At 41.2% G+C, this 496,023-nt stretch overlaps 4 protein-coding genes across 7 annotated transcripts; 2 read left to right on the top strand and 2 right to left on the bottom strand.

Annotated features, from left to right (window-relative positions):
- Nucleotides 1-14,007: 14,007 nt before the first annotated feature.
- Nucleotides 14,008-88,283, bottom strand: LOC140715474 (EF-hand calcium-binding domain-containing protein 6-like). Of its 4 annotated transcripts, XM_073027718.1 has the most exons (19): nucleotides 88,178-88,283; nucleotides 76,144-76,392; nucleotides 70,184-70,281; nucleotides 53,804-53,904; nucleotides 50,433-50,510; nucleotides 49,508-49,681; nucleotides 43,616-43,744; nucleotides 34,496-34,647; nucleotides 32,346-32,491; nucleotides 31,551-31,747; nucleotides 31,238-31,345; nucleotides 30,295-30,360; nucleotides 28,872-28,982; nucleotides 24,544-24,646; nucleotides 20,844-20,968; nucleotides 20,491-20,734; nucleotides 19,074-19,243; nucleotides 15,468-15,627; nucleotides 14,008-14,354 (listed from the first exon to the last, which is right to left on the bottom strand). In XM_073027718.1, the coding sequence occupies exons 1-19, from the start codon at nucleotides 88,233-88,235 to the stop codon at nucleotides 14,136-14,138; spliced, it is 2,688 nt and encodes an 895-aa protein (XP_072883819.1). In that variant the 5' UTR covers nucleotides 88,236-88,283; the 3' UTR covers nucleotides 14,008-14,135. The 4 variants fall into 4 exon arrangements, with proteins under 4 accessions (XP_072883819.1, XP_072883821.1, XP_072883822.1 ...); XM_073027720.1 differs by lacking the exon at nucleotides 31,238-31,345; XM_073027721.1 differs by lacking the exons at nucleotides 20,491-20,734; nucleotides 20,844-20,968.
- Nucleotides 88,284-95,193: 6,910 nt separating this feature from the next.
- Nucleotides 95,194-107,304, bottom strand: prdx3 (peroxiredoxin 3). Its single transcript, XM_073027716.1, has 7 exons — nucleotides 107,165-107,304; nucleotides 106,330-106,456; nucleotides 105,254-105,395; nucleotides 100,833-100,968; nucleotides 100,299-100,402; nucleotides 97,098-97,263; nucleotides 95,194-96,167 (listed from the first exon to the last, which is right to left on the bottom strand). The coding sequence occupies exons 1-7, from the start codon at nucleotides 107,186-107,188 to the stop codon at nucleotides 96,114-96,116; spliced, it is 753 nt and encodes a 250-aa protein (XP_072883817.1). The 5' UTR covers nucleotides 107,189-107,304; the 3' UTR covers nucleotides 95,194-96,113.
- Nucleotides 107,305-107,343: 39 nt separating this feature from the next.
- Nucleotides 107,344-121,622, top strand: LOC140715473 (U6 snRNA-associated Sm-like protein LSm1). Its single transcript, XM_073027717.1, has 4 exons — nucleotides 107,344-107,482; nucleotides 119,101-119,169; nucleotides 120,111-120,226; nucleotides 120,441-121,622. Exons 1-4 carry the CDS (start codon nucleotides 107,437-107,439, stop codon nucleotides 120,609-120,611), a joined length of 402 nt encoding a protein of 133 aa, XP_072883818.1. The 5' UTR covers nucleotides 107,344-107,436; the 3' UTR covers nucleotides 120,612-121,622.
- A 17,429-nt stretch (nucleotides 121,623-139,051) lies between these two features.
- Nucleotides 139,052-440,816, top strand: LOC140715471 (G protein-coupled receptor kinase 5-like). The gene is made up of 16 exons (XM_073027715.1): nucleotides 139,052-139,407; nucleotides 231,032-231,127; nucleotides 295,116-295,228; nucleotides 319,590-319,667; nucleotides 367,315-367,412; nucleotides 388,951-389,043; nucleotides 392,519-392,582; nucleotides 392,890-393,030; nucleotides 397,487-397,677; nucleotides 413,065-413,102; nucleotides 416,608-416,697; nucleotides 422,763-422,971; nucleotides 426,629-426,766; nucleotides 428,326-428,463; nucleotides 430,867-430,998; nucleotides 439,576-440,816. The coding sequence occupies exons 1-16, from the start codon at nucleotides 139,356-139,358 to the stop codon at nucleotides 439,675-439,677; spliced, it is 1,773 nt and encodes a 590-aa protein (XP_072883816.1). The 5' UTR covers nucleotides 139,052-139,355; the 3' UTR covers nucleotides 439,678-440,816.
- The last annotated feature ends 55,207 nt before the right edge of the window (nucleotides 440,817-496,023 follow it).

Here is a 496,023-nt window from a genome sequence, read left to right as displayed (position 1 = left end):
GAGGAACCTTTACTAGATTTCTTCCTAGTTTGGAATGATGAGAAGTAATAACCATTGTTTGAGATCCAGCTTCACGGTGTCATAAGCATACATTTAGTACAGAGCATGGCAGGAAATGTATTCTAATATGGAGTCTTTTTATTGGTGCATGGTTACTATCAGAATATATTAAAGGTGGATGGGTTAAAAATTTTGTATGGGCTTGTGAGTCTGCCTCCTGACGAAGGGCCTCGGCCCGAAACATCGACTGTACTTCTTCCTATAGATGCTGCCTGGCCTGCTGCGTTCCACCAGCGTTTTGTGGGTGTTGCTTGAATTTCCAGCATCTGCAGATTTCCTCGTGTTTGCCTCCTATAACAGTTCTCTCGATGGTAAAAGTTCATGATGCCTTTAATGCAGAAATGCATACTGAAGTGCTTGGTAGAAGGCAAATCAGTAAATATAAAGGAGAAACTGGGAGAGTTGGTGAAATGGGTGGATATTGTAGGATCTGAAAGGGCAGAGAGGTGGAGGAGTTTAGGAATAAAATTTCAGAGGATAACTAGCAGAAGCCAGAAGACTGACAGCTGTAATACACGAGGACTGCAGCTCTGGTGGAGATCTAGAGACGTAAACCTTGAAATTCGGTTGAATTGGCACTCTTTTCAGGCACAAATCATGCATAAGACGCTGTAAACCAGAGGGATTATTTCTGTGTGACAACATGTCCAACACAAATTGTCGTGGACATGATAGTACATCAAATATTGTGGTTTCTTTGCACATTGGTGAGACTTATCATGGAACGATACAGAGAGCGGGGTTCCAGGTGACATGGAGTCAACGGGGAGCTAAAGATTGGAGCCACACTTGGAATAAGAAATGCCTGAAACATGAAGGTTTCAACAACAGAGGAGCTGAGGTGATGCGATGAAAAGATACACTTAGTATGAGGACAGATACACTGTGAGTGCAAGAACAATGGATGGTGGGGAAATGATAGGGACAATGGATGAGAGAAGACACACGAGCAGTGGGAACAACACAACGCAAGAGGCACCCTTACACGTCAGGACATGGCATTCCCATTCCGATGTGTCAGTCCATAGGCCTCACCTTGGCCCAAGAGGAGCAACACCTTGTATTCCATCTGGGTAGCCTCCAACCTGATGGAATGAGTATCAGTTTCTCCTTCCAATAAACAAGTTCCACCCCCTCTTTCTATTTCCCACTCTGAGCTTTTACCTCTGCTCACTTGCCTATTACTTCCCCTTGAGTCCATTACTTCCCCGGCTCCAATTGTTCTGTAATGTTGACTCTTTATTCATTTCCATAGATACTCCCTGACCTGCTGAGTTCCTCCTGCAATTTGTGTGTGACTCTTTGGATTTCCAGCTTCTGCAGAACTTCTCAGGTTTACGTCAGAAGCTCATGGCTTCCATCGATCCAGAAGTTTATTCCCCTCCATAGAAGCTGCCTAACTTGCTAATTTCTTCCAGCATTTGTGTGTGTTACTCTTGAAATAAGCTTAAATCAGCATCAGTCAGATGAACGACAAGCTGGTGGGGTTGGGACTGGGAGTTGATAGACCCCTGGTAAGCAGATGTAATCAAAACTTTCTACATATTATTTCAGCACTTTTGTTACTTAAAGGCGAGTTAGTAGTCATCACCATTATGTGCCGTGTCTGTGTCACATAAGCGATCACTGCCTCATGCCCATGATTGATCTTGGCAAATTTTTCTACAGAAGCGGTTTGCCACTGTCTTCTTCTGGGCAGTGTCTTTACAAGACTGATGACCCCATCCTTTAACAATACTCTTCAGAGATTGTCTGTCTGGTGTTAGTAGTCGCAAAACCAGGACCTGTGGATGATCATGCGACCATCCACCACCTGCTCCCATGACTTCACGAGACCACGATCAGTGGGCTAAGAAGGTGCTGCCCTTGCCCAAGGGGGATCTGCAGGCAAGCAGACGGAGAGAGCACCTTTCACAAAGAAGTACCTCCACCCCATGGTGCAAAGAGTAGTAAGTTAGAGTAATGTGAACATCCAAAGAGAGGCAGTAGAGAACTGATGCTTGCATCTATCACCCAACTCAGAACTTTCAATTTTAAGTATCTTCTCAGTTGTTATTTACCATTTCATTTTTAATGTATCTCTTGCCTTGTCTGAACAAAAATAAATATATCGTTTCTGTCAATGTGGTGTCAAGTTGAACTAAGCAAAAACGGGGAACAGCCAGGCACTCAGTTCTATCCATTAGAAAAGAGATGTTGGATTGTTCCATCCATTACACAGAGAGAGACAGTGGGGTAGTTCCGACCGTTACATGGAGAGAGACAGTGGGGTAGTTCCATCCATTACACAGAGAGAGACAGTGGGGTAGTTCCGACCATTACACACAGAGAGACAGTGGGGTAGTTCCGACCATTACACAGAGAGAGACAGTGGGGTAGTTCCGACCTTTACACAGAGAGAGACAGTGGGGTAGTTCCGTCCGTTACACAGAGAGAGAGAGAGACAGTGGGGTAGTTCCGTCCGTTACACAGAGAGAGACAATGGGGTAGTTCCGTCCGTTACACAGAGAGAGAGAGAGACAGTGGGGTAGTTCCACCTGGTACACAGAGAGAGACAGTGGGGTAGTTCCGTCCGTTACACAGAGAGAGACAGTGGGGTAGTTCCGACCGTTACACGGAGAGAGACAGTGGGGTAGTTCCGACCGTTACACAGAGAGTGACAGTGGGGTAGTTCCGTCTGTTACACAGAGAGAGACAGTGGGGTAGTTCTGTCCATTACACAGAGAGAGACAGTGCGGTAGTTCCGTCCGTTACACAGAGAGAATCTCTGTGTCGGAAACAAAATGGTATTACAAGCTGACTTCCAAGTCACATTGAACAGTGGAGCCAGCAAGCAGAGTCATTCAGCTGTGATGTAGATAGGGGCTGAGTCAGTGGAACAATTAGATTAATGGCAGGAAAAATAGCGGATGGTTTTTATCTTCCCTTAGGCTTAGCTGGTAATAAAAGATCTAAAAATTGATCAACATTCACAAAAAGATGGTGCTAACTCATGCGCAATCACCCCTCTGGTATTACAGGTCTCCCTATGTACCACACGTCGATTATGAGCTCGGAAGTTTGAACTCCCTGTCCTCTTACTCAGAGGATATCTATAGCTGCAACTAAGCAGGCAATTTACTGTTGCTGGCCAGTAATTATTCTTCACAAAAAATCACATTCAGTACTGTGTACTCAGGCGCATATATATAGCCAGGATGCCTAGGACTTTTGCACAGTATTGTAGTAATTTTATGAATTACATTGTACTGCTGCCACACAAAACAAACCCTCTAATTTCATGACGTATGTGAGTGATGATATACCTGATTCTGATCTGGGTCTATTGTGGACTGAGAGTGGGAAGATGGGAAGGTGGCAGGGAGAGGGGAATCATGGTTGGGAGAAGGCAGGGAGCAGAAAGCACCAGAGAGACATTCTGTAATGATCAATAAACCAATAGTTTAGAATCAAATGACGCTGCTTGGTGTCTCAGGGCTGGGCGCATCTGCATCTGCCCCACCTTGTCCCCCCACACCCATCCCCCCCCCTGCACTCCCTCTCTACCACCGGTCGTCTACCCTCCCGCGGCAATCCCAACATCCTTTGTCCCGCCAGATTTACAAACTCACTCTCCGCCCCACGATGGCAAATACAGTACAGTACATTCTGCACCGCTACTAACCAGGAGATGTGTAAACCATAGTGAATAAATTATTAGCATTTATCTTCTGTGAAGTATGGTGTTATGTAACCTCTGTATTGAATTACGTACTTTTAAAACATTTTAGCGATACAGGAAGGAGTAGACCCTGATGATGCTTCATGCCACGCCGCCCCAACAACTTCCAACACACCCGATTAACCCTAACCGAATCATGGGACAATTTACAATGACCAATTACCTGCGCAGCACGTCTTTGGACTGTGGGAGGAAACCGGAGGACCTGGAGTTAACCCCGCACATTCCATGGAGAGGGCGTATAGCCTCCTTACAAAACATTAAAACATTGCCAGAATTGAACTCTAAACTCAGAAGTACGCTGAGCTGTAACTGCAACACTCTAACCACTACCGTACCATAGTGCCCAGATATGTGAATATGCAAGCTCCCCCTACAAAATATCCCCTAGTTCTGATTAATCCACCTACATTCATCACAGCTGAATTAAAGATATTTATTCAATAACTAATTGTTAAGCATAATTGTAACATTTACTAATCCTACTATTTGCTCAATTAATGCTCCACTACATGTAATACACTCACCAGTTACATTTAATATGACTCTGTTCTCTCTGCTGATTTATATTTAGCTGTGATCAGCAGCCTGAAGTCTCCACGGTGTTTCATTATATTAATTAAATCTGATTACAATTACAATAGTCTGGCACAAGAATTTAATACATTCATCACCACACTGGCAATTGTGGTATTTTGGGTACTGTAGTAAGGCCCGGAACTGAAAGAACAGAATGTGAAAGATGGATGTTGCTAGGATCACATCGCCATCTGTTGGACATCTGTATCATTTTGTTGTTTTGAAACTAATGTCCTCAAAGATTTCAGCAAGTCAAACAGAATCTATGGAGGGGAACATACATTTGATGTTTTGGTCCGAGACACTTGTCTGGGTCCAAAACGTCATCTGTTTATTCTCCTCCATAGATGCTGCCTAACTTGCTAAGTTCCTCCAGCATTTTATCTGTGTTGCTCAAGACTTCCAGCATCTGCAGAATCTCGTGTGTTTATGACTTTGAGTATGTCTGCTTCTAATCATGGTATATAATTAGGACCAAGAGTAGCAGCTCCAGTTTTCCATTACATTCTATAATAACTAGAAAGCCCATGGCCTTTGTCAAGGCTGGAGAGCAACCACAGGCCCTGCCCAGATCACCAGCAGGCTTGCTCACCACAATGTCTGACTGGCAACTGAAGTCAATCTTGGCAAGCAAATAAAGATCCCTCACTTCATCGCATCATCATCACTGATATGGCCATTCTGTCAGGATGAAGCAGGTGGTCATGGTAGAACTGACAGTGCCTTTGGAAGACCGACTGAGGAGCGTTTGAATGTAAGAAAGCCCAATACCGGGAGCTGGTAGAGCAGTGCCAGAGACAGATGAAGGGGCTGATACGAGCCTACAGAGGTAGGATGTAGTGATTTTGCTGGCATTACGGGGGCTGTAAAAAAAAAAAGAGCCATCAGGACTGTCACGGAGGCGATGAGCGAGCCTCCACATAGCTATGGATTAAGAGGACTGACCCATGGACCAATACTGCTAGGACCCAAGCTGGGGGCCTGATCAACCCTGGCTGGGTCACCCAAGCGAGGGTATCTAATGTTGAATGACTCAAAACACCCAATAACCCCAGGTTACATCACCGACGTTGTGTCCCAGTGCACCTTAGGATGTATCTCAGCAACACTGCGTTCGGTTCGCTCTGCTTTCTGAGTCTGAACATTCAAAACAAAAGTTATCATGATTGTTATGTGCCGCATTGTATGATTAAGGGGTTTGACCATAATTGCTCTTGGCAAATTTTTCTGCTGAAGTGGTTTGCCATTGCCTTCTTCGGGGCAGCGTCTTTACAAGATGGGTGACCCCAGACATTATCAATACTCTTCGGAGATTGTCTACCTGGTGTCAGTGGTCGCATAACCAGGATTTGTGATCTGCACCGGCTGCTCATATGACCATTCACCACCTTCACCCGTGGCTTATGTGACCCTGATTGGTGGGGGTGGGGGCTTAGCAAGTGCTACACCTTGCCCAAGGGTGACATGCAGGCTGGCAGAAGCCACCCTAAGAACATAAGTACATACCCCCTCCATTACTAGAAAATGATGCTATTAAGTATGAGAGAGAGGGAATATTGCCATCAGAGTGAGATTTTAAGATAAAAGAGTTACTGATCATGCAGTACTTTTCAACAAGAAATGCAGGAAGTTCTTCAAGCTTCCTATCCATTATTTTCCTCTTGCCACCTTTGCCAAAAGTCTGCCTCATCTTTCACCTCACCTCTGACTGTGGGTATATAAGATATAGGAGCAGAATTAGGCCATTTTGGCCCATCGAGTTTGCTCCCCATTTCATCATGGCTGATCCATTTCTCTCTCGGCCCCAGTCGTCCACCTTCTCCCTCGTAATACCATAAGATACATACTAATTGCTCCAAAGCAACACACACAAAATGCTGGAGGAGCTCAGCAGTTCAGGCAGCATCTGTGGAAAAGAGTAAACAGTCGGCATTTCGGGCCGAGACCCTTCATCAGGACCTGCTGAATTCTTCCAGCATTGTGTGTGTGTGTCTGTTGGTTTGGATTTCTGGCTTCTGCAGGTTTTCTTGTGTTTGTGGCATTAACTGCTCTATCTGCTCACGAAGTACATTTCAAACAGAATGTGCCTTTGCAACAATGACATGGAACAGGATCAGCTGATCCTAGTCCACCTAGCTTCACCATCACCCTCCAGCAAGCCTCCTCCCCCTGCCTACATGGCTTACCTTTTCCATTGATGCTGCCTGACCCACCTTTATATTCAGGCGTCTTCTCCCTTCCTTCTCGGCCTGAAATGTCGATTGTTCATTCATTTCCATAGATGCTGGCTGACCTGCTGAGTTCCTCCAGCATTTTGTGTCTGTTGCTCCGGTCTTTCAGCATCTGCAGTCTTTCTTGTGTTTCTGAGCTTAATCCTGTCTGACATCACTGCAGCACGTTGAGCATTCTATACTCGTTTAGTGGTAGTAGTACAGTGCAATACATAAATTGTACTATAAATTACAATAAGAAATATCCATAAAATTAAATAAGTCATGCAAAGAGCAAAAGTAATGGCCAGTCCATTTTCTGTTCTCCTATGGTTATTCTCTGTGTCCAAGGCACAGTGTTTGAGAGTCAGAATTTTGCAAACTCATTAAATCTTATCTTTTCTCCATTTATCTATTTGAGGATTGTTATTGCTGAGTCAACTACGTAACAATAACCTGCTTCTACTTATCATCTTAACAATGGTAACTATAAAATTTCCCCTTCAAATCATAATTAACCTGCATCACTACCAGACAATTAGAAAAGCAGTATGATGCCGCTATCCTCATACAGATTACGCAATTGGAACTAGAAAACAGACGATGGATTTTTACTGTTTCTGTCCTCGGGCTTGTATTTAATTCTTCTGAAAGAATTAATGATCTACAAAATTTTCATGGATTTCAAGAGATCATTGAATGAGTAATTAAGCAAACTGAAGGAGAAATCTGAAAAGCCCCAGAATGAGATGGTGCAACCAAGAAATTGAACTGTAAGGAGATGCATCAAAAAAGCCTAGGAGACACTGCCTAGGAGACCTGCAGCAACTTATTTAGTTGCTGAAGGCCATTGCCTTATTCTGGGCAGTGTCTTTACAAGATGGGTGACCCCAGCCATTATCAATTCTCTTCAGAGATTGTCTGCCTGGCATCAGTGGTCGCATAACCTGGACTTGTGATCTGCACAGGCTGCTCAAACGACCATCCACCACCTGCTCCCATGGCTTCACTTGAACCTGAATGGGGAACTAAGCAGGTGCTACACCTTGCCCAAAGTTGACCTGCAGGCTAGCAGATGGAAGGAGCACCTTACACCTCCTTTGGTAGAGACGTATCTCCACCCTGCTACCCAGACTGGGGAGTAATAAAGATGTGGGGTGCTAAACCCAACCACTGATCAAACTCATCGTACAGATCATAGAGAAGGTTGGCAGTGCAGATTCAGCCATGCACTCACTTCACTGCGGCTGATGCCGAAGTACTTGTTAATGAAATGGATATCCAAAGAGAAGTCCTCTTTATGGGGAAGCTCAAGAAGCCACCAAGGACTAAACTAATGGTCCAGTATTACTATGACTGGCAGTTTTATTCCTCACTGTCAATGCGTACAAAATGCGGAAGGAACTCAGCAGGTCAGACAGCATCCATGAAGGGAAATAAATTGGACTGATGAAGGGTCTCAATCCAAAATGTTGACTGTTTATTTCCCTCCATTGATGTTGCCTGACCTGCTGAGTTCCTCCAGCATTTTGTGTGTGTTAATTGAGATTTCCAACATCTGCAGAATCTCGAGTCTCATCCTCACTGTCCACCTCATTACCATGCTCTTATAGCTCTCTACACCTCTTAATAACTGATAATATCAGAAAAACAAAAGACTTGCAACAAATCTCTGCGAAGTCCCTGTACAGATATTAAAATTCCCATTCAGCATCATCCCTTGATTTCTATCTTGGGGTTACCTTTGGATCCACTTTACATCGGATCTCATATGATTTTCTTTCTGAACAGTTTACCAGAGCGTATTGAAGCAACAGAACCAGACATTTGGTCAATGGTTTAAGCGCCAGGCCCAAATTGGAAAGTTGGTACAGGCCGAATCGAGGTGGCAGGGTCCAGGCCCCAGGCCCCAGAGTGTATCGAAGCAATTGAACCTGATGTTTGAACGACAATTTAGGCATGGAGCCAGATTGAAAAGGTCAGGGTGTCAGGACCTGAGGCCAGGGGGTGGGCCAGTTCAGCTCACTGTTCTGTGGCTTTTACTTGGCTCTGTGCCGAATTCAGGGTCCACCGACAAACTTCCTCTGTGGACTTCAGTACAGAATACTATTTGTTTGTGTTTATTGTTTGCATGATTTGCTTTTTTTTTCTCTACACATTTGGTCTTCTTTTTTATGGGTTGTTTTGTGTTTCTTCATTTTGTTTCTGCCTGTAAAGAGATGGATCTCAAGGTTGTATAATGTACACATACCTTGATAATAAATCAGAATCAGAATCAGGTTTAATATCACTGGCATATGTTAGTGGTCCTCAACCACTGGGCCGCAAAGCATGTGCTACCGGGCTGCGAGGAAACAATATGATTTGGCAATATGAAACGATATGAGTCAGCTGCACCTTTCCTCTTTCCCTGTCACGCCCACTGTTGAACTTGAACCCACGCGAGGTCATCAGTCGCCTAAACGCAGTGATACCCTCGCGCCAGGGATCACTGGTTGGCCTCGGATAACCAGCGAGAAGTGCCGTCGCTACTGGCCCGGAGCGCGGACAGATGGGCACTGCCTCTAAACCTGTTCACCACCCCGAATGTTCGTGGGGAACCCGGTGCTGAATATTCACAGACGACCGAATTTGGGCTCAGGGATTCGTAAGTAGCAGAGCAGCTACTTTGCTGTGATCTACTGAAAGTCATCCCTCGAGCCAAACTTTTGTCGGCTGATAGATCCTACCTACTACAAGGGGGTCGGGCACATGCCCTGTCACACTCCTCACTTGGTCGGTCACTCTGCCTGGACTGCGGCCACCACGGCATCGGCGCGGGGACTTCTGGCCCTTACCATGTCCTCTCACTGGTGTGTTGCAATGATTTTATATGTTCATACCAGGAAAATATGCGTTGCGTGTTTAATATCCAAACTTTACTTAAAATGTTATGATGCTATTGACTTATAAGTGAGTTATAATTGACTTATCACTATGTTCATGCGAGGAAAATATGTGCTGTGTGTTTAATATTAAATTTGTTAGATAAACCCTTTTAGAAACAAAATTGAGTGTATTAGCCACTTATAAGTGACTTATAGTTGACTTATCACCTATATTCGGGTCGATATTAACACCCACATGCCGCCCCCCACCCCCCACCCGGTCCTCAAGAATATTTTCAATATTAAACTGGTCCGCGGTGCAAAAAAAGGTTGGTGACCCCTGGCATATATCATGAAATGTGTTAACTTTGTGGCAGCAGTACAATGAAATACATGATGAATATAGAAAAAAATCAATTACAATAAATAAATATATATTATATAAATAAAATAGTTAAATTAATATAGTGCAAAAACAGAAATAATAAAAAAGTGAGGTAGTGTTCATGGGTTCAATGCTTAATTAGGAATCGGATGGCAGAAGAGAAGGAGCTGTTCCTGAATCGTTGAGTGTGTGCCTTCAGGCTTCTGCATCACCTTCCTTATGGTAGCAATGAGAAGAAGGCATGTCCTGTGTGATGGGAGTCCTTAATGATGAACAAACATCACCCTTCTGAGGCATCGCTCCTTGAAGATGCCTGAGATACTACGGAGGCTAGTACCCATGATGAAGCTGACTAGTTTCTGTAGTTTCTCTCAATACTGAGCATTAGACCCCCACCCCCATACCATAATAAATGGACTTTGAACTACATATAACCTTGTCAAACACCAATCAATGTCAATAGGATTGAATACATTACTTCCATTGAATCTTTTCAAAACCTTCAACCAAGCTTCTCTTCACAGATAAATCCTGACTGCAATGGATTAAGCAGCGCCTTTTAAAACCAAGCTAAATTATTGATCATAAAAATCGCTTAAGGGCTAGGAGGATCTTGCCGGGAAGTTCTTCTACTGCTTCCATTAGACTTCATGAAGTCAATGGGATTTGCATGGCAGGGCGTTCTTACCACCAGGGACTCGTGTAATGTTTCTGCATGGTGGAGAGGCTGGAATTCTCGGATTCCCTTTCCACAGATATCAGAGTTCAAAGTAAATTTATTATCAAAGTACATATACACGTCACCATATACAAACCTGAGATTTGTTCCTTTGCGAGCGTACTCAGTAAACCCAAGAATCATAATGAAAGACCACACCCAGCAAGGCAAACAAACAACCATTGTGCAAAAGACAACAAATGGGGCAAATACAAAAGAAGAAAGAAATAATAACAATCAAGCAATTGTTACGATTCAGCAACAATGAATATAGAATTGAGACAGGTTTTTTTATAAACAAATAAAACACTGCACAAATAAAAAAAAGTAAACAAACGACTAACTTAACCGGAAGTCAGCTGCTATACGGCAGCTCGAACAGTTCTTAAAACGAGAAATGCAAACACAGTTCTTAAAAGTAGTAAATGCAAAAGCCCAAATGATTTACACAGTCAATTAGGAGAGATTTTCCTAGAAATAGCGAATTCCTCGACGTCACGACGTTACTGCTGATCCCAGCCGAAATATGCCTTACCCAAAGGATTTATGATGAAGGAAATAAAATGGCTTAAATGGACTGACCTTTTCCTTCTGACAAATAACTCACTGCCCCAGTCCTTTCTGCTCTTCCAGCAGCGACTCTCGTGGGTGCAGATTACCAATTCCTTCCGAATGAAGATCAAATAAGGTCGAACCTGTTTTACTGCCAACAACACCAACTTTTCTCGATCCTTCAGCTTCCCGAACTTTGATAATTCTTCACTCTCTGAATGGACTTTAACTGGCAGCGATTTTCAGAACTGCCGGCACAACGATTCTTACAGTAGAAATTAAAACTCCAGTTTAAAACAAAACTGCGTCATGAAATCAAATACGCAGCAGAACGGAGTCACTGACGAATGAAGCCACGAAGTGACCTACGTCACAGCGATGCGTATTCCTTTTATACGCTGTTGAAAGAGGCCATCACATGACCTCAGGGATCAAGAGCCTGATGGTTCAGAGGTGACAAGTGTTCCTGAACCTGGAGGTGCAGGTCTTAAGGCTCTTGTACCTTCTTCCTGAGTCAGCAGTGAGAAGACAGCATGGCCTGGGTGCTGGGGGTCCCTGATGATGCTTTCCTGTGACAGCGCTCCATGTAGATGTGCTCAGTGGTGGGGAGGGCTTTACCCATAATGGAGTGGGCCATATCCACCACGTATTGTAGATTTTTCCATTCAATGGTACTGGTGTTTCCATACCAGGATGTGATGCAGTCAGTTCTCTCCACATCTCTTCTATAGAAGTTAGTCAAACTTTCAGATGCTGCCTGATCTAATGAGTATTCCCAGCATTTTTGAATTTCATTCCTGATAACAATCCTCAACTTCCTGAACTCCCAAAGAAAAGCTCTTGTTACAACCAGCCATCCTGACTCCCCCATGATTATCCTCAACACCGATGCCCCACATGGATACATGCCCAGCTCCTACGTCACTCCCTATACACGCACGGATGTGTGGCCAGGTTCTGCTCTAACTCCATCTGCAGGTTGTAGACTACACCACCATAGTGGGACAAACCTCAAATAATGAAGATAAGACTATTGGATGGGCCTCTAATATGAAAAGAGAGATTATTTCCCTCACAATCTACCTTGTTATATCCTTGCAAATTATTATCTACCTGTGTTGCACTTTCTCTATAGTTCTAACACTTTATTCTGCATCCTCTTATTGTTTTCCCTTGCACTACCCCAATACCCAGGTGATGAGGTGAAGATATTTAAAGAAAATTAACAGAGTTAGTGTTCATGGGTTCAATGTCCATTCAGAAATCTGATGGCAGAGGGTTAGAAGCTGTTCCTGAATCGTTGAGTGTGTGCCTGCAGGCTTCTTTACCTGTTCCCTGATGGTAGCAATTAGAACAAAGCAAGTCCTGGGTGATGTAAGTCCTTGAAGATGGATGCTCTCTTTTTGAGACATTACCTTTTGAAGATGTCCTGGATGCTGGGGAGTCTAGTGCAATATTCTGCAGCTTTTTCCAATCCTGTGCAGTGACCCCTCCATAGCAGAAATCTGCGAGTGCCTTTGGTGACATACCCATTCTCCTCAAACTCCTAATGAGATATAACCGCTGTCATGCCTTCTTTGTAATTGCATTGATATGTTGGGCCCAGGATAGATCCTCAGTGAAGCTGACACCCTGGAATTTGAAACTGCTCCTTTCCACTTCTGATCCCTCGATGAGGATTGGTGTGCGTTTCTTCAACTTCCCCTTCCTGAAGTCCACAATCAATTCCTTGGTCTTACTGATGTTTAGTGCAAGGTGGTTGTTGTGACACGACTCAACCAGCTGATCTATCTCACTCCTATATGTCTTCTCATCACCATCTATATTTGTAGAGTGTGGAGCAGAGGGCTAAGCATACATCATTGAAGTGCACCTGTGTTGATTGGCAGTGAGGAAGATGGCACTCAAAACAAAGATTTTCAATGTACCTCAGAACAAGATCATACCATGTTGTAAAATTAGTCAGGTCTATCATAGGTACTAGCCTCCGTAGTATCCAAGACATCTTCAAGGAGTGGTACCACAGAAAGGCCGCATTCATCATTAAGGTCCCTCATCACCCAGGACATGCCCTCTTCTCATTGCTACCATCAGGTAGGAGGTACAGAAGCCTGAAGACACACAAGGCAATGATTCAGGAACAGCTTCTTCCCCTCTGCCATCCGATTTCTGAATGGACATTGAACCCATGAACACTACCTCACTACTTCTTTTACTTTTATTTTTGCTCTACTTAAATAATTTAACAATTTAATATATATATTTGCAGTAATTCACAGTTTTTCTATTACTATGTATTACATTGTACTGCTGCCGCAAAGACAACAAATTTCACGACATATGATGATGATATTAAACCTGATCCTGAGTCTAAATGTGGCAATAATACACCAATTTACTGATCTACCTAAATGCTCTGCCCTTTTGGCATTAGCCTGCTTGTCCTGCCCTGAAAATTTTTGGCTTGCTTATTTAGAGTAGAATAAAGAGAATACAACATTGAACCAGCAAAGCGCACCAATGGTCATACACTCCATAATGTTTTGGCATAGTGAACTCTTTACATCTTGGTCAACAATCTCCCTCGTGATCCATGTTGATCATAAGGTCCATTCTTTCTATAACTTAATGCCATATAATCCACCATCCACTCCAGCCGCTGTTTCTGTATCCACTCTCCCCTATACCCACCAGCACAGGGAGAACACACATCTCCATATAGATCACACACAATGTCAGCATCGAACCTGTGCTCCTGGCGCTATCAGGAGAGCCTCTACTGTGTTATGCACATTGTCAATCCAAAAATATTTCTTGGATTAAATTAATTTCTTTCACATTAAATTATCAGCAAACTGCAGTTGTTAGAAAGAGTCCAAAAGACCTCAGAAATAAATGATTTTCTTAAGCCTTTATTAATTCTTCTGTAACATTTAGGAGGATTAAAAATTCCAAGTAAAATTTCAATAGTACTTGAGCTTAGTACTGTGGAATCTATCACATTACCAACAAAAACACACAGAACAATTAAAATGAATTGTGTTTATGGAGTCTTGTAAATTTTGTTGATAAGTTTTGAATATTTAATTTTACCAACCATATCTTCATCATATTTTGACATTAACTGGTATATTTCCTCTTCATCCAACACTATATTACAGAGTTGAAGAACAGATTGAAATTCAGGCAGCGTAAGAAATCCAGTACTAGCACAATCCAGTTTTTTACAGACTCTGTCCAATGTTTTCCAGTTGCCGGCTAACTGCAGGGAAAGCAGAAGGAAATCTTAGTAACAAGCAGAGGATTCAGGTATCCACCCTTAATAGGTTATCAAAATATTTTAAAACCATTTTAAATCATTGGAATGAAAAAAAACTGGCAACAGCCAGAAACATCTCTATTTTTCAGATTTCTGATTTTCTCTTACCAAATTGATGCTTTGCTTGAAACAAACAAAACTACTTAGTCCATTTTTTCTCCATCCTGATATTTATTTATTGAGACACATTGTGGAATAAGCCCTTCTGGCCCTTCAAACCACGCCACCCTGCAAATCCCCAATTTAATTCTAACCTAATCGTGGGACAACTTACAATTAACCTACTGACTTATACGACTTTGGACTGTGGGAGGAAACTGGAGCACCCGGAGGAAACCCATGTGGTCATGGGGAGAACATACAATCTACTTACAGGCAGTGGCAGGAATTGAACCTGGGTCACTGGTTCTGTAAAGTGTTGTGCTACCCACTAGACTACCATACCACCCATATATTACAGTAATCTAGATAGCACTGGATTCAATTCAGATGTGCAGAAGTCAAGTATTATTATTGCTGGGGACACAAAATTCTGAAGATGCTGGAATCTGAAGCAGAAAGTAGGCTCCTGAATGAATTTAGCGGGCTATACAAAATATGTGATGGGAAATAGAGTCTGTTATTTCAGGACTGATGAATGTTCTCAATCCTGAACGTCACCTGTCCATTTCCCTCACAGACACTGCCTGACCCGCTGACTTGCTGAATTAAGCTCTCATTTTACTATTGTTATAGATGAATTTGAAAACATGCTAGGGTTACAATTGCAGGTGTATAAAATGGCTTACATCTTGCTATTTCAGAGGTGATCATTTTAGCTCAGTTTCAATCACAGAACTAGAATGTTGAACTTTCAGCTAGATATGACAAGTCTTTTAATATTTCGACTGTGGTCTTTTTGCACAATTTAGTGATTAAAGCTGCATAGCTTCAAATCCAAAGTACAATTCTGTTGGAATTTGTCACCTGCTGTGAACCTGTTGACAATTCCTTGCTTGATACCACATGTAATTGCCAAGATAGTCAACCGAAGGACACTGATAATCCCTCTATTACCTTCCTTCGAAGTTTTTCTGTAATGGTACCCAGGCCTTTATGCACAGATTCCGTGTACACTGCAATCTCTGGCTGCATCTGCTTTTGGGCTTTTGAGTTGTCAAGCCTGAATGATCTCCTTCGATCTTCAAAAGGCTGGAGAAACTCGACATAAGAGATCCTAAACAGAGGGCATGCAATTAATGTAAGGGAAAGTATTGCTAACTATTGCTAAGTAAAAGTATTACTTCATACTGCATGAAATCACCAAAGCTGTTAATTGCATTTGTTATTGCAACAACTGGAGATGGATTTGGATGCACTGTTGGTTATTAAGACACTGAGGACCTTGCTGTGAACAGAATTGTGTTTCAGTATTAGGAAATAATTCATCCCGTTACATAAGGAGACATTTAATCCACCACATGGATTTGTTATTTTATTCATTTATTGAGATGCAGCGCAGAATCTCGGTCCTTCGAGCCACGCCAGCTAGCAATCCCCTGATTTCATCCTAGCCCAATCACGGGACAATTTACAATGACCAATTAACCTATCAACCAGTATGTCTTTGGACTCTGGGAGGAAACCAGAGCATCTGGAGGCAACCCAAATGGTCACAGGGAGAACGTGCAAACTCCTTACAGACAACGGTTGGAATTGAACCACGGTCACTGGTGCTGCAAAGCGTTGTGCTAACCACTACACTACCATGCTGCTGTCGACTACTAGTTTTATCTGGTTTGCCACACCAGCTGCCCAATTATCGTATACCAAACATAGAACAGTACAGGAAAAGGCCCTTTGGCCCACAATGTTGGGCAGAACCAAATAATATCAAGGCTATACCAAGGCTCCCTTGAAAAGTTAAGCCCTAAGAAGGTATTTATGGTTCAATCTGGAGTGCTGTACATTTTAAGCAAATTTCTAGCCAAAAGCCTTATGGGTATTCTTTGGTTTACCAATAACCGTATCAAACATTCCTGGAATTGTTTGAACTTCTCTTTCTGGTGAGCAATAGAAACAGTAACCTTATTTGCAGTCAACGTCAGTCTGACAAACCTCAGTTGTACTCATCTCTACATCTACAACAACTGAGGTTAAATCTTACATTTTTGGGCACTTTTGAGCCAAGATGGCGGCGCGACACAGCTTGCAGCGGCCACTCTGGAGCTGATATGTTATTTGTGAAGCGGGGTGCCATGCGCAATCCTAATCTGATGAAAAACGGACGTGGGAGCACGGAGGAACATTGGGAAATCTCCAGGAAGGCCCTCTTTGCTGCTGCTGCTGCTGTGAGGTCTGGGTCTCTGCTGAGAAGAACAGGCCCCCAGTCCTCGGGGTCGCATTGCCGGTGGCCGTTGGTTGGGGCATCTTAATACGCTCGGAGAAGCTGTGCTGGAGGGGATGGCCGGAGGCTTGGAGGTTCGACAGACACGGAGTCCGCTGCGGTCGGGGCGTTTTCAGTGTGTGCTGTGTCTGCGAGGCTGGGTTCGACAAAGCTTTCATTGTGTGCTGCGTCTGCGAGGCTGAGTCGGGCGGCGCCGTGGAAGTCCATAGCGGGGGTATTCCCTTCTGCCGCCTGCGTGGGATGACGAGTCTATCAGGACCCTGAGGACTTGTGGAAACTGTGTGGTGGTTTCTTTCAAACTTATAGTCTTTTAACATCTTTGGACTATTTTTACTGTGCCCATGGTGTGTTTTTTTTTTATCAATTATGCTATTGTTTGCACTGTTGTAACTATATGTTGTAACTATGTGGTTTTGTGCAGGTCTTGTAGCTTTAGTTTTTGATCTTGTTTTGTCTGGTGGGTTTGGAGCTCCTTTCTGGGAAACGAGCTAAGATGGTAGCGCGATATTAATACACAACAGCCTCTCCGGACTCTGGATTGGGGATTGCCAAATGTTATGTGGATTTTCTGGTGTGGTCTTTGTCGTGTGCTTTTGTGATATAATTCTGGAGGAACGTTGTCGCATTTTTTAACTGCATTGCATTTGTGGTTTCTAACTGACAATAAACTGAATCTGAATCTGACTTAAGAAACTCTAATACTGTTTTCCCAATGTCACAAAAATGTTTGACATTCTCTGTGTTACATTTTTTGCCATGTACTGCCTGTGACATGTTTCTACACTTTGTTTTGAGGTAAAAGCTGGAGTTCCCAACCTTTTTTATGCCATGGTCTCTGAGGGCCTCCATTCGTCAGGGTCGACCCTGGATGTTGTGCGTTAGCCTTCCACGCTTTGCATAAGCCAGTACACAAACAAGCCAGGGCAGTACGATATGGAGAGAAAGCTGCAGTCCCTGTAGCAGTCTTCCCCTCTCCACGCACCTGATAAATCCAAAGGAATGGCAGAGACCAACACAGTTTGGAACCAGCAGCATTGCAGGAGTTGCCAGTCAGCGTTGAACTCAATGTAGGACTGCCTTAGGGACTCCAGCTTCAAATTTTTCCCTTGGGGGTTTACTCCCAAAGCCTTCCCCATGAGTGGGTATAGCTGCAAGGCAGCAGAGGTTTGAGATCAGAGTTTCCCTTCTCCTAGGTGAGCTGTCAACCATGGCTGACAGGCCCCATCTACTGAAGCAACTGGTTTTAAGGTGACAGGAACCCGCCTTTGCCCCTTCTGTCGATAGAAATGGTTCTGCCGGGCTTAGCAGCTAATCAGCACATGAAGGCCAGGAGGTGGACGGTTGTCAGAGGCTCTTTGAGATGCACGCCATTGGGAGCATTTAATAGGTAGTGGGAGCTTATCCCCACTACCTCCCCCGGCTATGACAACTTAAGGAACCTATGCCAAGGGGACCCCTACCATCTTCCGAGGGGTCAGTGGAACAACCTGCCCTAAAGGCTCAAAAGCATTTTGCAGCTAGCATGCAACATTCATGATCAACCTTGACCAATGGAGGGCCTCAGAGACCATGGCATAAAAAAAGGTTGGGAACCCCTGCTTTACAGAGGATCACTGGCAATTTTGACTATGGACAGAACGCCACATTCATTGAATCAGAGCCTTGTGATGTTGAGTTTGTTGTTTTGCAGTAGCTGTACAGTAGAAAGACATAAAAATTACTATAAATTACAAAATAAACAGTGCAATAAAAAGGAATAACAAGGTAGTTTTCATGAATACAGGTGACAACACTTCTTTGGTGGATCTCTATTGGACACCCATATCGGTGGGTGGTGGGGTCTCTACCAATGGAGGGGTAAGGTGCTCCTTCCCTCTGCCAGCCTGTAGGCCACCCTTGGGCAAGGTGTAGCACCTGCTTAGCCCTCTGGTCAGGGTCACATGAAGCCATGGGAGCAGGTGGTGGATGGTCGTATGAGCAGCCGGTGCATATCATAAGTCCTGGTTACATGGCCACTGACACCAGACAGACAATCTCTGAAGAGTATTAATAATAGCTGGGGTCACCCATCTTGTAAAGACACTGCCCAGAACAAGGTAGTGGCAAGCCATTTCTGTAGAGAAATTTGCAAAGAACAATCACAGGCATGGAGACCATGATCGCCCATGTTGTACGAAACGGCACATAATGATGATGATATTAATGCAATCTGACTGTTCTGGTGTAAGCCATGTGAGGAAATATATTTTAAAATCAACCAGTGAAGATTTACTAACCGGTCCTGCCCATGGTCAAACTTGCTGGTGATCGTCTCACAGGCCTGATCATTCAGTGCCACACAAAGGTCCATGAGGACGTCTTTGAATTCTTCTTTGCTAACAAAACCAGTATTAAATTGATCCAACTCACGAAAGCTTGTCCAAAGATCATTCAGCAAGAGCTGAACCTAAGATAAGACAGTAATTTTCAGAGTTCAAAGTAGATCTATTATCAAAATACATATATGTCACCATAAGTACCATCTAAAAGAGTCAGACTCTGTGATAAGATTGCTGCAGTGTGATGTCTGCAATCCCACAGACAGAGCACACTAATGACTAATCTTTAGGTCTGCATGTGTTGCATTGGGCACAAAACCAACTGTCAACAAGAGGATGAAACAGAACAACTATTGAGATCGAAATAGGATGGGGTTTACGAGGCTCAGGAAAGTGTCTAACTTACAGTAGGCAAAGTCTATTTTTGTTAAACTAGTCCACAACTTTCACAGTAAAACCCTAGATCAGGGCTTCCCAACCTGGGGTCCACGGAATCTTTGCTTAACAGTATTGGTCCATGGCATAACAAACCCCTGCTCTAGAGAGTGTTACTGAACAGCAGGACATAGGAATACAGAGACATGGTTCCTTGATGGTGAAGAAACACGTAAACCTCCGGCTCTCATCAGTCAGGGCATGGAGTGTAAAGGACGGGATGTTGTGTTGCAATTGTACAGTCTTTACCGAGGCTGTACTTGGAGTATTGCATTCAGTTTTGGTCACCCTGTTACAGGAATGATGTCATTAGCTGGAAAGACTGCAAAGAGGATTTATGAGGATGTTGCCAGGCCTTAGCTATAGGGAGGGGTTGGACATACAAGTGTAGGAGTCAGAGGATAGCCTTACAGTGGTGTATGAAATCATGAGGGCAAAGAAAGGGATTTACCCCACAGTCCACAGACGTTCTGGTTGGTAGGTGAATTGGTCATTGTAAATTGTCCTGTGATTAGGCCAAGGTTAAACTGGGGAATTGCTGGGGCAGGCGTGGCTGTAAGGGCTGGATGGGCCTATTCCATGCAGTATCTCATTTAATAAATAAACAAACAGATAAACAAACAAACAAATAAATGAATGAATGGTGGGAACCCCTGCTATACAACTGCCAGGACAGAATGCAGATTCTAATTTTCAATAAAAGGTAATGACATGACCATCTAAACAATGAAGTAAATGGATGCTTTCTCCTGACTATTATGGTATCCATTTTTGTTGTTTATTTTCTTGAGCCCAGATGCATTCTGATTGAATAATAAAAGTATTCCACAATATTCCCAATATTCTGCAATATTTCATAAAAGTAACAAATAAAATTATGCACAAATTAACCATAATGAATGTAATGCATTTGAATTTCTTAATTTAATTATTACTCAACCTTGGCTTGCAGGTTATTCTCAATGATGTCAGTGTCACAGTTCAGCTTTTTGGATCGTATCAGAAAGTCGCTGTCACCTTTAACTGGTGGATATAATTTTGCATTTGGGAAACAAGCTGACTTAGGTGAGAAGCCAAAGTGACGAACAAACTGACAGAAATCCAAAGTATTGTTCTGGCTGGTAATTAAGGAGCTCCAGAGCATACTGATTTCACCTCGAGAGATTGGCGGGTGAATGTCGAACCTGTGGAAGATGATACTCTGTGAGCAATTTACTGAAAAGAAAGCCTGTGGCTGTGAAATGTGCATTTCTGTTAACTATATCAAAATACAAAAAGACAAGACTCCTTAACTGTTTCAATAGCTGGTACATTGATTCAGGAGAAAGCTGCTTTGTGTTCATTGTATCCAGCTTATTAAAGCTATCTTCCACCATTCCATAATGCTTCTTCAAGAGATTCTGTATAATTTTTGTGATCTAATGGAGGAATAAATTTAGAAATGTTGCTGAAATAAAATAGCATATTAACTCTACACCTTCCCCTTTTTTCCCCTCCAATCCTGCTGAAGGATTTCAGCCCAAAACATCCACTGTTTACTCTTTTCCATAGATGCTGCCTGGCCTGCTGAGTTCCTCCAGTATTTTGTGTAGCATGTTACAATCTGCATGAGTTCTCAATGCTTTTTAAATTCATACACTCACGAAACCACCTTTGAAAGATATGCCTGCACTTTCTATAATCCAATATTTAACCAAAGGTCCTAAATATTGAGGTATGCTGTAGGAGCTATGTATCTATCTTTTTGTCTGTATTGTACTTTGTGGTGTGTTTATTATGGTCAACTGCCAAGTGGGTTGCAACATGGTAGAAGCAAGTGAGTATAGTTACATATCTGTGTTTTAGATGACAAACCATAAGCCATAGGAGCAGCGTTTGTCAATTCAACCCATCAAGTCTGCTCTGCCATTCCATCATAGGTTTGTTAGTTGTTTTGTCAAATGGAGAGTGAGTAAGCCACGGGGAATGATTTTTTTGTTAATTGTTAACTGGACTGCTTAAATATGTATAGAACACTAATTCTAATTTGCTTAAATACGCTAAGAGCGCATTGGAATACTTATTTAATTGGACAGCTAATTGCACTTAGTATTGGTTGGTTCTATCGCTAATTTAGTCCTGTTAGTCTTTTATCTTTACAATATCATTCGTCTTTGCTGGTTTCATAATAAAGGACCAAATGTTCCTTTTTAGATTTGGAAATTTGTTATTTGGAAATGCGTCATACAGTGTTGACAGGTTCAGTCGCTCAGCAACTTAGGTTTGTTTTCCAGTAACCACTGCAGTGTGCATTGTCACAAATATTTACAGTAACCGCTACAGCGTGCATTGTCACAAATATTTACAGTAACCGCTACAGCGTGCATTGTCACAAATATTTACAGTAACCGCTACAGCGTGCATTGCCACAAATATTTACAGTAACCACTGCAGTGTGCATTGCCACAAATATTTACAGTAACCGCTACAGCGTGCATTGTCACAAATATTTACAGTAACCGCTACAGCGTGCATTGCCACAAATATTTACAGTAACCACTGCAGTGTGCATTGTCACAAATATTTACAGTAACCACTGCAGCGTGCATTGTCACAAATATTTACAGTAACCGCTACAGCGTGCATTGTCACAAATATTTACAGTAACCACTGCAGTGTGCATTGCCACAAATATTTACAGTAACCGCTACAGCGTGCATTGTCACAAATATTTACAGTAACCGCTGCAGTGTGCATTGTCACAAATATTTACAGTAACCGCTACAGCGTGCATTGTCACAAATATTTACAGCAACCACTACAGCATGCATTGTCACAAATATTTACAGCAACCACTACAGTGTGCATTGTCACAAATATTTACAGCAACCACTACAGCGTGCATTGTCACAAATATTTACAGCAACCACTACAGTGTGCATTGTCACAAATATTTACAGCAACCACTACAGCGTGCATTGTCACAAATATTTACAGCAACCACTGCAGTGTGCATTGTCACAAATATTTACAGCAACCACTACAGCGTGCATTGTCACAAATATTTACAGCAACCACTACAGTGTGCATTGTCACAAATATTTACAGCAACCACTACAGCGTGCATTGTCACAAATATTTACAGCAACCACTACAGTGTGCATTGTCACAAATATTTACAGCAACCACTACAGCGTGCATTGTCACAAATATTTACAGCAACCACTACAGTGTGCATTGTCACAAATATTTACAGCAACCACTGCAGTGTGCATTGTCACAAATATTTACAGCAACCACTACAGTGTGCATTGTCACAAATATTTACAGTAACCACTGCAGTGTGCATTGTCACAAATATTTAATTGTCCATTGTAAGGTTAACATTAAGATGTTCTGTGTGGCCAGAATTTCTTCAAACTTACAAAGTTGTGCAGCTGAATTATATATAGTTATGATGAAAATGAATATTTCTTTAGCTTATTAGGAAGTTAATCCACTTGTGCAAAAATATTGAGAAATTGAGATCTATCTAAAGAGCTTATCAATTTCCTTCAATAACTCTCCACCACTGAGTCAATTTAATAAATGGACACACACTCTTCGAATAAAACCTCGTCTTACAGGAATGTGTACTGAGAAACTGGAAGCATACAGTTAGCAAGGCTTCATCTAATGGATTTATGGAGCTTATCTGAACATAAAATATACTTGGATACTGGGCACTCTGAGGTGATACCCATCATAATAGACTTGTTGAATAAGATCATAATTTGTACAAATCGAATAAAGATAGTATGTGATGGAGAGTGCTTTGTAAATGGACTCAGTACACATACACACACACACACACACACACACACACACACACACACACACACACACACACACACACACACACACACACACACACACACACACACACACACACACACACACACACACACACACACACACACACACACACACACACAAAACCCCTTGTCATTCTGCTGCCGTTATGCTGAATGTGCACACCACAAGGTTTTTCCCTGGTATATTTGATGCACCATCAATAACTCTCGCTGAGACGTGAAGTCGAGATATCGGCTTTTACTGACTGGAAGAAAGAACAAGCAGTAGTTGACCACCATACTACATCCTGGAGAATGAGGCCAGGCTCAGGCCTCAATTGCCTTTATACAGGGGTCTGTGGGAGGAGCCACAGGAGCAGTCAGCAAGGGGCGTGTCCAGACAGGTATATGTAGTTCACCACAATATTCTTACAATGGGGCCTAAAGGGTTGGCTTTCTGGTGCCTTTCCCGCCATACATGGTGGAATATTCTTTTTCTTTAATAATGGGGATGTGTAAATGTGTACTGTATGTGTTGTTTGTATACTGTAGATATTCCTGTTTATTTTATAATATGACTGTAACTACATTGTGGGGTGCATCATATTCTGCTTCATGTGGCATGCTATTGCCTAGTGCCTAAAAATTGGTGTGGTTTGCTCTCAGTAGGGGAGGGAGGGAGGGAGGGAGGGAGAGAGGGAGAGAGAGGGGGAGAGAGATAGAGAGATATATTGGGCTTCTAGGAGTTCACACTGGACAAAGTATGGAGCTGGTATTGGATTTTCTGGCCGATAACTTTTTGTAAATATCAGTAGTTTTTGAATAAACTTTTCTTGGGCTTCCCGCTGGGTACAGGTATCGATTTTAATTGATGTTTCAATGACAAACTCTGTCATCTTCATCAGGGATGATTGGCCGTTTCCTTTTAGCTGTTTTCACTAATTTCTGTAAGTTTGATGTTTTGACGCACACAAGAGTGCTAAATGATTCCAGCCATCTTTTCTTTGCTTACAACCCACATATCATAATAACATCGTATAAAACAGGGTTTCCCAACTTTTTTAACGCCATGGACCCCTACCATTAACCGAGGGGTCTCTGGACCCCAGGTTGAGAACCCCTGGTATAAAATGATACAAAATATCAACATGCAGCCCAGGAAGCGAAAGCTCAGGTCCTACCCGATCTGTGGTTCTTGATGAACTATGCTCCTTCTTCATTGGCTGTTCCTTGCTGAGGTTCGTCATCATGGACTTGTCACCCAAAAGACTCTTTGCTCCTTTGCTACAATGCAACCAAGGCACATGTCTTACAATGTGATATGAATTTACAAGAAGTTGCAATAACATGTATGGTTTATTTCTAAAGATTAAATATCAGCTTTATTTTTCATATGTGTATCGAAGCATCGAAACCGCAGTGAAACGCGTGTTTAAGTCAACAACCATTGGAGGATGTGCTGGGGGCAGCCTCCAAGTGTCACCATGCTTCCAGTGCCAAAATAGCATGCCCGCAACATATTAACCCCAACCCATAGTGTTTGGAACATGGGAGGAAATCAGAGCACCCGGAGGAAACCCGGGAGAACGTGCAAACTCCTTCCAGACAGTGGTGGGAACTAACTCCCAATCCTTGGCACCATAGAGCATTACATTAACTGCTACACCCCTGTTTTAGCTTAATCTAGAGTAGATAGGAGAGTTATAAAATAAATTGTCTTGTTAGCTTTTATATTTCCTGTGGCCATATTGCCTTTGCAATGAAACAGTCCCATTGGTCCCAGTCACCCTAATGCAAAAACTATTCATCAAACATGAACCCAAAGTTCCACTCAAAACTATTGGCAAGATCAATATTTAATTTTGACACATGAACTTCATCAAAGCCAGCTGTCTAGTATTCAGGAGTAGCAAACTTTACTAATGTTGCCTCTTACCTAGGTTTGCTAAGGCTAATTTATAGAACATTTACCATCTCTTAGCAATCCTGGGTGTCACATTCTCAGCATCATTTAAAGTTGGCTAGAAATAATCAAATGTATACAGAACAATGCAAAAGTCTTAGTTTTATATATAGATAAATAGATGGAGTGCCCAAGACTTTTGCACAGTACTGTTTTTGTCTACATGGAGCAGAGGGAGAATATGTAAATCTGGTGGGAACAAAGGAAGTTTGGAAGGCGTGGGTAGAGCACCACAGGAGGGGTGTGGAACAAGTGGCAGAGAAGTAGTCCCGGGCAAGGGTGGGGCAAATGCAGACAACACCCAGCCCTGAGGCACTAGATAATTTGAATTGAAACAATTGGTTTATTGATCATTACAGAATGTCTCTCTGGTGCTTTCTGCTCCCTCCCCTCTCCCTTCCTCTTTTCCCAACCATCATTCCCCTCTTCCTGCCCCCTTCCCACTCTCAGTTCACAATAGAGACACATATCAGTATCAGGTTTATCATCACTCACATATGCCATAAAATTTGTGGGTTTTTTGCACCAGTAGCACAATGCAATATATAAAATTACTACTGTACTGTATTTAATGATTAGAATCTTTTTTAAAAAATGAACTATAGGGTAAATCAGGGGGAGATTTGTTAACATTTGGAATATGTGGTTAAATCAATCAGTTATTCCGCTTCTTGAACTACATCAGTACCTTGCCATTGGATGGGCTTTTAAACTTAATACTCAGACATCACACTGTTTCATTGACCCACTCACTAATCACACCAGAAGGAGAGTTCTAGTGTAGATGATCTATTAATAGAGAAATGATGCAGCCATTTGGTACTGGAAAGTGAGGAGTTCCATTACTCCACACCAGGCTTACTTCCCTAACAGGAAAATAGCCACTCACAGGAGACCTTGCCCACGCCCAGGATTACGGCTGCACAGGTGGAAGGTCAACTGAGGAAGATCTGTACCAGCAAGGCGGCGGGACCGGTTGGAGTTTCCCCACGATTACTGAGGGCCTGTGCGACTGAGCTGGGAGAACCACTACAGCGCATCTTCAACATGAGCCTGGAGCAGAGAAGAGTACCCAGACAGTGGAAAACATCCTGTATTGTCCCGGTACCGAAGAAACCACAACCAAAGGAGTTGAATGACTTCAGACCTGTTGCCTTGACGTCGCACGTGATGAAGACCATGGAGCGGCTGATAATACAGAATCTGAGGCCACAAACCAGGCACGCCCGGGATCCTCTTCAGTTTGCGTATAAGGAGAAGGTGGGAGTAGAGGATGCTATCATGTATTTGCTGCACAAATCCCTCTCTCACCTAGATGGGGTCAGTGGTGCTGTGAGGATTACATTCCTGGACTTCTCTAGTGCCTTTAACACCATCCAGCCCAAGATCTTAAGGCACAAACTAATGGAGATGGGAGTAGACTCCCACATGGTGGATTGGATAGTGGACTACTTGACAGATAGACCTCAGTATGTGCGGTTGGGAGACTGTAGGTCTGACACGGTGGTAAGCAGCACAGGAGCACCGCAGGGGACCGTGCTCTCTCCGGTCCTGTTCACCCTGTACACATCAGACTTCCAATATAACTCGGAGTCCTGCCATGTGCAGAAGTTCACTGACAACATGGCCATAGTGGGGTGTGTCAGGAATGGACAGGAGGAGGAGTATAGGAAACTGATACAGGACTTTGTGATATGGTGCAACTCAAACTACCTGCGTCTCAATATCACCAAGACCAAGGAGATGGTGGTGGACTTTAGGAGATCTAGGCCTCATATGGAGCCAGTGATCATTAATGGAGAATGTGTGGAGCAGGTTAAGACCTACAAGTATCTGGGAGTACAGTTAGACGAGAAGCTAGACTGGACTGCCAACACAGATGCCTTGTGCAGGAAGGCACAGAGTCGACTGTACTTCCTTAGAAGGTTGGCGTCATTCAATGTCTGTAGTGAGATGCTGAAGATGTTCTATAGGTCAGTTGTGGAGAGCGCCCTCTTCTTTGTGGTGGCGTGTTGGGGAGGAAGCATTAAGAAGAGGGACGCCTCACGTCTTAATAAGCTGGTAAGGAAGGCGGGCTCTGTCGTGGGCAAAGTACTGGAGAGTATAACATCGGTAGCTGAGCGAAGGGCGCTGAGTAGGCTACGGTCAATTATGGAAAACCCTGAACATCCTCTACATAGCACCATCCAGAGACAGAGAAGCAGTTTCAGCGACAGGTTGCTATCGATGCAATGCTCCTCAGACAGGATGAAGAGGTCAATACTCCCCAATGCCATTAGGCTTTACAATTCAACCGCCAGGAGTAAGATATGTTAAAGTGCCGGGGTTGATTGTATTTAATGTATTTAAGTAAACTACTTAAGAACTTTTTAAAAGCTATTATTAATGCTTTTTGAGAGAGTGATTTAGATGCATATCATATTTTTACTGAGTTAAGTATTGTATGTAATTAGTTTTGCTATAACAAGTGTATGGGACATTGGAAAAAATGTTGAATTTCCCCATGGGGATGAATAAAGTATCTATCTATCTATCTATCTTCTGAATTAAATTTCTCTCAGAATTATTTCCATCTTCTTTGTTTATACTTAGCTTTTCCACCACATCCTCTTTACTTTGCTTACTGACCTAACTTAAAGATGAAGTTCCTGATTTACACTGTGCATGTTTCATTTGGATCACAGTCCGGTTAGTTGAAGACTACCACATTTACCAGTCGCTTGTGTTACTCTGTCGTGAATGCTAAAGCAGCTCAGATACATAGCTGAAATCAAACCATCAATCAAAAGCTGATGGAAGTGCAAGCTGAATGGCACGCTTCAATCATTTGCCACTCACTGCCAAATGCAACCCGTTTGATCATATTGTTTACAGCAGCTGTGGTCCATTCATTTACATAATGGATAGACAATTGATGAATATCAGCAACACACACAGAGCGCTGGGGGAACTCAGCAGGTCAGGCAGCATCTATGGAAGTGAATAAACAGTTGATGTTCCAGGCCGAGATGAGTCTTCAGGATTGGAAAGGAAGGGGGAAGATGCCAGAATAAAAAGGTGAGGGAAGGGGTAAGAGGATAGCTAGAAGGTGATAGGTGAAGCCAGATGGGTGGGAAAGGTCAAGGGCTGGAGAAGAAGGAATCTGATAGGAGGAGAATGGACCATAGGAGAAAGGGAGGGAGAAGGGGACTTGGGGGGGAAGTGAGGGGTAGGTAAGAAGAGGTAAAAGGCCAGAGTGTGGAATAGAAGAAGGAGGGAGGGGGAGGGAAAAGATGACCAGAAGGAGAAATCAATATTCATGCCATCAGGTTGGATGCTACTGAGAGAAAATATGAGGTGTTTCTCCTCCACCTCTTGTGCCAAGATGAGGCCATGGACTGACATTACCAGCTAACCTTCTAAACCTCAATACTGATTAGTGCTTACCAACTGGAATTATTGTAGAAAACTTGATCAATGACTGTTACGTATTATGGATTCTTATGGTCTTAAAATGGAAATACCTTATCTATTTATTAACAGTACTGCTTGCAAAGACCTACTCACCATTTGTCAAACAGGGACATGAATTCAAGATATTTTACATTCCCTTGGTGATCAAGCGGTATCCTATTCTTCAGATAATTCTTTTCTTCATCAGTCATGTTGATACTAAACCTTACATGATAGACATGTATGAGATTATACACTATAGTATTAAAATAAGATGCTATTTTAATCTCCTTACAAAGGTTCATTTCAGTAAAACGCACAAATTATGCCATGTATTTGCAAATCTGTAGCAAAGAAATTTGGACATGTTGATTATTTCTCCTGCTTTGGACAAAAAGAAAATGCCAGAAGAAAAGCTTATCCACTGTTGGTCTATTGCCAATGTATCAGATACTTGCCCATATTTGGGAGCAAGTTTTTCCTTTGGAAAATGAGACATTTCCCAGGAATTCCCCATTTTTCTAACCTCCAGAGCAAATGGCTGAGTCTCAAATATGAACTCTATCCAGCTGGTTCAGGATGTGATCAGCAGAGAAGCAGGAAGTCCTCTTTAGATGAGGAGCATAAACAATTCAAAAAGCCCATATTACATTGTGCAATACCGGCTGTTAATTAAGTATTGAAAGTAAGTCTTAGAGTACATTTGTTAACCAAGTATGTATAGAATATACAACCCCGAGATTCGCCTTCCCACAGGCAGCCACGAAACAAAGAAACACCATGGCACTCTTTCAAAGAGAATGTCAAACACCGAACACACACAAAAAAAGAACTAAGTGCGCAAACAGCAACAAAAAAAAAACCACACAGAATGTAAAACATCAAACAGCAGAGGCCTTGAAACAGTCTAGGAATGTTCATTTTAGTTCATTTTAATTTAGCACTGTGTCATTTGTTGACGAGAGGCAACAGAGCCAGTCTGCCCCGATGAAAATCATGCAAAAATAGCAATAAAAAAGGAGTTGGTCGCTGGCACGGTCTCATCCAGTATTGTTTAATTGATAGTAAACATGTTCAATTTATTCATAATTGTTGGTCCTTATCATTGGAGTTTTACAATCATACTGAATGAAATTTTAAGCAACAAAATGTTACCAGTAATTAGAGTGAGCGATTTTGCCTAAATGAAACAGAAATTGTGTATACAAATTTGCAGTTTATAATTCATTGATGCAAAATTAATATTAGAGTTTATTAACATAATGCCTATAATTTATTAAAGATTATTAACCATTCATCAGTTGGTAAAGCTGGCCGGTGGTGTAGTGACATCTGTACAGGACTTTGAGGCAAGTGGTCCCAGGTTCAAATCCAGCCAGCTCCTAGTACGCTTTCCACTGGTGCTGAGTTGAGCATCGAGCTAGCAACCCAGCCTCGTAAAACAGATAAATTGCTAAAGATGCAGCAAGTTTGTCACCCGATGCACCAGTGAGGCATGGAGGACATTACATTTGTATCAGGTGGTATGATTATTTACCTGCTGTTTAAGACTGACCAGAAGTCCTGCTGGCTGATTACATCTAGCTTCTTGTTGTCAATTTTACTGCAAAATAAGATAATACAGCGGTCTTATTTGTTAGTAAAATGCATGTAATATCCTACTACGTAATCGCGTGATACCTGACATCATGTTACTTTTGCAGTACCCTTTGTGTTAGAATGTCACCATCAAAACTTCATGCTGTGTTTGCTGAATGGTACACTGGCAAGTGTTCCATCTTTTGGAAAAATATTACACCAGCCTGTAGGAGCCACATCTATGTGTGTTTATTATGTTTATTATGGTAACTAGTCAAATGAGTGGGACTGTGGTAAAGGTGAAGGGAATAAACTACGCCTTCATGCTTTGTTAGTCATAGTTTGTTTGTAGCTGGGTCATTCAACAATGCTCAATTTCACTTAGCTGATACTTGGGTGCCCTTTAGTTTTGTCGCTTCAAGATTATATGTTTGCTAATTGCCAATAAACAATCGAATGCATATCCTCAACTTTTGAAGCAATCATTATTGGAGTGAGGACATGTCAAGCAAGTATAACAAATCCATAGGATCGCCAGCAGTGGCCGCTGGTTTGGTTTAGCCGCTACACAACTCATATCTGACAATATAGAGAGATGTAAAAAACATCCCATCACAATATTCATGGGAGAGCAAGAAAACTTCTGCTGTTCCTGTCATCGGCCATTCCACAGCCAATACCAGTAATCCAGATTAACTGGCCACTTAACTCATTGCTCATTTTGGAATCTTGGTACTTATAATTTTTTTTTTGCAATATTAACAACTGTGATTCTACTTAAAAACAATTAACAGTGAAACAACTTAGGATCTCCTGAAGATGTTATCGATACAACATACAATATACTACAATGTTTTTCTGATCAGTTCAGGATAGCTATGAGTGAGATAACATTAACTTACTGAAAAAGTCCTAAAAGGGTAAGGAATTCATAATGCAAAAGATTCATTAGTTTTGCTTCCAAAGCAGTCACTGAGGATTGTGAGCCATAACTGCTGAGTTTATTAAATCTGTGTGGAATAATAGAGAGTTATTAAAAACATCAAAGACACAACTCATCCTGCAATAATTTCACAGGAATTACTGCATGAAGTCACTGTATAATTTCAATACTCAGATTAATCACTATATACAACTTCACTTATCAGAGACAAATCCTAGAATGATTAAAATGAAAGACTTATCTGTGTTTGCCTGACTCCTCATTAATCTTACCTATGATTTTCATCAGTTATAATCCTGTGAGGAATCCCGTTTTTACTTCTGTCTTGGAAATTGTGAAGAAATTCTACATAATTTACATTTGGTGCAACTTCTTGAAGGCCGCAACGCACAAGGAAAGTATTTAATTGATCTTCTTTGAGTCGCAGGTCAAATTTTTTCAGGACACGCAAGAAGTTTTCCCTGGTTACCTTGATACAAAATAGTAACAATTTTATCAGAATTGCACAAGGATTTCACTGTAATTTGCCTCTGCCCTATATTAATTTCAAGAACTTTAACTTTGTTGCAACTGGATTCTAACCAAGATTTGTATATTTTGTTTCCAAAAGTAAGCTTCATTTAAATTGTATTAAGAGTACATTAAAGATCATCTTGATACCAGCTGTAGATGATCTGACTGCATTTTAACAAATACTGTTGCATTTAAGCAGTGAAAAATCATTTTTCCAACACTCTCCCATAAAGAATGCCTTTTATTTTTTTCTACTCTATAACACTATGAAATTATGCTATTAAATCTAGACTCTGTTCTAATGTTACACAAAAATTGGAATTATGACCTTTTGGCATGTTCTGCTGTGAACTGAAAGAAACTATGATTTCTAGATAGGACCACTGAGGTTTATTATCTCTTCCCCTCAATACTGACATACAAAGGCCTTTGCAACAAAATACTATTACAAAGACAAACAGGAAAAGAAAACTGCCTGAGAACAAACTATAACTTTGAGTGATTATTGTACTTTTACCAAGATAAATGTCAAGAACTTCTGTGTGCATTGTTACCTTTCCAGAATTGTCTTGGTCATAGTAACAGAACTCAGTCTTCATGCTTTTGAAACCTTCTCTAAATTTTTCCTTCAACCAGTTCTCAATGTCCAGTGTCAGCTTCCTCTCTCTTTCTGCTTTGGTTGGGTTTCTAGCAGAGAACCCTATATTTGAATGTGAAAAATTATCAATTATTAAAATAAAATTCAGTTTGGCAATGCTATTGAATTTTTCCCATTTGGCACACGTATCGGTGTACTTTGAAATGCATCCAAATCATGTTTACCTTTAATATCAACTGGCAAAGTTTTTAAAATACTATAAGTATTTGAAATCTTGAAATTGACTTAGTTATGCATCAAGTTAAGTACACACACCCCAATTACTTTTTGACTTGGCATTAACCAAATTAAGCTCTCACATCCTCCAAGCTGCCGTCTCAACCTTACACACAAACAAAGTGAAATATTGTCAGTCAAAATATGACATCATTGGTCAAAATTAGACATAGCTGGTCAAAATGAGACATTGTTGGTCAATGCTCTCACATCCTCCAAGCTGGTATCTTAACCATACATGCAAAGTAAATGAGGATTTGTTGGTCATAATATTATTTAAGATTTTACAATATTTATCTTTATTTCCACATCTAATTTTCACATTAATCCGGACAGGAGAGCACTTAGTTCCATGGGACTGATTGAAACGGAGGGAAAGTGAGTTAAGTTGAAAGTGAGGTCTTATTACCATGGGACTTACAGCTGGGCAGAGGAGACACTTTCTTGCAGTTTAGAGGAACCTCATCTACCTACACAAGTCAGTTTCTGATCATGTAAATGTTATTCTAAGCCATGGGCACTCTCCGCAACATCCAAATCCTAAGCAGGCAGAAGAGAGAAAATCTTCAGGATGCTCAGCGGGCCAGCCAGCATCGATGGAAAAGTGTACAGTTGACATTTCGGGCTGAGACCCCTCATCAAGACTGGAGAAAAGAAGTTGAGGAGTCAGAGTAAGAGGGTGGGGGAGGGGAGGAAGAAACACAAGGTGATGGGTGAAATGGGGAGGGGGGAAGGAGTGGTGAAGTAAAGAGCTGGGAAGTTGATTGGTTAAAAATACAGGGCTAGAGAAGTACGAGTCTGATAGGAGAGGACTGAAGGCCATGGAAGAAAGAAAAGGGGTAGGAACATCAGAGGGAGGTGAGGGGCAGGCAAGGAGATAAGGTGAGAGAGGGAAAAGGGAATGGGGTTAGGTGAAGGAGAGAGGGGGAGAGGCCTCCCATTTTAATTCCACTTCCTATTCTCATTCTAACATGTCAGTCCATGGCCTCCTCTGCCGCCATGATGAGGCCTCACTCAACTTGGAGGAGCAACACCTTATATTCCGTCTGGGTAGTCTCCAACCTGACTGCATGAACATCGATTTCTCAAGCTTCCAGTAATGAAACCCCCACCCTTCACCATTTCCTTCTTCCACCTTACCTCCTTAACCTGGCCCTCATCTCCCTCTGGTGCTCCTCCCCCTTTTCTTTCATCCATGGCCTTCTGTCCTCTCCTATCAGACTCCTCCTTCTCCAGCCCTGTATCTCTTTCACCAATCGACTTCCCAGCTCTTTACTTCACCCCTCGCCCCTCCCCTCCCGGTTTCACCCATCACCTTGTGTTTCTTTCTCCCCCCCACCGTCTTACTCTACTCCTCATCTTTTTTTTCTCCAGTCTTGCTGAAGGGTCAACTGTTTACTCTTTACCATAGACACTGCCTGGCCTGCTGAGTTCCTCCAGCATTTTGTGTGTGTTGAGCAGACACAGGAGACTGCAGGAGATCAAATTCAGAATTTTTAAAATAACACGACTACTTGCCCAGAAACATAACTTTTCCTAAGGCCATTTGGTGCAGGTGGGATTTGGCCAGCAAGGGATAAACATGGGGCGTGCAGCCATCTTGAACTTCATCACTGATTGTAAACCTATTGGTCCATCCTAAAGCTGGCAACATACTATGGGACCACACACACACACCCCTCCCCACCCCCACCAATGAGAATTGATCCTCAGAATGATTTTCCTGACAGTATTATTGGGTGCCCAGCTACTGCACTCCACCAGTCAGATGTTTGATAGTTAAAACCATTCCCTGGTAACTTGAAGAATAGGAAAAATATCCACACGTACTGGGCTGATCTTCTGACAACCTGAATCGTTTTGTCTTGCCAAGAGCTGAGAAGGTTTTGTTCCATTCTTCACTTTGATCGCTTTTAGCCTGGAAGCCGAGTGTTCGCAGTAAACTGTCGGCTATAACAGTTCCAGTTTCATGGGGGTCATACCTGAAGGAAACATAAATAATTGTCTGCAGAGTCAATTTAAAAATAAAACAACAATGTGAAGGGCCATGAACAATCTGCTGAAGAAACTCAGCAGGTCAGCCAGCATCAGTGGGAATGGTGATGTTTCAGGTCTGTAAAGGACCAATGCAAAGCCAAGAAAATGCAGGATATAGTACCTGATGGTAGCAAGACTTAAATTAGCTTTTGCACACCTAGGCCACTACGTAACAGCATAAACCTAAATGGAGCTGAACAAAGTGCTGTGTTCAAAAATGGACATAATGTTATGTATTATAGACATTACACCATAAGGCTACTTTAGTGGCGGGGTGGCAATACGTCACTACCAAAAGAGGTGTAAGATGCTCCTTCCCTCCGCTACCCTGCAGGTCACTCTTGGCCAAGGTGTAGCACCTGTTTAGCCCCTGATCAGGGTCACATGAAGCCATGGGAGCAGGTGGTGCATATCACAAGTCCTGGTTATGCGACCACTGACGCCAGGCAGGCAATCTCTGAAGAGTATTGATAATGGCTGGGGTCACCCGTCTTGTAAAGAGACTGCCCAGAAGAAGGCAATGGCAAACCACTTCTGTAGAAAAGTTTGCCAAGAAAAATCATGGTGATGAGACCATGATCGGCCATGTCATACAACACAGCACGTGAAGATGATGATGATAAAACCAATTGGCCCAATAAATCTGCTCCACCATTCACTCATGGTGGATTTATTTTCCCTCTCAATCCCTGTTGCTCTTGCTCAGTGTCCCCTCCCCCATAACTGATGTACTTTAAACCCTCCTGTTTAGCACTCGACAAATTTCCCTGCAAGGATATAGGCCCCTCTTTGTGTCACAACAACATACTCTGTTCTGGAGTCTGGACACCCTCACAGACAGGTAGCTGAAAGGGGTTGAGAGGTCAGCAATCACACTCATAAGAATACGCATCCCAGCCAATTATGGTTTATTTGTGGTTATTTTTAACTCCCTTCCTCTCATTTCAGTCTCGTCGAGTCAGGACTGAAGCACAGCGATGTCAACGCTCCCTGCTTATTTAGTCCATGTTCCAGGAAAGAAGATTACAATTTAGATTGACACTGTAAAGAAGCAGAATTTATTTAATATTAAGTTACTGCTTCCAAGCCATGGTAAGGGCATTAGATTTTAATTTGAGAGTTTCAGTTAGTAGCCCTGTTGGTCCAGCGTTTGTTATTTTTCCTTTTGTTCTGTACAGTTCTTATTAAAACTCAGTGGCCTGTTTATTCTGCTGACATGTCTATCCCCCTGCCCTTGGGCCATCACCCAACACCACGTCACTCTCGTTCAAATACCGTCACCTTCAGCCCAGAACAGAATGCAACGGTTCAGGGGCCGGATATGGCCTGTTTTGAGGAGCTGGGGTTGAGGAGGCTTGCCCGTTGGAGCTGGCCGAGCATGATCAGAGCCTCAAACCTGGGGGTTCAAGCCCGGGAAAGGACTGTGACCATGGACATGGAGGTTAATGTAGAGACAGCACCGAAGGCATCTCCCCAGTGTTTGCAGTTGATTACAGTCCAGGTACAGGGCAGTAACAGAGCAGTTAGTGCAATGCTAGGTACCATCAATCAGGGTTCAATTCCCACCACTCTCTGTAAGGAGTATGTGCACTCTCCCCATGTTTCCACCAGATGCTCTGGCTTCCTCCCACACTCCAAAAGGACATGTCGATTAGGCTCAGTGCTAGTACATTATGGGCATGCTACGTTGGCACCAGAAGTGTGGTGACACTTGTGTGCTGCCTCCAGCACATCTCGAACTGTGTTGGGCTTTTTTAACACAAACGATGCATTTCACTGCATACTTCGATGTACACGTGGCAATCTAGGGTGGCACTATTTCAGCTCAGAGTGTCGGAGTTCAGAGTTCTGTAAGGAGTCTGTATGTCCCCTCAATGGAATGTGTGAGTTTGCTCCCAGTGTTCTGCTTTCCTCTCACAGTACAAAGACATACCGGTTAGTAGGTTAACTGGTTATTGTAATTTTCCCATGATTAGGCTAGAGTTACATCATGGGTGCTGGGTGGCGTGGCTCAAAGGGCCAGAGGGGCTTATTCTGCTCTGTATCTCACTAAACAAATAAATATGTAAATACTATCTCAGAACCACACAAGATCATTGCTGTCTGTGGTCACATATGTGGTTCAGAGTAGAGTACTTGGCTGACATACAGAAGACCCAGGTTCAATTTCCAACCAACATTTTGCCACATGGTTTGCAAGTGCTTTGAGCAGAACAATGACAAATCTTGCAGAGCTGCTGCCTCCGGTTGCCGGAGAACTGGGTTTGATCCTGGCTTCAGGTGAAGATGCCGGTGTGCAATTTGTTCTTCCTGTAACCGCATGGGATTCCTTGGGATGCAATGGTTTCCTATCACACCCTAAAGACATGCCACTCTAAATTGCCTACGGTTTTTGGGCGAATGATAGAATCTGGTGGTAGCGGATGTGCGTTATATCTTGTAACTTCAAAACATTGAATTAATTCTAAGGAAGACGCGGGAGTCTGAAATCCGGGTCTAACTTTGAGTTTACTTTAAGTGAAGCACACCCGTATCACATGGTAGTGTGATGATGTACACAATTCACATATTTATACATATAACCCATAATGAATTATTTAAATGAACAAGAATGCTTAATCAAATAATATATATACAAGCTTACTTAAGTATTAAATACACAATGATGAGAATATGGGGAGATATTTAAAAATGAGTAATGCAGACAACTTTCCCTTTAATTTTTTTTTACAGCTGCATGTGAGCAAGAAATTTTTTACACCGCCTGAAAATGGTGCGGCACTTTAATAAATATATATAAAGAAAGTTCCAGCTGTGTGGCACAAAGACTATGTGTATGGGGGTATTTCAGTTATGGCGCAGCCGTGTGCCCACACAGCTTAGAGGCAACAGTGAATGCAGGATTAGTCTAAGTGGGTGGTCGGACTCAGTGAGCTGAAAGTCCGTTTCCATGTCATAACTCGGTTTGTACCGTAATGTGTAGTGACACTTGCAAAGCTTCCCCAAGCACATCCTCAGATCGTGCTGGTAACGACATAGTTCACTGTATGTTTCGAGGTATCTAAGATTAATAAATAAATATAATTTATTCTGGTTTTCTGTAACTCTAATAAACCAGGATTTTTGTGCTGCCATTAAAATCTTGATTTTCAAACAATTTTCCTCGGAAAGCCCAAGTCACCACAGACACGTGGTTTTCAATGTCAATGTTTGTCTTCATTGAGAAGTTGCTCTCAGGAAACAGGAAATGGTCAACACGTCTGCAGGCTAAGGGCTCCCAAACTTTTTATGACAGGGAACCCTACTATTGTTTGAAGGGTCCATGGGGTGCCTGGTTGGGAACCCCTGCTGTAGGCCTATATAACAGAGATAGCTGTTATTCTGCAGACTGGTTGGAATTTAGCTTTGTTTTGTAGATTTTAAATACAGTCGATTCCAGCTATTTGGGACACATCGGAACCAATACATTTTGGCCCAATTAAGCCGCTGTCCCAATTAGTTGCAGTTTCACAGAAGTAGCTAAAATAGTATAAAAAAGACAACTGAGTACCAAATTATATATGTCAATGAAATATAGAACAAACTAGAATACTACCAATGTATAAAATGTGTACTAGTTCCTAATACTCACTAATGAAGGAATTCATCCAATTTACGCTGCAGTGTTCTATTGATTGACTGTAAATGAACAAAATTAGCACAGACACCGAGTGCAGATAATAAATTGCCTTCATACAATTTCCAATGATTGCATTCTCAAACTCTTCATTTTCATTGTAATGTTCAAGGTGATTGTATAAATTTGAATAACTCATCGAAACCTTTGTAGTTGTTGAAGGAGTGAATTTGTTTCATTTACACTTCCGGCTGTTTCTGGCATCTCCAAGCCTGAATGCTTGAAACTGCAGTCAGCAAAACAGTTTTGAATTGTCATACAGTAGCAATGTGCTATACACAGCGCTGAAATAACGACACGCAGTCGGTAAGTCGTTTCGAGACTAGTTTATTCAAACTTCGCGGTGCTGGCATTTAATCCCTAGTGCCCACCTCTCCGGGTGGAAATGACATCAGAGGTGCATAATGAAAGTCTCCCCCCACGTGCTGGCTATTTGTGAGCCGGTTCGCCTGCGCAGAAAGTGGGTCGCCACATAACCCCCCCCCACCCCAGAACCGGCGATACACCCCCCCAATGTCCACAGTCTGGATCAGCCTCTGTTTGGGAGGTCTGCCTTTGCGCCGCGGTGCCTGAACCTCGACCGGCTGCACCAAGTCCACATGGGCTGGTTTGAGTCAGTCCACCGTGAAAACCTCCTCTTTCCCCCCAATGTCCAGAACGTATGTGGACCTGTGGCTGTTGATCACTTTGAACGGCCCCTCGTACGGCCGCTGTAGCGGTGCCCGGTGTCCGCTCCTTCGTACAAACACAAACTTACAGTTCTGCAGGTCTTTGGGTACATGGGCCAGGGTCCGTCCGTGCTGTGAAATCGGCACGGGGGCCAGATTGCCGAGCCTTTCGCGTAGTCTGTCCAGGACTGCTGTGGGTTCTTCCTCTTACCCCCTTGGGGCTGGTATGAACTCTCCTGGGACGGCCAGGGGTGCGTCGTACACCAATTCGGCCGATGAGGTGTGCAGATCCTCTTTGGGCGCTGTGCGAATTCCAAGCAGGACCCAGGGAAGCTCATCCACCCAGTTAGGTCCTCTCAGGCGGCCCACGAGAACCGACTTCAAGTGACGGTGGAAGTGTTCCACCAGTCTGTTCGACTGTGGGTGGTAGGCAGTAGTGTGGTGTAGCTGTGTTCCCAACAGGCTGGCCACAGCCGACCACAGGCTGGAGGTGAACTGTGCGCCTCTGTCGGAGGTAATGTGGGCCGGTACCCCGAAGCGTGCTACCCAGGTTGCGATCAGTGCTCGGGCGCAGGAATCGGCAGATGTGTCGGTGAGCGGGACTGCCTCTGGCCACCTCGTGAACCGGTCTACCATAGTTAGGAGGTACCGCGCTCCTCGGGACACTGGTAGGGGGCCCACGATATCCACATGAATGTGGTCGAACCTCCGGTGGGTGGGTTCGAACTGCTGCGGCGGGGCTTTAGTGTGCCGCTGCACCTTGGCTGTTTGGCACCGCGCATGTTCTGGCCCATTCACTGACCTGCTTGCGAAGTCCGTGCCCCGCGAACTTGCTGGAGACCAGCCGGACGGTTGTCCTGATAGATGGGTGCGCCAAACCGTGTATGGAGTCGAAAACTCGCCGCCTCCAGGCTACCAGGACGATGGGGCGAGGTTGGCCGGTAGCCACGTCGCACAGGAGGGTCCTATCACCTGGGCCTACGAGAAAGTCTTGCAGCTGCAAACCCGAGACTGCGGTCCTGTAGCTGGGCATCTCGTCGTCTGCCTGCTGCGCCTCCGCCAGTGCTGCATAGTCCACCCCCAGGGACAGGGCCTGGACAGCTGGTCTGGAGAGTGTGTCCGCCACGACGTTGTCCTTTCCTGAGACATGCTGGATGTCCGTCGTGTACTCAGAGAGGTAGGACAGATGTCGCTGCTGGCGAGCCGACCAGGGATCGGACACCTTCGTGAACGTGAAGGTCAACGGTTTGTGGTCCGTGAACGCGGTGAACTGCCTGCCTTCTAAGAAGTACCTGAAATGCTGGATTGCCAGATACAGTGCCAACAGCTCCCGGTCGAAAGCACTGTACTTGATTTCGGGTGGTCGTAGGTGCTTGCTGAAGAACGCCAGGGGTTGCCAGCACCCCTCGATGAGCTGCTCCAGCACCCCACTGACTGCTGTGTCGGATGCGTCCACTGTGAGGGCGGTGGGAACATCCGTTCTGGGGTGCACCAGCATCGCGGCATCTGTCAAGGCTTCCTTGGCTTTAACGAAAGCGGCCGCGGCCTCCTCGTCCCAAGTAATGTCCTTGCCTTTACCCGACATCAGGGTGTACAAAGGGCGCATGATATGGGCTGCTGAGGGGAGGGAGCGGTGGTAGAAGTTCACCATACCAACGAACTCCTGCAGGCCTTTGACCGTGTTGGGCCGGGCAAAGTGACCGATCGCATCTACCTTGGCAGGCAGAGGTGTTGCCCCGTCTTTGGTAATCCTGTGGCCCAGGAAGTCGATGGTATCGAGACCAAACTGGCATTTGGCCGGGTTGACCATGAGGCCGAAATCACTCAGGCGGGAGTAGAGCTGGCGGAGGTGGGTCAGATGCTCCCGGCGACTACTGCTGGCTATTAGGATGTGGTCTAAATAGATGAACGCAAAGTCCAGGTCGCGTCCCACCGCATCCATTAGCTGCTGGAACGTCTGTGCGGCATTCTTCAGGCCGAATGGCATTCGGAGGAACTCGAACAGGCCGAACGGGGTGATGAGTGCTGTTTTGGGGATGTCTTCAGGGTGCACCGGGATTTGACGGTATCCCCGGACGAGGTCTACTTTGGAAAATATTCTTGCCCTGTGCAGGTTTGCTGCAAAGTCCTGTATGTGCAGCACGGGGTAGTGGTCTGGAGTGGTAGCCTCGTTCAGTCTGCAGTAGTCGCCTCATGGTCTCCAACCCCCAGCTGCTTTGGGCACCATGTGCAGGGGGGAGGCCCATGGGCTGTTGGACCTCCGTATGATCCCCAATTCCTCCATCCTCTTGAACTCCTCCTTCGCCAGGCGGAGCTTTTCCGGGGGGAGCCTTCGTGCGTGGGCTTGGAGGGGTGGTCCCTTGGTCGGGATGTGGTGCTGAACATCGGCTGTGAGCTCGCAAGAAGTCCGCCCCCAGGAGTGGTTGGGCCACGGCGGCCAGTGTGAAGTCCCACGTGAACCAGCTGGCACCGAACTGCAGCTGCACTGTGCGGGTGCCATTGGTCTGTATCGTGCTGCCGTTTGCGGCCCTCAGCGTGGGTCCTGGCTTCCTGTTGCGGGTGTCGTACCCCGTCGGGGGCAAGATGCTGATTTCCACTCCCGTGTCGACCAAGAAATGGCGTCCCGACTGTTTGTCCCAGACATACAAGAGGCCGTCCTGGTGGCCAGCCGCCATAGTCATTAGCAGCAGCTGGCCCTGGCCCTGGCCCTTACAGGGTGTGTGACAATGGCGGGCTTTTGTGCCCCACCGCTGGTGATAGAAACACCACTGTTCACTGGCCTCCTCACTCCTGCCTCTGTGTTGTGTGCGCCCCCCTGCCGGGCCTGGTCTGGTCTGCTGTTGGGCGCGTGGCCTGGTAATCTGACTGACGGACGTAGCACGTCTGCCTGGGCCGCCACCTTCTGGGGGTCGCTGAAATCTGTGTCGGCCAGCAGCAGATGTATGTCCCCGGGCAGTTGCTCTAGGAACACTTGCTCGAACATGAGGCAGGGCTTGTGTCTGTCAGCCAGGGGCAGCATCTCGTTCATCAATGCTGACGGCAGTCTGTCTCCCAAACCGTCCAGGTGAAGCAGGCGGGCACCCTGCTCATGCCGCGAGAGGCCAAAGGTCCCAATGAGCAGTGCTTTGAATGCTTCATATTTGCCTTCCTCCGGGGGCGACTGTATGAAATCCACAACCTGGGCGGCCGTCTCCTGGTCAAGGACGCTCACCACGTGATAGTAACACGTGGAATCAGAGGACATCTGCCGAATCTGGAACTGGGCTTCTGCTTGGCTAAACCACACGTGTGGTCGCAGCGTCCAGAAAGTCAGCAGTTTTAGCGAAACTGCATGAACAGATGAAGAGTCGGTCAATTTTGGTCCAAATACCGTTTGGACCGTCGGGGTCACCAATGTAGCGATGTGCTACACACAATGCTGAAATAACGACCTGCAGTCGGTAAGTCGTTTCGAGACTAGTTTATTCAAACTTCGCGTCGCTGGCATTTAATCCCTAGCGCCCGCCCTCTCTGGGCGGAAATGACGTCAGAGGCGCATTATCAAAGTCTCCCCCCCGCGCGCTGGCTATTTGTGAGCCGGTTCGCCTGCGCAGAAAGTGGGTTGCCACAATACTGCTTATTTCTTGCCAACTATCTGTGACAAAAAATCACTGCTTTTTGAACACAAGCACACAAAACTGATGCTATAGAAAAATTGTTTGCTCTTAGCACAGTGTAGTCTAATGGCCACACAAGTGCACACTTCTGACCCTAGTTAGAAACTTTTTGGCAACATTCATCTGTCCCAAATATGCAGCTGCCCCAATTAACCAGAATCCACTGTATAACTTATATTTTTGCAAACTTCAGCAAATGAGTTGATCATAACTTGGGACTTAAACTCCAAGTAGGTTTTATTCCCTGGAAGTCATTCCTAAATCATCTGCACTCTGTTCTACCTCTGGACAAATACCGTTCATCCATTGTCTCTGTTGTCACTGACCTACTTTGACTCGCAGTTAAATTAACTGGTTAACTTTTAAATTATCATCTTTGATTTCAAATCAATGCATAACTTTTCTTTGCAGTCTTGGTAAATTCTTCAGCCCTGCAGTCCTAATTGTTTTTTATATCATAAACAATGTCTTTTTACAGCTGTGCGAACCAAGAGGGCAGGAAATTTTTATGCAGCCTAAAAATTCCACAGCATTTTAAAAGTTGTTTTTTTTTTGTAATATGCATACCATGAGTATTTAAAATGAAAATTAGAAAATCACAAACTTTTGGTTTTATTTATTAATTGGTGTAATGAAATACAGTACAACAAAGAAAATCTTTCTCATTTCATAAACTTTTCCTAGCTGCGTCCAGCTGCACGGCACAAAGGCTATGTGCACGGGAGCATTTCAGTTCCTGCAAGGCCACGTGTCCGTGCAGCTTAGAGGGAATGGTGATCATAAACCTGCTAATATGACTCTTCCTTCAAAGTTGTGGAGAAATTAAGTTCTGTGGAATCACAATTAAACCATGAAAACATTTGCTATGAAGCACTTCAATAATAGCAGCATCATCATTAATAAATTTCCATACCTCTTCAACAGTTTTTTGAATTCTTCATGCTCCATTTCTATTCCTAGCTGATACAAGACATTTTGAAATGTGGCTGGAAACATTCTGCCATTATCCATCCCAGTGAAAAGATCTTTCACTTCCAGAGGTCTGCATTTAATAAAAATTGATGAGTTATTCAAATAAACACATTTTTAAAGAAACAGCGCAAATGGAGCAAAGAGATAAACACACAGGAAATTGAGATACAGATTTGAACGGTTCTGTGTTGAAGCTCAATATATATATGTAAATGAGTCATATAGTAAAAAAGGATCTGGTGATTTCCCAGCATATATGATGAATGAACGCTTCTCGGGCTTCCAGTCTGATACAGGTATCAGTTATAACTGACGTTTTAATGACAAATTCTGCCATATTCTGAAGAGTTTATCACTGAAGTGTCAGTTATAATTGATACCTGTATCAGACTGGAAGCCTGAGAAGAGTTTATTTGTCATATAATAGTTGTGTGATGTCATCTTCAGAATCAGAATCAGGTTTAATCTCACCAGCATATGTCCTGAAATTTGTTACTTATCGGCAACAGTACAATGCATGATAATATAGAGAAAAAATACATCAATTAATTTCAGTAAGTATATACAGTGCCTACAAAAAGTATTCAAACCCCTTGGAAGTTTTCATGTTTTATTGTTTTACAACATTGAATCACAGTAGATTTAATTTGGCTTCTTCGACACTGATCAACAGAAAAAGATTCTGTTGTACTTAAAACATTACACCCTGAAAACTTCCAAGGGGATTGAACACTTCTTATAGGCACTATATATGCATATTAAATAGTTAAAATAAAAATAATGCCAAATCAGAAATAATAAAAAGAAAAGTGAGGTAGTGTTCATGGGTTCAATGTCCATTTAGGAATTGGATGTCAAAGGTGAAGAAGCTGTTCCTGAATCACTGAGTGTGTGCCTTCAGGTTTCTGTACCTCCTTCCTGACTGCAACAATGAGAAGAGGGCATGTCCTAAGTGATGGGGTCCTTAATGATGGCCACCACCTTTCTGAGATGCTGCTCCTTGAAGATGTCTTGGATACTTCGAAGACTAACACCCCATGATGCAGCTGTCTAATTTTACAACTTTCTGCAGCTTTCAATTCTGTTCAGTAGCACCACCCCCCCCCCCACCATACCAGATGCAATGCAAGTAATATGGTAATTGTAATTCATTTGCGACCAAGGGTACACACCATGTGAAGTTCTTGGCATCCCCTTGAGAATGTTATGAGCTGTCATCACTAACTCTACTGATTTTCATGCACAGCGTCCAAAATCACTGCTACGAGAGATGACGGTAGTCAAAACAATCTATGCATATCAGCTCCAGCTTGACAAGAATGCTTGGAAGAAAATTCCTGAAGTGCCTACTATACTTTCTGGAAATACCAAGAAAGGAAAACTCAGAAGGTCGGCCAGCATTTCTACTGAGGGATAAACTTGAACTATGTCAGAGATTTGCACAGATCAAAAAAATTTAAAGAAGTTGCTGGAAACAAGCAGCCGATCAGGTGGCACCTATGGAGGGAGAAAAAGTGTAGGCACCCAGCCGGGAAGGCATCTCTGCAGTCACCTGGTGTAAGTTCTCTTGCTAGCCAAACTTTAAAACTTCGGCTGTGATTCCACCTGTTCCCAAAAACTTGCTCTATAGTTGCCATTGGGTCTTTCCAACTTTGTATCGGTCAGCAGCAGCGACGAAGCTGGACAAAAAAAGACTGCTGTGGCACTGAATCAAAGGCAGTGTTGTGGCTCTTTCCTTCCAGTGGGTGTTGACTGTCTTTGTATTGTGGAGTTCACCTCATTTCTTGCCTCTTTATGGATGGGATCCAGGGTGTCTTGTCAGCACCAAAGTGTCTGCGTGTGTCAGGAGTATCAGTGCTCTACTGGGCCCCCTGTGCTCTTTCCATTTATTTTCTATTCCTTTCATCCTAGATTTTCTGCTGCAACACAAACTTCAGGTTCCTGTGGAGCTGTTTCTTTTCCCATGAGATATGGTGACATTTCGACTCCAAGAATATCTGAAGTTTGTCATTAATTAATTCCTAGGTCTCCAGGGAGTTTTCTTCAAACGGGTCCTTGTTCTTATTGGTAGTGAAGCTAAGTGTCCCTTCACAGACGCCAATAATGGTGAGCTTCCATAAATCCTGTTGACTGGGAATCAACTGATTGTGAAGTGAATTCTGAGAAGAGTTACTTTTGTGTGACCTTTGAAAGTCTAATATATCAGAATCAGAATCAGGTTCAATATCACCGGCATGTGTTGTGAAATTTGTTCTTTTGCAGCAGCAATGTTACAAAGTACTGCCTCCGCAAAATAATAATTAAAAAACTATAAATTACAATATGTACAGTGCTGTGCAAAAGTCTTAGGCAAATATATATAGCTAGGGTGCCTAAAACTTTTGCACAGTACTGTAGTAATTTTATGTATTGCACTGTACTGCTGTTGCTGCAAAAAAAAACAAATTTCATGACATTTGTAAGTGATGATAAACCTGATTCTGATATGGCTCTCTACTGTGGACTGAAAGCAGGAAGGGGACAGAGAGAGGTGAATCATGGCTGGAAAAGGGGGAAGGGAGAGGGAAGGGGATGGGAAGCTCCAGATCATTCTGTAATGATCAATGAACCAATTGCTTGGAATCAAATGACCTTGCCTGGTGTCTCAGGGCTGGGTGTGGCCGTACCTGTGCCAACCACCCCCTCCCCCGCCTATGGCACTCCTTCTCTGCCACCTGTCCCACGCCCCTCCCGCAGCACTCCACCCTCATCATTCCCAACATCCTTTGTTCTCGCCAGATTTACAAACTCACTCTCTGCTCCACATTGACAAATACAGTACTGTGCAAAAGTCTTAGTCACCCTAGCTATATCTATGTCCCCAAGACTCTTGCACAGTACCATATATACAGTATATAAAAATCAATTAAATTAAATTAGTAGTGCAAGAAGAGAGGGGAAAAAAAGTAGTGAGGTAGTGTTCATGGGTTCAATGTCCATTCAGAAATCTGATGGCAGAGGGGAAGAAGCTGTTCCTGAATCATTGAGTGTGTGCCTTCAGGATCCTGTACCTCCTTCCTGATGGTGGCAATGAGAAGAGGGCATGTCCTGGATTTGGGTCCTTAATGATGGATGCTGCCTTGTTATTTACTCCCAATAAGCTCCTGGTCACTTCCTAAAATAGAATTTACCTAACTGTTTGAGTCCCAATATGCATAAGAGGAACACAAAAGATAAAGAAAACAAGGGAGGGAATTCAAGCTTCAAAGTCAAACTCTTGGATTTCCCATCATCTGGGTTCAATATTAGAACGTAGAATGATACAGCACAGGAACAGGAGATACGGCCCACAATGTCGTGCCAAAATAATTAAATTAGTAATCAAATGACTATCTAAACTAATCCCTCTGCCTACACAATGCTCATATCCTTCTATTTTCCTCACATTCATGTATCTATCTGAACATCTCTTAAAAGTCTCTAATATTTCTGCCTCTACCATCACCCCAGACAGCACAATCCAGGAGCCAACCACTCTCTGTGTAAAACACCTCCTTTGAGATTACTCCCTCTCACCTAAAATACATGGTCTATGGTATTAGACATTTCCACCCTGGGAAATAGCCCCAGTCTGTAATTATCAATGCTTCTTACAATCTTATACACCTCAATCAGATCTCCCCTCAGCTTCCAGAGAAAACAACCCAAGTTTCAGAATCAGGTTTAACGTCGCCGACATATGGCTCAATACATAATAATAGAAAAAAAATGTGAATTGCTGTAAGTATATACTGTATGTATATTAAACAGTTAAATTAAATATACATCAAAATAAAAGAGAGGTGAGGTAGTGTTCATGAGTTCAATGTCCATTTAGAAATCTGATAAGAGAGGGGAAGAATCTGTTCCTGAATCGTTGAGTATGTGTCTTCAGGCTCCTGTACTTTCTCCCTGATGGTAGCAATGAAACAAGGCATGTCCTGGGTGATGGGGGTCCTGGATGTCGCCTTTTTGATGCAAAGCTGCTTGAAGATGTCCTGGTGTCCTGGCTACTATGGAGAGAGTGCCCATGATGGAGTTGAGGAAGTTTCCAGCTTTCGGCATCTTATTTCGACCCTGTGCAGCAGCACCTTGCCCCCGCACCCCCCCCCCCATACTAGTTGGAATGCTCTCCATGGACATTGGTAGAAATCTGCAAGTGTCTTTGTTGATATACCAAATTTCCTCAAACTCCTAATGAAAGATATATCCTCAGAGAACAGGAACTTGGAATTGCTGTCTCTCTCCATTTCTGGTCCCTCTATGAGGATTGGTGTGTGTTCCCTTGTCTTACCCTTTCTGAAGTCCACAATCAGTTCCTTGGTCTTACTGACGTTGAGTGTAAGGTTGTTGCTGCAAAATCATAGCTGATATATCTCACTTCTGTAAGCCCTCTCGTCACCATCTGAAATTCTGCCAACAATAGTTGTATCATCAGCAAATTTATAGATGGCATTTGGGCCATGCCTAGCCCCACAGTCCTGGGTATTGAGAGAGTAAAGTGGTGGGTTAAGCACACGTCCCTGAGATGCACCAGTGTTGATTGTCAGCGAGGTGGAGATGTTATTTCCAATCCGCACAGACTGTGGTCTTCAGGTTAAGAAGTCAAGGGTCCAGTTGCAGAGGGAGGTGCAGAACCCCACGTTCTGGAGCTTTTCGATCAGAAATTTGGAATAATTGTGTTAAATACTGAGCTGCAGTCAATAAATAGCGTGCAGACATAGGTACTTACATTGTTCAGCTAATCCAAGGCCGTGTGAAGAACCAATGAGATCACATCTGCTGAAGACCTATTGTGGCAATAGGCAAATTACCAATCTCTCATTGTAGACCATGCTCTCTAATCCAGGCAACACCTGTTAAACATTCTCTGCACCCTCTTCAATGCCTCAATATCCTTCTTCTAATGAGGTGACCAGAACTGTATGCAATACTGTAGTTCTGTATGCAGAACTGTAGCAACACACACACAAAATGCTGGAGGAACTCAGCAGGCCAGGCAGCATCCAGGAAAAGAGTACAGTCGATGTTTCAAGCCGAAATCATTCAGCAGGACTGGATGAGGAGTCGATTTAAGATGTGGGGGGGGGGGGAGAGAATCACAAGGTGACAGGTGAAACCTGAAGGGGGAGGGATGAAGTAAAGAACTGGGAAGTAAATTGGTGAAAGAAACAGAAGGCCATGGAAGAAAAAAAAAGGGAAGGAGCACCAGAGGGAGTCGATGGGTGGGCAAAGAGGTAAGGTGAGAGAGGGAAAAGGGGATGGGAAATAATGAAGGGGGGTGTTAGGGGCATTACCGGAAGTTTGACAAATCGGTGTTCATGCCATCGGATTGGAGGCTAACCAAACGGAATATAAGGAGTTGTACAAAATAGCGACCATACTCTTTTCCTAGATGCTGCCTGGCCTGCTGAATTTCTCTGGCATTTTGTGTGCTTTGCTTGAATTTCCAGCACCTGTAGATTTTCTCTTGCTTGCAATAGTCTAGGTGTGGCCTAACTAGAGTTTTATAAAGCTGGGACATGACCGATTCTGATGCACTACAGCACAGAAACAGACCCTTCAGCCCATCAAGTCTACTGATCTATTATGTTGCGAGGTATCAAAGTTGCTCAAGCTCTCCAGTTAAATGTTGCATTCCCATGTGAAAGTGGGCAACATGCAAGGTGGAGCTCATCCTTATTAAGCGCTTCAACAAAAATAATTTCTCCATCATGGACACTATCCTCCATAGTATCCAGGACATCTTCAAGGAGCAATGCTTTGACAAATAGCATTCTTGTAGTTATATATTATAATGTATTTGTCACAGTACCTTTCCATCACCATTGCCTTCAGCTGCAAATGAGCTTGTGTTGAACTCAGCATTTTGCTTTCACTGGGTCTTTTCACAGGATCCATCCAAGCTGGATAACCCTTTGGTTCTTGTTCTTTGAAATGCGAACAGAAGTTTTCAAAGGTAATGACAGTCTTTTCATTAAGTTTAAGCCTGTAATTGACAAATGTTGAACAATACCCATCAATGGAAGTAGCTGAACAGTGAATTAATCCTCCGTGCATTAGACAGGAACACTGCAATGTGGATTCCATCTTTGGTTTGTTTATTTAGAGGTTCAGCACGGAGCAGGCCCTTCTGGCCCTTCGAGCTGTGCTGCCCCACAACCCCGGTTTAACCCTGACCAAATCATGGAACAACTGACAATGCCCAATTAACCGAGTAACTGGTGTGTCTTTGGACTGTGGGAGTAATCTGTAGCACCTGAGGAAAATGCGCACATTTGACAGCACGGACCTACAGGCTCCTTACAAAGGATGCCGGAATTGAACTCCGAACTCCGGTACGCCCCAAGCTGTATTAGTGTCGCACCAGCCGCTATGTGACTGTGGCTATTGTGGTTTATGTTCATATTGGTCCTTCCCTGACAGCTTGGTTGATAGTTATGAAAGCTCCTCCAATATATCAAGCAGCCTAACTTACACATCAGTTTAAAAAAAGCAAATTATATAGGAATTAAGTTTTACATTACATCTTACATACAAGATTATGCACGTATTATCAAAATCTACACAATTTATTAGGAAAAAAACCTGATTATAACTGCATTATTATTAAGGTTCCTCTATTCAATCAGATGACCAAAATTCCTAAACATAAAGTACACTGCAGATACTGTGGTCAAATCAAGACGTACAAAAATTCCTGCCATTTCTTACCATTTAAAGTATTTATTGGGACGTACCTGAGCAGAAGATGATAGAACTCATTTGTAGCAATAAATCGTTTCAGAAATCGAGTTAGAACTGTCAACAAGACTTCTCTGAAGGGTAAAACAAGAAATATTGATACATTATATATTGCATATCCATGAATAATATTTTTATTTATAATGCTGAATTGTATTGGATCACATATTTCTGTACTAAGCTGGTCATTTGGTTACATTTGCCATCCTAAGTAAATATATAATCGGTCATAAGAAATTACACCGGTAGATTTGATGGTCACCATGGTATATTTATGAAACAAAGTTATAATCTGGACTAATACACATTTCAAACTTCAAAGTTCAACATCCATTTTATTATCAAAGCTCATATGTCACCATATATAACCCTGAGATTTACTTTCCTGCAAACACACTCAGCAAATCTATAGAATAGTAGCTTTAACAAGATCAATGAGAGATCAACCTGAGTACAGAAGACAGCAAACTGTGCAAATGCAAATATAAATCAATACCAATAAATAATAAGAATGGGAGCTAGTGAGATAAAGAGTCCTTTAAGTGAGATCACTGGTTGTGGGAGCATCTCAATGGATGGGCAAGTGAGAGTAGTTATTCCCTTTTGTTCAAGAGCCTGATGGGTGAGGGATAGTAATTGTTCTTGAACCACTTGGTGTGAATCATAATCAACAGCTTATCTATTTGAACAGTGATAGAAAAATAAGTAAGCAATCTAAAGATAGGAAAGGAATTAAAAGCCTTTCTTCTTAATCACTACCAACAGAATACTTGGAACCTACACTGGGACATCCAGTGAAATAATTTGTAATGACTGTTGCAATCCAAGGTGAAACAAAGTCAAATAAAGTATAATGGCAGGAAATGAATCTTTTGAATCAACCAAAAATGATCTCTGGCAGTGTAAAGCGATCGTGCAAACCACTATGCTACTCTATCACCCCCTATGATAAATAAATTCACTTTGACTCCATTTGATCAATTTTTGCCCAATTATGTGCCCCATCATTATCAGCTGCTTTTACCCTTCTCACAGCTTTGTGGGGCAAAAATTTCCCTAATTCCCCCTATGTTTGTGGCATCTGCAGATTTGTTTACAGTATATTTACTTCCTTTCTCTAAATCATTAGCCTATCATCCCTGTAGTTACCTTATCAGTTCCAGGCTACAAACCTGAATAGGGTGTTCACGCTCATCCCTACTCACTGCTTCCTGCTAATTATAATTAGCTAAGTATCTATCCATTGCTAATATATTACTTCCAGGACTATAACTTTCTATCACATGAAATAATTATTTGTGTCTATCTTGTATGCTTTTTGAAAATACAAATAAATTACATCTACAAATTCTCTTCTATTCATTCTAGCTAATATTTACTCAAAGAATTATAATAAATTAATTAGATATAACTTCCCCCTTCATGAATTCATGCTGGTTGACTCCAATAGAACCTATTCTTGGCTGTAGTTTTCCCAGGGTAAAGAAGCTGTTGATATTAAAATGCTATTTTTTTCAATGTAGATAGGTTCAAAGCTCACACTGTGTCAAATGCTGATTATATGCATCAGTTCTTTGTCAAGTCAGAGAAGTACAGCACAGAAACAGGCTCTTTGGCCCACCTAGTCCATGCTAAACCATTTAAACTGCCTACTCCCACTGACCAGGAAGGATGTAGTTCTAGATGCATATTTTGGAGGTTGCTTAGTGATAGGGCCCAAAAATAGATAATATTTAGAACACAGGTGACAGAGGATAAGTTTCAACAGCAAACATGAGGAAATCTGCAGATGCTGGAAATTCAAACAACAACACACACAAAATGCTAGTGGAACACAGCAGGCCAGGCAGCATCTATAGGGAGAAGCGCTGTCGACGTTTCGGGCCGAGTTTGTTTATTATGGGCTGTGTCGTTTGACACAGACAATCATGGTCTTTCCATGACCATGATTGTTCACGGCAAATTTTCTTCAGAAGTGATTTACCATTGCCTTCTCCTGTCTTTACAAGACGGCTGACCCCAGCCATTGTCGATATGCTTCAGAGACTGTCTGCCTGGCGTCAGTGGTCGCATAACCTGGTCTTGTGATATGCACCAGCTGCACATATGACCATCCTCCCATGGCTTCACGTGACCCTGATCGGGGGAGATAAGCAGGTCCTACACCTTGCTCAAGGGGAACCTGCAGGCTAGCAGAGGGAAGGAGCGCCTCACACCTCCTTTGGTAGAGATGTATTGCCACCCCAACACCCATAGAATATAAACAGAAGAATAACCTGAGGCAGCATGGCCTTGACCTCAGTTTTCTCCTGAACAAAGATCAGATTCAGTGGGAAGCTCACTGGGGAAGCCATTGCTCCCATTGTGATTCTGTTGGAAAACTGGATGCAACAAAAGCAAACATCTGGAATTCTAGCATTCTGCAGTAGCGCAGCAGTTAGTGCAATATTATTACAGCCTGGGACATCAGAGTTCAATTCTGACATCACCTGAAAGGAGTCAGTACATCCTTCCCATAAAATGTATGGGCTTTCCCAGGTCCTCCAGTTTCCTCCCGTAATCCAAAGACACACTAGTTAATCAGTCATTGTAAATTTTCCTGTGGTTATGCTAGGGTTAAATCAGGAGCTGCTGGGCAGCACGGCACAAAGGGCAGGAAGGGCCTCCTCCATGCTGTATCACTAAATAAAATAAACAATTAAATAATCATTGAATCTACTCTTTACCTCTATAACACCTGACACTGAAACTTTGGAGATTTCCATTTCATTGAATACCCTGTTCTCATGGGTACCAGGGAAATCCATGCAATGTAAAGATAACAATCTCTTCTCCCCTCAACTTCCTCCTTGTAATGAAGCTCCCCCCAGTTCAGATGATGTTTCTGTGCTTCTACTTATCAGTCACTGTGAATCAGTGCAATACCCAGGGTCTCAGTATTACTCTAATTTATATCTAATAAGAAGGACAAGGTGAAAACACGTGCTGTAAAATGCTGCCAAATTCATCCCTTGATGCTGCTTAGCCTCTGAACTGTACCCTCTGACCTGCAGATTGTTTCAATCATAGAGACAACCCTTCCTGTGTGAGCAAAGGTCTGAACTGTGCTGCTGGAAAATAAAAGATTAAAGTTCAGATAAACCTGGCAGAGTAGTCTGACATGAAGAACAGTGATTGTACATCTGTCAATGAAGACTTCGGTTGAGGTTGCCGCCAGTGACGACCCACATCATCAGAGAATTCTCACAAGATTAACCATTTAGTCCAGGAAATGGAGAATGGCTTACTCTGTTAAAATTGATCTCAATGTATATTTGTCTCTATTTGAAAAAAATAACAAGCTGTGGAAAACGGAGCAGTGCTTCACCTTGTCACATGACCCCTGCTGGTTGGGTCGTTTGCATGGAAGAGCTGCTTGAGACTGTAAAATCCACCTGATCTGATCTTTTCATGCAGTTGATATTGAAGCTGGGGAAAAAGACAAGTAACAATCAGGTTAAACAAGATGCTGTTTATAAAACCTTATTCTGAGGTTGATAATTTGCAGATCCTTCTAATGCCTATGGTCACAGATCAGGGTTTCTTCTATAAAAAAGTCCACAGCGTTCTATAATCTGAAAGATGCCATTTGTATATACCATGAATGAGGCAGCATGGCCAAAGTCTTGGGCACATATACAGTATATAGCTAGGGTGCCTGAGACGTTTGCACAGTACTGTATTTGTCGAAGTGCAGCGGAGAGCGAGTTTGTAAATCTAGCAGGAATGGCGAGGGTGGAGCACCACAGGAGGTGTGTGGGGCAGGTGGCAGAGAAGTTGTTTGATTCCAAACAATTAGTTTATTGATCATTACAGAACGTCTCTCTGAAGCTTCCCGCTCCCTCCTCTCTCCCTTCCCCTTTTCCCAACCATGATTCCCCTCTCCCTGCCCCCTTCCCACTCTCAGTCCACAATAGAAAACCATAACAGAATCAGGTTTATCATCACTCACATATCTCATGAAACTTGTTTCTTTTGTGGCAGCAGTACAGTGCAATACATTAAAATTGCTACAGTACTGTGCAAAGTCTTAGGCACCCTAGCGATATATATGTGCCTAGACTTTTGCACAGTATTTTAAGTTTTACAGCTATGATCTTAATAGGTATTTACTAATTCTCCTTGCAATCCTGCCTATACTGAAAAAACACGAAACCTCACCTTATCAAAATGTACTACCAAGGCTAAAGTTAAGGGACAATCCATTTTTAAGGTATATGAAGAATTTTATGCAAAATATTTAGTTAAGAATTTATGTTACTATATGGCACTGCAAATTTCTTAAGCTGCCACAAAACAAAATATTTAAGATCCCAGGTGTTCTGTTCAGATCCATTACCTTGTAGATCATATAATGGCACAAAAATACAACTGCAGATGCTGTGGATCAAAGAATACGTACACGACGCTGGAAGAACTCAGCAGGTCAGGCAGCATCCGTGAGAAAAGAGTAGCCAATGTTTCGGGCCGAGACCCTTCATCAGGAAAGATCATATAATGGTGTTGGTATGTAGTGAAGTTTTATAAATTCTGCACGTGGTTGATTTAGTAATAATTCAAAAATTAATGTTTTTTCAGCTGGGTCTGATAGTTGAATATGAACGTTGGATTTAGCAATCTAATAAGAATAAAACCAATTTAGACAAAAGAGAAATACTGCTTTTTTGACTTGGTTAAGCTAATCAGAAATGACATTCTGGTTCAGAATATGCAAACCAGGTATGAGCAAATTCCTGGTAAACATAAGCAAATATTTGCAAATGTAGTACAGCTGATATGGTTGGATTTATCTGATTCAAACACAAAACATCCAAACAAGAACAGACACAACAAAATCTGCAGATGCTGGAAATCCAAAGCAGTGCACACAAAATGTTGGAGGAGCTCAGCAGGTCAGGCAGCATCTATAGAAAAGAGTAAACAGTCGACATTTTGGGCCAAGACTTCCTGTGAGAAGGGTTCTGAAGAAAAGTCCCGGCCCAAAACGTCGACAGTTAACTCTTTTCCATCACTGCTGCCTGGCCTGCTAAGCTCCTCCAGCATTTTGTGTGTGTTGCAAAACAAGAACAGAATTACTAAGTTCAGTACTTCTGATCTTTCGCCATTCACTCTGATCACGGTTGATCCTTTTACCTCAGAAGCATATTTCTACTTTTTCCCAATGCCCCTTGATGTCTATCACACAGAGTCATAGAAAAGCACAGAAACAAGCCCTTCTGCCCATCTAATCTGTACTGAACCAATTAAACTGCCTTCTCCCACCCACCAGCACCAGAGCTCTCCATACTCCTACCATCCAAGTATCTATCTAAGCTTCTCTTAAACATTGAAATCAAGCTTGTATACACCACCTGCTCTGGCAGCTCATTCCACACTCTCATGACCCACTGAGTAAAGAATTTCCCTCCCATGTTCCCCTTAAACTTTGCACCTTTCACCCTTAACCCCTGATGCACACACTCAGTGGTTTAGGAGCAGCTTCTTCCTCTCTGCCATTCGATTCCTGAATGGACATTGAACCAATGAACAATACCTCACTTTTTTTTATATTATTTCTGTGATTACACTATTTCTAATTTAACTATTTAATATACTTAGAGTGCCTATAAGAAGTATTCACCCCCACTCCCTGGAAGTTTCATGTTTTATTGTTTTACAACATTGAATCACAATGGATTTAATTTGGCTTTTTTTGACACTGATCAACAAAAAAAGACTCCTTCTTGTCAAAGTGAAAACAGATCTCTACAAAGTGACCTCAGTTAATTACAAATAGAAAACACAAAGTAACCCCTTTAATATCACACACCAAATCATCACTGGTGCGGCCAAAATGGTTTTAGAAGTCACATAATTAGTTACTGTCTGCAGTCAAGGTGGTTCAATTGATTGTAGTAAAAATACACCTATATCTGGAAGGTCCAACTGCTGGTGAGTCAGTATCCTGGCAAAAACTACACCATGAAGACAAAAGGACACTCCAAGCAACTCTATAAAAGGATTATTGAAAAGCACAAGTCAGGAGATGGATACAAGAAAATTTCCAAGTCACTGAACATCCCTCAGAGTACAGTTAAGTCAATCATCAAGAAATGGAAAGAATATGGCACAGCTGTAAATCTGCCTAGAGCAGGCCATCTTCAAAAACTGAGTGACTGTACAAGAAGGGGACTAATGAGCAAGGGCAACAAGAGACCGATGACAACTCTGGAGGAGTTACAAGCTTCAGTAGCTGAGATGGGAGAGATTACATACACAACAACTGTTGCTCGAGAGCTTCTCCAGTCTCAGCTTTATGGGAGAGTGGCTTAGAGAAAGTCACTGTTGTCAAAAAAAAAAAAGAAATCTTGGCTAGAGTTTGCCAGAAGGCATGTGGGAGACTCCGAAGTCAGCTGGAAGAAGGTTCCTTGGTCTGATGAAACCAAAATTGAGCTTTACAGCCTTCAGACTAAATGCTATGTTTGGCAAAAGCCTAACACCGCACATCATCAAAAACGCACCATCCCTACCCTGAAGCATGGTGGTGACTGCATCATGCTGTGGGGATGCTTCAGTCCAGCAGGCCCTGGAAGGCTTATGAAGGTAGAGGGTAAAATGAATGCAGCAAAATACAGGGAAATCCTGGAGGAAAACCTGACGCAATCTGCAAGAGAACTGCAACTTGGGAAAGTATTTGTTTTCCAGCAAGACAACAACCCCAAGCATAAAGCCAAAGCTGCACAGGAATTAAAAAACAACAAAGTTAATGTCTCAAAATGCCCAAGTCAGAGTCCAGACTTCAATCCAATTGTGAATTTGTGGAAACTTGAAAAGGGCTGTTCATTCATGATCACTATGCAATCTGACAGAGCTTAAGCAGTTTTGTATAGAAGAATGGGGAAAAATTGCAGTGTCCAGATATGCAAAGCTGATAGAGACCTATCCACACAGACTCAAGGCTGTAATTGCTGCCCAAGGTGTGTCTACTAAATATGGACTTGAAGAGGCTGAATAATTATGCAATAAATTACTTTGTATTTTATATTTGTAATTAATTTAGATCACTTTGTAGAGATCTGTTTTCACTTTGACACGAAAGAGTCTTTTTATATTGATCAGTGTCAAAAAAAACAAATTAAATCCACTGTTAATTAATGTTGTAAAACAATAAAACATGAAAACTACCAAGAGGGTTGAATATTTTTATAGGCATTGTATGCATGCTTACTGTAATTGATTTACTTACTTTATTTTCTGTATTATCATGCATTGCATTGTATTGCACTGCTGCCACTAGGTTAGTAAATTTCACATTTGCCGGTGATATTAAATCTGATTCTGATTCTGACTTTTAGTTGTTCTCCCACCCAACCTCAGTGGAAAAAGCCTGCTTGCACTTAGTCTATCTATACCCTCATAATTCTGTATACCTCTATCAAATCTCTTGTCAATCTTCTATGACCCAAGGAATAATGCCCTAACCTATTCAATCCTTCCATATAACTCAGGTCCTCCAGGAAATGTTCTCTATACTCTTTTAAGCTTATTTATATCTGTAAGTAGGTGACCAACACTGCAGACAATAGTCCAAATTGGCCTTACCAATGCGTCAATGACTTCAAAGTAACATCCCAACTCCTGAATTTAGTAGTCTGGTTTATGAAGACCGATGTGCCAAAAGCTTTCTTTACAACCCTATCTACCTGCGCTGCCATTTTCAACGAATTATGGACCTGTATTCCCAGATCTCTTTGTTCTACTGCACTCTTCAGTGCCTTACTGTTCGCTGTGTATGACCTACCCTGGTTGGTCCTGCCTCGCACCCAACACCTCGCACTTGTCTGTGTTAAATTCCATCGGCCATTTCTCAGCCCATTTTTCCAGCTGGTTCAGATCCCACTCAAGCTCTGATGGTCTTCCTTGCTGTCCACTCCAACCCCAATCTTGGTGTCATCCGCAAATTTGCTGATCCAGTTTACCACATTATCATCCAGATCATTGATATAGATGACGAACGACAATGGACCCAGGATCTCCTTTCAAAATATGTTCAGCAACCTGAGCACAGCTTTCTGTGGTAGAGAATTCCCCAAGTTCACCAACAGTGTGAAGAGAATGCTCTTCATCTCAGTTTGAAACGTCTTACCCTATACCCTGAAACTGTGACTGTCCTCACCCAAGAATGGAGAAATAACCAGGTACCACTGTAGCGTGGCAGTTAGCACAACATTATTACATCTTGGGGTGTTCCAGAGCTTGGAGTTCAATTCCGGTGCCACCTGAAAAGAGTTTGTACGTTCTCCCCATGAACCACATGGGCTTCCTCTAGGTGCTCCAGTGTCCTCTCACAGTCCAAAGATGTACCGGTTTGTATGTTAACTGGTCATTGTAAATTGTCCTGTGGCTAGGCCAGGTTTTAACAGGTGGGTTGCTGGGCAGTGTGACTCTTTGGGTCAGAAGGGCCAGTTCCACACTGTATCTCTAAATACATAAATACTACTCTTTCTGTACTGAGCCCATCAAAAATTCTGCCTGTTTAAATGAGATCAGATTTAGGTTCATATTTATTGATCACATGTATGTCAAAACATCAGTGAAATGCATTATTTGTGTAACAATCAACACAACCCAAGGATGTGGGGCCACAAATGTCGTCACACATTCTGGTTCCATCATAGCATACCCATAATGCTCAGCAGAACAACACAAACATCAGCAAAAACATGAACAGAACAAAACAACGGCAGAATAAGCCCCTCTCCACGACAGGCCTCCACAGCCGCCTTAGGGTCTCCAGTCCTTGATCCTGATCTTCTAAGCTCCTCTGAACATGGACTTGCTTGTTGCAATCTTGCTTCAAATGACAGTCAATGCCATCCCAGGAATCAGTCTAGGACCCTTTCTTGCATCCCTGCTATAAAATATACATATGCTCATGGTCTTCTGCTGTAGCCCATCCACTCCAAGGTTCAATATGTTGTGCATTCAGAGATGCTCTTCTGCACAGCACTGTTGTAACGCGTGGTTATTTGATTTACTGTCACCTTCCTGTCAGCTTGAACCAGTCTGAGCATTCTCCTCTGACCTCCCTCATTAACAAGGCACTTTCATCCACACCCACTGCTGCTCACTGGATGCTTTTCTGTTTTTTGTACCACTAAACTCTAGAGACAGTTGTTTGTGAAAATACCAGGAGATGAGCAGTTTCTGAGATTCCCAAATCACCACATATGTGTGCCAACAATCATTCCACAGTCAAAGTCACTTAGATCACATTTCTCCACCATTCTGTTGTTTGGTCTGAACAGCAACTGAACTGCTTGACCTTGTCTGCATACACTTACGCATTGAGTTGCTGTCACATGATTGACTGATTAGATATTTCTATTTACAAGGTGTATAAGTGTACCTTATAAGGTGGCCACTGAGTGTACATCTAAATAAACAGAGCAGAATCACACACAATATTCCAGAAGTAGTCTCAGCATTTCCCATTTATTACCAATACGCCTTTATGTTCTTCCTACCAAAATGGATGACTTCACATGACTCCATTTCATGCTACATCAGCTATTCATTTGCCTACTTATTCAACGTGTCCAGATTGGCTTGAAGCCCTTTTGCATCCTCCTCACTATTACCCCACTTCAGAGTCATTAGCCAACTAAGAAATATTACCTTTAATACCCCCATCATTGTAAATAACATGGCCCAAGTCCTGATCCCTATGACTGACTGTCTCTTTAAAAAATACCCATTTATTTCTACTGCATTTCCCATCTATAACCAATACATGCCAGTACATTAAGCCAATTCTATATGGTTTATTATTGTACACTTAACTCTTACATTGGAACTCTATCACAGATCTTGTGAAAATCCAATTATTCCATATCCACTGCTTTCCCTTATCTATTCCACTAGTTATATCCTCAAAAACACTCCAGTTGGCTCACCAAATATGATTTTATTTTCATAAATCCATGTTGACTTTGTCTAACCTTGCTGATATTTTCTAAGCATTGTGTTATCACATTCTTTAAAATAGACTCCAGCATTTTCCAAACAACTGATGTTAAGCTGACTGTTCTGGCCTCTGTTTTCTCTCCAGAGCTTTTTGTAAATAAGCAAGTAACATCGGTCACCCTCCAAAATGTGTCTATTCTAAGATGTACAGAATTTTTGAAAGTGACGATTAATGCCTTCACCATTTCCACAGCTACCTTGCATGCCGATGATCAGACCCTGGAGATTTTGAAGTTTCTCCCTCCATTTATTTCTCCAGCACATTTTCTAACCCAATGATTATTTCTCTTAATTCCCCTTGTCATGTTACACATGATGAAGCAATTGTAATATGTATTGTACAGTTTTCTATGAAGACTGAACCAAAGGAATTGAAATTATTCTGCTCCCACGTTATGATTTCAAGATTCAAGATTGTTTAATATCATTTCCTGTGTACAAGAGAAAGGAAGAACAAAATAATTGTTACTCCAGTTCTGAAACAGCACAAAAAACACACAAAAAGATACACAACACTGTAATAATAATAAAACATACAATAAATATAAATACATAAGCTAGTGTGTGTGCGTGTATATACATATATTGATTATGCATCCATAAAGTGACACTAGGCTGCACGTTTTGTGACTGAGGGAAATAATAATGTAGTGGTGGAGTTAGTGGGCAGAGGTGTTGATCAGCCTTACTGCTTGGGGAAAGCAAATGTTTTGGGGGCTGGTGATCCTGGTGTGGATGCTACGTAGCTCCCTCCCCAACAACCAGTCCATGAGTAGGGTGGGTTGGAGTCTTCATGGTGTTATTGGACCTTTTCCGACACCTTTCTGTGTATGTTCCTTGATGGTGGGTAGGCTGGTGCCAGTGACGATTTGGACAATTTTGGCCACCCATTGCAGAGCCTTTGAGTCTGCTGCAGTTCAGTTTCCATACCATGCAGGGTGCAGCTTGTTAGAATGCTCTCTACTGTGTATCTGTAGAATGACATGAGTGTGGATGTGCAAAGTCCAGCTCTCTTCAGTCTCCTCAGAAAGTAAAGGTGTTGGTGATCTTTTTCTTAACGTATAGTTGCAAAATATTTTATAGTCTGTTTTTATGTTCCTTAGAAGTCTATTCTCAGACTTTTTTTTGTTCTCTATTAATTTCATAGTCATTTCTTGTGGTGAATTCTAAACTGCTGTAAATTCTATTCAATTTGGGAAATTTCGATGACTTCTCTTTGAAATTGGTACTATTCTTTACTTCAGTGCATGCTATGGCTGGATCATATTACATATTTTGTTTTTTTAATGCCAAAACAAAATGCATAACTGGTGTAGTTACAGCACTTCAACGTTGCCTATTCTCCAGGATGCCTTCTCTGAAAGACTACCATCTACCAGGGCCAATTCACTCCTCAGAGATTTACAGTTTCCTTTGCATAAGTTTAGGCCCCTGTCTTCAGATCAAACTACTTTGCTTTCCACTGTAATGGAGAATTCCTTTGCATCATGGTCACTCCTTATTCAAAGACTCCTTATAAAAAGATCAAAATTGATCTCTTGAAAAAAATACATTCCTCAATGTATTGACCTACAGAACTATTTTGTATACATTCTGTTAACTCACCCTCTTCCTTACTGTTATAATTTGAATCCAGTCTTTTTTTCTTTTTTGTTCCCTTTTTGCATTACTTATTTAATTTAATATTTTTTTAAAAATAAATATAAAATGTCTTCTTGTAATTTATAGTTCTTTTTATTAGCTATGCAATGGACTGCTGCTGCAAAACAACAAATTTCACTACATATTCACATGGGGCAGCATGGTAGCATAGCGGTTAGTACAATACTTTACAGTACCAGCAACCCGGGTTCAATTCCTTCCACTGCTTGCAAGGAGTTTGTATGTTCTCCCCGTAACCAAGTGGGTTTCCACTGGGTGCTCCGGTTTCCTCCAACAGTCCAAAGATATACTGGTTGGAAGGTTAATTGGTCATTGTAAACAGTCCTATGATTCAGTTCAGCTCAGGTGCCTTGCTGTTCGGCGTGGGCAATCATGTCTCTCCATCCATCACAGGTCCTGGCCCTCCGAATTGTAGTTGTTGCCTCCCCTGTTTCTAACCATGTTAATCCATCTCTCATTTCCATTCTCTGTCTGCCTCTGCTTCTTTTTCCTTCCAGCTTTCCCGTTGTAACTAAATGTTCTAATGTCTCTCTTCGCATGATGTGTCCAAATTCTGATTTTTTTTAAGCAATGTACGTTTTGTTTTCATTCTCTGTAGAACTTCTTCGTTGGTTATCCTGTCCGTATACGATATGCATAGCATTCCTCTGAGGAACCACATCTCTGCTGCATTGATTCTTTTTTCCAGTGCATTTGTGATTCCAGTCCTGTGATTAGGATAGGGTTAAATCGGGGATTACTGGAAGGGCCAAAAGGGCCCGTTCCACGTTCTATCTCAGCAAACAGATAAATAAGTTTGCCAATGATATTATACCTAATTCTAATTCTGAAATGCTAATTAAACAACTCTTTATATCACCCCGGTATATACAAATAAATAAGTAAATATGCTAACGATATTATAACTGATTCTGATTTGGAAATGTTCATTAACGTACCTAATGATTACTATATCACCCCGTTGCATAATTTTCTAATCTATACTGTGCTCAATATTACAATTACTATATGGTGGCCTATAAATAACTCCTACTAACATTATCACCTTTTGCTGTTTTTTAGCTTGACCCAAACTGACATCATATTAATGCAAACCAAGGTCATTTCTTATCACTTGTTTTCCTTCGGAATAGTATTACAACTGCTCCTTTTCCCTTTTGCTTGTCCTTCACAAACATTAAATTAAATATCCCTTAACATTCAACACCCAGCTTTGCTAAGTTGCAGACTTGTTTTCATAATGTTATAAAGAATAGAACCATTCACAGTACTTTGAAAAAGTATTCAGCCTCAACTATTTTCACATTTTACTGTTGAAATATTCAATATATTGAAGTAGGATTTTTTTGAGTGCATCATGTCAAATCAAAAGAAAAATTCCAAAACCTGTCAACAATTTACTAAAAATTAAAAACTAAGATTGTGAGGCTATAAAAGTATTCATCCACTTTGTAATTACTACACTAACCTTCCTCTGATGCAGTTTACTGTATTATCTTACCAACTCACCCAATTTGTTGATGTAGAAAATTGGAGGATCACCTGTTTTCAAGGAATACCCCCTCTCTGTGATCCAACAGTATGGAAGATTTTCAGTAGACCAGAGCAAAATGAAGACAAAAGAGCACTCAAGACGATAACAGAGAAGCACAAATCTGGAAAAGGGTCCAAGATCGTCTCAAAGCCACTGAACATACCTTGGAGCTCAGTGCAGACCATTGTGAAAAAGTGGAAAAAATATGAAACCACAGCCACACTATCTAGGTCAGACCATCCCTCACTGGAGAAGAATGGTGCTTAATATTAAACTGCATTTATGCACAATTATAGATCTTTCATTATAGCACTGTTGTTTTTTCAGAAGTTCACAATAGCTTTGACCAGAAGAATGCATGCTACTTGAAAGCATCTCCCTTCACTGGTTGACATCCAGACAAAGAGCTTTAAGATAGCTGCCTTTGTTCCTGTTTAGATAGGTAGGAACAGCTGAGATGTCAGTCCTACATTACTGACTATGGCCAGTTTAGAAGTGAATTCTCCATTGAAGGGGCCTGTTTCTACTGCTTGACTGAAGAGGTTTTAGCTCCTGGCTTAAGTGCATTTTTGCAGAGTATGCTGTGGGTCTGAGCCAAACAGATAGATCTTGAGGATCAATCTTTCAACTGCAGTGCTAATACAGCTTCTGGGTGAATCATTATAAGCAGCAGAGGGAAAAGAAATCAGTTGGCGTCTCTGCTCTTGAGTGATACCCAGTGATCCTCCTGGAAATAAGTGTAACAAAGCTGGAAATCTGAAATAATAACAGAAAATCCTGCCAGTTGTTGCCAAGAGCAGTGATTTATTTTGTCTCTCAATAGATGGGATTAGGTTAATCAATTCTGTGAGCCGAATCAAATGTGGTGTGCAGGTTAACACTATTAAATGTAACAGCTGCAAGGCTAAAGTAAGTTAAATACGTTATTGAATAGAAAATCCATTTCGAGATTTTGAGAAAACTATTGACTCAGAAGTTGTGGTGAGGTGAGCAGGACTTTCTGTAGTAACAGAGGAAGTTTCTGAAGTAGGTAACATGGAATCCAGAAATTGCTCTCAATGATGCTCTGTATTTCTACTCCTTTTCTGCATTCAATTATCTACATTGTTGACTGACAGGAATTTCAACTACTTAGAAGTTATTCTGGTAGTAAAACAAACCTTGCAATTGTTGAATAAAATGGTAAAGAGGTAATGTTGTAATAGAAGAAGTTTCTGAAATATGTATGTTCATAAAGTTTATCAACTTGTTTAACACTAAAAGAGTTGGTTTGATGTGAGTGAAGTATAATTCTATATGATAACTGTTTAAAAATCCATTGTTCTAATAATAATCAATAGCATTTAACATGTATTTATTAAGAGATACAGCACAGGGTGGGCCCTTTGAGCCACGCAATCACGGCAACACCACAGCCCTGGATTAACCCTACCCTAATCACAGGACAATTTACAATCTACCCAGTATGCCTTTGGTCTGTGGGAGGAAACCGGATCACCTTGGGGAAAACCCGCACATTCCACAGGGAGGATGTACAGACACTCCTTTGAGAACAGTGCCAGGATTGAACTCTAGATTCAGTAACACCCCAAGATGTAATGACGTTGCACTAACCGATACACTCCGTTGCACCCGAGTTTGTGATTTTTTTCCCTATTTCCACTTAAATCCTATCAGTAATCAGATTTTTATTTTGCTCTGTACAAAGTGTTGATATAGCTGGCTAATTGTTGACTTTCTGGCTTGTTAACTGTGAAAATTACTTCTGTGATTAACTTTTTGTCTGCCTGATGACATTATACTCTTTCCTTGTGTCTGAGACGTCCCATAGCTGGAATTACTAATCACCGCAGAAGTTACTTGTTTCTATGGGCAACTCCCTTTTCTTTATGACTGAGCACAAAACCTGGGTTATTGCCACAAATAACTTTTAAGGTATCCAAAGCATTAGAAGGTCATTAGCATATTCTTTATGTAACCAGTTCAGAAGAGGAAGAAATGCATTTATATTCTATTTGCAGAGCATGGAATCACGTCATTAACTGTTTGTCCAATCACAACAGAACTGCCACTAACCTGGACAAGATTAGTCTTCATCCAGCCATCGACATTCCCTCTGTGCATTGCAACCCTCCCCCTCTCTCCAAAGCTTATTTGTTTTCTCCGTTCCCCAGTTCCAGTTTCAACATTGACTTGAAATGTTAACTGTTTCCCTCTCCACAAATGCTGCCCAATCTGCTGTGCACCTCCAGTATTTCCCAGAGGCCAAATATTTTAATTCCAATTCCCATTCCCATTCCAATATGTCTCTTGTGCCAAAATGAAGCTACCCTCAGGGTGGAGGAACCACACCTTATAATCTGTCTGGGTACCCTCCAACCTGATGGTATGAATATCAATTTCTCCTTCTGGTGAATTAAACTTCCTCCACTTCCTCTATGTCTAATTTGGACTTTTTATTTCTTCTCACCTGCCTTCTAGCAGAGCAGACTCGATGGGCTGAATGGCCTAATTCTACTCTGATGTCTTATGGTCTTATTACTTCCCCCTTGGTCACCTCCTCCTTCCCTTTTTCCTATTGTCCACTCTCTTCTCCTAGCAGATTCTTTCTTCCCCAGCCTTTGACCTTTCCCACCCACCTGGCTTCACCTATCACCTTCCAGCTGGCCTCTTTCCCTTCCCCCACCTTTGGATTCTGGCATCTTCCTCCTTCCCTCTCAATCCTGAAACAAGGGTATTGGCCTGAAATGTCAACTCTTCATTCTTTTCCACAGATGCTGCCTGACTTGCTGAGTTCCTTCAGCGTTTTGTGTGTATTACTCTGGACTTCCAGCTTCTGCAGATTTTCTCATGTTTGTGTTTTCAATTCTGTTTGTCACTTCTAACTTTTTCTCATGTAAAATATTTACCCATGTTTCTTTTCAGTTTTCTTGCAAAGAAGAAAATGATGTCTGAGATCAGCTATTAAAATAAGGTAGATAATATTTTGTGCTTCAAGCTCCCAAAAGTTTAAGAGACTATTTTTTATTTACAGTAATTTGTAGCAATAAAATGTTCAATCTTTCTGAATTTAATTATTCTATTATTTTTTAAATTTTCACACCATTCTAACCCTAATCCTGCATTGTGATGCATTAGAGACATGCAATGTGATTATTTTGGATTCATTTATGGGATATAAGACCATGAGGCCATAAGATAAAGGAGCAGAATTAGGCCATTTGGTCCATCAAGTCTGCTCCACCATTTCAGAGTTGATCCATTTTTCCTCTCAGCCCCAATTTCTTTCCTTCTCCCTGTATCCCTTCATGCCCTGACTAATCAAGCCTTAACAAGACCCAATGACTTGGCCGCCACAGCCACCAGTAGCAATGAATTCCGCAGATTCACCATTCTCTGTCTAAAGAAATTCTCGTTTCTAAAAGGACATCCCTCTTTGCTGAGGCTGTGCTCCTTTGCTCTTAGACCCTCTCACCATAGGAAACATCCTCTCCACATCCACTCTGTCGAGGCCTTTCAACATTTGGTAGGCTTCAATTAGGTCAGCCCTCATTCTTCTTAATTCCAGTGAATACAGGTCCAGAGCCATCAAACACTCTTCATACAACAAGCCGTTCAATGCTGGAATCAGTTTCGTAAACCCTCTTTGAGTCCTCTCCAGTGTCTGCATATCCTTTCTAAAGATAAGGGACCCAAATCTCTTCGCAAAACTCCAAGCGAGGCCTCCCCAGTGCTTTATAAAGCCTCAACTTTACATCCTTGCTTTTATATTCTAGTCCTCTTGAAATGAATGCTGACATCGCATTTTCCTATTGGTCAGTATTTACTGTCCTGTATAGGTTGGTGGTGACCTGCCTGCTTGAACATTGCAATCCTTCTATTAAAGCAGGGGTTCCCAACCTGGAGTCCACAGACCCTTTACTTAATAGTATTGGTCCATGACATAAAAATAGTTGGGAACCCTTGTATTAAAGGAAATCGCTAAAAAATGCAGGTTTTTAACCAACTCAAGAATTACCAACTTAATATGCATTGATAGATTTCCAAGTTAGGGGCATATGACCAAATGGTGAAAGTGGCTTGTTTGAGAGGTGATGTTATTGAAGCTGCTGTGCATCTTGTACACAATGCAGACAACCTGCAGCAATGCTGAAGAACTGAGTAAGCTGGTGATGGAAGAATCAAATCGAGGGGTCTGCTTTGACCTGGAGAATGTCATGTTTCTTGACCTCTTGTTGAAGTTCTGTGATTAATGGTGTTCTGCAGGGATCTGTACTGAGACCTCTGCTGCTGTGATGGGTACAAATCACCCAGATGAAAATATAGTACAGGTGTCAGTAAGTTTGCAGATGATAGGAAGATTGTTGGTGCTGTGGATAGAGCAGATGGCTGGCGAAGAATGGAATGGGACATGGTTCAGTTGCAGATATGGGTTGAGAAATGGCAGATGGAGTTTAACTCAGCCAAAAGTATTGCACTTTGGTAGGTCAAATGCAAAGAGGTAGTACACTGTTAAAGGCAAGTACTGTGATGATGAGCAGAGGGATCTTGAGGTTCAAGTTGATAGCTCCCTGAAAGTGGCTTCGCAGGTTGATAAGGTGGTTAAGAAGGCATATGACAGGCCTGCCTTCATTTGTCAAGGCATTGAGTTCATATGCTAGGAAGTTGTGGTGCAGCTTTATAAAACTCTACCTCCGGAATATTGCACACAGTTCTGATCTCCCTGTTGAGGCTTTGGAGAGGGTGCAGTAGAGGTTTACCAGGATGCTGGCTGGATTAGAAGTCATGTGCTATTACAAGAGGTTGGAAAAATTTAGGTTGTTTTCCATGGTGTGCTGGAGCTGAGAGGCAATCTGATTAAGACAGGCATAGATAGAGTATACAGACAGCATCTTTTTCCTAGGGTTAAAATGTCTAATACCGGAGGGCATGCATTTAAAGTGAGAAAGGGTCATTTCAAAGGAAATGTGAGGGCAGTTTTATTTACACTCAGAGCATGGTGAATGCCTAGAATTTGCTGCCTTGGGTGGTGGGAGAGGCAGATACATTAGAGACATAGAGAGGTTTAGATAGGCACATGAATGTGAGGAAAATGGAAGGATATGGACATTGTGTAGGCAGGAGAGATTAGTTTAGTTAGCAAAATGACTTGGCTTGGCACAACATTGTGGGCCTGTTCCTGTGCTGTAATGTTCTATGTTCTGCATCGTCACCGGAAATGTCTTGAACCAGATACATAGAGGACGTTCCAAAACACTCTGACACCAGGTTGCAATTCATTCAGTAGTCTTAGAGTAAAACCTACTTTTACAGCCTGTGTCAAGGAGGGATGGCCATGCAAGATGAGGCAATGCACGTTGGGCCACTGTCTTTTCTAGTCAGGCAGTTAGATAAAGGTACTATTGATCATACTGCCTTTCATTGTCTGAATATATCACTGGGAATTTATTCCCGGTTACTGTAGCCTCACCATATTTTAAAATGCATTATAATCAACTAAAATAAAGCAATTATAAAGATTATGCATCAATATTGCAAAATATTGAACTGACAAAATAATACATTATTTGAGCAAATTTCCCACGATATGAACCTCTGCCTGTTACTCTGGCCTTACCACTTGCCACTCTATGTCAACCAAATACCTGATACAATATATTTGATAATGTACAATTCAATGCTTAATGTTGTTGGCAATTTTTTAAAATAAAATTCAAACTCTACACCCATGACCTTCCTTTATTGCAGCTTGTCTAAACAACTGAGTATTTGTGTTTGCCTAAAAAAATACTTATCTTGTTGAGAATTGCTTTAGATTGTACAAAATATATATAGAATTTAGAACAACACACACAAAATGCTAGAGGAAGTCAGCAACTCAGTGTTTCATCTGAGACCATTCAATAGGTCCTGACGAAGAGTCTTGGCCTCAACTGCTTATTTCCCTCTGTAGATGCTAACTGAGTAGCTGAGTTCTTCCAACATTTTTGTGTGTGTTCAAAGTTCAGTATAAACTTACTGTCAAAGTACATTTACTACGTCACCATATGCACACCCGAGATTCATTTTCTTGTGGGCATACTCAGTAAATCCAATAACCATACTAGAATCAATGAAAGACCACACCAACAGGATGAAAAAAACCAGGGTGCAAAAGACAACAAACTGTGCAAATACGAAAAAATAATAATAATAAATAAATAACCATAAATATTGAGAACACGAGATGAAGAATCCTTGAAAGTGAGACCATTGTTTGTGGGAACATTTCACTGATGGGGCAAGTGAAATTAAGTGAAATTATCCCCTTTGGTTCAGGTGCCTGATAACTGTTCCTGAACCTTGTGGTGTGAGTCCTGAGGCTCCTGTACCCTCTTGTTGATGGCAGCAATGAGAAGAAAGCATGACCAGGAGGTCACTTCCCATGAGGTCAACAGCTGGCCAATGCTCAAGATTTCCAGCATCCACAGACAGCATTTCTTTACCAAATTTAGAAAGAGCACTCACCTCGTCAATTTTTAGCCTCATCTGTGTTCCAGGCCTTGGTGAGATAACTGTTTGAGCATCATGGTCAACTGATCTGGGGTCACAAGCCCACTGCTTTTCTAGAAAATTCAAAAGTTACCATCATTATCAGGTAGACCATTACAAAATTATGAACTGATGTTGTCCAATGATGTTTCCTATAAATAAAATATGAGTTGTTAATTCAGTTATTTGAGGTTTTGCCAATAAGACCAGATCTTTGTACATTGTTTTCCTTAATTTGCACTTCCACAAACACATAAAATATATCTGATGAAGGGTGAAAGACTCCTGATGAAGGGTTTCGGCCCAAAATGTCGTCACTACCTCCTCCCATAGATGCTGTCTGGCCTGCTGAGTTCTGCCAGCATTTTGTGTTTTTAAATATATCTGCTTGTTTTTCAGGATTGTCCTAAAATGTATTAATCTTTAATTCAAAGAGTGCACAGGCAACTAACCAATCCCTTTCTGCAAACAGACATCAAAAGAACAAAGGAATGGCTCACAGTGGAAGTCAGTCACTTATTTTTCTCTCCATCCCATTACAAAAGAATATCCAAGGATGCAAATTGCTTTAAGAACAAAAGAAGCAAAAGGACACAGACCCAGAACTTCCTGCCAGCAAAGAATTGCCTGCGTTTCCTGCTGGGCTTACAGGAGGTAGTGGATTTGGCCCAGTATATCATGGGTAAAGCCCTCCCAATCATTGAGCACATCTACATGAAAAACTATCATAGGAAAGCAGCATCCATCATCACAGATCCAGACCACCTATACCCATGCTCTTTTATCGCTGCTGCCATCATGTAGAAGGTACAAGTAGCTCAGGACCCGCATCACCAGGTTCAAGAATAGTTGCTACCCCTCAGCCAGCAGGCTTTTGAACAAAAGAGGGTAACTAAACTCATCTATTGCAATGTTCCCACAACCAATTATCTCTCTTCAAAGACTCTTTATCTTGTTATTTCATGCTCTCATTATTTATTGCTATTTATTTATATTTGCACAGTTTGTTGTTTTCTATGCTCTTGGTCTCTCATTGATCCTGTTTACAGTTAGGGTTCTATATATTGTGCCTGCAGGAAGAAAACCTCGGGGTTGTATGTGGTGACATGTACCGTATGTAAGTACGTACTCTGTTAATAATTTTAACTTTGAACTTTGAAACTTGTACTAATATCAACTTCTTGAACACTGCTGAACTAATCCTCAGTAGGAAGGGTAAGCTTTGGAAAGAATACAGAAGAGGTTTACCAGGAGGTTGCCTGTGTTAGAGGGAATGTGCTATTAAGGAGAAGTTGGACAAACTTAGGTTGTTTTCTCTGGAGTGTTAAAGGGTGAGGGGAGACCTGAATGAGGCTTATAAAATTATGAGAGGCCGAGATGGGGCAGATGATCAGATTCAATGTCCCAGAGTCATCAATATCATCATTATGGTCTTTCCATGACCATGATTGTTCTTGGAAAATTCTTGTACAAAAGTGGTTTGCCATTGCCTCCTTCTGGGCAGTGCCTTTACAAGGTGGGTGAGCCCAGTCATCATCAATACACTTCAGAGATTATCCGCCTGGCGTCAATGCTCACATAACCAGGACTTGTGATATGCACCAGCGGCTCATGCGACTATCCACCACCTGCTCCCATGACTTCACGTGACCCTGATCCAGGGTGGGGGGGGGAGTGCGGTTGCTAAACAGGTGCTACACCTACCCAAGGGTGACCTGCAGGCTGGCAGAGGGAAAGAGCGCCTTACACCTCCTTTGGTAGAGGTGTATCTCCACCCTGCCACCCATATACTGGAGCACATGCATTTTAGGTAAATAGACACAAGAATATATTGGTACCAGAGAGATTTGGATCATGTGCTGGCAGAAGAGACATATTTTAATTTGGTACCGTATTTAGTATAGACGTCAACAGCCAAAGGGCCTGTTCCTTTGTGGTACTGGTCTGTGTTTAAGGTTCCTTACTTTAATTTACATGCAGATAGGGCCAAAGGTCAAGACTGAACCTACTAGAGCTGGAGGGAACATTGCTAACTTTTGTACAACCTATTATTCAGGACCATAGGCCAGGCCACTGGGTAGATTTGAAGCCGAGGTTGATTAGGTTCTTCATTAGTAAGAGTCACAAAGGCTTCAGAGAGAAGGCAGGAGAATGAGGTTAAGAGGGATAATAAATCAGCCTTAATTGAATAGCAGAGAACACTCAATAGGCCAAATGACCTAATTTTAATCTTATGTTTAATGTCTTATCTCTTCTGGAAGGCAACCCATTGAAACAGACATTGAAAGGCTTTATTCTCGATCGGGGGTTCCCAAGCTGGGGTCCACGGACCCCTCAGTTAATGGCAGGGGTCCATGGCATCAAAATGGTTGGGAGCCCCTGTCCTAGATTCTTCTCATCTTCAAAGCCACCTCTGGTTAATGTAAACAATTTTTAGTAAGCTCACATTTTTGATGATTGCCCATCCACCTGAAGTTTGGATCCACTCCAGATGCATTCTCAGCTCTGACACGGTGTTGTTGTGGCTTCAAAATCATATTGTAAAATACTACGATGCAATGCATCTCGGGTATCAGTGCATTAATGGAAATAACTGGCACGTTAACATGGAGTTTCAAGGCACCAATGTTTAATGCCATAGAACAGCAGTAAACCTGCCTACTGCCAGGTATGCTGCTGGCATTTCGGGCAGCAATGGACGTCCTCCATCTCAGGAGGGCTTCCTTCATTGTGTCAGTAGCTTGGTTTTCACTTTTCTCAGTCATGTAAGTCCTCAGTGGACACTCAGGAATGCCATCACACCGAGATGTATGATTCTTCACTGCTGTTTCCGTAACAATTTTGTTTGACCAGTCCAGGTTGTTAGCCCTGAGCTGAACCCCCAAACCTGGAGGACCGGTGGACTACTCTTAGTCTGGCCTTGATCCTTTGACCTGTTTGGCATGGGTGACCCTACCAGGAGCCAAAGCATAAAGTCCTGGCTCCAACCAACATAGGCCTCTGGGTCATTGAGGCATGCAAGCCTTCAAGCCACAACAAAGTTGTGGTCCTCTTGGAGGAGCTGTCGATATAGGTTCGATTCCAACGGCCAGAAAGTTACATGCAGCACCTGTCCAGTTTCCAATAAGCTGGAAGATGCAGCTGCTTGTTTGGATGCAGGCGTGAAAGTAATGAGGGTGGGAAATGACGCAGAGCAGGGCCATACCCCAGCTCTTGGTAATAATTAAATCTGGTAAACAGATGAATATGTGTAGTCTGTTTTTAGCATGCCTTCCAGAGGGGATGACATTTAATTATCCCACTATCATTTGCTGTGTATATGACTAGTTCCCACATTAAATGCTGGAGGAAGTCAGCAGGCCAGGAAGCATTTATGGAAAAGAGTACAGTTGACGTTTCGAGCCGAGACCCTTCAGCAGGAAGGAAAAATGGAAGATCAGATTATTATTTAAATGGTATAAAATTGCAGCATGCTGCTGTGCAGAAGGACTCAGGAGTGCTTGTGCATGAATTGCAAAAGGTTGGTTTGCAGGTGCAGCAGGCTATCAAGAAGGCAAATGGAATGTTGGCCTTCATTGCTAGAGGGATTGAATTTAAGAGCAGGGAGGTTACGCTGCAACTGTACAAGGTACTGGTGAGACCGCACCTGGAGTACTGTATGCAGTTCTGGTCTCCTTACTTGAAGAAGGATATACTAGCTTTGGAGGCGGTGCAGAGGAGGTTCACCACGTTGATTCCAGAGATGAGGGGGTTAGATTATGAGGAGAGATTGAGTCATCTCAGATTGTACTCACTGGAATTCAGAAGAGTGAGAGGAGAGCTTATAGAAACATATAAAATTATGAAAGGAATAGATAAGATAGAGGCAGGGAAGTTGTTTCCACTAGTAGGTGAGATTAGAACTAGGGGACATAGCCTCAAGATTTGGGGGAGTAAATTTAGGATTGAGATGAGGAGGAACTGCTTTTCCCAGGGAGTGGGGAATCTGTGGAATTCTCTGCCCGATGAAGCAGTGGAGGCTACCTCAGTAAATATATTTAAGACATGGTTGGATAGATTTTTGCATAGTAGGGGAATTAAGGGTTATGGGGAAAAGGCAGGTTGGTGGAAATGAGTCCATGGCCAGTTCAGCCATGATCTTATTGAATGGCGGAGTAGGCTCGATGGGCCAGATGGCCTACTCCTGCTCCCATTTCTTATGTTCTTATGTCTTGGCCTGAAACATAGACTGTAGTCTTTTCCATAGATGCTGCCTGGTCTGTTGATTACCCCTAGCATTTTGTGTGTGTTGCTTGGATTTCCAGTATTTGCAGATTCTCTCTTGTTTGCGATTAGTTCCCAACCTTTTTAAGCCATTGGGCAAAATCATTAAGCAAGGGGTTCATGGACTCCAGGTTGGGAACACCTGGTCTATTTCACCCACTTCTTTCCTTCCCCCCCTTTTCTGCTTTCTGCAGGGATCGCCCCCTATGCGACTCCCTTGTCCATTCGTCCCCCCCATCCCTTCCCACCGATTTCCCTCCTGGCACTTATTCTTGTAAGCGGTACAAGTGCTACACATGCCCTTACACTTCCTCCCTCACCACCAGTCAGGGCCCCAGACAGTCCTTCCAGGTGAGGCGACACTTCACCTTTGAGTCGGCTGGTGTGGTATACTGCGTCCGGTGCTCCCAGTGTGGCCTTTTATATATTGGTGAGACCTGACACAGACTGGGAGACTGTTTTGCTGAACACCTACGCTCTGTCCGCCAGAGAAAGCAGGATCTCCCAGTGGCCACACATTTTAATTCCACGTCCCATTCCCATTCTGATATGTCTATCCATGGCCTCCTCTACTGTCAAGATGAAGCCACACTCAGGTTGGGGGAACAACACCTTATATACCGGCTGGGTAGCCTCCAGCCTGATGGCATGAACATTGACTTCTCTAACTTCCATTAATGCCCCTCCTCCCCTTCTTACCCCATCCCTGATATATTTAGTTTTCTCCCCCTCCTCTTTTTTTCTCTCTCTCTCTGCCCATCACTTTGCCTGTTTTCCATCTCCCTCTGGTGCTCCCCTCCCCCTTTCTTTCTCCCTAGGCCTCCCGTCCCATGATTCTTTCCCTTCTCCAGCTCTGTATCCCTTTTGCCAATCACCTTTCTGGCTCTCAGCTTCACCCCACCCCCTCTGGTCTTCTCCTATCATTTCGCATTTCCCCCTCCCCCTCCCCCTTTCAAATCTCTTACTATCTTTCCTTTCAGTTAGTCCTGACGAAGGGTCTCGGCCCGAAACGTCGACAGTGCTTCTCCCTATAGATGCTGCCTGGCCTGCTGTGTTCCACCAGCATTTTGTGTGTGTTACCATATACTGAGATTTATTTTCTTGCAAGCACTTAGAGGAGAAAGGAATACAATAGAATTTGTTTTCTTCAAAGTTCTTCAAAGCTTTGATTTCCTGCTCATGCTTGGCTTGTAGTTTCTGAACCCTAGACAGTGTTGGCAAGCACAACCTATTGCTAACCATTGGGTAAGATTCTTGAATACACCAGAGTGCTCCTGTACTATTCAGTCGAAATGCAAATACCAGCTAAATCTCCAGGGCTGTAAAGACAAAATCAGCAGAAAATCTCCGTCGTGTTTCATTTTAGACATGCATTTTAAACAGTGCATTCCTGATGACCTGTGCAGCACTTTTGGAAGAGGCAAGCAGAGGATATCACCCTAATCAGCAAGCAATGTTTCCCTAAAGCATTTGAAGACTAGAAATTCAGTGTTTTCCTTCCAAATCCCCTGAGAATTTATCACTCGTGCATCCTTCTTGTTCGTGTGTGATATAGATCCATATTTTATTGGAGGGTCAGTGGTCAGAGGGAGAACTGAGAATGTTTAATTTACTGAACGGTGTATATACTTAATTCAAAATATCGTTAAAAATCATTTAATATTGCCACTTACTGAGATTTAACCAACGATCCAGCTTCCTCCAGTTGTCGAGCTGTTCCATCTTGTGCATTTTTAATTCACGTTCTAATGCAGATCCAGATTCACTCTTTTCCGATGTGAATTTCGATGACATCCTACTATCCCCGAGCTTCTGAGAAGCAAATCTTCCTCTGCTTGTGGAAATACCTTGTACTGAAACAGCTTCAGGATCGCCCAGTCTTGATAAAGGATGGTGTAATTCGGGAAACCTGGATGACAATCCTAAATGTGAAGCAGATCTATTAATACTTACCTGAGCCATCTTGGTTGTCTTTATCTGAACAAGTACAAAATCACCATGATTGAAAAAAGTATTGCTTCCTAAGCAACAGATAGGAACTAGCCAGAGCAACAACATAGAGTTACTATGGGCAACCTCAATTCAATAGCTCTGAAAGGAATTAGCTGCAGGGGAGCTCTTACTGAATGACTAAATTAAACATAGTCCTGCTAATACTGATTTAATGGTGTGTCATTACCAGAGAACTCAATAGTTCAGACCTGTCTGTCACCCCTTTGTCCTTCCTTGAAAAAAGGATTTTGTTTACTTGTTCCTTGTGCTATTGTTTCTTCTGTTTTTATCTATACTTGAATCCACGCTGTGCTAATCATTATAAACAAATTTCACCTTTTGATTCTTTCCCGAAAAAGATCATTGCATTATGTCTTAAAGAAAAAGCAGTTACCCTATCTTCACGAAAAGTCTCATTTAAACATCACTCATGCTTTTTTACCTACAAAGGCTCCCGGTGACCCACAGTCTCTTTCCATTCTCTGCCTCTGCAAATTCATGTACACCATCATGCCTTTTCCAATAATACAGACAGTCTTGACTTTGCCAATCTAAACACTATGCACTATGCACAAAAGTTCCCAAACTTTTTTATGCATCAGACCCCTCCCATTAACCGTGCACCCCAGATTGGGAACCTATGCTCCAGAGCAAATTCAAAGTTCAAATTAAGTTTATTATCAGAGTACAACATAGAAGAGTACAGCACAGGAACAGACCATTCGGCCCACAATGTTGTGCTGAACCAGCTAAAAAGCAAATCAAAAACACCTCAAACACTATTCCCTCCTGTCTACACAATGTCCATATTTCCCCATCTTCCGCATATTCATGTGCCTGTCCAGACGTCTCTTAAAAGCCTCTAATGTATTTGCCTCTACCACCATATCAGGCAGCACGTTATATGTCAGAACAGACTGCCCTAAGGTTCATTTTCTCACAGGCGTTCACGGTAGAACACAGAAATACAATAGAATCAATGAAAAAATTACATTGACAAAGATTGACAAGCAAGCAATGTGCAAACAAAACTGTGCAAATACAGAACAATTATAATAATAATTAAGTTGATCAAAAGTTGAAATATGAGATGCTGAAATCTGGAACAAACAAGATGCTGGAGGAACTCAGTGGATCAGGGAACATCATGGTGGAAAAGACACAGTCAAATTTTCAGGCTGATACTGTCCATTTCTCTCAAATGTGGTCTGGCAAGAAGTCCTGAAAGAGACATGAACAAACACTAAAAATGGACCATGTTTTGTATTTTATTTTAGAGTAAAAATATTGGTGTAGCTTATGTTTCTTCACGTTTCCATTTATATATCACACAGGTGACAAACAGCAACAGACCCATCACGGATTCCTGCAGTATACCACTAGTCACAGGCCTCCAGTCAGAGAGGCAACCATCTATACCACACTTCGGCTTCTCCTTGCTAAAGTCCATATAGACTACATCCACTGCCTTACCTTCATCCACTTTCCTGGTAAACTACCTGAAAAACACCATAAGATTGGTTGGACACCTACCATGCACAAGCCATGTTGACTATCCCTAATAAGTCTCTATCTATCAAAATACTTACATATCTTGTCCCCTATAACTTCCAATAACTTACCCACTACTGACATCAGTTTCACTGGCCTATAATTTCCCAGCTTATTCTTAGAGCCTTTCTTAAACAGAACATTAGCTATCCTCCAATCCTCTGGCACATCACTCAAGGCTATGGATGTTCTCAATACATCTGCTAGGGCCTCTGCAAATCTGAACTAATCTTCCACAAGATCCAAGGAACAATTTGTCACAGATACCAAGCAGAATAACTATGGAGCAGATAGGACACACTAAAGGATAAAGGATGGAACACATGCTTGGAGGCAGAGGATGTGGGTGAGGTCCTAAGTGTATAATTAGCAATCAGTATTTACTAAGGAGAAGGATGTAGAGGATAGACTAAGGCATTTCAAGATAAGGAGAAGGTAGCTTTTGGGTTTTCAAAATACATTATAGTTCATTTAACCCCAGGATCTGATAGGATATACCCCAGGTTATTGAGTGAGGCAAGAGAAGAGATTGCTGGGGATTTGACCAATATTTTCATACCTACTCTAGCCACAGGTGAGGTTCTGGAGGACTGGCGAGTAGCTAATGCTGTTCCATTATTCTAGAAGGGAAATCCTGTAAACATAGACCAGGAGACACATGTCAACAGTAAGGAAGTTACTGAAGAGGATTCTTAAGAATAGGATTTATGAATATTTGGAAAACCATGGCAAAATTAAAGACAGTCCCTTTGGTTTTGTGCAGGTCAAGACCTGTCTTAATACTTGATTGTATTTTTCGGGAGCCAATTAAGGTGATTGGTGAAGGTAGATCTGTCGATATTGTCTGCATGGATTTTAGTAAGGAGTTTGGCAAACTCCATAATGGGATCTCATCCAGAAGAATACAATGCATGAAATCCATGGTAGATTATAGAAGACAGAGGGTAGAGGCTGAAGGAGCCTCTACCTGGCTGGAGGTCTGTGACTAGTGGTGTTTTGCAGGGATCAGTACTGGGACCTCTGCTCTCTATGGATTTATATAAAGAGCATGGATGAAAATGTAGATGGGTGGATTAGTAAGTTTGCAGGCAATAATGGCTGTGTTTTATGGATAGTGTAGGAGACTGCCAAGGGCGGCACTAGAATATAGATCAGTTGCAGATATGGGCAGGGAATAGCAGATGGTGCTTAACTTGGCCAAATGTTGAAATAACACACACAAAATATTGGAGGAACACAGCAGACGAGGCAGCACCTATGGAAAAGAGTATAGTCAACGTTTCAGGCCGAGACCCTCCAGTATATTGTGTGTGTTGCTTGGATTTCCAGCATCTGCAGATTTTCTCTTGTTTCCAAATGTTGAGGTGTTGCACTTTAGGAGAAAGTGGATGCCCAAGTTGATAGGGTGGTATGGCAGCTTATTTTTAGTCAATCGAGTTCAAGAGTTGAGAAGTTATGTCGCAGCTTTATAGAACTCCAGTTAGGCCACATGTGGAATATTGCACTGAATTCTGGTTGCCCCATTTCAGGAAGGATGCCAAGACTTTGGAGAGGGTGTGGAAGTTTACCAAGATGCTGCCTGGATTGCAGGGCATGTGGTATAACAAGAGGCTCGACAAACTCGGGCTGGAATCTCTGGAGCAGTAGATAGATTTTTATAAAATTAAGGGAGATGTACATAGAGCAGTCAGCCAGCATATTTTTCCAAGGGTTGAAATGTCTAACACTAGAGGATATGCATTTAAGGTGAGAGGGCTAAAGTTGAAAGGAAATGTGCAGAGCATGGTGGGTGCCTGGAATGTTCTGCTAGGGGTGGTAGTAGAGGCAAACACGACAGAAGCATTCAAGTTGCTGTTGTGTAGGAAATGGAAGGACATGGATATTCTGTAGGGAGAAAGGATTAGATTAGCCAGGCATTTGATTACTAATTTAATTAGCGCAGAAAAACATTGTGGGTGAAAGGGCCTGTTCCCAGGCAGTGCTTTTCTATGCTCCGTGTTAATAGTGGCGGTTGTCTGTTGTGTCTGACGATGACTGGGAATCTGTGCAGGAGAGTTTTTAAAGCAGAAAAGCCATTGCACAGGGGCAGTTCCTCTCTCTCAACCTCAGAAGTTTGATCCAGTGGCATGAACAAGCATCACAAACTGGGGTCCTCCTTGGTTACAGTGGATGACCGTGTCTTCTGTGCCTTGACATGCCCTTTGCTCTCTATGGAGCGTTGCAAAACCATCTCCCTGGCAATTGAATTTCACTCTAGATCTCATCCGCCCAGTCCGCTAAGGCAGAATTCCCATACTAGGACAGGCATGTCCCTATCTCACTGGGGTAAGAGATCACCAACTACCCTCACTAGATTTAGCCAGCCTGTCGAAGCAGCGTACCGGGGTGTGGCAAACAGCCAATTGGAGCCACAGGTGAGAGCTGAGTGTCCAGTGGGGACCAAAGGTGAGTGAGCTGCCCTGGAGTGGACATGACAAGCCCCTTCACCAGAGGTACTACCCCTCCCTGGACACCTCATACACCCCTGTTAATTGCAATGAAAAAAATTATGCAATCAGTATCATTTGACTAAATCACACATATTTTCTACAATTATATTCCAGGTGAACAATTTAAAGGTTAAAAAGAGGATGCAGAATCCATTTTGGAAAACACAAGTCTAGCTACAAAGAAGTTAAGCTGGTTGAATTACCGTGCCGTCACAGTCAATGGAAACCTTAATATTTCTGAAATGAGCATTTCCTGACTTTGCTATTGCAGTGCTGGAGAGCATCCTGCTCTGTCTTTCATTACACCATACTTGTTTAAATTAGATTGACTGCCATGTCGCAACTGACTAAACAGAGGAATAGACTGGCCATTATGAACAACCTTTGGATCATAATTACACCCAACTTCAGTAAGATGCTCTAACAGAGTTGGACTCAGGTAGCTCATTAAACATAATAGTAAATTAAATACAAAAACAAGAGCCCATTTATGTTTTCTGTGACTCTGGGATTTAACCTTTCTGTGACTGGTTAAAGAAACTTTTTCCCAAATGTTGGATGTCACCTGAGGGTGAAATGCAAGTCATATTGTTAACCTCATTGGAATATTTTCCATGTTAATAAAAGTAAATGAATGCAAATTCTATTGTTGTTCAAAGTTGCCTCACTTCTAGACTTTTTGCTCAAAATTTCAGTTCCTTGTGACAGCATAACTCTAAATGAGGAATTTTCACAGAAAGTCATTTCAAGAAGACATAATTTGGATGTTCAAAATTCTCCTTTTTAATCCTGCCAATGCATTGTGGGTAGCAAGAATCACAGCAATAATATTGTGTTCCTACTTGGGAATTTATATAACTGGTCAGTATATTAAAATGAATATTTTCAAATGATTCCAAAAAGATTATGTCTTGACATTTCAGTAAACCAAGAGAAAGAATCAAATCTCAAGACAAATTCCTCGGACCAGAGGTAAAAAAGAATTCATCTAACCAGCTGGTAATAGAACAATAATCATGAATACAACACTTCTTTGTGTTCAAAGATGATCTCCTTCTGTTAACAACTACCTTTGGAAAATGGGTTTGGGCAACTTTGTTCTCTTAAGGGACCAGAGGAAGATCAGGTCTATCAGTAAATAATACGGGCTACACACACAGGAACTCAGCAGGTCAGGCTTCTCCTCTTCCCCACCCCCACCCCACCTTTTCATTCGGGCATCTTTCTCCTTCTGAAGAAGGGTCTCAGTCCAAAGCATTAACTACCTATTCAGTCCCATAGATGTTGCCTGACCTGCTGAGTTCCTCCAGCATTCTGTGTGTGTTACTTTAGATTTCAAGCACCTGCGGTTGTCATCCCTTCTTTGTTGCTGCACCTATACGTTGGGCCAGGATAGACCCTCAGTGATATTGATAGACACCAAGGAACTTGAAATTGCTCACTCTTTCCACTTCTGATCCCTCTATGAGGACTGGTGTGTGTTCCCTTGTCTTACCCTTTCTGAAGTCCACAATCAATTCTTTGTTCTTACTGATGTTGAGTGACACCATTGAAATAGTTGATATGTATATCTTGCTCATGTATGCCCTCTCATCATCAAGGGAGTGATTGGTTAACAGAGATGTCTATGTTTTAAATATTATTTTAAAGGTGCTCTGCACCTGTACTTGCGTTTGCATTTTATTCTGACTTTTTAAAAATATTTTATTATAATAATTTATTATAAAACATGTACCTTTTTTTTAAGCAACACATACAAAATGCTGGAGGAACTCAGTAGGCCAGGCAGCATCTATGGAAAAGAGTACAGTCAACATTTTGGGCCTTTCAGCAAGACTGGAGAAAAAAAAAGATGAGGAGTCGGAGGGTGGTGGGAGGGGAAGAAGAAACACAAGGTGATAGGTGAAACTGTGAGGGGGAGGGGTGAAGTAAAGAGTTGGTAAATTGATTGCTGAATAGAGATTCAGGGCTGGAGAAGGAGAATCTGATAGGAGAGGACAGAAGGCCATGGCAGAAAGAAGAGGAAGGTGAGAGTAGCTAAGGAGCTAAAGTGAGAGAGGGAAAAGGGGATGGGGAACGGTGAAAGGAGGAAGTTCAAGAAGTTGATGTTCATGCCATCAGGTTGGAGGCTACCCATACAGAATATAAGGTGTTGCTCCTCCTTAGTGTGGTCTCATCAGGACAGTAGAGGAGGCCATGGATGGACGTCTGAATGGGAATGGGAAGTGGAATTAAAATGGGTGGCCACTGGGAGATTCCGCTTTTTCTAGCAGATGGAGCATAGGTACTCAGCAAAGTGGTCTCCCAATCTATGTCAGGTCTCACCAATATACAAGGGGCCACATCAGGAGCACCAGATACAAAAGGTGACACCAACAGACTCACAGGTGAAATGTTGCCTCACCTGGAAGGACTATTTGGGGCCCTGAATGGTAGTGAGGGAGGAGGTGTAGGAGCAGGCGTAGCACTTGTTCCACTTGCAAGGATAAATTCCAGGAGGGTGATTAATGAGGAGAACGAATAGTCAAGGGAGTCGCATAGGGAGCAATCCCTGTGGAAAGCAGAAGGGGGTGGGGGAAGGATTTATTCGTATGCATTTTTATCCTTACATTTCTTTAATAGTGTGCACAGAATTAATTCCCTTATCCAGGTAAACCTGAGGGCAATTTTTCATGCAGCAGAGGAACTAACAGACGAATGGCCAGCTCGCCTCTTCATGATGTTGGTTGACAAAGGAATGTTGGCCATGAAAATTTCTTGACCAAATATTTTGCAATTTGTCTCAGAGGCTGATTGCACTTTAGACACTACCACAGACACAGAGTGTTACACACTTGTGTTCAGGATTACAACCCTAATCAAAAAGGCATATTCTAAATTCCAATAAGGAAAGAGACATTGTCAGAACCTACAGTATGTTGCAATAAGACTTTTGAAAATATCTTGCAACAATTCCTTCCTTTAATCTTTGGGAATCCTATGATCTAAGCATTCCAGAGAGGAAAAAATAGTTTTACTTGTTGCTACTTCTGAGTTGGGGGGAGGGGGGTGACATCACTCTGCCTAGCATTCCAATGCAAGATAATGGAAGATATCTGCAAAAGTAGCTTTGCAAGTTATTGCGCTGTTGTCTGATTGAAAGCAAAGCTGAAAGTCTAAAGATCAAAAACAGATGAAGATTTTATGCAGATGCCTCAGACTATCAGTCTGAAATGGCTTATATTCAGACCTTGAATGAAGGGCTGTTTCAAAAATAATAACTAGAAACAGTTTGAGATTTACCTATACGTATTGTGCTCCAATCCAGTTTCAACCCTGTATTCCAAAAACAATTACATTCTTATAGTTTTACACTGATTTTAGTTGTCTTTGTTTCACAACGGAATACAAATGCTAAGAACTAACTTTGATGGTTTTCAATTGACACCAATTTCCATCAGAACAGGCCAGTATTGACAAAGGTAATCTTCAACTGTCCAGATAGAAGGTAGCATAACAGAAAATAAATTGCATTTATAAATGTTATCGAGATTTTACCAACTCTATATTGATTTTCAAATTTCTGTTTTGAATGAAAATGGTCCCCCCCCAAAAAATAAAATTAATGTTCAGAGAAATACAAAGTACAAGATGTGATATGAATTCACTTGAGACCTCAATATGCTATAACATTTACTCAAACTAACCAGCAGGGGCTGCTCAATGTTACAATATATATTCCAATTGACAACTAAGGCAGTCCCTGATAACAATCATTGTTGCATCATGATAACAATCCTGCTTGTCTCAAGCTACTCCTCATAGGAATTTAAAGTGCTGTTGTTGACTCCTAGTTTATTTTAAATCTCAACTCAAAACTATTCTGTTTTGAGAACTTAAGCAATAACCCAATATCGTACTATTGCGAAATCTTGTACATTTCCTAACAAGTAATAACAAAGAATTATATTTGAAAACACTTCAAGCATCACACTTCGTCCTTCCAAAGTAAACAATTGGTGGTTGGGCCTCTGGTTCGACGAGCATTTGCTCTGTGCAAAGCTTCATGGATTCAAGTCCCACACCAGGACACAAAAGTGTGCAGAGACGACTGCATTATCAGAACTGCTAGCTTTATATGAGATACTAAACTACTGCTTTCTCAAGAAAAATAAATGGTTCTAGGGAACTTTAAATAGAGAGCAGCAGACTTATGCTACCTCTTTCAACATTATTACAACACTTGTGTAGTTGTTTCTGCATCATGGCTTGCTATGTGTAAACTGATCACCATTTTTCCCACTTTACAGCAGTGAACGTAATCACGTATCACTTCCAATTACTATAAAAGAGTGTGTTGTATTAAACTTTGCAAGATATTGGACGAAAGTCTGAACAGTTCCAAGTGACACATTAACTCTTTGAGAGTTTGCAGCATGTAAGGTGTCTGTATAAGTTAAACACTAGGTCTGTTCATGTCTAATATTTGCTGATAGCAGCTGGATTCTTTCCTGGACTCAGGGGCCAACAGCTTGAGAACAAAAGACCAAACAGTTACCGGTAGTCTGTTTCTGCATGTCTCTTAACGCTTGTGGAACCCCTATCGAAACCATGCTGAGCTAGTCTCTTGAGATTTGACATGCCAAATATCAGCTTCAGGTCAATATTATGGGACATTAGAAGCCTATGTTTGTAGCTCAGTGAATACCTAGATCCTCAGTAAGATGAGGATTAACCTTGGGATAGTGCTGCTGGTAGACTATATTAATCATCACTCATATCAATCATACTGGAATCCAGGGGTTCCCAACCTTTTTTATGCAATGGATCCTTACCATTAATCGAGGGACCTGTGGACCCCAGGTAGGGAACCCCTACAATATATCATGGCAATAAATCTTTCTTCAAATGCATCAACCCAATCCATTTATGATTATAACTTTTTATGAAAGCCATTCAGTTAACCATGTACCACTTTTTCAAACAGAACAATTACTTCCAACTTGCCCATTAAGCAAAAACCACAGTCTCAATGGCACACACTGTTCCTTGTTATCAAATTTGTTCTGCTAGGCTCTGAGATTTGCCAGTCCATATGAGGACCTGAACACTAGTTTAAAGGCTAACACACTCATGAATAATACAATTCAACTTCTTGAAGCCCATAAATAAATTTTATTCCCATATTTGCTACTTAATATTAACTGGCCACAGCCATTTAATTTTATTCACACAAGCTATTACGTATAAGGATCTTGTCTTGCTAAGATAACCATATAACCATATAACAATTACAGCACGGGAACAGGCCATCTTGGCCCTTCTAGTCCATGCTGAACGCTTACTGGCCAATAAAATAATGGATGCATCCACAGACTGCATAATAAAAAATGAGTAGGTACATTGCAACATCCAGACAAATCTAAAGTATGCCTAACCAAAGAATCCAAATGTCATTAGGAAAATTACTGCATTTAGTCTATGTTTAAACTGGTAAGAAACACACTATTATTGAAGGCATTTGGACACAAAATAAAGGATTTGCACGGTGATTATATTTATATTAAAGAACGACCAAGTTGTGGGTTTGAGCATTCAACGGTCTGCTGGTCAAAGTTTCAAAAGGGTTTTTCCTTCTCTGTGGCTGCCAGTTTTTGTATTCCAGGTGACTTCACCTACCTCACTTATCTACGTTAGTTTGTCACTGCATGCAAAAATTATCTGGTCACTGCAAATGAGGACAGATTCTAGACATCAAAATGATAACGTAAAGGAGAATTCAGTCATTTGGAGTAAAAAGTTTATTTGCTCAGTGTTCATTTGGAACACTGAGCTGAACTGAATATGCCTGGACTCTTTTGATTTTGTGTTTTATATTCTGTGTTTTCACTTTTTTGTTGCAGTTTGCATTTTTCTGCATGTGGTTGGGGCGGGGTGTTATTTTCTTTGAATGGGTTCCATGGTTTTCTTTGTTTTGGTGCTGTCTATGGGGAAGGTGAATCTCAGAGTTGTATGCTGCAACCATACTTTAACAAATAAATGTACTTTGAATCCTTTAAATCTTAAAACCAAATAATAATCCCTAACACCAAAATGGAGGGCAATGGAGCACAACCTGCCTGCGTCTAGTGTTCTTATTGGTATGGCATTCCTTCACTTTGTACAAAATAGAAAAGTAAGCCTTCAGGGCAACCATGCTGACTTTATTGAAAATAACATTAAAAGCAAAATGGTGCAGATGACAACAATCTGAACTATAAAGTGAGAAAACATGAAAATTCTTATTATGAAGCAGACCAGAAATCTGACAAAGGGTCAAAGAATGTGAACCAAAATAAGAAAATCACCTTTCTAAGTTGGCAAGTTACAGAAGGAATAAAAGGGAAAATTGGTTCAAGGCTCACTAACTCTAGAGCTTTATAAAAATCAGCTGCAAAATGTCAAACTCAACAAAATCTGGTGAAAGGAAGGGTACATAGCAACAGTCTAGGATTATACAGTGGAGGGGAAGGAGCAGAGAGACAGCTCCTGCAGAGTCTACACAAGGACAAGGGGCATATGGGCACCATCAACGTCACAAGTGCACTTCCTTTTACACTGCAAACACAAATTGAGCCACAGCATAACATTAGACCATTGAGAAGAGGGTGTATTTAATTAAATGTTTAATTGCTATTTTACAAATTAAACTCAAATTAGGATGAATGTCAAGCATTATGACAGGCTTAGATTCAGTAATTTTATTTGTATTTATTTATGTATTGAGTAGGACCTTCCAGCCCTTCTGGCCATGCCACCTGGCAACTCCCTATTTAACCCTAGGCTAATGATGGGACAATTTACAATGACCAATTAACCTACCAATCGGAATGTCTTTAGACTGTGGAAGGAAACCGGAGCACCCAGAGGAACCCAGGCAGTCATGGTGAGAACGTATGAAGTTCTTACAGGGAGCGGCAGGAATTGATCCCAGTTCGCTGGTAATATAGAGAATATATTAGAGAAAAACTAAGAAAACTACCTCTGGAAGCTTTTACTCAGAATTTTAATCAGAGGCCAGAGCCGATGATCATAATTTGGCTACAACCGGGCAACTTAATTAGACCATTATAAGATCTAATGGTAGGAGCAGAATCAGGCTATTCAGCCCATCGAGACGGCTCCACCATTCCATCTGCATGCCACATGCAAGGTTACTTTAAAGGCAAAATCAAAGATTGTTGTGTGAGATACTGATCGACTTGAGGTACTTAAGAAAAATTTTTAAGCATGTAAACAAGACACTAGAAATGCTCAGAAAGTTGGGAAGCATTCATGGATGATCATAGCTAACCATTTCAGGTCAACATCCTTCCATCAGATCAAGAGAAAAAAATTCAATAGATTGCAAATTGCAGTCGGTGTTGACATATCAGTGCAGATTAGAAATAACATCTCCTCTTCACTGACAATCAACTGAGGTGCACCTCAAGGATACATGTTAGCCCACTGCTCTACCCTCTCTACACCCATGACTGTGTGGCTAGACACAGTTCAAATGCAAACTATAAATTTTCCAATGACAGAACTGTTTTTGGTGGAATTGCATATGGAGATGAGGAGGCATACAAGGGTGAGGTAGATCAGCTGACCGAGTGGTGCCCCTACAACAACCTTGTTCTCAATGCCAGGAAGGGGAAGTCAGGAGAACACTCACCCATCCTCATCGAGGCCTCAGCAGCAGAAAGGGTGAGCAGCTTCACGTTCCCGGGCATCAATATCTCAGGTGATCTTTTCCTGATGCAATCATGAAGAAGACACGCCAGCAGCTATATTTCAATAGGATTTGTTGAGTACACCCAGAAAAAAATAAGTTTCATGGTTATACATTATGAACTTTAAAGTTTGAGGGGACTTAGTATATCACTAAAGACTCTAGCACGTTTCGACACGTATTGTTGAGAGCATTCTCACTGCTTGCATCACTGTCTGTTATGGAATCCCCAAGAAAAGCTGCAGAGGGGTGTGGACTCAACCAGCTCTATCATGGGCACTAACCTCCCAACTCAAGGACATCTTCAAAATACAGCATCCATCATTAAGTACCCTCATCATCCACGACATGCTAACTTCTCACTACAGGAGAAGTACAGGAGGAGGTACAGGAGCTCGAGGACATGCACTCAAAATTTTAGGAGCGGGTTCTTCCCCTCCACCATCAGATTTCTCAATGACCCTTGAATCACAGACACTATCTATTTTGCTCTCTTTTTGCACTATTCATTTATTTTTTTTGTAACATAGTAATTTTGTATGCATTGCACGGTACTGCTGCCACAAACCATTGCATTTCATGATGTATACTCAGTGGCCTCCTTTTAGGCAGCCATTGACTATATGTTCATGGTCTTCTGCTGCTGTGACTCATCCACTTTAAGGTTTGATGTGTTGTGCATTTAGATGCTCTTTGCACACCACTTTTGGCGATTATTTGTGTTACTGTCACCTTCCTGTCAACTTGAACCAGTCTGGCCATTCTCCTCTGACCTCTCTCATTAATAAAGCGTTTACACCCTCAGTACTGCCACTCACTGGATGTTTTCTTGTTTTTCACACCATTCTCAGTAAACTCTTAAGAGATTGTTGTGTGCGAAAATCCCAAGGTATCAGCAGTTTCTGAGATACTCAAACAACCCCGCCTGGCACCAGCAATAACTGCATGGTCAAAGACACTTATATCATATTTCTTCCCCCATTCTGATGTTTAGTCTGAACAACTAAACCTCTTGGCCATGTCTGCATGCTTTTATGTATTGAGTTGTTGCCACATGATCAGCTGATTATCTATTTAAATTAGTCAGCATGTGTACTGGTGTACTTAATAGAGTGGCCACCAAGTGTATGTCAGTGACAATAAGGCAAACACGAGGAAATCTGCAGATGCTGGAAATTCAAGCAACAACACAAAATGCTGGTGGAACACAGCAGGCCAGGCAGCATCTATAGGGAGAAGCGCTGTCGACGTTTCGGGCCGAGACCCTTCGTCAGGGACCAAAACGTCAACAGCGCTTCTCCCTATAGATGCTGCCTGGCCTGCTGTGTTCCACCAGCATTTTGTATGTGTCAGTGACAATAAACCTGATTCTGATTCTGAGAAAAGGCTAGGGAAAGAGAGAAAAGGGAATTGATCTGAATGCAAATTCAATTCCATATTCTCACTTAATCCCAGTAACCTTTCACATTCTTACCTATCAAAAGTTCATCAACTCAGCCTTTAAAACAGTGAAATACTCCAACAGCCTTTAAGAGAGTTCCAAGAACCAACAACTTCCTTTAAGAAAATATTTTGCTCTACTTTACTTTATGGTCACCAAACAATTGATACTAGAGTGTACAATCGTTACAGTGATATTTGATTCTGCGCTTTGTGCTCCCTGAAGTACAAGTTGAAGTAAATATAATAAAAATTTAAATTATAAATCATAATTAGAAAATAGAAAAGGGAAAGTAAGGTAGTGCAAGTCAGGTCCAGATATTTGGAAGGTACGGCCCAGATCCGGGTCAGGATCCGTTCAGCAGTCTTATCACAGTTGGAAAGAAGCTGTTCCCAAATCCGGCCGTATGAATCTTCAAGCTCCTGAACCTTCTTCCGGAAGGAAGAGGGACAAAAAGTGTGTTGGCTGGGTGGGTCATGTCCTTGATTATCCTGTCAGCACTGCTCCAACAGCGTGCGGTGTAAAGTGAGTCCAAGGATGTTAGATTGGTTTGTGTGATGTGCTGGGCTATGTTCATGATCTTCTGCAGCTTCTTCCGGTCTTGGACAGGACAACTTCCATACCAGGTTGTGATGTACCCTAGAAGAATGCTTTCTATGGTGCATCTATAAAAATTAGTGAGGGTTTTAGGGGACAGGCCAAATTTCTTCAGCTTTCTCAGGAAGTAAAGGCACTGGTGGGCCTTCTTGGCAGTGGACTCTATCTTCTTAACTGGGCAATCCTGTATAAACAAGTGACCTTTAACTTTTGATTCTCCTAGAAGAAAATTATCTCTGCATCAAGACTTCAGAATCTTCTGCTTTAAGTCACTTCTCATTCCTCAAGTTGTCAGTGATAAAAGCCCATTGAGCCTTTTCTTAAAGGACAACTGACTATTTCAGCTATTAGTCAAGTAAATCCCTCTAAGCTTTCAATGCATTTACATCCAATACTGTGCTTTGGGTGGCCAGGGTGGAGATATGCATTTACCAAAAGAGGTGTAAAGCACTCCTTCTCTCCTCTAGCCTGCAGGTGACCTTTGGGCAAGGTGTAACACTTACTTAGCCTCTGCCAATCAGGGTCACGTGAAGCCATGGGAGCAGGTGGTAGAGCAGCTGGTGTATATCACAATTCCTGGTTATGCGAGCACCAGGCAGACAATCTCTGAAGAGCATTGATAATGGCTGGAGTCACCCATCTTGTAAAGACACTGCCCAGAAGGCAATGGCAAACCAGTTCTGTAGAAAAATTTGCTAAGGGCAGTCATGGTCATGAAAAGACCCTGATCACCTATGTCATATGACATGGCACTTAACAAATGAATGGACTTTACACGGCCCGCCTGATGTGGCCTCAGCAATGGCCCACAGAGCCTAACCTTTCAATTTGGTATCCAACTCCGAGGATTAACATTAACATTCCCTTAGTTTTCCAAATTACTCACTGTACCTTTTGCAGATATTCCCTAGGACATTTAGATCCCTTGCTTCTTTATTTGCATTCTTCCTGACAGAATGGACAACTTCAAGTTTACAAATTACCACAAGAAAGAAGTTCAAAAATTAAGGCTAAAGTGCTCTTTTGCTGAATTTCCTGAAACAGTTGGACACAGAAGGCTGTACCATGTCCATATGTAAAAGCAAGGTACTTGTTCAACACAGAAATAGAAGTACAGTAGGCCTCCTAAACCTTCAATTCTCTGCCACTCAGCAAGATAAAGGTCACCTTCTACCACAGAAATTGATGAACTTCTCCTTTCAATTAACTCTAAGATAGAAAACAAAATACTTTTTTTCCTATACTGTCTTAAACAGACTAGTAAGGTAATTATTGCCACATGTACTGAAATGTGGTGAAGAAATTTGTTTTGCATGTCAGCTATACAGGTCACTTCTTTACAAAAGTGCATTGGATTTCTTGTACTAACTGCGATTGCCTGCAAGAAAATCAATCTCAGGGTTTGTATATGGTGACATATATGTACAAACCCCATTTCCAGAAAAGTTGGGATATTTTCCAAAATGCAATAAAAACAAAAATCTCTGATATGTTAATTCACGTGAACCCTTATTTAACTGACAAAAGTACAAAAAGAATTTCAATAGTTTTACTGACCAACTTAATTGTATTTTGTAAATATACACAAATTTAGAATTTGATGGCTGCAACACACTCAACAAAAGTTGGTACCGAGTTAAAATAAGATTGAAAAGTGCACAGAATATTCAAGTAACACCGGTTTGGAAGACTCCACATTAAGCAGGCTAATTGGTAGCAGGTGAAGTATTGTGACTGGGTATAAAAGCAGCTCAGTCTTTGCAAGCAAGAATGGGTCGTGGCTCACCCCTTTATGCCAAAATTCGTGAGAGAATTGTTAAGTCAGTTCAGAAGGAACATTTCCCAATGCAAGATTGCAGAGAATTTAGGTCTTTCAACATCTACAGTACATAATATTGTGAAAAGATTCAGAGAATTCGGAGACATCTCAGTGTGTAAAGGGTAAGGTCGGAAACCACTGTTGAATGCATGTGATCTTCGAGCCCTCAGACGGCACTGCCTAAGAAACCATCATACTACTGTGACAATTATAGCCACCTGGGCTCAGGAGTACTTCGGAAATCTATTGTCACTTAACACAGTCCATTGCTGCATCCAGAAATGCAACTTGAAACTATTACGCAAGGAGGAAGCCATACATCAACTCTATGCAGAAACACTGGCAAGTTCTCTGGGCCCGAGCTCATCTCAGATGGACCGAAAGACTGTGGAACCGTGTGCTGTGGTCAGATGAGTCCACATTTCAGCTAGTTTTCGGAAAAAACTGGCGTAGAGTTCTCCGTGCCAAAGATGAAAACGACCATCCTGATTGTTATCAGCGAAAGGTGCAAAAGCCAGCATCTGTGATGGTATGGGGGTGCATCAGTGCCCACGGAATGGGTGAGTTGCATGTATGTGAAGGTACCATTGACTCGGAGGCGTATATTAGGATTTTAGAGAGACATATGTTGCCATCAAGGCGACGTCTCTTCCCGGGACGTCCATGCTTATTTCAGCAGGACAATGCCAGACCACATTCTGCACGGGCTACAACAGCGTGGCTTTGTGGACACACAGTGCGTGTGCTTGACTGGCCTGCTGCCAGTCCAGATCTATCTCCTATTGAAAATGTATGGCACATCATGAAGAGGAGAATCAAACAGAGACCACGGACTGTTGAGCAGCTGAAGTCTTATATCAAGCAAGAATGGACAAAATTTCCAATTGCAAATCTACTACAATTAGTATTCTCAGTTCCAAAACAATTAAAAAGTCTTATTAAAAGGAAAGGTGATGTAACACAATGGTAAACATGCCTCAGTCCCAACTTTTGATGAGTGTGTTGCAGCCATCAAATTCTAAATTTCTGTATATTTACAAAATACAATTAAGTTGTTCAGTAAAACTATTGAAAATCTTTTCTTTGTACTTCTGTCAGTTAAATAAAGGTTCACGTGATTTAACATATCACAGATTTTTGTTTTTATTACATTTTGGAAAATATCCCAACTTTTCTGGAAATGGGGTTTGTACTTTGATGATAAATTTACTTTGAACTTTGAGGTGCTTAAGGGAAAAGGGAAAATCTTACCACTTATTTTGAAACTTGTGATTCATAAATCTGGTAAAAAGAACCTCCCAGCCTGTCAAGCCCAGTAAGAATTTTATAAGTTTTATGAATTCTCCTTTCATCTTCTACTTAAACTCTCTGTACATAACACCACCTCCCCAATCCACCCTTTTACCCCACTCCCACAGATGTTTCTAAATTACAATGCAAAGGCCAAGAGTCAGAAAGAGAACGAAAGTGATAGGCAATCAGAAGCTTGGGATTGTATTGCAACAGTGAAGTTTTCCACGAAGCAGTACAAGTATTTTGTGATTTACGTGTAGATTATGCACCAGAAAGACACTTTGTTCAGCAATATTTCATATATTAAAAATATTAGATAAATTACATTATACATTGATAGAATCTTCCTGGAAAAATTGAATGGTAAATGGAAAACTCACATGTTAAACACTCAATGGCTTTGTAGCTAAATTCATTACCATATCTGTAATCAGTGGTTAGTAAATATCACACAGTAATCAGCTAGGTATAATCTGAAATTGCTGTTTTACCTGGAAATTGCAACTAGACAGTGGGAAAGGGCTGTAGGCAGGACAGGACAGGCTTCTCATGGGTCCTCTCCTCTTCCCTTTATCCTATGGTCCACTCTCCTTTCCTATTAGATTCCTTCTTCTCTAGCCCTTGACCTTTCCTACCCACCTGGCTACATCTATCACTTTCCAGCTAGCCTCCTTTCCCTCCCCCCCCACCTTTTTATTCTGGCATCTTCCCCCTTCCCTTTCAGTCCTGAAGAAGGGTGTTGGCCCAAAACGTCAACTATTTATTAATTTCCTGACCTGCTGAGTTCTACCACGTACTAAAGCTACTGCCTTGGCATGCCATACAAAAGGGATGATTATTGGAGGAGATGAAATGCCCTGGAGGGAATAATAACTTCAGAATAACAAAAGGGGAAAGGAATGTGTGCTTCATCATATCGTCACGTTAGTCATAAAAATTGCAAAAGACTCTCCACTGCATTTATTGGCTGAGTCACTAGCAAATTCTCCAGCAACTTTTGCATCACGACAGTACAAACAGATAACTCCAGTCTCCGAATCATACATAAATATTTCCCGTAGCTGAACGTTCATGACCTCATGAGCTTTCGGTGTAGCAGTTTCTACTATTTTGTTAAGCCTTTCAACTTTAAACAAATCTGCAGTTCTTTTGCACTTCACGTCCTTTGCTTCTTTTGAATTCGACACAGTGAATCAATTTTTTTCCCAATAAAAACTTAGTAAGCTATCTACAGGATTTGAAACAGATCTTTGTAAACTTTACGATATGAACACTGTTCACCAAAGATGGCTGCCGCCATGATGCAGCTGTACAAACCAGAACAGGTTTGTCTTGATAAACAATTAGAGATGATCTTTCCAAAATGTACACACTTCTTTTAGCAATTAATAGGATAGATGCAGAATCAGTTTCCTCTGCCTGGAGGTGTAGAACCAGAGATAAATCTCAAAGTAACCCATCCTTCAGTGATATAATCATAGTAATATTCCCCTTTGTTAATACTGTTGCCTAAATTATAGGAAAGACAGCCAGTCATTTTAGCAGATATACTTAATCTTGGAAGAGAACTTCTACTAACAAGACATGTACACAAATGATTTTTCCTGTAAGATGATCTACGTTGGTAATACCAGATTCAACACAAAATGACAATCTTTTAATTACCAATAATGCACAAATACTATGTAGAATTCTTCCTAAAGATTCATTCAGTACCAAATAGAATGTGGCTTGGTTTACATTTTTGAAAAATTGCATAATGCTCCTCAGCACTGCAACGGCTTGGAAAAAAAATTGGATGACAATAAATTTAAGAACTCATACCTTTATTTAGAGTAGAGTATCGGGTATAACTTAGAATTACAGAATTAAATGCAATTTAGGTGATTATATTTTAAACTTTCTTGTATAAAGAAAACATTGTTTAATTTTGTGATTCATTAGTTGGTACAGAATTTCTGTTCTGGTTTACTTTAGATGAACATCATATTGTACTGTGCAAAAGTCTTAGGCACATACCTATATAGCCAGGATACCTAAGACTTTTGCACAGTATTGTATTAATTTTAAGTATTGCACTGCACACTGCTGCTGCAATAAACAAGAACAAATTTTATGATATATGTGATGATAAACCTGATTCTAATACCAGTCTCTACTGTGGACTGAGAGTGGGAAGAGGGCTAGGAGAACGAAATCATGGTTGGGAAAAAGGGAAGGAAGAGGAGAGGGAGTGGGAAGCACCAGAGAGACATTCTTTAATGAGCAATAAACCAATTGTTTGGAATCAAATGACTTTACCTGGTGTCTCAGGGCTGACTGTGTCAGCATCCATGCCACCCCACACCCCTGGCACTCCTTCTCTGCCACCTTTTCCACACTGTTCTCAGAGAGCCCCACCCTTGCCATTCACAACATCCTTTGCTCCCACCAGATTTATAAACTTGCTCTCCACTCCATATTGGCAACTCCATACTGTGCAAAACTCTGAGGCACCCTAGCTATATATATGTGGCTAAGACTTTTGCACAGTACTGTATTAAACAGCAAAGGAACATTCAGTAGTATAGTTTTTATTTTGCACATAAGATTCAATGATTAAACATCAGGCCTATTGCTGACTTTAACTTTATGTGACAACTTATCCCAGATAAAGAAAACCTCCACCTCCAAATAGTCATTCTGTCCAAACATCAAAATACACCAATAAAAGGCATGGATGTTAGATGTTATTCATTGACTTTTGAAAAATATTCTTTGGAAGCTTCTGGGGACGGCTTGATCTGTAAAACAAATGGAAGGATTAATAGACAAATATGTTTTTATGGTATAATAAAATATTATAGAATGAATATAGTCCCAAGAAGTTTAACAATAATTTAGGAATAATGACACTTATACTGAATCTGCTTCATCTGTGTTAGTCTGGGAATTAAAATTAAAATTCAACTTCTCACTAAAATCAAAAAATGGGGAAATTCTGCAGGTTGGGGAGAGAAGTAAAAACCAGAAGGTTAAACTAATAGTACAATAGAGTGATTTAGTCAAACAGATGGAAATATAATTTCAACCTCCCATTCCACACCAAGTTGCATATGTCAGCCAGAAATCCAAGGCAAGATGCCAAATACCTTCTGAGGTAATTGAAAATTTCAGGGAATGGTACCCCAAACTATGAAATCTCAGAAAACCCATTACTACCTAAATTTGAAAGTCTGCTTATAGAACATCATTAGGATTTAGCAAATCAAGTGGTATTTTAATCCCATTTGCTGTATATACAATTTCAGTGAATGTGTATCAAAATGCTATGAACTACCAGTTTCTAGAGCAATTCTACATACAATAGAATTGTTCATTCATATTTCAGTTCAAACTGCTCCTTTATTTTCAAAACAGGACTTGAAACGGGACAAGCAAGGTACCACATTAAAAGGGTTATAACCCAGATGTAATAGGCATCTAGCTTTTGTTCTGCTGAAAGCAAGAACATGTTTGAGCTTATATTGATATCACAGCTACCCACTCATTAGGAAGTTAGCTAGCATAATTTTAAATTGCTTGACATTTGAAGAAACTGCAGGAAAATATAACTTCTGTAAATTATGCAAAACTTAAGTTAATTACTTTACAACTGAATTGTTTGCTTGGCCCTACAAAAGCTTAGCCCTACTCATTTATTGAGCTGCTAAATTAAGTGCAATATTACATACCGTTGGAGAGTTAGGGGTCCACTCTGCTGGGCAAACTTCTCCATGGGTTTCAACAAATTGAAATGCCTTAACTAAGCGCAGAGTTTCTTCAGCACTGCGACCTACAGGCAGATCATTGATGCCTACGTGCTTGATAATTCCATTAACATCAATAATGAACAGGCCTCTGGTAAAATAAAATTTAGAAAAGTTACTATTTTTTAAAATTTCACTTCAAAGACTAATCACATTTTACTTCATGTCAGAATTGAAGCTGTAACTTTCCAGGATAAAAACATTAAAATAATCTGAAAAATATGAATATTCAAAACTAAGTAGGAGCTCTCAATTAGCACATGGTTGTTTTATTTCCAATTTGGACTTCACTCTTAATCAAAATGATTAGATGAAATCTGCTTCGCAAAATGAAATGAACGGTAAGCATGAAATGTCTTATTCAAGAACAAATTTGCCAGCATAGCTTAAAAATACTGACAAGTTTAGGTCACAGATACAAGATAAAGAAAGTAGAAAGAATTCTAGGTAACTGAAACATATTATTGCTTCATAGCAAAAACATCTTTGCTCCAATCAGCTTAAACGCTAACACAAAATTCTAAGTTTTTCCTTTGCTTTAACATAACAAGTACAATAACAATTTGCATGAATAGTGTTAACAAACAGGTACAGGGCCAGAGAGAACTGACAACAAAAATAGACATTTAATTCAATCATAAACATTTAATTTGGGGTGATCATCTAATTCAAAGAGTGAACAATAAATAGATGCCTGATTGACTTTAACATTAATCAGTATCTTCAATCAAGGGCAGACCAATGACAAGGAGCATCACTTTTCTCTTCTAATATCTATTGTTGCTGGTCTATGGAAATTCCACTAAGTGCGACACTTGTTGTTTGTTACTGTGGAGCTTTGTTGTAGAAGGCACAGCCATTACCCTTTTGTGAGCAGAAGGGTATAATTCATAACAGTGAACTAAGAGTCAAGCTCTTTGAGAATGCCAACCAATTAGTCCTCGCTCTATACCCATTATCTCTTTAAGTTTTGAAATATACATTCAATTCACTCTAATTTCCAACACCAGGAATATGCATCCTCTGTTTACTGATGGAAATGATTTCTGTACAACTCTCCTAGATCTGGCTTTTGACACAACACATCTGAGATTTTGGTGCATTTATCCTTTATTTGTGGGAGTTAGGTGCACTTTAGTTTTAAAACTTTCTACACTCACTTGTATCTGAAAACCATTCCAGTCACCAGAACTTGGCTCTTCTCCATGTCTCTGCTCTAAGTGTTGCACCAGGCAAGCCTGCACAGCCAATCTCAATGAAGAATTGCTGTCTGTTCTCTGGGACTTCAAAAGTTAATCATGACAGTGAAAAGGAAAGGAAATAACTTCTACATGTGGCTTATAGTCATGGTGGAGTCTTTTTAAAAAAATCCCAGATTGAAGTTAACTATGGGAACTTACAAAGGCCCAAATTAAATCCAACTTTTTTTTGGTATATGTGATTCTCTCTCTCCACTCTTTGTACAATTGTATTGATTCTGTTCCTTTCACTTAGACACAAAAAATGCCTTCAGTTTTGCTGCTAATTTCCAAGCACCTCTCAGCTTCACGTGGTCCCTCTCTGACTCTTCCCTTACAGGATCTGTGTTTCTACTAAAGGAAGTAAGTACATATTTTATTACATACATGTCACCATAAATGCACCTGAAATTAGTATTTTTGCATGCATACACAGTAAACACCATCTGTTACGAAACAGAATTTTCCAGCCATCTTGACAATGCTTCTTCCTCCCCTGCTTCCAATAAAGATTCCATTCCATTTTCCCGTTTCCCCATTATATTTGCTCCAACGATGAGACCTACTACACCAGAGGTTCCCAACTTTTTTTATGCCATGGCCCACTACCATTAACCGAGGGGTCCGTGGAACCCAGACTGGGAGCCTCTTATCTTCCATCTTTCTAAACAGTGGCACCCCCGTCACAATAGTCAGTACCCTTGAATGCTTTCCATGTTTCCAAAACCTCTGCTCCCACACTCCTTCCTGAAGTATAGTTCTTGCATTCTGTGTCTCCAATATTTGTATTCAGCAGATTCTCCTTTGTAATTTCTCCCAGCTCCAGACATCTTTTTCTCCCCAGTCATGCCCCTTCAGTATTTTGAAGGGACCACTCTTTGGTGACTCCTTCCCCCATTATTTTCCACCAATTACTCCCTTTCTTCTGGCACATACCCACACAACTGCAGGAGATGAAACACATGTCCCTCAGTCTCTTCTCCATCCACTGTTCAGGAAAAGCAGTCTTTGCAGATTTGCAGGTGAACCAGCAATTTGCTTACACATCCAGTCTTGTATACTGTGTTCACAGGTGGTCTACTTTTTAAATTGAGAAACCAAAAGCAGATCATTCTGCAGAGAACCTGAACTCAGTATGTATGGGCTACCCCTGAGTTTTCTGTTCCTAGCCACTTTAATTCTTCATCTCACTCTGGCCCCTGCATTGTTATAACAAAGTCTACTGCAAGCTTGAGGAATATTACCTCATCTTCAAACTGAACACATTGCAGCTTTTTAGATTCAACATTGATTCAAAATTCTACAGTGCCAAGTAACTTTACTTCATGACCTATACTAGAATAGGGCTCAGTTCTTTTCTCCTCACTACCATAGCCTTGCACCTTGCAACATCTTAAACTTTTTGTCTGTACTATTATTCTCTACCTCCCAACACTGACCTTTTCCAGGACATCTTTGAATTACACATAATAGGCTCCAATGTCATTCACGTGCACAAACCAGATTCCAAAAACTGGCACTCAGTTCAGAGTGCCGTCACAGCAACAGATTATCTGCGGGACAGAGAATACATTGAAGAATGTTCTTTAATGACTGTATGTCTAACATCCTCACAAACTCATGGGAATCCCTGGTCTGTGACTGTTCAAAGTCAATGAGGAGTGTTCAGGATGGCAGCCAGAATCTCAACTATTCACTGGGGACACACAGACACCCAGTGGAATGGCAGAAGCAGTGCACCAGCTCCCATATTGCCCATTCATCCTGGCCATTAAGGTTCCCCTGCTCCACCACTGGCAGAATCTGCAGGTCACACAATCGTCTCATCAGCTCTTTAATATCTGAGGGACTGAAGTGGAAGCTCCCCTTACAACACAAAATATTTTACCTTAGAGCAATACCAGCATTTTCCAGTAGCACTCCATAATCCCGTGAGATTTGCTTTGTTATATCGGACAGCAGTGGTATATTCATGTGCCCTAGACCCCCACTCTGGAAGAAAAGAATGAATATTGGGGAAACTTAACCAAATGCATAAATTTAAAAGATATTTACTAGTAAATTAAAATAACACTGACTTTGAAATATAATTCTTATTACCTTCATAGAAACAAGCTCAATAATTTCTGTATTCCTGCCTCAATAAAGTACAAAATTCTCCCATCCCAAGATAATTAATTTAGAGAATATTATTTTGTACAGATCTTAAGAATTTGTTACCTCATAACATATTGCATTTATGAAATAGTCTGATAAGACTGCTTAATTTTCAACACCAAAACTTGAATGTGTTGCTGAAAATTCAGAATATTAATTACATTCTTAAATACTAAGTTACATAATTATTGCACAAAAATTTAACAAAAATTCATTTTAAAAAATCAATTGCAGGTGTGTAAGATCTTCCTGCATGCTTCTGTACCTTTTTTGGAGTGTTGATCCAGGCAAGGTGAGAGAAATGAGAGTCTACAGAAACACCAATTACTTCACAGTTTACGTCATGGAACTCACTTGCTTTGTTACTAAAAGCAATGATTTCAGTCGGACAAACAAAAGTACTGAAAAAAAGGATACATTTTTGTCTTTAGAAGTTATTTAAAACTACACATCTTTCCTAATCATATCTACACCATGTATGTAGAAAGAAACAAAAAGCTGACTGCAAAAATATATCTGCCAATGCTTGTATTCTAGAGAATACTTTGATACAAAAGCAGACATTTCTTAAAATTAGACTTTTGTCTATATCATTTAGCAAAAGGTAATTAAAACTACCTATTTAATTTAGCATGTTTCAAAGTTAACTATAGAAACAACATAAGCAACCCCCAGTACTTTAACTTTCCATTTTCAAATACTTAAATCGTTTGAAGTTGTTAAAGTTTTAAACACATTTATTAGAGTACTTCAGTTGTATCTTAATATACGAGCACCAATCTTAATAACGTGACTCCATAGTTTTGAGTGGTCACACAGAACAAAGTAATGCTGTTCAAATCTTAAATCTACTGGTTGTTGAAAAGGAGCTATTTCGTAAAACACAGTAAACGTGCTTGCACTTTTCATGAGTTTCATCTGAAGGGAGAGTGACAAATTGACAAAAGTCCAAAATTGACCCAGCAGCAGCAGCAAGTGAAAGTAAATGAGTGATTATGTAACTGGAAGCCATCATCATTGGTGGTCTGGGGCTTCAGTACTTGGCCCTTTGCTTTTTCAATGATAATGATTTAGACTTGGGTACAGACGGCACAATAAAATACATACAAAAATTGTTGCTATAGGCACCATTGAGTAATACTTCAGATTGCATGAAAATAGAGAAAGCCACACTGTTGGACAGAAAAGTGGAAAACAGAATTCAATCTGAAAAGGGAAATATTGCTTTTGGGAGAAGCAACAAAGCAAAGTGAATATAATGGAAGGACACTGAGGTGAGGAAGAACCATAGAGAATATGTCCATAGATCCTTCAAAGGATTTGGACAGATTGATAAAGTGGATACAAAGTGCATGCTTTTTTTTTTATTAGACAGAAGCATGCAATACAAGAGCAGGGAGATTATGCTGGAACTTATACAATGCTAATTAGACCACAGCTTGGGGTACTGCACACAGTTATAGTCATATTTAAAAAGATAACAGTGGAGAGTGTGCAGAGAGATTTTCAAAGAGGTTGAAAGGACTGGAAAATTTCAGCTATGAGAAAAGATTAGATAGGCTTGGTTCATTTGAACACAGCCACTGAGGGGAGACTTGACTGAAGGCATTTGAAATTACCAGGACCAATGCTCCGGACAGAAAGTTTGAAGAAATTATTAGGATAAATAGGTGGATTTCTCCCCCATGCAGAGCACAGAACTCTGGAATTCATTGCATGAAAGGGAGGTAAATGCAATCATCACAAAAATGTGCTTTGATGTTAACCTGGAGCTGCAAACTTTCAGAATGAGGGAGAGTGAAAAGTCAGGGGCAGGAGCTGGTGTTTGCAGTCCAGGTCGGAGGATCAGAGTTCCTGGAGGCTGGGTCAGCAGGTGCTGAGCAGACCAGTGATCCCCAATTTAGCTAGTCTGATCTGCAGGTCCATACAGGCGTGAGTAATGAGGGCCTGTGACTCTACCCCACCACATGCCACGGTGGTCGTACAAGTCCGTAAGGCCCAAAATTCAAACCCATGATTGGCAAGTCCTGGGGTTGAAGCTCGAAGGTCAAGCCTGCAATCAGCAAGACCCGAGGTTGAGACCCAGAATCGGCAAAGCCTAGAGGGCAAAGCCAAAGGTGAAAGTCAAGATCTCAGCAAATCCCCAGAGGTACAAAGCCCAAAAAAGGTTAGAGACTGAGGTTTGCAAGTCCAGAGGTAGAATCTGAAGGTCAAGGTTGCTTGTCAAGTCTATGTTTATAAAGGGGGTGGGTAGGTCAGAAAAAGGCTTGTTATTATGCTGCTGTCTTGATTTGTTCTGTTGTTCAAGATTCAAGATTTATTATCAAAGAGCGTATGCTATACAACCTTGAGATTTGCTTGCTCACACGTAGCTACAAAGCAAGAAGCCTGAAAGAACCCAATTAAAGAGGAAAAGAATTAAAAAAAAGCCCAACACTCAATGCATGAGAGAAAGAAAAATACAAATCATGCAAACAATTGAAGCCAACGACAGCATGCCAAACCAAAACAGAGTCCTCAGATCCAAACCCCGCAGCAGCATGGAATAGGTACAAAGACTCGCTGATCATATCAGTGGGTACGGAGCACAGCAACCAGGGCAGTCTTTACAGTCTCAGTGCCATGGAGATGACCATCACAGAGAACGACTCTCATCCCAACTGAAACCCTTTTCTTTTCGTTCTATCTGGGCAGGCATTTAAACCGACCCAACAACAGAACACCAGAAACCCTGGAGAGTGGAATGAGCATCACGGAGAGCGAGTGAGTGAATTCAGTCGCCTCATTTGTTGGTTAGCTGCTGCTGCTTGTGTTGTTCTGCAGAACGTTGTGAGTATGCTTTGCCGGCACCAGAACGAGTGATGACATTTGCAGGCTGCCCCCAGCACATCCTTGGGTGTGTTGGTTTTTAACACAAACAACACATTACACTGTGTGCTTTGATATACGTGTGATAGATCTGAATCTATAGATCAGAGACCGGCATTGTTGCAATGGGTCCAATATCATCCACTTATGTCATAAATCTTCAACAATTCTCAAGGACCCTAGTGCTAAGCCTTATTTATGGTTAAAAACTATTCAAACTGTTCAACTGTACAACATCATAATCAAAAAAGATTGAAACAGAGCCAACATTCCAGAGACTGTCTGATGTGGTTGTTAATTTCAATACAGGAATCAACCTTCTTTCCCAAATACCAACAATATCAAATTGGACTAGAACAAATTCCAAAGTACTCATCATGCCAGCAATGGACAAAATTTTAAGTGTATGTTTATGTATAACACTTCATATAGAGAATATAGCTTTTATATCAGTTACTACAGTGTACACAGCTTTGGAGTGGCAATAATAATCAACAGCAATGCTTCAATGTTTAATAGTTCCATTTAATATCAGAGAATGCGAACAATATACAACCTGAAATTCTTGTTCTCCACAGACATCCTCAAAACAAAAGATAAACTCCAAGGAACGAATGACAGGAAAAATTTCAGATTGCCAAAGCTCCCCACCACACAAAAGCAGCAGCAAAAGCATCAACCCTGCCCCCTCACATTGCTTCACGTATAAACAGGGAAAACATAAATGTTATTTTCAGTATATGTATATGGATGTACAAAAATGAACATATGTTATCTACCAGAATGGGTTTAGAATGAGAAAAAGGTAGGAAAGGAATTAAGACTAGAGGAAAAAAAACATTAAAAATCCACTTGTCAATTAACAGATGAAATAAAACATAAGTAAGAAACTCCACCATGGACAGTGCCAAGCCTGGCTGTGAAAGAAAGGCATGGGACTAGCAACCCCATCCCTAGTGCTACAAAAATGCCAACAGAAGCGCCAAAACCTCGTCCCTGGGACAGGAAGACCATAAGATACAGGAGCAGAATATGGCCATTTGGCTCATCAAGTCTGCTCTGCCATTTCATCATGGCTGAACCATTTTTCCTCACAGCCCCAATCTCCTGCCTTCCCCTCCGTATCCTTTCATACCCTGACAAATCAAGAATTTATCAACCTCTGGCTTAAATATATATAAAGGCTTGGCTTCCACAGTTGCCTGTGGCAACAAATTCCAGAGATTCATTTCTCTGGCTAAAGAAATTCTTCCTCATCTCTGTTCTAAAAGGACACCCTTCTATTCTGAGGCTGTGTCCTCTGGTCTTAAGACACTCCCACCATAGGAAACATCCTCTCCACATCCATTCTATCAAGGCTGTCATCATTCAGTATGAAGGAGCAGATGGACTGCACGTCGGATAACTTGAAGAACTGGCCCAAGACAGAGGATTCTGGCGCTCTGTTGTCGGCGGCCTATGACCCAGTAGGGTTGATGGGCTTAAGTAAGAAAGAACTGCTCCATAAAAAAAGCTCTCCACCCACCACTTGGTCAATATTTTCAAAGTTGATAACAAAGTTTCGATATGCAGGCTTCCTTAACTCTGAGCAACATAATACCAACACTTTGTTTTGCTGCTCTCAGAGATAAGAAAATATTACTTGCATGCATGGAAATAGAATACTGGAATAGTTTAGAATTTTATCCAAAATATTTATTTTAAAGTTGCACATGGCAATAAACATGATTTGTATAAAATTTGTCAACAAAATTCTAGCTGAGAAATAGCTTCTTTTACAGTCAAGGCCAAAGCAAAGAGCTCGTGAAAATTACTTACAAATCCAGAGGATAGAAGAAAATGACCAGATATTTCCCTTTGTAGTCATCCAGGCTGATTTCCTTGAACTCACCATTGACTACAGCAGTGCCCTTGAAAAAGGGAGCAGGCTGGGTAACAGCAGGAGCAAAGTTTGAATAAGCTAAAGAGAATGCATAAATCTTAATTAAAGGGACAGATGTCAATTAAAAATGTTAACATTTAATCTTTTAAATGGAGTTCCCTGCATGCATTGTCAAATACAAAAGTCCCAATTGGACTGAATGATATTGGCAATACAACAGCACAGTTCTATTTTACTAACTGGTCTATATGTGAACTATGTGTGTGGATTTAAAGTAAAAACAGATTTTGGCCAATTAAATTGGTTCTTTAAAAGAAAAAGGTCATCTGTAGAAAAGGCTAAAGAAGCAGATCAAATATTCCAAGGGAAAGTTCCAAAACCTAAGTTCGTAAGGTCTCATTTAATTTTTTTAAAGTCAGAAACAACTCTCAAAACTAATCCCCCCCAATACATACTAGAAAGTTCTTGAACTTAAGAGTCATAGAGTACTACAGCAAACTGGCCCTTTGGTGCATCTAGTCCGTGCTGAACTGTAATTCTACCTAATCCCATTGACCTACACTTAGACCATAGCCTCCAGTCCATATACTTAATCCAAACTTCTCTTAAGTGTTGCAATCAAACCTGCATCCACCACATCTGCTTGCAGCTCATTCCACACTCATGCCACCCTCTGAGTGAAGAACCCCCTCAGATTTTCCTCACATAATTCACCTTTCACCCTTAACCTATGACCTCTAGTTCTAGTTTCACCCAATTTCAGCTGATCCTCCTATTGTAATTCTACTGAGATTGCAACAAGTTTTTTTGAGGAGTTTATGATTACATCGCACCTAGATACACGGAGCTCTTTAGAAATATCCTCTAGTTTTATCTGAATAATTCTATGTTTCTAGTTCAGTAGCCTTTTAATTCAGTTGACTCTTGGTTAAAGGGCTTCTTTCAGGCAGCCATCCAAGCTAATTAATTTGACATTCATTAGAAAAAAAAACGGCTTTTCCACAGCACTTACTTGTACTAAAATTGCATTTATAGTTTGCAAGAGGGGTTGAATTCCGACGGTGTATCAAGTTTTTCTGAATACATTGTCTTTGCAAAGCTGCTGTAACTCCCCTTATGTTTACACATGTCCTGTAAATCTAAAAAGTGATGCAAACAGAAAAGCAAGTCAATTAATCCAACTGAAGAAAATAGGCTTAGTTGCATCATCTCCAACTTTCCCACAATTAACTTAGCTCCAAGCAGAGGGAATTCAAAACGTTATAATAGCTTAAATTCCAAATTTAGCGCATATGTACTGGATAAACAACCCTGACCTTTAAGCAGTTATGATGCAATGAAGGTTATAAAACAGAATGGATAAATCTCATTTTGATTTTAAATCTTGAGAACAAGGAGAATGGATGAGTATAAAAGGTCGGACCTAATCACTACAGATGTCATGCCAGTTATTTTAATCTTCGAGAGAGAGCTAATCCGAGAGTTCTGGTGGTGTCGCACGGCACCTGGCAGTCAGGTTTTCGAGATTCCCACAGCCCCACTTAGGGGGGGAAATATGTGGGGTGGGGACAGAGTGAGAAGGGTGTCCAGCAAACAAATTCGTGACAAGCTGAAACATATTTGAAAAGATTAAGGAAAACGTGCCCAAGGCCTGCAGCTGGCATGGAGTGAAATTAATTGCGAGACAGCGTCCTTCTGGGGTCAAGTCCAACTATGACACAACTACAGACCCTCGACGGGTCTCTGTAAATTTATTCTGAACGGGAGGGATGAGGACCACGATCCTCCTACCCACCTCCCCAACCCCCGTTCCCCAGCCGCGGCGAGAGAAGTCCCGTCCTCCTCACCCGAGCCGCCACCGTCGCCGCCATCTTACACCTTGCTCACCGAAACCGCCCCGGCCGGCGCGGTCCTTCGGGGGGGGGGAAACTAGACAGGGAACAACTCCGCCGCCAATGCAACCTCGGCTGCACCGAGAGGGACCTAACGGCCGGCAACAGGAAAGCGCACAGCAGGCAGAGCCCAGGCTCGGCGGCAGTGGAAGTGACGAGGCTCCGGCGTTGCCTCCTCTTCCTGTGGGCCTGGGCCATGTGACGTCCAATGGTTGCTTTGGAGCAAGATGAACTATATGCCCGGCACAGCCAGCCTGATTGAAGACATTGACAGTAAGGCATCACTTTCAGCTTCTTCAGTTGTCCTCCCCTCTCGCGGCGGGGTCCTGGTAGCTTTGCTCTTGTGGTGATGCTACTGCTCGACACCCAGGGTTGTGTTTACCCCCAGACGAGGAAACTTGTAGCATCAGCTGCTTTTGCTTCAGGTTCAAAGCTGCCTTCGTTTGGGTCTGAGGTAACCGGTGAGATCGCAGATACTTCCACAGATGCCCGATGAAAGAAGTTACTTGGGTAGTTAGTGATTTTTTTTTTAAAGTAACTGCTAGAAATCTTAAATAAAAACTTAAGATCCTGGAAATGATGAACAGGTCGGGGGCATATCAGAATCAGGTTTAATATCACTGGTATGTGTCGTGAAAATTGTCTTTCTGGCAACAGTACAATTCAATACAAAATAATAGAGGAAAAAACCATGAATTACAGTAGATATATAAAATAAATTTTGTGCAAAAATAGGCATTTAAAAAAGTGAGGTAGAGTTCATGGGTTCAGAAAACGCATGACAGAGCAGAATAAGCTGTTCCTGAATCTTTGTGTGCCTTCAGGCTCCTGTAGCTCCTTCATGATGGTAGCAGTGAGAACAAGGCGTAACCTGGGTGATAGGGGATGAATGCCGCCTTTTTGAGACATCACTGCTTGAAGGTGCCCTGGATGGACAGTGCCCATGATGGAGCTGACTAATTTAGAGTTGTGGAAAGGGAAACAGAGTAAGAGCTTCAGGTGGCAGATCCCAGCTTATTTATGCTGCAGCTCTGCAATCATGCTGGCCTCCTGTATAGTCCTGCCCCACTGAGGTTCTCAATGCCATTGAGTAAGCTCCCTATCCAAATTGTGGTGGTTCAGGGAATCTCAGACTCCGGTGATGTTGCATTTTTTTTATTGAAGGAAGCTTGAGAATATTCTTAAATAATTTCTTCACTTTGCTTTCTGCATCAGATACAACTGATCACAGGCAAAGTCCACTGGGTGTCTTGTGTTAGAAACTTGGTCAGTTCTGGTGATCAGGCAAGAGAAAAATTGCAACCTCCTTCGCTATTAATTTTAATTGAGGATAATTTCCCTATATAATTAAAAAATCTGATCAGAATTTCTTCTGCAAATGTAAAGTGTTAAAGGTGGTAGAAATCTGAAATTTTGGGGAAAACAATACAAGATGAGGTGATTTTGATGGAGGGGGAAATAATGGTTATTATTTGAGGTCAGTGACTTTTTATTAGAATGTTGACCTGAAATGTTAATTTTAAATGTTAAAACAGGAAATACTGAACTAAATGCATGGAGCAGCATTACTGGAGTCAGGAATGATGTTAATATTTCAGATCATTGACAGCAATGAAACGTCATTGACGTGAATGCACCCCACCTCCATGACCTTTCCTGGTTTTATTTTAGAATTGGTTCTCGAAAGCTTAGATTGTAATTTTTCCAAATCCGCTTCAGATTTATGACGTCAAATGAAGGATGAAATTTGCAGAAACTGATAGTCATGAATCCACTGAATAGGGTTGATTTGCAGTTAAATCTTATCCATTTTGATTTGAGACGGATAAGTCACAATGTGATTCAGGGAGCAGTTTTGATCATTGGCAGGAGATGGTTGAGGAGAATGCTGGCAGAGAGGTTGATCCTCTGCGGTTAATGCAATTGATTTGTTTCTGTTCTTGAAAGAAATAATAATTCTGTTTCTGAGTTCCCCTGATGTGGGAAATGAGTTTGTGAATGACTCTGCTATGTTTTAGACAAGAATACTGTCTCCTCCAAGGGTTAATTTTTTTTAAACTTCAGCAAAAATAGTGTCGTCTTGGCTCATAGCAGGGTGGACTCTTGGGTGTCTGGCCTATAGTAGTCTTGACGGTGCTTATGAATCCATATGTCATGATTATTGGCGAGTTACTGGACTTACCGTTCTCCTTCCACCAATCATCTGCTCTTTAGACTACAGTTCTTTGTTAAGCCTGAGCTGTTTCACTTTCCTTGAGATGTGCTGGAATTACGTTACAAAGGAACTGAACATATGCTTTTAATTAATTCCTGGATCTCCCGCATGTCTTCATCAATCACGTTCTGGTTTTTGCTAGCAGTCATATGAAGAGTATCTTCACAGGTGCTAATTATGGTGATCCTCAAAGGAGTCTAGAAACTGTGGATACTCCATTCCTCCTGTTGGTTAAGAGTCTTCAGGTTGTCTGAAACGTGCTGTCTGAGACAAGTTGTCTTTGTGAGATTCTTGAGACTTTCAACTTTGTTGCATTACTGTTTCTGTTGCCATTTTTGCTTTGGAGCCAGACTGATGGAGATAACAGAATGGATCAGGCCCATGGTCATCAGTAGCCATTATGGTATGGATAAAGCAGACTCTCTTATGATCTCTTGCTCAGATGAAGAGATAATTTGACAGGTACCATTGCCTAGATTGGGAGAAATTACCAAGAAGTCCTGTGCTTGACCTTCTAATGAAGCAGTGTATTGGTTATCACAAATCCTTACTGAGATGAAGGACTCACTGAAAAGATTAAAGATTAGCTTTATTTATCACATGTACGTACTTTAAAACATACGGTAAAATGTGCCTTGTTATATCAAATGAAATCTGCAAGGATTATGCTGGGGACTGCCCAAGTGCCACCATGCTTCTGGTGCCAACACAGCATTGCTCACAGCTCACTAGCCCTAACCATATGTCTTTGGAATGTGGGAGGAATCCCACACAGCCACAGAGAGAGCATACAAGCTCCTTACAGACAGTAGAGGGAATTGAACTCCAATCGGTGATCACTGGCCCTGTAAAGTGATTACCATGATGCTCTAACTTTCCATACTCCATCCTTGCCTTTCATGATTTTTCAGAGGATTTGGTCTTTTTCTATTTTAGCATTGAAGTGTCCAGGAGGATCGTGGGCTGAGGTTTCTGAAGGTCTGGGTAGAAATCCGTCCTGGCTTTAGTTGCGTGAATGACGTCACCAGAGAAAATTACTGGTAGATACAAAGCAGCTTCTTTATTTGACAAAACAAGGTACAGCAGGCATCATATGGAGATGCTTTCGGTCAAAAGCTGTCTCTGGCCCAACGTGGGGTTCGATATTTTATGTGTCAAACATCAAAGGACAACTCCATATTTACAATGTATGGGCAATGCTTTTTTTTGAAACCACATACAACGTTCACACCTCCTGATTTCTGTCCACACCACAGACATCCAAATGAATTTTAATCATCATTCTCTGGACTGAGATTCACAGTGTTTAGAAGCTGCAGAATATATTTTCAGATGTGAAGAATGGTAGCCACAATCAATTGATTTGACTATTACTTACATGCTTCATATACATGAGTAAAAATCTTCATATTACATCTCAATCTAAATGTGCAAAGTGCAATTTATAGTAATTTATAATTTAGCATTAGATTGCTAAATGTATATGTCCTCAACCCAAAAAATCAGTCTAGCACTGGGCTCCTTGGCATTTATATGCTGATCTATTTTAGGTGCTGGTTATGTACGACAGCCTGGTCAAAAGATAGCTGCATGTTATGGAAAATCAGTGAAGGTTAAAGTATAGGAAGAACTTGCTTGCATAAAAGATCAAAGTAAATTATACACCAAGCTACTCTGAGTACTTATCTACAAGTCCTTGGAAGCATTGTTGAAATGCAAAACGTGATCAACATTTTGCTCAGTATATTCATGCCAGGGTTGCAACACTTCGTATCCTTTATGCCTTCTCTTCACATCAAGGAGTCCCAGATCTACTGTGTAGGTGCTTTAGCACTACCAAAGTGGAACTGGTATTATATCAACTTTTTTCCATAATATGCACCAGTTGACTTTACAGCAATCTGTTCTGTAAACAAAAATCGTATCTTTAATGAATTAACTATTAGATTTTGGTCATGCTTGGAAAAATGGGGAGAATATTGGTCCCTGGGACATTGTTAGAAAAACTGGTTACTCAATATACATTGTAACAAAGGAAAGTGACTAATATCTTGAAAAGGGTTGAACAATTTTATGAATTATTCTTGCCTTAAAGCTTCTTTTTGTTATACAAATCCTTGAATCTATAAGTCTTTGGAGCTTTTCTTGAATAGAAAATAGTAACACAGTCGGCCCTCGTTATCCGCGAGGGATTGGTTCCAGGATCCCTCGCAGATACCAAAATTCACGGATGCTCAAGTCCCTTATTCAACCTGTCTCAATGCAGTGGATCTTAGGACCCAGCAGAACCCCAGACCTTATTTAACCTGTCTCAGTGCGATGGGTATTCGGACCCGGTGATGGAGCTCTGAATCTGCAGTGTTTCTGTTCACGAAAATAATCATGATCATGATTGAAAATAAAGTGGAAATAATAAAGCGATCGGAAAGAGGTGAAACGCCATCAGTCATTGGAAAACGATCGGATCAATTTTAAAGGATAAAGTGAGAAAGGCTCTGCCCTGATGAAAGCTACAATTATTACTAAGCAACGCAGTGGTTTAATTATTGGGTTTTGGGGTTTTGGGTTTTTGATCCTCCACATCAACCCGGCACGGTGGAGAGCGCACTCGGAAGTGGTCTGTCACTGGATCGAACTCGGGAACTTCTTGAGCCCGGCGCTGAAACATACGTTCTTAAGAGTTTTATATGCATAGAAAGGGTAAAATATATACTATATACTAAGACAAACGTTTGACTAACTGATGCTAAATAATACCGGATGTACCTGTTCCAACTTACTTAGTAAGAGAACTTCTGATTTTTTTCGATCCTGATCCACGATAACCCACGCACATCCTCCCCTATACTTTAAATCATCTCTAGATTACATATAATATCTAATACAATGTAAATGCTATGTAAAATAGTTGTTATACTGCATTGTTTAGTGAATAATGGCAAGGAAAAAAAAGTCTGTACATGCTCGAACAACAAGTGCTGGAAGTGCACTTCCAGGTTTTCGCGATTCATGGTTGGTTGAATTCGCGGATAAGGAGGGCCGACTGTATTCATTCTTATTCTGATACTTGATAATGTTACATTATTATAAGATTTCCAAGATATAAAGAAGGCATGTAATAGGCAGTCTAAGGAAGGAATTAAAATTATGGAGTATGGTTCTTTTTGCTTCTTTTGAAATCCACACAATTTTCGCATCTCCCTCTTTGCACCCACACCTTAGGCACCCAAATGAATTTAAATCAGCATTGTCTGGTCTTCCAATTAACTGTGATTCACGGCTCTTAGGAACCCATTGTCCAGAGCTGCATTTTAAATGTAATCTGCAGTCCATATTCAGATCTGAAGATTGGTGGCTGAAGTTAGTTAATGAAGTTAATTGTTATATGTGGTAACAGCAAAAACACTCTAACAAGGAATACATGTGGACATTATGTTTCCTCTTAAAGTGGTCTTTAAAGTTTACCCACTTAACACAGAGATGAGATGAAATTTCTTCTCTAAGGCAGAGGTTATCAATATGGAGCCCCACCATCCCCTTACTTAAAGGTATTGGTCCATGGCATAAAAAAGGTTGGGAAACCCTGCTCTAAGGGTTGTGTGTCTTTGGTACACTGTTCCTCAGAAAAGGTGGTGGTGTTAGAGTCTTCCACTATTTTAAAGACAATGTTTAACAGCTTCTTGGTAAGTAAGCGATTGAAAGTTTACCACAACTAGACAAGAATGTGCAGTTTAGAATCTGATCACCTGTAACTTAATAAATGGCAGAACAGACTTGAGGCCAAATGGCTTGGTCCTGCAGTAATTTACATATTTATCATAATTTTTGTTTACATTATTGTCCACTTGGAATAATTGTAATGTTCTGCAACCTGGCTGGTTCCTTGTATCTCTTTCAGAATGTTCATTCGAAAAACCTACAGAGGTCAAATGGGCGGTGGGGTGGAGACACGTCTCTACCAAAGGAGGTGCAAGGCACTCCTTCCCTCCACTAGCCTACAGGTCACTTTGGGCAAGGTGGAGCACCTGCTTAGCCCCCCCAGATCAGGTTCATGTGAAGCCATGGGAGCAGGTGGTAGATGATTGTATGAGCAGCTGGTGCATATCACAAGTCCTGGTTATGACGTTAGGTAGACAATTTGAAGAGTATTGATGATGGCTGGGGTCACCATTTTATAAAGATACTGCCCAGAAGAAGGCAATGGCAAGCCACTTCTGTTTAAAAATTTGCCAAGAATAACCATGGTCATTGACCATGATTGACCATGTCATATGACAGGGCACGTGGTGTTGATGATGACAGAAGTTGGTCCCTGCCGTAATTATAGCCTAGCCAAAATAAACTTAACAACATTTTTGTATTTTAAACATATGAATATGTTTTGGATTGAGATAAATAGCTTGTTAAACTTTAGATTTGGGATGATGCACAACCCCTTTTGTGGTTAATGCACTCATATCATTGGTCCCTTTTTTGTTTATACTGAGGGCTAGAATTCGAAACACGAAATAAAACTATTCATACAAGCCCTACTATAAAAACTTGACGTGCAGTTTGATTTAAAAAGAATGATGAGCCTCCATTTCCATGACTCAATTTAATCAGACTTGATGATAGTTCAACGGCTGTGGAGACTGTGATTGGACACTCTTTCTGCTTCTCAACCTTGACCTTGCACCACACAAAATATGAAATGTAGCAAAATATCTATATTTAATGAGAGACAGCAGTCTAAGATGCATTAGAGGTGTAATCAAGAATAAATACTGTGCCAAAGTCAGAGGTTTTCCCCATAAATTGCTAATTTAAAAGAAGCATGCAGGGTGTTAACGGAGTATTTAGCAGAAGCACTGCTGATCTATAAGGCTTTTCCACAAATCAGAATCAGGTTTAATATCACTGGTATATGTCATGAAATTTGTCATGCAGTAGCATTACAATGCAATACATAAGAATAAAAACTAAATTACAGTGAGAAGTCTTTCTCTCTCTCTCTCTCTCTCTCTCTCTCTCTCTCTCTCTCTCATTATATATATATATATAATATGTGTGTGTGTGTTGAATTAGTACAAAAGGAGATAGGTAGTGTTCATGGTTTCAGAAATCTGATGGCAAAGGAAGTTGTTCTAAATTATCAGTGGCTACATCAATTCACATTCCATGTTAATGTGCTTAAAGTTTTATTGGTGTGTATGAAAATAGTTTGTACTTATTTTTTAATGTATCTGCTCTTTTATTCTGCATTAAATATGAAGAAAATGTTAGCATGCAATATATCTCTATTTTATACCCATTATTTCTAAATGAAAGAATTCTTTTGCTGTCTTTAAGTTGAAGGGCCATTAGTATTCAATAAAAAATTTTAATCTGGTTACAGAAAAGCCATGTAGCTGTGAGCCATTTTCGTAATAGATATTGTATAAGTGACAAACGCTCATCCAGCATACACTGTGGAGAATGATTGCAAGTTTGGTTACAGTGGGACTCATGAAGTGGATACTGCTGCCTTGTCCTTGAGACACTGCTGCATTTCACTATTTTATATGCAGTATTCAATAATTTACAGACTTACAAGTAATTTTGATTTTATGTTCCAAGCACATGACACCTTAAATAAATTTATCAGCGAAAATAATGCTGTCTAACAAAATGTTTCTGCCTTATGAAACTGTTTAGAATTTCCAAGGATTATCTCTGAATTATATTCAATGTGTGCTGTGCTACAGGATAAAAGGAGTTTGTCCATTAAATCAACATTGACAGAAGCCTTTATTTCACATACTTTCAAGGAAAATAGCTTCATAAGCATTATAAGTTTCATGAAGGAGCTTGTTTAAACATTGAAAGTGTTTTGCTTTTATTGTTTTAGATGGCTAACAAGATAATGCAATTCTAGAGAAACTGTTGGAAACAGGTTTTTTTTGGTCATTCATATTAACAACATCTATGCCTGACAAATCTATGGAATTGATGGAGTTGGCCAGAATTGATTGGAAAAGAACACTGGCAGGGATGACGGCAGAGTAGCAATGGCTAGAATTCAGAAGGTACAGGATATATACATCACAAAAAGGAAGGAGTGTTCTAAAGGAAAGATAACACAACTGTGGCATACAAGAGAAGTCCAAGCCCATATAAAAGTTAGAGAGGGTATTTAATAGAGCAAAAATTAGTGTAAAGTTAGAGGAATAGGATGCTTTTAAAAACCAATAAAAGGCAACTAAAAGAGTCATTAAGAAGGTAAAGATGAAATACAAAAGTAAGCTAGCCAATAATATTAAAGAGGCTACTATAAGTTTCTTCAGATACATAAAGTGTAAAAGATGGATATTGGACCACTGGAAAACAATGCTGGAGAGGTAATAATGGGGGGACAAGGAAATGGCAGACGAACTGAATAAATATTTTGCATCACTCTTTACTATGTCAGACCCTTGCAGTGTGTTGGAAGTTCCAGGTATCAGGGGTCGTGAAGTGTGTGAAGTTATCATAGCTAGAGAGAAGGTTCTTGGGAAACTGAAAGGTTTGAAGTTGGGTAAGTCACCTGGACCAACTAGTGTACATGCTAAGGTTTTGAAAGAGGCTGAAGAGATTGTGGAGGCATTAGTAATGATCTTTCAAGAATCACTAGACTCTGGAACGGTTCCGAAAGACAGGAAAATTGCAAAAGTCATTCCACTCTGCAAGAAGGGAGAGAGGCAGAAGAAAGGAAACTATAGGCCAGTTAGTCTGACCTCAGTGGTTGGGAAGATGTTGAAATTGATTATTAAGGATGAGGTCTGAGGATATTTGGAAGCCCATGATAAAATAGGCCATAGTCAGCATGGTTTCCTCAAGGGAAAATCTTGCCTAACATCTGTTGGAATTATTTGAAGAATTAACAAGCAGGATAGACAAAGGAGAATTGGTTGATGTTGTGTACTTGGATTTTCAGAAGGCCTTTGACAAGGTGCCACACATGAGGCTGCTTAACAAGCTATGAGCCCATGTTATTGCAGGAAAGATTCTAGCTTGGATAAAGCAATGGCTGATTGGCAGGATCAAAGAGTGGAAATAAAGTGAGCCTTTTCTAGTTGGCTGCAGGTGACTAGTGGTGTTCCACAGGGGTCTGTGTTGGGACTAATTCTTTTTACGTTATATGTAAATGATTTGGATGATGGAATTGATGGCATTGTTGCAAAGTTTACAGATGATATAAAGATAAGTGGAGGGGCAGGTATTTTTGAGGAAGTAGAGAGGATCCAGAAGGACAGGGAGATTAGGAGAATGGACAAAGAAGAGGTAGATGGAATGCAGTGTTGGGAAGTGTACTATCATGCAGTTTGGTAGAAGAAATCAAAGGGGTTGAACATTTTCTAAATGGAGAGAAAATACAAAAAACTGGGATGCAAAGGGACTTGGGTGTCCTTGTGCAGGATTCCCTAAAGGTTAATTTGCAGATCGAGTCTATACTGAGGAAGGCAAATGTGATGTTTCATTCATTTCAAGAGGATTAGAATATAAATGCAAGAATCTAATTTTGAGACTTTATAAAGCTTTGGTGAGGCCTCACGGAGTATTGTGAACAGTTTTGGGCTCCTTATTTTAGAAAGGATGTGCTGAAAGTGGAAAGGGTTCAAAGGAGGTTTAAGAAAATTATTCCAGGATTGAATAGCTTTCATATAAAGAGTGTTCAATGGCTCTGGGCCTGTATTCACTAGAATTCAGAAGAATGAGGGGGTGACCTCATTGAAATCTGTTGAATGGTGAAAGGTCTTGATAGAGTGGATGTGGAGAGGATGTTTCCTATGAATGGAGAGTCTAAGACCAGAGGACGCAGCCTCATAATAGAGGGTGTCCTCTTAGAAAATGAGGAGGAATTTCCTTTGCCAGAGATAGGTGTATCTGTGGAATTCAGGTGGCTGTGGAGATCAGGCCTTTACATGTATGTAATGCCCTGGTTGAGATTTTACTAAGTGTGTACTGCTAATGCTGTGGGATATTTCAATTAATTGGTTTGTGTAGGAGCAGTGTGCTCTGCTGGTAGTAGTGTTTGGGTTACTGTTAAAGATAAGAGGTTGTGATTAGCTTAGGAAAGTCAGGTCAGCCAATCAGGAAGGTGGAATTGGGAGAAGGTTTTAGAGAAATCTGGGTGGGGAGGTTTTGTGACTGACACTAGAGGAGTCAAGGCCCTTTGCGGTGGGAGATAGAGAGAGAAGATGATCAAGAGAACCGGCAGTAGAATTTGATCCAACCAGAATGCGCAATTTGACGGAGTGCAAATGGAAAGTTCTGTCAATGATTGGTGAATAGGAGTTGGCACTCTGAGTACATGGACACCTCCAGCTTTTGAAAGATCTGAGCACCACCTTTGTGCAGATTGGACTGCTTTAATTATAATGGACCCTTTTATTTTTCCCCCTTTTTTTTCTTCCTTAATAACTATTTGATTATCTGGCATTCATACGTACAGCTTTCTTATAATTGTACACAGTGTATGATGTGTTATTTCTTGCTGACAGGTAATTGCGTTTACATGGTATTTTCTCAAATTGGGGTGCGGGTGGTTGAAACACCCTGGCTCTCCTGGTTTGGTAGGATCCAAGTCTTGTCGACACTAGACATACGGAGTTCGAGAAAGGTGGTTTTCTCAACATTGGCTTGTTATCGAGGGGCTAACTAGCTGTGTTTTAGAGATGCCGGATAAAAAGGGGTTTCATATATTTAAGGCAGAGGTTGATAGATTCTTCGTTGATCAGGGCATGAAGGTATATGGGGAGGAGGCAGGAGCAAGGGGCTGAGAAGAAAATTGGATCAGCCATGATGTAATGGTAGAGCAGATTCAATGGGCCAAATGGCCTAATTCTGTTCCTATATCTTATGGTTTTATTACAAGTTTTAGTAAAATAGTTAATCTCTGCAGATCAACACATAGAATGTTGTAGAAACTCATCAGGTCAGGCAGCATCTATGGAACTGAATAAGCAGTCCATGTTCCAGGCCAAGACCCTTCTTCGGGATTCAGATCACTGTAGATGAGTTTTGCCCCATTAGTTAATTGAAATCCATTTGTCCATTATTTTAATAATGATGTTAATTTATTTAATCCAAAACTTCTATTTATGGGAATATCTGTCAAATGATACAATCATACAAAGATGAGGATAAATTTGGTTTGAGTGGTAGCTTTATAAAGGCCTTAACATAAAGGAGCAAAGGAATAGGGCACAAACAGAAAAGTTTTATGAGTTGAAAATCAGAGGAGAAGAATGTGAGCAGTGTGAAGGAGGTAAGTAGTGTTAAAGAGGTTAGAAAAAGAAAGTGTTGGTACAGGTGCAAAAGTAGTTTCAGAATCTCATAAATTATTACCTCATTTGTGTTAAAGCTCAACATTTATTTGTATACTACCTACTAACCTCTGTACATTACAATTTTGTGGATTTAATCATTTGATTTAATGTGAATATATTCACAGATTTTTGCAGTCGAACAGCAATAAAACTAACCTCTTATCAGATCAAATCTAGCTGATGTTCTTATCCACTTGCTTCTGTTTCCTTTGCATCTTTCCTCTTGTTCAGGATAGAACTGGAAATTAGTAGTGACTATAGTTAGAAATTAACATTAGTTCCAGTTATCAGGGATGTTGTTTCAGAATACTTTGTACCACTTGAAATGTTCATTTTTCCTTTTGCAGAAAAGCATTTAGTTGTACTTCGAGATGGAAGAACATTAATAGGATATTTGAGGAGTGTGGATCAGTTTGGTAAGTACAGTAGCATATGACTATTATTTAGCTGTGTTAAACAGAAAATGCTGAAGATGCTGTGTAGGTCAGGTAGTATCCATAGAGAGAGTGAAAACAGAAAAATGGTGAACATTTTGAGACAACGTCATTTCATTTGTACTGTTCAACTAATCAGGTTTGGTAATAAAATGTGATGTAAATATTCTTCTTTTGCCCATTACGCCGCTGGCATTTAAGAGAGTAGTGAAGGTATTTCATCTCTGGCGGTGTTCATGGCTTCCTTCATCGAGTCAGTAGCTTCCACTCAGTTTTCACTACTGTCAGTAATGCAAGTCCCAGGTGGAGACCATTGCACTCAGATGTAGAATTCTTCATTGCTGTTTCTGTAACAGTTTTGTTTTAGCCCTGAGCTGAACCCCCAAACCTGGAGGATCGGTGGACCACTCTTAGTCTGGCCTCTACCCTCTAACCTGTTTAGCATGGGTGACCCTATCAAGAGCTGAAGCATAAAGCCCTCTCTCCAGCCAACATGGCTCTCCAGGTCATTGAGGCACGCAAGCTTCCAAACCACACCAAGGTTGTGTTCCTCTTGGAGAGATGTAAATATAAATTTCTTTATATCGTTTAGTTTTGATATTCACCCTAAAAGTTCAGAATCCCAATTGTCCCAATTGATCTAGATTGGTACTCTGGTCGTCTGGTTTGTCTACTCCAGTTGAGATTTTTATTTTGCATTTTGTAGTGTATATTTAAATAAAACATAATTTAAGAGTCATGTTTGTCTAAGACAAGAATGATCCCGCTTCGAAATTACAGAGCAATGGTAACCTAAAAAATCAATTTTATTGAGAATTGTACATTACTATTTGGATTATCTAACGCATTATGTCTTTTATGGTTAGAGACATTTGGTATTCAGTTGTGCTAATTCCTTTACACACACCCTCTCCATATTGCAGCTAATTTGGTTCTTCATCGGACAGTGGAGCGAATCCATGTAGGAAGGAAATACGGTGATATTCCAAGAGGGATTTTCGTTGTCCGAGGAGAAAATGTGGTGCTTCTGGGGGAAATAGTAAGTTTCATGAAATATTCAATTCATGGATTTTTTTAAAAAGTGGATTCAATTATTGCTTATATAGGGAAGACTTTGCATGCAGATTCAGTCTTGCAATTTAATTCAATAGACTGTAGTTTGCTTCTAATTCACTTAGTAAAGTAACTGTCTCACAATGTTTAAACTTGCCAATTTGTTTGTGATGGTTAAATGACTAACATTATCCTCACAGGATCTAGAAAGGGAGACCGATACCCCTTTGCAACGAGTGTCAATCGAAGAGATTTTGGAAGCTCAAAGAGTTCAGCAACATGAAAAGCAAGAGGCAGAAAAGGCAAAAAGTGAAGCATTAAAGGAGCGAGGATTATCCATCCCTCGTACTGATGCTCTTGATGAATACTAAGTAAAAGTACAATACCAGACTTTTAAACCACCTGTAGGGGACTTGACCTACTGGATCTTCTTGCTGAACTGGCATTGATTGTATCTAAAAGTGACTAAACAAAAAAAAGTTTTCAAACTATATTCTTCAGTGGTAAATATGAATTGCCATACTTTTAAAAGACAATGCTTCAGAAAGAACATACTGAGCAACTTCACTAGTTTCCATCTTCTTGGTTAGAAAATATGACTATAAAAAGTCTTCACCATAATGAACCTTTAGCTGAAAGTGATGGGTTCCCTATTCTGTGAAAGAATGACAATATTAATCAATGCATTATTCATCAGTACATTTTCTTGCACAAACTAAATTGCTGTGCATTTACAGAAAGTAAAAAAATTCCTATAGTTAGAAACTGAAATTTTGTTTAGTTAAGGGATAATATAATTTCAGCTCATTTATTTGCCATTGTTCATAAATAAGGTGCACACCTGTTAGTCAAACTCTAGAGGTTGTAGCTTTGTGAAGATAGGCAGCTTGACAATTCTGTTTTATTAATTCTGATTTTCACTTTATAGGCTGAAAACTCAACTATCAATTTGCTGACATTTGATAAATTGTTGAGAATTTATTTACCATTGGCTTATGTAACAGTGACTAAATGATAAAGAAATGTTTTTTGTAGAGTTGACAGATAATGGACTAGACCTTGTTAACCTGGCTTCCCCCAAACAGACTACTTAGGACACAAAGAACTAATCTTACTGGCCCAAAGTATCCCAGCCTCTCAGCAGCAGCATAGCCATAAGAAATATGAGAGATTTTTAAATGTCTGAGATCCAGAGACAAGGCAGGATGAGACTGGTGACTCATTGCGACTTCTCTCTGCACAATTTATTCTGTGTTCTGCTATTTCCCTTGTACTACCTCGACGCACTGTTTTAATGTAATGATCTATATGGATGGCATGCAAAAAAAAGTTTTTTACTGTATCATGTGACAATAATAAACCAATTTGCCAATATTTAAAAATGTTTAAACTAAAACACAATAGCAAACATGAAAAAGTCTGCAGGTGCTGGAAATCCAAAGCAACACACATAAAATGCTGGAAGAACTCAGCAGGTTGGGTAGCATCTATGGAAAAGAGTTTTGGGCCAAGGCATTTCTTAAGACTGAGAAGGAAGCAGGTAGATGTCAGAACAAAAGAGTTGAGGGGTAAGGAAAAGAGGCTAACTGGAAGGTGATCAGTGAAGCAAGGCGGGTGGGAAAGGTCAAGGGACTGGAGAAGAAAGAATCTGATAGGAGAGGGGAGTGGACCATAGGAGAAAAGGAAGGAGGAGGGGACCCAGTGGAAAGTAATAGGCAGGTGAGAAGATGTAAAAGGCCAGAGTGGGGAATAGATGAGGGAAGAGGGGAAATGTTTTTACCAAGAGAAATTGATAATTATACCATCAAATTGGAGGCTATCCAGACAGAATAACAGCTGTTGCTCCTTCACCCTGAGGGTGGCCTCACCTTAGCACAAGAGGAGGCTATGGATTGACATGTTGGAAGGGAAATTGGAATAAGAATTAAAATGTTTGGCCACTGTTAAGTCCCACTTGTGGCAGATGGTGTGGGGTTGCTCGACGAAGCCTTCCCCCAATTTACAACAGGTCTCACCAATGTTGAGGAGGCCGCATTAGGAGCACCAGACGCAATAGATGACCCCAGAGAATTCACAGGTGAAGCATTGCCTCACCTGGTAGGACTGGTTGGGGCCCTCAATGGCGGTGAGGGAGGAGGTGTATGAGCAGGGGTAGCACTTAGGCCACTTGCAGGGATAAGTGCTTGGAGGGAGATTAGCGAAGGGGAACGAATGGACAAGGGAATTGCAGAGGGAGTGATGCCTGCAGAAAGCAGAGGGAGTGGGGGTGAGGAGTGAAAATACATCTAGTAGTAGGAGCCCCTTGGAGATGGTGTAAGTTATGTGAGGATAATGCTTTGAGTCCAGAGGCTGATGGGTGGTAAGTAAGGACAAGTGGAACTCTATCACTAATAAGGCAGCAGGAAGCTAGACTGAGCATAGATGTATGGGAAATGGAGGAGATGCAGTTTAAACACAATAGCTTAAAAAAATTCCTCTTGCCTCCCAACCTATGGCTCTCCAACCCTGGGATTCTGAACTTTAGCATGTCTGAACTGACATAAATTTCAAGAAGCAATTTCCCTAGTGGATGGAAAAACTGAGCTTTGCTGCTAGACTTGCTGCAAAATCCAGTGGCTCTGACAGATACATTTGGTGGCCACTCTATTAGGTACACCAGTACATCTGCTCATTAATGCCAATCCTGTGGCAGCAACTCAATGCATAAAAGCATACAGACATGGCCAAGAAGTTCCGTTGTTCAGATCAAACAGCAGAACGGGGAAGAAATGTGATCTAAGTGACTTTAACCATGGAATGATCGTTGGTGCCAAGGCAGGATGATTCGAGTATCTCAGAAACTGCTAATCTCATGGGGTTTTCAAGGACAATAATCTCTAAAGTTTACAAAGAATGGTGCAAAAAACAAAAAAAACATACAGTGAGCAGTAGATCTGAGGGTGAAAATGCCTTTTTAATGAGGGAAGTCAAGAGGAGAATGGCCAGACAGGAAGCTGACAGTAACTGAAATAACCACGCAACACAACGGTGGGCAGAAGTGCATTTCTGAATGCACAACACATTGAATCTTGAAGCGGATGAGCTACAACAGCAGAAGACCATAAACGTTAGGAGCTACCTATAAAAGTGGCCATTGAGTGTATAATCCTCCATGGTTGTCAAACATTTGTATATTGGTCATGTATGCACAGAAGTCCCAGGCTTCTCTTTTTGTTAATATGGTTAAATGCTGGAGGTGTTGATCAGAACTGGTGACAGTGAACAGTCCATTTTGCCCATGGAGCAATGTTAGGCATACATTAGAATATGGCACCAACATGGAAATGATAACAGAAAGATTGTCAGACTTTGCGAAGACCATGGAAGATATGTCAACCACATAATATCTTCATGATCTGACCTGCATTAACATACGTTTTGGTATATTTCACTTGGGTAAATAAAGACCAATGTCAAAACTTGAATAAACAAAGCCATGCAAACAAAATATGTGAACAAGAACTATACAAAGAAAGGGATTATTGTAAATCTAAAAAAAAAGTGGTATATACTGTAGCTGAGAAAGAAATGCTGTTTGAGCATAAAGTTAAAAGTAAATTTATTATCAAAGTACATAGATGTCACCATGTACCACCCTGAGATTCATTTTCTTACAGGCACACTCAGTAAATCCAAGAAACATAGTAGAATCAATGAAAGACTGCATCCAACAGGACAAACAGCCGGTGTGCAAAAGACTACAAACTGCACATACAAAAGAAGAAGAAAATAATAATTAATAAATCAATCAATCAATCAATCAATCAATAAGCAAGCCATAAATTTCGAGAACATGAGATGAAGGGTCCTTGAAAGTGAGTCCTTAGGTTGTGGGAACATTTCAGTGATGGGGTGAGTGAAATTGAGTGAGGATATCTGCTCTGGATCAAGAACCTGAAGTTTGAGGGGTAATAACTGTTCCTGAAGTGAGTCCTGAGGCTCCTGTACCTTCTTTCTGATGGCAATGTTAAGAAGAGAGCATGTCTTGAGGGGTGGGAGTCCTTGACGATGGATGCTGTTTTCCTGTGACAGTGATCCGTGCAGATGTGCTCAACGGTGGGGTGATGGACTGGGCGGCATCCATTACATTTTGTAGGGTTTTCTGTTCAAGGGCATTGGTGTTTCCATACCAGGCCATGATGTAGCCAGTCAATATACTCTCCACCACACATCTATATAAGTTAATAAAGGCAATGAAAGGGAGGGAAAAATGCATTGTGGCACATTCAACTGAACAGTCTCTTTCACTCTGCCATCAGATTTCCAAATGATCCATGGACCCATGAGAGCTGTCTCATTATTTTGCACTATTTATTTATTGTTATTGTAACCTATAGTAATATTTTATGTATTGCACTGTACTGTTGCCACAGAACAACACATTTCATAACATATGTCAGTGATAATAAACTTGATTCTGAAAACAGCAGGGAAATGCAGCTCAGCTTGAAATTTGGCAAAGTGGGTCATAAAACCTCTTGAACCACCATTTAATTAAATCTTATTTCAAATTGTAAGCCAACAATAATATTGAAAGCTATATCCTTGACACTGAAAATACTTTACAGAGTGACCAACTACCAAGTGACTTAAACAATCTGCAATATAATAATAAATAGAAGAGAGCATACAATATTTTTTGTAGCAAAATAGTAACACAGGTGGAAATTTAAGAAATGAAAGGGTAGTTTTAGTCCTGCCTGCATGACTAAAATTGCCCACGTCCAAGTAATGGGAGATTTTTTAAGAAACAAGAAAATATTTAAGTTCTTAAAACAAAAGCTGCAAAAGCTTTTACTGAGACTTGGATTAGAAAAAAAACTAACAATTTTCAGTAAAGTGAGTTGCAACTGTGAGAAGCAAAGGATGTGGTTTATTCTTTTTACTACTTAATTATGTTTTGTACTGAATGAGTAAAGTGTACCTTTACTGTCCTGTTTCATTATCATCCTTATGTGCCATGTCATATGACATTGGTCATCATGGTCTTTCACTGACCATGATTGTTCTTGGCAAATTTTTCTACAGAAGTGGTTTGACATCACCTTCTTCTGGCCAGTGTCTTTACAAGACGGATGACCCCAGCCATTATCAATACTCTTCAGAGATTGCCTGGTGTCAGTGGTCACATAACCAGGACTTGTGATCTGCACCAGCTGCTCATACGACTATCCACAACCTGCAACCTTGGCTTCACGTGACCCTGATCAGGCAGCTGAGCAGGTGCTACACCTTGCCCAAGGGTGACCTGCAGACTAGCAGAGGGAATGAGCGCCTTACACCTCCTTTGGTAGAGGCGTGTCTTCACCCCACCACCCAACTATCCTGTTTATTCAGTAATAAATCCTGGAAATTTTTATAAGCCATCTTCAAATTTTGCCTATAGAAGGATGAAAGCAGCACATGCTTGATAAACATGGTGCAAATGCAGATCATAATGTTTGCAGCTGCACACACTATCATGTTAGATGTAGGGCAGTGTGACTCAGCCCTCCTAAAAGATGAGCAGATTGTTTATGAGAAAACATGATGACACTTGAACCCAGGAAGGCTCAAATGTAGTATACTGAGGGATTTAAATGCGAAGAACTAAGGCATTTTCATTTCAGGTATTTGTTATTTAGTTATTGACATGCACCGCAAAATTGTCCCTTATGGCCCATCAAACCACACTACCCTGCAATCCCCCAAATGAATCCCAGCGTAATCTTGGGACAACTTTCAATGACCAATTAACCTACTAAGTGGTATGGGTCTTCGGACTGTGGGAGGAAACCAGAACACCTGGAGGAAACCCACGCGGTCATGGGGAGAACGTACAAACTCCTTACTGGCACGGTAGGAATTGAACCCGTTTGCCTGTACTGTAAAGTGTTGTGCTAACTGCTACACTAGCGTGTGTCAGTTCAAGCATCCTCTACCAAACTAATGATGCAAAGATCCTCTAATATGGGCTAAAATTAAACCTCAATCCCAGTTTCAGAAGAGAGTGTTTCCTAAGCAAATAAGGATATTTATTTTCCCTCCTTCCCACATCGATGTTCAAGTGACAATCAATATAGAACTATATAATTTGTTAAATCCCGATTTGAAACTTTTCCAACCATTTACATTCAGAGCCGTTCCATCAAGTAAAATTTCATTGGGTTGGATTGAGCTTTTCTCCAATCTTGGCAATTTTCCTACAAACATTTCGTCACCATGCAGGGATGAAACTGTGGGCTATTTCATCTTTCTGGTTTGGGCTGCCTTGGAACTCAACTTCCTGATTAAGAAAACCCAGACCTTGTTAAAAATAATAAATTTAGACCCTAAGTATTCTATACTGTAGAGAATAATTAATATCATCATCAAATAAAAGAACATGAAGAGTGAAGTTCCAAAAAAAAATTTACAGTATTATCCATTGTCATTGTGATTGTGGTTGATAATATCATTTATCTTTAAGCCTTCTTCAATGGCTTATTAGTAGTTCATTCTTGCCTTAACTTATTTTATCCACATGGACACCACAGTAGCATAGTGGTTAGCATGATGCTATTACAGCTCAGGCTGTTCTGGAGTTCAGAGTTCAATTCCGGCACCATTCTATAAGGGATCTTTGCACGTCTTCCACGTGGAATGTGTGGGTTTTCACCGGGTGCCCTGATTTCCTCACACAGCCCAAAGATGTATATCGGATAGGTTAGTCGCTCATCGTAAATTGTTCTGTAGTTAGATAAGGATTAATTGGGGATGTGGGGTTGCTGAGGTGGAATGGCTGGAAGGGCTTATTTCGCACTGTATCAGTAACTAAATAAATATAATTTTAGCTCACTGGAGAGAATGACAAAGAACTTCATCTCTTCTTCTTGGACATGGTCAAAGTTCTGTCAAAAATTTGAAATGACTTCAGTTCTTTACACTGCATGAAGCAAAGATCATTTGTAACCTCAAAGTTTCAAGTACTTTCCAATTTTAAGGAAATTGTGATGATACCTTATATTTTTTAATTAGCAAGTTCCTTGTGTGCTTTTTACTGTTGTTAGAATACCACCATCTGCAGGAATTCTTCCAAGTCACACCATCCTCACTGGAAAAATATATCATCATTCCTTCATAGATCGAAATCCTGAAGCTCCCCACCCAGGAGCATGTAGAACCTTATGAGAAATGGCGGCTGCAGTTCAGAATGTGGCCCATCAACTTTCCAATAAAGGTTGGTTTTGTCATTTATATATTCATTTCAAGAGATGTGGAAACTAAAAAATATTGGACAGAAATCATTTCCTTTCGAACAAATTTAACCTTCTGCATGCTTAAGCTTTTTAAGTACATGAGTAGCTAATTCACAGCTTTTAGCTTCAGCAGATCGGAATTTCAGAAGAATACAATGAAGAGTTGCCACTACATGGTGCATGTAATACCACTTACTGGGGCTGAAATCTGGGGCAATTTCATAGCCTTGTCACAATGTTAACAGAAGTGCTGATCTCTGATGTAGTCATGTTCTCCTGTGTCCTGCCTGAATTAGGCAAGGCCTAGTATGTCTACTAATCTTCCTGAATTGATCCAGGAAGAAGGCCAGTTTGCTTTCTTAGTTCTGACTGCAATGTGATCTGTCAATAAAAATAGGTAACTACAGCAAGCAGAGTGAGTGCACCAAGGCTTAATCCTGTTTTGCCCTTCAACTCCTCACTCTTTACATGATCAGTGATGGTGTAGGGTCATTTATCACCACAACACTCAGACTGTGGTGGAGCTGATCATACTCTGAATTGTCCCACATGCACACCGGCAGGTCACTAGGGCTTATACCTTAGGAGCAAAGGAGGATGAGAGGTGGCTTGATAGAGGTGCACAAGAGGCACAGATCAAATGAGTAGCCAGAGACTTTTTCCCAGGTCAGAAACGGCTAAAGCAAGGGGACATGATTTTAAGCTGATTGGAGGGTAGAGGGGATGTCAGAGATAAGTTCTTTACACAGAGAGTGGTGGGTGCGTGGAAAACCCCGCCAAGGGCAGTGGTAGAGCTTGATACATTAGAGGCATTTAAGAAACTCTTAGATAGGTACATGGATGATAGAAAAGTGGAGGTCTGTGTAGGAGAGATGGGCTAGATTGATCTTAGAGTCGATTTAATATCATGGGTCAAAGGGCCTGTACTTTGCTAAAAACTTATACGTTGTATGTTCATTCTTCCTGATATACATGCAGAGAGTAGTAATTCACCTCTATGAAATGCTGTCATATTTGCATTTACATTTTAATGAACTAACCTCTCCTCGCCATCCACTTTAAATCAAACACATGCGGAGATGTTATATTACCTTCCTACCATCTGGGGTGTAAAATGGTCAATGACGTGAGTTGTCATTACAAATTATGGAAGGTTGAAATGAGTTGGTTCTCCTATTCTCTGCAGAACATATTTAGTGTTTTGATTGCTTGGAGAATGCTCTTGTCATATCCTGTGAAATACAGTACATGCTGTAATGAATAATCTGAAAATGAACTATGACAACAATAAAGATACCGATTCTCCTATTCTAAAGTCAACAATGTCTTATTGGAATGATGCCCTCAGATGCCCTTTGCAAAGACTATACTAAATATTGCAATATTTCTCCTTGCTTCAGGTTAACATCAGCTCATTTTTAAAAAAAAATCTCATAGGTAAACAATTACAAGTGAAATGTAAATCACATAATTTTTAACATAATTATTCCATTACATTACAATAACTAGATGATTGGTGTTACAGCACAGGACCAAAATAAGCTGCAGAGTTGTAAACTTATCAGCTCCATCACGGCCACTTGCCTCCATAGTATCCAGGACATCTTCAAGGACCGATGCCTCAAAAAGGCAGTGTGCATCATTAAGGACCCCATCACCCAAGACATGCCCTCTTCTTGTTGCTGCCATCAGGAGGGAGTTGCATAAGCTTGAAGGCACATACTCAATGATTCAGGAACAGCTTCTTCCTGCCCACCCCCACCCCACCATCAGATTTCTGAATGGACATTGAACCCATGAACACTACATCACTACTTCTTAATTTTTATTTTTGCAGTATTTATTTAATTTATCTTTAATTACATTGACTGTAATTCACAGTTTTTCTATTATTATGTATTGCATTGTACTGCTGCCACAAAGCCAACAGATTTCATGACATATGCCGGTGATACTAAACCTGATTCTGATTAGTTTTGCAAACATAATTGTTTTGTGTTTCAGTCATTTCATCTCACTCAAGCACAGCAATGATTCAATGATTCTCCATCCCTCTGCTTCATAACGTGTGTTAGGCCCAACCTCAAGATCACCTCTGTTGTGGAGTATGAGTATTTTTCTACCCATTTCTCTTGACAGACAGTCTGTGAATTCTCAGTGAAAGTGCTAGTGTAAAACATTTTTTAAGCAGGTGTTGACATCACAATGCTCTTTTTAAGAAAAAAAAATAGAGGTTCTGAGATCTTTCTGAACTGGGTTCAGATTTTCCAGAAATGAAAGGCATTTTTATTGTATTATTCTTTCCCAGTAAGTTCAAACTTTATTTGTAAAATGCAGATGTTGCTGACAATATCACCATTTATTGTCTATCCTGACTTTAAGAAGCAGTCAAAAATCGACCATAATCATGGGTCTGGAGTTACATATAAACCAGATTATTATGGATGACTGGTAGTGAACCAGATGAGGCTTTGCAAAAATATGGTAGTTTCATGGTTACTAAGATTGATAACAGTTTCTTAATATCCTGGATTTATTAAATACTTGCATTTAAACTCCCCATCTGCTGTGCTGGATCAGAACTCCTGGTCACAGATCAATAATCCAGTAACTTAATCACCATGCTAATACATCCTTATGAGCTCTCAAAGTCAAAAAGTATCCAGTGTGTTTGTATCTTAACTTATTTTGATCACTGCCAATATTTTAGTTATAAACGTAGGAGAAAGTACATCCATAATCTCACTTTATTTAAAGGAATATACTTTGATTGTCCATGAATTACTGAATAAAATATTCCTTAAATGATTTCAGTCCTGATTAAATTTGAAATTATATTACAGTCACTCCTACATTTAAAAACACTCAAGCTGCCTGGGCACATTTATAATGTTTAAAATACATCTGCTAACCAAATTATTAAATTCATAATTCTCTTGTGTATACGTTTTCTGTTGATGTTAGAATCAAAAGGTCATTAGATGCATAGTTACCATATGTTCCAGAAGCTTTGTGTGGGCCAGTTTAACCTGGAGTCCACAGACCCCTCAGTTAATGGTAGAGGTCCATGGCATAAAAAAAAGGCTGGGGATCCTGAGCTAAACATTATGTTTTAAAAAGTTTTCTAAGAATAAATATAACATTGGAGGACCAGCACAGATCAAAATACAATAGAAGATACTTACATGTAGAATTTAGAACACACTTGTAAGATACCTTAATATGTTCAAAAAGTGGACTCATCTAAACACACTTTCTGAGGAGGAACCAAGTCATCCTCAAAACAAAGACCCACTACCAGTCAGCAACAGAATACAACACTGTCCTTACCAATAAATGTTCTCAGCAAGGCCCTGGGCACCTTCATATACCTAAAGAAACACTTTTCAGTGTATGAAAGGATACGGAGAGAAGGCAGGAGAGAGAGGCTGAGAGAGAAATGGATCAGCCATGATGAAATGGTGGAGCAGACACGATGGGCCAAATGGCCTAATTCTGCTCCTATATCTTATGGTCTTATGTCTAACTTTCACTTCACTTGGCCATGTCTCCATTATAGGGCAAGCTCAAATTGCACTGCACAGTTAAGCATATGTAGAGCAAAATGATTTTCAATTTACATAAACTGTTGGCTATGATGATAGAAAACATTCATTAGAACTGGAAACAAATGTGGCTCTTGACATCCTGCTGGCATCCAGTGCCATTTATTGTAACTGAAAATAACTTGTATTTTGGTAAATTTATGGGCATCATCCATGATAATCACAAATCTCATTGCCTTGTCTCGTAAGTCTCCTGGTTCATGATGTGGTCATACACTTTGGTAGAAGGAATAAAAACTTGAAATCTTTTTCTAAACGGGGAGAAAATTTTAAAAATCTGAGGTGCAAAGAGCTAAGGAGTTCTCATGCAGGATTCCCTAATGGTTAATTTACAGATTGAGTTAGTGGTGATGAAGTCAAATACAATGCTAACATTCATTTTGACAGGACTAGAATATAAAATCTAGGAAACAGTACAGTTGGCATTTCAGACTGAGACCCTTCCTCACCAGTGCCTTATAAAGCTTCGGAATTACATCCTGCAGCATCTTGTGTATGTTTCTTGGATTTCCAGCATCTGCAGATATTCTCCTGTTTGTGACTGGTGAGGCCTTACCTGGCATATTGTGAGCAGTTTTGGGCCCCTTATTTAAAAAAGGATATGCTGACATTGGAAAGGTTTAGAAGAGATTCACAAAAATGATTCAGAGATTGAAAGGGTTAGCTTATGAGGAGCGATTGATAGCTCTGGGCCTGTACTCGCTGGAATTTAAAAGAATGAGGAGATCTCATTGAAACTTATCGAATGTTGAAATGCCTAGAGAGAGTGGATCTGGAGAGGATGTTTCAAATGGTTGGGGAGTCTAGGACAAGAGTGTGCAATCTCAGAACAGAGGGACATCCATTTAGAATGGAGGTGAGGAGGAATTTCTTTAGCAAGAGGGTTGCACGCTCAAGGGGAAGGCTTCAGGAGTGAACTCCAAGGCAAAAATCTGGAGCTGGAGTCCCTAAGGCAGTCCTACATTGAGTTCTATGCTGACTGGCAACTCCTGCAATGCTGCTGGTGCCAAACTGTATAGATCTTTGCCATTCCTTTGGCATCAGATGCATGGAGAGGGGGAGCTTGCTACATGGGCAACAGCTTGCTCTCCATATTGTACCACCCTGTCTTGCATATCTAGACAAGACATCCATGATCAACCTTGACCGAAGAAGCCTCATTCATTTGAAAGGTTATGGTGAGAAGGCAGAAGAATGGGATTGAGAGGGAAATAAATCAGCCATAATGAAATGGCGGAGTAATGGCCTAATTCAGCTCATGTCTTATGGTTCATCCCAAAGTTTCTGATAAGCTATGAATATTATTGGGGCTCCTCTAATTTAGATATAAAGTTGCTGTAAGTGGCTACTAGACGATAGTGTGGTAAGGAATGTGTTTCATTTAAATTGGTTAGGATCAAGGGGTCCCAATCTTTTTATGCCACAGATCCCTACCGTTAACTGAGGGGTCTGTAGACCCCAGGTTGGTAATGGAAGCAGATAAGATAGTAAGATTTAAGAGACCTTTATATAGGTACATGAATATGCATTCTGGGTGACGGGGTGAAGATATGTCTCTAAAGGAGGTGTAAGGTGCTCATTCCCTCCACTAGCCTGCAGGTCACTCTTGGGCAAGGTGTATCACCTGCTTAGCCCCCCTCCCATGATCAGGGTCATGTGAAGCCATGGGAGCAGGTGGAGAATAATCGTATGAGCTGTTGGTGCATATCACAAGTCCTAGTTATGCGACCACTAGCACCAGGCAGACAATCGCTGAAGAATATTGATAATGGCTGGGGCCATCTGTCTTGTAAAGACTCTGCCTAGAAGAAGGCAATGGCAAAGCACTTCTGGAGAAAAATTTGCCAAGAGCTGTCATGGTTATGGAAAGATCATAATAGCCCATGTCATTGACATTCAACACAGCACATAATGAAGGAATGAATATGCATTAAATAAGTGGATATGGATAGTGTGTCAGCAGGAGAAATTTAGTTTATGCTCAGCACAGACATTGCGAGTGAAGCTACCTGAGTTTTCTGAGGGTTTTATGCAATCCTTAATAACTGAGAATGGGATGAGTTTGTTTTACTTTGTACGTGAGCAGTCTGAATTTGGTAAGTTAGGAATCTGGTGTGTTCAGTACAAGTCCTGTCATGCACTGACACATCAGCCTGTGTAACATGAGAGTGGAAGAGGTAAACAGCAAACGAGCGGCTGAAAATAGTAAAACAGAATTGAACTTCAGATGTTAGTTCAAGGAATTTAAAGTTGAAGAGAAAGGAGATCAAGGGAAAACAGAAAGATAGTCTTGCCAGACCTTTTTTGATGTTTTAATAATACATGGGAAATCAGCAGATTTGTTCATGATACACAAAAAGATTTCTGTGGGTCTCAGTGTTATCTATATCTAAATATTCCTTTTCTATCTATCTATTTATTTATTTTTTTAATTGACATACAGAATGCTATAGGCCCTTCCAGCCCTTTCAGTCATGCTGCCCAGCAACCCATCAATTTAACCCTAGCCTAATTACAGGACAATTTACAATGGTCAGTTAATCAGGCCTTTGGACTGCGAGAGGAAACTGGAGCACTCAGTGCAATCCCAAGCAGTCACGAGGACAACATACAAAACTCTTTACAGACAGTGGCGAACCTTGAACCTGGTTCCCTTGTAGGTGTTGTGCTATCGTATCAAATATTTATAATCAATGTAGCTTTGATAGAGGTATACAAAATTATGAGGGGTATAGATAGAGTAAATGCAAGCAGGCCTTTTCCACTGAGGGCGGGTGAGACTGGAATGAGGTTAAGGGTGAAAGGTGAAATATTTAAGGGAACCTGTGGGGGAACTTCTTCACTCAAGGGGTGTGGTGTGGGTGTGAAATAGGCTGCCAGCAGAAGTGGTGGATGCAGGTTCGATTGCAAAATTTAAGAGAAGTTTGGATAAGTACATGGATGGGAGGGGTATAGGTTGAGGGGGGACTTGATAGAGGTATTTAAAATTATGAGGGGGATAGATAGAGTTGACGTGGATAGGCTATTTCCATTGAGAGTAGGGGAGATTCAAACAAGAGGACATAAGTTGAGAGTTAGGGGGGCAAAAGTTTAAGGGTAACACAAGGGGGAATTTCTTTACTCAGAGAGTGGTAGCTGTGTGGAACGAGCTTCCAGTAGAAGCGGTAGAGGCAGGTTTGGTATTGTCATTTAAAGTAAAATTGGATAGGTATATGGACAGGAAAGGAATGGAGGGTTATGGGCTGAGTGCAGGTCAGTGGGACTAGGTGAGAGTAAGCGTTTGGCACGGACTAGAAGGGCCGAGATGGCCTGTTTCCGTGCTGTAATTGTTATATGGTTATAGAGGGTTATGGTCCCAGTGCAGGTTGAAGGGATCTGGCAGAATAGCTTGGCATGGACTAAATGAGCCCAAGTGCCCGTCCCTGTGATGTAGTGCTCTAGACTTTTAGTTGTGTTGATATCTTCTGCAGGTAAAGACATTAATTTTTTTGAAGAGATTCACTAGATGGAGGAAACTGACAAAATTATATACGAAGCAACTATTTTCTGATAGGAATGAAATACAGGAATTTCAAGTACAATTTAGAAGTTCAAATTAAACCAGATTTTCAGGTTTTCTTTATAAGACACCAATATTAGAGTCATAACATCTAATCACTAATGTATCCAATTGAAAAGAAACATCTTTACTCAGTGAAATTTGAGAATGTGAATCCGCTGTGGTTCAGGCAATTAGCCACAATGAATATCTAGTATACAAGAAAAAGAAGAACTGGACGAAAGATTAATGTGAGACAATGACATTCATAGTTGGATGAAGAGATGCTGGTGTTTTCAATAGTCGTATCATAATTCAACAAAAAACAATTTCCAGACTGAATTTACAGCATCTTTAACAAACCACATTTTACATGGTACAAAAGCCAAGTCAGAGAGGTAGGAGCAAATTAAAGGACGCAAGGTGGATAGAGAGATAAAAATATCAAACTTCGAAGTACATTTACTATCAAAGTATGTATACTTTATACAACCTTGAGATTTGTCTTCCTACAGGCAGCCACCAAATGAAGAAACCCAAATAGAACCCAATGTGCAGAGAAAAAAGAAAAATCGTGCAAACAATAAAAGTAAGCAAATGACATTCAGAACTGAAGTTGACAAAAGGTATGAAGAGAATCCTAAAAATTATGACCTAGGCAGTTGAAGGCATCCTCCAAGAGGGTCACGACCTTGTTGTGGTTTGGAGGCTTGTGCCCCTCAATGACCCGGAGAGTTATGTCAGTTGGAGTCAGGGGCTTTATGCTTTGGCTCTTGGTAGGGTACCCATGCCAAACAGGTCAAAGGGTAGAGGACAGTCTAAGAGTGGTCCGCTCAAGTTCGGGGGTTCAGCTCAGGGCTAACAACACTGACTGGTAAACATAGTTACAGAAACAGCAAAGAAGAATTCTACATCTGAGTGTGACAGTATTCCTGAGTCTCCACCTTGGACAGTAGTGAAAACTGACAGGAAGCTACTGACACCCTGAACACCACCAGAGAAAGAGGACCTTCATTGATCCCTAAACGACAGTGGTGTAATGGGCAGGAGAGAGCTGAAGGCATGCCTATCAATGGTGAAATGATTAAATCTGGGAATGCTTTCAAGGCTGAAAATGGAGGAATGGTTCATGGGGTGGGTGGGATTTCAGAGATTCCAAATGACAAAACCAATATCAGATTTTTCTGGTTCAGTTGTCAATCAGGTAGCAAGGACAAGAAGGATGGGTAAATAAAGCATGGTTTGGTTACTTCAATAGCAGGAGAGTTTTGAAAGGTTTATGCTTACACAGGATTTTATTTCAGATGGCCAGTAATTTTGCTGATGCCTTGAAGGTTATGATGAATCTCCTCACATGTATTGCTTTGGTGAGAGCTGTAAGCTATGAGAAGTAGTCCATGGTTATTAGGGTCTCGTGGAGCTTCAGTTTCTGAGGGCAGATTTGAACAGCAGGACAGATTGATAGAGCTCCTGTCCTGGGAATGTTAAGGCCAATCATCTTACATGCTTCAGTGGATGAATTGATAATTTGCCTCTGAATGCAAACTTCTGCGAGCAACATCTCCACAATGAAGCTTGAGGGCTGGGAAGACCATGGTACTGGAATGGAGGTGTAAGTTCAATTTGTCCCGTATATTGACTTCACTCTACTAAAAACTCAGTTGGAGTTGAGAGGCAGCACTGCTGTAGGAAAGATTGTGAAAAAAGGGAGTCCTGAAGAAGGGTCTTGGCCTGAAATTTTGCCTGTTGATTTCCTTGGATGTTGCCTGACCTGTTGAGTTCCTCAAGCATTTTGTGTGTACTGCTTGTGAAAAATGTTACAGTGAGTCTGTGGCCTTGCTTGACACCAGTCTGTAATGAGAGTGGATCTGATGTGGACCATCTCATTAGGATCACGTATAGCACACCATCATGAAGCAAATGTAAATGCTGATATATTTCTGCAAACAGCCAAATTTGAGGAGGATGCTTCACAGTTCCTCTCAATTAACGGAGTCAGTTACTTTACAGATGCCACAAAAGCCACATGGTATGGTTGATGCTTTTTCTTGGACTTCTTTTGGAATGCTGTGTGGTGAAAATTTTGCCCAATGTGCTTCTTGTTGGATGGAAAGCACACTATGGATTCAGTGAGCAGTCCTTTGGTCAATGGGAGGAGCACCAATTGATGACTAAGGGGAAGATTGTTTTAAGATCATAACCTGAAACCTAGCTCAAAGCTGATGGCCCACCAGGCGGCAATATCCTATCTTGGACTACTTACAACAGGCATCTCAGAACACTGGAGACATACAATCAAGCTGTTTTCTCAGATTCTTCAAACCCACTGTTAGAATCTATGAACAACTTCCCCTGGCCAATATCCTCAGCACTGAATCCTTATTGATAACAAGTAATTTCCACTGGGTAGGGTTTACACCTGACGTCAGAAACAGATATTATCATGACATGTCACAACCAGGGATAATTTTTAAAGAAAAGTTTTTTTTTGTCGGTTAGTATGTGGACTGTTTTTTACTCTCTCTCAACGTCACCTCGTGTGTATGCATTGTCCTTGGATTGCTTACCTTTTATGTCTAACTGTTTGTCTTTGGACTAGCTCTTGGTGTTGTAGGTGTCTCATTTGGGATCATGGGGATTGTTAAACTCTCTTTGTTTTTATCACATTTATTAATTACCATGGTATTGTCAATGTCCAGAATTCCAGAACGACATGCAAACCTCTCTTTGTTGGGTCGTTGTGGTTCCTTGTCGGGTGAAACTCAGACTGAATTCTTCTGTGTATCAGGAGTGATTTCAGTTCATCAAGATTCTGTTCAGTTTGCCTGAACTCTTGTTAGTTTTCCCTTGTTAATTTCTGTAATAAATTGTCAGTTTTACTTTAATTGCCGAAGTCTCTGTGATTCCTGCATTTGAGTTTGTTTGTGACCATGACATGACAAGAGATTAATTGGTGGAGAAGTAAAAAAAGACACTTCCCTGAAATATGTACAACAGACCCACATAGTTCTTGGAATCCTTGCGCCATGACTATTCAAAATAAAGAAGGAATTTTGGGAAGCATTAAGAACCTCTGCTGTGAGTCTGGAGCACACAGAAGCCTAGCAAAAGCAGCAGTAAGTCACTATTTCCCTAACTACTTGTTCATCTGTTCTCTTCTGATTGTGGAGCTGATGGGTCCAACATTGGCCTCATCATCGACATTCATACACCTGAAATGGAATGGGAGCTAGTCATCATCCATCCTGATGAACTCCTAAGAATGTAGAGTATATTCGTGCAATGAAGTTCTGTTGAATACTCTTCAGCATGAGACCTTGGTTCTGTTTCTTCTTCCACAGATGTCGCATAACTTGTTGAGTGTTGAGTTCTTCTTCTTTTGACTTTTAATGGCGGTTGGCAGTCCAACTTTAGGTGCATTACTGTCACCAACTGGACTGGAGTGTGATGTAGAGAGTTGGGAAATAAACCCCCTACTAGTTCTTTACCAACTGAAAACTAAATTACCCCCAAAGCCCTATAAATAATGAAAAACAATATTGTGAATTAAAGACACTTCCATAACTTAAAGTTTTTAAATGAAAACTATCAACCCCCGAAGCTAGTAGAGCAGCATGCATTTGCTTTCTTTCAACCTTGTATGCTTTACATTGTAAAGAATGTGTTCAACTGTTTCATAATAATGACAACACCTACACACCCCAGAGTGATGTTTTCCAACAAGATATAAGGAATAATTAAGCATAGTATGCCCAATTCTAAGTCGAGTCAATACAATTCCTTCTCTTCTTGTTTTACCTCCTCACGTCAATCCAGCAGTTCTATGTATTCTGTAAAGGTGTCTTCCCTTATGCCCATTATCCCACAAATCTTGCCATAACCCCCTAATTCTCAGTCCCACCAAACCATTAGCTTCTGATTTGCTAAATGAAAGGTCTATATCCACGGATGAACTTTTAACGCCATTTTTGACCAAACTATTAACCTGCTCATTCCCCTCAACACCTCTATGTGCAGGGACCCATAAGAAGAAGACACATAGACCAATACTTTGAATGTGAAATAAAGTCTGAAGTGCTCCGGCAGTAAATCTGACCTACTGCTAGAATGACCTGTTCCAAGACTAGTCAAAACCGTAAAAAAAATCTTAACAAATTATAACTTTGCAAGGACAGATTTCCTCCAGCCACTGGAAGCCGAAAATGATGGCAACCAGTTCTGCAATATACACTAATAAATGGCTCGTAAGACTGTTGAGTACGTCCAACGGTTGTTTCGTGCATATATCGGTGCAAGAAATCTTGGTGATTTAGGGACTACAGCTCCCATCGAGCCGCGGGAGGCGGCAGCTGCGCAGAGGGAACGTAGGCTTTGCGTTTAAAGCTCCCCCTGCAGGACTGGAGGGTACCACAACTCCGGCAGGAGCCCAGCATCAGGAAGGGGTTTCGTTCGGCGGCGAGTCGTTCGCAGTCTCTGTCTCTGTGTGTTGTGTGTGTGTGTGTGCGCGCGTGTGTGTGTGTGTGTGCGTGTGTGTGTGTGTGTGTTGAGTGTTGTGTGTGATGTCCCGATGCGTCCGCTGTCTCCGATACACCGGAGACACGCCGAGGGGAAGCCAGAGACAGAAAGTCCAGCTCGGCGAGCAACCTTAGAAACACAGAAGCTGTCAGAAGCAGAAGAGCTTTTCTCGCCCCCTGAGCCACATATCTCTGCAGGTCAATGGAGCTGGAGAATATAGTCGCCAACACGGTCCTGTTAAAAGCCAGAGAAGGTAACGAGCATTAACAGCCTGGGGATGTTGGGAGGGTTTTTGGTGTACATTTGGGGGTAAGAGAGGGAGAGAGAAAACAACTGGAATGGATAAGAGAAACGCCAGCAAATGAATTACTGTTGCAACCAAGAACTGAAATGCACAGTTTTTTCATGACTTGTTGAGGAGCTGAGGGATTTCCTGGTTAGATGTAAATGTTTCACTGTGCGAGCTTCTAGTGCTCACGGCAGACAGGCTGGCATTTCCAGCAATGGCTGGTTTTTATTCAAAACAAACATCCGTGCTGTGTACCCCCCACCCCCACCCCAATAAATACCCCGTTCACTCCGTTTTTAATCGTCTTTTAGGTAGTGATGGGGGGGGGGTTGATCTGTGAGCTTTTGTTTGGATGTTGTACATGGGCATCACGTTCTGGTTTCGCAGTGTGAGAATCTTTCTTGTGGATCGTGCTTCAGTGCTAAGAAAGACCCTGACATCTTTCATCAGGCGGGCGATTTCGCCAGTAGAAATATTTTCTCCGCTGGCATATGTGATTGTCTGAATGTAGCCTTCACCGTGAATAGAGATATGGGGTGAATTATCTACGTGGGTAAATGATCAATTTGCTGGACAGTTCAAAAGGCTGATAATTGGATATTCGGACGATGTGGCTCCCGCTTGGCTTCTGCACTGCATGCATGCTCCGAATTAAATGGGTTTACCGTTTTGTTGAAAAGCTGTTAGTGGGAGAAGAAAGGTCATTGACATATTGTGAGTGGTTTACAAAAAAGAAGAGATTTATATTTGCATTCACTTCTAAAACGACATAGATTTACTTATTTAACGAGATGCAGTACGTCTGTGACCCGGGCAGTGGTTTACTTGCATTGAAATCTGTACATCACGTTCACCTAGTGATGGACGTCACCCTTGGGCTTTCTATCTCACCTAGCCGTGTTCTCAGTGCATTATTTTTTAATCAAGTGACGGGAGCTGCTGGGCTTCATATTGGTGGGTTCCAAAAAACAGATTTTAAATAAGTGAAGCGCCAGGCACTCTGAATCGGCGTCAGCTGCTGTGAGATGTAAAGATGTTTTTTTAAAATTCAAGATAGTGTATTTAATTCTGAATGGGACGATGGATAAACGATTTGCAGTTATCTCCTTCGCAGTGTGATTTGGCCTTGAGATATGAACATTTGCGTAAAAGTACAACATTTTTATGTGAATATTGAGGTTTTTTGTTTCATCCCTTCATCTGAATGTCTTTTTTTTTCCGCTATTTGTAAATACGTAGGGAGCTTTGTGTATCTAGGATTGGACAGGAAATAATTGGCGTGAGCAGAACCCGAGTTGCCGAAGAAGAAAAGCCCGTCTGTTACGTTTTTTTATTCACACATTTTAGCACATTACATTTTCTGTGTCTGACGTTAGATGGCACAGGTCTCCGGAAGCTGCGATGGAGACCGGTGGGACAGGAGCTTCTACGCACGGTTCTGCTTTTGCAGCGCTGTAAGCGACAGCTTGAATATTACATTGTATTTGCATGCAGCAGGTATACAAGTAAAAAAAACGGTGTTCAGAGTACAGGTTGTCAGACTTCAGCCCTACTCTCCCTAACATAATCTATAGTCTTTTCTTTTGCTTGTTCCACGTAGAAAATAGTGATTCCACCGTAGCATTTCTGGACGTGATTTCACTTACATTATATCATATTACATAAAATATTATATTGAGAAATAGTTAAACGATTATGCCTTGGAAAGTAAGTGAAATAAATTGTTGGGAATAACAGCCGTGATAGATTTATTGCTTCCAGGGCTATATACAACATTAAATTGTATCTATATTAATACAGCGCCTTGTATCCATGCAAATGTATCATTGTTTTGCCTCCATGGGAAGTCATTATATAGCGTAAAAGTATTCTACGGGAATATTTTTTAATTTATTGAGATACAGCGCAGTGTAAGCCTTTCCGGCCCCTCAAACCACGGCGCCCAGTAATCTCCCGATTTAATCCTGGGACAATTTATAATGACTAATGAACCTCCCAACCGGTATGTCTCTCTGGACTGTGGGAGGAAACTGGAGCACCCGGAGGAAACCCACAGGGTCACGGGGAGAACTCCTTACAGGCAGCGGCGGGAATTATATTACAAGCATTTCCATATTAAAAGGAAAGATGGGTGGACGATACTATTTCGAATCCTGAATAGGATGCAGAAACAATAGAATCACACAGCATAAAAACAGGCCCTTCAGCCATCTGAAATGATACTGATCATCTATTTTTACACCAATCCTACCAACTTTGTTCTCCTCCTATGCCGGAGTGGTCTTGATGGGCCGAATGGCCGGATTCATCTCCTGGGTCTTGTGGTCTTGAGCCCCCTGCTGCCTAAAATCTCTCACTCAGTGATACACACAAGTTGCTACAGTGGAAACCTTTCCCAGAAATGATTAGCATGGCAGGAGAAAAATTTTGCTGGAGCAGAGGGTGGATGAGATATTCATTAAGGTAGGAATCCTTTTTATGCGGGTGAGCCAAATTATTCAGGCCAACTCTGTTATGGAATGTGGGAAAAAGAGATCTTGGGGACTTTATAGTTGAGACCAGACAGCATTCTATACATAGGACCACCCCCCCCCCCCACCTTCTGGGACATACTCTCTTCCCATTACTACCAGTCAGGGAGGAGAGACTTCCTGCTTGCTGAGTAAAGTCTTCTGTTTCTGTGTGTATGTGTGAAAGGATAGGAATTATAATCACTTGTAGGATGGAAAAATGTCTATATTTATGAGAATCGGGCCCTGCTGCAATCGGGTCCTCTTGCTTAAACATTTTGGTACGAAAGTATTTTATGCTCCTATACTAGGAGAGTCTAGGACCAGAGGGAACAGCTTCAGCATAGAGGAATGTCTATTTAGAAAAGAAACGAGGAGGAATTTCTTTAGTCAGAGGGTGGTGAATCTGTGGAATTCATTGCCACAGACGGCTGTGGAGGCCAAGTCATTGGGTATATTTAAAGCTGAGGACGATGGGTTCTTGATTAGTCAGGGTACCAAAGATTACAGGGAGGTGAATGAGGTTGAGGAGGATTATAAATCAGCCATGATGGAAGATAGAGCAGACTCAATGAGCTGAATGGCCTAACTCTACTCCTGTGTCTTATGATCTTATGAATAATGTTCAATCAAACTTATGAAACCTTCGAATATTGAGGTGTGCAGTCTCAGGCTCTGAGAGTGCACTTTCTCATGCATAGTTCATGAAGTTATTGTGTTTCCTAATTACAGCATGCCCTCAGGAACAACCTACCAGACTTCACACTGTGCCTTAGGTCACAACACAGATTTTTGTTCAGCTATTGCATTGTTATTTAAAAACAATCACGAACTGATTTATGAAGATCACATTTTCAAGAAATTCAAACTATATTTTGGTATGCTGTGATTTTTCAGGCTGGAATTAATTTGGATTCTTAAATATCAGTCATGACCAGTGCGATTGATAGTTTCTTAGTTAGTCAGGGCATCAAAGGTCGCATGGAGAAGGCAAGGGACATTAGAGCAAATTGTTTTATGCTTCAAGTATCTCCAAAAGCACTAACTAACATTCCATTCTTGACAATATTTATGACCATAAGTCATAGGAGCTGATTAAGGCCATTTGGCCCATTGGGTCTTGCTCTCCCATTCCATCATGGCTGATTTATTTTCTTTCTCAACCCCATTCTCCAGCCTTCTCCCTGTAACTGTTGAGGCCCTTGCTAACCAAGAATCTACCAATCTCTGTTTTAAATATCCCAATGACATGGCATCCATGGCCATTTGTGGCAATGAATTCTCCAGATTCACTACCCCCGGCTAAAGAAATTCCTCCACATCTCTCTTCTAAAGGGACATTCTTCTAATGAGAGGTTATCTGCTGATTTTTGGTGCACTCCCACCTCCCCCCCCCCCCCCATTACCTCACACTGCCACAATGAAATTGTTGCTTTTGTGTTACTTTCCTTTTTGTTAGCTTGCTGAACACTAAAGAGAAGGCATATTAGAAAACTACCTTTGGCAGATGGTACTCATAGTTGACCTAACTGCATAGTGCATAGTGGCTTCTTTCAAGTTGAAACATCAATATCTAGGCATTTGGTTTGGCAACTCATCTAGTTTGGAAGCAGATCTAGATTTCTAATGCAGCTGATTTGATTTTTGCATAATTTATTCGGTAACATTTGGCCAAAATAATTTACATAAAGCTTATTGAGTGCAGTAAGTCTTTTGTACAAATAGAAAAATTTCTCTTTCATTCAGTCGTGTGTGGCTTGGCAGTTCACTGCCTCAGATCTCCAGGCTTCAATATCTCAATCTGAACATGTTTCTTTATCCAAAATATGATTTGAAGTTTGTAATTAGCCACAGTGACCTGCTTTCAGACATTATAAATTCACTTGTAGAGAATGCCTGTATTTTTGTTCTGGTTACCCTTCTTTCCCACCGTAAAGCAAGCATCACTGGAAGTTGTAACTTCCTATTGAACTTGCTGACCAAAAATCAAACATTTAAGTTTGTTGGTTTAGAAATCTTCTAAAGGTACTATCTATGCAATGCCTTATGTTTTTAATCTTAATGGAGTTATTTATATTGGCCAGCATAATTACTGAACTTTGCAATATTATACTAGCGCTTCACTGCTCTTTTAATCATTTCCCTAAAGATCCATGCTTGTGTCATGTATATAACATATTAATTTGTAATTAAAGTGGGACCAACATAACACTTATTTAAACAGAACCACTGTATGTTGTGTGTTTTCTCTTCTATATGAGAGATATAAATGCACTGATAACTGACATTATTTACTATTTCCAGCATGATTTAACAGTATTTGTAGAAAGATTGGAGAGACACTGGAATAGGGTTTTGATCAATCATGTTGTTCATTGTGTCTTTATATTATTGTGTTGAACGTGCCTCAAGTGTCTTGAGAATATTTTTAAATATATCTTTCAGAATTGTCATAGTCTTTGTATGAGATGGTGATGTGAGTATTTTTGTCAGCCAAAAGGAAGTTTATTCATTATAAACTAACAAATAGATTAAATAACATTTTATGATTTTGATACTTATAATTCAAGTTTTATATGAGCTATTGAGATGTCTAATTTCTAATTTATCAGTTTGATCCTTGAATACAATTTGAATCGATCTTCCATTCTGTAACTTTTTCTTTATGTTTTGAAGCAAGTTGATACTTCTTCCTTGTTAGTGGAGCCTGGAAATTACAGTATATGCTACTCATTTCTAAGTTCAAAGTAAATTTAATTATCTGAGTACATATATGTCATCACAAACAACCCCGAGATTCTTTTTCCTGCAGGCATACTCAGCAAATCTTTAGAATAGTAATGATAAGGCACATCTATCAGGCACAGGGATGAAAGAAAAATGGAAGGTTATGGGGTAGTGTGGGTTTAGTACTTTTTTTTAAAGGATTATATGGGTTGGCACAACATGGAGGGCTGAAGGGCCTGTACTGTGCCGTGGTGTTCTATGGTTCTATGGTTCTATAACAGGATCAATGAAAGATTAACCAGAGTGCAGAAGACAAAAACTGTGCAAGTGCAAATATAAATAAATAGCAATAAATAATGAGAACATGAAATAACAAGATACTGAGTCCTTAAAGTGAGATCATTGGTTGTGGGAAGATTAGAACAGATTAGATATGGCAAAGTTATTTCCCATGGTAGGGGAGTCTAGGACAAGAGGGCATGACTTCAGGAATGAAGGACGTCCATTTTGAACAGAGATACGGAGAACTTACTTTAGGCAGAGGGTGGTAAATCTGTGGAATTTGTTGCCATGAGCAGCTGTGGAGGCCAAGTTATTGGGTGCATTTAAGGCAGAGATAGATAGGTTCTTGATTAGCCAGGGCATCAAAGGGTATGGGGAGAAGGCAGGGGAGTGGGGATGACTGGAAGAATTGGATCAGCCCATGATTGAATGGCAGAGCAAAGTTGATGGGCCGAATGGCCTACTTCTGCTCCTATATCTTATGGTCTTATCTCAATAGATAAGTGTCGTTATTCCCTTTTGTTCAAGAGCATGATGATTGAGGGGTAGTAACTATTCCTGAACCTGGTGCTGTGAGTCCTGAGGCTCTTGTACCTTCTAACTGATAAGTCAAGTCAAGTCAAGTCAACTTTTATTGTCATTTTGACCATAACTGCTGGTACAGTGCATAGTAAAAATGAGACAACGTTTTTCAGGACCATGGTTTACATGACACAGTACAAAAACTAGACTGAACTACGTAATAAAAGAAAACAGCAATGAGAAGAGAGCATGGCCTGGGTGGTGAGGATTTTTTCTGATGGATGCTGCTTTCCTATGACAGTGTTTCATGTAGATGTTTTCAGTGGTTGGGACTGGGCCAAATCTACTACCTTTTGTAGGATTTTCCATTCAAAGGTATTGGTGTTGCTATACCAGGCCATGATGTAGCTCATCAATACACTCTCCACGATGCGTCTATAGAAATTTGCCAAGGTTTTTGATGTCATGCTGAATCTCCACAGACTCCTATGGAAGTAGAGGTGCTGTTGTCCTTTCTTTGCAATTGGATTTATATTATGGGTCCAGGACAGGTTCTCCGAGATAGTAACATGCAAGAATTTAAAGTTAATGATTATGATTCAGACAGTAGAGAAATACTGTGGTCTCATTGATTTTTTTAAGGGAATTGTTTCTAGTCTGTTGTCGAACCAACTGCTCATTTCCACAAACCAGCACCTCTCTGCTAAGTTACTGTAATTAATAAAACTTTAGGACCACACTGATCCAGCCTGATTTCCTTATGAACACTTTAGTGGAAAAACAGGCAACTAAGGACCTGCCAGTTATGAGGAAATTGGTTTGATCAGAGACAGAGTGACTAGCACTTAGACAAGCATCAGTTAATTACAGCAATTGTTCTGGATTTGTGTAGAGTACATTGAGTCTGACTAACCTTCTGACATTTTTGAAGATGTAACTCGTGTGGTAGATCCTCTTAGTCATTCCCCTAGGGTTAACAATGACTTGCTTCCACTCCAGTTCAGTGGATTCTCATACTTCTAAAAAATATTTCCTTATGACGAAGAAGGAGGTTGTTAAGCCCCTTCAATTTCTTGCTGGCTCTCAGACTAATCTCATCAGTCCCATTCCCTCTGCAACTTTTTTCCTTCTTGTGTACCCAGCAACTCCACACTCATGCTCCAACCAATATACAGTATCTGTCAAACAATAACCATAACAGAATCAATGAAAGGCTGCCCAACTAGAGTGTTCAACCAGAGTGCAGAAGGAAATGAACTGTTTAGATAGATAGATAGATACTTTATTCATCCCCATGGGGAAATTCAACATTTTTCCAATGTCCCATACACTTGTTGTAGCAAAAACTCATTACATACAATACTTAAATCAGTAATAATATGATATGCATCTAAATCACTAACTCAAAAAGCATTAATAATAGCTTTAAAAAAGTTCTTAAGTCCTGGCAGTTGAATTGTAAAGCCTAATGGCATTGGGGAGTATTGACCTCTTCATCCTGTCTGAGGAGCATTGCATCGACAGTAAACTGTCGCTGAAACTGCTTCTCTGTCTCTGGATGGTGCTATGTAGAGGATGTTCAGGGTTTTCCATAATTGACCGTAGCCTACTCAGCGCCCTTCGCTCAGCTACCGATGTTAAACTCTCCAGTACTTTGCCCACGACAGAGCCCGCCTTCCTTATCAGCTTATTAAGACGTGAGGCGTCCTTCTTCTTAATGCTTCCTCCCCAACACGCCACCACAAAGAAGAGGGCGCTCTCAACAACTGACCTATAGAACATCTTCAGCATCTCACTGCAGACATTGAATGACGCCAACCTTCTAAGGAAGTACAGTCGACTCTGTGCCTTCCTGCACAAGGCATCTGTGTTGGCAGTCCAGTCTAGCTTCTCGTCCAACTGTACTCCCAGATACTTGTAGGTCTTAACCTGCTCCACACATTCTCCATTAATGATCACTGGCTCCATATGAGGCCTAGATCTCCTAAAGTCCACCACCATCTCCTTGGTCTTGGTGACATTGAGACGCAGGTAGTTTGAGTTGCACCATATCACAAAGTCCTGTATCAGTTTCCTATACTCCTCCTCCTGTCCATTCCTGACACACCCCACTATGGCCGGGTCATCAGCGAACTTCTGCACATGGCAGGACTCTGAGTTATATTGGAAGTCAGATGTGTACAGGGTGAACAGGACCGGAGAGAGTACTGGGAGAAAGCAGGTAGTGTAAATACAGAAAGAAGAAATTATGATAAATAAGCAATAAATATTGAGCACACAAGATGAAGAGTTGAAGAAAGTGAATTCATAGGTTTCGTTGAGGTGCAAGGGAAGCTGAGTGAAGTTATCCCCTTTGGTTCAAGAACCTGATGGTTGAAGGGTAGTAGCTTTTCCTGAACCTGACTGAGTCCTGAGACCCCTGTACCTTCTAGGTTCACTAGCGGGAATCTGCATCTACAAATTAACCTACCGACCTATAAATTTTGGGATGTGGAAGGTAACTGGAACACCCAAGGGTAACCAACTTGTTATAGGGAGAATGTGCGGACTCCACAAAGACAGCGCCAGGGCCCAAGATTGAACAAGGTTACTGGAGCTGTGAAGCAGAAGGACTCTCTGCCATACCATTACCACCTGCTCTGGATTGACTAATAGGTTGAGCAGAGAATCTGCAGGTGCAGGAAGAGATGCTCAGTAGGAAAGGTTGTTACGTATGTTGTGCACACCTGCTTTTTCTACGTGACCTTTGAGTGATCCTATTGTAGATTCTCAAAGCACTCAGTCCATTCCTTGATGCCTCCTCTCCCGAGTAATAATGGCCAGGGTTTCCCAGGAAATGGTGGGAATGCTACACATTTAGAAGGAGACATGTGTTACCTTTCAAGGAGAAAAGTTCCGAAGGATTTCCTGTGCTGCCCTGAATGTATTGCCACAGCCAAGCTTTGAGCTGAGTGCTGGTGGTGGGAGCTTGCTGGCAACCACAGGTGGTACAATCGCACAGCAGTTAGCACATTGCCTTATAGAGTCAGAGTAAGAGTTCAATTCCCGCTGTTGTCGTAAGTAGTTTGGATGTTCTCCCTGTGATCGTGTGGGTTTCCCCTGGGTTAGGGTTAGTGAATTGTGGGCATGCGAGAAACATGGCAACACTTGCGGGCTGCCGACAGCATGTCTTTGGACTGTGTTGATTGTGGACAAAAATGACGCACTTCACTGCATGTTTCGATATTTTGATGTATGTGTGACAAATAATGTTAATCTTCAGTCTTTTAATTCCCACCCAGTGGAATTGTGTAAGGGTGATCAAAGGCTCAATCTTGACTTGGAGAGGATGCTGACGTTGATCACCTACATTTGTAGTTAGTAGTTTAGATGACTTGGGGAGATGACATTGGTCAGCCATACCACTCCAATGCTCTGAGTTGTCTGTTGTAGCTGTCTATGTCTTAAAAGTAGTCCTAATCTTTTTATACAGATTAAGAATACTTTGCCATTTCTTTCATCAAATTAATTCTTTCATTCAAGTTCCTTTCATCAAGGAACTCATTCATCCCAGACCTCCCTGACCCAATGTAGGCTTCCCTCTTTTCCTTGACTAGAGCTTCAACATCTCTGATCAGCCAAGGTTCCCTACATTTGCCGTCACCCTAACAGAAGTATGCTACTTCTGGACTCTTGATGTCACACTCTAAAAAGCCTTTCATTTGCTACTTGTTCCTTCCGCTTCAAACAGGCTCATCTAGTCAATGTCTGCTAGATCTTCCCTAATTCCCGTAAAATTAATCCTGTTCCAGTTTAGGACCCTAACCTGTGGACCTGTCCTATTCTTTTCCATCTCTATTTTAAAACTAATAGAATTGGGATCAATAGAGCAGAAGCGCCCCTTGACTGCCACTTCAGTTACTTGCCCTGTCTCATTCTGTAGGAGAAGGTTTAGTATTGCAACCAGCACTTTATATATTGACTTGAAAACTTTCCTGGATACATTTCACAAATTCTACTCCATTCAAGTGCTTAACATTGGGTGGCTCAGTCAATACCAGAGAAATTAAAATCTCCCACTAATTCCAGGTTCAGAAACAGTTCCACCACCAGGTTCAGGAACAGTTACTACCCCTCAACCATCAGGTTCTTGGACAGATGAAGATAACTTCACAAACAAGAGAAAATCTGCAGATGCTGGAAATCTGAGCAACACACACAAAATGCTGGAGGAACTCAGCAGGCCAGGCAACATTGATGGATAAGAGTCCAGTCAATGTTTCGGGCCGAGACCCTTTCACTCACTGGCCCCATCATTAAAATGTTCCTATAAATGATGATCTCACCCTAAGGACTCTTTACCTCATTTTCTCACGTTCTCATTAGTTATTACTATTTATTTATATTTGCATTTGCACAGTTTGTTGTCTTCTGCACTCTGGTTGATCTTTCATTCTACTGTTCTATAGATCTGCTGAGTATGCCCACAAGAAAATGAATCTCAGGGCTGCATATAGTGACATATATGTACTTTGATAATAACATTTACTTTGAACTTTAATATAAGCTTATTATTTTTAGAACTATGAGCAATTTCTCTATGTACCTGCTCCTCTAATTTCTCCTGACTATTGTGTGTGTGGGGGTGGGGGTGGGGGTGGGGTCTATAATACAGCAGTACTGGAGTGGCCCTCCCCTTCTTGTGTCTAAGTTCTACCCGTAAGGCCTCACTGAACGATCCTCTAAGAATGTCATTTCTTAAGCACTACTATTATGTATATGTATTATGCTTGTTGCCAGGGTAGCATAGTGGTTAGCATGACACTGTTACAGCTCAGGGCTTCAGAGTTCAGGGTTCAATTCCGACATCCTCTGTAAGAAAGTTTGTACGTTCTCCCATTGAATACATGGGTTAGCTCTGGGGGTTTCGATTTCCTCTTGCAGTCCAAAGACCTACCAGTTGGTAGGTTAATTAGCTATTGTAAATTGTCCTGTGATTAGGCCAGGGGGTTGCTAGGCAGTGCAGCTCAATGGGCCGAAGGGCCTGTTCCACACTGTACCTTTAACTAAATAAATAAGGCTACACCTTCTCCTCGCTTACCCGTACCTCGGTCACACCTGAAGTATCTGTATTCTGTAAAATTGAGCTGCCAGTCCAGCCCTTCATATGAACAAGCGTTTGGGAGGCAAACCGGATAGATTTGCCAGCTGCTGTGGGGCTGCAGACATCTTCTGTTACCTGGGATTCTAGTTTGTGCTCTAATTTCTTACATACGAGCTATCCAGGTTAGGGTCTGTTCACAGGAACAAAACCCAGTATCTTCAGGGTAAATGAAAGAACTGTATGAGGGGAAAATAACCAAATAATTGGTCTATAATGGCAAAAGTAGGGCCATCACAAGAATCTGCTGTTCATTGATTCGGTCATGAGGTTATAAAGAGAAATGATCTTGTTTGATGTTGGGTTGGGGTGTTGATCAGTTTTTAACAAGGTTGGATATGGAAGTAAGGCACCAATGCTTGTGTTTAAAAATTTGGTCAGAGTTGAACCTTTGATATGGATATTCAATTTCAACCTGGAGGAAGATATATTCACCTGGGATTGGAGGGTGTTGGATTCAAATTCAACAGATTTCTGTCAGAGTTTAAACTCCTACTTTGTGAAGGCAGATGGTATGAACTTAGTTTTGCTGGCACATTCAACTTAGTACCTTGAGAACTCCAGAATCCTAAATTTATGTTTGTAGAAGGTATGGATAACTTCTCACTGCTCCCATCAGGAAGGAGAAGCAGGAGCCTTAGGGTTCACACCACTGGGTTCAGGAGCAGTTATTACCCCCCCCCCCCCCCAACCATCAGGCTCTTGAACCAAAGGGAATAACCTCACTCAACTTCACCTACCCAATCATTGAATTGTTCCCATAAGCTATGAACTCACTTTCAGGGACCCTTCATCTCATGTTCTCCACGTTGATTGCCTACTGTTATTATCTATTTTTCTTTCTTTCTTTTTGTATTGGCACAGTTTCTTGTCTTTTGCACTTTGGTCGTTTGTCCATCCTGTTGGGTGGGTTCTTTCATTGACTCTATTGTGTTTCTTGTATTTACTGTGAAATCTTGCGAAAAAAAGAACCTCAGGTTTGTAGATGGTGACATAAATGTACTTTGATAATAAGTTTACTTTGAACTTTGGATAATTTGCATTTATATGAATTCTTTCTTATTCTCAGGAAGTTCAAGTGTGCTTCACAGGCAATGGCTTACTTTTGATGTACAATCACCTTTGCTTTATAAATTAAATACAGCAGCTTGGTATATTGTGTATTCAGCTGAACAGGCAGCTGGTAAGTGGGTTCAAGTTATCAACTGGAGGAAGAGGGATCCCCCAACACAAACATGCTCTAACATTGCAGAGAATTGTCAGTCAGGATTATAGGAACAATTTTATCACTTGGTCTCAGTGTCTTTGGCTTAGAGGTGCAAATGCAAGTGCCAAACTGACAAATCTATTGGAGGACTGAATTACTGTAGCAGCTTACTGGGGATTTAGATATGATGAATGCTTTTCATAAATAAAAATTTTGCATTTGGGTCCTGATCCAAAAGTATATCTTGAATATCTTCAGTTCTCCATATTCAACTCTGAAATGCACAGTTGTACCCTGGCATAATTGCTTAAACTGCAATTAGTTGATGCCAATATTGATCCTAATCTGGAACCTATGGAAAAACAGAGTATCCGCAGATGCCTATTGTGGAACATTCCAATGACTTACAAGTCACTCAGCAAAGAAATTTCATCTCATGTTTGACCTACAGTACTGTGCAAAAGTCTTAAGCACATATATATAGCGCGGAAGCCTAGGACTTTTGCACAGTACTATATTTGTCACCGTGGAGTAGAGACTGAGTTTGTAAATCTGACAAGAGCAAAGGGTGTTGGGAATGGCAAGGGTGGAACACCACAGGAGGGGTGTGGGACTGGTGGCACAGAAGGAGTGTTAAGGTGGGGGGAGGCACCCCAGGCAAGGTAATTTGATTCCAAGCAATTGGTTTATTGATCATTACAGAATGTCTCTCTGGTGCTTCCCCCTCTCTCCTCTACCCCTTCCCCTTTTCCCAACCATGATTCTAGTCTCCCTGTCCCCTTCCCACTCTCAGTCTACAATAGAGATCCAGATCAGAATTGGGTTTATCATCACTCACATATGTCATGATTTTTTTTTGTGGCAGCAGTAAAGTGCAATACATAAAAACACTACCGAACTGTGCAAAATTCTTAGGCACCCTAGCTATAAGACTTTTGCATAGTACTGTAAATGATTATTCTAAGACTATACTCCCTGGTTCTGGATTCTCCAGAGAGAGGAAATGACCTCTGTGCATCTGCTCTGTCAATTCTTCTCAGAATCTTGCACGTTTAAATGAGACTATGTCACATATTTGAAAACTCCAGTGAGTATAAACCTAGCTTTGATAAATGTTTTTGACTGCTCTTCGAAAGAAAATTCTGCTGGCTGTCTCTAATAGAGCTAACAACTGAAGTGTTGTTTCTTGTTTAAGTTGTCCTTGTCCACAAAACTATAATATAAATCTACATTTGGAATAGGAAAATTAGTATCTAGTCGACCTATTTTGTTTTGTATGTAACTTTCCTTAATTAGCTTCTTTGTTGTCTGTAGTATCTAAAAGGAAATAATTTAAATATACACTCTGTGGCCACTTTCGTTAGACACCCCCTGCATTCATGGTCTTCTGCTGCTGTGGCCCATTCACTTCATGATTTGATGTGTTTTGCATTCAGAGATGTTCTTCTGTACACACTGTTGTCACACATGGTTATTTGAGCTACTGTCACCTTCCTGTCAGCTTGAACCAGTCTGGCCATTCTCCTTTGACCTCTCTTATTAACAAAGTAATTTTTCCCACTGAATTTTTGTACTACTTATTTTAACTTAAATATTTAATTGATATATATATATATATATACCTAATGTAACTCAGTTTTTTCTCTATATTTATTTATCATTGTACTGCTGCTGTAAAGTTAGCAAATTTCACGACATATGCTGGTGATATTAAATCAGATTCAGAATTTGATTCCTGGATTTTCTTGCAGCTCTAGAGACTGTTGTGAGTGAAAATCCCAGGAGATTGTTGCCATATTTGTATTAACATCAGCTCTAAGGGTGTACCTAATAAAGTGGCCTCTGCATGTACGTAAGTCCAAAGGGAAAGTTCAGCTCCTTGGAATAGATTGAAACAATTGATATTCTTATTACTTGTTGACATGTGGCACTGGAAAATGGACTTGGACAGTGGTAGGGTTAAACTCAAAAGCCAGGAAGGATCAATTTCCTACCTATTACATTCTGGACATACTTCTGAGTTCATGTTTTGGTAAATTTAGTTCTAAATGTTTCCCTCTTTCAACCGCAGTCTGAGATTGAATGCTACCATGAATATTTCGCCTATAATAGGCGAATTTCAAAGTTCATCACTTTGAAATTACTGAAATTCATTTGGTTAGTTGAAACTACTTGTGGATAATGCTGTGGGCGAGAATTCTCAATGAAATTCAGGCTTAATTGACTGTCTATGTCTAGAACCCAGTCCTCAGATTTTCCTGTGATGCAATGGTGATACTTCTAACCAAAAGTTAAACTTAGAAATGATCAAAATCAGAATCACTTTTAATATCACCAGCATGTCATGACATTTGTTGTTATGTGGCAGCAGTACATGCAATACATACTACAAAACTATAAATTACAGTAAGTATATATATATATTTAAAAATGTAATTAAATAAATAGTGCAAAAAGAGAACTAAAAGTATTGAGATGGTGTTCATGGGTTCAATGTTCATTCAGAAATTGGAAGGCAGATGGAAAGAATCCTGTTCCTGAAATGTTCCTGAATCACTGAGTGTGTGCCCTCAAGCTCCTGTACCTCCTTCCTGATGGTATCATGGAGAAGAGGGCGATGGGGTTCCTTAATGATGGATGCTACCTTGAAGTAGTCCTAGGTGCTGGCGAGGCTAGTGCCCACGATGGAACTCACTGAGTTACAACTTTCTGCAGCTTATTTTGATCCTGTGCAGTGCCCTGGCCCCATACCAGGTGGTGATACAGCCAGTTAGAATGCTCTCCACAGTATATCTATAGAAACTTGCAAGTGTCTTTGTTGACATACCAAATCTCGCTCAAACTCCTAATAAAATATAGCTGCTGCCTTGCCTTCTTTGTAATGGCATCAATATTCTGGGACCAGGATAGATCCTCAGAGATGTTGAGACCTGGGAACTTGAAATTGCTCACTTTCTCCACTTGTGATCCCTCGACGAAGACTGGTGATATAGAAATTCATTTTGGGCAGGGCAATAAGGTGAACACCATCAGACTGACCAGCCATTGCAGCCAGAGGAACTGAACACTGGATGCTGTATTTAAGAGGCACTGTTCTAACATCACCTCATTCCTATCTCTAAGCATGCGACGATTCCATTGGGTGGAATTAATTCATATGGCGTAGCTGTCTTTGGTACTGCGACAAAATGCAGTGTAACACAATATGAGGCGATGTTAGAACATATCCATGCAGACTCCAGTTTAGTCAGAATGCATGTATACCTTTGTCTGTGCACTGCTGAGAACTGCTTGTTCTTGCCGATTAACACCCATGCACCATCAGCTTACAGGGCATGTCACTCAGGAACTTGGATTTTATACTGTATATTTTTTTGTGTGCGACTGTTTTTTACTGCTGTCTCATATGTGCTTTGTGCCGTGTATGACTGTTGGTATTGTGTTTTACTCCTTGGCCCTAAAGGAACACTGTTTCATTTGTCTGTATTCATGTATGGGTGAATGACAATTAAACTCGAACTTGAAACAACTTACTGAAAAAGAGTTTTATAGTTATTATGTATCTTAAATGGTCAGTAAATCTGTCGGGAAATGGTTAATCATCTGTCAGGAGTCTGCATGTCCTCCCTGTGGAATGCGTGAGTTTCCTCTGGGTGCTCCACTTTTCTCTCACAGTCCCACGACATACTGGTTAGTAGGTCAATTGGTCATTGTAAATTGTCCTGTGATTAGGCCAGGGTTAAATCAGGGATCGCTGGGCAGCGCAGCTCAACGGGCCGGAAGGACATGTTCTGCGCTGTATCGCTAAATAAAAATATAAAGCAACAACAAACATTGCAGAAGATGCAGTAACTTTAAAAATACCTCAACTTAGTAAATTATCAATTCAATTAAGAGATCAGAGAAAGTCTCAAAATTTGGAAGACTGACTCAATTAGCAGTCTTTGAGAACAATTAACTCATGTTAACAGAGTTGAATCATTAAATAAGTAAATAAACTCTTTTGCCTCTTCCCTCCCCTATCCCTTGGCAAGATATTGAATTAGTTCACTCTAGCTCTGTTCAGACCAAATCAGCTGTTCATGGTTACTATAACAACTAAATATTTCATTTATTTAGCTCATGGTTAATTTCCTTTCTGGATTCTAAGGCATGTTTCAGCTTGGAAATCATTACGTACAGCAGAAAAGCTCTCATTGCCCAACATGAAAGCAGTATAGGTGAATGGAAACTAGAGAGGAGAGCCGGGGGGAAGTGAAACAAGGCTACAAGTGGAAGCATGAAGTGTAGTTTGCAAAATAAATAGGCAATGGAAACAACACCGACGTAAATAGGTCGGAGTTGAGGAACATGTGATAAGGCCAAGTTTACAGGCACTGCACAATGCAAGAAGTTAGATAAATTGACAGTGCAAATAGTAATGAATGTTATCTAATATCCATTTTACAAAAACGTGGCCACAGGGTGATCAAATCATCAGCATCATCAAATGCCTGTTATGCTGCTGGCATTTAGAGCAGCAATGAAGTTCCTCCATCTCTATCTGTCCTTAACCATCTTGTCTATTGCTCTCCGGATGTGGTTCAGGGTCCTCATTTCTGCCTGTACAGTATGGTGCCAAGTTGTCTTTGGCTTCCTGCATTTCCTCCGCTCTCAGTAAAGTTCTGTCTTATTAATGGAGTTGGCTTCTCTTCACATCACACCCCCAATCCATCTCCAACGTTTCCTCATGATGATTGTGGCCATGTCCTCTTGGTGACACTGAAGGGGTAGGGCATGGTTGGAGATCCTTCACAGCCAGAAAAATGCAAAGGGTCTTTGCTACTACTACTTCTTTTAAATATACTTTGACTATTCATCTGTGTGTGATTGGAGCCTGCAGTTTACATTTTGATAATGTGCTTTTGGGCCGAGCAATCTGGTGCTTTTGCTGTCTCCAAAAGAATTTGGCATGGTTGAGAACGGAGTGTGCAGCCTAATGGTGGAGCGCGAACCCATGATCAACTTCGTTATTTGCTGATCTCACTGATTAAAGCGTCAAGCAAGATTGAAATCACTGAGGATGAGAGTGGAAGGTGAGCGGGTGTTCAGCACCGCCTGCCTGCATTTAACGGGTCTCTCTCTTGCTCACTGCTCCCGAGAAAGGTGCAGGAGTCTCGGTTTCTGGACGAGGTTTGATCAGCGTGGATCGGACTCAATTTTTAGAGGACTCTGAACTTCCTGTTATATGTGTTTCTGATTTCTGGTTACACCTCTTTTATTGCAATTTTGTGCGATTTTGATTTGGGCACATTGGTTCTGTAGCTTGCAATTAACAAAAGTGCTAAATTGAACTGAACTGCACTGAACATTCCTAGACTGTTCCAAGGACTCTACAGCTTGATGTTTAATATTCTTTGTGTTGCTCGATATTTACTGTTTGCGAGATTTGTTCTTTTTTTTTTGCACATTGGGTGTTTGATGTTTTCTTTGAACGGGGTTTCATGGTTTTTCTTTGTTCTGTGGCTGCCTGCGGGAAGATGAATCTCGGGGTTTGTATACTGCACACGTTCTTTGTTCATGGATCTGGAAGTGTCTCAGAAACCATCAACGGAAGTTATCTGTGTGTCTTTGAACAGCAGTTGTATCGAAGGGCATGGTAAAAATGAGGAAATTAAAAGAGCATGCAAAGGGTGTAATATGTTAATTGTAAGTGGCTTTAATCTATATTCGTCAGGAGCCCTGACAAGCTGCATCTCCATCTCGTACGGGAGCAGCCGGGTATTGGACTGGACGTCCTTGCAAAGGACTGTAAGGATGGCTGAGAGGGTCATAGGGCTCTCCCTAGCATCCATCGGAGACATTTATCAGAAGCGCTGCATATGCAGGGCCCTTATAATTATTAAGGATCTTGCCCATCCATTCAGCATCTGCTTTGACTTTCTACCATCAGGCAGGAGACTGTGATGCGTAAAAACAAGAACGGTTGGAATGAGAAACAGTTTCTTCCCTCAGGCCGTTAGGCTTCTGAACTCCCTGTCACATCGTATTCAAAGTGTTACCAGTTAATCTGTTCTGTACCTGACAATATTTAATTTATGCATTTTATTTTGTTTATTTATACATAATTCATCTTCAAATGTTATCCTTACTTTCCTAATTTATTGTGTGTTGTCTGTGTGTTAGGTGTGCTTTACACCCTGGTTCGGAGAATTATGGTCTCATTTGATGGTATATATGTATATAGTTAAATGACAATAAACTTGACTTGATATAGTCTGAGCAAGTCAGTGCACATAGAGGATGACTTCCTGGAATATATACAAATTAGATTTATTTATCATTGTGTTAGGGAACCAACTTGGGAACAGGCTATACTAGCAAATCTGGTACTGTGTAATGGGAAAAAGTTGATTCATCACTTTGTAGAGGGGCCCTGAGGAAAGAGTGATGATAGAATGAAATTAAGTACCAATTTAAAGTTCGACTTAAACAAAGGAAACTATGAAAGTATGAGAAGTAAATTGGTTGTTGTAGATCGGCAAGCAAAATTGAAAGGTAAAAAAGTGGACAGGGAGTGGCTCACATTTCAAGAAATTATACATGATTTCCTGTAAGTGCACAATCCCTTAAGGCAGAAAACTTCAGTGATCCAACCCTGCATTACAGGAGGAAATTAAAAATGTTTTAAAAGCTAAGGGACGGGCCTATAAGTTTGCTGGAAAGGGAGGCAGACGGAGGATTGGGAGTATTTTTGGAATTCAGCAACAAAATTCATGATGGAAGGGGAAAAGAGACAGAATAGAAAGTTGACCAGACAGAAACAAAAACTGACTGTGAGAATTTTGATAGGTATGTGGGAAGGAAAAGGGCAGTGAGGGCAAAGGTAGGTCCCTAAAAGAGAAACAGGAGAATTCACATTGGGGAATTAAGGAATGGCAAAGGAATTTTAAAAATAATTTGTCAGTTAACAGTTGCCTAGAAAGTTTCACAGTGCTAAGTGGTCAAAGTAGTCATAGTGTTGCTGAACTATAGTGATCAGGATTTTGCTGGTTGGTTCAAGGGCCAGATGGTCTCTGTTCTTGAACTTAGTCATGTGGGACTTCAGGCTTCTTCCTCCTGCTCAGTGGTAGCTGCAAGAAGCTGGCGTGGCCCAGGTAATGAGGATCTTTGGTGATAGATGTTGCCATCTGGAGGTAGTGCCTCCTGTAGATACTACCAAAGGTCAGGAGGGATGTGTCCATGCTGTGTTGAGAAGAGTCTAGCACTCTGCAGGTTCTTGTGTTCCAGCGTATTCAAATTGCTGTATTGTAACACAATGCAACAGGTCAGGTTATTTTGTACAGTACATCTGTAGAAGTTTCTTAGTGTGTTCGAAGACAAGCTAAACCTCCTTAACCTCCTAACTAAAGACGCTGGCAAATTTCATTATGATTGCATCTGTGCCGGGCCCAGGACAGGCCATCCAATATGTTTCACGTGATTTCAAACTGCCTCCTAAATATTGCCATCATATCTGCTTCTATCACCTCGCTTGGCAGCATATTCCAAATACCTACCATTTCCCTTATCAAAAAAATGCCTCGCAAATCTCCCATAAACATTCCCCTCCCATCTTCAACTTACGCTCTGTAGCACTTGGCATTCCCACCCTGTGAAAAAGAATCCTACTGATCTATCAATGTCTCTCATAATTTTATAAACATCTGTCAGGTCTTCCCTCAGTATCCAATGTTCTAGAGAAAACAAATCAAATTTGTCCAGTCTGTCCTCGCAAGCAACATTCTTGCACCCTATCCAAAACTTCCACAGTCTTCCCAAGATGCGGATCAGAAGTGTACACAAATGTGTCTAACAGCTGCAGCATGACTTCCCAACCATGAAGCCAAGGTTGTTCTATGCCACATTTACCACCTACTTCACTTGGGTTGCTAACTTCAGGGAGGTATGGACTTGTACCTCAAGTTCCCTCCGTGCATAAATGGTTTTGCCGTTTACTATAAACTGTCATCTTCCATTTGACCTCCTTATACGTTTCCTTACCCTTGTTCAGAATAATCTCCATGTATATTTCTCCAAATTTCCAAATGATCTGAAAACTGCTCTATCCTTTGACACCTTCCTTAATATTCACAACTTCACCAATCTTAGTGTCAAACTTACCAATCAGATCATCTATATCTTCATCCATACAGTATATAGAGTATATCAGGTGTCAGAAATGGTTCTTGCAGAACCCTGTTGGTCACAGACCTCCAAACGTATCTCACTCATTATCACCTGCAGATCTGCTGGGGTCACCTACTGGGTCCAGTGCTCCCGATGTGGCCTCCTTGACACTGGTGAGACCCTTCGTAAGTTGGGGCACCGCTTTGTCCAGCACCTCTGCTCCATCCGCTATAAGTGGAACTTCCTGGTGGCCAAACATTTTAATACCAGTTCCCATTCCCATTCTGAGATGTCGGTCCATGCCTCCTCTTGTGTCAAGGTGAGCTCATCCTTTGGGTGGAGGATCAACATCTCATATTCTGTCTGGGTAGCCTCCAACCTGGCATGAATATCGTTTCTCCTTCCGGTAAAAAAATCCCCCTTCCCCACCCTTCCCCTCTTATTCTGTTACCCACTCTGGCCTTTTTCATATTCTCACCTGCCTATCATCTCTCCCTGTATCCCCTCCTCCTTCCCTCACTCTCCTCTCCTATCAGGTTTCTTCTTCTCTAGTTCTCGAACCTTTCCCATCTATCTGGCTTGACCTATCACCTTCCAGCTAGCCTCTTTCCCTTCACCTCCCTCACCACCTTTTTATTTTGGTGTTTTCCCCCTTCTTTTCCAGTCCTGAAGAAGTCTCAGCCTGAAACATTAACTGTTTACTCATTTCCATAGATGCTGCCTGACCTGCCGAGTTCCTCCAGCATTTTGTGAATGTTTCTATTCTCCATCTTCTACTTGGATGCAATTCACCCATTCACCCATTCACTATGGACTCCACGTGACCAATAATAATATGAAGAGCTTCAAGGGGATATGGTGAAGTTAGTGGGCAACAAAATGACAGGTTGATTACAATGTGAAGAAATGTATGTTTATCCCCTTTGGTAGTAAAAACAGAAATACTGTATTGAATATTTTTATAAGCAGTGAGCAATTGGAGAAATATTGATATTCAAAGGAATTTGTGTGCCTATGTAGATGTTGTTGAGTTCCTCCAGCATTTTGTGTGTATGTGTGTTGTTTTGAATTTCCAGCATCTGATGAATTTCATGTGTTTATCAAAAGACATTGCGCTTTCTAAGAATATATAGAAGCTGACTCTCAGTACAGAGTGGTTCGTGGTTGACTGTTGCTGAGGTGAACCTGTCGTTTAGGTGGTGCTTTAAGGCAGCCAAGGTGAAGCTGAGCTTCCACTTTCGGAGTGTATCAGGAGTAGCTGCAGCTCCTGACTCGTGGTTGTGAGCAGGTAGCAGCAATGCAGTTTTGCCTGCGATGGGGAAAGGGGGGGAGCAGCTTTCCATGCATGCTTGTTTTGAGGCATTCTTGAATTTCGCATCTTTTCCAGTTGGGGCATGACTGAAGCAAGGTTACCTGGTATTAAGCAAAGGTTCCATGGATCCCAGGTTGGAAAACCCTGGTGTACACAGCCATTGAAACCTAAATTGCTTATGTAGCAGACATTAAGGAGGGTAAATAATAGTTTGGCTTTTATTGCTAGGTTTGTGCAATAATAGTAAACGTGTCCTATTCCCAACATATCGACGCAGCTACAAAGAAGGCAGGACAGCTACTATATTTCATTGGTAATTTGAGGAGATTTGGTATGTCACCTAAGTCACTCAAATTTCTACAGATGTAGAGAGCATTTTGACTGGCTGCATCACTGTCTGGTATGGGGGTGGATGGGACTACTGATGGGTTCAAGGTAAGCTGCAGAGAGTTTGGTCAGCTCCATCATGAGTACTAACCTCTGTAGTATCCAAGACATCTTCAAGGAGCAGTGCCTTTGGAAGGCGGTGTCTATCAATAAGGATCCCCACCACCCAGGACGTGCCCTCATCTCACTGTTACCATCGGGAAGGAGGTACAGAAGCCTGAAGGCACACACTCAGTGATTCAAGAACAGCTTCTTCCCCTCTGCCATCCGATTTTTGAATGGACATTGAACCCATGAACACTACCTCACTATATTTTAATTCTGTTTTTGCACTAATTATTCAATTTAATGTACAGATAATTTGTGTACACAACTTGTGTACAAATTACTAATGTTCTTAAAAAAAACATATTCCCTGAAAGGAATTACAGCAAAGATTTACCAGAGAGATTCCCAGGATGAAAGATCTGCCATATGAGAAGAGAGAAAGTAGTCAAGGCCTTTATCCTCCTAGAATTCATACGAATGAATGGTGATCTCATTGAAAGATGCAATGTTCTTAGAGGACTCATAGAGTAGATGTGGGAAGGATGTTTCCCTAGTTTGAGGAGCTTAGAACTGTGGGGTCACAGAATGAAAATAAGGGATTGAGTAATGGGGAATAAAATGAGGAGACATTTCAAAAAGTTTTGATTGGTTGGAACTCTGTCCATCATCATGGCCACAATGACCCTTGTGAAGAGGTCGACATGATCTTGGTAAAAGGTGGAGCTGGTTCAAGGTATGTTGCTACTGCTGCTCCAGTTTCTTATGTTGTTACGTTTTAATACATGCTGAACAGATGAAGAGATCTCTGGAAAATGTGAGTGACTTTATACTGAAGATATTGATAAATCATTCATAGTATTGAAGTAGCTTGCTGCCAATAAGACTGCACTCAGATTAATGAATAATCACATCCAAACATCTAAACTTCCACTGGTGTCAGGAAATCTTGCTGACAGGCATCTTGCTGATGTTTGGTCCACTGCATTGAAGAATTATCTTTTATTTTATCTCTGATAATCATAATGCCAAAATCATTTAATACCTCATTAATTTTATTTTGAAATTAATTTCCACCATGTTGATTTGTGCAGTGTTTGAGATTTATATATGCTTTTAGTTGCAAATAAAATTGCATTTAATTTAGTTGATTGGGATGGTAAACTCCTAGCATTTCATATTGGCTGAGTGGAAGCCAATTGGAGAAATGCTGAGCCCACCTCATCCACTTCAGGAGCAGTCCTGGAGATCGTCACGGGTAGGGTTTTGTTAGAAGTCCTTGGGGATTGATGTAAAGGGACATTTTTTTCAAGACAGCATTAAAATAAAAGGACTTTTAAGAGCATATGAATTAATAGGAGGTGTAGGATACAGAATCTGTGAAGTCTGATTCACCGTTAAGTAAGAACATGAATGACCCTATATCTCTGGTAGCGAGTGGATGGGATTCTTGAGTGTCTGACCTGGATTCCAGGCCATTGATCCAGAAACATACGTTCAAATTTCAGCAAGGTAGCTAGGGAATTTATATTCACGTGATTAAATAAAACTGGAATTAAAAGATAAATAGTATTTACACTGATTGTGAAACTACTTAAGCAATAGGTATATGAGTTTGAGGAGACACTTGTATGTTTCCATGGAGATGATCTGTGGAGAGCATTATAACTGGCTGCTTCACCAGCTGGTATGAGGGAGTGGGGGGCACTGCACAGGATCAAAATAAGCTGCAGGAAGTTGTGAACTCTGCCAGCTCCATCGTGGGCATTGGCCTCCTCAGCATTCAGGACATCTTCAAGGAGCGCTACCTCAAAAAGGTGGCATCCATCATTAAAGACCCCGTCAATCAGGATGTGCTTTGTTCCAAGTGCCCACCATCAGGGAGGAGGTACAGGAGCCTTAGACACACACTCAATGATTCAGGAGCAGCTTCTTCCCCTCTGCCAGCATATTTCCGAATGGACATTGAAACCATGAGCACTACCTCAATACTTTTTTTCTCTTTTTACACTACTTATTTAATTTAACTTTTTAAAATATATGAACATAATGTAACTTACAGTTTTTTATTATGAATTGCACTGTACTGCTGCTGCATAACAGTAAATTTAATGACATATGCCATTGATATTAAATCTGATTCTGATTCTATTCTGCAAAATGTGGTTTAAAAAACAAAAAATGCTAGAAACACTCAGGCTGCATTTGGGGAAAGAGAAGAAGAGTTAATGTTTCTGGTATGAGTCCTTCAAAACTGGGAAAGGATTCTTAATTTTGATGAAACATCTTGAAACAGAAATGTTAACTGTTTCTTTGCCTGACCTGATGAGTGCTTCCACCATTTTATGTTTTTATTTCAGATTTTTAGCATAGAACCATAGAACATTATAGCACAGAAACAGGCCTTTTGGCCCTTCTTTGTTGTGCCGAACCATTTTCTGCCTAGTCCCACTGACCTGCACCTGGGCCATATCTCTCCAAACCCCTCTCATCCATATACCTGTCCAAGTTTTTCTTAAATGTCAAAAGTGAGCCCGCATTCACCACTTCATCTGGCAGCTCATTCCACACTCCCACCTCTCTCCGCGTGAAGAAACCCCCCCCCAAATGTTTCCTTTAAACTTTCCCCCTTCACCCTTAACCTATGACCTCCTGTCTTTTTTCTTCCCTAGCCTCAGTGGAAAAAGCCTGCTTGCATTCACTCTATCTATACGCATCATAATTTTATACACCTCTATCAAATCACTCCTCTTTCTCCTACGCTCCAGGGAATAAAGTCCTAACCTATTCAACCTTTCTCTGTAATTCAGTTTCTCAAGTCCCAGTAACATCCTTGTAAACCTTCTCTGCACTCTTTCAACCTTATTAATATCCTTCCTGTAATTAGGTGACCAAAACTGCACACAATACTCCAAATTCGGTCTCACCAATGTCTTATACAACCTCACCATTACATTCCAACTCTTATACTCAATACTTTGATTTATAAAGGCCAATGTACCAAAAGCTCTCTTTATGACCCTATCTGCATCTGCAGTACCTTTTTCCTTTTCCCCTATTAATGTGCTTGATTGTTAATTACCTCTTTAGTTCAGGGGTAATTGAGAAATGGGCAAATTCTGACTGAGTTCATTGGAACAAATAAATTAGCAGAAAAGCCTAATCAATTTTCCTGCCCAATCCTCATATCCTCTGGTTCCCTTCATCACCAAATAAAAGGCTTAATTCTCGGCCTAGAACAGTTCCTTTGAGGCGGGAAATTATGAAACTCATTAATCTCTGTGGCAAAAACTTCAAAATCTTCTCTTTGTAGTCCTAAATTTCTGAGTCTCCTATGAGATAATATTCTAGACTCTGGAGCTCAGGGAAAATTCCCTTTAACATCTCACCAATTCCTCTTTGAATTTTGTATTTTCCATTTGTCTACTCTGGTGTTTTCCAGCCTGGGGTCCACAGACCTCTTGCTTAATGGTATCGGTCCTTGGTATAAAAAAGTTTGGGAATCCCTATTGTAGAGTCTCCTTCTTTGAATGTACTATTTACCACCTTAATTGCTTGGGGTAACTATAAGTTTACTTCAGGTCTCATGAACCAAGAACCCATTGTCCACATTTACTGATTCTCACTGTTTGGAAACTAACTTGCTTTTCTCGTTTTCCTGCCAAAAATACACATTCCCTCATTTTCCCATGTTTTATTCAATTTGTTGCTATCTTGCCACACTTGGTAATCTGTCTAATGCCACCTTGGATACACTTTGCCCTCCTTGCAGTTTATTTTCCACGTAGTTGTGCATCATCAGCATGTTTTAAGTCAATGTACGTCAATAATATAACTTGTGAATAAAGGGGGCTTCATTGCTGGTCATTAGGCTCCCTGGTACTGTTGTTGGGTTGGGATCTAACTGAGGGGTTCCCAACCTTTTTTATGCCAAGGACCAATATCATTAAGCAAGGGGTCCGTGGACACTAGGTTGGGAAACCCTGGTCTAAATTGTCACTTTTCTTGTAGTTTAACTTTTTTTATTCTTGCATAACCTATTTGTTTGTAATGTTCAGTGGATTTTTCGACATAGCTGATTATGTATTTTTGTAGTTCCTTTATCTGTAAGCCTGTGTTATGGCAGCGTAAGTAAATCACAGACTGTCCGTGTTGTCCCATAGGCTGCTCTTATCAAAAAAAAATTCCTTATCTATCTAGTTTGTGCTAGTTTACAGAATAAGACTGATCATGAGGCAGAGTTCTTTGTATTTTTTCTTGTTCTCTTTTTCTTCCGTACTTACAATAGAATGAGTTGGATGCTGTTAGAGTTTGTTATTTTACTGCTGTTATTTTACTATCTTGTTGTCATAAACAGCTAATAAAACAGTGCAAACGTGTGATTTGCATCTATTTCTTGACTTCCCAAGAACCTTCTGGACAATATCATCTCCAGATCAAACACTATCATTTCAGCAACATGGAAAAAACATCCTTTTCTGTCCTTCAGTCAGTTCTCTTGGCATGTTAGTATTGCTTCACCTATCACCTTCAGCTAGCATTTCCCTTCCCCCCCCCTTTTTACTCTGACATCTTTCTCCTTCCTTCTCAGACCTGAAGAAGGGTCTCAGCCCAAAACATCGACTGTATACTCTTTTCCATAGACGCTGACAGACCTGCTGTGTTCCTCCAGCATTTTGTGTGTGTTGCTTTGGATTTCCAGCATCTGCAGAGTCCCTTCTGTTTATGCGAGTATGTTATCCTGATTTAATGAACCCTTGTGTAACAAAGTCTTGTATGATACCTTAACAGGTGTGATCACCATCAATAACTCTTGGAGACGTGAGGCGAGATATAGGCTTTTATTGGCTGGAAGAAAGAACAGGCAGCAATTGACCACCACACTGCATCCTGGAGACTGAGGCCGGGGCGGAGTCTCCAATCGCCTTTATACCGGGGTCCATGGGAGGAGCCACGGTCAGTGGGAGGAGCCATAGGAGCAGTCAGCAGGGGGGGGCGTGTCCAGACAGGTATATGTAGTTTACCACAAAGTGTCTTTTGAAAAGTTATACATATTAAATTCATTGGCTCCCCCTTATCTGCCTGTTACATCTTAAAAATTATTAAGTTTGTAACATCCTACTGCTGTCTATAAGGAGTTTGTATGTTCTTCCCATGACTGGGTGGGTTTCCTCTGGGTGCTCCGGTTTCCTTCCACATACCAAAGATGTATCGGTTGGCAGGTTAATTGGTCTTGTAAATTCTCCTGTGATTAGGCTAGGGTTAAATTGGGGGATTGTTGGGCAGCACAGCTCGAAGGGTCAGAATGGCTTACACTGTACTGCTTGTCAATAAATGAAAAAAATATTCTTTTCATAAAACCATATCGACTGCCTAATTATATTATCTTTAAGTGCCCCATTACTACATCCTTCATAATTAATGCATATTGTGGACAGCGGATATCAGACTGGTTGGATCCTCTACACTTTTCAACTTCCTTTCATCAATAGCACCGTTACTTTACTTACCTTGCAATCTGCTGAGACTCTCCCAGAATCTGTTGAGTTTTGGTAGATCATCTCCAATCTGTGCTGCCACTTCCTTTGAAGTGTAAGCTCTCAGATTCCAAGAGGTTTGCCTGCTTTTTGTTGCCATTATCTCACCCAGATTTTCTCCTAAGTGATGCCTGTGCAAAATGTTATCCAGCTCTTGGACTCCATGGATGCCTCTTCACCCACAGTTTAGCTATTGCACGAGGTTCCAGTATCTGTAGTATCTGTGTCTTTACTTGTTCCCCACTCTCACTAGACTTGCCAATTGTTTCCCTTTATTTCTGCTGCATTAATTTTGTATTCTGTTGAAGACAAATGCAAGATACTTGCTTACAGCCTCAAACTTTACTTTGGTCCATGATTTCTCTCATCATTATCTCCAGGGACCCACTCATTTTATATGTTGTAGAAGCTCATATAATCTTTTGTTATATTTCCTGGTAGTAAACTCTCACAATTTAGCTTTTTCCTTTTTTTATCATTGCTTTGGCTATTTGTTGTGTGGCTTAATATAAGATTCAAAATTCAAAGTAAATTTGTTTAATCAAAATCCATATATGTCACCATATACAACCCTAAGATTCATTTTCTTGTGGGCATACTCAACAAATCTATTGAATAGTAACTATAATAGAATTAATGAATGACTGCTTAACTAGGTTGTTCAACCAGAGTGCAGACAACAAACTGCAAATGCTAAAAGAAGAAACAATAATATAAATAAATAAGCCATAAATATTGAGAACATGAGATGAAGAGTCCTTGAAAGTAAGTCCATTGTTTGTGGAAACATTTCAATGATGGGGCAAGTGAAGTTGAGTGAAGTTACCCACTTTGGTTTAAGAGCCTGATGGTTGAAGGGTAATATCCTTCCTGAACCTGGTCATGTGAGTCTTAAGGCTCCTGTACCTTCTTCCTGATGGCAACAATGAGAAGAGAGCATGTCCTGGGTGGTGGGGGCCTCTGACGATGAATGCTGCTTTCCCGCGATAGTGTTTCATACAGATGTGCTCAGTGGTGGGGAGTGCTTTACCTGTGACAGACTGGGGTGTATACACTACTTTTTGTAGAGGATTTTCTATTCAAGGGCATTAGTGTTTCCATACCAGGCTGTGATGCAGTCAGTTAATATACTCTCCACCACACATCGATAGAAGTTTGTCATCATTTTTAGATGTCATGCCATGGACCAATATGTGAGAATGGGAATGAGGATTGGAAAATTGTTGTGACTTTGGGTTTAGTACAGCTTCTCCTACAAATGCTATTTATTAATTCACTGTCTGACCTAACTATTATCTAAGGCTGTTCTTGAATGAATGTATGATGCAGAGTTGTTGCAGCAACTCTTCAAATGCTGACTCTGTCAGTAACTCTAAGACTATGTCCTTATCAAGGCTGCTCCAATTCCCTACGCATCACACTGCGAGAAGCATTTCCACAGCTGTGCATCTGTGACTAATCTCTAGCTGTTGTTTCGTCAATAACCACTCAACCCAGTATCAGATAAATTTATGGGATTTGAATAAACTGGAAACTTGAAAGTGGGATAGGCAGTAAAAACTCTTGCAAAATAAGCTGAACTCCCAGAGAGGTAAACATTTACAATATAAACTTACTATCCTGTCCATTAGCTGCCTGGCCTGCTGAGTTCCTCCAGCATTTTGTGTGTGTTCCATGAACATAATTCTTTGAATTTGGAATTTGTACACAATCAACAGGCTGTGTTTTTTTCCTGCCTCCCTTGACAATTGGGCAGTTTGGAAAAGCTAGAATCCAGATTTCTAATCTGAACAGTTACTGCTTTATGTCTGTATTGCATGATATTTATGCAATCCAAGAAGACATCAGAGATTAATAAATGCTCCCCAACATTGCAGAAAAAGGACATATTTTCCATTCATTCATACAGAGCTACTTAACCAAAATAAATCAATGTACTTGAAGCCAAGGATGCTGAGAATTTAGAAGTAAAGTTTTAAACATTACCATACAAAATCAGTTTGTTCTCTAAATGCAACAAGACATCAAAAATTAGCAAATACTCCCCAACAATGCAGTAAAAGTTCATATTTTACATTCACTCATACAGTTACTTAACCAAAACAAATCATTCCACCTGAAGCCAAGGAGGCTGATAGTTTAGAAGCAAAATTTTAAGCATTACCGTACAAAATCAGTTTGTTCTCTTGAACTGTTTTAATGTTCGTCCTATGGGAAAACAAAACACAGATTGCATTCACATAAGGATTTGTCTATTGTGTTATTTGGTGTGAATATATTAACATTTTGGATTATTTAAACATAAACAATCTCTCTCAGCTGCATTACTTGACCAGCTTAATTACTGTAATCCATCTGAAAACATGTAAAGAACTACATAGTGAAAAAAATAGTTTGAAAACAAATAAAGGAAAAGCCTTCCCCAGAATGCTTGAAGTATGGATCTTAGAATATAATGACTACATAGCCTCAAGAAATAAAGCCCTGGACCCAAGCTGCTCGCTGTTTCTCCTGCCAAACCCACTGAGTGTTTTCAGCATTTTCTGTTGTTATTTCAGTCTTCATCAGATAACCAGTCTGATGCATTTCATAGCAACGCCTTGGTATTAAAATAAAATTCACCTTGTATTCTTGTTGCGGGACTAAAGTGAGTTTTGTGAGAATGCTACACTGAGATTCAACAGCAGCTCGTGGAGCATGGCACTATTTTGAAGAAAGGAAAGGGAGTTATTCCAAGTGTCCTGGATAATATTCTTCTTCTCTGTCAGCATTTCATAAATTGTTTATCTGGTTATTATCATGTTGTGAAGCACAATTGGCTGCCATAATTTCTATATTGAAACTGACAATGTGAAAAGTAACAAATTAACTGTGTGCTGTGAGATATTTTGAAAGAAATTTGAATGGTGCTGCAGAAATGCAAGATTTTCTGGTCTACTTCTTTAACGATGCTCAAGGCATTTCAATGAGCTGGATTTTACTGTGAGCTTTCAGAGTCTGGAACCTGCTCTCAGATTTCTAGCAGCGCTCATGTTTTTCCCTTCTCAGTGCCAAAGAAGTTGTATTGTATTTAAACTTGAATAGTGAATCATGACAATGTCTGATCATGCTGTCATTCAGCACAGAAACAGGCTCTTAAACCCAACATATCCATTCTGTCCATCTACACTCAAACCACTTGCCTGCATTAGCATCATAAACTTTGATACACGGTAAAACAAAAGTGTCTGTATAAATGCTTCACAAGTGGCACAATTCCAGCTTCTCCTCTGGCATTGTAAAAAACAATTACCCCTCAGATCTGCTTCAAACTTAAACCTATACCCTCTTGTGTTTGATACATTCATGATGGGTAAACGACTTTGCCTATCAATGCCCCTCTTAATCTATGTATATTTCTCTCAGTTTACCCCTCATTCTCCTTCATACCATTGAAAGTAAACCGTGACTAGTCTTCCAAACCAGCTGAGCCTGGATTGAACATCATCCTGGGGAACCTCATTTGCACTGTCTCCAGTTCAATCCCATGACTTGAGTCGATATCTGCAATGTCAATGCAGGCACTTTGGCTCACTAGGGCAGGGGTGAGGGGGAAGACAGAGTATCGAAGGCAACGTCAATTTTTCTTCATCTAAATATAACACTGGAGAGCATTTTTTTTTCAAAAGTTTTGCTTCCTCGGAACTGTTTTTGTTTGTGATAGACTGCTTGAACCTGAACACAAATATAATTTCAGACTACTTGTATCCCATACAAATTTGGAGAAATAAGAAATTAACTTTCATGCATTTAATTGCATAACAGTGCTGATGATTTTCATTTGTACCCAATGTCTGAGGCTTCTCACTTAAGTCCCAACAATAATCAGCCAGTATTGATGGATTCCAGTTGCCCTGATATTGGTTCTCCATGACCTCAATGTCTTGGTGAAACTTTTCACCTGCTCGTCACTGACGGTGCCAAGATTTGTGGGGAAGAAGTCTAAATGGGAATGGAGAAAATGAATCTTCAGTGACATGTTGCGCTTCATGGTTTTGTATGCTTGAAGCATGTTGTCAACCAGATGGATGTAGTAAGGTGCTCTGCAGTTGCCAAGAAAATTTTCAGCAAAATTCTTAAATGGCTTCCGTGAAATTTTCTCCGGTCCCCCTAGAATATCTTTGAATTGCTTGTCAATTACCTGTTTGATTGGTGGACAAACAAAAAATACCTTCATTAACCATGACAAATTATTCTGACTTGAATTATGAATTGAAACAACAAATATAGGTGATTTTTAAAAAATGGTGCATGATAGGGAAATTCATGGCAACTTTCATGATCAGCAGCCCAAAATCCATAAGATGCACCCAGAAGTATTCAGGAAGCAAAATCTTTGTTGTCCAGTGTTATCAGTGGTTCTTCAGTATTGCCTGTTTTGCACATTAAAGGCTAGTGTTTTGACCTTACAGTAATTTTCAAGTCAAAAGCGTCACCCCAATGCAATCATATTGTTGTACTTTTATAGTTATACACTGGAACCCTGTTTAGAGTGCATACCTTCAGTATAGGTATTGTTGCATGTACTCCCGGTAGAAATCTTTCGATGGACTCATTTAGTTGCATTTTCCCATTGATTTGGAGTTATTTCTCAGTTCAAGGGGGTTGCTCTCAGTCACCACAGCTCCAGACACTTCAGGCCAGCTAAACTGAAAACTACTGATCTTAGTTTTGTGGAGCAACCCTTCCCAAATTATTTCATCTGTATGTTGAGTCATGCAACATAGAAACAGGCCTTTTAGACAACCATCCTCGTGCCAACCTTTTCACCCGTCTACGCTTAGTCCTTTTATCTTAGTTTGGATCAGGGGTTCCCAACATTATGGACCCCTCCCATTAACAGAGGGGTTCTGTGGACCCCAGCTTGGGTACCACTGAGTTGAATATTTAAGTATCTATTGAAATGGCTCTGAAATGTGGTAGTTGTACCTGATTCCACCACCACCACCTCCTCTGGCAGTGTATTCTAGTTATTTATTTGTTTGGCAATACAGAGCAGAGTGGCCCCTTCTGGTCCTTCAGCAACCCCACGACCCCGATCACCCCTAACCTAATTATAGGACAACTTGCAATCACCAGTTAGCCTCCCCGATACGTTGTTGGGCTGTGGAGGGAAACTAAACCCCTGACAAACCCAACTCAGCCCGAGCCTAATCACGAGACAATTTACAATGACCGATTAACCTTCCTGGTACGTCTTTGGACTGTGGGAGGAAACCAGAGCATTCAGGGAAACCAAGTATTCCACAGGGTACAGTCCCTTTACAGAGGTGCCAGAATTAATCTCCAACTTCCGGAACACACGGAGTTGTGCTAGCGCCAGGCTAACCCCTATGCCTCCGTGGTGCCCAACCACTCTTTTGGCTTCACCCATCTGACTTTCACTGTCCTTACAAAAGGACAGAAGGAAGTACGAAGTTCACAGTGGCAAGAACTGCGGCTTTTCTACATCGGTGTGATTCCTGAACAGAGCTGATATCAGAAGTTAGAATGTAAGTTTCTCGTCTGCCAATCCTGTCTCCCATCACATCTATAACGAACCTGCTTCAGCGTCCAGCATTTTGGATGCTGTGACCTCTTTTTGTAAGCCGACTCCTGAACGGCCACCCGCTCACCCACTTGTGTTCCCTGTATTATTTATTTATATTTTATTTATTTTGTATTTGCACATTTTGTCTTCTTTTGCACATTGGTCATCGGTCTGCGTGTGTGTAGATTTTCATAGATTCTATTGTACTTATTTGTTTTACTCTAAATGCCCGCAAGAAAATGAATCTCAGCATAGTATATAATGACATATGCATACATTGATAATACATTTACTTTGAACTTTGAACCTTTTCTTTCTAATGTTCTCCCACAGTTGAATACAATCTCAGTGCCCAACTTGCAGCTGTCATTCGGAAAGTGGCTTTTTAGACATTTATTACTTTTATTCCATAATAACATGCAAAATTAAAATCTCTGTTTGAAACAATTTCAGTGTTTGAAATTGCTATTAATACAAATATTAGCTACTGATTATTTTATCATAAACATGTAACTAAAGGACAGGCCATTCAGTTCTGGTGTCATCAGCTTGACAGGATTCTACAGAAATGCTTTTGATTATTAAGTTTGTTTCGGAAACATTTTGTAAAATTGTTTCCCGTCATAACAAGTAAAATTTTGAAGACTTTGGTTAGAGTTAATTGAGCAGAAGTAGTCTACCATTAGCACAGAAATTGAAAATATTTTGCCATATGAGAATGTACAAGTTAAGTGCACCAATTAAAAGTATTAAGCACTAGATTCTTTCTCAAACGTATTAATTATTTACTTGAGGAAGTAATTAAGTTGGAGAAGTATTGTCAAGCCCTGTGCTGGCATTACTATTGTTTATTCCTCCTTTTACTGTTCAATTAATATGCCTGGTCCTTACAAACCGAGTGATTGTCCTATTCATTTACTTCTTGGGGAAAAGCATAAGGTTGCAAGACAAAATCGCCATACTGAGACAAAGCAAGGCAGATTTATGGATTACTGTTCTGTCTCTGGGGTTTGATGTTAAGAGACCTTGACATTAAGGCAGCATAAAGAAAGAAAACAAACTTTATTGGACTATTATAACTGGCAGAGAAATGAGCCACAAAAACTAGCTATGTTCTTTTAAACTACTTACTGTGGTAGTTTAAAAAAATGTTGAGCTATTACACTGGTCATTTGCTTTTTAAGTTTTTAGGAGTGTTCAGATTATGGTTTTATTGTGGGATATTGCAATTAAATAAATACAATTGACATGTCAGCTGATATGTTTTCTGTTTTATCCTAATGTCTCTCTCTTACACATCACAAATAGTTTCGTACTGCCTGTTATGCCGCTGGTGTTTGGGGCAACAAAGAAGGTCCTCCATCTCTGGCAGTGTTCAGGGCTTCCTTCTTCGTGTCAGTAGCTCTGTTTTCACTGCTGTCAGTCGTGCAAGTCCCGAGTAGATACCCAGGAATACCATCATACTCAGCTGTAGAAGGATTCTTCATTGCTTTTTCCAATGTTTTCCCATCAGGGTTGTTAGCCCTGAGCTGAACCCCCAAACCTGGAAGACTGGTGGCCCACTCTTACTCTGGCCTCTCCCCTTTGACCTGTTTGGCATGTGTGACTCTACCAAGAGCCAAAGCATAAATCCCCTGACTACAGCCAACACAGCTCTCCAGGTCATTGAGGCATGCAAGCCTCCAAACCACAAAATGGTTGTGATCCTATTGGAGGACATCACAAATACATCAATAAAAAGTTAGTTGTTAGCACTCCCATTCATCCAGGCAATGACTGTGGGTCTCAGCAAATATTTGAGCTTTTTTGTAGGCCTTTCTGAAATTCATGGATCTTGCCTGTGAGTTTTTCCAACGCCTACTCTTTTGCTTCCAGTAGCATTAACTTGTGCTGTTCTAGTAGTGGAAATAGGTCAGGGACAGGAGTGTTATTTAACAAGACCCTTCATACTCCCAGGCTGTAGTCTTAAATTGGACCTGTGGGATGGTTGGGATACCGTTTGGGGATTAGACGATCTGAGACACTTGGCTTTTCTCTCACAAAATGGAGCAGTGCTATTAGAAGGAAACTATAGAGGGAGCAGAAAATGCTCATAGAGATGGAACCTGATACTCTCTGATAGATGGGACAGAGGAGTAGCAGGAATATAATTACAGAATTATGAATCAATTCCTTCGGCTCCACTCATCTTCCACATTTTAAATTGTGTTTTCCAACTCTGTTTTAATTGATACTGATTTCTCACATCAGGAAAACCAGATTGAAAATTAAGATTGAAGAAGAAAGCAATAGAATATATCTTCGAAAATGTGCTCAACAAACAAAAACACTGACCTTTGTTTATCATCAGTAATTTGAAGGCAAAACATTCAAGTGAAATTATAGCACTGAACACAATAAAATACAGTGCACAGAATTAACCAGGTCAGGAAATTGCTGCAGGCTCTTCCACATTGTTTTGTACTTCAATATGGAACAATATCGAAATACATTTCTTTTGTTGCCATTTGCTCTCAATTTGAATTCAGTATTTGTCTATGTTCTGCAATCACCAGTAGGACTGTCCGTTTGTTTGTGTTTATCCACAAACATCCCAGAGACATTTGGCACGAAACTGTCAGTCGTTTCAGAGGATAGGAGACTTGTGTGGACAGGGCAGCCAACTGCCAGCTTCATTATCCAATTGCAGAAGCATTACAGAGGCCTGTGGCATGTGAAGCAAGAAACTTGAATAATTAACGTACCATAGACAGGAAGCAAAGAGGGTGAAATATCAAGATATCAAGACAGAGATAAATAGGGAGGGAGAGAGAGAGAATTTCTATAAAACCATTTTTAAAGATATCCCATGATTACTTGAATCTCTTTTAAAGTAAGCCACATTTGAAAGAGTAGCTTTCTGTCACAATTTCTCTGTGTAGCGGTTATTTTGAATTACGAGGTGGAGTAAATATCTCCTGCGTTTCAATGGACAAAGTCTTACCTTGAGTTTGGATTGTATGACGACATGTGTTTCTTTTTGCTTCCATCCCATTGCAAAAGAAAATGTTAGGGAAAATTGTTTCTCAAAACGCACTGTGTTCCTGTTTACACTGAGCTTGGACATTCACAACATCCAGCAAAGTTGGACATGCTTGGACTCCACGACTGAGAGTCCGGCTGATGTAGATGAGGCCGGCAATGGTGCAGGCCGCTGGTTCAAGCTCTGGGAACAGCCCTTTGCCACAGGTAGGCCTTGCTTAAGCAATAATCTTACCTGTCCTGATGGCGTTCCCTCCGATAATTTGGAATTTCTCAGAAAGATTTAAAAAGCATAAAACTGAAGATGCTAACATAAATAGAGTAAAATGCTGGACATCCTCAGTAGGTCAGGCAACATCTGTGGAGGGAGAAACAGATTTCACATTTGGGGCTGAGGACCTTTCGTTAATTATTCATACATTTGCTACCTAATCTGGTGGGGATGTGAAAAAGATGGAAAGCGGTATTCTGATACAGCTTTGCCAGGATGCCAGATGCATCCCTATTGCCCTTTTTAAACTCCTTGCAGTGTTAATCAGGGGATGACTCCTAATTAACCCAACCCAACCCAACCCATGAACAACTTTCATGAAATACGTCAGTGATAATAAATCTGTTTTGATTCTGAGTCTGACATCACTAGGCACTATGCCAGTGTTCCCAACCTTTTATCATGCCATGGACCCCTACCATTAACTGAGGGGTCCATGGACCCCAGGTCAGGAACCCCGCACTAGGCGGCTGAATGTCCACCTCATCATCTGATACCACCCTCAACAACTCCACAGCAAAGTTCAAAATCCAAAGGAAATTTAATATCAAAGTACATGTATGTCACAACATAGGACCCTGAGATTCATTTTCGTGCAGGCATAGTCAATAAATCTGTATTAGAATAATAACCATAGTAGAATCAATGAAAGGCCACACTAACTTGGGTGTTCAACCAGTATGCAAAAGGCAACAGGCTGTGCAAATAGAAAAAGGAAAGAATAATAATGAATAAATAGGCAATAAATATCAAGAACATGAGATGAAGTGAGTCCATAGGTGTGGGAGCATTTCGATGATGGGGCAAGTGAAGTTATAGAAGTAGAGTCATAGAAAAGTGCAACATTGAAACAGGCCCTTCAGCCCATCTAGTCCATGCTGAACCATTTAAAATGCCCGGTCCCATCAACCTGTACCTGGACCTTAGCCCTCCATATCCCTATTACCCATGTACCTATCCTCTGAAACGTTGAAATCGAGTTTGCGTGTACTACTTGCGCTGGCAGCTTATTCCACACTCTCACAGCTGCCTGAGTAATGAAGTTTCCCCTCACGTTTCTCTTAAATTTCTCAGCTTTCACCCTTAACACATAACCTTTAGTTGTAGTCCCACCCAACCTCAGTGGAAAAAGTCTGCTTGCATTTACTCTATCTATACTCTTCATAATTTTGTATACCTCTGTCAAATCTCCTCTAAATCTACAGTGTTCTAAGGAATAAAATCCTAACCTATTCAATCTTTCATAACTCAGATTCACCAGTCCTGGTGACATATTTGTAAATTTTCTCTGCACTCTTTTAATCTTATTTACATCATTCCTGTAGCTGTGTGACCAAAACTGTACACAATATTCCAAACTAGGCCTCACCAACGTCTTATACAACTTTTACATAGCATCCCATTTCCTGTACTCAATACGTTGATTTATGACGGCCAATGTGTAAAAAGCTTTCCTTATGACCTTATCTGTGACGCCACTTTGAGTGAAGTTATCTCCTTTGGTTCAAGAGCATGATGGTTGAGGGGTAATTATTGTTCCTGAACCTGGTGGCTCCCCTACCCAAATTGTTCCTGGCATTAATCAGCTCCCCCCTCCTTCACCCACAGTGATCTTCACTCCCTCAGTTGTCTACATACTAGCCCAGATCCTATTGTTTCCACCCCCACCCGAATCCTGAACTTAACTGATATCATTCACATGTCTTCTTCAGGCAGAGTGCCCAAATGAAAGGCCTTACCATGTGGAGGGTCATATGAGAAGTGTCCCAGATCATATGATCTTCCTAGCAGTACGTCAATGAATGAGATGCCTGTAGACCTGCTGTGCAGTGGCTGTGTAATGCTCCTTTGTAGGTACCGCTCACTCCTTTAAAACAAACCAGTGCCTGCAGTTATCTTTGGCTGACTCAATGAAAGACATAGCAAAGATTACTCTGTTAATCCGGTATAGCGTGTTAAATAACAACAATCAGTTTCGACTAGCACCATTTCAAGGACACACATTGTACAGAGTTACACTTTAAATTCTGCATATTTAATTTCGAGTGTGTGTGTGGGAAAGTAAGTGAGATAGGCACAGAGCACGGGTGCGAGTTGGATGTATAGGATCAGTGATGGTCACCGTTTTGGGGCTTTTTCTGAAATTGTTGTTATTCCTCTCTATGCCTTGTGGTGCATTGGGCGGCAACCTTGCCGACTCTTTAGTATTTTGTCTGTTTTTTACGAAGCTGAGTTGCTAGCTCGATGCTCAACTCAACACAGATGGAATGAGAATCAGAATCAGGTTTATTATCACTGGCATGTAACCTGAAATTCGTTAGCAGCAGCAGCTCAATGCAATACATAATTGAGCAGAGAGAGAAAAAAATACATAAAATTTAAAAAAATGAATAAACAAGTAAATCAATTATGTATATTGAACAGATTAAAAAGAGCGCAAAAACACAAATACTGTATATTTTTTTTAAAAAGTGAGGTAGTGTTCACGGGTTCAATGTCCATTTAGGAATCGGATGGCAGAGGGAAAGAAGCTGTTCCTGAATCACTGAGTGTGTGCCTTCAGGCTTCTGTACCTCCTGAAGGCACACACTCAGGAGAAGTGAGAACAGTGAGAAGGGCATGCCCTGGGTGCTGGAGGTCGTTAATAATGGACACTGCCTTTCTGAGACACCGCTCCCTTAAGATGTCCTGTGTGCTTTGTAGGCTAGTTCCCAAAATGGAGCTGACTAGATTTACAACCTCTGCAGCTTCTTTTGGTCCTGTGCAGTAGCCCCTCCACACCAGACAGTGATGCAGCCTGTCAGAATGTTCTCCATTGTACAATTATGGAAGTTTTTGTATATATTTGTTGACATGCCAAATCTCTTCAAACTCCTAATAAAGTATAGCTGCTGTCTTGCCTTCTTTATAACTACATCGATATGTTGGGACCAGGTTAGATCCTCAGAGATCTTGACACCCAGAAACTTGAAGATGCTCACTCTCTCCACCTCTGATCCCTCTATGAGGATTGGTATGTGCTCCTTTGTCTTACCCTTCCTGAAGTCCACAATCAGTTCTTTCATCTTACTGACATTGAGTGCAAGGTTGTTGCTGCGGCACCACTCCACTAGTTGGCATATCTCACCCCTGTACGCCCTCTCGTCACAACCTGAGATTCTACCAACAATGGTTGTATTGCCAGCAAATTTATAGATGGCATTTGAGCGTGCAAGGAGCCAGCCAGCTTCAAACACAGGACCACTCACCTTGAAGTCCGGTATGGATGCCACTATACCATCGGCCGGCTTCTTGGGGTTGTACAGACAACTGCTTTTGCTGAAATTGCCCCGCTCCAATTATTATTCCCTAATTTCAGGTACTCTTTGCATTTTGATTTCTTCTCCTGGACCTCTGTCACAGTGAAAGCATTTTCACTCAATGTCTAATAATTTGGCATCCTCTGGTGATCGACATGTTGGAGGGAGCAGCAACATCAGAATCAGAATGAGAATCGAGTTTAATATCATCGGCATATGTCATGAAAATTGTTAACTTTGCGGCAGCAGTACGATGCAATACATGATAAATATAGGGAAAAAATGGAATTACAGTAAATATACATATGTAGATTAAATAATTAAATATAGATAAGTAGCGTAAAAACAGAAATTTTAAAAAAAGTAGTGAGGTAGTGTTCAAGAGTTCAATGTACATTTAAATATTGGTTGACAGAGGGGAAGAAGCTGTTCCTGAATCGATGAGTGTGAGCCTTCAGGCTTTTGTACCTCCTACCTGATGGTAACAATGAGAAAAGGGCATATCCTGGATGGTCATCGACAAAGAGGCAGCAGTGAGAGAAAGTCCTGAACAATAAAGGGCAAGTACCAAGACAGCATCCCGCTAACTCAAATATTTGAATAACGAACAAGGATGTTGCCTGGATTGGAGAGCATGCCTTATAAGAATAGGTTGAGTGAACTTGGCCTTTTCTCCTTGGAGCGATGGAAGATGAGAGGTGGCCTGATAGAGGTGTAAAAGATGATGAGAGGCATTGATTGTGTGGATAGTCAGAAGCTTCTTCCCAGGGCTGAAATGGCTAACATGAGGGGGCACAGTTTTAAGGTGCTTGGAGGTAGGTACAGAGAGGACATCAGAGGTAAGTTTTTCACACAGAGAGTGGTGAGTACGTGGAATGCACTGCCAGTGATGGTGGGGGAGGGGGATACAATAGGGTCTTTTAAGAGAATCTTAGATAGATACATGGAGCTTAGAAAAATAGAGCACTATGCAATAAGGAAATTCTAGGGAGCATCTAGAGAAGATTACATGATTAGCAGAACATAGTGGGCCGAAAGGCCTGTAATGTGCTGTAGATTTCTATGTTCTATGCTTTCTATGTTCTAACACCCATCATGTGGACCATCCTCATCCCTATCCACTGATAAATCCCCGATCACCCTATTAACATCCTCCAGCCTGATCACCAGCTAACACTCTCAACAGACTCCTCACCAACTTCCCAACTCCAACGCTCAACATTGACCAACTCCCTACCACCATCCAAGACCCTCCTTCACAACACCCTCACTGTATTCTACATATCAGCAGCCTAATGCTTTCACTCCAACCTGAACTTAATTGCTGTCCCATTTCCATATTGACATGTCGCTTCATGGCCTTCTCTACCGCCTACACTCAAGTTGGAGGAGCAACACCTCATATTCCATCTGGATATGCCTCTAACCTGACTTAACAAACATCGACCTCTCCAATTTCCAGTAATTTCTCCACCTCTTCTTCCTCTCTTTTTCTATTCCCCATTTTGGCTCCCCTCTTACCTCCTCTCTTTTCCTCAGCTGCCCTTCAACTCCCACTTCCCTTTCTCGTTCCCTTCCATGGTCCATTCTCCTTTCCTATCAGATTCCTTCTTCTTCAGCTCTTCACGTTTTTCAACTGTCACCTACCAGCTTCTCAGCTCATTCCTCCCGTCCACATATGCAGCTTCCCCAATCTGGCTTCACCTATCACCTGCCATTTTATACTCCTTCCCCTCCTCCCAATACCTTATTCTGACTTCCTCCTCCTTTTCTTTCCATCCTGATGAAGGGTCCTGATCTGAAATATTGACTGTTTATTCCTCTTCATAGATACTGCCTGACCTGCTGATTTCCTCTGGTATTTTGTGGGTGTTACTTTTGATGTTCTCAATCTGTGTTTTGCACTGGCAAATTGCACAATCGAAAGGCCTTGCCTCCGTCTGTGGCCAGTGAGTAGGAGTTGTACGTTGACAGATGCTAATCAGTCAGATATTCTGGCGGTTGGCAGATCTCCCTGGGTAAGACATTTAAAGTGCTGGAGGAACTCAGCAGGCCAGGAAGCACCTATGGAACAGAGTAAGCAGTCGACATTTCGGGCAATTCCAGGACTGGAAAGGAAGAGCTGAAGTCAGAGAAAGAAAGTAGGGGGAGGGGAGGAAGAAGTGCAAGGTGGTAGGTGATAGGTGAAACCAGGAGAAGGGAAGGGGAATGGGGGTGAAGTGAAGTGCTGAGAAATTGATTGGTGGAAGAGATAAAGGGAGGATCTGATAGGATAGGTAGAAGACCATGGAAGAAAGGAAAAGAGAAGGAGTAGAGGGAGGTGATGGACAGGTAAGGAGATAGGTGAGAGAGGGAACCAGGAATGAGGAATGGGGGGGGTGGGGGAGAAATTACCAGAAGTTCGAGAAATCGATATTCATGGCATCAAGTTGGAGGGTATTCAGACAGAATATAAGGTGTTGCTCCTCCAACCTGAGTGTGGCCTCTCCGCAGTAGTAGAGGAGGCCGTGGATCTCCTGGGGGCTCCTTGAGTGCTGCCTCTCCTCCAGTGCGGTTGCTCGTCTCTTCTACAACGTAACAGAGTTTTCTCTGCCTCGCACAACAGTCATGTTATGCAGTGTCGTTTGACTGATGGAGCTGAAAGGCATGATATGATACAATATAATCAAAATCTCATAAACATGCAGATTATCCTGAGGCTCGTTATTGAATAAAAGAATTGTAATAAACCCAGCACTTAAGTCTACTTTGCGCCTTTTAAAAAACCTCTATATTTAGCAGAATGACTTGTAGAAGTGTCACATATCGAAGAGGAAATAGATTCCTGCTTAAAATAGAGAACAATGTTATTTTCTTTGAAGAAGATGTGCTGTGGCCTTAGCTGTCACATCCAACTTTCTCCATTGCATAGCAGAACCATAAATATAGCCACTTAATAAACTTAAGCCATCAATTCATAGCCATGTGACCTTTGTATTCGGGGCAGAGGGAATTTATCTGTGTCCTTCAAAAGATATTTGGATGTTTGGTGAGGCTCCTTCCATGCCGGCCATTTCTTTCATTGTGTTATTGTGATAAAGGGCAAGTTGAAGTTCAAAGTTCACTTATTATTGAAGTATGTATACTATATACAGCCTTAAGATCCGTCACAAAGCAAAGAAGCTTAAAATACGAACACCGTCAAACGCCCAATGTGCAGAGAAAATATATTGTGCAGACAGTGAAAGTAAGCAAATAGCATTCAGAACTGATGCTCACAAAATGAAGCCAGTCATCACCACAGCTGATTGAGGAGCCTGTTAGTTGCAGGCTCCAGCCTCAGTTCAGCGCAGGGATAAGTAAACCTCATGGAGCAGCGAACTGAACCAGCCCGTTCCTCGCCTCTGAATTAAAAAAAACCATTTTTATTTAATTAGGGATTAAATTAAATCTCTCTGGAAGGATTGATTTACAAAAGATATATTTATTTCAAAAACTGTGAGATGAAGTGTCTGAAACAGTAACTTACGGGGGAATTAAACCTGGAATGCAAGTCTATGAAATCAGGGGTGGTTAATTCTTTATACAGATTTCCCCAGGTTACAGCAGGGTTACATTCCTGTGAACTGTTTGTTACCCAAATAGTTTGCAAGTTTGAAAGGGAGCCACATCCACAAGGCAGATGTCTGTAGCCACAGAGCAGCCGGCAAGCTCAAACCGCTAGTCTCCCAACCATTCATTTGCATGTATGGGTTATTCATAAGCCTCATAACATTGTAGAAGCTCCTGTGGCAAGAACAGTTGTGCATAATGACAATTACATGTGTTAAAGGGAGATGTTTAAAGAAAGTTCAAAGTAAGTTTATTATCAAAGTGCATATATGTCACTCTGAGATTCATTTTCTTGCACGCATTCACAGTAGAGCAAAAAATATGATAGGGTCAAAAACTGAATAACAACCAATATGCAAAAGAAGACAATTTGTGCAAATACTAAAACTAAATAAATAAATAAACAAACAAACATAGAACATGAGTTAAAAAAACACAAAATGCTGGCAGAACTCAGCAGGCCAGACAGCATCTATGGGAGGAGGTAATAACGACGTTTCAGGCCGAAACCCTTCATCAGGAGAACATGAGTTGTAGAGTCCTTGAAAGTGAATTCATAGGTTGTGGAATCAGTTCAGATAATCAAAACTAAGAATACCTGTGATAACCAATTTCTGCAAGATCATTTGACCAAAGTGAATTGAGGAAATAATGGAAGTTACTAACTCAAGGATGGTTCAGTGTCGGAAATGGATATTAAAGTAATCTAGGCCAGGATTATGCTGCCAATACTTGCAGTTGCAAATATAAACTCTATTAAGAAACACTGTAAAAGTACAGCCTCAAAATTTCATGGGAGATTCAGGGTTAGAATTCTCCAATAGGTAGTTAAACACGTGCATACTTATATGCACAACAATAGGAGCCCTCTAGGTCAGCGGTTCCCAACTTGGGGTCTGTTAGAGCATTTATGGGGTTAGGACATATAAAAAATATTAACTTCAGCCCTAAATCTTCAGATCTAAAAATGGACTGTAGATTGAATTTAAAATGCTGCTCTGGACAATGGGTTCCTGGAGCAGTGAAAACAGCAGTTCACTGAAAAGCCTAAAGTTCATTAAAAAGATCACTCACTACTTGTACATAGCTCTTTCCTTTTGCTTGTTTTTTCTTTCCACTCTTTTCTATAAGTGTATACCTCAGATAAATACTTTGTGAAGATTTGTGATATATATGATTATATGATATATATGTACAATGTCTGAAATTCATCTTATGGAAATATTTGTTTGATGATAAACTTCAATATAAAAAAATTACATTAAAAGAAAAGCCAGACAATCTGATTAACATTGTCGGGAGTGTGGGTGTGAAGGAGGAGGTGTAAACGTCTGTATTTCAAAGGAAGCATTGTAGATACATGGTAAATATTGAATTGTCCTCTGATCTTTAGCATATAAAATGTCATGTAATATTGAGAGGTGACCTGATAGAGGTATATAAGATGATGAGAGACATTGATCGTGTAGATAGTCAAGGGCTTTTTCCCAGGGCTGAAATGGCTGTTGTAAGAGGGCACAGTTTTAAGGTGCTTGGAAGTAGATACAGAGGAGATGTCAGGGGTAAGTTTTTTATACAGAGAGTGGTGAGTGTGTGGAATGGGCTGCTGGCAACGTTGATGGAGGCGGATACGATAGGATCTTTTAAGAGACTCCTGGATAGGTACATGGAACTTAGCAAAATAGAGGGCTATTGGTAACCCTAGGTAATTTCTAAAGTAAGTACATGTTTGGCACAACACTGTAGGCCAAAGGGCCTGTATTGTGCTGTAGTTTTTCTATCTTTCTATGTTTCTATTGGATCAAAGAGAACTCTTCCTCCAAAAGGTTCTCTATGATGCCTGCTGTGTCTCATTTTGTCGAATAAAGTGACTGCTTCATATCTACAAGCTGTGTCTCTCTGATGACATTGTTCATGCTACAAAATGGTCCATAGACCCCTTGCTTAATGGTATTGGTCCATGGCATAAAAAAAGATTGGGAGCACCTGCTCTAGATGCAGACCAAGTAACTTGGAGTGCAGTAATAGTGGTGTTGATTACAATCATATCTGCTTCTGTGGGTTTCTCAAACATTTTAACTTACTAAATGCTCTATCATTTAATTCCGTTTATTACTGGCATCCCTAACCTTCTCTTTCCAGTTTGCTTTTGATGTCTCTCAGGTGCAGCGATTCATGTTGGTCTAATTCTTCTGAGCATTCTCTGAAGCTACTTAAGTGGCCATTCAGATGACCAAATATTGGCAGATTATTAATAACACAAGTATTAATAATACCGTGGTCATATATGAGCATCATATGAAAATTGAAGAAAAGGTGAAAAAAGACCACCTTACCCCCTTGCTTTTAAGTTTTTTGGAAATGTATGATAATGTATTTTGGTAAAAGGAACAATAGTGCAGACTGTTATCTAAATGGGGAGAAGGTTCAAACATCAGAGGTGCAGGGGGACTTGGGAGTCCTCATGCAAGACTCCCAGAAGGTTAATTTACAGGTTGAGCCTGTGGTAAAGAAGGCAAATGCAATGTTGGTATTTATTTCAAGGGGAATAGAATATAAACACAAGAAGATAATGCTGAGGCTTTGTAAGACACTGGTCAGGCTGCACTTGGAGTAGTGTCAGCTTTGAGCCCCGTACCTCAGAAAGGATGTGTTGTCATTGGAGACAGTCCAAGGGAGGTCCACAAGGATGATTCCAGGAATGAAAGGGTTAACATACGAGGAGCACTTGGCAGCTTTGAGCCTGTACTCACTGGAATTTAGATGAACGCGGGAGGATCTCATTGAAACCTCCCGAATGTTGAAAGGACGAGGTAGGGTGGATGCGGAGAGGGTACTTCCTGTGGTGGTGGCATCCAGAACTAGAGGGCAAAGCCCCAAAATTGAGGGGCGACCTTTTAGAACAGAGGTAGGGGGGTTTTTTTTAGCCGGAGAGTGGTGAATCTGTGGAATGCTGTGTCACAGACTGCGGTGCAGGCCAAATCCATGGGTCTATTTAAGGCGGAAGTTGATCGTTTCCTGATTGGTCAGGACATCAAAGGATATAGAAAGAAGGCAGGTGTATGAGGTTGAGTGGGATCCGGGATCAGCCATGATGGAATGGTGGAGCACACTAGATGGACTGAGTGACCTAATTCTGCTCCAGGTCTTATGGCCCTATGATCTTATACCCGGGGGGGAGGGGGTGGTAGGGAGGGTAAGCCCCCACTATCTATTAAATGCTCCCAATGAAGTAAGCCTCAAATAGCCTCTGACAACTAAGTCCAGCTCCTGGCCTTCACATGTGACTTAGTTACTAAGCCCGGAGGAACCATTTCTACTGACAGGAGAAGGGGCAAAGTCGTGTTACTAGCTCCTTAGAACCAGTCACTTCGGGCAGATGGAGCACGTCAGCCATGGTTGGCAGCTCACCTAGGAGAAGGAAAACTCTGATCTCAAACCTCCGCTGCCTTGCAGTTATACCCACTCATGGGGAAGGCTTTGAGAGCGAACCCCAAGGGAAAAATCCAGAGCTGGAGTCCCTAAAGCAGTCCTACGTTGAGTTCAACGCTGACTAGCAACTCCTGTGATACTGCTGGTGCTAAACTGGTGCCGTTCCTTTGTGGGTTCACCAGATGCTTGGAGAGAGGCAGCTTGCTGTGTATACGGTGCTGCCCTGGCTTGCTATCTAGACAGCTGGGATGGCCGTCCCTGACTAATGGAGGCCTCACAGGGCGAAAGGAATTCAACAGCTATTAGAAATATAATGAAGTGAGGTTAACAGAGACATATAGCAAGAAACAGGCCTTTCGGCCCGTCATGACCATTCCGATCTTTGAACCTATTTTTATAATCGCATTCACCCTCATTAGATTCATAGTCTAATTATCTTGGTCATTCAGGTGTTTGTCCAGATGAGGGCTTCCCAACCTGGGGTCCACTGACCCTTCCGTTAATGGTAGGGGTCCATGGCATAAAAATGATCGGGAACCCCTGGTCTAGATGCTTTCTAACTATTGTGAGAGTGCCTTTACCACTTCTTCAAGCTTTGTACTTCAGATTCCAAACCACCTACGGTGCGGAAAACTTTCACCTCTGATCCCCTCTAAACATCTATCCGATGAGAATGTTGCTGAAGTATTTAAAGGGCTTTAATTATTTGAAAAGCCGTAAGTTACTTGTTGTTTAAAGATTAAGAATTTTTGGAATGTATAATGCGTATAATCTGTATTTCTGACGTACACAGCTAATAAAGAATTTCAAACAAAAGGTGGAAAACCTGGAGAGTGGTGAGAGCATGAAGCAAGCTGATAGTGGAAGTCTTAGTTGCTTGCTTGTGTCATTTAAGAAAAGTTTAGTTAAGTGTATGGATCACAGGAGTATGGAGAGCTATGGTCCAGGTGTCGGTCATGGGGCCAGGATAGTATAACAACTTGGCAGAGACTAGATGGGCTGAAGGGTCTGTTTCTCTGTTGTCATACTCTGTGACTCTAAAAATTGCCCTTTCGTAAATCAGGTTGTCTCCGTTTGGTGTCTCTTGATGAGATGTAGCCGGGATTTATTTGTTTAATGTGAGCTGTGCTGATAAACCCAGCATTTACTGCCTGCTCCTAAATGGCCTTGAGAGAGTTGTGATAAGGAACAATCTTGGAGAACTACAGTCGTCATGCACTCCCACAGTATTTCGTGTTGGTATATTCCAGGACATTGCGTTAGTGCTGATGAAGGAATGGTGATATCTTTCCAAATTAGGATGTACGTACGTGACTTGTAGAAGAATTTACAGATGGTGGTGTTTCTATTTTGTCTTTCTGGAGATGATGGTTTGCAGATGCTGTTAAATCAGGCTGGATGGGTTGATGCAATATATCTTGTTGCTCATAGTTCTCAACCTTGGGTGCAGAACTCACTCAGAGATGGGAAATGTACCAAACATTACAATATGTAAATGAGGCTTCAATATTAATCAATAAAAGTAAATTAGAACATACACAACACTAACCATGGGACTATACACAATCCCAGGAATTCCCTTAGGGCAGCGCTTCCCAATCTGGAGACTTCTGGTTATTGGGAGGGCATTTAGGGCAGCAATGAAAGTCCTCCATCTCCATTCAGGGCTTCCTTAATCGTCAGTAGTTTTCTCTCAGTACTCACTACTCAGGAATACTGTCGCACTCAGAAGGAGGATTCTTCATTGCAGTTTTGTTTCAGCAATTAGTGTGATGCTACTACAGCTTGGGCATTGGAGTTTTTATCTCAGTCCCAGCACCCTCTGAAAGGAGTCTCTCGACGTACTCCACATTAAAAAAAAATGCATCAGTTTTCTCCAGGTACAATGGGTTCCTCCTACAGTCCAAAGATGTACTGGGTATGTTACTTCACAAACAAGAGATGCTGGAAATCCGAGCAACACATACAAAATGCTGGAGGAAATCAGCAAACCAGGCTGCATCTATGGAAAAAAAGTACAGTCGACATTTAGAACTCCTCAGCTTTTTCTCTCCAGAGATGGAGATGTGTTTCTACCAAAGGAGGTGTAGTATGCTCCTTCCCTCCGCTAGCCAGCAGGTCACCCTTGGGCAAGGTGTAGCACCTGCTTAGACCCCAATCAGGGTCATGTGAAGCCATGGGAGCAGGTGGTGGATGGTTGTATATCACAAGTCCTGATTATGTGACCACTGACGCCAGGAAGACAGTGTCTGAAGAGTACAGTATTGATAATGGCTGGGGTCACCCATCTTGTAAAGACACTGCCCAGGACGAGGCAATGGCAAACCATTTCTGTAGAAAAATCTACCACGAACAATCATGGTCATGGTTAAAACCATGATCACCCAGTGCAATGCAACTCAGCACATAATGATGATAATTACACAAAGGCAGTATGAGAGAAAGGATTTAATGGTTGAGACATTGGTGAGGAAATGATATTTAATTGCAATGTAAATTATGTTTACTTTTTGATGAATGAGCAAGACAGTCTGGGTTGTCCTACTTACTCAAGGAAAAGATGTAACTGAGCAATCCACCTTTCATCTATTAGATACCGTTACAGTGGCTGTACTTAAACCGCTGAGCTTCAGTGGAAGTCGTGGCACAAGCAAACTCATGGCATGCAGGAGAATTCCTAGAAGCATAGTTTTCTACAAACAATTCTGTAAACAGGCACGTAGACTTTCATCCTATTTATAAGCCAATGCGGGTAAAATTCCAGACTGCAAAGCATAGAGTTCACCATGCCACCGATGATGAGCTCCCCTCCCCACGACTGAGTTTCCGTAATGTTAATGTTTGTCGAATCCACTCTTGTGACCTCATGCTGTATCCAAAGTTCTCAGCTTTCTCTGCATATCAGATGAAGTAAAAAGAAAGAGCAGAAGACTTCTGCGATTTTGAGGGTCTCAGGGTGAGGCAGAGGTGGATTATCCACTCATATTAAATTAGTCAGCTCCACCATGGGCCCTAGCCTCCACAAAATCCATGGCATCTTCTAAAGGCAATGCCTCAAATCCATCCATCATTAAGGGCTCCCATCACCCAGGACATAGCCTCTTCTCATTGTTACCATCAATGAGGAGGTACAGGAGCCTAAAATACACACATAACATTTCAGGAACAGCTCCTTCCCCTCTGCTATCACATTTCTGAATGGGCAGTGAACCCATGAACACTACCTCAGTATTTTTCCCCTCTCTTTTTGCATTACTTATTTAATTTAATTTTCTTTTTTGTATCTTCTTATTTTAATTAATAGTTATTTTTAAATATTATGTATCGCAATGAACCACTGCTACAAAACATATTCCCAGTGATATTAAACCTGATTCTGATTGCTAGCTAAATGCTGCATTCTTGTCCTTTTCACGTGCTGGGCTTCACCAACATCGAGGGCAGGTGCAATAATGATCCTCTCCCTCCTGCTAGCTGTTTAATTGCCTGTCACCACTTGTACAGGATTTTGCAGCACTACAGAGTATTGATCAGATGGTTGGTGATATCAGTGAAGCACAGAAGGGATTGACAGGTTATATTCTGCAAAGTTATTTCCTCTGGCTGAAATGCCTAGTACTGGGAAGTGTGGCCTTTGCCATATGGACTGGTCATTGAGTACTGATGCATAGAGGAACTTCTTCCAAAGAAGGTTGTAACTGTTGGAATTCCTACCCAGAGTGGAGTGGATGCTCTATTATTACTTTCAGGACCAAGACTGGATATTTAAGGGAGGTAAGAGCATAGAAGTAAAGAAGGAAAGTTTACATAGTCGGTGATGATTGAATGGTAGTGTGAACTCAGGCTATTACTTGTCTCACTCTGGCTTTGATTACATCTCATTTTCTGATGACTCACTTTGTTGTGACATCTCTGAACTGCACCCATATAATCTTACTAGGTTGAGACATTGTTTTTTGGACTGCTGTTCTAAAGTTCCCATTTATCCGGGTTGACAGAGCAGGGGAGGTGTGCCAAACCGAGGAGAGGGTCACTATGGCTCTTCACGTCTCACGGATCCAAAGCTTTCCTCCTTTAAAAGCCTTTTCAACCAATTGGATTTAACCCAAAGGTAGTGCATAAAGCGTAGTTTGAAAATGAGAACATATCTTTATGCAGGTGGTGAAGCAGTTAGTGTTACTGCCTCACGGGGACCTGGGAGTAATGCTGAGCTCAGATGCTGACTGTTTAGAGTTTGAATGTTCTTCCTAATACTGTGCAAGTCTCCTCCATTACTTATTGTGATACAGCATGGAATGAATCCTTCCGACCCTTTGGGACACACCGCCCAGCAATCCTCCCAATCCTAGCCTAAACACGGGACAATTTACAATGACCAATTAACCTACAGATGGTACAGCTTTGGTCTGTGGGAGGAAAACTCACACAGTCGCAGGGGGAGCGTATAAAGTCCTTACAGGCAGTGACAAGAATTGAACCCGGGTGATTGGTACTGTAAAGTGTTGTGCTAACTACTACATTACCACGCCGCCCCATTTCCCTCATACATCCTAAAGGTGTAATGGAAGGTAACTAATTGGCGTCAATTGCATTGCAACGCACACAAAGTGCTGGAGGAACTCAGCAGGTCAGGCAGCATCTATGGGAAAGAGGAAACAGTCAATGTTGTGGACTTCTTTCGGACTTCATGATGTTAGTTTTGATTACATGGGAAAGGAATCAGGGCTACAGGGAAATAGGAGGCTTGGAATTGGTCTGATTGGAGTTGATGCAGATCTATTAGATAGATAGATATTTTATTGATCCCAAAGGAAATTAGTGTCACAGTAGCATTACAAGTTCACAGATACAAATATTAGAAGAGAAGCAGAAAGAATAAAAAAATAAGTTACCACAAACAGTCTAACAGGAGGGGGTCATCACCTCTCTGGCTACAGATTGACTCAATATAGAGCCTAAAGGTCAAGGGTAAGAATGACCTCATATAGTGTTTTTTTGGAGCAACGCAGTTGTCTTAGTCTATTACTAAAAGTGTTCCTCTGTTCAGCCACAGTGGCATGCAGAGGGTGAGAAACATTGTCCAGAATTGCCAGGATTTTCCGTAGGGTCCTTTGTTCTACCACAGCCTTCAGTGTGTCCAGTTTGACTCCTTTAACAGAGCCAGTCTTTATAATCAGTTTATTGAGCCTGTTGGCATCACCCATGTTGATGCCATTGCCCCAGCACACCACCACATAGAAGATTGTATGCACTGGTGATGTTAGACTGGTAAAACATGTGAGGGAAAGGCCTGTATACTTCAAAGGACCTCAGTCGCCTCAGGAAGTAGAGGTGACTCTGGCCCTTCTTGTACACAGCCTCTGTCATCCAAATGCACCCTCACGTACATGGACATCCTCACGCAGGGGTGTCAAACTCATTTTAGGTCACGGGCCAGATTGAGCAAAATGCAGCTTCATGCGGGCCGGATCAGTCGGACGCGTGCGAACGCAGCTTTCGTTGCCTCCGTTTTTTCAGCCTGCTCTCATGTGTCTCAGTCTCTGCTATAACTACAAAGTGTTTCACTTTACAAATTCCATTTCTTATGAAGAAGACTGCCGAATAAACACTAAAAACCCTGAAAACCTGGTACCTGAATAAACTCAGCATTAGCCATATCATATGCCATAGGCGCTTCGATTACTGGGGCCAGCTTTAATAGTAATTAGATATTATCTCGCGGGCCAAAGATAATTCCACTGCGGGCCGGGTTTGGCCCGCGGGCCTTGAGTTTGACATATATGATCAATAGTAACAGGGAGCAGTGCAGGCTTGGTCTTCCTAAAGTCCATCACCATCTCCTTTGTCTTACTGATGTTGAGCTGCAGATGATTCAGCTTGCACCATTAGGGTAAAATCCAGATCCCAGCAGTTATTACTATCCATTGTCACACCTATTTAATAGATGAACCAAATTCAGTGGATCATGAAAAGATTTCTCTCTTTATTCAAGAAATTAAAGTGTCTGCATTCCAATTGTTTTGCCCTCTGTTTCAATCTACTGTATTACTGCAACAATCACTATGTTTGGTGATAGTGTTTATATATTCAGTCTTTTATTTAATTAACTGCATTTAAACTCCTCAGTGATGGGATTTGACATGGAGGTGTGATTTGCTGCAGGGAATAAGCCTGCATTTCAGTGCTTGAACATGCTGTGATCACCACAGTGCTCAGTTCCTGTAGCTTTGAATGCCTCGGCTGCTTTCTGCCCTGTCATTACGATCGAGTAGCTAAAGGAATATTGAATACCTGTAACATCTGCATGGCACAGAGTCTGTGATCTGGGCACTGTATAGAGCTGGTTGGCACTTCCATGCAAAGTAGTCGAAAGCCAATAAGCCTGCCAGTCTGGGTTACCCTTACACTGATCATGTGAGTGGGATGCTGGACACAGGTCTTCTCCCAATTTCTGTATTTGTTACTGTGCTTGTGAGAGATTGCTGAAATGGATGACAAAACACCAGGGATAAGGGGAGGTTTATGTACTTGTACTTCATGCTGCAGTTAATTCTAGGTTAACCTTTCAGTGGTCATGTCACTAGGATGCAGGATATACTTCTAGTTTACTCTCTAGTTACCCATTCTGTCATGTCTGACTTATCTTTTTCAACCCCATTCTCCTGCCTTCTCCCTGTAACCTTTGATACTCTTACTAATCAAGAACCAAACAGATTCCGCTTTAAATATACTCACTAACTTGGCTGTCTATGGTAGTGAATTCCACAGATAACCGACTTTTTGGATAAAGTCATTCCTCCTCATCTCTGTTCTAAAGGGACATGCTTCTATTCTGAAGTGGTGCCCTTTGGTTCTAGAGTAATCCATCACTTGTGTGTCCATTTTTATTTACAGTTCTCCAATTAGTCAGTGCACATATCAATTGTTCTTAAAATGTTGTTTAATCCTCTACTTGAGATCTTTATTCTTTTGAACCTTTAGCATAAGCTTTTTTTTTTGTTTTTGTCTTCTTTGACAAGTTGCGAAAAGTGAAGAGGATAGAACGGAATGATGTCATGTTCAGCAATTTGTTTGTTAGAAAAGTATTGCAGCTTCTATTTGAAGCTTCTTGGTTAAAGGTGGAAATTTAATTATGGAGAGGTAGTGTTGCAAACCTTCTTGAAAGAGATGGTGATGAGGGGAGGTATTTAGTTTCCTAGGCACATCTTACATGAACAGATAACACACGAGCTGCAAGAAGAAGCGATAGAGGTAGATATAATTTCAAGTTTAAAAGTGATTTACAATAGGATGTGAATAGTACTGGTTTGGGAGATATGGGGAATAGGACTAGCTCAAGTAGACAGTTTTGCCAGCATGAACAAGATGGGCCAAAAGGCCTGTTTACTTGCTGTGTAACTCTAAGACTGAGTTGGGCATTTGAAGGTACAGACCATAGATAAGAGAATCAACACGAGTAGAAATGCAGACTACATAGAGATGACACAAGATCAGCTCTAAGGGAGTCTGGTAAAGGTACTTCTAGCTGGTATTTAAGACCAAAAGTACATAAGATTAGGCCATTTGGCCCATTGAGTTTGCTCTGCCATTTCATCATGACTGATCCATTTACCCTCTCAGCCCCAGTCTCCTGCCTTCTCACCGTGTCCCTTCATGCCCTGACTAATCAACAATTTACCAACCTCTGCCCTAAATATACCCAAAAACTTGGCTTCCTCAGCTGCTGTGGCAACAAATTCCACAGATTCATCCCTCTCGGCTAAAGAAATTTCTCCCCAAGTCTGTTCTAAATGGACATCACTCTACACTGAGGTTGTGTCCTCTGGTCTTAGACTCTCCCCCCATAGGAACCATCCTACCCACATCCACTCTATTGAGGCCTTTCAACATTCAATAGGATTTAATGAAATCTTCCCTCATTCTTCTGAATTCCAGTGCGTAGAAGCCCAGAGCCATCAAACGCTCCTTATATGATAAGTCTATAATTTATGGTGATATCTGTGGGGGTAAAATCCTAGTTTGACTTTGGTTAAATAGTGATTATGGTACTAGGTTTGTAATCAGTAGACTGTTGAATTCACTGGAAGGGCAACCAGTTTATCTTCCAGAACAACATCCCCAGCATCAAAATACTGATTATTTTGATTCATCCACACACAGCAGGCCACATGGCTTACACTCTCAACATTATGCCCCAAAACGAACATATTATTGCAAGTTACAAACATGAGAAAATCTGCAGATGCTGGAAATCCAAAGCAAGTCACACAAGTGGGAACAAATGGGAGATTGAGAATGGCTTCCGGCTGGATGCCTGGATTCGGGTCCTAGAACGTGGCACAACTCAGTGCTTGGCTGATCTAAACATCGGCCCAGATGGACTGAAGGTCCAAGTGTTGGGTACGGAGGTGAGGGTCGGGCTGATTTTCGCTTGCTCTCCCGCAAATGTTCATTCTTTTCTCCACGGTACCGAGGCTGCTGTGCGTTCCTGCCCCACTGGTGTGAAAACTGGGGACTGAGGCCTGGATTGGGCCTACTCCAGCTGCTCTGGGAGTGGATCTGGGACTCAGTCTGGTTTGGGATGCTGTTGGCTTGCTTCTATTGTTTACATGATGTGTTTTTTCTCTTTCTCTGCGCATTGGTTTAATAAAGTTACTCGAGTTTCTTGCTTTGTGGTCGCCTATAAGCAGACAAATTTCAAGGTGTATAATTTATACATTCTTTGATAATAAATGTGCTTTGAATCTTTAAAAATGCTGGAGGAACTCAGCAGGTCAGGCAGCATCTGTGGAGAAAAGTAAATAGTCGGTGTTTTGCGCGAGACTGTTCTGCAGGGCTGAGTGGGGAGGGGAAGATGCCTGAACTAAACGGTGGTGGGAGGGGAAGGAGGCTAGCTGGAAGGTGTTAGGTGAAGCCAGTTGGGTGGGAAAGGTCAAGAGCTGAAGAAGAAAGAATCTGATGATGGGGAGAGCGGACAATAGGAGAAAGGAAAGAGAGAGGGGACCTGTGGGGGGGGGGGGGGGGGGGGAGTAATAGGCAGGTGAGAAGAAGGAGAAAATCAGAGGGGGGAGAGGAGGGGGTATTTTGTTTACCGGAAGGAGAAATCAATATTCATGCCATCAGGTTGGAAGGTAGCCAGGTGGAATATAAGGTGCTGCCCCTCCACCCTGATGGAGGGTTCGCCTTGGCACAAGAGAAGGCCAGGGAGCGACTGTGGGATGAGGCAATTAAGCAGAAAAAGAAAAGTATATTTCAGGATGTACTCAAAGTTTTCATGAAGAAGTGTACTGTGTTCAACAGAAAATCCTACAAAAAGTAGTGGATACGGCCCAGTCCATCACAGCTAAAGCCCCCCCCCCCCACCACTGAGCACATCTACACAGAATATTGTCACAGGAAAATGGCAGCCGTCACTAGGGACGCTCTCGTGCTCTCTTCTCGCTGCTGCCGCAAGGAGGAAGGTACAGGAGCCTCAGGACTCACACCACCAGGTTCAGGAACAGTTATTACCCCTCAACCATCAGGCTCCTGAACCAAAGGGGTAACTTCACCCAACTTCACTTGTCCATCACTGAAAAGATCCCACAATCTGTGGACTCACTTTCAAGGATGCTTCCTCACATGTCCTCAATATTTATGTATTATTATTATTATTATTCTTTCTTTTTGAATTTGCACATTTTGTTTTATTTTGCACTCTGGTATTGTGCCCCAGTTAGTGTGGTCTTTCATTAATTCTGTTGTGGATTTATTGTGAATACCTGCAAGAAAATGAATCTCAGGGTTGTATATGGTGGCATATAAATTTACTTTGAACTTGTTCACTAACATCTGGGAATCTCTCTCCCGTGACTGTTCAAGTTGGCGCAGGAGCATCAGGAGCACACAGAAGCCTTGGTTAGTGGCACTGAAAGTGTACCAGCTGTCAAGCTACTCACCTGCCTGGTGCACCAACCAACTCCTTCCTCATCCACAGTATATCAGTCACCTTGAGCCCCACAAAACTGAAATGAATGTAAGAGAACAAAAGAAAATCTGCAGTTTCTGGAAATCTGAGCAACACACACACACACACAATATTGGAGGAACTCAGCATGTATGGAAAAAAATGTAAGACAGCTTTGATCCTGACAGACAGTCCAAGCACAAGAAAACTGACCTGTGGACAAGAGTACATAGCTCCTCAAGATAGTTTATTTTTATTTTTTAAATGTTGTAACAATAGTGTGTACAAAAATGTCATTTGCTATTTAGAGTAAATCCTTGTTCTTCATGTCTTTTTGGGAAAGAAAATTGCCTCTGGTTGACTTTAGACCACCAGCAAGGTGATTAACTTTTAACTGCAAACACTCACTTCAAGCTCATGAAAGGAAAAGCAACAGTTTACAGCGCAGAGGAGATTTATGTCAATATCTTGTGAATAATAAAATATAATTGCATACTCTCAACTTCCTCCTCAGTAAACTGCTGACCCTGTCAAATGAACATTCTCCATTTCTCAAAATGTAACATTGACTCTTATTCCACACTGCCATTAACATTAATTCCAGCTCTTTTCTTCCATTACTCAAATTATTCAGATAACCAAAACAAACCATGTGTCTGCCAGCCTGTATTTATTTTGTGATGGGAATTTGTAGAGAAGGATGTGACAGACCCCTGACAAATTATAGACAATATAACCCGCAAAATGCTGGAGGAACTTAATGGATCAGGCAACATTTATGGAAGGAAGTGGATAAATGTAATCTGCTTGAATAACACATCTGCAAATATACTTCTGATACTTAGGGATAGATTTTTTATTATGAAGCTGAAAGAAATAAATTCATTTACATATTTCCCTTTTCCTCCAATTATTTGTCCAGTGAATATTTAAATTCAGGACTTTATTCAGAATCTTTTTTTGTCCAGACAGGATTTACTCTTTTTTTTAAGCTTGGTCTATAAAATCATTGGGTGGCAGAGTGGAGAGATAATCTTTACCAGAGGAGGTGTAAGACACTCCTTTCTTCGCTTGCTTGCAGGTCACCCTTGGCAAGGGGCAGCACCTGCTTAGCCCTCCTGATCAGGGTCACATGGGAGCAGGTGGTGGACGATCGTATGACCAGCTGGTGCATATCACAAGTCCTGGTTAGGCAACCACTGACAGTCTCTGAATTGTATTGATAATGGCTGGGGTCACCCCTCTTGTAAAGACTCTGCCCAGAAGAAGGCAATGGCAATCCCTTTCTGTAGAAAAATTTGCCAAGAACAATCATGAGACCATGATCGACTATGCCATATGGCATGCCACGTAACAATGATGGTTATATAAAGTCATGGCTGAACGAACCAGCAAGATCATTTAGAATGCATTTCAAAATATAAAGTTCAAAGTAAAATTTATTAGCAGAGTACATACATGTCATCACATACAACCCTGAGATTCTGCGGGGATACTTAACAAAATCTTAGAACAGTATCTGTAAACTGTAAACAAACTGTGCAAATACAGAGAATAACTAAATAGCAATAAATAATGAGCATGAAATAACAAGATAAATGAGTCCTTAAATGAGTGTAGTTAAGGGGTAGTAACTGTAGTTGAATGTGGTGGTGGGAGTCCTGAGGCTCCTGTTGCTTCTACCTGATGGTAGCAGTGAGAAAAGAGCATGGTCTGGGTGGTGAGGATCTTTGATGGTGGATGCTGTTTTGTAAAAAAAAAAAGACCTGCTCTGTAATTCCTGCTTGAGTACTTCCCTATCCTGAAAAGTCTGCAAAGCAACTCCGTTCAAACTTACATTAAACTTAGCAATTGCAACAATAAGTGTGGTGTTCATATGGTACTTCTGATGGGTAGATTTGTCAGTAATCTTCCACTGGAAGAGATGGGATTTACAAGCACCCTTTATCAGTTTTGCAAAGTCTGCCAACCTTGTTGATTGTAAAAGAAATTCTAGTAGTGTTGCATGTTCGGGTTTCAAGTCTTCTTAACTCACCACAGTAATTTTGAGAAGGTTCATGATCTTGAGGCACTAGCTTCTGATGGAAAAGAATATTGTTTGGATTCATGTGATCTTTGTGTCTCATATCGCATTCCATGCACTGTATCATCATCATTATGTGCCGTGTCATGTGATGTGGGCAGTCATGGTCTTTCCATGACCATGATTGTTCTTGGCAATTTTTTCTGCAGAAGTGCTTTGCCATATCCTTCTTCTGGGCAGTGCCTTTACAAGACGGGTGACCCCAGCCATTATCAATACTCTTCAGAGATTGTCTGCCCGAGACAGCGGTCCCATCACCATGACTTGTGGTATGCATCAGTGGCTCATACCTGTTCCCATGGCTTCACGTGATCCTGATCTGGGGGGATAAACAGGTACTACACCTTGCCTAAGGGTGACCTGCGGACTAAGGGCTAGTGGAGGGAAGAAGCACCTTACACCTCCTTTGGTAGTGACATATCTCCACTGCATGCTCATTTATGATGTAGAGAGACAAAATTAGTGCTCTAAAGGAGTTTAAAGATATATTTGGTTTTGCAGTGACTCATGTCCATTCTATTTTTGTTTATTCAATATTGTCACTGGATACACTTCATTCATTGTTTTCTTATGCTCACAGTACATCCTACTTGGGAAGTTTCTCATCCTTGTTCATGTCTGATGTGTATATTTTTTTCCTCTAAATGATCTTTTCATTTTCTGAGCCAATTGAGGTTAAATGTGGTGCTAAATTTGCTTATAAATAAATGACACTCCCAAGTGCAACACCTGAGGAATACGGGTAAAGCACACCCTAAAAATCAAAGGTTCAGGGTAGATTTATTATCACCATGTGCAGCCCTGAGATTCATTTTCTTGTGGGCATACTCAGTAAATCCACTAACCATAATAGAATCAATGGAAGACCACAGCCAACAGACAGGATAAGCAGTATGCAAAAGACAACAAAATGTGCAAATACAAAAGAAATAATAATAATAAACAATAAATATCAAGCACATGAGATGAAGAGTCCTTGAAAGTGAGTCCGTAGGTTAAGGGAGCAGTTCAGTGATGGGGTGAGTGAAGTTATCCCCACTGCTTCTAGAGTCTAATGGTTGAGGGGTAATAACTGTTCCTGAACCTGGTGGTGTGATGGCAGCAGTAAGAAAAAAGCATGTCTTGGGTAGTGGGTGTTCCTGATATCGGATGCTGCATTCCTACGTCAGCATTTCATATAGATGTGCACAACAGTGGGGAGGGCTTTACCCATGATGTACTGGCGGTATCCATGACGTTTTGTAGGATATTCCATTCAAGGGCATTGATGTTTCCATATCAGTCTGTGACGCAGCCAGTCAACATACTCTCCATTACACATCTATAGAAGTTTGTCAAAGTTTTAGATGTCATGCCGAATCTCCACAAACTCCCAAGGAAGCAGAGGGGCTGCTGTGCTTGCTTTGTAATTGCACTTATGTGCTGGGCCCAGAACAGATCCTCCAAAATAATAACACCCAGGAATTCAAAGCTACTGACCCTCTTCACCTCTGATGAGGATTGAATCATGAAGGTTTCCTTCTCCTGAACTCAATAATCAATTCCTTGCTCTTGCTGCACTTCCCATAGAAATGGCCATGGTAAGGCAGGAAATGTATGGCCTCTCTTCAAACAACACCAGAATCATCATGATATTTTAAGCTGCTATATTTTTTGGACTCTTAAGTATATTTTCAAATTGTTACTATAATATGATTGAAAAATTGGAATGTGGCTTATTCAGCAGGAGTTAATTCACACCCAAGGGAAAACCTTGTTGGTAAGTTCATTAGCTATCGAACCCACTGCACAGAGCCTAAAATCAAGGACACTAACGCTTTGTGGCAGTAAGTTATCTGGCCATGTATATTGTTAGCACTACAGACGTTACGTCCCTAATTTAAAATGCCCATCAATTGGTATGGATTTTTTACATTTTGTTGCATTCTTGGAATTCAAAGTTGATGTACTCCAATTACCTAGAGGAAAAAGTGCACTGCTTCAGTGATGTAGTCTGGTTTTCTTTGTGCTTACGGTACCCATTCATTCTGATTGTATCGCTCTCCACCAGCTAATGGTGGCACTCGTTTCTGTCTGCCCCTCCCCCCCCATCCCCCAACCATCAGCCTGATCTATCCTCCTCTTCCATTCCTGGCACGCTTTTCTCCTACCTATCGTGCAAAGTAAGCCTACTTTGATGGAGGGGACATGCGGTACCTGTGGCAGTTACTTGAAAACCTGAGAGACCGAGTAAGGGACTTGACACTGTATGACGCACTTCCAAATAACTGAGCTCCGAGTTAAAAAAAAAGTAGGTTTGACCCTTTATTACAAAACCAGCAAAGACGAGGGATTAAAGTTCGCGACATTTGCAAAGCTAGTGGAATTAGCGGTAATGGCATTAGCATAATAAGTGGAGTAAGTGAAATTAGCAGTCAACAAAAAATATCCAAGTCCCTGCTCACCCGCTCCTGAACTAAACAAAGGGCACAGAGGGTGAATATGTAACGATACTCATTAACTTCCCCACACCCAAACCCTTGCGACAAATTACCGTAACCCAAAATAAAACACACAACACAAAATACAATACAGACAGACATGACTCCTACAGTACCTATCCAGAGGAAATGATAGAGATTTCACAGAAATGTCATTAATATGATTGATCGCAAAGATGAAAGATGGAATGATTCACGGGCAAGATGATTTTCATGCCACTGAATCATGGGTTAGATGTAGAATTATAAAGTGGAGCGTCGCAAGGTGTCCCAGTGCTCCCCGTACCCTGTGGACTATGTTGAGCAACAGTTCATCTGATTACAGCCTACCTAATGGATGCACATTTTCAATACTAGCTTTACCAATGTCCTTCAGAGGATCAAACTTATTATAAAAATGTTTAGCATTCCTCTTCTTTGCCCTATCTTTTCTGCTATTTGCCTGGCCCAGTATGAACATTCATCTGAAGATGTTCCTGTATTTTTACAGGCGATATCTACATTATGGTTGTTTAGGGAAGTTGACAAATCACTACCTAAAATTTGGGAAGAGGGAATGATATTCATTCTCACAGAATTATGTGATGAGGAAGTTCCCGCTGCTGGCTGTAAGGAGTTTGTACGTTCACCCCATGACCGTGTGGTTTTCCTCCGAGTGCTCTGGTGTCCTCCCTCAGTCCAAAGACGTACCCGTTTGTAGGTGAATTAGTCATTGTAAATTGTCCCGTGATTAGGCTAGGGTTAAATCGGAGGGCCAGGAGGGCCTGTTTCACATTGCATCTCAATAAATAAATAAACACAGTTTTTCAACTCATGTTTCTTAATGCATCAGCAGACGATGTGGCTTTGTGTTACAGAAAAAAAGTTGAGAGGTAGTGTGCATGGGTTCATGGCCCATTCAGAAATCAGATGCAGTGAGGAAGAAGCTGTTCCTGAAACGCTGAGTGTGTAACTTCTGGCTCCTGCACCACACGCTTGATGGTAGCAATGAGAAGAGAGCACGTCCTGATTGATAGGGGCCCTTAATGATGGATGCAGCATCAGTCAGCGGAGATTTGTTAAGGACTGATCATGAACAATTAATATAAAATGATTATTTTATGTAAGCTGCAAACACAAAGTGCTGGAGGAGCTCAGCAGGTCAGGCAATATCGATGTTTCAGACAGCGACCCTTTGCCAGGATTGGAAAGAAAGGGGGCAAAAGCCAGAACGAGAAGGTGGAGAAGGGCAGGTTAAACCAGGTGGGGGGGGGGAAGAAGTCAGAATGTGGGAGGTGATAGGTGGAAGAGGTAAGGAGCTAAAGAAGAAGGAAGCTGATAGGAAGGAGAGTGGACTATGGTAGAAAGGAAGAGAGGAGGGCTGCCAGAGGAAGGTGATGGGCAGGTGAGGAAAAGAGAAGGAATTACAGAGGAGCCAGATGGGAAAGGAGAAAGTGGGAGGGGGAGAAGTGACTGGAACCATTGTCTCAGCACAATAGTACAGCAGGTAACGCTGCTGGTTCAAACTTCAGGATCAAACAGTCTGGCGCTCTTTGTGTGGATTGTTATGTTCTCCCTGTGATCATGTATATTTCCCCAGGGGCCTCCACCTTCCTCTCTCACATCGCAAATGATGTGTTGGGTGGTAGGCTAATTGACTTCTGTCAATTATCCCTGCATGGCAGGACAATCGGGGTAAGATTGTGGGAAGGAAAAAATTGCAGGGAATAAGCTGGGGAATGAGATTGGCTGAGAGCCAGCCTAAATTCATTCAGACACATGGTCTCCTACGAGGAAATGATATTTTAAAAAATTGACTTATCTATAATAAATTGAATTATGTTAAATAACCTCACTGAACAGTTAGACCAGGGGTTCCCAAACTTTTTCATGCCATGGGTCCCTACCATTAACCAAGGGGTCCATAGACCCCAACTTGGGAGCCCACTAATTTAGAAAAACAAATGGACAGATGGTTTCATCAGTTAACACTAAATCTTATTGGAAACAAAGCTGTTCTGTAATTCACTCTCTTCTAAAATACAAAAAAAATGAATTTCAGGAAGTAAGCTGGATGCTGGCCCAAAAGGTGACTGTCCATTTCTCCCTGCAGATGCTGACTGACCTACCAAGTTTGACTTTAGCTCCAGACCTCAGCATCTGCAGTCTCTTTTGTCTTCATTCTAGGAGTCACTGTTGCGGATGTTATACAGAGTATGCTTCAGTAGAGGTCATACGAGGACATTCTGGAATCACTGAAATGCAGTTTGAAAGGATGTTTTGTTCCATTGTGTATTGAATGCTCCCTCACTTTATTTAGTAATCCGTGCCAGCTTCTTTGTTCCCAGGGTTTCAGCGATTGATGTACACCAGTCATGAAGTTTAACTGTGTAGAATTGGTTTGGGGGCAATATCCTTAGTACGCTTTAATGGAATTACCTGCTGTTATGTTTTGGAACTTCAAAACATTAAATTAATTCAAAACTTTAAACTAATTCAAAGGGAGTCATGAGAGTCCAGGAATGTGGGTCTAATTTTGAGTTTACTTTAAGCGAGGCGCACATATCACGTGGTAGTGTGATGCCATTTGCAATTCATGTATTTTTACATATAACCCGTAATGAATTATTGAAACATGACAGGATGCTTAATCACACATATATAATATACACAAGATTATTTGAAATATTAAATATGCAACACCTGCTTCTAGAAGTTCCTCAATGTATGAAAGTATGTATTGATGCAGTACTGCCTGAAAGATCTTTGCCACCATGATGTAATGGTAAATCAGCAGATTAGGGCCATAGCATAGTGCTTAGCACAATGCTTTACAGTACCAGCAACCTACATTCATTTCCCACCACTGTCTGTAAGGAGTTTGTATGTTCTCCCCATGACTGCATAGGTTTCTTCCAGGTGCTCTGGTTTCCTCCCACAGTCCAAAGACGTACTGGCTGGTAGGTTAATTTGTCATTGTAAATTGTCCTGCAATTAGGCTAGGGTTAAAGTGGGGGATCACTGGGCAGCGCAGCTCGAAGGGCCACTCACAATAAATACGAGGGGTGATTGATAAGTTCGTGGCCTAAGGTAGAAGGAGATGAGTTATACAGCTCTCGTTACATGCACGTGCAGTTCAACCCTTTGAGTGATTATGCAGGAAGTTTGAAGTTAATAGCTCATCTCCTTCTGCCTTAGGCCACAAACTTATCAATCACCCATCTGTGGACACTTTCTGGAGGTCCAAGATCCGTATGCTCCATGACCGCTGGACTAAGTGTGTAAATGTAGGAGGGGACTATGTTGAAAAATATATGTTCTAGGTTTTCTAAAATTGACTCCTTCTACCTTAGGCCACAAACTTACCAACCACCCCTCGTATATAAATTGTATGATAGGCCCAACTTTACATTTGAGACAAAGGAAGCTTAAGATTCATTGTCTGACCTACTGGTCAGTTGTGGTGCAGAGTTTCCTTTTAGTGGATGCTGTTTGGCCTGGGTCCAGTGCACCTTCAGTGCCAGAAGTGGATACAGAGGGCGGAGATGGCAGTGCAAGAGGTCCCCAGCATCTTGGCAAAACGATGACAGATACAACTGAACAAAGAACGGCTCAACCTTGTGAGATTCTCTGGAAGCAACCTAGAAGGAATTGGGCCATCTAATTAACCATTAAGCCTCCTCCTACAGCTAAGCCCTGAGCATTTTGTACACCACTCATGTCAGTGACTTCAATCATGAATTGCTTGCCAAATTGATGTCACTTGAACGTGGTGAGCTGCCTCTGGTGTGTAATACAGAGAGGACTGTGTTTGGATTTCAGGAAGCGTATATTCTGCACAGCAAATACCCTATCATGTCTAGCAGTTGGGCTTCAGGTGAAATTAAGTCTCAGTACACAACAGAACATTACACTAGACTGAAGAATGCTTTGCATCTAGTATTCATAATTAGTTTATTCCACAACTGAATTAGCCTGTGGAGAAAAACAGTGAAATCATAAAGAGTGAGGAGGGAAATCAAAACTATATTGTTTGCATACAGTGCTTAGAATATTGGCAGGATCAGTAGTAGCTGCAGTACAAGTTACTTTGCAGCTCTTCAGAATATGGAAAAGAGCAACCTGTGTGACTAAGGGGATTAGATAATGAATGGCGGTTATGTCAATTGGGTTTGTTTTATTGGAGAAGCAAGGGCAGAGAAAAGATAAGATTGAAGTTTCCAGTAAAACTGGTTAATGCAGACTCTAATCACTACTGCCAGAAACACCGCTGGTGTTTAGGGCAGCAGTGAAGGTCCTCCATCTCTGGTGGTGTTCAGGGCTTCCTTCATCGTGTCAGTAGCTCGGGTTTCACTACTGTCAGTCATGCAAGTCCCGGGTGGAGAGTCAGGAATGCCCTCACACTCAGATGAAACAGGATTCTTCATTGCTGATTCCACAACAATTTTGTCTTACCAGTCAGGGTTGTTAGCCCTGAGTTGAACCTCTGAACCTGGAAGACCTGTGGACCATTCTTAATCTGCCCTCTCCCCTTTGACCTGTTTGGCATGGCTGACCCTACCAAAAGCCAAAGCATAAAGCCCTGACTCCAGTCAACATAGCTCTCCTGATCATTGCGGTGCGCGAGCCTCCAAACCACAACAAGGTTGTGTTCCTCCTGGAGGACATGCTCTAATAAAATGATATAATTTATCCAAAACAAAAATCCTAGGACAGGACCAGTTAAACTCAAGGTTTCTGGAGAACACTGCCAGGTAACATAGACTCTGAATATTAGTTTGTTACTGTTTTTTGTAGGAATGTAACATCCCGTGGCTTTGATAACAGTTTGCTTATTGCAACAGTGTTGCCTGGGACTGTTTGGGTGTGTATCCATCTGAATGACTAGGAAGTAAATAGTCCAGGAAGGAAATATCCTTCTCAAAGTCAGTGCAATCATTGCGGTTTTAATGCCTCCTATTTTTTTTTTTTTAAAGTCCTTTTATTCTAAGACAGCAATTAGATCAGGGTGATAAAATATTTTCAAGAATTAACTTTGTGCAAGTAACAAAGCCAAACTGCTCTCCATACTTAGAAACAGCATTTATCAGAGGGTGAAAACGGAGGTTGGAAGTGAGGCTGAATATGCATCCATCCGAGTCAGACTATTTGACCTACCAAGGAAATCAGCAAAGCAAGTAACAATCCAGAGCAAAACACACAATTCACTGACTTGTTGGGAGAGAAGTCATCTAATTTCATAACAGCTCACACGTATACGTGAGGAACTCAGCAGGTCAGGCAGCATGTATGGAAATGATAACAGTCGACGTGTCAGACCAGGACCCTTCATCAGGACTGGAAAGGAAGGGGGCAAGATGCCAGAATAAAAGGGTGGGGGGGGTGGGTGAGGGGGAAGGAGTTGAAGTTGCTAGAAGTTGGCAGTTGAAGCCAAAGGCAAAGGGCCGGAAAAAAAGGAATCTGATAGGAGAGGAGAGTGGACCATAGCGGAAAGGGAGGAAGGAGGGGAAAAGCAAAAAAAGTTACCGGAAAGAGGTATCGATGTTTATGATGGATGTTAACAATCTATCATTACCTCCATTGAACAGATGATGGTATTTTACACTAGAGATATTTTCAATAAAAATCCATTAATGGAGAGGAAGATTATGTAGCAGCATCAGTTGGCTAGAGGCTTATTGTAAGGGAGGGCAGCACATCGCTTTACAACATCAGCAATCACTGATCAGGGTTCAGTTCCTGCTGCTGCTTGTAAGGAGTTTGAACATTCTCCCCATGACCACGTGGGCTTTTCCCAGGAGGCCCAGTTTCCCCCCACACTCCAGAGACGTGCAGCTATGGTCAGTGAGTTGCGGGCGTGCTATGCTGGTGCTGGAAGCGTGCCAACACTTGTGGGCTGCCCAGCACAATTCTCACTGATTTGATTTGATGCAAATGGCACAATTCACTGCATGTTTGTATGTTCCAATATACTGAACTTGTGACAAATAAAGTTAATCTTTCGTCATATTTCATTCATATGTTCAGCAGATACTCCATCTGCCCAAGTAGATTAGCAGAGAGATCCTTTGATTTATCATCAGCATTGTGTGCCATGTTGTATGATGTGAACGACTGTGGTCTTTTCATGACTATGATTGTTCTCGGCAAATTTTTCTACAGAAGTGGTTTGCCATTGCCCCTTCTGGCCAGTGTCTTTACAAAATAGGTGACCCCAGCCATTATCAATATTCTTCAGAGATTCTCTGCCTGGCGTTAGTCCTTGCAAAGCCAGGACTTGTGAAATGTACCAGCTGCTCACATGACCATCCACCACCTGCTTCCATGGCTCCACGTGACCCTGATTGGGGGTAGGGGAGTGCTAAGCATGTGCTACACCTTGCCCAAGGGTGACATGCAGGAAGGAGCACCTTACTCTTCCTTTGGTAGAGATGTATCTCCACTCCATCATCCTAACCTTTGATCATGTTGATTAAAAGCAACACTAAAGCCTCTGCTGCTTAGTCTACCAAGATCATTTGTACTAAATCTGTCCAAATGTTCAACAGTATTCATAACAATCCAACTGCAGAGGGGAGTCTTACAACCAGATTCTTGAATGACTGAGTGACTGAGTGAGCATTACTGTTTGAATGCAACTTGTGAATACAACATGCAGCAGTGGTATTGCCTTTATAACCTTGGTGGTAATTATGGAATGTCAACATATTATCACACTCATCCAATTGCTTCCTGAGATATACACCCACAACACTGTTTTAGCTGGAGATTTAATAGGAACCTGAGGGACCATTTTTCACCCTGAGTTGTCATGGAATGAGAAGCCTGAGGAAGTGGCTGAGGCAGATACAGTAACAACACTTTAAAAGTACTTGCATGGGTGGGAATTAGAGAGCTATGGGCCAAGCACAAACAAATAGGTGAAGCCATGGAAAGCATCTGGCCCTGATGCCATACCTAGTTGAGCAGTGAAGAAGTGTGCTGGAGTGATCATCCACATATTCACCGTCTTGCTTTGGGAGTCTGAGGCATCCACTGCTTCAAGCAGGCTTCAAACATACTGCTGTCCAAGAAGAGAGAGGTGATCTGCTTCAACAACTGTCATCCAGTAGCAGATCCATCCACGGTGTTGAAGTTCTTTAAGACGTTGGTCCTGAAGCATATAAACTCCTGCCTGAGGAGTGATCTGGATCCACTCCAATTCGCCTACTATCACAACAGGTCAACAGCAGATGCCATTTTATTGGCTCTCCACCCAGCTCTGGAACATCTGGACAATGAAGGTGCATACACCAGCATGCTCTCTTATTGACTTCAGCTCAGCATTCAACAGTATCATCCCCTCAAAACTCATCATTAAGCTCCAAGTCCTGTGCCTCGGCACCTCCCTGCGATTTTTGTCATCTACAGAACCCAGTTAGCAGAATTGGCAAGAAAGTTATTAGAACATCTCCTCCACACTCACCATCAGCACAGGTGTACCACAGGGCTGTGTACTTAGTGTCTTACTCTACTCACATTATTACAGCTCCAAAGCTGTATTTAAGTTTGTTGATGACTCCACTACTATTGACTGAATGAGAGGTGGTGACAAACCGGCATACAGGAGAAAGAATGAAAATCTGTTTGAGTGGTGCCACAATAACAACCTGTCAGTAAATATCAGCAAAAGCAAAGAGCAGATTATCGACTACCAGACGAGCTGGTCCTCATTAGGGGAAAGGAGGTGGAGAGGGTTACTAGCTTTACATTCCTTGGTGTTTTCAGACCAGGGGATCTGTTCTGGGACCAACATGTACATGTCATCACAGAGGATATCCAAGATGGTGCCGCATACAGCGGCCGTGTTGCGAGCACCGTTCCAACTTTACAGTGTACTGCTAATTTCTGCGATTTCCCTCGCACTTCTTGTTTAAGTAGCTGATAGTCACATCAGAATGATAGTTTTTTATTTTTGCACATTTAAATTTTTAGATTTTTACTCCTCATGTATGTGAAGGAAGCAAGTAATAAAGTCAATTCAATTCAATAGGAAGCCCAGCACTGCCTCTTCTTTCCCAGAAGTTTGCATAGATTCACCATGTCGCCAAAAACACTGACAAACTTATATAGATGCACAGTGAAAGGTATCCTAATTGGCTGCACCACAGCCTGGTATGGAAACACCAGTGCCCAGGAGAGGAAAAGCCAGCAAGAATTGGTGAATACAGCACATTCCATCACAGGCAAAGTCCTCCCTGCCATTGAGTACATTTGCATGGAGCGCTGCTACAAATTTCAGCATCCATCATCAAAGACCCCGCCATCCAGGCCATGCTCTTGTCTTGATATTACCATTGGACAGGAGCTACACATGCCTTAGGTCCCACACCACCAGGTTCAGGAACAGTTATTACCCCTCAGCCATCAGGCTCTTCATTCACCACTACACTGAACTGGTTCTACAACATACCAACTCACTTTCAAGGACTCTTTATGACTCTTTATTTGCAGAGTTTGTCTTCTTTTCCACTTAGTTGTTTGCCAGTCTTTGTTTATGTGTAGTTTTTTGTAAATTCTATTGTATTTCTTTTTTTCTTGTAAATGCCTGCACAAAAATTAATCTCAAGGCAGTGCATGGTAACATACTGTATACATACTTCAATAATAAATTTACTATGGACTTTGAATTAGCTTCAATGGAGATCTTCATCAGCGTGGATCTCTGGCTCTATGACTTCTAAATTTAAAACTAGCAGTGGAATACTTCGGTATTTTAATGAAACCTATTCGAGAAACTAGCATGACCTGCAATTAAACTGTCTAAATATATCTGGTGACACCTTCTATATTATAGAGAGAATCTTTTCCTGCACTTTTGGTACTCTGCATCAAGTGGCCTTTGTTCTATTAAATTAGCTAAACTGTATTCCTTCTGACATCCATTGTTCTGTTACCTTACCTCAACAAACAACTGCTATTTTTTCGCAAGTGAAGTCCCCATAGAGATGCTTTTGAATGAAATAATAGAATTAAATATAATTGGGCACATTGGTGGAGTAGCATAGATCTATGCAGAATGTACCATTGACTCAATCTGTCCTTTTTTAAAAATTTCAAAACTTTTAGGAAACTGATCTCGATTTTCCCAAAACAAATCATTACTTGTCCGGCTGAATTTTGCCTTTCTGAACGTGTATTTGTTGATTTCATACAGTTTCCACTCAAGGTATTTCTTGAGTTATCTGTTGAGTTAATTTTGATTCAGTATTGAGTGTTAGGGCATATACTGGAGTTAGGTTATATAACAAATATTAACTTTACCAGCAACCAATTTTCAGACATGAATGTGGATTGTAGATTGGATTTAAAATGCAACCCTGATCAATAGTTTTCCCGGAGCTGTGGACCAGAGCTGACATCAAATCCGACAATGCTGATTGACATTCATTTTGAGTATCTGGAGTATGGGTGCAAAGAGTGAGGTGTGTGAAAAATATATGTAATTCAAAGGAAGCATTGTAGATATATTGTAACTATAGATCTTGTCCTGCAAGATGTTTGATCATTAGCATATAAAAATGTCATGTAATATTGGGTTGGAAGGCTTCTTCCTCCAAGAGTGTCCCAATATGATGCCTGCTGCCCGTTTTTGTTGAATAAAACACTTCTATATCCACAAGCTTCAGTGTCTCTCAGGTGACTTTGACAATGTTACAACACTGAGAGTCTGTTGGATTGATTGTCTGGATATCTTTTCATCTTTCTTCTGAAAGCAGTGCCATAATGTACATCCTATTTAAAACAAATGAAATCTTTCAAACATTATGTCTTCCGATTCCTCGCTAGTCTCATTCCACCTGCTTCTTAATATCTTTTGATGAATAGAACCCAATGTGTAACAATTATTTTCTCTGGTTACTTTAAAACTTTAAAAATCCTTACTTGTGTCTCTCTAGTTAATTGTATTCATTTTATTACAAGGGATATGAAGCAGTCATGTCTGCCCTAGGAGATGCAAGGAGTTACTTACTTACTTCCCATTATGTCACTGGCATTTAAGGCAGCAGTGAGGATCCTCCATCTCTGTCTGTCCATACTGTTGCACACAGATATAGAAGGATTTCTTGTTGCTGTTTATGTGACTTTTTTTGTTGCCCAGTCAGGGTTGTTAGCCCTGAGCTGAACCCCCGAACCAGGAAGACTGGTAGATCCACCTTTTGAGCTGTTTGGGATGGTTGAATCAACGAAAGACTGCAACAACTTGGCTATTCAACCAGGAAGAAAGAAACAATAAATAAATGAACAATAAACATCGAGAACATGAGATAAGGTGTTCCATTGGTTGTTTAGAATTGAGAATGTTGGTGCAAAGGTCTTCCAGGTGTCTTCTGAAATTGCAGTTTTCTCAGCCCAAAACATCCACTCTTTATTCCTTTCCAGGCCTGCGTGTTACTAATGTCTTCTCTTCCTTCAAGTTAGTGAATCATCAGAAGCACCATTCCAAATAGTCCCATTTTCCGTCTTAGGTAAATTCAAGATTCAAGATTGTTTAATGTCCTTTCCTGTATAAAAATATAAGGAGAATAAACTAATAAGAATATAATATATACATACTTATATAATATATACAAACAACCATGAGCAGAGTGGGTGGGATCCTTCATGATGTTACTGGGCCTTTTCTGGCACATTTCTGTATATATGTCCTTGATTGTGGTCGGCTGGTGCCAGTGATGTGGAGATCAATACATTTGTTTCACTGTTGAGTATTCAATTTCCTTTCGAAGTCAGATTTTTAAAAAATCTTCATGGTTAGTTCCCTGTCCCCAAAGGCAGGAAGTTTCTAAAAGGAGATTTATACCATACTCGGTTGGGTTGATTCAGTCAAAGTCACTATCTTTGGTGTTGCAGGTTCTATCAGAGCAACAAGAGACTTAACTGCAACATAAAATTCATCTCTCAGTGACTTCCTCCCTGTTGATTACCACATCATGAAAACATTACAAAAAGAGTAATGTTGCCTAAATGTACTTCACCAATGTTAACTCAAATCAAGACTTTGCTTAAAAACAGGATTGAACTAATTAAAGTTCTAAGATGGTTGTGGAGTCGTTGATTAAACAGATGTAGCTAGTACCTGAATTCAGGGGGACAAAATGATTCAAGATAGGCTCAGTTGGGTGGTGAGATTTGAAAAAAAAAATGCAGATATTAATTAGCTTTGAAACTATGCCATGATGCTAAATATGGTGCATTGTTCAAAACAGATCTTCTTTGTGTTTGACTGTTTAAATCATTATTTTTTTATGTTTCTCTTGATCGGATTTAACTAACTTAATTACAACATTTCCTGATTAACTCCTAAAATTGTTTCATGGAAACGAGAAGAAAACATCTGGCAGAATATCTGTTCCCAGACCAATGGACATGCTGCATTTTGATGCTGAGCTGGATTTGATGTTTGCAATAGAAACTGTGAAATGCATGTCTCTACCAATCCAACAATCACTCGTTTGCTAAACTGAAGTCTGCACAGAATGTTTGAGATCAAAACTAATCAAATGATTCAGATTTCCTGTCAGTTCTATGACCTTTATTTGGTCTTGTCAGAGTGCACCATTTATTTCACTCTCAGTGTATCAAGCGTGTAGTATTAAGTTATTAATGTTTGTGTAGCTCTTATTGTTCCTGAGATAGTATTGGTATTTCACTCTGCTTGCGTTTTGGCCTCATAGAAACTATCGCATTTCATCAATTATTGGATATGCCAGTGTATTGGAGCAAGCTTGGTGTCATTAAGGTCTCCAAGCAAACCATTTAAGCTTTGTATCCCTCAGCTGTCTCCTCTTCCCATGTCACCACGAATTGAGAAAGTAGATAGAAATATGAACTTGCAGCCTTCTGTTTTTGCCAATTATAATATTTTTCCTTCATGATTCAAGTTATTTAACCCAAGCACTCCCATTGTCAAGGTATGTGCAGGCATGTATGAAAAGACTCAATTTGTAAGTAATTTAACATCTGATGGTTTTTTTTAATAAAAGAAGCCAATACAAGGAGTCGGAAATAACCCCAAACTCATGTTTTCTGGTCGAAAAGGGTTCTGGAATATTTTGAAAAGTGTTGCTCGAACACCAATTGGCTCTCAAAGCGTTTTGGTCCATTGAGTTCTCATTTTGAGTTTGGGAGGAAATAGCACAAACTAAATATGTAACTGTACCTCTTTGTTAACTTTCCAAATGATCAGATAATAAAGTCTAAATGTGGCTTGTTTTAGTTATTTTTAGAATGACAGTTAATGTAATCTCTGGATAAGCTGAAAAATGCAGGGCTTTGCATAATTAGTCTTCTTCTGACTACTATATATGGAGTTTTTATTAGTACCATCAGTTCAGGAAATTTCACCCTGCCAGTTGCTAATGGGTTGATTGATCTGTGGCAAGACCTTTTATTCATTATGACAGTCATAGTTGCCAACCTTAAAATGTGAAATAGTAACAAAATAGATTCCACTTGAGAATAAATCACATCCTGGAATGGCAGACCATCAAAACACATGTAAAAGTGTGACTTCTTAAGATTTTTTATTATTTCACATTCCATTGTTGATACAATTTCTAAAGATGTTGACTGGTGGGTTTTACATTACATTTTAAAAATGGCTGTCAAGGTGCCTTGAAAAATATATCTTGAATTCCAGATTTTTTAAAAAGTGTATCACTTTTCAAAACTTGCAGTAAGGTATGACCTTGTCATAACAGATTAATGATGTGAAATTTGATGTGTCTGTTGTATATTGCATGGTTAGCAGAATGGATACTCTAGGCTGCAGGGCTAGGAATTCAGAGGCATGAGTTCAAACCTAATCAAGATACAAGGTATATTTATTGTCAAAGTATGTACGCAGTATACAACTCTGAGACTCATCTTCTCCAGACACCCATGAAACAAAACTATGGAAGCCATTCAAAGAAAAACATTAACCTCTTCTCCACCCCCCCAGGACAAAAAAGGTAGTTGTAGATTTTATATTCAGTCAATAGCCTGGAATTTTCTTTTAAACTAATCATTAATAATGATGGCCACAAACTTAATGTCCTCCAAAAGAAGATTTGCCATCCTCATTGTTCCTTAGTAGATGTTTTCCCAGGACAGATATGGTGGCACCACATGCAAGATGGAGTGCACAATGTTCACTCCAGAATGCATTAGATCGTTGCATCAAACATGGCAAGTAAACCACCTGGCTGCCACTAATGTCGCCCCAATGTTGAAGCTGTGCTCTGAATGTTGAAAATTATTTGGAAGAAGCCACGAATAAGTGGAAGGGCAGGTAGTGTTGAGATCCGCAGAAGGATTTGAACAGATAAGGAGGATAGTTAAAGCAGTGGCAAATGAAATAGAGTGTAGGGAGCTGTATCACCATGCACTTTGATAGAAGGAATAAAGGTGTATTTTCTAAATGGGGAGCAAATTCAGAAAGCAGAGGGGCAAAGGGACCAGGGAGTCTTTGTGCAGGACTTCCAAAATGTTAACTTTCAGGCTGAGTTCAAACTCATGTTTAATTGTCATTCAACCATACATGAATACCCATGAATGCAGCCAAATGAAACAGTGTTACTTTGGGGCCAAGGTGCAAAACACAGAACCAACAGTCATACACAGCACAAGGCACATACAGCATATATAAGACAGCTGTAAAATGTTGTGTCTCACACACAAAAAATATATATATAGGCCAGTTCCTGAGTCCATTAGTTAGTAATGAGGAAGGCAAAGGCAATATTAGCAATAAAAGCTATTATTAATGCTTTTTGAAATGGTGATTTAGATGCATATCATTTTTTTTTTACTGAGTTAAGTATTGTATGTAATTAGTTTTGCTACAACAAGTGTATGGGACATTGGAAAAAAAGTTGAATTTCCCCATGGGGATGAATAAAGTATCTATCTATCTATCTATCTATCTATCTTTGAGAGGACTAGTAGTAAAAGCAAAGGTGTAATGCTAAGGCATTGGTCAGACCACATCCGGAGTATTGTTTGAAGTTTTGGGCCCCATATCTGGGCCTGTACTAATCTCATTGTAACCTACTGTATAATGACTGGCCTAGATAGAGTGGATGTGGAGAGGATGCTTCCAACAATGGGAGAGTCTAGGACCTGAAGACAGAATCAGAATCAGAATCAGACTTTAATCGCCAAGTACCTATGCACATACAAGGAATTTACTTCCGGCAGATGTTGTCTCTCTGCTCATAACAATAATAATGATAGATATAAATTAAAATATAAATTATACATACAAGTAGTGCAATCCAAGTAATAGTTAGCCGACAGTTAACCGGCAGTTAACTGTTCAGCAAAGTGACCGCAGTAGGGAAAAAACTTCTCCAGTGCCTATTAGTCTTAGTCTGGAGGGATCTGAAGCGCCTACCAGACGGAAGCAGATCAAACAGTCCGTGCGCAGGATGGGAGGAGTCCTTTATGATGTTCCCCGCCCTCTTCTTCAACCTGGAAGAGTACAGGTCCACAATAGAGGGCAGGGAGGCTCCAATAATGCGCTCGGCAGTCCTCACTGTGCGCTGTAGTCTGGTTCTATCTTGCTTGGTGGCGGCTCCAAACCACACAGTGATGGAGGTGCACAGGACAGACTCAGTGACTGCAGTGTAGAACTGCAGCAGCAATTCCTGAGGCAGACCGTATTTCCTCAAGAGCCGCAGGAAATACATCCGCTGCTGGGCCTTCTTCAGGATGGAGCTGATGTTCTGCTCCCACTTCAGATCCTGAGAGATGGTGGTTCCCAGGAACCTGAAGTTCTCCACGGTGGACACAGGGCTGCTGAGGACTGTGAGGGGAGACATAGCGGGGGGATGTCTCCTGAAATCTCCTGAAGCCTCAGGATATAAGGATGTTCCATTAGAATAGAGACGAAGAGCAACTTCTTCAGCCAGAGGATGGTGAATCTGTAGGATTCATTGCTATAGATGGTTTTGGAAGCCAAGTCATTGGAGATATTTAAAGTGGAGTTTACAAGTGGCTGATTAGTAAGGGTGTGAAAGGTTATGGGGAGAATGAGGGGAAATAAATTAGCCATGTTTGAAAGGCAGAGCAAACTCAGTGAGTCAAATGGCCTATTTCTGCTGTTACGTCTTCTAAAAAGTAGCCAGGGCACTCATGGAATTACAGTGTTGTTTACAGCATAGGAACAGGCCCCTCAGCCCACCATATCTATGCCAACCATCATGCCTATTTATACTATTCTCATTAATTCCATATCCCTCTATTCACTGCTCATTTAAGTCCAGGTGTCCAGATGTCTCTAATGTATTGTTACTGTTCCTGTCTCCACCACACCCTCTGGCAGCTCATTCCAGATACCAGCAAATCTTTGTATGAAAATCTTTCCTTTGCACCCACCCCTCTCACTTTAAACCTATACCCTCTGGTTTTTGATAACCTTTGTAATCGGAAGCAGATTCAGACTGCCTACTCTGCTTATGCGTCTCATAATTTCATGGAACTTTACCATGTCACCTCTCAGCCTCCTTCACTCCAGGGTAAACTGACCTACCTTGACTAATCTCACCCTATGACTCAAGCCCTCTAATCTTCTGAATCTTTTCTACATTCTCTCCAGCTTAGATAGAGAGTGACCAGGCATGGGGGATAAACCTACTGACATCACGCAGATGCATTGTAAGTAGCCACCACGTAGGCCTGGTGGACGGAAGTCCCAAATTAACTTCAAATTATTTATATTTATTTACTTGTATTTATATTTATTTTGGTTTTTTTGGTTTTTTTTTACTGTGCTCTTTGTCCTTACCATTTTTTTGTAATGCATCAGACCCAGAATAACAATCACTTTGTTCTTTGCACTCGCACGCTGAAGAGTGGCAATAAATTATCTTGAATCTTGAGTCTTGCTAATAAGTGTCATTTGCAGGTGTAACATCAAAGCAGTGAGCTGTTGTTGTCCCTCTCGTCTATTGCAGGAGCTATATCTCTCGCTCCCTCACTAGTGAGACAGAGGGAGCCTGTCTGAGGTGTTGAAGTATTGGGTTGGACAGTAGTTTTAAGGGACTCTAGATCATGGTCTCTGAGGATTTTGCTATTGCTTGCATTGGGGTGGTGGGGGTTGACAATTTTGCTGGAGCAAGGGGGGAGGGGGGAGGGTTGATGCTTTTGCTGCTGCTTGTATGTGGGAGGGGAGGGGGGGCTTTAGGGTTCTAATGTTTTTCTGTCATTCATTCTTTGGGTTTTTTCTTCTGTTTAGTGGCTGTCTGCAAAGATTAAGGATTTCACGTTGTATACTGTACACATTCTCTGTTATTAAATTGGACTATTGAATCATTGAACGATACCTCCTCATTGTGATTTGTAACTCTACAATCCTGTGGTAAATGAAACAAGCTGACAGCTCCACACTTGGCATCTACAGAACCATGTAGACATCTGCAGGATATATCACTGCAATTTGTAACTTCCTGGCCTGTTACATACAATGCCTATAAAAAGTATTCACGTTTTATTGTTTTACAACATTGAATCACAATGGATTTAATTTGGCTTTTTTGACACTGATCAACAGAAAAAGACTCTTTTGTGTCAAAGTGAAAACAGATCTCTACAAAGTGATCAAAATTCATTACAAATATAAAACACAAAATAATTTATTGCACAAGTATTCACCCCCTTCAAGTCAGTATTTAATAGATGCACCTATTGCAGGCTACATCAGGTTTTCCTCCAAGATTTCCCTATATTTTGCTACATTCATTTTACCCTCTACCTTCACAAGCCTTCCAGGGCCTTCTGCAGTGAAGCATCCCCAGAGAATGATGTAGCCACCGCCATGCTTCATGGTAGGGATGGTGTGCTTTTGATTAAGTATTTGGCTTACTCCAAACATAGTATTTAGTCTGATGGTCAAAAAGCTCCATTTTGGTTTCATCAGACCATTGAACCTTCTTCCAGCTGGCTTCAGAGTCTCCTATATGCCTTCTGGCAAACTCTAGCCAAGGCTGAGATTTCATGTGAATTTTTTTCAACAGTGGCTTTCTCCTTGCCACTCTCCCATAAAGCTGCGACTGGTGAAGCACCTGGGCAACAGTTGTTGTATGCGCAGTCTCTCCCATCTCAGCCAGTGAAAGTTGTAACTTCTCCAGAGTTGTCATAGGTCTGTTGGTGGCCACCCTCACTTGTCCTTTTCTTGCAGAATCACTCAGGTTTTGAGGACAGCCTGCTCTGGGCAGATTTACAGCTCTGCCATATTCTTTCAATTTCTTGATGATAGACTAATAGACTTAACTGTACTCCAAGAGATATTCAATGACTTGAAAATTTTCTTGTATCCATCTCCTGATTTGTGCTTTTCGATAATTTTTTTGTGGAGTTGCTTGGAGTGTTCTTTTGCCTTCATGGTGTAGTTTTTGCCAGGATACTGACTCACCAGCAGTTGGACCTTACAGATACTGGTGTATTTTTACTATCTTGACTGCACACAGGTCTCCAAAAACAGATCTCCATTTAACTAATTATGTGACCTCTAAAACCAGTTGGCTGCTCCAGAAATGATTTGGGGTGTCATATTAAAGGGGGGGGGGGTAGGGGTGGGAGGCGGCGAATACTTATGTAATCAATTATTTTGTGTTTTATATTCATAATTAATTTAGATCACTTTGTAGAGATCCTTTGACACGAAAGAGTCTTTTCTGTTGATCACAGTGTCAAAAAAGCCAAATTAAATCCACTGTGATACAAATGTTGTAAAATTATAAAACGTGAAAGCTACTTTCTATAGACACTGCATCTCACTCGATCATTGTAATCAAGCCAAGGAATCTATTCTAGTTCAGTGAGGAGTGGAGATGTCAGGACGCGATGGAATATTCTCTATCTGAATCACTGGATCCCTAACAGCTCTCAAGGGCCTCAAAGCATCCTGCTTGAGAGCAACACATCGAGCAATCTAAACATGCATTACCTTCCAGCACTGTCAGCCAGATCTGAGAATGTCCAGCCTTCAAGTAATCTGTACTTTCCTCGCCAGGCTCCCTGATCCATTGATAATCACTGGATCGAAGTCCTGGGACTCAATGCCCAGCAGCACAGTAGGAATGCTTTTGTGAGAAGGGCAATTCCTGGCAATGCACAGATCTCTGAAAATAACAAGCTGGATTTCGCAAATTGTTATGCACAAGAATGGTGTTACTGGCCCTACAAAATTGGATTCACGGGTTAATTTGATGAGATGCATTGCCTGGTCTTTTAAATTAATTATTTACATAATGTTAACTTTTATTTCAAATAATGAGAACAAAATTACACAAATTAATCAAAAACAAATATTGCTATTAAAAGATCTTATTTGTCACTAAGTGACCTATGACCTGATTGCATGCTTTAACTGACTTACTTCAAATTTTTTTGTGCACCTATTGGTAGGATAGTGAGATAAGAAGTTTTATTTCTCAGGTTACAGACAGAGGTACATGTTCAGTGAATAAGTAACTAGAAGTATCTGTTCTGTCTATGTAAATGTAAACCACCTCCACAGGAACTAATGACATGTCAGTAATAGTATTGCTGTACCTAATTTACTCTGTACTCATTTACCTTGGACAACATCAAGGTCAGATACTTGCAAATTCTGGAGTAAGCTCTAGATGAACCTGGCTTTTGTTCACCTGAATTTAGGATTGTTTTAAAGAAGGGGTATTGCGGGTATAACTCAGAGCTTAGCTCGTTTTCATTTCCAACCAATATGTCATATTCTATGACCAGTCTGGAATCTCACACAGCAGCTGATTCAAGGAGAAGAAGAATTTAAGCACGGTTTTAAAAATGGGACAGTTCGTGGCAGTTCTGTGAAAAGTGGAGTCTTTGGAACAGCTACGAACTATGTAAATATAACTCATTTCATGAACTGGAATGTCTTGAGGTTGCTCACAGTTAGAGAATCACTCTCATGCGTGCTGTTGCATTTCTGGGTGAACACAGCCGTCAGTTTTCTCCGAGGGTAATTCCAGTGGTGCCCCTCTGAGGGGCACCCTCTTTCAGCAACACTGGCTGAGCTGCTTAGAGAGAAGAACCAGCACAACAAGCTTCGCCGTTGACCATTCTTCTGGAAACACTTCTAATGAGCTGATATTTTGTGGTGAGGTGGATGGCAGCATTAGCTTGGGCCAGTTCACCAATCACTACTGCCTGTTGTGGTAAAGGTGAGGATGACATTGCTGTGCCCCTATGTGATGATATAATCTAGCACATCCTAGTGCTTGGCCTTCACTGTTACCGTGACATCTTGTACTTGTCCCTTGTAATGACAAAGACATGCTTCCAGCATTTGATCCAAGGAATTGTTAGGCCTCCTTGCTTGTCAGTTCAGTCCATTCCCTCCCTGTGCCTGCAGTCACCCAGGAGGATCAGTCTATCTCACACTGGGGTGTAGACCAGATTTTTTTCAAATCCGAGTGGAAGTTATCCTTTTCTGAACCTCCTTTTGCTGGTGTATATTGCTGGTTCTGCATTAAACTGTACCGAAGGGTCATAAGGTGTCCGTTGATTTCAAAGTGTGCATTGTTGAATAGCCTTACAAGTTCTTGCTTCATGCTGCAGCTTCCTCTATGGAATACTCTTGATATAATAAACTATTGATAGCTGGAATGAATTCAGGAAGTTCAGCAACTCGCCACCCGCTATGACATGTCATCATTGCTATAATAGTCACCTCTGGTCTGGACGCCCAAGTTTCCATCACACTGGGAGCTAAGAGTAGTGAATGAACTCATCAGGGACAGAGAGGCAGTCAACACTTGCTAAAAGGAACATTTTGAAGACCTCTTCAACTATGTCTCTGTTCTGGGAATGAGTACCTTTGACTTCATTCCACAGCAACCTTGCCAGCACTCCTGACTGATAAGAAATCAAGAGGGTCATATTCTAACTAAAATAAATAACAAGGCCTCAGGAGCTGCCAGCTTCAGCACTCCTGCTGACATCCTCAACCTCTGCAGGGAAGAGATTCCATCACAAATCCAGCCTAATGCACACATCTGGAAGAGGAGAATTTTCCATGGAATTTCAGAGCTCCCAGACTATGACCAGAGGAGGAGTAGCCTGCCTGTTGGTAAATATGTAGGGAAATGGTTTTCCATGGCTGCCACAGGGTAAGTCATCACTGGGCTTCTTCAGAGCTATCATCTCCCCAATGCCAAATAGCTATTTCTGGGATCAGAGTGGATTCTCTTCACACAGAAGCACATTGGATTTCAAATTCGTTATTTGTTAACTCCAAGAAAAAAATCAGAGAGAGGCAACAACCACCATGGATGGCCTTTTTGTTCTTCACCAAAGACTGTGATGCCATCAGTCATAGAGAACTTGGAGCACTCTCAAGTTTAGCTGCCTATAGGAAGGAATTCATCACCTTAAGCTTGGCACTCAAAGTGATTCAGAACCAGGCTTAATATCATATGTATGTCATGAAACTCCATTGTTTTGCAGCAGTATTACATTGTAATACATAATAATAATAACTATAAGTTACAATCAAAAGTATACATAAAGCATGAAAAATTAAATAAGTAGTGCAAAACCATAGGGGTAAAATACTGAGATAGTGTTCATGTGTGCATTGTCCATTCAGAAATCTGATGGTGGATGGGAAGATGCTGTTCCTGAAAGGTTGAGTGTGTGCCTTCAGGCTCCTGTACCTCTGCCTTGATGGTAGCAATGAGAAGAGGGTATGTCTTGGGTGGTGGGTGTTCTTAATGATGGATGCCACCTTTTTGAGGCATTGTCTTTTGAAGGTGTCCTGGATGTTGGGGATGCTAGTGCTTATTGTGGAACTGGCTGCGTTTCCAACTTACTGCAACTTTTTCTGATCCTGTACAGTGCCCCCCTCCCCTTACCAGATGCTGATGCAACCAGTTAGAATGTTCTCCATGGTACATCTGTTGAAATTTGCAGACGCCTCTCATGACATATACAATTCTACTCAAGCTCTTAATGAAACTTAGCTGCTGCCTTTGTAAGTGTGATATCAACTGATGAGTCTCCAGCAGAACTATTTTCAGTAAAGGTTGGTGGGATGGCAAGGCTGTGTCAAGGGCCAACAAACAATCAGCCAAGTTGCAGAATGCAGGTGATGCTGACATGTATTCTAGGACAGGGGTTCCCAACCTGGAATCCACAGTTCATGGTAGGGATCCACAGCATTAAAAAGTTGGTAACCCCTGTTCTAGGACATTATTGGCTGACCTGCCGGGCTTTTGAGCAGATAGGCCTTGCAGTCAATGTCTGCAAGAACCAGGTCTTCCACCAAGGATTTCTTCTAAAGTTGGAACAGGTTCTGAGGTTGATTTAAAAAAAAAGGGTTGAAGGACAAGTGATGGTATCCTAAGTCAACCCCTCTCATCAATATTATTGAAAAAGCTTCATAATGAATGTACACTCCTGTCATTTACAAAGTCTCCTTTATTTTTTATCCTCCAGGGCTGCAATGTGGTGGCAACAGACACTGAAGCTTCATTAGCTGAAATCAATACCACTTTGTGTTATATAAACTGAGGCAAGGAGAGCAGGAGCAAAGGACTAAAACCACACATGGCAATGATAGACCATAAGGATAGTTTTAGGATAGTAGAGCTTTAAACTGGTGAACAGGATGTGGTGTATATGAACCCAAATGATACCAGGAATCTGAAATAGTGGCAATGAGTAGATACTGGGGTTTGCAAGGTTAAAAGGAGGCAGCCTGCCAATTGAAGCTGTGGTCCCTAGCAGCACAACCTGTATCTGCTGGATGTGGAAGGCCAGGTGAATTTTCTTTGTTTGTTTCTCTTTCCTTTCTCCTTTATCTCTCTCGGTCATTCTCTCACACACTCTCACCCACATGCATTCTTGGCATTTCTCAATCACTCACTCCCTTTCTCTTTCTCCTCCCTCTCTCCCTCCCTGTGTCATCCTCACTGCACCCACCATCCCTCCCTTTCCCTGTCAGTCCCCTCTCTCTCGTTCTCTATCTCTCACACTATCCCTATTCCCCTGTCTTAGTAAGTATCAGACAGAGACACTCAGGACATTCTCAAAAATAATTAAATGTATATAGATCATTTAAAAATCATCAGAAATTATTTTAGCAAAACAATTAAAAAATCAATAAAAACATTAAATGTAAAACTGTGTTTTCTCAGGTTTTGTGGCCCCTTTCAAGTGTATGGGGTTGATGTTCGTACACTAGTCTCCTTGGCAAAGTGTAAGTCAATGCTTCACCTATGGTCACAACAGTGAATCTAGCAACAGAGCAAACTGTCAAGTAAATTCACATTGACCTTCAGAATGTTTCAGACTTCTGGTTCAAAGTACATTTATTATAAAAGTATATATACTAAAGGTTCATTTATTATCAAAGTATACAACTCTGACATTCTTCTTTTCCAGATAGCCACAAAACCAAGAGAGAAAAGAATGGCAGAGTGTTCATCAACCCCAAATCCCTCCTCCCCACACAAAAAAATGATCAAGAATGGGACAAACACATCGACCATCAAAACCCCTCCCCACAAAAAAAAACAAGAGCGATCAGGCTAAAAACACTCAGAATATAAAAAAACTACATGACTGAAAAAAACAAGATTGTATACTATTATACAACCTTGAGATTCATCTTCTTGCGGGCAGCCATAAAACAAAAGAACCCAATAGAACTCATTAAGCAATCCTGCACAACAAAGACCCAATGTGCAAAGAAATAAAAAAAAAACAAGTTGTGCAAACAATTACACTCAGAACATGAAATGCAGAATACCCCGAAAGTGAGTCCACAGCCACAGGGCCAGTCCAGTATTGGAACTGGTCCAGGAGCCTGATGGCTACAGGCCACAGCCATGGAGCCAGTTCAACGCGGAGGAGAGTGCTAACGGCTGCAGGCCACAGCTGCAGAATCAGTTCCGTGCTGAGGCGAGTGAACCTCGCCAGTTCTTACTTCATCCTCGGCCTCGGCACCGTGATCTTTTAAATCTGTCTTGGCACTTAAGTTGACCATACATCAGTTCATTTTTCCCTCTCAGGCCTGGGCCCCACCACTCCAATCTGGCCCCAAGTACGCTCTGCATTCTTGAGAGTCCAGTTCGCTGAATCCTTTAGGATACTGCAAAAATGTCAGGTTGTACAGCTGGTTCAAAAGTACAACACCCAAAGGGAAATTACAGGCTGTGGATTCCAGTGATTGTAGTTCAGAAAAAGTGTGATTAATAGAATAGTCAGCAGTTTTGTTTGCTACCAGTAAAATGTCACTGTCTCATCAGTGTCATCTTTATTGGAATCACATACAGCCGATAAATGGATAAATTCTCTTCCCTATTCACTATTGAACAGATCATCTGCCACATAAATTTTCCTTAAAAATTACAAACACTTTGACAGGATGAATAGGAAAACAACTATCTACTTGTGAAATCAGTGTCAAGATGTTGCCCATTTAAATCTGGAATTGAAAAGGATTAGCAGTTTGTTTATCTGGAAGAGTATTGGAAAGAGAAAGGCAGTTACAATCCCATGGACTGTTTTGCCACAGGGAGTATTTAAGACAACGAATCTATAAAGGGAAAATTTGCTAACAATTTGCGTCACTGGAGAAAGTAGATTTTGGGATTTTGTTTTGAATTCCTCGAGCAGATATGTACTAGGGAAAATTAGTTCCTTCTGGATTTTAAACTTTGTTGTTTCTGAATCAATTTTAGACTCTCCTCATGTGAAGCCTTTTCATGCAGTATAAGATATGCTTTCCGTATTACAGGTCATTTTAAAAAATAAAGTAGTGATGCTTCATTTGGTTTAGAACTGGCTGTCTTTTTGGTCAGATGATAAAATTCTTTACCTCAGTTATCTTAATTACTTTGACATATGACTGTTAAAAATCTTTTACTACCCCTCAAACATCTGGCTCCTGAACCAAAGGGGGTAACTTCACTTCACTGCACTTGCCCATCCAATGGACTCATTTTCAAGGACACTTCATCTCATGTTGTTGATATTTCTTGCGGAATATCCTACAAAAGGTAGTGGATACGGACTAGTCCATCATGGGTAAAGCCCTCCCAACCTCCATGGATCATGTCGCAGGAAAGCAGCATTCACTATCAAGGATCCCCACCACCCAGGAATGCTCTCTTCTCCTGCCATCAGGAAGAAGGTACAGGAGCCTCAGGACTCACACATCCAGTTTCAGGAACATTTATTACCCCTCAGTCATCAGGCTCTTGAACCAAAGGGGATAACTTCACTCAGCATCGCTTGCCCCAATCTTTGCCCCAAACCTATGGACTCTCAAGGTCTCTTCATCTCATGTTCTCAGTATTATTTATTTATTATTTCTTCTTTTGTATTTGCACAGTTTGTGGTCTTTTGTAGTCTGGTTGAATACCCTAGATGGGTGATGTTTCATTGATTCTGTTATGGTTATTATTCTATACATTTATTGAGTATGCCCACAAGAAAATGAATCTTAGGTTATATATGATGACACACACACACACACACACACACACACACACACACACACACACACACATACATATATATACTTATAATAAACTTAGATTGAACTTTTTTTCCATTTCATCTTATATTTCAAAACATGGAAACAGTAGTGATATCTAAATTGAGTTATTTATCCTAAAGGTACATAATAGTGGAGTAGATGTCGTAGGACAGTGATGTTTTTTGGGCATTGTCATGTAAAATTAAAATTAAAATGCAAGCAATATTTCTTCACAGTCATCAGTGGGCAGGAGGTTCAGAAGCCTGGCAAGCCACATCACCAGGTCCAAGAGCAGTCAACTGCTTCTTAAACCAGCCTGCAAATCCCTAACAACCACTTTGATCACTTTCCACTAAAATGAATGTTCTTGTTCTAATTGTCTCCTTTCTTTAAAAATCGTATATAATTAATGGTTAATTTATGTTTTTCTGGTGAATGCAGCATATCTGATGCTATGTGCCTGTGATGCTGCTGTAAATAAGTTTTCCCTTGCACAGGCAATAATCTCGACTTTGACTTTGTCAAACTAGGCAATGTACAAAGTCATTGTAATATTCCTTATTTATTTATTTATTTATCTATCTATCTATCTATCTATCTATCTGTACATCCACCTATTTATTTACTTATTGATTGAGATACAGTGCAGGATAGGTCCTTCCAGCCCTTTGAGCTGCACCAGCCAGGAATCTCCCAATTTAACCCTAGCTTTATCACAGAACAACTTACCATGACCAGTGAATCTATTAACCGGTATATTTTTGAACTGTGGGAGGAAACCAGAGCACTCAGAAGAAGCCCATGCAGTCATGAGGTGAATGTACAAACTCCTTACAAGCAGTGGCGGGAATTGAACCCGGGTCATTGGTACTGTAAAATGTTGTGCTAACCACTACACTACCCCACAGCCCCAAAAATTTATGAAGAAAGTGAACTTTCAATTGCTTAAAGCTGAAAAATAAAGCATTAAATAGCTGACTTTTCAGACGATAAATTATCAATTTCACAACTTAAGTGTTCACATTTTGGTTTAAAATGTAGCGTGAGAGCCCAATGCATGAAAGTGCCAGCTACAGGAAATGAGTGACAATCCGAAATAGATTACTTGTAATTGGCTGTTAAAATTATTATCAATTTAGTGTTTTGCTCATGCTCTTTTCTAAAATTAAATTTGGCAATTGTTTCCATTGCTGTCTTGGGTGGGGTGGGGCAGCTTCTGATATTAGATGAAACTTTCAACTGAAGCTGCAGCAGATGGTATTGCTCATTTTACATTATTCTGGTTAAAAACAGTGACTCTGTTATTAACTTTCCACAGACCCATGAGATGTGCCATCATCAAACAGTATCAATTCACATGGCAGTTTATAAACTCTGTTTCCTAATATTTACATACATTTAGAATCACAAGTTATATATTTTGGTTTGCGAATAATTATAGATGCTCAGAAAATTTGTCATTTGGTGAAAAATTACAATTTTAATTCCATGTTGTGTCATTTCTTTATATTTTTTTGAAATGATATTTTTATTTCATCCTTATTCAAATATTTGTGTTTTCCTGTCTTTTGTTTTTCTAAAGACTGGAGATCTTTCAACTGTTAAGCTATTTATTTCCTGTGAATTTAAGCGTACATTGAGAAAACAAGCTGTTAGTTTATCAAGGTGACTGAGCCACATAACAGCAAGAATATTCTGAATTACAAGGTATCTGAATTTGACAGGAAATTAGTTCAACTAAGATTTAGTTTCTTTTGTACAGAGAGTGGATGTGGTTTGTGGGTAGCTTATTTAGCAGCCTGCATTTGTTCAGATAGATTCTTCTGCAAATCTGTGATGCTTTTTGTGTAGTTAATTATCTGTTTTCTCAAAAGTTCTTCAAGAAAATTGTGCAAGAGTTAGTCCTGCAATTATTTTGGGCAACACTCACTGGAAAGTATAAGTAATTGCTAAAAATTGCATAAACAAATTTGTCAGAAGCTTTCCAGCAGAAAATATATCCACTGAAGCTTAATAAGCCTGCACGCAAAAGCATCTTGTTATCATGTTCTTCGTCTTCCTCAGTCCCTCAGGATTCTTCAGTTCTCGGATAGTGTAGTTATGGACCTTGGACAGATGGGGCGAGTGGTATTTGAAGGGGTGAATAGCTGAATGGTCTGGGATGTTCTAAGCTTTTTCCATTGTTACATCATGGCTTCCATGTGCTCCTATCATAGACTGGGAAAACTCAGCATTTGGAGATGGTTCCTGCTCCAGCCAGAGTGCTCAAAGGGTAGAGGTTCCCATAAGTCAAGTAAAAATCTTACAGTTCTTCAAAAAAACTTTGAGGAAGCTCTTAAGATGCTTTCTCAGCACTTTTGTAAACTGCTGCCAGTGAAGTCCCGAGTAGAGCAGAGGTGCTGGGCAGTGGTTGTTTGTGAGTAGCTAGTGGGGTTATCTTTGTGTGATCAGAGCTTGATGTTGAGGATGTGTTGGGCTGGGAGAGTACGTTCGTTGTGGTTCATCAACACAGCCTAAAAGTTTTAGGTTTTTCCAATTTCAAAGTAAATTTATTATCAAAGTACATTAATGTCACCGTATACAACCCTGAGATTTATTTTTTACAGTCATACTCAACAAATCCATAATAGAGTAACAACCATAATAGAATCAATGGAAGACCACATCAACTTGGGTGTTCAACCAGTGTGCAAAAGACAACAAACTGTGCAAATACAAAAGGAAGAAACAATAATAAAAAATAAATAAACAATAAATATTGAGAACATGAGATGTAGAGTCCTTGAAAGTGAGTCCATTGGTTGTGAGAACATTTCAATGATGAGGCGTGAAGTTGAGTAAAGTTACCCCCTTTAGTTCAAGAGGGGTAGTAACTGTTCATGAACCTGGTGGTGGAAGTCCTGAAGTTCTTACACATTCTTCCTGATGGCAGCAGTGACAAGAGAGCATGACCTGGTTGGTGGGGGTCCTTGACGATGGATGCTGCTTTCTTGCAACAACACTTCATGTAGAAGTGGTCAATAGTAGGGAGGGTTTTACCCGAGATGGACAGGGCGGTATCCATTACTTTTTGTAGCTTTTTCTTTTCAGGGATATTGGTGTTTCCGTACCTGTCTATGATGCAGCCAGTCAATATACTCTCCACCACACATCTATAGAGTTTGTCAAAGTTCTCAATGTCATGACAAACCTTCACAAACTCCTAAGGAAATAAAGCCATTGCTATGGTTTCTCCAATGCCAGCACATCTTTTCTCAGATGAGGAGCCTAAAAGTGTTCACAATACTCAAGGTGAGGCCTCACCAGTGCCTCAGCATCACCTCCCTGCTCTTGTATTCTAGATCCCTTGAAATGAATGCTAACATATCATTTACCTTCCTCACCACCAACTCAACCTGCAAGTTAACCTTTAAGGTGTTCTGCACAAGGGCTCCCAGGTCCCTTTGCAACTCTGATTCTTGGATTTTCTCCCCATTTAGAAAATAGTCTTTACTTACAGAACCTTGTGATCAAGATTGTAGGGTGGTAGGTTAATTGGCCTCTATAAATTGCCTCTGGTTTGCACAGTTTGTTTAAAGCTTATAGTTCCTGATGTTTACAGTTACTGTTCTTATAGCTTTGCTTATAGCGAAGCTCGAAATGCTACATTTGAGGTAAAAGGATAAGCAGTGATCTGGCTGCTCAGCAGGGGCCTTTGGCTTCCATTCCTTATGTTCTTAGATTGGGTGTGTTGACTTCCAGGGAGAAACAAAAAAACAAGAGGTTCAATTTCACATGAGAATTTAATTTAAAGTTACTATATGTATGCACTCCAATAATAATTTTTACTTTGAACTTTGTACTTTAGTGTGCAGATGAATGGTGGAACTCAGGGAATGCTGAGAGGAATGTGAGGAGTGAGTGCTAGATAGTTGACATGAACTTGGTGAGGAAAGTACTTGTTTCTGTAGTGAATAACCTAGTGATATGGCGTCAAATCCTCAGTCGCTGTCCATTCTGAAAGGAAAATTATTTTGTTTTGTGGAAAGGTAACAACAGCTGTGAACTTTAGTTCCTGAACTTCTGAAGCTGCAAGCAGTTGGTTGTAAATATGCTTTGTCCCTTTAAGAATCAAATTTGCAAAGTCACATGTTCTAAATTGGGGATTTACCAGCACTACTTTTCATGTGCTGTCTTTTGAAAAACTTGTATTGATTCCTGTTCTGGCATATGATTTTATTTGACGCTCTCATCCTGTCAGGACCTGGTTTCCAACCACACCATTGCAGCATGGGTCACTGCCTAGTGAGCAGGAACCTTGGTTGGTTTTCTACTTCACAGCTAACATCTGTAGCTTTCACACCAAAGATGAAATGCTCCTAATCATTGACTGGAGAAGCTCTAAGTTGTGTGGGAAGTTAAATTCTTCAATCCATGGCATGGTAGCATGGTGGTTAGCACAACGCTTTGCGCTACCAGCGAACTTGGCTCAATTCCTGTTGCTCTCTTTGAGGAGTTTCTACATTTTCCTCATGACCACATGGGTTTCCTCCTGATGCTCCAGCTTCCTCTCAAAGTCCAAAGAAATGCCGGTTGGTAGGTTAATTGGCCATTGTAAATTGTCTCGTGATTAGTCGAGGGCTAAATCGGGGATTGCTGAGCGGCGTGGCTCGAAGGATTCCGCATTGTACCTCAATAAATAAATAACTGTGGGACACACACAAAATACTGGAGGAACTCAGCAGGCCAGGCAGCATTTATGGAAAAGAGTACAGTCAACTTTTTGGGCCAAAACCCTGCGGATGCTGCCTGGCCTGCTGAGTTCCTCCAGTGTTTCGCGTGTGTTGCTTGGATTTCCAGCATTCGCAGATTTTCTCTTTTTGTGATTGACTAACTGTGGGGACTGAATAGGTGATGGGGAAGCTAGCTGTGAGATTAATTTTTATCCCCTTCTTAAAGATATCCTTTACAGTGAAATTACAGTATTAATTAAAAACATGCTTTAAAATTCCATTAAAGAAAGTCAATAAAACAGTGCGCTTTCTTAATAAATTGCTTGATTTGCATACAGTAGACCATGTTATTTGTAGGCAAGTTGAATGTTGTGTCTTCACAAGAAGGCATCTCAATGTTACTCCCCCAAAGTAGGAAAGGGCTATGAGGTGAAACCGAATAAGGATGACTCAATATCGCGCAGTTTGACATGAACGCAGCTTTTAATACTCTGAAACAGAACAATTTGCAAAAGTGTAACGGTGCAGAGCTGGAGTGGGAGTTAGTGGGATTTTCCGGCAAGCATCTCCTGATCTCAGTTTAGCCTCAGCAGAGGGAAGAATGACTGACAGGTCATTTCCTACAGGTATTTGGTTAGAGCAAAGCTCGAAATGCTGGATTTGAGCTAAAAGGATAAGCAATGATCTGGTTGCTCAGCAGGGGCCTTTGGCTTCCATTCCTTATGTTCTTAGATTGGGTGTGTTGACTTCCAGGGAGAAACAAAAAAGCAAGAGGTTCAATTTCACATGAGAATATAATTTCAAGTTACTACTATTTTACAGATTTGTGTCTCAAACTCTTTCTGTTTATGTACAGGAGGTGGAGGAAAACGCAAGGGCAAAAGTAAAAAGTGGAAAGAAATATTGAGGTTTCCTCACATCACTCAGTGTGAAGAGCAAAGAAAATATGTAGGTGAGTTGAATGACACATTCGTTTTATATGTTCAGAAGCTTCATGTCTTGATCACTACTGGCTAAAGAAGCAATTTTTCCAAGTACTACCAAGAACAGATTCTCTCCAAGTGGCAAAGAGTGGAAAGAGCATTGCACTGCACATGGTTGTTTTGCTTTTTCTAAAATAAACTTTTTAAATATTTTTGTTTTTCGTTGTTTCATTTCACCCACTGGAATCAATCAATCATATACATACCTCCTCCCTTACCTCCATTCAGGGCCCCAAACAGTCCTTCACCTGTGACTCTGTTCAGGTTGCCCGTAGTGCCTGATTCACCCGATGCAGCCTGCTCTGCACTGGTGAGACCTGAGGTAAACCGGGGGACTGCTTTGCTGAGCATCTCCGCACCATTGAACAAAAGCAGGACTTTCCGGTGGCTAGCCATTTTAATTCCCATTCCCCATTCCCGTTCTGACGTGTTGGTCCCGGGTCTCCTCCTTTGCTATGCTGGGGCCACCCTCAGGGTGGAGGAGCATCACCTCATATTCTGCCTAGAGAGCCTCCATTCTGATGGCCTGAATATCGATGTCTTCTTTCGGTAATTTTTTCCCCACCCCTTTCCCTCTTATTCCTTTCCCTGCACTGGCCTCTTACCTCTTCTCACCTTCCTATCATATCCCTCTAGTGCCCTTCCTCTTTCCTTTTCTCCTGCAGTCCGCTCTTCTCTCCTATCAGATTCCTTCTTCTCCAGCCCTTTACCTTTCCCACCCACCTGGCTTTATCTGTCACTTTTTGGCTAGTCCCCCTCCCCCACACCTTTTTATTCTGGCATCTCCCCACTACCTTTCCGGTCCTAAAGAAGGGTCTCAGTCTGAAATGTCGACTGTTTGTTCATTTCCATCGCTACTGCCTGACCTGCTGAGTTCCTCCAGCATTTTGTGTGCTTGCTCTACATAACCTGTTTTTATCTGATTCACAACATGCAATGTACAGGGCATCATCAGTTTAAAAGATGCACAATTTAATGACAGCACCTGCCATAATATTATTAATTTCAAAAGAATGATGTACAATACAGTACTGTGCAGAAGTCTAAGGCAGATATAAATAGCTAGGTTGCCTAAGAGTTTTGCACAGTACTGTATTTGTCAATGTGGAGCGAAGAGCGAGTTTGTAAATCTGGATGTTGGTAATGGTGAGGGTGAAGTGAAACGGAATGGGTGTAGGACAGGTGACAGAGAAGGAGTGCCGGGGTGGTGGTGGGGGTGTGGGAGCAGACACACCCAGCCCTGAGACACCAGGCACTGCCATTTGATTCCAAACAATAGTTTTATTGATCATTACAGAACGTCTCTCTGGTGCTTTCCACTCCCTCCCCTCTCCCTGCTCCCTTTCCCACTCTCAAGTCCACAATAGAGACCCATATCAGAATCAGATTTATCATCATGAAATTAGTTTTATTTTGCAGCAGCAGTACAGTGCAATACATAAAATTATTACAGTACTGTGCAAAAGTCCTAAAAATAATTTATTCCTAAATTAGCCAGGACTAGTTTCTCTCTCTTCACATTTAATTATTGTCCCTTTTTCTCAGCCAGGTGTGGTTGCTCTACTAAGTAATTTTAATGTATTTTTCAACTCATGGATAAAATTCATGGAAGGGCACCCGTAAAAACGGAACCCTGATGTTACCCAAGGAATGGCCTGTAATCACAATGTTTAATTTTCTTATGAGTTTCTTTTCTTAAAATAAAGAAAAGGGAAGGCCATTTTTATGTCCTGTGAATTTACATCTAATGGCTCTGGTCCTTACACACAAATGAACCTATCTCAATATAATAATGAGGGGCCTGGAATGTAGGAGCCATTCGTCTCTTCTCTATCTGCGTTTATTTTGTTTATTGTGGTAGCTGGTCATGTGGGTGGGGACCTAGCAAAAGTGAAACTTTTAGTTATGTGTTCGTGCTTGGTTCTGGGCAGTTTAGAGCTGGGAACCATCAGGTGTCATATCTTTTGTTCACCGCTTAACTTTGCCTAAGTATGTTTAATATCGTTAGTTTCAGTAAAGATTGTACGTTTTGCTAGTTGCTAATAAAGGATCGAATGAAATTTCTCGACTTTTTGGAACATTATTATTGGATTGATCGGAGGGTGCATCATACGGGATAAAGGGGGATTTTAATTCATTAAGATGCAATCTGTAACTTGACCTTCAACAGGAGGCAAGTGAAGGTGGAAAGTCAGATATAAATCAAAGGATATGGGATAAGTACAAGGGAGAGTGTTGAGATAAACGCTCAGCTATGATCTTAATGAATGGTGGGAGAGTATGAGGAGCTGAATGGCCTGCATCTGCTTCTTACTCTGATGTTATTAGATGCTTACATACAAATTTCTATTCAACTGGCAGTGTAGAGTAAGGAAAGCTAAGCTCCAACTTTGCCCTCCTTATGATGAATGGTCATGCCTTGAGAGTAGTGAAAGACACCAGGCTCCTGAAGTAAGTTCACCTATTTATTTAGTGAAACAGCATGGAGTAAGCCCTTCTAGGGATTCCAACGACCCCTGACAACCCCGAATGAATCCTAACCTAATCATGGGACAATTTGCAAGGACAATTGACTTACCCAATACCTGTTTGGACTGTGGGAGGAAAGCAGAGCACCCGGAGAAAACCCACATGTTCCACAAGGAGGACATGAGAGGCTCCTTACAGGTGACATCTTCCCAACTACTGAAGTCAGGCTAACTGGCCTATAATTTATTTTCTTCTGCCTCCTTTCCTTCTTCAAATTCCTAGGATTTTAACACACAACAGTTTAGAGTGTACAGAGAATGGTATGAAAAACAAAAGAAATCCCTGTGAACTGCAGTTCTGTGGGTGAGAACACCTTGTTAATGAGAGAGATCAGAGGGGAATGGCCAGACTGGTTCAAGCTGACAGGAAGGTGACAGTAACTCTCAAAACCGTTGTGTTACAACAGTGGTCACTGACTGTGTGCCGTCTGGATCAGTTCCAAGATAGAGTAAGCTGAAGTGTTGATCCTACCAAGTGATCACAAAGAGAGTCATGAAGACACCACGCTGGATTAGTCTCAATAGTGATACCAACCCCATGGAGACTTTACCTTCCAGGAATAAGTGCATTCACCATCCTATTCAATACACACAAAATCCTGGAAGAACTCAGCAGCTCAGGCAGCATCCATAGAAATGAATGTTTCAGGCCGAGACCTTTCTTCAGGATTGAAGAAGTATCCCAGCCCGAAAGGTCAACAGTTGGTTTCTTAGCCGTCCTATTCTTTGACCAGCTTGTTCTTCTCCATAGTGTTTCCATGATTTCAATGTCAATATATTTGAGTAGTTTGAATGTTAATTTAAACAAAGGTCCTTTATTATTTATTTTATATATTGTATAAATTTTCCTCACTTTTAATCAAGCTGCTATGTGGAACAATGTGGAACATGGAGTATGCTTTGTCCACTCTCAATATGTTGTTGTTTCTTCTCCCTCTTCTATTTGTTTCTCATTGTGCATACCTCCTTTTCCCTCTTCCTCCTCCATTCTGCCACACCCCAGTCCCTTTGTTCCCTCTCTTTCTCCCTCTCACACATGTATCACCACAACACAAATCTCTTCCTCACACTCTCAATTCCTCTCACTTTCACTCTCTCTCATATACATATGCGCACACATACTCCAAAGCACTGGATTGAAAAAACCTGCAGAAGTTGTAAACACAAGCACCTCCATCAAGAGCACTAATCTCCTCACCATTGAGGACACCATTGAGCAAAAGCTGTTATCCTTTGTTAATGCCATCACATCTCGGACATGCCCTCTTCTTATGGCTGCTATCGAGGAGGAAGTACAGGATCTTAAAGACACACACTCAACGACTTCTTCCTTTCTGCCCTCAGATTTCTGAAGAGTGAATGAACACTGCCTTACTATCTCCCTTTCCCTCTCTCTCTCCTTCTCTCCTCTCCCCTTCCCCTAGCCCAACCCCTCCCCTCCCCACTCTCTCTCTCCCTCTCCCTCCTCTCTCTCCTCCCCTCTCCCCCCTCTCTCCCCCTCTCCCTCCCTTCTCTTTACCGCTTTCAACCCTCTCCCCTCAACCCTCTCTATCATCCCATCTTTCTCTCCTCCCTGCCTCCCTCCCTCCATTTTATTGTCTCTGTGAAAATAGACTCACTTGTCTCGTGTCACTGGCTAAATGCCACTGGGCCTATACAGCAGGCAGTGTAACAGTGCCACTGGACCTATACAGCAGACAGTGTAACAGTGCCACTGGACCTATACAGCAGACAGTGTAACAGTGCCACTGGACCTATACAGCAGGCAGTGTAACAGTGCCACTGGACCTATACAGCAGACAGTGTGATAGTGCCACTGGACCTATACAGCAGACAGTGTAACAGTGCCACTGGGCCTATACAGCAGACAGTGTAACAGTGCCACTGGGCCTATACAGCAGGCAGTGTAACAGTGCCACTGGACCTATACAGCAGGCAGTGTAACAGTGCCACTGGGCTTATACAGCAGGCAGTGTAACAATGCCACTGGACCTATACAGCAGACAGTGTGATAGTGCCACTGGGCCTATACAGCAGGCAGTGTAACAGTGCCACTGGGCCTCTAGAGCAAGCAGTGTAACAATGCCACTGGACCTATACAGCAGGCAGTGTAACAGTGCCACTGGGCTATACAGCATGCAGTGTAACAGTGCCACTGGGCTATACAGCACGCAGTGTACTGAGCCACTGGGCTATACAGCACGCAGTGTAACAGAGCCACTGGGCTATACAGCATGCAGTGTAACAGTGCCACTGGGCTTATACAGCAGGCAGTGTAACAGTGCCACTGGGCTTATACAGCATGCAGTGTAACAGTGCCACTGGGCTTATACAGCAGGCAGTGTAACAGTGCCACTGGACCTATACAGCAGGCAGTGTAACAGTGCCACTGGGCTTATACAGCAGGCAGTGTAACAATGCCACTGGATCTATACAGCAGGCGGTGTAACAGTGCCACTGGGCTTATACAGCAGGCAGTGTAACAGTGCCACTGGACCTATACAGCAGGCAGTGTAACAGTGCCACTGGGCTTATACAGCAGGCAGTGTAACAATGCCACTGGATCTATACAGCAGACAGTGTAACAATGCCACTGGACCTATACAGCAGGCAGTGTACAATGCCACTGGGCCTATACAGCAGGCAGTGTAACAAGACCCAGCACACGTACTGCTTTGTACTTTGTGGTTTGCTATTAAAATTTTTGTCAATGAACACCTGCAGTGCTTATTTGATATAAAGCAATTTTTGGGGCTCATTCTTTGGAATTATAACCCCAGAGAATGAAGGAAAAGTCCAGAGGCTTGAACTAAAGATATGGAGAATTGAGTTCAAGTTCCACCACAGCATCAAGGGGAACTGAAATCTAGTTAATGAAATAAACCTGGGAGTCACAGCCTATTACTACTATTGGTGACTGTGAAACCACTGGATTATAGTTAAAAAGTCCATGTGTTACATAAATATCTTGGCAGGAAGAAATTATGTTGCTTTTAGCCAGTGCAATATGTGTCTCCAGACCCACAGATATTTAATTGATTTTGAGGTTTGGTATAGCACTTCAAAGGGAAGCTCAGGAACTGCAACAGCTCAGGAGAGTGACACAGCAACACCACCTGATGGACAATTAGACCTGGCCAGGGGTTGCTGGCATTGTCACAATAATATTAAAACCTTAAAAAATAATTTGCAGATAATAACTTGAGGTTGCATTTTGTATTGAATGATTAACATAATAGCATGCTAATTAGACCCTGATGATCATCATCATGTGCTGTGTCATATGACATGGGTGATCATGACTGTTCTTGGCCAAATTTTTCTACAGAAATGGTTTGCCATTGCCTTCTGGGCAATGTCTTTACCAGATGGGTGACCCTCAGTCGTTATCAATACGTTTCCTGCCTGGTGTCAGTGGTCACGTAACCAGAACTTGTGACATGCACCAACAGCTCATACGATTGTCCACCTTCTGCTCCCGTGATCCTGATTGGGGAACTAAGCCGGGGCTACACCTTGCCCAAGGGTGACCTGCAGGCTAGCAGAGGGAAGGAGCACTTTACACCTCCTTTGGTAGAGACGTATAGTATCTCCACCATGCTATGCAAGACCCTGATCAGTGAGGTTAAAAACAAAGTTAAGTTAGCTAGAATGCCAAAAGAGTATTGAATTTAACCTAAATTTTTCAAATTATCTGTCAGACACTTGCACTGTGCAAACTCAGATGTGGAATTTGGAAAGCATTCCATCGTGAACATTTGGTTTGTTTTCCCAACTCTGTAATCTTTGTTTTTATCCGTTAACAATTGCATGATTCATACAGAGTGAAACATTTGAGTGCTGACTTTGTGCTGAATAAATGGAAATTTGTTTTTGTAGCTGCTATTCAGCATATAAAGTTCAATTAAAAATAAAGTCAGGATGTATTTAACATATACTTTAGAACAGCTTAAATGCAATTCTGAAATGCATTATTGTATTTCTTGCATTGTTACAATGATAAATGGCTTAAATGTTTCAATTTTTATACTTGGTTTAGTTTGGAGCATTTTTCTCTTAGTATTTTTTAAGAAAAAATTGCAATTTTTGATTATTTAACAAAAATTTTCAGACATTTTACTTACTGACACAGTGCAGAATAGCCCCTTCCAGCCTGATGAGCCACGCCAAGCCTGATTTAATCCTAACCTAATCACAGGACAATTTACAATGACAAATTAACCGACTAACGTGTAGGTCTTTGGACAGTGGGAGGATACCAGAGCACCCAGAGGAAACCCACATGGTGACGGAGGAAATGTACAAACTCCTCACAAATAGTGGTGGGAATTGAACCCGGGTCGCTGGTACTATAAAACATTGTGGTAACCATTATACCACTCTGCCATGTGTATCAGTTTCTGGTTTATATGATAAATTTTATTTTTATTTATAAAAAGTCTGTATAAGAAATCAATAAAACTGATTTTTTTAAATATTCATATAATATGATTATATACAGGTTATGGGTGGTAGGATGGAGATACGTCTCCACCAAAGGAGGTGTAAGGTGCTCCTTCCTTCCACTAGCCTGCAGGTCACCCTTGGGCAAGGTGTAGCACTTGCTTAGCCCTCTCCCCACTGATCAGGTTCACGTGAAGCCATGGGACCAAGTGGTGGATGGTCGTATGAGCAGCCGGTGCATATCACAATTCCTGGTTATGTGACCACTGACACCAGGCAAACAATCTCTGAAGAGTGTTGCTAATGACTGGGGCCAGCCATGTTGTAAAGATACTGCCCAGAAGAAGGCCATGGGAAACCACTTCTGTAGAAAAATTTGCCAAGAACAATCATGGCCATGGAAAGGTTCATGGTGTTATTTGTAGTACTAGTACACTCAATGTGTGAGGTACCTTGTGGCCCCTTTGGGCCCTATGCACTACAGATTAACAACTCTGCTCTGTGCCTGAGATGCTGTTGAAAGTTTTCATCGCACCTGTGCATACATATATTTGTGTGCAGATGACAGTAAAGTTGACTTTTGATATAAACTCATGTGGTTTGAGAGGCTTTTACCCAAGGTTTTGTCAAGTCATCAAATCAAGTCTAGTTATTGCCATTTAACTCTATGCATGTATACTGCCAAATGATGCATTTCTCCAAACCAGGGTGTAAAGCACAGAAGTATATATAACACACATAACTTAATAACTTAGAAGAGTAAGGATAACATCTACAGATGGATTACACATAAATAAACAAACTAAAATGCACAAATTAAATATTGTAAGGTACGGACAGATTAACCAGTGACACTTCGAGTTCAGAAGCCTAATGGCCGGGGGGAAGAAACTGTTTCTCGTCCTGACCATTCTTGTTTTTATGTATCAGAGTGAAATGCCTGGTAGTAGAAAGTCAAAGAAGATGCTGGATGGATGGGTAGGATCCTTAATAATGCTAATGGCCCTGCATATACAATGTTCCTGATAAATGTCCCCGATTGGTGGTAGGGAGACCCCTATGATCCTCTCAACTGTTCTCACAGTCCTTTGTAGGGACTTCTGGCCCAATGCTTGACTGCTCCCATACCAGATGGAGATGCAATCTGTCAGGATGCTCTCAATGGTGCTCCTGTAAAATACAGTTAAGATGAGCATGTCAGTGTTTACTAATAGCAGAAGCTTTGACTTTGAATTTACCAATCCTTCTCCACGGAGCCACGACATTAATAAACTCCACTGCTAGCCCAACACAGATAGAAATACAATGAGTTCTGGTTAATTGGACCATCGGTTAATCGGGGTAGCTCTTGTGTTGCTTAGTTACTACACCATGATTAGAGCGAACAGCGTTTAAATAGCATCCGCATTTTTGTGTTCAAAACACAGTGATTTTTGTCACTGATTGTTGCCAAGAAACAAGTGTTAAGACAATTCAGAACTGTTTTGCTCACTGCGGTTTCAAGCACCCGGCCTTGGAGATGCCAGGAATGGCCGGGAGTGAAAATGAAATGATTTCACTACTTCAACAAGTTAGGAACTACGAAGATTTGAAGGTATCAAATCATCTTGAAGGTTACATTGAAAATGAAGATTTGGAGGAGGCAATCATTGAAAGCATTGTATGAAAGGCAGTCCATTATCTGTGCTAGCTCTCTGCACTGAATCAAAAGAATCAAAAGTTAATTAAAAGAACATGGCAGCATACAGTGGATAAATTCCTCTGTTTTATAGTACTGTAGTAGTATTGGTAGTGGTTTAATTTATTCTATATTTCATTTAAATACATAATCTGTTACTTAGTTAAATGGTAGTTTGTCTTTTTCATACATTTTAAATTATTTTTGTGAAACTTCAGCCAATTGGGACAGCTGCTCAGCTAGGCCAAAATGTTCTGGTCCTGATATATCCCAATCAAACTGGAATTCACGGTGTTTCAGGAGGTACAACATTTAGATATCAGCTCACCTAGTCTAGAACATTGTGTTTTTATATTATATACAGTACTGCTTGGCAGTGAGAAGTAAGAAATTCACATTGTCTGCAAGACTAAAGGTAATAGTAGGATGTGTAAGCAGAGTGCAAAGCCTATTTAATGACAGACTAGTTGCCACTTCCTGTCTTTTGGCTAAATCAATTGGAATTATGACTTTTTGTCTGAACTGTCTGTAACCTTGGGTTTGTTCTTGGAGCTTACAGTTACAAATATTTTAAATGTCAGAAGTGTCTGCAAAAAGAGAATGCACAGTTTGAAAGTCAGAAGTGTCTGGGAATAGAATATGTACAATTTTTGTGGATGGCACAAGCAAAGGCTCATTTAAAAGTAATAACTGGATGAGCCCCTGAGCTGTCGTGCTGTACAGAATGATGGACTGGGAGCAATGAGGAAGGATGGATGATCTAAGTTGTCCTTTGATTGACATGAACCTGATTTGCTGAATTAGGCTATTTGGCCCATTAAGTCTGTTCCACCATTTCATCATGGCTGATCCATTTCCCTCTCAGCCCCAATCTACTGCCTTCTCCCTGTAACCATTTGTGTCCTGACTATCAAGAATCTTAAATATACCCAATGACTTGCCCTTTACAGCTGCTTGTGGCAACAAATTCCACAGATTCACCTCCCCCGGCTAAAGAAATTCCTCCTCATCTCTGTTCTAAATGGATGTCCCTCTATTCTGAGGCTGTGTCCTCTGGTTCTGGACTCCCCCACTAAAGGAAACATCCATTCTATCCAGGCCTTTCAGCATTCAATAGGTTTCAATGAGATCCCCCCTCAATCTTCTGAATTACAGTGAGTACAGGCTCAGAGCCATCAATCAATCATCTTATGATAACCCTTTCAGTGCTGGAATCATTCTTGTGAACCTCCTCTGAACCCTCTCCAATGTCAGTACATCCTTTCTTAAATAAGGAGCCAAAAACTGCTCACAATACTCCAGGTAAGGCCTCAACGGTGCTTATAATGTCTCAATATTACATCTTTACTTTCATATTCTAGTCCTCTCGAAATGAATGCGAGCATTGCATTGCCTTGCTCACCACTGGCTCAACCTGCAAATTAACCTTTAAGGAATCTTACACTAGGACTCTTAGTCCCTTTGCACCTTGGATTTTTTAATTTTCTCTCAATTTGGAAACACTTTTATTTCTTTGACCGAAGTGCGTGACCATACACTTCCCGACACTGTATTTCATCTGCCGCTTCTTTGCCCATTCTCCTAATCTGTCTGAGTCCTTCTACAGCCTCCCTGATTCCTCAACACTACCTACCCATCCACCTGTCTTTGGAAGTCCATTACAGACTTCCCTCTGTGCTGTAATTCTTAATGATTCTGTGACTTGTAATTCCATAAATGTTTATACATGGGCAAAAGTCTGTCAGTTCTGTAGCTTCATTATTGGAACTAAGATTCTTGGCCACAGTCAACAATTTGGGACATAACACTGACGATAAAAAAAAGCTCACTGAATGTGATACTCAAAGGTATATTCAATGAAGATCTTAAAAAATAAACAGACTGCGTTCTTACCAGGCTGCTCTACAACTCTTCTTTTCATTCAGGTGCTGATCTAAATTTAAGTTAAACTTGGCAAACTAATTTGTTTTAGAATGGCCATTTGTGTAGAGCATCTTGAGTTTTGGTTTGGATTGAAACTTGCCAGGAATGTTAGGGTAGAGACTTCCACCATACTGGCAGCCCTGGTTCATTGTGATCATGACCGAAAGTAACAGCAACACTGGTGATCTAGTGGAATGATTTATTGAATCCAGTAGAATCTTTTTACCAAACTCAAGTTCAAGTTCAGTTTATTGTCATTCAACCATGCACATGTATACCACCAAATGAAACAACCTTCCTCCAGACCAAGGTGCACAACACAGTAGTTCTGCCGAAAGGTCTCAACCTGAAACGTCGACTGTACTTTTTTCCATAGTTGCTGCCTGGCCTGCTGAGTTCCTCCAGCAATTTTTATGTGTTTTGCTCAGATTTCCAGCATCTACATTTTTTTTGGCATATAACTCACGCACATAACACATAAAGTAATATTACCATTACTAAATTAGCAAATGATAAGATGCGTTTATGACATAAGTTAAAAAGGATACAGTATAATGCAGCTGGTGGTTCATGCAAAATGAGAACTTGGTGGTGGCAGGGAGTTCAGTAGTCTTATGGTCTGGGGAAAAGAGCTGTTTCCTATCCTAACAGTTCTTGTCCTAATGCTATAGTATCTCCTGTCCAATGGTATGGGATCAAAGAGATTGTTGAACAGATGTGAAGGATCACGGATAATACACATGCAGTGCTCCTGGTAAATATCTCTGTAGGATGGAGGAGTGACTTCAATGATCTTCTCAGAAGTCCTTGCAGTAATTTGTAGGGACTTGCAGTCATACGCCTTACAGTTCTTGTACCAGACCATGGTGCAGCTGGTCAGGACAATCTTAATGGTGCTGCCTACTTGTGTGTGGTGGGGGGAGGGGTGGAATCCTCACTCACCTCAACCAATTGCTCAAGAAATGGTTTCTTGACCAAAGAGGTGGTGTTGAGGGACCAGATGAGATTGTCCATTATTTGCACTCCCAGAAACTTGGTGCTCCTAACTCTCTCCACAGCAGGCTTTGCCTTAATGTGAGAAAACAAGTATTGTTCTAATCCCTGCTTCCCAGTTCTGGCATTCCAAATATTGAGCATACATTCAACAAAGAATCGTAATTTAGACTTTAGAACTTGAGAGTGGCAAGTTTTGTTGGAACTTGGAGAGGAGATTTGTGTGCAGGTCTTCTTTCCCTGCCATAGGAAGGATTTGAAGAGCTGGAGATGGTACAGATAAGGTTCAACAAGATGTTGTCAGGACTGGAGTACTTCAGTTCTGGGGAGGTACTGAATAGACTGGCCTTATTCTATTTGTAGTGATGTAGGCTAAGGGATGATCTGGTGGAAATACATAGTGATTAAGAGAGGTATTGATAGGTTAGACAGTTAATCCATGGTGGATGTGTCAAAAAGAAGAGGTCATAGGGTTAAGGTGAAAGGTAAGAGGTTTATAAGGAATCCAAAGTCTTTTTTTATACAGAAAACACTGCCAGAAGAGGTGGAGGAATCAGATACATCATATTCATTAGGCATTTAGAGAGACACATTGATAGTCACTGTTCTAATAAGATTATTGTTGATGGGAACATGTCATCATGGACATGGTATGCTGTAGGGCTGTTCCTGTAATGTACAGCTCCATAAATCTAATCAGACACCCAAATATCAAGCTCCAGTCCAAGTTTATTGGCCTTTGACTGTACATGTATACAACCAAATGAAACAACATGACGATCAGCAGTATTTTTCAGTCACACAGAAGGTGAGGAGGATGGGAAATTTCACTGCTGATTGGAGCCTGAGTGGCCCCCTGTGACCGTGTGCACTACCATCTTGTGACGAAGTACAAGACAGGAGACCCATTTGTCACATAGAAGTAAATATTCAATGGTAGCTGCGTACTGCAATGATTTCAGAATCAGAATCAGAGTCCGTTTAATGTCACTGGCATATGTGGTGACTTTTGTTGACTTTGTGGCTGCGGTACAAAGCAGTACATAATAATAGAGAAAAAATCTGAATTATAGTAAGTATAAATATATTAAATAGGTAATGCAAAAATAGAAACAAAAAGTAGTGTTCATGGGTTCAATGTTCATTCAGAAATTGGATGGCAGAGGGGAAGAAGCTGTTCTTGAATCATTGTGTGTGTGCTTCAGGCTTCTGTACTTTCCTCCTGATGGTAGCAATGAGATCAAGACATGTCCTGGCTGGTGGGGACCCTTAAAGATGGACACTGCCTTTTTGAGGCATCACTCCTTGAAGATGTAAAGAGGCTAGTGCTCATGATGGAGCTGACTAAGTTTACAACTCTCTGCAATTTACTTTGATCTTGTGCAATAGATCCCAAACCCCTCCCATGCCCTCATGGAACAGGTAATTTATCCTAGTTTGTGGAGTTCAGCAGTGAAATTTTGTCAACAAAATTTGAAGATATTTCCATGGTGTCGTATCTCTAGAACAACTGAATTACATTTGAAGTGTAGTCACTTTTGTAATGTATGATCTGTAGCCATCAGTTTGTTCACATCCTGTTTTCTCCAAAAACAGTAAGATAATGTCCATATTCATCCCCAATCAGTAGCACTAATCATATGCCACTTTTCCCTCTGAATTACCAACCAGTGATGGATATCCAGGTCAAGCTAATTTGTTAATTAAAAGCAGATGATGCTGGAAACTTTCAGCAAGTCAGGCAGAATCTGTGGAAGGAAAAACATTGACCTTAAAACTGTGGTGAGGCCACATCTGGAGTATTGCATACAGTTCTGGTCGCCCCACCATAGGAAGGATGTTGAGGCTTTGGCAAGGGTGCAGAAGAGGTTTGCCAGGGTCCTGCCTGGTTTAGAGGGCATGTGCCATCATGAGAGGCAGGGTGAACTTAGGTTGCTTTCTCTGGAGCGCCAGAGGCCGAGGGGAGATCTGATAGAGGTTTATAAGATTATGAGAGGCATAGAGAGAGTGGACAAAGTATATCGATTTCCCAGGGTTGAAATAGATGTCTAATTCCAGAGGGCATGCATTGATGGTAAGAGGGTGTAGGTCCAAAGTGAATGTGAGGCACAAGTTTTTTACTCAGAGAGTGGTGGATGCCTGGTATGGTGGTAGAGGCAAATACATTAGAGGCTTTTAAGAGACATTTGGATAGGTACATGGATGTAAGGAAGATGGAGGGATATGGACATTGTGTAGGTAGGAAGGAATAGTCTTTGGGTGTTTTTGATTTGCTTTTTAACTGGTTTAGCTGGGCTGAATGCCCTGTTCAAGTGTTACACTGGTCTATGGCCTATGAACATTTCACCTTAAAGACTAACCATTGGAATTGAGAAAGTGGGAAACACGCTAGTTTTAAGGTATGGAGAGGATGGGGAGAGAAGTCAATTGGACTAAGGGAATATTTCTGAAAGTATGGGGGCAAGGTTGCCATGGGGATAACATGTTGATGAAGTCATCAGGGTATTAGGTTGATGATGTAGTTCAGAGAGATTAGGAACAAAGGGACCTAAATGAGGGCTGTTAGAAAGACAGAAGGCAGACAAAAGCCAAAAATGCAGAGCTGTATGGAGCTCAGATGCTACTAACGGTCTGTGGAACACCGACCTCAAATTCAGCCATCTACAGACATTTGCTTCTGTTTTATATTGGATTCCCAATGGAATCCCTACTGTGATTCCCAATGGAATCCCTACAGGTATGTAATAGAGGCATTTTCAGTAAAAAAAACTGTTGCCAAATAAGGCTTTGCCAAGGTCACCCAGACCTTGTCTGGAGTATGCGGGCAATGTCTATGTTCATGCATGGCCAGAGGCCAAACTCCAAGATACTGCAGTTACCAACCAGCTGCCCCTGCTGTACGACAATGCCCCCTGAAAATAAAGGGTCCCAGCAAGCCGCTGGACAATGTACATCACTTCTCACTCTGCCTTTCAACAGAGGCAGGGATTGAGGGTATTTGAAGACCAAGTCTTCAGACTAGATACCGAACTCATGGTCATCTGGGTGATGTTCCCTGTGCATTTGAGCTTTGGACTGAAAAAATACTATTAATGAAATACCTGCAAATTGTTCCAAATTCAAGAGGCTAAGCATCCTTTCCAAGGCCAACATACGCAGCCCCATGGCCTAATTAATCTTAGTCAGCAACATTGGGCTGACCATATCATTTACATGCCTGACACCAGGCTCTTGGAGCAGGTACTCTGTTCCAAGCTGTGTCCTGAGAAGAGAACATCAGGTGGAAAACCAAAAAAAAATATCAGGGATCTGCTGAAAGCCGGCGTGCAACAGACTCCTGGGAACCTTTGGCCATGACTGCTCAAAACTGAGAAGCAGAATTCAAGATGGTACTGAGTTCTTGGAGACCATATTGAGAGTACATAGAAGCCTGCTCAAGTAGCAGAAGGAACACGCCAACTCAAGAAGTACTCCACCCCATTAACTACTGCCTGCCCTATCTGCGGAAGAATCTACAATCCCCACATTGGCTTCATCGGTCACCTCAGAGCCACAGCTGGAATGGAAGCAAGTCATCCCTGAGGCCATTGCAACTGCCTAAGGTGAAGGAATAGAGGAACATAGAATTCAAGATGAAGTTCCTTAATTCATGCTTTAAAACTGGAGTTCAGAAAACATTGTGATTAAATGTGCACCGTGTAAAATCTGATGTGTGTTGAATGCTTCAGTATAGCTTTAAAAGCCAAAAATGATGACAGGTGTAGCGGATGACTTGTGCCTAATATTGAGTACCTTTTGTTTGTTGGCTGGCTGCTGTACCATTTTGACATAATTGCTTTGATGAATAATAGAACCCATGCAAGTGGTGGATAACATCTGTAAGAATAATGAGATAATAAAGATGGCTTTTGACGTCCAGAAGTCTGCGAATATAATTCCTTGGGAAAATTATGCCTCCACTGACAGATGGAGGCTATTTTAGTAAATGATATATAATATTTCCAATGATCATGCTCAAGTATTTGACTTAGAAATGTCCATCAATGCAATTTCCTCAACCTGCACACATTAAATCTTCTTGTAAAGCACAATGTGACTTTTAAAAAAATTCCAAAATTGATCACACATTTAAATCTCTGTAGAGAGGACAGAAGAATGCACAGCCTGCATAGTCAAGTTGCATTTTATCTTTATTGTTATCAAGACATGATTTTTAAATACCTGTAGAGTACTATTTGTTTGGATATGATAGAATTCTCTTTAACACTATGGCAGAGTTGCTTTTCGTTGGAAGCATTGTATAGTGCTGCTGCATCCTTACAGAAGGGCAGTTAGTGTATAAATACTTTGTGGAACTATATTTCCAAAGTGTTTAATAATCAGATAATTTTTGTTTTGATGCTATAGGTGTTATTTTTGATCGGCACGTTCCCTGCACTTCTTTGAATAGTGTCATTGGATGTCTCACAGCTAACTCCAAGAGGTGGGGCTTTGATTGAATAACCCAATTGAAAGTTAAAACCACAGAAGTGCATTCCTCCCTCACTGTTGTAATGAGATATTTTATTTCTTTATATCAAAAAAAAATTTTATTTAGGGATATCTGATATCTCCAATGCCTGGATTAGAGTGGAATCAGAATCAGGTTTAATATCACTAGCACTGCCTTTTGAACGGAAAGGAAGAGGGCCACTATTGAGATCAGAGACTTTAAAATTTGTGATTTTATTTTTGGTCAATGAAAAATGCACAGATGTAAAATAATGGATTCAGAAAGATGTTAAAATGTAGTACTCTGATTTGCTGCCAGCTTGATCTGGTAAAAGGTTTGTTTTGCTGTAATATTGTGTTATGTTGGCTGACCCCTTACGCCTGTCTGAATAATTGAACAATGCTGAATTTGATGGAAATTACAGTCCGTACATAGGCTTAGCTCTACGGAGTTGAAGCTCTCAGCGTACATTCTTCGAGGTACTTATTTTCTGAATTAATTTTCTTGAGGTAAAATGTTTTGGTAATTGATACTGCTATTAAGCTAGTTCCTTGACAGGCCAACATATCTGTCATGGTTTGCAAAATGTTCTGAAATTATACCTCTCTGGCTTCCAACTTTTGGCTTTGACTTAAACCACAGTTCCAAAACCTTTTGCTGAATTTTCTGGACAACAAAGGGGGGAAATGGCAAATCATAAGATATAATTTTGTTGTTGTATTGAAATGAGACATTTTAGTGTACCGGGTAATTCTTTTGAAGTTAGATTGAATTGCATAGAGGAAAAGTTGTGTCTATCTTATGCTTGGATGACTGAATGAAAAATGATGTTTCAGTTACAAATCTTGGAAATCAAAAAACAGCAACAACTGGATATGGGAAATAGAAACAGAAGATGTCTGAAATATTTTGCAGATCAGGTGACATGTGTGGAAAGAGAAGCAGTTAACATTTCATATCAAATTCAAGGTTCCAGCATTTTTATTTCAAAGGCCAATTTAGGCTCTGTTGAGCAACAAATGTACCGTAATCTATCTGGGACATTTCCTGTTCCAAGTCCTTGCTTCCCATTGTCACAGTGTTTACTTATATTTTTCCTACATTCAGTCTGTCATTATTCTTTCTGTGACACCTGGCTGTTTCTAAAATAGTTTTTATTGAATGTGGATATTGCTGCCAGGGCAAACACATTATTCATCTATAGATGCCCTTGACATGGTGGTGGTATGCTGAGCCTGTGGGTCTGCTCCGGGCTTTGTGTCTGTGAGCACCGTGACATTTTGCTCCACTGTGCATTGAACAGAGGTTGAGGCTGTGGGGCTTTGGGTCTATGGACTCACTGTCGTTTTGAATGCTGTTGTTTGCTTTTATTATTTGTGTGATTTATGCTTTTTTCCTCTTTCTGGGTGTTTGTTGGACTTTTTTTAATTGGCTCTTTTGGGTTTCTTGTTCTGTAGCTGCCTATAAGGAGACCAATATTAAGGTTGTATAACGTATACATACTTCGATAATAAATGTAGTTGAACTTTGAACTTTCTTGAACCATTGCTATCCCTGGTACTGCCCTGAATCTGCTGCAGTTTTCAGCAGAGCTTTCTGCTTTTGATGATCTTTATTGTCACACCCTTTGGCCTAGATTTAACTCCAGTACTGTGTTCCCCTGGCATCAGTGCCCTTGGGCCATGTAACGTACCTGACTGGAGCCAGCCAGTCTGAAGAGTGAGATTTTAAAAAAATAATTGTTCTGGGGTGAGGGGTGGAGGAAGAGGAGAACCACTGTTTCTTCTAAGGTGCATGGGTGCACAGCCATGCAGTAACTGAAATGCTCCCACGCATGTAGCCTTTGTTGCCATGCAACTGGAACCGTCCTTTATATCATGTTTTATATAAGTGTTGTGCAGTTTTCAGGCCGTGTAGAATGTTTCCTGCTCAGAGCAATGGTTGGTCTGCTCAGCATTAAAAAAAAATTAGAGGGAATGTTGTGGAAAAGTTTCCTGGAAAAACTTGTAACAAAATGCTCTGCAGCAAGAGAAGAGAACAAGGAGTAGGTCAATGTCAGTGAAGGAAGCAATTTGTTCCAGAGCCTTTTTGTTAAATGAAACTGCTTAAGCTAATCCCTCTACTCACCAGTTAATTACTGCCTGTTACATCGCTGGCATTTAGGGCAACAATGAAGGTCCTCCATCTCTGTCTGTCCATGGCCTTCTTCTCTGTTGTGCCCCAGGGGTGGTTCAGGGTCCTCACTTCTGGCTCTACAGTACAACACCAAGTTGTCTTTGGTCTCCCGTGTACCCTCTGCCCTTCAGGGGTCCAGTGAAGTTCTGTGTTGATGATGGAGTTGGCCTCCCTTCTCATCACGTCCCCAATCCACCTCCCAACGTTTCCTCCTGATGATTGCGGCCATGTCCTCTTGGTGACACTGAAGGAGCAGGGTGTGGTTGGAGATCTTTCCATACTCACCACTTTGTCTATAATATTGTGGGTTATACTACAATAAAGAATCATAAAGATTCTGCCTCTAGTAACCATGGGTTCCACTCTGTCAACTAGGTAAAATAATTAGACCTATAAGCAGTAAAGCAACTGGTTGATGGAGGCAATGAGTGGTGACAGCAGTTGTAGATCTCAGAATCGTGAGCATTCTGCATGGGGACTAACAAAGGCCAGTAACAACCTAATGAATGGGGTTGGTGGGGTGGTGGAAATACAGTGAGCAAGAAAGACAGCAGAGAGGACGGAGAAACAAACTATGTAGAATAGATGTGAACAATGGGGCCTGTGAAAAAGAGTTGGCATGTGGAGTAAATGGTCAAAAAAGGATCCCAAACCCCCCTCCCCCCCAAATGTGGAGCACGAAGGAGATAGAAACCTGGAAGCATTAGTGAGTGAGAAAGTTTACTGGAGGAGGTGAGAAAGCAATCATTGAGTATTGGAGCAGTGTAGGGGTAAAATTCAGGTGATAATGAAAAAAATGGAGCTGAGAAAAAAAGTTTCCGAACAGCCACCCAGTGGTCACAGTGTAGAAGTGCAGTGTAATCAGATAGGAAGACGGAAGGCGAAGTGAGGACTTGGACATTTAGGGCAGCAAAGGTCAAAGCTAAGGTGTGTTTTAAAAAGTGATGGATCTGCAGAAACTTTCAGCAGGCAGTGTCTCCTTTTGTTGTATTCAACACATCTGCTCTACCTGGCTGAAGTGCCTGAATCAGTTAATTAGAGGTAACAACGTGAAGGGCTTTTCAGTGGTGGTAGTCATTTTGCCTGGCACTGCAACGCACTAAAAACTATTTTAAAAGCTGATAAACTGCTCCTGGCCAGATGTAAATGTGTATGTTTTAAACTTTGATTTTTACAGTTACGACCATGCTACCATGTTCCTTGCACTGTCAAAATCTAAGTAAATTTATGATCAAAGTACATATATGTCACCATCTTCTACCTTGAGATTCATTTTCTTGCAGGCATTTACAGGGAAGTAAAGATAACCAGTATTTTTTATTTTTATTTTTATTAAACCATTTATTAACAAGGACCGGCAAATAGCCTAAATGCAAGTTGGAGAGGCATGATAGTGTAGTGGTTAGCACAACACCTTACAGGGTTCAAATCCCACCGCTGCCTGTAAGGAGCTTGTATGTTCTCACCATGACCACATGGGTTCCCTCTGGGTGCTCCGGTTTCCTCCCACAGTCCAAAGATGCACCGGATGGTGGGTTAATTATTCATTGGACATTGTCCTGCAATTAGGCTCAGATTTAATCAGGGGACTGTTGAGCAGCATGGTGAGAAGGACCTACTGTCTCTCTAAATGAATAAAATAGGTAAATAAATGCAAATTAAAGAGAGAAATGTTACATTTCCAACTTGGACAGAAATGGTTGGTTCAACTGGCCTCCACTTCATTACCTCACCTGCCAAGTCAAATGAGTCCAGAGTTTTGATCTGCCACCTGGCCTGTGATTAACTCCAGAACGTGCTTTCAAGCACGCAGTCTTACACCTGCCTTCCATATGTAATGCTGCGGGTTAAATGAGAGGTGGGAAGTACATAAAACTAGAACATGTTTATGGACACTTCAGGCAACAGCACTACCTAGTTCCAAATGGAAAGTTGTCTGCGAATGTTGTGAAGTGCTGGAGAAGCAAACTTTGAGTTGCAGGATTCCAGGTCTTTTTCCATTGCCCACTGAAGGAATAGGAAATTTTGTGCAGATTACAGACCAATAATTATCATAGATTGTGTGATGATCCCGGGTAATTTAATGGTCATGAATAACAGGGTAATTGGTGGGTAGATTCAACAAAATTGTAAAGCATACGAAGTGCATTTGGCAGATCCACTATGTAAACAATCACAGAGCAATGTTTGACAAATGCTAAGCATATTATTAGGTACATATTTCTGCTAAAACAATAATTATCAATTCTTAACAATTGTTTTGTTTCTCCTTTACATATGTGTACTGGAAATGACATTAAACAATCTTGAGCAATCTTAAAGAGAACTTGTGTCTCAGGAAAAGACGAATTAAGCAGCTAAATTTAACATAACATGGTTCACATTTTAGGATGCTGATTGGATATCAAGTGTAGACACTTACAGAGCATAGGACATAGAAGAGTACAGCACAGGAACAGGCCATTCAGCCCACAATGCTGTACCGGGCCAGCTAAAAAGCAAATCAGAAACACCTGAACATTAATCCCTCCCACCCACACAATGTTCATATCCCTCCATTTTCCTTCCATCCATGTGCCTATCCAAATATCTCTGAAAAGCCTCTAATGTATTTGGTTTACCACCATACCGTGCAGTGCATTCCAGATATTCACCACTGCCCAAGTAAAAAACTTACCACTCAAATCCCCCTTGAACCTTTAACGCGTACCCTCTGGTACAAGACATTTCAACCCTGAGAAACATTCTCTCTCCACTCTATCTATGCTTCTCAGAATCTTGTAAACCTCTATCAGATCTCCCTAGCACTCCAGAGGAAGCAAACTAACTTTATCTGCCTCCTGTGATGGCATATGCCCTCTAAAGGAGGCCGCATCCTTGTGAACCTTGTCTGCGCTCTCTCCAAAGCCTCAACATCCTTTCTATAGTGGAAGGATGCCATTTATATGGAATGGACTAAAACCTGATTATATCAATTATCTCTGCACACTTGTCAAAGGGAATGGAATGTAGATGGTACTTTTATCATCTGCTCAGCAGCCTGCAGATGATAATCTTTGCTTCAGCCACTTTGTGCAATCCATTTACTGCAATGTGTGTATAGATGGAAAAGACCACTTGCATTATAAACATTAGAGATTCTGCAGATGCTGGAAATATAGAGCAACACAAATAGGAAGAAAGTATAAGACCTTCAGGAACAGTGACTACTCCTCAACCTTCAGGCTCTTGTACAAAAGGGGATAATTACACTCACTTGCCCATCTATGCTCCCACGACCAATAATCTCACTTAAAGGACTCTTTATCCTGTTATTTCATGTTCTCGTTATTTATTGCTATTGATTTCTATTTCATCTGCACAGTTTGCTGTCTTCTGCACTCTGGTTGGTCTTTCACTGATCCTGTAATAATTACTGTTCTATAGATTTGCTGAGTATGCCCACAGAAAAAATAGTCACAGGGTTGTATGTGGTGACATATATTACCTTGATAATAAAATTTACTTTGAACTTTGAAAGTGCTGGAGGAACCCAGCAGGTCAGGCAGCATCTGTGGAAAGACATAGAGTCAACGCTTTGAGTTGAGACCTTGCATCAGGACTCATCATTTGCATCACCACGCTTCACCCTGAAAGAAACTACAGTCCTGACATTATAATATCAACCAGTTTTCAGAATATGCCAGGGTTTTACTGCCACATTTCTGTGAAAGAGTCCATTGCCAAATGTTGATCATTGTTGAAGAATATGTTGCTATTAGTAAATTTGTTATTTTTTAGCAGTTTGAACCTGGATTCAGAATCAGAATCAGTTTTATTATCACAAGGTTATGTTGTGAAATTTGTTGCTTCGTGGCAGCCATACAGAGCAAGGCATAAAAATGACTACAAGTTACAATAAATAAATAATATTTAGATATATAGTTGCATCGATACATAAATAAATAGTGCAAAAAAGGAATAGTGAGGTAGTGTTCGTAGGCGAATGGATCATTCAGGAATCTCATGGCAGAGAAGAAGCTGTTCCTAAAACACTGAATGTGGGTCTTCAGGCTCCTGTACCTCCTGCTTGATGGTACTAATGAGAAGAGAGCATATCCCAGATGCTGAGGGTCCTTATTGACGGTTGCTGCCTTCTTAGGGCACTGCCTCTTGATGGTGGGGAAACTAGTGCCTGTGTTGGAGCTGACTAGCCTATAACCCTCTGCAGCCTCTTTCGATCCAGTGCACTGGAGCCGTCATCCAGATGGTGATGCTATGTGTCTGAATGCTTTCCAAGGTATGTCTCTGGAAATTTGCTAAAGTCTTTGGTGACAGGCCAAACCACCTCAACCTCCTAATGTAGTGTAGCCACTGGTGTGCCTTCTTCATGATTGCATTGATGTCTTCTACCCAGGATAGATCTTTAAATATGATGATGCCCAGGAACTTGAAGTTGCTCACTCTTTCCAGCACTGACCCCTCAATGAGGACTGGTGTGTGTTCTCCCGAAGACTTCCATTTATATCAACCTTTTTGTGACCTAAGGGTGCTGCAAAACATATTACATCCAATGTACTACTGTCGCTGTTGTAATCTGGGAGTCGCAACAACAAGATCTTACAAGAGATATGATAATGTTGCCGAACTTGCTGAGTCCCTCCAGCATTTTATATGTTTTACTCAAGATTTCCAGCATTTGCAAGATCCGTTGTGTTTCTGATAATGCACCATGACCAGTTTTAGCGATGTTGATTGACAAGTCAATATTTGAACTCTTACATGAAATGGTTTAATATCTTTTACATCCTCCCGAGAGCAGATGGAGCCTTGTTTTAATGATTTACTCAGTAGGTAATACCTCTGTTGCAGCTGCCCCTTGGTACTGCATGGGTGGGGTCTGCATGCTGCTCTTTGAGATGGTCTTTCTGGTCATGCAAACATGCCTTACAATTTTATAATCTTTTTCTACTTTGTAAATTTTGAAATTTAGTTTTGTGGGACTCTGCCAGTCTCTGCACCCTATAATAATCAGTTGGAAACTCAAGCAGCACACACAAAATGCTGGTGGAACGCAGCAGGCCAGGCAGCATCTATAGGAAGAAGTACAGTCGACATTTTGGGCCGAGACCCTTCGTCAGTGAGCCCTGACAAAGGGTCTCAGCCTGAAACGTTGACAGTGCTTCTCCCTATAGATGCTGCTTGGCCTGCTGCGTTCCACCAGCATTTTGTGCGTGTTGCTTGAATTTCCAGCATCTGCAGATTTCCTCGTGTTTCAGTTGGAAACTCAAGTTCCTTTAAAACTAGAGGAGATCAATTTTAACAAAGATGAAGGTCTCACTCTAAATAAGAACTGGAATTCAATTGTAAACTAGGTGGGAGAGTGGAAACCTGATTGGATGAGGACTAACCAATCAGGAGGGACGGACTACAGGGGTATAAATATCACCAGTCCAGACATGGCCAGGCATCATCCTTGATGAAGATGGCAGGGTTTGTCATAAAAATGTTAGTAATAACCGACCCCCGTACCCGGATGGAAGCCCGAGAAGAGTACGTATATTCATCATATATGCCAGGAAAGCACCAGCTCCTTTTTCAAGTTCCTTTGTTCAAGTTTGTGGAAGAAGCTCACCAGAAACAAAGTTCCAGGATGAATTAAACATCACAATTCATACCGAGGTTATTATACTCTTCCCATAAGTGCTTATGAACTAGGAAGTAAGCTCAAACTACTGAAAAAGAAAATCAGGTCCAATGTCAACATGTTTTTCAGCATTTGGCAGTGGATACCTTCATGTAACAGTAATGGTGAACACCCAGGAATAATTATGGAAAATGGTTTGACGTAATAATATCAGGGTTGTAGTTCCTTCCAGTCCTAAGCTCATACAACATGATGAATGTTTTCTTGACTGATATCCAAACATACAAGTGTTACCATGAGAAAATCTTCAGATGCTGGAAATCCAATGCAACACACACAAAATGCTGGAGGAACTCAGCAGGTCAGGCAGCATCAATGGAACTGAATGAACAGTTGACGTTTCGGACTAAGTCACTTCTTCAGGACTGGAGGGAAGTGGGAAGATGCCTGAATTAAAAGTTGGGGGGAGGGGAAGGAGGATAGCTGGAAGGTGACAGGTGAAGCCAGGTGGGTAGGAAAGGTAAAGGGTTGGAGAACATGATGATGGCAAAGGCAAGTTGCCAGGAAGTTCCCATGGCTGTAGTAGCAAGTCTGAGTGTGTTGAAGCATTACCTTTTGACCCACCACGGATGACACCCTGCACCTAGTCAGTATTATGCTTTTGACGCAACCATTCAATCAGTGTCATCCTCTTTTAAAAGGTCATTTGTACTCAGTTTGCTGTAATTACCTTAAGCGGTTGCCTCTTCCTGCCTTCCTATGGAGCTTAAATGCCTGTGGCTTTTTTTATCAAAAGCATTCATTGTGAAGTCAACTGGTCAATTAAATCCTCCTTCTGTGTCTTTTTATGTACCACCCAACCTGCGAGCTCAATTACAGAAACTACGCCTGACCTGTTTAAAAGGACAGGAAAATTTATTCTTTCACAACACATGTTGCCAGCTGCAGCAACATTAATCTGTACAATTGATCTTTGTTTTTCTTTGTTGATACTTGTGTTAATTTCAAAGTAAATTTATTATCGAAGTACATATACGTCACCATATTCAACGTAGAAGTTCTTGTGGGCATACTCATCAAATCTATAGAATAGTAACTATAACAGAATCAATGAAAGAGCACCCAACTAGTGTGTTCATCCAGAGTGTAGAAGACAACAAACTGCAAATGCAAAAACATAAACAATAATAATAAATAAATAAGCAATAAATATCAGAACATGAGATGAAGAGTACTTGAAAATGAGATAATTGGTTTTGGGAACATTTCACTGATGGGGCAAATGAAGTGGAGTGTGGTTATCTGCTTTGGTTCAAGAGCCTGATGGTTGAGGGGTAGTAACTGTTCCTGAACCTGGTGGTGCAAGTCCTGAGGCTCCTGTACCTTCATCTTGATGGCAGCAGTGAGAAGTGAGCATGACCTGAATGGTGGGGGTTCCTGATGATGGATGCTGCTTTTTTGCAAGCAGCGTTTTTTATAGATGTGCTCAACGGTTGGGAGGGCTTTACCCATGATGGACTGGGCCGAATGCACTACATTTTGTAGGGTTTTCCATTCAAGGGCAGTGGTGTTTCCATACCAGGCTGTGATGCAGCCAGTCAATATACTCTCCACCACACATCTATAGAAGTTTGTCAAAGTTATAGATGTCATGCTGAATCTATGCAAACTCCAAAAGAAGTAGAGGCACTGCTGTGCTTTCTTTGTAATTGCACTTACGTGCTGGGCCCAGGGACAGGTCATCTGAAGGAATAATTTTATTTCTGAAGTATAACACCCCACATATCCAATTGTTACAGATGAGTGCAATTCCATATTTTACTCAGTTCAGTTTCTGTCTCTCAGCTTTTTTAACTGATTGATCATTTATTGGAAGAAACTTTTGTTTCAATATCTGAAGATTGGTTTGACTTTCAAGGACTCTTCATCTCATGTTCTCGATATTTATTGCTTATTTATTTATTTTCTTTCTTTTGTATCTGCACAGTGTGTTGTCTTTTGCAAACTGGTTGGCTGTCCTGTTGGAGCGGCCTTTCATTGATTCTATTACGGTTTTTGGAACTGATTGGAGACTTCAGGAGTGGGAAACCCAGAGATCCATGAGTGAGTCCTCATCGGATGATCGGAGGTGGAGAGAGTTAGCAACTTTAAATTCCTGGGTGCTACTATTTCAGAGGACCTGTCCTGGCCCAGCACACAAGTGTAATTACAAAGAAAGCATGACAGTCCCTCTACTTCCTTGGGAGTCTATGGAGAGTTGGCATGACATCAAAAACGTTGACAAATTTCTATAGATTTGTAGTGGAGAGTATATTGACTGGCTGCATTATGGCCTGGTACGGGAACACCAATGCCCTTGAATGGAAAATCCTACAAAAGGTAGTGGATTTGGCCCAGAGCATCACGGGTAAAACCCTCCCAACCATTGAGCACATCTACATGAGATTCTGGTGTAGGAAAGCCACATCCATCATCAGAGATTCCCACCACCCCAGTCATGCTCTTTTCTCGCTGCTACCATTGGGTAGAAGGTACAAGAGCCTCAGGACTTGCACTACCAGGTTCAGGAGCAGTTACTACCTCTCAACCACCCCTTCAGCAAAAGGGGATAACTACACTCACTTGTCCACCCAATGAGATATTTCCACAATCAATGATCTCACTTTAGGGACTCTTTATCTTGTTATTTCATGTTCTCATTATTTATTGCTATTTATTTATATTTGCATTTGCACAGTTTGTTGTCTTATGCACTCTGCTTGATCTTTCATTGATTCTGTTATAGTTACTATCTATAGATTTATTGAATATACTCACAGGAAAATGAATCTGAGTTCTACATGGTGACATATATGTACTTTGATAATAAATTTACTTTGAACTTTGAACTTTTGAACAATTCAACAACAATATGGGTGACATTCTGTCCTAAACCCCATTAATATTTGTTGGATCTGCCTGCAAATTTCTTATGACTCATGCACTAGAACACCTAGATCCCGCTGTACTCCACTCATTTGAAGTCTCTCTCTATTTAGATAGTAGTATTATGTTTGATTTGCTTAAATGAAATCTATGATCTCATACTTCTCTGCATTAAACTCTGATTTACCGTGAGTCTCACTCTACCTGTAGCAGAACTGCAATATCCTTATCACAACATGCCTTTGCTTCTATTTTCATATCATTGGCAAATTTGGCAACTTTATATAACCACAAACATAAGATCCTGTCCGCTGCACATGGCAACTCATTTCAATTCGACTTCTCATTCGCATTCTCACATGTCTGACAATGGTCTCCTCCACTGCCATGATGAGGCCAACTCGCGTTGGAGCACATTATTTTCCATCTGGGTACCCCCGATGAACATTGATTCCTTCTCTTTCTAGTAATTTCTTCCCCCTTCCCACCTTCTCTTTTTTTCCCATTCCCATTCCTCATTTTGGTTACCCCCTCATCCCTTCTCTCCTCACTTGTCCATCACCTCTGTCTGGTGCTCCTTCTCCTTCCCTTTCCTCCATGAACCTTTCCTATCAGATTTCTTGTCTGGCCTTTTACCTCCTGAACCTATCACCTCTCAGCTTCTTACTTCATCTGTCCCTCTCCTACCCACATATTTGCCCTCTCACCCAGTCTATCCTATCACATGCCTCCCCCTCCACCCACCTTCTTATTCTGGATTCTAACTGCCTCCCCCCCCCCCCCCCCCACTTCCTTTCCAGTACTGGTATAGTGTCTCGGCCCGAAATATTAAAATTCCCTTCCATATATGCTGCCTCATTTGCTGCGCTCCTCTAGCATTTTGTGTGTATATTGCTCTGGAAACCTTATATATTGTCTTTTACTCTGTTCGAGCACATTCTGGAGTTATGGTATACAGCAAATACTAATTTCAACAGCAACCAGTCTAAAGACCTGAATGTGGATTATAGATTGAATTTAAAATGCAGCTCTGAACAATGGTTTTTCCTGGAGCTGCAATAGGCATTTGAAAATTATACATAATTCAAAGGAAGCATTATAGATACTTGTAACTATAGAATTGCCCTGCCATTACTTTTGATCTTTAGCATATAAAAATATCATGTAACATTGGTTCTTGAGGCCTGTTCTAACAGTACCTCCAGTGTGACGCTTGCTTGTTCTGCTGAATAAAGTCATGTCTATCTACCAGTTTCAGTGTCTCTCCAGTGACTTCTTTCACAGTCACAACATCTCCAAGGCTTGAATGTAAATAGTGAACAAGGAAACCAACCTCCCACTGAAAATCTACAGTTCCCAATTATTCACCATTTAAAAGTGACTCAGCTTTTGGTTTTCCCTAGCAAAGTGGATAACTTTGCATTTCTCTGACCCGCAAATAGAGTGGGTGCTCTATTTGTTACCCATTTGTTCGGTTTGTCTACGCCCTCAACACTAATTATGTTCATGCTTAGCTTAACGTCATTAGTAAACTTGCAATTGTTACATTTGCTTCCCTCAGCCAAATAACTGATGCAGATTGTGAATATTTGAGATCCAGCCATGGGTCGCCACAGTTACTCTTTGTTTTGTATCTGTTAACTATCTCTCAGTCCATGCTAGATTACCCGCAATGTCACTTGCTGAGATCTTGTCTATCGCCTTGTGCAGGAACTTATTGAAAGGCTTTGGATGATCAAAATGCATACATTCACTGGATTCCCCTCATCTAAATATTGCAGCAGGAGATCCTGAATATAAAGACTGGTTGACTCAGTCCCCACTCTGCATTTAATGTACCTTTACAGGAGTCAGTAAACTTTTAGGCCTACACCCTTTAACTTATTCCAGTGGAGTATTGTCCTTTATGTTTAAATGCCTATTGCAGCAAGGAATCAATAGATTTGGTTAAGGGAGATTGCAAGTTCCACTAATGTGGGATTTTTTAAATGTCATTTCCTCTATCTGGGGGTTTAGCCATGCAGTCATGTGTGAGTAGAATGTACAGAGGTGGGCTAAGCGCACAGTCCTGGAGGACGCCTGTGTAGAGGATGACAGAGAAGGAGGAGCGGTTGTGCATCTTCACCATCGTGACCAACTTCCTATGTTGGTTAGGAAGTCCAACAACCAGTTGCACAATAGTGTAATTAGACTAAGGAGTAGGAGTTTGTTCACCAAGATCTGTGGGAGAGTAGTGTTTATTTGATGGAAATATATTTTGCTAAACTTGCATTATTTTCTAAGAATTTTAAAAATTAATCAGGCATGCATTAGACATCGGGAAAAGGTCATGTAATATTTAATGATTTTGTATTCAGTCATTTTGAGATTTTCAAACCAACTATACTCTCAAGGAGAATACTAACAGGGAAAAGGGAAGATAATTGCATCACTACAGTAGAATTAAAGTGCCATGAATCACTGCCAGCTTTCTCTTTTAATTCAGTGGTGGGCTGCTGTTCTCCTGGAGTCTAAACTATTGATTCCATTATGGTTATTATGCTATTATGGATTTATTGAGTATGCCCGCAACAAAGTGAATCTCAGGGTTGGATATGGTGACATATATGTAATTTGATAATAAATTTATTTTGAACTTGAATTTTGAACTCCTTAAAGAAGTATGTTGTGAAGACATTAATCTAGTTCTTACCTATGGGATTCTTCAACCTGATCAGTTAACTACATAATAATATCGCTCCCCATCTCATGGTGTTAGCGGAACAGTAAGAGTCTACTTGGCCCTTTGCACCTATTCTGTCATTCAATTCGATAGTGTCTGATCAGCGTCTTGTCTTCATCTGAAAACTGGAATATGGAAAATGAAACAAAATCCTTCACCCACCAAGTTTTTTTTTGTTTGCATTTACCTGATTTTGGTCTAAATTCTTGCTTCACAATCTATTCATCACAGTCCTTAGAAATTTCAAATGATTCTGATATTCCAGGCCTTTTAGGGAGTCAGTTGCCAGTGATGAATAGATTCTTAAAAGTACATCTTTCTAATATCATTTGAATGACACAGGAATTGAATAGCACAGATGGAGATGAGAGGAAAAAACAATCACAGTCCATCTCCAAGCCTATTGAGGTACACCCGTTTCAAAGTGCCGGTGACAGAAACTGGGAGAAATGGGTCATCTGATATTTATTCGATGGATTAGTGATGCATGAGGTGAAACCTAGAGAAAGTGCGATATTAATGCTTTAAGTAAGTTAATAACTTAATTATGCTGAACATATAGCCCCAGATGTTGAAAGGATGTTCTCAATAGTGCTGAGTTCTTTTACTTCCCACACATCCTCAATTTTTATCCAGGTTTACGTTTATTAGTTGTAGAAGTACGTCTTCTTGTCAAACTTGTCTGAACATTTCTGTAGCTCATTAACTCTTAAATGTCATTTTCAAAAGAACAACTTGTTTCAGATGCCTGCCGTTATTGTGCTGGTGTACAGATTGAGATAGTAAAGTGTTGAGAATCATTAAAGAAAATGCTAATTGTTTTATTAGGTGGCAGGATAGAGATACATCTCTATCAAAGGAGGTGTAAGGTGCTCCGTCCCTCTGCTGCTCTACAGGTCCCCCTTGGGCAAGCTGTAGCACCTGCATAGCCTCCCGATCAGGATCATGTGAAGCCCTGAGAGCAGGTGGTGGATGGTCGTATGAGCAACTGGTCATATCATGTCCTGGTGACCACTGACACCAGGCAGACAATCTCTGAAGAGTATTGATAATGGCTGGGGTCACCCATCTTGTAAAGACACTGCCCAGAAGAAGGCAGTGGCAAATCACTTCTGTAGAAAAATTTAGCAAGAACAATCATGGTCATGAGATTATGATTGCCCACGTCATACAGCAATGGCATATAATGATGATGTTGAGTTGTTTTATATGAAGTTCCATGCTTACATGTTTCTAGGTTTTCATGGAATGAATGAAATTTTGTGAATAGGCAAGGTTATTTTTGTAGATTAGTTTTGAAATGAGAGTCCAAAACATAGAACTCCATGGTGAAAAGATATTTAGGTAACTAGAATTATGTTCTAGTTCCATAGGATGAAGGCCTTCATATCACATGCTTTATTGTGGGTACAAAGAAATGTAAATGCTCTCAGTATTCATCTCAAAATCTCTATGTGTGGTGGTGTACAGTTCAGCCCAGAATCATGCATGATATGGAAATGTAAATGCTCTCAGTATTCATCTCAAAATCTCTATGTGTGGTGGTGTACAGTTCAGCCCAGAATCATGCATGATATGGAAATGTAAATGCTCTCAGTATTCATCTCAAAATCTCTATGTGTGGTGGTGTACAGTTCAGCCCAGAATCATGCGTGATATGGAAATGTAAATGTTCTCAGTATTCATCTCAAAATCTCTATGTGTGGTGATCTACAGGGCAGCCCAGGGACATGTATGATATGGAAAGTTTGCAAGTTAACAGATGTCCTCCAGTTATAACTAACATACCTTTATGCTTTTGCGCTACATACGACTGCTGATTATTGACCTGGCAAACCCAGTCTTATGGACCATGGCAAGTACATTTTGTGAGCTGTTGCATCAGTCTTTCAGGGCTCAGCGTTCCTGTTGTCAGTGATTTATCTCATACTGAACGTGGGAACCGGATAGAAAAGGGGCAAAAATTGTAGTGCTCTGTGGAGAAGGTAGAAGGGTGAATTAGCTAGATTGTACTTAAGCTGGCACAGACTTGATGAGCCAAATAGCCTTATTCCAGTTACATTGCATTCTTAATCCCATTCCAACTTGAACAGGAACTTTCACTTTCCCTTTGCCAGGTGTCTGAATGGCCTGTTCTTGTACTTAAATTGGGTAGTCCTTTACAATGTTCTAAGATTCATGCTATTGACATTTCCTTTGCTGGGCTTCTTGAAGGATTTTTCAAAGAACAGTTGTTTCTTTGCAAACTAAACCTCTTAATTTGGTGGCTTTATTCTTGGTGTTTGTGTTACTACCTTTTATGCTGCTGGCGATTAGGGCAACAATGAAGGCTCTCCATCTCTGGCAGTGTCCAGGAACTCCTTCATCATGTCAGTAGCTTCCTCTCAATTTTTACTACCATCAGTTATGCAAGTTCTGGGTGGAGCCCCAGGAATACTCTCGCATTGCTGTTTCTGTAACCATTTTGGTTTACAATTTTGTTGTTAGCCCCGAACTGAACTCCTGAACCTAGAGAACTGGTGTCTGGCCTTTATCCTTTGACCTGTTTGGCATGGGTGACCCTACCAAGAGGCAAAGCATAAAGCCCTGACTCCAGTCAACATCCCTCTGCGGGTCATTGAGGTACGCAAGCCTCCGAACCACAACAAGGTTGTGATCCTCTTAGAGGATTTTTGGTGTTTAGTAGTTAATCAATAATTTAGTTATTCATTTAATTTGGACAAAGGTACACAACTAAATCAGTCAATCAATGAATAATTCAAACAATCTTAGTTCTAAAATAAACCTTGCAATTTATTTTTAGCCATCCAATCTTAAAGAACCAGTTCCATTTGTTTTATTTTAAGCTTCATTTGTTTAGCAAATTCTTCTAAAATAACTGGATTGACAAGGCAGATATTCTTAAAATAGAGTTGCAGCACTTGATTTAAACCAGAAATTCTGGTACATAATCTTAAAAAAAATCAAAAATATGAACAGAAACCACTAGAAGTGTTCTGCTGATCTGGTGGTATCTGTGCGGAGAGCAACAGAGAGTTAACATTTCCCGTCAATGCTCAATTCATCAGAAAAGTTCTGAAGTAAAGGTGAAACTAATAGAAGTGCAGATGAGAATAGCAGAAACATTTTTCTAAAACTGTTCAGTTCACTAACTGTTCCTAAACTAAAGAGGAGTTGTTCCTTGACCTTATGGAAATGGAACAGGATTGGAGCAGGTAGGTCGGCGTGGGAATGAGACAGTGAATAAAGTGACAGGTGGAACAAACTAAGTTACGGTGGAGAATTCAATGTGCTGGAGGAACTCAGCAGGTCAGGTAGCATCTATGGATGGAAATAAACAGTTAACGTTTCAGGCTGAGACCCTTCATCAGGACTGGAAAGGAAGGGGGAAGAAGCCAGAATAAAAAGCTGGTGAGTATCAGGCAGTAAGACAACCCAGAACTGTTTTGTTCATCGTGGTTTCAAGTATTCATGCTTGGAAATGCCAGAAACAGCCGGGAGTGAAAATGAAACAATTTCACTACTTCAACAAGAAGGTATCAACAATCGCCTTGAATGTTACAATGAAAATGAAGATTTGGAGGATGCAATTGTCGACAGCATTGTATGAAGACAGTCCATTATTTACACTAGGTGTCTGTGTGATTTTGTTCATTTAAAGTCAATCAAAAGAACACGGCAACGTACACTGGATGAATTCTTCCATTGATAACGATTAGCAACGAATACAGTTTCATAGTACCCTCATGGTATAGGTAGTACTCTAATTTATTCAGTGTTTCATTTGTTTACATAAATTGTTACTCAATTAAACATTAGTTTGTCTTTTTAGCAGAATCCACCGTATGTTAATATACCATTGTTAGCTGAGGTTTCACGACCGTCATGTTCTGTGAGGAGCACTACATCTGGTGCCTGTCTTTGCAAGCAGCAAAACAAAAGAGCCTACGGGGCTCTGTACTGAGAATAGAATTTCAATTTCTGTGCTGAATATTTGAAATCTGTTCTCACCTTCACTTACTTTGGTATTTATACATGAATATTAGTCCCATTATATATTATATATTTACAATGGGACTAATATTATGTATTGGTCCCATTGTAAATTTAACAGTAACTTTTGTCCAAAGCTAATTTTACATGAGGTTTCAAGCTAATACAAGTACATTTGCCATCCACTTAGGGTTCTTCATTTGGCAGACAGAACACTTAACTCTTTGCTTTGAAATCTGTGAAGCACAGTGGCCGTGTCTAAAAATAAACAGAGGTTGGTGACGTGTAAAAATAAACTCATTAAACATTGCCATTCCTGCAGCCTTCATGGATGGAAGGTTCTTAGCCGGTGAGAGTTCATTTCGCTCATCCTGAGATTCTATTTTTGGTTCAGCTAGCTGGAGGCTCAGACTCTCCAGTGTCGGCTTTATGTTGCTGTAGTGCTGAAATGTAAACATATCAGCGTGAGTTCAGAGAAACCTGATTGAAGACGGGAATCACAGAGAGGGCTGAGTGGCCTGTTCTCGTACTTAAATTGGATAGTCCTTTACAATGGTCTAAGTCTCATGCTATTGACATTTAGTGCTCCAGAAAAATTATTACCTGCACACCTTCAAATCTTGAAAATTATGTGTTAACAGTTATAAAATGATATTCTAACAAACTTTGCAAAGTTAATCAAGTAACTTTGTGTAATTAGACCACAAGACATGGAGCAGAATTAGGCCATTCAGCCCATCGCATCTGCTTTGCCATTCTATCACGGCTGATTGATTATCCCTCCAGCCACATTCTCCTGCCTCCTCCCTGTAGCCTTTGACATTCTTACTAATCAAGAAACTATCAACCTCCATTTTAAATGTACTCAATGACTCGGGCTCCACAGCCGTCCATGGCAATGCATTCCACAGATTCACCACACTTTGGCTGAAGAAATTTCTCCTCATCTTCTTTCTAGATGGACATCCTCTATTCTGAGACTGTGTCCTCTGGTCTTAGACTCACCCACCACAGGAAGCATCCTCTCCATATCCACTTTCAGTATTCCACAGGTGAGATCCCCCCCCCCCACACTTTTAAATAATTTTTAAATAATTCATGTATAACACCCACTAGGAGATCCTGCTTTCTCTGGCAGACAGAGCATAGGTGTTCAGCGAAACAGTCTCCCAGTCTGCGTTCAGCGAAACGGCCACACATTTCAATTCCACGTTCCATTCCCATTCTGATATGTCTATCCATGGCCTCCTCTACTGTCAAGATTGTTGACAATACTGTTCCTCTACTCAGGTTGGAGGAACAACACCTTATATACCGTCTGGGTAGCCTCCAATCTGATGCCATGAACATTGACTTCTCTAACTTCTGTTAATGCCCCTTCTCCCCTTCTTACCCCATCCCTGATATATTTAGTTTTCTCCCTCCTCTTTTTGTTCTCTCTCTGCCCATCACTCTGCCTATTCTCCCTCTGGTGCTCCCCCCCCCTTTCTTTCTCCTTAGGCCTCCCGTCCCATGATCCTTTCCCTTCTCCAGCTCTGTATCACTTTTGTCAACCACCTTTCTGGCTCTCAGCTTCACCCCACCCCCTCCGGTCTTCTCCTATCATTTCGCATTTCCTCCTCCCCCTCCCCCTCCTACTTTCAAATCTCTTACTATCTTTTCTTTCAGTTAGTCCTGATGAAGGATCTCGGTCCGAAACGTCGACAGTGCTTCTTCCTGTAGATGCTGCCTGGCCAGCTGTGTTCCACCAGCATTTTGTGTGTGTTGTTTGAATTTCCAGCATCTGCAGATTTCCTCGTGTTTGCTTGTTAGCTGGAGGTATCTTTTCCTTAGTTGGGAAGGGGCATCCACTGCTCAAATAGTGGGTATTGGCAATTGAACTCACCGTGGAGAATAGATAAACTAGGAAGAGATCTAGCTTTTGAAAGCTACAGTATAACCCCCCCCCCCCCCCCTTTAGTAAGGGCACACATAGCTATCTATATCGGTTTGGGCTTAGGATTTTCATTTGAGTTCAGAATTTAGTGGACAGCAAACCCAATACCGTCACAACTCTAGCGACTGTTGTGTATGAAAATCCCAGGAGATTAGCAGTTTCTGAGATACTTAAACCATCCCATCTGACACCAACAATTATTCCATGTTCAAGGACATCATCCTCTTAGCTTGAAGCAGTCTGGCCATTCACCACTAACCTCTCTCATTAACAAGGCATTTTTGCCCACAGACTGCTACTCACTGGAGTTCTTTTGTTTCTCACACCATTCTCTAGAGACTGCTGTACGTGAAAATCCCATATCAGCAGTTTCTGAGATACAGTACTCAAACCACCCCATCTGGCACCAACAATCAAGTCACTTAGATCACATTTCTTCCGCATTCTGATGTTTGGCCTGAACAACGGAACCTCTTGACCATGTCTGTGTATTTTTATGCGTTGAGTTGCTGCCACATGATTGGCTGATTAGACATTTGTATTAATGAGCAGGTGTACAGGTGTACCTAATAAAGAGGCCACTCAGTGTACATGAGCTGTGAAGTATGTATATTTAATAACCAGCTTTTTTTCTTCTGCATCATCTTTTATATCCCACATTACCCATATATTATAATTTATAGTGAGCCACATTACTGAAAATAAACAATTCAGAATTCTGTATTTCCATATGTCATTGAAGGAGGCCATTAGGAGGCCATTTTGGCCCATTGAATCTATCCCTGTTCTCAGAGCAATGCTATCATTCTCATTCTCCACTCATTTTCCTACACCGCAGAACCAGCGCTATGAGGGAAGTTTGGGTAATGAAAATTCGTCATTAAGGAATTCACAAATTGTCACTAAAAATGTGGGGCAAGGAATAAAAATTTGCTGTTATGGAATTTGTGTGAAAAAAATAAGAGAATAAACACGAAGACTTTTATGAACTTGTATGTGTAGATGATGCATTACAGAAGATCATGACATGAGCCATTTAGTAGGATTGCCACTCATCTGTAACAGCATGTGACCATAAGATATAGGAGCAAATTAGGCCACTCAGCCCATAGAATCTGCTGCCCCATTCCATTATTTATTTTCCCTCTCAACCCTATTTTCCTGTCACCTCCCCATAACCTTTGACACCCCTATTACCCTATTACCAACCTCTGCTTCAAGTATACCCAATGACGGTCTCCATAGCCATCTGTGGCAATGAATTCCACAGATTCACCACACTTTGGTTAAAGAAATTCCTCCTCATCTTTGTTTTAAAGGGATATCTTCTATTCTGAGACAGTGCTTTCCCCTTCTGTTGGAAACATCCCCTCCACGTCTATTCTCAATCTTTCAATATTCAATAGGTTTCAATAAGGTCTGCCTCCCCATTCTTCTAAATTCCAATGAGTACCAACCCAGAGCCATCAAATCCTGCTCAAACAGTAACCATTTCATTCATGAGATAATTTTTGCGAACCTCCTCTGGACCCTCTCCAATGTCAGCAGGTCCTTTCTTATATATGGGGCCCAAAACAGCTCACAGTACTCCAAGTGAGGCCCCACCAAGGCCTTATAAAGCATCAGCGTTACATCCTTGTTTTTAATATTCTAGTCTTCTTGCTGCTCCGGTTGGACTGCACCTGGAGTATTGTATTTACTTCTGTAACCCCATCACAGGGAGGATGTGAAGGCTTTGGAGAGGGTGTGGAAGAGGTTTCCTAGGATGCTACCTGGATTGGATCATATTTGGAGACGATGGACAGACTAGGGTTGTTTTCTGTGAAGTGCCAGAAGCTGAGAGGAGATGATAGAAATGTATAAAATTATAAGACACAAAGGTAGAGCATACAGTCTCTATCTTTCTCCCAGGGTTGCAATGTCTGATAGTAGAAGGCAAACATTTTAAGGTGAGAGGAGATATGTTCAAAGGAGCTGTGCAGGTCATGGATTTTTACACAGAGTGGTGGATGTGCTTCAAAGGATGAAGGTGGGGGCAGAGGCATTTAAGAAGGTCTTAAATAGGCACATGAATATGCAGAGAATGAAGGGATGTGGATGATTTGCAGGCAGAAGAGATTAGATACTATTAGCTTTATTAGCTCGGCGTAAGATCACAGGCAAATGATCTGCTGCTATTTCCATACTATGTTCTAGTATCAAATACAGTCGGCCCTCCTCATCCGCGAATTCCGCATGCGCAAATTCAACCAACCGTGAATCGCGAAAACCCTGAATTGCTTTTCCAGCACTTGTTGTTCGAGCAGGTGCAGACTTTTTTTCTTGTCATTATTCCCTAAACAATGCAGTATAACAACCATTTTACACAGCATTTACTTTGTATTAGGTATTATAAGTAATCTAGAGATGATTTAAAGTATACGGGAGGATGTGCGTGGGTTATCATGAATCGGGATCGAAAAAGATCGGAAGTTCTCTTACTAAGTAAGTCGGAACAGGTACATCCGGTATTATTTAGTGTCAGTTAGTCAAACGTTTGTCTTAGTATATATTTTACCTTTTTATGCATATAAAACACTTAAGAACGTATGTTTCCGCGCCGGACTCGGGAATGGAAGTTCTCGGGACTCGGGACAGATCGCTCCTGAGTGTATTCTCCACCGTGTCGGGTTGATGTGGAGGATCAAAAATCCAAAACCCAATAATTAAACCACTGCATTGCTTAGTAATAATTGTAGTTTCATCGGGGCAGAGCCTTTCTCACTTTATCCTTTAAAATTGTTATGATCATTGACCAACGTAGCCTAACCCTTTTCCAATGACCGATGGCCTTTCACCTCTTTCTGATCGCTTTATTATTTCCTCTTTATTTTCAATCGTGATCATGATTATTTTCGTGAACAGGAACACTGCGGATTCAGAGCTCAACCGCCGGGTCCGAATGTCCACTGCACTGAGACAGGTTAAATAAGGTCTGGGGTTCCGCTGGGTCCTAAGGTCCACCGCATTGAAACAGGTTGAATAAGGGACTTGAGCATCCGTGAATTTTGGTATCCGCGTGGGGTCCCGGAACCAATCCCCCGCGGATAAGGAGGGCCGACTGTATATCAGTATCTAGCCCCAGAAAGCTGGAAAATAGCCTTCATCATACATTACTTAGCTTACTTCCTCAGCAGCAAAATGTCTACATGCTGAATGACAGAGAAAACGGTAATTGTTTTCACTGTCAACAGCAGACACTGGATATTACTAATGGTGGGAAACAGCTGGTTACCTGGAAGCAAGAACACTAAATAGGCAAAGGGCTGATGTGCTAAAGTGCTGATTTGTGGCTGTATATAAGAAGTGCCATTCAGTAATTAAACTAATTACATATTTGGGGGCAAGCCAGGATGTGGGTTACTCATATTTGCAATATTTGTGTAGCAGTTTTAAACATGTAGTGGCAGGAAGAGAGTTGGTTTATTAAGACCATGATTTTCTTCTGTGGTGTGGCATTATTTAGTGGAATAGAGAATCAATTCTAGCTCCTGGATTGAATATAGGTAAGAACCTTTTGGATTTAATGAGCTCCATGTTGCCCAAGATTGCAAAGCATTTGCGATACAGAAACAGGCCGTTGAGCACAGAGACCAGGTGGATGTTTATGCCTGGCACCCAGTTCCTGTCAGTACCTTTATCTAACCTTTTCAAATGCTCATTTCTCACTTGTACATGTCTAATTACTCATAAATACATTTTTTTATGCTGTCTCAACTACTACTTGAGCACCACAGTTTAAATGGTCTCAGGTAAATACACTCAGCAGGTCAGGCAGCATCTATGGAAATGAATAACCAGTCAATAGTTCAAGCTGAGGCCCTTCTTCAGGACTGGAAAGGAAGGGCATTTCTCCAAAGTTCAGAGTAAATTTATAATCAAAGTACATACAGTATATGTCACCATATACAATCCTGAGATTCATTTTCTTGCAGGCATACTCAATAAATCCAAAAACCATAGTAGAATCAATGAAAGGCTGCACCAACAGGATAGACAGCCAGTGTGCAAAAGACAAAAAAATAAAAAATAAATAATAATAATATATAGATAAGGTAGATAATTTATTGATCCGAAAGGAAATTAAAGTATCATCATAGCATTGCAAGTGCACAGGTATACAAATACCCAAATACTAGAAGAGAAGTAAGAAAGAATACAAAGTAAGTTACCTCAAGCAGTCAAACAGGTGGGGCTCAACACTAATCCAACTATAGGTTGACTTGTTATAGAGCCTAATGGCCGAGGGTAAGAATGACCTCATACAGTGCTCTTTGGAGCAGTGCAGTTGTCTTAGTCTATTACTAAAAGTGCTCCTCTGTTCAGCCAAGGTGGCAAGCAGAGTGAGAAACATTGTCCAGAATTGCCAGGATTTTCCATAGGGTCCTTTATTATAACGGAGCCAGCTTTTCTAATCAGTTTAATTAGCCTGTTGGCATATCCCACGTTGATGTCATTGCCACAGCATACCACCACACAGAAGATTGTACTGGTGACGACAGACTCGTAGAACATGTGGAGGAGAGGCCTGCACACTCTTAAGGACCTCAGTCTCCTCAGGAAGTAGAGGTGACTCTGGCCCTTCTTATACACAGCTTCTGTGTTGGTGCTCCACTCAAGTCTGCCATCCACATGCAGTTCCAGGTACCTGTAGCTCCTCACCACATCTAGGTCCTCACCATCAATAGTACCAGGGAGCAGTGTGAATTTAGTCTTCCTAAAGTCCATCACCATCCCCTTTGTCTTACTGATGTGCTGCAGATGATTCAGCTTGCACCATTCGACAAAGTCCTCCACCAGGGCCTTGTATTTATCCTCCTGTCCTCCCTTTGTACATCCAACTATTGCTGAGTCTTGTATCTAAAGTCTCAGCAGGAAGGGAGCCAATACAGTCCTCTGTGGGGCCCCAGTGCTGCTTATAGCCATGTCTGACACACAACTCTGAAGCTGCACACACTGTGGTCTGCCAGTCAGGATACAATGGAAGTGCCAACCTGCATTGAACAATTTGAAGTTAGCAATAAATATTGAGAACGTGAGATCAAGAGTCCTTGAAAGTGAGTCCACAGGTTATAGGAATAGTTCAGTGATGGGGTGAGTGAAGTTATCCCCTCTGGTTCAAGAGTCTGATAGTTGAGGGTAATAACTGTTCCTGGACCTGGTGGTGGGAGTCCTGAGGCTCCTGTACCTTCTTCCTGATGCCAACAGTAAGAGGAGAGCATGACCTGGTTACTGGGGTTCCCTGATAATGGATGTTGCTTTCCTGTGGCAACACTCCGTGTAGATGTGCTTAATGACTCAATGATGGGAAGGGCTTTACCCATGATGAACTGGGTGGCACCCGTTACCTTTTGTAGGAATTTCCATTCAAGGTCATTGGTGTTTCCATACCAGGCCATGATGCAGCCAGTCAATGTACTCTCCACCACACATCTATGGTCTCTTGTTAGACACATATATCTCTTGTTTTCTATAATCCTACTTCTTCTGCATCTACGCTGCTACCTCTGTGTGTTTGATAATACAGAGCCAGGTACTGTCCACACTTCTCCATTTGGGGACAACCAGACTTTTACAGATGGTCTGTTTCTCAGTTCCATTCTCCTAGAAATGAATCTTGGAAACTAACAAACTTACTTGTGTTGTTGCTTGCAAACAGAGCAGACTCTAGGTAATGGAAACCTGGAGCAACAAAGCGCCAGAGGAACATGGCAGGTCAGGCACCATCAATGGAGGGAAACAGACTTAACGTTTTGGGTTGAGACCGGACAGTCATCAGGACTGTCCCCTTGATCTGAAATGTCCGCCGTGCAGTTCCCTCTATTGATGCTGAGTTCCTCCAGTATTTATGTATTGTTGCTGCTAGTCATTTGTAATTCCATTGTGATCTCTTGTAGTTAATGAAGTTTCTGCAAATGTTGGAAATCTTGAGCAACATGTACAAAATGCTGAGAAGCTCAGCAAATCAGGTAGCATTTATAGAGGGGAGTAAACAGTCAACGTTTTGGGTATGGGGGTGCGGGGGAACTACTGCACAGGATCGGAAGAAGCTGCCAAACGTTGTGAACTCACTCAGCTCCATCATGGGCACTACCCTCCATAGCATCCAGGGCATCTACAAGGAGAAATGTCTCAAGAACACGGTGTCCATGATTAAGAGCTCTCATCGCCCAGCTCATGCCCTCTTCTCATTGCTACCATCAGTGGTGGAGGTACAGGAGCCTGAAGACGCACATTCAGTGATTCAGGAACAGCTTCTTCCCCTTTGCCAGCTGATTGCTGAATGGACATTGAACCCATGAACACTATCCTACTACATTTTTGCACAACTTATCTAATTTAGCAATTTAATTCACCATCCTCCTAAACTATTTTCTACATGTATATAAAGTTCACTACTTTTATTATTGTGAAATGCATTGTACTGCTGCTACAAAAACAACAAATCTCACAACATATGCCAGTGATTGCAGAACCCAGAACAAGAAGGTTGATGGAGTGTGAGGAGTACTAGGTAATAGGTGAGACCAGGTGAGAGGTTTTTGAACTATACTTGGATACTTCCATGGAATATCTCGTGTCTTCATCCTTCCTGCCAAAAATCACTATATCGCACTTCGCTTATCCTGCTGGCTGATTTTAATGATCTTTTTTCTGTATTTTGTACATGGGCTGTTTTATTCTACCCATAATTGATGCAAGTGTCAGAATCGCAAGATTTTTTATCTTAGCATTCACTAAATTTTACCAGAAATTTAGTTTTGATCCTGTAGGAGCCATGTATCTATTTTCTGTCTGTATTGTACTTTGTGTTGCGCATTTATTATGGTAATTTGTCACGTGGGTCAGAGCGTGGTAGAAATATAGTTAGGTATTCACGCTTTGTCTAAGTTTAATTTAGACTGGTTAGAGCCAGGGAGTAGGTCAGTGGGGGGAGGGGAGATTTTGTTTGTTGACCCCTTAAATACGCTAAGATTGTTAATGCTACCGCTTAGACTGCTTATTTTGTTATATCGTCAGCTTTAGTTTCATTACCTTTTATCATTATGAGATTGTTCATCTTTGCTGCATTCTTAATAAATAATTGAACATACTTTCTTTGACTTACAAATTTGTTATTGTGTATACAGTGTCATCCCACATGCTTAGCCTCTGATCGGTAATGGTCTGTTTTCAAGTAACTGCTACAGATCAAATGAATATATTTAAGCAGAAATTGATGGACTACAAGAGAGTTCATGGGTATGGCGAGGGAGCAGGAGAGTGAGGATGGGTCAACCATCATTTTATTGAACGGTGGAGCAGTTCAGAAAAGCTGAGTGGTTGACTCTCCTTTCTTAAGATGAATTCTTATGGCTCATTCAAGACAGCTTTTATGGTTATTGCATTCACTTGAGTGGAAATTTGTTCATCTCATAAATATATATTTTCGTGCTGGGCTTGCAGAAATGACTTACTTGCTTTGGAAGTTAAGAAGTTCATGAGAAGCACCTGTAGTGATTTTTTTGTTAACTGTTACTGTCTCTTTTGAGCTATAGACAAAAACATGATGGGATGGTAAATGAGTTCAAGAGATGCTGGATGAAATTTAGCACTGAACAACTTGGTAGTCAATTTTTTTTATTGGAGAAAGGACGTTTATATGAATGTTGAAATTTGAATTTGAAAATGCCCTTGTCTAACCTTTCCACTTTTGTATATATGCAGCGTTTTAAAGTGGAAAGACTGGCTCATATCATTTCACTGTTACAGCAAGAATAAAGAAGTGTAGATTTTGTAAATTGGGGAATAAATGCAAGCGTTATTATTAAAAATCATCAAAATAGTACTGATGGGAAAGGGAAATAATAATTTTTCTGAATGGGATGAAGAAAGGGCCAGGAAAGAGAAAGTAGGTTTCACAGGGCAGGATGATTCTGAAGATGGGCAAATGGTAACAGACTGGTAGGGCAGACCATTTTCTGTGTCTTTTAGTGAATATGGTGATGAAAGATGCCCAAAGTATGCAGAACTGTCCAAAAACCTTAGACATATACATATATAGAGCTAGGGTGCCTAAGACTTTGACACAGCAATGGATTAATTTTATGTACAAATGTCTTTGGCACCCCAGCTATATATATGACCCCAAGACTTTTGCACTGTACTGTATATATGGATGTAAAGTAATCACTTGAGTTGAGTAAGATGTTCTCCTAAGGGGTTGTTTACTGGCGGGTCCTCAGGTGGCTGTAGACACACTGATCCAGGATCCACATATTCGGATGTAGGGTGAACAAGAGTTATTGGTGACTGTGGTTAGTGATTGGGTCTTTTGGTTGATCAGTCTCTCCTCTTGAGGCCCCCACTTGTTCTCTGTGGCACAGCAGAGGTTGAAGTCGTGTAATGCAGCTCCCTCTTGAACGGATTTCCTCCACGTTTACCTGTTGTGCCTGATTCAAGAAGGCATTGATGGTTATTGCATTCACTTGAATGGAAATCTGTTCACCTCATGACTATGTTTACTTGCTGGCTTTGCACTATGAAGTGATCGTCTATTGAGTGAAATGTCTTCCCAGTTTTTAGATGGAATGGTGAATTTCTTCAGGCTGATTTTGATGTTATCTTTGAAGTATTTCCTTCGCCCAGCAGGGGCACACTGATATTCCTTCAATTGGGAGTAAAGGAGACGTGAGTTTGATAGGCATCCATGACCTATCTATTGGAGTTGGTGTTGCTTTATCGTGGTGGAAATGCTGATCATGTTGGCCTCCTCCAGTATGCTGGTGAAACCATCGCCCCACCCCACCCCCAGTTTCCTTGGCTGCATAAACCTAGGGAAGACACTCTGAGATTGCCAAACCCCTGAGATTGGGACAGCTTTCCCACCCCAAACCCTGGTTTGTGTGGATGCTGTTTAATTTGCTACCCTGTTCCAAGAAATAACAGAAAGCAGACTGCATATGATTAAAGGAACTACATTTATGAATCTTAACTAAAGGGTTAGTAGAGAAAAAACACAGTAAAGGCCCATTATAATTAAACAGTCAAAAGTGCACAAGTTGGAGCTCAGCTCTTCCAAAAGTCATATTCACTGATCCTCAGAAGACTCTGGCACCTTGCTTCACTGAATCACTGTCCCCCACCCGGTCGAATCCTGTGACCGATTCTCTCCAGCGTCTTCTCTCTTCATCTCTCGCTGAACAAACAAAGGCCCCCAGCTCACACAGTGTCAGGCGCACAACACAAAAACCCACTCCTCTGATTGGACAGCTCACATTCCAAAGCACCTGTTATCTCTAACCATAACCCAAACGCTGCATCTACAGATAGACTATTACATTTACCAAGATGTTACACTGGTGTTAGTGTGTCTAACCTTCCAGCTGATCCTCAAAACCTTTCATAAGGATCTTTGGTGGTATTGTTCCAGGGCTTAAAGGTATCTGTTGTAGGTGGTCCATGATTCAACTCCATACAGTAATGTAGGAAAGACGACTGGTCTAAAGACCAAAAGTTTGTTTGGACCTGTAGATCATGGTCTTCAAAGACTTTTCTTCTTAATTTTGAGTAGGCTTCAATAGCACTAGACAAGCAGTGGTTGATCTCTGAGTCGATGTAAATTATTATGTGGGCAAAACCAGTAAAGGTTGTTATTGTGTAAAATAATTATCGGTATCAGAATTAAGGAAATAGTGTCTGTTAGAACACTATGTAATAAATAAAAGAGATGGAGGTCCTCCTTGGTTGGAGTCATCCATGGATGTTGTGTCCCAGCTGTCTATGTGATACCTATGCCAGGGCAGTACAATATGAGGAGCCAGCTGGCCCTCCCATCCACAGCTGATGAATCCAAGAGAACAGCAGAGACTGAAAACAGTTTGGCACCAGTGGTGTCACAGGATTAAACTCAATGTAGGACTGCCTTGGGGACTCCAGCTCCAAATTTTTCCCTTGGGGTTTCCTCGCAAAGCCTTCCCCATGAGTGGGTACAGCCGCAAGGCAGCATAGGTTTGAGATCAGAGTTTTCCTTCTGGAGGAGCTGCCAACCACGGCCAATGAACCCCATCTGCCTGAATAAATAAAAAGGAATTAGAATTAAGGCAGTAGATGATGGTTATATCAGATTACATTTAAGCTCAAAGTCAATGAGATGAAATGTGATGCTATCTATTCCAACTACTGGGATATAAAAGAATATTGAAACCTTTTCATGTTTAATTTTGTTGAGTTGATCCACATTTGTCACTTGTTATATGACTGCTTCCCTTCAACAAAGTAAATTTTTAACCAATTTCAGCCCTCAAAGGAAGCAACAATATTAAAACCTTCAGTCTCCCAAATGCATATTGACAGACAATTAGATTATTATTTGTTTTTGTATATTAACTCAATCTGCCTTCTTTGGTTATGCCATCCTCACCAACTTTGCCCATAAAAAATATTATGCAGTTTTTGTCACTTTTAATTGCCCCAGCTTTTTGGAAAGTTCTAGACCTTCTGCTATCCATTGATGAAGTGCTTCCAAACGTCACAATGCTCTTACTAGAGGAAATGGATTGCCTCCACCTACCTTAATAATTTATTACAACATCTTAAGCACATTAGTGAGATCACAGTAATCCTCTAAACTCAAACGAATACAAGTCCATTTCAAGTTATCTGGCTTTATGTTGAATCAGGTGCCTAATACTACCCATCAATCATTTGGCTCTTGAACCAAATGAGATTACTTCACTTGCCCCATTATTGAAATCTTCCTACAACTTATGGACTCACTTTCAAGGACTTTTCATCTCATGTTCTCAAGATATATTGCTTGCTTGCTTGTTTATTTATTTGCTTGCTTGCTTGCTTGCTTGTTTATTTATTTATTTGCTTGCTTGCTTGTTTATTTATTTATTTGCTTGCTTGCTTGCTTGCTTGCTTACTTTTTGGATTTGCACAGTTTGGTGTCTTCTGCACTCTGGTTGGACATCCTAGTTGGGCAGTCTTTCACCGATTCTGTTATGGCTATTATTCTATAGATTTATTGAGTTTTCCCACAAGAAAATTAATCTCAGGATTGTATATGTTGTCATATATGTATTTTGATGGTAAGTTTACTTTACTTTGAATTATCTCCTTATATGTTGTACTGGAGGGTTGTTAACACATACAAAATGCTATTTATATTTGTATTTGCACACTTTCTTGTCTTCTGCACTCTGGTCGATCTTTCATTGATCCTGATATAATTACTATTCTGCAGATTTGCTGAGTATGCCCCCAGGAAAATAAATTTCAGGGTTGCATGTAGTGACATATATGTACTTGGATAATAAAATTTACTTTTGAACTTTTTAACTTTTTTTAGGATGTCAGCGAATCAGCTGACATCCATGGAGGAGAACTAACAGTCAATGTTTGGGACTGAGACCCTTCGCAAGTCAGGCAGGACCCATGGCAGCAACTAAACAATCGGCGCTTTGGGCCAAGTCCACTTATCAGTCCGGATGAAGGGTCTCGGCCAGAAATGCTGACTGCTTATTCCCTTCCATGGATGCTATCTGACTTGCAGAGTTCCTCCGGCATTTTGAGTATGTTGCTTTGAATTTCCAGCATCTACAGAGTCTCTTGTGTACATTGTTTCTCCACGACTAGTTGATAAAGCTACAGAATTAATGACCAGTCTTCATTTACGTCTACCCCATCACACTTTACTCTCTTTGGTTAACCATGAACCCCCATTAACTTTACTTGACAAACTCATGCGAATTCCATACCTCCAGAAGCCAAGGTTCATTGTGGGAATAGAAAATGGATCTTGTGGTGTGTGGCATGTTGCTGTATCTTATAAATTGTGCCAAGTAATCAATTACTAAGTGGGGAGTTGTTGCCAATAATGAAGGTTTGAGTCCTTTTAATTAGATTCAGAATCGCGCTTATTATCACTAACATGCCAAGAAATGTGGTTGTTTTGCAGCAGAGTTACAGTGAAATACACGAAATATACTATAAAGTATAATAAGAAATATACAGTAAATATATATATAAAATGATTAAATACCTATTTCAAAAAGAGAGCAATATTAGTGAGCTAGTGATCATGGAATCATTGTCTGTTCAGAAAACTGATGGAGGAGGGGAAGAAGCTGTTCCTGAAACATGTTGTGTGTGTCTTCAGGCTCCTGGATCTCCTCTCTGGTGGTAGCAGTGAGAAGAGGGTGTGCCCTAGTTATGGGGTTTCTGAAGGCTGGAGCTGCCTTTTTGAGGCATTGCCTTTTGAAGATGTCATTGATAGAAGGGAGGCTCCTGCCCACCATGGAGCTGACCAAGGTTACAACTTCCTGCAGCTTTTTCCAATCCTGTGCAGTGGTTCCTTACCAGGTTGTGATGCCACCACTTTGAATGCTCTCCACGGTACATCTGTAGACATTTGCTCAAGTCTTTGGTGACATAGCGCATCTCAGAATAATAATAAAATATCACCGCTGTGTGCCTTCTTCATAATTGCATCAATATGTTGTGTCTAGGATTGATCTTCAAAGATGCTGACACCAAGGAAATTGAAACTGCTCACCCTTTCCACTGCTGACCCATTGATAAGGGCTGGTGTGTATTCCTTTAACTTCCCCTATCTGAAGTCCTGAATTAATATGGGAAATAACCATTTTTTAAGCAGAAGAAAATCTTTTTGCTTTTCACATTTGGAACGTTTCTCTTGTTTCACGCTTATTTGCATATTGAACAGTAACCTAGAGGCTGGAATCTTAAAGTTTAAACTGCCTGAATACATTAATGTCAAGTTGCAAAATTCTGCGCTCTTAAAAACAACTTTTCAATTTCAGTTGGTATTTCTTTTACTTACTACATGTGAAATTTGATCATATTGAATTATCCTATGTATTTTGATAGTGTGATCCGAAAATCTCAGTCTGTTGTAAAAGTAACTTGAGATGTGGTGGTAATTTCAATCAGGAGTGTTTATTTACGTAAATCTTAGATCATGCACCTGTATTTTGGAACTGAAAGCTGTTATTAAACTTGGGATCAACTCTTAAATAAACCAGGATAAAGGTGATGGTAATAGTTTTTGACTGTAACAATAGCAGACTCAATACACGATGGGTGACCCTTTCAAATCGCCATTCAGGAGGTTACAGAAAACTCTAATACAACCTGTTTACGTGGAGTGCAACCTGTCCATAGCACAAAGGCCAACTGTAGTCTTATTGGTTGTATTGTTCCAAAGCTGACTTCACCTGCTGGAAAATCAAAGTTTAAAGTAAATTTATTATTAAAGTATAGTACTGTATAAAAGTCTTAGACATATTATATATATATATAGCTAGGATGCCTAAGACTTCTGCACAGTACTGAAGTAATTTTATGTATTGTGCTGTACTGCTGTCACAAAAAAAACTAATTTCCTGACTTATATGAGTGATGATAAATCTGATTCTGATTTGGGTCTCTATTGTGGACAGAGTGGGAAAGGGGCAGGGAGAGGGGAATCATGGTTGGGAAAAGGGGAAGGGAGAGGGTAGGGAGTGGGAAGCACCAGAGAGACATTCTGTAATGATTGATAAACCAATTGTTTGTAATCAAATGACCTTGCCTGGTGTCTCAGGGCTGGGTGTGTCTGCGCCATGGTAGCACCATCCCACCAACTTTTGCTCCGCCAGATTTACAAACTCTCTCATGTTGACAAAAACAGTACTGTGCAAAAGTCTTAGGCATCCAAGATGTTTATATGTGCCTTAGATTTTTGCACAGAGCTATACATATATGTAAACATAGACACCATGAGTGTTTCTTTCTTAAAGACTTTCACAGTAGAACAAAGAAATACAACAGAATCTATGAAAAATTACACAGAAATACTGAAAAATGACCAGTGTGCAAAAGAAGAAAAACTGCAAATACAGAAATGAATAACAAAGTAAATAATACAGAGAACAGGAGTTGTAGAGTCCTTGGAAGTGAGTCCATAGGTTGTGGAACCAGTTCAGTGTTGAGGTGAGTGAAGGTATCCATACTGGTTCAGGAGCCTGATGGTTGAAGGTCAGCAACTGTTCCAGGATTTGGTGGTGTGGGACCTAAACTCCTGTACCTCCTTCCCAATGGCAGTAGTGAGAAAAGTGCTTGGCTTGGATCATGGGGGTGCATGATGATAGAGGCTGCTTTCTTGTGCCAATGCTCCTTGTAGATGAGCTCAATGGTGGGTAGGTATTTACCTCTGATGAACTGGGCTGTATTTGTAGGCTTTTCCTTTCTCGGACATTGTTTCCGTACAAGTCCGTGCTCAACCAGTCACGATTGAGTCAAATGTATGTTTCATCTCTGCTCATTGCCCATCAGTGCTACTTAATACAAAGTACCTTTATTATCAAAGTACATTTATGTCACCATATACAATCCTGAGATTTATTTTCATGTGAGCATACTCAGTAAAACCATAGTAGAAAAATAACAATTACAGAATCAACGAAAGGCCGCACCAACTGGGCGTTCAACCAGTGTGCAAAAGACAACAAACTGTGCAAATACAAAAAGAAGGAAAAAAAGGATTAATGATTATAAATAAATAAATAAGCAAGAAATATCGAAATGAAGAGTCCTCGAAAGTGAATCCATAGGTTGTGGGCAAATGTTCCTTCTAATTTGTAATGGCCAGTGTGCGCAAAGATCTTGTGCTGTACGATTTTTGCCCAGTAATAAAATAACGTGTGCACTGAATAATTTCTCCAATAAAAATGGTATGAATAAGCCAGTTGTAACATCTGCAGACAAATCTTCGCAAACTCCATGTTGTCAACATCATCCGCATCAGAAACCAGAAAAGGCAATATGATTGTGTACGATCGTGAAATATACTTAACATACTTCACCTGTTTGTAGACAAGTTCAGCATTCAACACTATCATACCCCAGAAACTGGTGGGGAGACTGTCCTCGCAGGGTCTCAACACCTCCCTCTGCAACTGGATACTGGACGTCTTAACAGTAAGGCCACAGTCGGTCCGTGTGGGCAGCAACGTCTCTTGGCCCATTACGCTGAGCACTGGAGCTCCCCAAGGCTGTGTGCTCAGCCCACTGCCGTTCACACTGCTGATGCATGACTGTCGCAGAATCTAGCTCAAACCGTGTCATCAGGTTTGCAGATGACACAACGGAGGTTGGTCTTACCAAGAATGATGATGAGACGGAGTATAAGGAGGAAGTGCAGTGGCTGGTGGATTGGTGTGAGAGGAACAAGCTAAGCCTGAACGTGGAGACGACAAAGGAAATCATTGTGGACTTCAGGAAGGTGCAGATGAAACATTCGCCTCTGCAAGTACATGGCTCCTCCACAGAGAGAGTTAGAGCACCAAGTTCCTGGGAGTTCACATCACAGATGACCTTACTTGGTCCCTTTCTATCACCTCCGCTTCCTAAGAAGATTGAGGCAAGCAAGGTACCCGCCTCCCATCTTAACTGTGTTTTATAGGAGCACCACTGAGAGCGTCCTGACAAGTTACATCTCCATCTGGTATGGCAGCAGTCGAGCATCAGACCAGAAGTCCCTGCAAAGGACTGTGAGAACAGCTGAGAGGATTATAGGGGTCTCCCTACCACCCATCAGGCACATTTGTCAGGAACATTGCATATGCACGACCCTAGTATGATTAAGAATCCCACCCATCCATCCAGCATCCTCTTTGATTTTCTACCATCAGGCAGGAGACCCTGATGCACAAAAACAAAAACAGTCAGGATGGGAAACATTTTCTTCCCTCAGGCCATGAGGCTTCTGAACTCCCTGCCACATCACATTCAAAGTTGGTTAATCTGTTCCATACCTTACAATATTTAATATTAATGCACTTTGGTTTGTTATTTATGTGTGATTCATCTGTAGATTTTATCCTTACCTTCAGTAGTTATTGTGTGGTGTGTGTGCTACCATGGTTCGGAGAAATGTATTGTTTCTATATTCATGATATGCTTATATACATTATATACGTGTCTACAGTTAAGTGGCAATAAACTTGACTTGAACATGCCAATGAGGTAGAGGGTGCGCAGTTCAAATTCCTTTGTGTGCTAGTAACAATAGATGCGTGCGAGCACACACACGCTCACCTCAGAGGGGACACTGGCTGTGGGAACAATTCAGCGATTGGAACAATCTGTGCACATATGCCTGCAGATCTCTCTGTCCTCTTTGTCTTGGCTGTTGCAATCCTATTTTATTAAACATTTTAATGTAGCGTAATATTTCACAAGTAGTCATGGGGAGATGAATTTAATTCTCTCTGATGCACCAGATTGATTCTCTCCAGTGTGGAGGTGGGAACTTAATAAACTGAATATTAATGTCACTCTTCCTACTTCTCTGTGAAGCTGATTGCTGCCATGTAGGTGGCACAGACACTCTCCCTGTTTCGTTCACAATAGCAATTCAGTTGTGACCATAGAAAGATAATGGCAAGGTTATCAGAATGACCAAACGCAGCCTGAATATACAGAAATTCTGGTGATGTTAGTGCATCTATTAAGTCAGATAAATTGAAGCAATGTTTTTGCATCAGTAGGGTAACATTTACTCCCTGCAATGATGATTCAGCCTGACATGTACACAAGTGCAGCCAGGCTGCTTAAAGTGTAAAATTAAAACTGAATCCCGAACCACACTGACTGTGTGCTGGCTGTGGGGCTGGTCTATTGAATGCTGTGTCTAGGCTGCCAGCAAAAATTCTCATTGTACGAGTATTCAATCGAATTCCACAGCACGGGCCAACACTGGCACCCCTGAAATTTGCACCAAATTCACTGGTCACTATTGCTAGAACACCTTGCGCTTACAGGATTTTCAGACAGTCGTGCAGGGATCAGAGACAGGCGTGATGGCATTCGGCCCTTTCAGTGTATACTAACCCCGTGCTAGCTCCTCTGTCCTGCCCTTCTCGCTTTTTTTTCAGACACTTATCCAGTTTATTATGAATAGTAAATGGGATCCACCTCCACCATTACCCTGGATATTTATTCACAATTATAACACTCATTGTGGAAAGAGACCTTCATGCTAGCTTTGGGTTTTTGCACAAATCACCTTCATTTGTATATCCTAATTCTTGACCCTCAAAATGAACAGTTCCCTAAAATGGTACTTGCTGAGTATTATGTTAGCTGCAGGTTAATTTTATAAAATTAGTCAACTATCAAATGGTCCAAAACTAGAAGGCACAGTTACAGATCTAAATGAGACCTCTGAGAGGTAACTTCCTTACATAGAACCTGGAGTGAGCTGCCAGAGGAAACGGTCAAGGCAGGTACAACAGCAACATTTCAGAGCTACAGTACTGCATAGGCACATGGAGGAGAAGGGCTTGGAGAGTGGGATGGAGAGCATTTGGTAAATGCACACACACAATCTGCTGTCGTTGCACTGAGTGCATGCACTTCAATGTCTTCTGGGACAACGGGTCCCAAACCAACTTGATGTGCTCTGGTTAGATTTCCGATGCCTTTCCCGCCATACACGGTGGAACATTCCATTTCTGTGGTAATGGGGGTGTGGCAATGTGTATTTTGTTTGTATACTCTATTTAAAGTAGATACTTCTGTTTATTTTGTAATATGATTGTAACTACATTGTGTGGTGCATCACATTCTAATTCATGTGTAGTCAGAGGTTAATGTTGTGGGTAACTAAAGATCATATGTCCTGGTGCTTAATAAACAGGGCTCTTTGCTTTCATTTGGAGAGAGAGCTGGGAGCTGTCAGGAGTTATCAAAGGACAAAAGTAGCATGAAGCTATTATTGCGTTTTTTGTAAATATTGGCAGTTTTCTGTTCACTATTTTCACTAATTTTTCTGTTTGTTTTTTGGTGCACCTAATAAATACCCTGGCACTAAAGTGCTGAGGGACTCCAGCCATTCTACTTCTTTGGTCATAAGCCACATATCTAACAGAGGGTTATGGGCCGAACACAGGCAACCCGAGCTAGCAGGGAGCATGGACTAGATGGACTGAAGGGCAAGTTTCTGCACTGTATTACTCTGTGATTCTGTAACTGCAGTGAACGATGAGAACCATTTAACCTTAGATTGGTTTTGGAAGGTTTTACTAGTCACTCTATAACATTAAACTTTTTATATTTCTACATCGTTAGTATATTTTAAACCCATGCACAACCTGTGTAAAGTACAACCATTTCTGAGCAGCTATGATACATATTTTGGGAAATGATGAGGAGATTACTTAGGTATATGTCGGATTGATAAGTACCTGTTCTTCCTGGTTGCCCTCATGGGAGAGCTTTAGTCACTTTTAATGACGTTGACACTCTGTCATGGTGTTTGTTAATTGCAAGGGTGTGAAGAATGATGGTAAATTTTGGCACAATATGTACAGCCTTGCATAACTGACTGACTTCTTGGAAACAGCAGCTTCAAATACTCAGTATCTTCAGTCTTCAAGTACAGAGGGCAATAACACAGAAGCAAAATTATGCAGGTCCAGGGTTCCTGAAATAAAAACGAGCAGCTGAAAATACAAACAGAGAAAATTTGCAGATGCTGGAAATCTGAGCAACACACACAAAATGCTGGAGGAACTCAGCAGGCTGGGCAGCATCTATGGAAAAGAGTACAGTTAACATTTTGGCCTGTAACATCGACTGTACTCTTGTCCTAAAATGTGCCTGGCCTGCTCAGTTCTTCCAGCATTTTGTGCTTAGCTGAAAATACTCAGCTTCTATAGAAAGAGAACCAGTTCAGATACATGCTGCCCAACCTGCAGAGCATTTCTAGCACTTTCTGAGTTTATTTTGTATTTTGGCCAGGAGTATTTTAAGAACATGGTTAATGTCATTATGCTTTGTGCGTGAGAAGGCTGTGTCGCAAGGCATAGTTACCCTAAGTAATCACAATTTACCAAAATCATCTCTGATTCATTAACCTGCATGAACACACCATGCGCTAACTGAAAATTCACCAATGCTGTCATTTCTGTAGATTTGATAGACCAACAAACGTTCATGTTCTACAATTATAATGTCATAGATATTAAGCTTTAATTGTTTCGGGAGTTTTCAGTACCGAAGAAAGGTCTCTGCCTGAAACGTCGACTGTTTATTCATTTCCTTCCTTATTGTCACCATTTTTGCTGTTGCTAATTAGTCATTAGTGCGGTTTGCTTCATGTTGCTGGATGTTGTAAATAGAACAAGTGCACAATGTGATAATAGGGTCAGGGTTGCCAACAGTTACTTGATACAACTGGCAAAGCCTGCAGTTTGACTCTCCTGATTTTTTCACTCCCACAGCAGGCCACCAGCACATGATTGGCTAGTCCATGTTGGTTAAGTTAATTTGAATAGTAATTATTGACTTTCAGAGCTCTGAAGATGGGAAGGCATGGTAGCACAGCGGTTAGTGTAACACTATTAGAGTTCCAGTGACCGGCTAATTCTGCTACTTTTTATATGTTCTCCCCGTGACCATGTGGATTTCCTCCAGGACCTCCCACATTCCAAAGATGTACAGAAGAAGAATAGCCCTTAACTCGGCAGTGGAGTTATCGAGGCAGCGTCTTTTGACGGTGTTTCCGTAGCAAGCTATTCTTGTTTTTACGAGGCCCAGTTGCTAGCTCGACGCTCAACCCGACTTGGATTCAAACTTGGGAACCTTCGCTCCGGAGTCCGTTGCTGATATTATTGTGCCACCAAGCAGGGAAAGATGTACAGGCTAGTAGGCTAATTGGTCACGTGGGTGTAATTGGGCAGCACAGGCTCACTGGGCTGAGAGGGTCTAAGACCATCCTGTATCTCAAAATAATTAATTCAAGTGGGTTTTGACATATCACATTTGGTTCACTTATGAATGTGCCAGGGCTCATCGTATACCTGACTTGATCCTACATCACAACTAACATTGCATGCACGTGAAGACTGATTCCTATTGAATTCTGGCCCCCACCTGTTTGGAACATGAGCAAGAACAATCTAAAGTCAGAAGCAGACTAGAAGGCAGACTGCAGATGGGGAGAACATTGGGGGAATACACAGGATAAGAAAGCAGAAGCACAGAGGTGAAGGCAAGTGATGTTCTGTACAGACTGCCTGTAAACAATATTGGAGGAGTGACAAGGTCCCTGAAGTTTCCTACACCCCTCTGTATCATCAGAATCACATTTGATATCACCAGCATCTGTTGTGAAGTTTGTTGTTATGCAGCAGCAGTACATGGCAATACATAATAAAAAGTCTGTAAATTACGGTAAGATATATATATTCTTAAAAAAGAAAAAAATGTAGTGAGGTTCATGGGTTCAATGTCCATTCAGGAATCTGATGGCAGAGCAGAAGAAGATATTCCTGAATCGCTGAGCACGTGCCTTCAGGCTCCTGTGCCTCCTCCCTAATGGTAACAATGAGAAGAGGACATGTCCAGGATGATGGAGGTCCTTAATGATAGATGCTTAATGACGGGTCCTTAATCACAGGACCTGATGATGTAGGAGGGAGAGTATACCTTGAGTTTGCCGATTGTGGTTGTTAGGGCATATTCTGGAGTTAGGGTATATAGCATATAGTGTATTAACTTCACCAGCAACTTCAGACATGAACATGGATTGTAGATTGAATTTAAAAGCATTGAACAACAGTTTTCCTAGAGTTGATTGCAAACCTGACAACACTGATTAATATTCATCTTGGGTGCCTGGAGTGTGGTGTGAAGAAGGAGGTGTGTAAATACTATATGCAACTCAAAGGAAGCATTGTAGATACATTGTAACTATAGAATTGTCCTGCTGCTACCCCTGACCTTTAGCATATAAAATATCATGTAATATTGGGCCAGGGGACTCTTCCTCCAAGAATGTCTCAATATGATGCCTGTTGCTCGTTTTGTTGAATAAAACACTTCTACAACGTTTGTATATTCACTAGCTTCAGTGTCCCTCTGGTGACTTTGTTTGCGATACAACAACTGTGATACAATTCTGTAATTTGTCTCAAGCATGACCAATTCTGAGCTGATGGATTTGATCTTCATCCGTTCTACATAGCAAGGCAGTAATGCAACAAACACTGATGTTTTTGTAAAGCCTATGACACGTGTACTCATTACAAACTAAGTGTTTGTCCGTGCAAAATCTCTTTCTGTTGTCTATAATATATTTACAATGTTCGAAAATATTTGAATGTTTTGAAAAAGGAAAAGGTTTTATAAAGGCATTTTCTTCATTAATGCACTTCCGTCAGTAAAATGGTTCTCATCAAATATTTACAGGATAGTGTACCAGTTATTTCCTTGCAAAGCAATAAGCATGCCAGTTACACGACTAAGCAGACAAGGTAGTGTGTTTCCAACCTACTTGTGTACAAAACTTGCCTGCTCAATGGGGCTTAGAAATACCTCAGTTCCTGCACAAGCAGGTCAACCCATCACAGAGTGCATGACATTTGTTTGTGCCAGAATTTGTTTTAAAATTCAGTACATGAGTCCAAAAATATCAGTTGACAACTAAACCTACCTTTTTTCTTTGTGCGTCTTGCCAGGGTAGGGCAAGAAAAGACACAGAGTAATTCCAAGAAATGAGGTGCGTCTAGTACGGTGATGTCAAAAGTGGGTGGGAGTTTCTAAGGGGGTGGTGGTGGGGCGCTCAGAAGCAAGCAGGGCAGCGGAGGGATTACAAGCTTAGTTTAAGAAATGAATTGCTTACTATAAGCATTTGATCCTCAGTCCCTCGTAACTGGTTCCAGTGATCACGTGATCACCTCATCTCTTGCTAACCCACCGTTCTGTTAGACTTTGTTCAATGTGCATTATTGTTGTTGAAAGGCAATGTAACACTTCTGTATTTGGTACAGTATATCATTAGAAATCTAGACTGAAGAAATTGTGTTATTTCCAGGCCCTGACCACACATTTTCGCCATTCACTACAGTGGTACAGTATTAGCTAGTATGATTCCCACACTCGAATCACACAGTGATGCAGTTCCTGTGAATTGGGGTATGGTATTCAGTGGGGTAAAGTTCAGAATCTGACCTTTCGAATGGTCTTGACCGCATTTCCCAACTGCAATATCACAGCCCCACTTTTGTATCTTCAGGCAGAGAGTCATGTGTTGCCTGGGCTATGATAATGTCATAACTTTTCCCTGTTTGTTTGCAATGCTTGAGGTTGGACTTAAACAATAGGTGATTAACTGCAGCAAAACTGGCTGAAGCAGACCAAATAAAAAAAATAAGTGTAGTCAGTATAGTATAGCGTGGGGCATCTGAAATACGGATTTACACCAGCACCAAGCAACCAACAGCAGCCAGCGTGTCTGTTGTGTGAAAAAGGTTTTTCAAATGAGGCAGTGAAACCCTCCAGGCTCCTTCAACATTTGAAGTGAATGAAAGCAAGGACTTTGTTTATTTTCAAAAAATTCATGAAAACTTTCTGAAATGGAAAACACTTCAGGGCATGTTTTCCGGCACCTCGCAACAAAGCAGTGATGGCTTGTGTGTTTCGTACATCATGTCATTGCTCATTGCTAAATCTGGAAAGCCTCACACAATTGCAGAAGAATTGATTTGGCCAGCACTAAGGGAGTTCTGAGTACAGTTTTGCATAAGTCACCGGACCAAATAATTAAACTAATTCCACTCAGTGACAACTCTGTTCAAAGACAAATAAATGAAGTGTTAGAAAATGTGCAAGATACATTGCGCAACATACTTAGGACAACAGAATTTGCTCTGCAGTTGGATGAGTCGACTTCACCAGGCAATGAATCTTTGCTTCTTGGTTATGATCACTTCATAAAAGATGAAAGCATGGTTCAAGAGCTGTTATTTGCAAGAGGACTAAAAACAGATATGAAGGGGGAATTAATGTTTCAAGTTGTTGAGTAATTTTTCAAAGAGAAGGACATTCCACTCACCAACACTCTTACTTGTGCAACCGATGTAGCACCATCAATGACAGGACACCACTGTGGGGTTGTTACTTTCTTGAAAAAAACTGTGCCTAACATACGTACCATTCACTGTGTAATTTAGAGAACAACATTTTGCCGCAAAAAACCGAAGTGATCTGCTGCACAAATCATCAAATACCTAATCAAAGCAGTAAATAAAATTAGGTCCCCGCTCCCAGTTCTCAACTATTTCGAGAGCTTTGTATTGAAAATGATGAGCAGTTTGAACGCTTGCTGCTGCACACAGAAGTCAGGTGGCTCTCAAAAGGAAACTGCCTGAGATGCTAACATTCACTTTTTGAAACTGTGATAAAGTTCTCTGAAGACTCGAATGCTTTTTTTAGTCATCAAATCAAGAATATCAGGCATGACATTGCTTATTTGTCAGAATTATTTGCAAAGTTTAATGAAACCAATTTTCAATTGCCAGAAAATCAGTCAAATCTGTCATCCCCACATTTCAAAGTTAACCCTATTTAAGTGCAACATTGGCTATCACCACCTTTTCAAATTTCCGGGAAAGAAAGAAAGAATACCAGAAGATGATCTTCAAGTATACTGTGTCCACCTGGGTGAGCTGCATAAAGACATGTCAGAGAGATTTCAGGATCTTCTCTCCATCCAATTTCCACATTGAGTAGTAAATCCATTCCTCAACGTTTGTAATGAGAAATTAACATGACGGATGGAGAAAGAGTTGATCTCACTACAAAATGACTTTGAGCTGAAGCCAAGGTTCAAAAAATCATATTAAGAGTTGGTTGCCGAAAGAAATTTCTGAACGCTATCCTGCACTGTAGAAAAAGGACAAAATATTCTTTACTGCCTTTCTATCATCACATTTAGTGGAGTGCAGTTTCAATGCAGTTGTCCAAATTCTTTCAAAGCAATAAAATAGACTGCAAGTTACTGAATGTGGGGAACTGATTCTCCTTCTGAGTGACGTTGAGTGATGTTGAGAAGCTGATATCACTGCACCAAGCTATTCCAGCTCACTGAAAGGCGAAAAAGCAATTAAGTTGGACTACTAATCTATGGTCTAAAATTGTTTTTACTGTAATTAAATAATTATTTTTGTAGCTTTAAATAGTTTTGAATAATGTTTGTAATTACTTGTCACTATTTTGAATTTGTAGTTCCTATTTTCTTTCACTGTGCATCAAAATCAAAATTCTGTACAGTTTTTATGTAATGGCAGAAAAGGGAGAGGGGGTGCTTGGGATGTGGTCAGGGAGCCAAGGGGGTGGAAAACCAATAAAGTTTGGGAACCACTAGTCTAGAGGGAGGCAGGGAGTGGTGAGGGAGAGAAGTTTGGGGGAGGTGGGATGATTTTGGTCCAAGAAGGGAGAGTATCGTTGATCATGAGATCAGAGACATCAGTCATGACTTCAATGTATGACCCACTACCAATTTGTTAAAATTCAGCCTACTGTTCCAATATTGATAGCTTCCTGGGAGACAATATGAAGATAATCTGATACCATTTTCACATCACAGTTAAATGTCAATTGGAATAACCAGCCTCACTTAACCTTGGTGTCTATAGGGAAAGATTTTATTTTTTTAAGATTAGCTTTAGTTGTCACATACTGTGAAATGCACCATTTGCGTTAAATTCAATTAGCGAGGATTGTGCTAAGCAGCCCACAAGTGTCACCACACTTCCAGAGCCAACATGGCATACTCACAGCTCACAAACCTGAACCCATATTCCTTTGCCTCCAAGAGGACCACAACCTTGTCATGGTTTGGAGGATCACATGTCTCAATGACCCAGAGAGCTATGCTGGCGGAAGTCAGGGCTTTACGCTTTGGCTCTTGGTAGGGTCACCCATGCCAAACTGGTCAAAGGGTAGGGGCCAGACTAAGAGTGGTCCACCAGTCCTCCGGGCTTGGGGGTTCCGCTCTGGGCTAACAACCTTGACCGGTCAAACAAAACTGTTATGGAGACAGCAATGAGGAATCCTTCTACATCTGAGTGCGACGGTATTCCTGAGTCTCCACCCAGGACTTGCGTGACTGACAGTAGTGAAAAGCGAACTACTGACACAATGAAGGAAACCCTGAACACAAGAGATGGAGGACCTTCATTGCTGCCCTAAATGCCAGCGGTGTTACAGGCAGTAGATAGATTTACCTTTGGAATGGAGGAGAATCCAAAGGAAACCCACACAATCATGGGGAGAATCTACACTACAAACTGCTTACAGGCAGCAACAGGAATTGAACCCTGATCTCACAGCCGATGCTGTAATAGAGTTGCACTTCACGAATAGAGTTAAGCTGCTTTACAAATTGACTCACAGCCTCCTCATTGCAAAATGAAGGATTAAAACTGAGAGCTCACTATTCAAAACTTGTGTCTACATATTCATGATACCAAGCCACTTTGCAATGACTTCTCCACTGGGAATGAATGACTATCATTAAGCTGTGTAGTTTACAAAAGTGCAATATTGTGTAATGCTAGCTCAGAGGATAAATATAACAGCCAGTTCTTTTGTTGAATGATGTATTGTTTTTGCAAAATATTGAGTAAAATTGTATACTTTGTACCATTATCATGTACAGTGTCATAAAGATAGTATTTAGGAATCAACAATTAATTATGAACTATCAAAGGTATTTTTAAACTGTTGGATTAATGTTGATACTTTCAATATTTATTCCTATCTTGCCACATCTTTCATTAAGGTAGTGCAAAATATAATAAATTGGGTTTAAGCTTGTTAATTTGTTACTAAGTTTTATTAGTAACGCATTATTACTAAAAATTACAGCATTTTGGAGGGGGAGGGAGAGCAGCCAGATGTCTTGGTACATATTGGTAACAATGACATAGGAAGGAAAAGCAAAGAGATTCTGAAGAAGGAATTTAGAGAGCTAGGCAGAAAGCTGACAAGCAGGACCTCCAGGGTAGTAATTTCTGGATTGCTGCCTGTGCCACACGCCAGTGAGGGTAGAAACAGGATGATTTGGCAGATAAATGTATGGCTGAGAAGCTGGCGCAGGGGGCAGGGCTTCTTATTCTTGCATCATTGAGATCTCTTCCGGGGTAGGTATGACCTGGACAAAAGGGAAGGGTTGCACCGGAACCCAAGGGGGACCAATATTCCTGTGGGCAGGTTTGTTAGAGCTGTTGGGGAGGGTTTAAACTAAACTAAGATGGTAAAAAAGCAAATATAGCTTGCAGTCATACTGTCAGATTACAACAGGAAATAGAAAGGCATGTCAAAAGAGCAATGTTATGATTGACATAGGAGATATTAACATGCAGGTCGATAAGGAAAATCAGATTGATAATGGATCTCAAGAGAGTGAATTTATTGAATGCCTGCAAGATGGCTGTTTAGAGCAGCTTGTCATTGAGCCTAGTAGGGGATCAGCTATACTGGAGGTGATTAGGCATCTTAAGGTAAAAGAACCCTTAGGAGACAGTGATCACAATATGATTGAGTTTCTAGGAAAACTGAGGAAGGTGCAGGATAGATGTATGGCAAAACAAAGAAACACTCAAATGGCAAAGTAGAACAACTGTGGGTGACAAGGGAAGTCAAAGCTAATGTATAAGCAAAAGAGAGGGCATACCACAAAACAAAAATAGCAGGAAGATAGAGGATTGGGAAGCTTTTAAAAACATACAGAAAGCAACTAAAAGAATCATCAGGAGGGAAAAGATGAAATATGCAAGCAAGCTAGCAACCAATATCAAAGAGGAGAGAAAAAAGCTTTTACAAGTACATAAAAAATAAGGGAGATGAGAGTGGATATAGGACCCGTAGAAAATAAGGCCAGAGAAACAATAATGGGGGACAATGAACTAAATGAGTATTTTGCATCAGTCTTCACTGTGGAAGACACTAGCAGTGTGCCAGATGTTGAAGGATGGGCGGGAAGTGAAGTGAGTACAGTTACTATTACAAGGGAGAAGGTGCTCAAAAAGCTGAAAGACCTAAGGGTACATAAGTACAGCCTAGGGTTCTGAAAGAGGTAGCAGTAGAGATTGTAGATGCATTAGTAATGATTAGTAATGATCTTTTAAGAGCTATTGGACTCTGACATAGTTCCAGAGGACTGGAGAATTGCAATTGTCACTCCACTCTTTAAGAAAGGAGGGAAGCAGCTGAAAGGAAATTATAGACCAGTTAGCCTGACCTCAGTGGTTGAGAAGATGTTGGAGTCAATTGTTAAGGATGAGGTTACGGAGTACTCGGTGACACAGGACAAGATAGTACAAAGTCAGCATGGTCTCCTTCAGGGAAAATCCTGCCTGATGAACCGGTTAGAATTCTTTGAGGAGATTACATGAGGATAGATAAAGGGGATGCAGTGGATGTTGTATATCGGGACTTTCAGAAGGCCTTTGACAAGGTGCCACACATGAGGCTGCTTACCAAGTTAAAAGCCCATGGTATTACAGGAAAGTTATTGACATGGTTGGAGCATTAGCTGATTGGTAGGAGGCAGAGAGAGGGAATAAAAGTATTCTTTTCTGGTTGGCTGCCAGTGACTAATGATGTTCTGCAGGAGTCGGTGTTGGAACCGGTTCTTTTCATGCTGTACATCAATGAATAAGATGATGGAATATACGGCTTTGTTGCCAAGTTTGCAGATTATACGAAGATTGGTAGAGGGGCAGGTAGTGTTGAGGAAACAGGTAGGCTGCAAAAGAACTTAGCCAGATTAGGAGAGAGGGCAAGAAAGTGGCAAATGAAATACAATGTTGGAAAATGCATGCTCATGCACTTTGGTAGAAGAAATAAATGTGCAGACTATTTTCTAAATGGGGAGAAAATCCAAACAACCGAGAGTCCTTAGGCAGAACACCCTGAAGGTTAACTTGCAGGTAGGGTCAGTGGTAAGAAAGGCAAATGCAATGTTAGCATTTATTTCAAGAGGTCTAGAATACAAGAGCAAGGATGTGATGCTGAGGCTTTATAAGGCACTGGTGAGGCCTCACCTTGAGTATTGTGAATAGTTTTGGACTCCTTATCTAAGAAAAGGTGCTGACATTGGAGAGAGTTCAGAGGATGTTCACAAGGATGATTCTGCGAATGAAAGGTTTTTCATTTAAGGAATGTTTGATGACTCTGGGCCTGTACTCACTGGCATTCAAAGAATGGGGTGGGGAATTCTCATTGATTCCCTTTGAATGTTGAAAGGCCTGGACAGAGTAGATGTGGAAAGGTTGTTTCCCATGATGGGGGAATCTAGGACAAGAGGGCACAGCCTCAGTATAGAGGAAAGTCCATTTAAAACAGAGATATGGAGACATTTCCTTAGCCAGAGGGTGGCGAATTTGTGGAATTTTTTACAGGTAGCTGTGGAGACCAAGTTGTTGGATGTATTTAAGGCAGAGATTGATAGGTTCTTCGCTGGCTAGGGCATCAAAGATTACGGGGAGAAGGCCGGTGAGTGGGGCTGAGGAGGGGGAAAAAGGATCGGCCATGATTGAATGGTGGAGCAGACTAGATGGGCCAAATGGCCTAATTCTGCAATATGTCTTATGCTCTAAACTCTATAAAATTCTGACATTCTCTTTCTCTTCCTTTGACAATAGAGAGAAACTATTCCTGCTTGTGTGAAAAGCAGCCGATTGGAAGGCTCCTTTTTCGACAGTTCTGTGAAGCTCAACCCAGTCTTCAGCACTACATAAATTTCCTTGACTCGGTGGTAAGTTGGTTATAGAATCTATTTACAAAATAATGTAGTTGCAAGATTGTGCCTGAAATCTTGAGTATTTTATTTTACTTTCATGGTACAGTGTGGAATGGGCCCTTCCAGCCCTTTGAGCCACGCCACACCAGGAACTCCAGACAAACCCCAAACTAATCACAGGACAATTCACAATGACAAGGTATCCTACCTGGTACGTCTCTGGACAGTGGGAGGAAACCAGAGAACCTGGGAAAACCCACACATTCCGTAGCGAGGACCTTACGGAATGGTGCCAGAATTGAACCCAGAACTCTGGAATGCCCCGAGCTGTGATAGTGTCAGGCTAACTGCCACCTGCCGTGGAGACCACCTTTTAATAATTTATATTTTTATTGGACCTTCACATGTGGTGAGGTACAGGATTGGAGCAATTAGCCAGGAATTGTCTTTCTAAGAGTCACTTCCTGGAAGCCATGTGTATATAGCTATATATTGCTCAGGTGTCTAAGGTAGTTGCACAGTACTGTAGTAATTTTATGTACTGCTGCTACAAACAAGCAAATTTCAGGATATACTTGAGTGATGATAAACTGATTCTGATATGTGTCTCTAATATGGACTGAGAGAGGGAATGGAGAGAGGAATCATTATTGGGAAAAGGGGAAGGGAGAGGGCAGGGAGTGGGAAGCACCAGAGAGACACTCTGTAATGATCAAATGACATTACCTTTTGTTTCAGGGCTGGGAGTGTCTGCACATGCACCACCCCCACACCCTGTCACTCCTTCTCTGCCAACTGTTCCACACCCCTCCAACCTAACCACTCCCAACATCCTTTACTCCTGCCAGATTTACAAACTCGCTCACTACTCCATATTGACAAATACAGTGCTGTGCAAAAGTCTTAGTCACCTTAGCTATATATATGTGCCCAAGACTTCTCCACTGACTGACCCGACTCCTCTCATTTCCACTCTATAACATATCTAAAGGAATTCCTTTCCCAGTTTGTCTAAGGGACAGGATTAATAACCACTTGGACAGCCAGGGACCAATCAGAGCTAGCCAGCATGGTTTTGTCAAGAGCCCATCCTGGTTCACCAGGCTGATTGCATTTTTGAAGAGATTCAAAGTTTATTGATGAAAACAGAGTGATAGATGTGGTTTACATGGACTTCAGTGAGGACTTTGATTAGATGATGCAGGGGAAGCAGATACAGAGGGTTCTGGGCCCATGGCACCCAGAGCAAGCTGGTAGTAACACACACAAAATGTTGGAGGAGAAAGCACAAGGTAGGAGGTAATAGGTGAGACCCAGACAGAATTTAACCTGTCGCCTCCCACATTGTACTTCTTCCTACCCTCCCCCCCCCACCTTCTTACTCTGACCTCCTCTTCCTTTCCAGTCCTGATGAAGGGTCTCGGTCTGAAGTGTAGGCTCCTTACTCTTTTCCGTGCTGCCTGGCCTGCTGCGTTCCTCCAGCATTTTGTGTGTGTCGCTTGGATTTCCAGCATCTGCAGCCTTTGACATGTTTGTGATGGTAGTAGAGCGTTTCTTTTGAGCTTGGATGCCTGTGACTTTCCATTTCACAAGAATCGATTCTAGGGCCCTTTCTGTTTGTAACATAGTGAATGATTTGGATTTGTAAGATTGTGGACGACACGAAAATTGTTGGAGTTATTGATAATATGGAAGGTAGTCTCAGGTGACAGGATGGTATCAATATGTTGGTGAAATGCACTGGGAGGTAGCAGATGAAGTTTAGTCCTGATAACTGTGAGGTGACAAATTTTTTTATTGAAATAGAGAGATAAGTCCTTCCAGCCCTTTGAGCCACGCCGCCTAGTAATCTCCTGATTTAATCCTAGCCGAATCACAGGACAATTTACAATGACCAACCCACCAACCGAAATGCCCTTGGACTGTGGAAGGGAACTGCAGCACCCAGAGGAAACCCACACAGTCACAGGGCGAACGTATAAACTCCTTACAGACAGTGACAGGAAATTAACCCCGGTCGCCTGTCTTTGGGAGTACCAAAGAGGCTGGGATATAAATTCTGAAAGATAGGGTCCTGGGATGTACAGGTATTGAGAACACCCTTGGTGTGCAACTCCAAGGATCATTGAAGGTGGCACTGCAGGTAGATAATGTGGGTAAGAATTCATTTGTTCATGATGTGCCATGTCGTATGACGTGGGCAATCATGGTCGTTCTCTGACCGTGATTTTCTTAGCAAATTTTTCTACAGAAGTGGTTTTCCGTTGCCTTCTTCCAGGCAGTGTCTTTACAAGTCATTATCAATACTCTTCAGAGTTTGTCTGCCTGGCGCCAGTGGTCACATAACCAAGTCTTGTGACATGCACCAGCTGCTCGTATGACCATCCACCACCTGCTCCCGTGGCTTCATATGACCCTGATCATGGATGTGGGCTGAGCAGGTGCTACACCTTGTCTAAGGGTGACCTGCAGGCTAGTGGAGGGAAGGAGTGCCTTGCACCTCCTTCAGTAGAGATGTATCTCCACCCCATATGAGGAGTGAGGCATTCATTAGCTGGGGCATTGAGAAGAAGACAGGGAGGTTCCAACATTGTTTAGACCTCAGCTAGCACATGCTTGCAGTCACCACTCTGTAGAAAAGGTGGGATAGCAGTAGAGAGAATGTGCTTTGGAGATAGGCCAGAATGTTACCTGGGATGGAGTAATTCAGTTAGGAGAGACCGGAGAGGCTGTATCTGTTTTCCCTGAAATGGAGAAGGCAAAGAGGAGACATGATCAAAGTATATAAAATCATGAAGGACTAGAATGGATGGACATAAGGGCTAGCATGGAAATGGTGGGCCAGAGGGCCTGTTTTCCTGTGATGATACTTCAAGCAGATGTGCTAAGTTGGGGGAGGCCCTTACCTGTGATGATCTGGGCTGCATCCATTATCTTTGAAGCATTTTCTATTCAACGACATTAGTGTTTCCATACCAGGCTGTGATGCAGCAAGTCCACCATACATTTACAGAAGTCTGGGAAAGTTATAGATTTCATACCGAATCTCCACAAACTGATTCTTCACCACCTTTGACTTGGCCTACAACAACAGTGGTGTCATCAACAAGCTTAAATATTGTGTTGGAGCTGTGTTTAGCCACACAGTCATAAGTGTAAAGCGAGTAGAACAGGGGGCTAAGCACACAGCCTTGTGGTGCATCTGTGTTGAGGGAGATTGTGAAGGAGATGTTGATGCCAATTTGAACTGTCTGGCACCTGCAAGCGAGGAAATCAAGATCCAATTGCACAAGGAGGTATTGAGGCCAAGTTCTCAAAGCTTATTGATAAGTTTTATTTGCTCCTACCTAAAATAAATAATATTAGTACCTTTTGTTCTTTCTAGAAAATTTCTCAATACTGCACCTAAGAAAATAATCACTTTATAGAAAATTATATTTTTTACTTACATTGCCTGGAAAACAGAAGAGATGATTAATTTTCAATCTTCATAGAAGACATTGCCAAAATGACACATTAAAACCTTTCAGTTGGTGACATTTACAGCTGTGAAATGTGCCCTATATCAATGTGGAATCAATCTAATATCAAGTGGTATGAACTTTGCAAATAATGATTGTATAATCAGAATGCTGAAATGTTCCATCCATTTAAACATGTGTTGATTTTAATTATTTTGAAAATTTCTTTATGCTATTGTGGTAGTCAAAACTGATGAGGCTAATGTTAGAAACACAGAAACATAGAAAACCTACAGCACAATACAGGCCCTTCGACCCACAAAGCTGTGCCGAACATGTCCTTACCGTAGAAATTACTTAGGTTTACCCATAGCCCTCTATTTTTCTGAGCTCCATGTACCTGTCCAGGAGTCTCTTAAAAGACCCTATCATATCCTCCTCCACCACCATCGCCAGCAGCTCATTCCACACACTCACCACTTTCTGTGTAAAAAACTTACCCTGTTACAACGGGATAGAAAGTATTTTATTTTAATTATTATTTCAAACTATTTCTGTCACCATTGTTATTTATTGTTGAAGTCTAGCTTGCATTTAAAATCTTTAAAAACTTGCTTTCTTTTATTAAAATCAAAGGGAATTTGTGAACTTAATATGTACAAACTTCTTTTCCCTTAGATGTTTTTTGGCATTTCCCTTATTCCACTGGGAACATATAAAGATAATCTTGATGAAAAGTTCTTCCCATTGTTGCTGAATTTACATAAAAATGAAATCCATGTGATTTAGTGCAATGTTGTTCTTGCAGAAGGAGAATAAAGAAAGGTGTCTGGCTTATTAGGGGCCAAAAAACTTAAAGCATCTGTGGAGGAGGAGAACGTGGCTCAAGTTCCAAATAAGTGCTTTGCAGTTTTTGCTTTACAAAAGTAAGGGATGATGCCCAGTGAAACTGGACGAATTGCCAAGCCTAAATAGAAATGTCTCGAGCTGTTAAAAGGAGAAGGGTAGGAAACTATTGAAACTCTGGCCGTTTTCTAAAATCTGCTGTGGCTGCTAAGATACAGGAACAGAATTAGGAAATTCAGCCTATTAAATGTGCTTCATCACTCAATCATTGCTGATTTTTTTTCTTGTACACAGAACAGTACAGCACTGGACTGGTCATTCAATCCATGATGTTCTGCCAATCTGGAAATCAGTTTATACTAAATGTTCCCCTCCTGTTTATCATCCATATCCCTCCATTCCATAGTTATGTGGCCATCTAAAAGGCTCATACTCTACCAAATTGGCTGCTTCTACTTCTATCCTTGTTAACTCATTCCAGGCACCTGTTACTCTCTGTATATACTCTGTGTATGTATATATATATAAATTGCCCCTCATTTCACCTTTCAACTTCCCCCCTCTAACCTTAAAATCATGTCCTCTGATGTTTGACATTTCTACCCTGGGGAACTGAATCTGACTCTCCAGCCCATCGGTAAATCTTACAATTTTAAAAACATTTGTCAAGTCTCATCTCAACCCGCAGTGCTCTAAGAAAAACAGTCCCAAGTTTCTCCAAACTCTCCTTATAGCTCATACCCTGTAATCCAACCAACATAAGACCAAAAGATATAGGAGCAGAATTAGGCCATTTGGCCCAATGAGGCTGCTCCATCATTTCATCATGGCTGATCCAATTCTCCTCTCAGCCATCCTGGAAAACCCCTCCTGCACCTTTTCCACATCTTTCCTATGATGGGGTTGACAGGGTCACTAGAGAACTTAAGTGCAGGAATCACAGAGATTTCGGCAATTCAAACAAAAGTTTTACAGTATTACAGAAATTAACCAGTGAAACTAACAAGAACTCAGGCAAACTGTACAAAATCCTGAAGAACTGAAATCACACATGCTACTTAGTCAGACTTTCACCAGACAAGGATCCACAATGAGTGAGCAAAGAGAGATTGGCAAGCAACCCCCACTTCCTGGAAATATGCCCTGGAACACATAGGAATTCAGGAGAATCAGACAGCCCTCATGTCCAGACAAAGAAATAACCCAAAAGAAAACAGCTACAGTGCAAGACATTGAAGATCCTGTAAATTACCCCAAATTGAATAAAAGTGATAAATGCAAAGGGAGCTCAACAATCTCCATGATACCAAATGAGACACTTGTAATACAAGGCGAAAAACCTGAGCTAGTCCAAATACAAACAATTAGACATAAAAGGGAAGCAATCCAAGGAAAACTGCATACTTGATAAAATACAATCTCCATACTAGCTGGAAAAATAAACATTAAAAAAAACCCTAGATGACAGAGGTGATCAGAGATGCATATGATAGACTGGTCTGACTAAAGTTTACTAGCTGCAGCCTGACTCTCTTGTTCTTGTACTCGATATCCCTGTTAATGGAGGCAAGCAAGCCATACATCTTATCCACTTGCAGTGAACTATAGATTTGACCCTAAGATCCCCCTGTACCTTAATGCTATTAAGGGGTCCACATTAACTGTATATTTTCACCTTTCATTTGATCTCCCAAAGTGTATCTTACACTTGCCTACAACTCCACCAATCTTGATGTAATACACAAATTTGCTAATCCACCGTTTGCATTTATATTTACATATAATCATTAATATGCACTACAAGCAGCAAAGGTTCCTGCACTGAACCTTGCGGGACATTACAAGTCATGGACACCAGCCAGAGGATCAACTTTACACCTTTACTATCTGGCTTCTACAGGCAAACCGGTCTGAATCCAAACTTGCAATTTATCCCCGATCCCATGCATCTTCCTCTTCTGAATCAACCTACCTGAGGGACCATGTCAAATGCCTCACTAAAGTCCATGTAGATAAATGTCAACTGCTTTACCCTCGTCAAGAACCTTTCAACACCATTCTCCTGTTTTCTTCCCATAACACTTAATTCCTTTACCAATCAATAACTCATCAATCTCTGCCTTAACTCGGCCTCCACAGCCCTCTGTAGCAACAGATTTCATAGATTCACTACCCTTCGACTAAAGAAATGGCTGCTCATCTCAGTTCTAAAGGGACATCCTCGCCTTTTGATTTTAAACTCTCCTATTAACAGAAGCAACTACTCCAGGTCCACTTTATCCAGGCTTTTCAGTATTCAGTAGGTTTCAATTAAATTACTCCCAATCCTGCACGCCAGTGACAAGTGCCCAGCGCTGCAGGACTGAAGCCCTTGGTTTGGAAATCTGCAGATTTTATATCACTACTTATAAAGGAAGTAAGGAATAAAATGAGTAATTACAGACAAGTGATGGGTACATTTTTTGAAATCCATTATCCAATGCATAAAATCAGTGGCCACTTTTATTTGGTACGTGAGTGGAACTTAGTGTAATGTTCTGCTGTTGTAGCCCACCCACTTCAAGATTTGATATGTTGTGCATTTAAAGGTGCTTTTCTGCACACCACTGTTGTAATGTGTGGTTATTTGAGTTAGTCACCTTCCTGTCAGCTTAAGCAAGTCTGACCATTCTCCTCTGATTTCACTGATTAACAAGGCGTTTTCACCCACAGATCTGTCGCTCACTGAATGCTTTCTTGTTTCTCGCACCATTCTCTCTAAACTCTAGAGACTGTTGTACGTGAAAATCCCAGGAGACAAGCTGTTTCAGAGATACTCAAACCACCCCATCTGGCACCAACAATCATCCTACAGTCAAGTCACTTAGATTATATTTCTTCCCCATTCTGATGTTTGGTCTGGACAACAAGTGAAGCTCTTGACCATGTTTGCAAGCTTTTACGCATTGAGTTGCTGCCACAGGATTGGCTAATTAAATATTTGCATTTATGAGCAAGGTACAGGTGTACCTAATGAAGTGGCCCCTGATTGTACATTTATTTAGAAAGTGATGTCAATTGTTTTGCCTCCATCAAGATACCCTCACCATCAGCATAGGTTTGTTAGAGGAAGTTCAGGTGTCGCTAACTTAATGGATTGTTTTGGGGAGTTAACAGCAAGGCTTTGTGGATCTTAGCAACACTTTTGACATGGCTTAAAGTAGCAGACACTGACATAGTGAAAGTAAATGTGTCAAGTTGGATCTAAAATTGGCTTGGTGGCAAGAAGAAGAGGGTAATAATTGATAAGTGTTTTTGTGTGAAAGCTGTCATCACTGGTGTTCCAGAGGTTCTAGTTTTAGGTCTTTTGCTTCTTGCAATACAGGTTAATGGCCAAATATAGGAAGTTTGAAGAAGTTTGCACACAATACAAAAATGAATACTTTGGTTGCCAAAGTGTTGACAAGACTTATATGACAATCTGGCTGGTTGTCTGCAAAGCTGCAAATGGAAGTGTTGAGATAGAGTGTTTGGGGAGGTACAATGAAGCAGGGGGATGGGGTGATATTGAGAAGTGTGGATGAAGAGAAGCCTTGTATGTCCATGAAGGTGCTAGGACTGATCAATAAGGTAGATAAAAATATATGTGGAATGCCTTCATTTATTGGTTAAGGCATAGAGTAGAAGAGCAGGAATGTAATACTGGAAAATATTGGGTTTTCTCCAGGAACTCTGCTTTCCCCCTACAGTCCAAAGATGGGCAGGGTAGGTTAAGAGTTCAAAGTAAGATTTATTATCAGAGTACATACATGCCACCACATACAACCCTGAGATTCCTTTTCCTGTGGGCATACTTAGCAAATCTACAGAACGGGATCAATGAACAATAAACTGTGCAAATGCAAATATAAATAAATAGCAATAAATAATGAGAGCATGAAATAACAAGATAAAGAGTCCTTAAACAGAGACCATCAGTTGTGGATCTACCAGAGATAGAATGAGTGTAATTATCTCCTTTTGTTCAAGAGCCTGATGGTTGAGAGGTAGCAACTGCTCTTGAACCTGGTAGTGTGAGTCCTGAGGCTCCTGTACCTCCTACCTGACGGCAGTAGTGAGAAAAGAGCATGACCTGGGTGCTGAGGATCTCTGATGAAGGATGCTGCTTTTCTATGGCAACATTTCATGTAGATGTAGGTGTTTACCCGTGATTTACTGGGCCAAATACACTACCTTGTGTAGAATTTTCCGCTCAAAGACATTGTTGTTCCTTTACCAGGCTGTATTGCAACCAGTCAGCACATTTTCCACCACACAGCCATAGAAGTTTGCTAAGTTTTAGAAATTGTAGAAAAAACTGACTTCCAAAACTGTTCCAGTATAGAACAAGACCAAAACATGTGTGTCAGTGTAGCTGTCTCCGTTTTACATCTAGCACAATAACTATCAACATTAGGAAAGATTTTAGACAATCTCTCCTTTATCAAATAGTAACGATATACAAGTTTAAATTGAATCAATGAATGGCTAGCACAAATCGAGGAAGAGTTAACCAACTTCAAGATCTGCATCCAGTCCTCCATTATAAAAGTCAAATTAAGTTCCTTTTCCCAATCTTGTTTAATCTTAAAGAAAGGGCACTTATCCCATTGGGTTAATTTACAACCTAACAAATTAACTGTGCTCTTTGGAATAATACCTCAAAATATCCGTGGTGTTTCTTTGTCTGACCAACATGTTATTGCATTTGTTACATTGATAGATAGGAGGGCCATTTTGTTCAAGTGGAAGGATACGTCGGCTCCCATTCTGTCACAATGGTTCTCTCAAGTGATGTTATGTCTTAGTTTGGAGAAAATTAGAAGTCGAACCTTTGAACCTATGTTTGATTTTGAGAAAAGATGGGGTTCATTTGCTCGTTATTACCATTTGAATTAATTGATAGATTTTCTCCACGATCTAATTGTAAATTTTGGTATAATTTTCTTTTGCTGGCAGTTTGACGTTTATCTTTAGAAGCTTTTTGTATGACGCATGGCTCCGGGGTTAAACACCTACTGGGTCCTTTTTTTCCTCACCTTTTTCTTGCTTTAGTAGGGGTTTTCTTTCTTCTCTTTTTTGTGTCACCATATTTTTCAATCCTTGATGTTGTTTTTGTTTTCTCTTTTGAGACATTGTAAGTGTTACACACTTCGATGTACTCTCGTATTTTGGATAATAATAATAATAAAAAGATTTGAAAAGAAAGAAGTTTGCTAAGTTTCTGATGAACCTCTGCAGACTCCAGAGGAAGTAAAGGCATGGTCATGCTTTCTTTGCAATTTTATTTATATGATGACTCCAGGACAGGTCCTCCGAGATACTCTGAGATAGTGGACCCCAGAGTTTAAAGTTACTGACTCTCTCCACCTCTGATCCTCTGATGATTACTGGCTCACGGACCTCTGGTTTCCCTCTCCTGAAGTCTACAGTCAGCTCCTTGGTGTGAGAGTTCCTTGAGTGAGAGGTTGTTGTTATTACACCACTCAGCCAATCTCCCTCCTGTATGCTGATTCATCTCCCCCTTTGATACAGCCCACAACAGTGCCATCAACAAACGTACCTGTTGTTGGAGCTGCACTGAGCCACACTGTCCAGGGGGATGAAGTACACATCCTTGCAGCGCTCCTGTGCTGATGGAGATTGTGGATGTTAATTGGTTATTTGTAAATTGTAAGCACCACACACAAAATGCTGGAGGAATTCAGCAGGTCAGGCAGCATCTATGGAAATGAATAGATAGTTGATGTCCTGAAACAATGACCGCTTATGCATTTCCACAGATGCTGCCCGGCCTGCTGAGTTCCTCCAGCATTTTGTGCCTGTTGCTCTGGATTTCCAGCGTCTGTAGACTTTCTCGTGTTGAATCGGGGTTGTTGGGTTTGCTGGGCAGTGCAGGTTGAAGGGCTTATTCTGCTCTGTAGCTCTAAATAAAAACAAAAATATCTATCACCCTTTCTGGTCCTTGCATTAAGAGGCAGATGTAACTACATTGGAGAGGGTACTATGATGTTGCCAGGCTGGAAACACTTCAGGTGGGATTGATTTCTCTGGGACAGGGCAGACCGGGAGAGATAAGGATAAGATGAAGCACATTATGTGCGATCTAGATACTGCAAGGTGGAAGAAGCTAGAAGAGTAAACAAAAAGAGGTTGGAGATCTAAAGTAATTGGTAGAAGAATTTAATGTAGAAGAGGGGAAAAAATATTCCATCCAGAGGCCAGAAACCCTCATCATATTTTTAAAAAAGAGTACATGACGGATGGTAATCTACAGAGGCCACTGACTTTGCGTTGGCAGATGTGTTAAACTGGGTACACCTTTTTCAACCAGCCACTGACCAAATGACCTCCTACTGTGCCACACAGTTTATTGGCCTCTATGAATTTCCTGCAAGCCAAGGGGCATGTAAGGGTTAATGATCTTTGAATGAACTAACTCAAAATACGATGGCATGCCAAGTTTGAATGAGTCACATATGGAACCTTAATTTTGATGAAATAATTTGTTTAAAACTCTTGGGAGTATGCCATCAGTAGAGTTTAGCATTAGACCTACAAATCATGAATTAGACAAATGTATGAGTGTGTAACAGCCCCTAATTTGAAAACTGACATTAGCAACTGGTTTCCGATGCATATTTCAATCTGAAATTGAGGCAAGGCACCTCTCCTTCCCCTGTCTCTGTGCCTTTGTTGGTAAACAAATGTATATGCAATTCTTCCTCACACTACTTTCTCTCTCTTTCTCTCTCTCTCTCAGTCTCAGCCTTGCTGTCTCTCACTCTCTCTCTCTCTCTCACATACACACACACATTTTCACTATCAGTTGAATGATCATTCATTCATAGTATCATAGTTTGTATGTTTGTCCTGAAATGTCACGATGGATGTTAAGAATATTTACGAGTGTTTAATGGCATATACTCAAGGCAATAAATACACACAAGACCCATTCAGTTTCTAAAAGTTTTGAAAAATCCAAGATTATATTTGACCATATTTAAACGTGACAGTGTCTTTAAATATAGCTAAATGTCTGTGCAAATTGTCTGTGTCCACATTTTACATGGGCTTCTGTTAACGTCCTTCCAAGTGTTGGACCAGCATGGATTCCTTCCCTTTCCAGCAGTCATCCAGCAAAATCAAAAGTCTATTCGCTTTGCAAAATTTGCAAGTTGACCTCACCATTTGCTGAACTGTGCATGGCAGTGGATCAAAGGTTATTGAATGGTCTGCATGTGCTGCAGTTTCAGGTCTCACATACTAGGACAGAAAAACAGGAGAACATAAGGAAATAGTTGCAGAGAAGGCCACTCGGCCCCTCACCCCTCAAGCCTGTTCCACTGTTCAATATGATTTCCCCATAACTCATCATTTCTAAGTCATTTCTCCATAATGTCCAACTCCCTAATCTTACAAGAGAGTACCTACCTCCACCTGGTAGTGCAAAAAGAAGGGGAAAAATGGTTGTGGGATAGTGGCTTCAATGTCCATTCCGAAATCTGATGGCAGAGGGGTGGAAGCTATTTCCCCTATTGCTGAATCATTGAGCGTGTGCCTTCAGACTTCTGTACCTCCTCCCTGATGGGAGCAATGAGAAGGGGTCATGACCTGGGTGATGGGGTCCTTAAAGATACACGTTGCCTTTTTGAGGCATCTCCCCTTGAAGATGTCCTGGATGCTGAGGAGTATTATGGTATTGTTTGCACTGTTGTAACTATATCTTAATTATAACTATATGTAACTATGTGGTTTTGTGTAGGTCTTGTAGCTTTAGTTTTTGGTTTGTTGGGTGGTAGAGTGGGTCTCCTGACTAGGTGTGTCTGGGTAGTCTTGTTTAGTCTGGTGGGTTTGGAGCTCCTTTCCGGGGAATGCGCTAAGATGGTAGCGCGATATTAATACGCAGCAGCCTCTCCGGACTCTGGGTTTGGGGATTGCCAAACGTTATGTGGATTTTCTGGTGTAGTCTGTTTTGTCGTGTGCTTTTGTGATATCATTCTGGAGGAACGTTGTCTCATTTTTAACTGCATTGCAGTTTCTAAATGGCATAAACCGAAGTTCAATTCAATTCAAAATTCAATGTTATTTGTAATAATAACTTTTATCAATAATATTTGCAGTTCATGCATTCTGATAAAATAAAGTCTAGTTTAATTAGCCACTTTTAATGATTCTGAGGATATGACTTCCCCAACCATTTTTGGGCACATTGGAATTAGAAATCCAGTTTCAGCTAACTATTTTCTGTTACTTGAGCAATTCCGTGGAATTCTGGGCTAATCTTTAACTTAATGCAGACAGTGGCAATAAATTTGCATTCTACATTGTCGGTTGAGCCCTGGTGAACTCTCAGCAATCTGACCATCCTATAATAATCGTCTACTTACTTCTTTAGTTTGGAGATCTGAGTAACAGTTTATAATGTCAAAATAACTTCTAATTATCGAAGAAAATACTTCAGAGTCATGCAAAGATGTAGAACAAAAACAGGTCCTTTGGCCCATCAAATCTCACCAATCATCAACCATCTATTTTACACGAATCCCACGTGAATCCCACTTTTTTTTAAATCTTCAAACGCTCATCAACTCCCTGTGCCCCCCCCCCACCAGATTCTGCCATTCAGCGAGACCCAAGGTGGTGGTAAGGTACTCACCTGCACATTTTCAGATGTGAGAAGAAACCAAAATATCCAAAGGAAATCTACACCTTCACAAGAAAAACCTGCAAAACCCACACAGATATTGCTCGAGGTTGGCATTGAACCCTACTATCTGGTGCTGAACTTTTTTCTAAACAAGAGGATAATGTTTGAGAGAAATTGTTCTTCTTGTGGTGATTTTTTCATCCAAAGTCTGTACTTGGAATGGAATATCCATCTGCAAATGTGAAGAGGTGGTCCTTTGAGGCTTTTTGTCCTTGGCAAGAGGACTGCATCACTGTCACAACCTCCTGGGCAAATACAGATGGATAATAAACACTGGCCACTGGACAGATTTTTTTCTTTAAACTTCATTTAAAAAGAACTATTCAGAAGTTCAATAATTTTTTTTGCGAGATGAGGGAATACTTGAAGAAGTTAAAGCATATTGCTCACACATACTTGTGCTCATTGGTCACTGACAGGTGATAAACCACTGTCTTGGAAGCTATTAGGTATGGAGAAAGAAGATCTAGTGCTTTCCTGGTGTGTACGATGCATAAACTCTTCTCGGGCATCCAGCTGGGTCCAGGTGTCGATTTTAGCTGACGTTGCAATGTCAAACTCCACCATCTTCATCAGGGATGATGCCTAGGCATGCCTAGTCTGGTGGTATATACTGTATACTCAATTCCCGTTGTCTGTTTCTCCTGAATGGTTAGTCCTCAACCAACCAGGTTTCCGTTGTTTCGCTTTGTTTCAAATCATATTCCAGTTCTTACTTAGAGCGATACCTTTATCTTTGTTGAAATATTTATTCACTAGTGTCTAGCACAAATCCCAGTTTATGCAGGTCAAAAGTGACTCGGGACTCAGGATGGCTGGTGTTTACAGGATTCCCTGTGTATGCAGAGCAGCGTATATCGGCCAGATGGGGCACACAGTGGAAACCCGCATCAAGAAACACAGGAACTGTATCTCTTTGGGTTACCAGGTGAAATCAGCGGTGGCGGGACATTGATACACAATGACCACAAGATTGACTTTGATAGCATAGAACTACTGTCCCATGCCTATGGCTTTTGGGACCACCTGGTGAAGGAGACCATTGAAATAAAACTAGAGGATAAGAATTAAAACAAAGACAAAGTACTCACACTAAGTAGGAAGTGGAAAACAATTTTAAACAAGGTGGGACAAGCAGAAACCTGATTGGATGAGGACTAACCAATTAGGAGGGACAGACAATGAGAGTTTATATACCACCGGACTATACATGCCTAGGCATCAATCTTGATGAAGATGATGGAGTTTGGCATTGAAAAGTCGGTGAAAATCAACACTTGGACCCAGCTGGAAGCCCGAGAAGAGCTTAAGCATATCGGATATGAAGCTTTAGGATTTAACCTTAGGGAGGAATGTATTGCCAAAATGGTATGGTTTGTGATTTGACTGGGAGGGGGGTGCTTATGAATGGTGGCATTTCCACCCATGCCTCCTAGATCCCAGAGGTCAGGGATATGGCAGGTGAGGTTGAAGAAATCTTGCCAAGCCATTGCAGTACCTCTTGCACAGGTACAGTGGAGGCTATAAAGGTTTAGAGTGAAAGTTGGGACAGCTATCAAATGGGTGCTTTTGCTGGATTACGTTTGTTTTCCTGAGGTTTGTTGAAGCTGCATTCATCCAGGAATGTGGGGAAGGAAAACATTACAGGATGTCCAGCCCCAGACCTCTCTCGTGGCCACTGTTTTAATATGGCTTGCCTGGTTAGTCATAAAACTGTTGGCTGTATTGGACAGAGAGTTAGATGTCCTCTTGTTCCAGATGTCCACTGTACAGCAGTTTTGCTGACTGAATGATTCTTGTTGTTCTGCAACCCCAGTCTGAATGTTCTGCTTGTGGGCATGAACTATTACACTGTTTAATGAGCTGTGAGTAGAAGACGCCAAAACTGAAAGCTTACACTTGCCAGGAAAGGCTCAAGCTGTGAGTGCTTTCTGTAGGAGAGGGAGTTGGCAGTGACCCAGTAGATACCATTACAGTTATGATGACATTTGATAAAGTAGATGTACAAAAAAGCATTTCCTCTTGAGGGTGGGTGATGGATCAGGGTTGGGGAGAGACAGAAACTCCAGATTATGATTATGAGAAAGTCATAAATCTTGTATGAAATACTAAGGATGCACTGATGGCTACACAATAGGTGGAGGAGGTTGAATAAAACGGATATGTCTAATGGCTACTTGCATATCATAAATTCTAGGAACTCTCTCACTCCATCAGCAGTGAGTACATTTCTGTTGGAATGCAAGGTATGTGCTCTGAAAAGTGTTTTGCCCTAACGCCACCACCATCTAGATTGATGCATTTTATCTAAGATGAAATATGGATAAAATAATGCAATACAGCTACCAGCATGGTTTAATTAGGATGTGGCCTCAACTAATATGGACAAATGAGTCAGTCTGAAAATATTATCAATGTTGAAAATTCTTATTCAAATATTACAAGTGATGTTTTGTGCTCCATATTTCTAACTTCATTTCTGCCTTCAGAGGCTAATTGATCTTGATCTGTTTAGCGAAAAGAAACTGCTTGGACCTGAAGGTCACTGTCTCTTGAGCACACGTTTCCTGTTGCCTAATGAACAGAAGTATGTTTGCTGGAGACATATTTAGTGTGTTTACTTCTTCCTCTGGATCCTAGAGCTCCTGTTTATGAAATAAAACAGCCTCGTCTTCAAAAATGCAAGTTTTTAATGTAAATAAAAAATTATATAATGTGGAAAATAATGTCTGAAGTTTCCTTGTTTATCTTGGAGGAAGTCTTATATATAAATAAATCTAAATTGTTAGTTCCCATTCTGTAATCCTGTAACAACTGCTTCTGGCTGTTTCCATGATCTTGTTTATTTATTTGGAGATACAGCGCGGAATAGGCCATTCGAGCTGCATCGCCAGCAATCCCCGATTTAACTCTAGACCAATCACAGAGCAATTTACAATGGCTAATTAACCTACTAACTGGTACATCTTTGGACTGTGGGAGGAAACCAGAGCACCCGGTGGAAAATTCTATAGATGTGTGGTGAAGTGTACACTGACTGGTTGCATCACATTCTGCTATGGAAACACCAATACCCTTGAACAAAAAGTCCTACAAGAAGTAATAGATACGGCCCAGTCCATCACGGGTCCTAGACCTCCTCCCCGCCACTGAGCACGTCTATATGAAACAGTGTTGCAGGAAAGCAGCATCCACCATCAGAGATCCCCCACCACACAGGACAAGTTCTCCGCTCATTGGTGACTCAGGAAGAAGGTACAGGAGTCTTAGGATCCACATCACCATGTTCAGGAACTGTTATTACCCCTCAACCTGTTGAACCAGTGGAAATAACTTCACTCACCCCATCACTGAATTGTTCTCACAACCTATGGACTCATTTTCAAGGACTCTTCATCTCATGTTCTCAATATTTATTGTTTATTTATTGTTATTATTTTCTTTTGTATTTGCATAGTTTGTTGTCTTTTGCACATTGGTTGTTTGTCCTTCCTGTTGGATACAATCTTTCATTGATTCTATTGTGTTTCTTGAATTTGCTGTGTATGCCTGCAAGACAATGAATCTCTAAGTTGTATATAGCAACACATATGTACACAAAATAAATGTAATTTGAACTTTTGAACTTTAAACACATTCCATGGGGAGGACGTGCAAACTCCATACAGAGGACACCAGGATTGAACTCTGAACTCTGACGCCCCGAGCTGTAATGGTATCGCGTTAACCGCTTTGTTACAATAATGCAATGGATCTTCTGGCCTTGAGTGGGCAATAACTGTGAAATATAGCAAGCTTGAGGGGCCAAATGGCCCACTACTGTTCCTGTGTTTTCCTGCTTTCTTCTGGCGCAACTCGAAGAACAATGACAATGGTTGTCTTGAATAGTTAAGGATCCTATTGCAGATGAATTTTTCGTATCGAAAAAGGACTGTTACTTAACCTGTAATTTGCCAGCATAGTTAACTGGAGCAGGAAAGTTGAAGTGGAATTTGAAAATGGGAATATCACTGATGCCACAATAGTGTGAGAGCTCCCAGGTTATGACAGGGTTAAATTCCTGAGTAGTTCCTCAGGCAGAGGTGGGAAAAGTAGCTGAGAGCCAGCCTCACTGACTCAGTGAGAGAGCAACTGTATCTCAATTTGGCTTGACCCAGCCTGCAATTGTTGTGGCTTGGACTGGTGAAGGCACAATGGGAGAGAATGTGTAAGAAGGTGCCTTGTCCCCACCCAGCAGAAAATCTGTGCAGCTCCACATTAACATTAACCTAATCACAGGACAATTTACAATGACCAATTAACCTATGAACCGGTACATCTTTGGACTGTGGGAGGGAACCGGCACACCCAGAGACAACCCATGCATTCCATAGGAAGGATGCACAGAACACCAAACTCCAATGCCTCGAGCTGCAATAGTGTCACGCTAGGCACTACACCCTGTTCAAATACTAACCACGTAAGAGTGGAAAAAATAATGTACATGTCAGTGTCATCGCTGTCCTTACAGGACTATGGATTAATTTCTAGCTATGAAAACACAGCATGCAAAGTTGAGGATGATGAAATTTACTGTAAATGCAGAAAGTAAGCTGAGAACAGAATGGTAGTGGATGCCATCATGTTGATTGAATGCAACATCTCCGGATAATGTGGGAATAACATCTCACACATGTGTCAAAGACCTGAGGATAGAGGGATGTCCTTTTAGAACAGAGATGAGGAGGAATTTTTTTTAGCTAGAGTGGCAAATCTGTAGAATTCTTTGCCACAGGCAGTTGTGGAGGCCAATTCCTTATATATCTTTAAGGAAGAGGTTGGTAGATTCATGATTGGTCAGGGCATGAAGGGATACTGGGAGAAGGCAAGAGATTGGGGCTGAGAGGGCAATCGGATCAGCCAGACTGAAATGGTGGAACAGAATCGATTGGCCAAATGGCCTAATTCTGCTCCTATATCGAATGGTTGTATGTAATGTATTGCAGCAGGTTTTTTTAATCACCTGCTTCCTTGTAAATTGGATTTGAATCCTGAGTTGCTCGTCAATATTACACTTAAAGTCTCCTTTTGAGGGTTTTTTCATAAATGATTGCTTTTACTTGCAGGGTAGGGATATCTGTCACTACATCGTGAAAGTGCCAAGGACAATGGTGCAGATCATTGGAAATTTTTAGATTTGACCTTCCTGCATAGCATATTCCTATCTTGTCAATCTCATTAATTTAATAAATAACTTCTAATAAGTTGTTTTACAGATTAGAAATTTACAAAAATAAAATAAGATTTCCTTTTCTCCGCTACTTTATCAACAAGATCTTTGTTATCTTTCCAGTCTTGGCAGTCTTCACAGTATTATTGAGTGACAGCTCCCGCATTGTAAGAAAGATTCCTTCTGTGAAGTGGTGATACAGTAAATTGAAATATAGACATCTGAACGTAAAGAACTTTTATTCATAGGGGAAGTGGGCACAATGACGTCCAGAATTATATGCCCATCCCTAATTCTCCCTGAGAATGTAGTTGTGAGCTATCTAATTGAATCCCTGCAGTCTTTGTAATAATTGTCTCTGTTACTAAGGAGGGGTCTCTGGGGTTTTGAACTAACAACGATGGTATGGCAGTATATTCCAAAGCCCAGATGGCATCGAAAATGATAACAGTCTTATTTATTTTGTGAAAAATTTGTAGTGGGTGCATCAAGTAAATGTAAGGTTTGCCCTATATATTAATCTTAGACCAGTATAGAGTTTTCAATGTTCTGGAATGAATGCAAAGTTTGGTGAGTGGCTGTTCCTGTAACCATAGATAGATAGATAGATAGATAGATAGATAGATACTTTATTCATCCCCATGGGGAAATTCAACTTTTTTTTCCAATGTCCCATACACTTGTTGTAGCAAAACTAATTACATACAATACTTAACTCAGTAAAAAATATGATATGCATCTAAATCACTATCTCAAAAAGCATTAATAATAGCTTTTAAAAAGTTCTTAAGTCCTGGCGGTTGAATTGTAAAGCCTAATGGCATTGGGGAGTATTGACCTCTTCATCCTGTCTGAGGAGCATTGCATCGATAGTAACCTGTCGCTGAAACTGCTTCTCTGTCTCTGGATGGTGCTATGTAGAGGATGTTCAGAGTTATCCATAATTGACCGTAGCCTACTCAGCGCCCTTCGCTCAGCTACCGATGTTAAACTCTCCAGTACTTTTCACATCTGCAATAAAGATCAAAGTTCAAATGGGGCCGCAGGTGTAAAGCCAAATATGGGGCTCTTGGTGGAGATATAAGGATGAAAGTTTAAGGCCACTCTCGGTCCACAACAGAGACCCATATCAGAATAAGGTTTATCATCACTCACATATGTCATGACATTTGCATTTTCTTTATGGCAGCCGTACATAAAATTACAACAGTACTGTGCAGAAGTCTTGGGCATCCTTGCTATATATACATGCCTGAGACTTTTGCACAGTATTATATTTGAAAGTAAGTTGGTGGCTATGGAGATAATAGGTCCCCATAAAGATCAGCATTACCTTCTGTGTGCAGAACCAAAGGAAATGAATGAGATTTTTAATGAATATTTCTCTTCAGCTCTTCCTGTAGAGAATGCAATGGATACTGAGGAAATGCGGGAAATAAGTGGTGTTGTCTTGGGCCACATACAGATGAGCAGAGAGGAGGTACTGGAGGCTTTAAAGTGCATTAAAGTGGATAAATTCCCAGGGCCTGACCTGGTGCATTCTTTGACCTTGTGGGAAGTTACAGAAAATATTACAGGGATCTTTGAGGAAATTTTTTGCTTCATCTCTGGCCACCGGTGAAGTTCTGAAGGACTGGTAAGTGGTTAATGTGGAATAACTGGTTAAAAAGGATAGCAAAAACAAGCCAGGAAATTACAGGCTGGTGAGTCTGACACTGGTGGTGGGTAAGTTGCTGGAGGAGAATCTGACAGACAAGATTTACCAACATTTGGAGAGACAGAGCCTGATTTGGGACAGCCAGCACAGCTTTGTGCTTTTTGGATTTCTGTGGGACAAGTCCCTTTGAGCTCTTCAAAGAGATAACCAAGAGGGTAGGGAAGCGGATGTTGTCAATATGGACCTCAACAAGGCCTTTGACAAGGTCCACCATGGCAGGCTAATCTGGAAGGTGAGATCGCACGGGATTCAGAGGCTAGCTGACTGGATTCAGTGGTAGGAAGCAGAGGGTGAATGTCATTGGCTGTTTCTTAGACCTGAGGCCTATGTCTAGTGGTGTGCCATACAGGTAGGTGCTGGGACCTTTGTTTTTGAAATTTATATAAATAATTTGGATGTAAATGGACAGTACTGTGCAAAAGTCTATTACACATATAAAAAACCTGTAAAGTGATGTTTTTAAAAATAATGAAATTAAAAGTTTTCAAATATCAAAAAATTGACTTTGAGGAGCAGTAAGCAGTAAAAAACTAAAGCAAATCAATACTTGGTTTGACCAGCCTTTGCCTTTAAAATGGCAGTAATCCTTTTAGGTACACTGTCATGCAGTTTTATCAGAAAATTGACTGGTAAGTTGTTGCAAACACTTGGAGACTTTGCCATGGTTCCTCTACAGATTTCGGCTGTCTTGCTTGCTTCTGTCTCTCCAGGTAATCCCAGACAGTCTCGATGATATTGAAGTCAGGGCTCTGTGGAAGACATAACATCTGAAATTACATAAAAAATCTAGGGTGCCTATGCTTTTGCATAGTACAGTACAAGCACATGGGTAGTAAGTTTGTGTATGATACTAAAATAGGTTGTGGTGTACATAGCATCAAAGATTATGGAAAACTGCAAGGGTATCTTAATCAGTTCGGTATGTGGGCTGAGGATTGACAAATAGGTTTCAATCCAGTTCAGATGAATGTGAAGTATTGCACTATAGGAGTTGAACCATGGTGAAAGGTAGGGTCGCTGGGGAGTGTGATGGAGCAGAGGTACCCAGGATCACAAGTACGTTCTTCACTGAAAGCAGCGTCAAGGGTAGACTGGGTGCTGAAGAAGAAGTTCAGCATATTGTCCCTCATCAGTCCGGGAACTGAATAGAGGAGTAGTGAAACTATGTTGCAGTTTTATAAAACATTGGTGAGGTCAGACTTGGAATATTGCAGAGTTTTTGTTGCCCAGTGAAAGGAAAGATATGAGTGCGGAAGAGATTTATCAGGATGTTGCCTGGACTTTGGGACCTGATTTACCAGGGAAGAGGTTGCAAAGACTAGGACTTTATTCCCTGGATCGTAGGAGTCTGAGGAGGTGACCTGTTAGAGGTAAACAAGGTGATGAATTGTGTAGGAAGGGTGATAGTACATAGTCTTTTTCCCCAGGGAGGAGGTGCTAGAGGGCATAAGTTTAAGATCAGATGTGAGAGAAAATAGAGGTGGTTTCTTCACACAAAGTGAGCTGCCAGAAATAGTGGTTGAGGCGGGCACATGAACAACATTTAAAAATTATCTGGAAGTGTATTGTACATCAATAGGAAAAGTTTAGAGGGCTAAGGGCCAAATCCAGACAGATGAGATCAGCTCTCTGGACAACATAGATGGACCAGTGCCAAAGGCACTGTTTCTATGTTCTGTGACCAGAGTGGCAAAGTGGAGATACACCTCTCCTAAAGAAGCTGTAATTTGCTCCTTCCCTTCGCTAATCTGCAGGTCACCCTTTGACAAGGTGTAACACCTGCTTAGCCCCCCGATCATGGTCATGTGAAGCCAACAGGAGCAGGTGGTGGATGGTCATATCACAAGTCCTGGTTCTGAGACCACTCACTCCATGAAGACCATCCCTGACTTGTACTGTTAATGTCTGGGGTCACCCATCTTGTAAAGACACTGCCCAGAAGAAGACAATGGCAAACCACTTCTGTAGAAAATTTGTCAAGAACAATCACGATCATGGATATACCATGATCACCCATGGCACACAATGAATGAGAGAATTATATGACATAGTTGTTGATACTGATCGAAGTTAAAAAAGGAGAAATTTGAGGAAAAACAATAGATGACTTCTCATGTCCTCTGTGGATCAACATATGTCTACACAAAAGAATTGCTTCACCATATATGGAGAGAATAAAATTAAATCTAAAATTGTGGAAACAGAACATTCCAATGGATGCTAATATTGATGTGTGTTGAGTTGGAACTGATCTATAATCACCCACACTGCACTGCTGAGATTTTAATTTATAAAGAACAGCCTTTAAGTTTAGTAAGTCATCTGCAAGTTCAATGATATGGAATGCAGTACTATTACAGACAGACAGACATACTTTATTGATCCCGAGGGAAATTGGGTTTCGTTACGGCCGCACCAACCAAGAATAGTGAAGAAATATAGCAATATAAAACCATAAATAATTAAATAATAATAAGTTAATCATGCCAAGTGGAAATAAGTCCAGGATCAGCCTATTGGCACAGGGTGTCTGACACTCTGAGGGAGGAGTTGTAAAGTTTGATGGCCACAGGTAGGAATGACTTCCTATGATGCTCAGTGTTACATCTCGGTGGAATGAGTCTCTGGCTGAATGTACTCCTGTGCCTAACCAGTACATTATGTAGTGGATGGGAGTCATTGTCCAAGATGGCATGCAACTTGGACAGCATCCTCTTTTCAGACACCACCATCAGAGAGTCCAGTTCCACCCCCACAACATCACTGGCCTTACGAATGAGTTTGTTGATTCTGTTGGTGTCTGCTACCCTCAGCCTGCTGCCCCAGCACACAACAGCAAACATGATAGCACTGGCCACCACAGCCTCGTAGAACATCCTCAGCATCGTCCGGCAGATGTTAAAGGACCTCAGTCTCCTCAGGAAATAGAGACGGCTCTGACCCTTCTTGTAGACAGCCTCAGTGTTCTTTGACCAGTCCAGTTTATTGTCCATTCGTATTCCCAGGTATTTGTAATCCTCCACTATGTCTACACTGACCCCTTGGATGGAAACAGGGGTCACTGGTGCCTTAGTCCTCCTCAGGTCCACCACCAGCTCCTTAGTCTTTTGCACATTAAGCTGCAGATGATTCTGCTCGCACCATGTGACAAAGTTTCCCACCGTAGTCCTGTACTCAGCCTCATCTCCCTTGCTGATGCATCCAACTATGGCAGAGTCATCAGAAAACTTCTGAAGATGGCAAGACTCTGTGTTGTAGTTGAAGTCCGAGGTGTAGATGGTGAAGAGAAAGGGAGACAGGACAGTCCCCTGTGGAGCCCCAGTGCTGCTGACCACTCTGTCTGACACACAGTGTTGTAAGTGCACGTACTGTGGTCTGCCAGTCAGGTAATCAATAATCCATGACACCAGGGAAGCATCCACCTGCATCACTGTCAGCTTCTCACCCAGCAGAGCAGGGTGGATGGTGTTGAACGCACTGGAGAAGTCAAAAAACATGACCCTCACAGTGCTCGCCGGCTTGTCCAATAGGATTGTTATGGTAATTCCTCAAAGATTAATGCACTTTGGTAAAATTAGAAGATATGGTATGTGCTGTCCATTGGTTCTTGATGGTAATAAACAAATTGTACGAATGTCTGCTTCATCCTGTAGGCCAGGGGTTCTGAACCGTTTTTAAGCCATGGACTAGTACCATTAAGCAAGGGGTCCATGGATCTCAGGTTGGGAACCCCAACTGTAGGCAAACAGCCTATGGAATGAATGGTGTGTAGAAACCATGCTGTCAGTTAGAGATCAGTAGAGTGCATGGGTAGATGTATGAAGTTTTAATGAAGGGGAAATGCACCACAACTGTACTCAGAGGGCCTGGAGGTCAGATTTAGTGCTGATAGTAATGATTTATGGGTAGCAAAAGTGTTGTCATGGTGAAGCTTGTGATGTTCTCTTTCCTTTTTACAGGAAACATTTTTATATCCAGTTACTCCTTTATTCAGTTCTATGCTCGCAGCTTGGGTTGAATAACCTCCCACCTGATCCATTATTCACATCTCAATATTTTGGATCCTGTCACTCTGTCTCTAAATAAACAGAAGTTCAGTTGTGTGACCCTTATCTTGTTACAAATAGTCAAAGTACTGAACTCATCTTTGATGCTCTTCAGAACAGAGAATATAACTTTAATTGTACCACTCCATGATCTATTCAGAACTGCATGTCCTTTAGGAAGATCACAGTAATTTCTAATCTAATGAAATATCAACTCGTATGTAATACTGTAGCTCTTTTAAAAAGTTACAAAAGTGAAAGGCCAGGGTCTACATTACAAAATGTATTTTTTGGCAATGGGACAGTTTGCATTTATTGTGAAATGGTGACATTCTGCTAGTTATTCCTTTCATTCTTCTTTGTTCACAGGCAGAGTACGAAGTAATGCCAGATGAAAAACGTGAAGAGAAAGGGCAAGAAATGATCAGTAAATACCTCACCCCAGAGGTAAGACCTTAGGTCTCATTGCTAGTTCTGTAATGAAACTTTAAGACACTTGGATAAGGCAAGGATAAGCTCTTAAAAAATAGTGTGTCCAAATCCAAGACCTTTCTTATCCCAATAATCTGAGGCTGGGGTAAATCATCATAAGTGGAGAATAAACATAGGCGATCTCAAATTTGGGGTCACCCTCACTCTCAGAATCTTCAGGAGCTTCTCGATTTCTTCCCGTGACATGTGCCCCATACAACATTGCTGCTTGCTGTTTCTCTGGCCAACTGTAGAACTGTCTATATATGATAAATCATTTCCACTCACTCATGGAAGGTGTATTTAGTTGCAGTAAAGGGTTTCCCAGAATCATAGAGGGGACTTTGAGGCGCCGTTCATCAGGGTCAACCATGGATACTGCATCCTAGCTGCCTAGATACACACCTCGGCAGTACCTATGGAGAGCAAGCTGTTGCCCATGTAGCAAGATCCCTCTCTCCATGCTTCTAATGAGCCCAAAGGATGGTAGAGACCGATACAGTTGGGCACCAGCAGCATTACAGGAGTTGCCAGTCACCTTTGAACTCAATGTAGGACTCCATTGAGTGGAGTTCTCCTTAGGGACTCCAGCTCCAAATTTTCCCTCGGGGTTTACTCCCAAAGCCTTCCCCATGATTGGGTATAGCTGTAAAGCAGTGGAGGTTTGAGATCAGAATTTTCCTTCTCCTAGAAGAACTGCTAAACACGGCTGACAAGCCCCATCTACCCGCAGTGACTAGTTTTAAGATGCCAGCAACCCACCTTTGCCGCTTCTCCTGTCAATAGAAACGGTTCCGCAGGGCTTAGTAGCTAAGCCACACATAAAAGCAAGGAGTTGGGCTTGGTTGTCAGAGGCTATTTGAGTCTCTGTTAAAATTAATTTTAATTAATTAATTAAAAGTATACAAAGGTTCTGGGGGGCTATTGTTGTTACATACACCCACCCCTTTGCCGAAGTCCTGTTTTCAGTGCTCTTCAGAATCCTGGGCAGATTCCACTGCACTTCCCACTTTCTATCCCAGGAGGACTCAGCTAGCACCCTGCTTTTTTCATTCCTTGGTGACTCTACCCCGTAGTTGAAAGGGAGCTGATTATATTATATTGGACGGTTTACCCTGAAGTCACAGGCACGAGGAAAAATGCTCCCAATGGGCGGGGGTGAAGTTGGAGCCCTCGTGCTCTCTATTTCAGAAACGATGCTGCATTACACGAAGGTGTCTGTTAGTGCTGCATTGGAAATGGCACCAAGAAAACTTGCAATATATTTCTTTCAGCCTTCTTTGAAAGGGCACAAGGGAGTTTGCTAAATGCCATTTAAATATTGGAAGACAGCTCAGACAAATTCCTTGGCTCTCTGGTATCTGTACCCAGAGAATCTGGAACAAACTTGAATATTCTCAACAAAAGTACTTTCACATTACAAGAAAAAAAAGAGTTCCTAAAAACAGCTTCTGAAAAAACAAATCTCTGGATTTGAGTGTAATGCAAATCATCCCTACTGTATATTTATTTAAGGAACCAGGAAAAGATACTTACATGTGATCTGAAAGAAAATAACAAACTGCTACTATAGAAATTCTAAACAGAATCTGGTTTTGTGCTTATTAAAAGGAGTTCTAGGAGGTATTATAAATCATTACTTCTAATGTAATGTGTATTTTACTAGAGAAGAATTCTACTTCAAATTTGACAGCAGCATTATATTTCAGTCCAAACATTTTCTGTTCAATTGGTCCACTATCTAACTAATTCACCTTCTCGCTCCTGCTCTTGTCAGCATAAAATGTTGTGAGACTCTCTCCAGTATATGCAGAATGCTTTACACTTAGTTTCTCCTGTACTATTTTATATTCACATTGATATGAATGTTTTCAGAAAAACTCTTTTCTCACTTTTAAAATTTTGTCCATCTTATCTGCACATGCTCTCTCCCCTCCCCTTCTTGTTCCTCCCATTTCCTCCTCTCCCTTCCTTCCCTCCAACCTCCCCTCTCTCCTCCCTCCCCTCCCTCCTCCCTCCCCTCCCCTCTTCTCCATTCCTCTCCCCTCCTCTTCTCTTCCCTCCCCTTCTCTTCACTCCCCTCCCTTCCCTTTCCCTCTCCCTTCCCTTTCTCTCTCCTCATTCTCTTCCCTCATCTTCTTCATCCTTTATAGAAATATAGAAACACAGAAAGCCTACAGCACAATACAGGCCTTTCGGCCCACAATGCTGTGCCGAACATGTCCTTACTTTAGAAATTACCTCAGGTTACCCATAGCCTTCTGTTTTTCTAAGCTCCATATACCTCTTAAAAGACCCTATCGTGTCTGCCTCCACCACCGTCGCTGGCACCCCATTCCACGCGTTCACCACTTTCTACGTAAAAATTTATCCTTGACATCTCCTCTGTTCCTACTTCCAAGCACCTTAAAACTGTGCCTTCTCATGTTAGCCATTTCAGCCCTGGGAAAAAGCCTCTGACTATCCATGATCAATGCCTCTCATAATCTTATACACCTCTATCAGGTCACCTCTCATCCTCGTTCGCTCCAAGGAGAAAAGGCCACGTTCACTCAACCTAGTCTCATAAGGCATGCTCCCCAATCCAGGCAACATCCTTGTAAATCTATGCACACTTTCTATAGTTTCCACATCCTTCCTGTAGAGAGGTGATCAGAACTGAGCACAGTACTCCAAGAGGGATCTGACCAGGGTCCTATATAGCTTTATCTTACATTCTCCCTCAAATTGGCTGCTCAATATTAGTGCACAGTTTCCTTGATGTTGATGTTTTTGCCATCTATCGCTCTGTTGTTGGGGTACATTTGAAATTAACTGAGGCTGCATCTGTGGGAGCTCCTCCAGTATATGGCCAACAGTATTTAAAGAAGATAATTAGGGTTGGGCAGGAATTAGCTTTCCTGCAACACCACATCCTTTAGATGTGAGTTCATCATCTACAAGGCCCACTTGGCAACAGTCTTCTGTCTGTTCTGCTAAACGTTTTTCTTTATCTCTTTTTAATCCAAAGGAAGTATTCGGCCAATAAATAAAACATCTAACTCAACCAAAGAGTTGATTTAACTTTCATATAAAAGTTTTATGCTCGGCTTTTGATAATTAGTACAATTGATTTTCAAGGTGACTTATTTGACATCTGGATCTATTAATAGATTTTAAAATATCATGGTATTCTTAAAAATACACTTTTTAGAGAGGGTTTGTATTATTTAAAATAAATTGGATGAAGTATGATTGCAATATATTACATGTATTTGGCCTAATCATTGCAATATCTTTCTTTTTTAATCTTCTGTTTATAAATGTTACCTGGTGTGGCTTTGCCTTTCATAGAAGAGTTTAAATCAATTAACCTACCACCCCCTTGGTGCAGACCATGTGGCAAATGTGCTGCTGTATGGCTACATTATAGCAGGGACTGCACTTCAAAGTAATTGATGCTTTGACAAACAACATGGTAACTATCTTATAAAGATACATTCTTGGGTTTTTGCTTCTATATTTACCATATTTCTAATCAAGGAAGTGGATTCACAAAATACAGTGGTTTGCTTTATGTGGTTTTAAGATATTCCCATCTAAAAGTCAAATTGGTGGTAATAGAATTCATTCTTCAAGAAGAGAACCCTCTCTAAGATAAGAAAGTGAACGCTCTCCAAGATTCATTCTTCAGGAACTGAACCCTTTCTAAAATAATTGCCATTCATTTACCTTGTAGTTCTCAATTTTCAATGTGCAAATAAGGCTCGAATCTTTAAAAATCAACATGAAAAAAGTCCCAAAATCTGGTTTAATAAGTTTATTTTTTAAAATTCTTTTGCACAGATGAAGATCTCAAGCTTTCAATTTATTTTATATATCACCTTTGTATTTTGGTTTAAGAATTAAACTTTGAAAATTCAAATATTGAGTACGCATTGCTGACTAATTGCGTTCGTCTGTAGACATATGATAAGGCTTGATTTAACATCTTGATATTATATCTTCTACTTGCTGACAATCAACACTGGCACACATCAAGGATGCGTGCTTAACCCACTGCTCTACCTTCTCTACACCTACAACTGTGTGGCTGGGCACATCTCAAACATCATCTATAAATTTTCCAACACTACTATTGTTGGCAGAATTCCAGATGGCGATGAGGAGGCATAGAGGAGTGAGGTAGATCAGCTGGATGCATGGTGTCGCAACAACAATCTTGCACTAAACATCTGTAAAGTCAAGGAATTGATTGTGGACTTCAGGAAGCAGAAATTGAGGGAACACACACCAATCCTCAATGAGGGGTCAATGGGGTGAGCCATCTCGAGTTCCTGGGTGTCAACATCTCTGAAGGTTTATCCTGTACCCAACATGTTGATGCACTTACAAAGAAAGCATGACTGCAGCTATAGTTCATCACCATAGACACTCACAAATCTTTACAGAGGTACTGTGGAGAGCACTCTACAACCATATACCTGGTTGCATCACCGTCTGGTATGGAGGGGCCACTGCACAGGGGAAATTCAAAGTTCAAAGTAAAATTTGTTACCAGAGTACATACACGTCACCACATACAACCCTGAGATTCTTTTTCTTGCAGGTATTCTTAGCAAATCTATAGAACTGTAAATGTAAACAGGATCAATGAACAACAAACTGTGCAAATGCAAATATAAATAAGTAGTAATAAATAACAAGAATGAAATAACAAGATGAAGAGTCCTTAATGTGAGAGTATCAGTTGTGGGATCACCAGAAATAGAATGAGTGTAGTCATCCTCTTTTGCTCAAGAGCCTGATGGTTGAGGGGTAGTAACTGTTCCAGAACCTTTTGGTGTGAGTCCTGAGACACTTGTACCTTCTACCTGATGGTAGCAGAAAGAAAAGAGCATGACCTGGATGGTGGGAATCTTTGATAATGGATCCTGGTTGATGATGGATAGGAAAAAAGCTGCAGAAAGTTGTAAATGCAGTCAACTCCATCATGGGCACTAGACTCCCCAGCATTGAGGACACCTTCAAAAGGCAGCATCCACCATTAAGGACCCCCAGTACTCAGGACATGCCTTCTTCTCATTGCTACCATCAAGGAGGAGGTACAGGAGCCCGAAGACACACACTCATTTTTTCAGGAACAGCTTCTTCCCCCTCCATCATCAGATTTCTGAATGGGCAATAAACCCATAAACACAACTTCACAATTTTTTCTCTTTGCACTACTTTATTTATTTATGAGTAATCTAATTTATAGTTTTTTTCTTATTATGTATTGCAATGTACTACTGCTGCAAAACCACAAATTTCATGACATATGCCAGTAATATTAAGCCTGATTCTGATTCCAATTCTGAGTCAAAGTGCATCTTGTATTCTGCTGTGAACTGGGGATTCAGGACCAGAAGAGATCTCTCAAAACACAATGCCTGGTTGTTCTTCAATTACCAAGGCTATTAAATGCTTGGTTAAATACAGGGGATTGTTCACACAATTGCAACTAGGTCTCCAGCCCCTTGAGTGAAATTCTTCAAATTGAACATCTTTAAGTAATCGCACATACCACTGTTTCTTTCTCCATTTCCATGTTTTTGCTCTTCCAGTTTTGAACAGTGCATCCACTAACCAAGTAGATTGATCATTTGTCTTCATGTGCATCTTAAAAGCTATGTGCACCATCCTGCAAGCAGCATTTAAATTCTGCACTCTAAATATTTATCGTCGACATAGAGATTTATTGGAGTGAGTGAGGTATCTATGGACTCAATTTCGTTCTGAATGCTGTTGCTTGCTTTTATTGTTTGCATGATTTGTGCTTTTTTTCTCTCCCTGTGCATTATGTGTTTAATGGGTTCTTTCAGGTTTCTTGTTTTTGTGCTGGGATTTTTTAATGGGTTCTCTCAGGCTTCTTGTTTGGTGGCTGCCTGTAAGGAGAAAAATCTCAAGGTTGTATAATTTATACATACTTTGATAATTAATGTACTTTGAAAAATTACCTTTTCCTGGAGGCTATTGGTAGTACTTCCATGTTTTCTATCAGTTAAAACAGAAAGTTCTAAGCTCTGGTAATAAAATTGTACATTAAGTATGGAGGTTTGGTGCAAAGATCTCATTGATAACCATTGAATGTTGAAAAGCCTAGTTAGAGTTGACATGGAGAGGATGTTTCCTACAGTGAAGAAGTCTAGGACAAGAGGGCACAGCCTCGGAATAGAAGGACTACTCTTTAGAACAGAGATGAGGAAGAATTTCTTTAGGCAGAGGGTGCTGAATCCGTGGAATTCATTACCACAGATGGCTGTGGAGGTTAAGCCATTGGGTACATCTAAGGCAGAGATTTATAGTTCTTGATTAGTAAGGGCATCAAAGGTCATGGTGAGAAGGCATTAGAATGGTGCTGAGAGGAATATTAAATCTGCCATCATGGAGTAAACTTGATGGGCCAAATAGTCTAATAGTGCTCCTCTGTCTTATAGTTTTATGGTCCAATGTGACTGACTAGTGGAATAGAGCTCAGGTTAATAAAAGCACTGCAAGTTGTCAGTTGTTTCTGGATGCAACCAAATAGTTAACAGCCTTGGTAATAGAGTACCGGCAAGACATTGTGTGACGAGGATAATTTTTGTTCCTAAACACATTTCTTGGCAGATTGCACAGGAATCTTGTATTTGGTAACTCTGAATATGCTTCTATTATTACCGACAAGTTCAATAAGTTGATGAGTTAGTCCAATGTCTTTGTTAATCAATAACTCAAAATGCCTGACTTCACTAACGAATAACCTTAGGGCACTCATAAAACAAATCAGAAATGAAATGAAAAATTGAAGCTATTGTACGTGTGGATAGAACAGTGTTGTTCTGTATCTTGCTCATTTTGCAAGGTCCCTGCATGTGGCTCCTATTGATTCGTTTGCTGGGTCCTCTACGTTCTATATTTGGCAATGGAATCCTACCTTGCCTCTCCTCATTAACGTCACATATTGACTCCTCTTGCACAATTGTTGAACTCACTTCATTGCCCTAGCAATTTCCTTTGTTACTGTCATTTGATAGGATCAAGTGGTCAATGTTGACATGCGGAAATTTTTCTCCAATTTTCACAAGCTAATCCCTAGACGCCAGTGGTCCACCTCATCGCTGGTGGGCTCGGTACATCAACACGGAGGTGAACAACATGTACTTGATGCTATACTTGTTTAAGTTGATGGTGAAGGATTCCATTCAGGCTATCAGGCTCATGTCCAGCTCCCAGCCAAGCAATCCCATCTGTTCTAATCTCCTGACCCACCCACCATTTCCTTATACTCTTGCAAATTATTCTCTCTTACATGACTTTTGCAAGGGGTAATTTATAGTAATCATATACCCACGCATGCTTGAGATGTGAGAGAAAACTAGAGTATCTGGAGGAAATGCATGCATTCGGAGGGAAAACATGATACTTCATACAGGCAGCATCAAGTCAGAGTTGAAGCTGTTTCACTGGAGCTAGGATGCTGCAGTGCTAGCTGTTGGGCTCCAAGCTGAATTTGATCTGACTCAATCGCATTCTGAATCTTCCCTTCATTCCCCCTTCAGCAAGAATGTGTTCTTCTGGGGAGAGTGACTTTGAGCTCGACTTTAGGAGAGGTGTTACGTGTCAGTATTTCCAAGCCTTCCAAAATCTATTTAATCAATATCTCCTTTGTTGAGCAAGTTGAAATTTCTGTTTCCCAATTTGACGAGGTGTGTGGTCGTGGGTGGGGGTGGGGGGGGTGGGAGATCAGTAGAGGGAAATGATATTTTGTTGCATTATTGTGACCAATTCATGAAAAGAGATCTGAACTGTAGGCTACTATCAACTTATTCAGGAGGTGAGTATTTTACATGGAGACACAGAGATCGCAGATGCTAGAATCTTGAGCAAAGGGAAGAACAACACTGGGTGTTGCTCAGTACACGGGCAGTTTGTAGGCAATTCATAACACCGTGATGGGACTGTGTTATAACCTCATTCAGATCTGTGTCTGAATCTCCATCTCCACTTAACGCCCATACATAACACTTGCTTCAAGTTATTTCCAGAACTTGCTCTAATTATGTCCTCACTTATAATGGGGAAATCATTTTACATCACCTGAAGATTAAACATTTTACTTTATGTATAGTTATTGTGCCTTCATTATGTAATCTCGACAATGTGTCCACCATCACACAAATTGTTGGAGGAATTCAGCAGGCCAGGCAACATCTGTGGTTCCGAAGAAGGGTCTCAGTCTGAAATGTCAACTGTTTATTCATTTCCATAGATGCTGCCTGATCTGCTGAGTTCCTCCATCATTTTACGTTTGTTGCTTGGAGGTCCAGCTCTGCAGACTTTCTCGTGTTTGTAATGCATCCACCATTGTGTTTGGCTTGCATGCACTTTACTCAACATGAGAGTCGAAAGGAGACAACAGAATGGCCCACATCTACGTCTTTGATGTCACTATCTCGAGAAAAGCAGATTTCAATTGCAACATTTACAATAGAAGTTTGTGATCAAAATGTCCTTTGCAACAAAAGCTGATGAAATCTTATAACTCTCAGTGTATTTGCCAATACCTCGTCCTCTGTCTGGGTAAAATATTTTTAGCTTTTAGATGGAGTGTGCCATGTGCAAACATTTTTTATTTGGTACATTTTACCCAGCACCATATGACATGGAGTCAATGCTTTGGCAAGCTGTGATAGAAATCTGGCACAGTATGGGGGTATTTCTAGAAATACTTAAGAGTTTAGTATTGTGTTCTGGCTTTGATGATAGTTTCAACTTCAATATAAATAATTGATTTAGCTACTTGCAGGGCTAAATAAATCAATTCCTCTTGCTTTGAACACTTGCTCAAGTGCGAAATAGGTTTCTTCTTCGATGGCAGATGTAAGTAGAATGCCAGTCTGATTACACATCAAACTGAACCCAGTCAGCATCTTATCCTTTGTTGCGTGGATTGTCTTATCTGACTGTTTTAACCCATACAGTGGCTGATATATCTGTGCGACCCCCGACGCTAATCGTCTGCAGCTTTGCTTTTTCCAATGATACTCTGTTGGCTGAAGAGTATAAACTATCTGGTTTAGGAATGACTTTTGTTCCTTCTGCTTGTCCTGGGAGGCAGGGAATATAACTGCCTGATTAGGGATTGGTTTGAAATGGGCAGGTATCAGCTTTGGGCAGCACCTCTGTGGGTGCTCATTCTCTGCCATTCTCACCAATGCAACACACACAAAATGCTGGAACTCGGCAGATCAGGCAGAATCTATGGAAATGAATAAACAGTCGACGTTTCGGAACGAGACCCTTCTTCAGGACTGGAAAGGAAAGGGGAAGACGCTAGAATAAAAAGGTTGAGGGGAGGGGAAAGGGATAACTAGAAGGTGATAGGTGAAGCCAGGTGGGGAGGATAGGTAAAGAGCTGGGGAAGGAGGAATCTGATAGGAGAGGAGGGTGGACCACAGGAGAAAGGGAAGAGGGAGTGTCACTAGGGGGAGGTGATAAGCAGGTGAGGAGAAGAGGCAAGAGGCTAGAGTGGGGAATAGAATATGATCAAAACAGAAGGGGACAAAAAAAAATTACTGGAAGGAGAAATTGATATTCATGTCATCAGGTTGAAGGCTACCCAGCGGAAATACGAAGTATGGTGCCTATATCCTGAGAGTGTTTTACTTGGGTTTTAGCACCTCTTCTCCTTCTGGACTTTTTGGTGCATTGAGTGTGCTCTGGGTTGACGGAAGGTTGACTTGGCATTTGGGAGAGAGAGAGAGAGAGAGATACTGGATGTCCCTGCTCCGGTTGTCACTTTCACTGAAGCTGCACTGATCACACAGTCTGCACTGTATACAACACCAAGGCTGCATTCAACCAGAGTTAACATCAGCTGCTCACCTCTCATTACCACCCTGCTCCTAACCCCAGCTCAAAATTAGTCTCCAGTTGTTCCACCAAAACACACAAACTGCTGGAAGAACTCAGCAAATCTGGCAGCATCTATGGAGAGTAATAAACAGTTGATTTTTCAGGCTGAAACCCTTCATCAGGACAAGCTTTTGTCCCTTTCCTTTCCAGTCCTGATGAAGGGTTTCATCCCGAAGCATCGACTGTTTATTCCCTTCTGTAGATGCTGCCTAATGTCCTGAGTTCCACCAGTATTTTCTGTGTTTTGCTCAAGATTTCCAGCACCTGCAGAATCTCTTGTGTCTATGATTGTCTCACCAACCTAGACCTAAATACTTTCTGATCAATTCTGCCCACCTACTACCTGGTCATCTCAGTACTTTGCCTTTCCAAGCTTTCTCCTCACCCTGCCCAACCCCTGAACTCTTTCCCTGATAGTCTTCACTATCTGTAAAGGTGAGGGATTGGGGGGCACAGACATTCTGTGACTCCACCAGTGTAAAGTCTATTAAACTGCCATCAAAAGAATATCACTGCCTGGGGACCTTACTTAAAGCTGGCAAGCCCCACCCAATACCCGGTCTACCCTGTGTATAACATGCATTGCAGCTGTGTTACCGTTCTAAGCCGTTGTTTTTGTAGGTGTACTGGTACTGATTATTTCACTGTAGGCTAACTGGATTCTCCCCATAATTTTTGAAAGTGCTATTCCACTTTTTTTTCTTGGTTCTCCTCATTGCTCTACCTTCCATCCCTCTCCCATCTGTACGGTAAGGCTTTTTCCATAGTAACAGAGAGATTGCACATCATTTTTGCTAAAGTTCTGTATTGGAATATCAGCCTGCATTTAAAATCCATGGGTACCATTAGTTAATTTGCTTAGATGACATGTAGTTTTCTAGTTAGAAATTCTTTCATGTCTGCACATTATGTCCTAACCCAGATGGATCCCTTTGGAAAAATTTAAAACTAGAATTTCTGACCAATACATTTACGATACACCATCTGCAAAGTTCAGGAATACAATTACGTTAGCTGATAAATGAGAGTGAAAACTTGTACAATTAGATTAATCATCTTTATCACACAGCAGAGTTGATGTAAAAAGAAGAGAACTTTTCTTTCTTGTCTGAGATGCAGTGTGGAATAGGCCCAATCTGGCCCTTCGAGCCATGCTAACCAGCAACTCTTGATTTAACGCTAGCCTAATCACAGGACAATTTTCAATGACCAATCAACCTTAGCAACCAGAGGAAACCAGAGCACCCAGAGAAAACCCATGCGGTCATGGGGAGAACGTACAAACTCCTCACAGGCAGGGGTGGGAATTGAATCCAGGTCACTGGTACTGTAAAGCGTTGTGCAAACCACTACCCTACCATGCTCCCTAGCAGCTGCTCTGCTGTCCAGTAAGATCACGGCTGATCCTACCATCCAGCAAGAGATACCGTGACATTAGAACAACAACAATTAGGATGGGAATCAGCTTCTTTCCCCAGGCTGTGAAACTGCTAAACTCCCCTGTCACCACCCAGATCTCATCACACATGAAGTGCTAACAGCATTATGCGGTATGCTTTTCAACTTGTATCATAAATGTACCTTGTTAATTTGCTAGTGTTAATATTAATTTATGAGTTACATGTGTGAGTTGTATGAACCGCATTGTGCACCTTGGTCTGGAGGAACATTGTTTCGTTTGGTGGTATGCATGTGTACGGTTGTATGACTATAAACTGAACTTGAACTTGAACACCTTGGTCTGGAGGAATGTTGTTTCATTCAATTGTATGCAAGGGTATACGGTTCAATGTCCCAGAAACAAAGGAGCTGGTTGTGGACTGCAGGAGGAATGGAGACAGGCCAACCCCTATTGACAGCAATGGATCTGGGGTTGAGAGTGTGAACAGCTTTAAGTTCCTCGGCATAAACATCACCGAGGATCTTACATGGTCTGTACATAGTGGCTGTGTGGTGAAAAAGGCACAACAGCACCTCTTTCACCTCAGACGGTTGAAGAAGTTTGGTATGGGCCCCCAGATCCTAAGAAATTTCTATTGGGGGCACAATTGAGAGCATCCTGACTGGCTACATCACTGCTTGGTATGGGAACTGTACTTCCCTCAATCACAGGACTCTGCAGAGAGTGGTGCGGACAACCCAACGCATCTGTAGATGTGAGTTCCCCATTATTAGGACATTTACAAAGACAGGTGTGTAAAAAGGGCCCAAAGGATCACTGGGGACCTGAGTCACCCCAACCACAAACTGTTCCAGCTGCTACCAACTGGGAAATGATACCGCAGCATTAAAGCCAGGACCAATAGGCTCCGGGACAGCTTCTTCCACCAGGCCATCAGACTGCTTAATTCATGCTGACGCAACTGTATTTCTATGTTATATTGACTGTCCGGTTGTACATAATGTTTATTATAAATTACTATAAATTGCACATTTGAACGGAGACATAACATAAAGCTTTTTACTCCTCATGTATAGGAAGGAAGTAAGTAATAAAATCAATTCAATTCAATAAAATGAAGTTGAACTTGATCCTGCATCTTAAATCCATGCTCCTGCCTGTCTCCATGTCACTTGCAGACCTTGGAGCTGAGAACATTTTCAGTTATAGGACTGAGCACCTGAGCACCCACAGGCCAGCAAATTCCAAGTGAGGAATTTTGCCCAGGTCTCAGTTGTAAGTGCCAGTCTGGTACCATGCCCATAGTTCTACTCTCTCAAGCTGTATTAAAGAACCTAATGGTTTTTACACCGTGTATCTCTCTCCATGTGGGTGACAGGGCAGAGATACATCTCTACCAAAGGATGTGTAAGGTGCTCCTTCCCTCCGATGGCCTGCAGGTCACCCTTGGGCAAAGTGTAGCACCTACTCACACACACCTCCCCCCTCCGATCAGGGTCATGTGAAGCGATGGCAGTAGATGAGGGATGGTTGTACAAGCAGCTGGTGCATATCACGTTCTGATTTTGCAACCACTGAAGCCAGGCAGACAACCTCTGAAGAGTATTGATAATGGCTGTCACTCATCTCGTAAAGACACTGCCCAGAAGGCGGCAATGGCAAACCACCTCTGTAGAGAGATTTTCCAAGAACATGATCATATACGTCATATGACATGGCACATAATGATGGTGATGATCCTCTCCATGTCTTAAGTTTTGCAGGTAAATCACCCCTTGTTCCTCTAAACTCCAAGTGAGTACTTGCTCATCTGAGTAAAACCTTCACCCCAAGAATCAGTCTGGTTGATCATTTACACTAACTCCAAGTTGAGTACCTTGCTCCTCAGAAAGTGAGACAAAAATGACGTTCCAGATTCATTAATATAGCACGTGAACAGTGAAGTGTGCAGTGCAAGTGTTGTTTGTGTTAACAACCAACACAACCTAAGGAACTGCTGGAGCAGCACCACAAGTATCATACACAACAAAATGGCAGAGTGTTTGGTTGCAGTGGCCTCTCTGGGTTCAGCAAATGGTGCAATTGCTTGTCTTTAACCATTTTTTTGTGACTGCAAAACCCTGTTGGACATTGGCTCACTGGAGAGGCCAGTGGTGGGGGAGCTGCGTGGTCTTGGTTGTTGCGTGAACCAGGCCTCATTCCATGGCATCGCCTGTTACAGCCACCAGGTTAGGGGGTGCCGGAGGTGGTGTGGAGGAGAGCAGAGGCTCACTGGAATCCATGCTGAGTTGGGGGCTGGCTGCTGCAGGCCAGCTCTCCCACCCATGCTCTCTCCGTGGAAGACAAGCTGGACTGCCTTTGTCTTCAGTTGACCCACACGAGATGAAATACTGCTATGTGCTCGTTCTTGCAGAAACATGGCTCCTAGACAACGTCCCATGCACAATTAATCTTCAGGCCATGCTGAAATTATTTTTATGTGCTATTATAACTATATGTACCTTGTGCTGTGTGTGATTGTTTTACTGTGTTTTGCGCCTTGGTCCCAGAGAAATACTGTTCCATTTATCTGTATACACGTCTGTGGCTGAATGGCAATTAAACTTGAAGCTGAACTCCTAGAAGCAGTAATAGTAGTCTGTAAACATGTCAGCATGGAAGACAGAATGTCTGAATGTTAGTCACAAATCCTTTGTTGATCTCAACCCTCAGAAATTGCTCCCCAGGGGTGTGATGGCATAGTGGTTAAGAAAACTTTCCAGATGCCAGAATAATTGCTGCACATTTGAAACCTATCACAACAGCTGGAGAATTTGAAATAAATTGAAAATAAAAGCTAGCACCAAAATTAACAAAGAATAATTGGCTTGTAAAAAAAACCTAGTTCACTGTTCTTCAAAGAAGGGACTCTACTATCCCTAAACAATCCGGCCTTTATGCAGCTTCAGATTGCTGACGTAGTTGACTGTCCTCAGTTCAGGAGCAACAAGGCATGGGCAACAAACGCTAGCACAACCAGTGACATCTACACTGATGGAATGAATATAAACATGTAACTCACTATTTTAATCAGTTCAGCATGATTCATATCACACCTCTCCTGGTCTTCTGATCTAAAATTTATTAAAATACTTTACTTCCTGAATTATGTTCCCAAAATACGATCACAGAGGTGGGCTTTGAAAGAACTGATTGATGATGAGGGTTTAGGAAGGAGATTTCAGGGGTGTGGAACAGTTGAATAGAGACCGTTCCAGTGCTGGGTTAAAGAGAGGGGGAGATATTCACGGCTGGAACCAGAGGGAAGAAGGCCCAGGACTGTGAAGCCTTTAGTTAAAGTTGTTCATGCAGAAGCGGAAAGATTTAAATACCTTCATCAGATATTTTGAATGGTTGATTTTAGTTTGAAGCTCAAAAAGGATTAACAGCAGAATGATGAGTGAACTTAAGTTTGATAATGCTTGGCAAGTAGTAAGATAGAGCCAGCAATGAGCAGAAGAACTCATGGGGATAAAGTGCTATCAAATCTGGTGCTGATGATACCATCACAAGTATGTAAACCCGAGTCAAGTTAGGTTACAGAAGGGAAGATCCAAGGAGACAAAGCTATAATGAGTGACTGGAATTTTGGATTTAAATTTGCTGATTGGATTGACATTCTTGTAAATGTTGGAACTAGAGTGACACTTGTTCAACATTTTCACCTGTTCTCCAAAAACATTACCGGTACTTGTTTTCTCTTCTTCACAGAATTGAATGTGGGGTTAGATCTGCTTTAAACAGTTTTAGTTATCTAGAACCAATATTGTAGTCTGAAATTGATCTCAAATTTGTACATCTGGCAAATAGTTTTTAGTGTTTAAACTGGAGCTGTGCCTGGAGATAAATTTCCATGTTGACCCAGTAACTTGATGAACCCCATGTATCAAAGTATTTCCATGGTTTAGATTTTGTTAAAGCAGAGTTATCGGTATAAGTTTGGATGCCTTAATAGGAAATAGTTTTGTCAGCAATAAATATGTTCCAATCAGTCCAGGACCGAATGAAATCTGGAACTCTGGTGTTGTTAGTAAAAGGCTGCTTGTGACAGCTCCAAATGGTCTCCCCACACCCGCACCTGGCATGCGTTTCATTCAGAGACTGTTTGCACCCACACCACTCTATTATCAGTCATGCCAACTAGTGTTTCATTGATCACTTTCAGATGATAAAAAATATATTTTATCGTCTGGTGGAGGAAGAGTACTATCAATGTTTTATATTAGTAATTGTGACCAAGTATGTAGAGTAGTCTGGCATCATTACTCATGGATATGTGACATCTTTCTGTTTGCTCCTCTCAGATCTCATAAGATGATGGTAATTTTTTAATTCTGTCTGGTATCAACCAGGCAGTTTGTTATCATTTTCAGCTTGTGGCAGCATGCCACAGTTGCCAAAAAGAACGGTTATCTTCAGGCCAAATCTTTCTATGCGTTGCTTGATTATGAAGTGGGAGAGACTTCAAATGAACAATTGTTATAGTACTTCAAAATGTACAGTCATGAATGTCTCTCCATCCGGCGCACAGCCAGCTAACTCGGGGCTGGCAGTCACAACTGTGCCAACAAGGTGTGGCAAGTTGGCTTGTAGGAATGCATGTTTGTGCATCGTTATGCAAATTTACAAGCCAGATACAAAACAAGCTGTCGGTCCCAACAGCTGTAGTCTGCCATGAGAGCTACATTGCAGACAGGACAATACAGATTCTAGACTTCTTTCCACAGCATTGGTGTAGGAAGTTGTGATTGAGATCTGAGTGCAACAGGCTCAGAAACCTCTTAGTATACCTCACTTGCTGTTGGTATTGCTGTATCTCATGTTTAAAGATGAGCCTTGTGTGGTGAACTACATATACCTGTCTGGACTGCTCCTGTGGCTCCTCCCACAGACCCCTGTATAAAGGCGATTGAGGCCTGAGCCCGGCCTCATTCTCCAGGATGTAGTGTTGTTCATTCTTCTAGTCAATAAAAGCCGATATCTCGCTTCTTACGTCTCAGAGTGAGTTATTGATGGTGCATCAGGTTGAATAGCAGTGCTATCCAATAAGTGGTCAGTTAAGGAATCTCAGTGCTCAGAGGGTTTTCATTCAGAGTGTGCAGCCTGAAGGCCTGGTAGCCTGGAGACGGGGTGAGGTCACGATCAATCCGTTGCTTCTCTCCAGTTGAGGTGTCAAGGTGTGAGCCCGTGATCAACTCCATTGTTCCTCTCTGATTGAGGCACCAAGGGTGCAAGCCCACGATAACTCCGTTGCTTCTCTCCGATTGTGGCGTTGAGGGCAAGAGCCCTTGATTGACTCCATTGTTTCTCTCTGTCGAGGGTGTGAGCCTGTGATCGATTCCATCGTTTCTCTCTGATTGACACATCGAGGTGCAAGCCCATGATCAACTCTATTGCTTCTCTCGTTGAGACATCGAGAGCGTGACCCCATGATCGACTTGGTTGCTTCTCTCCAATTGAGGCGTCGAGGTGCAAGTCCATGATCGACTCCATTGTTTCTCTCTGATTGAGGTGTCGAGCAAGGTTTAAGTTGACAAGGACAAGAGTGGAGGACAGGCGGGAGTTTGGTGCCATCTGCCTGCGTTTGACCTGTCTTCCCCTCCCTCTTGCTGGCTACTATCGAAGTAAAGTGCAGGGGTCTTGGGATACACGTTGCCAGGATTAATCGGCAAGGCTGTGGACTCGTTTTGAGGTTCGTGTTGCATGTGTTTCCAGAATCTGGTTACTCTTCCTTTGCTGTTTTTGAGCAGTATGATCGGGGCAATCAATGCTGATTGGGGATCTTCAGTGAAGAATGGCTGTGACCTGGAGCAGTGAACTAAACTGAATACTACCAGTTTGATGTTATAAATTCTCTGTGTTGTTTGCTCGCTTTTTGCCATTCGCACATTTTGTTCGTCTTTTCACACTTTGGGTGTTTCATATTTTCTTCAATGGGTTCCATGTTGAGTCTTGATGTAGGGTCTTGGCCCTAGAAGTTGACTATTTACTCTTTTCCATAGATGCTGCCTGGCCTGCTGAGTTCCTGCATCATTTTGTGTGTATTACATGGATTTCCAGCATCTGCAGATTTTCTCATATTCCATGGCGTTTCTTTGATTCGTGGCTTGCCTGCAGGAGGATGATCCTTGGGTGTCCTATACAAACTACACATACTTTGGGAATAAAATGTACTTTGAATCTTTAATGGAGGTCATTATGATGCCAATCCTTGCTTCATTCTCATTTTGAGAATGGGATTAATTTTTCCTTCAACTTCCAGCTGTCTTTTATTTTTTTCCCTCTCTCACCTTCCTGCCTCGCCCTCATGGATTTCTCATTAGCAATAGCTTGGTTAGTCATTTATTCTTAGTTCCCACAATTACTTGAATGCTTCCACTTTCCACATGGCCTTTCCTCTTGGTTTCTATGTATCTATTCTTATCCCGTTAATCTATGCCAAGTCTTCTTAGAATGTGTTTGTTTTTCCTTTCTTAAATGGAGTTTCCTTGTATCTGGACTTTCAAGTGTACCATTGCATTTCTCATAATCTTGCTCTCCCCATGATCTGTCACAAACTACTACTCTATACATACGTACCTTTCAGGCTGTTCACAACAGGAACTCATCAGCATGCACGTTCATATCTCTCTCTTCCCACTTCAGGCTTATGAAAGACTCTCTTGTTCTCACTTTCTGAAATTGAAATTGAAATTCCTCTTTTTGAAATTGAGCACCTCAATTTCAACCATGTGTTTAATTACATCCAATGCCTGATACACTACACTCATTTATAAACCTACGGTACTGTGCAAAAGTCTTGTAGCCAGGGTGCCTAAGGCTTTTGCACAGTACTGCATTTGTCATTGTGGAGCAGAGAGCATGTTTGTAAATCTAGCAGGAGCAAAGGATGTTGAGAATGGCGAGGGTGGAGTGCCATGGGGGGCATTTGGGGGGGGGGCAAATGGTAGAAAAGGAATGCCGGGATGAGGGAGATGGGGAAGATACAGACACACCCAGCCCTGAGACACCAGACAAGGTAATTTGATTCCAAACAATTGGTTTATTGATCATTACAGAATACCTCTCTGGTACTTCCTGCTCCTCCCCTCTCCCTTCCCCTTTTCCCAACCATGATTTCCCTCTCCCTGTCTCCTTCCCACTCACAGTTCACAACAGAGACCCGTATCAGAATCAGTTTTTACATCACTCACATATGTCATGAAATTTGTTTTTTACAGCAGCAGTACAGTGTAATACATAGAATTACTGCAGTGCTGTGCAAGTCTTAGGCACCCTAGCTACTGTATATATACAGTATGTACCTATGACTTTTGCACAGTACTGTACTTACTGCTTGTTAAACCTGCTGGTGTCTAGAGCAGCAATGTCTCTGTCTCTATCTGTCCTTGGCCTTTGGTCTTGGTAGTGTTCAGGGCTTCCTTCATCATGCCAATAGCATCCTCTCCGTTTTCACCACTGTCAGCCATACCAGTCCCAGGTAGAGTATCAGGGATACCATTGCACATGGATGTAGAAGGATACTTCAGTGCTGTTTCTGTAACAAATTTTGTCTAACCAGTCAGGGTTATTAGCCCTGAGCTGAACCCCTGAACTTGGAAGACTTTTGGACCACTCTTAGTCTGGCCTCTGCCTTTAACTTGTTAGGCATGGGTGACCCTGTCAAGACCCAAAGCGTAAAACCCTGACTCGACCCAACATAGCTCACCGGATCATTGAGGCACTCAAATCGCCAAACCACGATAAGGGAGGGATTTATAAACAATACCACTAATAAACTTGCAATGATGGATTAGCCGAGCTGAATGTCCTAATTCTGTTCCTATCTCGTATGGTTTTATGGACTCCAGGATATCATTCTATCATTTCCTGTTGCAAGTAAACCCACCTTATGGCAGCAGCCATACATTTTCCATATTGAACAATGTGCAAATTCCGGCATCAGTGTGCAGTGACATGTTATCATGGCAATCCAGCTGGAGAATAGAACATCAAACAGTACAGCACACGAACAGACCTTTCCGCCCACAGTGTTGTGCCAAACCAATTGGATCAATAATCATACGGCGAAATAAAGTAATCTCTTCTGCCTACGTAATGTTCTTATCCTTCGGCTTTCCTCACATTCATATGCCTCTAAAAAGCCCCTCATATTTCTGCTTCTACCACCAGCCCAGACAGCACATTCCAGTCCCCACCACTCTGTACAAAAAACAATTGCTCCTCACATCTGCTTTGAAATTAGCCCCTCTCACTTTAAATGCATGCCTTCTGATATTAGACATTTCAACTCCGGGAAAATGTTATTCCCTGTCTACTCTGTCTATGCTGTTCATAATCTTATAAACCTCTTTCCCCTCACCCTCTGCCACTACAGAGAAAACAACCCAAGTGTGTCCACCCTCTTGTGATAGCACACGCCCTCTAATGCAGACAACCAGCGTCCTGGTAAACCTCTTCTGCATCCTTTTCAAAGCCTTGACATCCTTCCTCTATGGGGCAACCAGAACTGTATGCAAAACTCCAGATGTGGCCTAACTAGAGTTTTATAAAGCTGCATCATAACTTCCTGGATTTTGAACTCAATGCCTTGACTCATAAAGGCAAACATGCCACATGCCTTCTTAACAACCCCATCAACCTCTGTAGTCGCTTTCAAGGAGCTATGAACTTGGACCCTATAATGTTGAATCAGGTTCGCGAGCCTGACAAGTGAGACAGAAAGCATTGACTTTGAATAGATATATTAATCATTTATTTACAAACAGTAAAAATTTGATCAAACATCCATGTTCCACAAATTACAGACACTACAGAGCTGAGTATTCATCCAACATATTTAGTTAAAAGCATGCACAGAGCATACAATCCCAATGGCTGTATGCACCACTTGCCTTAACCAAAGGGAGAAAGGGAGAGAGAACCTCCCATATGTGCACTCTGTAAACCCAAGGTATTTGAAACTGGACACCAAGCAGTTAATCAATGGGAAAAGCAGCTGCAGTATTTAAACTAACCAATCACGACAAAGCAACGTTCGACAGTCAGAATAAGGCATGCTCCCCACAGGACAGATCCCAAGATCCCTCTGCTTATCAACACTGATAAGGGTCTTGCCATTAACAGTGAACTGCCTCTTTACACTTGACCTACCAGATGCAACACTTCAGTTTTGGCTGGAACGAACTCCACCTGCCATCTCTCTGCCCATAACTGCAACTGATCTACAACCAACCGTATTCTTTGCCTTCCTCATAACTGACTAAACCTGCAAGGTAACCTTTAGGCAATCCTGGACAATAATTCCCAAGTCCCTTTGCAGCTCAGATTTTTAAATTTTCTCCCATTTAGAAAATAGTCTACACTTCTATTCCTCCTACCAATGTGCATGACCATACACTTCCTGACACTGTATTCCATCTGCCACTTCTTAGCCCATTCTCCTAATCTGACTAAATCCTTCTGCAGATTCACCACTTCTTCAACACTACCTAACCTCCACCGATCATCTGCAAACTTGACCACAATTCTGTCATCCAAATCATTAACATATAATGTAAAAGAAATGATCCTAACACCTATAATTTCCCTTCTTCTACTGCTTCCCCCCCTTCTGGAAGAGTGGAGGGACATTTGCAATTTTCCTGTTACCTCTTTCATAACACTGGGGTGTAGTCCCTCTGGTCCAGGTGACTTATCTATGTATCTTCAAAACTTCCAGCTTCCCAAGCACCTTCTCCCTAGTACTCACTTTTGCTCTCTGACATTCTCGAATTTCTGGCATACTGCTTGTGTCTTCCACAGTGAAGACAGATGCAAAATACTTACAGAGTTCATCCACCACTTCCTTGTCTCTTATTACTACTTCTCCGGCATCATTTTCCAGCAGTTTAATTTATATTCTTGCCTCTCTTTCACTCTTTATGTATCTGAAAAAACTGTTGATAGCATCTCTGATATTGCTGGCTAGCTTACCTTCATATTTCATATTTTCCCTCCTTATGGCATTTTTAGTAGATTTCTGTTGGTTTTTGAAAGCTTTGCACAACATCATACCTGCCAGTCTCTAACTGTGCCACAAGATCATCTACTTTTTTCTGTCTACTGCATGCATACAGATATAAAACCTTCAACCCTGCATCAATCACCCTTTCTGATTTTCCCCACATTACACTGCAACTCATCCCACTGACTGCAGTTTTACCTATCATCACACACTGCATCTCTATGTACACCAACTGCCCCGTCTTCAGCCCTATCACTCTGGTTCCCATGCCACTGCCAAATTGATTTAAACCCACCCCAACAGCTCCAGCAAATCTGCCCATGAGGATATTTGTCCCCCTCAGGTTCAGGAGTAACCTGTCCTTTTTCTACAGCTCCTACCTTCCCCAGAAGATACCCCAGTGATCCACATATCTGCCAGTCATCTACACTATCCACAATACCAACAGTCCTTGAATCATTTGCAAACTTACTAATCCACCTATCTACGCTTTCAATTATATGCATATCAATCAGCAGAGATCCTGGTACAGATCCCTGTGGAACACCATTAATCACAGACCTCCAGCCAGAATAAGTCATTTCAGTTACTATACTCTGTCTTCTGTCTTCAGGTTAGAATCCTAACCTGGCTTGGTTTAGGATTCAAGCCAGTTCTGAATCCTAACGACCAATTCACCATGGATCCCGTGCATCTTAATCTTCTGGATGAGCCTCTCACAAGGGACCTTGTCAAATGCCTTACTAAAATCCATATAGGCAACATCCTCAGCTCTGCCTTCATCTATCACCCTCCTCATTTCATCAAAAAACTTATATTGTCCTACTTAGGGCAATTTAGTAGGACATGACTTGCCCTACACAAGCCCATGCTGGGTATCCCTCATCATTCCATAGTTTTTCAAATGCCCTTAAATCCTATCCCTAAGAATTCTCTCCAGTAACTTCTATGACTGATGTGAGACTCAGTGTCTATAGTTTCCAGGATTATTACTGATTGCCTTATGGAATAATGGAAAGTAATAGCTACATGACAGTCATCTGGGACCTCAGCTGTGGCTAGAGGGAACACAAAGATATTGGTCAAGGCTCCAAAAATGTCTTCTCTTGCCTCGCTCAATGACCTGGGGTATATTCCATCAAGCCCCAGAGACTTATTCACCTTAATGCTCTTTAAATGCTCTTCAACACTACCTCCTCCTTGAAATGACCTAACATAGGAATATGCTCAGCACTGACTCCCTGTTCTCCACGTACTTCTCCTTGGTGAATACTGATGTAAAATACTCACACACATCCTCTGCATCCAAGCACATGTTCCTTCTTTATCCCTGTGTTCCCACCCTTTCACTAGTTATCCTCTTGCTCTTCAAGTATGAATAGAATGCCTTGGGATTTTCTTTAATTCTACTTGCCAGTGACTTTTCATGGTCCCTCCTGGCTTTCCTAATTCCCTTCTTGAGTTCTTTTCTGGATTCTTTATAATCATCAAGGGCTCTGTTAGATTATGGCTTCCTAAGCTTTACATACTTTTCCTTTTACTTCTTGACTAAATTCATCACCTCTCTCGACATCCAAGATCTCTTACCCATTCTTGTCTTTCCTTCTGACTGGAACTTACTTGTCCTGTACTCTGTGCAGTTGGTCTTCAAACACCCTCCACACACCTGATGTGGACTTGTCAAGAAACAGTTGTTCCCAATTAACTCTCTCTCATTCCTGCCTAATGCTCTTGTAATTTGCCCTGCTCCAATTTAATACACTCCCGCAAGATCCGTACTTATCCTTATCTATAGCTATCTAAAAACTTAACTATTCCCTTACCAGTCACACATTGGAAGATCGGTCACCTGGCCATTACTCAACACCCAACAACAGCCCCTCCTCTTGTTGGACTATTTACATATTGAGTTAAGAAACCCTCCTGGATGCACCTAACAAATTCTTCTTCTTCTTCTTCTTCGGAGGTTGGCATCCAGCTTAATAGTTCATTACTGCTACCCCTAACAAATTCTGTCCCATTTAAAACTCTTGCAGTAAGAAGGTCCCAGTTTATATTAGAGAAATTGAAGACCCTATGACAACAGCCCTATTGCTTTTACAGCTTTCTTTAACCTATACTTAAGAATACTATGCTGAAAGGTAACCAATTATTTGTTGAGAAGTTGTTTTTGAAGAGGCTCACCTGGAAATTTGATTAATTGACCAAGTGAAGGCAGCACTCCCTGTCAGATTACAAGCATAACGGTCCTCACAGGGAGTGATTTTTTGGGTAGCAACAAGAGCACAGAATAGATATCTTTGGAAAGCCCAATTAATGCTAGAGAATGGTTTTATGGAGGTCATGAAGGATGAGGTGATTGCGCAGGTAATTTTCACCTAAATTAAATCATATAGGAGATCAAATGAAAGCTAGCTGGAGGTGTTTGAAGAATGATTCATGGAAGAGAGGTGTCACTGTTAATCATAAAAGCACATTCCTTAGGGCTGGAGAATGAAAGATACCAGCAGAGAGGACAAATTAATCAAGTTTCAGTCTAGTGTTGTCAAAAAAAAAACAGCTCATGTCCATTTTCCATAGTCCAAATTTCTGTAGCCTTCCACCTACCCCATCTCTGCAAGTTCCCCTCAGGTTTCCAATTCTCTGCTCCCCCGTCCTCAACAACACTACCCCCCACCACCCATTCAGTCTTCCATTGGACAGAACCTTCTGCAATCTTGCTCAGTAAGCTGACTGTTCCTCTAAAAGTGGATCTGCCTGCAGGGGTTCCCAACCTGAGGACCCCTTGCTTAATGGTATTAGTCCATGATATGAAAAAGGTTGGGAAGCCCTGGCTTATCCCTTCAATAATTTCCTTCTTAACTTCAATTCCAGCCACCTCACCAACGTGACCCCACTTACCTGCTGTTCAGTCCTGACATTCATAGCACGTTAGTTCATAGTTAAGGTGCAATGCAAGTTGCTAAATGGTTGCTTCATTAATCTAGAAATACAACAAACTTTGAAGTACATACTGTAACTTCGCAAATTTATTCAAGCAATTTAATCATTTACAGTTCTGTCAGAGTTAAGGAATATCTGTGATGATCTTATTTCTGGACTGCCTTTACAGTTTTGTAGGATGCCAACATGTCAGCTTAACCTAATAACTATGGACAAAGTACCATGTATCTCTACTTCAAAATTAGTCACTGACAGCTGGCAGAATGTCAAAAACAAGTTCTGATAAACTTCAAAGAGGCCCTGTCTATCATTGCATTACAAAGTGAGTCAAACATTTAATTAGGAGAAATGCAAGTGGTAAACGAATGCACTTAGCATTTTGTCCAATAAATATGTTTGCTTAAAAGACCATATTAAATCTAATTATTGTAAACTGGACTAGCGCTTGATCTAGATATTGTGCGTCAAATTTAGCATTTTATTTTCACAAGAATTCAGTGATTTGTTCAGCTGCCAAGGCCTGTCTACTAACACAGTCTGAAGACATCCCTGTTCTTCTACCTTGAATCTCTAGTCAAGTGAAGTTTATTGTCATGTAACTATATACACTTGTCAAGACGTTTCTCTGGACAGTAGTACACATCACACACATATGACACACAATAACTTTGGAAAGTAAGAATTAAATCTACAGATAAATTACACATAAATAAACAAAGTAAAATGCATAAATTAGATATTGTAGGGTACAGTACAGATTATTTGGTGACAATTCAAATGTGATGTGACAGGGTGTTCAGAAGCCTAATGGCCTGAGGGAAGAAGCTGTTTCCCATCCCGACTGTTCTAGTCTTTATGAATCAAAGTCTCCTGTCTGATGTAGAAAGTCAGAGGATGCTGGATGGATGAGTAGGGTCCTTGAAAATACTAAAGGCTCTGTGTGTGCAGTGCTCTTGATAAATGTCCCCAGTGGATGGTAGGGAGACCCTTGTGATCCTCTCAGCTGTTCTCACAGTCCTTTGTAGAAACGTTCGTTCCAATGCTCGGCTGCTCCCATCCCAGATGGAGATGCAACTTGTCAGGATGCTCTCAATGGTGCTCCTGTAAAATTCAGTTAAGATGCTGGGGGAGGGGGGGGGGGGTATCCTCATGTGCCTCAATCTCCTCAGAAGGTGAAGGCTCTGCTATGCCTTCTTATTCAGTCATCAATCGTGATATCTTTTCTCCAGCTTTCAGTGGTTTCACTACCACAGTTATCAATGAGGTGAAATCTCACTCCATGTTGAGTGTGTAACTTCATATGGACTTTCAATAGGATAGAATAGAATAAATAGAACCTTATTGTCATTGCTCAATTCAACAAGATTACGGTGCTATTTCAATGCAATTCTGAGTGCTTCTTCTTTATCAAATTGGGACCCAATTTCTCCTGTTCAGATGGAAGTGAAATGTATTTTGCATTCCACTATTTTGAGGAAGAATGTTTGCTCTAATCTTAGGCAACAATTCATCACTCAGTCTGGCCCTGATTTTGCAGGTTTACAAATGGTAAAACGATAGGCTTTCACCATCATTATTCTGGAAAACTGACAGCAGTTTGGCAATTGCTGCTATTAGAAGGTTGAATGAGATAATCCTGACGTTGCTGTCAGTGATATTGTGCGTTTCTGCAGAGGTGAATGCTGCCTTCTTCTCAGCAGCTGGGCTGTTGTGAACTTAATCCATCTTGCCGTAAAATACCTTGAAAATCCTGCATGGGTAATAAAGTCTTAATAACACACAGTTGTAATTACTTCTTAATAACTTCCAGGCTTCTCAAAAAATTTGCTGTGTAATTTACTTCCCTCACCTAATATTTTAAATTATAGCACAATTTAAAACTATTTACTTATGTTATTTAACTTCTGCCTGAGTGAAATGTGTATGCTCCATTTTTTTTTATCATTAGATAAATACCTTCAGATGAAATATGAAGGTACGCTAGCCAATAACATAAGAGAGGATATTAAAAGTTTTTTTCAGATAAAAAGAGTAAAAGAGAGGCGAGAGTGTCAGCAAAAGAGAGGAAAATGAAGCTGGAGAGGTAGTAATGGGGAACAAAGAAATGACAGAAGAGCTGAATAACTACTTTGTGTCACTCTTCACTATGGAAGACACCAGCAGTGTGCCAGAAATTCGAGGGTCAGGCAGCAGAAATGAGTGTAGTTGCAGTTGTCGCCGTCGTTATGATGTGGGTGATCATGGTCTTTCCATGACCATGATTGCTCTTGGCAAGTTTTTCTACAGAAGTGGTTTGCCATTACCTTCTTCTGGGCAGTGTCTTTACAAGACGGGTGACCCCAGCCATTATCAATACTCTTCAGAGATTGTCTGCCTGGCGTCAGTGGTCACATAACTAGGACTTGCAATATGCACCAGCTGCTCGTACAACCACCCATTGCCTGCTCCCATGGTTCATGCGACCCTGATCAGGGGGCTAAGCAGGTGCTACACACAACTTGCCCAAGGTTGACCTGCAGGCTAGTGGAGGGAAGGAGCACCTTACACCTCCTTTGGTCGAGACGTATCTCTACCTCACCCCACCCAGAGTGAATTCGCTATTACTAATGAGAAGGTACTTGGAAAGATGCAAGTCTGAAGGTAGATAAATCACCCGGTGGACTTCATATGAGGGTTCTAAAAGAGATGGCCAAAAAGATGCTAGAGGCAATGATGAGTTTTATTTCTTTTTCTTTTTGTGTGTATTTCATGGCTCTCTGGAGAAGACAAACGTCTGAGTTACATTGTACATGCATACTTTGGCAACAAAATTAACCTTTGAATCTTTGGTGATTGTCCAGTAATGACTAGATTCGGGCTGGTTCCAGAGGACAGGAAAATTGCAAATGTCACTCCACTCTTTAAGAAGAGAGAAAAGCAAAAGAGAGGAAATTATAGGCCAGTTATCCTGACTTTAGTTGTTGGCAAGATGTTAGAATCCATTACTAAGGATGAGGTCTTGAGTAACTTGGAGGCACATAGTAAAATAGGCCAAAAGCAGCATAATTTCTTTAAGGGAAAATCTTGCCTGCAAATCTGTTGGAATTTTTGGGGAAAATAATGGGCTGGTTGTACAGAGAATCTGTAGCTGTACTTGCTTGCACTTTCAAGTCTTTGACAAGGTGTCACAAATGAGGCTGCTAAACAAGATAGGAGCCCATGGCATTACAAGAAAGACATTAATATGAACAGAAGATTAACTGGTAGAAGGCAAAGAATGCGAATGAAGGTGGCCTTTTTTGGTGACTAGTAGTGTTCCCCAAGAGCCGGTGTTGGCTCCGCTACTTTTCATGTTATATAGTAATGATCTGGATGATAGAATTGATGGGTGGTGGCCAGGATGCTGCATCATAAAGACAGGTGGGGCAGTGGGCAGGTAGTGTTGAGGAAGCAGGGGATCTGCAAATTAGGAGAAAGGGCAAGAAGTGGCTGTTGGAATAGAGTGTAGTGAAGTGTATGGTTATGCACTTTAGTATAAGGAAAAAGACGTAGGCTATTTTCTAATGGGGAGCAAATTTAGAAATCAGAGGAGCAAGGGGGTTTGGGAATACTCGTGCAAGATTCCTAAAGGATAACTTGTATGTTAAGTTGGTGGTAAGGAAGGCAAATTCAATATTAGCAATCTAGAATATAAAAACGAAGATGTAATGCTGAGGCTTTGTAAGGCATTAGTCAGACCACACTTGGAGTATTGTGAACAGTTTTGAACCCATTATCTAAGAAAGGATGTGCTGGCATTAGAGACAGCCCAGAGGATGTTCACGTGAATGATTCTAGGAATGGAAAGGTTAGTAAATGAGGAACTTTTGATGCCTCTGGTCCTGTACTTGTTGGAGCCGAGAAGAATGGGGGTGGGGGTGTTGAAATTTCATTGAAACCTACTGAATATTGAAAGACTTAGATACATACAGTGGACATGGAGAGGATGTTTCCAGCAGTGAGGGAGTCTAGGACCAGAACACACAGCCTCAGAACAGAGGGGTGTCCATTTAGAACAGAGATGAGGAGGAATTACTTTAGCCAGAGGATAGTGAATTTGTGGAATTCATTGTCATTGGTGGATGTAGAGGCCAAGTCATTGGGTGTATTGAAAGTGGAGGTTGATACGTTGATGAGTAAGAGCATCAAAGATTACTTGGAGAAGGGAGGAGAAATGGGTTGAGAGAGATAATAAATCAGCCATGATCGAATGGTGAAACAGATTACTTATGGGCCAGATGGCCTACTTCTGCGCCAGTGCCCAATGGTCAATATTTTTAAAAATTGCAAATTTATTCATTTGATTTGATAGCAATAAGATTAACTGTATTTGATGTCATAGACTTGTTGAACCCTTTAGATCTCAACGACTCTTTTGACATCCGCAAACATCAGAAAAGATTAAGAACTCAGTTTGAAATTGCTGGATACTGTGTGCTTTTTTCTTTGAGCCGTTTGGCTAGTGTTATTTGATTCATTACTGACTAAAGTAATTAGCTGCTCATTCATTGTAATTTTGGTGAACTGCTGATTGCTAATTGGCCGTTGCTTTATTCTATTAAACAACAATAACTACACTTTGATCTAGATTTTGTACGTCAAATTTAGCACCTTACTCTCACAAAAGAATTCAGTGATTTGTTCAGCTGCCAAGGCCTGTCTACTAACACTGTCTGAAGACATCCCTGTTCTTCTACCTTGAATCTCAAGTCAAGTTTATTGTCATTTAACTACAGTATATACATGTATACTGTAAAACGAGACAACACTGTCTGGACCAGGTGTAAAGCACAGTAGTGCACATAACACACAATGAATTATGCATAGATTAAAAAAGTAAAGTTCATAAGTTAAATAGTGCTCGGTACAGTACAAATTATCTGGTGACAATTTGAATATGATCTGGCAGGGAGTTCCAAAGCTTAATGCCTTTAGGGAAGAAGCTGTTCTTGTCTTTATGCATTGGAGTCTCCTGCTTATGGTAGAATATCGTAAAGGATCCAGGATGGATGGATGGGATCCTTCATAACACTAGGGGCCCTGCACCAATGTTCCCTTTTAAGATGCGCGCACATACATCTTTTGGTACTAGCACATAAAAGAATTTAAACTGCACACAAATGGTTCTCACCATCTACCTTATTGGCATGTTAAGTATATTTCACGATCATACACAATCACATTTCCTTTTCCAGTTTCTGATGTGAACAGCGTTGACAACATAGAGTTTGCAATGATTTGTCTGCAGATTCAAAAACTGGCTTATTTATACTGCTTTATTGAAGAAATTATTGGTTCACTATGTCAAATTCCACAGAAGCAAAGGGCGTGAAGTGCAAAAGAACTGCTAGGTCGTTTAAAGCAGAATGGCCTAATGAAACAGTAGAAAGTGCAACACCAATAGCTCATGAGGTCAGGAATGTGCAGTTAAGAGAAATATTTATGTTCAATACAGAAAATAATGTTACCTGCGTGTATTGTCGTGATGCAAAAGTTGCTGGAGAATTTGCAAGTTGGAAGAAGTGGAGTGATATTTGGAGTGTTGACTTTTTAAAGCTACATTTTGCAAGCAAATCACACAGGTGTGCAAAAGCTCTGACGAGAAAACCCTTCATTACCCGCTACGGGCCTACTACATATGTTTTGTGAGAGTGCAGATGAATGAGAGAAAACGATCAAACCCAGAGCAGATCAAAGTTCTTATTGACAGTGTTTTGCTAGCTGTTAAAATGAATACCTATATAACCATATAACAATCACAGCAGGGAAACAGGCCATTCCGGCCCTCCTAGTCCGTGCCGAACTCTTAATCTCACCTAGTCCCACCTACCCGTACTCAGCCCATAACCCTCCACTCCTTTCCTGTCCATATACCTATCCAATTTTACCTTAAATGACACAACTGAACTGGCCTCTACTACTTCTACAGGAAGCTCATTCCACACAGCTATCACTCTCTGAGTAAAGAAATACCCCCTCGTGTTTCCCTTAAACTTTTGCCCCCTAACTCTCAAATCATGTCCTCTCGTTTGAATCTCCCCTACTCTCAATGGAAACAGCCTATTCACGTCAACTATCCCTCTCAAAATTTTAAATACCTCAATCAAATCCCCCCTCAACCTTCTACGCTCCAATGAATAGAGACCTAACTTGTTCAACCTTTCTCTGTAACTTAAGCGCTGAAACCCAGGTAACATCCTAGTAAATCGTCTCTGCACTCTCTCTAATACCTCTAGATATAAAATTCAGTGTGCTCATGTTGTTGTCACTGGGCAAAAAATTTCAGTGCACAGGATTTTTGCACACACTGGTCATTACAAATTAGATGGAACCTTACCCTGCGTACACAGTCTTCTTAATAAATGTCCCCTGTGGATGCTAGGGAAACCTTATGATCAATTGGATATGGAGCAATTTAAGACATCCTGAGCATGTGACTTTACCTAACTAACAGATCCTAATTTACATCATCTTAGAATGTGTTAAAATAGTGAACTAATATTGTTGAAAATGTTTAAATAACTGTAACTTAAGCACTCCCCAGCCATTAATTTTAGATTTGTTTATGAAAATTGAGCAGAATAAGGACAATATTTATCTGATTTTGTCCACTCTCACAAATGAGCTTTGTAATGTTGATATTTTAATGTTTTCACCATGGGTTTAATTTGAAAAAGAAATCTACTGTATCTGTTTTATTCCCTCATAAATTTCATTATAAACTCTGCATGTATCTCCCATTTACGGGGCACTTGGGAATGGAGAGTGATTACTGTTATAAAGCTAGGGTAAAAGCTAAGTCACAAACAATAAAAAAGTTGCATTTTAGTTGAATTAGAGTCATAGCATCATAGAAAAATACAGCACAGAAACAGGGTCTTTGGCCCTTCTAATCTGTGCCAAACCGTTTAAACTGCTGACTCTCATTGACCTGCACCAGGACCATAGCCCTCCATACCCCTCCCATCCATGTACCTGTCCAATTTTCTCTTAAGCATTGATATTGAGCTTGTGTGCACCACTTGCACTGGCAGCTCGTTCCACACTCCCACAACCCTCTGAGTGAAGAAGTTTCTCCTCATGTTCCCCTTAAGCTTCTCCCCTTTCGCCCTTAACCCATGATCTCTAGTTGCAGTCCCACCCAACCTCAGTGGAAGAGGCCTGCTTGCGTGTACCCTATCTATACCGCTCATATTCTTGAATACCTCTATCAAATCTTACCCCAGTCTTCTATGTTCCAAGGAATAAAGTCCTAACCTATTCAATCTTTCCTTAGAATTCAGGTCCTCCAGTTCCGGTAACATGCTTGTAAATTTTCTCTGTACTCTTACAACCTTATTTACATCTTTCCTGTAGGTAGGTGACCAAAATTGCACACAATACTCCAAATTAGGCCTCACCAACATCTTATACAGCTTCAACATTACATCCCAACATATACACATAAACAAATCTCCTTGGAAACATAAAATCACTTTATTGGATTTTAACTTCTTGTCATCGGCCTGCATTAAAAAAAATTTGGAGTGTGACTACACTCTAAATTGATGATACTGTCAAAATTCCCACTTGGTTGTCTCATCCTTGTATTTGTAACTGGATTCCTGACTCCCACAAATAAGATTGTGGGTTGCCTTTAACAATAAGCATTCAATATTTGACATTACTTCTCCAATGTTGCTTTTATCATTTGACAAAGCTACTATTAGTCAGCATTCCCTTTGTTAAGAGGCAGGCAGAAGACAGAAACATATATATTGCTTCAGTTATCCTGTCAGCACAGTATTTTTGAGCAGTGTTGATGTCCTGCTGTGCAATCACATCAGGATCACTACTAGAAGGAGGGAAGACAAAGTGGGACTATGATTGATAGCTCCTGAAAACAAGTACAAGGATTATTCATGTAACTAAAGTGGACCCATTCAGAAGTACCAAAACTGCTCTACTAGTTCATGTGAATGATTAAGGTAGGGTCCAAAATCGTGATTAGCCAACAGCCATTGAAGCTAGCTGATGTTGCTTTAAACCAGCCTCTGCTTCTGGAGGGAAGGATGCAGTGTAGCTGAGCCAGGTGCTGGGGAACATTCTGTAACTAAAAGTTACCTAGAAGATCAGAACTTAGAAACTTAGCTCACTATAGAACAGTGCAATTTAGATAGTTTTTGGTGCCTGTCAAAGGGGATTTAGAAAAGAACTCAACCCTGTCTGTCTGTCTATCTATCTATCTATTTCTATCCATCCAATGTGAGCGGATTCTTCCCGCCAATTTGCAATGGCCAATTAACCTACTAATCAGTACATGTTTGGACTGTGGGAGGAAACCATTGCACCCAGAGGAAACCGAGATGGTCACAGGGAGAACGTACAAACTCCTCAGAGACAGCGCTGGAATTGAACTCTGAACTCTGACGCTCCGAGCTGTAATAGCATCGCAATAACTGTGAGACTACCAGGGCACCCCTATGTTATCCTTAAAAGATGGGAAGGAGTTCTAGAATTGTGGTTTGGGACCTTGGAAACAATCAGTCCTGGAAGTCATTACCCCGAAGCGAAGTGCAAATTCCAGGTGCAGTGCCGGAAGAACTTTGGTTGCAAATTTGTTTATTATTGTCACTTGTACTGAGATACAGTGAAGGACTTAGTTCTGCATGCTCTCTATCACATCAATATATCATGGTAGTTCAAGGAAAGAGTGAGCACAGAATGTAGTGTCCTCACCTACACAGAATTTGCAAATAGAACTTCAGATGCCATAGAACAACTCTGCCCCAAGACTCAGGCACTGAATAATATGTCACCATGTCTCAAAGTCTCATACCAGGATTCTGGATTCACATGTAATGTCCCTGTGTTTCACCACACACTGCACGCTTAGCATGGCCGCAAGCGTCACACCCATATGTCGTCAGGTGGTAATGACAAAACCCTCAATCAACAATTTTACACAAGAGGTTACCAGGAATCTAGCACGAGCTTTCAAATTTATGTGAGCTTGTTGCTAGGTGAATCAGAATTCAATTCCGATTTACCCACCAATAACTTTACATGAATTGAGAGGCTCTTGTTCTATTCCATGTGCAGACACTCAGCTGGATATTGTGATGCAAGGGCCACATTTCCTTTTCCTCTCAAAGCCTTTGCCTAACGTACAAGGCACGGGTCAGGACCAATGTGGAATAGTCTCCACTGGTCAGCATGAATGGAGCTCACTGATAATCAAGAAGCTTAATACCAAACAGGACAAAACTTGCTGTTCAATTGCAAGCAGATCCTTTCCCTCTACCTCTATTGTGGCCTGGCTGCGAAATGTAGCATAATTGGACTAAGACCATAAGGTACAGGAGCAGAATTAGACCATTTGGCCCATTGGTTCTGCTCTTCCATTTCATCATGACTGATCCATTTCCCCTCTCAGCCTCAATCTCCTGCCTTCTCTCCATATCCCTTCATACCCTGACCAATCACGAATCTATCAACCTCTACCTTAAATATACCCAATGACTTGGTCTCCACAGCCACCTGTGGCAACAAATTCCACAGATTCTCCACTCTCTGGCTGAAGAAATTTCTCCTCATCTCTGTTCTAAAAGGGCGCCCCTCTGTTCTGAGGCTGTGTCCTCTGGAACTTAGACTCGCCCACCATAGGAAACATCCTTTTCACATCCACTCTATCAAGGCCTTTCAACATTCGATAGGTTTCAATGAGGTCACCCCTCATTCTTTTGAATTCCAGTGAGTAGAGTCCCAGAACCATCAAACTCTCATAGTATGATAAGCCTTTCAATCCCAGAATCATTTTCATGAACCTTCTTTGAACCCTCTCCCATGTTAGCACACCCTTTCTTAGATACAGGGCTCCGATCCGTTCACAATATTCCAAGTGAGGCCTCACCAGTGCCTTATAAAGCCTCAACATTATGTCCTTACTTCTATATTCTATTCCTCTAGAAATGAATGCTAATGTTGCTTTTGCCTTCCTCATCACCGACTCAACCTGCAAATTAAGCTTCAGGGAATCCTGCATGAGGACTTCCAAGTCCCTTTCCACCTCAGATTTTTGAATTTTCTCTCCACTTAGAAAATAGTCTAAACTTTTAATTCTTCTACCAAAGCACATGACCATACACTTCCCGACACTATATTCCATCTATCACTTCTTTGCCCGTTCTCCTAGTCTGTCTAAATCTTTCTTAGCTTCTTTCCTTCCTCAAAAGGACCTGCCCCTCCACCTATCTTTGTATCATCTGCAAACTTTGCAACAAAGCCAACAAGTTCACCTCAGCAATTCCAACACCACCTAATCCAGGGCCCTTTTACCATCAAGAAGGACAAAGGCAGAAGCCAGCGAGATGTTCCTCTAAAGATTTCACATTAAAATATATAAATCCTGGAGTGCCCTAGCCAACGTCATTATGGGAGGGCCAAACCTAAAACGACTTCAGTGGTTCAGGAGATCTCTCAAGGGCAGGTAAGGCCAGAAAACAAATGCTGGCCTTCAGGGAATATATACTTTTACATTATCACTGCAAAAGAGAAGAAATATTTTCACAGAGTAGGTTATTACAGTGACATTTTATTGCAAATCTTTTCAAAAAATCTAGAGCATAATCTAAGAAGAAATGATTAAAAGAATGATATAAAAGACCAATGATACTCTAGCAAAAAAACTGGTTCTTCCATAGGCACAGACACCCTCCAGGCTAAGTTATATGTGTTAAATTTTATCTGTTTGTTTTTTCTACTGCATGGTTAAATATATGCATTCAACTTGTTTCTAGTGAATGTATTACAGTGACTAAATCTAATATGTTAAAGCCATAAGATGGAAAGCATTCAAAGTTCAAAGTAAAGTAATTATCACAGTACATATATACCCTGAGATTGTGGGCATGCTCAATAAATCTGATAACCATAATAGAATCAATAAAAAAGCACACCAACTTGGGTGTTTAATGAGTGTGCAAAAGACAACAAACTGTGCAAATACGAAAAGAAAGAAAGATGCAATAAATATTGAGAACTTTAGATGAAATGTCCTTTAAAATGAGTCCATAGGTTGTGGGAACATCTCAATGATGGAGAAAGTTGAGAGAAGTTATCCCATTTGGTTTAAGCGCCTGGTGGGTGAGACGTAATAACAGCTTCTGAACCTGGTGGTGTGAGTCATGAGGGTACTGAAATTTCTTCCTGATGGCAGCAGCGAGAAGAGACCACAGCCTGGGTGGTGGGTTAGCTGATAATGGATGCTGCTTTCCTGCAACAGCATTCCGAGGAGGGCTTTACCGATGATGGACTGGGCCATAACTACTACTCTTTGTAGGATTTTCCATTCATGACATTTGGTGTTTCCATACCAGGCCATGATGCAACCAGTCAATATACTCTCCATTACACATGCCTATAGATGTTTGTCAAAGTTTTAGATGTCATGCCGAATCTACGCAAACCTCTAAGGAAGTAGGGGCAATTTGCATTGAGTCTACAGTAAAGAGTTGTAAGAATTTAAATATTAGTCATTTTCCATTACAAGAATGTAAGTAATGTGAATACAGGTGTGTTTTATTAGTGTCAGTGTGGTGTAACGAGCTATCATTGTGGTTTCTCATGTAAATACATTATCTATGAAAAATACATGTACACAACGCACATCTTTGATTTACATAACTTTCCTTTTCCACTGTTATGTTTCTGCCCCTTCTTCATTCAAATTCTTCTGTCCGCATTTATAACGCAAGACTGCACGAAAACCAGAATAAAACTCAGATATGCATAGAGTTTACCTCTTCTGTGTGGAGGAGAGCACAATTGCTCATGTGAACCTGAGGTAGTCTGACATTAACACCAGTGAGGACACTGACACCTCCCAGCTTCTCAGCCCGGAAGCAAAAGAGCAGCAATTTAAAACTGTATTTGTTTTCTAAATTCAATTATATAACAAACTATTCAAAAACTAGGACTATATAAAAGTTCATAAATGTGAATTTCCTATAGTACTTCTGTATGATTCCATAACTGTACTATTCTATTTTCAAGATTCAGTATTATTTATTATCATACTTCAGTACACGAGCATAAAGAAGAACAAAAATATTGTTACTCCAGGTACGATGCAGCACAAAGAACACAATAAATGTAAAAATAATCCTATAATGTACAAATAACAGTTAAGTACATCAACATAGGTAAAGTGATGCTAGGTGATGTGTATGTAGTGATGGTGGAATAGGTTAATGAGTGATGGCTTTGGTGGAGGGTGGGGTTGGAGGGAAGTAAACATTTCTGAGTCTAACAGTCCAGGTGTGAATGCTGCGTAGCGTCTTCCCTGATGGGAGTGGGGCAAACAGTCCATGAACAGAATGGGTAGGATCTTTTGTTATATTGTTGGCCTTTTTCCAGCACCTTGCTGTATACCGTACATGTACTGGATGGTGGGTAAACTGGTGCTGGTGGTGCTGTGGGCAGGTTTAACTACCCTTTGTAGAGTCCTCCTGTCCACCACAGTACAGTTACTTCCAAATATCTTGTTGGACTTTTGCCAACTTTTTACAAATAATTTCCTTGCATACAAAACTGGATTTATTTTATAAATCATTTGGTGAAGTGCTGGCCTCCATATGTCATTTTAAATATTTTAACTCAATTTTTAAAATTAATTTTCTTTACCAGCACTGAATTAAAGCCATTTGGAAATTAAAATTATTGTTTAAAAATTATTTCATTAGAATCAATATTTTTTGTTTAGTATCTACCAATATAAGGGTTTGTGAAGGCACACTCTATTTGGACACGACGGGTGAATATACAAGTTGATTTTCCATTAGCTCAACATTTATGATGCCACGGTAGTGTAATGGTTAGCCCAACACTATTACAGCTCGGAGCATCAGAGTCTGGAGTTCAATTCCAATATTATCAGTCCAGAGTCTGTACATCCTCCCCATGGAATGTGTGGGTTTCCCCCGGGTACTCTGGTTTCCTTTAAAAGTTGAGTTATAATTAATAAAAATAAAAATAATATAATTAATAAAAATGGCATAGGGATGTCAATAATTCACCATATTATTTATAAAATAAACCCAGCGAGGAAATAAGTTATAAAATGTCCAGAGATGTACTGGCTAGGTTAATTGTCATTGCAAATTGTCCCATGATTAGGTTAGGGTTAGATTGGAGTTGTTGCGGGTTGCTGGGGTAATGTGGCTTTGAAGTGCCAGAATGGTCTTCTCCGTGCTATAATGGTAAATAAATAAATAAATGTAAAATATCTTGTCAAATCTGATGGATTTAGGTGTAATATCATCACTTACTATCACGCAGAAGGATTACCCTCCGTCTATTAGGTGCATAGTTTTCTACTGATCTGCTGCATTTCACCCATTTCCATCTCTGAAACTTCACTAATACACAATAACAGTGCATCAATTTAACAAAAGCAGGTCACAACATGTTAAGTGGCAGTTCAGCAAGATAGCTAACTGATTATGTGTTCAATTTCTTCATGGCCTCATCCATCCCTCTTTTTTGCTGTAGTCCCCTTCATTTGTACACATTTTACACACCCTCCACCAAAACCTACTCTCTCTCCACATTCTTTCATTGCCATCGTCCAGAGGCCTCTCAATTTTGTGGCCTAGAACTCTTTCTCTTTTTGGTCCACCCCCACAATATGGTGTTATTAGAAAACTATCCATATCATGATTCTCTGTAATGTAAACTCTTGACAAAAATGGACAAATTTTGTTGTTTGTAACCTGGTGATCATTGACTATAATTTTTTTATTGTAAAAGTGCACTTATGTATTCATCCTGATAATGCTAAAATAACTGCCTGCGCCTTTAAGAGAAAACAGTGATGTCATTATGCACATGCAGAGTAGCAAGAAGAATTACAATGGTTCTAGAATGAACATTGAGTGGTTGTATGGTGAGGAAGGTATCGGCACTTGATAGCATGATAGTGCGAAGTTCCTTATCGGCCTAGTCACATGACAGAGCAGAATTTGTTTCAGGGTCTAGCCTAACCGTGTTTGGAAGTTAAGCACGTGCAAGTTAAAACTGCGACTACCATATTGGCTTTGTATGATGTGTTTCATTTGTTTTCATAATGTTTACGTATCTAGTTGATACTCAAGTGTGTGGACTGAAATTAAGCTGAGATTGTAACAGAAGAAACTATGTTTTCTTTTAAATTCATTTTGTCGTTTTTATTTTGATACCCTATTTCTGCATTAAAACATCTAAAACAAGTAAAGGAATTAAAAAATCATAAAAGTATTTGTCATCCAGAGTGTGTATTTTCCCCAGGCTACATGTTTCTTTCACATTTTACTCTTATTTAATTTTTTTTTCTCACTTAGATTCCGTAAGAGCAAATTTTAATTCTGTGTCTCAACCTTTTTAGTAATGATTTGTGAATTCTGAATGGACAAATTTCTATTCACTGAATACTGTGCTGAAGGGCTGCACTGTGCTTTTCCACCTCTCTGCATTTGTCTCCTTTCAAGCTGTTAGCACACCCATTTTATCATTTCTGACCCCTGATCCTAAAATCCCTTTGAGGCTTGGCATTTCTGGTTCATATTCATGAAACATTTCAATGCTTAAGTCAAAACTTAAATGCAGGCTGTTTGTTACAAAACATAAGAGGACAAAAACAAAAAAATTAAGTCAATGGAAGTAGAGTACAACCTTTATTTAAATTTTTTGGTGAAATCATCAACACAAGTAAAGCAACTATCTTTCTGTTCTGCAACAATAGGAAAGAATTTGCATTTGTCATTATTACTATGTAAAGCAGATAGCATCTTTGCATACACCTTGTCAAATGGCCAGGTTACACTGCTCTTCCACAGCGTGGGCTGCAGTCTCCGCAGAAACGATCCATCCAGTGTCAGTGATTTGATGTGACCTTCAACTTTTTCTGAATTATTCTGGCTGTGAAAATTTTAAGCATTATTAATTGAGATGTAATTGGATTTTTAACACTGCTCTGTCAAAATTAGTGATGAATAATCTCTTGGGCCTTGAATAGCTTCTTTTTCATTATAGACTCTCATTTTCTTGATGGTATGATTAAAAATTCCATAAATGTTTGAAGAATTTAAAAATATTTTTGAGGTTTATTCGTTATATCAGTTTCTACCCTCAATCCTATACATGTTCTAACCCTTGTCCTGACACTGCAAGAGGGCACAGCCTGGAACCTTTGCAGATCCCTCACACAGCCCAAGATTTCCATGGTCAGGAAGGCAGGATGCTGTCCAGTAAATGGACATATATTTTAGGGGCAATAATAGGCAATTCGGCTCCTTTGCCATTTATGGCTGATCTGAATGTGATCCACCTTGCACTCTGGTGGATCCCTGCTACCACCACCCCCCCCCCCCAACCCCACACCCAGCTTATCAGGAATACTCCCACCTCTTTCTTAAAAATATTTTAAGTCTGTTCGTTTCGAAGAGACTTGAAATTGCCTTGAGCATCAGGACAAATATTCCTGCTGCTCCTGGCCCACAAGATTTAATTTAAAGATTCAAAGTACATTTATTATCAAGGTAAGTATGCAGCATACAACCCTGATGTTCATCTTCCCCATAGGCAGCCACAAAACAAAGAAAAGCCTGGAACCCGTTCAAAGGAGATCATCAAAACCACCCCCCATGCACAAAATATTGCCCAAATGGCAACCAACAAAATAATAACAAGCAAAAAGCACAGAATATAAAAACACAACATTGAAAGAGCCCAGGCTTATACAGTTAAGGTCACTGTCCATTATCTTTAGGCTGTCCAATCAAAATCGGCCAAAATAGCATCAAAAAACCCAGAAACCAGAAACACATCATCACGTGAACTAGAGAGTCCAATCCACAAACCGTGTTGATTAAACCGTGTCCAAATCCCAGGACTCTGGCACCATCCTCTGACAGCACTGAGTGAAAGAGAGATTGTTTGAATGCAGGGAGCTTCCTTCAGGAGCACCGAGCGAAAGGAAGAGAGAGAGAGAAACCGTCGCACACAGACACCTTCCTCTGGCTGGTAGATGGTGCTGAACACCCACTCGCCTCAATGATTTCAATCTTCCTCGGCGACCTTGATCATCGGGAAATGCAGCCGATCATGGGCTCGTGCCTCATCTCCAGGCTTCCTCGTCTCGAGGCCACACATTTCACTTGGAGGCTGACGGAACAGCCTCGGAGACAGCCTCCAAACACACCAGCAAAATGTAGATCACAAGCTCCAACAATAGCTGAACCACACTTGAAAGAAAAAGATGTGTGAAAGAAGAGGTGTTGTGAACCGCCCAGAGGATGTGGTCCTTGGTTGCATTGTTCCTAGGTGCCATTTTCTTCCAACTCCCTTTCATTGTAGGGATCCTCCAGCTGTAGAAAATGTTGGATCCTGATCTCAATTAGCTTTCCAGACTGGCACACTCAGATGCCTAACTGTCCACCACTGTGAATCTGTTGGGGTTGAGCAGTGGGACGTGGGGGGGGTGTCTGAAAGGCTTTGGGCTCATGAGAGCTGGTTTGATTTTCTCCTCTTTTAACATTCTGCTGCCCTCTAATCTTCTCTATGCCGTTAAGAGAAAGGAAGAGTTAATGAATACAAAGTACTAGTACTGGAAGAAGTAAAGTTTGTCATTTTCCACTATGACATTGTTTACCATGAGCATAAAGTGTTAGAACAAAACAAAGTGAGTATGCTGTTGTGTATTTGATGTTCCAGTAATATTTGAGTCATTTTGTATGTATATATATTATATACATTGTTTGATTAAGCATTCTTGTTCATTTAAATAAGTAATTACGGGTTATATGTATAAATACATGAATTACATACGTCATCCATGCTACCATGTGATAGGTGTGCACCTGGCTTAAAGTAAACTCGAAGGTAGACCCACATTTCAGAGGCCCCGTGTCTTCCTTTGAATTAGTTTCATGTTTTGAAGTTACAAAACATAACATATACCAGTCAAGCAAACTTGATTTTATGGAGTTAAATCTGTTGTTGTTACTGAATGCAAAGATTCGAATCTCTAAGCTGAGGCACTGTGGCACCGTCCGCTCCCTCCTCTAATGTTTGGTGAGATGTTTGGCCAGGAGTTGCAGTAAGATGCCGGACCCTTGTTAGACGCTGAACATTGTTAATGCTTTGTTAGTTAGCTGGCCACGCACGTGTGTTAGACAACACACATGTTCTGGGTATTCGTAGATGAGGTGACCCATAGGCTGTCAGTTGGGCACATGTTAAACATAGAAAACCTACAGCACAATACAGGCCCTTCGGTCCATAAAGTTGTGCCGAACGTATGCCTACCTTAGAAATTACTAGGCGTACTCATAGCCCTCTATTTTTCTAACCTCCATGTACCTATCCAAAAGTCTCTTAAAAGACCCTATCATAATTACCTCCACCACCGTTGCTGGCAGCCCATTCCACGCATTTACCACTCTCTGAGTAAAAAACTTACCCCTGAAATCTCCTCTATACCTACTCCCCAGCACCTTAAACCTGTGTCCTCTTGTGGCAACCATTTAAGCCTTGGGAAATAACCCTCTGACTATCCACACGATCAATGCCTCTCATCATCTTATACACCTCTATCAGGTCACCGCTCATCCTCCGTCGCTCCAAGGAGAAAAGGCCGAGTTCACTCTACCTATTCTCATTAAGCATGCTCCCCAATCCAGGCAACATCCTTGTAAATCTCCTCTGCACCCTTTCTATGGTTTCCACATCCTTCCTGTAGTGAGGCGACCGGAACTGAGCACAGTACTCCAAGTGGGGTCTGACCAGGGTCCGATATAGCTGCAACATTACCTCTCGGCTCCTAAATTCAATTCCACGATTGATGAAGGCCAATACACCGTACTCCTTCTTAACCACAGAGTCAACCTGCACAGCAGCTTTGAGCATCCTATGGACTCGGACCCCAAGATCCCTCTGATCCCCCACACTGCCAAGAGTCTCACCATTACCATGTTGCAGGCTTTCAGGGAATGACTATCCTTACATTATCACTCCCAGAGTGAAGAGAGAAGTGATATTTTCATGAGGTAGGCTGTAAAGATGTCATTTTATTTATTTATTGAGATACCGTATGGAATAGGCCCTTCTGGCCCTTTGTGGCATGCCGCCCATCAATCCTCGATTTAACCTTGCCCAGTCACGGGACAATTTACAATGACAAATTAACTTATCATCCGGAACGTCTTTGGACTCTGGGAGGAAACTGGAGCACCCGGAGGAAACCCATACAGTCATAGGGAGGAAGTACAAACTCCTTACAGATGGCTGGTACTGTAGTGCGTTATGCTCAGCCCAGGTGTCTTGAAAGAAAATCTAGAGCATAATTTGTAAGGGAACTCAATAAACAGAATAAAATAAAAGAATGGTGATACACTTGCCAAAAAAAGTAGTCGTAGTTGTTACCAGAAGAAATGTTTGGGGAGAAGAGGCAGGGTCATTGAGGGAGGTGGAGTATTATAGTACAATGTGCTCCAATAGCCCACTAAAAGGAATTCATGCCTTTTTGACTTTCTCCATTGACTTTCTGTCAGACTTTATTGAATGGTATTACCATGGAAACCATTCCCTTTGGCCAGCCAGTAAAATTGATTTGTGATTCCAATGGCTGTTTGAAATACGTTTATGCAGAGAATGTCTAAGCCACCCAAAAAATTCTGAACTGTTTCACTGACCTATCCATGGGTATTCCATCCTTCCTACTGGAGAGACATTTCTTCCTTCCGTTTCTCTAATGGCAGTAGATCAGTACTTGTGAAATTAATGCTAGTCGTAAATTATAATTGGCCCTATAGAATTGGCCAGATCAAAGAGAAGGCGGCTAAAATATTGTTACCAAGGGAGATATTCATTCTGTTGGTCTTGAAAGGGGATTATAGTGAGAAATAAAACTAGAAGACATAATAAATCTTCGTCAAATAAGACAGCATTTGTGGAGAGGGTATCAGAGTTGGCAGGCCAGACAAGTCCCCTCACAGGCCAGATCAGTCCCCCCACATTCATTTACACAAGAATCATGTAGAAACTTTACAGGATCTTTCACCCGCCTGAAGCTATCCCAATCCAAGTAGTCAAGGCCTTGACAATGCCTGATGCTATAAGCAATACAGTACCATTACATAGCCAACCCAGAATCAGCCATGGACAACTCTTGCTGCTGGAAAAGCCATGTCTCAGCTTTGTCAGTTGTCAAACTTGTCAACAACTTTAGATTTAGGTTTACTTTAGATTAGTTTATTATTGGGTAGTGATGAGGAGATATGTCTCTACCAAAAGATGTGTAAGGCACTCTGCTAGCCTGCAGGTCCACCCTTGGGCAAGGTGTAGCACCTGCTCAGCCCCCTAATCAGGGCCACATGAAGCCATGGGAGCAGGTGGTGGCTGGTTGTACGAACAGCTGGTGCATATCACAAGTCCTGCTTATGCTACCACTGATGCCAGGCAGACGGTCTCTGAAGAGTATTGATAATGGCTGGGGTCACTCATCTTGTAAAAATACTGTCCAGAAGAAGGCAATGGTAAACCACTTCTGTAGAAAATTTTGCTAAGAACAGTCATGTTAATGGGATGACCATAATCACCCACGTCATAAAACTCGGCACATAAATAACAGAGAGAGAATGTGAAAAGCATTCCCGGTCAGATAGTGGCATTCATACTGTAAGTGCATTGAGACAGTAAAAAGAAAAACAAAATGCAGAATAGAGTGTTATAGTTACAGAGAAAGTGCAGGTAGACAAGTGAAGTGTAAGGGTCATGATGAAGTAGATAGGGAGATGAATTGGTCATCTTCTTGTGCGTGAGAAGTGCATTCAAGCATCTGATAACAGTGGGAAAGACATTGTCCTTGAGTCTGATGGTATGTATTCTCAAGCGTTAGTGTCTTCTTTCCAATGAGGGATGAGAGAAGAGAGAATTACCAGGATGGGAGGTGTCTTCGTAATGTTAGCTGCTAGGAAATAATTCTGAAAATACGTAACAGGTAGTTGATGGTTGGGTTGTGTTGTTCTTCGAGCTTGCAAACATTTCATCACTATATCATCAGTGTGTTGATCGTGGTGTGTCCTCCAAATATTTGTCTTTGCACACTTATTGATCGGCCGATTGGTTGCCATTTCGGAAACTTAGTTGTGATGTGGAGAGGAAATCTCATCACTGATGGGCTGTGTGGGGAAGTTTGGGGTCTGGAATTTTGCCTGCTTTGGCTCATAAGTAGTACCAAGGTCTATACATTTCTTCACAGAATTACTTGTGGAAAACCACGCTTCTAGGGATTTCCTTGCATGCCTCATGTTTGCTTGTGCCATGACTTTCACCGACGCCCAGTGAAATTTGCATCCCCCTCGGTCTTCATAGACAGAGACTAGGGAGAGTTGGTCATGTTGCTTTACAGCCTGTAGGTGAGGCAGGTTTACATGATGGACTGGGCTGCGTTCTTAACACTCTGCAATTTTGTGTATTCCTGGGTTCAGTTACCATACTGAGCTAAGATGTATCTGGATAGGATAGTTTCTACGGTGCATCTGAATAATTGGTCAGTTATTGGGGCCATGCTGCATTTCCTTGGCTGTCTGAAGAAGTAGAAATGTTAGTGTGCAAATTGTTGGTGAGATTTACACCTAGGAATTTGAGGTTCTCAACTATCTCCACCTCAGCACCATTAATACATAAAGGGATGTTTACTCTGCTCCAACTTCCTGCTTGATCAGCTCCTTTGTTTTTTATATCTATTCAATAAAACACTTGTCTGAACATCATTAAAAATTCAAAAAGCTTTAAAGACGTTAAAAGAAAGAGAAGTAATTGCTCATCTTCATTCATGAATGGATTGTTCGTGAGTTTATCCACTGACCGTCATGATCAGAATGGGGGTCACCAGCATTATTCAGCCAGCAAGCTCCAGGGTCCTCAGCTTGCTGGCCACACTGAAATCTAAACAATTCTACATGGAATGATCACTATTGCCCAGCAAGTATTGATCTAAAAATTTAGTTCAATGACCTTTCATCAGAACTTTGCTCCCATACAGCTAGAACATAGAACATTACAGCACAGTTCAGGCCTTCAGCCCATTATGGTGTAACTTTTAACCCACTCCAAGATCAATCTAATCCTTCCCGCCCTCATAGCTCTCGATTTTTCTATCATCCTTGTGCCTATCTAAGAGTCCCTTGAATATCTCCAATGTATCTGCCTCTACCACCACCTCTGGCAGGGTGTTCCATGCACCCACCACTCTCAGTGTATAAAAATTATCTCTGACATCTCCCCTATTCTTTTCCAATCACCTTAACTTTATAAGAACATAAGAAATAGGAGCAGGAATAGGCCAGCTGGCCCATCGAACCTGCTCCGCCATTCAATAAGATCATGGTTGATCTTCCCATTGGCTCATCTCCACCTACCTGCCTTTTCTCCATAACCCTTAATTCCCCCACTACGCAAAAATCTATCTAACCTTATCTTAAATATATTTACTGAGGTTGTCTCTACTGCTCCATTGGGCAGAGAATTCCACAGGTTCACCACTCTCTGGCAAAAGTAGTTCCTCCTCATCTCTGTGCTAAATCTACTCCCCTGAATCCTTATGACCCCTCATATTAACCATGTCCACCCTGGGGAAATCTCTCTGGACTTTCACTCAATCTGTGCCTCTTATGATCTTATACAAGTCTATCAAGTCACATCTCATCCTCCTTTACTCCAAAGAGAAAAGCCCTAGCTCGATCAACCTATCCTTGTAGGACATGCAGTCCAATCCTGGCAATATCATGGTAAATCTCCTCTGCACCCTCTCTAAAGTTTCCACATCCATCCGATAATGTGGCAACCAGAACTGAACAGAATATTCTAAGTGTGTTCTAACTCAGAGCTGCAAATATTTCCTCGTGGCTCTTGAACTCAAGAGTACTGAAAGGTTGAGTGTAATATTTTTCATTTGTCTCATTCTCCATACATTTTCATGCCTTTTTTAACATGGACATTTGATAATATTCCAGGATGTATTTCAGAATGTATTTCATAATGTGTGAGAATCAGAAAAGATCATCTCTTCCTTGTTTGTAAATGCTCCCAGTTTCAAATATTATTCAAATATTTCAAATATTTTTCAAATATATATCAATATATATTCTCCGGTCCTGTTCACCCTGTACACATCAGACTTCCAATATAACTCGGAGTCCTGCCATGTGCAGAAGTTCGCTGATGACACGGCCATAGTGGGGTGTGTCAGGAATGGACAGGAGGAAGAGTATAGGAAACTGATACAGGACTTTGTGATATGGTGCATCTCAAATTACCTGCGTCTCAATATCACCAAGACCAAGGAGATGGTGGTGGACTTTAGGAGATCTAGGCCTCATATGGAGCCAGTGATCATTAATGGAGAATGTGTGGAGCAGGTTAAGACCTACAAGTATCTGGGAGTGCAGTTAGACTGGACTGCCAACACAGATGCCTTGTGTAGGAAGGCACAGAGTCGACTGTACTTCCTTAGAAGGTTGGCGTCATTCAATGTTTGTAGTGAGATGCTGAAGATGTTCTATAGGTCAGTTGTGGAGAGTGCCCTCTTCTTTGTGGTGGCGTGTTGGGGAGGCAGCATTAAGAAGAGGGACGCCTCACGTCTTAATAAGCTGGTAAGGAAGGCGGGCTCTGTCGTGGGCACAGAACTGGAGAGTATGACATTGGTAGCAGAGCGAAGGGCGCTGAGTAGGCTACGGTCAATCATGGAAAACCCTGAACATCCTCTGCATAGCACCATCCAGAGACAGAGAAGCAGTTTCAGCGACAGGTTGCTATCGATGCAATGCTCCTCAGACAGGATGAAGAGATCATTACTCCCCAATGCCATTCGGCTTTACAATTCAACCGTCAGGGGTAAGATATGTTAAAGTGCCGGGGTTAGGACTGAGCTTAAGTTACCATTCAATGTATTTTAGTAAACTATTTAAGAACTTTTTAAAAGCTATTTATTAATGCTTTTTGAGAGGGTGATTGTAGATGCATATCATATTTATACTGAGTTAAGTATTGTATGTAATTAGTTTTGCTACAATAAGTGTATGGGACATTGGAAAAAATGTTGAATTTCCCCATGGGGATGAATAAAGTATCTATCTATCTATCTCATCTATCTATATCAAATATTTCAAATAGTAGATATTTTCAAATATTTTACTACTGATTATAGTTTCCTGGTTTTTAATCAACAAAATGATTAAGTGGATTTTGATGAATTTTCTTCAATTCCTGTGTGTTTTCAGACCCCAGAATATATAGAGGTCAGCGAAGATATTGTCCAACAATGTAAAGAAAAACTTGAAATGAATGCGTGCAAAGAATTCTTCTGTAACTGTGTAAAGTAAGTGTAAAACCTTGAATAACTAACATCTCTTATTCTTTCAGTTATTTCTTCTTGGCATTTAACACATGTCTAGTTGCGATATGCTGCACAAAATCTCAATGCCAGATGGCTTAGATATAAATTGGTATCTTTGATAAAATTCCTCTTGTCCTATTATATCATAAGCTGTAACCACCCCTCCTGTTGGACATTCTCTGAAATGCTTCTGTGGGACATCTCTAGTTCATTAGTCATAGAAAAGTACAACACAGAATCAGGCCCTTTGACCCATCTAGTCCGTGCCAAACCATTTAAGCTGACTATTCCCATCAACCTGCACCAGGACAATATCCCTCCCTACCCCTCCCATCCATGTACCTATCCAAACTTCTCTTCAGCATTGAAATTGAGCTTGCATGCACCACTTGTGCTGGCAGCTCGTTCCACACTCTCACCACCCTCTGAGTGAAGAAGTTTCCCCTCATGTTCCCCTTAAACTCTCCACCTGTCACCCTTAACCCATGACCTCTGATTGTAGTCCCACCTAACCTCAATGAAAAAAGCCTACTTGCATTTACCCTATCTATACCCCTGATAATTTTGTATACCTGTATCAAATCTCCTCTCAGTCTTCTACATTCCACTGATTTTCAGTACTAATTTTGGCTACCCCCAGCCAACACTATCATCAAAACTAGGTTAAAATGCACATCTAAATGTAACATTTTGCCTTTAACCATGTGAGGAAACTGTGCTTAGATCATAACAGCATAAGTCATATGAGCAGATTTAGGCCATTCAGCCCATCGAATCTCTTCCGCCATTTCATTATGGTTAAATCTAGATCCCACTCAACCCCATATACCTGCCTTCTCGCCATATCCTTTGATGCCCTGACCAATCAGGAAAACTATCAACTGCTGCTTTAAATATAATGTGCAAAACACATTAAATATGTTTACTATTTAAATTTGATGTGTAGAGATGCCTCTTAAGATGACATTTTGGTATATCAATTATATTTTAAATTATGATGGTTTATTCGTTGAACAGTGTATTACACACAAAAATACCTTCAAACATCAGAGAGTAATGTGATAGTGAACAGCAGAGATAATACAGATAACTACAAAATGGGCTAAATTTGTACTAGTGTTGGAAAAGAGTTCAGGGAGATTCTTAAAGAGCAAAAAAAGTAAAAACAAACTGCAAGTGCTGAATACCTGAAACAAAAACTGAAATTATTGGAAGACCTGTGCAGGTCAGACAGCATCTGTGGAAAGAGAAGCATTTTGGTTCCGCTGTCCTTTGTTTTAAGGAAAAAGGTGGAAAGGACTGGGCTTGTGTGGCTGCAGATTCCACACCCCCCCCCCCCCCACCCGATGGAATAGAGGGAGGAGGAGTACAAGGAGCTCAGAGTAATGAAGAGCAAGGGCAAGTCTTGTGTATTAACATGATAATAAGGGCAAATTGGAGAAGAGGAAGTAAATAGTGTTTAGATGTAATGAAAGGGAAAAAGTGTAGCTCAGGAATAGAACAGTAACACGTTTGAAAACATCACACAAACTGATAGCAAATTATTGCCTGCTCCTTTTGTCCAAAAGCACTGACTGGAAGATTTTAAACACAAAATGGTCTGCAGATGCTGGAAATCTAAAGCAGGATGCACAAAATGCTGGGGGAACTTAGCAGGTCAGGCAGCATCTATGGACATGAATAGATAGTCGATGTTTCAGGCTGACACCTTTCTTCAGGGCTGAGTCTTTTCCATAGATACTGCCTGACCTGCTGAATCCCTCCAGTATTTTGTGTTAGTTGCATAGGAAGATTTTAATTTCTCCTTCATTTGCAAACAGCAGCCTAACAAGATTTTATAAGGTCTAGTTTCCCTTTACTAAGTGTATTTTGGCACAAATATTGAGCACTTTCTCCAAATTTTGTCAAGTGTATAATTGTAATGGTATCTGCACATTAAGACTAGGAGTCTATAGTAGAAGCTGGCTGTACAGAGAAGTTATAAAGAATGGAGGTAAAGTTATCTGGAGGTCTTTAGCAAATTCAGTGTTCCAACTTTTGCAAATTTTCTTTTCTTCTGAAAATCAGTTTTTAATAGTTAAACGTGTATAGTTTGACAACAATTAATTCAGAGCTTTATTATAAACTGCTTACAAATGATTAACTATCTATGTTCGGTACTCTGTTGGAATGTGCTGTTCTGCTTATTGTGCAATGTTTTGTGATTCAATGTATTCCACTGTGCATATGTTTAAGGACACAGAATTAAGAAGAGGATAGTGATAGCTTGCAACAACCTAGCAGAAAAGGGAACAAGATGGACCATAACGTATAATGCAGAGAAATTTGAAGCGACGCACTTTGGCAGGATGAATGAGGAGAAGCAAGGTTCAAAAGGTGGTGCAGGGAGGGGCCTTCGGCAGGAGTACACTCACTGAAAACTGTTTGAAAATTTGGTTAATAAAACATGCGCAAAAATTTTGCTTTTGTCAGTAGAGGATAACAGGAAAGTCATGCAAAACCTTTAAAGAACAGTGAATTTCCTGAACTGGATTAGTGCGCTCAGTTCCAGTTCCATAGGATTAACATTAGTGAGAGTCAAAAAAGGCACCACAGTGACAATGATTGATCAGAGAAGACGGGATTGTTTTCTTTAAAGAAGAAAGGGATGAGGGGATGTCTGTCAGAGGTATTTAAAATAGTGAACATCTGATTGGATGGAGGGAGATCGTTCTTATTGATGGTTGAATCTAGGCCTAAAGATAAAATGATGTGGGCAGTTACAGTGCCCTTTTACCTTAACAAAGCCCTGTGTAAACCGATGGAGTGTGTGGCTACAGGCGGCTTCAATTAGAATTTTATTGCTTTGCTCCATCTCCTGCCTTCATGGTTATCTATCCACAGTTACCAGCAAAGGTTACTAAACAGTAACCTGATCTCAAGAGTCACATAACCCTGACTGAAAGAGGTAGCTCTGTGGTAGAGCAATAGTTTTCAAGGGTTCTGAGTTTTAAAGGGTTAATGTCAAGGAGATATTTGCAGTTGGTGTGATAGGCTGGTCACACCTGTAAGACTGCATGAAAGAATGTTTTCTATTTTATATAAATTTCTAGAAAAGTCACATTCCAGTCTACAGGATTTTGTTCACGTTCATTGTCTGGGGGATGCGTTCGCAATACCAGAACTTGCATAATGCAAGCTGAAGATAGGGAGTACAGTTTATTATCACCCAACATACGAAATATGTGCAAGATTAAGGTTCCTGGCCCTATGAGCCTACTCCACCAGTCATCTACATCAGACCTGCTACACAAAAGTGAGCTGACTTTATAAGTCAGCGACAGTTTTCCCATTATGCCCAAAATCCTATCAGTTCCCGTTCTGAATAATATCAACCACTTAGCCTCCATGCTGTCTCGGGTAGAGAATTTTAAAGGCCGTCCACAATCCGAGTGAAGAAACTTCTTCTCATCCCAGACAAACAGAATGTTACTTCCTTACTTACTGTCTGTTATGCCACTAATGTTTAGGGCAGCATTGAAGGTCCTCCACCTCTAGCAGTCTTCAGGGCTTCATTAATCATGTCAGTAGCTTCCTAGCAGTTTTCAGTACAGTCAGCTATGCCAGTCCCAGGTAGAGTGACCAGTCAGGGTTGTCAGCCCTGATCTGAACCGCCGTACCGGTAGTCCACCTCTTTGTCAAGCCTCTACCCTATCACCTGTTTGGCACGGGTGACCCTACCAAGAGCCAAAGCATAAAGCCCTGACTCCAGCCATCCAGCCAACATGGCTCTCCAGGTCACTGAGGCACGCAAACCTTCAGACTGTGACAAGGCTGTGGTCCTGCTGGAGGAACCAAGATATTCTGTAGTCTCAAACTGCATCCCTAATCCTGGAGTCCTTGGCCAGGGATAAATCCTCCCTTCAGCCAGACTATGAAGCCCTTTAAGAGTTTTGTAAGTTTCAAACAGATTTGTTATTCTTCCAAGCTCAAATAAATTCATATTTCATGATGCGAAAACTCTAGAACAAGTCTACTGAATCTATACTACACACCCTTCATGCACTGCTTTCTTCCTTAGGTAAGGAGACCAAAAATTGTCTGTAATATTCATGGTCAAGCAGCATCTATGGAGAGAAATAAACAATCAACATTTCAAATCAACTGTTTATTCCCCTCCGCTGATACTACCTGACTTCCTGAGTTCCTCCAGAATTTTGTGTGTGTTGCTCAAAACTTCCACCCACTGCAAAATCTCTTGTGTTTGTAATACTCATGGTGCTCCAACAAGATGAGTGATTTCCAACGCTGTTAGGAAACCACATCCTCAATTCTTCTAAGGTATTTTGCTTAAAGTCAACAAACTGTATTACTTTTGGAGGTCTCCAGACTTCAGCACAGTCTGGGCAGTCGATCTTTGTAAAGTGCAATTTCTGATAAATGATTTATCGAATTCAAGTCAGTGTTAAATGTGAACTGACCATGAAACACCAGAGTATGGTGGCTAAAAACGGAAATAGATTTTTTAAAATGTTTTCTTTTGGTCTGGTCTTATAAAAGTGGTATTTCTCTTCGCATTTCCTCACCACAAATTCTTTACATGCCTCCTAGAAAGCAGCGATTATTCAGGAAATGAATGGCCTTTGCCTGCATATTTCATGTCATTAAAAGTATTAATTTCCCCGATGGCAAAATGTATACTCACTGTAGATCAAACGGAGAAGCAAGTTTACATTGTACGAGAGTTACCATCTTATATTGCAGTGTTATATTATTTCCCTTGACTCAAAACTTAAAAACCCTTTTATACCAAACCACTTGATCTGGGTTCTTTTCAAGATTCAAGATTCTTTTAATGTCATTTCCAGTACATAAGTGTAAGGAGAACGAAATAATTTTTTCTTAGGATTTGATACTGCACAAAAATACACAAAAGATAAAGAACAAGATCACAGAGTCATAGAAAAGTACAGCACAGAGGCAGGCCCTTCTGGCCCATCTAGCTTGTGCCAAGCCATTTAAATTGCCTGCTCCCATCGACTGGCACTGGACCACAGCTCTCCAAGCCCTGACCATCCACGTACCTATCTAAACTTCTCTGAAGTGTTGAAATCAAGCTCACATGCACCACTTGCGCTGGCAGCTTGCTCCACACTCTCACCACCCTCTGAGTGAAGAAATTTCCCCTCTTGTTCCCCTTAAACTTCTCACCTTTCACCCTTAACCCTTAACCTCAAATTGTAGTCCAATGTGCTAAAAGGTTTTCTTTATGGCCCTATCAACTTGTGACGCTACTTTCAATGAATTATGGACCTGTATTCCCAAATCCCTTTGTTCTACTGCATTCCTCAGTGCCCTACCATTCGCTGTGTGAGACCTATCCTGATTGGTCCTACCTAAGTGTAACACCCCACTCTCGTCTATTACATTCCATCTGCCTTTTTCAGCCCATTTTTCTAGCCATGATAGCCTTTCTCACTGTCCACTACACCCCCAGTCTTGTTGTCATCTGCAAGTTCACTGATCCAGTTTAACACATTATCATCCAGATCGTTGACATAGATGACAAACTACAACATACACAGCAACAATCTACTACCATTTTCTGGTTTGTCCCACAGAGCTAATGTCTAATCCAATTTACTATTACTATTACTACTAATAATAATAAAACACTCTTGTAGTTTTTAACAGACTTACCAAATAGATCTGCCACATAGAGTACTGTGCAAAAGTCTTGTGTGTGTGTGTGTGTGTGTGTGTGTGTGTGTGTATAGCTAGATAGCTAGAGTGCCTAAGACTTTTGCACAGAACTGTATTTGTCAACGTGGAGCAGAGAGTGAGTTTGTAAATCTGGCGAGAACAAAGGATGCTGAGAAAGGTGAGGCTGGAGTGCTGCGGGAGGGGTGTGGGACAGGTGCCGGGAACGGTGGGTGGAGTGGGTGCAGACACACCAGCCCTGAGCCATCAGGCAAGGTCATTTGATTCCAAACAATTGGTTTATCAACCATTACAGAATGTCCCTCCGGTGCATCCCGCTCCTGCCCCTCTCCCTTCCCTTTTCCCAATTATGATTCCCTTCTCCCTGCCCCCTTCCCACTCTCAGTCTTCAATAGAGACCTATTATCAGAAGTAGTGGTGGAGTTAGTGGATGGTGGTGTTGATATGCCTTACTAATTGGGGAAAGTAACTGTTTTAGAGTCTGGTGGTCCTGGCGTGGATGTTTTGTAGCTTCTCCCTGCTCGTTAGTGCAGTGTTAGTGTTTAGTTTGGATTTTTTTTCCTGGTTTTAATCCATAGCTTTTATTACCCAGAAGGACAAGGGCAGCAGGAAGAAAGAAGCACTGTCACCTCCAGATTCCCTTCAAAGTCACACGGCACCCTGACGTGGAAATATATTATTGTTCCTTCAACTTCTCTGGGTGTAAATCCAGAAGTACAGCATTGTGGGCATCCCCTCACCAGAAACGCTGTTGTGATTAAGAAGGCATCTCAAAGTTCAAAGTACATTTATTATCAAAGTGTTTATACCTTATACAACCTTGAGATTTGTCTCCTTACGGGCAGCCACCAAACAAAGAAACCTAATAGAACCCATTAAACAAAGGAAGACCCTCAAACACCCAGTGTGCAGGGAAAAAAGAAACAAATTGTTGAAACAGTGTAAGTAAGCAAATAGCATTCAGAACTGAAGTTCACAAAAGTGAATCCCCAGACATGGTACCAGGTTCTGAAGACAGTTAGGGGTGTACACTTAAAAATTGGCCTTAACAGCAACCCCAGTGTTCCAAAGGATAAATAAGAAGCTCTTGTAAGGTTTGTATTCATTTAGTTTGAGGACATAGATCAAAAACCGGTCCATGGATTGGTTGATGGCAGTGTTGTGAGCCTTATAAAGTTAATGAAGAAACAAGAAACTGGAGTGTGACAATATTGATATGCACTACATTCACTGTACAGATTACATGTAATCCAGCCTGTTGTGGATTTTTCAGTACCTCCAGTGGAACTCTGTCTTTTTGTGTGTTTTCCCCTGTCTGTCAGTCTGTGGTTTTGTATTGCCATATGCTCCTGCTCGACTCCGGCCCCTGTATTACCGCGTACTCTGTCTCTCATCTACTTCTCATTATTACCTGTATTGCTGCCACCAGTGTCTCACTGTGCTCCACCTATCGTCTGCCTCTCTGTTTATTGCTCAGTGTATTTCAGTCCTGTGTTTTCAGCTGTTTGTTGCCAGATTGTGCCAGTTGGTTTTCCTGAGCCTTTTTCAGCATTCATATCTGAACTCTGGCTGTCTGAATATTGACTCTGCCTGTTTCCCAATTCTGGTTTTTGGATTTCTCTGGATGTTTTGATCTCTGCCTGAACTTTGACGTTGATTTTGTTGCCCCTGTGGATTTGCTACTCAGTAAATATCACAATGCGCAAGGTACTTGGTCTGCGATTGGGTCCCTGCTTCAGCGCACTGACAGTCCAATCTGTCCAGGATAGATCCAGCAGACCCCGATCATCTGAGAGCTGTCCTGGAACAACAGGGACTGATGCTTTGGAGACACCAGAACCAGCTAGCCTCTGTGTTCAGGGCAGTGGAGTCACTTTCTGCCAACGTAGCCGATTTTGTGGCCCAGACTCAGTCACTCCAGCTGTCCCAGAGCGCTCATCAACATACTGCGACTGCACCTTCCACCCTGTCCTCCGTGTTCTCGCTTGCTCCTCCTGTTATCTCCCCCGTCTGCCTCCTCCAGAAAAGTACTCGGGTGAGCCCGCGCCTGCCGCTCTTTCCCAGTTTTTTGATTTACAACCAATAACCTCTCCGACTGATCGAGCCAAGGTGGCCTACATCATCACTCAACTGTCCGGTTGGGTGAGAGAATGGGGAACAGCTGTCTGGAAGACAGGCTCACCTTTCTGCATCAGTTTTCAGTTGTTTTCTGAGGTGAGGGAAGTGTTTGATCACTCCAAACCTGGAAAATGCTGCACATGCACCAAGGGTGCAGATCTGTGTCAGATTACACCACAGACTCTCATCTGTCCTCATCCACCGGTCTGTCCCCCTTCAGTGCTGCCTTGGCTACCAGCCTCCTCTGCTTCCTGCCCAGGAGGAGGAGGTTGGTGCTCCATCTGCCGAGACACTGCTGTCAGCGGATGTGGAGGCACACTCGCTCTGCCCTTCTCCATGTCTCCGCTAGGATCAAGCATCAAGCTGACACCATCGCTCCCAGGCCCCACGTTACCGCCAGAGACAACACGCGTGGCTTTCAACTCAAGACCTGCCCCTCGGGTGGATTCCCGCAAGCTCTTCACCCCCTTCCCCCGCTTCATTGGCCCCTTTCCCATTGCTAAAGTCATCAGCCCTGCAGCTGTCTGTCCCATCCATCCCACCTTCCATGTGACCCACATCAAGCCTTTCATGAGCCACCCCCTGTGTCCTGTCCCTTAAACCCCCCCTCCCTAATGGCTCATCGATGGGTCAGAGGCCTTCACAGTGAGTCAACTGCTGGATGTTTGTTGCCATGGCCTCCAGTATCTTGTGGACTGGAAAGGGTACGGGCCTGAGGAGAGGTGCTCGGTCCTCACCCGTAACATCCTGGACCCCTCTCTCATCAGGGACTTTCATCGCCAGCACCCAGCTCTACCTGCCATGATTCCAGGAGGCGTCCGTAGAGAAGGTGGGGTTACTGTCAGTACCACCAGTTGAACTTTGTCTTTTTGTGTGTTTTCCCCCTTGCCGTCAATCTGTGGTTTTGTATTGCCATGTGCTCCTGTTTGTTTTCATGCCCCATGTGCTCCTGTCCCCGCTCCTGCTCTACTCCGGCCTCTGTATTACTGAGCACTCTGCCTCTCACCTGTTTCTCATTATTACCTGTTTTGCTGCCACTTCTGTCTGATTGTGCTCCACCTATCATCTGCCTCTGTTTATTGCTCAGTGTATTTCAGTCCTGTGTTTTCATCTGTTTGTTGCCAGATTGTGCCAGTGAGTTTTCCTGAGCCTTTCCAGCATTCATATCTGAACTCTGTCTGTCTGAATATTGACTCTGCCTGTTTCCTGATTCTGGATTTTGGATTTCTCTGGATGTTTTGATCTCTGCCTGAATTTTGATGCCGATTTTGTTGCCCCTGTGGATTTGCTACTTGGTAGATATCACAGTGCACAAGGTACTTGGTCTGCGATTGGGTCCCTGCTACAGCGCACTGACAGGATTTGAACCTGCAAACTTCAACATGATTTGAACCTAATGCTAAACCTGTTCAGCATCAACACCTTCTGACACTGAAGAGGAAAATACATATCAGGGATTGTTATCCTCAGAAAAGATGAAAATAAGGGTTTCTTCATACCACATGTGGATGATTGTGAGCAGTTTTGGGCCCTGTGTCAAAGGAAGGTTGTGCTGGCATTGGAGAGGGTCCAGAGAGGGTATATGAGAATGATTTCAGAATGAAAGGGTTAACATAATAGGAGTATTTGATGACTCTAGATTTGCCCACATTGGAATTTAGAAGTTTAATTGGAGGATTTAATTGAAACCTCCTCAATAGTGAAAGGCCTAGCTGAATTGTTTAGAGCCAGGGGAAGTAGTGGGGATGTGCTCCCACTATCTATTAAATGCTCCCAATAGTGTGGGTCTCAAATAGCCTCTGACAACCAAATCCAGCTCCAGGCCTTCACCTGTGGCTCAGCTACTAAGCCTGGCTAAACCACTTCAACTGACAGAAGAAGGGACAAAGGCAGGTTAGTAGCCCCCTAAAACGTTTCATGCATATGGGGCTCGTCAGCTAGCAGCTCATCTGGGAGAAGGAAAACTTTGATCTCAGAGCTCCACTGTCTTGTAGTTATACCCACTCGAGGAGAAGACTTCAGGATAAATCTGGAGCTGGCATCCATATGTCAGCCCTACATTGCGCTCAACATTGACTGGCAACTACTGTCAAGCTGTCTCGGTCTCTGCCGTTCCTTAGGATTCATCAGCTGTGTGGAGAGGGGGGACCTGTTGCATGGGCAACATCTTGCTCTCCACATCATACTGCCCTGGCTTGTGAATCATATAAATGGCTGGGACATATCCATGTTTGGACCCCCCCCCCCCCCCCACCACCACCACCCCGGACCAAGAGAGGGCCTCAGATAGAGTAGATATGGAGAGGGTGTTTGCAGTAGTGGAAGAGCCTAGGATCAGAAGGCACTGTCTCAATACAAGGACACCCCTTTAGAACAGAGATGAGGAATTTCTTAAGCCAGAGGATGGTGAAGCAATGTAATTCATTGCCATAGATGGCTGTGGCCATGGGGTTACTTAAAACAGGTTGTTTGGTTCTTCACTTGTCAGGGTGTCAAAATACAGGGAGAAGGCAGGAAAATGGGGTTGAGTGAGAAAGTAAATCCACCATGATCAAATGGTGGAGCAGATTTGATGGCTCAAGTGGCCAAATTCTGCTCCAATATCCTATGGCCTTCTCAATTAAAGGTGGCACAGGGTTTAAGGAGAGAAAAGCAACAGTTAGAGGTATGATTGGGCCTCAGTATGGTGAAAGGTCAATTGATAAGCCTTTGGTGGAGAGAGAGATAATCCAGAGACTGAAGCCAGGAGGGGTGGCTCTACAAATCAGGATCCTGTGGACTGAGACCATCATGGATCAGGACATGGGCCAGTCAGGGATTCAGAGGATGGACCAGTCATCAGGTGTGGGCAGCTAGTACTGTGGTAGGATGAGGAGCAACACTGAAGAATTGTGATGTGAGACTGGATTAAAGGAGTTATGTTAATTGGGTTTTAGTCCGGTGCTATGCAGTTCTCCTGGAAATGACCAACAATGGCCATTCCTGGGACAATATAGACCAACTTCTTTGACATAACTTCAACAATACATGATAATTGATATCACCTTGATGCACAACTGATGCTGGGATCTCACACCAAGTGACTCGGCAGGCAAGTGCTTAGCTTATGCTCCTGAGTGATGGCCGGAAAAGTCAGAATTAGTACCTACTCTGTCCAATGTCCTCCAAGGGGACCTTGTCGTATGGTTTGGAGGCTTGTGTGCCTCAATAACCTGGAGAGCCATACTGGATGGAGTCAGGGCCTTGTGCTTTGGCTCTTGGTAGGGTCACCCATGCAAAACAGGTCAAAGAGTAGTCCACTGGCCCTCCTGGTTTGGGGTTCAGCTTGGGGCTAACAACCCTGACTGGTTAAAAACAAAATTGTTATAGAAACAGCAATGAAGAACCTTTCTATATCTGTGTGTGACTGTCTGGACAGACAGAGATAGAGGATTGCCATTGCTGTCCGAAATGCCAGCAGTGTAACAGGCAGTAAGTAAGTGTCCAATGTGTCATTTAAATTGTGAGATAAGCAATCCCCAAATTATTTTACGTCACTGGAAAAATTGTCTTTTTATCGCTCCGATAAGCTGCTGGAGCAAACTCTGTTGGAGATCCTAAGAGAGAATTGAAACAGCAGCTCATGTGGAGAATGTTTATGATCCGGCAAGTTATTTGCATGTGATTCTTGCAAAACACTGCTAATTCAGAACTTTGCTTTAGCTCACTCAACAGAGAAGCATAGGCCAACAGTTGGAGCAAAGATGTGCACCATTTGAATGTTTATTCAGGGAACCTAATTCATGTTTACATAGGGGACCATGCCAAATTGGCTTGGGTGTGCCATTTTAACAGTAAGTTTGGACTCTCAGGATCAAATTTGGATGTGAAATGAAATGAAGACTGTACACTGAAAGTAAGGAGCAAGAAACTGAGCCAAAATCGGGCAGGAAGGTGGGGTAGGGGAGACTAGGCCTAGCTGGAGAGACTAATCACTGCCTCACATCTCTGCCTGGTGGATTATAATCCTAGCGCAAAGGCAAAAGCTGTCACGGACACTATGAACACTACCTCACAACTTTTTTATTTAATTGAACTGTTTTATTTGTATACTTACTGTAATTCATGTTTTTTCCTCTTATTATATTGCATTGTACTGCTGTTACAAAGACAACTAATTTCACAACACATGCCAGTTATATTAAACCTGGTTCTGAACGTACAAAGAAGCAATAAATATCCCATTCCAGCTCAGAACATTACAAATCCTAGTCACAAAATAAAAGGATTTTAAATTGAAATGGTTAAAAGTAATATATGCGCTTATCCTCTGCATATAGATACTGGAATTGTGGTTTCTAAATATACTGCAGATCATAATTTCCTAGAAATTTTGTGGCTAACTGCATATTTTCCCTAATTAAGTTTACTTGCAAAGTACTTACCCTGAATGTTTCCACAATTTCCAAAATAAGATAGAACTCTGTTTTGCTCACTTACATGTTAAAGATCTGCTTCATGAATTTCTTGGAATTATATCAGTAATGTATAGATGTTGATCTAATCTTTAAGGATGCCCAGACTTGAAGCCAATGTTGAATCTTCAGCAGTTTAGAACATCTTCCTAGTTAAAATAATGTTTCACAAGGAACATTGGCTTCACAAGCACAGGACAGGCCCTTTGGCCAACAACGTGCAGAACCAGCTATAAAGTAAATCAACCTCCACCCCCCAAAAAAACTAACCTCCTACCTACACAATGTCCATATCCCTCCATCTTCCTCATATTCATATGCCAAAATAAATGTCTCTTAAAAGCTTCTGGCCATGGTAGGGATAATTAGAAGGTGGCACAGAAGTATACTGGTTAGCACAATGCTTTATAGTCCCAGTGACCCAGGTTCAATTCCCATTATTGATATTATACATTCTCACCGTGACTGTGTGGGGGTTCCTCCAGGTGCTCTGGTTTCCTCCAACACTCCAAAGATGTACCAGTTGGTAGGTTCCTTTGTCATTATAAATTATCCTGTGATTAAATTGGGGTCTTGCTGGATGGCGTGACTGGAAGGGTCTATTCCACACCGTCTCTCAATAAATAAACAACATTCTTTGACTTGACACCAGTGCAGGATGACCATGGTAAGGGTAAATCTGACATGATACTTTATGGACTGTGGAGTCTATGGTATCCCTAAACATCTGCTACCTTTGACCTCCTAGGTGCTAGAAGTTGCAGTCTGAGGTTGTGCTGTAGGTGAAGTTTAGATTGTTATAGTGTATCCAATAGATGGTACCCGGTGTATCTTTGATACACTGATAATAGAGAGAGTAGATGTACAATTTAATGAATGGGGAGAATATTAAGTCCGAGTTTCATAAGTATAGTCAAGTCAGACCCATACAAGAATAAAAAGAGGTATTCTATTACACCCTGCCTTGTTCCACGTCAGTGGTAGGGAGAATTTGGGGGATTAGAAGGTCAGATAGATCCAGCTTCTGGCATGCATTAATAGCTTTGCTTTGTGGCCCATGAATATTTCTGTTGTATGTGTCACTCAAAGATAAATGGTACAGGATTTAGCAATGATTATGCTTTCAATCCCCAGTGAGTTACAGACTGTCAATGGAAACATGGGGTTAAAGATTCTGTTTCGTCAAAGACAGATATTGGAACTGAATCACACAATATTATTTTTGCATGGTTTGTGCTAGCTCCTTAATTGAGTCTCAGTTTGCAGAAAGCTGATGGAAGTTTCAGTCAACAAGATCACTGCAGAAGCCAGCAGATTCCAGTATACTTTTGTTGAGCTTTGCTACACAATTTGATACTCCTTTTACACTCATAAAATGAAAATCCTCAGCACAAAATATTCTCTCAGCCTTTTGCATGAGTTTGTTATTAGATGACATAGGGCAGGGTGAATTTATATACCAGAGGCAGCAGCAAATTTTGTTAGCTCATCGTTGGCTATAAGTTTTGCTCCATTTTATCTGCTGCCACCATCTTTTCTTGCCAAGTTAAATGGAATGTTGATCATCTGTTTGATATAATTAGACTTAGTTCTGCAGGAAAATGCTACTGTGACAGGAAACAAAGTCAGAAGAACTGCAAGTCAACCAGCTTTCTTTGCAGACACCATAGAACCATAGAAAAACTACAGTACAGGAACAGGCCCTTTGGCCTATCTAGTCCCCGCCAAACCATTTGAACTGCCTAATCCCATCAGCCTGCACCCAGACCATAGGCGTCCACACCCCTCCTGTCCATGTACCTATCCAGATATCCCTGAAGCACTGAAATGGGGATTGCTTCTGCCACTTGCGCTGTCAGCTCATTCGACACCTCCACCACCCTCCAAATGAAAAAGTTTCCTCTCGGGTTCCCCTTAAACACTTCACCTTTCACCCTAACCCATGAACTCCAGTTGTAGTCTCACCCAACCTCAATGGAAAAAGCCTGCATGCATTTACCCTCTCTATGCCCCTCATAATTTTGTATACTTTTATCAAATCTCCCCTCCATCTTCCATGTTCTAGGGAATAAAGTTCTAGCCTAATCAACGTTTCCTTATAACTCATGTCCTCGTGTTCCGGCATCATCCTTGTAAATTTTCTCTGTATTCTCTCAATCGTTGTACTCTGTACACCTTTCCTGTAGTTAGGTGACCAAAACTGTGTACAATACTCCAAATTAGGCCTCAATGTCTTATACAACTTCAACATAACATCCCACCCCTGGACTCAATGCATTGATTTATTAAGGCCAATGTACCAAAAGCTTTCTTCACAACCCTATCTACCCATGACAGGTTAATGGTGATGGTCAAACCTGGGAAATGGAAACTCTCACCCCTTGCAAACTCAACACTGTTCATGTAGACAGTGCAGCCCCCTTCCTGAAGTCAACAACCAGCTCTTTTGTTGACATTGAGGGAAAGGGCGTTGTCGTGACACCATGTCACTAAGCTCTCTACTCCAACTCATCATTGTTTGAGATGCAGCTCACTTCGATGGTATCTGCAAATTAGTAGATTTAGTAAGAGCAGAATCGGCCCACATGATCATGAGTGTACAGGGAATGGAGTAGGCAGCTGAGGACACAAACTTGTGGAGCTCCAGTGTTTAGAATAATCATCACAGAGGTGCTGCTGCCTGTCCTTGCTCAGAATCAGGTTTAATATCTCTGGCATACGTCGTGAAATTTGTTGTTATGCAGCAGTACATAATAACAATATTGTAAATTACAATAAAATGTATATCAAGTTGTCAGGATGGCCTAGTGGTCTAAGGCGCCAGACTCAAGGAATGAAAGTCCTTCCAACAAAATGTATATCAACTGGTATACAGACCAACTGGCATGAAGACCAATGGGGCACAAATTCGACTGGGTATCAGTGAAAGTCATGGCGAAAACGAACACACAGCATACAAGAGAATTCCTAGAAGCATGGTTTCCATGAACAATTCTGTAAACAAACACGTAGACCTCGAGCCTATTTCCAAGCCGATGCCGGCAAAAGTCAAGAACATAACGCATTAAGTTCACCACACAGGCTTCCTCCCCACATCACAATCGAGTTTCTGAAATGACGACCGATCAGCTGATTGAAACGTATATAGAGGCCGAGCATACAGAGGACACATCACAATTAACAGTGCAATGCTGGTGTTGCCTTGCATGGTGATGAAACATTTGCAAGTAAATTGCCGATATTAAATGCTAGTTAAATAAGTAGTGCAAAAAGAGAAAAGAAATAGTGCTGTAGTGTCCATGGGTTTAATGTCCATTCAGAAATCAGATGGTAGAAGGGAAGAAGCTGAAGGTTTTGTGAATTTAGTTCATCATAACCAGCATACTTGACACTGTAAATTAAAATACTTGGAATAAAGCATGCGAGAAACATACTGGGGTTTGAAAGTTAGTCAATGCTTCTGTCTCTGCACTTTGAAGTTGTAGTTAATGTCTCTACAAAGACATTTGTACACAGTATATGGCGAATGTTTCTAAGGAGCTATTGCTTGTGAATGTGCATATGTACACTACTTATATTTTGAGGTTTTAAGCTGGCTAGCTTGTATATTGTTGAGAAACTAAGTCCCTCTACTGCCCATTGAGGCTCTCTGTATGAACACACACACCCACACACACAGTTATGAAGCTGCTTATGTTATAAAGACAGGGTGTGCCGCTGTTATCTTGGTTTTTTTAATTGAATCAGCATGTGGCTAAGGAAACATCGTAATATGTAAAATTAGAAGTGTAAGCATTTATTCATCACTGCTAATTTCTCCATCATAAATGGTATGCACTGTATACATAAATGGTCTACACATTTGGTCAGGTCTCGTGCCTTGAGTTAGGGTACTGCTAAGTGCCCCTCCCCCACCCCAACGACCTCTATTTCCCCTAACATCCCTTCAGGACACATAACCACCCCCGCTGGGAATAACTGTTGTACCGTCATTTATTTCCCCTCAATATATGTGTGTCCTGTTTTACAGTCAACTTGCAGGTCAGAGGCAATTCTGCAGCAGTGTCGATCACCTATCACCTTTGTGCTTCCTAACTACTGTTAACTCTTAAACAAGGCCTAAAATTAAAATCCGTAACAAAAAAAAACTCTTAATTTCTCCGATACCTCACCCCTGTCTGTGACTACATTCTTTTCTGGCTCTACAACCAACAAGATATTGCCACTAACAGAGAAAATCTGCAGATGCCGGAAATCAAAGTAATGCACACAAAGGAACTCAGCAGACCAGGCAGCATCTACGGAAAAGAGTAAACAGTCAATGCTTCTGGCCAAGACCCTTCATCAGGACTGAAGATATTGCCACTGTTCTTGTTCATCTCTGATAGAGCTGCTTCAGTGGAAGCTATGTGGTATGGTGATGCAACAGTTCACATAATTACCTCACAGGCTCGGGGACCTGAGTTTGACCTAAAGAGGACCTTCGGTGCTCTTGATGTGGAACTTGTATATTCTCCCCATGATTATGTGCGATTCCCCTGGCCACTGCAAATTACACCTCAGCGTAGGAAAATGGCTAAAAAGAAAGCCAAAGAGGATTTGATTTACATATATGAGAGAGAATAAGTTGCAAGCTACAGAGAAGGAAAGGGAGAATGCATCCTGGTGGATTATCTGGCTGGGAGTTAGGGTATGCTCAATGGGCTGAATGGCCTCCAATATAAGTGCCTTCAGCTGCCAAGGATCTAAACTCCTGATCTTTCTTCTTAAAGACTCTCCTTAACTCCAACTTCTTGGACCAATCCTTTAATCTTCTACTTCAATAATCCTTTCTACTGCTTGGTGTTAAATTCTGTTTAATGCTCTCGTGGAATAATGTGAGCTTACTTTGCATGTCAGAGGTGCGACTTGACAGCTCCTTTTATGGCTGATGCAGTTTCACAGAATAATGCAGGGCACTATGTAAATGGAAGGCAAGCATATGAATGACATGGGAAAGCTGTTACAGATACAGCCCATGATTTATCTCAGCAGTAACTACCTACATGACATTGTGAGTAATACACATTTCATCAGAACTCTGCCAATGACTTACAGCCTGACCACCAGTCCCTGTAAAGGGGTAATAGTTTCATTAAAGTGACTAATGGGAATGGCAGCCCTGAAGTAATAGGTTTATATCAGGTTTTGAAAGCAGAATAAATGTGTTAACTTGGTTTGCAAGTGGCATACTGAGGTTGTGTGGTGATTGTGAAAGAGGGTATAAAAGTTAAAATGTTTAACAGACAATAGACAATAGGTGCAGGAGTAGGCCATTCGGCCCTTCTAGCCAGCACTGCCATTCACTGTAATCATGGCTGATCATACACAATAAGTACCCCGTTCCTGCCCTCTCCCCATATCCCTTGACCCCGCTATCTATAAGAGCTCAATCTAACTCTCTCTTGAATGCATCCAGAGACTTGGCCACCACTGCCTTCTGGGGCAGAGCATTCCACACATCCACCACTCTCTGGATGAAAAAGTTTTTCCGCATCTCTGTTCTAAATGGCCTACCCCTTATTCTTAAACTGTGGCCTCTAGTTCTGGACTCACCCATCAGCGGGAACATGCTTCCTGCCTCCAGTGTGTCCAATCTCTTAATAATCTTATATGTTTCAATCAGATGCCCTCTCATCCTTCTAAATTCCAGTCGCTCCAATCTTTCAACATATGACAGTCCTGATGAAGTGTCTCAGCCCAAAGCATTGAATGTTTATTCCTCTCCATAGATGCTGCCTGTCCTGGGTTACTCCAACACTTTGTGTCTATTGCTCTTAAAAATGTTTTGTACTGTTGCATGAGTCTATAATACTGAATAAGAATCAGGTTTAACATCACCGGCATATGTCGTGACATTTTTTCACTTTGAGACAGCAGTACAACCAATACATAATAAAAAGCACAAATCGCAATAAGAAATATGTATAAAAATAAATTAAATAAAGAGAGGGAAAAGTACTGAGGTAGTGTTCATGAGTTCAATGTTCATTCAGAAATCTGATGGTGGAGGGGAAGAAGCTGTCCTTGAGTTGTTGAGTGTGTGCCTTCAGGCTCCTGTACCTCCTCCCTCACGGTAGCAATGAGAAGAGGGCATGTCCTGGGTGATCGGGGTCCGTAATGATGGATGCTGCCTTTTTGAGGCATCACTTTTTGAAGGTGATTTACTGAGCTGTTATAATAGAAAAAATATATTTTAAAATAATTGCACAACTTTAGTAGTACTTAAATATTTATGATATTAATAAGTTTACATATATGCCAAATTAAAAGTAAGAAACGTCCAACAGTGCATTCTAAACACAGTTTCATTTTACACATCTATGTAGTTCATACTTCATCGAGACATGAAACCACAACACAATTGTGGTCCTCCTGGAGGATTTACACAACTAAACTTTAGAATTATTTGCAAGTATTTGATTTTGTTTTCACAATTGAATGTTAGTGTTTTATCAACCTCTTGTTGAGTACCTCAACCGTACAGAAATGCTTAGTAACATTGTCAGGGCTTCTGATAAGTAAGGACAAATTATTGCTGGCATATATAACTGACCAAGGCAAATTATTTTCAGAAACTTTGAATGTGAATTTTGAGGAAGCTCGTTACTTTGTTAAATTTGATATATTAGTGCATATGTAGCTAAGTTTATTCATTTAATTATTTGAGAACAGTATTGCAGATTTCAGGATATTCAGGAAATACAGGAAAGAATAAGTGGTGGAGATAGAAGCTGGTTAAACACTGAAGAGAGAATAATACCAAAGGCAGACACAATATGTTTAGAATGAAGTACTGACAGGTGAGCTATCACTGACAGTGTGGCACAGAATGGTGTGAGGGAGATGAAAGGGAAATTTTGGAAGTAAGTCCCAATAGGTGTGAAGAACTATCAAGAGTAAAGCTGAGATTTGGTGGCGGGATGGTGTTTGCTTTTTTATTGCAATGAAAACTGGAAAGCCTAGAAATGAAATAATGGATAAAGGAGAACAGGACAAATGTGGGCCCAATTAAAATTAAGGAAGTGTGAAGTGAAACATTTTTGGTTGGAGGAATGAAAATGGTGCAGTTTTAACAGAAGGAATTATGTGTCCTTGTCTGAAAGTATAGTACTGTGCAAAAGTCTTAGGTACACATATACAGTATAGCTAAAGTGCCTAAGGCTTGCACAGTTCTGTGGTAATTTTACATATTGCGCTGTACTGTTGCCGCAAAAAAAACAAACTTCATGACAAATGTGAGTGATAATAAACGTGACTCTGATATGGGTCACTATTGTGGATTGAGAGTGGAAAGGGGACAGGGAGAAGGGGAATCATTGTTGGGAAAAGGAGAAGGGAGAGGGGAGGGAGTGGGAAGCACCAAAGAAACATTCTATAGTGACCAATAAACCAATTGTTTGGAATGAAGTGATCTTGCCTGGTGTCTCTGGGCCAGGTGCATCTGTACCCGTGCCACCCACTGCCCTTGGCACTCTTTATCTGCCACCTGTCCCACACTCCTCCCGCTGCCCTCCATCCTCGGCATTCTCAACATCCTTTGTTCCCATCAGATTTATAAACTTGCTCTCTGCTCCATGTTGACAAATACAGTGTTGTGTAAAAGTGTTAGGCACCCAAACTACATATATATATATATGCCTATGACTTTTGTACAATATTGTGTGTGGCTGATCTATTTTGGGAAGTCTGTTAAAAGCTACAAGAGTAACACACACAAAATGCTGGAGGAGTTCAGCATCTATGGAAGGGAATAAATAGTCATTGCTTTGGGCCAAGATCTTTCATCAGGGCTACAAGAGTTTGTTGGCTGAAAAAAGCATGCTAAAACACAAAGCAATGATTAGGCCTTAGCCTAATTTGTACTGTAATCAATTTTAGAAAAGTTACAAAGATCTTAGAAAGGGTGAAGAAGAGATTTAGTGGAACAGCACCAGGGATAAAGGACTTCATTGGCTCTGTTGACTCCAGTGCTCACACTATTGTTTACTCTATTAGCAGAGAAGGAGATTGGTTTCAAAATCATGAGTGGCTTGTTTGAATAAATAAGGAGAAAATGTTTCCAATAGCAGACAGAGGACACAAATTTAAGATGATTAGTGAAAGAGCTAGAGGTGAACAGGTGAGAAATTAGTTTACCGGGCTGAATTGTAGGACAGGATGGTTCTGCATCACGTACTGTAGGAAGCAGCTCCAGTGGTGACCATCATCAGTGAAATGGTTTAAAGCTTGAAGGAAAAGAGTGCTCAAGGCCAAGAGCAAAATGGTGGGATACTGGGCTTCACACGCAAAATGCTGGAGGAATTCAGCAGGCCAGGCAGCATCTATGGAAAAGAGTAAACCGCTGAACCTTCAAGCTGACTGGTCCCTTAATATCACCTCTGTGAACAAGAAGGAACAGCAGCGCCTCCACTTCCTCAGGAGATTGAGGCAAGCAAGGCTCCCACCCCCATCTTCACTGTGTTTTACAGGAGTGCCGTTGAGAGCATCCTGATAAGTTGCATCTCCAACTGGCATGGAGCAGCCGAGCATCCGACCGGATGTCCCTACAAAGGACTGTGACAATGGCTGAGAGGATCATAGGGGTCTCCCTACCATCCATTGGGGACATTTATCAGGAGCACTGCCTATGCAGGGCCCTTAGTGTTTCTAAGGATCCCACTCATCCATCCGGCATCCTCTTTGACTTTCTACCACCAGGCAGGAGGCTACAATGCGTAAAAACAAGAACAATTGAGATGAGAAGCAATTTCTTCCCCCAGGCCATTAGGCTTCTGAACTCCCGACCGCATCATATTCGGAATGTCACTGGTCAATCTGTTCTGACCTTTACAATATTTAATATTAATGCACTTTAGTTTATTATTTTTGTGTGATTCATCTATAGATTTTGTCCTATGTTATGTGTATTATGTGTACTCCCGTGCTTTACACCCTGGTTCAAAGAACCATTGTCTAATTTCTATGTACTTTATATGGTTAGATATGTCATACACATGCATGTAGTTAAATGACAATGAACTTGACTTGACTTGTTAGGAGTGTGGGCTGATTGATGTTGCTCTAAGCCAAGGGTTCCCAATCTGGGGTCCACAAACCCCTCGGTTAATGGTAGGGACCCATGGCATTAAAAAAAAGCTGTGATGCCCTGCTCTAAACTCTTACCATATTGCTTTTCCCTTTGTAATAATTTTTATGTTCAACTGCAGGTCGGTGCACGATTATCTCAGTGATCAGCCATTTAATGACTATCAGGAAAGCATGTACTTTGATCGTTTTCTCCAGTGGAAATGGCTGGAAAGGTAAGGATTTTAGAAGAATGGCTAAGATCCTTAAAACTCTATTTTCACTGCCTTTTTGAAAATCAGAGAAAGCTGCAGAATGTTCAGGAAGGTTGAGAATCTGGAACTCCAGGCAGACTCCACACTTGAGATTAATTTAACAGGTTGATAATTAGATTAGATTTTTGAAACGTACTAGGTTAAACCTCTACAAAGTTTTGTACTGTATAATCTGTGCCAGTTATTGCTTCAATTCTTTTCAAGTATTATAACAGCACAACGGTGCTTCATTATAGATGCACAGCTTTTTTCAAGTACAAGTCACCATACATTACAGGGGGCGGGCATTGGTGGGGGAGAGTAGGTTGGGATTATTTTCTTTCCTCAAAATTTATCCATATTATGATTTTCTACAACACATAGCCATAGATTCTTTGCATGCGACAAAATAATTCAAGCTGAATAAAAATAAATTTTGTGATTATTTATTTACTTTTTTCACATAGAGTAGATTCATTGAAGACAATTTCTTTTTATAACTCAAATTTTTGGGTAGTGATATGTGAATTCTACAAACGTTAGTTTATGTTACCCGGACAGACTAAATGTCAGAATGAGAAAAGAAATGTGATCCAAGTGACTTTGACTGTGGAATGTTTGTTGGTGTCAGACATGGTGGTTTGAGAATCTAAGAAACTGATCTCCTGGGGTTTTCACACACAAAAGTTCACAGAGAATGGTGCGATAAACAAAAATAAACATACAGTGAGTGGTAGTTCAGTGGATGAAAATGCCCTGTGAATGAGAGAGGTTGGAGGAGAATGGCCAGACTGGTTCAAGCTGACAGGGAGGCGACAGTAACTCAAATAACCATGTGTGCAACCTATAATCCCAATTTACTCTCCCCCACCAATGCCCGCCCCCTGTAACGTAGGGTGACTTGTACTTGAAAAAAGCTGTGCATCTATAATGAAGCACCGTTGTGCTGTTATAATACTTGACCCACAGAGGTCGCCGGTAATGTCAATGATTTCACTCCTTACCTCTTACCATTGACCAGGCCAAGTTTTAAGGCCTGGGTGCAAATTGAAGTTCGGCCTCTGCCAGTGTTGCTCCACAGTTGACTAGATTTTCTGGGAGAATGTATTTTTCATGTGCTCCCTTTCTCTGCTTCACTCTTGTATTGTACCCAACTCATTCCAACCCCATTACTATTTGTGTCAGCCAAACACCTTACATTATGTGCCGTGCCTCTGAATTTGCAATGAATTCCTTTGAAATCCAGAGACTACAGTGCAAAGTGTAATTAAACAGAGCTGTGATGAAGCTCTAAACATCACAGTTAAATGATATATTATCTAAAATGCTGTAAGAAGCATTGAAAAGTTACACAAAGTAAACTTTGACATTCCATGACTTAAAGAAAAATATACTTTACTAAATTGTTAAATAACTCTGCACTTAGCGATGTGATTAGATCATTCCTTATACACTCAGTGACCGCCTTTAATAAGTACCGGAGTGGAACCAAGCAGTTGTCTTCTGCTGCTACAGACCATCCACCTCAAGGTTCAACATGTTGTACATTCAAAGATTCTCTTCTGCACACGTGGATGTTTGAGTTACTGTCACCTCCCTGTCAGCTTGAACCAGTCTGGCCATTCTCCTCCAACCTCTCTCATTCACAGGGCATTTTCATCCACTGAACTACCACTCACTGTATGTTTATTTTTGTTTATCGCACCATTCTCTGTGAACTTTTGTGTGTGAAAACCCCAGGAGATCAGTTTCTTAGATTCTCAAACCACCATGTCTGACACCAACAAACATTCCACAGTCAAAGTCACTTGGATCACATTTCTTTTCCCATTCTGAAATTTAGTCTGAAGAACAACTGAACCTCTTGACCATATCTGCATGTTTTTATACATTGAGTTGCTGCCACATGATTGATTAAATATTTGCATTAACAAGCGGGGTAAAGGTGTACCTAATGAAGTGGCCACATGCCTTTTGTTTAAATTTTCAGTTTAGAGAGAGAGTTATTTTGTTAAATTTCCCTTGTATGATTTATTTTGACCTCATCAGAACATAAGACATTGGAGAATGAATAGGCCATTTGACCTCTTAGACCTGCTTTAATCAGAGATTTAACAATTTCTGCCTTAATTCCGATTTCCCCAGATCCCTTAATTTTCTGAAAATTCAAAAACCTATGAATATTAGTTTTTGATGAAGGGCTGAGACATCTAGACCAGGGTGAAGGACCAGATCTGAAATGATGACTATCTATTCCCTTCCACAGATGCTGTCTGACCCAATGAGATCTTCCAGCATCTTATTTGTTGTTCAGAAATAGGCCCTAGGCTACTCAGTTTCTTTTTACATGACAGGCCTGCCAGTCTTAAAAAAAAACATTGTGGTGAATCTTCACTGCAATTCCTCCATAGCAAGTATATTCCTTTTATAGTAAAAAAACTAAAGAATCTATATTACTGGACTAAGACATAATTGCTTTTGTAAAGGGACAGAAGTGCTGTCAGTAACTTTGTTTCTCTCTATCAGTTCTACTTCATAAATGATAACGATGCAGTGGGCTAGCATATTATAGAAGACTGTTATTCCCCTGAAGAACAGATTGTTTGTCCTGCTATTAACTGTACACACACTACTCTGCAAAAGTCTTAGGCATATATATACAGCTAGGGTGCCTAAGACTTTTTTCAGAGTACTGCATTTTTCAATGTGAAGTGGAGAGCGAGTTTGTAAATCTGGTGGGAGCAAAGGATGTTGGGAATTGTAAGGGTAGCGCACACCAGGAGGGTTATGGGACAGGTGGCAGAGAAGGAGTGCCAGGGGCGGGGGTTGAAGCAGATGCAGACACACCAGCCCAGAGACACCAGGCAAGCTCATTTGATTCCAAACAATTGGTTTATTGATCATTACACAATGTCTCTCTGGTGCTTCCTGCTCTCTCCCCTCTCCCTTCCCCCTTCCCACTCTCAGTCCACAATAGTGACTCATGTCAGAGCCAGGTTTATCATCACTCACATACAGTATATTATGAAATTTGTTTTCTTTTTGCAACAGCAGTACAGTGCAATACATACAATTTCTCAGTCATAGAAAAGCACAGCACAGAGACAAGCCCTTCGGCCCATCTAGTCTGTGCCGAACCATTTAAACTGCCTTGGTTTCATTTGCACTGTCGTCCTTCCAACTGCATTTAGTTACATTGAAATAAGTTTAGTTTGAAAGCCAAAAGCAATGACAACAGTTGTAAGTTACAATTATCGGTAACGGTTGACTGAAATAATCATGTCTAAGGATAATGTTGCTCTGCTAGCACCTTTAGAAAGGGGAAAAGAGTTGTCTCATTGATGGGAGTGGAACTGGAGTGTTAGTACTCACTTGTGTCAAAACTTTTAGTCATTTGTTTTTTTCTTCTGAATGGAAACATCTGCATTCTTTACTAAGGATATATTTTTTCTTTTAGACAAGCTGTAACAAAAAACACCTTTAGGCAATACAGAGTTCTAGGAAAAGGCGGCTTTGGTGAGGTAAGTACACCTCTTTGATAGGTTCTGTTTGGGTTTTCCTTTTGTAGTTTTAAAGTAAAATTGTCTGATGGATTAAAAAGATGAGTTGGACTTTTTTTTAAACAATCCATCTAAGTAGTTAAACTAAAATTTTGACTGTACATTGCCATCGATAAAATAGCAAAAGCATACTGTACAATTTCATAATCTTCACAAGATGTTTGCCAAGGGAAAGGGCTTTAAGTATTAAATGCCTGTTTTTCCAAGTCAGTTCTGAATGCAATGAGATCAATTACAGAAATGCTTATTGTGTTTTCTTCAATTGTAGGTGTGTGCCTGTCAAGTCCGGGCTACAGGAAAAATGTATGCTTGTAAGAAATTAGAGAAAAAGCGAATAAAAAAGAGAAAAGGAGAAGCTATGGCTTTAAATGAAAAGCAGATTTTAGAAAAAGTTAACAGTAGATTTGTAGTAAGTATTTGACATAAATTGCCATATAATATGTTATATGATGCATTGAATCAAAACCACTATGTGTTTGAGAGTTGACTTTATATTGTGTTCACTTTGAGTGCCTGATAATTTTGTATTATGAATATGTCCAATACTTTATTTTGTAATAATGATGAACATTTTATTCTTCAACAATAGTGTTGAATCATGTAAGATCGATCATGTAAGAACAATGTTTCATCATAGTAATTTCATTTAACATCACTAACATATCTGCTGCCACCACTACCACTGCACTTCTGTCTGGTCTCCATTCAGCCTATAATGCTTCAGAGCAAACTACCCAAGTTTATTGAACCTTTCCTTGTAGTTCATACCGTCTAATTGAGGCATCATCATCACCATTATGTGCCATATCACATGATGTGGGCGATCATGGTCTCATCACCATGATTGTTCCACGGAAGTAGCTGGCCATTGTCTTCTTCTGGGCAGTGTCTTTACAAGATGGGTGATCCCAGCCATTATCAATACTCTTCAGAGATTGTCTACCTGGCGTCACTGGTCGCATAGCAAGGACCTGTGATGTGCACCAGCTGCTCATTCAACCATCCACCACCTGCTCCCAAGGCTTCACATGACCTGCAGACTAGCAGAGGGAAGGACTGCCTAACAAATCTTTAATAGAATAATGATCATAACCATAACAGAATCAATGAAAGACAGCACCAAAATGGGTGGTCAACCAGTGTGCAAAGGACAACAAACAGGGCAAATAAAAAAGAAATAGTAATAATGAATAAACAAACAATATATGTCAAAAACAAGAGTTGAACAGTCCTTGAAAGTGAGTCTTTAGGTTGTGGGAACACTTCAATGAGGGGCAAGTGAAATTGAGGAAGTTGTCCCACTGGCTCAGGAGGTTGAGGGTAATAACTATTCCTGAAGCTGGTGGTGTGAGTCCTGAGGCTTCCTAATGGCAGTGATGAGAAGAAAGCATGTCCTGGGTGGTGAAGTCCCTGATGATGGATGCTGCTTCCTTAGAACCTAAAGATGCTAGCAAGAGTTGACTTTCCAGACTTCCCTTGTTTTAAGGTAAATCATTGAATTGAGTAAATTGGGTCTTGAAGCATTAATAAATAATAAAATAACACTTAGTGACATTTGGCCCCCTACATAACTCGGAAACATTAAAATGTCTCTGGAAAATATATCTGTACTTCATTAATCATATATGCAAATCTTATTGTGAAGTCCATGCTAGATAATCCAACTGCTATCAATTACTTCCCCTATTTGGTAGTATGTAACTTTTTGACATCTTTTGCATTCAATATTTTTATGTATTCTTCAGATATCTTAAGAAAGTAGGGTGGGTACTTGAAGGTAGGATTGGCAGCCTCAGTACTTAAACAATGCTTTGTTCATGGAGAGTATTTTCAAGTATCAACCTTATCCACATATATTTACAAATAAAGTGGATTCCAGTTAATTGGGACACATTGAAATCAATACATTTTAGTCCAATTAAGTGGCTGCCCCAATTAGCTAAAGTTTAATGGAAATAGTTTAAAAAGGTATTGAAAAAAGACACACTATCATTTAACTGAGTAACAAGTTATATATTCAAATGAAATATGGATCAAATTAGAACACTACCACTACTACAGTACTATGTAATAGATATTGACGAAGGAATTAATCTAGTGTATGCTGCCGTGTTCTTTGATTGACTGTAAATTGACAAAATTAGTGCAGACACCTCGGGCAGATAATGGCAAACAAGGGAAAATCTGCAGATGTTGGAAATCCAAGCAACACACACAAAATGCTGGAGGAACTCATCAGGCCAGGCAGCGTTATGGAAAAGAGTACAGTCTCCAGTCCTGTCAAAGGGTTTTGTTCCAAAGCGTTGACTATACTTTTTCCCATAGATGCTACCTGGCCTGCTGAGTTCCTCAGTTCCTCAGAGTTCCTGCAGATAATGGACTGCCTTTATACAATGCCTTCTATGATTGCATCCTCTAAATTTTATTTTTATTGTAACTTTCATGATGATTGGCAATACCTCCAAATTCTTCATAGTTCCGAACTTGTTGAAGCAGAGAAATCATTTCATTTTCATTCCTGACTGTTTCTGGCATCTCCAAGCCAGGTACGGAACAAAATGTACATAAACACCAGCATGTGTTTACAATGTAAACAGCATTATAACAAGTGGTTTCAAGTGTTTACAGTGCAGTACAGTGAACAGCAGTATCTCCAGCATCCAGTTTAGCCTGAGCATGTGCTGCATTGTCAACCATTAAATACTTAATCACACTTTATATAAAGTCATACAAACATTAATAGCACTTCAGGATTACTTACATTATACAAAGCTTAGATTTTGCAAACAATGCATTTTCTTGGAGAACCTTAGCATATTCTCAATTTAAGATGCTGACTTAAACATAACAGGTAACAGAATGCAAAAAATTTACTCCCTCATCTGCCTTGAATAAACATTCAGCCATAGTGGAATTGGAGTAGCTGTGTGTCTTCAGTTAATCACGAATGAGTAAGATTGACTAAGTAAAACTCAGTCAGCTCCATCATGGGCACTAGGCTCCATAGTATCCAGGACATCTTCAAGGAACGATACCTTAAAAAGACAGCATCCATCATTAAGGACCCCCATCAACCAGGACTTGTCCTCTTCACATTGCTACCATTGAGGTACAGAAGCCTGAAGGCACCCAGTCAGTGATTCAGGAACAGCTTCTTCCCCTCTGTTATCAGATTTCTGAATGGACATTGAACCCATGAACACTACCTCACTACTTTTTTATTTCTATTTTTAACTATGTATTTAATTTAACTACTATATATATATATTTACCGTAATTCACATTACTTTTCTATTATTATGTATCGCATTTTACAGCTGCCACAAAGTTAACCGATCTCACAACATATGCCAGTGATATTAAACCTGATTCTGATTCCCACTCCTGATGGCTATTGTTTCTGGGTAAAGAACAAATGCACTGCCGTTCTTTACGGTTGGATCAGTTGGAACGTTCACTAGCATCCCCGTCATTAATGTCACTCAAGAAGAGAGATTTTCCATTCTTGAGCCATGTAATATGCCAGACCCAGACCCACGAATATGACTAACATTTAACTGTTTCCTGATTAGAGCAACAGTAAGAGGTGGGAAATAAATGCCAGCACATACTGTGTACAAGGGCAGCACAGTAGTATAGTAGTTAGCACAATGCTTTATAGTATAGGTGACCCAGGTTCGATTCCCGCCGCTGCCTGTAAGGCGTTTGTATGTTCTCCCTGTGACCATGTTTCCTCCCACAGTCCAAAGATGTACCAGTTGGTAGGTTAATTGGTCACTGTAAACTGTCCTGTGGTTTGGCTCAGGTTAAATCAGGGGTTGCTGGGTGGCTTGGCTCCAATGGCCAGAAGGGCCTATTCCATGCTGTATCTCAATAAAAAAATTAAAATAAACCATTCTGAAGTTCTGTAAAATTGCTCAACTATGTGGGAGAGAGCCGCTGTACATTGTTACTGTGACTTGACACTTTTGCCACAGGCTCATTTTCCCCGGTGAAATCCGCTGTAGGTATTGCCCATGGAGAATGAGCAGATATACAGTTCAGGACAAGCAGGAACATAGGGGTCAAGGTATGGGTCTCAGCTGGAAGACCATGGAGCAGTTCTCCTACCTGTACCTCAGTGAGGAGCTGTATATGAGACGTATTTGGTCTCAGTGAAGAGGCATCAACTTACACTTGTAGGAGCCACCCTAACATCATTCCTGGTCAGGAAGTGCAATGCCTCCTGCTGTCAGGACCACATTGGTCATGAGACATCATGCATCAGGGGCCTATAAAGCTAAAATGTAGTTTAGATCATATGATCATAAGATATAGGAACAGAATTAGGCCATTTGGCCCATCAAGTCTGCTCCACCATTTCATCATCACTGTTGTAATTTTGTTTTGTTGTTCCTCTCCGCGCCTTGAGGTGCATTAAACAGCAACTTCGCCGTTTCTTTAGTATTTGTCTGTTTTTTTATGAGGCTGAGTTGCTAGCTCGATGCTCAACCAGGCGCAGATGGAAAGCATGCAAGGAGCCATCCAGAGTTGAACCCGGGACCACTCACCTGAAAGTCTGGTGTGGATGCCACTACACTGCTGGCCAGCTAAACTGTGGTTGCAATTTCCCATCTCCCACTGAGCTAGTGATAGGGCAATGGCCTCTACTCAAAGGTGCAGTTTCTGAATCAGGCTTCCTGCGTCCACAGTGTTTTATTCCAGAATAAATCTCAATTGCTCTATTGTTTAAATCAATTGTCTATTTTATTACAAGTGATGTTAAAACTTTGGAATTCAGACTATGCCATACGCTGTTGATTTTTTTTTGTATCTATAACTCTATTTTATTTAATGAACTATTTGTATGTTTCTTGTATTCATAGGTTAATTTAGCTTATGCTTATGAAACAAAGGATGCACTGTGCTTAGTTCTGACCTTAATGAATGGAGGTGACTTGAAGTTCCATATCTACAACATGGGAAATCCAGGGTTTGAAGAAGACCGGGCAGTATTTTATGCAGCTGAAATCTGTTGTGGCCTGGGAGATCTTCACAAGGAAAATATAGTTTACAGGTGAGATGAGTGACATTCTTCTTCCAAGCTTCATTGAACCATGGAGTCATAGAGAGATACAGGTGCAAGAACAAGCCATTCAGCACAGTGAATTCATCAAACACTCATTTCTACAGTAATCCTCCCCTTTCTCATTTGTCCCGATCTTCTCAGCTTCCCGCATTTATATACGCAGTAGCAGCAAATTAGAGTGGTCGGTTAACCTACCCACCAGACGCACATCGTTGTGGGATATCGGAGGAAACTGGAAGAGCTACATTGTCCCAGGGAGAGCTTGCAAACTCCAACCAGGCATCACCTGAGTTCAGTTCTGAACCAATAATACAAGAGATTCTTCAGATGCTGTTAATCCAGAATTACAGACGCAAAATGCTGAAGGAACTTTAGCAAGACAGACAGCATCAATGAGAAGAAGTGATCTGGCTCCTCTCTTTCCCCCTCTCTTCTCTTCTCCTGCTTCTCACTGCCCACCCCCACTCCCCAGCCAGTGCCCCTCTTCCTTCTCTTTCTCCCATAACTAGTGCTGATAAAGGGTCTCAGCCCAAAACATTGATTCTTTATTCATCTCCACATACAGTACTGTGCAAAAGTCTTAGGCACATCTACCCTATATAGCTAGCGTGGCGAAGACGTTTGCACTATATTTGTCCATGTGGAGTGGAGGGTGAGTTTGTAAATGTGATGGGAGGATAGGATGTCGGGAACAGCGAGGGTGGAGTGCCACAAGAGAGGTGTGGGGCAGGTGGCAGAGAAAGAGTGCCGGGGTGGTGTTTGGGGGAAGGGGTGACAACAATGCAGACACACCCAGCCCTGAGACACCAGGCAAGGCCATTTCATTCCAAACAACTGGTTTATTGATCATTACAGAATGTCTCTCTGGTGCTTCCCACTCCCTCCTCTTGCTCTTCCCCCACCATGATTCCTCTCTCTCTGCCCCCTTCCCATCGCAGTCCACAACAGAGACCCACATCTGAATCAGGTTTATCATCACTCACATAGGTAATGAAATTTGATTTTTTTTGCAGCAGCAGGAGAAGTAGAATGCAGTATATAAAATTACTACAGTACTGTGCAAAATCTTAGGCGCCCCAACAATATATATGTGGCTAAGACTTTTGCACAGTACTGTAGATGCCATTTGGCCTGCTGAGTTCTTGCAACATTTTCTGTGTGTTACTCAGGATTGAACAAAGATCACTTGAGTTATGAAGCAGCAGCTCTGCTACCTGTTGCTTTTTTAAAGCAAAATGCTTACAGTCCTGATGAAAGGTCGCGGCCCAAAACGTCAACTGTTTATTCATGTCCATACATGCTACCTGACCTGCTGAGATCCCCTAGCATTTTGTGTGTGTTGATTTAGATTTCCAATATCTGCAGGGTTTCTCGAGTTTATGATTACCTGTTGGGAAATGTGTTTCAGCAAACTAGAGGTCGTCAGGGTGTTGGGCTGACAAGCATTAGCAAATAGATGCACAAGGGACTGCAGATGCTGGAATCTGGAGCAAAATGACATAAGACTTTAAGATATAGGAGCAGAATTAGGCCATTTGGGCCTCATGTCTGCTCCGCCATTCAATCATGGCTGATCCACACAAAAGGCTGAAAGAACCCAGAAGGTCAGGGGACATCTGTGGAGAGTACAGACCCAAAACATCAGCTGTCCATTTCCCTCCATAAACGCTGCCTGATCCACAGAGTTCTTTCAGCTTTTTTACAAGTAGTTTACTCAACACTTATGATCCATTGTGAACACTGAACCTCCATGTAACGTGCACATCTATTACTGAGGGTCTGGATCTGTTACACTGCCCCACCATTTCCTTTTGTCAAGTGTTCTTCCCCAGCATTTGCCAGCAAATCGCAACACAAGCACCAACCTCAGCTCGGTCAATAGAAGCACAAGACTTTTGTTCTGTGTTTGAGAGGCTGGAGTCTGGGGAATCATTTTACTCAAATTGCACGTTGCTCATTGACCCTGCCAAAATCATTCAAATGATCTGTCCAAATTAGCAGATTATCAGCTTTAATTGAAAGAGTTTAAGGCTGCAGCTGCCCCAAAATAGAAGAAAATATGCCTTCTTGACCTTCTGCCACAATTGGTTGACAGGTATGCAGGCATCACTGACGTTGGATAATGTCAGACTGGAGCTGGAGAAAGATGAAACAAGAAGTATTAATCTTTCATTACTTCACACTTGCCTTGCTGTACACAGAGTTATCAACTTTAATCTTTTCAAGTGTTCCCCTTCAGACCAGCCTAATGGTTTAGATGTATATTGCAAATTGCCCCCGCAGCCACCATCTAAGTCATCTGCATCCAAAGAAGCTCCGGTGGGTAGGTTAGCTGGTCATTGTAAATTTTCCTGTGATTAGGCTAGGGTTAAATCGGGGGTTGCTGGCCGGTGTGGTTTGAAGGGTCAGATGAGCCTGTCCACGCTGTATCCCAATTAACAAAGTTCAAATTTCCAAGTACATTTATTATCAAAGTACATATCTTGCAGGCATACACAATAAATCCATAGAGTAACAAGCATAACGGAATCAATGAAAGACCACACCAACTTGAACATTCAACCAGAGTGCAAAAGACAACCAATTGTGCAAATACAAAATGAAATTAATAATAATAATAATAATAATAAATAAGCAATAAATATGGAGAACATGAGATGAAGAGTTCTTGAAAAAGTGAGTCCATAGGTTGTGGCAGCATTTCAGTGATGGGGCAAGTGAAGTTGAGTAAAGTTATCCTCACTAGTTCAAGAGCCTGATGGTTAAGGGGTAATAACTTTTCCTGAACCTGGTGGTGAGAGTCCTGGGGCTCCAGTGCCTTCTTCCTGATGACAGCGGTGAGATGAGAGCATGTCCTAGGCGGTGGGGGTCCCTGATGATAAATAAAAAATAAAAAAGATTAAAAATCAACTTAATTTGACTTTTTAATCAAAAATAAAAATCAGAATAAATAAGTAAAAATCAGTGGCAAAGTGACACAGCTGGTACCTCACCGCTCAGGTAACGCAGTTTCAGTCCTGACCTCCAGTGCTGCTTGTGTGTCGTCAGTACTTTGTTTTTTCCCTTTATGGCTGCAGGAGCTCCTGCTTCCTCCCACATCAAATACAAGGATGAGTTGGTAGGTCAATTGGTCAACAGTAACCGTGATCTGTTTGTGAATAGAACAGTCTCATCTTGGGAAGGGGGAGATGATGGGAATGTGAAGAGAACAGATTACAAAGTAAAATTAGTGGGAGGGGGGTGGAATTGAGATTGGTTCAGAAATAGAATTCAGGAACAGCTTCTTCCCCTCTGCCATCCAATTTCTGAACAGACATTGAAACCATGAATATAATCTCACTACTACTTTTATTTCTGTTTTTGCACTACTTATTTAATTGAACTATTTGATATATACAGTATATATACTTATGGTAATTCACAGGTTTTTTCCCTGTATTATTATGTTTTTCATCGTACTGCTGCCGCAAAGTTAACAAATTTCACGACATATTAAACCTGATTCTGATTCTGAATATCACCGGCATATGTTATGAAATTTGTTAACTTTGCGACAGTTACATGACAATGGGGGGGGGGGGGGAACTGTGAATGACAGTAAGTTTAGCTGTAGTAGACCGAAATGGGTGTATTTAATGGTATCCATCAGAGTGACTTGCAAAAGTTCCTTTTCAATGGTGCCCAAGGTGATTGTTCTGTGAGTCGGCTTAGACGATGAACTGAATGAGCTTCATTGGAAGTAGCAGGCAAAATGAAAAATTCAGAATTCTGAAGTGCACCGCCATTCTTCGTTTTCTTACTGCACTCTAACAGTGCAACCTGATGAACAACCTCTCAGTACAACCTGATGTACTACCTCTCAGTACAACCTGATCTACAACCTCACAGTACAACCTGATCTACAACCTCACAGTACAACCTGATCTACAACCTCACAGTACAACCTGATGAACAACCGCACAGTACAACCTGATGTACAACCTAACAATACAACCTGATACAGATCATAAACAACTGCGTAAAAGTATCAAAGTCCATGGATGTGATGCGCCAGCATTGCTGCACTACATTGTGACTAGCAACACACACAAAATGCTGGAGGAACTCAGCAGACCAGATAGCACCTGTGGAAAAGAGTAAATAGTTGATGTTTTGGGCCGAGACCCTTCATCAGGATAGAATTTTGACCGAGTGGCATGGCAACAACGATTATGATCATCGGTCTGAGGCTGTATACTTAGGAAGCACCAAAGACAAAGGGTGATAGGTTCAGGGAGAAGGTGTGAGCAGATTGGTAGACTGATTCCCCAAGCAATGGTCTAGCATAGAGCAGGGGTTCCCAACCTAGAGTCCACGGACCCCTTGCTTGGTCCATGGCATTAGGAAGGTTGGGAACCCCTGTATTAGAGAATGATTTGTCGTCAGAAGATCAGATCGGGTCAGGCATATGTGTGACGCTAACTGGGAAACATCCAACTCAGAAACACGCTCTATCTCATTTCACGCCATCCACCATTTATTTTCCAGACAATCTAATTTTCCGTGTACTTGACAAGGAGGATTGCTTCTAAGATATGATCTCCCATTTCTGGGCTGTAGTTCAAACAGCATGTTGATCACAGCAAAACGAGTGGGATAATGCAATCCACCCCTCCCAGAAGACACAGCTTTTCAACTCATCCCCACCTACACCCAGCAGCTAAAGTTTATCCAACACTAAACACCACTAATCAATGAACTCTTTATCAACACCGACAGGGCAGGTAAACTAAGTGTGTCATGTGATGCTATGCTATGAAATTTTCCAATTAAATAATACGCAAAATTAGCGTTTCTTTACCAACTAGCTTCAGTGGTATTTGAATACTATTTGACTACATCTGCAGACATTACGGGGATCAGTCCTGGCGGCTGACTGAGTTTCTGCAGCTTGAAGGAAACTCAGCCGTGCTTGGTTACTGTTGTACTCTCTGAGTTCCACATCCAGCTGTAAATTTTATATGTAATGAGAGCATGTGGAAAAGCTTAAGGGCTGAAAATATTTCATTAGCAGACCCCTGGAAAGTGCTGTCGGCCTGTTTGATGTGCTTTTGAGTGTCAAGCCCAGCAGTGAGAGAGCTCCTGCCCAGAACTAGCTTCAGAATCATGCAGCATGGAAGCAGGCCCTTAAGCCTGTTATGTCTGTGTTGGTCATCAGGCACCCTTCTATACTAACCCCATTTACCAGCTCCTGTTCCATGCGAATACATGGCTCCTCTCTGGAGAGAGTTAAATGCACCAAGTTCCTTGGAGCTAACATCATGGTTGACCTCACCTAGTCCCTTTACATCACAAGAAGGCACAGCAACACCTCCACTTCCTAAGGAGAGCGAGGCTCCCACCCACCACTCCATCTTAAATGAATTTTATAGGAGCACCATTGCTAGTGTCCTGACAAGTTGCATCTCCAACTGGTAAGGGAGCAGCCAAACATCGGACTGGAATTCCCTACAAAGGACTGTGAGAACAGCTGAGAGCATCGTAGGGTCTCCCTACAATCCATCGGGACATTTATCAGGAGTGCTGCATATACAGAGCCCTTGGAGTTATCAAAGATCCCACCCATCCGTCCAGTATCCTCTTTGACTTCCTACCATCAGGCAGGAGACTCCAATGCAGAAAAACAAGAACGGTCAGGGTGAGAAGCAGTTTCTTCCCTCAGGCCGTTAGGCTTCTGAACTCCCCGCCACATCGCATTCAGTTAATTTGTACTGTACCTTACAATATTTAATTTATGTGCTTTACTTTGTTTAGTCATGCATAATTCACCAATAGATTTTATCCTTACTTTCCTAAGTTAATGTGTGTGATGTGCTTTACACCCTGGTTTGGAGAAATGTTGGCTCATTTGACCATATACATGCACTGTATATAGTTAAATGACAGTAAACTTTTCTTGACTTGACTTATTTTTCTATGTTTTGATGATTCAAATGCTCATCCAAATAGTTTTTAAATGTAAGAGCTACCAACCATCACCATTCCCACAGATACCCTCCAAACCTCCTATCCCTTGCTCCTAACCTGCACCCTCTTTCCATAAACAATAATACTCCTTTTTCTTCAAAATCTGGATCTCTGTTTCCTTCTCCATTGATGCAGCCAAACATTTTACGATTTCCAACATCTGTAGAATTGAATTTTTATAGACTCTTTATTGCCAAGGTTAGAAACGTTTCTTTATATTAAGTGGTTATTATGTGACTTTCTGTGTTGTCATGGGCTCTGGAAAACTAAGAGCTAAAGTCTGACTAACAACAAACTCAGTCTTTAAACCTCTGGGGGATTTAGGCAGTGAAGTTTCTCACAATTGAAAAAAGTTGCACTTGGTCAAAAGATATGAGGCGCCTCAGTGACATAGTTCATCAATGTGCCACAGGGGCTGTGGTTCTCCATAAAGAGACTGAGCAAAACTGTCAAACAGACTTACAGAGAAGCAAAGCACCATGACATTAACTTCTCATCCACTCTTGCACATTTCAACTTCCTGTGAGAGAAAGCTAAGAGTGTCATGCAAAACCTGGTGGAAGTAACTCTGTGCAATTTCTAAACCTTATAAACAATAGCATTCAGAGATGTAAAACAGTGGACTGAATTCTCAGGCAGTTCTCCACTTCACAGCTGACATTTGCCCCCTTAGGGAATGTGGTAGTGGAGCAAATTTGTTGCCATTCCCCAAGTGACTGCAGGAATTTGAGGCCACGCTTTATAGCGCTGAGATAAGGCCGACGAGTGAAGGTGAAGCATAAGTTCAGTTATAATCAACTGAGCTTAGTTTAATACTTTAAACTCAACTCAATTTTTTGAAATATTTTGGATGTGAGTTAGCAAGAATCCTTGGACAGTGAGCAAATCTGAGAGGCAAAGGTTTGTGCCCAGTGCTCCTCCCCACACCCCCTACATTGACAGCATTGTCAATAATAAGTCAAGATGCCACCAGAAGGTGGCAACTCATTATATGCAGCTCTGAAGAGAATCATCGAATATTCCTGTTTATGACTACTACAGCTGAAATCCACAGTCACAGCCACGAGAGCTTCAGTAAGCAAAATCATTTTTAAAAACATTTTAAAAATCTATCAATCATCAAAATCGATGGAACACAAACTGCAGGCTCAGGTGCAGTTTCCCTTTAAGAAAAAGGGAACGCTGGGCTGCAAGGAAGATTGCAACACAAGGCCTTTAGAACTCTACTCACTATTATCCTGCTGGCAAATGTACAGACTCTGGAAAACAAAATTGAAGACCTCAGAACTAGATTCCAGTACCAGAAGGACATCCGGGACTGCTGTGTGCTTTGCTTCATGGAAACATGGCTCAACTCCTGCCATTTTGGATGCAGCACTACAGCCCAAGGGCTTCACCATCCATTACATAGCCAGAACAGCTGAGTCTCTTAAAGATAGAGCAGGCAGAGTATGCTTCATGATCAAGTGCCCAAGAAGAGCAAGGTAAGCTGTCTCAAGAATTATCATTTAGTCATACTCAACATCTACTGTGATGAAGTACTTTGAGAGGTTGGTCATGGCTAGAATCGACTCTGCCTAAGCAAAGACCTGGATCCACTACAATTTTCCTATCACCACAATAGGTCTATAGCAGATTCAATGTGTCTGGTTCTCCACTTGGCCTTGGATTACCTGGACAACAGCAATACCTACATCAGGCTGCTCTTTATTGATTACAGCTCAGTGTTCAACTCTCAGTATAAATCAACAACCTGAGCCTTGATACCTCCCTCTTCAATTGGATTCTTGACTTCCACATCAGGAGTCCATAGTCAGTTCAGATTGGAAATAGCATCTCCTCCTCCTCCTGACAATCAACAGTGGCGCATTTCAAGGAAGCATGCTTAGCCCCTGCTCTATTCTTTCTACACCCTTGACTGTGTGGCTGGGCACAGCTGAAATGCCATCTATAAATTTTCCGATGACACAACTATTGTTGGCAGAATTTCAGATGGTAACAAGGAGTTGTACAGGAGTGAGACAGAATAGCAGGCTGAGTGGTGTTCCTGAAACAACACCTAGCACTCAAAGGCAACATGAGTGAATCTGCAGATGCTGGAAATAAATGAAAACACAAAATGCTGGCAGAACTCAGCAGGCCAGACAGCATCTATGGGAGGAGGTGGTGACGACGTTTCGGGCCGTTTCCTGATGAAGGGTTTCGGCCCAAAACGTCGTCACTACCTCCTCCCATAGATGCTGTCTGGCCTGCTGAGTTCTGCCAGCATTTTGTGTTTTTACCTAGCACTCAACATCAGTAAAAACAAGGAATTTAATGTGAAGTTCAGGAAGGGGAAGTTGAGGGAACACACACCAGTCTTTATCAAGAAATCAGAAATGGAAAGGGTGAACAATTTCATGTTCCTGGGTGTCATCATCTCTGAAGATCTATCCTGAGCCCAACATATTGTTGCAATTACAAAGAAGGCATGACTGTGGCTACATTTCATCAGGAGGTTGAGGAGGTGCAACCATGTACCAGGCTGCCTCACCATCCTGGCCATTGCACAGGATCAGAGAGAGCTGCAGCAACTCAGCCAGCTTCATCATGGGCAACAGCCTCCCCAGCATCGAGGACACGAATGGTACCTCAAGGAAGCAGCATTGAACATTAAGGACCCCCTATCACCCAGGAATGCCCTCTTCTCATTGCTACCATCAACGAAGAGGTACAGAAGCCTGAAGACACACACTCAATGTTGTAGGAACAGCTTCGCCCCATCACCATCAGATTTCTGAACTGACAATGAACCCATGCACACCATTTCACTAATTTTTGCTCTCTTTTTGCACTACTGAACTTAATTATATATATATATTTTCTCATTGTAATTTATAGTTGTTTTTTAAATTATGTATTGCAACGTACTGCTGCCACAAAACAACAAATTTCATGACATATGCCAGTGACATTAAATCTGATTCTGATTTTCCTGCAAGACACTAGCTCAATAGTGCTTGTGGTCAATGTGGATCAGGTCAGTTTATACTCAGCTCATGAATCAGCAATGTCACGGGAGTCTCACCATGAGTTCTACCTTTCAGATTTGAAACATTTTGTTTTGGAAGTCATTCGTTCTTTGGATTGAATGGCCACAATGCTATATGGTTGGGCAAATAGGGTTTATTTTCTCTGGAGTGTTGAAGGTTAAAGGGTGACCTGATGAAAGTATATAAGACTATGAGAAGGTAGATAATCAGAGCCTTTTCCCCAGTGTCCCTTACTAGACGGCATAGCTTTAAGGTGAGTGGGGGAAAGGTTAAAGGCAATTTACGAGGCAAGCAATTTACAAAATGGCAAACCCATGAGACTGCAGATGCTGGAAATCCAGAGTAACATGCACAAAGTGGTGGGGCAGCTCAGCAGGTCAGGCAGCATCGATGGAAATGAATAACCAGTTGACATTTCAGGCTGAGACCCTTCATCAGGACTGCTTAGTCATTTCCATAGAAATGCTGAGTTTCTGCAGCATTTTGTGTGTGTTACAGAGTGGTAGATGCCGAAATATGCAGCCAGCGAGGTGGTGGCAGCAGATAGGATGGCAACGTTTCAAGAGACATCAGGCAAACACAGGAACAGCCAGGAAATTGAGCAATCTAGACCATATACAAGCAGGTGTACAGTTTAAATTTACATCACGGTTGGCACAGGTGTCATAGGCTGAAGGACCTATTCCTGTGCAGTACTGATCTATGTTCAATGTAATGGATGACAGATACATCCACATTTTTTCTAAAACATCCCTGTGCTGTATGCCTCACTGTTTGTGAGCAACATTGTCTTTCACTGGCAAATTACAGATATGGTATCTCTCTATCTCTCTCATGCTTATTGGAGTGAAACAATTAAAAGAATTCTAGCATGTTTCAGTACTTTGGGGCACAGCTGTAGTGGCTAGCGTGACACTACACAGCTCGGGGCATCGGAGTGTTTGGAATTCAATGCCAACGTCTTCTGTCAGGACTTTGTACATCCTTCCCGTCAAATGCGTGCGTTTTCTCCATGTGCTCCAGTTTTCTCCACAGTCCAAAGACGTACCGGTTGGTAGGTTCATTGGTCTTTGTAGTTGCCTCGTGATTAGGTGAGGATTAAATCAGGGGTTGCTGGGTAGTGTAGCTTGGGGGCCAGAAGGGCCTATTCCACACTGTATTTCTAAGTAAATACAGTACTGTGCGAAAGTCTTGGGTGCATATATATAACTAGGGTGCCTAAGACATTTGCGCAATACTGTAGTAATTTTATGTATTGCACTGTACAGCTGCCACAAAAAAACTAATTTCATGATGTATGTGAGTGATGATAAACCTGATTCTGATATGAGTCTCTATTTTGTACTGAGAGTGGGAAGGGGGCAGTGAGAGGGGAGCCATGGTTGGGAAAAGGGGAAGGGAGAGGGGAGGGAGCAGGAAGCCCCAGAGAGACATTCTGTAATGATCAATAAACCCTTTGGTTAGAATCAAATGACCTTGCCTGGTGTCTCAGGGTTTGGTGTGTCTGTACCCACACCAACCCCCCACCCCTGGCACTCCTTCTCTGCCACCTGTCCCACACACTTCCCACAGCGCTTCACCCTTGCCATTCCCACCAGATTTACAAACTTCCTCTCTGCTCCACCTTGACAAAGACACTACTGTGCAAAATTCTTAGGCACCCTAGCTATGTACTGGATATGTGCCTGAGATTTTTGCAGACTAGTGTATGTGGCAGATCTCTTTGGGAAGTCTGTTATTGGGGTTTGCTGTGTGATGTGGCTGTGCTGCATCTCTAAATAAATAAAATTAGAATTTAAAAAATTGTGATCAAGCCCGTATCCATTCCTAAGGAGTTTTTCTTATCAGAGCTCACCTACAATTCATCCATCAATCTCTATCAAGTTCAACTCAAGAATAACTGCCGCTCATGAATCGATCTGTAATATATAAAACTCTCTGCCTCGTAGCTGAGTTTGCGCTTCCTTGCCGGTTCATTGTCCTAGAGTTCAGTAAGTTTTTAACAAAACCCTTTTGTGGAAACAATGCGTTGCCAAGAATGGAAATATTTATTTCATCAGTATTTTAAACCAGTCAATCAAATGCTGACTACATTAGCACTGTCACCTGGGACATAGAGCTTTGAAGTCATTCCCAACAGTTGTGCATGAATGCCCCCCTTTATCAGAATGGTATGTGTTAGAAACATATGGAAAATCTCCAATACAAACTTTTCATGCACATTCATCTGGACTCATGCAACATGAAACTCTGACCTGTTGTGCACTGATCCTGGGCTCTTCAAGAGGTGCTTGACATTTATTTTCTGAAGTTAAGTAAGACAGTCATTTAAAAACAACCAAATTGCTCTGTCAGCCATGAAAGAATAACACACGAAACAGATAAATGTTTCTTGTGACTTGTTCTGGAACTAATGCATCTTCTAGCTGTTAGCCTTTTGAAAAGAAAAATCTGCGCTTGTAAAAAGGAGCACCTTCATTGAATTATGAAGGAAATGGATCATCTCATCGACTAATCAAAATTATCCTTTCCAATGGGTTCATAAGAGGATCCTTATACATGGTCAAAACCGCAATTTACCAAGAATGGACAGATCTAATGCAAAACAAAAGCTCCATATGGCACTTGATATCTTCTCCCTTGCAGGAAATATGAACTATTGTCACAAACAAATCATCCTGTGAATTTGCAAAAATGTTTCCTCAAAGGGAACGGGCAAAAATAAAACATCCAAATATCAATTTTGATAAATGTCCAAATTTGCATTAAGTCCACGTCATGCTGTTCAAACTTCAAAGTATATTTTATTATTAAAGTACATATATATCACCATATAAAACCCTGAGGTTTATTTTCCTGCAGGCGTACGCAGCAGGTCTATAGAATAGTAACTATAACAGGATCCATAAAAGATCAACCAGAGAGCAGAAGACAAACAGTGCAAATCCAAATATAAATGAATAGCAATAAGTAATGGAAACATGAGATAAAAGATAAAGCATCTTTAAAGTGAAGTCATTGGTTGTGTGATTATCCCCTTTTGATGGTTGAGGGGTAGTAACCATTCTTAAACCTGCCGGTGTGAGTCCTGAGGCTCTTGTACCTTCTACCTGATGGCAGCAGTGAGAAAAGAGGAAAGAGTACATGTTCCAGGATACTTTACTATACCTTCTCAGAGCCACAGCAGGGAAACAGGCCATTCAGCCCACTGGATCCATGCTGACCATCAATTATCCATCTCTATTCATATAATTTACTAACACTTGGTCTTTAGCCTTCAGTGTGTCAGTGGTTCAAGTGCTTGTCTAGATACCATCCACTTTTATAGTGAATTTACAATTCCAACCACTCACTGGGTAAAATTAAGTCTTACTCAGATCCCCTCTAAACCTTTTCTCCCTTAACTTATATCTGTGCCCTTTAGTTCTGAATATTGTTTTAAAGCAGGGTTCCCAGCCTGGGGTCCATTGCAAAAAAAAAAGGTTGGGAATCCCTGCTCTGAAGGGACAAATTGTTAATGTTCATCAGAATTTTTGTACCTCAGTCAGGTTCTTCCTCAGCCTTCTCTAATCCAATATCTCTTAATATCTAAAAGTCTGCCATTCTTGGCCTTGAACATACTCTGCATCTGAGCCAACCTCTTTCTGTTAGAGAATCCCAATTAACCCACCACCCTCTGGATCAGCAGTTCCCAACCGTTTTTATGCCTTGCATCCCTACCATTAACCAAGGAGGCCCGTGTACCCCAGGGTGGAACCTCTGCTCCGCTAAACACGTTCTTTCCTCATCTCAGACACTGTAAACATTGGTTTCTAGACAGCTCAGCAAGGGGAAACGTCATCCTATATCCAACCTGTCCAAATCCCTAAAGAATTTTGTACATTTTAATTAAAATTTCTCTCATTCTTCATATCTCAAGGGAGTGTATGCTCAAACTGCTTAATCTCTCCTCATGCAGCAAGCCTGCCATCCCAAAATATTCACTGCTCTCCTCTATCATTGGTAGGTAGCCCAGTACAGATGATATCATTTCTCTACTACAATCTTACTCAGGCCCTAAACATCTTGTAATGAAGATGGCTCTACCATTTGTTTTCTTAGTCATCAGGGCCTACATAAAACCATAAGTCACCGGAGCAGAATCAGGCCACTCAGCCCATCTACTTTAAGTATACCCAATAACTTGACCTCCACACCCCTCTGTGGCAATGAATTCCGCAGACTCAACACCCTCCAGTTAAAGAAATTCGTCTTCATCTCTGTTCTAAAGGGACGTCCGTGTATTGTGAGGCTGCGCCCTCTTGCGCTGGACTCACCCACTATAGGGAACATCCTCTCCATGTCCACTCTAGCTGGGACTTTCAACATTTGATAGGTTTCGATGAGATCTCCCTCATTCTTCTAGATTCCAGTGAGAAGAAGCCCAGAGCCACCAGATGCTCTTCATACATTAACCCTTTCATTCTCAGGATCATCATTCTTGTGAACCTACTCTAGACCATCTCCAATGCCAGCTCATCCTTTCTTAGATAAGGAGCTCAAAACTGTTCACAAACTTCCTGTGTTGTACTCCATCCAACGTAGGTGGCTATCCAATCGATTCACTGTTACCTCTCAAAGCAGCCCCATTAATCCTTCCCCCCCCATTTATTTTTTGTAACCCCCCCCCCATCTCTCTTAAATACCCATTATCTGCCCCCTTTTGTCTTCTGTGCCCTTAGTAAATAATTGGTAGTCAATTAAACTACCAACCAGCACATCTGTGGGACATGGGAGGAAATTGGATTCCCCAGGAGAAACTCACACAGTCAAAGGGAGAAGATGGAAGGTCCACGCAAACTCAGTGATCAGATGGAATCCAGTTTGCTGAAATGGTACTACCCTAGTTCATGCACAGTGATACACAAAACCCCAGCTTCCTCTAAATATTAATAACTTTGCACTGTTTGGAAAATAATCAGTGTTTTTATCAAAGTAGATCACCCTCATTTTCCTTGTTATATTCTATTTGCTCTATCCTTTCCTTTTCACGTAACCTATCTACATACTCTGCATCCTTCTCACGGTACAACCTGCCACCCAGTATCAATAGAATTGAATGTGATACACATGATTCCCTCAGCCAAACCATTTCAAACAGGAATCCCTGTGGCAGCTCATTCATCACAGCCTGACAATCTGAAAATGTCCCTTTTATTTTTCACTCCTATTTTCTGTTCTTTAACCAATCCTAAAGCCACACCATTGTACTATCCTGAGGTACCACATGCTCTAACTTTATTAAAAAATATTGTGCCTTATCAAAATCTGAAAGCACAAATACTATCAGTTGTGTCTATTTAGCTGACAAAATCTTATCAGTTTTGTCAAATGAGATTTCCATTTCAGAGATTCATTTTGTCTTGCCCAGTCCTATAGTAGGTGCCCTGGTACCACTTTCTTAATCAATTCTGGCTTGTTTGATTGTTGTCTCCTCCCTCCTTTTGTAAATAATGGGGTTACAATCACAATTTTTGGGAACTATTCCAGAATCTATGTAATTTTGGAAGGTGACTACAACTGTGTCCATTATCTCCTTCAGAGTCCTGAAATACTGCTCACTAATACCTCAGTGCATCTAAGGCAAAGTTTGGTAATTATGTGAAGAAGGAAATGAGCCCGTATTAACTATATTAATATTAATTCTGTCTGGATAGCCTTCAACTTGATGGCATGAATATTGATTTCTCCTTCTGGTAAAAATAATTCTTTCTCCCTGCCATCTTCTTCTGTTCTCCACTGTGGCCTCTTACCTTTTCTCACCTGCTTATAACCTCCTTTCCTTTCTCCTATGATCCATTCTCATCTCCTATCAGATTCTTTCCTCTTCAGCCCTTTACCTTTCCTACACACCTGGCTTCACCTATCACCTTCTGGCTATCATCCTTCCCTTCCCCCGCTCTTTTATTCTGGAATCTTCCCCCTTTCTTTCCAGTCCTGAAGAAGGGTCTTGGCCCGAAACATTGACATCGACATTCATTTCCACAGATGCTGCCTGACCTGCTGAGTTCCTCCAGCATTTTGTGTGTGTTGCTGTGGATTTCCAGCATCTGCAGACTTGCTCATATTTATATCAACGTTTGTTGCGAAAAAGATGGAATGGGGCACATGTCAAGTGTGAACACCAAAGGACATACAGGGCTGAATGGCATGTTTCTGTCCTGTAAATACAATTAGAAATAAAGTTTATAAAGAATATTAACTTGAGTCCCTCAACCATATTAAGAAACAAAGTCTGTTTTGTTTTTGCTATAAAATGCCCGTGTCTGATGTTTTCCATTTGTTCCATTTCTTTCAGAGATCTGAAGCCTGAAAACATACTGTTAGATGATTATGGTAAGTGTTTCAATTTTTTTCACTAATAAGTAGTGCATAGTTTGGTGAATTTAGATTTTTACAAAAATTTTAGCAGCTTCAATAAATACTCTCTTCTTAACTCAGTTATCAGTTGTGTAAAAGCATTGTCTCTGTTTGTAAATAAACGCTGCTGAGAGACTTGGTACAAGATTATTATAGCCAGTTTTCTCCTTGGCTGCAGTTCTATCATGTTGTTGTAAAATAGGGCGGCACGGTGGCATAGTGGTTAGCACACCACTTTGCAGTACAGGTGACCTGGGTTCAATTCCCATCACTGTCTGTAAGGAGTTTGTGAATAGGCCATGGTTAAATCGGGAGGCTATGAGGCTCTGTGCCATATCTCAATAAGATAAAACTTTAAAAAATCATCTTCAGTCACTTGCTATAGATAATTGATTTACCTTCAAATTCCATGCAGTTTTGATGTAAAACATTGCACAAATGAGCAATTTTGAGATGTGGAATTTACACCACCATGGAATACAACAATCTACTTATTAGGAAGTTTCATGAAAAACTTTTAAGACCAAAAGTATAATTTTTACCAATGGACAAGCTAAAGGAGAATAGCCTGGAGTGATTTTAATAGCGTGGACATAATGCCATGTTACTGATGGAGGTGCCAGTAATTCAATACTATTCACGCTTAAACAAGAAAAGTGAGTGAAATGAGAAAGTGAGGCACATAGAAATAACTTAAGAGACATTAAATTAGACATTTGGAAAGTCATTCTCATCAAAATGTGATCAAATCAACAATTTCCATTAGAGAATGGATATTTAATGCAATCACATTCTTCCATGGTAAAATTCAAATTCATCTTTTTGTGAACCAACGATCGAGAGGTCAGATGTGTTACTGTTTCAGTTGAACATAGAACATAGAATAGTACAGCACATTACAGGCCCTTTGGCCCACAATGTTGTGCCGACCCTCAAACCCTGCCTCCCATATAACCCCCCACCTTAAATTCCTCCATATACCTGTTACTGTTTCAGTTGCTTTTATTAATTAACCGTGAGGTGCCTTGGTAGCATGGCCATTAGTGTGATGCCATTACAGCTCGGTGCAGCAAAGTTCGGAGTTCGATTCTGGTGCCTTCTGTGAGAAAGTTTGTACGTTTTTCCCGTATCCGTGCGGATTTCCTCTGGGTGCTTCAATTTCTTTTCACAGTCCAAAGACTTACCAGTTGGTAGGTTAATTGCTCGTTGTAAATAGTCTGTAAGTAGGCCATGGTTAAATCGGGGGGTGCTGGGTAGCACAGCCTGGTGGACTAGGAGGACCTGTTCTGTGCTGTATCTCTAAAGTAAAAATAATTACACTATATAATGTTTCTATTTGGTATGTAACTATAAATGCTTTGGGGAAAAAAACAAAAGGAATTGAAAATTAGAGGAAGTTTCAGTATGGAATACCTTTTTTCGCGGAAGGCATGATTGGAATTCCCTTTATAAAACTATAAGCAATCTCACAAGATATCCTGATTTCTGGGACTGCCCTTTACTTAGCCTGGGTGCTGTTGCTAAAACAAATTCTAATGCAGAGCTCCTCCGATATCAGGTGTAATTCCGTCACTGTAATTTTAAACTTGTATAATTAAAAATACAATGCTGAGTACAGCCGCAGGTATCCATAACCAATGCTGGCCTTGTATGCTATCTGTGTGGAGTTTCCATGAGCTCCCTCTCCCTCTGCTTTTACAACGTACTGAAAAAACACAACTAGGCTAATTGGCTACCATAAATTGTCCCCAGTGTAGGTTAATGGCAAAAACCAAATCAAAGGGGAATTGAGAGGAATGTGTGAGAGAGATTAAGTTACAGAAATGCTGGTCCTCCCCAGCTTACCAGCACCCAACATGTGACAGCCCATACACACAAGTGGGCAGTTGGGAGACCCACGGGATGATTTTTCCAGCTGCCATGAGCTGCAGGCATTTTATTTTTCATCTGGGGATTTAGTTCACAGCTGTATTTATGACTTGAAGACAATTTGGGTTACAGACAGTGTATGGGAACTTCTATATTTATTTATTGTGATACAGTGCACAGAAGGCCTTCACGTCCCTTCAAGAAACACCGCCCAGCACTCCTGGATTTAACCCTAGCCTAATCAAATGACAATTTACAATTAGCCATTAACCCACCAACCAGTATGTCTTTGGGCTGTGGGAGGAAACCGGGATACCTGGGGGAAATCCACGTATTCTGTGGGGAGGACATACAGACTCCTTACAGATGACGTTGAAATTGAACTCTGAACTCTGACACCCTGAGCTGTAATAGCATCGTGCTAACTGCTACGTTACCATGGCACCCAGCTGGACCCTGTCGTAACTTGGGGAGGACTTGCATAGAGCAGGAAGGGGACTTGTACTGATGGGACTGCTCCTGAAGGAGCAGGCAGTGTCTAAGTGGTCTCCTTGCCATTGTAAAGCACGACTACTGTATAAGGTAAGATAAAACTGCAGACATTTCCTGAGTGTAACATCTGTGCAACATGTTACATGTGGAATATGGATGTTAACCAAGTAATGTTATCCCAAGGCACTGCACTACAACCTTGCAACTGGAAGTGCTGCCTCTTTGCAGTTTGCGAGTTATGTGACTGTGAGTTTCTGCTGGGTACTCTGGTTTCCTCCCACATTCCAAAGACGTGCCTGTAGGTTAATGGGTGGCTATAGATTGTCCCTCTCTGCGGGTAAGCAACAGAAGAATCAAAGGAGAGTTGATTGGCTTAGGAGAGGAATAAGGAGAGTGGGAGTGGGCCCACTGACCCTGCTTTTAGCCGGCAGGGGTCAAGTGAACAAAATGGCTTCCTGTGCTGCAGTAAATTAGTAACAAATCTCTTCCTTGTGTCCATATACCCTCTTTTCAAGTCTTTTTACAAATGATTTATTTTGTATTAAGGTAATGCAGTACACTAAGAATTAAGTTTCTTTCTCATTAGCCAGGTCAAATATGATTTCACAGAGGAATGGTAAATTGTTCATTGTGCTTTCTGGTTTAGCAGGTAGACCCAACTAAATTGAAGTAGTTTTCTTTTGAAATTTCCATAGTAATAAACATGCTAGTTATTCCATTGAGAAGTTTATTTTAGGGATGCAAGCATATTATAGGGTGCTACAGCAGTTTAGTGGTTAACATGATGTCGTTGGAGTTCAGAGTTCAATTCTGTCGCCATCTGTAAGGATTTTGTACATCCTCCCCAACCATCGCATGTGTTTCCTCTGGGGGCTCTGGTTTCCTCCCACAGTCCAAAGACATACTGGCTAGTAAATTAATTGGTCATTGTAAATTGTCCCGTGATTAGGCTAGGGTTAAATCAGTGGGTTGCTATGTGGTATGGTTCAAAGGGCCTATTCTGCACTGTATCACAATAAATAAAATAAATCTACTTATTGGCTTTGAGAGTGCATGCTGTAAAGTGATCACCAAATAAGTAACTCATTCATTTGTGTTCCTTTGTCTGATGTTCTTGCAGGTCACATTAGGATATCTGATCTGGGTTTAGCTGTGAAAATTCCTGAAGGGGATACGATCCGTGGCAGGGTAGGAACAGTAGGATACATGGGTAAGGTCTTACATTCAATTTGGACTATGTCAATTTTCCTTCTTTCCTTGTGTCGTTTTCCATATTTAAACTGGTCATTGTCGTGTGATCTACACCATGGTACAGTACTGTGGATGCTGGCAATTCACACTTCACTTGCATAGAATTGCATTTTTCTAAAAAAAAGGAATATATATTGCTGTAAAAGGTAGAATCTAATACACTTTTCACTTGATGTTGAATTAAAGGACCATAAGATATAGGAGCAAAATTAGGCAGTTTGGCCTTGAGTCTGCTTCACCATTAATCATTCACTCTCTGCCCCAATCTCCTGCCTTCTCCTTGTAACCCTTCATGCCCTGACTACTCGAGAATCTATCAACCTCTGCCTTAAATACACTGAATGATCTGTGGCATCAAATTTCACAGATTCACCACTCTCTGGCTAAAGAAATTCCTCCTCATCTTTATTCTAAATGGACATTCCTCTATTCTGAGGCTGTGTCCTCTGGTCTTTGACTCCCCCACCAGAGAAACAACCTCTCCACATCCACTCTATCAAGCCCTTACAGCATTCAATAGGTTTCAATGAGATCCCCCTTCATCCTTCTGAATTCCAGTGAGTACAGGCCCAGGCCTGTTAAATGCTCCTCATATGATAAGCATTACAATCCTGTAATCTTTTTCGTGAATGACAGCACATCCTTTCTGAGAGAAGGGGCCTAAAACTGCTCACAATACTCCAAATGAGGCCCTGCCAGGGCATTGTAAGGCCTCAATATCCCTCCTCATCCCCATTCTAAAAGGACATCCTTCTATCCTGAGGCTGTGTCCTCCAGTCCTAGAATCTCCCACTATGGGAAACTATTTCAACTTGGGGTGGCTCGGTCACGTAGCGGTTAGCGTAATGTCATTACAGCACCAGCGACCCGGGTTCATTTCCGCCGCTGTCTGTAAGGAGTTTGCATGTTCTCCCATGAAATTATGGGTTTCCTCCGTGTGCTCCAGTTTCCTTCTGCATCCCGAAGAGATAGGAGTTAGTGGGTTAGTCAGTCATGTGGGTGGAGTCGGGCAGCACGGGTTCATTGAGCCAGAAGGGCCTGTTAATGTGCTGTAGATAGATAGATAGATAGATACTTTATTCATCCCCATGGGGAAATTCAACTTTCCTCCAATGTCCCATACACTTGTTGTAGCAAAACTAATAACATACAATACTTAACTCAGTAAAAAAAATGATATGCATCTAAATCACTATCTCAAAAAGCATTAATAATAGCTTTTAAAAAGTTCTTAAGTCCTGGCAGTTGAATTGTAAAGCCTAATGGCATTGGGGAGTATTGACCTCTTCATCCTGTCTGAGGAGCATTGCATCGATAGTAACCTGTCGCTGAAACTGCTTCTCTGTCTCTGGATGGTGCTATGTAGAGGATGTTCAGAGTTTTCCATAATTGACCGTAATCTAAATGTAAGGTACAAAAACATATGAATATGAATATAATTCCTGGGGCTTTTGTTTTTATCTTTGTGGTTAGGTAATTTAAATATTCAGATAGTATTTTACATTGGTAATTACTGGCAGGTGTTTACAAAGATGGATGCAAACTTGGTTTCCTGCTGGTTGATTTTGATTAGCTTGCCTCTGCATTAATTACAATCTGTACTAACCTTAACACATAGTAAATATGAGTCATCAAAGACTCTGGTGCCATATGGTTCAAATGATGGAAAAACTTTCCCTCTTGAGTATAAATTTTGTATGAAAAAGTAACTTTTAATTTAAAACTCTGTTTCCTTATCCCAGCAAATAGTTGGCAGTCTTTTACATGAAACACATGTGCGGGGGGCTGCCGCATCCAAGAATGCATTGCAATGAATGAAGTAACTCTGTTAGCTGCAGGTAGCAACCACAGTGCCGTAGCAGTTAGCGCAATGCTCCGGCTGTCAAAGTTCAGAGTTCAATCCCAGCATCCTCTATAAGGATTCTCCATGCGTCCTTCCTGTGGAATGCATGTGTTTTCTCCAGTTTCCTTCCACAGTCCAAAGAGGAAAGTAAATTATCCCGTTAGAGTTAAATCTGGGGTTGCCGGGTGTTGCAGCTCAAAAGGCTGGAATGGCTTATTCCAACCTATATCTCTGGACAAAATAAATAAAATATAATATAATTACTCTATTGCCATAGCTTGATACATTTATAACACTGCTTTATCGCCTGATGCACTAAATAATTTTTAGATTTTAAGTGCTGTAAAAACAAGTAATTTTATTAAGATTAGCATCAAAGCACAGTTACTTGAGTTCCTAAGCAATGCATTAGCTAGTCTCTTTACATTCTCAGTTTATTTTTCATTTAAATCAGTTTAGTTATGATCTGAAATAATTAAAACAAGATCACTGCAATAAATCATCTGCTTGTCTGCTCCCTTTAAAACGAGTATTACAATAATGCTTCTGTTAAAACATTTCCAACGCATCACCGACACCAGCCTGCCTGCCATCAAGGACACATATACTGAAAGGTGCCAGAAAAGACCACGTATCATCATAAACAAGAGAAAATCTGCAGATGCTTGAAATCCAAGCAACACTCACAAAATGCTGGAGGAAATCAGAAAGCCAGGCAGCATCTATGGAAAAGAGTACAGTAGACATTTCAGGCCGAAACTCTTCAGTCCTGCTGAAGGGTCTCGGCCCGAAACATTGACTGTTTACTCTTTTCCGTAGATGCTGCCTGGCCTGCAGCATTTTGTGTGTGTTGCCCAGTAACATCATGCAGTATCCCACCCACCCTGCTCAAGGACTGATTGACCCACTCCTGTCAAAGAAGAGGCTACATAGCATCCACACCAGGACCTCCAGATTCAAACGCAGTTCATTGATCAGCACTTTGCAGTCACCTGCTGTTGTCCTGTTCTGCTAAAACAAACACCTCATGTCATTCAAGACATAAAAATAAGATGTTTCTATGATCCTACCTGTAATAGTCATTTGGTCCAGACTGACCTTTGTTATAAATCCGCTGTGCCTGTTCCTCTGCCAAGCTGAATTTCCCCAACAGGCTGTTAATTTCTGTGGTAGATTAAACTCTCCATCAAAATCCCTCAAACTGAAGTTGACAACAAATCACTTGTTTCAGATCAAAAGCAGTTACCTTCCACAAGCAGTAAGAATGATCAACACCTAGAACCACCAACCCACCCCTCCAGATCACCCACCACCACTACTTTATCATTTCCTGACGGTCATACTCCTGTGCTTAGCATCACTTTATGGACATACAATCTATCTATAGAAGCTATCTTACATATTTATATTTATTGTGTTTTTTAAATTATTGTGTTCTTTATCATATTGTGTTTGTTTGGTACATTGGATCCAGAGTAAGAATTAGTTCTCGTTTACACTTGTGTATTGGAAATGACATTAAAAAGTCTGGAATCTTGAATATTGAGAACACAGAATCATCCGACACAGAAACAGGCCCTCCCGCTCACCTTGTCTATAATGACTATCCAGTACCAATCCCATTGACCAGCACTCATTCTGTAGCCTTCCATCTCTTGTTAGGTAAAACATCTGTGCAAATATTTCCTAAGTATGAGTGTTTCTGCCTCCACCTTCCTGTCAGGCAGCACATTCCAGATTCCATCCAGATTTTGGGTGAAAAAATATCATCCTCAGGTCCCTCTAAACCTTCTTAAACTTAAAGACTGAAAGACCTTTACTTTGAGGAGGGATCTCCTCCTATCGATGCCCCTCATAATTTTGTATACCTCTGTCAGGTCCTCCCTTAGTTACCTGTACGCCAAGCAAAGCAAACCCACCCAATCCCTAGCAACACCCTGAAAAATACTCAGTGGAATTATGACCTTCCTGCAGGTGGTAACCAGAACTGTGCACAGTACTCTAGCTGCGGCCAAACTAAAGCTTTATAAAGTTCTGCCATAATCTCCAAGAGTTTGAATTCTATATTCTGGCTGATGAAGGCAAGCATTCCTTTTATGGAATCTTTCGTGCTGATTCATCTTGTTCCCTGTAGAATTATTGGTACTTCAGTAAAATGAGGCAAACTCTCAGCCTTATCTGAGAGTAAACATATTTATTTGTTGAAATTCTTTTCATGTGTGGTAGGTGGACTGCAAATCAATTTTACAAGAGTTTGAATTAGTTTGTATTAAACAGCAAGGTACAGCTGCAGTCCAAAGACTCACCTATATTCCAAGCAGAGTTAGAGAAATCGAGAGCTGCAGATTGTGTACTTAGATGTACCTGCCGCTCCAGTACAAGTTGAATTCATTGCGTTGAAGTGAGGCTCTCCATTGGTCAGGGTTGACCGTGGATGTTGTGTCCCAGATGATACACAAGCCAGGGCGGTATGCTATGGAGAGCAAGCTGTCACCCATGTAGCCGGCTCCCTGTCCCCACACAGCAAGGAATCCAAGAGAACAGCAGAGACCGATACAGTTTGGCATCAGCAGCATCGCAGGAGTTGCCAGTCTGTGTAGAATTCAACATAGCGTTTCCTTAGAGACTCCAGCTCCAGACTTTTCCTTGGGGGGGTGGGGGGGTTCCTCTCAAAGCCTCCCCCATGAGTGGGTACAGTCACAAATCAGCGGAAGCTTGAGATCAAAGTTTTCCTTCTCCAATCTGATATAATAATATTATTGCTGGCCGAAAGTATCCCATAAATGAATTCAAAATAATCACTACATTGGTGAATGCATGGACCTAATGTATCACCCCACAGTGTTACAGTTAGAATAGTGTGAAAATTAAGAAAGGTAACAAAATAGTAGAAACAGTTCTACTGGGCTTAGTAGCCAAGCCACGCATGAAGGTCAGAAGCGGGACTTAGTTATTGGAGGCTGTTTGAGACGCACGCCATTGGGAGCATTTAGTAGGTAGTGGGAGCTTGTCCCCCACCACCACACACGCCGGCTATAATAACCTTAAGGAACCGGCAATGAAATACTTATTGTCAAAATTGATATCACATTTCACACTTTATATTGAGGTACACTGCTCCAAGTTTTTTTGTGAATCACCTCCTCAAGTTTTAGGGAATTAAAACTGTAGCTAAGAAATACTTATTGTTTCTCTTAGAGCTAAACAGTACAGTTCTCAAAGTGACAAGGACCTCACGTGGGCTGTACACACCAGCTGTGTGGTGAGAAAGGCACAGCAGCACGTCTTTCACCTCAGACGGTTCAGGAAGTTTGATATGAGCCCCCAAGTCCTAAGAACTTACTACAGGGGCACAATTGAGAACATCCTGACTGGCTGCATCACTGCCTGGTATGGGAACTGTACCTCCCTTCATCGCAGGACTCTGCAGAGGGTGGTGCGGACAGCCCAGTGCATCTGTAATTGTGAACTTCCCATGATTCAGGACATTTTCAAGGACAGGTTGTAAAAAGAGCCCGAAGGATCATTGGGAACTCAAGTCATCCCAACCACAATCTATTCCAGCTGCTACCATCCGGGAAGTGGTACCACAGCATAAAAGCCAGGACCAGTAGGGTCCGGGACAGCTTCTTCCACCAGGCCATCAGACTGATGAACTCACGCTGATTTGAGTGTACTCTATATTAGATTGACTGCTCTATTTATTATAAATTATTATGAATGCATAATTCATATATTCACACATTTAGATGGAGACGTAACGTAAAGATTTTTACTCCTCATGTATGTGAAGGATTTAAGGAATAAAGTCAATTCAATTCAAAACTGGAGTAAAAGAAAAACCAAATACCATGGATGTTAGAAACTTGAAATGCAACAGAAACAGCTGGAAGTATTCGATAATCAAATAGTATCTTCAAGGGAAGGTTTCCTTCTTGAACTGTTAGCTTGTTTCATTATAATACTCCAAAAGTGTATTTATAAAAACTTTAATTGCAGCATGGGTATTTGTTTCAGAACCCTAACATTACTTGAGATTTCTGCTTTACAGGTACAAATCCAGGCATTTGGTTGCTTTTCTCAGTTTGTATATTGGTTGAGACAATCTGATTTTGTTTAAGGAAAAGAATTTGAATTTGCTGACTGAGTTCTGCTTTTAATTTGTGAGTTCTGTTTTCCAGCACCGGAAGTACTAAATAATCGTCGATACACATTAAGCCCTGACCTCTGGGGTCTGGGGTGCCTAATCTTTGAAATGATTGCTGGACAGTCTCCATTTAGAGGTCGGAAAGAGAAAGTCAAAAGGGAGGAGGTAGACAGACGAGTGTTGGAAACAGAGGAAACTTACACAGACAAGTTCTCTGAGGAGGCAAAGTCTATTTGCAAGATGGTAAGTGTTATGTTTTGTAACTTCATAACATGAAACTAATTCAAAGGAAGACATAGGAGTCCAAAATGCATACTTTAAGCGAGGCATGCATATCGCGTGTAGTGTGATAGTGTATGTGATTCACATATTTATACATATAACCTGTAATGAATTATTTAGATGAACAAGAATGCTTGCTCAACCAATACACAGCAAGATTACTTAAGTATTATTGAAGTATTAAGTACACCACAGTAAGCTCCTTTGTAATATTTTAATACCTTAATGATCAATCAACCCTTTTCTTAAGGGCATCTAGACATCCTGAGAAAAGTTTGTACTTAAATTAATTATATTTGTTAGGCTTGTAGTTAGGAAATTATGATTTTAAGCACAATGTCAAGGAAATAGCAGTGTTTATTAGGCAGTGATGTTTGTGAACATCCCATTGATCCACGGTGTAAAGGATTATAAGAACAGGGCTATGCTCTGACTAGAAACATAGGGATCACCTGGAGGAGGAACAGCATTGAAACAGGCCATTCGACCCTACAGGTCCTGTTGAGTATTTGTGCTCGATTCACGCCTCCCGAAGTCTTTCTGCACCTAAATCTATCAGCACAGCATTCTATTCCTTCTTCCTTGTACCTTTATCAAGCCTTCCTTAAGTGGAACACACACACAGACTGCTGAAGGAAGTGAGCAGGTCAGGCAGCATCTATGGAGAGGAATAAACAAATGACATTTCAGGCTGAGATCCTTCCACAGGACCAGAAAAAACAGGAGTAAGAAGCCAAACTAAGAAGGTGGGTGGAGGAGAAGAAAGTGGAACTGGAAGGTGACCTAGTGAAGCCAGGTGAGGGAGGTGGTAGGAGGGTGGGGAAGGGGCTGAAGAAGAACTACTTTGATAGGAGAGGAGAGTAGACCATGGGAGAAAGAGAAGGAGGTGGGGCACCAGGGGGAAATGATAGACAGGTGAGGGAAAGAGAAGGGATAAGAGGGGAGCCAGGACAGGGAATCAAAAAAAAAGGTGGGGGAGAAATACTGGAAACTGGAAAAATCAATATTCATGCCATCAGATTGGAAGCTACCCAAACGGAAAATGAGGTGAGGTGTTGCTTCTCTGACCTGAGAGTGGCCTCATCATGGCGGTAGAGGAGGTCATGGTCCAATGTATTGTAATGGAAATGGGGAGTGGAATTAAAACAGTTGGGCACTGAGAAATCCTCCTTATTGTGGATGTAGCCAAGGTGCTCCCTTAAGTGTATCTGAACTATTCACTTCAATCACTCCTGTTGCAGGGAGTTCCATATTCTTACTTTGCTTTGGGTAACGAGGATTTTTTATTTTGATTTGCTGTTTCTCAAAGCCTTTCTTAATTATTAGTAATCAATGCATATGTTCTCCAAGATCCCTTTGATTACTCTAGAACTCAGGAATGTAGCCTTGGTATAGGAGCTTAATCATGAAAAACTATGATGAAGAAGAATGTCTTCTCTCATGTGGTTACATAGTTTGTGCATCATGCCTTAGAGGGATGGTGCAAAGATCACTAAACTGGTTCCAAAGATGGCAGATTTAAAGTTTAAGCAGATTAGACCTGCATTCTTTGGAGTTCAGAAAAAATAGATGAAATCTCATTGAAAATTACAAACTTCTTGCAAGGTCTTCACCAGGTTGGTTGCAATGAAAATCTTTCCCCGACTGATGAATCTGGAACCATGAGTTGTAGAATAAGAGGTAGACCTTTTAGAACTGAGGTGAGAAGAAATTCCTTTAAACTGACGATGGTGAATCTTTGGAATTACTATGGGGAATTAAGGAGATTGATACTGAGTTCTTTTGATGTAGAGATTTCTGGATATTAAAGCTATCAAAGGGCATGGGAACTGTGCAGGAAATGGGTGTTGAGTTAGATCAGCCACAGTCTTGTGAAGTGGCAGAGCAGGTTCCAAGTCTCAGGTAAATTTTTGCTCCCGTTTCATACATCCTGTTTCTATGTTTGGATGCCTCCATGCCAGAGGTTGTGGGTGTTATCATTGGATATGACGAGGTTACTCGGAAATCAGGCAAGGAGTTAGAATTGGGCCGAAGATTGAATCATTCATGGTCAGGCTTCAGAGGACAAATGACCTCCTGTTGCTCTAGTTTTGACCCAAGACCTCTGCATCAATTGGAATTTAAGCTGAAGAATCTTTGCATTAGGTGCACTATCATATTTTTCAGAATAATCTAGCAATACTGACTTTCAGACTGAAAACTGGTAATTAATAGGCAAAGGGATCTTTGAGCAACTGGCAAAATACAGTTATCCATAGTCACCCACACCACCCAATTTACTAATGCTCCTGTGCAAAAGTCCTGTGCATATGTATAGCTAGGGTGCCCGAGACTTTTGTAGTAATCTTATGCATTGCCACCACAAAAAGAACAAATTTCATGATGTGTGTGAGTGATGATAAACCTGATTCTGATACGGGTCTTTATTGGGGACTGAGAGTAGGAAGGGGGCAGGGAGTGGGGAATCATGGTTGGGAGAGGGGAGGGAGCAGGAAGCACCAGAGAGACATTCTGTAGTGATCAATAAACCAACTGTTTATAATCAAATGACTTTGCCTGGTACCTCAGGGCTCGGTGTGTCTGCACCCACTTCAACACCGCACCTGACACTCCTTCTCTGCCGCCTGTCCCACACCCCTCCACCCTCACCATTCCCAATATCCGTTGCTCCTGTCAGATTTACAAACTCCACTTCACATTGACAAATACAGTACTGTGCAAAAGTCTTAGACACCATAGCTATATGCTGGTGCCTGAGACTTTTACACAGTAGTGTACTTACATGGAAATCGAAAACATCAGTGTGTTACACTGTTTACTCAATGATCACTGAAGGATAATTTGAACTGTTTAAAAAATAAGTATTTAGAGGTTTAGAAGTAGCTAATGAAAATCAGCTCTTTCTTCCCACTTGTATAGATCCCACTTCATAAAAGACAGAACAAATTGTAAATGGGAACTGGCATGAACTGTGACAACAAAACATAAACAGGAAAAACTGAAGGAATAACATTTTCATCCATTAACATGACATAATTAGAATTCTACATTACAGAGAACTTTGCTTGTTGCAATTACCCTGATCTCAGGAAGGAGATACAGAAGCCTGAAGGCACACACTCAATGATTCAGGAACAGCTCCTTCCCCTTTGCCATCTGATTGCTGAGTGGACAATGAACCCATGAACACTACCTCACTACTTTTTTTCTCTCTCTTTTTGCACTACTTACTTAATTTAACTTTTTCAAATATGTACATATTTACTGTAATTTACAGTTTTTATGTATTGTAATGTACTGCTGCTGCATAGCAACAAAGTTCAGGACATATGCTAGTGATATTAAACCTGATTCTGATTCTAATTCAGTACATTATGCCAAAGCTAACTGTTCCTTCAATGTGTCAAAACTCTCGTGTGTGTAGTAGGAACTAATGTGAGATGATTCACACAAATGTGTGCCACTCATTTTACATTTTTGGAAGAATTTAGTGTTTGATTATAAATGACAGGTACACAACTGTGAATATGTTAATATTTTTCTTCTGTGTGAAAAACTGGTAGTTATAGATTCAGTGAAGCTGTGCAGATGTAAGATCACTGATTGTTTCCTCAATAGTTGCTAACCAAAGACCCCAAGCAAAGACTAGGCTGTACAGGAGGTGGTGCTTCAGATGTGAAGAAAAATCCATTCTTCAGGAATATCAACTTCAAACGATTAGAAGCGGGCATCATGGAGCCTCCATTTGTACCTGATGTAAGTAGCGATGCGTTGCTTGAAGGGTTATTTACAAATGCATTGAACAAGGTGCCTCAGATTTTGCTGGTGAACGTACAGACCACTGGCATTTACCAAATCAAAGATTTCCCAGGGCATTTCACTGCACGCTAGATCTCAGTGATTCCTGAACTCCCAGTACCTGCCCAGGCACTAGGTTGCGCATATTTGGCGGCACGGTAGTGTAATGGTCAGTGTAACGCTATTACAGCTCCAGCGACCTGTGTTCAATTCTGCCGCAGTCTGTAAGGGATATGTGACCGCACATTCCAAAGGCACACAGGTTAGTAGGTTATTGGTCACAAGGACGTAATTGGACGGCCACTAAATGCCAGAGGGCCAGAGGGCCTAATGCTGTGCTGTATATCTAAAACATAAATAACATTGGAAAGGGAACTGTTGTTCAAAGCAAACTATTTTAAAATTAGCATTATGTTTTTAACTCTTTATAAGTGCTTTTGCTTCTTTGTAAGTGCTTTTAGTTAATTAATTTTAAAACTTCTACAGTTTATTAGATACTTAAACACTGCCAAAGGTTTGACAGCTGTTTAGCTTTTCTCTCAGAGGTATTTCCAGGATGGTACTGTTTTCTATTTAACAGACATAACATGCCGGAATCATATTTCAGCTCAACCCTGTATTCATTTCCTCTTTAGCCTTCATTATGGATCATTATTTAGTACAGCCCCATCATTTTCAGCATATACATGAGCTCAGTCAGTGCAGTTTCATTAACAGTAATCCAAACAACACCTCATAAAACCACAAGATTTCCAAACTGGATTGCTATCATGCCCACTGATGTAATGCCTCATTCAGTGCAATTTAGTACGCAGAGAAGTTTTCTTCTAGTATAAGGGGAAACTATTAGAAGCCAAACGCAGCTGCTTTGGGGAATTGTGCTATGGCCATTCTGAAAGGGAAGTGATTAAGTATTTACATTCATAAATCATAACTTGTTGGCTTTTTTACAGAGCACAATGCAATATTGTTCTTAAATCCTCCCTCCATTTGGATCCTATCGTGCAAAGAAATCTACCCTTCAGACTGCCTTCAGCTATATAAAGGTTTTAGCAGAACATGCCACAGACCATTGTTTTAAATTATACATTCATTGGCTGCAACACTGTGGAATCCAGCAATTTCTCTTTTCCTTCACTGAAAATATATTGCTATACTTCAGCATTAATCTTGGCGAAAATAGGAACAGCTTCTTCCCCTCTGCCATCAGATTTGTGAATGGACATTGAACCTGTGAACACTACCTCACTACTTTTTTCTCTTTCTTTTTGCACTATTTATTTAATTTAACTTTTTTAATATTTATATATACTTACTGTAAATTTTAGTTTTTTTATTTTGTGGTTGCAGCTTACAACAAATTTCACGACATAGTCCAGTGACATTAAACCTGATTCTGACTTTAAAAAAACATCGAAAGTGCTTCTTCTGTTTGCAAACACATTGAAGTCTGACATTGATTCTCTATTTTGTGGCAACGATGGCAGATCTGATGATATTTGTTATTCTTCCAACAGCCACGAGCTGTCTACTGCAAAGATGTGCTGGATATTGAACAGTTCTCCACTGTGAAGGGGGTGAACCTCGATCAGACAGATGACGATTTCTATTCAAAGTTTGCGACTGGCTGTGTTTCTATTCCCTGGCAAAATGAGGTGAGCTGAAGACCATTTCCTTTTGAATTTGGATGCATTGAAAGAAAGATTGTATCCCTCATGTTAGCTTGCTATTTAACACATATGACAGCTTTTCTTTCATCATGTTAGTTACTCACAGGTGCAGTGTTATGAAGATAAATGTAAAGCCCGTAATAGCCTCTATTCAGAATAAAATATAGAATCAACCACCCTGTCTAAAAAAACTATACTGTAAAAGCCAGTTGATTAAGGCTGACTTACTTACTGCCCATTACGCTGCTGGTGTTAAGGGCAGCAATGAAGTTCCTCCATCTCCGTTTGTATAAAAGGATTCTTCATTGCTGTTTCCATAACAACTGTTTTTTGACCAGTCAGCGGTGTTAGACCTGAGCCAAACCCTCAAAGCTGGAGGACTGGTGGACCACCTTTACCCTTTGACCTGTTTGGCATGGGTGACCCTACCAAGAGCCAAAGCATAAAGCCCTGACTGCAGCCAACATAGCTCTCCGGGTCATTGAGGCACACAAGCCTCCGAGCCCAGCGACAAGGTTGTGGTCCTCCTGGAAATGATTAAAGCTGAAACATGGTTGAATTCTGCACCTGGGTGTGTAGCGATCATGACATTAGACTCATAGTACACAGTTACAGGATCTTCGCTCCAGTCTGTCCATCCCAACCAGGATTCCCACCTAACCTAGTCCCGTTTGGCCCACTTGGCCCATACCCCTCAAAAGCTTTTCTATCCGTGTATCTGTCTAAGTACCTTTTGTGTTCACGTACCAGTTCTGGCCGTGGATTCCATCATTAGAGATTAATTAAGTGGCCACCATCTTCTGCTGTTGCCAATGGTGATCATTTACACATGTACTGCAGAGACATTTATGTTTGTGTATAAAAGTAAACTCTAGGTCAGAGGTTCCCAACTTGGGGACACAGACCCCTCAGTTAGTAGTAGGGGTCCATGGCATAAAGGTGCTGTAGATGCTCAAACGCACGTTCCCTTTCTGAGGCTTGGTTATAACATGATTGATGGATTAGGGAACATGATTTTGTTTGATGTGGCCGCACTGGTTAAAGCTCAATCACCGTTGGGAAAACCGGTTTAGATCTGTACTTTGAAGGCTGTTATGCTATTTTGTGTAAGGTTTCTCAAGAACATAACTATTGCTTCACAGCAGAACAACCTGTCCTCATTTAGGCAGAAATAAACCGTAAATGATCTTTGACACATCAAACTCCAGAAGGTTTATCCATTTACTTAACTCCTCAGTTAATGATAAGCACTACTGTGCACTCGGAGTCAACCCTTCTTCCTGGTCGTAGCAATAAAGGCACCTCACTACAGAAACTATCCACTCACCCAGCTTGTCAATCACCTCCGGGACCATCTGTGAAAGAGTCTGAGATTTCCACATGGAAATCGCAGTTTTCACAATACTGGAATCAACGCTGACATCCTGGCAGAGAAGGAGTGCCAGGGGCTGGGGGTGGCATGGGTCAGACACACCCAGTCCTGAGACACCAGGCAAGGTCATTTGATTCCAAACAATTGGTTTATTAATCATTACATTTCCCACTCCCTCCTCTCTCAGCTTCCCTTTTCCCTACCATGATTCCCCTCTCCCTGCTCCCTTCCCACCCTCCGTCCATAATAGAGACCCATATCAGAATCAGGTTTATCATCACTCATGTTTGCTGAGAAATTTGTGTTGTCCTTTGTGATGAATGCTACCTTCTTAATTCACTGCCTTTTGAAGATGGTGGTGAGGCCAGTGCCCATGATGACTCTGGCTGAGATAACAACCCTCGACAGCTTTTTCTGACCCTGCACATTGGTCTCTCCATACCAGACGGTGATGCAACCAGTCAAAATGCTCTCCATGGTACATCTGTAGAAATTTGTTATAGTCTTTCATGAAATACCCTATCTTCTCAAACTCCTAATGAAATATAGCCATTGTCATGTCTTCTTGTGACTATTAATATGTTGGGCCCAGGATAGATCCTCTGAGATGTTAGGCCCAGGATAGATCCTCTGAGATGTTAGGCCCAGGACAGATCCTCTGAGATGTTGGGCCCAGGACAAATCCTTTGAGATGTTAGGCCCAGGATAGATCCTCTGAGATGTTAGGCCCAGGATAGATCCTCTGAGATGTTAGGCCCAGGATAGATTCTCTGAGATGTTAGGCCCAGGATAGATCCTCTGAGATGTTGACACCCAGGAAACTGAAGCTGATATATATTTTTCATTTTTATTGGCTGACTTGTGTCAAGGATTGTTAATGAGAATGTGGACGGCGAACAACAAGTACACTGATTAGTTTGTTGACATAGATTTAGCAATTTGAATAAAGTTTTTGAAGATTTACTGTTAAGATTTATTGTTCAGTTAGTTATATTTCTTTCTTCTGTTCCCTGCAGATGATAGAAACTGAATGTTTTAAGGAACTGAATGTATTTGGTCCAAATGGAAGTCTACCTCAGGACCTCGATAGGAGTTATCTGCCTGAACCACCCAAACGAAGTCTACTTCAAAGACTGTTCCGGCGGCAGGTGAGAGACTCAACCCAGTGAAGTTCCTCAGCTGTTGCTTCCATCTGCTTCAGATTGCCTACCAGAATTTTGATGCTGGTGATTTGTAGTAACCTAAGGGAATTAAAATTCCTTAAGACCATAAACTGTTGGGTCCCTTCATCTTTATCAGGAAGTTAATAGCTAATATTGGTTTAATTACAACAGTCAGATTAATGAGTAAATGAGAGGGCAGAAACCATAATGGAGCCCCGTTAGTGCCATCTTGTGGTAACGCCTCAGGAAATGTTTAATAGACCTACACTGCCCTCTAATTGCAGCATCCATAGATGAAAATTAACACCGTGTGCTTCAATGTACAATTCATTTTTGATCAAAGTTTATTTTGCAACAGATTAGTTTGTGGACTGTGTGATTTGTATAATTAACATTCCGTGGTAAAGCAATAATTTAGTAGTGAAGAGCTAAAGGCACTGACGTGGTTCCTTTGATATTGGTTTATTATTGTCACGTGTACCAGAATACAGAGTAAAGCTCGTCTTACATATTGTTTATGTACAACAAATCAGGTGGTACATGGCATAGTGGTTAGCACAACTCTTTACAGTACCAGCAATCCAGGTTCAATTCCCGGCACTGCCTGTAAGGTGTTCATATGATCCTCCCATAACCACATAGGTTTCCTCCGATTTCTTTGGTTTCCTCCCACAGTCCAAAGACGTACTGGTTGGGAGGTTAATTGGCCATTGTAAGTTGCCCTGTGATTCAGCTAGGTTGCTGGGTGGCATGGCTCGAAGGGCCAGAAGGACCTATTCCACGGTGTATTTCAATCAATCAATCAATAGAATCATTACTCATCGCATTGATCTAGAATAAGGTAAAGCAATAACAATGCAAAACAAAGTGTAAAAGCTATTGTAAAAGTACAGTACAGGTAAACAAGATCATAACGAAAAGACTGTAAGGCTAAGAGTCCATCTACTTGTGCAAAGAGGTCCATTCAAGAGTCTGATACAGTGGATAGAAGCCTGGTGGTACGTGCTTTCAGATGTTTTAATCTTCTGTCCGATGGGAAGCGAGAGAGGAGAGAATGCCCGGGTTGGCTGGGTCTTTGATTATGCTTGCTGCTTTACTGAGGCAGCGACAGGTATGGACGGAGTTCACAGAGGGGAGACTGGTTCCTCTGATGTGCAGTGCTATGTCCACAGCCCTCTGCACTTTCTTACAGAGCAATTGGCCATTCAGACAGAATCCTTTCTGTGGTGCACAGATAAACATTAGTAAGAATCAATGCGGGCATGGCAGATCTTCTTTAGTTTATCTGAACTTCTAATCTAAAACTTAAGTAGTTTTTTTCCATTTAAAATATAAAGTTAACTGGGTAAAGATATGACAACTTCCTTTCTCTGCATTATCAAGTGACAATTTGTCCGATTTAAGCTCTGGGCCAGGTTTTAAAAGATTGAGGTATTGGGGCCAGAGGCAAGGTGTGGGCTGGTGTTCAGCTCCCTGCTTCACAAGGTTTACTCATCTCTGTCCTGAACTGAACCTATGGCCTGCAACTAACAGGCTCCTGGATCAGCTGCAGTGATGACTGGCTCTGTGGTAGTGGACCCACTTTCATGAACTTCAGTTCTAAATATGATTTGCTTACTTTTATTGTTTGCATGATTTTTTTCTGCACATTGGATGTTTGTTAATCTTCTTTTTAATGGGTTCTATTGGGTTTCTTGTTTTGTGGCTGCCTGTAAGGAGATGAACCTCAAGGTCATATTTTGTATATATACTTTGACAATAAATGTACTTTGAACAATACTAAGGTTGGAGTTTGGTGTGAACTTCTGGCCAAGGTGGCACCGATCTGCGGTCTTTGTTAAGGTTGAGGCTTGGACCTAGTTGTTCTTTTGGTTTGTAGGGTTAGCCTTGGGGACAGAGAGGGGAGTTAGGGTTCACCTTAGGGTTTAGGAACAGGGATTTTGGAGAATTAGAGGTTAAGCCAGAGTCTAGACATGGCGTTCGAAGGCCAGCATGAGATAAAGGGCATCTGTGGACAGATGAGGGGACAGTAGACCAGCGAAGATAAACGCTTGAGGCCCTCCCCCACCCCAGGTCAGCAAGTTATTGGCATGTTCCGGGGTTGTAGTTCTGTGTGGGGATGAGCAATAGTGACCCCCTACATCTGTGAGTCAGCACGACTGGAATTGGAGGCCCAGTGTTTGGGGTCCTGGTCATTGGAATATCTGGCATCCAAAGCCTGAAATGTGCCCAGAGTCATCGTTTAGTGTCACGGATGAGTCTTGGGTCGACACCGAAGATCGAAGCTTTATTTGAAATCCGGAAGTTGAAGCGCAAAGGCCAGAGCCCTGAAGTCGAAGGCCCAATTACTGTGAGTCTGGAGGCCGATGACAATCTATCCTGGGCTTGGAAGGCTGTCAGTGTGTGTGAGTGGGCAGCTGGGAGGGAGGAAAGTGTTTTCTTTTGCTGTTGTTGTTGTTCTCTACAGATCGTGGGCATGCAGTGTTGGTGCTGGAACGTGTGGTGACGCTCATGGTCCTTTGGTTGTGTTGGTTGTTATCTCAAAAGAACACATTTCACTATATGTTTTGGTCTATGTGTGATAAATGAATCTGAATCTGAAATTGGGTACTGAAAAATGAAGGGATATAGAACAACACAGTAAGTTAGTCTCTGATAAATCTCATAAAAGTGTAGCAGTGTTTTGAAGCACTCAGTAGTCTCCTCCCTAAACATACTCCAACTAACTGCCATCATTCCAAAAAGCAATTTATCAGACATGTTAGATTTGCAACTAAAATTGAGATATGTACTTTGGGTGGGGTGGCTGGAATGTGGTTGTGAGACAAATTAGCCTAGGTATGTTGCATAGCATGAAGGGTTTGAAGAACTGATGGGGGGTTTTCTGCCCTTATCATAAAATAACAATGGTTTTTGTCTGATCATGCAAATTGTGTCTTTATCCCTTAAGATGACGAGCTCTGTTGATCAGGGTCAACCATAGATGTGAGTCCTAGCTGTCTAGATACACAAGCCTGGGCAGTGCAATATAGAGACCAGGCTGTTGCCCATGTAGGAAGCTTCCCCTCTCCGTGCATCTGATGAACCCAAAGGGACAGCAGAGACCGATACAGCTTGACACCAGCAGCATCGCAGGAGTTACCAGTCAGCATTGAACTCAACGTAGGACTGCATTAGGGACTCCAGCTCTTGATTTTTCTCTCAAGATTTACTCCTGAAGCCTTCCCTGAGTGAGGCAGCAGAAGTTTGAGATCAGAGTTTTCCTTCTCCCAGATGAGCTGCCAACCATAGCTGAAGAGTCCCACCTGCCCGAAGTGACGGGTTTTAAGGCGGCAGTGACCCACCTTTGCCCCTTCTTCCATCAGTAAAAAAGGTTCCGCTGGACTTAATGGCTAGGCCACATGTGAAGGCCAGGAGGTGGACTTGGTTGTGGAAGCTATTTGAGGCGCATGGCATTGGAAGCAATTAATAGATAATGGGAGCTCATCCCCACTCCCACTCCCAGCTTAAGAAGATCAACATCAACTCTCATCAACTTCCAATCAGGATGGCATCTGTGTACAACGCTCCTTCAGTTGACATCTTCTGGATAGATCATGAAACCATGCATTTCACTTTCTTTATAACTTTTATGTTTTCATCTTGAATGTGACTCTGGAACTGTTTGAGCCTTTGATTTGCAGTTTGGAGATCGTTTGGGGATTCCAGGAGGCAGAGGGAGAGTGCATGAACCTCCTGGCAAGAGGGCTGAGAGCCGATGTTTGACCCCATTTAACCGATTAAAGCTTCCTTTGTTTGCTGATTAAAGCGACGAGGGAGATTGAAACATTGAGGCAAATGCAGAAGGTGAGCGCCAACCGCCTGCCTTTTGATCACTGGTGGGAATCGCTCTCCTGCCAGAGAGGGGAGACTGCCTTTTGATCGCTGGTGGGATCGCGCTCCTGCCAGAGAGGAGAGACTGCCTTTTGATCGCTGGTGGGAATCGCTCTCCTGCCAGAGAGGGGAGACTGCCTTTTGATCATTGAGGGAATTGCACTCTACAGAAAGGGAAAGGCCTGTTGCTGAGCCCGGAGAATGTTACCCAGGTTTTCTATGTTTTGGATATGGATTATGGACATTTCTTTCAGATTTATTGTTTTTATATTCTGAGTTTTTCACCCAATCATTCTCATTTTATTATGTATGGGGGAGGGGATTTGGGGATCGATTATGCACGTTCCATCTTTGTCCATTTTGGGGTTGATGAGCATGCTACTGGTTCTTCCTTTCTTGTGTGTGTGGCCATCTGGAGAAGAAGAATTTCAGAGTTGCATACTTTGATAATAAATGCACCCTTGAATCTCACAAATGTAGTTAAGGTTATTATTGTGGCCAGCCATGGGATGTTATAATTTTACTAAATGCAAATACACACATAAAGGAGGCATCTGTAAATACACCATGAGAACATATGTAAAACAGTAATGAAACAAATAAATTTATTCCAAGTATGATTATGTATTTGTCTGGAACAGATTCAAGCTGCAACAAATCTTGTGGACATTTATTTTTCTATTGAGAAACAGAACAGAATTGGCCTTTCTGGCTCTTTGAACTGTGCCACCCAGCAAACCCCCGGTTTAATCCTAGCCTAGTCACAGGACAATTTACAATGACCAATTAATCTATCAACTGGTACGTCTTTGGACAGTGGGAGGAAACCAGATCACCCAGAAAAAAATCCATGCAGTCATGGGAAGAATGTACAAACTCCTTCCAGGACAGCAGCAGGAATTGAACCCAGGTCGCTGGTACTTAAACCACTACGCTACATGTTAGTCTGTGATGTACAGGACATTGTGGTGTTGGATTTGAGCTTCAGCTGTTGGCCATCTGCTTTATTCTGAACAGCAGAACACAAGAAATAGGAGCAGGAGTGGGCCATCCGGCCCATCGAGCCTGCCCCACCATTCAATAAGATCATGGCTGATCTGTCCATAAACTCAGTTCCATCTACCTACCTTTTCCCCCTAACCTTTAATTCCCCTACTATGTAAAAATCTATCTAACTGTACCTTAAATATATTTAGTGAAGAAGCCTCAACTGCTTCCCCAGGCAAGAGTTCTACAGATTCACCTCTCTCTGGGCCTAACAGTTTCTCCTCATCTGTCCTAAATCTTCTCCCCTGAAGCTTGAGGTAATATCCTCTAGTTCTAGTCTCACCCACCAATGGAAACAACTTTCCTACTTCTATCTTATCAGCAGAACATTTTGTTCCTGAGTAAAAGTAATTCATAGGATTTTGTGTTAGAACTGTACAAGATGTTGGTCAGACCATCATGGGAGTATTCTGTTTGCCCATCTCATTTTACCAAAAAGGGTGCAGGAAAGATTCATAATGATATTACTGGGACTGGAGGTGTAAGGAGGGTCTTGATAGGCTGAGGATCTTCCCCCCCCCCCCCCCCCCCCGGAGCGTAGGTGTTTGACTTCATAAAATCATGGAGAACATAAATAAAATGAAGGTTCACAGATATTTAATCCCAGGGTAGAAGGGTGTATATATGTATAGCTAAGGTGCCCAAGACTTTTGCACAATACTGTAGCAATTTTATGTATTGCACTGTACTGGTGCCACCCAAAAAAACTAATTACATGACATATATTAGTGATAATAAACCTGGTTCTGATATGGGTCTCTGTTGTGGACAAAGGATGGGAAAGGGTCAGGGAGAGGAGAGGGAAGCACCAGAGAGACATTCTGTAATCATCAATAAACCAATTGTGTGGAATCAAATGACCTTGCCTGGTGCCTCATGGCTGGGTGTCTGCACCCCACCCTTGGCACTTCTTTGCCATCTGTCCCACACACCTGCAGTGCTCCACTCATCATCCTTTGCTCCCGCCAGATTTACAAACTTGCTCTCCACTCCATATTGACAAACACAGTGCTGTGCAACAAAAAAGAGATATATATATATCTTTGGCAGGATTGGAATTAAAAACAGTTTAAAAACTGTTTGCTCTCAGCACGGTGTGTGTCCAACGGCCACACAAGTCCACGTGACTGATCCTAGTTAGAAAATGTTTGGCAATGGTCTCCTGTCCCAATTAAGCAGTGTGGTGTCCCAAATAAACAAAAGGAATCCCAGTTATTTTCTCGATTAGTTTTTTTTGTTAACAGTTGTCCCAAATAAGCAGCTGCCCAATTAACCAGAATCTACAGCATAAGAAAACTAGATAGTGAACCAAAGACGACAATGTTTGAACATCGCGTTAAAAAGGCTTGAGAGCCTTTGGCCTGAGCAATTAGTATGGCTGACAGGTATCAATGAAACACATGTGACATAACTGAAAAAGCTTTATGAAGGCAGGGTGCAGAACAAAATGGACTCTCAACCACAGGGAACAAAATTTGCAAATTTAGATATGGTGTTTCAGGAACTGAACCATTTCAAAAGAACAAATATAATTTGTTTAGCGGTAAGCAAAGTTTTCAATGAACCATAGTTTTGAAAGTGAATCCAGTGGGATATACACTCAGTGGCCACTTTACCAGGTATGCCTGCTCATTAATGCAAATATCTAATCAGTCAATCATCTGGCAGCAACTCAGTGCATAAAAACATGCAGATATGGTCAAGACATTCATTTGTTCAAACCAAATGTCGGAATTGCAAAGAAATGTGAACCAAGTGATTTTGAACGTGAAATGAATGTTGGTGCCAGATGGAGTGGTTTGAATATCTCAGAAAATGTTGATTTCATAGGATTTTCATGCACAACAGTCTCTAGAGTTTACAGAAAATGGTGCAAACAACAAAAAATCCAGTCAGTCAGAGGAGAATAGCCAAACTGGTTCAAACTGACAGGAAGGCGACAGTAACTCAAATAACCACACCTTACAATAATGGTGTGTAGAAGAGCACCAAGTTTCATAATGACTATGGCCCAATTCATACATAATAACTTTGACCCAACATGCTGTTTTTTGAATTATATTTGAGTTCAAGTTGGAAGCAGTCTGCTGCCTGTTTGAACAACACAGACCATGATGCACTTCATTGTGAGAACATTCTAGAACAGTGAGGTTTTAAAAGGTCAAAAACTATTTAATGGTGCTGCAGGGTTTTGTATTAAACAGAGGTTCCCTTCTACAACTTTCCTATGTATTGTTGTACTACTTTTGTCGATGCTGAACCAGGGAAGTCTGGCACTTCTTAACAGCAGAGAAGTGAGTGCCACTTTTTAAGGAAGTCTGATCTTTCAAATGGCAATTCCTCAAAAAGGCAGCACCTCCATCACCCAGAAGATGCTGTCTACTCATTGCTGCCATCAAGGAGAACGTTCAGGATCCTGAAGATACACACTCAACGTTTGGGGAATAACATCCTCCCCACTGCCATCAGATTTCTGAATGGACAACAAACCCATTATCTCTACCGCACTACTTCTTTGTCTTTTTCTTTTTCTCTTTTTTCCCCCCACTACTTGTTTAATTTATTTATTATACAGTATTGTGCAGAAGCCTTAGGCAACCTGGATAGATAGATAGATAGTTTCAGATGGTATGGCCTCCACAGAGCCCTGATCTCAACATAGAGGCTGTCTGGAGAGACAACAGCAAGTGAGAGAGTCAAAGTCTGCAGAACTGTGATAAATTCTCCAAGATACTTGCAGCAGCATCACAGCCGTGTTGCATCACTTAATTGGCATCCACAAGAAAAACAAATTAAATACAAGTTTTACAGGAAATAGCATAAATCATACAAATAAACATGAAATTCACTTTAGTGCAAAGTGATCACGGTTGTCATAGTGTCGCTGAACTCTAGTGGTTAACGCTGTGCTTTAAGTTCGAAGTACATTTATTATCAAAGTATGCATACATTATACAATCTTGAGATTCATCTCTTAACAGGCAACTACGAAACAAAGGAACTCCAAAAAAACCCCATCATGCAGGGGGGGGGGGGGGGGGAGAAAAACCAAAAACAATAAATGCAAGAACAGATGTTTCAAGAACAAATGACTGAAGTGCAGTAACTTACCAAACCAGGCCACGGTGCAACAGAATATTTGCCCCAAAAAGGTTCCATTTTACCTTCCAAAATTTAGCCGCATTTCTCCAGTACGAGATTACTGTCAAAATTATGCATTGTTGTGTATTACTGATATTCTACATGCATTTGTTGTTTTGTGTGTGCAAGGAATGGACCTCAAGCTATGGTGTCACTTGGGGGGGGGGGTGGGGGGGGGGTTGGTGCGGTGTACCAGTGCCCAAGCTGGAGTCGGAGTTGTGATGGTGTGTTTTGGACACTTCTACTGCGTGACTGTGATACCATTTGTGCTTGCTTTCTTGTGTTTTCTTTGTGCTGTGTGTGACTGTTGGTTCTGTGTTTTGCCCCTTGACTCCAGAGTAACACTGTTTTGTTTGACTGTATTCATGAGTATTCACCTATGGTTGAACGATAATTAAACTTGAATTGATTAGAAATTGAAAAATATTTAATTGTGTTCTTCAATCAAAAATGATGTTTGTTTCCTGCTGTGGTAGTCATCTGCTGTGGTCTCTTTTGCAGAATCATCATAATCATTCAAACAGCACTACAAGTGTGAAGGCCCATTCCAATCATCATGTGGATTATCACCAAGCTAATTCAAACTCTGGAGGAAACAGCTAGTCTCAGCTCATCGTTCGTATGGTGAATCTTGGTATTCTTCAGTTTTCCCCATTTTGCTGGAACTCTTTAGCAGGAACGCGCCAGTTCCTGGTAGGGTAACCATTCCACATGACAGAGCTGCTCCGTTTCCTTTGCTCGAGCTGCCCCACTTCCTCTCAGGTCTGTCTTGGAGGCTGGGATCATGACGTTTGAAACAAGATGGCGTCTCCTTAGAGTATCGCAATAGCAAATCAATGAAAATGGCTACTTGCACGTATTTAAGAAAATAGCATTTACTAGAACTGTATTTTGTCTTTATTAAAAAAAGGTTTTGTAAATTTCTCTATAACTGTCTTGGTTTACATTTTGTACATTTGTATTTAAAGCAAGTCAGAATCAGGATGTAAATTTTCAGTCCAGCAGCTACAAAGCCATGTGCTGATTCCACAATGAACATCTTACCTATTTTTTATGAATTGTGATTTAAGACTTCCTCCGCATTTAACAGTGAAAGAGAACTTCTTAACTCTGCAATAGAACATTTTTTCATATCTTTTGCCATATCTGCAATCATTTTATATTTTTGTAGTTTGTTATAGCTTGGAATTTTATTAAATATCCCTCTTTCATTTGTATTGTTTTTTCATTTTATTTTTATTTAACAAGTGCATCTTTCCTATAATTTATATGTAAGTGACATTTTAATCTGAGTGAATGTATTCTAGATTTCTTTTTAAAAGAACTTTTCTTAGCACATATTCTTTATTGAGGATGTTTTTCCAATGTGAAAATACTCAATTGAGGGGGAAAATCATTAGGTTTACTTTGCCATGTTTAACAGTACATTTGGTTGAACCCTTACACCACTTAAACATATCATTAACGTTGGGATTATTGAGATGAACACCAGGTGTTCCCAGTTAGGTGTGATCTGATTGAAACACCTCAGTTAAATGCAAATAGGAATGTTCAAAGGTTCAAAGGCTAATTTATTATGAAAGTAATGCATGCAGTATACAACTCTGAGATTCATCTTCTCCAGATAGTCATGAAACAAAGAAACCCATGGAAGTCAGTTCAAAGAGAAACAGCAAACCTACCCCCTGCACAAAAAAAAAGGCATCTTTTGATCATCAATTCCCCCCCCCCCCCCCCACCACCACACAGAAGAAAAACAATGAGAAAGAATGTGTTGCTAGTTAGGTGAATGAAGCATCTTCCATTGTGTTGAATGCAAATAGGAATGGATGGCAGCTTCTGCTCTGGAATATTAGCATAATGTGTCATGTTGTTGAAGCACTTGGGTAATTGGCTGTTATTTCCTATTTGCTCTGCATGCCTCATCTCAGGCATTTCGCAGAGGCAAAGCTGAAGTGGAACCAAGGCCGTTTCTTTTGAGGGAAAAAGATAAGTGAGCTAATCTTCTCAGACTGCCTATAGATTGTGTCCTAGACATGGGCTCAGGTTGCTAGATTGGGCTGCTTAAAGTAGATGAGAATTAATGAGAGAAGACAAAAGCAATCCCAATTGGAAACCTTTCCCTCTCAACCCATTACCAGAGTTGGGCTGTGTGGATAAAAGGATTAATTAAAGTGCAAAGCAGGCTGAAATAAGGTATTTTTCGAACAATATCCAGTTGATATGTTCCTTAGGATACTGGGGATCTCATACAGCCTTAAAGCCCCAGGCTGTTTTATTTTACATGATGTGCGTTTTAAGTATTCTGTCAATCAATTAATCAATCGTACCTTCTAGCTTACTTGGAGTCTGCAGCTACGCACCAGCAAGAAGGCCCAATGAGAATTAATCTATTCCTCTTTAGAGAAAACTATGTATATACGTACATGATAACATAGGTAGTATTACATATGATTGTAGTAAATTAATAAATTTACTTCACTCCCTATATTTTGATCCATTTTAATTTGCCCTAGTCTTAAAATGTGTTGCAAATCATAATGATTTCAATGTTAGTTGTACTTCAAAGAGTTAAGCGTATTAACACAATTTCTGTTACTATTTGTGAGGAGGTTGTGTCGTGTACAGTCAGCAAGGAATATTCAGATGTGGTGTAAGGGTTAAATCTAACAATATGAACATATATTAATATCCATAAACATTTACCTAGTGGGGAGAGTGAACTTATCATTGATGTACAGTCAATTCCTGTTACTTGAATAGTCATTTAAATGTCAAAATTGTATTTAATTACCAGAGGTCGACAGAAAAACTTAGTAAGACTATTCTTTTGGCCAAATCCCCTGCACATTTTAATCACAATGGAATGTTTTATGAATATGATTTATTTTATATTCTTTTAAATTTGCTGTGATTTAAATAAGTGTCAAGTAATGTTTCATTACAATTGAATTGTAAAATTAAATAATTGAAGTATTCATATTCACTTAACAGGAATTTACAACTTTCATTAATAAAAATGAAAACAAAAAAAAAATTGTGCTTTTTACTGACTTCTCAAAAACTGTTTACTCTGCAGATATTCACTTGAATAATTACTAATATCAGTTGAAGCAGTTGAGCTTAATTAGATTTTGAAGAGAATGAACTTATACCATTTTGGACACAAAATCCATTTAAAGTGGCAATGCATTTGTTCGGTAAATAGATCTTTTGTTTAGCTTTCACACTTACCACAAGACTGCATCCTGAAGCTTCTGGTTGTAGTATTCTCTAGGTATTCCTCCCTACTGCCTGTTAGGCCACTGCCATTTAGGAAAGCAAAGAAGGTCCTCCATCTCTAGTGATGTTCAGGGCTTCCTTCATTATGTCAGTTACTCAGTTTTCACTGCTGACAGTTATGCAAGTCCTGGATGGAGACCCTGGAATCCCATCGCTCTCACATGTGGAAGGATTCTTCATTACTGTTTCTGTAACAATTCTGTTTTTACCAGTCACAGTTGTTGGCCCTGAGCTGAACCCCCAAACCTGGAGGGCCAGTGGACCTCTCTGAGCCTGGCCTCTACCCTTTGACCTGTTTGATGTGGGTGACCCTGCAAGAGCCAAAGCATAAAGCCCTGACTCCAGCTAACATAGCTCTCTAGGTTATTGAGGCATGCAAGCCTCCAAACCCTATGACAAGACAAGAAACATAGAAAACCTACAGCACAATACAGGCCCTTTGGCCCACAAATTTGTGCCAAACACATCCCTACCTGGAAATTACTAGGCTTACCCATAGCCCTCTATTTTTCTAAGCTCCATGTACCTATCTAAAAGTCTCTTAAAAGATCCTATCATATCCGCCTCCACCACCATTGCCGGCAGCCCATTCCACGCACTCACCACTCTCCAAGTAAAAAAACTTACCCCTGACATCTCCTCTGTACCTACTCCCAAGCACCTTAAAGCTGTGTCCTCTTGTGGCAGCCATTTCAGCCCTGGGAAAAAGCTTCTGACTATCCACACGATCAATGCCTCTCATCATCTTATACACCTCTATCAGGTCACCTCTCATCCTCTGTCGCTCCAAGGAGAAAAGGCCAAGTTCACTCAACCTGTTTTCATAAGGCATGCTCCCCAATTCAGGCAACATCCTTGTAAATCTCCTCTGCACCCTTTCTATAGTTTCCACATCCTTCCTGTAGTGAGGCAACCAGAACTGAGCACAGTACTCCAAGTGGGGTCTGACCAGGGTCCTATGTAGCTGCAACATTACCTCTCGACTCCTAAAATCAATTCCACGATTGATGAAGGCCAATACACCGTATGCCTTCTTAACCACAGAGTCAACCTGCACAGCTGCCTCGAGCGTCCTATGGACTCAAACCCCAAGATCCCTCTGATCCTCCACACTGCCAAGAGTCTTACCATTAATACTAGATTCTGCCATCATATTTGACCTACCAAAAGGAACCACCTCACACTTATCTGGGTTGAACTTCATCTGCCACTTCTCAGCCCAGTTTTGCATCCTATCAATGTCCTGCTGTAACCTCTGACAGCCCTCCACACTATCCATAACATCCCCAACCTTTGCATCATCAGCAAACTTACTAACCCATCCCTCCACTTCCTCATCCAGGTCATTTACAAAAATCATGAAAAGTGTCCCAGAACAGATCCCTGAGGCACACCACTGGTCCCCAGCCTCCATGCAGAATATGACCCATCTGCAACCACTCTTTGCCTTCTATGGGCAAGCCAGTTCTGGATCCAAAAAGCGATGTCCTCTTGGATCCCATGCCTCCTTACTTTCTCAAGGCTGTAGTCCTCTTGGTATTCCTGGCGAAAGCTTAATCATTTTGATAATCATTACATGATGATGAGGGTCAGCAAATGGAAATTTCCTGGATACCTCTCGTAACTATATTTGAAGTTGAGTGTAACTTAAAGTTACTGATAGAAAATGACTGTATCCAATTAATAATGGAAGATAACTCGTATTTATCTGTGTAGGAGCTGACTGCAGGGTAAGACAGACACACATGTGGTTTATCTGTCCTAAATGGAAGCTACTGACATGATGAAGGAAGCCATGAACACTGTCAAAGATGGAGGACTTTCCATGTTGCCTTAAACACCAGTGGCATATTGAGCAAAAGATTTTGTGTGTAAACTAATTCTAAACTAATTTACAATTGATGTAACAGCTTCAAATAAAAATTTTTTTTTAAAAAGGCTCCTACCCAAGACCTGGCAAATTGTAGTTACCAGCTTTTCAGAGGGTCTGTTGATTTAATCAGATAACATTTAACATATCAATCTATATTAATATAACACATAAAAAAATTAGTGCAGAGCCTTTCCTGTTATATCTGGCATGATTTTTATTTCTTAAAGACTGATAGATGTTTGATGTTAAGGGAATTGGGATTGTGGTTAGTACAGGAAAGTAGGACTAAAGTAAAAATTTATCAACTTATGATCTTACTGAATGGTGGGGTAGGTTGAGGGGCAGATGGCCTACTCTTGCCTCTATTTCTGGCACTACCCTCCTTTTGCTGCATTCATTAAAATACATCAGCATTGGGGTGACTTCAGTGAATACTTACCAATAGCTTATATCACATATGCCCACCCAATCTACACTTTGTAACTTTGCGCCCCCTTAGCAAAAATAATTTTAATGAAACAATTAAACAGGTAAAACTAAGTGCCCGTTTTAGACTTCCTACTGATTTTTTGAAGTGGTGTCCAAAAAAAAGACAGCAAGTGCCAAATTTAACAAATAATTTGAAATGCCAAGTTAACCTTGAAGGAAATGGTATATGACGTTTTGTTTTGAAACTGTCAGAATGATAAATTGTGGTTAATCTTTTAACCATGCTGTCATCTGTTATTATAGTCAGAAGGTCTGTTGTGAATGAGTGTATTTGCCGCTGGTAATAATTTTTATATGAATAGTGCGGTTGTCATTTTTTGTACAGTGTAAGTTTAGATGTTTTCCAACAGAATGATTTGTTCTGTAGTAATAATACTATTAATTACAACATCCAAAAGTTTACAGCTTTTTTTTCCTCCAGGGATTTACACTTACTTTTGTTCCTCTCCTGATTCAAGTGCTATAACTTCGGCCTTCTTTGATGACCCTTCATTATAACTAACAAATCCAAAGAAAACCCCAGTACTGCTGGAATTAAATTTAAGCAAAAACAATTTTTACTAAAACAGGACCATTCATTTGAAATAAAGTAGTAATATACATTTAATGTGTAAATGTAAAATGCTCTGACTAAATACTATTATTAAGATTATTTTGGGATTTTCAGAAATCCTGATTTTTGGTAGAAGTATTAATTTTATTTTGTTATGATACTTTTAAAATTATTCCCCATTGGTTTCTTTTAGAACAGGAATTCCCAACCCTTTTTTGATAGTAGAGGAGGCCATGGATAGACATATCAGAATGGGAATGGGACGTGGAATTAAAATGTGTGGCCACTGGGAGATCCTGCTTTCTCTGGCAGACCGAACGTAGGTGTTCAGCGAAATGGTCTCCCAGTCTGCATCGGGTCTCACCAATATTTAAAAGACTACTATCAAGATGAAGCCACACTCAGGTTGGAGGAACAACACCTTATATACCAGCTGGGTAGTCTCCAACCTGATGGCATGAACATTGACTTCTCTAACTTCCGTTAATACCCCTCCTCCCCTTCTTACCCCATCTCTGATATATTTAGTTTTCTCCCCCCTCTTTTTTCCCCTCTCTCTCTCTCTCTCTCTCTCTCTGCACATCACTTTGCCTGTTTTCCATCTCCCTCTGGTGCTCCTTTCTCCCTAGGCCTCCCATCCCATGATCCTTTCCCTTCTCCAGCTCTGTATCCCTTTCACCAATCACCTTTCCAGCTCTTAGCTTCATCCTACCCCCTCCAGTCTTCTCCTATCATTTCGCATTTCCCCCTCCCCCCACTACTTTCAAATCTCTTACTATCTTTCCCCTCAGTTAGTCCTGACGAAGGGTCTTGGCCTGAAATGTCGACAGTGCTTCTCCTTATAGATGCTGTCTGACCTGCTGTGCTCCACCAGCATTTTGTGTCAATTTTATGTTCCCTGGATCACATTTTAATCAATGGCGAATTGAATACGTGTGCTCAGAACAATGCAATGATGTGATAAGCAGATCAGTACATCCAGTGCACATATTGACAATCATTCAACATGGGAGGATCTGGCTCAAGATCGCTCACAGTGGAAGGACGCCATCAGAAAGGGTGTGGATGATGCTGAGAACAAACCCATAGAGGCAACAGAGGAAAGGCACAGGAAGTGCCACAACAGAGCTTCTGCCCCTGCTGCCCCTCCAGGCCTCACCTGCCAAGTATGTGGCAAGCAGTGCCTGTCAGGGATCAGCCTGTACAGCCACTCCAGGACGCACATATCAAACCCCACTAACTGACTGAAAGGAGCCATCATCACCCTATAGGATGGATAGCCAGAGAATGTATGGAGGGTTCGCAATGTTGTACTATTGGTCAATGTGATGGGCATTACAATGAAACGTCATGGCAAAACTGGTCCCTTTTACATTGTGCAGTTATGAAAGGGCAATTAGAGCTTTCTTGTTTGTCTCATCACAGAATTTGCACTGAAATATTGAGTAAGACACACAAAATGCTAGAGGAACTCAGCAGGTTAGGTAGCATCTACGGAGACCCTGATGAATGTCTCAGCTTGAAACAACAACTGGTTTTTCCTCCTCATAGGACCTATGAAGTGACTCCACCCAAAGCATCAACTGTTTATTACTCTTCATAGATGCTGCCTGACCTGCTGAGTTCCTCCAGCATTTTGTGTGTGTTACTCTGGATTTCCAGCATCTGCTGAACCTCTGGTGTTTATGATTTGGACTAAAATATTGTTGTGCATTTACTCAAGCCAAGTAAAGCTGGTGGAACATTTTTATTGAATGAAAAATATATTGGAAAATTTTCATTTGCTGGATTGCATTTTAAGAAAGAAGGAACAGTTTCCAAGGTAGAGAGCTGCACCGTAAAGTAGAATGTCTCTTTTGAAAAACTGAGTTAATGATCCTAAATAGGATAAAGAGGCTATAAGTTTGATACTAAAGTTCAAAGTACATTACCAAAGTATGTATACACTGTACAACCTTGAGATTCATCTCCTTACAGGCAGCCTCAAAACAAAGAAACCCCAACAGAACCCTTTAGAAAAGAGAAGACCTCCAATTGTGTAGGAAAAGAAAAAAAATCATGCAAGCAATGAAAGTAAGCAAATAGCATTCAAAATAGTATTTGGGATTGAAGTTAAAGAAAGTGAGTCCACAACTGATTCAGGGACAGGTCACAGCCTCAGTTCAGCACAGAGACGAATAAACCTCATGGACCAGTGAGCTGAATCGGCAGGTCCCCCTCCTATACAAGTATCTATATGTAGATGTCTATCTGTTTCTTGTCATTCAAGCCCCCATATGCATATTGATTGCTGGAGAAATAGCTATGACTATACAGCAATACCAGAAAGTAAAGTTCAAATGTTCTGACATCGAGAAGACCGATCTCAGGTTCAGTCAAGTTTCTTGCTATCTGCACCAAGGTATCTATGCAATGAATTCCTAACTCATGTGAAGGTTACAGAGTGAAGGGCATAAATTGTAATGAGAAATACAACAAGAAATGGAGTGATGAGAGCAAAACAGAAAAGTGCAAAGTATATTAGTGCAAACTGAAATTGTGCAAAAAGAAATGCTGAAGTGACAATAGCAGAGGCAGCAGAGCTAGAAGTTCAGGAACATGTCAGACCACCAAGAAGGGGATTAAGAGAGACTGAGCATGGAGTAGGCCCTTTGAGTCATGATACTCAGCAACTCCCAGTTTAATCCTAGTCTAATCACAGGACAATTTACAATAACCAATTAACCTACCAACTGGTACATCTTTGGACTGTGGGAGGAAACCAGAGCACCCGGAAGAAACCCATGTGGTCATGGGGAGAACGTACAAACTCCTTACAGACAGCGGCAGGAATTGAACCTGGGTCACCTGTATGGTAAAGCATTGTGCTAGCCACTATGCTGCTGTACCACCCTACAAATTGAAAGAGGTGATTGAAATTTGATAGCAGTGGGGACGAAGCTGTTCTTGAATCTGGTCATCCAGGCTTTAAGGCTCTTGTATCTTTTCCTAGATAGTAAAAGAAAGAAAAGAGAATGGCCAGGGTAGCAAGCATCGATGAAGATACAACTAGACTTGCTGATGCAACAGACAGTGAAGATGGAAGGAAGTGGCGAGGCTATTGATGTACTGGGCAGTTTACTACTTTCTGCATGTTCCATAGTCCAAAGTAGAGCAGTTGTCATACCAGCTGCAATCCAACTCGTCAGGACACTTTCTATACTGCATCTGTAGAAACTTAAGAGAATCCTCATGAACAAGCCAAACCTTCCAAGAACATACACCCTTCTTTAAAATGAGCTCGTGTCCTGCATTTCTGGATCAACATCCACAATGAGGAAGGGCAGAAGAATGTTCTATGTGATGTAAATACAATACGAGCTGCAGGAAAGAATAGAGTAAGCAAAAATACATCTCAAGTATTCCAGGAGAATTTTAAAAAAAACTAGGATTGCAGATGTTTCTCACAAAGCCAATAATGTTTCTGTATCAGAAGTGTTGGAACATATGAAGCTGGAGCAGGAGTGAACTATTGACCCTTTGAGTCTGCTCTGCCATTCAGCAAGATTGTGGCTGGCCTTTCACTTCAGTACCATGTCCCTGCACTCTCTCTATATCCCAGGGGTTCCCAAACTGGGGTCCACAGACCCTTGCTTAATGGTATAGGTCCATTGCATATAAAAGGTTGGAAACCCCTGCTATAACCCTTAATTCTCTTAATAACCAGAAATCTTCTGATCTTTGTTTTGAATTAACTCAATGAACAAGACTCCATAACCATCTGCATTAAAAATTACCAAAAACGTGCCACCTCGTGCTCCAACAGTCTTGTCTTTCTGAATAAACTGGGATATGCCTCATTAGGCATAACTATCTTAATGTTCATCAAGAGAACCATCATCACCTCTTTGTTGATCTCAAAATGTCCTAGTATACGATCATGCCTTACACTGATCTCACCAAACTCTATGTCCTTCTCCTTGGTGTATACTGAAAGTATTCACTTGGGGCTCTCCCACATGTGCTCCAACCTTTATCTTTGAGTAGTCCCATCCTCGCCCTGATTATCATCTTGCTTCTGATGTGTGCACAGAATGTTTTGAGGTTCTATATAATCTTAATCGATAGGGACTTTTCATGGCCCTTCCTACCTCTCCTGATTTCTTTCTTCAATTCTTTCCTGGCTTCTTTATTTCTCAACAGCCCTGTTCAATTTTAGCTTCCTAAACCTTACCTTATACTTTTTTTAAAAAAAAAATTAGCTAAATTAGCAACCTTTCTTATCATCCAATGTTCCCTTACTTTGCGATCCATTTCATAAGGGAAATCCTGTCTCCTGAATTTCATTGAATTTTTGAGGAGATAATTGAGAAAATTAATGAAGAAGGATTGAAAGACGTAGTTTACTTGGAGATTAACCAAGCTTTAGACAAAGTCCCATTTAGTAAGCTGCCACAGAAAGTTAAGAACATAGGATCCAATGTGTGTTGACAAAATGGACCAAAGATAATCAACGATAGGAAGCAGAGCGTAGTGGTGGTGGGGTTTTTTGATGATCTTAGCATCACTGAGGCTGTCTGGGATTACCTGGAGAAACAGAAACAAACGAGACAGCCGAAGTCTGCAGAAGATCTGTGGCAAGTTTTCCAAGATACTTGGAATGACCTACCAGCCTATTTTCTTATAGAATTGCACAGCAGTGTACCCAAGAGAATTGATGCAGTTTTAAAGGCAAAGGTGGACACACCAAATATTGATTTGATTTATATTTTTTTTTAAACTGGTTACTGCTCTTCATAATATTTTTTGATATTTAGGAATTTTTCATTATTTTTGAAAGCATCTTCACTTTACAGAATTTTTCATGTGCCTAAGACTTCTGCACAGTACTGTATATATAAATTATTTGGAGGAGAATGTAGGCAGACTGATTAGTAACACATCATCAGTCCTGATGAAAATTTTCAGCTTGAAATATTGACTGTTTATTCCTCTCCGTAGATGCTGTCCGATCTTTTGAGTTCCTCCGGCATTGTGTGTGTGTTACCCTGGACTGATTAGTAAATCTGTTGATAGCATTGTAACTTGGTGGAACACTAGATAGCAAAGAAGGTTGTGGAAGGTTACAGATGGACATAGATGGTTGGAAATTTGGAAAGAATTATATATTTTGCTGGATTAAATTCTATGGTAATGCATTTAGAGACAAGAAATACTGAAAGGACATATACAGTAGATGGCAGGAACATCAGGTGTGTTGAGGTTCAGAGAAACCTTGGAGTGAATGCAAATTCATAGCTCCCTGTAGTAGCACAGGTATATAGGGTGGTGAAGAGGACATTCGATATGTTTGCCAAGGCATAAGTGTTGGGATGTGTTGCGTTTGTTATTGAGGGATGGTGCAGAGCACAACTGAACACCAGCATGCAGCATATTCAACTGAACTGAACTAGATATAGATGCACTTTAGTCAGCAAAAATGAGCAACAGCCATCATATTGAGACACTTCTGTAAAAAAGGCCTGCTCGACCCAATATTACATGACAATTTATATGCTAAATATCAACGGTCTTATTTTATAGTTACCATATATCTACAATGCTTCCTTTGAACTACATATAGCTTGCATACACCTCACTCTTTGCACCCACACTCCAGACACCCAAAATGAATGTTAACCTCCACTAACTCTAGGCCAAATTCAGGCATCTGAGATCCAATTGTTCTGAGCTGTATTTTAAATTCAATCTGCAATCCACCTTCAAATCTGAAGATTGATTGCTGGTGAAATTAATATTTGCTATATACCCAACTCCAGAATACACCCCAACAGTTTTAAAAATTGAAAGCCATACTCAAGTCCTTACATACTCTCGAACAAAAGCAGAGTGTACTTGTAAAGCTTGTCAACAATGAATTTCTAAGTTCTCACAAATTCTATTGCAGAATGTTTGATGTAACCACATGAGCCATGAGGGGCAAGGTATTTTAATTTATCTACAGCCTCTTTACGCACTGTCACTGGGGCTTTCTATACACATTGTTACACCATTGTCACAGGAGCCATATAGGATTGAGGTAGATCAGCAGGTTGACAGTGTCACAACAACAATCTTGCACTCAATGCCAGTAAAACCAAGGAATTGATTATTGACTCCAGGAAGAAGTAGGGAGAAAACGTGCCAGTCCTCATTGAGGGGTCAGCATCGGAAAGGGCGAGCACCTTCAAGTTCCTGGGTGTCAACATCTCAGCAGATCTAGCCTAGGCCCAAAACAATGATGCAATTATGAAGACGCCATGCAGTATTTCAAAAGGAATTTGAGGAGATTTCATATCTCACCAAAGGCTCCTAGCAAATTTACATATGTACTGCGGAGAGCAAGCTAACATTGCACCAATTTCTGATATGGGGGAACCAATGCGCAGAATCATGAAGACCTGTAGAGTGTTGGAGACTCACCCAGTTCCATCATGGCCAATAGTCACTCCACCATTGAACCCACAGCCTCAAGATGGCAGAATCTATCAGGGAGTGCCTTCACCATCCAGGACCTACCCTCTTCTCATTCTAACCATCAGGGAAAATCCACACTCAACATTTTAGGAACAGTTTCTTCCCCTCCGCCAGCAGATTTCTCAACAGCCCATGACCCCATGAATGCTACCTCACTATTTTTTGCACTATGGATTTGAAACCTTATGTATTCTCATCGTAACATAATAAATTTTATGTATTGCACTGTACTGCTGCCACAAATCAACAAATTTCACACGTCAGTGATGTCGTGGACAGGTGGAGATATGTCTCTATCAAAGGAGGTGTAAGCCACTCCTCCCCTCCCCTAGCCTGCAGGTCACCCTTGGGCAAGGTGTAGCCTCACCCCACCCCCCCATGAAGCCATGGGAGCAGGTGGTGGATGGTCATATGAGCAGCTGGTGTATATCACACAAGTCCTAGTTATGCAACTACAAATGCCAGGCAGACAATCTCTGAAGAGTATTGATAGTGGCTGGGGTCACCCATCTTGTAAAGACGCTGCCCAGAAGGCGGCAATGGCAAACCACTTCCATAGAAAACTTTGCCGAGAACAATCACGGTGAAAGACCATGATCGCCCACCTGGCACATAATGATGATGTCAGTGATAATAATCCTGATTCTGATTGTGAACCCATAAAGCAGTTAGTCAAATAACACCAACCTATATAGAATTGACAGCACTAACAGAGCCAATATTTTCGGATCCTGCAATATTTAACTTTTTTAAAAATCCCACAGTGCTGTGTAAGAACAAATACGCAATATGATTTACAATCAAGAACTTTTGCCCTTTCAAATAAGTAATACATAGAGAAGATCAGAAAGAAAATCTCCCATTTTGGAGAGGGGACTCAGTGTGTGGGGAGTGGGGCAAGGGCACTTTGGCAAGAGATTGTAAGATTCTGCTAAGTTAACTGAAATATAATCACAGTGATATACAAAATCCTGGAGGAACTCAGCAAGTCAGGCAGCTGAGTAAACAGTCAACGTTTTGGGCCAAGACCCTTCATCAGGACTGGAAAGGCAAAGGAGAAGCCTTTCCAGTCCTGCACAGGGGTCTTGGCCCAAAGCATTGATTATCTATTCACTTAATAGATGCTGTCAGACCTGCTGAGTTCCTCCAGCATTGTGTGTGTGTGTTGCTTCGGATTTCCAGCATCTGCAGAATTTCTCATGTTTGATGTTTCCTGGCAGTGGACCAGATTTGAAACACATGGTATTTGAATCAGAGGTAGCTGTCATCAGTTCATACTTTGGATTAAGTTGTAATAATCAATCCTCTTCATGGTTTTGTTAGAAAGAAGTATTCTCATTCAGACTGTTAGATCACCCCTTTACACCTACAGCAAAGTTTCCTTGAAATGGGCATCTTTACTTGGAGCTTCCCAGCTACAATTTGGTAGAGTTTCCTGTTTTTAAGTTTACAGTGCCTTGAATACTGACATATATTGGACAGAATCCTGAAAGAAAGTGGGCCTGAAGTATAAATGTAGGCTGAGATATAAACTCTGTTGGTTGATATATTAGAGAGATCTTTTTTGCTTGGGGCCTCGATCACAATATTCACAAGGGGGGTTTCAAAGGGTAATTGCTCAGGAAAACACTAGGTGATGCTTCTCAGCCCTGTTGAGTCTGTTGGCAGTAATTCACCACGGTGATAGTTTCATTTCTCAGGCTGTGGCCTGCCAGATTGGTGCCTTGGCAGGTGGAAAGTCTAGGGATCAAGAGATCATACCTCTGGAAGTTGGGAGAAAGACTGTCACAGCAGTGACAGAGAGAAAGGGCTTGGAAGCAATTCAAAGTCAAGGAAGGGACAGGAGATGTCATTTACTGAATGGAGGCAAAAAAGCTCTTGAGGCTAAGGAAGATGGAGGGGACACTGCTGTCCCACCATCCATATACAATATGGAGCATAGAACTCTCTATAGCCAATACCCCCCCCCCACCCCACTTCCATTTGACTCCACTACACAACTGTTACATCAGAATCAGGTTAATTATCACTGACATGTGGCATGAAATATTTTGTTTTGCAGCAGTACAGTGCAAACTATAAAAAATTACTATAAGTTACAATAAGTATATTATATATATAATAAGCAGTGCAAAAAGAGAGGTAATGTTCATGGGTTCCCCTCATGTACTGTATGAGTAAATCAAAATTGGATTTCCAACTGCACCATGGGCATTTATCAATAAACATGGGGGCAGGGGCACAAAATGGAAGTCCTTTGCCTTAAACCAGTAGCAAGCACATCTATATAATTTTAAACATTTAACCCTTCACCAGAAATGAGCGGTTAAAGCCAAAGCCTGGTTCAAGATTTGGAGAATAACATCACGAAGATTCAAATAGACAATGGGAAAACATTGTAGTCATTAGACATCAAATCTTCCAGTTTTTAAATGGACATCAGTTTTCCCCAGTATTGGGTAAATTTGTTCCGCTAGGCTCATTCGAGTCAATCCTATACAGTAAATGTATTACCACCAAACAAAACAATGTTCCTCCAGACAAAGGTGTCTCACACAATACGTGTAACTCACACACAACACATCAAGTAATATCACAACAAATAAATTAACAAGAAATAGAATATTTTGCAGAAGACTGACATTTAGCATAATGCATATTTACAACATACATGCACATTTAAACATTACAACACAATTGGCACTTCATACATAACGAGACCCGGGTGGTGGCAGTGAGCTCCGTAGTCTTACAGCCTGGTGTAAGAAGCTGTTTCCCATCCTAACAGTCCTAATAGAATGCTGTCGTTGAAGAATTGATGCTGCTCTTCCAAGACCACCATGAAGAACATGGTCAATAATTTGTTATCAAAAGACAACAATGTGCAATTTCATCTGTACAATACCTGCTGTTTTCTCTGAATTATGTTTTTAAAAAGGGTTTCAGTTCAAAAAAACTTGTATTTGTCATTTTACACCAGCTTAGGAAACTTGACATCTCGGGACACATCCTGATGAATTTTTACTCAGACATTATTGAGAGTGTGTGGCCTCCTCTATCGCTGTTTGCTTTCCCACTACCTCCTCCCTCTCCAAGTCCAGGTTGTGTGGAGTGGTCCACTCAGCAGAGAAGATCATAGGCTGTCAGCTACAAACATTAAAATATCTGTTCATCACCAGAGTGAAGAAAAGAGTTGGAAAAAATTACTGCTGACTACTCACCCTGGCCACCTATTCACCAAATTGCCATCAAGGAGACACTACAAGTCCATCAGCACCAGGACTACACATCATCTCTGAAGTTTCTTTCCTGTAGCTATCCAGATTCTCAGCAAAATTGCCCCTGCATGACATCCATTAAAAGGTCTTTCCTGCTCTCCTTGTTCTGTTGATAATTATTGAGTCTGTTCATATGTTCACATTTATTTAAGTTTGATTATTGATGTTTGCACATGTGACCTTTCTGCTAATTGTTGATTGGCCATGGCTGTTTGCACTATTGTATGTTGTCAGTTGTTATTGCTTTGTCTGTTATGGTATTGTCTTGTGTTTAATGCTTGGCACCAAAGCATAATCAATTCTGGCATGTTTTGCATACTGGCAATAAAGTGATTTTGATTCAGATTCTGATTCTGAACATTTTAATTTGCCATCTTTTAGAAACATGTCACCTGGTGTGTCCATTTGATTAAATGACTTTAATATTGCTTTGTTGCTTCCCCTGCTAAGGGTTGAAGGATAATGCAAATTCAGCTTAATTACTTATGCAGGATTCACTAACACAGTCTCATGAAAGTCATTAGTATTGTAAGTGTTTGCAATGATAATGAATTAAATGTGTCACCCAAACACATTAGGCTAATGTGGAAGAGAAAAGCATGTTAAAGAGTGCCGATTGGGCAGCAGAGGGAATGCATTGTTTTTATGAGAGTGCAAAGCTATTTGTTATGTCAATTGTACAATAATTTTGAAGTATATATAAGGATATTTCTGGGACTTGAGGACCTGAGTTATAGGGAAAGGTTGAATAGGTTAGGACTTTATTCCCTGGAATGAATATTGGGGGGGGGGGGAGGGAAAGATTTGATTGAGGTATACAAAATTATGAGGGGTACGGATAGGGTAAATGCAAGCAGGCTTTCTCACTGAGATTGGGTACAATTAGAGGTCATAGGTTAAGGGTGAAAGGTGAATTGTTTAAGGAGAACATGGGGGGGTCGTCTTCTCTCAGAATTTGGACAGGTGGCAGATGTGGGGTTGATTTCAACATTTAAAAGAAATTTGAATAGGTACATGAATAAGAGGGGTATTTATTTATTTATTGGTTGATCGATTGAGATACAGGGCAGACTAGGCAATCGCTGATTTCAACCCTACCCTAATCACAGGATGACTTACAATGACCAATTAACGTACCTACTGGTATGTCTTTGAACTGTGGGAAGAAGCTGGAGGACAGGGACGAAATCCATGCAGTCAAGGGGAGAATGTACAACTCCTCGTAGGCAGTGGCAGGAATTGAACCCACCTCGCTGGCACCTAAACACTATGCTGCCATGGGTATGGAGATACAAGGCAATGGTTCAACACAGACTAGATGGACCAAAGGGCCTGTTTCTCTGCTCTAGTGTTCTATGACTCTGTGCAGCCCCAGTTTAACCATGATGCTGATGGCATTGACTGAGAAATTAAATGAGTGAATTCATTTTGGGAAAGCTTGATCAACAAAACAAAAATAGTTTTCAAGTAAATGAAATAATATCTACAAAGTGTATTTGAGCAGTCGGCAATTTCACACTCCCTAAGCCATGCAAGAAATGGCTGCTCAATGCCAGCAGTATTTTGCACAGTAATTACTTCAATTCCCAAGTATTAGTCTCAACGTAAGGCAGTGCCAGATAGCTTACCCAAGTGGACAATTAGGTCCTGTTGTGCATTGTCCAATGCACTGTAGTCATTATTCAGTGAAGAGTAAAAATGATGGCAGTTGCAGATATTTTGTTGTGGTATACAGTCAGACTATGTCCTGTCTTCATAAATCAAATAACTATCTAAGTGTTTAGGGAAGTCAGTAAATGGAATAAATTAACAGGCAGAACACATTGATCTTTCTTGGGTGTAACGATGAGAAAAGAAACTAGCCAATCTAATAGATACATCAGTTACAAGGATCTCTAAACATTAAACACTTAGACAGTTTTCAGATGCCATGGAAATAATTCACTCTCTCACCACCCTCTAAGTGAAAAGCTCCCCTTCATGGTCCCCTTAAAATTTCACCTTTCACCCTTAACCATTGACCTCAAGTTGTAGTCCCACCCAACCTCAGTGGTAAAAGCCTGCTTGCATTTACCCTGAATACAATGCACAATTCCCCCAAGAGGATCTCAACCATGTCATAGGGTTTGGAGGCTTGCTTGCCTCAATGACCTGGAGAGCTATATTGGCTGGAGTCAGGGCCTTTTGCTTTGACTCTTGGTAGGGTCACCTATGCCAAACAGGTCAAAGAGTAGAGGCCAGACTAAATGTGGTCCACCAGTCCTCCAGGTTCAGGGCTGACAATCCTGGTCCAAATAAAATTGTTATGGACACAGTAATGAAAAACGTTTCTATGTCTGAGTGCGACAGTATTCCTGAGTCTCCACCCAAGGCTTGTGTGACTGACAGTAGTGAAAACCAAGAGGAAGCTAATGACATGATAAAGGAAGCTCTGAGCATCGTTAGAGATGGAGGACCATCATTGCTGTCCTAAACACCAGCAGCATAATGGGAAATCATTTTCTTAATGCACAATTCCAGGCGTTATCGAATACTTTGCTTTACTGCCAGAGAATGTTGCGAAATGGTGCATTTTGAATGGCCACTGACCTCAATAAGGTTTCGAGAGTTAAGATCAGGAGTCCTCTCTAGAAGGATGAGAATGCAGCCTCTAGTTACAAAACATCCACTGTAGAAGCCATAAAGCTGCGTGCAGGAATGATGATAATGACATAGTATTAACACAGATTTTATTATTTATCTGCTATTGTCTTCACTGCTCATAATAACTTCTGCCAGAACACATTCTTTCACTAGAACTATTATCTTAGCCAGCAAAAAAGCATAACCTCATGCCTCCTGAGAGACAGTGCAGATGTTTGGCTATTGGGTAAGATATGTTTTAATTCCCATGTGATCACTGTCCATGGTACTATTTCAAAACTAAGAATTATTAAACAATCTGTTGTTTTGAAGGAATTCGTAATGTCTGTCAAAACATAGACATCTGTCAGAACACAAGGTTTTACTGTTGCTGGAACAATACATTGGCAACATGAGTACTTATCATCACTGTTTGGTTTAGGGGTTTTACATGCCTGCTGTGTTCAGGGAGAGTGTTAGAGAATGGGGACTGTGAAGTGGAATAAATTGCAATTCTAACCTTCCCACCACAGAGAATAAATCATTTTTTGTCATATTTTCCTACAGTTTAGCTTCTTGACTTCTTCAAGAACCCTGCAAACTACAATGTGTAATGAACCGGATTTGATTAGGGAGCTTAAGGTGATGAAACCTTTATTTGGCAATGACCATAATATAATAGAATTGACCCTACAGTTTGAGAGGGAGAGCTAAAGTCGGAAGTATCGGTACCTCAATGGAGTAAAGGGGCATGGGTGAGGATCTAACCAAAGTTGACTGAAAGAGGACATTAGCAGGGATGATGGCTGGAAGTTCTGGGAAGAATTCAGAAGGCACAGGATAACTATATCCCAAGAAGAAGAGGCAGTATTCTAAAGGCAGGATGACGCAACCATGGTTGACGAGGAAGTCAAAGTCAACATAGAAGCAAAAAAGAGGGCATATAACAGAGCAAAAATTAGTGGAAAGTTAGAGGATTGGTAAGCTTTTAAAAACCAACTGAAGGCAACTGAAAAAGCAATAAGGGGGAAAAAGATGAAATATGAATGTAAGCTAGCCAATAATATCTAAGAGGATACCAAAAGTTTTTTTCAGATATATAAAGAATAAAAGAAAGGCAAGAGTAGATATTGGACCACTGGATAATGACACTGGAGAGGTAGTAAAGACGGACAAGGAAATGGCAGACAAACTGAATAAGTATTTTACATAAACCTTCACCGTGGAAAACTCTAGCAGTATGCCAGAAGTTCAAGAGTGTCAGTGGGCAGAAGTGAGTGCAGTTGCTATTAATAGGGAGAAGGTGCTAGAAAAACTGAAAGGTGTAAAAATAGATAAAGATACACCACATGGACCAGATGGTGTACAAATTAGGGTTCTGAAAGATGTAGCTGATGAGATTGTAAAGGTATTAATAATAATCTTTCAAGAATCAATTTATTCCAGCATGGCTCTGGTGAAATGAAAAACTGCAAATGTCACACCACTCTTCAAGAGGGACGGAGACAGAAGAAAGGAAATTACAGCCCAGTTCACCTGACCTCAGTGGCTGGGAGGATGTTGGAGTCAATTATTAAGGATGTCATTTATTAAGGATGTGGTTTTGAGGGACTAGTATTTTCGGTCGTTTGTTATGTGCCATATGTATGACGTGGACGATCATGGTCTTTTGATGACCAAGATTGTTCTTTGCAAATTTTTCTACAAAATTGGTTTGCCATTGCCTTCTTCTGTGCACTGTCTTTACAAGACAGATGATCCCAGTCATTATCAGTACTTTTCAGAGATTGTCTGCCTAGACTCAGAGTTATGCAAGCTGGACTTGTGATCTGCACCAGCTACTCATACAACCATCCACCACCTGCTCCCATGGCTTTGTGTGACCCTGATCAAGGGGCTAAGCAGGTGCTACACCTTGACCAAGCGTGACCTGCAGGCTAGCAGAGGGAAAGAGCACCTTACACCTCTTTTGATTGAGATGCATCTCCACCTTGCCACTGTACTTGGAGGCACACGATAAAATAGGCCAAAGTCAGCATGGTTTCCTTAAGGAAAAATTTTGCCTGACAAATCTGTTGGAATTCTTTGAGGAAATAACAAGCAAGATAGACAAAGGAGAATCAGTCGGTGTTGTGTACTTGGATTTTCAGAAGGCCTTCGACAAGATGCTGCTTAACAAGTTAACACTCCATGGTATTATAGGAAAGATACTAGCATAGATAGATTGATTGGCACGAAGCAAAGAGTGGGAATAAGGGGATTTTTTTTCTGATTAACAGCCAGTGACCAGTTGTGTTCTGCAGAGGTCGCTGTTGGGACTGCTTATTTTTAAGTAATATGTCAATGATTTGGATGACGGAATTGATGGCTTTGTGGCCAATTTTGTGGTCGATACGAAGAATGGGGAGGGGCAGCTAGTGTTGAGCAAGCAGAGAGACCATAGAAGCACCTAGATTAAGAGAATGGGAAAAGTAGTGGCAGATGGAATGTAGTTTTAGGAAGTGTATGGTCATCCACTTTGGTAGAAGGAATAAAAGCATAGACTATTTTCTAAATTGGGAAAAAATTCAAAGGATCTTTGGAGTCCTTCTGCAGGATTCCCTAAAGGTTAACATACAGGTTGAGGCTGGTAAGGAAAGCAAATATAATGTCAGAATTCATTTTGAGAGGACTAGAGTATAAAAGCAATGATGTAATGCTGGGCACTGTAGAGGCCTCATTTAGAGTATCATGAGCAGTTTTGGGACCCTTATATAAGAAAGGATGTGTTGACAGTGGAGAGGGTTTAGAGGAGGATCACAAGAAAGATACCAGGAATGAAAGGCTTATCATATGAGCTGCGATTGATGGCTCTGGACCTGTACTCGCTGAAATTTTGAAGAATGAAGGAGGCTGTTGAATAGCCTAGATAGGGTGGATGTATAGAGAACGTTTCCTGTTGTGGGGGCGTCTAGGACCAGAAGGGACAGCCTCAGAATAGACGGACGTCAATTTGGAATGGAAATGAGGCAGACTTTCTTTAGTCAGAGACTGGTGAATCTGTGAAATTCTTTGCCACAGGAGGCTGTGGAGGCTAATTCATTGGGTTTACTTAAGCTGGAGGTTAATAGGTTCTTGATTGGTCAGGGCATGAAAGGTTACAGGGAGAAGGCAAGAGAATGGGATTGAGAGGGAAATGGATCAGCCATGATGAAATGGCATCACAGACTCGATGGGCCAAATGGCCTAATTCTGCTCCTATGTCTTATGGTCTTTTGGGTCTAAGTCTGCTGATCGTGTAAAAGGATCTAAACACAGATGCTGAAATCCAGCGTAAGACGCAAAAAATGCTGGAGGAATTCAGCAGGTCAGGCAGCATCTATGGAAAGGAATAAAGAGTCAATATCTTGAGCCAAGACCCTTCATCAGGGCTGGAAAAGAACAGGTAAGAGCCAGAATAAGATGGTGGAGGAGGGCCAGGAGTACAAACTGGAAGGTGACAGGTGATGCCAGTTGAGAGGGAGTGTACTGTAGGTGGGTGAGGGAGGCGAGTCTGGGTGAGCACATGATTGAAGACTCAAAGAGCAGCAGAGATAACAGGGGAGCAGTACAAGAGGGTCTTACTAAACATTATCTAACTCTGCTCTCTTCAACAGAAAGTGCTGATTACTAAATTGCTGGTTACACATCTTCTCTTTCTGGATCAGTTATTGTTTAGGCCTCACTTCCCTCAGGTGCCATTGACTCTTATTCAAAACTTTTTCTTGTCACTGCTTAAACATTTGACTTTTACGTCCTTGCAAACTACTGTGCAAATCTAATCTCTCTCCTCTCTTCAAAATCCTTGAAAGCATTTTTGCTTCATTCATAGAAGCATAAAGCAGAGTGCCTTTGACCAACCATGATGACGTTTGGTTCCCCATCCCTTTACCAGCATTTGGATGTTTGCTTCTATGCCTTGGCAGTTGAAGTGCTCATCCAGGTATGTAAATATTGTGATGGTGCTGGCTTCCACCATCCGCTCAAGTCCATTCCAGATTCCACCCATGCTGTGGGTCAAAAAATTCCTCCTCAGTTCTGTTTACTCATTACCCTTTATCTCAAACACGTGTCAAGTACCTTTTAATACTTCTGTTATGTGGGGAAATGTTCCCTGCTATATGTCCTCTTAATTTTGTATACATCTACCAGATTCCCACTCAGTCTCTGTGACTTCAAAGAAAACAAACATGGCCAGACCATTCTCATCTCATGAGTGAAGCCAGCCAACAAATCTCTGAGTTTTCTCCATGTCTGTCCTACAGTGCATAATGCTGCACAGGATTTTACGATTGTGGCCTAACCAATTTTTTCAAAGCTCCCTGTTGTCATATTCTATGTCCCAGTTAATGAAGACAAGTACCCCACATGCCTTCTTCACCAGCCTTACCTACCTGCACTGCCACCTTCAGGATTCCAAACTTCTACAACGAGGTCTCTCTGTTCCTTAAGATTGATAAGGACCAGGAGCTGATAGAGCAGTGCCAGAGACAGGGCTGGAGGGCACAATGTGACCCTATAGAGGTGGGATGTTGAGGTTTTGCTGGCTGCTCACTATGCAGGAACTACTCTCTCCTTGGCATAACAAGGGCTACAAAGAATAGAGCCATCAGGATTGTCAGAGAAGCCGCTGAACAAGCCTCCAGATGGCTCCAGTTGGCTATCGATCAAGTGGTGTGACCCATGGACCAGTGCTGCTGGGACACAAGCCGGGGTCTGATCAACCCTCGCTGGGTCTCCTGGGTGAGAGAGTCTGATGTTGAAAAACCCAAAATAACCAAAGACCCCCAAGTTACATCACTGACGATGTGTCCCAACACATCCTAGGATGTATCTCAGCATCTTAGTGCCCTACCATTCGTTATGTCTGTGACAGAGAGCACTCGGTAAACACAAACATATTTACATACTCACAAACATTAAAACCTTGTCAATTTGCTGTCATTGCACTGAGTACACACACTTCAATGTCATCACTGGTACATTCTCATAATGGGTCCTAAACCGAGCTGATAAACTCAGGGTGGCTTTATGATGTCTTTCCTGCCCGCTGCAGAATATTCCATTTCTTTAGTAATGGGGTTGAGTAAATGTGTATTTGTTGTTTGTATACTGTATTTAAAGTGGATACTTCTGTTTATTTTGTAACTACAGTGTGGGGTGCATCATATTCTAATTCATGTTCACACTGGAGAAAAGTAGTATGGAGCTTTATAGTGTTTTTCTACTAGATACCTTTTTGTAAATATTGGCAGTTTTCCTTTTGCTATTTTCACTAATTTTTGTAAATATGATTTTTGACACACCTCATAAACACCCTTGAACTAAAGTGCTAAGTACTCCAGCCATTTTCCTTTGATCATAACCCACGTATCTAATAGTGTCCTACCCTTTTTAATCCATGATTTCCCCCTGTCATTGTTCTGCTCATTTCATCAACTAAACAATATTTTTCTGTAACCTAAGACTCCCCTCTTCCCTCTCACCAAAAACATCACGTCCACTCATGTGCATGTTTACTGGAAATCCTTGTTTGATCCCTATCACATTATCCAAATGGTTCTGACTAAAGTGACAAAAAGATGTTTCCATATCACCTCCTGTTCCTTCATTATCCCTTTCCACAATATCCCCACTCAGCTGCTGGAAGGCTTTCGATCATCCCCAAATTAAAATGCTTTCATCTGCCAAAGCCCAAGGATCTGAAATTTCTAATCTCCTTCAAGCTACTCTTAAAATCTTCCTTTTAGACTAAGGTCCTGTTCACTTCTCCTGTGAGGTGCTGGGGCTCCTACACTGATACATATTCCAGCTGTTTGGTCTGAAGCAGGTTCTTAACCTGGGGTCCATGGATAGATTCCAGTGGGTCCATGAAGTTGAACATAAAACATAGAACATAGAATAGTACAGCACATTACAGGCCCTTTGGCCCACAATGTTGTGCTGACCCTCAAACCCTGCCTCCCATATAACCCCCTACCTTAAATTCCTCCATATACCTGTCTAGTAGTCTCTTAAACTTCACTAGTGTATCTGCCTCCACCACTGACTCAGGCAGTGCATTCCACGCACCAACCACTCTCTAAGTGAAAAACTTTCCTCTAATATCCCCCTTGAACTTCCCTCCCCTTATTGGTCCTACCTTCACTCCTGTCATCCTTTTTGTTCTTCACATAATTGAAGAATGCCTTGGGGTTTTCCTTTACCCTACACGCCAAGGCCTTCTCATGACCCCTTCTTGCTCTTCTCAGCTCCTTCTTAAGCTCCTTTCTTGCTACCCTATATTCCTCAATAGCCCATCTGATCCTTGCTTCCTAAACCTCATGTATGCTGCCTTCTTCCACCTGACTAGATTTTCCACTTCACTTGTCACCCATGGTTCCTTCACCCTACCATTCTTTATCTTCCTCACCGGGTCAAATTTATCCCTAACATCCTGCAAGGGATCCCTAAACATTGACCACATGTCCATAATACATTTCCCTGCAAAAACATCATCCCAATTCACACCCGCAAGTTCTAGCCTTATAGCCTCATAATTTGCCCTTCCCCAATTAAAAATTTTCCTGTCCTCTCTGATTCTATCCTTTTCCATGATAATGCTAAAAGTCAGGGAGCGGTGATCACTGTCCCCCAGATGCTCACCCACTGACAGATCTGTGACCTGACCCGGTTCGTTACCTAATACTAGATCTAGTATGGCATTCCCCCTAGTCGGCCTGTCAACATACTGTGACAGGAATCCATCTTGGACACACTTAACAAACTCTGCCCCATCTAAGCCCTTGGAACTAAAAAAATTGACTGGGAAAAAAAATTACATATTCATTTTCACTAACCTCTAACTGATCTTAAGACAAAACATTTACTACAGTTGGACTTTAACTCAAAAAGCCTTGGAGAACTCTGGTATTCCGTGAGAGAAGCTTATCCTTGCCCTGTAAAGCAAGCTGAGGAAGCTTTAATTTCATTTCGAACAACATATCTTCATGAATCAGGACTTTCACCACTTGTAATCATTAAAACAAAAACAGTGAAATCGATTACATGTCCAACATAACTTTGTCGAAGACTATCCTATAGTTTTATGTTCTTATTCAAGCTATAAAGGAAGATTGAATAGGTTATGACTTTATTCCTTGGATTGTAGAAGATTGAGAGGAAATTTGACAGAGCTATACAAGATTATGAGGCGTATAGATAGGGTGGGCGCAGAAGAAGGGCCTGGCGATCTACTTCCGTATCTTGCTGCAAAAACCCTGTGGACAACTGAACTATCCATAGGGTCACCATGAGTCAACAACAATAGATAGGGTAAATGCAAGCAAGTTTCTTTCATTGAGGCTTGGGTTGGACCAGAGGTCATGGGTTAAGAGTGAGAAGTGGAAAATTTAAGGAACGAGGGGAAACTTCTTCACTTAGAGGGTCATGAGTGTGTGGAATGAGCTGCCATTGCAAGTGGTGCATGCGAGCTTTATTTCAATGTTTAAGAGAAGTTTGGATAGGTACATGGATGGTAAGGGTATGGAGGGCTATGGTCCAGGTGCAGATCAATGGGAGTAGGCAGTTAACATGGTTCAGCATGGACTAGATGGGCCAAAGGGTCTGTTTCTGTGCTGTAATTTTCTATAACTAAGCAACAACAGCCTTCACACTGACATGTCTTTAAAAAATAAAACTTAATTTTAACTTGCCTATATTTTAGATGTATAGGCTTATTAATGTATTAATAAAAGAGCATATATTACTATATCATAAGTTTGTTTTTAATAACTTGTTAACTGTAGTTCAATGTAATTAGTTTCTTTTGTAGTCCTGTGTATTTTATTTTATATATTTAAATACATGATTCTGAGAAGGGTCCACAGGCTTCACCAGACTGACAAAGGGGGCCATAGCATAAAAGTTAAGAACCCCCATTCTACAGATATCAAAATAGGGGTACACTCAGCTGGCTTGGGAGCAGCAGTGTGTGGGAGAGAAACAGAGTTGATGAGTCAATCTAGTGATCTTCCATCTTCAGAACGGAGAAAAGTTAAGAGATAAGTAAGTTTAGACATTCAGATTTAGTTACACATAAAACATGAAGTGAAATGTGTTGTTTGTGTTAACAACTAACATAATTCAAAGGCAGCCCACGTTCCAGCATCAACTGAGAAAATGAGGAGAAGAGAAAACCAAAAAGGAAGATTTGTGTTTCCTGGAGTGAAAGGCAGAGTAGGTTAAATGAGAAAAGGGGTGATAAAGCTCGTTGAAAGGAATGGTAGTGATGAGATAGGGAATGAAAAGGGGTGTTAATGAGACAAAGAAAGAAAGAGAAGATGTAAGTCAAAATAAAATTCAACTACAGATGCTAGAAATCTAAAGCAAATACAGAAAATGCTGGAAATACCCAGCAAGTTAGGTTTGAGATGTTCAAGAGAACGCCAGTGAACAACGCGACCAATGGCGATGTTCTGCCGACAGTTCACGAAACAACTTATTTTACTTCTTTCAAATATGATTCTAGTACTGAGCTGTGTGAGGTTAGAACCTGTGATTTACATTTTGATTGTGTGTTTTTCGGCCAACTGAGCGATCTGGCGCTTTGCTGTCTCTGAGGGAATTTGGTGAGTTGAGAGCAGAGTATGCAGCCTGAAGGCCTAGAAGCCCATGATTGACTCCATTGTTTCTCTCCAACTGAGGTGGCGAGGGTGTGAGCCCATGATCAACTCCATTGCTTCTCTCCGATTGAAGCGTGAAGCGTGGTTGTAGATGATGAAGACGAGAGCGGAGTACAGGCGGGTGTTCAAAGTCATCTGCCTCTCCCTCTCGCTAGGTACTGTCGGAGTCTTGGGATTCATGTTGCAAGGATTGATTAGCGAGACCCGTGGCTGTGGACTCATTTTGGGGTTCATGTTGCATGTATTTCTGGATTCTGGGTACTCTTTTTTGCCCTTTGATCAGGGCGATTGGTGCGGACTGGGGCACCTCAGCGAAGGCTGGCTAGCAGCATGGAGCTGAACAGAACCAAACTGAATACTCCTGGTTCAATGTTTGATGTTCTGAGTGTTGTTCATTCATTTTCTGCAATTGGCACAATTTGTTCTTTTCTGGTGTGTTGGGTTTTTGATGTTTGCTCTGAACAGGTTAGGTGGTGTTTCTTTGTTTCATGGCTGTCTGTGGGAGGATGACTCTCAGAGTGGTATTCTGTAAACACACCTTAATAACAAATTTGCTTTGACCTTGATTTGGGAAGGGAAACAGACTCTACATTTTCTTTCCACAGATGTGGGCTGGCCTGCTAAATATTTTCAGCATTTTCTGCACTTATGAATTAGGTGTGACTAAGAATCATAATTTGAAATCACTGAAGGACAATAATGTAAATATTGGAAAATCAGCACCTGCAAAATTACTCTTGCTTAACTATTTTGAATTTGGCTAATTTAAAATGTCAGTTGAAGACTCCATGTCGCTTAAAACTTCCTTGACAATTTTTTAAGAAACAGGTTTTTAGAATTTTTTGAACTCTGGCATTTGTTCTGAAATCTGTTGTTATGCGACAGCAGTACATTGCAATACATAGTAAAAAGCTGTATATTACAGAAGTGTATATATATATATATATATATTTAAAAAGTTAAATAACTAACTAATGCAAAAAGAGAAAAAAAAGTAACGAGGTAATGTTTATGGGTTCAATGTCCATTCAGAAATCGGATGGCAGAGGGGAAGAAGCTGTTCCTGTATTGTTGAGTGTGTTCCTCTTCCCTCATGGTAACAATTGAGAAGAGGGCATGACCTGGGTGATGGGGGTCCTTAATGATGAATGCCACCTTTCTGAGGCATCGCTCCTTGGATGCTGGGGAAGTTAGTGCCCATGATGGACCTGACTGAGTTTACAACTTTCTTACAGCTTATTTTAATTCTGTCCAGTCCCCCACAGCTGCTGTTATGCCTTCTTTATAACTGCATCGATATGTTGGGCCCAGGATAGATCCTCAGAGGCTGACACCCAGGAACTTGAAATTGCTCACCCTATCTACTTCTGATCCCTCAGTGAGGACTGGTGAGTTCCCTCATCTTACCCTTTCTGAAGTCCACATTCAATTATCTGATCGTACTGACATTCAGTACAGGGGTTAGATACTCATAGAAAATGAAATGGACATTATCCAATACTCCACTGTGTGAGGTTATACAAGAGCTGTTTTAGGGTGTTGACAAGCACTTCACATGCCAAGATCTTTAAGCGTATATTTTCTGGATAATTGCATTTGATTCTGCCAGATTTAGCAATATATGATGTAGGTAACCCATTTCCAGTGATTGATTATTTTTGGCTTGGCATGGCTCCATTTCACCAAAAGTGCAGCTTCCTGCAAAGTGCCATTTAAATAACAAGGCAACAATCGTTCAAAACATCAGGGCAAAATATCGAGACAGAGACAGAGAGGGAGACAGAGAGAGACTGAAGTGGGTTGACAGACTTCACGCGCACAGGATTTTAAGGGAAAAGAAAACAATAAACGCTAGGCCAAACAGGGCTGTTAACTAAAACTCTCAAATGGAAAGCTGGATGCCATCACCGCGGCTGAAAGAAACATTTAAATATAAAATGAATACCGCTAGTCTTCAGCGTCAGCCAACTCAACAGTCCACTTTCTCAGGCAAGGCTGAACACAAGCAGGCAGCATAACATTGTTGTGCTTTGCTCAAGTCTCAACAAGTGCTCCAACAACAAGAAGGGCTTAATACTGCTAGAATTAAATAATAATTAGCAGACTCGTGAATATTCATCAGCACAATTGCCAAATCTGCCACGCTGTGCTGTCAGCGGTTGTGACAGGGCCTCCTTCCCTAGGCGCAGCTCCTGAGGCGCTTCAGACCTGCACCTGCTGGAAGACCAGGGTGAGCGTCTTGTCTAAGATGTCCTTAGCAAGAACGTATGCAAGATATGCAAGAACGTTCTTCAGGACCATACCTTTACTACGTACCCAACGAGACGCCAGGAGGCGCCGCACCGTATAGACCAGGGAACCATCTTCCAATTGGGGAGGAAGGGTAGGTGGGGTGATTGGGGCCAGGGGAGAGGTAGTAACTGGCTTGAGCTGGGAAACATGGAACTGTGTGGATCTTCATTGATGCTGCGAGACAATCTATACAGGACCTTGTTGACAGCCTTTTCCACTGCAAATAGTCAAATTTGCGGCTCTCCACTTTCAGGGGAAGATCCCTTGAAGACAATCAGACCTCCTCTCCTGACCTGAAAGGCCTCACCTGCCGGACATGTTGTTTCTGGGCGCGCAGCAGAGAAGCCTTGGCTCATCTCCAGGTACGCTTGTAGTACAGAATCAGCTATTCAGCAGCAGGAACTCCTACATCAGTCTCCTGGTCATGGAAGAGCGGGGGCTGGAATCCATTCTGACATACCCATGGAGGACGACTGGAGGTTATTGGGGGCGATCTCTGCCCAAACCAATTGGGAAACTCAGAATGTGGGGTTGGAAGGCAGCGCAGGGTCGCCTCCGACTCCTGATTCACTCTCTCAGGCTGGCCATCGGATTGGGGGTGGAAACCAGACAACAGGCTGGCTGTGGCTCCTATAGAAAGTCTTCCCAAAGTGGGAACGGAACTGTGGTGCGTGATCAGACACTACTACTTGAGGGAAGCTGTGGAGCCTGAGCAAATGTTGAACCACAAGTGTGGCAGCCTCACATGCCGATGGGAGCTTTGGAAGGGCAATGAAGTGGGCAGCCTTGGAAAATCAATACACAACCACCAAAATGGTGGTGATTCCATTAGATGGGGATAGATCCCACCGAGAGCTGGGATTAGGGGCAGTGGGGCACAGGCAGCGGACATAACAGACTCGCAGGATGCTGGCGTGACATTCTGAGCACAGGTGGGACAGGCAGATACAAAGTCGTGGACATCCTGGGAGATAGATGGCCACAAACATTGTCTCTTTGTAAACTCCTGGGCCCATTGAGTTCCCAGATGTCCAGCCAGAATGGAGGAGTGACCCCGTTCCAACACTTTGGAATGCACCGCAGCAGGGACAGACAGCCGGTTGGGAGGTCCCCTACCTGGGCCTGGGTCTGACTGTTGGGCGGCCTTCACCTCTGCCTCTATTCCCCAAATCACTGGACCAGCAAGTGGGGAAGAATGGGCTCTGGATCGGCATTCTCCTCAGATCCATCGAACTGCCGGGAGAGAGCAACAGCCTTTCCATTCTTGCTGCCGGACGATAGTTGAGAGTGAATTTAAACCGAGTGAAGAACAGAGGCTTGAAGAGAGTTTAGCCTCTTTGCATCTTGAATGTAGGGGAGGTTCTTGTGATCTGTCAAGACCAAGAAAAGATGCTCTGCCCCCTCCAGCCAGTCTCACCATTCCTCCAGGGCTTCCTTGAGAGCCAGAAGTTCCCGGTTCCCAACTTCATAATTACTCTCGGCTGGAGTCAAACAACAGGAAAGAGAGGCACAAGGTACAGTCGCCTATCCACAGAGGAGAGCTGGGAGAGGGCAGCTCCAACGCTGACATCGGATCCATTCATCTCGACTACAAATGGTCATGATGGGTCTGGGTGATGCAGTAGCTCTAACTTTGAAACTGTTTGGTTGGCACTGTCTGTCCAGTGGAGTCCTGCCCAGGTCCTCCTGGTGATTGCATTTAGAGGAGCTGCACAGGAGCCGAAATTCTGGATGAAACGTCAATAAAAGTTCACAAACTCCATGAAGTGCCGTACCTGTTTGACTGCCGATGGCTTGGGCCACTCTGTAACTGTCTGAACTTTACTAGGGTCCATCTGAACACGGGATGGGGTAAGTGATAGCCCAAAGGCATCCCCTGGTCTTAATGGAACTCACATTTCTTGGGCTTGGCGTATGGGTTATTTTCGAGGAGCCATCCGAGAACCCTGTGGATATGCTGGATGTGTTCCTGAAGAGAGCGGGAATGCGTAAGGATGTCATCCAAATTCACTAACATAAGCTGGTTCAACATGTCCCTGAGCACATCGTTAACCTGGAGAACAGCAGAGGAGCTGGCAACCAAAGGGCATCAGTAGATGTGTTGAAAGCTGCCTTCCACTCAGTACGAACCAGACTTTAACCACTCTGCAGACCAATTTTGGAAAATATGGTTGCTCCCTGGAGATATCCGAATGCGGATGCCAGCGAGGGAGGAGGGTAGCGGTTCTTCACAGTGATGTTGTTCAGAGGCCGATATCGATGGAGCTTGCCATCTTTCTTGCTCAGAGAAAAGAAGCCTGCTCCTGCCAGCGAGGTTGATGGACGGATAAACCCCATGGCCAAAGCCTCCTTGATGTATTCTTCCAATGCGACCATTTCAGGACGAGAGGGGGAGCAGTGCTGGCCCCAGGGTGGACTAATGCCGGGTAAGAGGTCTATAGCACAGTCGTATGGCTGGTGTGGGGGCAGGGTAGTGGCCTTTCCTTTTACTGAAGACCTCAAGGAGATCTGCATATCCAGCTGGAATCCCCGACAGGTCCACATCCTTAGCTGACACAGGAGGGGGTTCATGGAACAGAGGGTGAGCTGGACCCAGACAGGTAGACGGCTATGCCAGTTCCCACATTTGGAGTGCTTTAAGAGACCAGTCGATCTGTGGGTTATGTTAGGATAACCAGTGGCAGTTCAGGTGAATCGAACAGATAGAAGAAGAGATCTTCACTATGGTTGCCTTCAAGTGCAAGTTGGAGGGGTGGGTGGAAAGGTGGATCTGGCCATTGCCCAGAGGTGGACCATCCAGGACTTTGATGTTGACCTTTTCTCTCAATTCCTGAGTCAGAACTCACCAGAGCCAATAAATGTTTTAGGTTCATGTGTTCGAGAGCCCCCAAAACAAGGAAGCTGTGAGCATTACACAGTTAGGGGAAACTGACTGCAGAGAGAACTAACCCATCAAAATTCCCCTCCCTGCTTTGAGAAGGAGAAGGGAAAATCGGATGTGTCAGTATTACAGTTGAACAAAGGGAACTATGGAGCTATGAGGGAGGAGCTAGCCAAAGTTCAATGGAACAATACCCTAGCAGGGAAGACAGTGGAACAACAATGGCAGGTATTTCTGGGAATAATGCAGAAGGTGCAGGATCGGTTCATTCCAAAGAGGAAGAAAGATCCTAAGGGGAGTAAGGGGTGGCCTTGGCTGACAAGGGAAGTAAAGGGCAGTATAAAAATAAAAGAGAAGAAGTATAACATAGCAAAGATGAGTGGGAAACCAGAGGACTGGGAAGCTTTTAAAGAGCAACAGAAGATAACAAAAAAGGCAATACGCCAAGAAAAAATGAGGTACGAAGGTAAACTAGCCAAGAATATAAAGGAGGATAGTAAAAGCTTCTTTAGGTATGTGACTAGCAAAAAAATAGTTAAGACCAAAATTGGGCCATTGAAGACAGAAACGGGTGAATTTATTATGGGGATCAAGGAAATGGCAGACGAGTTGAACAGGTACTTTGGATCTGTCTTCACTAGGGAAGACACAAACAATCTCCCAGATGTAATAGTGGCCAAAGGAACTAGGGTAAAGGATGAACTGAAGAAAATTTATATTAGGCAAGAAACGGTGTTGGATAGACTGTTGAGTCTGAAGGCTGATAAGTCCCCGGGACCTGATGGTCTGCATCCCAGGGTACTTAAAGAGGTGGCTCTAGAAATCGTGGATGCATTGGTAATCATTTTCCAATGTTCTATAGATTCAGGAACAGTAACCTGCTGATTGGAGGGTGGCTAATGTTGTCCCACTTTTCAAGAAAGGAGGGAGAGAGAATACAGGGAATTATAGACCGGTTAGCCTGACGTCAGTTGTGGGAAAGATGCTGAAGTCAATTATAAAAGAGGAAATTACGACACATTTGGATCACAGTAGAAGGATCAGTCCGAGTCCAAGCATGGATTTATGAAGGGAAAGTCATGCTTGACTAATCTGGAGTTTTTTGAGGATGTAACTATGAAAATGGACAAGGGAGATCCAGTGGATGTAGTGTACCTGGACTTCCAGAAAGCTTTTGATAAAGTCCCACATAGGAGATCAGCGGGCAAAATTAGGGCACATGGTATTGGGGGCAAAGTACTGACATGGATTGAAAATTGGCTGGCTGACAGGAAACAAAGAGTAGCGATTAACGGGTCCCTTTCGGAATGGCAGGCTGTGACCAGTGGGGTACCGCAAGGTTTGGTGCTCGGACCGCAGCTGTTTACAATATACATTAATGATTTAGATGAAGGGATTAAAAGTAACATTAGCAAATTTGCTGATGACACAAAGCTGGGTGGCAGTGTGAAATGTCAGGAGGATGTTATAAGAATGCAGGGTGACTTGGACAGGTTGGGTGAGTGGGCAAATGTATGGCAGATGCAGTTTAATGTGGATAAATGTGAGGTTATCCACTTTGGTGGCAAGAACAGGAAGGCAGATTACTATCTAAATGGAGTCAAGTTAGGAAAAAGGGAAATACAACGAGATCTGGGTGTTCTTGTACATCAGTCAATGAAAGCAAGCATGCAGGTACAGCAGGCAGTGAAGAAAGCTAATGGCATGCTGGCCTTTATAACAAGAGGAATTGAGTATAGGAGTAAAGAGGTCCTTCTGCAGCTGTACAGGGCCCTGGTGAGACCCCACCTGGAGTATTGTGTGCAGTTTTGGTCTCCAAATTTGAGGAAGGACATTCTTGCTATTGAGGGAGTGCAGCGTAGGTTCACAAGGTTAATTCCCGGAATGGCGGGACTGTCATATGTTGAAAGATTGGAGCGACTGGGCTTGTATACACTGGAATTTAGAAGGATGAGAGGGGATCTGATTGAAACATATAAGATTATTAAGGGATTGGACACGCTGGAGGCAGGAAGCATGTTCCCGATGATGGATGAGTCCAGAACTAGAGGCCACAGTTTAAGAATAAGGGGTAGGCCATTTAGAACAGAGATGCGGAAAAACTTTTTCACTCAGAGAGTGGTGGATATGTGGAATGCTCTGCCCCAGAAGGCAGTGGAGGCCAAGTCTCTGGATGCATTCAAGAGAGAGTTAGATAGAGCTCTTATAGATAGCGGGGTCAAGGGATATGGGGAGAGGGCAGGAACAGGGTACTGATTGTGTATGATCAGTCATGATCACAGTGAATGGTGGTGCTGGCTAGAAGGGCCGAATGGCCTACTCCTGCACCTACTGTCTATTGTCTATTGTCTATTGCTGGCGGGTATCCTCTTTTATCGGATACTTGGGACATGCCACCCAGAAATGTCCTGGATCACCACAATAGAGGCAGGAGCATGTTCTCCTGCGCCATTCTCATTCTTCCTGAGGCAGGTGCATGCACCCTCCTGGCATAGGCTCCTCCTTGCACTGGGTGCTGGGTGATGAGGGAGGGAGAGAGGATGAGGAAAGACGGTGATTAGACGGAGCGTAGGAATCTTGAGATATTCTTTCTCTGCACTACTCAGTTACCTGGTCGCCAATTCAAATAGCCAGATTAATCAGGTCATCCAGACTGTCCTGCTCGTCCCGGACAGCATATCTCACGATGGACCCCTGCATTCAGTCCATGCTGGAAGGCAGCGATGAGAGATCTCTCATTCCAACCCATCTCTACCGCAAGCGTGCAGAATTTGACTGCATAGACTCTCGCCGTTCCTCTGCCTTGGCGCAGGTCCAGGAGTCAGTGGGCAGCTTCCTGACCCCATACTGGAAGGTCAAAAACCCTCCTTAACTCTGCCACAAAATGCCCAAATGCTGGACTGCGGGGTATCCTTGCTCCCATAAGGTGTTGAACGGGCTGAGTGGAGGCCCATCTAGAAGATTGACCATTTACGCCAGTTTTCGCACATCATCACTAAAATGACCAAGCTGGGCTTGGAATGTCAGCTCGCACTGGGTATTAAAATCCCTGCAGCCATCGGGACCAGCAGAGTATCTGCCTGGTGGTGGAATCCTTGGCTCCGGTACAGACGCCAGAGTCTGTGATGGTCTGAAAGCAGAGTCCGTTCTGGACTTGGTGCGGGAGTGGGAGCAGTAGTGGCAGAGGTTGTTGGGGCAGCAGAAAAGGAGGATCTGCGAGATGCTGGGAGTGGGTCTGAAGTGGCCAGAGGCTGCTTCAGTGCGTTGGCAAGAGCACACTCTGTCAGCCGCTGTCAACTGACGGTGGCTGTCTGCTGTGAGTTCATGGACAGTGGCCGTGAGAGCGAAAATCGCAGACACTGACTCTGAATGTCTGCAGTGAGCTGTTCAACAGTTGGTGTGAGGGATGATAACTGTTCCTCCAGATGAGATTGGGCTTGTTGGTATGAGATTATCTGCCTCATTGCTTCTGTATCTTCACTCAGAATAATTGCCTGTGGCTTGTCCCCCACCTGACCAATGAACCTCAGGGCCAAGGTCAGCTGCTCACCCTTCTTTGTGTGGTCGAGACTTGCTGTCAGGATGTTCAGATATGACCCAAGTGCGGAGAGAGAGACACTGAAGTGGGTCAATAGTTCACAGACTTTAATGCGAACAGAGTTTTAAAGGAAAGGAAAACAATGAGCGCTGGGTCAAACAGGACCGTTAACCAAAACTCTCAACTGGAAATCTAGATGCCAACACTGTGACTGAAAGAGATATGTAAATATAACATGAATAGCACTAGTCATCAGCGTCAGTCAACTTAACAGTCCAATTTCGCAGGAAAGGCCAAATGCGAGCAGGCAGCGTAACATTACCACGTTTGCTCAAGTCTCAGCAAGCGCTACAATGATAAAAGGGGAGTTTTACCACCATAATGAAATAACAATTGGGTGACACATGCATATTCAGGAGCACAGTTGCTGAAGCTTCCACACTGCCAAGTCCGTGGTTGTGGCCGCTCATGACTCTGGGTCAATCCTGTCCTCGGGTGCTGTGAGTCAGTGTTTGCTTCCTGTCACTGTGTGGATTTCTTCCAGGTGCTGTGGACTGCTCTCACAACTCAAATGTGTGCACATTGGTCACTGCAAGTTGCCCCTTGAGTGTATGTGAACAGTAGAATCTGGGGGCAGTTGATAAAAAAATGATGGGAGAATCCAAAATGGGATAAATGCAGGATTAGTGCTACCAGACTTCTGAACCAATCACTTCATTCACTTCTGCTTCCCGGTAGTGCTACCGTATTCCCATAAACTTAGTTCTATTTCACCTTCTGACTCCCCTCTTACTCCTTCTCTTCTCCTCACCTGCCCCCTCAGTTGGTTTCACCTCTCACCTGCCACCTTGTACTCATTCCCTTCCCTCCACTTTCTTATTCTGGTTTCTTCTTCCTTCCTTTCCAATACCGATGAAGAGTCTCGTCCTGAAGCATCGACTGTTTATTCCTCTCCATAGATGCTGCTGAGTTCCTCCAGCATTCTGTATGCATTGTCACTTTAGCACTCCCCTTTACACAATTTTAGAAACAATCTTTGCACCATTCTACTGTGTTTTATTTAGTTATTGAGATTCTGTGTGGAATAGGCACTGTATCAGCAACCCCGGATTTAATCCCCGCCTAATCACTGGACAATTTACAATGACCAATTAACCTACCAACCAGTACATCTTTGGACTGTGGGAGGACACCAGAGCACCTGAAGGAAACCCATGCGTTCACAGGGAGAACATACAAACTCCGTACAGACAGCGGCAGGAATTGAACCCAGGTCACTGGTACTGTAAAGCACTGTGCTAATTGCTACAGTACCATGCCACGTAGCATATGGTACAATGACAATACAACTTGTCATTGTATTAATTGTCGTATTTACTATAACCATGTATACTGCTCACTAGTCTTTTGAGACTCATGCAAACAAAGAAATTCATCGCATCTTGGTGTTATGACAATAAACCATTGTATTGTGATGTTTTAATCCAAGGTTCTTTCAAAAGTCAGGAAAGAAGCACAAAACTTGTTGCTTCCTGATCATTTTATGAGATAATAGAACTAAGAAAATTGCAAACTGACCATAACAGGAGCAGAGGCTGGTAGCGGGAGGGAGAGAGAAGCAGAAAGATGGCGGAACTTCGCAGTCAGCTCTTCTTATACCCATAGATAAGGAACATTCCATTCAAATTTGCAGATAAGAGTCAACCAATCAGAGAACCCCTATTCAAATATTGCAGCACCAGAGAAGCTTCTAGAGCTTTCAAGAATGTTACAAATGTAACCACTAGGGGACAACACACTGAACAACCGCATATACATACTGTGGCCACTGGGAAACATACTAAACAATATTATGTATATAAGTAACTATAAAAATATAAGTAGGTAACGAATTGTTAAGCTGTAAAGGAAATAATCCAACAATACTAATTTGATCTTCTTTGATGGTTAGTACATTTTTTCTGGGCCAAACATCACCTTTCCATGTTGTTTGTGTCGACTATGTCTTTAAGTCACCCTGGTAGCTTACAAATGCACCATGGGCCTTTTCATTCCACAACACCAGCTACCAATGAACTGCTGTACTTCGAAAAAATCTTTTATCTGAAAAAGATGTATTTGTCATTAAGGAAGTGCAGTTAAGCATTGGAGATTTTGTTTTTGGAATAATGGTTTTGATCTATGAAGAGGAATTGAGTAGATAAGTTTCTGTTCTCCAGAGTTTAGAAGAATGAGAAGAGGTCTCACTAAAACTGACAAAATCCTTACACAGCTCATCCCAGTGGACTGGGGGAGGATGCTTCCTCTGACTAATTTTCTAGAACCAGGGGAGGCCGTTTCATTTGCTGCTAGACCATTTATGTTATGTATTTAATATTTCAGTAATATTTGAGTAATATTGTAAAAATATTGTTTGATTAAGCATTCTTTGTTTAAATATTTAATTATGGCTATATATGAAGTACGTGAATGGGATGCATTTGCACACCTCACTTAAAGTAAAAACAGATGTACACAATTTACCTCTCAACTCTGCAATTAGTTTAATGTTCAGAGTTACAAAACATAGCAGTGCAACAAGAAAGTTTAAAATCAATCTGAGATGAGTAATTATCTGTTGAAGTGCAGCAAGATGCTCCAGCATGTGTTCTTTGGAAAGGAAGAAAGGGTTAGGCTTTGACAAAAGGCAGTAAACAGACTGATTCATAAACAGTGAGTACTAGATGATAATAATCATAAATCTAAAAAGTGAAAACAGCTGACTACGTCAGAAAGATAGACCTGTTTGATTGCTCAATGGATAACTGGCTCGTGTATATTCAGCAAATTGAGCAGTACTTTGAAGCAAATGAAATAGCCAATGAGAAGCAACTGCCATTTCGCTGACTACATTGGGTTTAAAGGCATACAGTTTGCTAAGATTTTTTTTTCTTGGCAATATTTTTATTGGTTTTTTAAATTAAGAAAGCATAGTACAAAGGAGGTTTGTGTAATACATGACAAACGTAACAAATGTACAATTCACATCTATGAAAGAGATGCACCACAACTGTTTATGTGTTAGGAAAATTCACCTTCTCTATACCAATGCAGCTCTGTGGGGATAAAGGTTCTGTTTAACCCTTTTTGCTAATGCAATGATGGCTTGGAGATGGGAATTGGGAGGGGTAGGTCAGGGCAGGGAGGCAACCAAAGCATGTTTGTACTATGCATTTGCTAAGAAATTGAACTACTCCAACCAAACCAGCTGAAATGAGCTTTGTTGTTATTGTGAAAGTCATGCAGGAACATTTAGAACAGAAGCCCTTGACTGCTGCAGAACACTTGAGGTTTCATGAGCAAAATCAAAAAGAAGGGGAGTCCATTTCAGCATACATGGCTGAATTGAAGTTGTCTGAGCATTGTCAGTTCAGTGGTAGGCTTAATGAGGCACTGAGAGATTGCTTAGTTTGTGGAATCGTATAAGAAAGCATTCAAAAATGGGTCCTAACTGAAGCACAACTCACATTTAAAAGTGCGGTTCAAATAGCTGTATCAATGATACTAAGATGATACTAAGACAGGTGGCATTGTGGATAATGAAGCAGGTTTTCAAAGCTTGCAGAGAGATTTAGGCCAGTTAGAAGAATGGGCTGAAAAATGGCAGATGGAGTTTAATGCTGATAAGTGTGAGGTGCTACATTTTGGTAGGACTAATCAAAATAGGACACACATGGTAAATGGTAGGGCATTGAGGAATGGACTATTCGGCACGGACTAGAAGGGCCGAGATGGCCTGTTTCCGTGCTGTAGTTGTTATATGATTATAATGGAAACTGCCGACAGAGACGCAATTGAATTGCAGTCATGAATATAAGTGAGCCTGAACAAAATCCCAACATCCAAACAGAAACTGGTGTGACCTAACAAATTACGTTACCATTGTGGCAGGGGCTCACATAACCAGACCAATGCAGGTTTAAAGGTAAAATTTGCAGAAAATTACAACAAAGTAAGTCACATACAAAGAGCATGTCCAACAGACAAAGATAAATTACCTGTATTGGAAGAAAAAAAGATTAAAAAATCAAGTTGCAGTTTCAAAAAGAGCACTAATCCGCATGTTGTTGAAAAAAATAAATCTGATAAAGATGAGAGTGACACAGGACTGAGTGGCCTTGAGATTTATAGTGTAAAAACTAACGAGACAAGCAATATGGTTTGCACCAGAAGAGAACAGCAATTTAATTAAAATGGAATTGGACACTGGCTCGACTGTTTCAGTCTTTCCACAAAGTGAGTTTGAACAGCATTTCAAATATACTGAACTGAACTAAGAACTGGTGAAAAGATAACTCCTGTGCAATGGCATTTGTAACAGTGAAATACAACAACCAACAAGACACATTGGGCTTGTCTGTGGTAAAAAAAAACACAAAAGGGCCAGCATTGTGAGGTTGTGATTGGCTCAGCCAAGCGCAGCTTAATTGGAGATCTATCCACCATTTGCATGCCACATCCCCAGCAATAGTCAACTGAAAGGACACCCAAGTTTTGCAAAGTCCATCCAGTTCCTTATACCATTTGTGATAAAGTAGGCAGTGAGCTAGATCACATGGAGGCTGAAGGAATTCATTCCAAGGTTGCGTGGAGCCCAGGGGTAACACCAGTGGTCCAACAGTTATAAAGAATGGGTCTGTCATGATCTGTTGTGATTTTAAGAACACCATCAACCCAGTGCCAAATGTAGATCATTACTCTCTGCCTAGGGTAGATGATATCTTTGCAAACCTTTCTGAAGGGAAACACTTCAGCAAAGTGGACTTAATTGAGGCCTTCCTACAGATGGAGATGGAAGAACAGTCCAAAGTGATTCTCACCATAAACACTCACAACGGGCTTTTTTGCGATAAAAGCTTATTTCTGAAGTAGCATTCTATAATAAGTTGGAGTTTATAGCTAAAGATGAGTTATCTTCTGCTCCGTGTTTTTCTTGCAATCAGTTTTATGTTTTGGAGTTACAAAACTTGACAGCTTATGACTGAGCTGAAGAAATGTTTCTTCACTTAAGGGATGGTGAATCATTGGAATACTCTACCCAGAGGACTATGGAGGCTTAGTCATTGGGTTTGGTTAAAATAGATCTGAAGATTTATGGATGTTATAGGAAACAAGGGAATGGTGGTTGTGGAAGAACAAAGCACTGAGGTAGAGATCAGTCATGCTCTCATTGAACTGTGGAGCAGGTTTGAAGGACCATCTGGCTTAACTGCTCTCCTCTTTCTTATAGTTTCACATTCTAACAACCTCAGCACATTGCAGTCACACACCATTGCCCTGTTCTGCTAAAACAAACACCTCATGTCATTCAAGACATTAAAATAAAATGTTTCTACAATCCTATCTGTAGTAGTTATTTGGCCCAGACTGACCTTTGTTAGAAATCTGCTGTGCCTTGTCATAAGGTTCTTCTGCCAAGCTGAATGTCCCCAGCAGGCTGTTAACTTCTATGGTAGGTTAAACACTCCATCAAAAGCCCTCAAACTGAAGTTTAATGCTGGCAGTCTGGTGTGACTGTGTCTGGTGTTGACAATAAATCATTTGTTTCAATCTCAAAAGCAGTTATCTTCCTCAAACAGTAAAAATGATCAACACCTAGAACCACCAACCCACCCCTCCACATCCCCCAGCACCACTACTTTATCATTTCCTGACGGTCATACTCCTGTGCTTAGCATCACTTTATGGACATACAATCTATCTATAGAAGCTAACGTACATATTTATATTTATTGTGTTTTTTTATTATTATTGGGTTCTTTATCTTAATGTGTTTGCATGAGAGATGGAGTAACAATTATTTCATTCTCCTTTATACTTGAGTACTAGAAATGATATTAAACAATCTTGAATCAAATCAACTTTCAAAATAACACACACAAAATGCTGACAGAACTCGGCAGCCAGGCAGCATCTATGGAAAAGAGTAAACGATCGACATTTTGGGCTGAGACCCTGTTTGACTGTTTATTCTTTTCCATAGATTCTACCTGGCTTGCTGAGTTCCTCCAGCATTTTGTGTGTGTTGCTTTGATTTCCAGCAACTACATATTTTCTCGTATTTGTGCGACTTTCAAAGTTTTGTTGACTCTAACCTTGGTTTGAATTTGCACCCTGAAGTCATGGGTCATAGAAAAATACAGCATGGAGATAGGTTCTTCGGCCCATTGCGTCCCTGTTGTCCATCAACAACCAATCTACACTACAGTACTCCAAATTAACCCATTTCTCATCCACTCCACATCTTCATCAGCTCTCTCCAATATTCTACCCACTCACCTTCACAATATGCAAGTTTACTGCAAGTTCGAGTTGAACTTTATTGTCATCTGACTGTACATATATACAACCAAATGAAAAAACGTTCCTCCGGACCATGGTGCACAGATGATGCATATATCACACAAAACACATAAAACAAAATGAGCCCTTCCGTTGATCAGGGTCTACCATGGACGTTGCATCCCAGCTGTCCAGCCAGTACGCAAGCCAGGGCAGTGGGATATGGAGAGAAAGCTGTTGCCCATGTAGCAGGATCCCCCTCTCCAAGCAGCTGATGAATCCTAAGAAATGGCAGAGACCAATACAGTTTGTCACTGGCAACATTTCAGGAGTTGCCAGTCAGCATTGAACTCAACATAGGACTGCCCTAGGGACTACAGCTACAGATCTTTCCTCACAGCTTACTCCCAAAGCCTCGCCCATCAGTGGGTATCGCCATGGGGCAACAAAGGTTTGAGATCAGAGTATTCAAAGGATTGGGAAAATCAGGTTGGTGTCGGATTGCAAGAGAGGGAATTTGTTGATGGCTTTTTAGAGCAGCTTGTACTTGAGCCTACTTGGGGAAAGGCAGTCTTAGATTGAGTGTTGTGTATTAACCCAGATCTTATTAGTGAGCTTAAGGTAGAGGAACCATTCGGAGACAGTGATCATAATTTGATTGAATTCATACTGCAATTTGAGAGGGAGAAACATAAGTCAGATCACAATAGAATAAAGGGAATGACAGAGGCATGAGAGAGAAGCTTGCCCAGGAGGATTGGAGGAGGATACTGGTGGGGATGACGGCAGAGCAGAGATGGCTGAAGTTTCTGGCAATAGTTTGCAAAGCGCAGGATAGATATGTCCCACAGAAGAAGAAGTTCCCAAACACAACCATGGCTGGCAAGGGAAGTTAAGGACTGCTTAAAAGCAAAGAGAAGGTCATATAAGGTATCAAAAGTGAATGGGAAGTTGGATGATTGGGAAGCTTATAAAATCCAACAAAAGGTAACTAAAAAAGTTATAAGAAGGGAAAAGATGAAAGATGAGGGGGAACTAGCCATTAATATAAAGCAGGATAGCAAAAGTTTTCTCAGTTATATAAAGAGCAAAAGGGAGGTGAGAGTCGATATTGGACCAACTGGGGGGAGGGGGGCAGTCATTAATTGATAACCTTCCACTACCTATTAAATGCTCCTAATAACATGCAACTCAAATGACCTCCACCAACGAAGTCCCGCTCCTGGCCTCTATTGTGTTTCTCGTATTTACTGTGAATGCCTGCAAGGAAATGAATCTCAGGGTAGTACATAGTGAGATATCTGTACTTTGACGAGCTCCATCTGCCCAAAGCGACTGGTTTAAGGTACCAGTAACCTGTCCTGCTCCTGTCAGTAGAAATGGTTCCTCCGGGCTTAATAGTTAAGCCACACGTGAAGGCCAGGAGCTGAACTGGGTTGTCAGAGGCTATTTGTGGCACATGCCTTTGGGAGCATTTAGATAGATAGATAGATAGATAGATAGATAGATACTTTATTCATCCCCATGGGGAAATTCAACATTTTTTCCAATGTCCCATACACTTGTTGTAGCAAAAACTCATTACATACAATACTTAACTCAGTAATAATATGATATGCATCTAAATCACTAACTCAAAAAGCATTAATAATAGCTTTAAAAAAAGTTCTTAAGTCCTGGCAGTTGAATTGTAAAGCCTAATGGCATTGGGGAGTATTGACCTCTTCATCCTGTCTGAGGAGCATTGCATCGACAGTAACCTGTCGCTGAAACTGCTTCTCTGTCTCTGGATGGTGCTATGTAGAGGATGTTCAGGGTTTTCCATAATTGACCGTAGCCTACTCAGCGCCCTTCGCTCAGCTACCGATGTTAAACTCTCCAGTACTTTGCCCACGACAGAGCCCGCCTTCCTTATCAGCTTATTAAGACGTGAGGCGTCCTTCTTCTTAATGCTTCCTCCCCAACACGCCACCACAAAGAAGAGGGCGCTCTCAACAACTGACCTATAGAACATCTTCAGCATCTCACTGCAGACATTGAATGACGCCAACCTTCTAAGGAAGTACAGTCGACTCTGTGCCTTCCTGCACAAGGCATCTGTGTTGGCAGTCCAGTCTAGCTTCTCGTCCAACTGTACTCCCAGATACTTGTAGGTCTTAACCTGCTCCACACATTCTCCATTAATGATCACTGGCTCCATATGAGGCCTAGATCTCCTAAAGTCCACCACCATCTCCTTGGTCTTGGTGACATTGAGACGCAGGTAGTTTGAGTTGCACCATATCACAAAGTCCTGTATCAGTTTCCTATACTCCTCCTCCTGTCCATTCCTGACACACCCCACTATGGCCGTGTCATCAGCGAACTTCTGCACATGGCAGGACTCCGAGTTATATTGGAAGTCAGATGTGTACAGGGTGAACAGGACCGGAGAGAGTACGGTTCCCTGTGGCGCTCCTGTGCTGCTGACCACTGTGTCAGACCTACAGTCTCCCAACCGCACATACTGAGGTCTATCTGTCAAGTAGTCCACTATCCAATCCACCATGTGAGAGTCTACTCCCATCTCCGTTAGTAGTAAGTAGTAAGTAGTGGAAGTTTTTATCTTCACTGCCACCCCTGGTTCCTTTGGACTCATCAGATGTGTGGAGAGGGGTAGCCTGCTCTCCACATTGTACTGGCCTGGCTTGCATATCTAGACAGCTAGGATGCAATATCTATGGTCAACCCTGACCAACTGAGGCCTCAGGGAAATCTGTACTTTCATAATAAATTGACTTTGAAGATTTGAACTGGCTGCAGCTTCTCTGGACCGAGAAAGCCCAGCTTAAAGCTGCTCCACACCTCACGTCTCGGAGAGCAGCGGGGAACAAGTCAGATGTTAGGATCACAAAATGCTGACACTCTGAGAAAGGATTGTGCAGACATTTCTTTTAAAGTCACAACATCTCCAGAGAAACTTGTATCCCTGCATGGGTTTGTCAAAAAATGGACTTTGGTTACTTCGATCGGAGACCCAGCAATTTTTCTTGTTATGATAGCTGCAGTGCTTGCAATTCAGCAATATATAGAAACTAAAGTGAGCTTTAGAGGTCTGAGGATGCTTGCTCAGACTATGAGAGTTAGTCAATGGTCTCTGGCACTCAGCTTAAAAAACAAGTGATCTTTGGTGAGTGTGCTAACAATTTATTTAAGAGGATCTTCAATTCAAAAGAGCTTGTTCACTGAGCAGAGAGTCTGCTTGACACTGTCCCTCACTTAACTCTTAGTCTGTTAAGGCTAAATTCGATGAAGAGAGACAACATTTGTCACTCAGTGTTCCCTGCCAGCTGTTTTTGTCCTCTCAGTTTGATGAATTTGGATGGAATATTCTCAGTTTAGGTCTTAAACTTGGCAAATATAACCACTATAACACTGTATCCACAACTATGTAAGCCAGTTTCACGGATCATACATTTGAAATGTAGGAAATATATAGGTATGGCATCATCATACAAGACATCTTCAAGGAGTAGTGCATCAAAATGGTGGCATCCATCATTAAGGACCCCCATCACCCAGGACATGCCCTCTTCTCACTGCTACCATCAGGAAGGAGATACAGAAGCCTGAAGGCACACACTCAATGATTCAGGAACAGCTTCTTCCCCTCTTCTATCCGATTTCTGAATAGACGGTGAATTGATGGAGAATAGCTCACTACTTTTTTATTTCCCTTTTTGCACTACTATTTAACTATTTAATATTTATACTTACTGTTATTCACTTTTTTCTATTATTACAGATTGCATTGTGCTTCTACCACAAAGACAACAGATTTCTTGACATATGCCGGTGATATTAAACCAGCCTCTGGTTCTGATCCTGATCATTCTTCTTGAGCCTCGGTGACAAGCAATGTTCAATCCTGCCATTGCACTTATCCACCACCAGGTGGGGTTAGGGAAATTCAAGAAAACTGTTTCTGTCATCACTAAAGTAATGTGTTTTCCATTTTAATTTTTAAACTGCAAAAGATTTGCTTCTGTGCAAGTTAAACTGAGAGCTTTGTTTGTTGAGGGACCAGCTTGATTCTCAAAATTGGAAGTTCCAAATAGATTAGGCTGCTTCTTTATTAATTTTGATTGAAATGACATTTGGTGATTTTGCTACTTTACATGAACAATTTACATGATGATAAAAACTTCAAAATATCATAATTAATCAGTTCTGTACCTTATATTCTCAAAGGTATTTTTCCTCTTTTTTGCACTGCATGAAGTCACTTGGTTCAACAGAGGGCGCTGTGATTGAGCTTTAAGGGTGGTGTTGAACTTCTGGGCCTCAATTCCGTAAATCAGAACTACATTGAGAGGTTGGAAACTAAGTGGTGAGAATGTTGATGTTTATTGCCTGTCTCTTGTTGCATCTGTGCTGAAAGTATTTAATAGTCAAAGACATTTTGTTTGAAGTCACATATACAATGAGCCATGTTGGGTAAGGACTGTAAATTTCCTTCCACTAAATAAGTGTATGCTAATTTCATGGCTGATGTTACAGAAGCTATATATTTTTTAAATTTGTTGATTTATTTAAGTGGTTAAATTTACATTTCCCAATTACCATGGAGGGATTCCAGCTCATATCTCTGGATTAATATCTCAGACTTCTTGCTGCTAGTCCAGCAACTAAAGAGCACTGCAGCACAGAAGCAGGCCTTCCTGCCCATCTAGTCCATGCTGAACTGTTATTCTGCCTAGTTCCATTGTCTGACCCGTGGACAATAGCCCTCCACATCCCTCTTACCTGTTGTGGCTATCCAAACCTCCGTTAAATGTTTAATCGAGCCCTCATCCACCACTTGCACTAGCAGCTCATTCCACACTGTCACCACCCTCTGAGTGAAGAAACTCCCCCTCCAAGTTCCCCTAAATTATTTCACCCTTCACCCTTAACCTATGACTTCTCGTTCTAGTCTCATCCAACATCAACCCAACCTTGACGTTCTCATGGTGAATTACTGGGACAAAAGTCAGAGTGAATGTTGGCAAAAAATTATTCCTAAATAACAGAAAGAAAATGAGGTGATGTCCAAGAGAGGATTAAAATTAATACCAAGCTATGCGGTATTTCCAGACTTGGTTCCAATGATAACTGCTGATACAGTCACATCAATAAAGATGCATTTATCAATAGCTTAATATATTATATAAATTGAATGGAAAATAATTTTATTTCTTGATACAAGCTGAAGAGCAAGAGATAATAATTATATCTGTAAATATAAATAAATATGATAAATACTAAGGAACTATTTCTGGCTAGCTACATAATGGTACATGTGGTTAACTTTACTTTCAGTCTTTCTTCTCAAGCATCTGAAAGTGGTTTAATTGCTCTGAAACCAAGAAATGCCTGAACAAAAAGAAATCAATATTCCACACGTCAGTCTTTAATTAGCATTTTCCATTGTAAGTCACTAAACCACAGATGAGAAATGATGAGGTAACATGGGGCTACCTTTATTATCGATTATGATTCTATGAATGCCTTTTCACTTCTGTCTGAAAATCCCTTCCAGACCAATGCAACTAAAGCCTGGGGTAGAAAACCATCTCTTACTGTGAGCACTAAAAAGTGCACAAACATTGATTTCCTTTTGTAATGCCCACTTCATTCTGAGTTTCCATGACGACAGCACCCATCTAGAAATAATGGCCAAAGATGAATTTCACTGAAATTTTTTTAGGCTTAACTTAAATCCATCTGATACAAGTTTTAGTATTTTTATCCACTTTCCTGGAAATTATGGATTAAAGTGATCCATAACAGAAAAAACAGCTTTTAAAATGCATTAATGTGACTATTAGAGACAGGTAAGCAGCGAAAATCACTTTTTGGTATATTCAGCAAAATATCAGAGATCTTTTTTTGATAAGTTGTAAGTGAACAAGGAAATCACTGTAAAGTAAATATAGTATCTGTGACTGACTCTTAGTGTGGTGAGACAGATGTTCTAACAGTATCAGCTTTCATTCTCAAATTAAGTCTTGTATCCAGTCCTTCTCAGCAGATTGTCCATCTTTTAACTTAGATTATTTGGTAGTCTTGGACCCCCAGTACAAACTGGACTGGCGTACAAATGAAGACAAAGCATTTTGACTAACAAAATAAAAGGATGTTTTTGTTCACTAACACTTATGACAGCCTGAGTATGTGCTAATATTGGATTGAGTGAAAATGCACTTTGAGAGATTTCTCACCCCCTTTGTCTGAAAGATGTTTTTAATGTATCATATGTCCGGCTATCTCATCCCCTGCTTCCTGAAGCATCATGGTTAGATCTCATCTAGCCCTGCGAGTTATAAATACCAAGACATTGAACACCTTTATTTATTTATTGAGATACAGTGGGGAATAAGCCCTTTGAGCCACGCTGCCCAGAAATCCCCCAATTTAATCCTTTTTCTTTTTACAATATTTTTATTCAGAAGAAAAAAAAACAAGATTTACAGAGTGCAACACATAGATACATCTCAACATAACTTGTGTACATTCATATGTTGTAATAAAATTGATCAAAATGTTATAGCATAACACATAAAGGTATACCACTCTGTAATCAAAAATTTAAAGATAAGTCAAACATCATAAAATAATTTTTTTACAGAAAAAAATGTCAACCCCCTACCAACTACCAAAGAACAAAGCTGATGGATGATAATGGATAATTAGGAAAAAAAACATTCGCTTAAGAAGAGAAGATAAAAATATACATAAAAGTCTGTGCACTGTTAAACTTTATAAATTGGAAAAGTAATTTAGGAAAGGTCCGCAGATATCATAAAAAGATTGTTTCGAATTTAAGACTGAGCAGCAGATCTTTTCTAAATTTAAATAAGACATAATATCACGTAGCCATTGAAGATGTGTAGGAGGGGTAGATGCCTTCCATTTAAGCAAGATTGCTCTTCTTGCTAAAAGAGAGGTAAAAACTAAAACCTGTAGGTTAGGAGTATTTAAAGTTATATCTTTATTTGCAATAATACCAAACAAGGCAGTAAGGGGATTTGGGTCAAATTGGACCCTAAAAAGTTGTGAGAAGGTATGGAATACTTCTCGCCAAAACTTTTCAATTTTAGGGCAAAACCAAAACATATGAATTAAAGAGGCATCAGCAGAGTTGCATTTATTACAAAGTGGAGAAACATTCGGGTAAAAACTGGACAGCTTCTGTTTAGAAATGTAAGCTCTATGAGCCACTTTAAATTGTAGAAGAGAATGACGAGCACAGAAAGATGATTTATTAACCCATTTAAGAATTTTATTCCATCTATCATCAGAAATCTGACAATTTAGGTCATCCTCCCAAGCTTTTTTTATTTTATCTAAAAAGTCTTGTCTAGAATCAATCAACAAGTTATAGATACCAGTAATTGAACCATTAACAAAAGGTTTTAAATTTAAAAGATCGTCCAGTAAATTTTTATCAGGACCTATAGGAAAAGCAGTTAATTGGAAACGTAGGAAATCTCTAATTTGAAGGTATCTGTAAAAATGTGTTTTTGGGAGTGCAAATTTATTTGACAATTGGTCAAATGAAGCAAGAGATCCTGAGATAAACAGGTCCCAAAAACACTTAATACCTAGTTCATCCCAATCTTTAAAAACTTTGTCAGTCATGGAAGGGATAAAAAAAATAATTAAGGAGAATGGGAGATGATAATGAAAAATTCGCTAAACCAAAAAATTTCCTAAATTGAGCCCAAATCCTTAAAGTTTGCTTAACAATTATGTTATCTGTTATTTTATTTGCTGAAAAAGAAGAGTATGATCCAAGAAGAGAGACAATAGAGGAATTTTTTTACAGAATTAACTTCTAAGGAGACCCATGATGGGCAATCTTTACGATAAATATAATAGGACCAGAAAGTAATATTCCTTATATTGGCAGCCCAATAGTAAAACCTAAAATTGGGTAGGGCTAATCCACCCATCTCTTTATTTCTTTGCAGCTAAACTTTACTTAAACGAGCTTGTTTATTATTCCAAATATAAGATGTTAAAATTGAATCTAAAGAATCAAAGTAGGTCTTAGGAATAAAAATAGGTAAGGCCCGAAAAAGATTTAAAAATTTAGGAAGAATCTTCATTTTAATCGAATCGATTTGGCCAATTAGGGATAAAGAAAGAGGGGACCAGTTAGAAAGCGTCTTTTTCACATAATTCAATAAGGGGTTTAAGTTTTCTTTAAATAAATTCTTGAAGTTTTTAGTAATTGTTACACCTAGATATGTAAATTGACTTGTAACAACTTGGAACGGAAATTTGGCATTTGATGACATTAGGTCATTTAAAGGAAATAGCTCACTTTTATGTAGGTTCAGCTTATATCCTGAAAAAGAACTAAACTGGGAAATTTAAGAAAGAACCAAAGGTAAAGAGGTTTCAGTGTTAGAGATAAAAAGTAAAATATCATCAGCGTATAATGAAATTTTATGAGTCATACCTTCCCTTAATATACCAGAAATGTCCTTAGATTCTCGAAATGCTATTGCTAAGAGTTCTATAGCTAAAGTAAAAAGTAAAGGACTAAGAGGGCAACCTTGTCTAGTTCCCCGCTGTAATTTAAAGGGCTTAGAAATTTGTGAGTTAGTAATAACCTGAGCGGTAGGAGACAAGTAGATTAATTTAAACCAATGAATAAAATTAGGCCCAAAATTAAACTTTTCTAAGGTCTTAAAAAGATAATTCCACTCAATCCTATCGAAGGTTTTTTCTGCATCTAAGGATAATATACACTCTGATATTTTTCTGGATGGTGAATACATCACATTCAATAACCGACGTATATTAAAATGTGAGTAACGATTTTTAATAAATCCTGTCTGGTCATGTGCTATAATAGATGGTAAAATATTTTCAAGAATTCGAGCTAAGATTTTGTATAAAATTTTTGCATCAACATTTAATAAAGAAATAGGTCTGTATGAAGAACATTCAGCTGGATTTTTATTTTTTTTAAGAATAAGAAAAATAAGAGCTTCATAAAAAGATTGAGGGAGTTTACCTGATTTAAAGGACTCTGATAAAACAGAGGATAAATAAGGTGTAAGTAACGTAGTGAAAGTTTTATAAAACTACCCAGGAAAGCCATCAGGTCCTGGGGTCTTACCAGAATGTAAAGCACGTATAGCCTCAGCCACTTCTTCATTGGAAATAGGCTGATCTAACTGTGTTAGACTATCAGCAGACAACGTAGGAATGTTGATATAACTGAAAAAAGCATTCATATATGTATCATCTGAAGAAGAGTCAGACTGATACAACTTAAAGTAAAAGTCTTTAAATACGTTGTTAATTTCAGAATGGTCGGATATCTTAGTTCCATTATCTTTAAAAATTTCTGTGATTTGACGATTAACTGTAAAAGATTTTAAGCGATCCCAATTTAATCCTAGCCTAATCATGGGACAATGTACAATAAACAATTCACCTACCAGCCAATTCATCTTTGTATCGTGGGAGGAAACCTGAGCACCCGGAGGAAACACACGTGGTCACAGAGAGAACATGAGAGCTCCTTGAGGCAACGGCGAGAACTGAACCCTGGTCACATGCACTGTAAAGTGTTGTGCAGGCCACTATGCTACCACTATCTCCTTCTCAACACCAGCATGCTCCAGACTATTAACATACCCCTGAACTCAGGATCATCCATGTCCTTCTCCTTGGTAAATATATTTAGGATCTGCTCGACTTCCCCTTTCCTTTTCACACAAAACCCCTCCACACTCAGGGCCTCATTACTGAAGCTGGAATCACTTAAAGAGCACAGCTCAAAGTCATGGAATGGGATGTCAGCAAGTCACGTGTAGTCTTGGACAGTGGTAAGTGCTCTTCAAAAGCAGCAAAATCCAATCCTCCGTTGTTTCATCAATTAACGGGGGGGGGGGGGGGGGGAGGGGGGTTGAATTGGTTCTGAGATTGTCCGAGGAATTCTCGGTTCGTGAGTTGTGTTCAGGACTGACAACGCAAAGTGGGAAAGGCATCTGCCACGGTGGAAATGCACAAATAGATTTTGCAGCACGGCCTCTGGGTCCAAACAATCCCTCTTGTATTTCACCTTCATGCTGGTAGGTTGTTCTAAATACCTATATACATAATATTCACATTTTCTGTATTCCCACTGCTCTCAGTATGAAAATGCTTCTCCTACTCTCTATACTAAATGTATTAAATTCCTTTTTTAAATGGTGAATTAATTTATCCAGTGGTTATTATAAGTCCTACTGGAGGTTATTATCTGAACTGGTTGATTCAAAACAAACAATTTAATGACCATCATTGTTTCCTAGAACATAAACTTATCTGTAAACACAGCCAGTTCTGAGACCAAGGGTTTCCAACCCGGCTGGTCTCAGTGAACTGAGGAAGTAGTTTCATTATATTGAGGAAGCTGGCACTTCCTCGAGGACAATTACTGTACAAGCCCAATTAATCAGTGCTGTCTGACCTACTGACTATTCCCATCATTGTATATGTGAAATAAATGTTGATCTTGTACCAAATGCCTATCAGGATCAGAAGTAGATTTATTATCACTGACCTTTCTGATATGAAATTTGTTGTCTTGCGGCAACAGCATTGTGGAAAGTCATAAAATTGCTATAAATTGCAAAAATAAATAAATAATGCAAAAAAGGATTGACATATGGACCATTCAAAAATCAAAGTGCGGAGGGGAAGGACCTGTTCTTGAATCATTTGCATGTGAGTCCTCACACTCCTGTACCTCCTCCCAGATGGCAGAAGTAAGAAGAGGGCATGTCCTAGATGGTGAGGGTCGTTAGTGATGGATGCTACCTTCTTGAGAAACTCTCTCTTGAAGATGTCCTCAAAGTGTCTGAAGAATAGTACATGTGATGGAGCTGGCTGGACCTATAACCCTCTACAGCCCCTCGAGATCTTGTGCATTGGAGTCTCCAAACCACATTACAATGCAATCAGTCAGAATGCTCCCCACCATACATCTATAGAAATAGTCAGAGTCTTTGGTGATGTATTCCTCAAACTCTGAATGAAACAGAGCCACTGGAAGGCCTTTTTCATTAATGTATCAATGTGTTGGGCCTAGGATTGGTCCTCTGAAATTCTGATGCACAAGAGTATGTAGCTGTTCACCCTTTCCACCATGGACTCCACAATGGTGGCTGGTGTTTGTTCTGACGTCAGCTTCCTGATGTCCCCAATCAATCCCTTGTTCTTGCTGATGTTGAGTGGGAGCTTGTTGTTATAGGCTCTATGCTATAAGTGAATAAACTGAAAGAAACAGAATATATTGCCCCTCTGTAAGATAACGGTTAGTGGATTGACTGAAAGTTCCCTGTGATTGCACTTAAGTATCAAACATGGTGATGCATTGTAAATATGTTATACTTACATTGGTTTGAACAAAATTCTTGGGGTAACGTAGTGCTACTTAACTAGGCAACTGAGTGACGTTACCTAAAGTTCTATTGTCCTTTAATATAGGTTATAAAAAGTAAAGTTCCTCCCCGTAACTTGTTTGACGCGTTTGGCAGCAACCTTGCCATTTCTTGACCGTTTGTCTGTTTTACAAGGCTGAGTTGCTAGCTCAGTGCTCAATTCAGCACAGAAAGTGTACAAGGAGCTGGCTGGATTTGAACCCAGTCAGTCCCTCTTTTGTTCTGAGGTCCTCAATACCCAGAGCCTGGACTGACACCTTACTGCCCTATTGTCTTGTTTATTATTTATTGTAATGCCCTGCACTGTTCTGTGCACCTTATGCAGTCCTGGGTAGGTCTGTAGTTGTGTAGTTTTTTCTCTGTGTTGTTTTTTACGTAGTTCACTCTAGTTTTTGTACTGTGTCATGTAACACCATGGTCCTGAAAAACGTTGTCTCATTTTTACTACGTACTGTACCAGCAGTATGGTCGAAATAACAATAAAAAGTGATGACTTGACTTGAGGTGTGGGTACCACTGCACCACTGGCATAGACTTACTATGGGTTAATACCCTGTTATTCTGTATTTCCAGGACTGATCAAGAACTTTTTTTATAAATATTTTTCCTTTTTTTTGAAAGTTCTCGGATCTGATATTTTTCATTTATCAGATTTCTTTTATTTTACCATGTGTTTTGTTTTTAAATTTAGTCTGTTTGTTCCCAGATGAGATTCTGACATTTCTGAAGAAATGGTAGACCTCATGAAATCTGTGAAATGTTATAATTTTTTCTTCATCTCAGCCTCCCAAATCTAATTCATATTGGATTGGTTCTCATCCACAATTAGATTGGAGGTAAAAGACCCAACCATTAACACAGACACCACTTACTCTTGCCCACACTGGATCAGAGTGGGTGGATCCCAAATCAGCTTCTACAGCCGCCTGAGGTCCCACCAATAGTCTCTTCCTTAGGACAGAGGTTCCCGAAGTGGGGTCCACAGACCCCTTAGTTAATGGTAAGCCTCCATGCCTTAATAAAGGTTGGGAGCCCCCTGCCTTGATTCAACAGATCACACTACTATTACTACTGCAGAATCTCAGTTGATTAGATGTGAGTTTATGCAATTTTTTAAAATATCTAATTTGTAATTCAAGTAATTAACTTTCTGACAGTAACCTCCCATCTACGTGGGAAATTACCCTTCTCATTTTTTCTCAAACTTTCATGATATTAAACTTAGCAAGCTTTGGCATCTCAGGAGGAGTCTCATTTACTGAAATGAGTTATTCGGGTTTGGCATGAGCTAAGAGAGCAAGTTCTGCAGTTGAATCACATTGGCAGAATTAAGATGATAATGAGCTACCAAGGAAAGTATTTCAATGACTACAAGCTCGAAATCTCTCTGGATTGTGATTAGATTTGGTGTACAGGAGGTCTACCGCGGTTCAACAGGCTAGCTTTACCCCGAATTTCTCAAGGGCAACTAGAATGGGTTATAAAAAATAGAGAATATGCTATGTAGAACAGTGAGGTACAGGGTCAGGCCCTTCAGCTCATCCTGACTGTGCCAGACATGACACCACATTAAACAGCCTGCACATGGTCTCTATTCTTCTGTTCCAGCCTATTCACATTCCTGTTTAACTGCCTCTTAGAAGTCACTGTTGTATCTGTTTCCACCACTTCACCGGCCAGAATCTTCCAGGAAACCCCCCCCCCCCCCCATTCTCTGTAGAAAAGAACTTGCCTCACGAATCCCCTTTATCTTCCCTCCCTCACTCTAAGGCTCTTCCCTTCAGTATTTGACCGGGAAAAAAAAACCCTCTCTTTCCCCTTCTGTTCTGGTTTAGCTTCATTGTCGGCTTCCCAAAAAATGAATACATTTTAAAAATACTTGGAAACCTGACCTCAGCAAATTCATTTTGTAAAAATATACAAAATTATGCAGTTTATGTACTATGCAAATATGAATTTGAATAAATGTTGAGCATTAATATTATTTTATAATCCTGCTCAAGCACTCGGGTCTTCTTCTGCTGGTCTCTTAAATTTAAACAATGCCCCTCAAAACATAATTGTCAGACAACATTTATGAACTAAGCTCCTAAACTGTGGAATGCAATAACCAAAACTATAAAGGATGCAGACTCAGTTGACGCTTTGAAACACCAGCTTAATATCTATTTATTTAACCTTGCTTTTAACTAACATCCCGTCCCATGATCCTTTCCCTTCTCCAGCTCTGTATCACTTTCGCCAATCACCTTTCCAGCTCTTAGCTTCATCCCACCCCCTCCGGTCTTCTCCTATCATTTCGCATTTCCCCCTCCCCCCCCACTTTCAAATCTCTTACTATCTTTCCCTTCAGTTAGTCCTGACGAAGGGTCTCGGCCCGAAACGTCGACAGCACTTCTCCCTATAGATGCTGCCTGGCCTGCTGTGTTTCACCAGCATTTTGTGTGTGTTGTTGCTTTTAACTAACATCATTTTGTTTTTTATTTTCTTGTTTGTACTTAAATTCCATTGTAAATCACTTTGAACCACATCATGTGCATGAAAAGTGCCCCATCAATAAAGTTATCATCATATTTATTTTTCATTTTTTATCAGCTCAAACTGGTAAAAAGAATGTGAGCTACGGGCATAGCTAAGCACACGCATTTCCCAATTGCTAGGAACTTCTGGATTATTCTAGTGGTGTTTAGTATTGTGGCTTTCTGGAGATTTACATAATTATTGCTGTGCAATGCTGTTGTGTCGTGACTTTGGGATGAAGCCATTTGTAGATATTACTGTTGGGACAATTATTATTATTATTAGTTTGAATTTGCTTTTGCTAGGTCTTCACTTTAGTAAACCAGTGATGATTAGTTATAGGCCTATGCAACCAATAAGACTTCCTTTTTTTCAGTCATTAAATTTGAAACTGCAAGTAAAAATCCCCACATAAGGAGAAGCCACAAGCCTTCCTTTTTGTTGACGGTTCCCTTTCAGTAGATGCATCTTAGAATCACTGTTTCTTCCACAACCAGAACTGTAGTTTTAATTTACCTTTAGTTAGATTGCAATCCCAAAACTGCCAGAAGCAAATTCTGGTTAGCAATTTGAGAAAGGATAGAAGTGTTTGTCAGGTGAGTGACAACAAAGTGTGAAGACATTCATAATGAGGCCACACACAAATGGAAGTAAAT

Source organism: Hemitrygon akajei, chromosome 23 (assembly GCF_048418815.1).
Source record: "Hemitrygon akajei chromosome 23, sHemAka1.3, whole genome shotgun sequence".
Taxonomy (NCBI): domain Eukaryota; kingdom Metazoa; phylum Chordata; class Chondrichthyes; order Myliobatiformes; family Dasyatidae; genus Hemitrygon; species Hemitrygon akajei.
Note: the sequence above shows the minus strand (reverse complement) of the source record. Positions and strands in the feature narration are given on the sequence as shown.

Bases quoted from the DNA above. Each gene is read 5' to 3' on its own strand.
- prdx3 (XM_073027716.1), bottom strand. From the start codon at position 107,188: ATGGCGGCGACGGTGGCGGCTCGG. The intron at 105,396-106,329 runs GTAAGTGCTGTG...CATTCTCTTTAG, and splicing joins TAAATGCAATTTTAGTACAA to CTTATTCAAACTTTGCTCCT. The intron at 97,264-100,298 runs GTAAAATATTTT...TTATTTTACCAG, and splicing joins AATGCTGGTATTGCTCTAAG to AGGCCTGTTCATTATTGATG.
- LOC140715473 (XM_073027717.1), top strand. From the start codon at position 107,437: ATGAACTATATGCCCGGCACAGCCAGCCTGATTGAAGACATTGACA. The intron at 119,170-120,110 runs GTAAGTACAGTA...TCCATATTGCAG, and splicing joins GAGGAGTGTGGATCAGTTTG to CTAATTTGGTTCTTCATCGG. The intron at 120,227-120,440 runs GTAAGTTTCATG...TTATCCTCACAG, and splicing joins TGGTGCTTCTGGGGGAAATA to GATCTAGAAAGGGAGACCGA.
- LOC140715471 (XM_073027715.1), top strand. From the start codon at position 139,356: ATGGAGCTGGAGAATATAGTCGCCAACACGGTCCTGTTAAAAGCCAGA. The intron at 295,229-319,589 runs GTAAGTTGGTTA...CTTTGTTCACAG, and splicing joins TAAATTTCCTTGACTCGGTG to GCAGAGTACGAAGTAATGCC. The intron at 422,972-426,628 runs GTAAGTGTTATG...TTTCCTCAATAG, and splicing joins CAAAGTCTATTTGCAAGATG to TTGCTAACCAAAGACCCCAA.
- LOC140715474 (XM_073027718.1), bottom strand. From the start codon at position 88,235: ATGCCCGGGAACGTGAAGCTGCTCACCCTTTCTGCTGCTGAGGCCTCG. The intron at 20,735-20,843 runs GTTAAGGAGTCT...CATCTTCCACAG, and splicing joins ATGTACCAGCTATTGAAACA to GTTCGACATTCACCCGCCAA. The intron at 19,244-20,490 runs GTTGAGTAATAA...GTCTTATCTTAG, and splicing joins AGAATAACCTGCAAGCCAAG to GTTCAGCTCTTGCTGAATGA.